The sequence below is a fragment of the Typopeltis vanoorti genome, chromosome 18 (assembly GCF_054136105.1).
Source record: "Typopeltis vanoorti isolate ZY-2024b chromosome 18, IOZ_Tvanoo_1.0, whole genome shotgun sequence".
Taxonomy (NCBI): Eukaryota; Metazoa; Arthropoda; class Arachnida; order Uropygi; family Thelyphonidae; genus Typopeltis; species Typopeltis vanoorti.
The window spans coordinates 22,146,289-22,597,876 of NC_143566.1; the positions used below are offsets into that span (position 1 = coordinate 22,146,289).

General features: G+C 35.5%; 3 protein-coding genes and 1 non-coding gene across 8 annotated transcripts; 2 read left to right on the forward strand and 2 right to left on the reverse strand.

The window, feature by feature from the left end:
• Positions 1–19,826: 19,826 nt before the first annotated feature.
• Positions 19,827–424,687, forward strand: LOC150096537 (coiled-coil domain-containing protein 102A-like). Of its 5 annotated transcripts, none has more exons than XM_090407898.1 (9): positions 19,827–19,928; positions 239,805–240,696; positions 257,415–257,523; positions 283,431–283,547; positions 348,653–348,862; positions 353,669–353,839; positions 373,207–373,310; positions 405,776–405,806; positions 412,317–412,532. In XM_090407898.1, exons 2-9 carry the CDS (start codon positions 239,819–239,821, stop codon positions 412,434–412,436), a joined length of 1,740 nt encoding a protein of 579 aa, XP_090264024.1. In that variant the 5' UTR covers positions 19,827–19,928; positions 239,805–239,818; the 3' UTR covers positions 412,437–412,532. The 5 variants fall into 5 exon arrangements, with proteins under 5 accessions (XP_090264024.1, XP_090264025.1, XP_090264026.1 ...); XM_090407899.1 differs by lacking the exon at positions 19,827–19,928 and adding an exon at positions 190,103–190,165; XM_090407900.1 differs by lacking the exons at positions 19,827–19,928; positions 412,317–412,532 and adding exons at positions 190,108–190,219; positions 422,193–424,687.
• On the reverse strand, positions 56,735–116,284 carry LOC150096538 (uncharacterized). The gene is made up of 5 exons (XM_090408331.1): positions 115,725–116,284; positions 93,651–93,767; positions 92,062–92,186; positions 70,115–70,286; positions 56,735–58,295 (listed from the first exon to the last, which is right to left on the reverse strand). Exons 1-5 carry the CDS (start codon positions 115,743–115,745, stop codon positions 57,471–57,473), a joined length of 1,260 nt encoding a protein of 419 aa, XP_090264457.1. The 5' UTR covers positions 115,746–116,284; the 3' UTR covers positions 56,735–57,470.
• On the reverse strand, positions 186,655–189,999 carry Ttd14 (TRPL translocation defect 14). The gene is made up of 2 exons (XM_090407902.1): positions 189,937–189,999; positions 186,655–189,625 (listed from the first exon to the last, which is right to left on the reverse strand). The coding sequence occupies exon 2, from the start codon at positions 189,455–189,457 to the stop codon at positions 188,240–188,242; it is 1,218 nt and encodes a 405-aa protein (XP_090264028.1). The 5' UTR covers positions 189,458–189,625; positions 189,937–189,999; the 3' UTR covers positions 186,655–188,239.
• On the forward strand, positions 415,239–415,345 carry LOC150096540 (U6 spliceosomal RNA). The gene has a single exon (XR_016549870.1). It is a non-coding gene; the product is annotated as a U6 spliceosomal RNA (small nuclear RNA).
• Positions 424,688–451,588: the final 26,901 nt, after the last annotated feature.

Here is a 451,588-nt window from a genome sequence, read left to right on the forward strand (position 1 = left end):
ATTTTATTATTTTTTGATAGCCAATTTTAATAGATTTAAACCTATTAATAATAACAAACGAAGAACGATGCTTAATTAATGAAACATTGTTCATTAGCTACTCAGTATGTCAGGAAACTGAGTATTAGTTGTTCAAGTAGCTGGCTGTTTTAGTGGCTGTAAAGTAATGGCATTAATAAAATAAAACATATTTGCATCAATTATAGTTGATTTAGGTTCTTAAAAGCTGAACCCTGAAGTTTTTTCAATCATCTTAGGAAACTGTACACTTTCATTGACGACGCTGTCATTGTAGAACATGTTAAACTCTTTTATTTTTTATCATGATCTCTCTCTCTATGACGATCCATAGACCAGTCGGTGGTTTGCGAATTCTCAGGGGTACGTAAAGGTATTCCAGGGGGTTATATATCCCATAATGCAAAGCACACCCCGTTTCGGGCATGTATAATGCAATGCATAATGGGAAGGGGCCACTACTCAGACTGGTTTCGACCTTTATTGAGGTCTCATCAGTGGGAGCCAGACCCGGGGGAGATACCAAGGTTCAAGTAATGAAGAAGTCATATATATCTCATATGCATGTAGACAAAAGGTACTTGATCTTATTAATAAAAATCTCTGGATGAGAGAAAGAAAAAGTTTATCGTTGGTTCAGGTCAGTCGTGCTTACATAGCAAGCATGCGCGAGGACGTTAACTGATGGGGGACGGAGGAAATGGATGCGTGTCAGTATTTATCACACTGTTCTATCACATGTCAGACAAACTCCTATAAACATTGCTAAATAGCTGATCTACGCCATACTATGTTGGATTTGAACGTTACAGTATACAAATTAATACTCTTATTTTTAAAGAATACTTTTATTCTTCAAGTGTTGGCCGAATACTGGAAGAATAAAGAACAATGATGTTGAAAAAATAAAAATTAGCCCTCAAATTCATCCCAATGTAACCCTCAAATAAACTCGCAAAATTCATTCAGCTGGTCAAAACTCGCAAACACCATAAATATATTTAAAATATTGGCATAGAAACGAATATTAAAAAGAGGTAATGACCAGATTAGAAACGAATATTTCGAATCTAGTCTTTGAATTGTATTTGCACTTCACGTGACTGAAGATAAAGTGAAAGCAAATATGCTGCTTTGTCATCCTTTAACAGACTGTACAACTGGTGACGACATTTTTAATTTAATTAACCCGCATTTTGAAGAAAAATGAATTGATTGGTGTTTGTGTTACGGTATTTGTACAGATGGAGCGAAATCAATGACAGGAAAATTTGTGAGCATTATTACTCGCATCCAAAATATCTCGTGGATACATTGGAGAATTCATATACATGTTGTGGTATCGTGACGAATGGTCCAACAACTTAAAGCATATTTGAAAAAGCTGTCAAGATTGTTAACTTTATAAACTCGAGACCAGAACATGCACTTCTTTATGTGAAAAAACGGAAAACGAACATCTAGCTTTTTTAACACTTTAAGATATTAGATTGCTGTTATGTGGCAAAATTATTACACGTTTTTAATAATGTTTTTTTAATAGTGTCAATTAAGTTTTTGGCTTGGATTAAAGGCAGAATATCTATCACAGTGAAAAAGCTGTGAAAATCCTTCTGCCATTTTCAACTACTATATGTGCTAGAGGACTTTTTAACTTACTTGAAGTCGAAATACCAGAATAAACATGATGCAGAACCAGATTTGAGGTTCTGTCTGTCTTCCGTCGATCCAAACTTTGCTACACATTGTTCAACTAAACAAGTCCAACAATCATTTGATTTATAATTACATGTTAATATTATGATTAAGGATTTTAGATTTTATTACATACATTATATTGATAAAAATTTCCATACATTTTTTTTTCATATTCAAAGGCCAATTGTTACTCGTACTATAGATACTTAATAATATTTCCATATTATTGTTAGGCAATATCGCTTATGAAAATGTAGTTCTGGATATGCGTATTTTATATTTTATAATAAAAATTCAGAACTATTATTTGATTTCAGAGAATATAAGTTTGTGATAAAAAATAATATGTTGAAAGGGGTTCGCGAGTCAAAAGTTAGGAACCGCTGTCTGTGATACCACCGACCTTTTCATGTTCAGCACAATTAGCAATACGCAAGTCGAAATAACAGACATGCCTTGGCAAACAAAACAACACATAAATCGTCACAATAAAAGCAATCTAAATATTTTATGGCCACACCTCATAGTTAATATTATCATCGATAATTTTTGGGTACTTTTAAATGTCTTAAATTAAATTTATCTAAGTTAGCTTTCTAGAATCGTTCGTACTATTTCAATGATTATATTTGGATCACTTGCCTGAAGAATCATCAGGAATATTTAGTAGTACTGTGTTAGCGTACTGGAGAGATCCCATGACTGCGGACATGTCTTTCGTTTCCTCTTTTTCCTACAAAAATAAGGAATTTAATTTAGAAACGTGCGCGCGCGCACACACACACACAAATGTGGTAGTACTTCAAATTATACCTAAAAATATCCAAAATGTATTTGCAGATATTTAAGAAAAGTGTTTTTGAATAAACTTAAATGGGTTGAGACATACGTTGAGATATTAAAAATTTATGGTTTAGAATAATTTTAAAGAATCCTCACCATCATTTTTTTCAACTTCATCAAATTTGTCTCGCACTTGTAGATGTGAGTTTCAGGATCACAAGCTGAAAATATTGTGTCAATATTATTTCCTTTTCATTATAATAAATCGGTTATAATTTTAGCAGATGAAATCAATATCCTCACTTTTATGGAAAATAAATCCCAATTGCATTTCTCAATTAATGATTGCTTGCATCAAGTAAGGTTTATACAGTATACTGCATTAAGTTTACTTTCTTAACGATAAACTATCATTATTTTGGCTTATCCCGAGCTGTTATTATGTTTATGTAATCATAACAACAATTAATTAAATTAGCTAACGAGTTAGATATAAATAAATACAGTTATATAGTCTTTTTCTATTGAAGTTTGCTATAAACGTTTGCTGTAAGAGTATATTGTTAACAGTCTTCTTTGCATTATGCAAACCAGCATCATCTGGAACCCAGGACGGTACCAGATATTAATATAGCTAAATATAGTAGATATATTAAAACACACAACCGTCTGTGTGTGTGATTCACACACACAACCGTCTGTTTGTGTGATTCACACACACAGACGGTTGTGTGTTTTAATACATCTACTATATTTAGCTATATTAATATCTGGTACCGTCCTGGGTTCCAGATGATGCTGGTTTGCATAATGCAAAGAAGACTGTTAACAATATATTGTTATTATAATAGCTTAAGTTATGCTGTCATCGAATTTGCGATATGCATTCATAATAATTTTAAGTTATAATATTTTACACTAAACTGTTTCGTTTTTATAATTCTGAAAATAGCTAAATTTTATTTTTTATATAATTTATAATAAAAATTAAAAAAAAAAAGTTATACTTACTTTTATTTTTATCTATCCTCGGCAATAAGCAAACAGAAGAAAAGAATAAAATGTACTATTATCAGTTATAAATGATTAGGAATAATCTTGACAGAGTAGAATACATAATGCAGAGATTGATTTCAAAACAATTATTGATATATTTTTTATTTCATTAAATAAAAATACGTAAAATCTTAAAAACTTTGAAAACATCAAGTAACATTCAGAGCTCAATTTATGCTTTTGGCACTTATGGCCGTGTTTTTCGGTACGTTTGTCACTTAATATTTTACAATGTTGCTGAAAAAGAAAGCTTACATAAGGTGACATTCATAATTTGGCGCTGTAGTCATCTATTACATATGTTACCCATGCGTCAATATGCCATGGTGTCAATATTATAACCGATTATTTGAATTCGCGTAATATTATGTTCATCTACGTTTTATCCGAGCTTTTTTTTGTATCCTATAATACATAACGCATTCCGTTCACAGAATTATGTACAATGCTAAAGATTATTGTGACAATCATTGCTTGTATGATAACACTTGTATGATTATCATCATACAAGTGTTATTTACTCTGAATTGAGATAGGGTTAAAATAATCGGATGAAAAACCATCAATACATGCACTGTCTACTAAATTTAATTCTATGAGGGATAAACTTGCCATAAAATTAGTTTTCTCTTTAAAATATAATACAACCCACAATCCAGTAAAGTGGGCATATCCATTTAACACTGTGCTGATGATGTCAAGAGATCTCTTACGTTGAATGGAAGGTCTGTTGATATTCGTCTGTTGTTAAAAGTGTGCATGGCAGTTTTGTTACCTAAATCAGACTAGAACATCGTAGAATGGCGAAGAATAATAGAACATTTGAAAGTGATGTCGATGAACCTGTTACGACTTTGCTGTAGACCATTACCTGTTTCTTGATGACGTAAACAGCCTATGGCAGACGCAAAAGAGAACTCATGGTTTTTACAGAAACACGAAATATAAAGTCATTGCTGTGTTACTCAAGTAAAAAAAAAATAAAATTATACTCATATACAGAGTAATAAGCTTACCAAATTATGTATGTCTCTGCGCTTGTGCAAAAGCTTTTGAATCTGAACAGAACCTCATATACGAATATAAGATCTATCGCCTGCAGCCGGAGACGAACTCTATACTACTTTTTTACAGATTTTTCCATCCAAATAAAATTCACCTGCCGGATGGAACCTTTCACGTTTGAATAATGGGAAAAAACATCACGAACAATCAAGTACGTGTTTGTGGGTTTGATCGTTTTTATTAATTGTTGTAAAAAATCCTATTCTTTACATAAGTTAAATTTTGCAGATTCTTGTAAGCAATTAATGAACAACTGTTGGTCACTACTTCGAAAAATTGCTTGGATGATTCATTAACATTGACTTCAGCGTACCCAATTGCACTAAACAACCATCTGATACAGATCCATAAACAGATCCTTTCATATCTTCCAATCCAGTAGATATGATATGTGGTTATATATATTCACAGATTCGATAACTGCTTAAATAAATAGGGTTTAGCATCTTGAATTTTCTTAATGTCGAAGTTTGGTCTGCCTATCTGAAATATTTTTCGTTACGTATTTCTAAAAATTTAGATCAAACCACAGATTGAAATTTGGATTCGAAGTTAACTTTGAATTTACATAATGAAGATTTGTTGTTATACTGTAGACGGCCTTGCGTCAATGTTCCTGGTTCCATATAATGTAAGATTTCTCCCTCCTCCAACCCAAAAACTGTTGCAACTTCGATTTTAGTTTTACTAGGAATTTTTGTTTATTATTATATATATAAAAAAACTGTTTCCGATTTAATCGATCTTTAGAACAATCATTTAATGTATCTTCTCCAAATAATAATGATAAAAAGATTATAGAACTCATACTGTTTCAGACAGTAATATACCAGTTAATGTTTAAGAACAGAAAGTCGAGGCAGTTGCATACCATACTCTCTCTCTCTCTCTCTCCCCAGAAGTTTTTCAATCATCATTAGTCCTAATTTCAACTATGAGTGACGACTCCCAATAGAGACTGGCTGCCTATAGATTTTCAGAGAAGATTAAATAGTTCCCCCCCCCGCCTCCCTTTGAGAAAAAAAGATGTTAGAGGATTTATTTTAGCTTTGTTTTACTAGGAACTTTGCCATGAAACTACACCCAAATTATTTTTATAAGCATTTTAATAGATATATAAATTAAATCGATTTCGAATAACTACTTGCGCGTATAACTGACTGTTTAATGAAATTTTATTTGCATTTGTATCATTTCCTCTACAGCTTTATCACTGCAATTTTTTTTATTATATACAGAATTATAAGCAACAACAAAACACTTTCATAATTTCCTGTTTTTTGAGAAAAAATTTTAATTTATAAGTGCTGAATTAAAATAGGAAGCATCATACCATAACATCCCATCCAAAAATTCTCTTCCTCTTCCCTGAGAGCCCAAGTCCAAACCGTGAATTCGTCGTATTCGCCGTAGGCATAATTACCGTATTTGTACTCATCTGTTCGATGACATCCGATAGTTACTTGTAATGGTTTCATAGATTCTTTTTCTTGAGGAGGGTTTTCCTTCTCTTCCGGGTACCTAACATACGCCACACGGTGTCCATTCACATACAGCTGAAATAAATAAATAAATTTAATACATCACTAGAATTAAACTTGCCATTTTACTGATGATGAGAACTTCGAGTAAATTACATTTGAGACAAAACATTATAACCACGTACCTAGTAACGTGTTGGGCCTCCTTTGATTAAGATAACCGCTTGCACGGTCTTGGTACAAGCGTTTATCTCAGCCAAAGATTATCACTTCAGTATTCTGGACCAACTAGACAGAATAACGTCCCGGAGATCAGTGAGCAATCGAGGCACTGGAGTCGACCGGTTGATGCTACGTTCCACATGATCCTACAAATATTCTCTGGCATTCAAATAAGGAGAATCAGACGGCCAGAGGAGCACACTGAATAATTGTGAGCCTTGTGACACTGGGCGTTGTCTTGTTGGAAGAGTCCAGATCCATCGGAACATATTGTCAACATGTATGGAAATACCTGGACATACCTGGACCGAAACAATTCCCAGGTAAGAAGTAGTGTCAAAGTGTGTTCAGGAGAATAATCCCCATACCAGGATATTGGTCTTTTCTAGCCAACCGTACAGTCTGAATGGCCGGAACCACACTAGGTTGACCATAATATTTTGGCTCATCAGTGTATATATTTTAAATACGGTGTAGGATCAACTTGGGCTTGCGATACAGCACATATTAATTAAAATAAACAAAACGCATTATGTAGGATCATGTCGTATGCTTATCCGAACTTCGATATGTGAATTATTGAACTACACATTAATTTGTAATACGACTGTATTACAAATTACAAATTACGTTACAAATTAAGGAATAATGCGAGGGGTTACAAAATGTTTTTTTTTTAGGTTTGATTCACACTGTTTCATTCACAAAATGTGTTCATATATTCATAAAAATTTTAAATACTAAATGTGATCAAATGTAAATGCATATTGATATAATACAATACTAAATGGTTTCATTATATATAATGATAATTTTATTTCCTTTTATATAAACTTTCTGTTGTTTTGGAAACACCTAGCGAATTAGAATATCTCCTAACTTGAAATATTACAAATGCACTTTTCTTAGTATTTAAATTGAATAGTGCCTCAGAATTTTCCTTCATTTCCTTTGATTAATTGTACCGAAGGGATTACTCACCTCAAGACCTGCATCTTGCGCCCATCTCATTCCAATTTGGCTCCAAGTGCTGTTCGGAATAGGTCCTGGCGCGTATACTTTCCAGACTTCTTCTCCAGTGGATACGATAAGAATTATTGTTATATTTATGTAGCAAAATGAGAAACCTGGAGTTCCTTCTTCATCGCCACCTGAAACAGGCGGTCAGCTATTATTATGAGTTTCTAAATAAACGCAAATTCATTCATGCTAATGACTTGTGTTCGAAGGATTAATGACTATGAAAAAATAAACTATAAAACCCCGATTAATTCTTTAAATTTGATTGGAGATAGTATTAATATGAATCAGATGGTATCGTCCAAAACTTCTATTTTCTGTTACTCACTATATTGACACAATTAAAATTACTCGAATTTCGGTTATTTCATAGAATTTGAAACTCCGGTATGTTTATGTTTAGGACTGTGTTTTAGCTTTACAGTGATCGAAATAACTGTGATTCACGGCAAAATTCAATCGATTTTTGCGCGCGCGCGCGCGCGTGTGTGTGTGTGTGTGTGTGTGTGTGTGTGTGTGTGTGTGTGTGTGTGTGTGTGTGTGCGCGTGTGTGTGTGTGTGTGTGTGTGTGTGTGTGTGTGTGTGTGTGTGTGTGTGTGTGTGTGTGTGTGTGTGTGTGTGTGTGTGTGTGATCAGTGCTTTAGCTCACTCACTAGTGGCCAAAATTGTGGAAACGTTTTGGAAAAAGTGTATTTTTGAGGTTTGATCGCTCATAACACTACTTTGTTTTGGTCATATCACCACTTTTTGTTGGTGTAATATCATCAGTGGAAAGATAATTTAATCAAGAATGTAATGTAATAAAGTTTGTTCAATTATCTTTATTCTATGAAAAGTTATAGCCAAATAACCAGAAAAAAGAAGCACAACTTGCTTAGGTTGATATGAAGTAACTTTCCTTCATTTGAGTGCAGCCAATGAGCATGAGTGTTTAGAGAGCCAATCAGGTGTCATCTTGTTTTGGCAATGAGCCAGTAAGGTCACAGTAGGATTCAACTATTGATGTCATGTATTGGATCTGAGAGGAGGACATTTGTCAGTGTGTTATGTGATTGCTATCAAGTTGATTGGTTTTTTTTTTTGTGTTCTTTCATTTAGTGAGCTTGTAAAATGTAACAAAATTAAAAAAATGGCGCCAAGAGTTGACTGGTCACCCAGAAAGCGATGTAAAATAGTACTATTAAGTGAACACGACTACAGTTATGAAGAAATTAAAAGAAAAATTGGTCTAAACTTAACCAAAGGTGGCATTTCTAAATTTTTGAAGAGGTATAAGGAAACTCAGTCACTACAAAACCAGACTGGTAAAGGCAGGAAAAGGTGCACAACAGCAAGTGATGATAGAAGAATTGAGAGACTGTGCCTACGTGACAGAAGAAAATCAAGATGGAATGGCGCAATACAATGTGAAGTTGAGTGCAAGGACTGTTCGGCGCAGACTGCAGGAATTTGGTCTAAACACTAGAATTCTACGAAAAAATCAATTTTTATCTTCTCAAACAAAAGTTTAAAAGATTAAACTGGGCTAAAATCCATGTTAACTGAACAGCGGAACCATTGGACATGTTATTTGGAGTCATGAGACCAAAATCTCCTTGTTTGGTAGTGATGGCATAAAATACGTTAGGAGAAGAATCGGAGAAGATTTGCATCCTGATCGCATTACACCTACCGTGAAACACTCACTTAGTGTTATTATCTGGGATTGTATGACATCAAAAGGTGTGGGCAGAATTTACATGATTATTGGGAATATAAATGCCCCAAAATACATAAATGAAATACTTGAGCCCAAACTGAAGCCTTCCGCATGTGATCTTTTCCAAGATAATGAAGCATTTCTATTTCAACAGGATTCAGCTCCATGTCATGTTGCTTCTGTGTGCAAAAAGTGGTTTCAAGATAATCATATTCCACTGCTGGAATGGCCCAGACCTTAACCCAATCGAAAATCTATGGAGCCGACTAAATAAACTTGTTAGTCAGAAGCGACCCACCAATAAAACCCAATTAATAGAAGCAATAATTCAATCTTGGTTTCACATTATTACAGCTGCAGAATTGCTGCAGCTGCTAAAAAACTTGGTTCACTCCATGGGAAGGTGTTGTAAGGCCGTAATTAACGCTAAAGGTTATAAAAAAAATACCCAACTAAGTATTAACTCACATTGTGAGAATTTTTGTATATCTCATTTTTACTATGTGTTTCACTTTTCTTCTTTATAACTGCTGTTCTAATAAAAAATTTTCATAAAAGTTATTGCATTACATTCTTGATTAAATTATCTTTCCATTGATATATAATTTTATAGTATTACTCCAAAAAAAGAAAAAGTGGTGTTATGAGCTATCAACCCTCAAAAACCTTTTTCTAAAAGGTTTCCACAATTTTGGCCACTAGTGTAGATGATTTTGAATTAAGGTATGGATTATAAATTGCGTTCTCATCTCATCACCTTATCCACACACACACACACACACACACACACACACACACACACACACACACACACACACACACACACACACACACACACACACACACACACACACACACACACACACACACACACACACACACACACACACACAGAGTGGGCTCGGACGCGAACGAACGTTCCTGAAATCGCTCTTGCTTTTACCTTGATTTGTGCGGTATCTAACAGAATAACTGGATGTATCTGATATCTACTGATAGCTTGTACAGTGATCTATCTAACAGTGAGTAATTTACTCTATAGTTTCACAGTTATAAGCGCTTATGAGTGAATTTTATTCTATCTTTACGGACTGAATACTGCTGTTCTGACTGTATCTATCGTTCAGCTACCCTCAAAACAAAGACCCGTGCATAACAGGATTAGCTGCTACCCTCCCAACTGCTACCAGTGGAAACCTAATTCAATGGAAGCGTCAGTTCTATGAACAAGCAGGTGTAAGTACATTTTTCTTGAACTTTATACATTAGAAAAGTTAGCAGTTCAATAGGAGGATATAATACTACAACTTTGAGTAATATTAAAATGGCGGCACGGGACGAATTAGAATTCGAAAAAGCCCTAGATTTTCTGCGTAACGTAGCTAAAGTAAGCGGCAATTTAAGGAAAAAAGGACATATTAATGGCAGTAAGTGAATTAACAAAGATTTTCAATAAAATGAAAAACGAAACAAAAGTATCAGCATTAAATGTTTAAGTAACACTTAATGCTGATCGTGTAGGCTACACCATGTGTGTGTGTGTTTGTGTTTGTGTGTGTGTGTATCTGCAAAGACTTTTATTTATACGTGTTTTTACGTGTGAAATTTATACGTGTGTAGTTTCCTTTCCATAACTGCACAGGTGAAGTTTGAGCGCAAAGTTAATGTCAGCCAGGATAATGTGCTTTGCTTTTTTTTTTTGGCGCCATGAAAATATTTTTTTTTTCCGTAATTAACACACCCTTCATTTTATTTACGAGACCTGACTTCCTTCTTATATTGGATGATATTTTACATTCTTACAGAACATCGGAAAAAAAGAGTGAGATTTTAAATGGAAATAATCCTTACCTGTGCTGTAGATACAGCGTAACTCTTGATCATCCCTGCTGAAGGAGATTTTTATCCAGATGCTGATCGATAAGCCGTCTTTGCAGTGAGATGGATTCTCCAAGCATTTCTTGCCATCTTTTCTATCCAAATCTGTGATTTTTAAACAGGCTTCTGTGCTTTCATTTAAGTTTGAATCAAGATCGATTCCTTTGCCGAATCCAAGAGGACCGTACGTATTCAGAACAGAATGCTCAGTGATGTCACTACCGCTGCTTTTCATATCCGGATAGTGATAACTGCTAGTCTTGTTGTAAAGGGCACACTCTAGTATATAAACAAATCTAAGTTTTCAGTATTGTACTAAGAGGAACAAAAAATGTACTTTGAATTTCAGAAATTGTTTTCATTATTTCCTAATGTGCATTATATTTAGGGAATACATGAAAGTCAATCTAAATACGATCATCATATTTAATGCTATTTAATCAAAATTCAAATTAAATTGCAATTGATCGATTTGATTTTTTTCCCCAGCAGATTATGTCCCATTAGAATCGAAACAACTGAGTATATGTTTGAGATTTTCTCTGCATCCACTCGTTCTCAAGGAATCGTATCCTATCCTTTCCATTCGTCCCTTAGGATGGGATGAAACCCCCCCCCCCTAATGAGGGGCTTACGACGAATTAATGTAGCCAGTTCGTCACTCCTCTGCTCCATTCCCTAATGGTGATATTAATGACCATAATTCGTGTATGTTCACGGGACCGGTTTGCCTGTTCTAGGGGACGAAAAACTCGACTTTTGTCGTCCCTACCTCCGTATGAGACCGGCTAGCTCACTTTTCGTCGAAAGAGACCAGATGAAGGGTCCTCACGTCACTGACGGGAATCGAACCCAGGTCTTGCCAACCAAAGGGCTTCATCTATACCGACTAAGCTACGGAGGCCCTTTCTCAAGGAATTCCTGACCGATTTCATTGAAATTTGGGACTTGGAATCTAAGATAATTTGTCAAGCCATTTATCAATTAAGATTCGTGCTAGAATAAAATTTAACTTGGTTTGAATACGTATCCAGATATTTGAATAGACAAACCCAAACAACGTTAAGATATATTAATTTTATGGCTATTATAGCCTGTTTTTTTTGTTTAGGAGTGTCCCTTATTTTAAATACATTGCCCTTTTTTCCTCAAGAAATTTTTAGGGCATTATAAGTATATTTTAAAGGAAATTATAGCAGAATAATTTAGGAAGAAAATTTTGTACATACCTTGTTAAGGTGGGAAGAATAATTTTTTTGAAAACCCGGGTTTTTTTAAGATAATATATATATATACAAATATGCATATATATTATTGTACTTAAGGGCACTTTTTTGGGGAAGGGTTTTATGGGAAGTCCCCCAACCCAGTTTTCCCATAAAACCCTCCCCCCAAAAAGCGCCCTTAAGTACAATAATATATATACATATTTGTATATATATTATTTTAAAAAAACCCGGGTTTTCAAAAAAATTATTCTTCCTGCCTTGCATCAAACACTTCCGTTTCCCCTCCTCCCTTTTTTTAACAACCTAACAGCAGAATTATGGAGAATGAGGTCATCCTAGCATCTAAACAAGGTATGTACAAAATTTTCTTCCTAAATTATTCTGCTATAATTTCCTTTAAAATACACTTATGATGCCCTAAAAATTTCTTGAGGAAAAAAGCCAATGTATTTAAAATAAGGGACACTCCTAAACAAAAACAGGCTATAATAGCCGTAAATATAATAGTTTTTTTTTAAGAGGAGTAACAAGGGAATTTTTCCCAGAAATAAATACCAACGTTAAGACATTTTAGGAACACAAATGTAACGTAATATAATATGTAATATAATAGTACTTATACAATATATTCCTTTCTTGTTTTTTGTTAATAAGTTTTTGACATTTTTTCTAATGTCAGGTTTAATGCCTCTTTCTTTAATAATGTGATCCAGACAGATGATGAATAGGAGTGGGGATAATATGCAACTTGTCTTATACCTGATTTTTACATCAAACCATTTTCCTATATTTTCTTCGAATACTGACTTTAAATACTGACTTAGAACTTAAATATAGACTATTTATATATAAGGTTACATTTACATTTATGTATAAGGTTACATTTACCCCATATAATCGTAGCGTTTTGAGGAGCTTTTATACGGAGAGCCTTGTTGCATGACTTTTCAAAATATCTACAAAACTAAAGTTCAGATCCTTGTTATATATCTCCGATTTCTGAACTATTTGTTGTAAAGTGAAAATCTAAACTTAACATTCTCAATTTCGCTTGTTCTGAATTCCCCCCCCCCCCCCCCGATCAGTCCTGAATTATGCAGTGCAGATACTGTAAAACGTCTACATCTCCATATTTAAGCACCTCTGTTCGAATGTTATCTACTCTACTTGCCTTTTCCACATTTCAGGCTTTTGATTGATTTTTCTAACCTTATGTATGTATATGTACATAAGGTTAAATTCATGTTTGATTCATTTTGAACATTTTCTACCACTGTTCTGTCACTTCTTGTTTCATAAGTGAAATAAGTCTTTCAATATAATTACTGCAGGTATCCAGAATATCTTTATTTTCAGTTCAGTTTTCACGTCACTTTTATCATTTTTGGAATCAGTGATTCTTAAACATGACAGTCCACCACACTAATGCGTCTTCAGTGAAAATGTCATTATAAATAAATATGATCCTCATGTCCTGGGGTGGAATTCGAACCATGTCTTCCCAGCCCAAAGGCACGTGTCAAGTAATCCTATTAATTGCGCCGGAAGAACCGAGTTATGCTGCATTAAAATGGCCTTTCTTCGTTAATATGTTAAATAATAATATTTAAGTATACAAAAGCTTTTAATGTAGATAAACTGCATTTTAATGGACTTAAGAAAGTCCTATTTACAGACAAAAACAACAAAAACTTATTAACAAAAAACAAGAAAGGAATATATTGTATAAGTACTAAAAATTTCTTGAGGAAAAAAGCCAATGTATTTAAAATAAGGGACACTCCTAAACAAAAACAGGCTATAATAGCCGTAAATATAATAGTTTTTTTTTAAGAGGAGTAACAAGGGAATTTTTCCCAGAAATAAATACCAACGTTAAGACATTTTAGGAACACAAATGTAACGTAATATAATACGTAATATAATAGTACTTATACAATATATTCCTTTCTTGTTTTTTGTTAATAAGTTTTTGTTGTTTTTGTCTGTAAATAGGACTTTCTTAAGTCCATTAAAATGCAGTTTATCTACATTAAAAGCTTTTGTATACTTAAATATTATTATTTAACATATTAACGAAGAAAGGCCATTTTAATGCAGCATAACTCGGTTCTTCCGGCGCAATTAATAGGATTACTTGACACGTGCCTTTGGGCTGGGAAGACATGGTTCGAATTCCACCCCAGGACATGAGGATCATATTTATTTATAATGACATTTTCACTGAAGACGCATTAGTGTGGTGGACTGTCATGTTTAAGAATCACTGATTCCAAAAATGATAAAAGTGACGTGAAAACTGAACTGAAAATAAAGATATTCTGGATACCTGCAGTAATTATATTGAAAGACTTATTTCACTTATGAAACAAGAAGTGGCAGAACAGTGGTAGAAAATGTTCAAAATGAATCAAACATGAATTTAACCTTATGTACATATACATACATAAGGTTAGAAAAATCAATCAAAAGCCTGAAATGTGGAAAAGGCAAGTAGAGTAGATAACATTCGAACAGAGGTGCTTAAATATGGAGATGTAGACGTTTTACAGTATCTGCACTGCATAATTCAGGACTGATCGGGGGGGGGGGAATTCAGAACAAGCGAAATTGAGAATGTTAAGTTTAGATTTTCACTTTACAACAAATAGTTCAGAAATCGGAGATATATAACAAGGATCTGAACTTTAGTTTTGTAGATATTTTGAAAAGTCATGCAACAAGGCTCTCCGTATAAAAGCTCCTCAAAACGCTACTATTATATGGGGTAAATGTAACCTTATACATAAATGTAAATGTAACCTTATATATAAATAGTCTATATTTAAGTTCTAAGTCAGTATTTAAAGTCAGTATTCGAAGAAAATATAGGAAAATGGTTTGATGTAAAAATCAGGTATAAGACAAGTTGCATATTATCCCCACTCCTATTCATCATCTGTCTGGATCACATTATTAAAGAAAGAGGCATTAAACCTGACATTAGAATTGGAGATATCAAATGTAGCCCTTTGCTTTATGCAAGTAATGTTGTACTCCTGAAGCCTCCGTAGCTCAGTCAGTATAGACGAAGCCCTTTTGTCGGAAAGACCTCGGTTCGATTCCCCTCAGTGACGTGAGGAACCGTAATCTGGTCTCTTTCGACTAAAGGTTAATTAACTAGTCTCGTACGGAGACATAGGGTTTTCTCTCGTTAACTAGGGTTTTTTCATCTCGAAAACCGCTCCCTTGAACATACAGTCATAAAATATACTACAGCAAGGAAGGCAACGGGAAACCACCTTGCTCATAATTACCTCCCTAGTATGGTAGCATATAGCTAATCCAGCAGCCGTATGACTGAGGGAATAGGATAGGTTGTACTCCTAAACACATCCACTGCAGGTCTCCAACCAATTTGGAAACCTGCACTGAATGTTATGACAAATTTAGCACGAATATGAGCAATAAGAAGACTAAAATTATGAAAATAGACAGGAACATCAAACTTCAGTTGCATTCTCAATTGAGAACCTATAGAACCGAAAATATTTCAACTGTTTATGCGCAATATTTAGTGAAAATTGCAAATTAAATTTGGAAATAGACAGCAGAATTAGCAAAGCTGATATGGGAGGAAGTCAACTGAATAAATTTAGATGTAATAAAAGAGAAAGTCAAAACACTAAACTAGCAGCATACAAGACAGTGTCCAAACCAGTTTTGAGTTATGGATCTCAGAGTTGGGTTAGAAATAAAGCACTTGATCAGAGACAAGAGACCACAAATATGATATTTCTTGGAAAAATCAGGGGAGTGAACAGATGGCATCAATGGCAGAATCATACTAAATTTAGGAATGCATTAGTAGAACTACTCTAAGGTGGTATGGGTCACTTAAACAGAATGGGAGACGAAAAGTTAGCAAACAGTTTTATTGCCATAAAGATAGGAAAAAGACCATGAGGAAGACCAAGATGTAGATGGACTGATTTAGTGAGAAGTGTCCTTACTAGAAGGCCGAAATATCAGATATAATAATATTGGAACTGAGTCATTTGGAAGAAAATTGTTTACAGACGATTATTAATAATCGCCAGTACTACTTAATTGTGTAGTACTGGCATAGTATCGTTTACATTTTTAAAGATTTTTTTTCATTTCTTTTTTATTCATTTTTCAAACGGCTACTAGTTTATTGAGTAGCTTGGACCGAACTACTTAATAAACAGAACTTTTAGGTATTTCGTTTGGCCTTGGGCACACTGTAAAAAAATACCTGAGACACTAAGGGCGCTGTGAAGTGAGAGTTTGGGAACCTGTACTGTGTACAGGTTCCCAAACTCTCACCAATTTCTGATATATTTGGTTTTCTGATTTTCAATCAGAAAACCAATTTCTGATATATACCCTTGAGGGTATATATCAGAAATTGGTGAATGATTATTCAAATACTTCTAGCTTGTTCAGCTGAAAGCATTAGGATATCTTGTGAATTTATTATTTCAATTTCTAAACCAGAGACAATACCCGTAATGGATTAGAGAATAAAAAAAGAACTATATGTCATTGGTAATTTGTAACGGTTTAAAAATATTGAAAGATGCTTCCATAGAATAGAATTAGAGGTAGAAGGAAGAGTACTCGAAAAATACTCCTTCAGCTGTCTCGAAGGTTATGTTTTTTGATGACTGATGCATACGTCGAGTGAGCCTTATCAGAAAGATAGCAGCTTGCATAACTCTGACCATCGCGTTGCATATCATCCATGCTAGATGACGATCGCCCATTTTCAGCGTTACAAGGGAAATTAACTATTAGTTTATTTATATGGTTTAAATAAACTAGTGATATTCCCTAGGGGGAATTTATAAGGGTTATTATAACGAAACCCTTCTATTACTTGCTTCCTATCACCGAATTTTCTAGAACCATTTGTATTGACAAATAAATCGATGATCACTACGAGTCTTTAAAACGATTGAGTTTAAAAGCCTTGTAGTGATCATGCCTTGAAAAAAATCTGATATGCAGTATATATTAATAAGGGACAGTAAAATATAAGATTCAAAATATTCGTCAAAGTAGGCATGCAAGAAAATATAGGTTAACATTTTGGAATATTGCTTACCTTCATGCATTTCTTTAGTTGTGTGAGTTGTTGGTTCTGTTGTAGTTGTAGAAGGCTGCGTGGTACTTTCTGAAGTGGTCGAAATTGGCGTAGTACTTTCAAGAGAAGTTGTGACAGTAGTGAAGATGGTGGTGGTAGTACTGACCGAAGTAGTTGTCGAACTGACTGCAGTGGTAGTCGTCGTAGTAGCACTAATAGTCGTATCGGCAGCAGTTGTAGAACGCTCAGTGGTTGTGGAACTGGCCGCAGTTGAAGTTGTAGGAGTATCTGTAGTTGTAGAATTGATTGTGGTTGGAAATGGAGAAATCGTAGTACTGGTAGTAGTAGTTGGAGAAGGAGTAGTTGTAGTAGAGGTGGTCGTAGTTGGAGCACTGGTTGTTGTTGTTGTAGTAGAGCTAGCAGGTGTAGTCGTAGTACTCGTCGTAGTCGGAGCAGGTGTCGTTGTAGTACTCGTCGTAGTTGGAGCAGGTGTAGTTGTAGTACTCGTCGTAGTTGGAGCAGGTGTAGTTGTAGTACTGGTCGTAGTTGGAGCAGGTGTCGTTGTAGTACTCGCCGTAGTTGGAGCAGGTGTCGTTGTAGTACTCGCCTTAGTTGGAGCAGGTGTAGTTGTAGTGCTGGTCGTAGTTGTAGAACTGGTCGTAGTTGGAGCAGAAGTAGTTGTAGAGCTGACGGCCGTAGTGGTTGAAAGAGCTTTTGAAGTTTGAAAAAGCATTACTATATTCAGTAAAGAAGATAATACAGCAAAAAATATTTGTTTTAGTAAACAAAAAAAAACTTACTCCTCGCTTACCTTTCTGCTTAGAATAGAAAATGTTTGACCATATATACGAACCAAAACGAAAAGAAGGAAGCGGTTAAAGCATAGAATAATACATCAGAAAACACAGTTCCTCTTTCGCACGTACATGCATGCAATTCTGATTCACACATATATCTTCCATACCTCTCCTCAAGTACACATATCGGTCACATACGGCATGAATTACTCCTCACACACGAAAACTTCATGAAGCTGTCCCTAGCATATAGGCATTGAATAAAAATCACTAAATGGATACATAGAATCCGATTTCTGAAATAAAAACATTTAAATTTAGACATGTTTCATAATACTGAAAATATGGTACTTACCGTTTTATTTCTATCTGTTACATTCATTCCGGTATATTTTGAAGCCGTCTCCCGATTCTGTACTGCGTATTCCAAATTCTTTGGTAAACTGAACTGAATATTAATTAACTCGAATAATTCTTGGAAGTTTCTACTAATGTTATTAATAATAATAAAAAAAATGAATGCGTAAGTTTAAATCATTTCATTTGTTAATTTGTTGTTGATAGCTCTATCAATTATTGTTGTTTGGATACCATACTGTTGAGCTGGATGATGGTATGAATGTTTGTGTTTTTATAGAAAACTCACACATACAGGGAGATATTTGCACAAACATTCACATCATCATCCAATTCAACAATGTGGTATGCTTATAACACTAATTGGCAGAGCTACAGCTGTTTGTTCTAATGACAATACTACTGAACTCACTTACTCATGTCACACTTTCTTAGACAAAGGCTATAATCCCCATAGGACAGAAAAAAATACTAAACGCTCCACAGAATCCTCTCTATTGCCTATCACACAAGGCTACAGCAAAATTGTTACCATTCCATACATTCAAGGCACATGTGAAAAGATACCTAGAGTTTAATAAATATCAGCTACGCACCATATTTAAACCTTATGTCAAATTGACAACTCTCATACTTTCACCAAGGACAAACTCTCTTCTTTATCACGTCCAGGAGTTTATGAAGTGGCCTGTTCTTGTGACCTGGCTTACTATGGACAGACAGGAAGAGCTGTTTGCAACCGCTTTGGTGAACATTAACAATACATTCAGTACTATCGGTATAGCAAGTCTGGTCTAGCAGACTATGCCTTGGATACTCCTTCACACAGAACAAAATGGAAGAAAACAAAAGTGCTACACAGAAGTGATAATAAGTCAGAGATATTGTTCTGGGAATCAACAACAGCTTTAAAACATACTCCAAATCTCAACAAGTATGGCTGTATTCATTAATTTCTTCCCTCTGACAGTTCATCTTAATTAAACTATCCTAGCTCTTGGACAACAGAGACGCATACAAATATTTTATACGAGAGAGAGAGAGAGAGAGAGAGAGAGAGAGAGAGAGAGAGAGAGAGAGAGAGAGAGAGAGAGAGAGAGAGAGAGAGAGAGAGATTACGAAACATCTCATCAGAGGTTTTAAACTTTGTTCGCCTTTCTGTATTCTGTTGACAGTACGCCGACTAACTTTTTTATCTTATCTAATACTTAATGTGTGTAGTGGTATATGTAGTCTTGTGTAGTAGCATCATTCTTAACTTGAAGCATGTATCATTCTCATAGCAGACAGCAGATATCTATGCTGCTGTGGTTTATACCTGGGACCTGATTACAAGCTTACTTCGGTAAACTTGTAATTAGACTCCCAAATTTACTTTCGGTGGTGTTGGTGTTCTAGAATTCAAGTCGCGATTTAATTTTTGATTTTAAAATGGACATATTGGGACTTTCTGTGGTTGCTTTTTCTGATGCTAGGATGGTATTTGTGTGTAAATTACTTCACGCTACGACGATGTTCTCCATAAGCCTAGTTGAGGTAAGCCTGATTTGAATATCAAAATTAATCGTACTAAAAGTGTGCTCATGACATTTTGTGTTACCAATAAAACATATAGCAGTGCGATGACTCTGGTCGACATGAGAAGATGCTTTGAGAAGCTTTCCTTTTTCGCAGGCGACTTTATCTGAAATGCAAACACGATATTTTAGGAACAGTTTAGAATAATAAACTTATATATCTCGTTTATCATACTTCATAACAAAATTATTTAGCCTATTTTAATGGCCATATTCGTGTATATATATATATATATATATTTTATGTACTATATATATTTGCGGAGAATAATTCATTTTTAAAAATATACAGATTATGAAATCTATTTTTTCCCAAATTAAAAGTGCTAAAAAATCAAACAGTAGAAATTCCAGTGAGGTAAATTAAGATTATATTCTGAAACAATAGTGATGTTCTTCCTCCATTAAGTTTTCTTAATGCACGATTAAGCGACTACTTTATGTCAGTTTTGAAGAAACAAAGTACTATGGTGTGTTTTAGAATCTGTTATGTTTTGATAATCAAATCAAGCTTATGATATAATCCAAAATAAATAAATTGATAAATGAATAACATTGAAATAATGTTCTGAAAGCCTGATTATCTGCAAAATGACTACCTGACACAGGCTGTTTGACTTTTTATATTATATCTAAATTGCATTTTACATATAGATACAGTTTCTATATTCGTAAATTTTGACAAGGATTGGCGGTCATCATTTTCATCATGACAATATTTAATTATTTCTACTTCACGTTAAAACATAGAATTGACGTGATAATCACAAATAATATCGATTACCTTTTACTTGTCTTTTTTCAGAAATAATCCAAAATAGAATAGTGGATAAATGCGATATTGTTATCACCATATTGAACGTTATACTGATATTTAAACCATGGTTGCTTGGTGGTTTGCTTGTTTTAAATCAACTGTGAGGCAAGTGTACAGTCGACAAATTGCGCTTGTGTTCTGTGTGGTCTGCACGTCATACAAAATGAAAAATGATTCCACGGGAGTTAAAAAACCCTTTATTGTATAAAACTGGCTAACAACTTCACTTGAAAAAGTTTTCATACAAAGACCATTATCAGTTGCCACTGTCGATGCGATCCGAAAACGTTTTTTTGTATAATGAACAAGCTTCGTCAAATTGGGCCATCTTTTACTATAAGGTATGGGTTCGAATCCCGTTGTACCATATATACATATTTATTATATACATAATATACTGCATATATTACATATGCATTTACGAAAGTCTTTTCATACGGTAAATAAGTTTTATTGCCCCATTCGAGCGAACTGAGTCCACGACTTTCATAGTGGAGATTTGAAGTGACTTGAAAAAAAGAAAAAAAAAAGTGAGAGAGAGAGAGAGAGAGAAATAAAAACGTGTGTTCTCCATTTAACAATACTGTATATAATATTTTTTACTTAAATAAAGTGTCTGGCATATCAGGATTCTGTCTTGCTTTCAGGAGGATATCAAAAACAGACAATTCGGCCACTCGCAAGCTTTAGCTGCCTCCTATTAATAATAAGAATATCTTACATTCTGCATAAGATACCTCTGATAAGTGTTACTACCACCACAACCAGCAATTAAAAGATGCTATCCTGCAAATAGAATGCAGAAGTTGCTTTTCATTATATTATACAGTGCATCTGACAGTAAAATGAATTATATATTTTGTAAATAGAATCACGAGGTTTTCATTCACAGATCCAGAAATTCACCTGAGTTTTATTAGCTTTTCGTAGATCTCCACAAAGTAATATTTCATCTCTCGCAAGGTGTTTTGTTTTGCTACGAGTTGTTCGGTGTGTGTTGGATTATTTTTCGATGCAGAACAAGCCAAATCCTTCAACTGTTTTGATATACAAAGTTTTTTATTACTCCCTACACAAAATAATAACAATAAATAAATAAACTAAACGGATTAAATCGAGTGATACATGAAACCATAGCTGTTCCGCTCCGTCTTTCTGCAGAGGTTTTCACTGGTTTGGCTTTTGGTAAGGATCCGTCATGCTATAAGAGTTTGCAACGGCTGATACGAAACTTGGGGGATGCAAGTCCTCTACAGTCGAACTGGGTTGACTTTTTAAAGATAAGCAACGTAAGGAGCAACAGCTATATTCCAAATTTGATCGAAATTGGTTGCATGGTGCAACTTGTAGAAATGTCTAGAGGAGAAGTAGAGGGTGAAGAACGAAGCTGTTGGGCGTTAGTTTATTTTCAGAAGAGGTTTTGTTTTTAGGGTTTTCCCCGATTAATTGGCTTAAAACGTTTTTTTTTTTATGAGCACCTTCAAATTTGGTAGGCTTTGCTCAGTTGAATACATGTTTTGAATAAAAACGACAGATCGATTATATTCAACTTAGAACCAAAGTGGTCGAAGTTGAGTAATAGTTCTTGTTCAGTGATACTTGCTCATTATTTGGCTTAAGGGTCACTGCCGTCAGTCTATCTAACCAGTGCTTCCCAAACTTATGGATATCAAGGCTCCCTTTGGAAAAATTAAAATATTTCACGGCTCCCATCGAAAAAAAAATCCTAATACAGACATATATTGTTATAATATTTATTGTATTTATATTCAATAAAGATACACACCAAGCGTATTTCTTTCCGCGCATCACCGCACCTGTGTACACTAGCAATGAAACATTAATTTAAAGCGAAAAACTTAAATGAGCGCAATATTTTGCGTTTGTAAGCTTTTTTGTGCTAATCAATACCTTTGAAATGAAACATATAAATAAGCACATGTTTACTGATATTCATTAAACGCCGAAATACGTAGGAAGCAAAATTTGTGAACCAATTTGTGATTTTTTTCTATTAAAATATAAAAAATAACAAAAAAGAAATAATAAAAACTAAATACGTTTCTTTTAAGATAAAAAATATCTACTTAGTCTTAAAACATTTTAAATTTGTTTTCATTATTTCACGGTTCCCCTCAACAAAAACTAACGGCCCCAAAGGGGCCCACGGCCCACAGTTTGGGAAGCGCTGATCTAGATGACATTTTGGATTGCTCAGAGTAGCCTGAATAACCAGATGAAACCCCAACAGGTTGTGCAAGAAGAAGGATAATCTGTTTTTTTTTTTAGAATGAAAACAGCAAGGTTGACCAAATTCATGGATGAATACTCATTTTTATTTATAATAGGTCATATTTTTCGATCAGTTTTATTTATTTGCATCATGCGCATTTACTGGAATCCACAGTTGACTCTGTGATATTCAATCTGTTTAAAGCTATAACATATTCAGTATACATATTGGAAAATGTTTATCCACACACAGTAAATGAATTGAAAGTGAGTGAGAGAGAGAGAGAGAGAGATTCTTGTTTGATATTGCCATCGAAGCCATTACTACTGTGAATTCAGTGTATTGTGTTTGTTAACTACATATGTTCTCCGATCCGTTTTTCCTTCCACCTTCCATCTTCAGTTGCGAAACCATCGTATCAAGTTTCCTCGTATTCTAAACGTTATTCAATCCAAGCCTTTTCCAAATTTGAACAATGCTAAAGAACGTGTCGGGAATTTTGCTGTTTCTCATTTGTCATTCGTTGCACCAACCAGTTAGGTAAGCGTTGATTCACAAATGTTAGCGCGTTACCATGGCGATATGTGTGTGTGTGTAAGAGAGAGGGTCAGCTGATTGAAATCACGTGTATTTTTAGCAGTTGCAAATATAAGCAAGCGATTTAAATATTTGTGTCCTCCCAATATCTAATGAAAAAAAAAATGGCCTGATAAGATCCATTGTCACTTACCATTTATTGGATTGAGTTCCCTTTTATATCATTGAGTGATATAAAAATACGCACCAAAATAAAAAATAAAGCCCTTTAAGTAAAAAATCATAGCTAATAAAATTGGATTCATCTAGATTCTAGATGAAACTGGCATGCAGCACGAAAACACGCAAGTAAAAGCATGCTCATTGCACCTAAATAATTGAAAAAGAATGTCTATCGCACTGCAGTGTATTTTGCAATCGGTGATCAAGCATTGATTGTTGAGAACGACTGCATTAAAATAACTTCCTCGTTCTAGCACAGTTTAGAAAAACGTTGCAAAAAGAGTATTGAGCCATCACAGACTAAGCAGGCAGTATGTTCAATGCAACATTCAAACACACACGGATTTCGCATTAAATTGTTTGAGTCTTATCATAAAGTTAAAAAAATAATATTTCGATTGAGTGAGTAAGATATATTATTGATTTCCGTCTCACTTTTATTACATTTCATTTCTTTCATTAATTTGTTGGCATTTGTGATCTGAATTTTTTTTTTTTAATTTGTTGATATTAATGTGCTGAATATGCATGACGCTACCACATGTTTGTTGATCCGTCACATGATGCGATGTCACCGCTGTGCGTTCGTCTCATACCAGTTAAAAGAGAAACGCTTATTGGCAACTGTATTGATTAAGTAATAATGGAAAAGCAAAATTTTACATTTCCTGGCTGTACTAGCAATTGATCGTATATCATTTGATTCAGGAAGCAAGTTGTGAGCAAACAGCCGCCGTAGTCGTAATTGTTAAACAAAATTGATACATCGCAGTTCAATGACCTCCACGTGAAACTGCGACACTGCATAACTGGTGAATAAGAACAAAATTTTATTTAAAATAACAATAAATGCGATATTGGAACTAAGCAAGAGCGCATTTAGCAGAGGCGTCTGGACTAGACTTTCTTTGTTTGGAGATTGGTGAATATGAGTGGAATAGGTTGCCATAGCCTGTTGTGAGTTGCATGATTGCAAATAAGTTCAAAGCAAAGTATGATAGATACTGCGTAAATGGTTGATAGTGCTTGGCATGATGTTTAGGCCTCCCTCGATGAGTTTATGGATTCCATGGAATAATAAATACTATAAAAACATAGAACTTTTTTCAGTTTTGTTATTTTTACGGCTTATTTATTATGATTACTGATTTTAGACACTCCATAGCTTTGACGATAGTCATTGGTTGGGAATACCTGCGTTTGAATCCCGTCTTCTGAGATAAGAAAAATTTTAAATAAGCTTTTAAACTGAACATGAATTAGCCGGAAGTAATTCATATTCAGTACAATCAGACATACAAATGCATTAGACATATTCCCATCTAATACATAACTTTGGTTGTGTGGCGAATACTAGACAAAGTTATATCTGCAATTAAGCAGGCGATGAAGTTTTACCAAAAGTTTCTAATTAACACGTTTGGCTTGAACTCATCGCCATTAATTTGTTAGCCTTTTGTCAGCTCTTTGTTGACATCAAAATTTAATCTGTTTTATCGAACGTTTGAGCCAATGGCACGCAACAATAATCTGTTGACAAATCATCAAAATTGTAAAAACTGAATGATAATCGTAGCTAAATTTTGTCTCGGCAATAAACGTATATGTTTGAGAGGAAACAAATGTACCATTATGTCGTGTATGTTTGTAATGTTAAATTCTTTAAAAAAAGGCACCTAATGAAGCCCCATATGATGGTTTTGCGGGTGGAGAAGAGTTTCTTTCTTTCTTTTTCTTTTTTTTTTGTACATTCATTCATGGATTTTTTTTTACATGACACATCAAGAGGAGAAATAGTCCTGAACTTAAAGTGGCATGAAGGCAGAGACATGCAAAGTCATGAAAAGTGTGTGTGTGTGTGTGTGTGTGTGTGTGTGCGCGCGCGCATACACACACACATTGAAAATTACCATTTTATGGTGATTAATCTGAAAGAAAATACGAGTAGTGAATGCAATTATTTATTCAAAAATACATGACAAATTCATATATTTCGAAAGCTTTATTTAAAAATTAAAAAAAAAAACTTTCCGGTTTGTTTAACTTCCTTAACAGAAAAATAACATATTGCACATTAGTAACTTCGGTGAGCTGAGTTTGATCATCCGAGAGCAAACATTGAACTTTTTCCAACCACTTCAGACCTCCAATAAACAGGACTCAGCGTCACACTGGTCATGAAATTCATCTTCCACATAAAGACACCATTCACAAACATCCGTGTCCACAGTAGAGATTTGATCAAAGAATTCGTTGATTGAAGAGCGGATTTCCACATAACCAATGAGGTTGGCTAATTTATTTTAAGATTATTCTTTTTTTTTTTTTTTTTTTTTTTTTTGTACGAAGTCGAGTTAAGAATCTATGAAACCCACGCGGTACATGTTTAGGACCATCCAAATCGTAAATTTCAGGAATATTTCAGAAAAGAAACAAAAGCAAAATTCAGTTTCACTTTAAAAGTTTGCCGAAAAAACAAATAAAATACATATCATATTGTTTTTTAGTAGTTTAATAGCAGTTTGCATGACTTGGCTGTAGGTAGCAAATTCATCAATTGTCTGAACTGTAACTAATTACTCATCCATGTTAGCTTAGATGGCAAGCATTGTAAGATTTGAATTCCTATTTTGAGTTTGGATCATTCGTAATATTTTCATGATCAGAATGATCTACGACATATTGCAAACCTGTAGTGCATTTTAGTGCCATAGATGGGCAGGTTTAATAAATTCGAGAACTCTGTGCCCATTAATTTTTTTTTCAAAGTGACTTCAAGGCTATCTTATTTATTGGATGTCTTCAACCGAGATATAAAATTATCTACTACCCAAACCATTCACAGACATACGAACTGTGGAACTCACTCATAACATGTTGTGTTATGAGTTTGAGTTCCACATAATATGTGGTGACCGAAGATTTTTGCAGGCTTAGTTTGACTGAGTAACCAAACTAAACCTGCAAAAATATTTTTTAGAATTTAATTAATGGAATGAACCAGTGCGAACGAATTGTTTTAATATATATGTATTCACTTATTGGTTCTGCTTGAATACTAACGATGTATCTTTTTTTTTTCTTTGCACATGTAGTAATGTAACTGCTTTAGCAATTACTATTTAAGTTTAGCTTTATCGTTTCATTACTCTGTTTCCTGATGATGTCATTGTAATGAGTGAAAAAAAATGTTACTAATTAAATGCTATTTATACATACATACATGTTAACAATTTCTTCGTAGTTTCAATATATTATATGCTATATACCATATACTATATTATACCGTCAAGAGATTTATAACAGATTAATAAATACCTCATTATTATGACTATTAGTTCCATTTTTATATCATTTTTTTTATTGCGGTATTACGCTTCCAACAAATTGAGTGTTATGGGATTAGATAAAAAGATAATAACAGTTCTTTTTCTTTGGCGGTCAGAATGTTCAAGATGAACTGCACGAATAATAATTGCTTATTCATATTTTCTAACAAATGATGTGTTAAAAGATATTTATATTACTCACCTTATCTCGATAGTGATTTTCACATTCGTGTAACGATAACCACTTGTAACTAGCTTAACATTTCCAATTCTATTGATGATCACGCATATACTAACAACAGCAGAAAGTATCTGCGCAACAAGCTGTCAAGTTCTCTTTTGTGTTCATATATTGATCAAACGCTACGGTGTTTCATTGGCCAGAGCATCTCTATCATAAGCGAGCAGTATTAGGAAGCAATGTATGAGGCAAAGCAACTGTTTAAAATGTTCTCACTATCGATCTATTGATATTTTTGCCCTTAATAATGCGCTTAGTAGTTGTTTATGTATTTACCATAAAAAAGAGGAATCCGAGGTCTTCCCCCCCCCCATAACTTCGAGAGATGTGTTTAACCTGTGCTGAATTTTAGAGATGGATAAGATTATTAGCTATGCAAAACAGAAGTGAAACTTGGAGAAAGCAGAAACTAGTTATCTCGTTCATCCTCGAAAAATATTCCGGAAACTTCCATAATATATATCGGTGTGATTTGTGTGACATCGCACCATAGAAAACAGTGGAGTGTTGTCTAAACATTAGAATTGTTCATCCGCAGTGAGTCATAAACAAAGCTAAGTGATCATTCTACGCAAAGGAGACAATGCCATCATAGGGACTTTTTAAAAGGAGGCAATATATCCAGTTAACTCTCTAAGATACCATGTGCAACTGCACATCCTTCTCTGTTTTTTCCCTTTCCATTTATCCAAAGCTGGATGATGCACGGCTACATAAAAATCTTTATTATCAAGTATTTGCTGAATTGGTTTCAGATAGAATTCACATTTAGGAACAGTTGCATAATAGCACTCTATCGTAAAAATCTATTTTAGGCTCGTATGAAATGTGTTTGCGTTTTTTGAACATGTGTTGTTATATACTAAAACACTGTGTAAAAAATGCAATGGAAAACAGGGTAGGCCGTAATTGCTAGATAAACAGATGCACTTTGAGGCCATAATCACGTGTTTGCCAGCTACACATGGAGCCGAAAGTATTGATGCATAATTAATAAATACTTTAGTTCATGATATTAGAAAGATATTATTATTCCATTTCAACAGTGACGAACTTTTGGTTCAGTAATGGCTACATTTTATCTTCCGCACTCATTTTTTTTTAAAAAATAAATACGTAATAACGAAACTTTTGAAGATACCAAAAAAGTTGAGTCTTTAAAAACAAATGGAAGGTGTGGAATACACGGCAGGAAAGGTAATATGCAACGGCATTTGATTTTTTCAAAATAATTTTTAAGAAAATGTTTAATATTAAGTTATGTATAAAATTATAAAAGATGAAAAACGAATTCAAACAGCAGAAATGAAGTTCCTCAGAAAAACAGCGGGATATACCAAGTGGGACCACAAAACAAATGAAGAAATCTTACAATCCCTAAAAATCAAACCAATTAATTACTACATAAGACAGTATAAACAAAAATGGCTAGAACATTTAAATCGAATTGACAACAGCAGACTACCAAAAATATTATACAGATACAAAATAAGTGGAAAAAGAAGAATCGGAAGACCAAGAAAGAGATGGCATGAGACCGGAACAGGCCACATGGCCTATATTCCATGATAGGAAGAAGAAGAAGAAGAAGTATAAAATTATATTGTCCTGCACAAAATAGTATCTCTTCAAGGACAAATTGTATAATTAGATTAGTAATAAAATGATATAATTCGTGATTATTCAACTTTCATCCCTGTTAGACTTTATTCTAGAAAACAAATAAGAATAATGGGATGTGAAACAAATCAGCATAGATTTGCTAATTTTGTTTTGTTTCTCATTAATAACAGTCCTCCTGCCCTCTGTATCATCGCCTTCAAACGGATTTTAATGAAATTTGAAAATACTTGGGTTATGAATTATGTCTAAAACATTTATAAGTAGTATTTAACTAAAGGTGCATTAGCTGCTCTGATATGGAGACAATGGTGTTTCTTCTCCCCACTCCACAACCAGCTGGAGTACAGTTGCAGTTAACAGGCATAATATATTGGCTTCATGGCTTTAACTGCAGTTGTAATTCATCTAGTCTCTCTCTCTCTCTCTCTCTCTCTCTCTCTGTGGCAAGACTGCAATATTATCAGATGTGCTGCACCAGTCTACTCAGATCTCATCGTTTGCCTCTGGGTCTTTTTCCTTTCATTCTAGCATTCAAGTCCTGTTACTCTAAATTTTCCCTTCCCATTCTGTTTGAGTGACCATGCCATCTTAGATTAGCTCCGCTCACACATTTCTGAATGCTATCAATGTCAAGTTCCTTTCTTCTTTACTAATTCTGACACTCGTGACATCTGTTCTTTTCGTAATTTTTATCGGAACTGTCATATGTGTTGTGTAGTCTGGGACTAACGCTTTCATTTCCTACCCACCTTTCCGATCCATAATTCAAATAGATTTCAACATTCTTATATACTACTAGTTTAGTGTTTTAGCTAATTTTTCTATTGGGACATATTTTTTTTTTTAGCTGAACCACGCTTACGATATTTGTTTCCGTATTTGATTTGCTATCTTTACTAAATATTATTCCTTAAATAGCTTAAATATTTAATTGTATTAGGTTTTCCATTGAGAATGCAATTGATGTTTTCCATGTGGTTAATTATTTTCCTGATTTTTGCCTTTCTACAGCTAATTTTCATGCAGAATCTGTTACGTCAGGCTCTCAATTTGATTAGAGACTTCTGAAGAAGTGTACTGGATTTATTTAGAACTGTAACATCGTTTGCCTCGAGAGTTGATTTGAACATTTCTAACCGGTTTAATATTACGTCACTTTTCTTAATAAAGTGACCTGTGTTATGTTCCATCGAATCGTTTTCGACTCCTTATGATTCTATGAATATACGCTCTCCATTCCGATCTGTCCCTGGCCATATCTTTCAGATTCTATCACTGATTTATTGGTTTGCTTTGCAGTTCATGGTATTCTTAGTAAGAGTCTCCAAGCCCATAATTCAAATGCATCTATCTTCCTTCTTTCACTCTTTCTCAATGGGTCCAACTTTTACATCCATACAATACAGGGTTACCACAGGGAATACCATTATACAGGGAATACCATTTCACGATTCTGATTTTTGTTGCGAGGTTAATATCGTTATCTTTAAAGATCTTGCTTAAATTTGTCATTGCTTTCTTTCCGAGTAATAGTCTTCTTCTAACTTCTCCAGTACAATACCCATCTTTATCAATTCGGGATCCTAGGAGCACAAAATTGTTAACAGTTTCCATTTTCTCCCATCTACTTCAAAATCATTAAGTTCACATGTTGCCCATAGAGATGATGATGAATAAGAGTGAATATAATGCCCTTGCTTTTTACTGCTGATTTTATATCCATCATCCTGCACATACTTCAATTCTAACTGCTAACTTAAACTTAAGTATAGCCTGCATATCGCTTTGTATAATGCCCCATTTACACCTAATTTTAGCGTTTTGACCGGATTTTCTCTTGGCACCCTGTGATATACTTTTTTTCAAAATCTTCAAAACTTAAATACAGAATTTTTTTATTCTTTCATGATTTCACAAATGTTTATCTTAAAAGAAAAACTCGGCTATTCTCTAAGTAGTCTCTTCCAAAATTTATGCAGGGAAATTCCTCTATAATTCCCACGCTCAGTTTTATCCCCTTTTTATAGATGGGAACTATAAGAGCTCTTCTCCAACACCTGGAATTTTACCCTCCGATCAGGCCTTGTGAATTATACAGTGTGGCCACTGTGTAATTTTAATACTTCCATATTTGAGCATTTCTGGTTGAATATCATCCACTCTAGCAGCCTTTCTGCGTTTTAGATTTCTGGTGGCTTTTTTTCTACCTCAAGCACTCCCGATTCCATCTCTCTTTAGTATTTTCTGACCACTGTTCTGTCACTACCTTTGGTTTCATTTGGGCCCTTTTAATTCAAAAAACTAATAAAATATTCGGAACAGTATAACACTCTACGAGAGGGTATGGAAAGTTCTGATAAAACACCTAGAACAAAAATTATTAAAGCAATGATATAAGATTTATGAAGGTAAGTTATGTTCTAATATTCTTATATCCTCGCATGTTCTTTCTTGTGGTTATATCAGTCGCTTTAATATCATTTTTGTTCTAGGTGTTTATCAGAACATTCCTGGTCCCCTCGTATGTTAAAAGTGAACAATAAATTAACTGTCTATAGGCCAAAAAATCTATACGCTGTCCATAAAAAACAGCTGCTGGCTCAATGAATTTATTGCACCCCAATGCTGTTACAAAACGCATTTTTTTAAATTGGTGTCTCCGATCATTTATGAATGTTTCCAAGACCAGTAGTTATTTGTTTATATGTTTGTCTACTTGTAGCCTAAACTGGTTGACGCATTCAGATACAATTTAGTTTGGCGACAGTTGTTATTATTATTTTTTTGTCACTGAAAGGCACTGTGTGTGTGTGTGTGTGTGTTTTAATGAGTATATCTTCTTAAGTCTTGTTTTATAATATACAAATTTTGTTGAAATTACTGCTATATTTGATTTTAAATAATGAACTCTGATTGCATGAATAACCATTTTAATAATAGGAATTCTGAATAATATATAAGGAGCTTTTTTATTATCTTCTCATTTCTTTGCTTTCACGATATAATAAAAGGTCGACTCTCTCAGAGAGATGTATTGATTTCCGCTGAGAGACTTTGCCATTGCAATTAAGAAAGCTTTCTCATTGCGTGACAGGAAGCCCAGAAAAATCACGAGACTTGACTTTCTGCAAGGACAACTCACGAATCGTTTTGTGATGGTTGAACAGGAAAAGTAGAAAGGCTTGTTTGCTTATTTGCGCTCATGTTGAAATTGTTGCCTTCTCAACTGTGCAATTTTGATTAGAAGTCTTCGTATAACACTACACTTATGTTTTTCCTGGATTAAAAATAAAATGCGTCACTTGAAACAGTTTAAGAAATCAAGTTTCCTCTTTTTCTTCTTTATATTTGAAAATTTGTGATCCTAAATAAATTTTCTTCAGACAGAATAAAACTTGACTTAATTTTTTCACATTTCGTGTGTGAAAAAATTAAGTCTAATGCTTTTTTTGTCATCTTATCTGGCTGCCTGTTAACCGCATCGGTTAATAGGCAACTATAACGGATTATAATGCCAGTAAAATCAGATTGTAGATTTGTAGTTCATATGAAGAATTGACTGTTCATAACGTATCAGAAACGCTGCTGATTATCCTATCCCAGTTCCTCGTTCCTGTAAATTAGTGCACCCACTGAAAATTTTAAGTGGGGGTGCTGCATATGCAAAATAAGAAAAATAATTCAATTTTTCCTAATTAGTAACCAATTTATTAATAAACACATTTACATATTAAAAATTGCTTTATTAAAAATATTTCACCATCACCACGAACACACACCAACAGTAAAAGTTTCGTATCTCACAGAAATAACGCGCACATGCATACAATTTATCTGTATTAATAGGCAGTGTCAGATTCACTTGTTACGTGCAGTGATAAGCGCAAACGAATATCGGCGAGTCGAACCGCAACTGATCGAACGTGATAATACCGACACTACGTTAGATCGCGGTGTATTTGTTTCCTAATCTAAAGCGTTAATCGAACAATTCCAATTATTAACTATTCAATCAATGTCAAAACATAAGCTGTAACCTTTAACATGTTGTATTGCATTTATATAATGTTGTAAGCATTGTTATTATTTATAAACACAAACAAAATTTTTTTTTCCCTTGGGGGTAATGCAGTGTCGCAGTGCTCATGTACAAGCCGCCACTGCTGTAAATCAACACTGAAGTTTCATATGCAAGTTGAATGCAGCAACAGTCTGAAGCTGTTTCCCAAAGTGTGGTTTCCGTACCCCCTATGGATACACGAAAGATTTTCAGGAGGTACCAGGCACTCTTTTTTTTTTAAAAGAAAAAAATATTTGATTACTTTATTTTTTGGTCTTCGTATTGTCGCAGATAAGTGCAGTATATAGGAAATTCTGTAATTAATTTTTCAGTAACTAAGAAATCTAAACGAAAGTTTTAAACAAAATGTGCCTCTTGGTATGTATCAACTGACCTTCGTTAGTTGACACCGTCATTTCAGCTGCGTGGTTCGAAATGTTTGCATTAAAAGTTTAAAGTAATTCAAAACTCATGGTTGGGACATTCTGCTGAATTTTGTGCCTCACGAAACTCTGTTTTTATTACTGAAAATTTACATTTCATAATTTTTGTTTCTACCTACCGTGCGCGCGCGTATGTGTTGCATCGTGCTTGCTGTCGCCATTTATTTAACTTGCCATCGATCTTTAGATCATTGAATAAAACAGGTCATTAGCTGAACCTGTTTTATACTGTAAACAAACAAGCGAGAAACCTTTATGAAGGCTTTACAGCCGAATTTGAATTAGTCAGTCTCATGCTGATAGCTGGAGGTTCATTATAATATTGAATTATATAGAATATTATTTTTGTATAGTGTCGCTTAATGAATGCTGCCAGAAAATGGAGGAATATGGATGAGTGTAGAAACGCTATGGTATTGGGTGATCTTCCAAGGGCGCTGATGTCAGAAGGGCGCTAGCGACAGGATATTTTACCAATTATCGAAATAGACCCACTAGCAAAAGCTATGAATTTACCAATTGTGCCAAAAACTTAGCTACGCTTTTGATGTGGATGGCTGGAGAACATTTATTTTTGCGAATCTTTCACCCACAAAAGGTGTAATTCATAGTACATCAGTAATGTGTGCAGACTAATGATTTTTTTTATCATATTTATTTTTATATGTTTTTGTATTTCTATTGATTTTTACGTAGTCTGGAAACCATGTTCTAGACCAGACTTGGAACATTTACAAGCCACTTTAGATTCCAATAAGCAGGCCTTTAATAAGAGATCTGCTTATTGCACTTGAACAGCTCTTATTAAAAGTTCATTTAATTCTAGGGGGATTCGAACCCAAGTTTTTCCAACCAAAGAGAAGTATCGTCATTACCGAGTTACGAAGGCTCTGTAGGGAACTCATCTCAAAGAGAGGAAGATGAAGAGGAAGAATGTTTAACACCACACACACACACACACACACACACACACTGTATATATATATGAGATGTTAGCCTACCGATAATTATTTATTACAGATTAATCTTACTGATTAATTTTTGAGTGGCATAATTCTTATATCGTTTCTGAAACGGTTGGTGTAGATTACCTTAGTTCCTGCTTCAAATGAAAATAAAATATTTCATTTAAATATTACTGCAAGGAACCGCAGCATTGACCATCCTTATTGATTGTAAAGACCTGAGTTCAAACTCTTCTAGGAGGCAAGGAATATTTATAAAGGCTTTACAGCTGAATTTGAGTTAGTCTCATGCAATAGTGAGAGTGATTTTGTTTTTTTTCCAAACTGTTTGTTGGTAGCAGGTAACATACATGCAATAGCTGATTATACATATATGATTACCGCTTTGCCATAGCATTGATTAGGGTAACAAAAGCCATGTTTACGTTGTCATAACATAACATTGATAAAATGCGTTAAGAAAAAAAATGATAGATGATATTTATCGATACTAATATTATTTTAAAATGAAACTAGTAAGGTGTAAGTATCACTGGAGTACACAGAACTTCCAGTGGATTCTTTTCAGTAGGCCTAAAGAATTAAATGTTGCTGCCAACGTTGAATTATTTTACACATATTTTGTTGGAAGGTATGGAAAATCTTTATCACAAATGGCCTGAAAGGTTCACAACTTTAAACCATGTAAGTGAGGAAATTCTTTGAGAAGCATTCTTGTGGATATTCCTGTATATTCATTCATTAGCTTGTGTACAGGCATACCTCAGTCATACGACATGCTAGGTTTCAGACCGCCATCGTATAGCCATTCGTCGAATAGCAAATCGATATACTTTTTTATCCTCACACTTGTATATGCATGTAATATTTTAATAACATTTTAAAGCAACCATATATGTGCGTAAATGCAAATAAACCATTTATTTACACCAGGTACGCAAAAGAAAAAAAAATTAGAATAATTTTCGCAAATGAAAATGTTATTCTGAATAGCTTGGGTTATGGGAACGCGCCAAACTGTTTGGTAATCAATCTACATCATTAAAAGTTTTCCAGTTTGGGCAACAAGATTGTCACCTTTACGGATATTAACTCGTGTAGCACTTTACATTCACTAAGCTTTATCTTTGTTTTGAACAGCTATAACAGGTAGTGCAAAGTAAGTTAAGCTTGGGGCTTATCTTATTGTTCGATACACCATTGTCACTAAATTTAATAGAGCCTCTGTAGCTGAGATGGTATAGACGAAGCCCATTCGTCCAACCTGGGTTCGATTCCCGTCCGAAACGTGAGGAACCATTATTTGGTCTCTTTCGACTAAAGGTGAGTTAGCCAGTTTCATACGGAGGTAGGGATTTTTATCACCCGGAAAGTCGGGTTTTTCGTCTCCCAGAACAGGCAAACCTGTCCCGTGAACGCATACGGATTTACAGTCATAAATACATACTTGATCCTTCATTAGGAGGGATCAACCATTCCTAAGGGATGGGGGAGGAAAAGGGGAACTTTATAATTTTAACTTTAATTTTATGACTTTATAATTCACAGGGGAACACCAAGAGATGGAGCGAGCAATGACGTCGTAAATAAACTGAATTTACGAATACTGAGCATCGGTTGAATCACGTCGCTAAAACCTTCTTATGAGCGTATAAATAGAAACTGGTCATGATTGAACAGCGTTGTATTAGGATCGTCGTAAGGCGAGGTATTAGTGCAGTCACTGTTCAGCACAAGAACTGTGCCTGCAGCTGTCATAGCTTATCGGAAAAACCAACATTAAAATTAAAAAAAAAATGAAATAAAATAAACAAAACGCATCACTTTTCGTCAAGATTCTACATGTGATGTATTTCTATAAATCAGTACAATGCTCTCTACAAATGAAAAGTGACTGACTTCTTTACATTATTAATCGATGGTCGGACTTAGCTGTTCTGTTGCCGTTTTCCTGGAAACACAAAATTCAAGAGTAATATAGTAAACGGTTCCATACGAAATGTAACAGCGATGCTCTTGATTTCCACACGTGTTGCATGGAATGGCGGCGGCAGTATCGTCCATAACGCCTGAAATTCTCAGGCATTCGGAACGATATTGCTTTTTATGGATTATTATATATTGTTTTATATGGATTTTTCCACATTATTGACATTGGCCTGTATTTATTTATTTATTTGAACTGCTCGCCACTACACCGCTTATTTAAGATCCGGCGCGAAAAACATAAAAGCTAAAACAGCGTCACGACCTACTAGGGAAAAAAAAAATTAAAGGATTCTCGTTTCATTTGTATTTTCTGAATCCTTGACATTTCAATATGTGAAATTAAAAAAAAAAAAAATGAAAATATCAGCAAAGATTTTCGATTAATTCTCGCGCTTTATGCTCTGCAAACAACGCCTAATAATAATCAGGCACGCTAGTCACGCTTCAAGCAATAAGTCGAGACGTATTGGAAAGGAAACACGCGCTTTATCAAATAAACATAGACAAAGCGCTTCTGATGCTCTCCATGGTAACTCATTGTTGATAGAAGCCGTTTTTTTATGTGCATTGTAACTGACTGCCGAAGCGTTTCTTTAAAACAATATCGGTAACAATTATGGTACTGGTATGATTGCAGTAGATGCCAAACAATGGCCCAAACATCAAATACTTGTATATTTTGTAAATTCATTCATCTCGCCATTATTTTTAATATAATCTAAGACTAATTAAACAGCCATTTAAGATAATCATCTCCAAAGTACTAGCAGATCTTGAAGATGTTACAGCATTTAATAGTGGCAGGAAAGTTTTTACAAAAGATGATGAAATGTGCGCGAGCAGCGGTTCCAAGTAATACCTCACGTTAGTGTGAGACGTTTGATGTCATAACTGATAATCATATAAAGCATTGCCTCAGTTCGAAAAACAGTCATAATATCGATCATATTCTTCTCATTGTTCTGATTATTATTCGGAGCATTCTTGCAAGAATATTTAGAGCAAAATCCAAAGATTTCCAGAATACAGTCAGCTTATACGTATTCCCATTACCACTTAGTAAATTTTCCAGTTCTCAGACGCACAATTTCCTTGTCTTTCGTGTTTTGATTACCTTGGAGTTTATTTTTCCGGTAGATAAAATCCGAATGGTTAAAAGAAAAATTCTTCTGCTAACTTGGCGCTGCTCTGAAAATATCCTAGATAATTCCTCACCATCTTAGACAGAATGAATTTGGATAATTTTTCTCGACAAGTAATGCGTGGAAAGTTCAGTCCTTCACTGAGACGTTAATGCAATCAATAAGTTAAAAAAAAAAAAAGAGATCATACGATCCATTTCCTCTTTAATCATTGTAATGATGGAAACCACTTGTGTAATCTTCATCACTTCTGAAGAAACCGATTATGTTTGCTTTGCAGGAAGCTTTTTAAAGCACTACAACTAAGGCTTCTTGCGTGTCAAAAAGTCCTGGAGTTGTAATGTTACAAACTGCATTGTGTTTTCTATCACGGATAAACTGTGGATGGAATGAATGAGTAAGTCATTCAGAGAAAAGGGGGAAGACAGGTTTCGTTCTAGTTTGGGTTGAACGTCTGAACCAAAAATGCAACCAAGTGGAGAGGGGGGGGGGCTTCATTTTTTAAGGTATTGTAATTAGACGAAGAGCACTTCGAATGCCATCTAACCATTAACATGTCGAATTTACTTCGAGTTAGCTACACACTTCGTACTTTTGTTCTATAGTTTCTATAGATATAAACTGTAGAAAGAAAGAAAAAAAAGTTTCCTTCAGTATTCTGACAAATGAATGCTGAAGGATGGTGTATAATGAAATAAAAGTCAAAATGCTTTGTTTCTTATAAATTGTTCACCATTAAATATTGGAAAGAATATAAAGTGACCACAAATCTTATCGTAATTTTCTTTGCAACAAATTTAGAGGGGGGGGGGGTAAGAGGAACAAAGAAAGTTTGTAGCTGACTCGAGTAGTATTAATATGCTTGTGGGTATGGACATTCTCCAATCATTCTCACGTGTTAGCATTTTTTGCTGTCGCAAGTTTGGAAGAAAATAAAAATGAATTTTATTAACTCTTCTCGACTAAAATGCATTCATAAGCACACCGCGTGTAATATATTATAATAATAAAGTATTTTTTTAGTGGTAAATCTGACAGCTAATGAAAGTTCCTCCTGGCGGAGATCGCTTGTATTATTCCACAGATAACGTCAATCTGCAGTCTGCACACACCGACTACATCACTTTCATGCAGCTGTTATCACTGCATCTTTTAAATTATTTGTCCTTTTATTGCAGTATGAAAATTAGTTTTATCTCAGATATATATGAATTAAATTCTTCATAGGAAAAAGAAACGTCGGAGCACTGATTTAAAATAATAATAAAACGCGTAGTTCATCTATTTCTCCGTAGATGGCAGAGGAGTACGGACTAAAATACAACCGACTCGAGTACATTTGGTTGTAGTATTAGGCGTATAAAGTATAAATATGGATAATCCTTTGAGTTCTTGCCGTTGCCATCCTAGATGAAGTACTGTCTCTAGTTGGAAAGCCGATAATATTCATAATAATTTAGATAAACTACATAATTCTACAACCATTAGAAGAAACGTATTGTAGAATGCAGTAATCCCTCGATTAATGCGCCCCCGATTAGTGCGTTTTCAATTAGTGCGTTTTCGATTAGTGCGTCATTTTTTCTTTTTGATACCCAAATTCGATTAGTGCGCCTCAAAAGTTCGATTAGTGCGCCTATATACATCTTAAAAATAAATGTTACAGATTTTAAAAATTTTCTGTCTATACATTTTTATGGCTAACTATTTTAAAAAATTGCTCACCAGAATGAATTAATTTAGTTACCGATTTAAAACATTTTACAAAGTTATTTTTAATGGCATACTACACTACTTCCATGCACACTATGTATACTATGTTCCAAATTTTTATTTTTACCGGCAAAATTTATGTCGTCTGCTATAGTATGTCCACAGATTCGAGACCCTTCGACATTTCTGCGCATGTCACAAAAAAGGAGAATCCATCCCGATAATAGAGTAATCAATCCGTCTTCTAGGATGAGTTGTTTATTATTATACGTCGGAAAATTAACTTCTCTTTTATGATCATTGTAGTTTTTTAAGTGGCAACTATTTTGCTTGTATAACAGTTGAAATTTTATCTGTAAACACGTGATTTCGCGTGTTGGCGACCAGTTCGTACGTCCTTCATTTCTTTCTCCCCTTCAATGAAAAATTCATTGAAGGGGAGAAAAAATTCATTGATTCCCCTCAATGAAAAAATCTCCCCTCCAAGAGTTAATTAGGTAAATCTCATTCTGAAGAATTGACTGATTCCGACCTGCTAAATTTAGATGCACAGCGGGAAGATCCCGAAGAATATGAAGAAAATTTAACCACTGATAGTCAGCCAAAAGAGATTTCACAGAAACAATTTGAAAATATTTTTCGTACTATCGAAGTTTTTAGCAGCAATGCTTACAGGCTGACCGTGATGAAGAGTAAAATTTGCAGAAGAGTAAAAGAGGCAATAGGGCCATACCGTCGGTTGTATGAAAAAAAGAAACAAAATGCCCGCAAAACTACGTTAGCTCAATTCTTTGTTAAGAAGTAGAATAATAAAATTTATATTCTGGATATGTTTTATTGTCTTTCAGCTTCATCGTGTTCTTTTAACTAGACTCTGAGACATACCCTAATTCTTTTATAAAAAAATTAAGGTTCGAAAAAGAAATTTGAGGAACGAATTATACTTTTTCCCATAGGTTATTATATTCGATTAGTGCGTTTTCGATTAATGCGCCTGTTTTCAAGATCGCATTAGGCGCACTAATCGAGGGATTGCTGTATATGTAATATATTTATACAATAAAATGTAAGCCGATGCAAAGAAATAGAAAGTTATTTTGCGTAGATTTCGCACGATGTCATCAGCCTATCTCATACACAATACGCAGTGTAACTTTAAATGCCAATTTAAGCTGTCAAACTGTTCTGCACAGAAAAAAGTAGAAAAAAAAATTCATCTGATCTAAAGTATAATATATCAGTATTTGATTTTTCAGTTTTTAATTTTTTTTTTCTTTCTATTAAAGTGAATCTTCTCTGTAGAGGTCGCGTCGTGCAGATAGCAACCATTTGAACGTTTAGACTATTTAGACTATAATAAATTTAGTTTAATCTTTTATCCAAGTGAGAGCAAACAAAGTTTGCGCCTGAAAGTATCTTCAGGACTGGGGTAAGGTAGTACAACACCTGGAAACTCGTTGCAAAGGTGGAGCAAGATAACGTCACTCCTATCTCATTATCTCCCATAATGCAAAACACATCTCCTTGCGGATATGTATAATGTTATGCATTAAGGGAAGGGCCACTACCCAGACTAGTTTCGACCTTTATTGAGGTCTCTTCAGTGGGAGCCAGGCCCAGAGTTGGAGATACCAGGCAGAAGCAATAGCAAGATCATCTTTACCTATAGGAGTTGCCAAAAGGTTTGCCACCTTTTTTTTTATTAAATTACTCTGGATTTAGAGATTCAGTCCTGAAGATATTTTCAGGCGCAGACTTTGTTTGCTCTCACTTGGATAAAGGATTAAACTAAATTTATTATGAACGTGCAATAATTTTGTAATTGGCTTGTGGTTGGTAAATGGGGTCTGTTTTTTTTTTTTTTTTTTTAACTTTCTCTTCGTTATTCCTTTCATTGGCATATCCAGATAGGGCAATCTAAAGCAGAAAAGAACTAAGCTAATGAACGCACGTAAAGAAAAATCGATTCTGTCACTATCGCGAGTCGAACTACGAGGATTTATAGAAGTTTGGTAAGTTTCTCGACATCTGCTAAGTACGGTTTTGTTTCCTCCAGACAAACTACACTTTTTCCACTAATCGCCTTAGGGATTACTCTACGAAGATCAATTAGTTGTTTTCTGTGGAGAGATTTTTGTTGTCTTTCTTCATCGAAAGGTTTCACTGTGCTTCAAGGAGGTTTTATTACTTATTTTCAGTTCTTCCTTATATTTAAATACAGTTGCGTCCCTTTTAACTGTGTATGTTTCACTCAACTTGAAAATCCATTCGGACTATTATTAGCACCCAGCTATTTGAATGGGACAACCGATGTCGTAACTTGAATTTCTTCCTACCCCTCAACAAACAAACAAACAAACAAACAAACAAAAAAAAACTATTACGCAACAAGCTATGACTGATAATGAGAATAGGTGAGCATGAACGAGTTTAGAACACTGCTTTTACATAAAGACCAGTATGTCAAATTTCTGGTTAAATTTTGTATTTTAAGGTTTGAAAGCAATATGTTGCTGAGGTTATAGCCTTTCGGCAATTTAGGAGAATGACTATGAACAAGGTGTTTAGATGCAGTTTTAGTTGCCTTCCTTGCCGTGCTATATCCTATGACTGTACCCTGTGTGTTCGCGGGTCCGGTTTGCCTGCTTGCGGGATGAAAAACTCCAAATAAACTGGTGGAAAAAACCCTGCTGTCCACACCCAAGACCGGCTAACTTGGCTATGGCTGAGGAAGATCCTACGGGAATCGAATCTAGGGCACTCCTTCCCCAGGCATATGGTTGCGAAGCACAAAGCCACTAGGCTCACCGCGCGGACAAATGCAATATATAAACTGCTTATATATAACATAGTTGGTTCAGTCAGCTGTGTAATTTCTGCTGACTAAACACCAAGATAAGTACTGCATACACACAGTAGAAGATCACTCCTGAATAATGAATATTATTATTCCTGATAATACCTCCAAGGAGTCCGAAGACTCATCGCGGGAGGACACCTACAACTGTCTCAACCACTACACCGAACCTCTACTACGAATCCTCTCCATCTACCGCCCACCTCCACCACCACCACAACTAGTATTTTTCGTCTGTAGATTGCGTGTGTTCTGAAGGGCCGATTTTTCTATATGCGGGATGAAAAAACCCGTGTTTCCGGGAGAAAAACCCTGCTGCCTCCGTATGAGATCGGCTAACTCACCTTCGATTGCAATCGTCCAGAAAAAGAATATGATACAGTTTTCTGGTATTGAGAAATAGCTTAAAGGTATCTTAACCCTAACGACGTCATTTACATCCTTAGATATTTAAAATCTAATTAAATTATTTCATCATTAATAAAAGGACTTTATCTCCCGGTTTGCAGAACTCATATGACTAGATTTTCGGCTTAGGGAACAGGTTCTGAAGTCTCGTTCTATTCTAATGAATAGTCTCATATGGAAGGGTTTTTTTTTGCTCTCGGGAATTCGCGCTTTTCATCACGTGAAACAGGCAAACCAATTAGAAAAAAGAACACCGGTATAATCCAATGGTCTCATAGTCAGAGTTGATCTCAATTCCAACAACTTATGAATGTAGTAAATCAATCAGCATCACTCTTATCCGAAGTTAATCGAATTTTTTTGCTCGTGCTCTTATATTACCGAATAGTTCGTTGATTAATATCGCATAGTTCGAATATCTCGCAAAAAAGTGTCTAAAATAATTGAAATATTGATTTTAAAAACTAAAACATTTACTGTTAAAAAGTTTTGAAACATTGTTATTTCTCAAAGAAATAATAATGCCATTCATCGTATCTAATTAATTTAGAGTTTTTTTTTTTTTTTTGTAGCAGGTATTACTACCGACCTCTACTATCTTAGTTTAATAAAACCATTAAATGAAGTGTTGCATCGGGCGAAAGGTATTTAATTGCTTTGGGATAGATTCTTTTTTTCAACGTAAACTCATTTTTGAAAGTTCATTCTAAAAGCAAAATTCTGCTTACTTTTGAAGTTTCTATAAGTGTATTTGTAACATATCACCTGTCTTTTCTCTCAAACAGTTAACTGCCTGACATCGGTGTTTTCCCATAAAAATAACACTTTTAAGTATAGTGACGAGTATCACCAATCCTCGCACTCTTTTCCCAATACTCAAATTCAAACTAAACCTTTTTTATTTTCGAATTCGAATCTCGTCTAGGACGCGAAGAACTTTTATCTTGACTGTTCAAGTGAAGTTGGGTTAGTCGGTTTCATACGGGAAATGGAAGGGTTTTCCGTTCCAGAAACTCGAGTGTTTCATCCCACAAAACAGGCAAACTGGACATAAGGACATGCGCCATTTACAGGCATAATACACTGGCGTTCAGCCTTAGTTGCTTCTGTCGTAAACAACAATTTATTTTCCGTAAGTACTTTATACCATTTTAAAGTATAAGAGTACTGCGGAATGAGAGTTTCATCTGTCCCCTCAAAAACTTTCACTGGCTCACTTCTACGTCGTCATCCTTCCTCCCCCTCTCCCCACTATTGGAGCGTTAAAGTAGCAGTAAAAATTCAGAAATTGGACAGTTTGAAAATAATTTGTGATTTATTTTAAAATTCATAAACATTGTGAAAATTCTTGAGATCTACCGAATAAAAATGGCCGCAATGATTAAATAGGATTTCAAAAATCTTAATTTTTTTTTTTTTTTCATTTAAAGAGTAAGGTGATTAAACTTGCTTTCGTCAGGTCGAAATCAAAAAACATACAGCCCCCCGCTCTCCTCGATAATTCGAAATGGCCTTATGTAATTCAAGTTCGCATAGCAAAGTGGCTATCAACCAAACAATAATCACCATTCGTATCGTTCGAAATATATTAATGCTGCTCCGCTCAATCAAGAATTGTAACGATTTATTAGAATATCTTGAATGTGCCTTACTAAATAGCTTCTGTTAATTACAATGCTTAATAGTTTTGTACAGGATAGGATACTCATACTCATATAAGTAAATAAAATTTAATTACTGTAGATAATATTTATTTGTCTGGTATTTCAAGTTATTCTACAATGCTATGACAGCAGCTGGAAAATAGGAGGTTGGGTAGGTAATTACTGAGCTGGCTTATTTTTTATTCTGTACAAAAAAGCATTGTAGTTGACAGAAGCCGTTTAGTATGACACATTAAAGATTAGATTCGCTTTAACACATACTGGCCACTAAATTATAAACTTTGCAGAAATCAGCGGTTTCCGTAGGCATTCCTCAATTCCCTCTGCATAATGTGGCAAGATATGGGTCGGGAACAGCCTTCATTAAATGCTTCGGCCAATTGCTGTACATAGGAAATTCTGTTTGTCCGTACAAGCCTTCTCGGATGACAGCGATCTCGTTCCTGACGACTGTCTTAGAGCCACAGTTACTCCTCTTAGACATGCAATCAGGGTTATTTTTCTACTGATTAAACACTTCGGATATCTCACCTTATTGAACTCCAAAGATCCTTTGTTTTTCCCATTGTGATCAACACTGTTGACGATTACTGACCAGCAGCATTATTAAATAATTGCCTAGAATACGTGGTGACGCACGTGCCCAAGTATTTTTCATATACGCTGCTTAAGTGATGTTTACGTACATTTGCATAAGGGTTTCTAATTCGGTGGTCAGTAATGCGTAGATTAACTTTTAGGATTCGCACATTATTAATTGTTTATTTATCGTCTGGCAAATGTACTACAATACGCAATAAAAAAAAAACGAACATGAATATAATATAAAAACTGCAACTCCATGTCTAAGTTTCTGATCGATTCTATTGCTGATGGTTCAGCTTGGAAAAAATCAGGCCAGTCACCTTGATAAACACGCATTCGGTGATGATGGGATGAATTGTTTGTTTAGGGCCACCGCAGTCATGAGGAGAAAGGCGTATTGTCTACTCGAATAACGAGTCTGCACATATTCCATGGTTCATATGAATCCTATTCAGGTTTACTCATGTGTTACTGGGAAGTTCAAGAACAAAAGATGTGTTTAGATAGTTTAAATGTGTTCAGAAGATGTGGTGTAGTTTATTTAACGGTTTTAATTCACATAACTGGAATGATAAGAAAATAATTAATACTTATTTACTGATATTATATTTCAGTAAATAAGTAAATAAACCTTAATTATTTTGTTATTTTTCTGTATTGTGAATTAAAATCGTTAAATAAATTATACATGAATTGCCAACGCCTAAGCCTTTCTACCCGTTTGAGTTATTAAAAGTATTTAAATTTAAGTATATTGTTTATATATTGTAATATTTAAAAGCAGTTCATGGAATGCTTTAATATTCGCCTTAACCATACAATATACAGGTATAATACGTATGTCACCGTACAACACATTTCCTACAACACAGATTCACAACCATACATGAGTGAGATTCTCATTAAAAAAAAAAAAAAACTTACATTCAACGTTGTCTAAGGCGACTTTGAATTTCCCGTTTACATTCAGCTGACTGACACTTAAGGAAAAATTGATGTTTTTGTGAAATTATATCCGATAACGCCTTTTATTCCTTTATAGGGAGTTGGCGAGGACTTTTAACCCTTATCTAGCTTTTAGAGACTGAGTGAGCAGTTCAATCTCCATCGCTGGCCAATCAGCGATTGCTGGCTCATGACTATCTATGATTATAAACGGCAACCGATGAAGAGAGACATGCAAACAAGTGCTATCATCTCTTGGTACCCAATCCTAACAAGATATGTTACTGTATGAAATAATGTGGATTCTACGGTCGATTTTCTTGCGTTTACAGAACGAAAAACCCCAGTTTCCAGGAGAAAAAACCCGCTTGCCAATGCCAGAAATCGACTAACTCGGGAACGGGTCGAAGAAAGGCTTAGAAAAAGTTCTTCCATTCGGCGACTAGACTTGAATAAGTCTGTCTTCGGGCGGCCTCGTACAGAGAATGCAAGCGCCACTTCCACTGAGCTACACGGGCCTTTATGGAATTATAAAACATCACGAATGACATGGCCTGCTTTATGGTATAAAACAGCATAGGTGATTCACAATATGATTCCGGGAGGGGAAACACATACATTATATGGAAATGTTGCAGCATTTCTCACAAAAGTTATCGATGGGCTGACTGTGTTGTGATGTAGAGTGATCATGGTTGTGCAAGAGTTCGGCTGTTTCACTATCTCAGGAACATTGACTCTAGACAAGCATGAGAAAGTTGGTTGATCAGCATTATTTTTTCTCATGCAGGAAAAAAAACCTATGTGGCGTTCTTTAATCTTAAGGGGGAACAGGCTATCATCTGTTTCCTCCGAAATTTCCAGATCTTATTCTTCACGGAGCCTATTCTGGAATATACTCAAGGAACGAGTGAGCTGTGACCCATTGTCTTATATTCATCTTAATGGCCCACACCAATGTATTTTGCATTCAAAACCATACGCTTCCATTCATGGATTTATCTGAAAAGGCCTCGATCTGAAAAGGCCTTGAGCGTGATGTAGCATATCCTGAATACATGTGTAGTAAGTTTTGTGTATTTCTTGTATTGAAGGCAATATAACATACTCAGAAATACGTACTCTTCATTTCCGTATATTTTTTCTCATCTAAACTGGATCGATATCTTTAATTTCCTAGAGAAAATTGCAGGTATATAATCAAATCTATGCATTGAAACAGAAAGTGCTTTTGCAAAATCTAGATTTGTGGATAGAAAATTTGACAGGTGTTTTACATACATATACACCGTAACAGTTGCCGTCATCTGTGTAACCGGATAAAGCTTTTCCTCCCTTGGTAAGTTTAATGATGACGCTTAAATATATATCATCAATCCATATGATCAGAATCAACTGAATCAAAACTTTATTTTTACAGTGTAGATTATCTCTATTTCTCTATTTTTACGATTCTAAATTATCATGGGTAACGAATAAAAATCCAAAAACGAGAATTCTATTTAAAAAAGACGAAAGATAGCTATGTGTGTGTGTGTGTGTACTTTTAATGCCACACCCTAGTATTCAGCGACTTTATACTGATATTTCGAGGTGGCATTCCTCATATCTCTCCTGGTCAGAAACGCTATAGGAAAATAGGTGCAATTCTGAACGGGTGCGAAATTATGGGTAGTTTGAAATCGTAGTCTGCTACAGTAAACATGTTTGTGGACAAGCTGGGCTCCTAAGAGAGCACTCCAAATAGCATATGATGTGGCCAGATAGTAATAGAATGCTACATCATTACTGAAAGTAAATGTGATGCGTTTACATTTTCTAGTGAAAAGTACGCATTTGTGTATGGTTTGCAAGAGTGCGACTGCTGCTACTGTTAACAACGACGAGTTTACTACCAGTAATCTCCATGAGGACGTCGTGTATTTAAATTATCCTTACCAAATTATCCTTGTCGTCCCTTTGCGAATCATCTAATATTACGAAATGTGAATGAAAAGGAACATGCATTCAAATGGCACAGCGCAGTTTGCTTGTTATTATCAAAAATATTTCCTTCTCCATCTATATTTCGCGAAAGTCAGCCATGTTATACAGTGAAGATGTTTTCTTCTTCCAGCAAATTCAGCATATTGAACTTAAGATGCTGGAATTCTGCTGTTCGTTTGATGCAAATACACAATTTGCATTTGTGTGGGTTCCTCCAAATATAGACATGCGATTGAGAAAGATAAATTATTTTTGATATTTTAATTGCTTCAATATTTTTTATTTATTTTTGGTAAATAAAATATCACTACATTGTACTTATAAACGTATCTCCATATTTATATAACGCACAAATAATATTTATTGCAATTACACCATTGAGTATAATAATCAAGCATAATTATGGAAGTATCATTATAATTATTCTAGTATAAGTACAATTAATAAGGTATAATTATAAGCACAGTCAAGTATAATTGGTCGATGTCTTTAATAAGATACCAAATAATTATACTCGAATTTATGTATAAATGTAATATATTCTATACATGTGTGCATGGAAAATATATCCTCAAGTCTTTGAAGTCTTTGTTTGAAAATGGATTTGTTTATAGTTCGCCCACCATTTGTAGATCCCTCCTTGGCATTTTGCCAAGAATAGTCGATTCATGCTGAAGGGGAGAAAGAAATGAAGGATGTACGAATTGGTCGCCAACATGCGAAATCACGTGCTTTCTTGTCTGTCGCTGTACTAGTACTAGCTTGATTTTTGTTGTCGCTTTTTTTGCGTTATTTTTTTATTATTAATTTGTATGATGGATCCAGTACAGTCAACAAATTCTGTTGTTAAACGTTTCCGCAGCTCTTGCAAAAGAATATTGAATAATGTGCTGACATTCTGCGAAAAAAGAATCGTCAGAAGGCCATCTCCTTGTTCCCCTTCCTCAAGTCATAAAACGTGTAAGTGCAATTGCGGGCGTATCGGGGTCGACTGTTAAAAGAATTCGTAGGGAATCAAAAGGTGAAGGTAAGCCAAAATTTAAATCTCCTAAAAAAAGCGCCAGAGTAAAGAAAACCATCGAAACCGTAGCTTTGAATGATTTTATGTACACGTTATAAGAAGAGCTATTCACGAATTTTACGTGGTCGAGAAAAGAGTGCCAACTGTTCCGAAATTGATTCCTGTGCTTAAAGAAAAAATTAATTTTTTTTGGAAAAGAGAAACTTTAAGGAAAATAGTTCATGAAATCGGATTTTGTTTTAAAAAGTCCCAGAATAAAAGGAAACTTATCATGGAGCGAAGTGACATTGTTTTATCTAGAACGGAGTATTTGAGAGCAATAAGACGTTTCAGGGAGGAGAAAAGACCGATTGTGTATCTAGATGAAACTTGGATTGATAGTAATTTAACTTATGGAAAATGTTGGCAGTCTAAAGAAGAATGTGGAGTGCTACAAACCGGAAATTCCTCGCGGCGCATAATAATTTTGTGTGCGGGTGGAGAAATGGGTTTTTTACCGAATTCAAACTTATTATACAAAGCCAATTCAACTATTGGAGATTACCATGAGCAAATGAATTCTACGATCTTCGAAAAGTGGGCAGAAGAAAAACTGATTCCAAACTTTCCTAAAAATGCTATTGTTATAATTGATAACGCTTCATATCACTCTATTCGATTAAACAAAGTTCCAAATTGGTCTAATAAGAACCAAGGTCTTATGGATTGGCTCTCTGCAAATAACATTTCTCATTCCCTAGATATGCGAAAAATTGAATTGCTTAATTTGGTCAAAAGAAACTCGCCCACAACTAAACTATTTAAATTCGATACGATGCTCAAAGAGCATGGATTTCTAGCTTTGAGGCTACCAAAGCTAGAAAACCATGCTCAAGAAAGTATTACAGCTCAAAACTGGGGAAAATATTGCTCTCATGTCACCTCATTGGAAAATATATATTGGGACAGAGACGGAATTATCGAAAAATTATACGAACCTTTGGTGATCAGTTTAAGTGAAAGTGATGGCGATTCGGACACCGATTGAGATGACTCTGAAGATTAAAAGAATTTCACAGTGGTATTTTTTCCAACATTTTTTTTGCATGGGTTTGTTAAAAGAGTCACAACAAGTCATAAATAATTAATCAGTTTAGGGCATTAAAGTGTCTCAGTTCTCTCAACTGTAAGTTTAGAATAGCTAAGTTCATTTGAAATAATGTCTGTTTTTCTGTATAATTATTTTTATTTTATAGAAAACTTTCTTAAAAATAAACTTAGTTACATTTTTGTTTTATGCTATATCTTTTTTAATTTTGTTAAGACTCTACGTACATTTTTCCACCTGTTATATAAGCAAAATAGTTACACTTTAAAAACAGCAATGTTCGTAAAAGAAAAGCTAAATTTTCCGACCTGTAATAATAAATAAACTCATCCCAGAAGACTGACTTATTACCCTATTATCGGAATGGATTCTCCTTTTTCTGACATGCGCAGTGTCGAGGGACCTCTAAATAGGTGGGCGAACTATAATAATATTACTAACTTTGAGCTAAAAAAAAAGGGATGCATCTGTAGATTAGTTTTTAGACTGTGGAAATGTTAGGAAGTTCTTTGATGTACAGAGTAAAGAAAGCTTATATACAGTACTTATTATTTGTAACCTAGAGTTATGTTCTTTTGGAATGTGAAGGTGTGAGCCATACACATAGTAATTATGGCAACATTTGTGTAATAATTTGGTCATGTGGTCTCCAAATTTTGGAGTGTTTTCTTTTCTTCCTGGACCCCCCATATGTGGAGGGCCCTTACATTAAGCCATTCTGTGACGAACATCCCCCGTAATCAGCAATACTAGAAATTCCTTTACCGGATTTTGGCAGTCCATACGAATCCAGAAAAAGTAATTACCAGCATCGTTTTTCTGTATAGAGTGTCATTATGGCAAGCTGAGATAATATTCTTGATGTATTTTTGAAAATTAAATGACTGAGCCCTTTTCTTATGGGATTGAGTCGGGACGTATTGTGTTGTCAACATGTCAATGCATTTCACTCGGAGTGTCACGCAGTACTGTATAATGAGCAATTCCTTGATTAAAATATTGACAGTGGTGGGTCGCATAATAGACTGCTGCTGTCATGGGATGCTCCAAGATGCATTAATAACCTCACATTTCTAAACGATACAGTTTCCAGTGCCGAACAAGATAGGATATGTTAGAAATTTTAATGATACACTTCTAACAATTTAGGACATTACTTAAGTATCCTGAAGTGCAAGAATTATCTTATGTTAGAGTTAGAATATGGATTTGCATCTAAGCTGATGGCTGCTAATTTAAATAAAACCGAATTGTACAAATCCTTTCCCCAATTAATATGTTTGAAGTAAATTTTTATTATTATTTTTACGTGACACCTCCAGGGAGTCCAAAGACTCATCGAAGGAGGGCACCAACTCTATGACTCTCTGTCTCCAATAACTACACCACCACCACTAGCATTTCCACAGACAATCACAAACATCCATGCTCATGGCGGGATTCGAACCCGCAGCGTTTTGGCTGGAGAACGGATACGCTGACCACTCGACCAATCAGGCCGGCTATAAATCTACAACGGTTACAGTTGTAGACTTATATCTACAACTGTAACCGTCGAGAATCGGACCTCTGTGATATCCTTTATAACTGGGAATGACCTCGGGGAATAAACGTTTGAAGACATAAGCCACAAGACAACTCTGTATAATAAACATTACGATTAAATATGATTTATAAAGTAATTGAAACTAATCATGTGAAGTGGTTTGCTCTTGCGTGTAAATTACATTCTACAGTTGGCTTTAATTAGCACTTGAAATAAAACCAGACACAGCTGCCTATCAGCCGCCCTTGCTGGATAAAATATTCAGCCAAAATATGTCTATCTTATGCAGTCGATTCATTCATGGTTGACTTTTAAATAAATCGCCCACACTCTCTTTATTTTCTCCTTTTCTTTTTATATTTAACAATCTACTCGCTATATTGCTTACAACTACAATAGTTTTTTTTGTATCTTTATCTTTTGACATGTTCATTCGTCAACATTTGTGTGTGGTGTTACACATGCGCAATACCATAAGTAATCGTGTGATTATAATGTAATAAAATATTTTGGATTTTATCTTGCTTTTTGGTGTATTTTTTGTATTATTTCCACATGCAATAAATATGCATATAAATAAGATATCATGTCACTTATATGTTAACGTCAAAGCGCATTGGAATCACTTATACAGTTAACGTCAAAGCGCATTGGAATTATGGGACATAATATATCTATTTTTTATCTGATTTTTTTTTATTTTTAAAAAACTGTTCTGGTATTATCAAAGATTAAAAAAAAAGATCTAAAATAAAGAGTCAAAAGGCTTCATTTTGGCGATGCAAAATTATAAAAATCGAGTGGATATTAAATCTAGGATTATTTCAAAGCTGAATGCAGAAGCTTTGAAAGTTTCGTTACGAAATTTGACCAGAGAGCTTACGGGAATATACTCACTGGCATTTACGAGTTGCCCTAGCGTGGACCTTATAGAAAACATGATAGCTTGCCCAGGCGTCCACATATCCGCTTTCTATTGGTCTATTTTGATAAGGTTTCATTGGCCTGACAGCTGTTTCTAACTGGTTGGAAACCTCAGAGACCAGGCAGTTATTTAAGTAAAGCCCTCTCTAAAAATTAGGTGATCTCCCGGACCACTCCCTACGAGTGACCGAAAGATCGTCCAACTCAGCGTTGGTTCCACTCAGTGACAGGCTCACCTTACCACTGAGCAGAACCGCTCATATTCTAGGGAAAAGCATCCATCGACAAAGCACCACACTGGCCACGCCATAAAACACTTTCCCCGGAGACTCAAATTGTTCTCCAAGGCAAACCCCCCAAAATCTTAAGCCCCCTCCCCTCACCGGGAGCTAGACTCGGAAGAAACCTGAAACCTTAAGAGAACAAAAACTCTCGTTCAGTACTAAGGAACTCGAAGTGTCGGAGAGGTGTATTTTTCTTAAGCGAACTCTCGGTCGGTGCTCGGTGCTTAAAGTATTCACTGAAATAAAGAGCCAAAAGGCTTCATTTCGGTGATGCAAAATTATATAAATTAAGTGGATATTAAATTCATCATTATTTCAAAGCCAAATGCAGAAAATATGAAAGTTTCGTACGAAATTTGACCAGAGAGCTTACGGGAATAACTGAACGAGAGTTTTTGCTCTCTTAAGGTTTCTTCTGGAATTTGGCTCCCGGTGAGGGGGGGGGGGGCTTAATATTTCAATGGAAGGGTTGCCTTGAGAAGCAATTTGAGTCTCCAGGGAAAGCTTTTTCCAGCATTGCCATGTGGGGCATTGTCGGTGGATACTTTTCTCTGGAATATGAGCGGTTCTGCTCAGTGGTAGGGCGAGCCTGTCGCTGACTAGAATCAACGCTGATTTGGACGGTCCTTCACTCACTAGTCGTCCGAGGGATCACCTAATTTTTAGAGAGGGCTTTACTTAAGTATCTGCCTGGTCTCTGAGGAGAACCAACCAGTTCGAAACAGCTGTCAGGCCAGTGAAACCTTATCAAATGGACCAATAGAAGGCGAATATATGGTCGCTTGGGCAAGTGATCATGTTTTATATAAGGTCCACGCTAGGGTAACTCGTAGATGCCGACGAGTGTATTCCTGTAAGCTCTCTGTTCAAATTTCGTACGAAACTTTCATAATTTCTGCATTCGGCTTTGAAATAATGCTGGATTTAATATCCACTCGATTTAGAGAATAGATATGTTTGACTGGTAGTATGGAGCAAAGTGGATTTGGGTAATATACCTATATACCTATAGTGGTCTCTTACAATGAGGCGAGGGATTTCATGGAGATACCATGTAATAATAATAACAATAAAATAAAACCTTCCACAATATCATTTTATATTAAAAAAATCAACCTTGTCGATCCTCTGGACGTAATTAAATTAAAATGCACATAGAAGATAAAATAAGCAAACAAAACAAAATTGAATAAGAACCGAGTGTAAGAATGTACTTCAGAGCTTGCTCATACTTACAAAGATCAACGCGCCCCATAGCGTTCATTGCCTAGAGTACTGTGTTTATTTACAAAAACATGAGAATTATTTGCCCGTTCAAATCGTGGATAATCTGGAATCCATTATATAAAATAAGTACATATAGCAGTGGTGTTCAATCCGTCGATTGCGATCGACCGGTCGATCGCGGAGCGATTTTTGGTCGGTCTCTTGTGTATTCCTCCTTACTTACAAATTTAATTAAAACTGAAAACATAATATTTTATTTATCATTATTTTGTATTATTTTTAATTCGCTTTAAGTGTATTGCTATTGTTTATTTATTTTTCGTTAAAATTGTCAAATCAGTAATTTTCTTATAAGTCCGGGTAAATGAATTAATTTGGATCAGTGGAAATCAAAGAGCGAGCCCAATGAATACGATTATAAGCAAAGTGCAAAAACTCGATTGTAGCTTAAATATTCCAAAGCACATTACATCGATTTTTTTACTTAGGTTAAGTCCCGTGTGAATATTGTAAAAAAATACACTTCGTTTGTCTCGGTATAGTTTGTATTAGATGTTTTTGTAAATAACTCTTTTGAAGCTAACTGTATATACTGCTTTAATAAGAATATGTTAGAGTGTTAAAAACAAAGGCAATGTTTTTGTCGCCGAAGCTGTACATGGCGGCATTAGAAAGATTGCTATTGAAACTTGTATGAGAAAGGCTTGCAGGCCCTAAGTGTAAACATCTCCGAAGTCAGTCAGAAAGAGTTCAAACAGCTGTCCGATGGCCGGCAACTTACAATCAAAAGAAAGCGGAGGAGAACAAAAGGCGTGCCGAACTTGAAACTTAAGATGGAAGACTCATACCGATTCTTTGAGGGTTGCCAAACTTCATGCGAGGTCTCAGAGGAGGCCTAATAAAAAGGGACTGAAGCAAGCAGATGGGGGTACCGGTTCCAGAATTGCTGTCAGAGAGGAGGTCGCCCGGTCCAGAGTCGCCGTCAGAGAGACTGCCCGGATCCACGTTGCTTGAGAGAGGAGCCCGCTTCCAGAAAGGAGCTTCTCGGTTCGAAACGTCGCTAGAGAAAGACTACTTCTAGGCCACAGACTAGGTTTCAAATTGCCGAAAGGAGGAGTCCCAATTGCCGGAGAAAAGTTTCCAGGCGAGGTTAATGTCAGACATTCACCAGTGTGTTGCGTTTTCATTACAATTTGATGAATCAAACGACTTCACTGATATTACTCAGTTAATGGTATTTATTCCCATGGTATTTCAAGATTATTCAAGTAAAGAACTTTTGAAAATTATACCATTATTGGGAAGGACTAAGGGAGAAGACATTTTTTTGGCATTTGATGAATTTGTGAAACAACATAAACTTTCGCTTTTAAACTTGTGTCTATTACTACTGATGGTGCTCCTGCAATGATAGGTAATAAATCACGCTTCATTTCATTATGTAAAAACGAAGACAAATATCCAGATTTTTTAACGTACCACTGTATTATTCACCAACAAGTACTGTGTAGTAAAAGATTAAACACAAAAGATGTTTTGGATATTACATTTAAAATTGTAAATTCTGTTCGAGGAAAAGCCCTGCTATTTAAATTACAGGCAGATGATGATAGGGAACTTCTGTTGTACAATAATGTTCGCTGGCTCAGCCGAAGTCAATTTTTAGAAAGATTTCTTGTATTAATTAACGATATAAAATTTTTTCTTGATGAAAAAGAAGATATTTATCCACAATTGAGTGATAAAAGATGGTTGTTACACTTATCATTTTTAGTAGATTTCTGTACGAAATTAAGCAATTTAAATTTAGAGTTACAAGGTGGAGATAAAAATTGAATTGACATGTTAAGTTCAATAAAAACTTTCCAACAGTTCTTACTTTTATTAAAGAAAAATATAAATGCCCGCGAATTTAGACATCTCCCATATTTATTAAATTTTTGAACAAAATCAAGAAATGCTTCGCTATGATTTAAAAGAATTTATTCGTGAAATAGAATTAGTTGAGGAAGAAATAAATCCAAGATATAAAGATTTCAATAAAACTGAAATGATTGTATCTTTTATCAATAATCCATTTTAAGAAAACTTGAACATCACAGAAATTTCAAATAAAATTAGTGGGCTGTTTGATATAAACCAAGCTGAAGTAGAACTAGAGATAATAAACATTCAGAATAGTTTACATTTAAAATCAATAAACAATGACGTTATTTGGAGGTATGCACATGAAAAATTCCCAATATTAACTGATATTGCGCAAAAAATTCTGTCGTGTTTCGGATCGACATACTTGTCAGAATCCGCTTTTTCAAATATGACCGTCATAAAAAATCAATTAAGAAACCAAATTACAAATGATCATTTGGAAGATTGTCTGCGATTGGCCACTTCTTCATATCAACTTGACTATGAAAATATTGCGAGGTCCAGACAATGCCAAATTTCACATTAACTTTTTTGTTGTTGTTGTTGTTGTTTTGCTGTTTTCAATTTGTTGTTTTCTCTAACTTTGGTTTTCCGAAATAGAGAAATAAATATTTTATTTCAATATATTTGTTTTATTTTGTTGTATTAAAATAATTAAAAGTGATAAATAAATTTTTAAATACACAAATAAAGTTTTTAGTGGTGTATTTTTTTTAGTTGTTTATTTGTGCGTAATCAGATATCAGGTTGGGGGAACGTGATCTATATAAGAAAGTAGATCGCCGAATAACTTATATATAAGAGAGTAGATCGCCGAATAACTTATAGAAAAGTAGCTCGCTTAGTAAAAAAAGGTTGAACACCACTGACATATAGTATTTTTATCGTGACTTTGCATCACTGCACACGCAAGCTGTTTGTGAAGTTAGTTTAAGCCAGTTTTGTTTAATTCTTCGAGATCAAATGTAAAAATAGACCATTCGTAGGATATGATTTATTCTATGGTTATTCTTTAATTTTCCAAGGCAAATTTAATTACACTTTTAAGCCCTGCATCAAACTATTCATAGTGTAAAACAAATCTGAGAATTCGTGAGCAGTAAAATCATTAATTATATTTGATTTCTATAACAAAATCACAAGAATAACAGCGTATTTAATTTAACGTTCGTTGATATTGTGAAAACTGTCACCCAAATTACACCTTACTTAATAACGATAGTGTATATGCATGATTCTGTAATTCGTCACTTTCTTGATCAGTTTGCGAATTTGTAATCTAAGTTAACAAATTATGTTATGACATTTATCAACAGTGGCTTCATTCAAAGTTCCTTATGTCCATTCCCAAAATGACAACTGTTTTCTTTCCAGATTTTTAAAGAATAACAATCCCATAGCGTAAAATTTCCTTATCTGGTTTTTACACTATTGGTTCATATTTGAAAGGAATTAGAACCATCAGCTTTTCGATGGTAAATGAAGTAGGTGTTTGTTATGCTTTAGTGTGAAGCATACAAAGAACACTTCTGAAGTCAAGAGTTGAAATAAGGCACCGTAAATATCACCGTAAATGTACTCTGAAAATGCTGGTTAAGTGTTAGTTTATATCACAATAATTTAAAGAGTTTTTTTTTTTTTCATTGTTTAACAAAATTTCCGCTTCATAGAATCAAACCATGGTGAAAAATGTACTGAAGGTATTTTGTGCAGTAGCGGTCCACCTACGATAGTTTTTTGTGAGGTGTAGTGTCTTCAATGGGCCTAAATTCTGGTGCAGCAGTTGTGCTGTGTTGAGAACTTTCTAAAGCCTGGTGCCGTTGAGTGTCTGAAGCTCCATGTTGAGAACTATTCAAGCTTCGATTTTGAAGACTTTGTAAGGCTCGATGTTGAAGAGTATGTAAAACTCGATATTGAGGAGTACGTAAGGCTTGATGTTGAGGACTCTGTAAAGCCTGATATTGAGAATTCTGTAAAGCCTGATGTTGAGCATTCTGTAAAGCTTGTTGTCGCGGACTCTGTAAGGCTTGTTGTTGAGCATTCTGTAAAGCTTGTTGTCGCGGACTCTGTAAGGCTTGTTGTTGAGGTTGACTCTGTAAGGATTGATGTTGAGGACTCTGTAAGGCTTGTTGTTGAGGTTGACTCTGTAAGGATTGATGTTGAGGACTCTGTAAGGCTTGATGTCGTGGACTTTGTAAGGCTTGATGTCGTGGACTTTGTAAGGCTTCATGTTGCGGACTCTGTAAGGTTCGATGTTGAGGATTCTGCAAGGTTCGATGTTGAGGACTCTCTAGAGCACGGTGCCTTGGACTCTCTGAAATACGGTGCCGTGGACTGTCAACTGACCGGTGTAATGGACTGTTTAATGTCCGATGTCGTGGACTGTTTATGGCTCGGTGTCGAGGACTAGATGAGGGACTCCTCAGAAGAGGGCGCCTTGGCTCAACTGGTCGTTCTATTGATTGGTATGACACCATCAGCTTTTTACATTGAATTTCATCCTCTTCTTTCTCCTTGTCTGGATATTTTTTATTTATTCGTCGCCTTTCCTAAAGAAAAAAAAAACGTTAATTTCTAAAAGTTAGGTTTAAAACGCTTTTGCCTACTCCCTGTGGGATATTAAAAAAAAGGCTTTAGCGTTAGCAGACGTCAATGAATTACTAATTTACTGATTTTCTTACAATGACATTCCTGTTCAAAAATATGAAAGTACTCATATTTTTACTTTTGAGAGAAACTTGTGACATGAAATTAAGAATTATCTACACGTTAGCACAAGAAAAGTATATTTAATCTTCTGACAGTATATTAAATATACTTATCTTGTGCTAACGTAGATAATTCTTAAAGTACTCATATATTACTGATATCCAGCAAATAATATGAGTGGACCTCAACTGTTAAGCAACAGGTATTGAACAGAATTTTAAAATATCTTATAATGCAACTGAAAGGATTGCTAATGATTTTGTAATTAATAATTTATGTCAATGAATTACTAATTTACTGATTTTCTTACAATGACATTCCTGTTCAAAAATATGAAAGTACTCATATTTTTACTTTTGAGAGAAACTTGTGACATGAAATTAAGAATTATCTACACGTTAGCACAAGAAAAGTATATTTAATCTTCTGACAGTATATTAAATATACTTATCTTGTGCTAACGTAGATAATTCTTAAAGTACTCATATATTACTGATATCCAGCAAATAATATGAGTGGACCTCAACTGTTAAGCAACAGGTATTGAACAGAATTTTAAAATATCTTATAATGCAACTGAAAGGATTGCTAATGATTTTGTAATTAATAATTTCAGTGCTTCGTGTATACAAAATAAAAAATAATAATAATGTTTCAATTTCATCATTATTGTAGTTATTAATCCATGTTGTAAAATTACTATATGAAAATAATGTTCTTCTAATATATATATATATATATATATATATATATATATTAGGGTTACCAAGTAATTTTATAAACTTGGTTATTTTACTCCAAATCCCAAGTAAGCAAACAGTTAAGTACAGTTAAGTTTGCGCCTGAACGTAGTTCAAGTCTAAAGGTGGTACAACACCAGGGCAACTCATAAAAACAATAAAAACACCTTGTAGCAACTTGTATAGGTAAAGTTGATAAGGCTCTGTATTACTAAAACCTTGGTATTTAGGGTCTAGCTACTCACTGAGGAGACCTCAAAAAAGGTTGAAACCGGTCTGGGTAGTGACCTCACCCATAATGTATTGCAGTATACATCTCTTAGTGAGATGTACTTTACATTATGGAAAATACTAAGAATAGTGATCAGAGCTTTACCCACCTTTACAATGAGTTACCCTGGTGTTGCACCACCTTTAGACTTGAACTACGTTCAGGCGCAAACTTAATTGTTTGCTTACTTGGGATTAGGAGTAAAATAAACATGTTTATAAAAGTCATCACAAGTCGTTCGCATACTTGACCTTCACCTAACTAAACACATTAGTAATGTAGATAAGCTTAAATTTATTTTATAGTTTGTTTCTATAAAGAAACTTACTCGATCAAAAATATTTCGTAATAATTTATTGAAATTAAAAACTACGACTTCCGTGTTATTTTTTAGTTTATAATTTTAAAAAGATATAAGAATTTGAAATTCTAACACTATCACATTAAAGTTGGATAAATTCAGAAAAGAATGATACCAAACATATATATGTAGGATTTAAAATAGGCCCGATTTATAACGTGACATGAAAAACGTTTCAAATTTCGGCTTATCTTTTTTGAATGGATATTTATACACGTGAACAAGTTTTCGGAGATGATTGCTGTTAATGGATCAGTTTGTTTTTTTTTATTCCTGATTTATCCACTTTCGGGGGTGAGTTTTGAATGTTTTTTCCCTTAAAAAAAGCGGTGAAAGAATATGCAAGTAATTTATTTATCTATTTCATGTAGATAAGTATTTTATTCATCTACTCGTAGTAAAATTTTAAAACATTTCTGAACTAAAGAGTTTTATAAATACTTTCGAATATAATAACTGTAATTATAAGAAGAATCCGATTTTGTAATTTTATAATTTAAAAAAATATGCTGATATTTCTGGAATGGGTTTGATTTTTAATGTAAAGTTCCTCATTTCGCGGTGTTGTTTTTATATGTACATTTACACAAAGATTCGCTTTGCACTGAACTTGCACATTATCACATCTCCCTTGATACTACACCATGATACCAGACATTCGATGGTGAAAAATTCAAATAATTCTTAGACTAATTGAACATTATCTAAAATTATCTAGCAGTTCTTTTAACTGTCAAATACGAAACTTGAAGCCTTTAGAAATTGGGACATCGTTATGTATCATATCAGGAAAGGTCGAACGTCTTCTAAGCTTCCCTGAATGGTAGAGTTTCATCACGTAGTGTAATGCTGCTACTTTGTTCATGCTGAATTTTTCTGGAAGAATTACTACGGGACAGGAATGAAAATAATAACTTAATAACTATGTTAAATATTTAGTTACATACCGACGTTTCGCCAGAAACAGAAAATGGACAGTCACGTGCATAAAACTGGTGGCAAAAGTTCCACTCGTCCTCGTGCATATCTTCTATTGTTACTGTTGTGATATATTTTTTTTAAAAAATCACACGGATTCTATTCAATTATTAGGATTGCAATTTAGCAGCTTCCAGAAGAACGGTGTATGTGGGATTTGCGTAGTAACTTGGCCTTCTTCCACTTGATGAAGTGATTTTTATCCATTACATGTTATGCTAGCCCGCTTCTTTTCTGAACCGTAGCTGTTGAGCCATTGATGTAAGGTAGGAATATGGCACATATACATAATCTAATTTGTGGGGTTCTTCTTTTCAAGAAGTTTGGCAAGTTGTTGTTTTTTTTCTTGTTGTTGATCGTATCCGTTTTGTTGGAATGGTGTTAAAACAAAGTCTGTTGTTCCACATGCAGTGCTAGTTCTGAAAACGAATTTCGTTTTGCCTTGGAGGCTAAAGTTTTGAAAATTCCTAGTTTTTAGTTGAATGGTGGTGTTGTGGAGTAGCAACTAGGTTATTTGCTCGTATGTGTATGGATTTGCAGTAGACTGAACATAAAAGCGAAGTATCTGATTCCCTTGTAACAAAAGTAACCCCCCCCCTAAAAAAAACCCTTTCTTTTAGCAACGTTAAGCACTATCTTAAATTGGGGTGTTTCAGCGTGAATAACCAGCTTTATAAACAAATTGAAGGTGTAGCAATGAACTCTCCACTTTCACTTCCATAACGAATTTATATGGAATATTTTGAAATTTTTGAATTCATTTTCCTTAAATAAAGTATAAATAAGTCCGCGCGGTTAGCCTAGTGGCTATGCGCTTCGCAACCATATGCCTGGGGAAGGAGTGTCCTAGGTTCGTTTCCCGTTGGTGACGTGAGGAGCTGAAGGATCTTCCTCAGCCATAGCCAAATTAGCCAGTCTTGGGCGTGGACAGCAGGGTTTTTTCCTCAGTTTATTCTGGGGTTTTTCATCCCACAAAGCAGGCAAACTGGCCTTGAGAACTTAACACTACAGCCCATAGGATATACCGCGGCATAGGGCTGACCACCTTATCCTGTAAACGGTTGAGGTCCGATGATCAATGGACCCTCGACACCGCAAGGTAAAAGAGGGTATAAAGAAGATGAGATAAATAAAGTATGGCTGAGGTATATAGACGATTCTATTTTTGCCTCGTTGCCCGCAGACTTTCAAACTCAACAATTTTTTAACGGTATTCATTTTCGAATCACCTTTCTCTCTGGTCACACATTACCATTATGAATGATGGTGAATGAATCTTTCCCTAAAACTTTACAACCAATGCTGGGGTTCCACAGGGCTACGTGTTTTCACCCACACTGTTTCTTCTATATATCAGTGATCCCCACTATTAACTATGGATTGAACTACAAGTTCAATCCATAGTTAATGATATTACACTCCACATGTCTCTGGTCATGTGGAGTGTAATATGGCTGGCCAGAAGAACACTGTCCTCATCAGCGCCCAAGCTACTTCAGCCGTAAATCCAAAACAACCACCTGACCAAACGTTTTCATTTGTCAAACCACTACACAAATCATTAAAATTTGCAGAAGATCAACTTGTGCAACCTATTTTCTGATCTCCAAACCATTCTTTGCCTGCCTGGTTTGCTGAGTGGTTGGTGTATCCGCTCTCCAGCCAAGAGGCTGCGGGTTCGAATCCCGCCATGGGGATGGGTTTTTGTGATTGTCCTACCAACTTTGTGTAGAAAGAGCATCTGCGACCCTACTACTTCTAGCAAAGGCTTCACTCCCGAACCCTATGAGGTACGAGAGTAACCATATGACGTTAATTGATGTCACATTTTCTCCTCTCTTCCATCATCTATGTGGATGATGATGAGGCCGAATGAATGAACTCTTTCCACTTCTGTATGCCCGGGAGAGTCCGAACAATTATGTCCAGTTTGGTGTTGCTTGTTGTGATTTGGTTTTCAGGTCCCCTTTTATTTTGTCTATCCATCTAATTCTGGGCCGTCCTTTGGATCTTTTACCTTCCATCGTTGTATTCATGGCTTTAGATGGTAGTCTTTCTGTTTCCATTCTGGTCACATGGCCAAACCATCGCAGTCTTCTTTCTTGGATTTTGTCTATTATTGTTATTTCTTGTTTTAGTCGTTTCCTTATGTCTTCGTTTCTTAGTCAATCCAGCAGAGATACTCCAAGTAATCTTCTTAGCAAACATTTCAGTAACTAATAATTTTTTCTCTTCAGCCTTTTTGAGATTCCAGCATTCACTTCCATAGAGGAGTATTGGGAGGACCATTGTTTCATAGATTCTTACTTTTGTTACTTGTTTGATGCCTCTTGACTTCAATATTTTATTGTCGTTCAAAAGTTTGGGATGCTTGACTGATTCGTCTGTTTATATCTTTTATAATTCCGCCATTGTACTCAATAACTCCTCCAAGGTAGGTGAAGTTTTCTACCTGCTCTAGATTCTTACTATCAATTTCAATTTTCAGATTGGTGCTTCTTTTTCCTATTTGCATAAATTTTTGTTTTGTCTATATTTATGTTTAGTCCAGATTTTATACACTCCTTTATTTAATCAGAAATTCGCTCTAGATTTTCTTCTGTGCTTGCAAGTAATGCAATGTCGTCTGCAAATTTTAAATTTGTCACATTTTCCCCATATATTTTGATTCCGGAGTCTTCATTATTTAAGGCCTTATTGGTTGCTTCTTCCAGTGTAAGATTGTAATTGATAGATTGTTAGATTGTAAGATTTTATGATTGTGATGTATGAATGTATTGTAAGATTGTAAGACTGTTGTAAGATTGTAATTGATGTCACATGTGAATAACCAACTAACCATTCTTCAATGAGGGTTCTAATAATTTTAATTTCAGAAAAAAAGAAACCCTTTTCTTTAGTGCTAATTTTCATAATACTAAAATCTCTTCGAAAGAAAAGATATTTCCTTTTGGGATAACTCTAATTACCAGCCTTTCCTGACATTAACGAAATACTGGTATGGTGTCCACAGTATCTTAAAATTAATCTTCTCTTTCGCTCAGTAAGTTTCTTCTTTCTCCTTAAATCCCCCCCCCCCTCAAGATTTTAAATTGTATCTGAAAAACATATCTGTTTTTGAAACAATATTTGTTTCAAATATTGTTTTACAATTTTCCTAGTTTCTGCGCCTTTTCCTCTTACGGTTCATTTTAAAACCTCTAAACCTCGTGGTTTCACTGTTCTAGTATATCCTACTCTTTTTAACTGGTGGCACGAGTATTGCAGTTATTATTCCCTAGTATATCTGTTTTGGTATACGGTTGTGAAAATTCTACTACCTCCGTTTGAAACTGTAAAGCTGTTGTAAACCTTTCTTACTTTAATCTGATTCTACTGTGTACTCCTCTAATGTTTGGCATATCTCAGCGTCACTTGCCTTTTCTACAATAAAAATTCAAACCAATCAACCAACCACTTCTCATCTGGCATTTGAATCCATTCTGCGACCAAAGTGTGTATGTCGTTCTTCCAACTGCACTGTCGGTAGTTTGGAGTTTTTCCATATATTGATGATAATAACTAAAACATATTCCGTTTTCGTCGAAAGTCCCCTCCCCCTTTTCTACTCTTTCGCATGCATAGGGAGCGACTCGTTTGTTAACGATTTTTCGTCGCATATATCTAGCAATACCAAGAAATCTTCGATTTTACAGAACAGTAATCCTCCTGTTTGCTTCTCGAACATAACTGAAACCAAGCACGTTTTGCTACGTATTTTTATATATCTCAGTCACAGATCCACGATACTGTTATCATAAACAGTGATTTCCCAACTCTTCAGAACGGACAAGCTCTTCGCTCTAGTTTGGCGTACCTCTTGAAGTTATTTCTGAACATCTGCACTTTTCGTGATACTGCCTAATCGATAGTATCATTTCACCAGAAGTGTTTTTTTTTTTTTTCCTTTTCTTAGTGAAAGATGTTCACTAAGTGACTAATGACAGATGACTTTTTTTTTTTATCTTATATACTGCAGTGAGGCACAGATGCGCCATCTAGTCTACATTTCTTCCTCTTTAAAATGTTAATAAGGTTTGTGTAAACTGACAGACGTCATACATTATATCTGTCAGTCTACAGATTTTAAATTTCGTAATATGAAAGAAGTTTTATGATTTCTGTGTGCTAATTAAAAAAAAAAAAAAAGATCAAAACGATAAAGGCTGCCGTATATGTTTTAAACAAATAAGGAGCTAAGATTCGTAAACACCTCTTTGTCCTGCCTCACATACATAAGCCAATTATTCCTTACGTGGGAGGGGGAGGGGGGAGGAAGTAACGGATTTGTTAAAATTATGTATTTTAATAACTTTCTTTCCCACTGTGGCTTGATAAAATTTAATAAATTTTGAATTCAGGAGATACATTAGGAGGACGCTGCCCATGAAATTCGATTTCAGTCGGCTGTTTTTTTTATTGGCAAAATTATTTAACTGATATTAATTGTATAATTTATAATAATATAATTAATAATAATTTAGCTGCTAAAATTTTGCCTATCGTAAGAATATGTGATAATTTCAATTGTACAAACAAATTAAAAAAAGCGATCCTTTTTTATGGTGGTCCCATACATGAGAAGTTATCCAATCTGTAACACATTAGCCTTGGCTGACAAAAAGGAAAGTTGAGGGCAGAGAGAGAGAGAGAGAGAGAGAGAGAGAGAGAGAGAGAGAGAGAGAGAGAGAGAGAGAGCTTGAAAGCTTGTTGGTATCAAATTTAAAGACTTGCAGATTATTCTCCTCAGGAAATACATACTACGGAGATGGCAGAAAGGCAACAGTAATGAAAACTGGCAAATGAAAAAGGGAATGTTAGTCATCAAGAACCTTTAGGCTATCTCAACTCACACAGTGAAATCTGCTAAGTTTCTGATACCACATAAATCTTAAAGATAATGTGTTATTTATTGAAAGTTTAATATTTTTCCTGACAAACAAACAAAAAATTTGAACACAACTAACACATAATTCATGACTTCTAATTAAATATTACTTCTAATTTTGCAAAAAAAAAAAAAAAAAAAAAATTGTAGTAACAAGTCAACCTTATGTTCTTTCAGTTAATATATTTTGTTTTCTGTAATTAATATAAGCACCACTCGATGGGATTCGGCCATTCCGAATTTTAGTGAGCTTCCCACATTTTCCTTTTCATCTTTCTCTCGCGTCGTGAGAGGGCGCTTCTTTCATTGTTTGTTGATGAATGGCAGTTCGTACAAAAAAAAAAAAAATAATAATAATTAAAAAATAAAAAATAAAGGATATTTTAGACTGTGACTTTATTTTATAAATGGTTTGAAAGTTACAAAATATCGCAAAATTCATGCAAAAATGTGATGTCTCAATATTTGTTTTATGATAAGGAGAAAAAAAAAAGGAACTGTATAATTTTTATAAGAAATAAGAGTGACTGCAGCCTAGTAGTAAAAATAGACATCCGAGTTAAACCAGCGTAATTCTGCCGCTTTCTGTACAAAATAAAGAAAGAAAGAGAAAGAGAATGACTTCGCTTCCGGTCATAGTGATTACGTTCTCATCATTTAGCTGGCCGCATGAAAATAGCCTCACTCTTTATTGCCAAGCAACTGTCCAAGGTCATCTAACAATGATTTTTTTTTTTTAAACAACTTAGTACAAAATATTAGACTTTATATGTTTTTTTTTTTTTTTTTTTTGTCCATGAAAAGAAAATGTTGTGCATGATGGGGAGAAAACAATGGCTTCATTTCTTCTACTCAAAAATGTACACCTGCGACATCGTTCACCAAATCAAAGCTTAAATGTCAACAATTTATCCTATATTAGTTCAATATCAGTGCGAAGGATGGCAGCACATTCTAGTTATGAGTAATACGATAACACGATATATACCAGCCGAGTTGAGAAAACGATTTTTTAAGATGCCGACCGATTTTTTTTTTTTCTTTTCATTGTTTAGAAAGGGCATAATAACGCTTACATTTGTGGATCATAAGGTAAACAACCGCTACCCTTTGAATGAAGAAGGAACGATAAAGAAACAAACGCAAACAAAAAAATTTTATCTTTACTTAAATTTTTACCAAGAAAAATTTCGAAAGAAAAGTTCAAAAATTAGTTTTTAAAAAATCATGAAAGTTTCATCGTATGAAATTAACTCTACAAATGGAAATAAAGACAGGCAGAGTTGGTCTCCTGTTATTTATTCTTTATATTAATATCATAATAGAATTATATTTCTTTGATCTTTATGAAATAAATGATTAATATTTTGACATCAAAATATTAAATAATGGTAACAAAATATAACGGGCAGACTCCGAAAACGAAATACTTAAATTAATGTACAAATAAAGATGAAAAATAGAAGAAACGGAAGTAATGGCATGAGTTAAATAATTGCCGAAATTGCCCGAAGTGACACTCAATAAAACCATAAGACTACAAAACTATATATATATGTGATCAATTAAATAGAATATAATATTCTTAGATTTTTAATGGATTACACTTTATAGTCTAAAGAGAATGTGATAGCGTGATGTGTAATCTCATACGCACTTACATAAATGAACTCAATGTAGAAGAAAGGTTAAAAATTTGCAGTTGTATTCCTACTCCTAATCCTGCAATCCTAATTTACGCTCACGCTCAGACCTACACATTTTACCGGCTAGGCATTCGGAACCGAAATCCTACGGAATAGGTTGGTTACTCCTTACTCCCGGAGGTGTTCTATGTCTGCCGAAGCGTTATGTTCTCAAGGCCGGTTTGCCTCCTGCTTGCGGGAGGAAAACCCCCAGAAAAACTGGGGAGAAAAACCCTGCTGTGCACGCCCAAGACCGACTAACTTGGCTACGTCTGAGAGAGATCCTAAGCTCCTCACGTCAGCGACGGGAATCGAACCCAGGACACTCCTGTCTCAGGCATATGGTTGCGAAGCGCAAGGCCATTCGGCTAACCGCACCTGATATAGTGGGACGCAATCTCACTATTTTAGGTTTAAAAAAATGTTTCTTGTCCATCTTAAACATGGATCAGAGTTATGAGGAACTTTGCGTTTGTCTCAAACTTTAAGGATACGAAGAAGGAAAAGATAAGGAATGAAAAAATAAGAATAACGGAGTGGCATTTCCTTCCACTCTATACATAATCCAAAACGTGTAAAATATCTCTGATTACAGAATCAGATAAGAAAATTTTGAGAATGGAGAGGAGAGAAACGCAAAGAAAGTGATCCTTATTCAGAACTTAATCTCTCAGAAAATAAGTTCACGTGTATAAATGGATTACTGCTTTGTATTTGCCTCTTAACAAACACATTAAATATTTAATATTTTCGTTGAACGAATAATTCAGGCACGCACTTCAATTCGCCAGAGATGGTCAGTGAAAATATTTCGAGATCTCATTTCATAATGCTTTAAATGGGTGTGGTGGTGCGTAATCGCCTCCTGTTCCGTAGCAACCACTCTTAAATCCCCTCGAGGAGGGATTTCTGTGGATCCCTGGGAGTATTCCTTCCGCAGTGTAGATTTTTATAGATGTCTGTTACGCCCTGAATTATTTGCAAAAAAAAAAAGCAGAATAGAATCGGTTTCATTTATTAAATGCACTGCTTCAGACTGTTCTTTTTATCTCATTTAAGCACTTACTGATATGCGAAAGTGTTTTCTTCCTAATTAGCTTCAGTGCTTTTATCTCTGAAAGAGATCAAACAAAGAGGTATTTGGTTCCTTTATGAAGTGAAAAGAGATGAACTTCTGTTGAGGGGGAAACGGAAGAAAACCAAAACTGTTCTGGTTTTGGTTTTCGTAGATATAGTTAGAATTGAATTTGTGTTATTTCAGCTGCCAGCGTTCAAAAACTCATTTAGGAAGCATTTCCTGTATTTATGGAAATACTGTGCGCGGTACTTGCAAATCAACACTGTTGGAGAAAAGTTTTTTTTTTTTTTTTCCCAGCAAGAAAAACGAAATAAACATCGACAGTTAAAATGCAGTTTTGGAATCTAAAAACGTGTGAAACAGTCCATATGGCCGGAAATGTCAAACCTTTTAGTAGAAGCGCCTGAATTGATTGTTAAACTAAACATGAGTAGAACTACTAAAAAGGAAAGAGAGACAGTGTTAGGAAATACCGGCACGCACAAGCACACAACTTTCATTACCTTCTAAAAATTCTCCAACGTGACTGCTACTTTAAGTTTCTTGTAAAATGCTTGATGTTAATGAGATCAACTTAATTTTATTTTGGAGAAGAGTCTTTTGCCTCCTCCTGTAAACAAAGCTGTTTTCACGGCTCCAGAGATCGCGGCGTCATAAAAATAGCCTCACTTTCATTGTATGGTATGACGATTATCACATATTATTTGCAGTTAATGCTTTGTTATTTATATTGATAACTTAAAAAAAAAATAAAACCTTTTTATTTCAAATTTAAGTGATTTGAAATCTGAAATCGAACCTTCTACCTTCATTTTCTAAATATTGCTTATTTTAAGAAAGCAACATGTTCAGTATATCTACGCTGAGATACACGTTTTCCAGATACCGATAACATTTTCCCTAGCATACAGTAATCGTCTTACACTTGCCATGAGTCGCCTCGATATGTTTTAGAAACTGATATTTTTAAGGAAATTTATGAAATGTTCCCAGGAAACGAATATGTGGAAGCATTCTTGAAGTGGAAAATTTGTTTTGCCTTTTGTTTGGCTAAACAGGTATGTAAATGATCCCAAACGAACATGAAACGGTACGTTTCCAGTAACATTTTTTCCGATGTAGCATCGCTGATTCTTGCTGTTGTTCCCTTGTCACTCAGGGCTATTTCGTAGCCCTGAGTGACAAGGTATGGTAGCCCGGCTTCCAGCTCACTAATTTGTCGATTTCAAATGCTCCAAATTAAGAAATACAAACTGATAGTTATTAAAATCAAGGATATTATCGTTTCAGCCATATTTTATAGCCAAATATAAAAAATAAACTAAAAAAGTTTCGAAAATTTACTAAAGAGTTTATGAGAATAAAACCATTGGCATCAGAACTCTTTGTACTACTTAAATGACACAAGCTGTGCCCAATTTTATTTGTGCCTCATCAAATAAGCTGGTAAAAACATTCGTGTAATACAGTAGACGGAACTGTGAAGCTGCAATATAGAATTCAACTAAGCTTTTTTTATTTTATTTTGTTTTGTATTATTCACCCAACCAAATACATAAATGAAATAAATGTGGTTTCGCCGGTGCACTATTACCAGACTAAACTCACTAAAGACTCACCTCTGTAAGCATGTGAGATTCGAAATCTCTCAGCTGCTTCTGAAAGCCACAGTTCGGATTAGCGACACTTCTTGCGCCACGAACGACCATGAGAGCATCTCGGCAGTTCAAAGAAGTGATTGACATAATGTAGGCCGCCGCTATCGTGGCACTCCGCGACACTCCGGCTAGGCTACAACAAAGAAAAAGCATCATTATATGTTTCGCTATAAAATTATGGACTTTAGACCTGGATAAAGTAAAAGTGAATAGTACTCGTTAGTTATGTGGTTATAGGAGCGAGACTGTGAACAACATGATTATATCCAATTGTTAATTTATAATTTTTTTACTTTTACGTGCTCGTAAAAGTAAAAGCTCGGACCTTTCATTTTAGGTCTGCAAATACAGTATCTCTTTATTATTCACCTTATTCACAAATTATTTCTCGACTGCTTTACAAGTGATATCGCTAGAAAAAATCATATATATTCCTAAGTACTGAGAAAGAAGTTGGTCACAATTTAGAATTAATGTTTCACTGACACATCCTAGTGTTAATTGTTGAGAATATAAGTTTCCTTCTGAAATTCAAACGGTATCATAGCAATGAGACCACTGATTATTAAAAAAAAAAAAATCAATGTCGGCAAATTAGCTCTTCTTAACTGAAATGTTAACCACTTGGCCAAACACTCCGCAAATTAGATATCACTTATTATTTATTTATTGGAATGAAGTAGATAAAACAGACAACAAATAAACTGTCGATTTCGGTTTTTATGGCATTTTATTTTATTTTCCTTTAATTTCCGCAGATTTTGATCAAAATGTGTGGAAATTGTTAGGGACCTCAAGCAACGTAAAAAAATAACTATATTCCGAAGAATTTGGTTGAAAACAGTTGGTACCTGTAGAGATACTGCAGAGAAACCCCCCCCCATTTACAATCTCCTCCATTTCATTCTAATTAAACTGATTTTTTCCCCATAAGACCTTTATCCATGTAGTAAACACGACAAGACTTAATTTTATCCCGATTTAACTAAATTTTAGAGAGCACTTTAAGCGCTGCTAAAATAAATAAATAATAAAGCAATTATTCCATATAAATGAGTTAAACAATAATATAACCTGTAAAAGGTGTCCAGATAAGGAGGGAAGAAGAGCCATGCTTTTCTTTTCGTTAGATCCAATTAATGATTATTTTTCTTAATTGGATTTAACTCCTTAAAATTTCGCGGACTGTGTCCTGTCGAATAGCTGTGCCAAATGAAAGTGGCTATCTTATTACAAAATAATTTTTGTAATAAGATAGTCGGTGACTTGTTGCGGTACTTGGATTGAGTCACAATTAATACTTGGGCACGTATAATATTTTAATAACTGATTTTATGTATTTCTGAACAATTAACCTTGGGATTTTTTTTTTTTTTTTTTTTTTTTTTTGAGTATGGCCTGTTATCCATTTCAAACACAGTGCAATGCAAAGATTTTGCCTGTTTATTATCTCCATCCTATTTTTATTTTTTTTTTTTAGATTATTCGTTAACGAATTCTGCTGATTCGGCCGAAGCCGAATATCTGAAAAACATGCCGAATCGCGACAGACCTGAGCACAGTAATCCAGATGTGCACGCATCAAGGCCTTATAATGAGGATGACAACTTCCGTATCTGTTTTTTTTTTTCCTTATTTCTTCTTTTTCTTTTTTTTTTTTTTATGTGGCTCCTTTCCACCCACGAAAGGTTTTTATAAACCTGTATTACCTTCGTACCGTAAGCAGGCTTAGAATTTTTTTTTCTGTCTGTATTAATTATATATATATATATATATTTTAAAAGAATTGAATGACTAAAACCGAGATTTAAGTAAAAAGGTTTTAATATTAAAACACGACTAGTTTCGGCTTGTAACAACCTTCATCAGTGACATTATAAAAGAAAGAAAAAACATTAAAACACTGAAGCTTAAATAAACTATGAACAACATAGAGAGTCTCTATACATAATTGAAATTAAAACGTTGTGGTTGTATTTAAAGCTGTTCTTTCGTTTGTTGTATTGTTGGGAAAGTGCGTGCTAGTAGCATCTCGTGAACGCCAGTACATGATTACAGCTGAATAACTATCTGGTAGGTTGTAGCTGAAGTTATTATTTAGATGAACAGGATTGAAGATGATTTCCCTAGATTCCACGATTTTTCTCTCTAGTTCATCATTGCAACGGAAGATGTTAGTAGATTTTTCCCAGCAGACTGTGTGACTTTGACTTTAGCCGAGAAAAGGATATGACTTGATAATGCACTGGCTCGCTGTCTCTTGTAAGTCATGTCCCTCATGTGTTCTTCCATACGCAATTCAACAGATTTGTCTGTCTGCCCAAAATAAGGAATATCACAATCACGCAATATTTTATATACACCAGGGTATTTAAGATGATGACGACAAGGTTTTGGATGGCTTATTAAGACACGTATTTTTGGAAGTGGAGTGAACAAAGTTCTGATATTGTATTTTCTTAGAACTTTTGCTAATTTATGTGAAACTGTTATGTAAGGAATAGATATATTGCCTTTGAATCTATTTGTTTCTTCTGAGCGATGTCTAGGAGAATTAAGAAGGAATGTTTCAGGGATTCTCTTGGAATATCCATTAACTTTGAAAGAAGTTTTGAGATGGTTTATTTCTGTAAGAAGTTCATTTGGGTCATCCGGAAGAGAAGGGGCTCTATGTCCCAAGGTGTAAATTATTCCAAGCTTATGAGGAGGGAAGTGATGGGACTGACTATGCAGATATCTGTTGGTATCTGTGGGCTTTTTATATATCGATATTTTGAGTTTACCAGAAGAGCGGGTCAGTTTGACATTAAGAAAAGGCAGGGAATTATCCGTTTCAAGCTCGGCAGTAAACTTAATACTTTGATATCGGCTATTGAGATATTAGAAACTTCTTACAGAAATAAACCATCTCAAAACTTCTTTCAAAGTTAATGGATATTCCAAGAGAATCATTGAAACATTCCTTCTTAATTCTCCTAGACATCGCTCAGAAGAAACAGATAGATTCAAAGGCAATATATCTATTCCTTACATAACAGTTTCACATAAATTAGTAAAAGTTCTAAGAAAATACAATATCAGAACTTTGTTCACTCCACTTCCAAAAATCCGTGTCTTAATAAGCCACCCAAAACCTTGTCATCATCATCTTAAATACCCTGGTGTATATAAAATATTGTGTGATTGTGATATTCCTTACTTTGGGCAGACAGACAAATCTGTCGAATTGCGTATGGAAGAACACATGAGGGACATGACTTACAAGAGACAGCGAGCCAGTGCATTATCAAGTCATATCCTTTTCGTGGCTAATCCTAATGATGAAAGCCAAAGTCACAATCTGCTGGGAAAAATCTACTAACATCTTCCGTTGCAATGATGAACTAGAGAGAAAAATCGTGGAATCTAGGGAAATCATCTTCATTCCTGTTCATCTAAATAATAACTTGAGCTACAACCTCCCAGATAGTCATTCAGCTGTAATCATGTACTGGCGTTCACGAGATGCTGCTAGCACGCACTTTCCCAACAACACAACAAACGAAAGAACAGCTTTAAATACAACCACAACGTTTTAATGTCAATTATGTATAGAGATTCTCTATGTTGTTCATAGTTTATTTAAACTTCAGTGTTTTAGTGTTTTTTCTTTCTTTTATAATGTCACCTGATGAAGGCTGTTAAAAGCCGAAACTAGTCGTGTTTTAATATTAAAACCTTTTTACTTAAATCTAGGTTTTAGTCATTCAATTCTTTTTAAAAAAAATATGTATGTTAACCGAGTCAGTGATCATTCTTTCATATATTTCATATACAGGAATACCTTGTATAGCGCGGTTTTGAAGAACGCGGGTTTTGGTCTAACGCGATTTTTATTATTACACTTATCATTATTACACTAACATTGTCAACACTGACCAAACTTATTAAGTATGAGTGAAAAAGAGACAAAACAAAGAAGACACTGTTGGAGTAACAAAAAAACGCAAGTGGTTGACATCAGAGAAGAAACTTGAAATTATAAAATGTCACGAGAATGGCGCTTCGTTTGCTAAAATAGCACGTGAGAATTCAATGAATGAGTCATCTGTACGAACAATTATTCAGAGCAAAGAAAAGATTAAACAACATGGAATGAGCACCGCTCATTCCATGTTGTTTAATCATTTATATGTCAAAAGTGTTCACAAAAAATATGTCAAAAGTGTTCACAAAAAATCGATCTTCTACAATGAAAAATATGGAACGCCTTCTAATGATCTGGATTGAAGATTGTAATCAGAAAAATATTCCTTCGAGTCAAATGATAATCCAGGCAAAAGCAACAAGTCTATATGACAAAATAAAAGAAAATGAAAGCGAAAATGAAGGAGGTACAACCAATCAAACTTTTATAGCAAGTCGCGGGTGGTTCTACAATTTCAAAAAGTGTATGGAACCCCATAACGTAAGAATCCAAGGTGAAAGCGAAAGTGCTGACACTAAAACTGCAAAATTATTTCTCAATGAATTGAAGGAGCCTATTGAGAAGGAAGGCTACACAGATGATCAAATTTTTAACGCTGACGAGACTGGCTTGTTCTGGAAAAGAATGCCATCGCGCACATTTCTAGCAGAGAAGGAAAAAACACAAGCTGGGTATAAAGTGTCAAAAGACCGATTGACACTTTTACTAGGAGGTAATGCATCAGGTGATTTAAAATTGAAGCCACTGTCAGTATACAGAGCGGAAAACCCAAGAGCTCTTAATGGCTTTACAAAGAACAATTTACCTGTTCATTGGCGTTCGAATAAAAAAGCGTGGGTGACTCGTTCAATTTTCGAAGACTAGTTTAAAACTTGTGCTAATTTTCCAATACATACTATCTACATTCTCCCTTATACACCTTGGATTATAGCAACAACCGATTACATATTTCGCCTTGTTGATCTCTATCTCACACCAAACAGCCTCAAATGAACTGCACTCTACATACTTGTCACCTTGAGGCACTTCCTCAAGGTGATACCTTTTTTTGGCTTTAGCGCTTCGTCTATCATTAATAAAGCCCCCTCCCCCATTCTGTCATCTCTGTCCTGCCTGAAAATACTGTATCCCTTACATTCAATCCCTATAACTATATCATCCTTAGTTGACCAAGTTTCACTAATTCCTATAATTTTTGGCCAAGTTGTACTAAGTAATGACAAAAAAATCTTCGCATTTATTCCGAATTATCTCTCGGATAAATTACATACATCTAATTTGCATATTTGATGCAATTGATATAAAATATAATTTGTGTATTATTGTTATTTACAATAATCATAGTATTACTTTACAGCTAGTAAATAGTTATAGAGCTAGTAAATAATCATAGGATTAATTGACGTTAATAACTTTTCGTTATTACATGTTGCACTTTATCTTATTAAAATAGTATATTTTTTTAATGTGTACATTTTTTGACAGAGATTATTACTATACAGGCTATTTACATATATTCAGTTAATTAACAAATTGCATTTTCTGTTCTGCTCAAAGAGGTCAGTATATAGTGCTAAATAGATAAGTGTAATTCTAATAACGACAATAATAATATTAGTTATAAGGATAAGTTGATTAAAGTGTGTTCAAGCGGTCTAAATAACGCTTGAGTTAGCTTTTATGAAGAGAGTAGGATTGGCATGCAGTGTTTATGTTGCTTGGTACATTTTTTTATGGATAGAGTATAGACGTTGAGTATCGTAGTTTGTGATTTATGCGGTGTATGCAGGTGTTATCTGCTTTGCTCTGTGTTGATATTATTATTATTTACGGCATCTCCATGGAGTCTGGAGATTCATCGCGGGAGACCCTAATCAACCATCATACACACAAATCCTACACATTGTACACACGAAATACATACAAATGACTCCACTCTTGATGCAAAAAATGTGGTCAGCACACCCTGCTAACCATACTTATACAATTTCCACGGATGACCCCTGGTTCATTGGCTATTTGTCATATATTGAAAAAACTTCTTTGATATAACTTCTACCATTCGTGCTTTAGTGTTCTGTAATTTTATGTCTTTTGAATTTTTTGGTAGGTTGTTGAGTAGCATGGGTATGGGATGTTATCTCAGTGTTGAACCGTACGAGTTGTAATGCCTAGCTGTAAAGAATTTGTGGTTGGTCCTCTTATGTGATGTGTCTCTGTTGTTACGATAGGTCTGGTCGAAGTAATTTCCTAGTAACACTACGTATGTTTTAGATATTGAATGCTCAGGAATTCTGTATTGCCATAATGGGTCCGGTCATGGCTGGTGTATATTAGGTCTCCAAGAACTGTTGAAGCAGTTTTTCTAATTTGGATATATATAGTTGTTTGCAGCGTTTACGTGGATAGCTATACCTTATCTAAGAATTGATTTGCAAATACCGTAATATGGATTTTTTTTATATACGTTAGTTGGAATCGTACTAAACGTAAACTAAATGGAAACGTAAAGTGCCAAAGTATTTAGCATGCGTTACAGATGTGTGCGGCAGCTTTTGTTGTTGTTGTTGTCAGTGCAGTGGTATTTGTAATAGTGTAGCATTAATAATGCAGGGCATTATTCTTGGGCTGTTTATAATTAGCATCTGCGTTTTGATGCTATTCATTATAATTGAATTCTGGTAGAAGTAAGCTGTTATTTCGTTTAACTCTTGCTGTGCTTTGGAAAGAGAGCAGTGTTGATGTCTGTGTGGATTGTTAGTAGCGCGGTGTCATCTGCGTATTGGTGTATTTGATTTTGTATGGCCAAGTTGTGAATGCCAATGATGTATATGTTGAACAGAGAGATGATATATAATATAGCAGTGATAATATAACGCCTTGTAGGATTCCGTGATTTATCTGCATACTCTAGTTATCGTTTGTCCCTATTTTTGTTACTTTCCTGAACTCGGTAAGTGGTGTTCCACTTATTCCGATTGAGTATAATTTAGTTAGCAGTAAGTCATGGTCAAGTGTGTCAAACGTATTGCTCAAGTCTAATAATAATAATAAACTACGGATTTAGTGAAAAAACTAATCTACTGTGAAATCCTGCGACTCCGAGTGGAGAGGAAAAAGCATTAGAGCCCAGTGACAGAGCTGGAATTACGAATAGCCCCGTAATCGTAGTTAGGAATAGCTTTTTCATTTAATTAAAATGTAAATTGTTAAAAACCATGCAAACAAATTCTGCTCACCACTTAATATTGCTCATATGTCGGTGTGTGTTTCCAGAGCGCATATGTGGGCCCATCCACGCTTGTTAGGAATAGAAAATGCATTAGTTTTCTAATGTAAAAGCAATATCTTTGAATATTTAAAAAGTACGTGGATTATTGCTGCAAGACATAAGTATCATTATAAATAATGAAGAAGGCTTCGTTTTTGCATGAGTTATTTCCCTTTCCAACGCACACTTATGTTTATTTTGGTGGACCTCAATAGTGATTGCAATAATACCTTCGAAAGTTTCCTAATAAAGTAACGGCCAATACGTGTGCCATGTGACCTTCCGAAAATTTGCATCAAGAAATTTAATGAGAAACGGATCCCTCATGACTTGCTTGTTCCCAAGACAAGATATAAATGCGATTCTAATAGTAATTATGGACATACTTTATCCGTGTTTCATGCCACGGTGTAAGACTTGGTATGTGATGGTTTCTTATATCTAAACTCCGTTATTAAATGGCAGGTATGCAGCAGTAATATACCTTCCGAAGTCTGTTCAGTGTACACAGACCGGCATCTACTTTCAAGGTTATGTTTCAGCCACGAGACAATATCTTTTGTAACTGAATGTCAGATTCTGTTTGCAGTGACATCACATCAAATCTCCTTAGGCTCACTCCATGGCTATAAGCGCTTTGGTTTTTCCTTCCGCCTTGCCTTGGTAAGGATCAATAACACTATCTAGTCGGCTTTTTAAACCCATTAAAGGTAACATAATTACCAAAAATGGCAATGAACATTAAATCTTTAGTAGCAGTGAGCTGTACTGTGACAGAATTCAGAGTAATTTTTTATAAAACTAATTCCTTTACTGCTGCGTGTTTGGGATTTGACATGAGACACATGCGGGCCTCTGTTGAGAAATCGGCAGTTTCTTTAAAAAAAAAAAACAAAAGTTGGATTTCGAACTGGCATTCTGGTTCGTCATAGGAAGTGAAAAGTCAAACTTTTTCATCGTAGGCAGCAAGGCTCGGTATGTATTATTTCTCATTTAAAAAAAAAAATCCTAAGTTGTGGTAATGTCTTGTGGAAATGTGGATAAATGGTAATATTTTCTTTGAAAACAAAATAACTTCATTGAAAAAAAACAAAAAAAAAAAAACATGAACATTAAACTTGTCATAATCCCCCCACATCCCATTGTCAGTTTCAACAAAACTAGTAGAAAGCAACGCTCTCAAATGAAAAATCTGTTAAGGGCTTTTGCAGAATTGCAAAATGTATGTGTTGATATGTATTAATCTAGCGGTGGTTGGACTATTTCCTGGAATTTTTATTCTCTGGTAAAATTATGTGGACAAAGGAGTTGTAATTATTCTTGGTAAAAGTAATTTACCTGAAAGAATAATTTATCATTCCTGAGTGCACTTTCAAGGTCATTACTGTGTAGTTTAACAAGTCTAAATGTGACTTTTCATTTGTCATTGCTCATGGGGTGTAACATTTAAGGATAAAATATGTCGTAATCGCATTTCAAATACGCTTTTAGTAAATAGCTGGCTATCTTGGAATATTTGTGGCCAAAAAAAAAAAAAAAAAAAAAAAAAAAAAGGTCAGGCCTTTCTAGCTTTACAGATGAATGTTCCAATAGGGTTTATGAATGGTTGGAATTTTTTTTTTTTTAAGCCTGAAACCAAACCCGCAGTTGCAATAAACGCAGAAAATTGCTGTGAAAATTTTATGATGTGTTTTGTATCATGGAGGTGCTCGAACTCGTGCTGCCCATGGAAAAGGAAAGAGAAAAAACATTCACATCGTAGATAGTAAAGTGATATTTTTATTAGCACACTGAATAAGCAGCACAAATGAAAACATAATACAACAAATGCGTTATATATATATATGCATGGAGGTTCATCTATTCGGCTGTTAAACATATTTTTAAAAAGAATTGAATGCCAAAAACCGAGAAGACAAAAGGAAACAGGTTTAATAGTATCACACGACTAGTTTCGGCTTTTTACAACCTTCTTCAGGTGTTTTTATAAAAGAAAAAAACCTTAAACATTGAAGATAAAACACTGTGAATAGCACAGGAAAGTCACTATACGTATTTAACGTGAAAACTTGTAGTTAACATATTCAAAGTAGTTCCTTCGTTGGCCACATTGTTGGGTGAGTGCGTGCGTGTGGCATCTCGTGAACGCCAGTATTTGATCACAGCAGAATGACAGTCTGGGAGGTTATATACCCTCCCAGAGGGTATATAACCTCTGAATCTGAAAAACTTAAAATTTCGATGTACAGGAAACCTACACACACCAATAGATATCTCCATAGTCAGTCCCATCATTCTCCTCCTCAGAAACTCGGAATTATTTCTACTTTGGCACATAGAGCTCGCTCTCTTGTTGACGACCCTGATGAACTTCGTAAAGAAGTCAATTTTCTTACATCTACCTTCAGACTGAATGGTTATTCTCAAAAAATTCCTTTTTAATCCTCCTAGTCGCCATACTGAAGAAATGAATAATGCTAAAGGCAATATATCTATTCCATACATAAGCACAGTTTCTAAAAAATTAGCGAAGGTTCTCAAAAAATATAACATTAGAACTTTATTTACTCTGCTTCCTAAGATACGTTGTCTAGTGAGCCGTCCAAATCCTAGCCATCACAATCTAAAATTTCCCGGTGTGTATATGACATGGTGTGACTGCGACATTACTTACTTTGGCCAGACGGATAAGTCTATTGAATTGCGTATGGAGGAGCACAGGAGAGACATCGCTTACAAGAGAACACGTGCCAGTGCTTTATCCAGCCATGTCCTTTTTTCGGCCGATTCTGATGATAAAAACCGTGGTCATACAATCTTTGGGATAGATCTAACAACATTTTCCATTGCCATGACGAATTGGAGAGAAAAATTGTAGAATCTAGAGAAATCATCCTCAGCCCTGTACATTTAAATAATAATTTAAGCTATAACCTCCCAGACTGTCATTCTGCTGTGATCAAATACTGGCGCTCACGAGATGCCATACCCACGCACTCACCCAACAATATGGCCAACGAAGGAACTACTTTGAATATGTTAACTACATGTTTTCACGTTAAATACGTATAGTGACTTTCCTGTGCTATTCACAGTGTTTTGTCTTCAATGTTTAAGGTTTTTTCTTTTATAAAAACACCTGAAAAAGGCTGTAAAAAGCCGAAACTAGTCGTGTGATACATAAAGAAGTTGAATCATTCAACGAAACTAGTTGTATCTTAATATTAAGCCTTGTTGTTTTTTCATTCTCGGTATATAGTCATTTAAACTAATTTTTTATAATATATATATATATATATATATATATATATATATATATATATATATATATGTTAAAGATACCAAGCTATTTTAAATCTGGTTTTACTCCATTTCCCAAGTAAGTTAACTGCTGAGCGTTCTTAACTTTCGTAACCATAATTTTAGGATTAAGGGTGGTTAATCTTATGCTTAAACGTATATATTTTTGAGTGTGCTCTTGGCAGATTTAAGGGATGAAAAACCCAATCGCCAAGAGAAAAAACCTTCCGTCTTCGACTAGCCTCAGCCCGACTAACTTACCTTCGACTGCAAAGCCGTGATAAAAGTTCTTCGTGCCCTACACAAGATTCGAACTTAGGTTTCGAACTTCGAACTTCAACCAAAGGGTGTCGGCAAAAGCGACTGAGCTACGGTAGCTTTCCTGTTAGATATTCCAGCAAGAAATGGAATACAGCAATCCCTCGATTAGTGCGCCTAATGCGTTCTTTAAAACAGGCGCATTAATCGAAAGCGCACTAATCGAATATAATAACCTATGGGAAAAAGTGTAATTCGTTCCTCAAATTTCTTTTTTGAACCTTAATTCTTTTATAAAAGAATTAAGGTATGTCTCAGGGCCTAGTTAAAGGAAAACCATGAAGCTGAAAGACAATAAAACATATTCAGAATATAAATTTTATTATTCTACTTCTTAACAAAGAATTGAGCTAACGTAGTTTGGCAGGCATTTTGTTTCTTTTTTTAATACAACCGACGGTATGGCCCTATTGCCTCTTCTACTCTTCTGCAAATTTTACTGCTTCCCTCTAAGCATTGCTGCTTAAAAACTTCGATTGTACGAAAAAAATTTTCAAATTGTTTTTCTGTGAAATCTCTTTTGATTGACTAACAGGTGGTTAAATTTTTTTCGTATTCTTCGGGATCTTCCCGCTGCGCATCTAAATTTAGCAGGTCGGAATCACTCAATTCTTCAGAATGAGATTTACCTAATTAACTCTTGGACGTTATCATTGAAGGGGAGAAAGAAATGAATGACGTACGAATTGGTCGCCAACCCTCGAAATCACGTGCTTTATAGATAAAAATTTCCAACTGTTATACAAGCAAAATAATTATCACTTTAAAAACTACAATGATCATAAAAGAGAAGTTAATTTTCCAATGTATAATAATAAATAACTCATTCCAAAAAACGGATTGATTACCCTATTATCGGAATGGATTCTCCTTTTTGTGACATGCGCAGAATTATCGAAGGGTCTCGAGTCTGTGGGCGTACTATAGCAGACGACATAAATTTTGCCGGTGAAAATTTGGAACATAGTATACATAGTGCACATGGAAATAGTGTAGTATGCCATTAAAAATAACTTTGTAAAATGTTTTAAATTGGCAACTAAATTATTTCATTTTGGTGAGTGATTTTTTAAAATAGTTAGCCATAAAATTGTATAGTCAGAAAATTTTTAAAATCTGTAACATTTATTTTTAAGATGTATATAGGCGCACTAATCGAATTTTGGTATAAAAAAAAATTGATGCACTAATCGGTGGCGCATTAATCGAGGGATTACTGTATCTTTGATTTCGGACGCCTCTGAACACCATGATATTCAGTTAACATTGAATTATGACTGATTTTTCATGACGACCCCCAAAGAAATAACGGATAATTCTTGGATATTTCATGTTTTACAGAAATTAGTGATATCGAATAAAAGTTTTCAATAAATTTTGATGATGTTCAGTTGTAGAAGGAGCAGTCTCTTATTACAACTATCATAAGCATTGCTAAAATACTTTTAATATTACGCAACACTTCAATGGAGTCCAAGGATGTGCCCCTCGTTTGAAGAAGATATTATACACTAGCTACTGTCCACTAATTGTTTCTTTGCTTGGTAATTGCTTGTGTTCTCTGACCAATTTTCCAGTACAGAACAAAGAATCAGAGTTCCCTGGAGGGAAAAACTCTGCTACACTAACTTTGTATGAGATCGGCTTACTCACCTCCGATTGAAAACATCCATATAATGATACCTTTTCATGGCCAGAATCTAAATCAGGTCTTTTCCAACCGAAGGGCGCATTGTCTTCGTTCTTCCAATTGTGCTATGTAGTCAGTGCATGTTATATGTGTGTGTATGTATATATATATATATATATATATATATATATATATATATATATATACACACACATATACAACATGTGTTACATATGTTATATATTACATATAACAAATATACGATTTCATGAGATGATAAACTCCAGCAATACTGATTGTGCACTAGTGTCCAAAAGCTAAGGAAGAACACCATTTCTGAAGATTACATCTTCAGCTTGTGGCCGTTTGTATAACTGGCGATTTCGAATAGAAAGCGGGTACACATAATTTTCGAATCATGCGCAAAGGTTCACATAGCAGCACTCAACACGATAAAAAGGCAAAAGGCTGCGCTAAGCGAATTGTGTTTTTAGGACGCTCTTTTTGTGAAAGAATAAAGTTGCAAACTTGGATATCTTGTAATGGCTCAAAGATGATGACCTAAATGCAGTACCGTCGACAGGGTGTAGTAGCATAGAGGCAGCCTACCTCATGGCACGGCTTAATAAGGGTGTTCGTTCAGCCATATTGCGGTAGGCGCCGTCGCAACGCGTAGCAAGTGCGTAAAGAAGTTTTTCCCAAGCTTAAATTGATTAAAAATTATTTCCGAACAGCAAGGACCCAAGAAAGACTGATTGGTCTAGCAACTCTATTGATAGAGGCGGACATAGCTTATAATTTAAATTTAGAAGAGCTTATAAGCAGTTTTATTGTGCGATATCCCCGTACAGAGCAAACATTTAATTAATATTATTATGCAATCGTTTTGCATTAATGTTTCTCCTGTAATAAAAACAAAATAGCAATTGGAGATTTTCTTATATTTTTGACTTATAATCCATTAGGGGCGATATTTAATTGTTGCCTCAGGGCGCTATCTAATCTGGCGACGGCCCTGTCTAAATGATTTCACCCAGAGAAGAATTATTGGAAAGCTTGAAAAAGGCCACAGAATTACTGATATTGCCAGAGAGTTTGGAATTTCACATAGCATTGTATTCATGTTTTGGACAGCGTTTCAAACCAATGGAATATGTTCCAGACTTTTGCTAAGAGTTCGCCCTCGTTCTACCACAGAGCATGAAGACATTTTTTAGTTATAACAGCAAAATGTAATCGACGCATCACGGCAGGTCAGCTTACAAGTCGGCTCCATTCACTCGGATATCTCGACAAACTGTGGCCAGACATCTGCGACAAGTAGGCCTCTACGCCCGAAGGCTTGTAGTCTGCATCCCTTTATCCACAGTTCATCATAGAGCACGTTTTCAGTGGTGTTGTATCCATAAAAATTAGACAAGATACCAATGGGCTGATGTACTCTTTTACAGATGAGGATCGTTTTAATCTGTCCTCAGATTCTAGACGATACTTGTATCTGGCGTGAAAGTGGTACTGCTCACCATCGCGAGAATGTTCTTGAAAGGGAGAGATACTGGGGTCATGGTGTGGGGGATGCATTATGCTTAATGGACGCATCGAGCTAAAGTGCTGGAAAAAGGGACCATGACTAGTGAAAGATATTGCAACCAAGTTCTTCAACGTCATGTTCGATTGTTCCGTGGTGCTGTAGACGAATAATTCATTTTTATGGATGACAGTGTCACACTGCATCGTACACGAGCAGTGGAGATAATTCTAGCGACTGAGGATATTAATCGAATCGAGTGTTCAGTACACTCCCTAGATCTCAACCCCATAGAACACATTTGGGGCGCAATAGGGAGACGCATTGCTGCTCGAAATTCCCCTCCAGAAAACAAACAAAGTCTTATTCTTACTGTGAAGGAAGACGAATTTGGTAGACCAGTTTGCCTCAAGGACTCCTGAGTGAATTGGTGCTAAGCATGGTACGACGTTGCGAGAGCTACATCGCAGTTCGGGGTGGATATATTATTATTATTATTATTCCTGACACCTCCAAGGAGTCCGAAGACTCATCGCGGGAGGACACCTACAACCTCCAAACTGAAATGTCTCTCCGCATAGTTTTCTGTAAGCACTGTATATTAATTCCTTAATTAGTCCTTTGGAAATCTGTAACTTTTGCCAAAAATGTTTTGCAGTTTAATTTGTACGAAATTTCTAACACATTTGTTTGTGCAATAAAATTTTTTGAGAATGCTGGCAATAAATTTATGTCCACATTTGGCTGTAGTCATGAAATTTTTTTTCATATACAGGTAAAAATATAGTTCATCCTTTGCTTTTGGATACCACTGTAGTATGATTTACTGCTACGTTATTTTTAGTATATCATTTTTTTTAAAAATATACTATTATAAATTAGCACATATACGATGTATTGTAAAAGCTGAAGCGAAAATCATGTAGCAAACTTAATTCTATTGATTATTCTATGGAATACTTTTGGCGGAACAGTTGTTAATAGTTATTGCAAAAGTTAAAAAAGTCTGAGAGTTGAGAGTCATGTTGGGTATTTTGGATTGTGCATTTTTTGAAAATAATTTAGTAATAACTTCCTATTTAATATAGATTACCTTTTTGCTTCTGCTATCATTCTTTTTTCACTCTTTCCTTAAAGGTGTTAAAAAATTTACAATAATGACTGTAATCGGATGCCATATTTCTAAATTCCTTTTTCTAAGTTTTCCTTCAAATTTACTTCGAAGTATTTTATTTGGTTCCACCACTTTAGCAGCTCTTTCTTTCTTTATTTTCCAGTAAATATCTCGTAGGTGCGTTTGGATACTTTTTTTTTTTTACTTGCATGCTGTTGCTTATTTATATATGTGATTTTCAACATTTGTTACAACCCTCTTTCTCGATATATTTGCTTCAACTGTGTAGTTAAATAAAATAAAAATCCTGCAATTTTTAAACAGCAGAACGATATGTTTATTCTTTATCAATCTGTCCAGCAGCGCTGACGGATAAAAAAATGTATTTTAAAATCAGTAAGAACTTTCAGATTCAATATTCAGTGAAACAGTGGCTTGATAAAATATATGGAAAGCAAAAGGCAACTTTTTCTCATTACCGTGTACACGTGCCACGTGTCTGGAACAGCAAAATTAATAATTCTTTTAAGAGACTACCTGCAGTTTCTGACATCCAAAACTTATTAACCGTTTTTGCTTTTGTTAACACTAAATAAACGCACGAAGATAAAGGCGGAACTTTTAAGCTGCCGAAATGTCATTACACTGAATTGTGTCCTCATGTGAGAAGAAATAATATTCGACTAGAAGAAACTTTAGTAAACATGAACAGGAAATTAGGTACAAGTTCTCTTTCCCCCGTCGTCACTTCCTGTGCTCCTGTTCTATAGTAGTTCACGCGAGGGATTTATAAATAGCTATACGGACACGCCTGTAACTAACTCTTATTCATACAGCAAAATGACGCATTCCCATAGCAACAGCTGCATCTACGAAATCCATGACTAAGACCAAGAATGATTATTATGAGCGATAAAACAAGTAAGAAATGAATAATGGCCTAATGTCTGTTTCTAAGTATAATCATGTCTAATGTTATAGTAGAATGTGTCTGAAATAAGTATATATTTTCAAAGATTTGCTTTTATAATAATTTTAGAAAAAAACTTTAAATCGAAAGCTAACGGCTTATTATCTGCATAATAAAACAAAATCGTTGTTGTTAGACTAGCCCATAGGAATGTGCTTAGCTTGTAGCCATTCCGTGCAGATCGCGGGCGGTCAGTGTATATGTACCGATTGTAAGATACGTGCAATGTTTAGTATTTCATTATCTAAATGGTCCGTCGTAATTAAAATGTTAAAGAACAGGGAAGCAAAATAAAATAACAAAATTTTCAAAAAGGAATATTTTGCCCATTTTCATTTTAGAGTTATGTTATTAGTGGGATTCATTTAATGAAATAGACTCGGCAAAACATTCATTGAGTAAAATAATTTTTAAAATTTTAAAATCCAATTAATTAATGTGTTCAACACAATATTCGAAGCTTTATATATCTTAAACAAGACACCCACACACACAAAAAAATCTCATAGTAATTTGGGTATTATCAACTATAAAGAGAAGATATGCTTATCAAAAAAATAAAAATAAAATAATAATATTAATAATAAACATGTCTAGCCGCGATTTATGGGTAGGGGAAAGCTACAAATTTACGATGGGAAAGAGAGTTAGCCTTTCTCTGAACCTGGCATTACTGTTAATCGTTCACGGAATTGGGGTCAAGGCTTTGTGTTAATGAAAACTGTCGTTATCCCAAGCCTTTTCTATGGTAACAGAGCTTTTTTTTTTTTTTTTGCCTTTGCTAGAGCTCTTTGATAGAAGGTTTTTTTTTTTCCTGTCTTACAGTAACAGTGGACAGCAGGGAATTGCCAATAAGGAATAAGGAATTGTCATATATAAACATAACCGCACAAAGTATACTTATGTGGAATAAAGGAAGAAAATTTGAATATCAACTAGCAGTTTATGTAACCGTTTTCAAAACAAGCTTAACTTATAGAGAGGGGTGGATTAGTAACAGAAAAGTTCACAGAAGACTGGGTATAATTTTAAAGGCCATTAGAAGTTTGTTGATGACATGATTAGAAGAAACATTTTAAAAAATGAAGATTTTAGAAAGACACTTCGGATAATAAATATTAAATGGTATTCTTATGTATACATTAGTTCGTACAATGTTATACAATAATCTTATGTATATGCAGAGCTAATTTGAGATAATACGTTACTTAAAGAGAATTATTATTATTATTATTATTATTATTATTATTATTATTATTACGGGCAACTCCAAGGAGCCTTAGACTCATCGAGGGAGGCCCTAAACATCATGTCAAGAACTATTCGGCATTCGCACAGTATCTATCATACTTTGCTTTGAACTCATTCATAGTCATGGCAGCCACAACAGGTTGGCAGCTTATTCCACTCATTCACCACTCTCCAAGTAAAAAACCTAGTTCTAACACCCTTGCTAACTGTACTCTTGCTCAGTTTCCATGGATGGGCCCTAGTTCTCCTACCACCAGACCTGTTCCAAAAAATTTCATCTGGATTAATCTTATAAAAACCGCTCAGTAATTTGAATGTCTCAATCATATCACCACCTTTCCGCCTATCAACCAATTTCTGTAACCCACAGATCTTCAACCTGTTCTCGTAAGGTTCATTCCATAGACCAGCTACCATCTTGGTCACTCACCTCTGGAAGCCTCCTCCTCCCCATCACCAAGAAACCCTGGCTCCCATATCTGCGCACAGTAGTCAAGATGATGTCTTATCAAGGCTCGATAAAGAGGAACAATAACTAGCTTGTCTCTGCTCATCAAAGTATTCTTCGGTAACCAAGTGATTTGATGAGCTGATTTAGCCACTTTTGCAATATCCCCCCCCCCTAAACTTCAAATCCTTGTCCACCAACACTCCCACATCTCTGGATTCGTCATCCCGGAGTACAGTTCCACCAGTGTGGTATACTGCTGCTAATCTTTTCACCCCAAAATGCATAACCTTACATTTTCACCCCAAAATGCATAACCTTACATTTTGTCACATTAAATTGACATCCATTCTCCTTAGCCCAGAACTCCAATCTATTCAAAGCGTCCTGCAAAATTTTGACATCATGTGCATTCACTATTGCTCTACCCATCTTTGCATCATGAGCAAATAAATGAACACTTCCTATCAGATCCTTTCCTATATCGTTAATGAACAAATTAAATAGCAGTGTTCCAAGAACAGAACCCTGCAGCACACAACTAGTTACAGGCCTTCTTTTGAACTATTCCTGAATAAACTACTCTCTGATATCTCTCCATCAACCACTTTCCTATCCATCTCACCAATCTTATATCCATCCCCATATGCTGCAATTTATTGATTAGAATTCCATGTGGTATCCTGTCAAAGGCCTTAGCAAAGTCCAGTAGCATTACTGTAAACCCATTACCCTTATCCAATTCAGCTGTCATTGTATTATAAAACGTGAGCAAGGCATGATCTACCTTCACAAAAACATGCTGCTTCCCATACAGTATCCCATTTCCATTTATCCATTCCTGTATTCTCCTCTTGACTATTTTCTCCAAGAACTTGACAACGATTCCTGATATGCTGATCGGTCGGTAATTTGCAACAGCAGTCTTTTAGCCTTCTTTATGCAATGGAATTATTTTTCCCTTTTTCTACCCCCTCGGGACTAACCTAGAGCTGATACTTAAATGAAACAATATTGTCAAGGGTACAGACAATTTCTTTGCCGCTTCACGTAAGATCCAATCCCACAGATGTATTCACATTAAGGTTCTGTAATACCCTATTCACCTCCATTTCATTCTCCTCAATTCCGGTATAAGCTATTCGTTCCCTCATTCCTGCAATATCACCGCCTGGATTGATTATATACTCTTGCAAAGTGTTCCTTTAGTAATTCTACTATTTCGACTGATTCAGCTACCTCCCTACCATCAGCATTCCTTAAAATCATTCTGCCGTATACATTTTTTCTTTTTCTTGTAGCATATCGAAAGAACTGTTTGGGATTCTCTTTAGCTTACGTTGATAATTTATTTTCATAATCTGCATTTGCTTTTCTTACCGCACTAGTCACCCTTCAGGCCTGTGCTTTGTACTGTTCGTGTGCCTGCTGGTCACCTTTCTCCTTAAATTCCCTCCACAATTGTTTCTTTTTTTGCAGCTCAAGCTTAATGGTGTTATTCATCCGTTTACCTCCCTCAAACGCTCCTTAACGACTTCCCATGCATTATCAACATCCAGCCCTTGCAGTTGTACATGCCATGGCACTGATCCAAGCAATCTCCTAAGCTTGTCATACTTACTAGCCCGGTAATTCCACATGTACCCTGCCTTAACTGAAAATTCCACACATTTAGTCACCTCCAAGGTCAAGACCACATGGAGGTGACTAAATGTGGACCATATAAGGAATATGACCATGTTGCTTATAGTCAAATTCTCAGATGCAATTACTAGATCGAGCACTCTCGAACCCTCGAACCCCCTGGTATATTCCATTACATGCTGTCTCAGGTAGTTATCCCTTAGTAACTGCATAAAATCCATTTCCTTCCTCCCTCCCATGTGTCCTCTTCTCCTTCCAATCAATGTTACCATAGTTGAAATCCCCCATAATAATTAAATGTCCTCCACTCACTGAGTCTATTTGCCTATGCATACTATCTCCATCATCTATTCCATCGCTTGGTCTACAGCAGCACCTAACTGTATATTTTGTTTTACTGGCCTCAGTCTCACACCAGATAGCCTCAAATGTGCTATTTTCACTATCTTGCAGTTGAACTTCTATTCTCTTCGGCTGCAGTTCATCGGTTATCATCAATAACGCTCATAACCCCATTCTTTTCTCTGTCTTTTCCGAACACACTATAGCCTTCGCATTCTATCCCACTAACTATATCATCTTCTGTTAACTATGTCTCACTAATGCCAATAACCTGTGGCCAGGAAGAGTCAACTAAGGCCAAAGGTTCCTCCTGTTTGTTCCTAATACTCCTGGCATTAGTGTACATGAAGTGCAAAAGCCCCCTAGTCCCACCCCCTATTTTGACGCCTTATACTAACTATCCCATTCTGGTCTGTTATCCTTCGTACTAACTCAGGCATCTTATACACATTTATTGGAGAGGTCATGGAAGGGAGAAACAAAGTGCTTGAAATAGCTCAATCCCAAAACAAACTTTTTTACCCCTCACGTTCTCTAGTTATGGAAAATGAAACATGCTATGAGTATCTGTGCTCTTGGGAAACCTCAGGGAAGTGATTCTACTCACTCGTTCACTCTACCCCCCCCAATCCTTGATTGCAGGATTGTTTTTAGATGGATTGGTGTAGTTAGAAGACAGAAGCGGTTGATCATAACAAATAATGGAATAATTTGAGTGAAAAATCTGCTAATAAAAAAAAAGTTTTCAATCAGAATTTTAGAATGGTACCGAAGCGTAACTAAATGCTATTATGCGAGCATATTTTGTTTGGTAAATGTGTGCTTTTTTTTTTTTTTTGTATGTGTGTGCGCTTGTTTTCCGGAGGATTTGCCTCTTCTATGAAAGGAAAATATAGAGACTTTGGGGAAAAGAAAGAGAGAAAAAAGTGCCCTTGACAACGAAGTCTAGTTAACCTTTTTAATATTCGTTCCTCTTTTTGAGAGAGTTGGGGAGAGAGAGTTTACATTCTTCTATTTTTATCTCAATATTCACGTGTTCACTTCTTATTTTTCTGCCAAATATACAGAAGTTAATTATTATACTAGTGAACCATAGTATCGCTATTTATAAATGCATTTGCTTTCTAAAATACAGCACTTACATCAGAGATGTACGACCTTACAACGGTCAAGTATATATCTAAGTATGGAAGGAGCAGATAAGGTTTTCACAGCTATAAATCACCCCAGAGGCACAATGGAAAATATCCTTGGAGAGCAAACCAAGCCAGAGGGAACAAGGAAGTGTACCCAGTTTTTACTGTTGCAGCCAACTTGAACTAAACACATATTTTTCCAAGTACGTTAAGAAATGCTCTAAAAACGGATTCACCGATGAAGCCTCGGCTGTGAATGATGGCCGTGTCCGGTGAAGTGAATCGAGATAAGGAATGCGAGAAAGAGTACAGAACAAGAAATAGCCGATACTTAACGGCCACCACCTATCCGCTCAAGTAACCAAGATAAGAACGGAATAGTTCATTAGAAGTTTCGAATATATTTCTGGGGAAAAATAAAATAAAATATCACGTAAAAAAAAAAAGAATCAGTTTCACTGAATTGAGTCGGTGATTACTTGAATTATCTTAAAAAAGTGGTTTGAAATAAAAAAGAAGCGGTTTATTTTGTTAAATTCAAATTGAAACTATGGGTTATAGCTGACGATATCGTGATGAAATGAATAATTTAATCTGTGTTCTGTAAATGATTACACTGACCAAGTGTAATACAAGAACATCTTTTATTTCAGTGAGATGTTTAATTAAACGCCCTTGTGTTCTTTATAGTACACCAGAGTGCACTTATTCTTTTTGGCTAATTAAGTTATTTGCCAACCCTAAAGCCATATTAGTCTTCAGAAATGAAGACTACTGCAGCCTAGGCTGGTTTACTTACACATTAATGCGATCACCGTCATTGTATGAAGAATGCCCCCCCCCCCCACCCGCCTTCCCCAAATGCACTAACTCCTCAGTGCGCTATAAAATTAGCTTTTACTTTTGCAGATTATTTCAGTATATTGTCTCATTTTTTACCACCAAATAACGGATATAATGCTATAAAAAACAGATAATTGGAAACTTACCAATGGATTAGTACGTTACCACCTATCATCCGAGCAGCGTGTATGAAGTCATTGCACTGTGGGAAAAACTTCGTAAGATTCTCACCTGGAGAGTCTGGCACCCGGATACACAAATATTCCTTGTCCTAAAAAAAAAAAAGTGTAATTCATTGTAAAATACTAAGCACTTTTTTTTACAAATAAATCATCTATTCAAGTGATTTCTTCGTGCAGTTTTCCAATCAGAATAATCTCATTGAAAGAATTATGATACACCTAGTAGAAAGGATGTAATAACTTAAAGAATAGGGAGGTAAAATCATTAAGAAAGACAAGACAAAAAAAAAAAAAAGCATTGACAGCAGAACATTAAAATTATTGTCAAAAAGTCTTACAGTACCAATACAAAGCGAGCAGTCTCATACATATTCCGCAATCTAATTAAATTGGACTCTCGTATCCCTTTCGGTTAAGGAAGGATACTTTAGTTAACTTTAACCACCCTCCATCCCGAAACTCAGTTTTGTTTCTCGAAAAAAATAAAAAAATCCATTCTACTTGATCTTACCATTCCTACCATGACGGAATTACATATTTTTCACCACTTTAAGGATGGAAAAAAGTCATGTAATGAAAAATGTTACAAACTCACTGAAAAGATTACAAATACCATCATTAGTTATGAACTTGCCCTCAAGGGAATGTACAAGATACTGTAATAGTATTGCATAATGGCATGTACATTATCATTAGCTTCCTGTCAATGAAAAAAAAGCATATTAGAACCAGTGGAGCACCCAGGAAGGGGCCAAGTGGCCCTCCCCCACCCCCCAAAAAAAAAGAAAAGAAAAAGGGAAAAAACACTAGAAAATTTTCCAAAAATCTTTTCCTAATTAAAATTCTTTTTTTTATTTATGTTGTGTTGTGTCGTGTCTTCTATTTCTATACTACTTATGAATTAGCGATCATTGTAGATGCTCAGTTATTAGTCTTATGCGATGTGTAGTGTGTATTCTCAAAGCGTCTACTCAACTCGGGCCCCTCCCAAGATTAAATCCTCAGTGTGCTACTGATTAGAACATTGCAAAACTGTTCTAATTTTAAACCGGATTGGACCTTGGGCTGCATGCATATTTCAATGTCCATTTGTCGAAATATGATGATTATGATTTATTATTGACAAGCGCCCTTACCAAGCTTAAGGATTACTGATGGCAAAAATAAATTTTCTAAAACATAATGGAAGTTATAGACCTGAACATAGACAAACCTTTATATCTTGTTTCTGACAAAATCTGTTTTATTTATCTTACTAGTTTGCAAGTGATGAACATAATATACCTGTATATTTTTTGGTGCGCTGCCTCTTCCCAAGTTTCGTTTCTAAAGCTGCCGTTAATTGGCTGGTTTGTAAAAGCCTGAAGGTAAACTGGGTGATCCTGTCGACGATATCTTGGTGGACTAACTGAACATAACATTCTAAAGTCCAGCTATTCAATTTGTGGATCGGTTTCAAAAAATCAACTAGACCGTTACGATATAAAATCATATTCATACAGATATTTCTTTCTTGTAAAGGTAGAGAAAAATTGAAGTTTTTTTTTTCTTACCTCAAGGATTCTTTTAGCATTGTCGTGGATGGAAATAATGTGGGTAATGTTGTTTTCCTGCAACTGCTGGGGATCTTTGGCATCGCGAAAATTACCCACGTACAGACCAGGAAGAATCTACAGAAATGAGAAGTTATTGATTGAGTGATCAGCTATATTTAGCACAAAATATCCAAAAAAGAGAAAGGCTAAAATGATGCAAATGATCGGCTTTTGAGCTTAGGTATGTTTAAGAACCTTTATTTTCAACAGGAAAATTGATTTGCAACTTGTCATTCATAAAATAACAGGGCAGTACCGCAGCACATTACTATGTAAGCTTAGCATGACTTTCCATGACGTATTGAATTTTTCTTAAGATATATACATATATCTAGTGGTTAAATTCCAAACGAATAAGCTCCGGGACCCTTAAAATAAGGATCATAAATGTGAAGCTATTGCTAGATTGTCGCAACATTTTTTAAAATTTTATTTATTTATTTATTCTGGTAGAGTTAAAGCCACCAGGCCTTCTCTTCTACACCACCAGAAACATTAAATACAGATACAACATATTAATATTATCGCATTGCGACTGGTGGGAATCCTGTGTTTCTGTAGATTCGTTACAGACTTCTTTCTCTTCAGAAACTACACACAAACTGTCATTACAAACTCGTTTTGTATTATCACTGTCATCCAAGCTATTTTTCCGTTCAAAGAAGATACCAATGTACTTATCCATAGTTGAAATAGTAGGCCTACATGAACATTAAAATATTACACGATTTTCTTTGTGCTTCTCACAATCACGAGCTCTGATAAACAACTCGTAATCTGCTGCTCTATTGTTGGTTACACGACCCATCACTAGTATTCAGCAGAAAAACCAGGAGCTACCATCAACTCCAAGTTTAATCGCTGTGCCACTACCATGATATCTCGCCTCAAGACCAATCAAGTTTAGCAATGGCATAAAAGTCTTCCCCATTTGCAAAATCGGTAATATTGAGGAAGCATGCATTTACTAACTTGTATGAATATTTCTAAATGTGAACTTTATAACAACCCAGAAAAGGTGCTGTATAAAATATATGATCTGGTGTAATAATACCATGGGATAATAATAATAATAATAAAATTGTTGGTTACTGACTGTTGTTGGCAGTGTTGCCAACCAGAAAAAACAAAATATCGCTACGAGTCTGTCAAAATTCTGCTACACTACGCTGCATTAATGTTTGCTTGTCAATCGCTGCAAGATAACGCATTACAGGAAGCTCCAAACCTTCCCGTCCCTTTCATCACGCGTTCGTAATCATGCGGCTGTTGATATTGACTTTATATACACATTCAAAACTGCAAATAATTGTTAAATAATAACACAATGTACGTATAATTACCGTAAAGGGAGAAAAGTCACAAAACAGAAAAATGTTCCGGGTCGGACAGGGTCCATAAAAAAGTTCCGGGCCCCCACTGAATTAACCACTGCATATATCTTTCCTTATTCCTTCCCTCCTCTTTTACCTTGCGGTGTCGAGGATTTTCTATTCATTTAATCGCTACCGTATATATGGTTAGCTCTATGCCTCCCAGTGTGTCCACAGGCCGAGTTGCCTGTTCTGGGGAACGAAAAACTTTTTTCCGGGTGAGTTAGCCGGTATGAGACCGGCTAACTCGCCTTTAGTCGAAAGAGACCAGATAAAGTTCACGACATGGGAATCGAACCCAGGTCTTTCCGACCAAAGGGCTTCGTCTATACTGACTGAGCTACCGAGGCTCTAAGATAAGAGAGAGAGAGAGAATAATTTTTTTTTTTAAAAAAAGTGAAATGTATTCGTAATGCAGAGTCTTTCAGTTGTCAAAATCTTGGTTAGATTCGCTTCATTTCGCAACAACTAAAGGTGAGATAATCGGTTTCATGCAGAGGTGGAAGATGTTTCCACCCCGGTATAACTTTCAGACCGGCGAGAACACAAGCAGCTTATAGATACAATATACAAATGCCCCATAACCTGAATTGCTTTGGCTTAGTCTAAATAGCTGACCAATCAGGAAGTGTTGAGCATTTATATTCAATTTCATTTGTAATCCATTTTTAAATATTTTTATTTATTTCATTTATTTGTAAACATAACGATACCTGGACAGCTAATAGAAATGGTATGAGTTAACATCACTTAAAAGTATTTTGAGATAAATTTAAAATATAAAAAAAATGAACCACATATAAATGTTAATATATTTGGATTGCCCTATATATCTAGTTCATGCCTTAAGTTTTTTTTTTTTTTTTTAAATAAAGAGGTGACCTATTTCCTCTAGGGAAATGAAACGCCACTGAACTGCTCGAGACCAAGTTTTTGTTCGCGTTATCTTCAGGTACCTTAAAAAAGTGACTGAAGTTAGTTTTATTGAAAAAATCGACTAACTATTGATCCACTGCCGTGCCGTTCCATACCAGTAGGTTTTAAAGAGGACGGAAACGTTTTGTACAAATAATACGTTTCGATAAGTATAAACCATTAGTAACATATCTTTTGGACACTAAAAAACTTTGGACACCTTTTACGGTCTCACGAACTGCTATACCAAGCAAACGATCGTCAACAATCCTATTGCACAATCTTTCTTAATACTAGGGCTCGGTTAAACAAATTTTTTTTTTAAATTTTCATATTCAATAAAACAGCCTTTCCATGTGGTTATTGTGACTATTGATTAAAGTACTAGATCCGCTTATATTCCTGATTATTAGTAGCAGAAATCACACTGAATGCGAATATCCAACCCCATGTAGATCCTCGAGACTTAACGTAAAATGGATTAAGAGGTGCTTGAAGGGAAAAAAAAAATAATTAATAGAATATGAATAAATAGCCTCCGTATTACAGTCAGTATAGACGAAGCGCTTTGGTCGGAAAGATCTGGGCTTAATTCACGTCCATTATGTTAGGAACCTTTATCTGCTCTCTTTCGACTAAAGGTGAGTTAGCTGGTTTCATACGGTGGTAGGGTTATTTTTTAACCCGGAAAGTCGGGTTTTTCGTCCCCCAGAACAGGGAAACCGGCCCCATCTACAGACATAGGATACTCTGTGAGGCATAGGGCTGACCACCTTATCCTTGAGTTACGGTTGAGAAGTCCTAGAATAGTTGGACGTAGGCGCTTAATTGCCTGTTAGAACCACTGATATTTTTTAAAAATTTTTTTATTCAACTTGTTAAAATATACATTAGACGATAGGTAACAAGGAGTATTTACATATTATAAGTATATAAGTATATATATTACAGAGAAAGAAACATTTCCCTTTCGGGTATACAATAGAGAATGCTATAAATGAATTCAAAATTTACAGTTCAGTTTCAGTCTGAGTTATCTTTCAGATGAAGCGTATTGTCGTCGTCAATCCAGAAGAGGGTACCAGTTGTATTCCACTCCTCTATGAATTTCGCGACAGTTCTTGTTTCTTTGAAGTATTCAAGTTCCAATAAAAGCCTGCTTTTTAGTTTCCGACGGAGGATATACATGAGGGTTTGTGCAGCTTCAGTGATGGATGGATGCTAGTTATTTCTTGTGTGTTTTAGGTAGAAGCTGTAGGATGACGGCTTTAGCGCAGATGAAGAGGAAATTGCATGTTCTGTGTGGACTAAATTCCAGTAGTCTTCTTGGCTGTGTGCGTAGTTACAGGTGTTAGTCAGTATTCAGGGCGTAGGTGATTATCACCTGGTTTGCGGGACAGGTTAGATATGTGTGTTCCAAGGTACCTGAAACGTCACAGAATAGACACAGATCCGTTTCTCTTATCTGAAATTTGTAGAGCTTAGAAGGAGTTGGCAAGATGTTATGCCATAGTCTCCACTGTATGTCGGAATCTGGTTTGGCACACTTTGATTTATATGGCAGATCCCACTGAAAACTGAGTATGCAGCCTTGTAGATGAGAGGGTTAAGGATGAATATAAGAAGGGCGAGGATGGAGACACTGACATGAGGAAGTGGTATATTTTCTTGTAGTTGGAGGGAAAAATTGGAAGTGAGGCTTCAGATTGTACAAGATGAAATATCGGCCCCGAGCAGTTTCTAGAAGGAATACGGATTTCCCGAGGTGTAGCGATATCTGGATAGGCTTTTATAACGGAGGCTTGCAGCTGTTGATATTGCTTTTCAGTTTTTTGGGTTCTTCATTGGTAGGCTTGTGAATGCTTTCCACTTTACGGTCTGGGTTAGGAGGTCCCTCATGACTTTTATTCCTGCCCAGTTCCATGTAGGGAAAAGAAAAGGCTGGCCAGTTGTGGGACTTGTTATGTTTCTGTTCGAAAATAGTGGTTCTGTAAGTATAGCTGACGCTGTTGATCCTATAAGTGTGTGATGAAGTCCTGTGTTTTTCCACCGCTGTAGAGCATCTTTGTAAAAATTAGGTAGTTTAGGAGGAGATGGTGCAGGACTGGCCATTCGGAGGATTGTGGAAAGTGTAAGTCCTCTGGTGGATGATTTCGTGATGTAATCGAAGGTGGTTACATAAGTGTGATTGCATTGAAGTGTCTTTAGGAGGAGGATTATCCTGAAGGATCTATCTATGGGGGATTATCTTGACATCCCTTGCTGAGTGGCTTGCAGAGTTGAGGGTATGTTTTCCAGTGAGTTTTGTTCCAGAGGAAACGTTTGATTTCCTTTTGAATGTGGTAGAGAAATTCTTAGAAGGTGTGAGTACTTTGAGGGTATGCCATAAGACACTCGCAGCCATCTGGTTAACTATTAGTACTCTTCCTCTAAGTGAAGACATGGACCGAACGCTGTTCCATTTACCTAGCACCTGTTTCCACTGATAGATAGATAGCTAGAATACGAGTTAATAATATAAATAAATAAAATTGAACAGGAATACATATCCACAATGTTATAAAGGTATTAATCAAAAGGAAGATAACCCAAGAGTATACATATTGAAGCTGGGAAGCGTTTTCTGCTGTCTGTGGTATTATATGCATAAACCATAGTTTGTAGATGGATTCTTGAAGGTAGAGAAGGTGGAATGCTGAAATTAGCATGCCAAACCAATGTCACACTTTCCATTACGAATATTAGTGTAATACATTAAAAATTAAAAAATCTATGTGGCTCAGTCAGTACCGACAATGTCCTTTGATTGGAAAGACTTAGGTTCGAATGCTGTCTAAGAATTCTTTATTAGACTTTTCAACCGAAGGTGGAAACTGCAGATTTTTTCTTCTGGAAATTAGGATTTTTCATTCCGCAGAACAGATAAACCGGCCCGAGAACACACAGTTGATAATCATAGCAGATGCAGACTGAATTAACATACCTGTCATCATAGCATTACTTATGTTTACATGAAACGAAGTAACATGACTGTGACACACCAACTGAGCTTACCATTAAGATACTTTAGTAAAGTGTTATGGTTATTTTATGAACAATGTATGGAAGAATATATCGGCAAAAGGATGTTAACAAGCTGTGCTACTGTAGATGCTTATTCAGTATGAAAAATGAATATATGAAAATGTTTATTGAACTAATTACTCCAAGATGTCTAAATACTGATCCCCCCCCCCATCATTAGAGATGTGCAGGGTATATTCCCAAGCATGCACACACTTCTCACTGAATTAAAGTTCATTAAACATTGCTCATGTACTCTCTCTCTCTCTGTTAACAAGCCTGACTGTATTTGAAATGCGTACCTTTCTGCAGTGAGATGGAAAGTTGCCAAACTACGCCCCAAAATTAGTGCCAAATATTATTACAATATTACAACGCGAATGTAATGGCTGTCCGTGGTTGTTCCTGTTAAAAATTGCTAACAAGCCGCACATACACTGGCCTCACACCCTTTATTGTTTCGGCAATAATTCCAGATTCTTCTAATCAAGGAGTTAATACAAATAACATTTATTATTGAAACAAGATTTTATAAAAAATTCTAAAGAAGTGTAGTTAGAATTCCTTAACGCAATTTTTTTTATCACTCCAAATTCTGATGTGAGCAGTCTTGTAAATTATTAGTTTAGATTGCAATATATGTATAATATTATATAATACTTATATTCACCTTTCCAAGGTATCTTTGTTACCTCAGATCGTGAGATTTGTGAACTCTTACAGGATATATACTTTTTATAGTATTTCCTCTGTGAAAGTACATATAGAGAAAATACTCTAAAAATTAAAAACAAAAGAGCCAGATGAAACATGATCCGGCTTTTTCATACGGGGTAGCAGAGTTTTTCCCTCCCGTAAACTCTGGTTTTTCATCCCTCAAATGAGATATAATGCACTGACCTCGTTGACTGAGTTGAATCGGCCGTAAATCCAGCTAAGCCAAACAATCCACCTTCTCCTTGCGAATATGGTATACTGGACAATAAAATTGATGCCGATGCATTTATTGCAGTTTGCATTTCTTCCAGCGATTCTTTTCATATCGATGAAACAGGAACATTATCACAGTATATGTTTATCATTTTTACTAGAAATTATATACAGATTAATATTATCACATTTGGAATTGGTGCATCAAAAATACTTCTAAAAATACTTCATGCCATTCAAAAGAGGGCAATCCGATAATCAATAACCCTCTCCCACAGGCCATTTCCAATCACTTTCTTATAGACGCTCTGCTTCTATATTATCTTTCCATAGGTATTTTCATGGACACCGCCCCACGTTTTTCTAAGCATATAAAAAACGCCAGCAACTTCTGAACAACATCCATCAAAGTTCAGCTTTAACATTACCGAATCAACATCCTCCTTTTTCATTCTCTCTCTCTCTCTCTCTCTCTCTCTTTTAACTACCTTCCCTACACCACTTACTTTTCTTCAAAAAACACACCAACACCCTTTTCTCATTAACCATGTCTACGCACGGTATGTTATAAATTTCTTCACGTAGTGTTCATTGTTATCTGTTTACGATTGCGCGTAGTCTCACATCATATTATGACTACTTCAAAACCATATTAACGCAATATTATGCTATCTTTCTCTTTATATCGTTTGTTCAGATTGATTTCGTTTGTTCAGTTTGTTCAGATTGATTTCGTTTGTTCAGTTTGTTCAGTTAGATTGTTTGTTCAGTTTGTCTTGCAGATGAATATAACCGAGTTTCTCAGAGGGTAGAGGGAACCCTATTACTTCCATATCGGACCGGTTAATTCGCTTTCACGCTGACTGATACTGCTGAGTATCGATGTTTCCCTTTGACTGGAAAAAAAAAAAGGGAAACATCGATGCCGACTGAATTACTGGGTTTCCGTGTGCACTTGATATAAAAGAAAGAGCAAAAAAATGCAAGACTGGCTGGCCGAGAGGATATATATGATTAACCTATCTTCAGTTAAAGAAAATTCCATTTCAGCAGTGAGGTAAAGCATTTTATTCATATATTTACAGGAAATTGTCATGAATTAATCTTGAAAAGTACATAATTAGCATGCTTTTCATAACTTATGAATTACGAAAGACCGATATTATTAACTTTGGGGATGGTTCCATAGGAGCGTGAAAGGTGAATGCTTGTGGTGTAATACCTCTTTATATGAGCTATTCGATAGGGGAGTTATAACAGTTGATTTCCCAATACAACATAGGGAACGCAGGAACAATATCCTAGATGGACATGCGCCACACCATCTTGCGTATGGTTTCTAAGCCGAAGGCCGACAACTCTTCCTCCCTCACCGAAAGGGTAAGCGTTGAAAGTGGCTGCTGTGCTATCAACAGGTTGGACACTGTAAGAGTGTAAAGAGTTCCTATTTGAAATTAGAGCTGAAACAGCCCAGCGTGTTATGTGTATTAACTGCGTGATCTTCTGGCCGGTGTGCCTGATTAGTGAGATGGGAAAACCTAAATTTTCAGGAGGGAAAATTCCACCTTATGAGACCGGCGAACTCCTCTTCAGCCGAAAACGTTCTTCGCTTCCTAGATGGGATTCGAACCCAGGTCTTGTCCCCAGGATGTAATGAATTGGCTTGGAGAGCACAATAAGGACATCACTCATCTTGAATGACCGGAGAATTCTGCGGTGCTGAACCCAATCGAGAACCTGTGGGATGTTTAGGAAAATGTTGCGAGAACATAGAGGCAGAGCACTCTCCTCTATTCAGAGATTGTGGGATGTGTTGCAAATATCATAGCTGCATATTCTCCCCCCCCCCTCCCCCTCCGATACCTGATGATTTCAATGACATGGTAAGTCGATATTCGTGTGAAGCAGTCCAACTCAGTATTAAGCCGGTAGTCTTAATTCAGTGTTATGTGTAAATAATGTATTTACATTAACATGCAAGAAAATACTCTCTAAAAGTTACTGTATTAATTCTACTTCGTTCCTTAGATATTATTTTCCTGTTTTCAAAGAGTTTCGTCGTTCTCTTACAACATTTCCGTAGTCTACTGTAAATCCGCATTTCGTATGATCCCGACTTAGTAATTGCAGCTGATTTTATGTTTGGCGTGGTTTATCTATTATCATAATTTCCCGACTTGCACCATCAAAAGGTGTACAAGATAATATAGTCCAGTAGTCAGGTTTTCATTATTACTAACTTCCTATCAACAGTTTTCTTCTAAATTAATCTTTTATTTGTCAGATTTCCAATATTCTCAGCTTCGGTCTTGTAAGATGCTGCTAACTATATCAATCCGCTTAAATCTTCTTGCCATCCTAGCATTAAACACCTGCTTTGCTAACCCTTCTTCTTCAATTCTATTTAAGTGACCATAAATTAGCTCTGTGTCACACTTTCTTGAATTGCTAATATTGTCAAATATCTTTCTCTTATTTAACATGACCATCACATCATGTTTAACATGATTCTGCCATTAATGTCATCTGTTCATCCCCTAACTTTTATCAAAACTCTCTTATCAGTATTTGATCAAATCAAGTGCTTTATTTCTTACCCAAGTCTCTCATTCCCCCCAAATTAAAATCGTTTCAAACGCGACCTTGTTCTGTCTATTTTAATACTTTTGTCTTTTTATGACTGATTTTCATTTCAAGTTTGTTACAGCAGTTATTCATTTTAGAAGATAGGATTTATATAAGAATTTAGCATCTTCTTATAAAGACCTGAGATTAACAGCTTTGATTTTGATATTCAGACCAGATGATTGGAGATCCGATGATCTCCAGAAGTAGTTATTCAAACTTCAACAGATATGCAGCTATTTTAACATGAAAATATCATAAAAGAAATTTTAAAAAATCGTAATTGCAAAAGAACCGATTAGATGTCAATTAGAACTAAATGGGAAAATACAGGAACAAGTAATGAAATTTAAAAGCGTAGGAATAACTGAACAGTGAAAATGCAACATAGAATGAAGTAAAAGAATAATATCTGAAAGCTAATAAAATATCGGGATGTCTAAACTTAACTGTGGAAAAATAAAAGATCTAACAAAAGAAGCAAAAGTAAGAATATATAAGTCAGTAAGCCAACCAATATTGACGTATGCATGTGAAAAAATGAATAGAAACAAAAAAAAACAGATGAATACGATATGTGAGATGAAAACATTAAGAAAAATAGTTAACAAAAAACAAAATTTGATAGAGTAAAAAACGAAAAGATTTATTAAGAATGTCAATTACAACCCATAAATGCATTGATAAAAAAAGAGAATATTAGAATATGGAATCGATATCTTAATAGAATGGACCCCCCCCCCCACCACCACCAAAAAATAAATAGTAAAACTAGCGAGAGACTGGAAACAAACTACAAAAAGATCAGTTGATAGACCAAGAAAGCGATGGATAGACTATCTGCATCGAAGTACTGGAGACGGAGATTTTGATATTAATTTTAATTTCAATGCTATTCATAACGTAATTCATACAAATGATAAATAGCGATGGCGAACTGTAGTAAACTGCATTTGATTTTACTTCGAACCTGTCTCCTTATTCGTACTTTAATTCCAGCTAATTTAAAATTTCAATGCGGAATACTGACAGGCATGGAATAAACTGCTCCATATCTATAGCATATAATTGCAGAAATTTGGAAAGTTTCCTCTTTAGCATCTTACTAAATGCCTTTCCTAACTCTACAGATCTTAAGTAAAAATCTGTTAAATATTTATGATTGTTTCTTAGCTGTTTGTAATAAAATAAAAGTCTGGTCTTGCCAATCCCTATTTGACATGAACCCAAAATCCTCCACTTCAGTTTCTCTTCAGCAACTTTTCTTAGCCGCTTTTTCATAAATCAGGCTGGATTTGGAATAAACAATAAGAATATTACGGATGAGGATATTCTAACATTCATTTGTATCTACATTTATAGAGGGGTATTCCGAGAGCTCTACTTTAGTCATCCGGAATTCGAATCTTTTTGACCAGGCTTTCCGAACTTGTAAAATGTTTATTCCTTCGTATTTGAGCATTCCGGGAGAATGCCACTTCCTATTTCTAATAGTTTCCTCTATTTCCAGTACTGAAATGTAGTTATAACTGCATTTTTCCTGAATATTTTCTGCCACTGTTCTGTTGTATTTCGTTTAATATTTTTTTTTTTCAAATGATTATTTTATGTCAGTTCCTTCTAAGAAAAGTTGCTCGCTTATAAAATATTTCCTACCGATGATATGCCTAGAGTTTGAAGAAAATCCAAAAGCCTTGCTCCAGACCGCGAACATGGAGCTAACTTTTTGAGCCACTTCAGGCCTCCAAAAAGTAGGATGGTGAGCGTCTACCGAAAAATTAAATTCATCTATCATATCACCTAAAGACATTCACAAACATTCATGTCATAGTTAGATGCTAGTCTGGTTGGCCGAGTGGTTAGCATACCCGCTCTCCAACCAACCGTGGGCATGGATGTTAGTAATTGTCTTTAGGTGGGAGATGAATTTCATCGCCCGGTGTGAAACCACCGCCCCGCTTATTAGGGGCCTGAAGTGGAACTTTTGTAAAAAGTTCCATGTTTTTTGTCTCTAGAAAAGTAAACTATGTAAAATTAAATTACAAAAAAAAAAAAAAAGGCAAAAAAAGTTCTTAGCTCACACACGGTGCAAAATGTACTATAGGTTTGTAATAACTTTTCGAGGGTGGGAACCACACATAAAAAAAAAAGATATTAACCTACAGAGTTTTGTTTGGAGGGCAAAGACACTATCCCACAGACTAATAGGGCAGACTCCAGATTAAATAATAATAATAATAATAATAATAATAATAATAATAATAAAATAAATAAATAAAAATTCAGATGACTCCTGACACATTCAGCTTGACTTGAACTTTGTTTATTTTAATTACTTTATCCTCCTCCTTCCTCCATTTCTAAGTTTTTTTCCAGATGTCATCTCCAGAACACTCTGCCAAGATTATACTGTATTTATGTTCAGTTTTCTTCCTAAAATGCTCAGTGCACTACTTTTATTTAGTTACTGTTATGCGTAACTTTTCTTTCTTAAATGTTTTATTGTATTACCCGAAGGCATATGCTGATTTACTCCTCCAGGAACATTTGATATGATTTATCTTTACAACATTTGATATTCTTTTCATCTTTAACTTCTTTTCGGCAATAGGCATAGTAATTTTTTCCCTTCTCTTTGCAGACAACTTTACCAATCAGATTCTTCACATTTTACTACTCGTCTCTAAAGTTTGTTTCTTGCTTTCAAACTCTTTCACTTTTATTGCCATAAATTTTCTATGTTTGTGTCAACAGTTCGCATCTGAAAGCTTTTTGCCTATTTTTCGTGTTTCTAGACTTTTTTTTTCTTTTCAACATCATATTCATTTATATCCTGCTCAAAAGCAATAGCGATTTCTTCTTATATAAAATTCCCTGTATACTCTACTGAAGCTGTTGTCATCAATTATAATACGGTCAGTAAGGCTACGTATTCTCTCAATGTATATTTATGCCCATCTTTATATTGGAAAATGATGTGAGTAATCACTATTCCATGACCTAATTAATATTTCTGCAGGGCTGTGATTCATTTCCTACACTACCACTTAAGTTTCCAACAAGCATATCGTATTAGTTATATATTTTTTTCTATTAGTTATTAAAATTTTTCTTAAGAACATTCTTCTGTAGAGAAATTTGTGGAGGATTTTTTCAATAAGTCGAAAACCCCGCATATTTCAATTTCTCAAATTTTCAAATATGCTCGCATTCACTGTACATAATTGTAATCGTCTCTCATTCAATAGGGTTTTTATTTGAATGTTTAGTGTTGAATGCTATAGATCCTTATACCATCTTTCGACTGTTGCCGTAATGAATCATATTATTATTCAGAAGTATCTAATCTATTTTAATCTTCTTTGTCTTGTAAATACCAGTTGTGCCCACATAGTATTTCTGTTAATTCTGCTGATAGTTTTGCCTCTTTCCATTGATCTTTTCAAGAGATGATGGACCTCATCTTCACTTTTTAATATTGCTTCGGTAGTTTTATTATCGTTATCCGTCTCTTCTTCTTAAAGAAAGCATCTGCAACATGGTTAACTGGACAGCATCCCACATGACATGATATTTGATTATGCTGTTGCATCATAAGCATTATGATGTAGTTTAAGCCGGTGTACTTTAAGTCAATGGAGAAAAAACTTGGTTAACTTCCATATGATCATGCTATACCAATATCTGTGTTGATACTAACAGGATGCACCACGAGAAGGTGAGGATTGCACATTAAATCAAAGGCATGGTTGGATCAGCATTCTTTAGAAGCTGTGCTTGATCCTTAAACGATCCCTTGTTGAGATCGTCTTAGGAAACAAAGATGATTCTCCTTCCCTCTCCCGATTTCTATATTTGTTTCATAACTTATCGTAAAAAGAATATTCCTCCCAGAAACTCTGATTTTCAATTCCGCAAAAGCGAAAATTTGGCCAGAAGAACACACGCCATAATATAAGAGGCTGGTTGCTTCTGGCGTAACCCAGAAATATTAATGGAAACTCAATTCCTTATTTAACTGTGCCTTAATAGCTAATAGAATAAATGTAAAGATTTCAGTTGAAACTTCTTGATGCAAATAGATTTTTTTTCGCCTCTCTTCGCAAGAAGAAATTGATAATTTTCTATTCATTTGTTATATAATTATAACGTTATAATTGTATAACGGTCAAATGCTTATAGAAAAAATCCGAGGGGTAACTTTTTTTTTTGTATGGAAACTATTAACAGCAGGAAGTGTGAACCAAGTACCAAGAACCAACTGACATCTTCCAATGCTATTTGCCCGAAAAGAAATCGGCAAGTATTTGCAGGAACAATACTGATTCGATCCCAGATATTATTCCCGTTTGGAAAATGTCAAATCTTGATGTCAAGGCAATGTGGATCTCTTGATTTGATACAGATGGTGCAACAGGAGTTTTTCTCCAAGACCAGACCATGGATCAAATTATCTTCAAAATTACTCTTCAGTAGCTTCGAAATAAAGTTTGTCGAAAAGTCTCAAAGATGACTTTCCAGCACATGGTTTTTGCAACGCTACAATAGTGTTGAATGCCAAAGAAATTTTTATATAGGCTAAATTTACCAGTTTTGCCTATCTGCGACTTCTCTCTTGACCAGATTAAAAAACATCCCAGTGGGGAAGTGCTAACGTAAAACTCAATATATGGATTTCCAAACAATTAGGCCTGCAAAATGGAATCCTATCACAACGCCTCTTTCAAACTCCTTCAGTTCCCTTCTCGCAGCCATTTCACCAGGACACAGTTGCACTGACTTGGGAGCATCATATTCCTCCAATTTATACTGGCTACAAGCAAGAGACTCGTTACATGGCACGATATAAATTGGAGGGATATGATGCTCCCAAGTCAGTGGAACTGTCTCCTGGTGAAATGGTTGCGAGAAGGGAACTGACGGAGTTTGAAAGAGGCGTTGTGATAGGATGCCATCTTCCTTGCCTATCTGTTCAGAAAATTGTTGAAAATTGGGACATTCCAGATCAGCAGTCAGTGATACCATACTGAAATGAAAGCATAGTGAGTCGTAAGTGCTATCTACCCGCAGTGGATGACCTATTCACTCACCGAACCCGACCGTAGGGTGCTATGAAGGATAATATGTAAAAATTGCCATTCGTCCGCCGACACGTTGAATGCGGAGTTCCTGGCATCGACTGGAACACGAATCCACACAAAAACATTCAGAACTGAGGTTCACAACATGGGTTTCCATGGTATGACTGCAATATACAAATCCCATATTACCCAAACCAACATGCAGCACCGTCTTCAGTGTGAAAGAGGGCGTATAGTGGGACGTGGAATCTTGGAAAGCTGTATTATGGAGGGACGAATCACGCTACACCTCTACCGAGCAGATGACGGGTGTGACGGATGCCCAGTGAACACCTCTTACCAGAATACGTGGTACGTATTCTGGTAAGAATACGTGGATACGTGGTACTTAATACCACGTCGTGCCACGAACATTGAACTTCGTCTGAACATTCTGGACAATGCAATGCTTTCTATTTTATGGCGTTTCCACGGAACTGGCCATTGTCTCCTTCAGCAAGACAGCACCGTGCCATTTGTCTGCTACTATAACTGCGTGGTTTGTGGATATGATCGTTACCACACTTGCCTGGCCTCCACATAGTCCTGACCTGACCCCTATTGAACGTCTGTGGGATGAGCTAGAGCGTCGGGTGAGGTCAAGGGAGAGTCACCCCCACAGTCCAGGATCTCATTACATACATACATACAGGAAGAATGGTCCAAAATTCCCATTGATCGCTATTGTATGCTTGTGGAAAGTATGCCCCTTAGGATTGCTGCAGTCATCGCAGCGAAAGGAGGCTGCACATTTTATTAAGATGGGCACCATAGCTGTTTGTTCCTCGTTCTATGGTGTCCGTTGACTTCTTTCCAAGCAGTATATATGACTCTAGTTGTAGCTATAGAAATCGTTATTCAATACCCACGAAAATTAAGACGTCGGGTTTATAAAGGAGTATTTGTTTTAAAAATGAATTTCATTATTTTTAATTACAGCGAATATTCCTAAGTTGTTTAACTTAAGTTTCAATATTAAATATAGGATTGAAATGTAGATAAAAATTAAAGATGCGAGTAATGATATTAACCAATATATCTGACATGACATGTTGTCATTTATCAGAAGTCGATTGAAAATGGTTTGTTGGAATAAATCAGCTGAAGGATGACCAGCATGAAAGTTGTAATCAATAACTAGTGCCAAGCAGACAAAGAGAGTTTTATATTTTACTGCCTTAAACATATATAATTTAAGAAATGTAGGAAGTTCAATATCGATTTCACAGAACTGAAAACAGCGAATTGTACTTGTTAACATGGTTGCTCAATTAAGAGTCATTCTGCATCAGAAATTATCGCAATGAATTGTCAGTTGTTCCTTTCAATAATTGTTAGTGACAGTCATTTAAAATTCGATTTAGGGATCATTCAGGTCTTGTGAAAAGAGCCACAAACCAGTGTTCGATTTTTAAAGAATAATCCACCAAAGTCTGAATTATTTTCCGATCTATTAAGGCCATTTATGTCTTGTGAAAAGAGCTACGGAACAATGTTCGATTTTTAAAGAATAACTAATCCACAGTCTGGATTATTCTCCAATCTATTTAAGCGCTATGTCATTTCTTGAATACAGAATCACAGTCAGCCACGGTCCAGTTTTATAGTTGTAACGGTTACTTGGTTACCTACTGCAGTCAGAAGAGTATACCTGTAGATCTGCATTATATGTAGTTGTAACTGGTTTGTGTTGACCGTCTGTATGTGTCGCAGACACAGAGAGAAGAAATGTATGTATTTAGTTCATGGTGAAGGTTATGACTGTATTATAAAGGACAGTCATGCATAAATGTCCCCTTTCTGAAATATTTTGACATCATAAAGGAGACCCGTATGCATTTATATGCATGTTTGAAATCAATAGAAAAAAATGGATCGAAATCATTCAAATAGGGTATTCCACTTTTAAATAATATAATCTAAATAATATGGATAGGATGCTTTCCGAATTGTATGGACATATCATTTGTGAAGACAGTTGTATAAATATTCAGTGGTTCATAATGTTTGTATAATATAATGTAGCTGTATCTGTTTATGAGTCGCCTTGTTATTGTCCCCTACTTGAAAACCACTATCCTGGTTTTGCCACCCTTAATTAATTATTGAAATCATTTCATATGCCACCTTTCATTAATTATTGTTAACTGTTGCAATGACCTGATGGTTATGTCATGTTTTATTTTTTCCCCCCTCTATTCATACAGTTTGACTGACGAGCAAGTTGGAAGTTGCTGTATACTCTTGTAGCTCTCACTAAATGTAGTTTTACAGCTCTTACATAATTAAAGAACTTTCGTTATATCGTACATAGAAGTATTCATGATAATGCCTGCCATTTGTAGCGTAAAAGTGTAAAAGGACATAATTATAACACACTCATAAAAGGATGCTCTTTGTAATAACATTCTTGCATAGTGAAACCATTCTTTATCACAATAATTGAACCCACAGATGTTTTTGGTCCACTTACTGAAAGACATTTTAGTTCTTTTGCCATTAAAATTCAAACCCAAATTAAAATGACTTAACGGATTTTGTAAGGATGTCCAATACTTATTTTCAATAAGACCCGTCCTTCCAGAGCCTAGGAATAACTTACGTACCGACGGACAAACAAAATGAACTGATGATTACCGATTTTGCAAATCTCACATAAAAAGGAATTTGTGTATAAATTTGAATAAACATTTGACTGATTGGTTGTTTTGATTTTTTCAAAGCGGCTGAGACTATGAGAGTACAATCATCATGTGGCTAAATTGTTTTATAGGATGAAAAACGCGAGATTTCGGAAGGGAAAAAAACACTTAAATCTCCTTATGAGACCGGCCAACTAGTTCAGGAAAAAAAAAAAAAACGCTGTTTTTTTTTTCCCGAAACTAATTGAGATGGCGATTAGATTTTCGAAATGGGAGCGGCCCTCTTCAGGTGGCTTAGTGCTGTGGATGCAAACGTCACTTCCACATGGCTACAAGCACTTACATATATTTTTTCTTTTATTTATTTTTAACTTCTTTCGGAAATTCTGAGGCGGATTAGAAACCGCAGCCCTTAAATAAACTAACCTACCTGAAACTGATATTCTCCTTGCTACATATATATATGACACACACACACACACACACACACACACACACACACACACACACACACACACACACACACACACACACACACACACACACACACACACACACACACACACACAAAGTGGCGTTTTAGTTCTTTTGTGAACAGATAACAGATATGTGGGATAACAATTATACAAGCTCCACTTAGTTGTTTTCATTGAAACTTTTTACATATCTTAATATTGTTCCCTGCCCGAACAGAATTCACACTTTTTTTTAATAACGAAACTGAACGTTATTCCATCTGCTATTTTGTACAGTGAGTGCTTCGTGTTATCTCGTAAAACATAAAGCAAAAATAGCAAAAACTATGAGGAAAGCATCAAGTCGGGAAATTTAACTGCTGCAAACGAATCTTGCAAAAGAAATATAATTTGCTCAAGATTTTAAAGAAAAATTTATAAGTTGTCATTTTACCGGAAATACAGAATATGGATCTAAACATGAAAGAAAACGAGTTTTCAATGTGTTGAAAAAATTACAACGGAAACACCGACTCAGATCTTCAGTTGCCTCCGGATTCAGGTCTCACTAGCGCACGCTAGTGAACAAGCCACATTTGCTCTTTGGTTGGAAAGATCTGGATTCCAATCCGAATGTGAAGAACCTTTATAAGGGAGTGTACGGCTGAAGATTAGTATCTTCATGAAAGAAAGTGCGTTTTCTTTCATGAAGAAAGTTCGTGGGTAGACTAAAAAAATGTAAACATTTTTTTAGTCCACCCATAGAAGGAATATGCTATAAGTTTATAATTTTTCGGGTATGGGAATTACATTAAAAAAAAGAAAAAGAAAATAATTATGGTAGCCTCATTGTAAAAAATATTAAAAATGAACTTGCATACAAGAGTGTTTATGGTGGCTCTCCATCAAAGAATTTTCTCATCATTTGACTGGTATTATTAATAACTGGCACTTTTTCACGAGTAGGAAGGGAACTCTCCGTCTGAATTTCTTTCATAAGCATCTGTCACATATCCGTATTGCTTAAGCACCCAGAATATTCATGTACGATTTTTTTACTGTGTCTAATTTAGTAATCCGGATAGACTGCACTTGATGTTAGGAATATAAAGTATCATCTCATTCCATTGTTAACATATTTAACATTGGCTTTACTTGTACCTGCAGCGATTCTTTATTAGTTTAAAAATACGCAACGTTGCAAAAATTATGAAGATCTGGATGCTGCGTAAATCTTTATTTTCACTAATGGTAGTATACTTTGTATCCATTACAGATTCCTTCTTCCTAGAATAGACTTCCCACAAAATGTTGACACATATATCCTGGTCCATTTCTCTACCAAAGAGGCATTAGTGAAGTTTGTACGCGTAGTTGCCTCTCCTCAGCTGGCATTCTAAATAAAAAATGCTCTGGAGGTTCAGATCGGCATTATGTGTTGGCCAGTTCAACCTTTGCATTCTCAGTCGCTTCAGCTGCGATTCCAATCAAATAAATCATTGAATCACTTGAGTGTAGACTGCAGAAAACTCTTCCGAGCTGTACCAGTATAAAGCTCAGTGTTCATTCTTGTGGAGATAATTTCCTGGTATGGAAAAGGATTTGGAAAAATGAATACCGAAAATTCCAGAAAAATCCTGATAAGGTAGAGTATTCTTAGTCCTAACCAGGGAAAGCATCTCCGCGCCATGGCACACTACCACAGATCGGATGAAACACGCAAATAACGTTACTCTGACAATCGTCGTAACAAAATTCGTCTGTCTACTTAAGCAACTGTCCAGTGACAAAGCCAAAGAGTCCTTGAGTTTGATGCATCACATGAATCAAACCTAAGGACTATTTGGTTTGTACATAATAGTTCTTCACGGAAACTGAAGCTGTAGTATGCTTTGTCACAGGCTATCCACAGTTGGAGTATTGGTCGAGAGAATCCACTCATATCCATGGGAGGAATGTAAAACTACTCCCAGAATGCGCATCCAGTTTTGTCAGTTCTACATCAGCTACTTGACTTGACTAGACTTGACTGGCTTAAATTGTACTTCAACCACATAAATTCAATTATTAAAATGGCAGCACAGGCTACCATATTACAGCACAGGCTACCATATTATGCTAGATAACACCTTACTGGAAGTTGTTAACTCTAAGATACCTTCCAATACCAGATTGTACAAAATAATGTTATTTAGCATATAACCCAGTCTTTATACATGCGTCACGTGCTGTATTACTGGTATACAGTACTATAAAAATATGGAAATGTCCGTATAAGCTCGGTCAGTACAGTCTAGCCTCTGCCCACACGATGCTGATATGCTATAGATTTTGCACCCCCCTCGTGTGTGGAGTTGAAGCATTTATATATTATGTATGTGTGTGATTCCTGTGGAAAAAAAAAAAAATATTGAATGTCATTTATTGAGCTCAGGTAAGTCAATCGGGTCCGGAAGGTTTGATCTATGAGGAGGAGGGACTGCTAATGGCCATCATAGTCTGTGCATTAGTTACAGCGATTTATTTCAGGAATAACTACCTTTTAGTGATTGTATTTAGGACTTATAACAGCCTCTAACTATTAATTGACTGTATGCGTAATATTAACATGATTAATGTCCGATTGTGTGTTGACATTCTTTTAACATCCCACCACTTAGAGAAGTCGCTCTCATACCAGATATGCACTTTCTCCAGAACGTTCCGTTTGGTTGGGAAAAAATCTGAGTAGGAATTCCACCTTGATTGACAAGAACATTTATAAGGGCTTTTCAACTTAAAATGTGATTATGCAGTCTAATGCGGTGGCGTAAGGTTTCTTGGAAAACGAATTAGTATATGAACACATTCACGCAATCCAATTCACTGTGGATCCTAGCGTTGTTGTGCTGTTATCTACCATGCACAGAAATACCGTGACTGTTATATCTTATTTTTACTGCTATAGAAAAAAAGATTAGGTCAGAAGGGCCAAAGACTTGAGAATTAATTTCACTGATTCGCTGAAGATGTATTTTAATTCATCATACAGAATACGTTGTTTTACGAAAGTAGGCAAGGCCCCCGCCCCCTTCACAGTTAAGTCTCATGACCGTGTAATACTTCATTTTCTCATGTGTATTCTTGAAGAGTTATGTTGTATCAAAACGCTGGTGTTAAAAGTATTTTATTTCTTTGCCTTTATGTTTTCCGAATACATAAAATAAAACACCACTCTTGAAAACGCTAGTGCTACACTAGCGTTTTCAAGAGTGGTGTTTTATTTTATGTTGCAGAGATATACAGTGAGGCAGGAATTTTATATATTTCAAATTGGGTTTTTAGGCAGTTAGAATACTTAAAGTCAGAGTTAGAGTCAGAGAAGAACTTTACTTTAAAGAAACAATAATTACAGCACTATAAAAGAGCCAACTAAGCTGGTTTGGACATTTTTCTAGAATGAACCCAGAAAGACTACCAAACATACTAATAAATGGTAAAATTGAAGGACAGCCCAGAAGAGGAAGACCAAGAAAGAATTGGACTGACAACATTAAAGGAAGCACCCACTCCACAATAGAACTTCATAAAAAGACAGCAGACAGAAAGAAATGGCAAAAATTTGTCTTTGAGGAACTCAACCCGCGATGCGCGGAAGAGAAGAAGAAGAAGAGAATACTAGAATATGGCCTTAGATGGTAAGAAATAGTACTGTGTTGATAAAACATCATGACATCCTATAATCTAATTTTTTTTATAAAGGTTTGCATTTCTAAGATACAGCGCCTTGATCTGAAAAACAATATTCACGTATTTTAAGACAAGAGAAATATAATAATATAAGATTGTTTTTCTTATAAGAACCAGACAGTGCTGTAAAACTTCACAGGCCATAGAGTAACAAGGCTTGAGAAGCAAGTTTGACTTGCTTAATGGAATCTTATTTTGACAGAGAGAGAGATAGATAGAGAGAGAGAGAGAGAGTTTATTTTAAAAATATTCCTATTTTAAAAATAAACGAACTCGAATACAGAAAGTTTAAAAGTAATAGGGGATATCGTACCACTGAACTACCAAAAGAAGAACTCATTGGTTTGAAAATGTTACATCACTTGCATCTATTTCCTGAAATGAAATTGTTTTATTATATGGGAAAATTACAACAAATTACGATCACTTCGAGTAATTACCTGCTTCATGAAGATCTATTCTCTGTAATTGTCTATAAAAGGGCAGCACTTCGTTATTTTCATTGTGAAGTGACATGCTAATTCCATGCTTTATTATTCACTCCATGCATTTCCAGTAGTGACGTGAATAGCATACTGGCAAGCCACACAGTGTGAAAGGACAATGCTCTGGGGGTGGTCGTGGTGGTGGTGGTGGGGGGGGGGGGGGAAATTCAGTGAGATTCTCTTAGATTCGACGAGTGGAAATTATCCCTAGCGAAAACTTTGAGGGTTTCGAGGCGGGGGGGGAGTTACTAATGGCCATCATAGTCTGTGTATTAGTTACAATAATTTATTTCAGGAATAACTACCTTTTAGTGATTGTATTTATGACTTATAACAATCTCTAACTATAATTGACTGCAAGCGTAATATTAACATGATTAATGTTCGATTGTGTGTTGACATGCTTTTGATTTCAAAAATCTTAACGTGAATGCTTAGTTCATTACAACAGACAATTCGAAGATGACTTTTAAGAAAGGGTGGATAATTTTCTAAACGAATTAACATGCAGTAATTATGTTTCAATGTGTTATCATTTAAACATTCTATGAAGCATAAGCGAATGACTTAGAATCCTTCAAACTGGAGAGCACTTAAAACTTACTTAATCTACGTTAATCAGATAATATTTGAAATATATTCACTTTCACCAAAATTTAAGTAGCAAAAACTTAAGTTTGTTTTGTGAACCTTACCTTATTCATGCCATTTCCCATTGCGAGACAAGCAACCTATTTTTACCAGGAATTCAGTTTTATAGTATTAATGTTGCAATCACAGCATGGAGCATTGGTTTAGTCAATGTTACACAAAAATCACAAAAATAATTGCATTTATATGCGAGCTTCCGTCTATGTAGCAGCATGTGTTTGTGTGCAGTTCTGTTACCACTCCGTCCCAGGCAGGGATAGAACTTTGCCACTCATAAACCAATCAAGTTTCTTCAGGCACATTGATTCGTTATAAAAGTTGTCACCAAGCAAACACAGTTCAGGATTTAATACTCGTATCAACTAAACAATAAAAACGAATGTCCTTTGACTGTCAACATCGTTATATCACTTTGCAGAAAGAAAGTCATCGATAACAGATTCCATCCGAAATAAAACATGGTAAAAAATAACAGCAATCAAAACTAGTATTTTGCCAGTAAATGATGATGCTACTTTATGACCAAACTGTACGTTGAAAGACCTTCGCCCCATGTGATCGATGGCAGCGGTACGTGTAGGGGACACCTCATGCTATACCTGTGTTATACTTGAAAATACTAGCATTGCAGACGACGGAGTCATCTAGCGTTCGTCCGCTTCTCCTAAGCACGCATGATGAGATCGAGTGACATCTTGCGACACTTATGGGAACTCAGAACACTAGGTTCAACTGATAGTAACGTTGACACCGTCAGTTGCTGGCAACTGATGAAAAGATAACTTACTACAGCAGTAGCGCACTCAGGATTTAATCTTGGGGGGGGGGGGGGAGTTGAGTAGACGATTCGATTTGAGAATATACACACTACGCATCGCACACGACCTATGACTGAACATCTGTAATGATCGCTAATTTATAAGTAGTACAGAAATAGAAGACACGACACAACATAAATAAAAAAATGAATTTTAATTATGAAAAAAAAATTTTGGAAATTTTCTAGTGTTTTTTCCTTTTCCTTTTTTGGGGGAGCAGGGCCCCTTTCCCCCCTTCTGGGTGCGCCACTGTACTACAGTGTATAAAAACCACTTACATTACTGAATTAGAAATTACCGAACCCAGATTTCGATTCTGGGGTTCGGGAGATTGACGTTATTATTACGATAGAAGATTAGTAACATTTCACACTGAAGTCACTTTTCAAAAACTACTATCCCCCCGTTACTTCATCCATTATCGGTAAGTTTACAATATGGTATTGAAATAATTGTTTCCATTTTTATTCATACTTCCTAACGTTCTGTATCATAAACGAAAATCTCACCTTCTGTGAGAGCTGGATTTATCTGAATTTTAGCACCACAAAATAATCATAGACGAATATGTCTGCAGCCATTCGCAATCTTTGATGTATGAGTTTTTTATTTTATTTTTATTTTAATTTATTACAATTATTGTTAATAATAATTGTAATTAATAACTACATTGAGAATGAAACATTAATACGGCGGGAAATAGGCTATATCTGTTCGCAGAGCATACTTGGATTGCACGAAGAATACCCCCCCCCCCCGGTCCTGAAATAGCACGCCTCGTTGTTTCTGCTATTGTTGGAAACGTTGTCAGCTTTGTTGGCCGAGCGGATAGCATATCCGCTCTCCAGCGAATTATCTGTGCGTTCAAATACCTTAGTTGCGCGGATGTTTATGAAAGTCTTTAGGTAGCACACGATTTTTGTCCCAATCTGAGACTATTGCCCTGCTTAATGTGAGTACTGAAGTGGTTTGAAAAAGCTTCCGTGTTAGGTCTGTGGATTATGTAACTCTTACCCCGCTCATGATACTAATACACATGCCGGTCACTTAATTGGAAAATTTTATTTAATACCGTGTTGGAACTTCAGAACTTAATACCAAATAGCCCGAATTATATCACATATATGATTTGACATAGATTCCATAAGATGTTGGATTACATCTATGTCTACAACAAGCCAAACGTCCCTAACACGAGACAGTCCTTTAACTGGCTCAGATTTGACGGAATGGGACTTTGCTCCCGGATCTGTTTCTGTAACGTGTCTGTTACATTCTCAATGGGTTCAGATCCGGGCTTTGTGATGCCCAGGGAAGGTGGTGCAAGTCGCTGTCATGCTCGCTGAACGATTCTCGCTTGATGGACAGTAGCATTGTCGTCCATGAAACAACCGTCACCTGCCGGATTAAAAGTCAATATTGCAGAATGGACTTGATGGGCAACAATGTTCAAATATTCCTTGGAGTACACCCGACCCTCCAGTTATTTATTTAGCGTATGATACAACGGCCGTGAGTCCTCTTTTTAGTACATGACCTCCCCCCAATTTTATCCGGGCTCGGGACCGGCATATAGCTGACCAATCATGCCTATGGCTGGGCCTTACGTATTCCCAACTGACTGTAATCCGTGTGTGTTCATTGGGGGACGAACTGTTCTGGGGGGGACGAAAAACCCGAGTTTCCAGGTGAAAACACTCCTACCTCCGTATGAGACAGGCTAACTCACCTTTCGTCGAAAGAGACGAGATAAAATTCCGTACCAACAAAACATACCACACGAAATAAAACCACCTTCAAAACCTTGACAAGGCAAGATCGGTTCATTGCTTCATAAGACTCCAGCACAACTCTCTGCAAGGTGCATCGTGACTCGTGGGATCACATGACTTTTTTTTGTCCAATCTTCCAATGTCCATTTACAGTGTTTCTGACACCACTGTAGACAAACTTTCCGGTTCTTTGCAGAAATTAGCAGTTTCCATATAGGCATGCATCTGCTAATACCGTTCCTCTTCAATTCCTTGCGCATAATTCGGTGAGATATGGGTGGGACAAGCAAGATGGGTTATTTTTCCACTGATTAAACCCGGAATATCTCACCTTTTGAGAAACCATTTAACTCTGTGGCTCCAGTCAGAGGGCACCTAAAATAAGCCCTTTATTGAACTTCCAAAGGTCCTTTGTTTTTCCCAGACGATTACCCACCAGCAGCATTCTGAAATAGTTGCGTAGCACGTTGACTAAGTATTTTGCATATACGCTGCCTTTATTGAACTGTATCGAAAACAAGAGCAAAAAAGGCACATGCGAAGCCAATTTGAGTTAAGTTATTTATTAAGTTTTTAACCAGTTTCTTCTCCTCTTTCTTTCTTTCCATCGATTTCTGTTCCTTTGAAACTTTCTTTGTGTAGTCTTCCCCCGCCTCAAAAAAAAAAAAAAAAAAAAAAAAAAACACGCTCTCTGTCTCGAAGCGTTTTTTTTCCTTCTTTTTCTTTGCTGTATATGATCAAAAACCGAATAATTTATGTTCATACATTGGAAATTTAGTATACCAAAGTGGCTTTCGATATTAAAACGGGCTAGGGTTTTACTACATCCCTGTTCAACATAAATATTAATATTACTGTTCGACATATATTAAACTTTACTCTTGTAGCATACGAGGAGACTATCGCTTGAATGTAAGTCAAAATGTTTTTTACCCATAAGAAAAGTGGTAAGCTTTTCTGCAGGAAAGTACGGAATTCTTGAAATTAGGATGAATTTTTTGATATCTTTTATTATTGCAGAAGTCACAGGAATCAACTTTATCTTAAGTGGAATAGTGCATGTTAATGGACAAAGACACGACCGTGGCAAGTCCGTTACTGGAGCTTAGTTTAAGGTTTTCAATCTTTCATTGTTCAGCATTGCTACATATCTAAACGATTCCTAAAATGGTTAAAATGGTTAATTCTTATCATATTTTATTTTTTGTCTTTAGCATATCCTACTAAAGGAAAGACCGGCCGTTATGGATCAAATACGCATCCGCATACGCTTCGTATCCATCATATATTTCATTGTTATAACAATGGTATTACAATTTTAATAAGCACTTCGCATCCATGATAAAGTGAACGTCTATAGACGTCTTGGCCGGTAGCGTGGTTAAACAGTGAAATATCGAATATAGATTAAAAAAAAAAAAAGATTCTAATGTTTAGGCATTAACGAAATGTCTGCTGAAGTTTCCATAGTTACGCGCTGCTCTATAACTGAATCCTGAAAGGTTGCAGATGCGTACTCAAATTATGTTGCTTCCATGGTAACTGTTTAACCAAGCGAATAAAAACAATGGAAAAGATAATATTTCGTTCTAAAATTAGCGCGAATATAAGGAACGATCTGCTGATTGCATTAGAACATAACCAATCACCTGGCAACAGACAGATTGGTGCAATTAATGACTTAAGTTATGCTAGTTAGTTCACCATTAAGTGAGAAGTTTTGATTTAATTTTTTTTTATTTCTCTCAGATTAATGGATTATATTTCTACTGATATAAGTGGAGATAATGCTTATGTAATACTGTCTTTATCTATTGTCTTTTGTTACGTGGCTGGAATTTTTTTTTTAATATCCATTAATGAATGTTCATCAAAAATAATGGATAATGAAGAGAGAATGAACAATAATAAATAAATAACATCACTGTCTCTTATTTATCTGTTATTAATATGATATGGGGATAATGATTGGAACAGTAAGGCAGAAAATTGTCTAAAGTTTGTTTAATGGTTTTTAATTCTTCTTTTTCATAATTAAGGAAAACTGTGGAATTACAGTCCAGTTCTGTCGAGTATCATGAATAAATATTCTAAATTTATACAGTGTGTTGTGGAAAAATATTCCGAGTCCGAACAGAATAAACAAAACAAAAAAAATAAATAAATAAACAAAGAAAATGGGTAAAAATTGTTTATTTATTGGAAAAATATGTTCATTTACAGTTGTTTTTATTATGGAACTTATTCCTAATGTTTCATATTTTGTAGACTACTTTTGAGACGTTTGAGTTGCAGTCGAGACTTTATTTATTGCAACCGAGTTATAAAAAAAAAAAAAAATCCACTAATACCTTTTATTTCCCAAACGGAGTAGGCGAAGCCGTTTTAGACCTAACTCACTTTTGGAAACTAAGGGGAAATCATTCCCCCCCCCTTCCTAAGGCCAGTTATGATAGCTCGCCTAATATTTTCACCATGTTAATTACAGTGCCGGGAAGAGAATACGGCAGACAACTGCCCCCATCTCTTGCATCCTAACCCTAATGCTGCATATTATCTTGTCTGAAATAGTGCGAGTTCTGTGGTCGATTTTCTTGAATTCCTAGATTAAAAATCCTAGTTTCCAGGAGAAAAACTGCACTAGCTTGTGCTAGACATTGAATAAGTCGGAAACCGGTCGAAGAAAGTCTTATAAAAAAAGTTCCTCTATTCAGAGATTGGAATCGAATTTAGAATGGTCTGTCTTCTGACGTCCCAGTGCTGTGGAAGCAAACGCCATTTCCACAGGGCTTCACAGACCTTAATTAATAGTGTTAAAAATGAAAGTAATCTAAACATGTATTTAAATATGTTAACAGACAATGTTATTCACCTTGGGGTTGATAGGCCAATGTGATCTTCACTTGTCTCTTTTATGGCTGCTTTAAGAGAGCGGTCGTCGCTATGATTGCACTGTCCCTTTGCACACGGAGTTAGTGAGACAATCACAAACATGTGATATATATATATATATATATATACAGGGTGTTCGGGATAAATTTGACATATTTATAATTAATTATATTTTTCAGTAAGTTACATGTATTAACACACACTTCTCTTCATTTAAAAGTTTGGACCCTTCTTCATTCATATACAAGATGTCAGAAAGGATGGATAGCTGGAACCCACCTGAATCATGGAAGAGAATAACTTGTATCATGATGATTCGTGCCCGCCATCAAAATAAGGATATTACGACTGCTGCCCAATGCTCCCTGAATACAGTAAAAACAATCAGGCATGAACTAGAGACTTGCAATGGTGACTACGAGGATGTAGCAAGAAGAAAGATCCCTAGCAGACGATCTGATTGCGTTCGTACAGCAGAATTCCTCGCAAATCTGCAGGAACAGGTGTTGAAGAACCCTGGCATTGGAATTCGGGCTTTGTTCGTGGAGTTGCTAACTGTAGTCAAGCCCTGGATAACAAGGGTAGCCAATGGTAGGCCGTATGTATGGCAGCAGGATTCGGCCCCTTGCCACACCTCTGGGAAAAGTCAAAAATGGTTGTCTGAAAATTTCTACGACTTCACCAGTCCAAATGTTTGGCCTCCAAACTCCCCAGACCTTAACCCCATGGATTATTTTGTATGGGGCGCAGTTGAAAAAGACACCAATCGCACTTCCAGTAATACAAAAGCCCAGTTAATGGATAAAATTAAAACCGTTTTTGCGGCCCTTCCCAGGGAGACTGTAGCATCAGCTTGTTCGAGGTTCCGAAGCAGAATTGAAGCTGTGATCGATGCTAATGGTGGTTATTTTGAGTAAATCTTGTTGATAGTATTGTAATTAACTCTGCCTGTAATGTTTTTTTGTCAATTCATTAAATTTAATAGATACAAAGAAGATTTTCTTTTTCCTTACGAAACTGTCAAATTTATCCCGAACACCCTGTATATATATATGTTAAAGATACCAAGCAATTTTAAACCTGGTTTTACTCCATTTTTTCCAAGTAAGCAAACAGACAAAATGTCAAGTTTGCGCCTGCAATTTATGCAAGACTAGCTGATCCCACAGGTAGTGCAAGACCAAGGCAACTCGTGGTAGAGGTGGAGCAAGCTCTGATCACTAATCTTAATATTTACCCTTAATGCCAAAACACATCTCCAAGAAGGGGATGTATGATGTTTTGTATTAAAGGCAAGGGGCCACTACTACCCAGACCGGTTTCGACCTTTGGAAGCGAATTGCAGGCGCAAACTTGACATTTTGTCTGTTTGCTTACTTGGAAAAAATGGAGTAAAACCAGGTTTAAAATTGCTTGGTATCTTTAACATAACTATACCCAAGTTAAAAATACTTTCTACATCTATATCTCCTCCTGAGATTTTTATTTAATAAGGTTATAACACCTTATCGTAACTCGTTTTGGTAAAATACTTACAAGCTCTGCATTACTAAATCTTGGTATTTCTAGCCTGGCTCCCCACTGATGAGACCTCAATAAAGGTCAAAACCGGTCTGGGTAGTGGCCCCTTGCCTTTAATACAAAACATCATGCATCCCCTTCTTGGAGATGTGTTTTGGCATTAAGGGTAAATATTAAGATTAGTGATCAGAGCTTGCTCCACCTCTACCACGAGTTGCCTTGGTCTTGCACTACCTGTGGGATCAGCTAGTCTTGCATAAATTGCAGGCGCAAACTTGACATTTTGTCTGTTTGCTTACTTGGAAAAAATGGAGTAAAACCAGGTTTAAAATTGCTTGGTATCTTTAACATAACTATACCCAAGTTAAAAATACTTTCTACACACACACACACACACACACACACACACACACACACACACACACACACACACATATATATATATTCCTATTCAGATTTATTCGGTTAAACGACGTTTATTATATATATTCCTATTCAGATTTATTCGGTTAAACGACGTTTATTAATTTAATTTAAATGACTTAAACACCGAGAACAATAAAGAGTAAGGTTTAATGGGGGACTGTTGACACTACTAGTTTCGTTGGTAAACCAACTTCTTCAGGTGTCAAAGTACAAAGAATTATACACAATAATCCGACAGAAACATTACATAATAACAACAACAACAGATTATTTCCACAATTTCCTCGGTGTTTAGTCATTTAAATTAAATTAATATATAAATCACGCCCACACACGAGAGGCCTCAAGATCTCTAGCAAATAAATGTCAATGTGTCGGCTAGAGAGAGAGAATAGTTTTGTATAACAGAAAAATAAAACTTAGATCAAACACATTTACGAAGTTCATCGCCATCCACTAATCTGCACAGCCCTTAGATTCTGTTTCGAAACCACAAGAAAGCATTCATGAAATAACGTAAAAATATAATCAAGTGTTCCCATAAGTGTCAGACAATGTGGGATTTATGTTTTCATTCATCATTTTTTTAGTATTTTGCTTACCATGATCAAGTTTCTCATCCTTCCTTATTTTTCCTAAATTTTTTTTCCGTATTCATCCTCCTTTCCTGCTTTTTTGAGTTGTTATTCTAAAGCCAGAAATAAAAACCTTTCGATGTACAGACAGACAGACTTTTAGAAGTAATTAAATTACTTTGTTTTAGAAAAGTCGATGCGTCATACTGTGTGCAAAGGAAAGAAAAAATAAAAGAAAGAAAATATTTCGTTAATACTCTTCGGTGTCTGTAGTTAATTTTGTTGTTTTCGAAAAGTTTGTTTTTTAGCGTCTACACAAATGTAAACGTATTATATTCGCAACTGTTATGTGAATGCTATTAAATTTTTCATACGATCTAAAATAACGTTGCAGATTTGAATAGTACGTTATCACATTTTTTCAAATGTAGCGTAATATCAATAATTTTTGTAATATAGATATAACTGTCAATAAACAGTGATAGATATATAGTCTTTCCGATTGAAATCTGCGCATTCATCTCTGACGTAATAATTTAGCCCATTCTCACGTGAAAATTACTCCCACTCTCTCAAAGCATGCAAGTCTGTATTATGTTTTATTGTATGGAAGATACTGCGGTAATTTTTATTTATCTGCAATTTTAGCATACATTGGGCTATTTGTGCAAGTTTCACGTATTCGGAGAAGTCAATATCAAAGTGGAAGGATTTGGAGAAAGTGTTCTAGTGGAAAATAATGTAATGATGACAGATATTTTTTTGTACGCTTGAGTATCTTTAGTAAAGCATAACATAAATATACATTTATTGAAACTGAAGTCAGCGCCGTTACCCTAGTGGCTGTGCGCATAACAACCATATGACTGGGGAAGAAGTGTCCCAGGTTCGATTCCCTTCGAAGACGTAAGGAATTTGAGGATCCAGGTTAGCCGGTCTTGGGCGCGGGCAGCAGAAGTTTTTTCTGCCAGTTTATCGGGCGTTTTTCATCCTGCAAGCAGGCAAACCAGCGCCGTGAACACACACGGATCTACAGCCATTAATACGTAACCCCCCTATGAGGGGGCTTTACTCGCCCCAATAGGGACGGGGGGAGGGAAAGGAAGGAAACTCCATATGAATAAATAAATTGAAACCGAATAGAACCAATTCGATGTTGTGTCTTCATTATTTTGTTAATTAATTGTGTTAATAAAGAAAACAGCAATTGACTCAATTCATTCATAAAATTTAAAACAGTTCCTTTAAAATCATTCAAATTTATTATAACTTTGAAGCACAGTTTTCGGGGATCCCTTAAACTTAAAGAGAGAAATTCGATTCAGTTCGAAACATAATAAACATTAAAAGGGCACAAAAATTCCAAGTTCCAGTTCATGTTTTTGTAGGATTTAACAAGAATTTATTTATGACGATGACTTTCTTCCAGAGTTCACGCACCCGGAAGTATGTGGTATTTTTGAACACTGTTTCAAAGCACTTTTAAGAGCCGTTTAGGTTACATATTTCATTCTACTTCTTTTCAGGAAATATATTTTTTTGAGATTGCAGTTAAGTATTAATTTTTATTATTAATTCATTATATTTATTAATTTTAAATTAATTATTATTAATTTATTAATTCATTTTTTCCATTAATGCTACGTAATTATTATTAGACAAAATATTTTAAGGCTTCTAATTCTGGCGAAATTCAAGGCCACGTCGTTGATTATTAATAATATTTTCAATTTGTATTCCCATTGATTCTTCGGTATAATTTCTTCTCTTTTTTTTTATGCCGAAGAATCAATGGGATTAATACAAATTGAAAATATTATTTTCAATTTGTTTAAATGACGTATTCACTATAATTTTAATTATTATGAATATTTCTCATTCGCCAAGAAACAGCGCACCTCTCCATAATTCTAATTTTCTGGAAAGAGATACTACTAATTGACGATAGATGGCAGGAGAGTTTTGGTTTATTGCATGAGAGAAATTCCACATGTAATATGCAATTTATATATCTTATAACGCTCGCTGAACATATTCGTTATGCTTGGAAGAGTCAGTGTTTCGTAAAATTGATTGAGAAACATTATTAGTATTTACTAAACTGCAATAAATTAATATTTATTTCAATGACTTGACAAGATAATTTGAACAAAATACTGTTTCAAGACTGGATGTATAATAAGACACGTTTAGACAATAGCGTGGGGGAGGAGAATTACATCTGAAATAGGGAGGGGAAAAATTCTAAGCAAGGCGAAAGCTTCAAATATAAATCTACTTTACACGTAGAGATCTCGAAAAAGTCTTAATTTGACTGCATATGTTATCATAAAGATATTTTTCGTGTTTCAGCAATTGTCTATTTGAAGAGAGAGAGAGAGAGAGAGAGAGGTTAACGTAGGCCTGAGAAGGGATAAATTCTTTCATAGTTAAAAATATGTTGTAGAGTCGCAACTCCATTTCTGTATACCGAAGCAAGACAACCAGGGGAGAAAAAAAAAGTCCCAAATATGTATTTAAAAAATATATAATTTTATATTAGTTATGATAAGAACGGTATTGGAATTATCATTATTGTGTGGTTTAAAACATTGAATAATCTTTATTATTACAAGAAAGGACCAAAGGAAAGGCTTTTGATAGAGACTGCCTATGTAACAAGTTGGTATTTCAAATGGTGCAGATGTTGATAATAGATTAGTGAGTTGGAGAAATCGGTTGTTGAATAAGTATCAGCAGCAGTTTGTGTATACCGGAGGTGTGTGTGTGTGTGTTGGGGGGGGGGGGGTACATAATATTTAGAGTGGAGTGTTGTATTTGTTTCCTGGTCATTATTGATTTTCAGCTTGTATTTTAATGATATTAGGCAATGTTTAAATGGAGACTACGATAGCAGTAAACTATAAACAGTATAGAATAATAAAATATTCATTATACTCTCCTGAATAATTTAAAAATTATTCAGAGAATATAATTAATAATTATTCTGAATACTTCTGTTCTGGCTTTTTTTTCATTGCGTCCAGTGATGAAAAAACTGAGTAATAGCCGTTAGTAACATATGCACGTACATTGTACACCGACTAATTTCGCCCACTAAGGACCAAGACATTCTTCCGGTTGGTAAATTAAGACAGGATTACAAATTAAAACAAATCTAGGATTAACCGCTAAAATAGCAACAATCGAAACGAAGCACCAGTGAAGCGTGTCACGTGTCGTCTGTTATCAGGCAGATGACGCATCACCTATGTCTCGTTTTAATTGCTACTGTTCTAATAGTTTATCCGAGATTGCTGTAGTTGTAATTTGTAATCTCTCTTAATTACCACTCGCTCACTAAGGACCAGTGGATAAAGAAGCCACCAGGCCTTACTGCGAGAAACTAGTCGGTCTATAATCTACTCGTAATAACTATTAAACTAAGTTTTTTTCTTCGAATAGTACGACGTCGAAACCGTGAATCACTGCTTCAAATGAGATATCAACTCGTTTGAAAGCAAATAATTTTTAACTGAATGCTGTTTCGTTATAAAGCGCATATGATAGGAGACATAGTGTGCGAACAGGCTTGCAGGATATGAAATAACGGAAACATCGGGACGTCCTCGCAAATGACATGGCGGAAAATCCCCTTCCCCCTTCCTCAATAGCACGTTGTAGCCCTTAAGTGGTATAGCTATATTTGTTGGGATCCCTACGATGTAAGCATATGAGTGAGGAAAATAAGTGATTTTTTAAATACTTCATCATTATTTATTTTTATTTTTTATTTTTATTTCATTTTTTTATTTAATTTTAAAACTTTTTAAGACGTATTTTCAAACCAAAAAAAAAAAATTTATTTGTTATTTCAAACGGATTCATTTGCTAATATTCTAATATTTGAAGTCGATAACGGACTCATCTTTCTACCAGTGTTTAGAGTTTGGAAATTTTAAAATTAATGAAAATTTTCAACTTCATGAAAAATAATACCTCTTTTGATGTATAAAAAACAAGGACACCTGCATGCGTATTCCTTTACTATAACATAGATTTATTTTCTTTATGGAATGCGAATATGGGAAACATTACACATATAGTAATGGAAACACGTTCATTACGGCTGTCTCTGTTGAACCCTTTTTGCTCTCCGAATTTCAAGGCATCTCTCGTTGTGTGTTTCGCCCCTTTGTTCTGACCACTGGGAATTACTTCTGTATGATGCTCTTTTTATATTTTATTTCTTATAAGGGGACGAAATACTGTACATTTTTGATATGAAGTATCGAAGGAAAAATAATTCATTTACTGAGCAGTCTGTTTCTCAATGTTGCATTGTTTTTTAATTATTTTATTTTTTAATGAGAATCCCATTATATATCATATACTACATTAATATTAGTACCATTGGCTTGGAGTTAGATAATCTAGAAACCTGCTATAGAGACAACATGAATACAAACCACTTCCGACTTCCAATAAGCTGGTCATGGATTCTTTGCGAATGTCTTTTAGTGACGCTCTAATGCCAACCTGTCCAGCATACGTCAGAAATAAATAAATAAATAAATAAATAAATAAATAAATAAATGTTTCTTTAATTGCAAATAGAATCGAACTTGTAATGACCTTTCTTCGGACGCTTTCGCATTTATGCATATCAGAAAAGTTTGCCATTAGGCACACAAGCAGTTTTGTTTTATTTATTTAAACGGTTCAGGGAATAAGGGGAAAAAAAGTTGCGTACTTGGTATTTTGTCGAGGTAGTAGACAAATGTTCATGTCCACCACCGACTCTGCATATTACATCTCGTTCCTGTATAATGGCTTCAGTGATATGGAGGCCATGATTCAGGAGCGAGATGTAATATGCAGAGTCTGTGGTGGTCTATACTTAACTCGCATGCATTGACATTATTAACATCTCTATAGGCAACGACTTTAGTCAGTGTCTTGCTTGCCAGTGATTAAAAAAAGAAGTGAAAACACTTTCAACAACAACGGTGGATAATCCTGCGAAATACAAGAATTGAACATCAGGGATAATTCTTATTCATCTTATTATAATTCTTACCATCAAATGGCACTTCTGATAAGTGGGTATGGAAATTACTTCCAATAAGCAACTCCTATAAAATGAAAACTCCCACTAGTCACTTATCAGAAGTGACTAGTGGGAGTTGACTAAGTACAAAAAATGAAATTTCATTTTTTGTACTTAGATTTAATGTTAAAGAACAGTTTAAAGTCAAAATAATTGCACATGCGTTTACTTGTGAGGAAGAAAAAAAAAGTATTCTCAAAACTATCGTATGGAATCCTGGAAGTCATCGCAGGAGCGTGCTTTGCACCTCTACATACTACATGATCCATAATCCCCACCACTCAATCCATCGTCCGCTAATAATATTTTCGTGCGCTGTTTGCGTGTGTGTTCTTTGGTCGATTTTTTGTATGAGAGATGAAAAATTCGAGTTTCGGGAGAAAAATCCCAACTATCAGGTCGGCTACCTTGCATTTTATCGACATAAAGATTTTTCTCTCCGTAATAAAATCGTATTCGCATCTTTTTTTTTGGCCAAGGACACATTGTTTAGTCGTACTTCCACCTGCGCTACGGTGGCAATGAATATAAACAATATTGCAAGAATTGTGTAAACCCTTAGTCTTTTCACAAATCTCACTACACCGTTGGCCTGACTTTTACCCTCAAACGCAAACTCTGTTCTCTTGGATATCAACTAAATTCGTATAAAATGAGACGGGTATTTTATTTTGCTCATTTCTCCACCGAAGCAGCATTTAGTTCGCGTAGTGAAGGCGAGAATGTTGGTTTTACTCTCAATAGGCGTTCTGACTCTAACCAAATATAGGATTTCAGGCCTCATATTGCAAAGAATAGCATTTCAAGCTTCATATTGGAAACCTAATCTTCAGACCACGTTGCTGCAGCTCGCAGTATGATTTGTATATTAGCATACTGCCAGCCAACCGAGTCATTTTCTCTAGAACCGGCACACTGTAGGCAACAGAATTATTTATAATGTCAGTGTAACAAGGTGCAACTAATTAATTATCCTCCAAACTATTTTTCAGTTCATCTAAGAAATTTGACGCACAGTTAAATCTTCAAGCATTAAAAAGAATCATGATTTTACACGAAAACAACTTAATTATATTAAGCGAAGCGCTGGACAATCACAGCGCGGGACGTCACGTGAGCTGGCTATGATGTGGTTATCTTCCTTTCCTCGAACCGTAGCATCCTGCTGCTGCTGTTTGCTTTCCCGCAGATATTATTTCTTATCGGGAACGATCACGTGATACGCCTTTTGAGTTTTTTTCCTCATTCCAAGCAAAAATTTTAATTGTTCTTCACTTTTGTTAACTTTTTGGATTTTTCTGTTCCAAAATTTAAAAAATACAGCCTCCGTACTCCAGTCCAGTAACTACAGACTATTCCCTTTAGTTGGAAGACCTGGGTTCGTATATCCCGTCTGGGACGTAAACAACTTGATAAGGTGTTTCATCTGAAGGTGGGTTAGTCAGTCTCATACGGCGGTCGCAGAATATTTTTCTCCCTGAAATTCGGGTTTTTCATCCCGCAAAAATGACAAACTGACCAGAAGAATACACACAATTTATATAGCAGGAATTGCGGATAGGAAAAGTCCTTTCATAAACAGTAAGTGTAGATTAATAAGAAGTCACGCTAACCTTGATAGATCATTGAACCTAACACGACAGGGAAGATGGAAAAATTAAAATATGAAATTTCTATTTCATGAAATAAAAACTTTTGCTACTAATGTATGTAGTCATTTTTAAAATTTTAATATAATCACAGTTACAAAATTAAAAAATAAAATCGATTGAATATCGCTCTTGTAAATTACAAATTATAAACACTATACTGTATTTATAATTTGTCAACACATAATATGTTAAACGAACGATTAAGTTTGAAAGGGATTATCAATTTTCTCATGAAATTAATAAGTTCGTATTAAGAAAATTTTACATAACAAACGACTTCGTTAGCTCACTTAATTTCGTTATGGTGGGTTCTGTATTTGTTGTTGTTATCGTAGTCATTAATTTTAAGTAAATTTGAACATTCCGTAAATGATTCTGAGTGGCAAACCAATGAAAACATTGATGCTATCAAAAATATAGTAGACACTTTTATGCTTGTAATTTAAATATATCCCCGAGAATTCATGTGTATAATATAAAGCTGAGCTGATATGTTTAGTAAAGGACTTGCATATCTGTATATAGTATCTCGAAAATCAAAGCCATATAAGAGTAATCTGATCAGCAATCATTATTTAATATTTTGTAGAAAATCAGTACAGATATCATCGGTATACGCTTAGATGTTAATTTTTAGAAAACAGAATCAGAACGGTTTTATCTTTATGTGAAAGTTCAAGTTATTTTAGTTTCACGTAAAATATTCTATCGGTATAGTGGACTTCCATTTTTAATTCTCAATAAATATAATTGTTTTCATTTTCTTTTTTTCCCCTTCCTTAGTTAATCGATGCGCATACTTTTCCGGCTTTTAGACCCGGTGCCAATTTTGGTCGGTGGGTATTTCTCCGTACAATAGGCTATTTACTGAGTCGATGCATTTACAGATACATTATACTCGGCAGTCTTATTTTGGCACGAAAGGTGAACGACCTTTGTCCTACTTGGACAAGTTTTAGACTTTTTTTTTATCACGTTTCACCGCCACTTTTATGCTTCTTAGAAACAGTTTTTCGGAGTAGATTTTCGTTTTATTTTATTTCAGTGCATTATATATATATATATATATATATATATATATATATATATATATATATATATATATACTCTCTCTCTCTCTCTCTCTCTAACACACACACACACACACACACACACACACACACACACACACACACACACACACACACACACACACACACACACACACACACACACACACACACACACACACACAGGGTCGATTTCTCACTGGTCTGCTAATCTCACCGCGAAAATAATTTCAACCAAAGCAGACTCCATCGTCAAAATATCAGTGCTTAATTTATTATGATAACGATTACTTTCACGCCCGCATTATTGTGAGGAAAAAAAAAAAAAAAAAAAGAGAGCACAGTGGATATTATTGAAGCAGAACAAGGAAGTACAGCAATTGGCAATGACAATCTGAGTAACATTCAGTGTTGAAATGCTGACTGAGCTAATATTCAGATCTTTCTATTTGCTTTGCGTATGGCGTGCCAAATTTAAGTACATTTCCTTTGCTTAACAGCACAAGCAGAGCGGGAATCTACTCAAGTTGGTATCCCACAAGACAGATAGTCGAATCTTCCGCTGACACTTTCATAAAATGGCAATGTTCCTCCCCACCGCCCCGTCCCCACAAAAAAGATTCTCTTAACAATATTCAATTGCTAATTAGCAGGAAGCCACATAGACTAAACATAAACAAATGTTAATGTTTAGTCCGTGTGTTTAAACAGACGTTCAAATGTTTAGCTCTGTATCGACCTACATAATTCTGAGGAATGGCAAAAGTATGTTTCTAAGTAACACCAGTCTTGTATTTCTGCATAGACCAGTGCTTACTAAGCCATATATTCAATCTGTCGATACACAAGTAATTTTATTATATTTGTAAATAAGAAAAAGCGCATCGCAGTGCCTACGGACCTCAAAGACAAATTCGTTTTTGTACAATATTGTTATTGGATTATTGGTTCCTTGCTGTAAACCAGAGGTGGGGAACCCCTCGCCTGCGGGCGAAATTTCGCCCGCGAGTCTATTTCAATTCGTCCCTTTGCTGGTGTACTTGTATGTACATGTAAATAAAATTTTATAATAATTTAAATTGATTATAATTAAATTATTTAAATTTAAATAATTAAATATACAAAATCAAAAATAACTATATTACATAAAATATGATCGTCATACGTCTGGCCACCATCAAATTGAGACCAGCCATTAAAATGAAAAGAAATCAGGAGCATTTCTTGCGAGCAAAGTCGCACGCGGAAGTTTTTAAATTAGCAATTTTCACCCTTGATACTAAAAAGATTCCACACCCCTGCTGTAAACTAATACTTGGACTCCAGAACAAAGTTCTACCTTCTTACTCTCGGTTTCCATGCTAAGTAAGAGCTCAGTCGGAGAATGACACGTGGCTTCTGTTGGAGAGAGAGAAAGACCTGTCTTCGAATTCCGCTTAGGATACGTGTACAGGGACGAGGAAAAAATTACGCAACTTTACGACTGAAGATGAATTACCTGAATGTCTTACAGGGAGGAGACAATGTTACCCTTCCCATAAACTCTCATGTTTCATTTCTCAAAAGGCACAAGCACGCTGATGAACTCACAGATATAATACACTGTTCTCGGCCAAAGTTTTTTCGTGTAATTATAACGAACAATAATATCTATCATGCATATATGTATTCTGTGCATCCTTCATGATTAAGATCACGAAGAGTCCCAGAAACGTTTCTCCTTTGAGGATTCAGCTTTAAAACAAATACCCTATAACCAGTGGCGACTCGTGGCTTGAAATCGTGTGGTGCTTTCGAGATATACATACACACTGTAAGTACAGTGTATACGTATTTGGATAAAATATCAAAATTATGGTAAACATGAAAAAATATTGTTTATTATCGATAAAATTATAGTTTGGTATAATTCAAAATACTTTAAAATAAAATGGAACATTACAATTAAATCCTTTAATTGTAATGTTCAAATATTAAAAGAGACAGAGTAAATGCGATAAGCACTACGAACACTCTACTACTGGCGCAAACTGCATTATAAACAACAGTGGAACTGCGCGACGGACAGTGCCGCATTACGCTAATAGCTCGCGTCTCACTATGACGTTTATATGCTTGCGCGTCTTCCGCCCTCCAAATGCTACAAGATGGATTTTTATTATTTTTTATACAAAATAAGAGAATTGTATAGGAATGTTGATGATAAAATTAAATATTACAAGCAAATATAAATAAATTAATAAGTATATTTATATATCGAGAAAAATTGGGGGTGCTGCAGTTCCGCAGTACCTATGCACGAGCCCCCCCCCCCCCTGCCTATAACATGCCCGACCTTCATTAGTGTCTCAGAAGGTTCCGAATCAACTAGCGATTAATCTTGATGCCTGCTCTTCTGCATTGTGCCCGGAACTAGCGGTGTCAAGGGAAAAATCTAGGCACTCTGTGCGAGTGATATGTTGGGACCCTTTTCAGGTATTGATATATGGCTGCGAAAGATATCGAAACATAAATAAAAAATTATTTTTTATATATAAATAAAAATGGACAATGGACATCGATTGGGAAAAAACCTGAGTTCGATTCTCGTCATGAGAGAATTCAGGAAATTATTATATATATATATATATATATATATATATATATATATATATATATATATATATATATATATATATATATATATATATATATATAATTCATACACGTCTCCTTCCCACTATTAATCTCCTCACTAGCAGGATTCGACTTGCAGTACCTATTTTCTTTCAACAACAATTTTATAGCTTCCTTATTGCTTGTTGCGCTGCATTTCAAGATTCATTTATTTTGTAGTAATTAGACAGTCAACTGGGACGTAGTCATTTTCACCTTGGCCATTCTTTCCTTTAAATTTCATCCAGTATCATAGCAACTGCACTTGTTTTATTTCGTTGCTCAGCCAGTTTATAAATACAAAGAACCAGTTAGTAATCTTTTCCTATTTTTCTTGTTCCTTCTACTTTCCACTTTGTTTCCTGGACACAGGCTATATTTATTCCCTCATTTTATAGTTTCTGTCGGTTCAGCACTTACGTCCGCCAATAGATCCACTCACTCTTCCATGTGACCAGTCTAAGTTTAAATTTCGAAGCTAGCTTATTTAACTACACCTGCTCTTTATTGTGTGGTATCCCTTGCCAACTTTCCGATCAGCTGCAGATGGCTGTGCGACACAGGAGGCGCCCTAACTTGCTCGCGGATTTCACTTGCGCTCTTCATAGATTCGATAAAAGATTTTTTATACATTTATTTTTTTATCAATAGTTGGCTTCCTGCCTGACGCCAACCCGCCTTCTCTCTCTCTCTCTCATCCGGTATGAAACCACAATTAACAGAGCCTGGTATCTCAAATTGTAATCACATTTCTTGCTATTACCTCCTCGCTATTTCATCTTAGTTATTGAAGAAACGCGCATATCTTTAACACAATTGACTATGAAGATTGTTTTTTTTTCTTCTTCTGAAAGTTTACTTTGTAATCAAGATATCGGACAAGTTTTTATTTTATATATTTTTATGTAAATCCCCCAGGAAAGGGTTGTAAACCTACCGAATGGGCTAAAGATTAGATGCTAAGGAAATTTTGCTGTAGAGACCAAACATGAAACTTTTGATCAGTAAGATGGTAGCTTCACATCATTCATCTAACAACGTAAGACCTCCCCCCCCCCCAAAACATTCATGCTTGTAGTGGGATTTAAACCCATGAGCCGAATGTACCACCTTGTTCAGGCCAAATATTATTGTGATATTTTTAAATACATTTTATGCGAAAATAAGCGAATAAAACAATAAATTCAATAATAATAGTTCGTACCTGTAAATGGTTGTGAAAAATCATTCCATATATATATATATATAATCATTAAAAAAAATAAATACAAAATACAGACTGTAGCGATATTTTCAAAATAAAAATATCCGAGTATCGAAACGAATCTTTCAGGATCACGAGCCGAGAGTTGCCATGGCACCTGCCGAGATGCGCGTGTTGGCAGTATTCGCTTTCAACGCATATGGAATAATCTTATACTGTATGTTGCACATACAGTATAGTGATTTGTTTGTAATGATATAGTTATTAAATTTATAGTACAGCAATCCTTCGATTAATTGGCCTAATGCGTCCTTTAAAACAGGTGTATTAATCGAAAACGCACTAATCAAATATAATAACCTATGGGGAAAAGTATAATTCGTTCCTCAAATTTCTTTTGTGACCTTTACTTTTTTTAATAAAAGAATTAGGGTATGTCTCAGTGCCTAGTTAAAGGAAAACACGAAGCTGAAAGACAATAAAACATATTCCGAATATAAATTTATTATTCTGCTTCCTAATAAAGAATTGAGCTAACGTAGTTTGGTGGCCATTCTATTCCTTTTTTTCATACAACTGACGTATGGCCCGATTGCCTTTTCTACTCTTCTGCAAATTTTACAGCTTTTCTCTTCATCAGGGTCAGCCTCTTATCATTGCTGCTTAAAAACTTCGATTGTACGAAAAATGTTTTCAAATTATTTCTGTGAAATCTCTTTTGGCTGACTGTCAGTGGCTAAATTTTCTTCATATTCTTCAGGATCTTCCCGCAGTGCATCTAAATTTAGCAGGTCGGAATCACTCAATTCCTCAGAATGAGATTTAATTAACTCTAGGACGTTATCATTGTCAATTTCACCGAAATCCAGTTCACTTCAGATGTTGACAATTTCTTCAACAACATTATATCCATCTCATTTGAAAGCCTCTAAAATCATTTGCACAATGTGGAAGAATTTGCTTCCAAATGGCTTGCATATTGCTAGCAGTAATTTCATTCCAAGATTGATGAATATTTTCATAGCAGATTTAACAGTGAATTTCTTCCAGAATTCTACTAATGTCATAGATTTCTATGACATTCTACTAATGCCATAGAATTCTCTCCAGATGTTGCTTCTATTGTCTGTTTAAATGTTCTTCTCAGGTAGCATGTCTTAAAGGTTGCGATAATCCCCTGGTCCATAGGTTGGATGAGAGAAGTTGTATTTGGCGGTAAAAATATCACTTTAATATTCTCACACAACGAATCAGTAGAAGTAGGGTGACCAGGTGCGTTGTGTAAATTAAGCAGAGCTTTAAAAGAAAGAGCTTTAAAATCAAGATTATTTCGTTTGTAAAAATTCTCGACTGTTTGACGAAAATAACTTGTGAACCATCTTTCGAATAAAGCTTTACTAATCTGCTTTCTTGTTAGACTTCCAAATAACAGGGAGGAAAGCTTGATTAACACTTTCATTGCCAAGCTGAAAATTGGAATTTCGTGTGGTGGCCAATTTTTTTTAATTTCTTTTTTTATTTAGTTAGCGACGTCCACGCGATAACGCGTGATCGGCCGTTTGGTGGGACCTCGCATCGCGCGATGTCGCGTGATTGGCAATGAACGTGTTAATACCTTTGAGGGCCCTATAAACTATCATGGGTTTTAACTTTAGATCACCTTCGGCATAACCAGGCTGAGATTTCTCTGATTTGACCAGAAAAGTCTTCGAAGACATTCGCTTCCAAAAAAGGCCGTTTTCATCGACATTAAATATTTATTGGTTACAATAGGCCCCTTCTTCCACAATTTTTCTCAAAATCTCTGGATAATTAGCGGCCACCTCCTTATCTGCACTTGCAGCTTCGCTGTGATTCGAACATCATGTAGGCTATTTCTCTTTTTGAAACGCTCAAACCACCTAGCAGTAGCGTGGAATTCTACTTCTTTTTCATCACTGATAGCCATTCAAGACTTCAAGGTTGCAAAGAGACTTAATGCTTTTGATTTAATAAGGTCAGTACTTAGCGGGATCCGTTTTTGGTTACAATCTTCGATCTATGTAGAAAGAAGTCTCTCTAATTCAATCATTATAATACTTTGATTTCGAGTGCATGCATGATGAACTTGGAGAAGCCTTACCTTTCTCTTTATATTCAGCAGCTTTGCTTAAAATTGCTCGTATAGTTGATTTACCCATTTTTGTGTTCTTGTCCTATCCTTTCTGTGGACTCGCCTTGTTCATTTTTCTTTATTATTTCAAGTTTTTCTTCCAATGAGATTAATTTTGTTCACACATACACTTTTTTGCTCACTAATTCTTTTACTCATGATTGAAAGTTGGGAAAAATACTTTAAAATAAAAAAAGTAAGGAAAACAATTGCAAAGGAGGTACGAGATATGATCAGCAAAATGCTATGTAATTAGCAGACGGCATAAATTTTGGCTGTAAATTTAGAAATAGTGTAGTGTGTTATTAAAAATAACTTTGTAAAATGTTTTAAATCGGTAACTAAATTATTTCATCCTGGTAAGTGAGTTTTTAAAATAGTTAGCCGTGAAAAAAATGTATAGATAGAAAATTTTTAAAATCTGTAGCATTTATTTTTAAGATGTATATAGGCGATGTATATTAATCGAATTTTAGAGGCGCATTAATTGTATTTGGGTATAGAAAAAAAATGACGCACTAATTGAAAACGCACCAATCAGAGACGTATTAATCGAGGGATTGCTCTATAAATAAATTTCGTATCTTTTCGTTTTTTGAAGATAAACCCACACAAAAATGCAAGTACTTTGCGGTAACTACGGTATAAGTAAAGTCATTGCTATTTCATTTAAAGACAGCTTCCGTTTTGATGACATCACTGAGTAAATATAAACATCAACTTCTGCATTCAGTGTTCCATGAATTCAAGAAAGTGCAACTAACCGTAGACTCAGCTACTTTACAACAGAATGAATGACCTTGTGAAAAAATGCACTTTCGAAACAACATTTATGAGAACATAATACATATGCATTGTACCGTATTGCGTTTCACTTACAGCATTTATATATGTATGTGAAAAGCAACTTCAAGAACCGACTAACTGAAACATTTCTGGAAAGGGAAAAAAGAAAATATATTTTTAGAAATAACAGCTGTTTAATTACAAAACGTGTTAGAAATGCGAAATTCGACTCAGTTTAGTTACGCGAATATGCATTATGCAGATATCCAGACAAATTTGTAATAGAAAAACAAAACAAAACAAAACAAACAAACAAAAAAAAAAAGTTTGCTATTATTACTTTTATATATAAATAATAATAGCCATTCAAATGAGATTAATACGATTAAATGTTGACGATCTATATAAAATGAATTAATTTACAAACTATCCTCTCCGTACATAAAAGATTGGACATTCCTAGTTAAGGCACTCATTCGTATATTTTCTTACAATTACTTTCAATTATTCCTTTTATTGAGAAATTACAGTCATATTCATTTCTGTTTTTGCTGATCATCTGTTTCCAGCCACATACCCAACATTGACTTGATGGCTTTGTTTTTCGGTACGAACTTTAGGTACACCCTAGGCATTGTGCACGTGGATATCTTCCTGAAGACACTTCCTGAAGGCAGTGTCTTCAGGGGGTTGGTTCAGGGGTTGATTCCTTTAAGGAAGAAAGAAAGAATTTAAGCTAACATGAATTCGCTTTTTAACTTGTAAGGAGATACTGCAATTCTAAGAAGCAAAACTAAATTGCTAGTTCAACGTTTACTTTATAAATAAGAGTTACAGCATGTGTTAATATCAAATCACCACTTCGTCTAAGAAACTATTCTTAAGTTGGAAAATCAACTATTTTAAGAAATACGCATCATTGCAGTTGTTATAACAGTTGCTCAAAAGATTTACATTCTGTTTGGACACACATTTCTGTGCATTCTAATAAGTGCTTGTGTTTTCATCATTGGTTAGTTAATTTCGAATATGGTCTGCGACTTGCAGAATTCTTTGACATAATGTATCCCTTGCTGTGATAACATGCAAGGTAAATATCATAATGCATGGGTACTTGTTCGGCAATGATGTTCGTGCAGGCCGATCGCATCATCAGCCCTATCTCTACCGAACTTAATGAGTGCAGGAAACGATATTCTTCGTTAATGTATCTCTATCGTTATCTTTTTTTTTATGCGTACATCTCGTGCGCCTCCATGAAGTCTCCAGTAGTCGAGATCGGAATAGCTAGCTGGCCAAGGATAAACATAGCACCTCTGAACCAATCCCACAGCGAAGGCTGGGATAATCGGAAACATGTCAGAAAGAATGCAGTGAAACTCCATCACGATGCAAATACATACCAGTACGTCAATAAAGTCATATTTTCCTAAATTCCTTGTAGCATTTGCAAAATGAATAAATAAAATAAAATAATAAGGAACGCTTCCTCACTTAGAGGCGTTGTCTGATTAGATGAAATGATCCCAGTAAGTCCACGCAGTATAATTACTGACAACTGGAGTTAGAATTTTTTTGGAACTTGTCTGAGAATTTTCACCAGCTCATAAATGTTTATTGCGAGTAGTATTCAATCATTTTCCAGTAACTTTCACTTCATCGGCAAATAAAGTGTTTTTGCATCCTGCGGGAAGTGTCAGCATTCACTGACAACAGTTCATCAAATCACCATTCAAATATGAATGGTGTTGATGTAAACACCCTTTACTGTAATTTCATGAACTTCAAGTGAATATTGTCTAGTACTTTATACTCTACTGCCTTGAGCTAAATTACGTGGCTCATATTTACGTTATAATATTTATTTATAATTACGTTGTTAATATGTGCATATATCATCATCATCATCATCATTCAATTCCTGACATATACCCTCAAGGGGATGTAAAGGATATGATAGTACTACATGAAAAATTTCCTATCTTACTAACTTTCTATCTACAATTTTCCTCCAAATCAATCTGTTACCTGTCCAGACTCCAACATTATCAGATCTTGTATTTCTGTCTTTTAAGGTACTTTTTATTGTATCAATCCACTTACATCTTGGTCTTTCTTTGGGTCTTTTACCTGCCACCCTGGCAGAGAACACTGTTTTGCTAATCTCTCCTCTCCCATTCTGTTTAAGTGACCATACCATCTGAGATTAGCTCTGCTAACACATTCCTGGATGCTAACAATGTCAAGTTATTTCTAATATCCTCATTTTTAATATGATATTGCTGTTCATGCCATCTGTTCACCCCTAATCTTTCTCAGGACTCTCATATCTGCCGTCTCTAATCTTTGGTCAAATGTTTTACTTCTAACCCAGCTCTCGGATCCATAAGTTAAAATTAGTTTGAACACTGTCTTTTATACAGCTAATTTAGTGATTTAGTGTGTGTGTGTATATATATATATATATATATATATATATATATATATATATATATATATATATATATATATATATATATATATATATATATATATATATATATATATATATATATTTAATGTATTATAAATATATAAAATATATTTATAATTTTTCGTTTTGTTCTTGTGCTTATGATGTAGAGCGTAAAACTTGATAATACTTCGAATCGGGCACTCCAAGTACAGTATTAACTTGGGATTATTACTTGCTTCGTAATTGTAGTATCCTATACACGTAGTATTTAACACTCGCTTTTTTGGAGCGGATGGGGAGGGAGTCATTTCAGTTTTTCCGGAAAAAGACAACGCGAAATTTGAGCAAAAAATTTTGTTGACATTACATTTTAGTTCCTATCTTTGCTGATTATGTCTTTGTTAACGTGAGTGGCTTATGATCGATAGAAGCCAAACAAATGAATTTTATCCTAACATCTCTTGAAAGGAAACACTGACTGACCTTCGAGGAGTTTTTCTAAGTTACATCACATGTCTGTATTAACTGCGATGACCTTGAACGAAAAAAGCCAGAGTTCTCGAAGCAAGCATCTACATGGAAAGTGAATTATGTCCTGACTATCGCACACCATTTTTTTAAATCTTCATTTAAACGCTGAATTTCGTAGCTTTTTTATTTACAGTATTTGCTGTTTTTCAAATTGCTATTTTCGTCAGTTATCACTTTTAAACATTGTTCTTTTCAAGATTTCAAGATTAAATTTTGTCGTAAAGTCGTTACAAGAACTTAGTGCAGATATGAAAGTAAACTGCACTCTTAGCCCATGATCATTTCTCCATAGTAACACGGACGTCATGCTTGTTTGACAGAAGTAGTGAGGACAGAGTTTTTTCTATTTATTATTTTTTTATCAGTAATATTGACTTTCTGTTATTAAGACCTTTGTGTTACTTTACCTCTCACTACCTTGGCTGTCTGTTCTCAATTTTGGCAGCGGTCCCAACATCAAAGTGACGACGCGAACCTAAAATAAGTGAGTTATTGTTATATTATGGTCACGCATTGAAAATTAAGGTCGGAATATAATGACCATACGATTTCGTCATTGGCATTACATGATCATAGTTCTTCTCCCATGTTATGTGCTAAAAACGACAAAAAAAATTTCGAATTAAAATAAAGTGCGACAAATGTATTATATAATATTATTTTGTAGAGGCAGAGATTTCAAATAATAATATTTTAGTTTATAAAACATTTTATTATTTCTCAGATAAATTACATACATACGTACAGCAACAACAATAATAATGATAATATATATTTAATGATAATATAAATAAAATAATAATTTTTTTTTTAAACATTTTATTATGTCTCAGTATAAATTACATACAATATTAATATTTCCAATATTTACAATAAGGTTTATACAGAATTTTTGAATTTAGAATATAATAATAATAATAATAATAATAATAATAATAATAATAATAATAATAATATTTTTTTTTTTTTTATATAAACGACTTTTTGTTTTTACAATGTAAATGATAAGGTTTACTATCACACAGAGTATCTGCACACACACAATGAAAAACATATTATCTTTTCTGTACAGTACGAAAATTCGATATACAAAATGCAGAGTACATTTTATAAATATGAATATACATTTTTTTAAACTAGCTAAATATGGATTGGCACCAATGTGCACTCAATTCACGATACAATGCAGTAATGCAACATACACACACAATTCAATAATAATAATAGTAATTTTTTTTTTTTTTTACATTTCATTATGTCTCAGTATAAGTTACATACAATAATGATATTTACAGTATTTACAATAAGGATTATACAGAATTTTTTTTTTTTTTTTATATGTCTCAGATGAATTGCATACATAGTTGCTGTAGTAATTATATGTATATAATATTTATAACGCATTACAAGTGTGTATAGCAGATACTTGCAAGTTGGTAATTTTCTTCCTCGAAGCTTAGCAGAGCTTATCTGAGGAAGATAATAGATGACAGAGGGTGGTGGTTTCATGGTTGTGTTCCTATAGTGGTCACAAGCCAGGTGTTGATTTTACTGTTTGTTGGTACGTGCTTGAAAGACTTCGACTGCTATTACAGTTTAACTTTTTTTTTTTTTGTGCAAATAGGGTTGGATTTAGACATGGTGTGTTTGTTTCTTTGTGTTCTTGTAGTGGTAGTTTTTTGAGAGGGGGGGGTTGTCATAGGTTTGTGTGTGTGTGTGTGTGTGTGTGTGTGTGTGTGTGTGTGTGTGGTGGGGGAGAGAGAAACAGGAATTGCTCTAATTTTCATTCTCGCTATAATATTTATATAGTGCCTGTTTCAGCTCTCTGTATGTTCCTAGGTTTCTGTTGTCGAACGGCAGTTTGTTTATCATGTTAGGTACGTAGTAGTTTCGGGTGGCTTTGCCGTGGTGATTGTTGTACTTATATGTTATGTAGTTTGTTGACTGTGGTCTTGTTATTTGATATGTTGTTCTGGTTACTCTATATGTTGGGCTGTAGTAGTGTTTTAACATGACTGTGTAGTGGCATAAGTGTTTCACCTTAAATATTTTGTGTTTTGTCCATGCTTCCTGCATAAGAGTGGGTTGTTCCCAGAATATCAGTTTTATCATTTTATCTTGCAACCATTGTAGCCTATTAAGTCTGTAGTCTGCGCAGAATGCGTATGATGTGATTGCATATCTTAAAATGTTTTCACATAATGCTTTATAGATTAGTATTTTTATGTGGGTTGGGGCAATGTCTTTTAATCTGTATAGTTTGCTTGCTATTATCCTAAGCTTGGTATGTAGGCAGTTTGTATGGCTATTCCAACTTTGATCTGCATCGAAGTGAAGTCCAAGGTAGCGTGTTGTTTTCACCTGTGTGATGGTTGTGATTTTAGGTTCTGCACTTTGTGTATAGGAGGATGAATGTTTGATAGTGAGATATTTAGTTTCTATGGGCAGGGTTTGGGGTTTTTTGAATATCATTAGCTTTGTTTTTTCAGGGTTTATATATATGCCGTTTTCGGTTAACCAGTTAGTGATTTGATTGATGTCGTGTTGCATATTTTTGTAAGCGATTTTTGCAGTGTTGTGAATGGATACTATGGCAGTGTCGTCTGCATACTGGAAGATTTTACTTTTTAGAGGGAGTTGGCTTATGTCGTGTGTATATATGTTAAATAGAATGGGAGATAGGACAGCTCCTTGCGGTACTCCACAGGTTACATGTACCTCTTTGCTGTGTGCTGATCCTATACGTGTGATGTGCGTTCTGTTTTTCGTGTATGCTTTAAACCACTGGAGTAGACGACCTCCAATTCCGATATGGGTAAGTTTCGTTAACAAGGTTTTATGTGTTAGTGTGTCAAATGCTTTTGTTAGGTCAATGAATACCACTAATGTTATTCTGTTTTTATCCAATGCAGCGTTTATTAGATCTGTGAAATCTTCCAGGAGTGTTGCTGTTCCTTTATTTTTTTGAAAGCCATATTGTGTTTTGGGTATGATTTGAAATTTTTCAACGTATGTGTAGAGTTTCTGATGTACAATGCGCTCCATGATTTGGTTGATTACAGGCAGCGTGGCGATAGGTCTGTAATTACTTATTATGTTTCTTTTTCCCTGTTTGTGTATGGGTGTGATTAATGCAGTCTTCAGTGTTTCAGGTATGTGTCCTGTTTCGAAGATTTTATTTAACAGTTTTTGTATAACTGGAAGTAGGTCGGTTGAGTGTTTCTTGATGTCTTTTGGTCTGATTCCGTCTATCCCCGGTCCTTTGTTAGGATTAATTTGTTGAATTGCCAGTGATAGTTCTTCTTTTGTTACTGTGGGGAACCACATCGACTGGGTTGCTCGTGGACCTAGTGGAGAATGTTCGTATGTGTGAGGAAAGGTTGTTTCTTGTAGCTTTTGGACAGAGTTCACGAAGTGCTGGTTAAAGTTGTTTGCCAACTGTTTAAGGGATTTGGGGTCGCAGGCAAAGCTGTGTTTTATTGTTTCTGTGGCAGTGGTTCTGTGTATATTGTCCAGCATTTCATTAATCAGGTGCCAGGTTTCCTTTATGTCATTCTGTGCTGTTGTTAATTTGTTGCTGTAATAGTTTCTTTTTGCCGTTCGAATCTGTGTTGTTAGGAGATTCCGTTTTCTTTTGTATTCAGCTTTTAAAGCGATATTGTTCGGTGACTTCTTAAGTTGTTTCCATAGGGCATCTTTTCTTTGTATGTCTGTTAGTATGTTGTCTGTTATCCATGGATTTTGTTTCGTTTGGGGGCGTATTTTTATTTTTGTTAATGCTTTGTTGTATATTTTGTTAAATGCAAGTTTAAGATTATTATATACAGCTTCAGCAGAGTCTAAAGATGCTATCTGCATCCAGTCTGTTTTTCTGATTTCATCGTTCACTATTGCTTCGTTTACAATGCTATGATACTGTTTTGTAGTCTCAGTGATTTTTATGGGTTCTGGTTCAGTGTGTAACTGCAATGCTGTGAAATAATGGTCTGCTAGTTTGCATGTTATGACGGCTGCTGTGTGGCTGTTTGGAGGGGCCCTTATATTTATATGATCAATGCAGGTTGAGGTTGTTGTGTTTCCGACTATCTCTTCTCGTGTATACGACTGTATGGATGGGGTTATGTTATATGCCGATAATAGGTCTAGGTATTGTTCTGTGTTGTTATTTATGTTCCTAATGTTTATATTAATGTCTCCTATTATTATCAAGTATTTTGAGGTGCCTACTTTCGTGGCTGAAAGCCATCTGTTTAGTTCTTCTAGGAATTTTGTGGTGCTTAAGTTGGGTGGTCTGTATATTGCGTTTAATATCAGGGAGTTTTCTTGTTTGATGTTTTTAATTTCGATGCATATGTTTTCTGCGTATTCTAATTTATAGTTTATTTCTGTTACTTCTAGTTTATGTTTGGTAAATATTATTATACCTCGTTTTGTTTGTCTGCAGTGTTTGTGTTGTTGGAAGTGTGGGATTTGGTAGGAGGATGCCTCTTCGTTTGTCGTAGATACTTCAGTCAGTATTAAAATGTCTATTTCGTCTATATCTTCCTTCAGATAAGCTTGCAGGGTCAGCCAGTATTTTTGAATGCTTCTGATGTTGATGTGGAGAATAGATAGTCCTTTTTTGGGGATTGTCAGTTGTTTCCATTCTGATATTGATTTCAGAATGTGGCAATTATCATGTTCTGGGGTGATTACGTCTGCTTGTAATAATAATAATAATAATAATAATAATAATAATAATAATAATAATAATAATAATAAATAATAAAAAATAAATATAATAATAATAATAAATAATAAAATAATAATGATACTATATATTATATATATAGTATCATTATTATTATATACGGGGCCGGCGGAAGCGGGCATGCAGAGCATGCGGTGCATGCGGGCGCCGCTACGAAGGGGGCGCCGGGGCACGGGTCATAAGTTAATTTTTAAGAAACAAAATTTTTATCATAAAAGCAAAAAATTCTTAGAATGATCAATATTAAAATAAATAAGGCCGGATACACTGAATAAAAATTTTTAAAAAATCGTATATTGCCGGCTGTTTACAATTTTGCAGCGAGAGCAGGCTAAATGTTTGCCTCCAGAATCTAAAGTGAAAGTGAACGGTTTTTATTATTATTATTATTATTATTATTATTATTATTATTATTATTATTATTGTTCCGGGAAACTCCAAGGAGTCGACAGACTCATCAAGGGAGGCCCTAACATCATGTCTGGAACAACTACTCAACATTCACACAGTATCTATCATATCTTGCCTTGAACTCATTCACGATCGTAGCACCCACAACAGACTCTGGAAGCTTATTCCACTCATTCACCACTCTCCAAGTAAAAAACCTAACTCTAACACCCTTGTCAACCACGCTCTTGCCCAGCTTTCATGCATGGCCCCTAGTCCTCCCACCACCAGTCATATTTTCAAAAAAACTTCTGGATCAATCTTATAAAAACCCTTCAGTAATTTGAATGTCTCAATCATATCACCCCTCCTTCACCTATCGTCCAATTTCTGCAACCCACAAATCCTCAACCTATTCTCATAAGGTTCATTCCACAGACCTTCTATCATCTTGGTTTTATGCGCAGAAACGAATTTTTGTACAAAACATTTGTTGGCTACGTAACCAGTCATATGGTACTGTAAAAACTCGATTGTAGCTTAAATATTCCAAAGCACATTACATTCGATTGTTTACTTAGGTTAAGTCCCATGTGAATATTGTAAAAACAAACTTTGTCTCTGTATAGTTTGTTTTAGATGTTACTGTAAATAACACTCTGGAAGTTAACTGTATATACTGCTTTAATAAGAATATGTTAGTGTTAAAAACAAAGGCAATGTTTATATCGCCGAAGCTGCATGTAATAGATCTACATGGCGGCATTAGAAAGATTGTTATTAAAATTTGTTTGTATGAGAAAGGCTTGCAGGCTCTAAGTGTAAACATCTGCTAAGTCAGTCAGAAAGGTTCAAACAACTTTCCGATGGCCGGCAACTTACAATTAAAAGAAAGCGGAGGAGAACAAAAGGCGTGCCGAACTTGAAACTTAAGATGAAAGAATCATACTGATTCTTTGGGGGTTGCCAAACTTCATGCAAGGTCTCAGAAGAGGTATAATAAAAAGGGACTGAAGCAAACAGAAGGGGCTGCACGGATCCAGAGATTGCTGCAGAAGTAGACGGGGCCCGGTTCCAGAGACGTCCACAGAGAGACAGGAGATGCTGCCTGGTTCCAGACGCTGTCAAAGAGGAGGCAGCTCGGTTCCAGACATTGCTAAAGCTGCCCAGTCCCAGACGTTGCCGAAGAGAGACAGAGCTGCTCGGTTCCAGACATCATCAGAGAGCATCCCAGATCCAGACATTGGTTGAGAAAGGAGTTTTCCGCTTCCAGAAAGGAGCTTCTCAGTTCGAGACGTCGTTAGAGAGAAACTACTTCTAGGCCACAGAGAGGACTTTCAAATTGCCAAAAGGAGAAGTCCCAAATGCCGTAGAAGAGAAAGTTTCCAGTCCAGATGGATCCTGATTGACAGTTGACAACAGTTTCATTTTACTTGGAGGTGGCATTTTCAGTTTCTTAGAGGCGGCAATTCAAGCTACTTGAGACGACAATCGTCCAGGCATTTTCGGCGAGCCCAAGTAGAGGAGAAAAGGCGAGGCAAATTTCTCGAAGTACCTTCGCTCGTAAGTTTTTCTTTTCGCCGTGGGAGAATAACATTTTTCCGGAACTGTACGAGTCCCCCGCTACATTCCCAATTGATATAGCCGAAGCCAAAATTCCAGATGAAGATCTGCGATGAAAGAATTACCATAGAACTTTTAGTGAAAGACTTTTGACTAATTGTGAGATACAGAGTAAGTTCAAAACTATCATATAATTTCTATTATAGTTGTATTAGAAAGACTTTTAAGATATATGTTTAATGTTTAATAAGGTTAAGAAGTGTGCTTAAGAGAATCAATTGGCATGTTAGAAGTTGATATCAAATTTGTAAAGATAACTTAACAGAGAGAGTTAGGTAACCTCTTTGCGAGTAAGCTTGGAATTTAATAAGTAAAGTTTGTAAACTGAGAGTAGATAACGTTTTGTGTTATAGAAAATATTTTAAAGTTGAAGAAAAAAGATTCTAAATTTTGCTAAAGAGTTTTTATAGAAGGATAGAGAAAGCAATCTCCCTAATGTTTAAATTCGTGTACATTTCATAGTAATGTAAATAATTGTTATTTGACTTTCTTGTAAACATAGCACGTAATAATATAAACAAGAGAGATTCTGAGAGAGAGAAAGCGCGCACAGCTACATTAGAATAACGGAGAATAAAATATAAAATAAAGAAAAAAGACATCACAAGTAATTAATAGAAATTACAAGTATATAAAGTTAAAATAATAATAAAATTTTACAATGTCGTAGTAATGACAGGATAGCAACAGTAGATTTATAACAGTATGCATCTCAATAGGCTACTGACAGTAGCGCAGTGCGGACTATTGTTTCGTCTCTATGTCGTGTTGTGTAATAATTTCTTGTGGGTATAAAATAGAAATGGAATCAAAATTTAAAAAAAGTTATCCGGTGCACAACATCGTAAGCGTCATGCTGCGAAAGAAGCAGATATTTAGAAACAAACTGGGGCTCTTAATAAATTTGTTAAAATATTAAAATATTCTGATGCAGATTGTAACCAACTCGATACATCAGAAATCAGAGTTGACAAACCGTGCACATCATCCAGTTTGAATGAAAGTACTATTGCAACTGTTGAACAAGATAACAAAACGCAGGATTTAAGTGAAAAACAGTTAGGAGAAGATTTAGTTGTAGTTGACCACGAAACTAAACATTGTTAATCTCTGTAAATTTAGAAGATCCAGTTAAATGGAGAAATATTGATGAAAAATTACGAGTTGTTCTAATTGAAATTGGGCCTGTTCAAAAGAAAAATATAATATATCCCAGAGATACATATGGTCGTTCGTAAATTTGGTGACACATATTATAATAGAAAAATGGAAAACGGGGAGCTCGTGCCAAGAACATGGCTCATTTATTCTGAAACTTTAAATTCTGTTTTTTGCTTTTGTTGCAAACCTTTTGCACCTACCGAATCAAGTAGTCTTGTAGAAGGTTATAACAATTGGAGAAATGTAAGTACAACTTTGTATAGACATGAGACTAGTTTAACTCACATGAAAAATTCTTAAAATGGAAGGAACTTGATAAAAATTTAATAATGAAAACTACTATTGATTGCCAGACTCAAAGCATGTATGAAATGGAAAAGAAACATTGGACGAGTGTTTTAGAACGCTTGATTGAAATTATAAAATTCTTTGGTAGCCAAACTTTAGCTTTTCGCGGATCATCTGATATGATCGTATGAAAGGAATAACGGAAATTTTTTAAAAATTGTCGAACTGTTTGCGAAGTTTGATCCCATTATGGAAAATCACGTTGAAAGGGCCCTACAACGAGAGTACACTATTTGAGTAAAGAGAGTCAAAATGAAATATTGGAAACTTTAAGTAAAGCAATCAGGGATATAATTTTATTATCAATTCTAAAATCTAAATATTATTCCATAAATTTAGACTGCACACCTGATGCAAGTAAAACAGAACAAATGACCATTATTATTCGCTTTGTTCCTGTGACAATGGAATTGTCAAGATCAGGGAAAACTTTTTAGGTTTTGCAGATATATCAGATTCCACAGGACATGGTTTATGTGCAACGATAGTGGAACAACTGGAAAAATGGAATATTCCCATTGAAGACATGCGAGGTCAAGGATATGACAATGGGGCAAATATGAAAGGGGAAAAATACGGGCTCCAAAATTTGCTTTTGAACAAAAATCCTCGAGCTTTTTACGTGCCATGTGCTGCACATACTCTAAATTTAATCATTAACGATGCAACAACCAAAGTGAATGCAGATACAATTAGTTTCTTTCCAATTATTCAAGAAATGTACAATTTCTTTTCATTCTCTTACAAACGTTGTAAAATCCTTTTAAAGTTCGTAAAAAATTAACATTGAAACAGTCATCAGAAACGCGATGGGAGAGTAAAATTAATGCAATGCGCCGTCTAAGATATCAGTTAGGAGAAATTTACGATGCACCTTTTGAAATTTTAAATAATGAAAATTTTAATAAAGAACCTCAGTATGAAGTACAAACATTATGTGCTAAAATAAAGGACTACAAATTTATTTGCTCTCTTATAACTTGAAAGGGCCCTACAATGAAACCCTGTGAGTAAAATGCTTCAAGACAAAAATATGAACATTACACTTGTTTTAGAATCTATCGAAAACTTAAAAATATTCTTACAAGAGTATCGATCAGATACAAATTTTAAAGTTCTAAAAACTCAAAAGAACTGAGTGAAGAGGTGGATGGAGAACAAGAATTTAAAACTGTTATACCGAAGTTCGACGACGAAAGAAGACACGACAATTTGACTACGAGCTTTATGACGAAACGCCACAATCGCCAAAAGATAAATTTAGAGTGAATGTGTTTTATACACTTCTAGACGTTGCAGTGTGTTCGTTAATAGAACGTTTTGAACAACTAAAAACACATTATGATAATTTCAATTTCTTTTATAGATTACTACAAATTAATAACGAAGATTTACGAAAACATTGTGACGATTTAGAGATTCTCTTGATGGACGGCGGCAATAAAGACGTAAATGCAATAGAACTATATGACGAGTTATGTGCTTTCCGGAATATTTTTAGAAAGGATAATTTAAATATTCAAAACCCTTTCGATATTCTTAATTTTATTGTGTCCAATAATTTATCTTTCCCTAACTTTGCAATCGCTTTAAGAATGCTATTAACCTTACCTGTTAGTGTAGCAAGTGGTGAACATTCCTTTTCCAAGTTGAAATTGATTAAAACCTACTTAAGAACAAGTATGTCACAAAAAAAAAAGGCTTGTTAGTTTGGCGTTAATAGCTATTGAAAATTATGTATGTGCGGCATTAGACGTTAAGACCATTATTTCTGATTTGGTGAATATGAAATCAAGAACCCTAAAATTTTAATTTAAAAAATTTCAAGTATATTTATGTAATTTAATTTATTTTCTGTTATTCTGTAAAGATTTTATTTTTTGAATACTTATATTAATATTAAATAAATGTTCTAATTATTATTTCTGAATTCTTTTCCTATTTTCTCATCGATCTTGAGTTTCTTTTATTTTCCTAAAAGATAGTTCCATTTATAAAAATTATTAAAAATTTTTTACAACTTACTAAGAATTTAGTGAAATGCAAGATTTTTTTAAACTTTAGTTCAAATAAATTTTAACTTTAATTAAAATTCATTTTAATTTTGTTAGCGATTCGGGTCGGTGAGAAGGCTATAATCCCTGTATCATTATATTCAACGATTAAAGTGAAGTGGCTTTATCAAAATTTGCTTTAACTTTTGAGAATAACTTTTGAGAATTTTTTGAATATTCGGGTTTTTAATGATTATCCTGCCTAGTCAACACTACCGGTTCGTTACATTTGACGAACCAACGTGTGGCTGTTCTGTCAAAATTTATTTAAGAAATTTCAAATAATTTAAATTTTTATTATCGTAAAAGAACCACACATGCCTGGATCGTTACAGGGGCGCTTAGATAGACATTGCATGCTGGCGGCAAAGACCCTAGCGACGGCTCTGACTGCACAGAGCTCCCAATACAGATCCTCAAACCGTGTAGGAGTGCAGTTGGCCCAGAATTTCTTTTCATGTCACTGCCCATAAAGCTCAAATTGCCCTTGCGATCACTAGACTTAAATCCGATTGAATATGTGGGTGATACTCTTGAACATCGCATTGCATGCCGACAGCCACCGCATGGGTCACTTGGTGAGCTAGTCCTCTGTTGAAAAAATGGGATTGTTTCCACAGAATACCCTTTCATCGAGTATTCTCCGCCATTGTAAGGCCTTTTTGACTATTGGAAGACATAGAGATTGCGGATATTAAAGATTCAACATTATTTCAAAGCGAAATGATTGTAGAAACCATGAAGAGTATCGTAAATTTGACCATAGAGCTTAGGAGAATACAGTCCTCGGCATCAAAGTTGCCTTAGCTTGCACTGCTCAAAAGAACTCGACTGCTGCCCAAGCGTCCTTATATTCGCGTTTTATTAGTACATTGGATAAAGGTTTTACTGGCCTGACAACTTTTGAACTGGCTGGGTCTCTTTAGAGATCAGGCAGGAATATGTTCAAAAACCTCCAAGTTCTTAAAACTTGGAACAGATGACCTTTAAAAGGCCACCGTGCAGTGCCTCAAAAGGGGTCGCTCTCGTAAGGAGCTGACAACTAATCAATGTCCAAAAGGGTCACTGTCTGGAATCTTCCAAACTTCTATGACAACCAAGCCAACCCTCAGCTCAAAACTACCAGAAGCAAGTACCGTTGTTATAAACGTTCTGTCTTTCTATTACGTATTTCTCAACTCTGCTCTGTCTTTTTGTTCTTTACTTAAAACTTCCTGAATGGTCGACTGCCGCCATTTATTTATTTCTGATAGATCTTTATTTCTCATGCTCTACAGTCTAAGAAATTTATTTGTTTTACGACTGCGACAGTTAGACTAAGTATCGAGTCCAAGATTATAAGATTTTAAACTAAAGACAAAGCAGATGTTGTTAGCATTGCCCGGTTATGTTAATCTTTACCTTTGATTAGTCGTGGCTATACACTTTATCTTATGCAGGGTCGAAATTTTCAGGATAGTGCATTAATAGAATCAGTCCAATTTTGTTCACAAACCATTTAATTAAATCAAAAAGGAATATTTACAGTCTGATTTCATATTAACATATACATACAGTTTATTATAATTATTTGTTATTTTCAATTCTCCATAATTCAAACGTTCAAAAGCTAATAAATCACAATCTAGAATATCCTGCCAGTCACACACACACACACACACACACACACACACACACACACACACACACACACACACACACACACACACACACACACACACACACACACACACACACACACACACACACACACACACACACACACACACACACACACACACACACACACACACACACACACACACACACACACACACACACACTGACAAAGCATACCTTGAGTAAGCTTATTTCAATATCAATTTACGTTATCTTATTGTATCCATAAACAGACACTCTTGATGGATGTATACAATATTATTCGGAATTATCACATATACTCGTATAAGTACTTACAATTCTCGTTCAGCACTGCTCGAGCAGTGCTGAACGAGATGGTGCAAAAGTGACCAGCTGCTTGCATCACGATATTCATTCCGTACGCGACGAATTCTCGCTATCATCGCTTGAAAACTTCGAGATGAAACTCACCATTGACCGTTTGGCCAGGCGGAACGAATTCTTTGTGGATAATTCGAATCGCAGAAACAAATCAGCATTGTTTTTGTTTTTGACTTCTCCAAGAGACTTTTTTTTTCGGATGCCCCTCTTCTGGTGGTTTCCACTCAGCACTCTTGCGCTTTGTTTTGGGCTCATACTCAAAAGACCACGTTTCGCCACCAGTAACGATAATGTCAAGGAGTTTGAGTCCTTACGAGCGGTTTTAATGAGGTCCTTGCAGTGTTCAATTCGATACATTGTTTGGTCGTCGGTCAACTTGTTGGGAACAAATCGCGAATTCAATTTACGAAGACCCAAACTTTCGGTCAAAATGTTGTGCACAGTTGATTTTGGAATCGCCAATTCATCTTCGATCGACCTCACGGACGATTTCGGGTTTTCTTTGATGAGATCACGCACCTTTTGGATGTTAACTTCGCTTAGTCCAGTTTTTGGATGGCTCTTTTAGTTGTCCTCAAGCGTCTCACGAGCACTTTGAAATCGCTTGAACCACTCGTAAACTTGAGTACTAATTACAGATAAGATTATGGATCTCCAAAAACTCATTGACAGAGTATACATAAAAAGCCAAAGAATGGGAATAAATATAAACATCAACAAGACAAAATACATGGTCATCAGTAAACATCTAACCTCATCAGTGAAACTGACACTCAATGGAAAAAATATCGATCAAGTGTCAAGATATAAATATCTTGGTTGCTGGATTAATGAAAGGTGGGATCCTGAAATAAATATAAAGACAAGGATTGAAGTTGCACGGCAGTCCTTCATGAAAATGAGAACATTATTCTGCAATAAAGACCTAAACATGGAAGTCAGATGCCAAATCCTGAAATGCTACGTGTGGTCTATTCTGCTCTATGGAGTTGAAACATGGCCATTGAAGGCGACAACCATCAACAAAATTGAAGCCTTTGGGATGTGGCTATACAGAAGAATGCTAAAGATATCATGGACAGAAAAAATTACCAATGCAGATGTCTTAAAATCCATTGGCGAAGCTAAAGATCTTGTACAAATAATCAAGAAACAAAAAACATCATATCTTGGCCACATCATGAGAAACAGCAAATACCAACTGCTACAAACTATTTTGATAGGAAGAATTGATGGCAAAGGAAACTAGAGGAAGAAAAAGAATGTTATGGTTTGACAACATCAAGACGTGGACAGGAAAGAGCAGCGCACAACTGCTCCGATTAACGCAAGAACTCAGTTTGTTCGCCAAGATGGTCGCTGACCTTCGATAGAAGATAGCACCATAAGAAGAAGAAACTTGAGTACGGGATAAGCATTCATCGCCGTTTGCGTTTTGAAGCATTTGATTGATGCGTTTTGGTAAAACTTTTACAAAGTTTAACACAAAAGTCAATCGCAGCTCTCTGTTTGAAACTCATTTTCCGACCATTCGTTAAAATACACTGTTACTCTTGCACTATAACTCGTTTTTTTAATGCAAGAAATGTCATAAACAGTTGACACAACACTAATGAAAGTTGTCGCTTTCGACAACAAAAAGATACAACACGTGGCGCTACTGGTTTCTTCTATTTTCGAAAAGTTCGGTTTCTATTTTGGACAGAGGGTGTGCAATCCAGATTAAGCACAAAATGCTAGGTAACTATTTTTGTATAAAAATACATAATTGATAATAACAATGCTTCATTGTTCAATATTTACGAACGTAATTACGTGTATAATGCTATATTTACTGCAGTAGGTAAACACTTTTTTTACAATATGAAATATTTTTACACTAAGCGGTATCCTTTTTAATAATATTGGTTCTAGATGAAGTATAATACAATTGAATGTACTATGACACCAAGCTCGCCTGCATGTTATGGGACTCTTCCACATATTCAGAAAATGGACCATGATGTCACTTAGGACTGTCACCTTTATAGTGCCCTAGCGGTCTACATAGACTATGGAAGAAAATGAAGACATGAAGGATACTTGCCAATTTACGGTGCAATGTCTTCTTCGTCTTCCATAGTCTATGTAGACCGCTAGGGCACTATAAGGGTAACAGTCCTAACATACCCTTTCCAGGTGTTTCTGTCTTGAGATCTCCTTAAGAAAGTGGAAAACTAAGAATGAGTCCATTTTCTAATATTATCTACTCAGGTGATTTTAAGTCGCCTCCAGTGTTTTTTTTTTTTATCAGAAGTCAAGCCCTCTAGTGCTATTTTAGGTAAGCTATCTGATCAGACTATATGGCCCAGACACCAGAGCTATTTCTGACGTATTTTAGTGATGACATTTTCTTGTTTTTAGCAATGGAGCGGATTTTCCTTTTAACGTCGTCATTTGTTACGTGTGTAGTGTATGGTATCTTCAAAAGTTTTTTGTAGCACTTCATCTCGAAGGCCAATGTTTTTTTCTTATATTCCTTTAACACTGTCCAACTCTCACATCCGTATAGTAAGGCAGAGTTAACAAGAGTAACGAGTTTGTAGTTAGCTGTATTTTTATTGCCCTTCCAAAGCAACTGCAACTTCTGAAGTGCAACACTTACTTTAGAAATGCGCGCTTGAATGTTATCATGTTTAGTCCGTCCATCTCTTTGAAGAAAATTATACCTACAGATTGTTCAAGGGGGCCATTCGCTCAAAGCACACTAAATAGAAACTAAGGACTGACCTCACGACATTTGGACATCATTAATTAATATGCATAACATTCAAGGCCTCTTCTATGCCAGCAATCACGTACAGAGTTCACAACAATGTAGAGACTGCATGTAACATGCCTAACACATGATTAAACTATCATTCTATAATTATATCATGTCCTTTCGATTTATGGAAATAACATCTGTTGAGAAAAGATTAGTTTCTCAGTCAGTTTTTTTTTTTTTTTTTTTTTTCACTTATGTGAAAAGTCTATGAGTTAAAAACCTGATTATTTATTATTCATATTAACTGGTTGTGCACGGTTATGGACATGAGCGCCAACTATCTAACTCTTGTAGTAATTCTAATATGTTTAAGTAGGTGACTTTTATAAAGGTCACTTATTAAATGCTATTTATAAATAGCATTTAACAGCAGATACTGTTGGCGAATTTCATGTGTTATATCGATGCAAATGTTTTCGACAGGTTTAAATTTACAGTTAATTTTTTTCACTATTATTATTATTTATTTTGTGTGAATATTAGTATTCCACCACCTTGCGTTGTTTGTCGGCATTGTGTATGAAAGGGAAGCAAATTGTTATTCATCAAGTGATACTTCAGTTAGGACTAACGTCGATACCAATCTTCAGATAAGCTTGTAGGATTTTTCGATACTTCTAATATTTACGTAGGACAGAAACTTCACGCTGTCAGTGCATTGCCCCCATTTGGCTAGCGAATTAAGAGTATGACAGCCACCATGCTCTCGTGTTATTAAGTCCGCTTGATAGTCCATGTTCATTTTGGTTAAAAGTAGCAGATTCAACGCAGATGATATTATTATTATTGAAGAAGACGAAAGAGAACTACAAAAAAACACACACAAAAAAATAAAACACTGAAACTGTTAAATTAGGAAGGGAAGAGATTTGGACTTGTTATGAACTTGGAAAAAACAAAGACAGTGGTATTTGGTGAGAAGAACATGAAACAAAAGATACAAGTGGATGGAACTGATATAGAAAATGTAGAACAATTCACATATTTGGGAAGAAAACTGACATATGACTTGGACTGTAAAAAAGAAATAAAGATCAGGATTGCAAAGGGAAGAAGAAATCTGAAGGCCGTGGATAACATCTGGAAAAGTAAAGTGATCAGCCTGCAAATAAAACTAAGAGTACTGGAAACATACATCTTCAGCGGTGTAGTGTATGGATCTGAAACGTGGGTAATAAATAAGGAATCAAGAAAAAGAATTTTGGCATTTGAAAGAACTTGTTACAGGATGATTCTAAGAATAGGATGGGTACAGAAAATCACCAATGAAGAGCTCTATCAGAAGATACAACCAGAACAGAATCTAATGCAGAAGATTATAAAACGGAAGCTGCAATTATTTAGACACATCTGTAGAATGAGTGAGGACCGGAAGATAAAGACATTTATGTTTGGTATTCTGGATGGTTTAAACAGAAGAAGTAGGCCATACAGAGAATGGATAGACGATATAAAAGACTGGTGTGGAATGGGTGTACAAATTCCTGCGCACTGGACAAAGAAAGGTGGAAGAAGAAGATAGTGAAGCAGGCATCGAACATCAACGGGCAGTGAGCCCATGGTTCGTGATGATGATGATGAAAAGACCTTCGCTTTCATTGTCGTAGCCTGTTTATATCTTTGGAGCTCTTGATTTGTATTAGCTTTGAATTTGGTGACTTTCTCATGAATATATTTGCCTCTCTGATCCATAAAAAATTGGTAGCTTTTTTTTTTTTTTCTGATTTTGCTTTTCTAGTTGGTGCAATAGAGTTTTGTAGAATTGTCGTTAGATACTCGGACAAGAAGAAGTGGAAGAATTAAAATTGTTAATAACAGTAATACAAAAGTATTAAGAGTTAAACCTAAATGTAACTAATTGAAATGCCATGTAACTGATTCCTGTTCAAGACTATAAGAAGTAATTCACAAAATGAATTACTTGTAACAAATGGTAATACCCTTAAGGAGGTTAAAGCATATGATGAATATATTTTACTGCTGTGTAGTTATTTTTATTTGTATAATAACAGTAATACAAAGATATTAAGGGTTAAACCTGAATGTAACTAATTGATTTGTCATGTAATTGATCCCTGTTTAACAGGGATCAGTTACATGACTATGAGAAGTATGAGATGTAAATTCACAAAATGAATTTCTTGTAACAAGTAATACAGTACCCTAAGGAGGTTAAAAGAAATGTAAATATATGATGTATATATCTACTTATGATGTGTTTATTTTTACTACTATGTATTTATTTGTTATTGATCTGATAACAGTAGTACAAAGGTATTAAGAGTTAAACCTGAATGTAATCTGTATGTATATATCTATTTATGATGTAAATATTTTACTACTATGTATTTACTTGTTATCGTTTTAATAAAATATACTCAGTCGAAGTGGCGCTTACGTCCTCTGCGCTTGGTCTCTCGAAGTCAGACTTAAGTTCAAGTCTAGTCGCTGACTGGAGGAACTTTTTCTAAGCCTTTCTTTGACCGATTCCCGAGTTAGCGATCTCTGGCACGGGCAAGCAGGTTTTTCCTCCCGGAAACTCGGGTTATTTATCCTGTAAAATCAAAAAAATCGACCGTAGTACCCACATTATTTCAGACAGTAACATACCTTGTTAGGGTTAGGTACCAAGAGATGGCAGCACTTGTTTGCCAGCCTCTTCATCGGTGGCTGCTATAATTAGTGATAGACATGGACCAGCTATCTCTGATTGGCAACCGGTGGAGATTGAACTGCCCACTCAGTCTCCAAACGCTAGATAGGGTATAAAAAGCCTCGCCTACTCCCTATAAGGGAATAAAAGGCATTAGCTGATTTATTATTATTTATTTTATTTATATCTGGCAACTGGTCTTTTCAGTCTACTAACTCTTATGAGGCTGTCTCTTGTGGAGTTATTTTTTAGACGAACTATGACAGGAGCGTGTCGTAGTAAGCCTTACTTTTGCTCTTTTTTGGGTAGCCGATTTACGTACTGAATGCCATTTTCAATGAGGCCATGAAATCATATCTGTTGTTGGTTTCATAGCCTTAAAGAGTTAAGTTCTTGGAGCATTTCAGAGGTTCTCTTTTATTAGACTGTGTTGTATCTTAGTTATTACGATGACACTGTTTTTAATATCTTTGGAAGAAGTTTGTACTTCTTCCACTGCTAGATTATTATATTTAACAAAACTTCTCATATTCGTTCAACTTTTTTTGTGATTGTTCGTTCTGCTTATCAAAAGGTTTTGAACAAATGTAATTAGGCAATCTTTTTAAGTAACAATCCATTTTCGAGTGATAAATTTAGAGTAGAAGACTCATCTGTAATTCTTGTTCTTTTAATTTCTTGTTCTTGCTAATTTATCCCAGGCTATAGAGACATTTCCATTCTTCACGTTTTGTCGGAGGATTCAGAACATATAAAGTCGGAGGATTCAGAACATATAAAGTGTAGATTTTGAAGGCATTTTCTACACGTTATGTAACTTTCTTCGGACGATAGATCCTGTAGGTATTAATTGCCCTTTATGACTCACCTTTTTAGTTCTTTAAGCTGCTGCTACTACTTGGTAGCAATGGCGACGTCCTACATTCTTCTATCGTCGCTGACCATTCTCCATACTTGAATTTTGGAAGGCATGTAAATGATAATAGTTCTTATTTTCCAGATTGTTTCTTCATCACACAGTTCCGATTTTTTCTTCTCGCAAACAATTTTACATGTCTTCCATGTTGAATCAACCAGTGTTTTCTTTAAAATCCATGTAGTTTCTAAGTTTGATTCTTATTTCGAACACTTTCCTTTCTTCTTTCATTTATGATAGCTATTATAATTGTTTCTTTATAATTTTATTACGTACTCTACTTTTCTGATATTAATTTTTATCTGCTCAAAATTAAATGATAATTGTTGTTTTTGTTATGTTCCATCGAGTCGTTTCCCACTCCTGGTGATTCTGTGAACATACATTCTCCATTCAGATCTGTCCCTGGCCATATCTTTCAGAATTTCCAAGCGCATTCCATTTGCTAATTCTTGGTCGTCCTCTTCTCCTGCTTCCATCAACTTTAGCAAGCATCGTCATCTTCTCCAGACTGTCATTTGCTCGCATAATATTTTTGCTTGATGATTATAGCTTCAAGGGAGCAATCTGGCTTTATTCTGTCTATCACTGATTTATTGATTTGCTTTGCAGTTCACGGTATTCTTAATTTAAATACATCTATTTAAATTATGTTGGTCCAACTTTTACATCCATACAGTATCACATGGAATACCATTGCTTTCACGATTCTGATTTTTGTTTCAAGGCTAATATCTTTATCTTTAAAGATCTTGCTTAAATTTGTCATTGCTTTCTTTCCGAGTAATAATCTTCTAACTTCTTCAGTACAATAACCACTTGATCAATCCGGGATCCTAGGAGCACAAAATTGTTAACTCCTTATATTTTCTCCCCATCTACTTCAAAATCATTAAGTTCACATGTTGTCATAACTTTTGTCTTTTTGAGGTTAAGTTTAAGACCATATTTAGCACTTTCTTCTTTAACGTTCATAATAAGTTCCTCCAAATCTGCTTTGCATTCTGCTAGCAAGATGGTATCATCTGCATACCTCAAATTAATATTTCTTCCATCAATTTTAATTCCAAATGAAGACTCCTCCAGCCCTGCCATTCTTAAAATGTATTCGCTGTAAAAATTAAACAGTTACGGAGATAAAATACATCCTTGTCACACTCCTTTACCTATTGTGAAATACTCAGTTTCTCCAAGATCTGTTCAGGCAGTAGTTTCTTGTTCATAATAAAGATTCCTCAGAAGGATAACGAAATGCTCTGGTACTCCCATTGTTCTTAACACATTCCACAGCTTCACATGATCTACAGCGTCAAAAGCCTTGCTATAGTCAAGGAAACAAAGGTAGACATTATTTTGACATTACTGTGCTCTTTCTATTATCCATCTCACATTGGCGATTTGATCTCTTGTTCCTCTGCTTTTTCGAAATCCTGCCTGTTCATCTTGCATTTCGCTCTTCATGAATGGTTCCAGTCTTTGTATGGTGATTACTTCCTATCAAATCCCATGCATATACTCCTGTGTCATTACAGCATAAAGATATCAGCTGTCAGCAATAACAATTTGAATAAGACTTTTATTTCTTGTATGATCTCATATGTGAATTTATGCATATCATGTTAATAATGAATAGTCAATATGAACTATTGACAGAACAAGATGAACAGAAATCCAATAGTAATACTCGTTACTAGTTTTGTTCTTTTATTTTAAATTTTCCATGACGTTTCTATATGGCTTCTGTTCATTTCATAGTTTGCTGTTTAGTTCTTCAAGAAGAATTAGCTTTTCGGCAGTTTCCTTCTTTGGTGACTCTAAAAATTTGTTTACTTCTTCTTTAGTAGGTTCTTCTGTGGGGCATCAGGCAAAAATAAGTTTCATTATCCAAATTCATACTCAGATTTGATGATTTCGGTTGTGATATTTGCATCATCACCCTACTTGAAATGCTTGCCATTCAAGGAGTTTTACTTCGTGTTCAGTATTGAATACTTTAGCTACTATTGATTCAATTCCTTGAGTTGTTGCCCGAATATTGCATTTTATTATAAAATTATGTCAATAATTTCATAAATGTTGATAGTGCATATCTTCAATTCTGCCGCGTTTGTTCCAGTAGCTGATCTTTTCATTGTTTAACCTGATGAAAATAGGTTGGATATTGTTTTACCGGGCAATGCCCTGCCCAGCATGACAATTCCACCATTATGTATTATACGTTTCCCCTAAATCCATACAGAACACAGTTTGTTTGACTAAGTCTCAAACTGCTAGCCCATCCTGTTCAGAATCCAGACGAATATCGACTAACAAGGTATAGAGTGAGGACTGAAAATGAGAAGCTCTGGTCGTTTCTCTGCATTTCTTACAAGCCATGTGACAAAACTAGTAATCTAGCTTTGACCTTTAAGTAGGCTGACCATACGTATCGTTTTGAACAGGACAGTACTATTTTTTTCATATCTCCCGGCCGTCCCGTCCTTTTAATGAAAATGTCAATTTTATCCGTTTTTAACAAAACCTATAAATATACTTTAATATTGGTCAATCATAAATTATTATTCACAACCTATAATCGTATATCGATATCATGGATACCAGTAATTTGTATAACCATGGAGTCGTATTGTTCGATACTAAATATCGACATCTGCAGTGATTTATTCAGAGAAAATAATTAATACATGTTGGCAACACTTGCGCGTCTCAGACGCGGCGTCTGTTCTGCTGTAGCGTTAGTTTTTGTTTTGTCTGTATGCTAACCGGTGGCTTTGATCTAAATTTCGTATTTTTTAAAGCTTTAAGTCTATCATTGCAATGTCAAAGAGGCGAAACTGCTGTTTTAATGACGATCTCCAGAAAGAATTCAAATTTATTAAACTGGACAAGTTGTGTAGCAATGAAACAAAAGTAGTATGCCAACATTGTAATGTCCATTTTTCCGTTGCTCATGGAGGCAGAAGCGACATCAACATCTACATAGCCAGAAACATAAGGATGCCGAAAACACTCTGGCTTCAGTTAAAAAAAAAAAAAAAAAAAAAAATAGCTCGTATATGGTGAGACGTGATGGTGATAACGAAAGTGATAAAATTGCAGCAAGTGAAGCTTATCATACTGTGTGTCAGGCCAAAGTTTTTGCGCAAATGACAGCTTGTCGACATTGATCAATAAAATTTATGAATCAAAATTTTCTTCACATGCCAAATCAGAAGCAATAATTACCAACGTTTTATCACCATAATCAGAACCACTTGTTTTAAAATATGAATCCCACTCCTCAAAGGATTTAAACCTATTCGGCTATTGTACCGTAAGTTAAAGATTAAATAATGTGGAATTCTTGCTCTAAGAGGCCAAACATGACACTCTTTTGAACTACTTCAGGCTTCCATAATCAGGGTGGTGAGAGTTTTGTAGTTGGTGAAAAACTATTACTACCACCATTTAACTGGAAAGTTTCTGGTTTCCACAATATGTTTGCCATGTCTATTATGGAGACCAAATATGCACTTCAATTCTACATTAAGCAATGTGATAATGGTGATGTTTTACTGGATATGACGGTTATCTACTACCTAAAGATAAAGTTGGCATTTCCTCCAAATAGGGAAACATGCTTTTCTGGCAACTATATTTGACAATATCTATCTGTGAAAATAGGTACCCTGATTACAGAGAGCTGATGGTGTTTGTTTTACTGATAGAGTATACACTGCATGAAAAGAAGTAAACAGATACCCCCATTGACAAGGTGCATCGTGCCATGTAACGATTCACCTGTTTTAGTCAATATAATTTGGAGGAATATGATGATTCAAAGTGAGTGTAACTGTATCAGGGTGAAATGGCTGCAAGAAAGGAACTGACGAAGTTTGAAAGAGGCGTTGTGATAGGACGCCATGTTGCAGGCCTATCTGTTTGGCAAATTGTTGACAAATTGGCCATCCCAGTTCAACAATTAGTGCTACCATAATGAGATGGAACTGCAAGTGCTACCTGCAATGGACAACCCACCACGTTCACCAAACGTAACCGTAGAGCGCTGCGAAGGATATTTATTAAAAACTACCATTCATCGGCGAGAAGTTGAATACGTCGCTCCTGACATCGACAGAAATACGAATCTGTACAAAACATTCAGAACCGATGCTCACATGGGTTTTCAAGGAAATGACCGCAATATGCAAACCCCAGATTATCCGAACCAACATGCAAAGTCGGCTTCGGTGTGCTAATAGCCTGTGTAGTAGGACGTAGAAGCTTGGAAAACTGTGTCATGGAGCATCGAATTATGCTACACCATCTGCTCGGCGAGCAGATGGACGGGTGTGGTTGATGCCACGTGAAACCTGTTTTTTCCGGTTTGGCCTTGAAGCTCTATGATGCCACGAACATTGAACTACAACTTTATCCGAACATTCTGGACAATGCAGTACTTTCCACTTTGTAGCATTTCTACCATTGTCTCTTTCAGAAAGACAATGCACTGTGTCATAAGGCTACTGCTGTAACTGTGTAGTTTGTGAACATAAACGTCATCAACCTTGACTGGCCTCCACAGAGCCCTAGTCTAAACCCTATTGAACTGGAGCGTCGGGTGAGGTCAATGGACAACATTCCAGTCCAGGACCTCATTACATGCCTACAGGAAAAATGGTCCAAAATTCGCATTGATGGATTGTTGCCCTGTAGGATCGCTGCAGTTATTGCAGAGAAAGGACGCATTACATCCTATTAAGATGGGCGCCATGGCTGCTTGTTCCACACAATGGTGTCCATTGACTGTGTATGTTGTTGTATAGGATGAGCCCATTAGTGGTCCAAATAGCGAGAAATAATATTAATTTTTATGGCTATTTTTGTTTAGGAGTACCCCTTTTATTATGTCATTGGTTTTTCACTCAATTTGTAGGTCATTACTGATGTTTTAAAGATATACATGTATGAAGAATATAAGGAAGGAATAATTTTAGACATACCTTTGTTGGAATTCCTGGTTGTCATCTTATTGAGCCCCATCCAGCATACGATGATGTTACTTTAGTGTGACTGAAAGGGGGGGGGGGCTGAAATCAAAATGTGAATATAAAGAGATGTGGGAGAATTGCAGGTAAGACACAAGGTGTGTGAAATTTAAGACCCAGATTTTAAGTGTGGGCGTTAAATTCTTTGGGAAGAAGGTGAAAGATAGAATTTTTCGGAGGAAAGGAGAAGGATAGAATATGAGGAAACAAGATTAGGGGCAGGAAAATTTTCCAGAAATAATATCCGAACAATAATACTAATTTTACCCCTGTTACAATAATAATGAAACTTATTTCTGTATTATTTAATTGGCAACAAAAATTTGCTATTTAGAACAAATGCACCATTGGTGATGAAAGAAAAAATAACCAATTAGGATAAAGCTAACATTCAGTGTTTAATTGGTATCAGCATGAGAGAACCTTTTACATCATTTCTTCCCAAAGAATGTAGCTTTCATCCAGGGCTGTTTCTACATTTTGCGGGGCCCTGTGCGAAATGGAAAAGCAGACCCCTGAAAGTTAGTAACATTTATGGAAATTTTAAATGGAAGAATATCTTGTTAATTAATTAAATCAAATTTGTTTGAAAGGGCACAATCACACACCTAATATATTATCTGTTTTTAATAAATTACTTGCTAGTGAAAGTTTGGTGGATGTAACATTATCGTGTGAAGGAATGACCCTTAAGGCTCACAAAATAGTACTATCTGCAAGCAGCACTCTTCTGTACAGCTTATTTTTAGAGAACCCAAGTAGTCATCCTGTTGTGACATTAGACATGAAGTTCAACCACTTATGGTTGATGATTCAATATACCATGATGAAATTAATATTTCATGGGATATGCTTCCATCATTGTTAAAATCTGCAGAGTTCCTAAAAATGAAAGATTTTTTGGAAGTTGCTAATAATTTAGATTATGATCGTCACGAAGCAGGGAAACCGATTATTATTCACCTGGTTGCTGAAGGCCAACTGTCAAGTGAAAGTGTACATACAAGTGTATTGTCTTATTCAGTATATGATGCTACAGTTAATTCTTACCTACCAGTCACAATCTTGGGTAGTGATGACAACAATCCTTTCATCAATTCAGGTGAATGTGTGCATAACAGTGTATTGTCAGTTTCTGATGCTACAATTAATTCTCACCTGCTAGTCAATGACATCTTGGGTATGTCATCTGAGTCAACCATTTCTTCTGTAGTTGCTAGGGATGTCAATCCAGATTACTTAACATCTTTATCATCTTGTGTTTCTATGGTATCCCCTCTTGAATCTGATGTCAAGGTAGAAAAGATTGTGCAGTCCATTTCACATCTTCTAATATATCAAATGTTTTGCCTGTATTAATTGACTCGTATGATCGCAGAAGTTTTAATGTAATATATGATACATCTGGTTTGACTAATATCCCAAGTTTAAGTGATCATCAAGACTTCACAGTTAGCTACCATCAGTCACATAGGGAACATACATGTTTTATACAGCCATATCCCAATGTATCTGATAAAAGCGTGTGGAGTAGACTGTGTTGTGCAAGTTCTCCTGAAACAAATGAACGGACATTTTTAAATGACTGTAATATATTTTATAATTTTGATCGGATCAAATTGTATAATCTATCTTTTAGAATTCCAATATGTTCTAATGTTTTTTATGGAATAAGAAGTATGGGGGGATTAAGAATGACAAAGTATGAGAATGACAGAAATGAATATGTGCATGGAATAAATAGTGCAGAAATAAATACACACATATTGCTGAGTGATATACTAAAGAATGTGAGAGAGGGACAAAAACAAGCATCAGTGGGAGTAAATGATGTCAAGTTAAGAAGAAGCAAAGATGTTGTGCTGTATGGGAATTCTATAATTAAGGGTGTGAAGGATGGTAGAGTAATTAAAGCGTGTTATCCAGGGTCAAAGATTAAGGATATAACTGGGGCTGTGAAATTGCAGAAAGATAGAATGATCTACATAGCGAAAGATTTTCTGTAAGACGGGATTTGAAGGATTTAATGATAGCAATGAATGCAAAGAGTGAGAGTGTAAATATCATGAGTGTGCTACCAAGATTTGATAGTGATGAAATGAACAGAAGAGCAATTATATTAAATGGAATGGTGTCAAGATTGTGTAAAAGGTTTTGCAAAGAAATGAAACTGAATAAATATTCATTTTATGAACGTCTGAGATGAGTTTGATAAAAGAAAGGAGTATTTTAAGAGAGATGGTTTGCACTTCAATGGATTAGGAGCTTGGCATTTAGAACATTTATTGATAAAGGACAGAGTAAAGGGTCATAAACAGGGAAATGGGATTTGCTAGGGAGGCAGGTGATAGAGTCAGCTGTAAATAGTACTAAGGTCATTAATCGTTGTGAATTTGGGATTAATTTCACAGAATTTAAGTTGGGATTAAGTTCGCAGAATGTTAACAGTATACAGAGTGGGCTAATTCGCACACAGGGAGATTATGGGAGGAAGGGAGTATTGCAGCTCATGTATACTAATGCTTGAAGTATTAGGAATAAGTGTGAAGAATTTTTGTCATTACTTAGTACAACATGGCCAAAAATTATAGGAATTAGCGAAACTTGGTTAACCAAGAATGATATAGTTATTGGGATTGAATGTAAGGGGTACAGTATTTTCAGGCAGGACAGAGATGACAGAATGGGGGGAGGTATGTAGAGGGCAGTTCATTAGAGGCTGTTTGGTGTGAGATAGAGATTAACAAGGCGAAATATGTAATTGGTTGTTGCTATAATCCAAGGGGAATAAGGGAGAATGTAGATAGCATGCATTGGCAAATTAGCATGATGAGTGAAGGTCAAGTAATTATTATAGGGGATTTTAACATTGGGGACATAGATTGGGGGAAGGAATGGTCACAAGGAACAAAGGAAATGGAGTTTACGCAGTTGTTAGGAGATAATTACCTGAGACAGCATGGGACAAGAGATTCTAGAATATTAGATCTGGTCATATCATCAAAGAACATACCAATAAGTAATTTAGTTACAATATCTTCACTTGGGAAAAGCGATCATGTGGTCTTGACCTGGGAGATTGAAAGACGTGCTGAATATTCTATTAAGAATGGGTATATGTGGAATTACAAGGCTGGTAATTATGGCAAGCTGAGAAGTCAGCTTTCAGCTGTACTACGGCACGAGAAATTCAAGGGGAGAGATGTTGATGGTGCATGGGAGATTCTCAAGGAATATTTGAAGAAAGCTGTATCAGACTGTATTCCCAGAGTCAGAAGGAGAAATCAAGTAGGAGTAAAATGGATGAATAATACTATTAAACAGGAGTTGCAGATAAAGAAAAGGTTGTGGAGGACATATAAAGAAAAAGGTGATGAGCGTTCCAATGAGTAATATAAAGTACAGGCAAAGAGAGTAACCTGTATGGAAAGCCAAAGCTAATTATGAGAGGAAGCTAGCTGATGAATCCAAAAGAAACCATAAAGAGTTCTTTTGCTATGTAGCTAGTAAAAGGAAGAATATCCATGGAAAGATTACTTTAAAAAGTGTTGATGGTAGGGAAATTACTGAATCTAATCAAATAGTTGAGTTGCTTAGTGATCATTTCGCAAAAGCGTACCATCTTCATAGTGATAATGCAGTGTCAGATGCCATTGACTGATGAGAGTATAGAGATAGATAAAATTGAGGTGCTTAATATATTAAAGAACCTTAATGCTAACACTGCCATTGGGTTAGATGGCATATCGGCCCATGTGTTACGAGAATGTGCAAGAGAATTAGCAACTCTTCTAACCAGAATGTTTAATTTAAGCCTCAGTTCTGGTAAAGTGCTAATAGAGTGGAAAGAGGGGAAAATAGTTCCATTGCACAAGGGAGGCTCTAAGACTGAGGTTGCAAATTATAGACCAATCAATATATCTGGAGTGGTGGTTAAGATTTTGGAGAAATTGGTTAAAATTAGAATTCAGGACTGGGTGGACAGCAATATGATACTTTATAAGGGGAAACATGGTTTTGTGAAGGATAGGTCTTGCCTAAGTAATTTGCTTACTTTCTATAATAAAGTAACAGTGGAGTAAAGGAAATCCTTACTCAATGATACTGCTTGACTTTGCAAAGGCATTTGACAGGATTCCACATGGAACTCTGTTACATAAATTAGAGCAAATGGGTATGGATCCGAAGATGGTGATTTCGATTAAAGGATGGCTGGTGGACAGATATCAAAGAGTGGTTTACAGAGGAGCTGAGTCCAGGAAAAGGCAAGTGACTAGTGGTGTACCTCAGGGCTCAGTTCTTGGTCCTCTATTGTTTAATTTGTACATCAATAATATTGGAAATACCTTGAATGGAAATATCCACTTGTTTGCTGATGATGCAAAAGTGGAAAGAGCGATAATCAATTCAAATGATGTGGATATTTTACAGGATGACTTAAATAGGCTGACGGTATGGACTGAGGTAAATGGCTGTCAGTTCAACGTGGCTAAGTGTAAGGTGATGCATTTCAGGAGGATGACATCGCATGCTGTTTACTATATTAACGGAACTGAACTGCAGGAAGTTGATGAGACAAGAGACTTGGGAGTTATTGTGGACAGAGAACTTAAGTTTAAACACCGACACACACACTATGAAAATTATCACATTAATCTGGTAAAAACACCTTATCAACTTATCCATTAGACTGCAAATTGTATTTCCTTGATCTATCTTCATAACATTCTGGAGACAGAAACTACCTTAGTCAATCATCTCTGGATCCTTACCAGTATCTCTTCATCCTTTTGAAAACAAAGCGACCAAACCTGTGCACAGTAATCCATATTGTCTGATCAAAGCCTTATACAATGGAAACATACTTATTTCCACACATCACTGTGCCCTACATCATTGCTATAACCCACTATGCTGTCCTGAAAATTTTAGGTGGTTTCCTTATCCACCATAATCTCCAGACTCCTCATATTTTCCACTGTCTATAATATCCCCACCAACTGCATACCCTACATCCCTTATTTGCTTCCCAATTTTTAAAACCTTACACTTTGCAACAATGAACTGGCAATTCTACTCAGCTAGTCTATTCAAGTCCTCAAGCTTCAACATCTGCTCTACTGCTCAAGTTCTTCCCAACTTAACATCTGTAAACAACTACACATTACATTAACATACAAATTAAACAGCAACTGGCACAGAACTGACCATTGGGCACACTACCTGTAACTTTCCTCTTCTGGGCTATCACTCTCTCATACACAACCCATCAGACAACCTTTCCAATAGGGAACCCTAATCTACTATCCAACTCCATCCATCCATTCCGGTTTAATTACCTCTTCATTATGTGACAATCTGTGAAAGGCCTTTGCAAAATCTGAATATACCACTGTATGCATCTCTTATCTAATGCAGCTGTTGTGTTATAAGTATCTCTGTTACGATCTTCCTTTGACAAATCCATGCTATCCATCAAAGAGAATATTGCTGTTGTCAACCCACTTCTAAATATTGGTTCTCACTAATCTAACTCCAACCACACATATTGGCCTATAATTCAAAGTCTTATCACCTTCCATATTCAAGCTATCACATATATATTGGTATTTCGTATACCAACAGGAAGTCCAGGTACAGGAAAACCTCGCTTAACGCGAATTCGATATGCGCGATAATCAGTTAGCGCGACTGAGTGAAATGATACTATTTCCCGCTTTAAGCAAGTGATTAATCAGTTAATGCAATTTTTTTTACGAGGTACGAAAGTTTCTGTCGCCAATCTGCAGCAAGTGGAAAAGCTGGAAGTCATTAAGAGACATGAAAGTAGCGCTGGTAATACAATGATTGTGCTAGACCTGGGATACAGCAAGTCTACAGTTTGGACTGTATTAAATACGAGTAAAGAATATAAAGAAGGAAAAGTTGCTACTGCTTCTTTAAGCGTGCAGATCATCCGAAATAGAAGCCACTTAATGATCGAGATGGAGCGTCTTCTATTCACTCAGGATTGAGGATTATAACCAAAAAAGAATACTTCTTAGTACAGGAAATATTCACGCAAAAGCTCTCAATATTTTTACCTCATTGAAAGAGACCAAATTTCAAGAGGAATGTGAAAGCTTTACTGCTAGTTTAGGATGGTTTGACCGTTTTAAAATTCAAACTGGACTGCATAATGCAAGAATAACTGAGGAATCTGCTAGTGCTGATAAAGATTCTGCAGCCAAGTTTCCTGAAGAATTGCAAAGCATTATTCAGGAGGGTGATTGTGACGATCGGCAAATATTCAACGTCGACGAAATTGGTCTCTTTTGGAAGCTTATGCCAACAAAAGCTTTCCTAGCTAAAACTGAAGCATCTCAACCAGGATACAAAGTATCTCTAAAGATCGTCTAACGCTTTTATTAGGAGACAATGCAAAAGGCGAATTTAAAAATCAAGCCTATGTTAGTTTATCGTGTGCAAAATCCAAGATCTAACATTATTGAAGAAATCAGCACAATTGGAAAAGAACCTGGATTTAATGAACTGGATAATGAAGATGCAAGAAACTTGCTCAATTCCCATTCAGAACAGTTAAGCGAGAATGATCTCCTTCCACTAGAACAACAGCGTGCATATAAATAAAGATGATAAGGAATGCGAACAAGAAGAGAATGTTACGACTAAGAAACTAACTGCAAAAGAACTTCACCTAGTTTTCAATCAATTGAGTATGCTAAGGAAATTGTGCTTGATGCTGATCCAGATATGGAACGAAACGAAGCTTCGAAGTCTGCTGAATTCTTGATAAAGCGAACGCCAGCTATCGCAAATTGCATGACAAGATGAAAAAGTCGAGCATGATTCAAACATCTTTACTTAATTTTTTTTATGTTTATTTAATGTCAAATGTTTAGACATTAAATAAAAATTTAAGCAATTCATTTTTATTAACTTTGATGATTTATCCTCTAAAATAGCTTATACTGTATTTTATTTTATTTTTTCAAATTTATGCTAACTGATGGTATAATTATTCCTATTGTTTATTGTATTCGCTTAGTGCGCATTAATTGATGGATTAATTAATTGCGTTAAGCGAGGTTTCCTGTATTTGATTTACTGTTAAGTAGCTGTATTTATATGATGTTTGGGTTAGATTGTTTTGAATTATGGCTGAAGTTGCCAGCAAAGGTTGGTTGAATAGTAGAGCCTCTGCTACTAATGGCTCATGCAAAAAGTTAAGCAAGTTTGAGCATGGTTAGTAGGTGGAAGGAGTTAATCGTTCGATGCTGTTGGCACACTCTCCCTCGATGAGTCTTTGGATTCCCTGGAGGTGTCACATAATAACTAGACTATGGGAGCACTGCATGTCGGTTTATAAACTGTGTTCTTCTGGTCTGTTTGCCCGCTTTGCAGGATAAAAATCCTCCCACCATCACTGTATGAGACTTACCAACTCTCCTTCATTTGAAAAGCTTTTTTCAAGGCTCATGTCTTAGATGGGATTCAAACTGAGGTCTTTCCAACCATATGGCTATTTGAGATGCAAAGTTCTTACTATTTACCATGCTTTTGTGCACTAAAGTAGTGTAAGATGTCTGTGGCTTCAACTCCCTTCATATATAATAAATTTAGTTTAATCCTTTATCCAAGTGTGTGCAAACAAAGTTTGCGCCTGAAAGTATCTTCAGGACTGGGGGTAAAGTGGTACAACACCGGGCGACTCCTTGCAAAGGTGGAGCAGTCTACCAACACTCCTATCTCAGTATCTCCCATAATGCAAAACACATCTCCTTGTGGATATGTATAATGTTATGCATTAAGGGAAAGGGCACTACCCAGACTAGTTTCGACCTTTATTGAGGTCTCTTCAGTGGGAGCCAGGCCCAAGTGGAGATTAGCAAGGTCATCTCCTCCTATAGGAGCTGCCAAACGGTGTGCCACCTTTTTATTAAATTACTCTGGATTTAGAGAAAGATGTAGAAAGTTTATTTTTCACTTGGTCAGACTATAATAAATTTAGTTTAATCCTTTATCCAAGTGTGTGTGCAAACAAAGTTTGCGCCTGAAAGTATCTTCAGGACTGGGGTAAAGTGGTACAACACCGGGTGACTCCCGGTGTTGTACCCGGGGAGGGGAAAAAAAAAAAAAAAAAAAAAAAGGTGGCACACCGTTTGGCAGCTCCTATAGGAGGAGATGACCTTGCTAATGCTTCTGCCTTGGTATCTCCACTTGGGCCTGGCTCCCACTGAAGAGACCTCAATAAAGGTCGAAACTAATCTGGGTAGTAGCCCTTCCCTTAATGCATAACATTATACATATCTGCAAGGAGATGTGTTTTGCATTATGGGAGATACTGAGATAGGAGTGTTGGTAGCTTGCTCCACCTTTGCAAGGAGTTGCCCGGTGTTGTACCACTTTACCCCAGTCCTGAAGATACTTTCAGGGGCAAACTTTGTTTGCACACATTTAGATAAAGGATTAAACTAAATTTATTATAGTCTGACCAAGTGAAAAATAAACTTCCCTTCATATAAAATGTCCAACAGAAAAATTCTCAGTGTAATCTCATTATTTAATAAAATAAATTTATTTTGTTTTATTCAGTAAAAAATTTAAGCATTATTAATCTTCAGTCCAAGACTAGCATTATCAGAGGCAAATTAACAAGATGCAACAAGGACAGGCAGGCACTCACTGTTCTACAAATAACTATTAGTGTATCCCATTGCCTGTTAGTAGTCGTGGATATTTTTTTAGATAACATTCATTAAAGCAAAAAGTTGAGAATGACCTATTGTGTGTCCGATTCGTTCATGTTTCTTTTGTAAATGTTTATTTACAAGCCAATATTTTGATAGCTCAAGCTAGCATTATCAGAGGCAATTTAACATGACACACAAGGACAGACAGGCACTCTTTTTGATAATTTGTTATTAATGCTGATGGTTCGATAGCAGTGCCAAAATCTATGTAAGATCATCCCATTGATTAAGATAAGACTAGATATGATTACAAGTTGGCCTACTGAAACTGTATCTAAACTAAAAAAAACTTTTTATTGGCATACAAAACTATATGGGCTACCTAAGGTGTACAAACCTGAAACCCCCCATTGCATCCCATCAAGGGTGCCATAAGTTGTCCCACCTATAAAATGGCTTCACTTGTCATTTGAACCCAACAAACACATCAGTAAGACATAGTCTTATGTAAAAAAAAAAAAACTCCATGCACTTTAAAACCACAATATGGAACTTTCAATTACAGGAGAATGATCGCTTAACGAGCTCTGATGCATTGTCCCTTGTTACAAATATATCAGTTGGCGATACACTAATATTCCTGTTCAAAATTTATCCACCTGACCTTTGTAAATCTTTAAGCACTCTCTTAAATCAGGGGGTATTTTAGCTGGAACCAGCTCGTTAAAAAAACTGAAGGAGTAGGTAATGAGCTTCATACCCCCCCCCCCCCCCCCACACACACAACATGCCATTTCTAACTTATACATGGAAGTCTTTCAATCTTTAGCACTTGATTTGCTCCCCGGTTCTCAAGTCCAAAGTATGGTTGAGGTGTGTGATGATATCTTTGCTATTTGGCCACATGGACCATTATTGAATTAAATTCCCCATGGAAGAGGAAACAGAAAGGGCTCTAGCCCTCTTGGATACTTTATTTACAAGGCAAGCAGGTGGGTACAAAATGGATACAACAACAACAACAAACCCTTAATGAAACTCCTTAAAAAGAACAACAATCTCCTCCCAAACCAGACGATACATATGCCATAGTTATACTTTACATTAATAGCACAACAGTTAAACTAAGCTCCAACTTGAAACAACACAGAATCAGAACAATACACAAACCTCTAAACAAAGAATTTAACCTCCTGAGATGAATTGAAGATTGCCAAGATCTTCTAACCTTCCTAGGTGTCCCCTGCAAGTGTGGAGCTCAGTATTTTGGACAGACAGGACATACTACCATGGTCAGTTAAAAAAGAACATAAGAAACACATCTGAAACAGAACAACCAAAGAGTAGGCTATATCTCAACATGCTTTAGAAAAAGACCACTTCAGCAGACATAAGAAACCAAGTTACTTCACAAATCCCAGTTTAAATTGGAGAGCAGCACAAGTTCTACAGAATGCAGTTGACTGTTACATAACCTATGGTATGATTGCACACAGATTTTGGTGCACTACTCTATCTATCCATCAGCATTAACATACAACAAAATGACCATTTCATTGTACGTCTTCCCTGAGTGTATTGTTAAATTGCCTCTGATAATGCTAGCAAAGCGGCAGTTTGTAAATAACTTAGTAAATTTTTCATTGTGTCATGACATGAGGAAAATCAGGGTTTTCAATCAAATAGTGAGTTAGTCAGTCTCACATGGAGGGTTTTTCATCCCTCAAATCAAGCAAACCAGCCAGAAGAACATACAGGGTGTTCGGGATAAATTTGACAGTTTCGTAGGAAAAAGAAAATCTTCTTTGTATCTATTAAATTTAATGAATTGGACAAAAAAAACATTACAGGCAGATGTTAATTACAATACTTATCAACAAGATTTACTCAAAATAACCACCATTAGCATCGATCACAGCTTCAATTCTGCTTCGGAACCTCGAACAAGCTGATGCTACAGTCTCCCTGGGAAGGGGCCGCAAAACACTGTTTTAATTTTATCCATTAACTGGGCTTTTGTATTACTGGAAGTGCGATTGGTGTCTTTTTCAACTGCCCCATACAAAATAATCCATGGGTTAAGGTCTGGGGAGTTTGGAGGCCAAACATTTGGACTGGTGAAGTCGTAGAAATTTTCAGACAACCATTTTTTGACTTTTCCCAGAGGTGTGGCAAGGGGCCGAATCCTGCTGCCATACATACGCCTACCATTGGCTACCCTTGTTATCCAGGGCTTGACTACAGTTAGCAACTCCACGAACAAAGCCCGAATTCCAATGCCAGGGTTCTTCAACACCTGTTCCTGCAGATTTGCATGGAATTCTGCTGTACGAACGCAATCAGATCGTCTGCTAGGGATCTTTCTTCTTGCTACATCCTCGTAGTCACCATTGCAAGTCTCTAGTTCATGCCTGATTGTTTTTACTGTATTCAGGGAGCATTGGGCAGCAGTCGTAATATCCTTATTTTGATGGCGGGCACGAATCATCATGATACAAGTTATTCTCTTCCATGATTCAGGTGGGTTCCAGCTATCCATCCTTTCTGACATCTTGTATGTGAATGAAGAAGGGTCCAAACTTTTAAATGAAGAGAAGTGTGTGTTAATACATGTAACTTACGGAAAAATATAATTAATTATAAATATGTCAAATTTATCCCGAACACCCTGTATATGTAATATATATACACAGGACACTCAGCACTATGTTCAAATGGCAGTTATGATCGCTCGACAAAGCTGTGCAACTTTTGTATCAATCAGTTTTCACCCTTTTGTATACAGATGGTTATGCTGCATCATTACCCACTCAAAAAAACCAATCATCTATCTTATTACTTTTCCTATAATTCAATGCTTTCTTTTTTCTTCCTCTCTTCTTCTCCTCCGGATAGAGATCACAAAAAAAGCTTCACCAGTCTGGATAAATACTAGTGAAATAGGAAGTTTATGCATTTGTATTCCACTGCTATTTATCCTGAAGCTTGGAAATAACTCCATATCCAAACCTATTTGGGTGACTGATGATGCACAATACACAGCCTCTGCTAGCCACCCTTCTGTGGTTTAGCGCTCCGGCAACTATTGCTTTCATGATGACATATCTTCCTAGTTGGAGAACATGCTAGTCACGTTGACTAGGATGTTCTCCAACTAGGATCAACATCAGTTAATTAAATTAAAAAAAAACAGCAATGATGGTGGCATGGCCAAATCTAAAATAATACCTGAAATTATTCTGTAGAGTCCTTAGAGTAGGATTGCTGGAGAACTTGACACAGAAGTTATGGTTATATGAGATGAATTTGTGCCATCTCTATTCCTGAGATTAGGGTTCTATATTCTTTAGATAAACTTCTTAAATTAATATTCATACCAGTTTTTGGTAAAATGTAAGGAGCAGGTGCCTGTTCCAATCAATTTGGTGTGGAGTGTTCTGAGCATGATTTTCGATAATTATTAAATCTGATGTCATTTGTGTTCCTTTTTCTGGATTGGAATTGTGCGTCCTGTTTCACCTATACACAGCAAGTTACAGGTTCAATGAATCCGGTACAGTCCAGAGTAGGCAGAGGATCCCTGGAAGAGTTAAATAAGTTCTTCAATTTTGCAAGTTTTAAAGTTGGTATTGAGATTGTATCAGGGTAGCAATTTATTTTTTATGATATCCTTTTAATGCATGAAACGGTTACAGTTTTAATGCAATCTTATTTTTATTTAGGTGCAGTGGTGTGAAGAATTTGAGGATATTTTTGGTATAGCCATTGTTTATAAGAGTATTGTTGATAATTTATGCTTAACAGCTTGCTCAGGGGAACAAACTGTTATTGCTAATTATAAGAGTATTATTGACTAAAAATTGTTGAGCTGAGTGGTGGGTAAGAATTTATGTGTATGCATCAAATGATATTTGTGGACTTATAGTAAACAGTGAAGGATATGATACTGTCCAAGGGAAGATGACATGAGTATCCAGAAATGGAAGTGTATTCTGGTTTTCAATTTAAATAGTAATTTACCACTAAAACTGCAACCCACAACACACTGCAATGAAACTGAAAACACACACATACACGGTAAAATTCTTCAGAATATTCCACCTGAAAAATAAAAACTAAGATTACAATTAAACAATAGCTATTCCATACATTAAAGGGATTAGAGAAAATAAGCAGAATACTACACAAACACATCGAATTCAGTGATTAACACAGCCTTGAAACTCTTGCAAAAAATTAGAGAACAAATAAGTTCTATAATTCCTCTTCGGCTCCCTCCCTGCAGTCTCTGGGATGCATTGAATCCAATGCAACAGAACTTTCCATATACAGGTGAAAAAGGATGCATAATTACAATCCATAAAAATAAACATAAACAACACAGCAAATTTAATAATTACGGAAAATTGGACCTTTCTGGTTGTGCCCTGGACACACCAAAATGATTAGAAAGGGACCTGCTACTTACATTGCACCAAAACTTGGTGTGAACATTAATTTCAAGTACAGATACACCACCAATTTTCTGGAAATGAATGGTCTACCACCTCCTTTAGCCTGGACAAAATTATGAGAGCAAACTTGAAATTCCTGCAATCACCCAACAAGTTCACTAAACAGCTACAGATGGTATTGCTTGTGCACATGCAGCATAATTATTTACATCTACATCTGATGGTGATCGTCTTAGCTTATCTTGTTTACATTTAATCCTAGCTGGGGATTTTAAGCAAAGGCTAATTCCGAGTGGTAACGGTAGTGGTGTCAAGCATAAATACAAGTCCATATCCACTTGCACTATATCATTTATATTAATGCATTTCATGTAACTCACATTTAATATTTCAGTTTATAGCAGTCCACTGTGCTTTAGAGACATGCAAGAGATATAATTAGTGGCTCAGAGATGCACTGATGAATTATTATTACAAGATCTTCATTGGTCTGGCATAATGACTAATCCAGCAAGGCTCTTGAACCATGGGTGCCAGAAAAATCGGTTGTGTACCTGTAGAGTTTGTGAAATTCTACTCAACTCTAATCTCAACAATGATGGCTAAATATCTCAAGAATATGTACACACATTCAGCCTGCATAACTTATTTTAAACTTTACTAGTCCCTCTAAGTAATAATATCAGCCCTTATTCAGAATTTGGCTCCCTTTAATGCAATTTTTTTTTTTTTTTGACTTAACTACTACCAATCTCTAGCCATATAAACAAACAACACTACTCTAGCTTTGCTGTAGTGTATTTTTTCTCCTACTAAAGGTTAGGCTATTAATGACTCAAGTAGTGATACTTTGATGTAGTATGTGGATTGTGTAATGTAGCACTGTCTCCTTGTGTGTACTCAAAATGATGATCTTAACAGAAATGTTGAAACATGGATAAAATTATCTTGATCTGTATTAAATTAGTAATTCCCATAACAAGGTAGTTGTCTCCATAATTTATCATAATGAATAATTTAGAGAATGTCAACTTTTGAAATGTTAAATGCCAATCTCCAAACCATTCTTCAGTGGCAGTTCAGGAACTTTAACTTCATGCTAGCAAAACTCCTGTATTATATATTATTTATTGTGATGCCCCCCCCCCCCCCACACACACCTATCCTTCCAGTCTTGCATTAGACAATATCCACATTTCTTGATATACTCTACTCAAAACCACAGACTCTTATCCAAGCCCTGGTTCTCCAACAAATGTGACAGAGCAGTTCAAGTCAAAAAAGATACATCCAATGACTGAAGTCAAAAACTCTAGTCTCTCATTCAGCTTACACACTATAACAGGAAAAAAATTCTAAAGCAGATTATAAGGCCAAATGTACTAGGCTTGCTTCCTACTCAAATGGCAGTTGAACCTTCTGGTCCCTTGCCAAGGCTATGGGATGCAACTTCTGCCACTCTAGGTTTCCACTTCTTTTTCATCCTAATGGGACAATAGCAATATCTCAAAGATAAGATGCAAAGCAATCTCCTCACGCTATTCCATGTGACTGTTCACAGTAGCTGTGTCTGATTTTTCGTTAGACGTCTCTTGGTCCTGATGGTTTCCTCAAGTTGCATTAAAAACACACTTCTTGTATTGCTTCTATTAGCTGTCATACTCATTTGGCATCTATACAACAGCTTGGAAGCAAGCTTTTATCCAGCCTGTTCTCAAAAGGGAGAACAAAGCCGATTATTAAACTATTGTCCTATTGCTCTTACTTCAATGCTCTCAAAAATAATGGAAAGGTAATCAACAGTCAATTGTTTCGCTACTTGGAGACTCACCAATATAGATTCCACCATTCCTGCTCAACAACAGCAGATGTTGGAAGTTGTTTTTTTTGAGACGAGACTTCAATAAAGGTCGAAACCGGTCTGGGTAGTGGCCCTTCCCTTAATGCATAGCAGTATACATGTCTGCAAGGAGATGTGCTTTGCATTATGGGAGATACTGAGACAAGGAGTGATGAGAGCTTGGTCCACCTTTGCTACGAGTTGCCAAGGGATGTACCACCTTACCTCAGTCCTGAAGATATTTTCAGGCACAAACTTTGTTTTGCTTACACTTGGAAAAAGAATTAAACTAAATTTATTAACAGCAGATGTAAATAACTTTACCCACCTTTGGACACAAACCAAGGAAAAGGTTGGAGAAAGTCAAATGGTCATTTCCTCACCAGTCATGATGAGTAATTTCCTCTCAGCTTTTTCAATCAATGCTGGGCTACTTCAGAGCTCTGTGTTTTCACCTACACTCTTCTTATAGGTGTGTGTGTGTAATTCTTCTCTCTCTCCCAAACATCTATTCATAACTTTGCTGATAACAGTATTCTTCATCATTTACAAAAACCTTGCAGTGTCAGGTCACTCAGGCTTCAATTTCTTCTATTACCAGTGCCTTAAATACTGATCTTGTTATTCTTAAGTGGGATAACTTAGTGAATTTGTCATTTCCCAGAAAAAAGGCTAGGTTATTTCTCTCAGTTTTGACAGTATTCTGCTTGCTAATCAGGATCAGTTTTCTCTTCTTAAGACTTGCATCTAGCCTATCCTAACACAAATAAATCATGTCCATAGCCTTTCAGCTTCCTGACACTTATGAATCTGAAATCTATTCAAACATAAAATATTGCTCTTATATTTGGGTAGTGCATTTAAAACCTCCCTTGAATGCCTGATAGTATTTAGATGCACTATTAGCTTAATATGAGGGAAAGTCAGTAAGTAAATTACAAATGGTTATGAAAAATAAAACAACTGAAATATGAACCATGTAAAACATTTCTCTACATAATTCCCCTCAACATTTATACACTTGTCCCATTGCCTTATCAGTTCTTCAAAACCACACAACATCGAATTCTTTTGTCTATTGCCTCAACCTCCTGATCATCAGCAAAATGTTTGTTACTAAAGTGGAAAACATTTCAGTTGTTTTATTTTTGATAACCCTTTGCAATTTACTGACTTTCCATCTTCTAATTACTATCAGGCATTCTGATGGAGGGTTTACATCAGGTATGAATCATACACGAACACAAAAAGATGCTGATCAACACCCACATACAGTTCAGCTGCAAACTTAAGTCAAACCAACTTCATTCTACTCCTCCCCCATTCTATATACCTCTCTTTTGAAATTTTCTCCATGCTGTTTTCCCCAATGATTACAACTCCTAGTTCTTAAAAAAAATTAACCAACAAACCGCTAGCCTACACATGGCACTGTTGTGTCATAAATCTTGGGACCTCTTGTGTGGAGATGATATTAAATAAAGGTTAGGTGAGATTTCTCTTCTTGGAATAACTGACTTCTAGTTTTTCTGAACATAAACACCAGAAATATTGCCTCCTCCTCTTATCCAAAAAAATTATGCTTTCTTTTTTCATTGCAGGCAGTAATTCACCTCTAACCATTTAATTCTATATGAATCACAATTTTTTTTTTTTTTGCACCATTAAATATGAATCTCGCATTTAGGGGTATGCCCTTAAAAACTTCTTAAAAATTCATAGAATGGAATAACAAGTCCTATGAGGGGTACCCAACGTAGAATTTTAGTCTTCATATAGTCTAATATTATTTCTTCTACTTATTGTTTCTTGCGTGTATTATTAGTCTTAACATTGTATTTCTGAAGATATGTCTGTGACATTGACAAAATACTGAAATGACTAAATTTGCTGTTTAATTATTTCTCTTTGTGCTGCAGTTATTCCAGTAATTGTATTATGAATATAAACCAGCACCTAAGGCATTTTGTGTTCTATGTGTGGGGATATACTGTCATCAGCAAAGTCGTATTGCATTTCAGTAAACAGCAGAAGGCCAATGAGATACAGAAGGAAGAGGGTTAATGAAAGGACTCCTAGCCACAACATTAGTTGCAAAGTTTGAGGATAACAATACATTTTCTACCTCTACACAACATGCAGGAACAAGCAGAGAGAGAGAGAGTAGGCAGACCAGATGCAAAAATCTGAAGACTGAAATGAGAGCTTACTTCATGGGACTTTTGTACAAACCCAATTATATGCTTTACAGATGGAGCAGCCAATTAGGTTCTGCAAACTTTTCCATGGCATTTGTCCAAAGGTGGATAAGTTAATCATTAAGATTCCCTATTATCCATGAGTGGCAAATGTATTGTTTCTAGATAGTATATATAATACGAATATTAATGGATTTCTATATCTGAAGTGAGAACAGTAGGATGGCAGTTTGATGACAAAGCTTTCATCTTCTTATAAATAGGTTCAATATGGCCTATTTTCCAAGTTGTGAAAGAAATCCTGCTAGTCTTTTTAGTAACATTTTTAAAGTTATACCCTCCAAAACAATAAATGTATTTTCCACGAAGTCCTGCATCATAACTCAGAAAATCTTGTTAACACTGTATTCTAGAAAATTGAGAGAAAAAGTAAACTAGGACTTTGACCATGTAAACAGTAGAAAATACATGCAAAATAAACTGCATGAAAGAAAGTGGATGTCATTGAAAGAAAGATCACTAGTCACTGTAGCTATTTAGAAGAGATAGGTGGTAGATGGTTCATTACCTGGTTCACTACCACAACTATGCATATCAGAAGTTTGAAGTAATCCAAAATGAAGTTTGGAATGAAGAGCAAAGTCCCAATTTATTTTTCATAAGAAATGATATCACTTCAGAGAGCAAATATTTCTTCATTCACTCCATCTACTGTTATTCTGATAACAAAGATGGTTTCAGGACTGTACAATGATAGTTATGAGGATCGGCTGAGGGAATGTGGACTGCAGAGTTTGGTGGATAGAAGAAGGAGAAGTGATATGGTTGAGACTTTTAAACTGTTGAGAGGTGGTTACAGGGCTGACACTGGGGAATTCTTTCGCTGGTTGAACAGCGGGAAGGAGTGATGACAAGGGCCATCCCTGGAAGTTACGAAACTGTGTGCAAGAGGGTGAGGAGTGGTTTCTTTGCATGGAGGGCGGTTGAATTATGGAATGCATTGTGTGATGGAGTGGTGAGAGCGAGAATGGTCAATGAGTTCAAGGAGTGGTATGATAGACTTTGTGTTTCTTAGGGAGACCTCCCCCCGATGAGTCTTAACTCCATGGAGGCCTGAATAATAATAATTACCACATAACAAACTAGTTAAATTGGAACAGATGGAGTTGGATAATAGATTACTGCATTGGATTGGCTGTCTGATAGGTATCAACAGGTTGTGTATGGGGGAGTGATATCCCAGAAGAGAAAAGTCAGTAGTGGTGTGCCCCAGGGGTCTGTTTTGGAGCCATTATTGTGTGAATGGGCGAGTGTGTGTGAGGATGTCAGTTTAATGTTACAAAGTGTAAGGTGTTAAAATTTGGGAAGCAAAGATGGGATGCAGAGTATAGGATTAGTGGGGATATTTTGGGAGAGAAGAAGGATTTGGGGGTTGTGGTAAATAGAGATTTGAAATTTCATGGATATTTTGCTAAAATTGTGAGGACAATACAGGGGATTAGGTTAATGATACAGAGAACACTGACATGCAGAAGTATGTTTGTTTTGATTTCATTGTACAAGACTTTGATCACGCCACATATGGACTCCTGTGCAAAGATTTGGTCGCCAGGTTTTCAAAAGGATGATGAGATGTTGGAGAAGGTCCAGAGATGATTGACTAAGTTGGTATCTGGCCTTTGGAATGTGGAATATAAGGACAGACCGAGATAATACAAATTACAGAGCCTAATGGATAAAAGGAAGGAGGGGAGACATGATCGCGATATATAAGTTGGCAAAAAGAAGGGATAATTACCAGATTAGCGTGGATGAGATTTTTCATAGAATATCTAGAGACAGGGAGAGAAAGAGAGGCCATCCTCAAAAGCTGTATAAGGTGGGTGCGAGCCATAATTTTTTTTGCATGGAGTGGTGGGTGTTTGGAATGCATTGCCTGAGTGTGGTGAGTGCAGGGACAGTGAATGCATGTAATTCAAGGTCCAATGAGCTGTGCATGTACAGAGTGGGACCTTCTATGATGAGTCTTTTAACTCCATGGAGGTCTGCTGATAATAATTTACTCAAAAAAAAAAAAAAGAAGTGAACAGTTGATGGCACTGAGTAGATGAAGTGTTAAATAGTGTAGACAGTAGGTTTTATGTAGTAGATCCTCCTGCGATTAATGCTTGTCCTTGGTGGTGTTGCATAATTTAAAAAATTAAAAATAAAATTAATAATAATATTATTAAAAATTAATAATAAAAAATTAGCTATATGCAAGTATGATATTAGTATACTTTTGTTACTATTTGCAGTGAATTTGTACAATAGCTGCACATTCATTTTTGGATAAAAAGATTTAGAAACAAAAGTAATTAATAATTAATTTGCCATTATACAAGAAAATTGAGACAGACAAATTGGCCTTCAGAACACATGCAATTTACAGACAAAATATACTGTTGTTGGTGATGACTGGCAATAGATGGCGCTGATGGTTGCAGTGTCGTAGTTGGAGATAAATTGCAGTGGAGAGGATGAGGTGTATTTAGCGAAGTAGAGTAGTGTGCCTTCCCACGATGAGTCCTTGGACTTCCTGGAGATGTCACATAATAATAATCATATAAAATGATTCACTTGCCTAACTATAGACTGAGTTTTTATACATCCATAGAGTGTCAACCATAGACCAAGACAAGAGGGGCACCTTCACTGGACCCAGACCTTAGAGGGCCTGCACATTACAAACACAAAAAATACTAAACTAATTAAATAAGAGGAGAAAATGCAATTTTCAGAACCAATCTGATGGAAAAGTAAATTTGATGAAATAAATATATAATTTATGAATTATGTCTTTATTACTCATCCAAACGTAGCCAGCCCATCAACAGAAATTTTTTTACAATGTCATGTGCAACAATAATTAAATTCAATCATCTTTGATATTGTGCTGACTTTCAATCATTATTATTATTATTATTACCCCAAGACCTCATGGAGTCAGACTCATCTGGGCGGTCCTTTTATCTCGCACACATCTCATCATACCGTGTCTTAAACACACTCAAACTCCTTGCAGACACCACACTCTCAGGCAAGGCATTCCAATCATTCACAACTCTGCACGAAAAAAACCTGCCTCTCACTCCCCTACTCACACCCTCTTTATAGTTTCCAGGAATGACCTCTGTTTCTCCCCTGATCTCCCACTATTCTCTGTAGAACTTCTCCACCATTGATCTTATAACAACCCCTTACCAACTTGTAGGTCTCTATCATATCTCCCCTCTTCCTCCTGTCCACCAGACTGCAAATTACATCTTCTCAATCTTTCCTCATACTCGACATTCCAGGTCAGAAACTACCTTAGTCAGTCGCCACTGGATCCTTTCCAACATCTCTTCATCCTTCTGAAAACCCGGTGACCAAATCTGGGCACAATAGTCCATGTGTGGCCTAATCAAAGCCTTATACAACGGAACAAGAATCTCCCTACTTCTACACGTCAGTATCCTCCACATCATTCCATACAATCAAAGCCGCACACATTTCTCGATTTTTGTTGTTATGAAGGTATATTTCTCAAGATAGGAAGAAAAAACATATTTAAACAGTTTGTTAGCTTGATTTATAACATTTAAATATTTAGATTTAGACATATGGTATGTGGGCCTCCATTTGTACTCCTGCCCTGGGCAATGCAAATGCTAGGCGAGGGTCTGCATGCAGATCCTCCCCTAGCGTATATAGAAGACCCACCATTCAGGAGTTTGCAAAATCTTCTGAATGGTTGGTCTTCTATCAGTGCCATGCTTAGACAGATTTACAATCATTATAATGCAAAAAATACTACACTGAACTTATGAAATTCCATAATAAGGTTCTTTTAAGCTGTTATTTTAATGGCTAATATAGCCTGCTTTTGTTTAGGAGTGCCCCTTTTTTTTTATAATGTCATTGGCTCTTTATTCAGATCTTAAGGCATAACTGAAGTGTTATAAAACTAATATATGAAGAATAATATAGGAGGAAAAATCGGACATACCATCGAACAAAACGAAACTAGGCTATATTAGCCATTAAAATAATAGTTTATTCTAGTGGAGTAAAATGAGAAATTTCCCAGAAATAATACCTTGCATTAATAAGTGTTTAGAAATGTTTAGAAAAGCATATGACTTATGTATATTCTTTAAAATCACATAAAGCTGGTTCAGTTTTGTATGGTCCCCCCCCCCCCCCCCGGTTGTATTCATCTATATGTTAGAACATTAGCTCTCCACCATCTCCCTGACTAACCAGTTAAATTATGTTTTTTGGGAACCCCATCCCTCAGAATGCTTTTGTTGAGCCCTAGTTGCTTTTACTCTACAACCAAATTCTGGAAGTTATGGACAGTGATCATTAATTTCTTTTAATCTCAGACATTCAGTTCTATATATGAGTTATCTGTGCAGCAACAAAAAAAGTCTAGTTGATTCTAGGTTGTTTTAAATTTTTTATTGCACTCAAGATTAAATTTACAAATCAACAGTGAAGGCAAAGTTATCACTCGTATTTTTCAAACATTTATTATTGAATCGTGTCTTTGGATGGTAAAAAAATACACTTTAAAATACCTGTAAGTACACACTTCACTGTACAGCAAATCAAATCCAAATGAACAGCTCATCTGATTTCTGTACATAGACAACATGAAGCACTTAATTCATTTACTGAACACATTAGGTTGCCATATTCTCCTTTTTTAAAGGATATTTGTATAATAATTTCTAACCTCTCGTTGAATCATTTCACAGAGATGAATAAACAATTTTCCACATTACCAACAAGAAATGTATCAAGTAAATGTGAAATTATTTGATACCTGAAAATCTAATTCATTTTCAATCATGTCCAATTTTTATAAATTAAAAATACATAAACTATACTTTACCACATAGTTTTAAACAGGATTACTCAAAAGAGATTACAGAGAAATAAATACAGATGAAACACTTTTAATGTATGCATGCATACTTTATTTACTGCATACATTAACCCTTTCACACACACACATATATATATATATATATATATATACATAATTATACAAAAAAAAAATATATATGTAAAATTGCAGTTTTTGAGGAAAAATCTCACTATTTTTTTTTTAAATAAAAACTCTAGTGATAAATCACATTTTCTTTTTCAACAGTCATATCAAGATTAACTTTACGTCAAGCAAAAGTTTCTATCTTGCTGATGTAAAGCGGAACATTTCATTAACTGATTTGCTATATTTAAAAAAAAAAAAAAAATTATACTATATACATTACTTCCATTTTCCAAATTTATAAATAACAGCATATCAGTAACATTTTGATCATATTACAAATACAATACACACAAAATATTTTCTTTTATAGGGACGGTGGGTAAAATAAATGCTCCTTACATTCTTCTAAACTTAGTATAATAAAAATGATATTGTACAATAAAATTCCTGAGATTGCTTAAACAAGGTGGATGCAACATTTATTTAAAATAAGTGGTCCAGCTCCTTAAGGATAAATAAAGGTATTCAAATAGAAAACAATCCAAATTATGCCTTCCTGAGTCTTTTTTTTTTTCTTTTCTTTTTCCAAGCAGAAAATCCATCAATGGTTTAAAAAGTTTCGCAGCTTTAAAGATAAGTAATAATGGTAATAAAGTAAATATTACTGAATGGCAAGGTCTATATTACAATTTATAACAAAAAATAATAAGTTTCTATTCATATTTTCTGGCCAATATAACTTCCTATAGGTATACCATGCCATTCCTATTAAGAATTGAAATATTTAAATTTCAGTTGTTCCCATGGCCTGTTTTCTGAGACTAGTAATATTTATGCAGCTCTTGAATATATTGTAGTTAACAATGTCTAAAATGCACCATTATGTACTATTCTATGAGACTAACATTTCACATCAAAAGTTTTTAAGGTACTGTAACACAGAAATCACTGCAAGAGTTCTTTACACAAATACATTAAGAAGTGAAAAATATTGAAAATAAATAGCTTATGGATCTGAGTGGGACTTTAGATTATTAATTTAATTTCAAACTATTAATGCATCCTTTTCACTAACACAATTGGTTATACCAAGCCTATTCGGATACCATTCTCGTTTTAATGAAAGGTTATACATTGAATAGGAAGGATCACCAGTAACCTCTTTAAGAATATTTAGAAAAGGTGGCAAGCGATTCTTCAGCTCCTCTCCTCTTAGCGTAGTGTATGTTTCAAGAAGTATTAAACCTTCACATCGTGGATGACATGGGGCCTTATATAAATCAAGTTGAAAGTACATATTATTCAAAATAAAGCATCTTCGCAATTTAAATACTGTGTAATGGGAGTCATCTCGTTGGGCTAACATATATACATAATCACGATGTGTAATTTGCCTTTTCACCTCAATAACTTGATCACCAAGATCGCAACGACGCTGGGTATGCAAATAACTCCAATTCCCATTCTGACCTCTTTTTCGTAGTCTAGCTTGTACCTTGTTACTAGGAGATATTAGATAATCATGAACAACTTCAAAATCTTGAAATGATGGAAAAGCACAATCTTCTGGCATTCTGCCTACTAAAAACTTTAACTTGTGACTGTTTGTTGCTAGTCTATCTCCAGTATCTATGCCAATTCTTCTGCACACACTTGCTATCATTCTTCGCAACTTTGTATCAAAATCTGTTGAATTATCAATCACATCAATGTAAGGATGCCCAACCCAAGCTTCTGATGCTCGACGATCTCTTTCTCTAGCTAGTTCCAACCCTTCTGTTCTACAGTGATTATCTTCTATAGTATAAAATGCTTCAGCCCCACTTGCTGCAGATACCAAATGCATAATATGATTATACCTGTTATCTCTCAATTCTACTGGATTCCAGCCATGAGTTGACAAAATCTTATCCCATGCTTCTTGACTAATAAAGGCTGCTGCATCCATTGTACCCCTATCACATATAACTAAGCAATTTCTGCTGCATGATTCAGCAAGAGAAAAATAAGTTTCTTCCATTGCCATCATTGTTTTTAAAAGATTTTCTTGAAAATTTTCTGCTTCACCTAGGGTCAAATCTGGAAACCTGACACCTCCACTAAGAAGGGTTGTAGCCGCTTCTGGCACACGATAAACTTTCCAACCTAAATTTTCGAAAAATGTTGATAGCCGTGCTTGACCGGTAGTCTTCCCACTACATGGACCTCCAGTTAAAACTAGTTTGTAAACTGTTCGTTGCTTTTCTTCTGGATCCTGAGTCATCCTCTTTGGTTATTAATAATCTATGCAAAAGTATTACAATAAATATAACGTATCCTGAAAATACCAAATACTATAAATTAAAAGAAAAACCACACATTAGCATTGCCCCAAATTTCTGGAAAGTGCTGCCAGTCTTCAGAAAGCTTGTGGTACAACACTTCACCTTACCTGAAAACATAAACAAGACATACGTAAAAGAGCAATAACGCAAATATTCGAATAAGTCGCTAGAACTTTATTTTTTTCCGATTCTTATACTGGTCGATGTATGTAACAGGCAATTATTTCTTTTAAAGTTGTAAAAAATCGCTCTAATCCAACAGTTCATTATAAGTAAAATACGCGTATCACTGTATTAAAAGAGGACATTAAATATTTAAAGCCTCATTACGAAATCGTCTTTTTAAGCTTTAAAACAATTCAGAATAACGGGACAAAAATTCTGGACTAGCAAACAAATATTTAATTAATTTACCTACCTGCTCAGACATTATACCTCACTTGCCACCGGCTTGTTGCAACGACCAAAAACTTGCTAACAGCCTAACACGCTTTTGAAATAGACACCGCGTGTTACATAACGCATTTTAGCCCAAATCACGCCCAAGTGATATAGTAGCTAATTCTGCCACCTAATGGCCGTAATTGTTGTTTGCTCTGTCAGTTGTCAGATGGCTTTTCGATCAACATGGATTTTGTGTACCTGAAGTTTGTATTTCTTCTGTACGGTTTTTATATTCAAATGTGACGTTGTTGGTTGTAGTAAGTTCTTTTGTGGTATTGTATATTACACACTTCGCAATTTTTGATTGATTTTAATTAATAAAATTAATTATACTGCTTTCACTTCTTTTGTTATGCATATGATTTTTCTCCAAGTTCTTAATTGTTATTTATGCGAAATTTTTGTTTGTTACTGCTGGAAGGAATACGATACAATGCAGTCTACTAAAAGGAAAATATGCTACTCATAAAAATGAGGGATAGGTTAAAAATAGTCATATCGCTCAGTAATTTGTGTGTAGTAATCACATTCATTTATTTGCGCTTTTTTGAATAAATATATTCCAGTGTTATTTAATATATTATTCATAAATATCTAGAATTTTCTGAGGCAGAATGTATAATCCTCGTATATTTCATTAGCATAGAAATTCCTCTGCCACTTCCACTAGTGTTTTATTCATTCCCAAGATGCAGACATACATGCTAGAGTATGCATTCATGGACTATGATACAAACTAGTATAACTTGTTACCACCCTATTCTTCAATGCATGATACTCTAAATTTCTTGCATAGTTATTACATTATGAGAAGGTAATTTCTTTTCCAGAAGTTGGCCATTTGAGTATTGTAATACAATGTTAATTGAACTTACAGCAGATATTGTGTGCACTTTGCTGTTAGAAATTTTAGTTTCACATTACAAATATCTGTTTTCCTTTAAGAAATATTATATTAACCTCAGTATAATACCTTCATGGAATCAAAAGACTCCATGTAGAGGAGCCTTGATATAGTAGGAGGTCCCCACCATCACACACACAGTTCATCAAACCTGCCTTAAACTTGACAGCCTGGTTTCCATCAACAGGCTGTGGATTGAGTCCTGCGATGGGTATAGATGTTTGTGATTGTTTTCAGGTGGGAGATGAATTTTACTGCCCAATGTGAGACCACCGTTCCGCTATTGGAGGCCTGAAGTGGCTTGAAAAAGTTCTATGTTTGTTCTCTAGAGCAGGGTTTCTGGACTATGTAGAAAATAAATTAAAAATACAAATCGATAAAAAAAAAAAAAAAAAAGCAAAACAAAAATCCTTAGATCACTCATGGTACGAAATGTATTATAGATTTGCAAATGCAACATAAAACTAAAAACAACCTTGCATACAATTTCCACACTGATCACACTTTCACTCACTAACCATTTTTCAAGGAAAGTCCCTGCTCGTGTCTCTTCCACATTAATATGGTAACAGTCCCTTACCAAATATTGTAATCGTATCCCTCCTCCTATTCACAAGAATACAAATAGCATCCCCTCTGTCTTATTATAAAAAACTTCTATGGAGTTACATTCACCTTTATGGAGGGTCTACTCTTCTCACAACATGTCATACTGAATCTTAAATTCACTCACACTCTTAATATGCATAATACATTCATGTGCTACTCTTCACATAAAAACTCTTCTTACCTTATTCACCACTCCTTGTGCATCTTATAAGAATAGCCTTAGTATTTCTCCTTGTGCTACTGTTTGAAAACTCTGTTGTATTCATTCATAGCTTACATGTCTCGATCATATCTTCCCCCTTCTTTTTGTCTATCAACCTCTTCAAATTCTACCTTCATTTTATCCTTGTAGCTAACATTTCACAGTCATTTGTGTCAGCTGCCAGTGCAATCCTCTTCAGAGTTTCATATCTCCAAACCTTGGTAACTAGAACCAAGTACGTTAGTCTGGATGTGATTGGGATCTCATAAAATGGAAACACTACCACTTTATCTCTGCATATCAGTGTCCTTAGCATTGTACCAGTTCTCCAATTCTCATGTATTATCATGATGGTGTGATGATTATTATTATCATCATGCTCTTCATGAGGTCAGCAGAAACATCTTGGGTGCTTAGTTCAACTGGAAACATATTTATTATTATTATATTGAACTTTAAACATCTTTAACACTCTGCATTTACATTGTGTTCACTCACAATTTTCCCTGTAAAAAATATATTCCCGACAACCTTCACAACTCTTGATAATCCCCTCTGTATTAATCTTATAAAATCACATCACTAACTTATGCATCTCTATCATATTATCTCTTTTCTTCCTATCTACTAAACTTTACATTCCTTTAATCACTCATCTCTCGATCTTCCCCAATGTTTCTTTCTGTATCATCACAGTGAAAAAAATATGAGCACAATAGTCCAAGTGTAGTTTGACCAATGCCTTATATAGTGCACAGCCACCATTCTATCTTTACATGTCAGTTTAGAATTAACAAATGAATATTTTGGTTAGGCAGTGGTTTAAACTTATAATTAAGTTTAATGGGATGAATATAGCACAGAAAAATATTATACACAAGTGCATTGCAGACATTGTCAGAGATGTAATATTAAAATTGCAATAACACACGCAGAAACCCAATAAGTGAAGAAGTTAGATTAGAAGACTAAAGTCGTATGATGGGCATTCTCTATGGGTGCTGTTAACTGTTAAGTGGGAGACATAAGAATAAATGTTTCCTAAACCTTGCAAAGTCTAACAAAACCATATTTATTCTTATTCTTATGTGACACCTCCATAGATTCCAAGGACTCATCGCTGAAGGGCATTCCGCTCTGAATTAATCCTATAGAATCCCTTTAGCACGGTCTTCCCCTACTACTTAATTCTCCACATATGCACAATGATACATAACCCCATCTACCACTCATCACCACCAGCAACAGTAATCTTGTCTGTAAATTGTGTTCTCATAGCTGATTTGCCTGTACATGGGATGAAAAACCCAAGTTTCTGGGAGGGAGTTAGCTGATCTCTGTATGAGATCGGCTAACTCGCCTTCATTTGAAAAAGCCCATATAAAGATACTTCTCATTATGACAGAATCAAAGTCGGGTCTTTTTATATTTTTTTTAGATTAGGCTGATTTTTTAAATCTGTTGCTTTGATACATAGTAGTTTTTTCTCATATGATTCTGTGTGAGGTATCCAAAGCATGGTCAGCAAGACCTGACTAGTCATAGTCATGCAAGTGGATGTATTTCTTGCATTGATTAAGATGAATGTTGACAGATCTGTCTGTTTTGATGGTAATATGATAAGTTAACACCAAACCTTGTAAAAACCTGGAACAGAGAGGAGAGGAATGTATACCTAGGGGAGCATATAAGAGCAGCCAGCTTCAAATTTGATTTCAAAGATGTGCAGTGATTATATTTCTGGCTATTTTTTCTAACAGGTAATAGTAATAGCATTATTGTAATCTGTATGTTGAGGAAGAATGGGAGGAGATGGAAGGCAAAACTAATTTGTCTATCTTTTTTGAAATTATAGCCATTAGATAGGAAGGTCTATTGAATAATGGAGAGTTCACCTGTGAGAGAAGCCTGGTTGGAACTAGAGGTTGGAGGGGCTTGACAAGGGTTTACATAACACCATATTGTTGTGAGGGAGGATGGTTGGAAAGTTTGTGTATCTATCTACCTATGTGGGTGGGTTTTCTGTAAACTGAAAAAAAGAGCACCATTAGGAAGATGTGATTGGAGTATCTTGAAAAGGCAAGATATTATTATTAATTAATTAATTTTTTTCTAGCAAACTAGATTTTGAGGTGTTCGTTATTGAGGTAGAGGAGAAAAAAATGTGAGCCATGTAGCCAAATACAGAACAGATCAGTATATCTTAACAAAATAGAAGGTTTGAGAAAGACAATATCAAGAGCATGTTTTTCAGAATTCAGGATACAGAAATTGGCTAGAGGGAGGGAGAGCCCATTGCTGTTCCCTGTCTCCTCTTTATATATGGTCTTTCCAAATGGAGTAACCAGTATGGATGGTAACATTGAAGGGATCATTGATGTCATTAGAGAAAACATTTTTCAATAAAGTCAGTGTCAGAAAGGGGGGATGTTGGTAAATAGAGGTGTGTTATCAAAGCTTGTGGTGTCATTATTATTTAACGTGTTCATGTTGCAAAGTGTTTTGCATGTTTATTGTACCCACAGGACTTCTCACAGCACACAAATAGTAATCCGTTTGTGTATGCTTCCATGTTGTGCAGGCTCACTGATGCAGAGTTTATACGGCATGTTAGATGAAGTTAGCATTTGTGATCTGTCTTAATGACATCAAAATTTCAATTGAACAAACATTTATTTCATGTAATTGAAAATTTGGATAAATGTTAGGACAATTATTTTTAGTTAGTGTGTTTGGCAGTACAACAAACAGTTTTGCTGAAGTCTGTGCAGCATAGTTTCTGTAGAAGGGGGACACAAGCTTCATTAGGTAGTGCCTTTTTTTTATCCCAGTGATCTCTAATTGCACTATTTGTTGATCAATATATTACACAGACTGCAAATGTCTCTGTACCTTATTCAGTGATACAATAAAACTACTTATTTTTCTTGCATCTGCAATATAGTGACTGTTGAGGGGAGGCATGTTTTTCACTATATAGGGACAGTGCTTATCTACAGCTCAGGATTATGAAATGCCAGGTAGACAAGCAAATTCCAAGAAATGGATACCCTCATCCAAAGAAGAAATTTTTTGGATTCCTATCACTTATTGGGAGCAGGTTCTTTGCATGCAGAGTGGTTGGTGAGTGGAATGCATTGCCTGAGCATGTTGTGAATGTAGATATGATGAGTCTCTGACTGCATGGAAGTCAGGTGTTAATAATAGTTGGAGAATTAGTAGTAGTGGAGAGGATAAGATGTATGTAGTGTGCCCTCCCACTATGAGTCCTTTAACTCCCTGGAGGTGTCACGTAATAATAATAATAATACATGTTCTGGTTGAACATGTTTGTATTGGTCGAAGAATTCCATGTATACAAACTGGAGAATAAAAAATGCAGTGCACAGGCACAGATTTCTGCAATTGCTGAAGTATTGGCATTTTTGTAGCAGTGACATGGAGACTAGTGATCGTCTGTATAAAATACAAGAACTGCTAGAGCAAGTTGTTTCAGGCTTTCGAAAAGCAGTTTTGCTGGGGAAAAAAGTTAATCGATGAGAGCATGCTTATCTGGTGAGGGAAGCTGTTCTTTTGACAATATATACCCAGCATGAATATGGCATCAAAGTGTACAAACTCTGTTTACCAGCTGGCCACACATACATCTGCATGTATTTGGGTAAAGTTGAGTGGTCGGGCCGTGCTTATTCCATCACTTGGAAATTGCTTGATGACTTCTTGAATACAGGAAGGATTTTATTTGCAGATAATTTTTATATGTTTGGCACTTGTTGAGGAACTTCTAAGTGAACATTTCTCTGTTTAACAATCAGGAATAATAGAGTTGGACTTCCAGCAGAAGTTATTTTTAAGAAACTGAAATGTGGAGAAATAATCACCATGGAATTAAAATACTGAAATGGACTGACAAAAGATCAGTAACTGTGTTGACAACTTATAGAAATCGTTGTGAGTTAGTAGAGAGTGCTCGTTAGAACAGAACAGCAAGTACAGAAACCAGACGCAGTACTCAGCTATAATGCTGCTAAGAAAGGTGTTGATCTCTCAGACCAGATGGCATATTACTATTCCATTCTCAGAAAGACAATCAAGTGGTATAAAATAATCGAAATGGAGGTACTCTTCAGAAGAGCTACTGTGAATGCATGGATTATTCACAGAAAATTCAGTTCTAAAGGAAATATTTCTATTCTCCAATTCAGAGGGAGAATTATAAAAGAATATTTAGATACAGGGGAGACTATATCTAAAGATTACAATGAAAAGCAAAACATTTATCAGTTAAGAAAAATTGAAGGGCTGTCACGCATCGTTGGTAAGCGCTTCAGAGAATGCTATCGAATATTTTCAAGAATTGGTGGAAATTAATTGGCAGATCGGAAATCTAAGAAGGTGACAGCATACCGTACAAACTGATGGGCAGCATTCCATGTGTTTTAATATGACTCATACATATGAATAATTTACTACTTTTAAAGTAATGTAATAATGTAGAATCATGTTATATTATCTATAAATAAAATGTTTTCTGTGCATAAGCAAAATAGATATTGTAAGCTTTTAAAATAAAATGTCTATATAAGGAACAAAATTATTTATGTATATATTATAACGCTATAGAAAACAAACACCGATCATTAGTAAATAAAAGAATTATAAGAACATAAAGTGAAATATATATATATAAAATAAAGAAATACACATAACAAGTGCAATAAATTGTACAAGATGATTTGCTCCTCCATCAACCCACATGTATTCCAGCCATGTCCACCACACAAATCACCTGATCAGCATTATTAGATCATAGGATAAGCCTCTCCCTATAAATTAAAGATGCCAAGAAGTTATATTCTTGGTTTAATCCTTTATCCAAGCGTAAGCAAACCAAGTTTGCACCTGAAGTAATTTCAGGACTGGGCAACTTGTATATAGGAGCTAATGACTTCACATCACTTGTCGTAATATTATTATTATTATTTCAGGTGACTCCAGGAGTCCTTAGACTCATCGAGGGAGGCCCTAAACATCATGTCCACACAACTATGCGATTACATTCTCACAGTATCTATCATACCTTGCCTTGAACTCGTTCACCGTCATAGCACCCACAACAGACTGGCAGCTTATTCCACTCATTTACCACTGTAAAAGTAAAGAACCCAGCTCTAACATCCCTGCTAACCACACTCTTGCCCAGCTTCCATAGGTGTCCCCTAGTTCTCCCACCACCAGTCCTGATCTCAAAAATATCCTCTGAATTAATCCTATAGAATCCCTTTAGCAATTTGAATGTGTCAATCATATCTCCCCTTTTCTGCCTATCAACTAGTTTCTGCAACCCACAAATCTTCAACCTGTTCTCATATGGTTCATTCCATAGACTTGTTATCATCTTAGTTACTCGCCTCTGGATCCTCTCCACCTCCTCTCCATATGATAAGAGATATCATGGGATAAGAAATATCCCATGATGCAAAGCATCATATCCTTATGGACATGTATAATGCTATGCATTATGGGAAGATTCACTCCCAGACTGGTTTCGACCTTTATTGAGGTCTCATCAGTGGAAGCCAGCCCCAGAGGTGATACAATGGTTGAAGTAATGCAGAAGTCATATTTTCATATACGAGTAGCCAAAAGATGTCCCACCTTATTATTAAAATTGGTTTACAGATAGATGTTGGAAGTTTTAGTATAGTATTTATAGTATAATCAAGTGGAAAAACTTCTGACATCTATTTCTAATCCAGCTTATTTTAATAATAAGGTGTGACACCTTTCGGCTACTCACATATGAAAATATGACTTCTGCATTACTTCAATCTTGGTATCATCTCTGGATCTGGTTCCCACTGATGAGACCTCACCAAAGGATGAAACCGGTCTGGGTAGTGACCCTTCCCATTATGCATAGCATTATACATGTCTGTAAGAATATGTGCTTTGCATTATGGGATACTAAGGCAGGGATGTGAAGCCATTAGCTTCTATATATGAGTTGCCCAGTCCTGAAATTACTTCAGGTGCAAACTTTGTTTACTTACACTTGGATAAAGGATTAAATCAAGAATATAATTTCTTGGCACATCTTTAATTTATTGTATAACCAAGTGTCTGCACAGTTAGCTGACACTTGGTTATACAATAAATTTATTGGTTATGCACTTCATAACCATATGCCTAGGAAAGGAGTGTCCTGCATTTGATTCCCATCACCCACTTGAGGAGCTTAAGGATCTTTCTCAGACATAGCCAAGTTAGCTGGTCTTGGGCGTGGACTGCAGGGTTTTTCTCCCCAGTTTATCTGGTGGGGGGGGGAATATATTGATCAATATCCTCCTGCAAACTGGCCCCGTGAACAACACACGCTTCAATGCACATAGGATACCTCCAGGAATAAGGAGTAACCAACCTATTCTGTAGGATTTCGGTTCCGAATGCCTACACGGTAAAAAGTGTAGGTCTACACGCGAGCTTAAATCAGGAAAAAGACCAAGTGAAAAAACTTCCAACAAGCCTCTCACCCTATAGTTATTTACTGAGCTAGCAATGTATACAGTCACCATTTCTTATTGGTTAGTGATATATATTTCTCAAACAAATTCCTTTCCATTCTATTTATACATAAGTTTTTTTTTAATTATGCTTATTATAAATGCAAATATAAAAGTGAGAGTTTATAGGATCACATATGCTTCACTCCATCCCCAAAGACTTATAATACAAACACACATACAATATCATAGATGTAAATTATTCATAATCCATTTTATAGTACTGAAAGTAGTTTTTATTCACACCCATTCTTTCTCTTCCTTATATTTGCTGTTCTTTACATCTAGTATAATAACTAATAATCAAATATGTCATCCTCTTTAATTATTGTTTTTTTAATATATTCTGAAAAGAACATTCCTTTTTTTCACCCCCCCCCATGCAGGATTAGTTACAATCGAAGAAGAAACTTACAAAAAGTGGCATGTCTGACAATATGTAGGAATGAAATTGCCAGTAATTCTGCTCGCTTTGCCAGATTATTAGGTTTGCGGTGAGAGAGCTACTATCACCCTGACATGAGCTTGCGAAAACTAAATTTTGAATTAAAGATTTAAAACGAGCAGATTTTTTTTATGTATGTGAAGTGTGGCTAGTAATGGAGATAATGGTTTAGGGACTCAGTAGCATCTACTATCGGATGGAGTGGGATTTGGGATTAAATGAATTTTAGGCAATCCATATATATATCCTGTGGGGAGGGACTAAAAGGTTTAAGTTTATAACTTTAGGAAGCCAAGAAGGGATATTTTTTAGAAGATTTTAATGTTTTTTTCCTGATAAATCTGCCTGTAAGGAATTTCGAAAAATAAAGGATAAACATAACCTTCGTAGATTTTTTTTCAGCCACAGAGTTGCCTTTTCATGTTTTCATGAACCTTTTGTCAAAATGACTCAATGATTCAGCCATTAGTGTTCTTAACCTCGGCTGCATCTTCACTAAAGTTGGAATAAAGTTGTCAAGTTCCAACTTTAGACCTCATGTTGCATTTAGTGTGGTGTGTGTAACTGTCTCCTAAAAGGACAGCAACATCATAATTGCTAGAGCTGATAAGGGTAATGCTAGTGTGGTGCTCATTACCAGTGGCTATATTTGGAAAATGAATATGATTCTCAGATACCGCACTACTTATAAACTGCTAGATTATGGCTGTACTAATTGTTATCGAAAAACATTGAAAAGACTTCTAAAAAAAAAGTCCATTCTTGGCCTCTTGAAGTAGTGAAAAAACTCAAACCTTTTATTTTCCCAATATACAGATTGCCTAAACTTCATAAACCTAATATCCTCCATCCCATAGTAGATGCTACTGATTCCCCTCCTTTAAACTAGCCAGTTTGCTAAATCTTTATTTCCACTTACTGGCTGCACTTCATCTTATATAAAAAATTCTGCTCATTTCAAATCTTTAATCCAATGTTTAGTGCTAAATAATAATGACATCATGGTGAGCTTTGATGTCACCTCTTTAATTCCCAGTATGCCCTTTTCTGTTACTAACTTTAGTGAAAAATGTTTTCCCTCTTGACATCACTGATTTCAATTTTGTTATCCATACTGGTTACTTCACTTGGAAAGCACCATATGTAAGCTGATAGAGGATATCACAATGGGCTCTCTCCTCTTCTAGCAAATTTTCATATGGAGAATTTTGAAAAAATATGCTCTTGATATTGTCTTTCTCAAGCCTTCTATATGGTTAAAATATATTGATGATGTGTTCTCTATTTTGCCACTTGACTCAGACACATTACTCTTTCCTTCTCCACCTCAGCAACCAACATCACAGAATTCAGTTTTATAAAAAAAAATAACTACAGTAGCCTACCTTTTCTAGATGCTCTAATTTTACATCTTCCTAATGGCACCCTTTTTTCTTCTTTATAGAAAACCCATCCACAGGTAGATATATACACAAACTTTCCCATCATCCTCCCATCACAGCAATATAGTGTTTTTAAAACCCTTGTCAACTGGACTTCCAACCTGTGTTCCAACCAGTCTTCTCTCATAGCTGTTCTCTTCTTTATTCTACCAGACTGTCATGTTTAATGGCTACAATTCCACAAAAGATTAACAAATTAATTATTCTTTCCATTTCCTCCCATTCTCCCTTGACATACAGATTACAATAATGCTATCACTATTCCCTATATATGGGACATGCAAGAACTCTAAAGAAATATAATCACTGCATATCTTTGAAATGAAATTTGAAGCTGGCTGCTCTTATATGCTCTCCTAAAGATCTACTCCCTTCCATCTCTGTTCCAGGCATTCCCAAGGTTTTGTGTTAACTTATCCTATTATTATCAAATAGGGAGATCTGCCAGCATTTACATTGATGAACATAAGAAATATATCCGTCACCAATGACTATGGCTGGTTAGTCCTCGCTGACCATGCTTTGAATACCTTGCATCTAATCAGATAAAAAAAAAAAAAAATGCTATGTTTCAAGTTAAAAAATTAGCGTAATCTAGAAATATAGTTGTATTGAACTTATATACTTCAATTTATGTGAAATTTTCGGTAGAACAAAAGAATATCATCATTTGCAAAAGTGCATTAATTACCTGTATGTTATCTTTATTTAATTCTTAATAGTTGGATTATAATTTTAAATTTTCATTTAAATGCTACAAGAAAATTTAAAATCTTCAGACACTTTCTGTATCTCTGTTGATCTAATAATGATACTCTAACAGCACCCATATGGGGGAGGGGGGGATGCACTCATAGGACTTTAGTCTTCTAGTTTAACTTCTCTACTTATTGTTTTGTGTGTTATTATGATTTTAATATTGATCATGTCTCTGACAGAGACAAAATATAGGAATGATTAAACTTAAGTATTATTTCTGAGAAATTTCCTATGTTACTCCTCTTAAACTATTACTTATATGGCTATTTTAGCCTGTTTCCATTTAGGAGTGTCCCTTATTTTAGATACGTTGGCTTTTTTTTAGGGCATGATAAGTGTATTTTAGAGGTAAATATATGCAGACTAATAGATTATTATTATTATTCCTGATACCTCCAAGGAGTCTGAAGACTCATCGCGGGAGGACATCTACAACTGTCTCAACCACTACACCGAACCTCTACTACGAATCATCTCTATCAATGCCATCTACCGCCCACCTCCACCGCAACTAGTATTTTTTATCTGTAAATTGCGTTGTGTTCTGAAGGGCCGATTTGTCTGCATGAGGGATGAAAAACCTGAGTTTCCGGGAGAAAAACCCTGCTACCACCATATAAGAATGGCTAACTCACCTTCGATTGAAATCTTCCAGATAAAGATTCCTCCCGTCGCGACGAGAATCGAACTTAGGCCTATTCCAGTCGAAGGGCGCAGTGTACCGCCGTTCTTCCAATTGCGCTACGGAGGCACTTATGAAGAAATTTTGCACGTACCTTGTTTGGATGTTAGGAAGTATTCATTCTCTATTCTTCTGCTGTTAGGCCGATAAAGGGGAGTAGGAGGGGGGGGGGTTGTTTGAGGCAAGGCAAGAAGATTAAATTAGAAAAACCTGTTTTTTTTTAAAAATAATATATATATATATATATATATATACATACATATATATATATATATATATTATTATATTTAAGGGCACTTCTTTGGGAAAAAGGAAGGGATTTATGGGAAACAGGGCTGGGGGAGAGTTCATTATTGAAGTCCAAGCAAAACTTGAAAATGATCCAAACAGAGACATAATATTCTAGAAAATAAACAACATCATAAATAGCAAAATAATAGTGAAACCCAACATTACTCCCAACTTACAAAAAGCCCTATTATCTTTAAAAATGAACCGCAGACAAAGGGGATACAGTAGTCGTCATCAACCAGATCGATTTCCACAACAAAATAACAGCCGTCTTAAACAACCAACACAGCTACCAAAAAATCCAAAATGATCCCACCCCGACCTCATAAAACAAATCAACAACACCCTACACACCTTAAAAAATCAAAACAAGATAGACAAAACCACAATGAAAAACGCAACACCCTACACCACACGCACCCCCCATATGTTCAGGAACATCAAAACCCACAAAGACGGTTACCCAATATCGCCTATAGTCTCCTACAAGAACAGCACCATTATCAACGTTCGTAGCTAAACTCATCAAACCTTTACTTACAATGTCAAACTCTATGATAAAAAAATACGGATGACTTATTCAAGAAAATAAATAACGTTACTTTATCCCAGGAAGATGTCCTCTCCTCGTTGGATGCAACTTCATTATGCACTAACATGGATGTCCCCAGAACATTAGACATCATACACACACTACTCACAGAGGACCACACTGCACGCACGCACAAAATTAACGCCAAATGACATCATAAAAGCATAATAGCAGCTAACTTCTTTAAGTTCAACAACAACATATATGTTCAAATTTCAGTCTCCCTATGGGCCAAAACATCAGTGGACAGCTAGTGGAATTATTCCTGGCACACATAGAATCACTCCCCCCCCCCCCCGTATCACCTTTTATGGCAGATATGTGGACAACATTCTATGCATTGGAGAACCTACACACATCGCCACCTTACAAACATTCCTTAATAATTACAGCAACAGACTAAAAATTCACCATGGAAACTGAACAAAACAACTCCATCGATTTCTTAAACCTGACACTAATCAGAACTAACAACAATATAGCCAATATAGCCACGAAAATATACTACAAACCCACACACATATCAGAAACTACTTCCATTTCAGTTCATACCATCCATATTCAGTTAAAAAATCCGTCATCCTATCACAATTTATAAATGCTTACAAATTCTCAACTAACCGTAATTATCTCAACACGGAATTAAATAATTTAACACAGATTTTTAAAAATCTCAACTATCCCACACAACTAATAAATTACACAAACAGAACAGCAAAAACCCATCAAAACAACCCTACAACCAAAACAGACTTCCCAACACGAAAGATTATCAAATTGCCATACATAATACAAAGCCTACAAATACATTTTTAAACACACGGACTATAAGTTAGTATTCATTACGAACCAAAAATTAGCAACTCTCCTAAAACCCACTAAATCTCTCACACACTTCCGATGACGATACATGATCGAAACAGCTCGCACCCCGTTAACGCTCTCCCCTGGCCCTGTTTCCCATAAATCCCTTTTTTTTCCCAAAGAAGCATCCTTAAATATAATAATATATATATATATTTTTTTTTAAAAAACCTGGGTTTTCTAATTTAATCTTCCCACCTTACTTCAAACCCCCCCCCCCCCCACATTTCCTACCCCCTTTATCGGCCTAACAGCAGAAGTATGGAGAACAAAGACATCCTAACATTCAAACAAGGTATGTGTAAAATTTCTTCCTCTATTGGTCTGCATATATTTATCTCTAAAATACACTTATAATGCCCTAAAAAATTCTTGAGTAAAAAACCAATGTATTTAAAATAAGGGACTCTCCTAAACAGAAACAGGCTAAAATAGCTGTATAAATAATAATGGTTAAACTTATTTTTAATTATTTTTGTGTGCTGTCCCTTATCATAGCAGCAGTATGATTTGTAGTCTTTGTAACACATGCTCTCTAAACTTCAGTCTTCCTTCAATTATCATCCCCCCAGATCTCGAATCTCATGTCTGTCTTGTAGCACAGTTCCATCAATGTCATAGATCAGGGATCTGCAACCTTCTTCTCTTGAAGAGAATAGTATGCTTGTTATTTATTTAAATGATTTTCAAGTAATCAAAAAATTATGTTCACAGCATTATTATAATAGGTGTCTCCATGGAGTCAGAAGACTCATTGCATTAGACCCTATATAAACAACTAGCCATTATTAAGACACTACCTATCATTCTTCTCCTTAAACTCATTCACAGATGAAGAACTTACAACCACCTCTGGCAATGCATTCTACCCATAAAAAAAGAAAGAAAAATTGTCATAATTCCATAATAAACAAACTGGGTGACTCCAGAATAAAAAAGAAAAAAAAGTGTTTACTAGTGGTAACATTGTTATGGCATAAGTTGAATTATGCTTATTTTCCAAGCATGCTTTTGATGAAAGCTTACCTGAATAGCACATTTGTTTTCTGTAGATTTCTGATAGATTGGGAGAGATAGTTAAGCATCTTCCCTCCCTTTTGATGTGTCTTTCTTACTAACATCGTATTATTCTATTGATATCAATATCATGAAATATTTTGGAGCTATAAATCAAACTATTTTAGTTTATTACTTTTTATTAAGTGACTTATTCATAAATCTGCATTTATTCTGTTTTTAATATCAGTTCCACATAACATTGCAGACCTTATAATAACACATCAGTGTTGAGTATATGTTGGGGGTGAAGGAGGGGGGGATAGGCGCAAATAGAGAAGGAATACACTGCTATTGTTTTTAAATAGCTGGAGTTTGTAGGCCTTAATAGATAATTTCTGAGAAAGGTTGTTTGAGAGGGGTGGGGAGTAGATGAAACGAAAGAGAAGGGAATGATGGGTATCATTTTATTGGAACTGAAATTCCTTATTTCCTCTCCTGCACATATAGAAGTATAGTATCTGAGACTATCTGGACAGTATTACAATATGTGTTTGTCATATTGCCTCTTCATTCCTTTCTTCCACTTTACCAGGCTGATTACATTGTAGCAATTTACTTATAGTTTTCATTTTACAGCCCTGACTGATATCACTTGCCTTTGAATATTACCAGTTTTATCATCTTTCCAGAATTCATTTGATGAAATTTGTGCACAGTAGTCCAGATATAGTTTTATGTTCTTGCTACTACTTATGCCCATACCATTCACTATTACAGCGGTCCCTCACTGTTCGACACTTTTGCAGTGTTCCCTGAACTTTATACTACTCGGAAATCTCTTTCCTCCTCCTCCTCTTGTCTCTACAGTTTATCTTCTTACCAATCCACAGCCTTCCATATTTTGGAATGCCCAAGTTTTTAATACCTCATACTTGGTTACGTTGAACTTATTTATTCGCTATACCAGCATGATTCCTGAGAACTCACCCTAACTTTTCATCATGGGCACTAAATGAAAATCTCTCTCACTCTGCAAACCATTCACAACTTATTGGTTGGATAGCATCAGTCTAAGTATGGAGTATGTTAAATATCATCACTCACCACTATATGTAACAATTCTGATTTTAACAGACAGCATTCTGCAGATTGAACCAACTAGTATGTTATCTAGTCCCATCTGTTGAAGTATTAATCTCCCATGTGACAATTTGCCAAATGCTATGTAGGATCCAGAAATTTTACAAGATATGCATTTCCTTTAACAGCTATCACCATGTTGTTTGTACCTTATTATAAACTGTTATGAAAGTAAGACTTAACAGTCCCCATGCTTCATTGAGAATCATGTCCTCTTCTAGTTAGTACTGTATACTTATCATGAATTGCTTCCCCAGAATCTTACCATCAGAGATGCAAACTAGTTTATTATTTGTAGTTTCTTCATTTTAGCATTACCTTTTTGAAAGTGGCATTGCCTTCTTTCCATTATTTTGGAATCTTTTAACCTGTATGACTCATTTAATAACTATAGCAAGAATTACCTTAATGCTTTAGTTGATTCCCATATATACATGGCCAGATTCTCATCATCTTACTAATATCTAAATCAGTGTTTCTCAACATTTTTTGGATCATGCCCCACCTCACCCTCTCAAAGATCTTGATGCCCCACCTCCAGTGGTGAGCTATAAGGGGCTCGTGCGAGCCCTTTGTTAAATTTTTCTCAAATTTGTGAGCCCCTTGTTCTTCTTGTTTAATAATCTTGTAAAACTAGAAAATACCACCGTGGAATGTATACATGCTACTATAATTGCTACTTTAAATTCATATGGATTTTCTCATAACTATATAAAAAATCATTTCATTGCATTTTGTTCTGATGGAGCTAGTGTAATGTTAGGAAACAAATCAGGTGTTGCAACCAAACTTCTAAAAATAATTAAAAATTTCTCAACATTGTGATTTGGCATTGCGCTCATCGTTTACCCTTAGCATTAGACGATTCGATAAAAAAACATTAAAGAAATATATAATTTTGAAATATTTATGGATAAATTATATGCTTTTTATCATCAATCACCAAAAAATCAAGGAGAATTAAATACGATTGCAAAAGACCTTGGTATCGAAATTTTAAAGATCGGCTGCATGTTTGGACCACGATGGGGAGCTTGCAGTTTACGAACGGCTCTTGCTGTGTAGAGAAATTACGCTTTATCCAAGCATTTCGCATTGAACGATAAATATAAGGGCCTTTTAAACCAACTTCTCAATTTGAAATTTTTAAAAGATCTAGCATTAATGATTGTTATCCTTCAGGAATTATCATAACTGTCAGAAGCTAAACAAAATTGCAACATAAGTATTATAAGGACTAAGTTAGGCTTTTTTTTTTTTTGCTCGATGATGCGAGCCCTTTGTTAAAATTTCCATAGCTCACCACTGCCCACCTCAAAGTCTCAAAGATTTTGATGCCCCCCCCCCTAGCATAATAGTCATCCAAGTTCTGAAAAAGAGTATAATATAAATATGTACATGTACATTTTCTAATTGCCCCATGTTGAGAAACACTGATCTAAATGAATTTGGTTTGAAGGGTGTAATTTAAATCTTATTTCGAATTGTCAAGAACCTTTATAAGGACTTTTCAACCGAATGTGAGCTAGCTGGTTGCCTCATAAGTTTAGTTGCTTCATCTGTAATTCTAATTAAACCAAACCACTACAAATTGCTTAATATTTCACTGTGCTATGGGTCATTCCTTCAACTCTTCTTTTCTTCTAGTGATAAAATTTGTTTTGCTGGATCATTAAATAGCTCTAGTAATGTGTTTTTTTGTCTTGCACTAGTCACTTTATTACCATTTTTATTTCATATTTTTGTGGTTGTTCCTTCTCTGATTTGCCATAATACTTGGTACATTGTAAAATACTCATATATGCCTCACTGGTGATTTTTTGTCAAATAAAACTTGTCTTGAAAATCATTTATCACATTAGTCCCAGAAATAACAAAATAGGTAATTATTAAATAGCATTTTATCTCGTTTCACTGAAATTTCCAAAATATTACAGACTGTTTACTTTGATTATATAAAAATTAAAACACAAAGGGCAGTAGCTTGGTTGGGATTTTTTAAAGGTTCATCACTAAAGCATTTAAAAGGCTATGAGAAATTATTTGTGTACATTGTCAGGATGATTTGTTTGTGCTGATAATTATGGAGCATTCTGGTATAGTACTGATGTTGATTATCACTCATGTTGTTTAGAGGAGAAAACACAAGTGTAGGGATAATAATTAACTTTATTTAATTAATTATTATTAAAATATTATTATTATTATTATCCAGGCCTCCATGTAGTCAAGACTTATTGTGGGAGGTCCTTTCTAAGAAACACAAGTCTATCAAGACTCACCGAGGGAGGTCCCTCCTAGGAAACACAAAGTCTATCATACAACTTCTTAAATGCATTGACTGTTCTTGTTCTCACCACTCCATCATGCAATGCATTCCATGGTTCAACCACCCTCCATGCAAAGAATCCACTCCTCACCCTCTTTCGTAACTTCCAGGGATGGCCCCTTGTCATGACTCCTTCCCGCTGTTCAACCAAGCGAAAGAACTCCCCAGTGTCAACCCTGTAACCACCTCTCAACAGTTTAAAAGTCTCAATCATATCACCCCCTCCTTCTTCTATCCACCAAACTCTGCAGTCCAAACTCCCTCAGCCGATCCTCATAACTAACATTGTACAGTCCCGACACCATCTGTGTTATCCGCCTTTGTACCCTTTCCACAATTAATTTATCCCTTTCAAATTCTGGGGACCAGATCTGAGAACAATAGTCTAAGTGTGGTCTGATCAGAGTCTTATACAACAGAATGATAACCATTTTAACTCTGCAGGTCAGTGTCCTTCTCTTTATTGCAGCAATCCTCTGTGTTACCTTCACCACCTTTGCAATATGTCCCCTAAATTTCAGGTTTCTATCAATCATCAAACCCAGATCTCTTGTCTTTCCTACTTCCTCCAGTTTAACTTCTCCCATAGAGTATGCAGTGTCCCAACCCTCAAGACCTTACATTCTGCATTAAACTGATACCCTTATTCATTTGCCCATCTATCTAGCTTATTCAAATCCTCTTGCAGGGCTACCACATCTGCTCTATTACTAATAACCCTTCCCAGCTTCGCATTATCCGCAAACAAGCGAATATCTCCCCTTGCAATCCATGGACAATGTCATTGATATAAAGGTTAAACAATATAGGTCCCAGTACTGAACCCTGTGGAACCCCACTTGTAACCTTCTGCCTCTTTGATATTGCTCCACCGTACACAACACTCTGATACTTATTGGACAGCCAATCCTGAATCCAGTTGACTAATCTGACATCCAGGCCCATGTGCTGCAACTTGAATATCAGCTTATCATGTGGCACCCTGTCAAATGCTTTGCTAAGTCTAGGAAAATTCCAGTATATGCCTGTCCCTCATCTAATGCTCTTGTAACTTTATCATAAAAGGCTAGCATATTGCTAAAACAAGAGCTCCTCTAGACAAATCCATGTTGACTCTCACTGATAAGATTACCCTCATCTGCCCAATGCTGTATATGGTCCCTCACTACTTTTTCCAAGATCTTACTAACTACTGATGACACACAAACTGGCCTATAATTAGACATTTCTAGTCTGCTACTGCCCTTATGCAATGGCACTATCTTACCCTCCTTCCATTCCATGGGCACCTTTCCCACAGCCAGACTTTCATTGAAAAGCCAGGTCAAGGGCACTGTCAGTTCCCCAGCACATTCTCTCAAGATTCGTGGTGAAATACCATCCAGCCCCACAGCTTTATTAACATTCAGAGTACTCAGTATGTGGAACACACTCTCCTCCTGCACCTCTAAAACCTCGAACCTGCTCTATCCCTCTAGTATTCAAATTGACTCCTCCAGGATGAAATACTCCAGTAAAGTGTTCATTGAACAATTCTACTATGTCTTCTGCATCAGTCACTCTATTCCCATTTTTATTCCACAATGTCATTCTTCCACAGTCATTTCTCCTCTTACTGGCCACATAGCTAAAAAATTCCCAATGATTTTCCTTGGGTCTAAGGGCCAATCTTTTCTCATATTCCAGTTTTGCCTTCCTTACCATACTAGTCACTCTTCTGGCCTATGTCTTATATTCTTCATACATCTTGTCTTCACCTGTCTCCTTATATCTCTTTTATAGCCTCGTTTTCTCAAATAAAATAAATTTATTTTAATTAATTTTTATATTTATTAAAATATTTTCCCTTGGTCACTCAGGTGACCAGATAGAGAAGGAAACATAATATGATTGATACTTAAATTGGTGAGAGGATCCTATCAGATGTATAGGAAATGTTGCACGAGGTAATAGGCAGCAGGCAAATGCATTTTTCCAGGGGGTTCTATAAGATCATATGAGTATATTGTGGATGTTCTTTGTCTTCTAGTCTTTCCAGACTACAGTCTAGTATTTATGTCTTCTCTTATGGACCAGCAAATCACACAGCTGCTCTCATACATATCTTGTCTGGTATTAAGAATTCCAAGTGGAATGATATTTAAGACTTCCATATCTCATTTCCTTGGTTGGATTATTGTTTTTGGTCATTTGATTCATTTGGTCATTCATGCACTGAGCATATCAATTCCATACCAGTTCTTATTGGCATGGAAACATTATGTTCCCCATTTCTTTAAATGCTCACTCCTTGTTCTAAATTATAGTTCTCCAAGAAGTATGCCAAGATCCTACAAGAGAAGAGCTTGGCATATCACAGTTTGCTTTAATCAAATTCTCCATTTGTCTTTTATGTTTATGCCTGAAATAGTTGTAAAAACAAACTATAAACACATCCAAATCTGATTTGGAAAGGACTAAAAGCAGGAAAAAACTTGAATTATGTTCAGGTCAGAGTCATGTTTTTTTTTTTTTTTTTTACCAAAACTGTTCATCATAATTATTGTCTAATGGAACCATCTAAATGCAAGAAATGAAAGTTTTAAAAGTTTGTAACTTTCACATTCATTTGAGTGGTTCCATTGCATCATTACTCACAAAACAGCCAGTCTCTAGGAGTCTTACTTTATTTTCTAATTCTTGTATAGATGATCTTGGTAAATGTCTACTTGGTAAAGAAACAGTGTTTCTCAACGTGGGACAATTTGAATATTTTTTTTTGGGGGGGGGGAGGCAATTAGAAAATGTACATGTGCATATTTATACATATTTATACTTTTTCAGGACTTGGCTCAGTATTATGCTAGAGGGGGGGGGGCATCATAATCTTTGAGACGCTGAGATGGGGCATGATCCAAAAAATGTTGAGAAACACTGACTTACACCATTACAAATGCACAATATTCAGTGTCCCTTTAATTTTTTTTTCCAAAAAAAATTTCACTAGAAGGCGATTCATCATGAAAGGAATCTTGTTTGAACTGGATTCCAAAAAGTCTTCTGTTCCTTGTGGCATTTCTCTAATTGTACGAAAGGTTTGTGCTCCTGCTCTGTGTTGCCTTTTTGATCGTCATCTAAAATGACTGTTCAGTTTGAAATGACTGGTATGGATTCTTCTACTAATCAACAAGGTATCATCTTGTTTATGTCACCTTCCTTTGGATAATTGCTATGGCCAAGTTTGGAAAATCTCAAGTGGTTGCTCTTCATATCTCTAAGACATTTAATCAAGTTTTGACACAGTGGTCCATCATGCAGTCCTTTCATTCTGCAGCTGGGTGGCCATTTTTCTGTCTGGATGGTTATGTGTGATGGTGGGCGGATCTTTATATTCATTATATATATATATATATATATTCATTTTTAATATAAACTGACTAAAACCCGAGAATTATAACAAATTGAGATTTATTTGAAAACGCAACATGTTTCGTCGAGATTGACTTCATCAGGCGTTAAGAACATAGAAAGATATTAAAAGACATTGAAATAAACATTGAGACACTCTAAAGCTATACAATTATAAAGTTACGATATTCAACTGTAAATTACAGTTATTATGAACTTGAGCTACAGGCCGTGTTAAAGCTCTGTTGTTGTACACTTGTACCTGTGTGGAACCACGCGATCTCCAGTATCTGATAGTAGAGCTAAAAGACTCAGGCAAATTATAGCTGAGATTATTGTTCATATGAAGAGGGTCCAAGGCGATTTCTTTTGACTCTACAATGCGGCGTTCTACTCATCATGGCAAATGTGTAGGTTTGACGTTGTTGTCCAATTTACTTCATGTTGGCGGCTTTCGTTGTTCGTGTTTATTGAAAACAGGACATGGCCTGACAGGGCAGTTGCTCTGGTTCTCTTATAAGCAATGATCCTCTGGTGCTCCTCGAGACGTAGGAGAATAGATTTCTCCGTTTGGCCATAGTGAGGTTTTCTGCACTCACATGTGACTTTGTATACATCTGGAAATTGCAGAAGGTTGTGAGATTGTTTATAGTTGTTGAAACTTGATCTTATTTTTGGAAGAGTCGAGAAGCACGTTTGTATGTTAAATTTCTTTAAGATTCTACTCAGTTTTTTGGATAGTGTGCTGATATATGGCAAGGATATATAACCCTTGGAGTTGGTCTGTGTCTCTACGTTGCTACGTTGACGGTGGGATAACTGTTTGTTGATACTTTTCAACGAGTAGCCATTGCTTTTAAAGGTCCATTTAAGATGTTGTAGTTCTTTTTTTAGTTCTTCTTCATCTGATAGTACAGATCTTGCACGATTCGCAAGAATTGATATAATACCCAACTTTTGCGCTGGATGGTGATGTGAGGATGCATGCAAATATCTGTCTGTGTGTGTTGGCTTTCTAAATATAGAGACTTTTATTGATTCAGGCGTCTTAAACAAAAAAATTTAAACAAACACAAGCTAATCAGAAAGTTCAACTTACTGAAGACAAGAAAGGTCTACTCAGAATAATTGTCATAACAGACTTAAAAATTTGGTGATTAACAAATCGTCTTACGTGCTAAGTCCCAATGAAGAGAAAATTCTCGAAAAAGGTCTAAATTTTGTATTGGCACCAAAATGCATTCCTAAAGAACTACTTTTAACTAAGATGAAGAAAGCAGCTTCGCTACTTCCTACTGCAGACACAAGTTTACTTCGCATAGAAGCAATTCTTGCAATCAATAACGCAAAACCTCCTTCTGATAATATATCCCCTGGTGAGAGACTTGCAATTAAAAATCTACGGATTAACAAGGACATCATCATCTTAAAAACTGATAAGGGGAATGCAACTGTAGTTCTAGATGAAACAGACTACCAAGAAAAAATCTTAACATTGTTAGAGTCGGATAGTTATTCAGAATTTGAAAGAGATCCAACAAGAGAAATACACAATAGAACCAATAATCTCCTACAAAAGACCACAGAAATTCCACGAAATACACGGCTTTCCATCCGTTCTTTACACCCACTGATACCAAGGCTTTATGGTCTCCCTAAGGTTCATAAAGAAAACTATCCACTGAGACCTATAGTAGACAGCATTGACTCACCCACCTACAGTTTATCTAAATATCTCACGTCATCGTTAAAAGTTTATGTGGGAAAATCTTCTTATATTAAAAACTCAACAGATTTTATCTCTAAAATCAAGGACTTTAAACTCAAATCTTCTGACACCTTGGTGAGCTTTGACGTGGTAGCACTCTTTACCAACATTCCGACATAAGAAGTTCTCCATATTTTAAAGAACAAGATTTCAAATAAAATGTTCTCTCTACTATCTCACTGTGTAAACTCTGGCTATTTTGAATTCGAAGGTAAACTATATAAACAGGTCAAACAGTTAGCTATGGGAAGCCCCCTCTCTCCTATATTAGCCAACATTTTTTTCGAGGATTTTGAACAAAAGGCAATCTCCTCTTTTATTTTAAAACCAAGAATTTGGCTTAGATATGTGTACTATATATTCCTCATATGGGAGCATGGTATTGAGAATCTTCACAGGTTTCTCAACCATTTAAACAATCTCCATCAGGATATAAAATTGACCATGGAGATTGAAGAAAATAGTTCCCTCTATTTCCTTGATATTAAGCTCACCAAGAAGCCTGAATCAATAAAAGTCTATATTTAGAAAGCCAACACACACGGACAGATATTTGCATGCATCCTCACATCACCATCCAGCGCAAAAATTGGGTATTATATCAACTCTTTTGAATTGTGCAAGATCTGTACTATCAGATGAAGAAGAACTAAAAAAAGAACTACAACATCTTAAATGGACCTTTAAAAGCAATGGCTACTCTTTGAAAAGTATCAACAAACAGTTATCCCACCGTCAACGTAGAGACACAGACCGACTCCAAAGGTTATATATCAGCACACTATCCAAAAAACTGAGTAGAATCTTAAAGAAATTTAACATACAAACGTGCTTCTCGACTCTTCCAAAAATAAGATCATGTTTCAACAACTATAAACAATCTCACAACCTTCTGCAATTTCCAGGTGTATACAAAGTCACATGTGAATGCGGAAAACCTTACTATGGCCAAACGGAGAAATCTATTCTCCTACGTCTTGAAGAGCACCAGAGAGACATTGCTTATAAGAGAACCAGAGCAACTGCCCTGTCAGGCCATGTCTGTTTTCAATAAACACGAACAACGAAAGCCGCCAACATGAAGTGAATTGGACAACAACGTCAAACCCACACATTTGCCATGATGAGGTAGAACGCCGCATTGTAGAGTCAAAAGAAATCACCTTGGATCCTCTTCATATGAACAATAATCTCAGCTATAATTTGCCTGAGTCTTTTAGCTCTACTATCAGATACTGGAGATCGCATGGTTCCACACAGGCACAAGTGTACAACAATAGAGCTTTAACACGGACTGTAGCTCAAGTTCATAATAACTGTAATTTACAGTTGAATATCGTAACTTTATAATTGTATAGCTTTAGAGTGTCTCAATGTTTATTTCAATGTCTTTTAATATCTTTCTATGTTCTTAACGCCTGATGAAGTCAGACGAAACATGTTGCGTTTTCAAATAAATCTCAATTTGTTATAATTCTCGGGTTTTAGTCAGTTTATATTAAAAATGAACATATCCCAACACCGAGTTAATAGTAGTAGTCATATATGTGTTTGTGTGTCTGTAGAAAGTTTTTTACCTTAGGTATAATATATGTTAAAGATACCAAGCTATTCTAAACCTGGTTTTACTCCATTTCCCAAATAAGCAAACAGACAAATAAGTCACGTTTGCGTCTGCACGTAGTGTGAGTCTAACTGACCCACAAGGTAGTGCAAGTCTAGGCAACTCGTGGTATAAGCTCTGATCACTATTCTTAATATTTACCCTTAATGCAAAGCCCATCTCCTTGAGGAGATGTATGATGCTATGCATTAAAGGCAAGGGGCCACTACCCAGACCGGTTTCGACCTTTATTGAGGTCTCATCAGTTTGAGCCAGGCTTAGAAATACTAAGGTTAAGTAATGCATATATATATACAGGGTGTTCGGGATAAATTTGACCGTTTCGTAAGGAAAAAGAAAATCTTCTTTGTATCTATTAAATTTAATGAATTGACAAAAAACATTACAGGCAGAGTTAATTACAATACTATCAACAAGATTTACTCAAAATAACCACCATTAGCATCGATCACAGCTTCAATCCTGCTTCGGAACCTCGAACAAGCTGATGCTACAGTCTCCCTGGGAAGGGCCGCAAAAACTGTTTTAATTTTATCCATTAACTGGGCTTTTGTATTACTGGAAGTGCGATTGGTGTCTTTTTCAACTGCGCCCCATACAAAATAATCCATGGGGTTAAGGTCTGGGGAGTTTGGAGGCCAAACATTTGGACTGGTGAAGTCGTAGAAATTTTCAGACAACCATTTTTGACTTTTCCCAGAGGTGTGGCAAGGGGCCGAATCCTGCTGCCATACATACGGCCTACCATTGGCTACCCTTGTTATCCAGGGCTTGACTACAGTTAGCAACTCCACGAACAAAGCCCGAATTCCAATGCCAGGGTTCTTCAACACCTGTTCCTGCAGATTTGCGAGGAATTCTGCTGTACGAACGCAATCAGATCGCCTGCTAGGGATCTTTCTTCTTGCTACATCCTCGTAGTCACCATTGCAAGTCTCTAGTTCATGCCTGATTGTTTTTACTGTATTCAGGGAGCATTGGGCAGCAGTCGTAATATCCTTATTTTGATGGCGGGCACGAATCATCATGATACAAGTTATTCTCTTCCATGATTCAGGTGGGTTCCAGCTATCCATCCTTTCTGACATCTTGTATATGAATGAAGAAGGGTCCAAACTTTTAAATGAAGAGAAGTGTGTGTTAATACATGTAACTTAAGGAAAAATATAATTAATTATAAATATGTCAAATTTATCCCGAACACCCTGTATATATAGGCTATTTTCTTTCACCTATTGTTGACTTTTTCTAATTGACTGCAGATCCAGTCCACAGCACGTCTCTTTCTCATTTGACAAATCTTACACCATACAAATCAAATTCTTCCTAATATTAACTTCTACCTTAAATTCGATCTCTAAACTGTTCCTTGATGGGATTCCGATACATTGTTAATTTTGGTGCCATTAAAACTCATCTCTGTCTTATTTCTTGCAAAGAAGAACCCTTTCAATGTTACTTTTGATATTGCTCAAATCTCTGCACGAGATGACATTTCTTTTCTTAGGATAGTTTTGGTCTCATTTCTTTCTTGGCTTAAACATATTGCAAGAATCACCTCTTCAGTATCCAAGAAATTATTATTATTATAATACAGGTATCTCCTTAGAGTCAGAAGACTCATTGCAGGAGACCAATTATTCACATTATCATACCTCTCCTTTAACTTAAGCCTGCCTGGCTGACCGAGTGGTTAGCATATCAGCTGTCCAGCCAAAAGGCTGCAGGTTTGAATCCTGCCGTGGGCATGGATGTTTTGGATTGCCTGTGGGAAAACTAGTGGTGGTGATGGTTGGTGGTAGATGGCGTTGGTGTAGTTGCGGTTAGTTGTAGTTGGTGGATTGAGTGGTGGAGAGCTGTAGAGCAGGTGCCTTCCTACGATGAGGCTATGGACTCGCTGGAGGTGTCAAATAATAATAATAATAACTCATTCACTGTTTGAAGACAGCTACCACCAGCAATCATACTTTTTTACAAAAATCATACTAAAAAGTAGGCCTATTTTGCTAACCCTCACTCTTATACAGTTTCCAGGGGTTATCCCTTGTTTACTCCTCTCCTATCATGTACTGAAAAAACATCTGGCATCACTCCTAGTAAATCCCTGTAACAGCTTATATTCTTCTATCATGTTCCCTCTTTTTTGCCTGTCAGCTCAGCTAGTTTTTAAAGCCCAGAAACCTTCAGTCTATTTTCATAATGAGCATTACATCTGACCACCATATTGGTCATTTGCCTCTGAATATTCTCCTCCACTTTATTCCCATGGAATCCACTCAGCCATATCTATACACAGTAAGCCAGATGTGGTCTTATTAAGAAGAATAATCTCCTCCTTCCCACTTATCAGTATTCTTCAACAATGACATAATCTAATGCACTGTATTTTCCCACATTTGCAGTATGTCTTCTGAACTTCAACTCCCTGTAATTCAATTTCCAGCAGTTCAGTTCCATCAATATAGTAAACAGTTTGTGATATGTTTATGTTAAAATGCATGACCTTACACTTGGCCATGTTAAACTGTAAGTCGTTTCCTTTATCCAATTCAGCTGTCACTTTATTATGAAAAGTAAACAAATTACTAAATCTACCCAATTATCACTTATCACTTTCCTATCCACCCACTCTTGAATTCTGTATTTTATCAACGTCTGCATTACCTTAACCAACACTTTTGAGATACTGACTGGTCTGTAATTTGCTACTTCTATCTTGGAGCCTCCTTTATGCATTGGAAATATTTTGAACTCTTTCCACTCCACTGATACTTTCCTAGAACTGAGGCTTAAATTAAGCAACTTGGTCAGAGTATGTGCCACTTCCTTTGGTATTCTCATAACATGCAGGCTGATATATCTTCTAATCTCATGGTTGTTTTTCCCTTTCAGTTGTTTCCGACCCTAGGTGACTTTGTAGGCATTGTCCATAAAGTGTGCCTGGCGAACTTTTTATGGGATAGTTCACAGTTGCTTTCCCTAACTCCCCCAGTTTTATCTGGGCTCAGGACTGGCATATGGCTGGGAGGTATTCATGACTGTAATCCAAGTGTGTTCATGGGGCCAGTTTGCCAGTTCTGGGGGATGAAAAACCCGAGTTTCCAGGTGAAAAAAAACCCTATCTCCATATGAGACCAGATAAAGATTCCTCATGTTACTGACGGGAATCGAAACCCAAGTCTTTCCGACCAAAAGGCTTCGTCTATACATTTTGGAAAATTATGTAGACAACTACCGTGTTTGAGTTAATTTGTTTCCATAATTTTCCAAAATGTATTCTGATCACCGTGTAAGCCTAAAAGAATGGCTTCGTCTATACTGACTGAGCTATGGAGGCTCTTCTAATCCCATGGCCCTGTTCATATTAAGTTCTGCAAATACCCTAAGCACCTTCAATTCATCAACCTTTATTTTACTATCAGTCAGTGTCACATCTGGCATTACCTCTGGATGATACACGATTGCAAAATGATCATTCAGTTAGTCAACTATTTCATTTACTTCTGTTACCTTCATAAGATCAGCACTTTCTAAAGTCAGCCTTCTATAGGCATTCTTCCTTTTACTTATCACATAGCAAAGTCTTTTGGCCTTATCAACTGGCTTCCTCTCATAATTAGCTTTGTCCTTCCTTACCAGACAGGCCACCTTACTTGCCTGTGCCTTGTATTGGTTATGAGTATGCTGATCACCTTTTTCTTGCATTACAGCTAAACATCTGGAGTGATTTTTGCTGTAAAATATTTCCTTCCAAGTAAATTGTACTGTGGCGAAAGTTTTATATTCCTTCCATGACTGTTTCTTTTTCTACAATGCCTGATAATGATGCTATTAATCCATCTAATACCTGACTGATTTATCCTCCTGAGTCTGGGTCTAGTCTGATACCGCTTTCTTCAAATGCCCCTTGACCATCTCCCATGCACTGCCAACATCTCCCTTTGAAATTCTTATGACATGGCACTGCCATAAGCTGTCAACTAATCTTTTCATAATTACCCACTTTATAATTCCGCATATGTTCCTTCTTAACAGAAAACTCTGCTTGCCTGGCAATCTCTCAGATCAAGGCCACATAATCGCTTTCCCCAATGGAGGTATCTTGGCTAGATTGGTCACTGCTGTTCTCTGATAGTATGACTATATAACACTCTTGAATCTTATTTCCCTTTTGCTACATGTTGTCTCAGTCATCTTTTAGTTGCAGTATAAATTTCATTTCCTTCCCTTCCTGTGGCCATTCCTTCTTTTAGTCTCTGCCCAGATCCTCCAAAATAATTACTTGACTTGCACTTATCCTCCTGATGTACTTATGCATGTACATCATGTATGTCATAGGTGGCCAACAGCAGTCCTGTGGGCAGAATGTGGCCTGACGTGATTTTGTGCAGCCCACGGCAGGATAAAAACTATATTAAATTATATGTATTATCAATTTAGCTATTAGTTTCGACCTCAGATTTTCTGATTGATATACTAGTTATATTCATTATTTCTGATGACGGAAATAATTTGTATTCTTGACACGGAATTACCTTCAGGATTTGTTACGAATATTGTCATCATCATTGAAAATTGACTTTGATGAACTTGTTGCCACTCATGAACGCCGACAGTGTTCTCATTAAGTTGTGTTACAAGTATAAAAAACAGAAATATGTAATAAAATTTAATTTAACAACTTATATTTAAATCAATCAAATATTTTATATTGTTCTCCCAGTAGTCAAATGATTTAACAAATATAGTAATTCAATACATATAACTATTGCCTTGAAAAAATGCAGAGTTTATTTTTATTTAAATTCTGTCTAAAAGTGTGCGGCCCTCGACACTACCACTCATCATATATTGGTCCTTGTATAGAATGAAGTTGGCCACGCCTGGTGTATGTACTCTTTTTTGGCTTTAATTTTACTATCATTAGCAAAACCCTGCCATTCTGTTGTCCCTGTGACTGCATCATCCTCAGTCAACCAAGTCTCTCTGATGCCTATAACCTTAGCGAAGTTGAGCTAACCATTGCCAAAATCTCCTCTCCCTTATTCTGAATAATACTGGTATTAGTATACATAAACTGCAATGTCTCCCTTCATCCCAAAACCTCCCTTATATCTTGTGTTGATTATCATATACAAGTTAAGAATATAGTATGCTATGTTTGGCATCATGTGATCACTCTCCCACTTATTCATTTCAATATTGCTTGAATCCATGCCCACCTGCTTTCTTTACCCCATTCTAGTTTCTAGTTTCCCTGTATTCTGAACTCCTCTGAACTGAACAATTCTTTCTCAAGATTCCTGACTCCGAATCCATTCAGATGCAAACCATCTGCCTTATATAAATCCTTCATTCCATCAAATTCACTCCACACTCTGCACACCATTCTTTCTGTACAACTGTGCACTGACTCATCCACATTGATAGCTTTTCATCTCAGCTTACCTCTATCATACCATGACAGCAGACTCATAACTTTCTTACTCTTCTTATTTGCTTGTACCAGTTACCCTTTCTCATCTTCTCAGATACAATTTTTGTCACTGCTAGATCATTAATATCAGCTAAAATGATCATCTCTTTCACCTTTCCTCTGTACATCTTTACAGCATCACTAACATCCTTAAGCTTTAGCTCCAGGGGAAACATGATTTCGTTACTCTCGTCAAGCATTCCTGTTATCATGGAATTTGCCATACAACATTTGACCCTTATTCTCCTTTTGCTCTTTCTTACTCTGCTTTCTCTCCTCTTGCATCTCACCCTTTTGCTCCCATGTCATACCACGTTTCTCCTACCTTTCAATTTCTCATTTGTTTTGTTCAGAATTCCATGTAAGGGTGCTGTCTCTTTCATTATCATCTGGTTATTTTCTTCATTTTCCATCTTTTCATTCTTACTGCCACTCTTACCGCATGCATGCTCACCACCAATCTTTGCCATTCACAATCACCTTTTCTCATATTCTGTTGTTTACCTCACCACTATTGTTATTCTTACTCTTCCCACACTGCTGGCTCTCATTCTTGAAACAAACACTTCTCACACACACACAATCACCAGTTTTGTTTTTTTTTCTATAAATCTTTCATTCTATGAAGCAAATGCATTTCACACATGCTGCAGTGAACAAAATCATGCATACTGAAATTTATGCCATATGCTATATGTAACAAAAAAAAACAAGCAAATGACCCCTTTCAAGCAAACAAGCAGAAACTCATATAGAGTGCGCTCTATAGGAATTCAGATTAAGCTTTACCAAGTTTTGATGTATTTGATCACTGATATTACATAATTATCAATGTTTTTATCAGAAATCATTATTTCTTCATCATGTAAGATGCAATAAAGGTTCTTCTTCCCTTTCCTCACTTTTCTGCCTTACCAATGATAATAATTCACATATGAAGCTAATGAAACTTTTGTTCTTCTGTTGGCAGATCCATATATCCAGCGCCGGCACCTAGTATTTTTCTTATGTGTGCGATTAATGTTCAGCGCCTTTCCAAAAAAAGTTTTTTTTTTGAATAAAGTGTGAATAAAATTAACAGGAAATGAAAACCGCTTTACAGTATAATGTTACCTACGGATTAGTCCTGCTTATACAAATTTTTTTACACGGAACTCAGCAATTAATCATAAGTTGATTTATGATACATCAAAAAATAAAGAACTATTTTAGGTATATTTTCGTAAATTTTAATCAAAAATTACAATGATATAATCGGGTCTAGATACAATTTCAGAATTTATTTGTTCATTTCCGGGAAGATCTGAAGGGGCCTGAATGGAAGAAGACGTACATTCATTGTTCGTTTAAACTCTTATCTCATATTTTTTGACATCTTTTAGGCGCCTGTGTATATTGTACACTTCGCACACGCCACTAGCCGGGCCTGCATATATTCAATATCAGAGAAATATATTTAGCACCTGGAATTATTTTTTTGCCTTAAAATATTTCCTTCCAAGCAAATTGTACTGTGGCGAAAGTTTACTCATTAGCCTTGTAAATCCTTCAATTTCAACAACTGACTGTGGCAAATATGTCATGTTATTCAGTGTAATCATTTCACCTATGATGTAATGCAAAGATTTTGCATGATTGTCATCTACATCCCATTTTTTAGATTCTTCTGTAATGTCAAATATTATTTGCTGTTTTGGGTTGATTTACTTCAGATTCTAATTGCTTACTTATTCTTGCATTCTAGTTTGATACACCAGTTTCATGTTTTGTTTTACAAATTTGTTTCTATGCTTGTTTTACAAATTTGTTTCTATGCTTGTTTTACATGATTAATCATGCTACATGCATTTTTTCCTGTACAACCCAGAGATGTTTGCTGAAAGGTCCAAATATCATTTATTTTTATTATTCATGGCCAAAATTGTACTTTTTTCAGTATTTTAAGACTGTATAATATAAGCTAAAATAAAAACACAACACCAAATTAACTATCTATAGCAAGAGAAATGAGCTTAGTATGCAGCCACGCAAGATAAGGGGTAGCTTTTCCCAATTTTTTTCATTTATTATGAATATATAACAGGAATTTTTCTGCTTTGGCCAACAGAACATCGAATCGTTACTTTTTCTTCTTATTATTATTAACATCTGACCTCCATGGAGTCAGAGACTCGTGGAAAGTACACACTATCACACTCAGAGCTCATCCAACTATGCCTTAAACTGATTCAATGCGTTCACATGTGGATGCATTGAATCAGTGTCCACATATGAACTTTTCTTACTCATCTGCTCACACTCTTCTTGTACATTTTCCAGGGATGCCCTCTTGTTTTACCTCCTCCCCTCCAATTCTATGAAAAATTTCCATGTCACCCTGATAACAACATCTGACTAACATATCTCTCAAGCATGTCCCCCCCCCCCCCCTTCCTCCTCCATGAGGCTTTGCAACTTACATTACTGATCTGTCTTCATACTCCACATTCCAAAGACTACTTACCACCTTTGTGAATCTTCTCTGGACTCTTTCTAACATATCCTCATCACCACGAAAACCCAATAACCATTTGTGCTCAATAATCCATATGAGGCCTGATCAAAGCTTTATACAGTGGAATCATAACTTCTTCATTTCTGCATGTCAAAGTCCTTCATATTTGCCATTATGTGATGTGATTGATGACCTCACAACTTGTGCAATTTGGTCCCTGAATTTCACGTTATCGTCAATCACCACTCCAGATATCTAATCTCCTCTACTTCCTTTAAAGTTTCCCCACAAAGTGTATACTTTGCATCCCATCATTGCTTACCAAATTTCAAAATCTTACACTTCGCAACATTGAACTGACAGTTATATTTACATGCCCATGCTTACAATCAATTCAGGTTCTTTTGTAAGGTCATAACATCTGCTTGTGACTGCCTTGTTCTCCCAAATTTTTCATCATCTGCAAACAGTTGAATATCACCAGTTAAACCCATCCCAATACATCCCAAATATCATTAATATACAAATTGAACAACAATGGCTGCAATACAGAGCCCTGCAGCACACCACTAGTGACTTTTCTCTTTTGGGCTATTGCAACTCATATACACATTTCTGATACCTATTTGACAACCAATGACCAATCCAACTCACTAGTCTGTTACCAATCCCATCTGTTTAGTTTAATTAACAGCTTATCATGTGGCAGTGTATCAAAAGCTTTTGCAAAATCTAAGTATACCACTGTATATGCATTTCCCTTGTCCAATACATTTGTCACCTAGTTATGGTACATAAGTTAGTAAAACACAATCTCCCCTTAACAAACCCATGATGACAAGCACAAAGAATACTACTGTTATCAACCCATTTCTGTATCCTACTTCTCAACAGTAGGATACAGAAATGGACTGATAACAGCAGTATTCTCTCCAGTACCTTAACCACAACTCTGGTATTCAGGTTGGCCCATAATTTGTAACCACAGCCTTATCACCACCTTCATGCAGTGGAACAATTTTGCTTTCTTTCCACTCTCTTGGAACCTGTGCTGCTGTTTCTGTTGTTGTTGTAACTTATTAAAGAGGCATGCCAGCTACTGTCAATTCTCTGGAGAATCCCTTAGGACATGTGATATGTCATTAAATCCTGTTGCCTTACTGACATCAAATTTTTGTATTTCCTCACATACCTCCTGTTCACTCACAATTAAGTCATCCTCTTCTGTCTCTTCTACATCTGAGTTTTTCATGATTTCACCGTGATCAGGATGAAACACCCTTATAAATTGATCACTGAATACCTCAACAGTGTCTTTTGTAGCAGTTACCATTCTACCGTTTTCATCCATTAACTTCATCTTACCGTTATCATTCTTCCTTCAGCTTGCCACATATCTGAAAAACCCTAGGGTTTTCCTTGGCCTGATTTCCTAATTTCTGCTCATACCATAGTTTTGCTGTTCTTATCAGCTGAGTCACTTTACTAGCCTGCTCTTTATACTCCTCGTGCAATTGATTGTTATTTTATTTTATAAATCTTCACCCTGAAATGCAATGCTATACTATGGTCTACGAGTGCAATGCCTTTGCCATAATAGGCCAGAAAGGCCGAAGTCAAAATACATCAAGATCTATTCCCACGCCAGTACAAGGTATTCTATAAGTCATTTGTTGGTGACGATGCCAAACCACAAGTGTGCTCTGCAAAGCTCCAAGCGACAAGATCTTAATGTCTGCCAAAGTAATGCCTATAGAAGTCAAGTCTTTGTAACTCTCATTGCACCATACCCCACAAAGGGAGATGGTAGTACTAGTGAAATGAGGAGCTGCCCCAAACTCCTCTTCAATCTGTCAAGCAAGATCTATATTCTGCCCATAATATAAGACCTTTTTCCTATGACTGATAACAAGTGGGTGCCCAGTACCCACTATCTGTGCATCAATAACCCAAACTTTTTCGTCCTTCTTTGCAATTAAATCAGGTTTCTAATACCTCCTATAGTGCGTTTCAACCGCAGTCTCCCAACCTTTGTTTTTCAATCGGTTATTTAATATGGAGACCACTGCATCATGCTACTTCACCCGAAGCAGCATGTGTTTGTAAACAATATTGGACAATATGAGAAAGGATTTCACTGTAGCAGCAACCTGCCCTACAACCTGTGTCATCTCTGCTACCAGAGGTTATGCGGGCCCTTGTGGGTAGGGCATTGATCCTAGCCCTGATTAAGTCAATAAATTCATAACCAGGTAGGCATCTAGTATCCTCCCATACCCATTGATGCTGGGGAGGCACTAGATTAGATCCATAAAGTGATGCATCATCGACAGAGCTATATAGTTGTGTAGCCCATTTCTTATGCTCTGCCGATGCAGTCTCTGTCAGTTGACCTTGATACTTGGTCCACCCTGTAGTATGCCAAAAGTCTTCCTGGATAACAGGACAATGAATTGCATCGCTGCAAATTTGAGAAGTGGATATTTCTAATTTCTTTTTCTATTGTAACGGAGGGGTGGGATAAGCCAGCAGAGGGAAGGGATACCAAATCCACTGTCCTTCACCTTGGCATGAAAATAGGCAACAGGAGAACGAATGGCAGCACAAATAACCCCTATCCATACAGAACAGTATTGGACATAGGTATGCCCAAGTATCAACTTATGATAGTACCTAAGGAGCAAATAATTTGAAAGGAGGAAAAACCTTTGTTGGGGTTCTAAAGAGAAGGGAATAGAAGACCGTCTTTTTTGTTGTAAAGAAGTTACCAAGGTATCTCCATTCCTCCAGGACAGTAGGGCAATGCAGTGCCCTATCATACAGGAAAAACTCAAGATTTTTAACCTTTAGCTTCTTGTCATGCCCGAAGGGACAAGTGCCAATGAGCAGGATTTCACATTTATGGTTAGACCCCTAACATGAAAGGTTACTGCCCGGTGAAGGAGTTCCTACAGGCCCACCTTGGTGGCACCCATGAGAATAAGGTCGTCTGCAAAGGCCATAGCATTAAAAGAAGAAGCATCAAAAGAGTAACCAGTATTGTTAGGTAAAGAACGAAGAAATTCATCAATGATGCAGTTGAAGAAAAAGGGAGATAGAGGCCTTGACGATCACCCTGAACTGCAGGAATATAAGTTGCACAGGCCCCCTATGAAAGAAAAGAATCTGGACAGAATAGATAGTGCTCTTAAAATAGCAGAAAGAGAAATGCTATCAAAGGCTTTCTGAAGCTCCAGGGAAGCGGCTTAAGATGTTTGTTGGAATTAGAAAGGAGAGCAGAAAGAATATAGATGTTCTCAAGCACAGCCATCCAAAAGGACAAAGACTCTCTGCTGAATGTCATGTTGGATATATTTTTGCTATTATGATAAATTCTTCAACTTTATCATAAATATTATGATTTTATGATAAAGTTGAAGAAGAACAGGAGAAACTGTAGTAGGCCTGTAATCTGCAGCTCTACTAGTGGTATCATCCTTCCTTGGGATAAATATAGTTCTTGAGTAAATAAGGTGGAATAACTTTAGTTGATAGGAAAATATTCAGAAGATCTTGAAGGATCTGAATGGGCACTTTCCTTAAATGTGATACTTGAAAGCCATCAGGGCAAGAAGCTGAATTACTAGGGGTTAAAGCTGATACAATTTTTTCATGTGATATTGGAGAATAAATGGCTGATTTAGGGACAGACCCAAGTGCACAAGGCTGGTCTTGATCAGGTAAATGCAGTGTGTGGAGAAGACAGTACTCCTAAACTCCACAAAATCTTTGTGTTGTTCTTCAGAGGGAGGTGGAGATGGTCCATCTAGTATAGTCTATGCATACATCCATCCTGCGATTCTTCTTATATAAGTCTTGAATTTCTGGTAAGCCCTCTTCCTCAATCTCCTATGTGAAGACAGGCTTCAAGGCGCTAGGGATATCTTGGTTGTTGAGGCCGATGCTGTTGCTCAGAAAATACATTTTGGAGATATTCCTGAAGTTTTCTGGTGATATCATGCCCATTAAGATGAGCACGAATAATGTCTTTAAAAGTTGTATGATTATATTCTGCTAGAGGTTGATGGTCTAAAATTAATAAGCTGTTTGTAGCCTGCTAGTCTTTGATGAGGCAACACATCAGCTAAAGCCTCATTTAAGTTCCTAACACCTGCCAGCACCAAACGAACTTCATGGGCAGCAAGAATATGCTCTTCCTCCAAGCTCCAGAGTGCTTTAATGTGCTCAGTACAAATAGCAGCATTCACCTCAACAGGGTGTTTAGAAGAACGATGCACTCAAAGACCAACAGCAGAAGCAAAGGCATGATTGCATTGAGGGCAGATAAAATGATGAATGTCTGAAATTGCTGACCTTCTGGAGTGTTGATGACTTGTACCAGTAGAAAATAGTTGATTACAATTCTTGCAAGCACGTCTATGGCATTTAGGAACATTGAAGGGACGGGAGACATGTCATCAAACAAGTCCCGAACTTTGAAATCAATCTTCAGGTTTCCTGGATCCAACCAATCAGAGTCATACCTGTTATTTTCTTGATTATTGCAAGTGAGGAAACTAACCCATCCTGGGGTGCTAGCCCAAAATGAGAGGAATAGCGTAATGAGCCAGTTAGTCACTTGAAGGTGTCCAGGGTATGTCACGACGGGGCCACTCATTTCCGCACTTGTCTGGTGCTTGGGAACACTTGTGCTGCCTCCACAGTATCCTCTTCCAAATGTCATGCTTAATTCCTTTATTCACTCTTTTGACCTTCATTTATGTGGACAATGGTCTTTTGACCTTCATGCAGCATTTATCTCTCTCCTCCTTAACACATCCTCTCTCCATTCTATAGCTCCAAGCTATCTCCTGAGCTTTTCATAATCACCAGCCTTGTAATCTCACATATATCCTTCAGTGATAGATTTATCAGTGAAGTCTTCATATGGCTAGCCATAGCCCATGTGATCACTTCATGATCACTCTCATCAACTAGAGGGATGTGCAAACCCCACTGACAATCACATCCTCTAATGAAATGGTCAAATCTAAATTTCTTGTTTCTTCTGTGCCTTCCTTTATTTGCTGCCTAAGGTAGTTGTCTCTCAAGAACTCAAGAAATTCATTATCCTTATTCCTAAATGCAGTCCTACTCCTGTGCAAGTAGTAAAAAGGCATATTTCCTTATTATTAAAATATACTGGATCATCAAAGAGAAAGTTTTTCACTTGCTTAGTAGCCTAGTCATGAAGATATTACAATCTTCTACACAGTCTTTACTTACATTTGGGTAAAGGATTAAACCAAAATATAATTTCTAGTCAAATATAACTTGCCGTGTAATACACATCTTATAAATTTAAATCATCTTATATGATCTCTGCATCATCAGCAAACAGCTGGATATCCCTTTTCAAACCACTTTAACATTAATGTACTTGGACAACTGCTATGTAATTTGTACATTAATGTTATAGTGGTTTGAAAAGGGATATCCAGCTGTTTGCTGATGATGCAGAGATCATACAAGATGATTTAAATTTATAAGATGTGTATTACGCAGTAAGTTATATTTCACTAGAAATTATATTTTGGTTTAATCCTTTAGCCAAATGTAAGTAAAGACTGTGTAGAAGATTAAGTTTTAAAAGAGATATACCGTGAGTAGACATCGATACAAAATTAATAACGGAAAAAACTCACGTTATTAATTTTGTATCAATGCATAAAAGATTGTAGTATCTTCATGACTAGACTACTAAGCAAGTGAAAAACTTTCTCTTTGATGATCCAGTGTATTTTAATAATAAGGAAATACACTGTGCCTGCTCCTGCTTTAGTATGTTTATGTAATAGTTTCATGCACTACCCCATCACATGCTTTTGCAAAATCCAGCAGCATTATCCATTTTTATCCATTGGTCTTTATCCATTTTGTTTATCCAGATCAGCTGTCACTTTGTTATGGAGGAAGAGAAATTAAGGCAAGAATTATCATTCACATAACTGTGCTGTCTACCATAGAATATCGTATTCCTACCTACCCATCACAAACTTTTCTAATACCTGAGCCACCATCACCACTCTTGAAATACTGATCTATCTATAATTTGCTACCCCTGTATTGTAGCTTCTTTTATACCATGGGAACTGTTTTCCTCTTCCTACTCCATTAGGCCTAGCCAGAGATAAAACAATCTAAACACCCTTCTCAAAGACACTGCCTGTTCTCTTGCACGTCCTTGTAACACACAAGTTGTGTGTTACAGCTAGGATCCTATGGCTGTATTCACATTGAAATTTCATATTATCCTAAGCACCTCCAGGTTTTTCTACATTTTAAGATATTAATATTGGTCTCTGACACATCTGCCATGTTTGCTGTGTGGTGCAATCTGTGGAAATTCGAAAATGGGATCCTGGTAGGCACTACTTTGGCCGCTTCTTCAGCAAGATGAACAGTTCTGGATGGCCTGGCCAAGATCATTTGGCTAGTGCGCTTGCCTGCAAGGGTCAATGTTGTTGCAGAAGTCTCTCACTCCACGGTCCGGAATCCAAGGCTTGCTATAGTGCTGGTATAGCATCTAGGGTAGCCCTGGCATTCCACTCCCAAGCATAGTCATTTCTTGCTGGTCAGTGGGTGTCCATCTATGGCTTCATGATAGGTGGGGAGCTCTGGTGCCAAAGCAACTCCTTGAGCATGTCTTCTTCATCCTCAAATGGTTTAGGGACACCTTATAACAAAGTCCCAACCAGGTACTGATACCCTAGATACAGAATTTGGTAACAGAAGTAAGAAACAAAAGACATATGACACTCAGTGGTGAGCTATAAGGGGCTTGCATGAGCCCTTTGTTAAATTTTTCTCAAATTTGCGAGCCCCTTCTTGTTTATTTTTTTATATTTAAAAAAAAAATTTTTTTTTTTTGAAGCATATTAAGCAACAAACTCATATGGTAACATAACAAAAATTAGTGTATTCGGCAGTGTATAGATTATTTGGAATTATTGTTTTAACTCCTCTATAACGAATGCACCCAAGTTTGAAAATAAAATAAGTGCATGCGCTATCTTAATCCTTCTCCCTTCTGATAGCCATTCGTATGGTAAAACCAGTAGCCAATCAAATGTTTTATAAAAGATTATAAAAGATTTCATTCTTATTATATTCTGATAGTTAAAAAATGTTTTTCTTATGTAAGATAAATTAACACAGTTGATTGTGTGCAAACATTTCATGTTTAGATCATGAAATATTTCTTTAAAAATGAAAAAATTATAGCCTTTAGGGGTTGATTGTCCTCTCACATTTTTTGATTGGAATTTGTACACAAGCTGTATTAATAAAAGGTTTTGTGTGAAATACGGCTTTTTTTTTTTTTTTTTTTTTTTTCCTCGACGATGCGAGCCCTTTGTTAAAATTTCAATAGCTCACTACTGATGACACTAATATAAATGTACCAGTATTTTTGATCATTCACGCAACAGGTGAAAAGCCAGTAGGGAAAATATCACCCTTCTTTATTCAGAAAGGTTTAGAAGGACTGGCAGGACCTCCCACTGTTAAGAAATTATTCCGAGAAACTATTAGGAGCAACATCATTTGGTGACATACCAATCACAGTAACACCTTATAGAATACTGAATTCCTGTAGAGGAGTGATATCATAATGGGATCTCCTTGATGTTCCTGATGAGGAGGTATGTTCAGAGCTTAAAGATCAGGGCGTGATGGATGTGAGGCTCATCCTGATACATATCAATGGTCACCTGGTTCCAACCAGGAACATCGTCCCTACTTTTTAGACCTAAGTCTCCAAAATCTGTAAAAGCAGGGTATCTCAGTTGTCCTGTTAGTGTACATCCTTAATCTGCTAAGATGTTTTAAATGTCAGAAATATGGGCATGCCTAAACTGCGTGAGGTGGCTTTACCACCTGTGCCCGATGTACTAGTAAAGAGCATGATAACTAATTTTGCTCTGCAAAAAAAAGCTAAATGTGTTCAGCTGTCAGGAAGATCATCCAGCTTATTCTCGTGCATGTCAGAAGTGGAAAGATGAAAAAGAAATACAAAAAATTAAAACAGAACAAAACATATATCAGGATGCAAAAAGAAAGCTAGCCACCACCACACCTTCTCTGAGATCCTCGTATGCTGAGAAGGTAACAATTAAGAAAATGTCAACAGCAACACAAACTTGTATGTCTATTCCACCATCTGAAAATTTCCCCATACCTAAACTTTATGATCGCAAGTGCTTCTCTGTTGAGCACATCAATCGCATGACCTATGGTTTTACTCCAGAGACACCTCATCAAAAATGGTTCCATTCGATGAGAACCCAATTATTAAAGAATTTATAGCAAAGATATCACTTAAACATAAACCACCAGACATAAAGAAAAAAACTGATACTTTGGTATCCACTGAAAGTAAATTAAATTTGCCAAATGACCCTAACACATCAGAGGAAGCAATGCACACTGGTCATCCATTCTTCCCCAAAACTGTTGGTAAATATAAACTTGACAAAGGTAAGCCCTCAACCTCCTGAAAGCTGGACAAAATAATTGTTTTATTGAAAGCTAGACAAAACAATTTTCCTATTGTTTTGGCTTTGTCTATAAAGGCAAAAAAATAGGAAAATTTTTACAATTGAACTGTTGTGGTTTCACCAGAATATCGATGATATCAAGATTTTTTTGCAGAAACACAAACTTTTCTGTTTCTGTCTACAGGAAACATACTTAAGACTCAATGAGTACCCTATCTTAAAGAATTATGCAAGGACAGATTTGGAGGTGGTCCTGCTCATGGAGGAGTAGCTATCCTAGTAGGCAGTCATACTCCTTCCATCATGTGCAACTTAATACTGCTCTGGAAGCAATAGTGATTCGCTTATATGTGGGATTTCTTATTACAGTATGTTCAATTTATTTACCACCGGGTACCGAGTTAAATGAAATCTTGATAATCTTTTCTTACAACTGCCTAAACCCATACTTCTGATGGGTGACTTTAATGATCACAATACTTTGTGGGGTAGTGCCAATGCAAATAGATGAGGTTGAATCATGGAAAGTATCCTTGACAATAATGACCTCTCCCTTTTTGAATAATAGACTTAATACTTTCTTCCATATGCCTACCCACTCATATTCTGCAATTGATCTTACAATCTGCTCCCCTTTCATTCTTCCACTGCTCATGTGGGATGTCAAAGAGAACATATATGGAAGTGATCACTTTCCTGCTCTTTGCACAATGTCTTGACAGGAACTATGTTCACCCACATGGATGCCCATATGGAAAATGGACTAGACTGACAGTAACATTTCTTCTCATCTTGCAAAATTTAATGCTGATACCATCAGTCAAACACCTATCAATGAAGCAGTAAAGTATATAACAGAGTGCATTGTCTAGGCAGTAACAGCTTCTATCCCAAGAACACATCTTGATTTCCACTCTATCCAAAGCCTTGGTGGAATCCAGAATGCCAGACAGCTAAAAAAAGATCAATACAGAGCATGGGATATATTTCGTAGATATCCCACCACATCAAACTTAATAGCTTTTAAGCGTGCTTGGGCCAAAGCACATTATGTGAGACGTCAGAGTCAAAAAACAATCTTGGATCTAATTTACATCATCAATCAATGAAACAACTAATGCAAAAACTGTATGCAATAAAATCCGGAAGATGAAAGATAGATACAGAACACATCAGCTGTCTACCTTGGGACATAATGAATGTATCATCACAGATCCCAAAACTATTGCAGACACTTTGGGCTAAAACTCTGCCAGAATCCTAGCAACAGCCTCATACCATGACTTTTTAATACTAAAAGAGCAACAAGAGAAACAACGATTAAGCTTCTGTACCAAAGACATAGTGCTGTATAATAAACCATTTATTAAAGAGGAACTCAAAAGAGCTTTTTTTATTATCTCATCCTAGCCCAGTAGGCCTCGATGATCTCCATTATGAGATGATAAAGCACCTCCCATCATCTTCTGTGGATCTCCTTATTCTTATTATATGATAGAATATTTACAGAGGAAGAGTTTCCAGACTCTTGGAATAAGTCAATTATCATTGCTATCCCAAAACCAATAATGCAAGTGCTTTTCAACTGAAGATGGGGGTAGTTGGTTTTATGCAAAGGTTGCAAGGTTTTTCCTCCCAGAAACTGAGGTTTTCACCTTGCAAAACAGGCCAACTGGCAAGAAAACATTGCCTTATTTGCTTCACCTGTAAATCCAAAATAACCAATCAGTCTATCCGGTCTATGTTTAATCTTTTCTGTATTAATCTTTCCCCCCCCCCCCTTCCATATGTCATCCTGAAAGTCTATTATATCACCTCTTTTGTACTCATCTACTATGCTCAGCAATTTATATACCAGAGTTCTGATATTGCCTTAGCTACTTGTGTCCAGACAATTCATCATGTAGAAAATTAATCACGGGAAAATTCTTCACAAGAAAATTTGAAATCCTATTTCATGTCATTGCCATATATGAAAAAAAAAGAAAAATAAAGAAATTTTATGTATTATTTATTATTTTGATTATATTTAGCGTTCAGAAATTTTTTTATTCCATATAAAGTTATTAATATTTTTTCATACTTAGATACTACAGGCTCTGTAGATGGAATATTAATTTTTACAAAACTGGCATAGGGTGGTTAGGGAGAACGGACACCATATTTAAAAATATTTAGGGATAATAGTTATTTCCAACTAATATAGTTAACTACAAAGATAATAAGCCGAAAGGCTATTTTACCGGCGAATTTGTTAATATATTCCAGGTCTACCTACTCACTGATGAGACCTCAAAAAAAGTTGAAACCAGTCTGGGTAGTGACCTCTTCTCATAATGTAAAACAGTATTTATACATCTCTTAGGAGCTGGGTTTTACATTATGAGAGAATATTAAAGTTAGTGACGGAGCTTGCTCCACCTTTGCATGGAGTTGCCCTGGTGTTGTACTACCCAAGTGATCATTTACACTTGGTTCCGCCGATAGTTTTTTCGGCATTGATACTCTATGGATGTCGATGGATTTCGACCCGAGTTTCGTACCTGGCTATAAAATAAAACAGCATTTACCATCTCCTGCTCACTTAATATAGTTAACTATTTACATAATCCTATTAACCATTCTGTTAATAGTTAGAATAGTTATTAGAGAGAATAAAATATTTAAGAATAGTTAGGGAGAAAGGGCACAATATTTAAGGATATTTATTCTTCTAATCATTCACTATTTTCCTGTTCTGCGCATTTAGACATCCATCCAGGTATGATATATTTTTTTATCTGAAGAAATTCAGAAGGTGAGGTGTTTCAGTTATTGAATACACTTATTTTGAAAATCTTTTCCTGCATAGTAAAGGCATCTTGTCTTTCAGAGCTAGTTTAAGATCATAGGTGCAATTTTGAGTAATTATATTAAAGAAAATGATAATAAAATTATGTAATCACTATCATAATGATGTAAATCAGCATAAACTAAATTGCCATCTGTGGCTTCAATAGTAGTCTTTACCTTTCCTTCCAATACTAGTATTTTATAACACTATGAAATTTTATATTTAGTCTTCTTTACTGAAAAAAAAAAAAAAAAAATATATATATATATATATATATATATATATATTTGTACTCAGATTTACTCGGTTTAACAATGTTTATTAATATGTTGCTTTAAACTCAACCCTATGTTAGTTTATCGTGTGCAAAATCCAAGTTATAACATTTTGAAGAAATCAGCACAATTGGAAAAGAACTTGGATTTAATTGACTGGCTAATGAAGATGCGGGAAACTTGCTCGATTCCCATTCAGAACAGTTAAGTGAGAAGATCTCCTTCGACTAGAAGAACATCGTGCATATGAAGAGGAAGATAAGGAGTGCAAACAAGAAGAGAATGTTACGACTAAGAAGCTAACTGCAAAAGAGCTTGACCTAGTTTTCAATCGCATTGAGTATGCTAAGGAAATTTTGTTGATGCTGATCCTGATATGGAACAAAGCTTCGAAGTCTGCCGAATTCTTGATAAAGGATTGCCAGCTATCACAAATTGCATGACAAGATGAAAAAGTTGAGCACGATTCAAACATCTTAATTTTTTTTTGTAAAAAATTAGCTCAATCAAATGTTTAAATAAAAATTTAAGCAATTGATTTTTATTAACTGTGATGATTTTATCCTCTAATATATCTTGTTCTGTTAGATATATGAAGAGCCAAAGGCTTCAATTCGGCGACATATAACTTGTTTAAGTTAAGGGATATTATATCCTATATAGTTTCTTAGCCGAATAAGAAACTCAAAGAGTTTCATGCCGAATATAGTAGAAACTATATAAAGTTCGGCAATTCCAAGCGTAAGCAAATACCTGGATACTGCAGCAACTGTCCCTAAAGGTAGTGCAAGCTGAGGCAACTCGTGTCAGAGGTGGAGCAAGTTCCAATCACTATTCTTGATATTTACCCATAATGTGAACTTAGCTCCTAGGAGCTGTATTATTCTGTAATTTTTTATTATTCTTATTCTGTAATTTTTTTCCCAAATTTATGCTAACTGATGGATGAATTATAATTATTCCTGTTGTTTATTGCATTCGCATTATGGGATTTCTCTTAGTTTGCATTAAGTGATGGATTAATTAATCGTATTAAACGAGGTTTTCCTGTACATCATTTCTGGATGGGTGTCTAAGTGCACAGAAAACTAGTGAACTGATCGCAGAATAAATATGCTTAAAAAAGGTACTCTTTATTCCTAAACCACCCTATTCCAGTTTTATAAAATTTAGAGAACATATGTGGAATTATAAGGCAGGTGATTATAATAGTGTTAGACATCAACTTGGGGAAGCTTCATGGAAGGAGGAATTGGACGGCCGGTATATCATTAGTGCTTGTGAAATTGTGAAGGAATATTTGTTAGCAGCAATTGTAAGCTGTATTCCACAAGTGAAGAGGAGGACACAATTTGGTGTAAAGTGGATGACAAACAATATTAAACAGGAACTGCATGTGAAAAAGAAGCTATGGAAGAGATGTAAGGAGACATGCGAAGAGCAGATGCATGAAGAATATAAGACACTGGCCAGGAGAGTGACTAGTATGGTAAGGAAGGTGAAACTGGAATATCAGAATCAATTGGCCCTAAGATCCAAAGAAAATCCTAGGGAATTTTTTTAGCTATGTGGCCAGTAGGAGGAGAGATGATTGTGGAAGAATGGCATTGTGGGATGAAAATGGAAATAGAGTGACTGATGCAGAGGACATAGTGGAATTGTTCAATGAACACTTTATTGGTGTATTTCATCCTTGAGGAGTCAATTTGAATACTAGAGGGATAGGGCAGTTCGAGGTTTAAAAGTGCAGGAGGAGAGCGTGTTCCAGATACTGAGTACTCTGGATGTCAGTAAAGCTGTGGGACTGGATGGTATTTCACCACGAGTTTTCGGAGAACGTGCTAAGGAACTGACAGCTCCTTTGATCTGGCCTTTCAATGAAAGGCTGGCTACGGGAAAGGTGCCCAGGGAATGGAAGGAAGGAAGGTAAGATAGTGCCGTTGCATAAGGGCGGTAGCAGATTGGAAGTGTCTAATTATAGGCCAGTTTGTGTGTCATCAGTAGTTAGTAAGATCTTGGAGAAAGTAGTGAAGGACCGTATACAGCATTGGGCAGATCATGGTAATGTTATCTGTGAGAGTCAACATGGATTTGTGAGGGGGTTCTCTTGTTTTAGTAATATGTTAGCCTTTTATAATAAAGTTACAAGAGCAGTGGATGAGGGGAAGGCATTTGACAGGGTGCCACATGATAAGCTGATATTTAAGTTGCAGCACATGGTTTGGATGTCAGGTTGGTCAACTGGATACAGGATTGGCTGTCTGATAGGTATCAGAGAGTTGTGTGTGGTGGGGCAGTTTCAAGGAGGCAGAGGGTTACAAGTGGGGTCACACAGGGCTCAGTACTGGCACCTATATGTTTAACCTTTATATCAATGACATTGTCAGTGGATTGCAAGGGAATATTCAGTTTGCAGATGATGTGAAGCTGGGAAGGGTTATTAATAATAGTGCAGTAGTAATAGTGTGGTAATCCTTCAAAAGGATTTGAATAAACCAGACAGATGGGCAAATGAATGGGGTGTTAATTTAATGCAGCAAAATGTAAGGTCTTGAGGTTTGGGACACATTGATGGAATGCTGCATACTCTATTGGATGAGCTATACTGGAGGAAATAGGGAAGATTAGCGATCTGGGATTGATGATTGATAGAAATCTGAAATTCAAGGGACATGTTGCAAAGGTGGTGAAGGTAACACAGTGGATTGCTGCAATAATGAGAAGGATGCTGACCTACAGAGATAAAAGAGTTATCATTCCATTGTATAAGACCCTGATCAGACCACACTTAGACTATTGTTCTCAGATTTGGTCCCCAGTATTTGAAGGGGATAAATTAACTGTGGAAAGGATACAAAGGCAGATAACAAAGATGGTTTCAGGACTGTACAATTTTGGTTATGAGGATCGGCTGAGGGAATGTGGATTGCAGAGTTTGGTGGATAGAAGAAGGAGAGGTGATATGATTTGGACTTTTAAACTGTTGAGAGGCGGTTACAGGGTTGACACTGGGGAGTTCTTTCGCTTGGTTGAACAGTGGGAAGGAGTGATGACAAGAAGCCATTCATGGAAGTTACGAAAGGAAACTGTGAGCAAGAGGGTGAGGAGCAGTTTCTTTGCATGGAGGGTAGTTAAACTGTGGAATGCATTGCCTGATAGAGTAGTGAGAGTGAGAACGGTCAATGAGTTTAAGAAGTGGTATGATAGACTTTGTGTTTCCTAGGAGGGACCTCCTATGATGAGTCCTGTGTTTCCTAGGAAGCACCTCCAGTGATGAGTCTTTTGACTCCTTGTAGGCCTAAATAATAATAATAATAAAATAATTTCAGTTTTCTAGCAAATAATATTTTCAGCGCATTTTTTGATGCAGTGAATAGTTCTCACGATGAATTGTCTGTGAACCTAGATACTCATCTGTGGCTGTGTAAATGAGTTCTTGTCATGGCTAAAAACCTATCATATCCTTCTCATCTGTCTAGGAGGGGGTTGAGTCCCCTCCTAATGAGGGGTTTTTACTTTTTTTTCTGTCCTCTTCCGTCAGGGACAGGTTGAGTCTTCCATATTTCCACAACAACCTCCAGGAGTTTGGTTTCTTTCGTGGCTGGTGAGCTGTCTATATGTTTGTAATCCAGAGTTGACCTTTATTGTTGTTATCCATTTCTTGGTCTTTCTTTTTTCTTTTATTCTTGCATACAGATTGGTAGTTTTTTTTATTGCATTTTCTCGACATGTCTGTACTACTTAAGTTGTCTTCTTTTGATCTTTTCGATTAATGAGTCTGTATATTTTAGGTCTTGTCTTACAGTTTCATTTGTTTTCTTTTCTGTCCATTTTGTTATATTTATTTTTCTGAGATATTTCATCTCGATAGCCTCCAGATTTCATATCTCGTAATGAGGGATTACTAACGTATTAATGCAGCCAGTTTGCCACTCCTCTGCTGCATCCTGCTAAAGGCAATATTTATGATTGTATCCATGTGTGTTCACAGGGCCGGTTTGCCTACTTGCAGGATGAAAGCCCCAGATAAAAACTGGGGGGGGGGGGGCTGCCCAAGACCAGCTATCTTGGCTATGGCTGGGGAAGATCCTTAAGCTCCTCACATAAGGACACTCCTACCCCAGGCATATGGTTGCAAAGTGCATAGCCACTAGGCTAACCACTCAGATAGCTAATAACCTAGTGAACAAATTTGTACTTAGTAGTCCAGATGTGGCTTTATTAAGACTTATGATTTAAACCTCCATGGAGTCACAATACTTGTTGTGGGAGGCGCATACTGGAAAACACTAGGAAATTCAGTCTATCATACCATTCCTAGAACTCACTGACTGTTTATACTCTCACCACTCTATCAAGCAATGCATTCCATGGTTCAACCATCCTCCAATCAAAGAAACCACTCTTCACCCTGTTACTCATAACTTTTTTTTTTGTAACTTCTATGGATTGCATCTTGTCTTAGTTCCTTTCCCCATTCCACCAAATGAAAGAACTTCCCAGTGTCAAACCTGTATCTACCTCTCAACAGCCTTAAAGTCTCAATCATATCACCTCTCCTTCTACCATCCTCCACAGTCCGCATTCCCTCAGCCTGTCTTCATAACTTACATTGTACAGTCCTGATACCATCTTTTTTATCTGCCTCTGCACTCTTTCAACAGTTAATTTATCCCCTTCAAATCCTGGAGACCAAATTTGAGAACAGTAGTCCAAGCATGGTCTGATCACTGCTTTATGCAATGGAATGACAACTCTTTTATCTCTGCAAGTCAGTGTCCTTCTCAGTATTGCTGCAATCCTCTGGGTTACCTTCACCACCTTTGCAGTATGTTCCCTGAATTTCAGGTTTCTATCAATCATCACTGTTAGATCCTTTGCCTCCCCCACTTCCTCCAGTACAGTTTCTCCAACAGAGTATGCAGCCTCTCATCGATGTATCCTAAACTTCAAGACTTTTAGCTGCATTAAACATTAGACTTTGGCATAATTGCATTTTTTTTTTAAATTTTGAATAAAGGAATCCTTTTAAAACAAGGAATTAAGAGCAGAGTAGGATAGCAAGTGAACTGGTACAAAATATCTATTTTTAATATTTGCATATACCAAACTGTTAAAAATACATACTTATTAGTTCATTTGTCAAAATCCCACTGTGCATATAAACAGTTTTAGAGCTGAATATTTAAGAATATTTTAGAGCTGAATTTAAGTACTGATAAATAATAGACAGACTGAGATTATTTTATCTTCAAAAGAGTGGAAAGCAGTATCGCTAAGTTACCACAGATGTGTCCTTTTTAAGATTGGAAATAAGTGTTTCTTAAAATTCCTTAATTTCATTTTATTTTTAAAATTTTTCTTATAAGGATAAAGATGATTTAAAGAAAATACTTGAAAATCGGCATAAAAATTGAAATAAAAAAATGTCATACAGTAATATAAACAAGAGCAGGTTTTTCTTAATATATTAGTTGCTATGCTGTACCATTTCCATGTCGTGTAGTTGTTATTTGCTATACATTTGCTTGTCTGATATTGGTCCCCAAGCATTGCTGTTTGTGCAAACAGTAATTGTTATCATTACTATTATTTTCCTTATTTTCTTTCTTTTATCTTTTTTTCAGGGATACTTGAAAGGATGTCCCATGCAGGATCTACTGCCAGCTCAGTGAAGCGTCACATTAGTGCCACATCAGCACAGTGGGCAGAACATTCAGATATGCCAAGCGATGTTTCACAGCATTCCCTTTCTTCTCATCATCACCATCATCATAGCTACGATCCAGAATGGGAAGCTAAAGAAGAATTGCGGTTACGTGAACTTGAAGAAGCCCGAGCTCGAGCAGCTCAAATGGAAAAAACAATGCGCTGGTGGTCAGATTGTACTGCTAATTGGAGAGAAAAATGGAGTAAAGTAAGGACAGAACGTAATAAAGCTCGTGAAGAAGCTCGTGTACTCAGAGGGAAATTAGAAGCCACTTCTAAAGAATGTTGTACTCTCAAGAGGGAAAAACAAGATTTAGAAGTTGAACTTGATAAATTAAAAAATGAAATTCAAGTAATAGGAAATAATAAAGATTATACCAATGATAGAAAGGATGAACTGAGCTTTCGGACAAGCCCAATTAGTGAACGAATAGCTGCAGAAAGGGATGTAGGACCTGCTGAAAAGCTATCTATATCTGAGGCATCTTCTCCTCATGCTCTTCGACCTAATATTTTAGATGCCATCTGTAATAAATCTGGAGAAGGTGTTACGCATTCTTCAGAGTTGAGTAACGTGTCTCAGCCTAGTAGTCAAGACTTAAAATTTTTAGACAAACTTCTTCATCAAAAAGATAATAAAGACAGCTGTGTAAATAGTATTTCTTCACTTAATGACAAGAAAGGGAGCAGAATGTCACAGCGAAGTGTAGATGATTTCACTAGCCCAGTACAAGAATTAACAGAACAAAAAGTTGCAATGTTGCAACTTAGGTTAGATGAGGCAACAAAAACTATTTTAGTAGAAAGGCAGTAAGTATAAAGTTATCATATATATTTATTGTTAATTAACATATTACCGCTGTTTATAATAACTGATGTTTAATGACTTTTAATAAATTTTAAATAAACAAATTTGTGCTTCAAACTTATTAAAATTTGAAGCACATGAATAAAATCACTAATTATATGTGTGTCTCAAGAAAAGTTTGAAATTATTCTATATAATAATAAGAATGTAGCCCTGTGGTAATGTTTTTGCTTTCACAGTAATAGATCTCTGGGACAGAAAAGAAAAAGGAATAAATAAAAAAAACAGATTCTGTTTAACCACGCTACCGGCCAGAACGTATATATATATGTCCACATTACTATGGATGCGAAGTGCATATTAAAATTGTAATACCATTGATATTACATTGAAATTGATGATGGATACAAAGCTTTTAGGATGTGTGTTTGATCTTTAATAGTTGGTAAGGTGGTTAAGTCACTCTCATCCACAAAAGGTTTATTTATAGACTTATAATACATTCATACTATGGGTGGGCTGTGGACCTTTTTTCTGTTTTTATTTATTTTTTACATCATCATCATCATCATCATCAAATTTCTGCCATGTACCCTCAAGGGGTGTATAGGATATGATAGTACTAAAGAAAAATTTACATCATTACTGACTTCCTATCTACAATTTTCTTCCAAATCAGTCTGCTACTTGTCAAGACTCCAACATTACCAGATCTTATATTTCTATCGCCTAAGGCACTTTGTACCATATCAATCCACCTATATCTTGGTCTACCTCTGGGTTGTTTTGCTGCCAACCTGGCAGAGAACACTTGTTTTGCTAATCTTTCCTCCTCGCCCATTCTGTTTAAGTTACCATACCACCTGAGATTAGCTCTGCTTAACGCATTCCTGGATGCCGACAATGTCAAGTTCTTTCCTAATATTCTCGTTTTTAATATGATATTGCAATTGATGCCATCTGTTCACGCCTCTAATCTTTCTCAGGACTCTCATATCTGCAGTCTCTAGTCTTTGGTCAAGTGTTTTACTTCTGACCCAGCTCTCAGATCCATAAGTTAAAACTGGTTTGAACACTGTCTTATATAATTTAGTGTTCTGACTAATTTCTCTCTTATTCCATATGAATTTATTCAATTGACTTCCTACCATACCAGCTTTGTTGATTCTGTTGTCTATTTCCATTTTTAATTTACCATCTTCACTAAAAATCGTGCCTAAGTAGCTGAAATGTTTTACTTGTTCCACAGGTTCTCCATTCACAACACAGTTGACATTTTCAATGATTCTGCCTATTTTCATTGTCTTTGTCTTTTTATTGCTGACCATCATACCATATCTATTACAACAGTTATTCATTTTAGTCAGAGAATCTTGCAGACTTGTAGCGGATTTATTTAGAAGTATAACATCGTCTGCATAAAGCAAAGAGCTGACATTAACATCTCCAATTTTGATATCATGTTTAATACCACTTTCCTTCATAATGTGATCGATATAGATAATGAATAACAGAGGGGAGGGATAATGTACATCCTTGTCTCACACCTGATTTAACATTAAACCATCTTCCTGTACTTCAATTCTAACTTTTGACTTACATCTCAAATAAAGACTAAGTATTGCTTGATATAATGATCCATCGACACCATATAACTGTAGCGTATTGAATAGCTTCTCTCTTGGCACCTTGTCATATGCCTTTTCCAAATCGACAAAACTTAAATACAGATCTTTGTTGTATTCCCATGATTTCTCCACTATTTGTCGTAAAGAGAATATCTGATCCCGACAGCCTGTATTTGACCTGAATCCGGGTTGTTCTTCACCAAGCTTTTCTTCCACAATTCCTCTCAACCGTTTCTCTAGTATATCTGCATATATCTTACCAGGAACACTCAGTAGGGATATACATCTGTAATTCTCACATTTATGGGTACTATGAGAGCTCTACTCCAATCGTCTGGAATTCGCCCCTCTGTCCAGTCATTCTGAACTATGCAGTGAAGCCACTGTAAGACTTTTATACCACCATACTTAAGCATTTCTGGTCGAATATCATCTACTCCTGCTGCCTTTCCACATTTCAAGCCTTTGATGGCATTTTCTACTTCAAATATGGATATGTATTCCTGACTGCATGCCTGGTCAGTGTTTTTTATCACTGTGCTGTCATCACTGCTTGTTTCATTTAGCAAATTTTCAAAGTAATTACTCCATACTTCAAGGATATCTTTTTCTCCTGTTTTCATGTCACCTTTATCACCTCTAACTGCTTTTACCAGCACTCTTTCCTCCATTCCTAAGCTTCTTCAACAACCTCCAGAATATTTTGCCACCTTCTTGATATTTATTTTCTATGCTCTTGCCAAAGTCCTCCCATGACTTTTGTTTAGCTAGTTTTACACACTGTTTAGCTTTCTTACATTTGTCTCTGTATTCTCTAAGAGCACAAGCTGACTTATTTGCCAGGAACTTTTGATATGCTTTCTTCTTTTCCTTCACTGTCTCTTTAACTTCCTATGTCCACCAAGGAGTTCTTATTTTTCAATCCTTGCAGACAACTTCACCACATGCCTCTCTAGCTGAATCAGTCAGGATTTTCTTCAAGGCTTGCCACTGAATCTCCAGGGTTTGGTTCCTGTTCTCAAACTCTTTCATTTTTCTTTCAATAATCTTTGTGTATTTTAGTCTACAGTTCACATCTGAGAGCTGCTCAACTTTTATTCGCTTTAAAACTTTCTTACATGTCATTCTTTTCAATATGAAATTCAATTTTATCCTGCTGAAGACTAAATACTGATCATTTCCAATTTCAAATCCTCTGTACACTCTGGTGTCCTGCACCAGGCAGAAAACATCACTATCAACAATAACATAGTCAATGAGACTTTTCTTATTCCTTGTCTCTTCTATCCATGTGAATTTGTGCACATTTTTATGTTGGAACATGGTGTTAGTAATAACCAGTCCATGTCCTGAGCAGAAATCCAAGAGGTATTTGCCATTGTTATTAACTTTGCTCTTTTCTCCAAATTTTCCCAAAACATTTTTGTATGTCTGAAACTTCCTACTCTGCTATTTAGATCCCCAACAAGGACTAATTTTTCCTTTATCATTGTGTCAGTAGCTTTCTCTAGAGTCTCAAAAAATTCCTCCACTTCTACCTAAGTAAAACCTTCTGTGCGACCATAGACACAAATAAGTCTCATTGTCCAGTTCCCCATTCTGATTTGCCCAAATCACTCTACTTGAGTCTGACTGCCATTCAAGAAGATTAGTCTCGTATTTTGTGTTGAATACTATGGCTACTCCTTCTTTTCCTTGATTATCATTGCCTAAATATAACATTTTGTATTTATTGCTCAGAAAGATCTCGCCAGTTTTTGTCTTTTTTGTTTCAGTTACCCTTTTATGTCGATCTGGTACTTATCTAATCCTCCACTAGCTCAATTTCTATGCTATTCAGGCTTCTTATGTTGATAGTACAGATCTTTAACTCTGGTGATGTGTTTTCAGATTTGTTCCAGTAGCTGACTTTTTGCTGTTCGCTCTGGTTCCCTGGCGAAAACAACAGGGGCCTTGTTTAACCGGGCGATGCCACAGCCGGCATGAAATTTTGTCATGTTGTACCATCATTTTGTATTTTGGTTTAACCAGTAGGAATACAATTTGGTTGGCTAAATCCCAATTTGTCAGCCCATCCTCGTTCGTTCAGTATCCAGGTAGATATCCAACAGGGTGCACCATGAGAAGGTGAGGATTGGACATTAGGTCAGAAGCCCTGGTCGGTTCTCCGTATTCCTTTAAAGGCTACGTAGAGGTCTTCTCTCAGTTTTACAGCTTTGACCCTTAAGCACCCCTTATTTTTTTACGTAATTTGGAAATCCTGCTCTAGCAACTAAACATAAAACATTTCCAAGCCATTTCAGTCTTCCAGTGAGCAGGGCAGAGGTTTCGTGCTTGACAAAAATTCATCCTCTATCTATATCACAAAGACAATCATTAAATTTACTTACATTATATTCAAATTTACTTACATTATATTCAAATTCCGACATCAATACAATGCCGATTTCTGAGTCATTGCCATTGAACCTTATATTTTAGACATTTTCTGTTTTATACATGTTAATTCCTTGGGGTTAAATACATGGGCTTTTAAGATTATGTACAACGTTAATGCAAAGTTAGTTTAGCGTGTTTACGAGTTGTGATCTCTGTAAAAGTCGATGCAAGAAAAAGGAAAATTTCTACTGTATTGAATTTTACAAGTATACGTATTATCACATGAAAGTTGTGAACATTCATGTCCAAGGCATAATTCGAACCAGCAGCTTGTTGTTTGGAGAGCAGATACGTTAACCACTCTGACAACCAGATCAGCTATTTGCTATCAAGAGGAACTTTTTTTTTTTAGCTAGTTCATGAGTTAATAATCTTTGGAACAGACATATAGTGTGTCCTCCTCCACAAAAAAATGTGTTTTAATCCCTCAGAAAAATTCATTGTGGAAGTCACACTTTTCAGACAGTAATATACCACTGAGGGTTTAGTAATATGAGATGGCAATCAGTTATTTGCCATTCTCTCAGGCCTTAGTCTTGAAATTGTCTCTAGCTCTGAATTCAATTACCATTGATAGCTAAGGGTGGGAATTGGCTGACCAATGATTTCCAAAGTTAGTTAGGATCAAAAGAGTTTTGCCCTACTCCCTTTGGAATTAAAGGCAATAGTGAATTCATTTAATTTATAAGGTTACTGCGAAAAGTTTTCCATAACATGTCAGTTGATATTCTTATCAATTTTGATAGGTCCATTGGCGCCGCCTTATGAAAAGCCTCAGCTTTGTAGCATTCCAGTAGCCTGTTTTGGCTGACATCATTATAAAATAGCCAAGTTAGAACCAGCACAGACCAAGGGAATCTAATTTCTAATTAAAGCATTACGAGAATGGTTGAGAGGTGTTGATGCAATGTGATTTCTCTGCTGCGCTCTGAATTTTTAAGAGAGTCTATCAGTCGATGCAGATGATCACTGGAAGTGACTTAATCTTTTGACAGTGGACAGTAGTTTGGGTATCTGATGCTCTTGCTAAAATAAGTTAGCCAAATTAACCATGTATAATCTAAAATCTGATATAAATCCCAAGTGAAAATAATTAATGGAGAATGAAACAGCACACTTTTGAAATTTCTGATCTGATGGGACAGGTCCTGTGCACACTTTCAGTGGGGTGATCCCAATTAGGAATAGACTGATAATATAGCATGTAGGGTATGCGTGCATGCATGCATAGCAGAGATAATGTAGTAGTGTAAGATAGGTTTAAGTTAGTCTGTAAATTAGAAAATTAGAATAAGCTAAGTTAAGAAGGGATTAGATATGTGCCTTGTCAAATTTTTAGAAATTGGTGTACTTGTACTCAGGGCTGTACTTATATACAAGTGCATGGAGCTCTAGCTGGGGGCCCCAAAAAATTGGGGCAAATTTAAGGGCCTCAAGCAATGAGGGTTGGACCTCGGAGCATTCTACCACCTTGGGAAAAGTGTAAGTACGCTCCTCTTGTACTGGCAGTATCCTTTGCTGTTCATAACTTAGAATGAGAGGCTTGGGAACTATAACTGACATCAGTAATCATTAGTGATATGACTATGACTGAATATTCCTGGGCCATACACCAGTGGGCATGGACTGAATGCCTCTAGGTCCTTATCTGTGTAATTTGACTGAATGCCTCTGAATCAGAATCCCAGCTAACCACTAGAATGATACCGTTCATGTCTCATGCATTATTGAAAGGCATTGCTAGCTAGAGTTGCTTTTGTTCTGTTATGATATACTGTAATTACGTTGAAAGAATGAAAACAGAAAGATTACCAAAATAGCCAACCAGGACATCCTCTTAACCCTGCGGAGGTCGCAGTTGTAAAAATTGCAGCTTAGGTCGCACGTATCTGAGAGATACAGTCATTACTTGTAAAATGCGATTAAAAAAAAACACTGCAAATGTAATACATGATGGTTTATTTATTTTCAGTTACAATCTAGAAATTATTGAACAAAGAAACAACGAAAAAAACAACAACTAAACTAATGCTATACTGACATCGGAGTTTGCAATATCTCTCAGATACAATTTACTATAAAATATCACTTTCACATTCGACTCTATCATTCTCATCATCAGACTCGAGTAACATTCACTGAATCTCTTCAACATCTGATGGATTATTTTCGGTATCTCTCAGATGCAATTCACTATCAAATATCACACACCTTTACGTAACGCGTGTTAAACCAAAACTGATCGCATAAACTGTGGAATATTACTCGTGATATATGCCTGCGCAGCTAGTCATGACCTCCAAGCTGTGCACTGGATATGTGTAAGAATATTTATATTTAACAATTTGTTTGTGTCTGTCACATCAGCCGTGACCTCCACAGGGTTAAGAGATTCAATGATGACTTCTAAGGCCGGAAAAGCATGATGATGATACTATCATCATCATGCTTTTCAAGGATTTACTCTAGGCCTAAATCCTTGAAAAGCATGATGATGATAGTGCAATTACTCTGACAATGAGTCCATTGGAACAGAGGACTCAACAGCTGCTTTGGCCACCACTGCTTATGCCACACCATTTTGGCATGTTGATCAAGCACCAAATTGTGTACAGATAATCTAGGTACTAGTCTAAGTGTTGTGCATAGAATTGCAGCCACCATACTGCTATCTATTGAGATTCATCCTGTTACTTTGATGTAATAATAGTTTAGAATTGATATTCACTGCATACAAAACTACAGTATGTTGACAAAAGTATTTGGACACCTTATTTTTTGCTATGCAAAATTCAGATCCTACCACATGCAGATATTCAGAGAGTGTCTGCATAAGTCTGGTAATAAAAGGTGCAGTGCACTGCATGTTTTGCACTGTACTAGATGTCAAGATGCCACATTGAGCTGAACTGACAGATTTCCAACATTGGATGGTAGATGGGTGTCACATCAGTGGTCTTTCTGTCTGTGACATTGCTATCCATCTCAATATACTGAAATCCACCATTGCTTATGTCATTTGTAGATGGAAAGTTAAGAAAGATCCAATTCCTGTTGGAACTTTCATGAGCTAAGACTCAAACAAACATGCGTAATGAGTTCCACTGAACATTTTTTTACGTGCAGATATCCCATGTGTTACTATTGCCAAATTCTTATCGAGGTCATGCAAGAGCTCTAGAACCTCATTCTCCTGCTCATGTGTCTCTTCTTCCATTGTGGTGGTATCATTGTGCATCATGTTACATATGTCAGGTTAGTAGATCTTAGCAAAGTAGGCACTCATTATTTGAACAATTGCCCCTGCTTCTAACACAGTGATACCATCAATGAGTTAACTTATTCTTAAACATTCATTCATTCTTTTAATACTCTGAATTAACTTTCTGTCTAATAGCTCCTCTCATCCTTGTTCTCATGATATTCCTTCCATATATTCTTCTTATATCTTGCTTAATAAAGTTGCACATCTATTTCACTCCTACCATATCATGCCATAGTGAATATTTTCAAAGCTTCCTATGCATTGTTGATATACATGTACAGTAGAATCTCTCTTTACCGTCAACAACGGGACTTCGCTTATTCTGGATACGAGATTTTGCCAGATAATTGAATATATATTTCGAGAACTAACCTGTTCATGTTTTGTGATGTCATGTGTAGAAATTGTAGCATGCGAAGTTCATTTCGTGTTTTTCCATCTGCCAGCCACAATTAAATAACATCAATAATTTTATAATTCACATTATAAACAGCATTTAAAAATTACAGTATGTAAACATTCCTGTGATTGCTTTATTTTGTGATTTGCTGCGCTCTTGTAAAATTTTTCTATAGGCGCACTTATTTTTGTAATTTGTAATATTTCTCTATATGCTTTAATTTCTATTATTAATTAACCTTCTCTACCGTATTCTTACTTTTATTAGTTTATCTCTACTGGCCTTTTTAACTCTTTATCCTTTATTTTTTTTAACTTCCTATTCTTTATTAACTTTACTCTATTTTTAGCATTTTTCCTATACCGGGAGAACTCTGGAAATTTATTTAGATTAATCGACTGTGCCACCAGTGCTCTCCTTGTGGTATAAGATATGATGATATTTCCAGTAGAGTTCACTCTGAAATTATCCTAAAGCCCTTCTTAACATTAAAAGTTGTGGCTAACATTAAATTCCTTTGCTCACAGGTTTGTGTTTGTTTCGAAACAGTGCATTGCATAAAGATCAGGCAGCACACTTTGTAAACAAAACAAACATATTTATTTACACTAAACTAATTATACAAAATCATACACTAGAGAAAGATTCTCTCGTAACTCCACTTTAAGCTTAAAACTTCAGCAATTTAACATTTTAGAAAATGCACGGAGTCATGCAACAAATTATATCAACATTCCAAAAAAAAACTTATCAGCCCATTTCAATTCAAGGAATATCATGCTCTGTTACTTGTAACTAGTAATTCTAACCATAACAGTAAACAAACTATTCTTAGACTAGTTATATCAACACTTAAAGAAACTTATCAGCCCTTCTCAGACAGTTTCACATATCATAAGCAAACACAATGAAATTAACTCACATATCGTCTTTAACTCTATTAGACACCCGTTCCTTTGACTTCTCATCCGTTCAGGTTTTCTTTCACGCAGAGATTCCATCATCACCGTCGTCTCACTTGGGCCTGGAGCACTTTTTTCCTGATGTCTATGAATCGGCTGAAGGGTGTTCGGCGATCGAGGCACTTAGCAGATTGTCCTATTGGCAATGCATGCTGGTCCTGCTTCTCTTCTCCCTTGGTAGTTTCACAGCTCCCATGGCTATCGCTCGTGACTTCAACCAGACCGACGAATGCGGTAAATCGACTCCTTCTGAAGTTCTCTTCCCTCTTTTTTTCTTTCATTCCTAGATGACCTTTATACAATTTTCTCTGGACGAAGGGTTGAGGCCCCCGAACATTCCTGCGCAAACAGTCTTGACCTTCATGTTAAAGCTCACTTTTTGTTTTCACCAAATATGCACACTTAATCCTATTTTCAAAAAGGTGGAACTACTTCAAAAGAGTATTGCCCTTTTATCACTGACCTTGAAGGTGGTATCAGGCTGACTCCGAGCACATTAAAATTTACTTACATTATATTCAAATTCCGACATCAATACAATGCCGATTTCTAAGTCATTGCCATTGAACCTTATATTTTAGACATTTTCTGTTTTGTACATGTTAATTCCTTGGGGTTAAATACATGGGCTTTTAAGATTATGGACAACGTTAATGCAAAGTTAGTTTAGCGTGTTTACGAGTTGTGATTTCTGTAAAAGTCGATGCAAGAAAAAGGAAAATTTCTACTGTATTGAATTTTACAAGTATACGTATTATCACATGAAAGTTGTGAATTTCTTAGTATGACAACATAATATAACTTCGAATGTCTGCCTGCTTACAAGATTATTGCCGAAGCTTTAAAAATTCACTGTTTTAATTTATAACTAATTAATATTTAATTTATAATTAATAATTTGACTATACAATGAAGTTTCATAATATCATGTGCTGACCTAGATGAACATTGCCCTGCAAATTTCATTTGCTAAGCCCATTGCATATTTTTCTTATCTCATAGGCTTAAATTTCGGGTTTAAATTTAGACCTTCGAAAGTGCCGTTGTTTTGGTATTGCCGGTTACGAGAGATTTTACTGTACTTTGCTATACATATACATTGCTGATGTACTTCCCTTTCAGTAATTGATACCATGAGACTGAACATAGTATTCTTGTGAGTTTGTCATAATTTCTAGCTGTGTGTATGCTGAATTTCCAATTAGGACACATGCTTAGCATGTTGGAAATTGGAAATTCAAATCCTAATTGGAACAACATGATTACTGTAACATCTGGTGACCAAATAGTCGCATTCTTAACTGAGAACCCTTCTGAACACTATGATCAAATCTAACACCCTTTGACATCGAATCTCTTCTTTCACTTGCTCTTGAAGAAAATTATCTTGCAACAGCTCAGTAAATTCTTCTTTATTCGTATGAGTTTTCTATACTAAATTTATTTTCAGATAATTTAAGTTGGCTGTAATGATTACTAATCAACTACCTATCATGGTAATTTGTCAATGTCTTTCATCACTCCCCACAACTGTACCTCCATGTCTATAGCAATAACTACCATAACCTCCATTTCATACATAATGGCTTAAAGCTCAGTGCTGCATGGAACATTATTACTGTTATTGCTTTTATGAGTTTCTGCCCTAACTGGATCCCAATTATCTGATATCAGTCTGTCCTTCCTTGAAATGCTATACCCTTTACACTCAATATGAATTACTTCATCTGACTCTGATAGTCAGGTTTCACTAATGCCAATAATCTTAATCCACAACGTATTCAACCAAGGCATCAAACTCAAACCCTTTGTTCTTGATGCTCCTGGTATTTGTGTATAAACATACACAAATACCTCTGCAGTTGGGTGACTTCTCTTTGTCCTCTCACATTCAAAATATCTTAACCTAAAAGCATACACATCCACCCCTTCACCAGATTAATAACCATGCTCATTGACATTCATATTGTTATCATGTTTGCATGTCTTAGCTGAATTTATACATACACATTCTTCCTATTCCCTCCCATGATTATGCTATTACTCTGACTCTGTGAATTAGGTCTCACTCTACACACATCAATTTCTTCTACACAGCTAGTACCTCAAATCATTTACTATCATAGTTCTCCTTAGCTCAGTGATGTCATATCTTGGTAACAAACTGTTTTCACTCTCTGGTTTCTGTCTTGTTTCTTCCAGCAGTCGTTTCATATCTTCTCTCATACTGTATTTATATTTATCACTACTTAAGTCATTTGTCCCTACAATCCTACCATCAATTACTACTGTCTTACTTGTCAGTTTTCTAGCTTGTATATTTCTTATTCCTTTAAATCTAGTTGTTTTCACTGTTTATTCCATTTATATCTCTTTATCTTGCTAATTCTTCTTATGTAGGTGATGTGGTCGTTTTAGTTATCTTCCAAGTGTGAGGAATAGCAATGCTTTTCTCTCTCTCTCTCTTGATTTGGGGAGAAAGCTTCACATCACACTAAGTGGACAACAGTCTCTAATTTCACTGTGTACCACTCACTGCATTCATTGCAGTGAGTGGTACACAGGTAGTTCAAATTGGCAGCTGTTATTAATGCGTGTACGAAGCACAGAGTAGTAATTTGAATTCCTTATTGCAGATTACAAGTCCAATGGAAATTCATACCTTTCTGAAAGATGTATATGAAAATGATACTGTTGATATAAGTTCAGTTAGACACGGGGTTAGACATTTAAAGGTGATGAAACTGCGGTAACAGAAACTTCAAACCTGTTTGTGCATAAAGGATACAATTGCAACAGATAGCTTGATCTTCCTCATCCCACTTGCAAATTGCTGGTACCTTAATGTGTTTGTATCATTCAAGATTAGAGATGCAAGTCAGACTAAGAAGAGAAATCTGATCGTGTTTCATGAACTTGATATTAAAGGTAAAAGAACAAATAAGTGAAATTGTTCTCACTAACCGTGATCTTCCAGTGTTATAATCAAACAAATTATTATTTTTTTTTTAAATTTTGGAAGTAAAGAGAATGTTTTATTTTTTCTTGTACTTGATGGTTTGTTGTTTGTTGTTGTTATCTGCATTATATACAGTAAACCTTTGCTGAGTGCGGATTTGCAGAACGCGATTTTGCACATACGCGTTATCTTAATTGTTTCCATTTAATTTGTCCAACGCTAGAATTTCATTCATACGCAGTACGTTGCAGAGCATTGGTCGGCAACCCTGCTTGGCGCCGCCTGCTAGCTGAGTGACCCAGGCCGAGTTGCAATCATTTCACTCAAGTTAGCAGAGCTGTAATCACGTATTTATAAGTGTTTATCCTCTTCTCTTTTTGTATTTCTTTTAATTTTAAAAATTCAATATGACATCTAAGAGAAGAATGAAGATGATAAAGCAGCAAAAAGATGCAAAGTTTTGACATTATCTCAGAAAATTGAAATTTTAGATAAGTTGAAAAATGGTACACGTGTTTCATCGCTTGCAAGAGAACTAGCTATAAACGAATCAAGCATAAGAACAATACGGGAGAATGCAGAAAAGATTCAGTCTAGTGTCAAAGCCTCAGGCGATACTTCGGCAAAGGTTACTCAAGTTTCAAGAAGAATTCCGCAATTGGAAAAGATGGAAAAAATATTAATAGCTTGGATTGACAATCAAGTAAACGAAAAAGGCTCAGTTGTGGATGGTGTTGCTATTTGAAACAAAGCTTTAGATTTGTTTTCTTTCATTTTAAATAAAGATGGCCAATCGTCAGAGAAAATTGACTTTCAAGCAAGCAAAGATTGGCTTGAAAACTTTAAGCGTCATTTTAATTTGCACAATGTAAAGCTTCAGGGAGAAGCTGGCTCTGCAGATAAAGAAGCAGCAGAGAAATTCAAACCCCAATTTTTGAAATTCATTGAAGAGAGGGGTTACGTTCTGCAGCAAGTTTTCAATGCGGATGAGACGGGTCTATTTTATAAGCGAATGGGACAACGAACCTACATCACAAAGACACAAAAGGTTGCCCCAGGTATTAAAGCTTTTAAGGATAGACTCACTTTGCTTTTTTGTGGAAATGCATCAGGTGACTTCAAGTGCAAGCCTCTGCTCATTTATCGATCTGAAACGCCTCGTGCATTGCAGGGAAAAAATTTTGAGCAATTGCCTGTTGTGTGGAAATGGAATGGAAAAGCTTGGGTAACAAAAGCCCTCTTTAATAACTGGTTTGAAAATTTATTTGTTAAAGAAGTCAAACATTACTTAGAACAGCAAAACCTGTGCTTTAAAGTTCTCCTAATTCTCGATAATAGAGGTTTTATTCCTCCCACCACTTCCTTAATCCAACCATTGGATCAAGGGATCATAAAAACATTCAAAGCCTATTATGTGAGGCATGTTTACACCTCTGCAAATAAAGCACTAGATGAAGGAAAGCATGACACGCTAATGGCATTTTGGAAGCAATTCAACATAAGCCACTGCATAGAAATGATTAAACTCGCATGGGAACAAGTGAATTCATCAACTTTGAATGCTTGCTGGCATCAGCTCTGGCCAGAAGTTGTCAACAATTTTAAAGGATTTCCATTGATTGAAAATGAAGCCAAAGAATTCGTACAAATTGCAAAAGCAATTGGCAGTGAAGGATTTTCAGATATGGAAGAAGGAGAAGTCAAAGAATTAATCGAGCATGACGAATGAAGAATTGGATGATCTCTTAACACCAGCCGATAGTGAAGAAGATAAAGCGCCTTTAAATTACAAGAATTTAAACGAATTGTTAAAAAAAGGCACAGGAACTGTCTGATTTTGCAATGGAGATTGACCCAAATGAAAAAAGAAGAGGACACTTTATGAAAGGCATTGAAAAACTCTGCGCTCCTTACCACGAAACTTTTAAAGGGTTGTGTCAGTCATTGTACCAAGCAAAAATCACTAGCTTTTTAAAAAAATAATTGTATCATGTACCTATTTATTTCATGTTTCATGTTTTTTTTTTTTTTTTTTTTTTTTTTTTTTTTTTTTTTTTTTTTTTGTAGATGCATTAAAAAAAAAGGGAAAAATGAAACATGAACATTTGTTTCATTTTTCCCTTTTACTTATAACAATATTTAGGTTAGTTTAAATTATACATATATATACTTTCTTAATTTCTGATAATAATCAAATACAAATAAGATTAAATCATGAGCTATCATATACAAGAGAGATAAACCAAGGGGTCCGACAGGGATGTCCCCTCTCAGCAACTCTTTTTAATATCTACTTAAATGAAATAATAATAAAATGGAGTAAAAATTTACATCAAGGAATTAAACTTTCACCTACAGTTAACTTAAACACTCTCCTCTTTGCAGATGACCAAATAATAATTACAAATTCTGAAGATAACTTACAGAAAGCTATTTGAAATCTAAATGAGATATCCAAAGATTATGGTATGATAATATCAACGGAAAAATCAAAAACTATGGCCTTTAAAGGACAAGATCCAGCAAGAACTAAAATAGTATTATATAAAGATCTTAGAACAGGTGAATTCATTTAACTACCTAGGATATATGATCACTTATAAAAATGAAAAAGATATAAACATAAAAATTGCAAAATATTTAAAAATAACAGGCGTAATTAACTCTATATTTAAACCAAACCTAGTTCAAAAACAAACCAGGCTAAAAGTATACAATACATTAGCCCTACCGGTCTTAATGTATGGAAGCGAAATCTGGACAGTAAAACAAAAAGACAAACAAAGATTAACAACAGCAGAAATGAAGTTTATGAGAAAAACTGCAAAGTATACCCTATTTGATCACAAAAGAAACAAAGATATTATGAAAGAACTAAACAAAGAACCAGTAATTGAAAAAATTAAAAAATATAAACATAGATGGATGGAACATGTTCAAAGAATGAAAACAGAAAGATTACTAAAACAAGCCTTAACGTACAAGCCGTTAGGAAAAAGAAAACCAGGACGTCCTCTTAAACGATTCAACGATGACTTCTAAGGCTGGAACAGGCCATACTAGGCCTAAATCCTTGGTACGTATGATGATGATGACTTTCTTAATTTGAACTATACCTAACACATTTTTTTCCATAGAAAGTTAACTTTGCAGAATGTGATTTTGCCGTGTGCGCAATGTATTAATGACGTAACACCCACGTTCGGCAAGGATTTACTGTAGTACAATTTTTGTATATTTTGTTTCAATTTTCCCTTTTACTTACAACAATATTTAGGTTAGTTTAAATTATACATACATACTTTCTTAATTTGAACTATACCTAACACGTTTTTTTCCATAGAAAGTTAATTTAACGACGTAACCCCCACATTCTGCAAGGATTTACTGTAGTGCAATTTTTGTATATTTCACAGTCATGAAAATTTTACCAGGCCATGTTTTTTTAATGTGAATACTATCTTTTTTGTGATATATTTGGTTTCATTGGAAGCACTTGTACTTGCCCATCATGAGCATATTAAATTCCTAGGATATACCTTAAGAGTGAGTTGGTAGAGTAGAAGATGCATTTCTTCAATTCAGACAATAACTTCACATTAGGTGTTTACCATGAACAAACACATGTTTGACGTTCTCTCCATTTGCTATCTATGCTATCCCTCACAAATATAACATACTATTAAAAAGCATACTACCTCTATTCTAAAAAAGCGATAAAAAGAAAATGAACTGCAACTTCTACTTCACCAACTCGCCTTTAATGGATATTCTAGTAAACTAGTCCAAAAAATACTATTCTCTAATCCAAATCCTGATCTTCTTCTTCATGTAGTTTCCTCAGTGAGAGGGTGCAGCACCATGTCCTTCCAGTTCTCTCTGTTGGTGGCTTTCCTTTTTGTTTCTGCATAGCCATGTGATCCTGTCCATGATCTTATATCTTCAAGTGATGTCCTTCGTTTTTTGCCTCTTGATCCTTTTCCCATAATTTAATCCTGATATGCACTATAAAGACTCTGGCTCATAACAGAGAAGAAAGATCAATCAGGTTTAGCTCATCACTCTTTGCATATATAAATGATTGGAAAACAAGATTTCTATGATTTATCTATCCAGACAATTTCCTCTCTCATTAGGTAAAGGAATCAACCACTGCCATTTTTTCTTGTGACTCTCTTTCAGTAAGAACCAAGAACTGATTCTAAGTGGCATTTGGAAATCTTATCAGATCTCTTCACATGCCAGATATCAACTTTTCAGCTAATCATCTCAAATGAACTATGTCACCTTCCACTGTCTATGTGTTTCTATTATTTATATTAGAATGGCTCCTGTAACCTTGACTTCTTAACTTATAGTTTACACTTGCTAGCCAGACATTTATATTCTTTTTTACTCTGAAGAGGCCACATGTTATTGGTGGTGAAACTAATCAGTTTATTTTATATCTTGTATCATAATGACCTAATAAAACCTAGTTTGTTTGTTTTTTTAGTAATAGTTAACATTATGTTTTCCTTATCTTTAAAGTTTGTGTTTTGAAATAAAAGTTTTGTTTATAACTTTTATTAATAATAAATTTTTTTCTTTAGAATAATTTTTTAATATTTTTATGTCATATTTTATGTTTCAATAAAGTTTTTGTTTATTAATATTTATTGATTTTCTTTCAGTATGACTTTGTTTTTGAAAATGTAAGACATTACTGCTAATCTGCAATTTATGACTAGTAATTCTGTAAACATTTTCTTATGAAAATCCTTACAGAATTACTAGTAATTGAAAAAGTTGGTAAATTGGAAATCCCTACTGGTAACTCTTTCCATCCCATAGCAGCAGAAAGGGCTTTAGACACAGAACTTATTATTTCCCCCCATTTAATTATTTATTTATTTTTGTCTACAGATGTTATTTTCAACTTATGAGTTAATATTGCAAATGGAAGGTGAATTAAAATTTATTATGAGTTATGAATCCCCCCCCCCCCCCCCCGCCTCGATATACTCTAATGAACAGTTCTGTAAAATATGAATTGCACAGTTATTACATAGACTGTACTTTTTCCAGGGAAAAGAATAAGTTGGTAAAAAGTATGGAAAAACTTCAAGTCGAGCTAAATCATTTAAGGCTAAAGTATGAAGATGTGAAGAAGTCCAGGCAGGATACTCTTAAAGAAGTAAGTAAAGTTTCATAGTTTTATAAAATGGTTTTGATTTATATATTATTATATTGGAACTTACTTTGGGCTCAATAGACTCATCACAAGAGGTCCACTAACTTTTCATGAAACATGGACCGTTATTTGTACAATACCTGTCATACTTCACTTTGAACTCATTCATAAATAAAGCTCACAACTTGTTTTAACAATCCGTTCTACTCATTCACCACTTTCCAAGCAGAAAATCTAGTCTTTGCACTTTTATCCCACACATGAGAAAGGCTTTTGAAAGAAAGAAGAAATCTGTTGATTTTTTTTTTATCATCATCATCATCATCAAATTCCTGCCATGCACCCTCAAGGGGTGTGCAGGATATGATAATACTACATGAAAAAATTACATCATTACTAACTTCGTATCTACAGTTTTCCTCCAAATCAGTCTGTTACTTGTCAAGACTCCAACATTATCAGATTTTATATTTCTATCGTCTAAGGCACTTTGTACCGTATCAATCCATCTATATCTTGGTCTTCCTCTGGGTCGTTTTCCTGCCAACCTGGCAGAGAACACTTGTTTTTCTAATCTTTCCTCTCCATATTCTATTTAAGTGATCATACCACCTGAGATTAGCTCTGCAAACACATTCCTGGATGCTCACAATGTCAAGTTCTTTCCTAATATCCTCGTTTTTAATATGATATTGCCATTGATGCCACCTGTTCACGCCTCTAATCTTTCTCAGGACTCTCATATCTGCGGTCTCTAGTCTTTGGTCAAGTGTTTTACTTCTGACCCAGCTCTCAGATCTATAAGTTAAAACTGGTTTGAACACTGTCTTGTATACAGCTAATTTAGTGTTCCGACTAATTTCTCTCTTTTTTTTTTTTTATTATTTGTTTTATTATTTTTTTTATTAAAGAGCTGGAGGTTGCAGTTGTTGAGAAATGCATTATTATTATTTGAGACCTCCAGGAAGTCAAGGACTCATCGAGGGAGGCTGTAAATGACTGAATCCAGTTATCATACTTTCTCTTAAATTCATTTACACTAGATGCACTCACTATCCCTGAGGACAAATTATTACTCTCACTCACTGCTCTCTGGGAGAAAAACCTAACTCTTACCCCTTTCTTGACTGAGAACAACCTTAACTTCCATGGATGCCCCAGTGTTCTCTCCCTGCCTTCCATATAATGAAAAATTTCATCATTTGAAATGCTATAACACCTATTCAAAAGTTTATAGACCTCTATCATATCATCCCTCTTTCTCCTTTTAACCAGAGTCTGCAATCCACATGCTCATAATCTGTCCTCATAATCTAAATCCCATAATCTGGATATATTCTTTGTAACTCTTCTTTGCACCCTTTCCACAGCTTCTTTATCCCTTTGGAACTGGGAGACCAAATCTGCGCACAGTAATACAGGTATGGTCTTATCAAAGCCTTATAAAGAGGCAAAATTACTTCCTTATCCTTACATGTCAAGGTTTGCTTCAACATTGCAATTATCCTCTTGCAACTTTTGCTGTGTGACCTTTGAACTTTAAATTCTTATCCACCAATACACCAAGATCCCTTGCCTCTGCAGTTTCTTGAGGCATAACCCCGCTAATATAATATGCTGCTGGAACTTTAATCACGCCAAAGTGCATAACTTCACACTTACTAACATTAAACTGATAGCCATTTTTATTCAAAGTGCTGAATAGCATTCCTGATTGCCCTGCCTATCTTTGCATCATTGGCAAACAATTCCACATCTCCTGTTAGACCCTTTCTAATGTCATTAATGTATAGATTGAACAACAATGGCCTGAGGAGTGAACCCTGATATATACCAGTAGTCACCTTAAATCTGGCAGATTCATACCCACTGTATGCCACTTTTTTGATATCCATCTGTCAACCATCCACTGATCCAAGTCAAGAGTTTATATTCTGATCTCATTCTCCAGTTTATGCAACAGCCTGTCAAATGCCTTAGAAAAATCTAACATTATCATAGTGTATCCATTCCCTTTATCCAACTCGGCTGTAACATTTTTATAAAATATGAGCAAATTGCTAAAGCATGACCTTCCTTTAGTAAACCCATACTGCTCATTACAGAATATAACTTGTTTGTCTACCATTTCTGTATGCAAGTTCTTACAAACTTCTCTAAAATCTTTGCTACCACATCTTTGCTACTATCTTTGCTATCTCTGCTACCAGAGATACTAATAGGTTGGTAGTTAGACACATCAGTTTTTTTCACCACCCTTGTGCAATGGAACTATCATACATTCCTTCCATTCCTGTGGTATCATTCCTGAGCTGAGACTCAAGTTACACAAATATGTGAAAGACCTAGCCAATTCAGCTGAACACTCCTTTAGCAGACGGGCTGATATTCCATCTGTCCCTATTGGCAAATTCTTATCCAGGTTATGCAAGAGCTCTTCAACCTCATTTTCATGAACCTCGAACACTTCATCCATTGTAGCAGTAGCACTGTGCACTATGTTGCATACACCTGGTTGATATATCTTAGCAAAGTGAGCACTCATTAACTGAACAATCTCCTTAGCTTCCGACACCTGTGTACCATCTGCATTCAATAAAGTTATTCTTCCACATTCATTCTTTCTTTTGCTTGCGGCATAACGATAAAATTCTTTTAGATTGATTTTAGCTTGCATGGCCAATTTCTTTTCATACTCCGTTTTAGCTTTTCTCACAATACTCGTTACTTTTCTGGCATGTGCTTTATATATTTCATAACTCCTCTCACGATATTTTTTCCACATCATCTTCTTCTTGTGGATCTCTTGCCTAATAAGGCTGTACATCCATTTCACTCCCAATCTATTTATTCTTCAAGCACTAGGGATACATTGAGATACCACCTCATTTAATCACTTTTTTAAAGATTCCCATGCATTGCTGACATTTTTTCTAATCAGTAACCGATACCATGGGACCAAAGATAGTATTCTTCTAAGTTGATCATAATTTCCTGCTTTGTAGTTCAGCATGTAATCTGTTTTAATCAGAGCTTCAATACAACTTTAATAGATACTTCCCAAGAAAGAACAGCATTATCACTGTCACCAATTGATGGTAAAATAGCCATATTCTTGACAGGGATCCCTTTCTGATGCTATGAGCAAATCCAACACTCTTTGACCTCGAGTTCCTTCTTTCACGTGCTGCATGAAAAAGTTGTCTCGCAACAATTCAATAAATTCCTGTTCTTTCTTATCATGAGATTTCTCTTCTACCCAATCAATGTTTGGAAAATTAAAGTCGCCCATAATGATCATTCGCTTGGTACCCATACGTCTAAATTGACGATGCATTTCTTCGTCCCCTACAACTGAGCCGCCAGGTCTGTAACAACACCCCCACCATATATTTCATTCTGTTAACCTCCACTTCACACCAGATAGACGCAAACTCATCGCTACATGGGAAATTGTTACCATCATTGTTTTCTTGTATTTCTATCCTAACTGGCTTGAGTCATCAGATATCATTAGTAGCACTTCTCTTCCTCTCCTCTCCCTTCTGTCATTCCTAAAAATAGTATATCCATTACACTCGATCCCACTTACCATATTTGATTCTGATAGCCAGGTGTCAGTAATGCTGACAATCTTAGGCTACATCGTATTCAATAAACAACAAACTCAACCCCTTTGTTTCTAATGCTCCTGGCATTTGTGTATAGACATAACAAATTACAGCCTAGCCTATTCTCATAATTAGATATGCAATCTATTTGGTCTTGTTCTAGAATTTTCTCTTTTCCCTACCTAGACATGCTTAAAAGGTCCGAACCCAAAGCATATTTTTCCACTCCTTTGCCAAATACATAACCATGTTCAAAGTCATTCATATCCTTATCACGTTTGTATACCATAGTTGAACTTTCACACACATTTTTCCTATTCCTCCCTTGGTGATCTAGTTTCCCTGACTGCATTCGGTCTCATACTAAGAAGTAATTTCTCCAGGTTTCTGATGCCAAATGAATTCAAGTGCAGGCCATCGTTCTTATACAAATCTTTTCTGCCATCAAACACACCCCACATATCTAAAAACTCGCATCCATATCTTCTACATATCTTCTACATGGTCAAGTGTTTTACTTCTGACCCAGCTCTCAGATCCATAAGTTAAAACTGGTTTGAACACTGTTTGGCAAGTGCAAATTTTAAAATTGAGCCACCATACCATATTATCTCGTCTTTCTTAGATATTAACTGACTTACCTTGTTGTTATTAATATTTTGGTTTCTGTGTTCAGTATTTTCCTTCTTGTTCTTGTTCACATCCTTTTTCTTATCCTGTCGAAGTTTAGACAAACGTTTTTCCAATTCCCTGGTGTCGATTTCCTAATAATTTCTTTTAACCAGGCTATTTCTAATGTCAGTGTATCCTCAGATAAATTATTATCATGACTGCAGCAGTGCTTTTGTTTGGGACAAAGGCTCTCCTCAGTAGGAACAACTTTAGCTTTAGTCACTGCCTTGTTACGACGAGTTTTTGGCACCATTTTTAAGAGTAGTAAAAACTAATAATATTTCTGAAATTATGTTATAAAATGCTTTAGAACAATAACTACACTAAAAAACTACAATAATATACTAAAAATACACAATTAAATCTAAGAAAACACTTAATAAATCAACAAAAATCACAAATCTTTCAGGAGCTCTCTGACAGTACATCTTTTCACCTGCTAGCCTCGATACCGACCAATGAGTCTTGTTTTAACAAGCCCAACAATAAATGGAGGAATGATATTTGCCAATTTACTAAAGCAGTGTCCCCTGCATAGAAGTACTTGTATAAGAGACATAGAGCTGAAACATTGTTGCTATGAGATAGAGGTTGATGGAAGCTTGTGAGAGAAGGGTCATCGATGAACTGGGTGTAAAATAGCTTCATGAGCAGAAAAGAATTCCTAGTTTTTTTTAGAGGCTGGTGACTCTATTAATGTGATGTACTTTTACTAGAAGAGACTGAAGGTAAATGCCAAGGAGAGAAATCTAATCATGTCTGGTAATGTGTGTATTACCGAGGATAAGAGAAGGTTAATTGAGATTCCTTTTGCAAGAGAAAAAATGATGCAAAGGCTAGATTTTTTTTGCTTCTTTTATCTTTTTCTCTCTCTCACCAACTGTCTTCTATTTTTCTCTGTCTTCTATTCTCGCTAATACTCTCAACAATTAATAGGTTATTCACATAGCCTGAAATCCCATGCTTACTTCCCAAAGCAACTTATCTAAATCTTACACTTTTCTAAAATTCCCATATGTGTATAATATTTACAAAACCATCAAGCTTATCTTCAGATATTCTAATTACAGAATTGTCTTCTCTACAGGCAACAAGACTACAAATTTTACCAAAGCATAAAACCACAATATTTCAGACTGACACGCTTTACTGAATCAAATTCAGTATCTACTATATTGGATCTGCTATTCGTTCTTTAAAGTCTCGTTTATTACAACACTACCAAGATTGCAGTATCCCCATAGCAGAATGTCACATTCCACCACTGAAAAGAAATGCAAACAAAAACATTAATAATATCAAAAATCCCACTGCTGAAATATCATTGCACGCAATACAATATAAACACACTCCTAAAATTGAAAAAGTTACAATTGATTTCTAAGAAAACGAAACGAAATTATGTTGCTCTGAATCTCTAGAGATAAGAACTAGTCCAGATGCTATAAACACAAAAATACCCTATCTAATCTTACCCTCTTGGAAAGTAAACAAAACAATTTACTCCACATCAATTTCCAAATACTCAAATTCTCAATTATTCTTGAATAAATCAAACACCTCTTAATACATAATCATAAATCACATGGCAAGCTTGTAGATAATCTGTTTATCATCTGACGAGGATTCCTACAAAATGGCCTACACACTTTCATGTTGCTGGTCTAGTATTACTTTACTAGTTTTTGTTCCTAGTTGGTTTTTAATTTTTATAATTTCAATTGAGCCTCTGTAGCTCAGTCAGTATAGACGAAGCCCTTTGGTCGGAAAGGCCTAGGTTCGATTCCTGTCAGTGACGTGTGGAACCTTTATCTGGTCTCTTTCGACGGAAGGTGAGTTAGCTGATCTCATACGGAGGTGGGGGGTGGGGGGGGTTAACCCAGAAACTCGGGTTTTTCGTCCTCAAGAACAGGCAAACTTGCCCTGTGAACACACACTTCTACAGATGTAGGACACCTCCAATAATAAGGAGTAACCAACCTATTCCGTAGGATTTTTGTTCTGAATACCTACACTGTAAAAAGTGTAGGTCTACGCTTGAGTGTAAATTAGGGTAATATTAATTTTTACTCTTTCTAAATCAATTTGATTCATCGTCTTGCTTATTTACTAGTTGTTTTCTGTTTAATTTTCGACTATTGAATATACGTGTTTAAGTTCATATAATAGAGCTTTGTTTTCAACATATTTTTTCTTATCATATGTTTTTGGCTCAATCAAATTTGGCTCTGAATATTTTGTTATCCCTATCTTCTAGAAATATATGACCAAGTATATTTTTTTTAATTACTCTTTTAATATAAATTAAAAATGTGGTTAGTCATCTAACTTAGCTTTTGGTTGGGGAAGTGATGTAGCTCCATTATTCAATAAGCTTTTTTTTTCCCTTTTTTTTTTTTTTTTTTTTTTTTTTAAACTGTGAGTGACATGACATCTAGTTTTAGAAAATTTTAGAAAAAAAAATTGAGAAAAATTTTTTTCGATTTAGATAAAAAATACATCAACAATAGATGCTTCACATATATTAAAGCAAATAATGGAGAGACCATTAAAATATCAAGCTCTTTACATGTGTTTTATTGATTTAATTAAGCATCTGATAAAACAGTTAAAATACATACTGATGACATTAAAAATAAGAAAACCACCAAAAACATGTCAGAACTAATTAAGAATATATACACAGATAACAGTTCTATAATAAATGTTTATTATATTAAATAAGTTTAATTTTCAACCCAGAGTGTAATTTGTTTAATAGAGAAATTAGTAAAAACACTAAATTATCTGTATATAAGACAGTGTTCACTTAACTTTATGGGGTCTGAGAGCTAGGTTAGACATAACATTTGATCAAAGACTGGAGACCACAGATATGAGCATGAGTGAACGGATACAGGTATGGTTACTTTAAACATAATGGGAAAAGTTAGCAAAACAGTTACTTATTTTAGGAAAGCATTTAGAAGACAAGATCCAGATGAATTGATGTCGTAAGAGATGCCTTAGAAGACTGAAATATAGGATCTAACTTGGAGTCTTGCTGGTAATCATGTTAATTTGGAGGAAAATTGTCACTCAGTTGTTAGTTATGATGTAAACTTTTTTATGTAGTGTATCATAATGACATTAAAATCACAATTTACTATGCATATGAATGATCATCATCATCAAATTCTTGCCATGTACCCTCAAGGGGGGTGTACAGGATATGATAGTACTACATGAAAAATTTACATCATTACTAACGTCCTATCTACAATTTTCCTCCAAATCAGTCTGTTACTTGTCAAGACTCCAACATTATCAGATCTTATATTTCTATCGTCTAAGGCAGTGTTTCTCAAAGTGTGGTACGCGGACCCCTGGGGGTCCGTGAAAGGTCTTCAGGGGGTCCGTGGCAATTTTCGGCTATGCATCATTAACGCATGGAATAAAATTTAAGTTTGAGATAGTAAAACGTTCCTATTGTATCACTGAATAAGGTACAGAGACATCTGCAGGCTGTGTAATACGTTTCTCAACAAATAGTGCAATTAGAGACAACTTGGTAAAAACAGAACTAATGAATCGCATGACCCCCTCCCACATAAAATGCTGTATAGTAGACAATCAAAACCATATGGTGCACCTGCAACATATGGTTTTGTTTGAGTGAACGTGTTAAAACTAAGAAATATATAGTGAATGTGTTTCAGATATTATATAAGGAATTCAGTTGAAGAGAATTAGCATTTCAACTGAACTGTCGGCTTGTTTTTGTCAATTAGTAGCACGATCTTTTGTTAATACCGCACCAATCATATGGATGTCTTCATAGCTGCTTTATCTCTACTGGCCTACCATTGCTGTCTGTTTCGAGTTCTGCTTTCACTAGCCATTTGTTGAAGGATTGTTCGTTAAATACGGTAATTTTTTTTTAGCTTTCAAATTCTTAAGTATGGATCACTGGTTAAAGACTGGATTTTTAAAATGCGCAAAAGAGAGGAACATAGTAGATACAAGTAGCTGTCAGCAACAAGAAAATGTTGATATTGTATCTGGATCAAGTGAAATTGATAAGTGTGTGTCGTCTGACATCTCTAAAGAACCAACTAGGAATAAGATGAGAAAACTTAGTAAGTACGATATAAATTACTTGAAATGTGAATTTTCATGGACGGGAAATGAAGAGGAACCTATTCTATTATGTGTAATTTGCGGTGAAACTTTAAAAAATGAAAGTATGAAACCATGTAATTTAAATCGCCATTTTGAATTGAAACATAATGAATGCAAGGACAAACCTGTCGAATTTTTTCAAAATAAACTAAAAAATTTAAAAGAATCTCAAAAAGTGATGTCGATCGTGTCGGGAGGTGAAAACATGAAGGCTTTAGAAGCTTCATATCGTGTGTCGCTATTAATAGCAAAAAGTGGTGCAGCGGAAATAATTGGTGAAACTTTGGTGAAGCCTGCAGCAAAAATAATAGCGGAAATTATGATCAGAGATAATGCAAAAAGATCTTTTGATAGGATTTGTCTTTCAAATAGTACCGTTCATCGAAGAATCACTGAAATGGCTGAAAATATAAAACAAACATTGTTATCCGATATATGTAAGAGTCGTTATTATGCGTTGCAGGTAGATGAATCCACCGACATTACAAATTTTGCAAATCTTCTAGTGTTCGTTAGGTACGAAAAAATCAAAAAATTCATGACGACCTTTTATATTGCCAACCCTTGCCAGAACATACAACAGGAGAAGAAATATTCAACAGCATAAATACCTTTATGCATCAAAACACGTTTGATTGGAAAAGTTATGTTGGAATAAACACGGACGGAGCGAAATCCATGGTCGGATCTAAAAAAGGTTGTATCAAGGATTCAAGCTGTTGCACCAAATGCAAAGCCAACACACTGCTGCATACACAGGGAGGCTTTGGCTACACACATGATGTCTACGGACCTAAGAAAGTTCTTGATGAAGCTGTAAAAATCATAAATTATATTAAAGGCCGTCCTCTAAATGCCAGACTTTTCTCTCAACTTTGCAAAGAAATGGGAAGCAACTATACACCACTTCTTTTCCATACCGATGTTCGTTGGCTTTCTCGTGGAAAAGTTCTTACTCGTTTATTTGAATTCGGAATGCACTACAAGTTTTTCTTGATGAAAAGTTTGAATTGAAAAAGTATTTACATAATTGGAAATGGCTCAGTCAATTAGCATACCTGGCAGATATATTTACTGTATTAAATAGTCTTAATTTATCTTTACAAGGCAAGGAAATTTCTATATTTCATGTCAAAGATAAAATGAACGCCACATTGGCAAAAATGAAGTTATGGCAAAACCGGGTTGGTAATGGAGAATTTGACGCGTTTCCATCGCTTCATGAATTGCTCGCAAGTTCAAATGAACAAATTGATGATGATGATATGAAAATTACTATCATGCAGCATTTAAAAAGCTTACAAATGAATCTAGAAAAGTATTTCCCTGAATTGGACATTAATATTGAGTGGATAAGATACCCTTTCAATAAAAACAAATTTATGCCAAAGGGTCTATCGTCAATAGAAGAACAACAACTTTTAGAACTAGCTTAATTTATTTTTTTAATTAATTAATTTATTTTTGAATTAATTAATTAGGGGTACTTGGTAATAATGAAAATTTAAGAAGGGGTCCGTGGATATCTGAAGTTTGAGAAACACTGGTCTAAGGCACTTTGTACCGTATCAATCCACCTATATCTTGGTCTTCCTCTGGGTCGTTTTCCTGCCAACCTGGCAGAGAACACTTGTTTTGCTAATCTTTCTTCACCCATTCTGTTTAAGTGACCATACCACCTGAGATTAGCTCTGCAAACGCATTCCTGGATGCTCACAATGTCAAGTTCTTTCTAATATCCTCATTTTTAATATGATATTGCCATTGATGCCATCTGTTCACACCTATAATCTTTCTCAGGACTCTCAATATCTGCAGTCTCTAGTCTTTGGGTCAAGTGTTTTACTTCTGACCCAGCTCTCAGATCCATAAGTTAAAACTGGTTTGAACACTGTCTTATATACAGCTAATTTAGTGTTCCGACTAATTTCTCCCTTATTCCATATGAATTTATTCAATTGACTTCTTACCATACCAGCTTTGTTGATTCTGTTGTCTATTTCTATATTTAATTTACCATCTTCACTAAAAATCATGTCTAAATAGCTGAAATGTTTTAATTGTTCCACAGGTTCTCCATTCACAACACAGTCGACATTTTCGATGATTCTGCCTATTTTCATTGTCTTTGTCTTTTTATTGCTGACCTTCATACCATATCTATTACAACAGTTATTCAATTTAGTCAGGGAATCTTGCAAACTTGTAGCGGATTTATTTAGAAGTGTAACATTGTCTGCATAAAGCAAAGAGCTGACATTAACATTTCCAATTCTAATATCATGTTTAATACCACTTTCCCTCATAATGTGATCCATATAGATAATGAATAACAGAGGGGATAATATACATCCTTGTCTCATACCAGATTTAACATTAAACCAACTTCCTGTACCTAATTCAATTATAACTGCTAACTTACAGCTCAAAGACCAAGAGCCCCATTAACACCATATAACTGTAGCGTTTTGAATAGCTTCTCTCTTGGCACCTTGTTATATGCCTTTTCCAGATCGACAATGCTTAAATACAGATCTTTGTAATATTCACATAATTTCTCAACTATTTGTCATAAAGTGAAGATCTGATCCTGACAACCTCTATTTGACCCAAATCCAGCTTGTTCTTCACCAAGCTTTTTTTCCACAATTCCTCTCAACCGTTTCTCAAATATACTTGCATATATCTTACCAGGAACACTCAGTAGGGATATACCTCTGTAATTTTCACATTCAGTTTTATTTCCCTTTTTATATATGGGTACTAGGAGAGCTCTACTCCAATCATCGGGGATTCATCCTTCTGTCCAGGCTTTCTGAACTGCAGTGCAGCCACTGTAAGACTTTTATACCACTATACTTCAGCATTTCTGGTCAAATATCCTCTAATCCTGCTGCCTTTCCACATTTCAAGCCTTTGATGGCTTTTTCTACTTCAAGTATAGATATGTATTCCTGACTGCATGCTTGGTCAGTGTTTTTTATCACTGTGCTGTCATCACTGTTTGTTTCATTTAGCAGTTTTTCAAAGTAATTATTCCATACTTAAAGGATATCTTTTTCTCCCATTTGCATGTTGCCTTTATCATCTCTAAAGTCATATATGACAAGGTGCCAAGAGAGAAGCTATTCAATACGCTACAGTTATATGGTGTCAGTGGGGCATTATATCAAGCAATACTTAGTCTTTATTTGAGTTGTAAGTCAGCAGTTAGAATTGAAGGAAGTACAGGAAGATGGTTTAATGTTAAATCTGGTGTGAGACAAGGATGTACATTATCCCCTCTGTTATTCATTTTCTATATGGATCACATTATGAACGAAAGTGGTATTAAACATGACATCAAAATTGGAGATGTTAATGTCAGCTCTTTGCTTTATGGGGATGATGTTATACTTCTAAATAAATCCGCTACAAGTCTGCAAGATTCTCTGACTAAATTGAATAACTGTTGTAATAGATATGGTATGAAAGTCAGCAATTAAAAGACAAAGACAATGAAAATAGGCAGAATCATTGAAAAAGTCAACTGTGTTGTGAATGAATAACCTGTAGAACAAGCAAAACATTTCAGCTACTTAGGCACTATTTTTAGTGAAGATGGTAAATTCAATATAGAAATAGACAAGAGAATTAGCAAAGCTGGTATGGTGGGAAGTCAATTGAAAAAATTCATACGGAATAAGAGAGAAATTAGTTGGAACACTAAATTAGCTGTATACAAGACAGTTTTCAAACCAGTTTTAACTTATGGATCTGAGAGCTGGGTCAGAAGTAAAACACTTGACCAAAGACTGCAGATATAAGAGTCCTGAGAAAGATTAGAGGCATGAACAGATGGCATCAATGGCAATATTATATTAAAAACGAGGATATTAGGAAAGAACTTGACATTGTGAGCATCCAGGAATGCGTTAGCAGAGCTAATCTCAGGTGGTATGGTCACTTAAACAGAATGGGTGAAGAAAGATTAGCAAAACAAGTGTTCTCTGCCAGGTTGGCAGGAAAATGACCCAGAGGAAGACCAAGATATAGGTGGATTGATACGGTACAAAGTGCCTTAGACAATAGAAATATAAGATCTGATAATGTTGGAGTCTCTACAAGTAACGGTCTGATTTGGAGGAAAATTGTAGATAGGAAGTTAGTAATGATCTAATTTTTTTCATGTAGTACTATCATATCCTGTACACTCCTTTAGGGTACATGGCAGGAATTTGATGATGATGATGATGATGAACTCCTTTTACAGCATCTTTCCTCCATTTCTAAGCTTCTTCGACAATCTCCAGAATATTTTGCCACCTTCTTGATATTTATTTTCTATGTTCTTGCCAAAGTCCTCCCATGACTTTTGTTTAGTTAGTTTTACACACTGTTTAGCTTTCTTATATTTGTCTCTGTATTCTCTAAGAGCACAAGCTGAATTATTTGCCAGGATCTTTTGATATGATTTCTTCTTTTCCTTCACTGCCTCATTAACTTCCTGTGTCCACCATGGAGTCCTAATTTTTTTATCCTTGCAGACAACTTCACCACATGCCTCTCTAGCTGAATCAATCAGGGTTTTCTTCAAGGCTTGCCAAAGAATCTCCAAGGTTTGGTTCCTTTTCTCAAATTCTTTTATTTTTTCTTCAATAATATTTGTGTATTTTAGTCTACAGTTCACATCTGAGAGCTGCTCAACTTTTATTCGCTTTAAAACTTTCTTACATGTTATTCTTTTCAATATAAAATTCAATTTTATCCTGCTGAAAACTAAATAGTGATCACTTCCAATTTCAAATCCTCTGTACACTCTAGTGTCTTGCACCAGGGAGAAAAACATCACTATCAATAATAACATAGTCAATGAGACTTTTCTTATTCCTTGCCTTTCTCTCCATGTGAATTTGTGCACATTTTTATGTTGGAACATGGTGTTAGTAATAACCAATCCATGTCCTGAGCAGAAATCCAACAGATATTTGCCATTATTATTAGCTTTGCTCTTTTCTCCAAATTTTCCCAAAATATTTTTGTATGTCTCATAATCATTTCCTACTCTGCTATTTAGATCCCCAACAAGGACCAACTTTTCCTTTTTCATTGTGTCAGTTGCTTTTTCTAAAGCCTCAAAAAATTCCTCCACTTCTACCTTAGTAGAACCTTCTGTGGGACCATAGGCACAAATAAGTCTCATTGTCCAGTTCCCATTCTCATATTTGCCCACATTACTCTACTTGAGACTGACTGCCATTCAAGAAGATTAGCCTCGTATTTTGTGTTGAATACTATGGCTACTCCTTCTTTTCCTTGATTGTCATTGCCTGAATATAACATTTTGTATTTATTGCTCAGAAAGATCTCACCAGTTTTTGTCTTTTTTGTTTCAGTCACCTCTATTATGTTGATCTGGTACTTATGTAATTCTTCAGCTAGCTCCATTTCTTTGCCATTCAGGCTTCTTACATTGATAGTAGTGATCTTTAACTCTGTTGATGTTGAGTTGGGGTGTGTTTTCAGATTTGTTCCAGTAGTTGACTATTCGCTGTTTGCCCTTGTTCCCTGGCGAAAACAACTGAGGCTTTGTTTAACTGGGTGATGCCCCAGCCTGTATGAAATTTTGCCATGTTGTATACCATCATTTTGTATTTTGGTTTAACCAATAAGAATGCAATTTGGTCGGCCAAATCCTAAATTGCCAGCCCATCCTCGTTCGTTCCTTATCCAGGTAGATACCCAACAGGGTGCACCATGAGAAGGTGAGGATTGGACTTTAGGTCAGAAGCCCTGTTCTTTGCATTCCTTTAAAGGCTATGTGGAGTTCTCCTCTCAGTTATACAGCTTGAATGATATCAGTTATGAAAATTATAAGAAGTAGGCTTGAAGAGTTATGGCTATTATACGGAACACTAAGTCTGAGTATGGATAGAAATTGGCCCTGCAAGTTAAGGACAACCTAAAATAATTCTGTTGTTATGCCACAAGTAAAAGAAATAATGAATGTGAAAGAATAACTTGAATGAATGTAGAAACTCCCTGTATGAGGAGGTTCTACAGTTGTTGCACAAACTGAAAAATAATTCAACAATAAGCACTGATGGGATATCAGCACGGGTCAGAATACAGCATGGAATACTGTTCCGTGAATTGGATAATGTGGGATTGGATTATAAAATATTGGCATTAGGAGGATAGGTGACTGACACCAGACACTAGTGGTGTACCACAAGGATAAGTCCTTGGGCCATGGTTATTTAATTTGTATAATAATGGTATTAAGAAGGATCAGCTCTTTGCTGATGATTCAAAGATAGACAGGATAATCACGAATGTGGTTTATATGCAGTACTTGCTGAGTGATTTGAGTAGGCTGAAATTGTCAGCATGGGAAAATGGGTGTCAGTGCAATGTCAGTAAATGTAAAGTTATGCACTTTGGTGTGATGAGATATTCAATGCCATATTATATTGTTGGAATTAAGCTAGAAGAAACTTATCAGGCTAAGGATCTTGTAGTTTTTGTAGATAGGAAGTTGAAGTTCAATGGCAGTCTAGCAAAGATTGCAAATAAGCTCAGAAGATAATTGAAATGCTGTAAGGAAGCTTGACATAGAAATATAAGAAAGTCATTTTTCCTCTTTACAAATCCTTGATAAGACTTCACTTGGACTATTGTGTGCAGGTCTGGTTTCTGTTGTGTGTATTTTTCCTCTAAATGATAAACCTTTTTCTCCTAAAAATAATGTACCATCCAAAATTCTGTGTAAAATATAATATAGAATTTTGGATATTATTATATATAAAATATTATATGTTGTATATATTATAGAGATTCTATATAATATATAAAATATTATATAGAATCATGAAGATATGAATTTACAATAAAATTACCAAGATTTTTCTCTAAATTTCACCATTCATAATTCATTTTATGGTTAATATTATTTTAATATTTGGCAATTTTTTCATACAATTTCTTCCATTTCTGTTTTCTTGAATATCCAGATTTCAAAGCAAAACTGGATGTATAACATGTCGAAGCTTTATTGAAAGAGTCTGCAGGGAAAATAAAACAATGCTTGTTTGCTTTCACTCCAGACAAGCCAATTTCGAGGAATTTTGTTCACCATTGTGTAAAGTTATTTTAAGTAAATTAATTGGAAATTTATACCCATGAATGTCATTTGGAAATTCTGTCGGGTGTTTTCCTGAACTTAGGCATGCTGCCTTCTCCATTTGATGTACAATATTCTGTTTTAATTACACCTCTATCATCATTTTTTATTGTTTTTATTAAGTGTGAATGAGTATCGTTCTCTTGCTGAGTCAGCTGCTGTTCTGATTCTTTAGTACATAGTTGTTTATTATCTTTACCTGCTTTTGGCTCTTCATTTTCCAAATCAAAACATTGTACATTTACTGTAGTTGTATTTATGCACTCTCTCTCTCTAAATCCTAGGTTCTCCAGAGTTCTTTGATTCTTTTTTCTTTCTTGTTCTTTCCATAATTTTTCTTTCTGTTTTATTGCTCCTGATTTGTGATGGTAGCTCATTCTTGAAAATTTATCTAAAAAATAAATAAATAAAAAAAAGGTAGAATATATGTAAATCGAATTAGTGGTAAAATTACATTTACATAATAAACTTCACCTAATGATCACATATTGTTCACATGTATTTGTTTACATTGATAGTCTCTTAGAAACGAACAGACTATACACTGGCCAAAGTTTAAACATACCTTTACTGTGAACAACAACTCCAGGCACTCATGTTGCAGGGGAAAGTAGCGAAAGCATTTTGCCAAGTAACCAAGGACACTATTTATTGCAATCCTTAGCGCACTAAAAATAGTATACTTGCATAAATCTTACCAGGAACACTCAATAGAGAAATATCTCTGTAATTCTCACGTTCAGTTTTATTTCCCTTTTTATATATTGTTTCTATGAGAGCTCTACTCCAATCATCTGGAATTTGTCCCTTTATCCAGGTCTTCTGAATTCTGCAGTGCAGCCACTGAAGACTTTTATACCTGCATACTTGAGCATTTGTGATCAAATATAAACTATGCCTTTTTTTTTGTTTTGCATTTCTGTCTTTTGATGCTTTTTTCTACTTTAAGTATGGATATGTATTCCTGATGACATGCTTGTTGAGTGTTTTTTACCACTGTGCTGCTACTGCTTGTTTCATGCAGCAATTTCTCAAAGTAATTATTCCATACATCAAGGAAATCTTTTTCTCCAATTTTCATGTCACCTTTATCATCTCTAATTCCTTTTACAGTGCTCTTCCTCTATTTCTGAGCTTTTTCAACAGCCCTCCAGAATAATTTACCAAAATGTTTTTACCAAAGTCTTCCCATTGTTTAGCTAGTGTTATACAGTGCTTTGATTTAATAACTAATATTTAAGGAATTGACAGCGTATACTGGAAATATAGATTAAATAAACTTTAATATATACTTTCCGATATTTCGGCGAACGTTACGTTGCCATCTTCTTGGGAACTTACTAAAAAGACACGTGCACACAAGTACTAATACAACAAATGAGACTGAGGCTAGGACGCTAGCGTTTTCCTAAAGTCCTGATGGTGCCCCCTGGCGGGCTATATTGGTAGTTCTTGGCCTTTGGGCTGAAGTTCTTTTGATAAAAGTTTCCCAAATTTGGGGCAGTTTCATGGATCCAAATTTGTTGAGGTTTGGCATGTTCCTAAGGGCCGAGGCTGATTCCATGAATAGTCTTTCATACTTGAACTTGCTGCGGTGTATTACTGTGGCGAGTATCCAGAGCGTGGTCTGCAAGCCCAGAGTGGCTGTACTGGTGAAATCGGATGTAATCCTTGTGTTCTGAGATTCTGATATTTGCTGTCCTGCCTGTTTGGCCAAAGTAGGACAGTTTACAGCTGCAAGGGACCTGGTATACACCAGGTAGGTCTAGGGGAAGTGGTTGGTCTTTGGTGGAGCGGATAAGGGATGATAGTTTTCTATGTGGTCTGTAACAAGTGGTCAAGTCATGTTTTTTTAAGATTTTATTGATTTTTTCTGAGGTGCCTCTGATGTAGGGAATAGTGATGGATTTGGAGTAATCTTTTTTGTGAAGGGGAGGGGGTGGTGGGTTGTGGATAACTGGGTTAAGTATTTTTTGGATTTTTTGGAGGGGGTAGCCGTTGGCTGAGAAAGTGTCACGGATGTGATTTAGTTCAGTGGTTAGGGCTTGATCATTAGAACAGATTATTTTTGCCCTGTTGAATAATGTTTTAATAACTCCATATTGTTGTGAGGGGGGGTGGTGGGATTGTTGGTGAATGTATCTGCCTGTATGGGTGGGTTTTCTATAAACAGAGAAAACCAAGGTTCCATCAGGTTGGCGGGTGACTAGTGTGTCTAGGAAGGGGAGGTTATTGTTTTCCTCTTTTTCCAGGGTGAATTGGATTCTAGGGTGTTGGTTGTTCAAGTGTGTTAGGAAGGAGAGGAGTGAATCCGGGCCATGTGGCCAAATAGCGAAAACATCATCAACATAGCGAAGCCATATGGTAGGTTTTTGTGGGGCTGAGTTTAAGGCTTTCTCTTCAAACATCTCCATGAAGAAGTTGGCCAAGGGTGGGGAAAGTGGTGAACCCATGGCTGTCCCATCTATCTGTTTGTAGAATTTTTCCTGCCAAACGAAATAGCCTGAGTTCATTGTAAACTGAAATAGGGCTGAGATATCGGGAGGAAATTTAGCTTGGATTAGCTCTAAGGTTTCTTTGAGAGGGACATTGATGAATAGGGAGGAGACATCAAAACTGACCATTATGTCATTGTGTTGGAGTGTAAGGTTTTCTATACTGGCTTTGAAGTGGGCTGAGTTTTTTATGTGTGATGGTGTATTGCCAGTATAGTGTGAGAGCGCTTTGGCTAAATGTTTGGCTAGTTTGTAAGTGGGGGAATCAATGCCATCCACTATGGGACGTAATGGCACATTTTCTTTGTGTATTTTTGGGAGCCCATATATGCGGGGGGGTCTAGAGTTATAGGGTTTTAGTCTGTTGGTAATCTCCACAGGCCAAGAAGTGACCTTCTTAAGGAGCCTATGGAGTTTTCTAATTTGTGAGCTGGTGGGATTGTAATCAATGGGGAGGTAAGTGGAGCGATCTAATAATAAAGCCTTGAGCTTACCTGTGTAGTCTTTAAGATTGAGTACCACAGTGGCGTTCCCCTTATCCGCTTTGGTGATCACTATTTTTTTGTTTCTCTTCAATTCTTGTAGTGCCTTGTATTCACTAATGGATATGTTGGATTTTGGAGGTTTTACTTTATTGAGAACACAGGCTACATCCAATCTAATGTCGTTGGCGATGTGGGTTGGAAGTTGGCGAATCCCGCGTTCAATTTGAATCATTAATTCCTCGGCCGGTAATTTCCTAGGAGCAATGGCGAAGTTGTGACCACGTGACAGAGCGTGGATTGCTTCTGGCTTTAAGGTAGCTGACGATAGGTTAACAACAGTGTTGGTTTGTAGTTTGGACGCCGAGTTCTTTGTTAATTTATCAAACTTGTTGATATGTCGGCTTCGTACTCGTTCAAATTCTTTTTTAGCTGCCGTACACGAGACGTCATGTAAGACCGACCAAAGCTCGTGATTCAGTGTATGTGAAAGCTCGTTTTCCAGCGTTGTTAAAGCGCTGTTTATATCCCACAAAAACCCTACAAAAACCTACAAAAGGCCACAAAAACCTACCATATGGCTTCGCTATGTTGATGATGTTTTCGCTATTTGGCCACATGGCCCGGATTCACTCCTCTCCTTCCTAACACACTTGAACAACCAACACCCTAGAATCCAATTCACCCTGGAAAAAGAGGAAAACAATAACCTCCCATTCCTAGACACACTAGTCACCCGCCAACCTGATGGAACCTTGGTTTTCTCTGTTTATAGAAAACCCACCCATACAGGCAGATACATTCACCAACAATCCCACCACCCTCCCTCACAACAATATGGAGTTATTAAAACATTATTCAACAGGGCAAAAATAATCTGTTCTAATGATCAAGCCCTAACAACTGAACTAAATCACATCCGTGACACTTTCTCAGCCAACGGCTACCCCCTCCAAAAAATCCAAAAAATACTTAACCCAGTTATCCACAACCCACCACCCCCTCCCCTTCACAAAAAAGATTACTCCAAATCCATCACTATTCCCTACATCAGAGGCACCTCAGAAAAAATCAATAAAATCTTAAAAAAACATGACTTGACCACTTGTTACAGACCACATAGAAAACTGGCATCCCTTATCCGCTCCATCAAAGACCAACCACTTCCCCTAGACCTACCTGGTGTATACCAGGTCCCTTGCAGCTGTAAACTGTCCTACTTTTGCCAAACAGGCAGGACAGCAAATATCAGAATCTCAGAACACAAGGATTACATCCGATTTCACCAGTACAGCCACTCTGGGCTTGCAGACCACGCTCTGGATACTCGCCACAGAATAAGATGGAAGAAAGCCACAGTAATATACCGCAGCAAGTTCAAGTATGAAAGACTATTCATGGAATCAGCCTCGGCCCTTAGGAACATGCCAAACCTCAACAAATTTGGATGCATGAAACTGCCCCAAATTTGGGAAACTTTTATCAAAAGAACTTCAGCCCAAAGGCTAAGAACTACCAATATAGCCCGCTAGGGGGCACCATCAGGACTTTAGGAAAACGCTAGCGTCCTAGCCTCAGTCTCATTTATTGTATTAGTACTTGTGTGCACGTGTCTTTTTAGTAAGTTCCCAAGAAGATGGCAACGTAACGTTCGCCGAAATTTCGGAAAGTGTATATTAAAGTTTATTTAATCTGTATTTCCAGTATACGCTGTCAATTCCTTAAATATTAGTTATTATGTCTAACCAGCGTATAAGCCTCTCAACAAGAATAGTGCTTTGATTTATTATATTTTTCTCTATATTCTGTAAGAAAGCTCTTCCCAAACTGTGGGCCGTGGCCCCCTTGGGGACCATGAAATAATGAAAACAAATTTAAAATGTTCTATGACTAAGTGGGCCATGTCAAATGAGTATGTAAGATGCTAAAAATGTAATATTTGCATTTGAGTTTTGCAATATTCGCTGTGTATGTTTTGTATTGAATATAAATACAATAAATAATATATGTCTGTATTACGTTTTTTTTTTTTTCGATGGGGGCCGTGAAATATTTTAATTTTTCCAAGGGGGCCTTTATATCCATAAATTTGGGAAGTACTACTCTAAGAGTGCAAGCTGACTTACTTGCCTGGAACTTTCCATTTGCTTTCTTCTTTTCTACACTGCCTCTTTAACTTTGTGAGTCCACCATGGAGTTCTGATTTTTCTGTCCTTACAGGCAACCTCACCATATGCCTCTCTGGCTGAATCAATCAGTGTTTTCTTCAGGACTTGCCACTGAATCTCCAAGGTTTGGTTCCTGTTCTCAAACTGTTTCATTTTTTCTTGAATCATGTTTGTGTATTTTAGTCTACGGTTTACATCTGAGTGCTGCTCAACTTTTATTCATTTTAAAACTTTCTTACATGTTTTTTTCAATATGAAATTCAATTTTGTCCTGCTCAAGACTTAATGGTGATCATTTCTAATTTCAAATCCTCTGTACACTCTAGTGTTTTGTGCCAGGGAGAAAACATCACTATCAACAATAACATATTCAATGAGACTTTTCTTATTCCTTACCCCTTCTCTCCATGTGAATTTGTGCACAAACTATCTGAACACAAAGACTACATCCGGTTTCACTAATAAAATCACTCAGGACTTGCGGACCATGCACTAGATACCCACCACAGAATATGCTGGAGGAAAGCCACTTTACTACACCTTAGCAAATATAAATATGAAAGATTGTTCCTGGAATCAGCCTCAGGTCTAAAAAAATTTACCAAATCTCAACAAATGGGAAGCTTGCATCCTTAGAACATCAGCTCAACAGCCAAGAGAACCCAATTTAGCCCACTAGGGGGCACCTTTAGGACTCTAGAACCAACACCAGTTGCCTTCTTCAACCTGATTTGCTTGTTATTAGTGCCTGCATGCACATATCATAGTTTCATGTTCCCAGAAGTTGGCAGTGTAACATTGCTGAAATATTGGAAGGTATTGATTAAATTTTTTTAATTGATATTTTAGTATACATTGTCATTTTCTGATAAATTTATAGTCTTGTGTTGATTGTGCCGATCTTGAACTCTGTTGATGTTGAGTTGGGGTATGTTTTAGGATTTGTTCCATCTGTTCATCGTGGTTCCCTGGCAAAAACCAGAGTGTGTGTGTGGGGGGGGGCTTGTTTCACCAGGCAGTACCCGATTCTGCATGAAATTCTGTCATGTTGTACCATCATTTTATATTGTGGTTTAAGCTAATAAGAATATAATTTGGTTGGCTAAATCCAAATTGCCAGCCAATCCGCAGCTCAGACCATTCCTGTATTTATGGCAAGACTGTGTAATCTCAGGTAGTATGCTTACTTACAGAATAGGAAAGGCAAGGTTAGCAAAATGGATGTTTAATCCAGGATGCTAGGGAAAAAGGCCCAGATGTATACAAAAAAAAAGGGGGGGGAAGGTAGATTGATGTAATTAGAAGTGCCTTAGAAGACCACTTAAGTTCTGACTGTTGGAATCCTGGCAGATAATAGATTAATTTCGAGGAACATTGCTGATAGCTTGCATTAGTAACTTTATTTGTGTTGCACTATTATAATATTAAGAATTTGATGATGATGAATAATAATGGCAAATACCTGTTGGATTTCTCCTCAGCACATGGACTGGTTATTTCTAACATCATGTTCCAACATAAAAATGTGCACAAATTCACATGGAGAGAAGAAGCAAGGAATAAGAAAAGTCTCATTGACTATGTTATTGTTGATAGTGATGTTTTCTCCCTGGTGCAGGACACCAGAGTGTACAGAGGATTTGAAATTGGAAGTGATCACTATTTAGTCTTGAGCAGGATAAAATTGAATTTCATATTGAAAAGAATAACATGTAAGAAAGTTTTAAAGCGAATAAAAGTTGAGCAGCTCTAAGATGTGAACTGTAGACTAAAATACACAGATTATTGAAGAAAAAATAAAAGAGTTTGAGAACAGGAATCAAACCTTAGAGATTCAGTGGCAAGCCTTGAAGAAAACCCTGATTGATTTAGCCAGAGAGGCATGTGGTGAGGTTGTCTGCAAGGATAAAAAATTCAGAATTCCATAGTGGACACAGGAAGTTAAAGAGGCAGTGAAGGAAAAGAAGAAAGCATATCAAAAGTTCCTGGCAAATAAATCAGCTTGTACTATTAGAGAATACAGAGACAAATGTAAGAAAGCGAAACACTGTGTAAAACTATCTAAACAAAAGTCATGGGCGGACTTTGGCAAGAACATAGAAAATAAATATCAAGATGGTGGCAAAATATTCTGGGGGTTGTTGAAGAAGCCTAGAAATGGAGGAAAGAGTGCTGTAAAAGGAGATAGAGATGACAAAGGTGACATGAAACACAGGAGAAAAAAGATATCCTTGAAGTATGGAGTAATTACTTTGAAAATTTGCTAAATGAAACAAGCAGTGATGACAGCACAGTGATAAAAAACACTGACCAGGCATGCAGTCAGGAATACATATCCATATTTGAAGTAGAAAATGCCATCAAAGGCTTGAAATGTGCAAAGGCAGCAGGAGTAGATGATATTCGACCAGAAATACTGAAGTGTGGTGGTATAAAAGTCTTACAGTGGCTGCACTGCATAGTTCAGAATGCCTGGACAGAGGGACGAATTCCCGATGATTAGAGTAAAGCACTAATACTACCCATATATAAAAAGGGAAATAAAACTGAATGTGAGAATTACAAAGATATTTCCCTACTGAGTGTTCCTGTCAAGATCTATGCAAGTATATTTGAGAAACAGTTGAGAAGAATTGTGGAAGAAATGCTTGGTGAAGAACAAGCTGGATTCAGGCCAAATAGAGGATGTCTGGATCAGATCTTCACTCTACAACAAATAGTTGAGAAATCATGGGAATATAACAAAGATCTGTATTTAAGTTTTGTCGATCTGGAAAAGGCATATGACAAGGTGCCAAGAGAGAAGCTATTCAATACGCTACAGTTATATGGTGTCAATGGGGCATTATATGAAGCAATACTTATTCTTTATTTGAGTTGTAAGTCAGCAGTTAGAATTGAAGGAAGTACAGGAAGATGGTTTAATGTTAAATCTGGTGTGAAACAAGGATGTACATTATCCCCTCTGTTATTGATTGTCTATATGGATCACATGAAGGAAAGTGGTATTAAACGTGATATCAGAATTGGAGTTGTTAATGTCAGCTCTTTGCTTTATGCGGACAATGTTATACTTCTAAATAAATCTACTAGAAGTTTGCAAGATTCCCTGACTATATTGAATAACTGGTGTAATAGAAATAGTATGAAGGTCAGCATTAAAAAGACAAAGACAATGAAAATAGGTAGAAATATTGAAAATGTCAACTGTGTTGTGAACGGGGAACCTGTGGAACAAGTAAAACATTTCGGCTACTTAGGCACGATTTTTAGTGAAGATGGTAAATTAAATATGGAAATAGACAACAGAATCAACAAAGCTGGTATGGTAGAAAGTCAGTTGAATAAATTCATATGGAATAAGAGTGAAATTAGCCGGAACACTAAATTATATAAGACAGTGTTGAAACCAGTTTTAACTTATGGATCTGAGAGCTTGGTCAGAAGTGAAACACTTGACCAAAGACTAGAGACCACAGATATGAGAGTCCTGAGAAAAATTAGAGGCAGATGGCATCAATTGCAATATCATATTAAAAACAAGAATATTAGGAAAGAACTTGACATTGTCGGCATCCAGGAATGCGTTAGTAGAGCCAATCTCAGGTGGTATGGTCACTTAAATGGAATGAGTGAGGAAAGATTAGCAAAACAAGTGTTCTCTGCCAGGTTGGCAGGAAAACGATCCAGAGGAAGACCAAGATATAGGTGGATTGATACGATACAAAGTGCCTTAGATGATAGAAATATAAGATCTGATAATGTTGGAGTCTTGACAAGTAACAGACTGATTTGGAGGAAAATTGTAGATAGGAAGTTAGTAAGGATCTAATTTTTTTCATATAGTACTATCATATCCTTTACACCCCTTGAAGGAATTTGATGATGATGAATGTATTTAATTATTAAGTGCTAATATTTCACTCATTGCTTTATACACTGAATCGTTGGAGCACTAAATAATCACAGTACACTAAACCACAATCGTGGTGGGAAAGATTTAATGTTGTAATGGAAAACACAAAGCACTAAAGTCCTAATTTAGTGTTATGTTTCCTTGGATAAAGCAAAGTTTTAAAATTGTTCATTTTAATTCTTGAAATAATTGTCTACCAATTTTGTGCATACTTGTTAAGTGTTGTTTCGTTATGTGTTGACTTCTAATGACTTCTCTGTAGTGTAACTCCCCCCCCCTCATCTAATCCTGTGTAAATGGGTGCAGAAAGTATGGTCTGCCATGCCCTACTTTCCATAATCATGATCTCGAATTTATTTCTTATGCTGTCTGAGCCAGATGTCAACAGATCTTCCTTTTTATTGATCATAAGCCAGGTCATAAGTGCAAGGCACTTCATATGCTCCTAGATGTAATGAAGGATAGAGTTTGTCCTTAGTTGAAAGCTTGAGAGTTACTTGTTTGATATATGGTTTGAATGTGAAGTAGCTCATATTTATTAAATATCTTGATATCTAAAAAGATATCAAGATACTTAATAAAATAATTAGCAGCACAGCTAATATCAGTATATCTGAACACAAAGACTACATCCGATTTCACAATACAATCACTCTGGATTTGCAGACCATGCACTAGATACCCACCACAGAATACACTGGAAGAAATACCTTGGATAGATAGGATATAACAGTTATCCTGTGGTCTTGTGTATTAGGGGAGGAAGGTACCGGTGACTTTTTTTGAGGTTATAGGCAAGATATGTAGTGAAGAACAGATAGCCATGGCTTTATGTGTTGTTAGTGTTTTTAGGTTACTGTACATTTGACAGAATGTGTGATTCTATATTTTCATTATGTGTAGACAGTTATTTGATTCTTTTTTGTTATGAAGTGAATTTTTGGATGCTGGCTGTTTAATTACACTGAAAATGTATCTAATGTTGCCATATAGCAAAGACATCATCTGCATAGCATAGCCAAACCACTGGTTTGAGGGTGGCTCTGTTGATTGCTTCATTTCTTGTGTTCTTAGAGTTTTCTCGAAATACACACATGGCAAATAACTTTATGTAAGCTTCATCTTGTAGCATGCATGCATACTAAGGCTATGCAAAATTTAAAAAAAAAAAATTTTTTTTTATACATATACTTACATTATACAGTTTTTGCTTTAATATCAAAAATATTAAAATTTGCTGTAGCTAAATCAGATTAAAGCTGAACATCAAGATGAACTTGACAGTATGAGGCTTGATTTAGAAGATGAGGCTAATAGTCGATCATCATTAGATCAACGATTGGGAGAGCTGAGAATGGAGGTAAGCTGCTTAAATGTATAGACTTTTGTTATATTCATTTTCATTTGTTCTTGATTACTTTATCAAAATCCACACCCAAACATTTGTATGCAACACATCTTTAAAGTTTCCCTTGGTGCAGGGAAATAATCATTAAATAGATAATTTCTTTCTTGAAAATGTAATATAAATTTCATATGATAAGCATGAGATGTTTTCATTGTTGTTTCATTACTGAAACTTTACTTTGCTCTCCAAATCGATTCTTCGGGTATGCTGATTTAAAATTTTTTTTTTCAACATAGCAACCCTTAGTTCAGTAGTTAGAAGATATATTTTGTTTTCATAATGGCATTGATTTGCCACTGCCTAGCAAGAATTTTCTTTGGTTGGGAAGATCTTGGTTTGAATCTTGTTTGGTGTGAGGAATGTCATCCTTTGTCTCATATGTATGTGACAAGGATTTTCTTCTCAGAAACTTGGCTTTTTGCTTCATGAAAGACAGGTAAACTGGAAAACTCGCATTTGTTCAAAGACATTAAAGCTAATTCAAGGGAGAGAAGAAGAAAAAAAAGGAGAGCATTAAAGATTGGGTGAGATTTCTCTAGAAATGAAAGAACAGTATAGAACAAAATGCAATGAAGTGGTTAAAAAAGATAAATCAAAGTGGCGAGAGGAGCAGTATGGGGGGGGGGGGGTTACCAATAAATGTTGTGGTGAATACAGAATAAGAGAAGTATACAAAATGATCAGAAACGAATGAAATGGAGCTCATAGTAGAGAACCATAAAAGATGAAAAGGGTGAAATCTTGATGAATACAGAAGATATAGGAGAGACGGACAAGACTGCGCAGAGTTATATAAGACACTGGGAGATGTTGAGGGACTAAAGAAGCTCATTGATGAATTGAAAAAAAAATATTGCCACTAAGCACGGCAGGGAAGGATAGGTATACTGAGGGATGAGGTTGTAAAGTTGTCAACAGAATGGACAAGATCAATTCTAATACCCATTCACAAAAAACAGGTTGTAAAATAGACTTCAAAAAACTACAGAGCAGTTACTCTAACTAATCAAGTCATGTGGAAAAAGTACTTATGATGATATCAACAGAAAGAATAAGGAAACTAATGGAAGGAAACGGAAGGTGCTTAAGGGTCAAAGCTGTATAACTGAGAGGAGACCTCCACATAGCCTTTAAAGGAATGCAGAGAACCGACCAGGGCTTCTGACCTAATGTCCAATCCTCACCTTCTCGTGGTGCACCCTGTTGGGTATCTACTTTGATACTGAACGAACGAGGATGGGCTGGCAATTTGGGATTTAGCCGACCAAATTGTATTCTTATTGGATAAACCAAAATAAAAAATAATGGTACAACATGACAAAATTTCATGCCGGCTGGGGCGTCGCCCGGTTAAACAAGGCCCCCGTTGTTTTCGCCAGGGAACCAGGGCGAACAGCGAAAAGTCAGCTACTGGAACAAAACTGAAAACAAACCCCAACTCAACATCACCAGAGTTAAAGATCGGTACTATCAACGTAAGAAGCCTGAATGGCAAAGAAATGGAGCTAACTGAAGAATTAGATAAGTACCAGATCGACATAATAGGGGTGACTGAAACAAAAAAGACAAAAACTGGTGAGATCTTTCTGAGCAATAAATACAAAATGTTATATTCAGGCAATGACAATCAAGGAAAAGAAGGAGTAGCCATAGTATTCAACACAAAATACGAGGCTAATCTTCTTGAATGGCAGTCAGTCTCAAGTAGAGTAATGTGGGCAAATATGAGAATGGGGAACTGGACAATGAGACTTATTTGAGCCTATGGTCCCACAGAAGGTTCTACTAAGGTAGAAGTGGAGGAATTTTTTGAGGCTTTAGAAAAAGCAACTGACACAATGAAAAAGGAAAAGTTGGTCCTTGTTGGAGATCTAAATAGTAGAGTAGGAAATGATTGTGAGACATACAAAAATATTTTGGGAAAATTTGGAGAAAAGAGCAAAGCTAATAATAATGGCAAATATCTGTTGGATTTCTGCTCAGGACATGGACTGGTTATTACTAACACCATGTTCCAACATAAAAATGTGCACAAATTCACATGGAGAGAAGAGGCTAGAAATAAGAAAAGTCTCATTGACTATGTTATTGTTGATAGTGATGTTTTCTCCCTGGTGCAGGACACCAGAGTGTACAGAGGATTTGAAATTGGAAGTGATCACTATTTAGTCTTGAGCAGGATAAAATTGAATTTCATATTGAAAAGAATAACATGTAAGAAAGTTTTAAAACGAATAAAAGTTGAGCAGCTCTCAGATGTGAACTGTAGACTAAAATACAGAAATATTATTGAAAAGAAAATGAAAGAGTTTGAGAACAGGAATCAAACCTTGGAGATTCAGTGGCAAACTCTGAAGGAAACATTGATTGATTCTGCCAGAGAGGCATGTGGTGAGGTTGTGTGCAAGGATAAAAAAATCAGAACTCCCTGGTGGACACAGGAAGTTAAAGAGGAAGTGAAGGAAAAGAAGAAAGCATATCAAAAGTTCGTGGCAAATAAGTCAGCTTTTACTCTTACAGAATATAGAGACAAATGTAAGAAAGCTAAACAGTGTGTAAAACTAGCTAAACAAAAGTCATGGGAGGACTTTGGCAAGAATATAGAAAATAAATATGAAGAAGGTGGCAAAATATTCTGGAGGTTGTTGAAGAAGCTTAGGAATGGAGGAAAGAGTGCTGTAAAAGGAATTAGAGATGATAAAGGTGAAATGAAAACAGGAGAAAAAGATATCCTTGAAGTATGGAGTAATTACTTTGAAAAACTGCTAAATGAAACACTGACTAGGCATGCAGTCAGGAATACATATCCATACTTGAAGTAGAAAAAGCCATCAAAGGCTTGAAATGTGGAAAGGCAGCAGGAGTAGATGATATTCGACAAGAAATGCTGAAGTATGGTGGTATAAGAGTCTTACAGTGGCTGCACTGCATAGTTCAGAAAGCCTGGACAGAGGGACGAATTCCCGATGATTGGAGTAGAGCTCTCATAGTACCCATATATAAAAAGGGAAATAAAACTGAATGTGAGAATTACAGAGGTATTTCCCTACTGAGTGTTCCTGGCAAGATCTATGCAAGTATACTTGAGAAACGGTTGAGAAGAATTGTGGAAGAAAAGCTTGGTGAAGAACAAGCTGGATTCAGGCCAAATAGAGGCTGTCAGGATCAGTTCTTCACTTTGCGGCAAATAGTCGAGAAACCATGGGAATATAACAAAGATCTGTATTTAAGTTTTGTCGATTTGGAAAAGGCATATGACAAGGTGCCAAGAGAGAAGCTATTCAATACGCTGCAGTTATATGGTGTCAATGGGGCATTATATCAAGCAATACTTAGTCTTTATTTGAGTTGTGAGTCAGCAGTTAGAATTGAAGGAAGTACAGGAAGATGGTTTAATGTTAAATCTGGTGTGAGACAAGGATGTACATTATCCCCTCTGTTATTCATTATCTATATTGATCACATTATGAAGGAATGTGGTATTAAACCTGATATCAAAATTGGAGATGTTAATGTTAGCTCTTTGCTTTATGCGGATGATGTTATACTTCTAAAAATATCTGCTACAAGTCTGCAAGATTCTCTGACTAAATTGAATAGCTGTTGTAATAGATATGGTATGAAGGTCAGCAATAAAAAGACAAAGACAATGAAAATAGGCAGAATCATTGAAAATGTAAACTGTGTTGTGAATGGAAAACCTGTGGAACAAGTAAAACATTTCAGCTACTTAGGCACAATTTTTACTGAAGATGGTAAACTAAATATAGAAATAGACAACAGAATCAGCAAAGCTGGTATCGTGGGAAGTCAATTGAATAAATTCATATGGAATAAGAAAGAAATTATTCGGAACACTAAATTAGCTGTATACAAGACTGTGTTCAAACCAATTTTAACTTATGGATCTGAGAGCTGGGTCAGAAGTAAAACACTTGACCAAAGACTAGACACAGCAGATATTGAGAGTCCTGAGAAAGATTAGAGGCATGAACAGATGGCATCAATGGCAATATCATATTAAAAATGAGGATATTAGGAAGGAACTTGACATTGTCAGCATCCAGGAATGCATTAGCAGAGCTAATCTAAGATGGTATGGTCACTTAAATAGAATGGGAGAGGAAAGATTAGCAAAACAAGTGTTCTCTGCCAGGTTGGCAGGAAAACGACCCAGAGGAAGACCAAGATATAGGTGGATTGATACGGTACAATGTGCCTTAGACGATAGAAATATAAGATCTGATAATGTTGGAGTCTTGACAAGTAACAGACTGATTTGGAGGAAAATTGTAGATAGGAAGTTAGTAATGATGTAATTTTTTCATGTAGTACTGTCATATCCTGTACACCCCTTGAGGGTACATGGCAGGAATTTGATGATGATGATGGAAGGAAACCTAGATGAGCAGCAGGATCCAAAGAGACGGGAGTACTGTGCACCAGATATTAATGCTGAGGTTAATTGTGGAAAAAGATCTACATAAAAATATTCATGCCTGCTTTTGGTGTCTTTCAGAAAGCGCTTGAAAATATAGATTAGAAAGTTGCACAGGCTGTACTTGAATATAATGGAGTAAACAGGAACATGATCTTTCTAGTGCAGATATTGATTATGATGCAGAGGCTGCAGTGAGAAGTTGTAGAGTAACAAGAAGATGGTTCCAGACAGCAAGAGGCATAAGACAAGGGAGGGGGGGGGAGCAAATATCCCAGAGCATCTTCATCATGCTTTAGGAAAGAACAATGGATGTTGTTAATAATTGGTGGATTTTTATATAGATAGAGTATTCATAGATATTATCTTATATTTAATCCTACCGTAGAGATTGATCTCTGTTTCTAACAATTATTTTTTTTTTTATTCCGAGTGTACCTATATGTTATTATGTGCACAAGGGTTCACTCCAATTGGTGCAATGATCTTAACTCTTTCCTTCAGAATCCAATTAATCACTGACTAAGACCAAATACAAAATAAACACATTTAATTAAACTAAAACAATATGTATACACTTCAAACAATATTACATTACTACAAATTAATTGGATCCAAGGCCTTTTAAAAATAAACTTACACTTAAGACTAGACTAAACACTTTGTTTGCACAATCACAAAAAGTTCATAGCCAGTTTCTTTCTCTGTCAAGGCCCTTTTCCGAAGATATATGACGCTATTCTTCATTTTTGCAGGATCCTTTCTCATCACTTATGTATTAAAACACACATTAATTCTTCCTGACTTAATTCTTTCTCTTTTCTTCAGTAGAAATAATAGTCAGATCCGGCGTCCTTAATACTGATGAAACTTCTTAATCAAAATTTTCTCAAACATTCCTTTAGAACGTAAATAGCGAATTCTTCTTTTATTCACTATACTTAATGACGGTCTTAACTTTTCCACTTTAAAAAAACTTAGTTCTACAATTTCCTTTTGGAATCTACTATAAATCTTCCAATTAGCGTTTCCTCCAATAATCCTTTTAAAACGATCTATAGCAATATTTCCCTTTTATTTATCCACATTAAAACTTAATAGTTCCACAATTCCTTTTTCGAAATATACTATTAATTTTCCTCCGACTGTCACATAAAAAACTCAAGTTCCTCCGAACCTAAATATCTGCCAGCCGGTGTTCTAAATTCCCCGAACGCTATCTTGTTTACAGCTGTTACTCAGATACCGAACGCTTTCTTGTCAGCTGTCAATCACTCATCAAACTTCTTGGCGAGCATGCGCACTCCACAAAAGTGGCAAGCGAGAAAGTTAGGTATAAATAATGGCTGACACGCTGTCTCCGTTAGCAACAAGAGAATGTCTTCATAAAACACAAAACTTAATATTTTTAAATTACAATAAAGCTTCTTGTAAGTAATACAAATATCAAATCTAGTAAGTACATCAAATTTTTAACTTCTTTACATACAATTTTTAACAAAACAATTTCCATAAGGGGCACATCGCAGGTGCTGACAATGCGTGTTATGAAACTAAAACTAAAACTAATAAACATTTTAACATAAACAATACGTAAAAATATTCAGAATTTTAATTATGATTATTTTTACATCAGTTTCATCTTTTTCTGAAAATTTTTTTAAAAAAAATTTTAAATATTTAACCTATATCTAACAAAACTTTTAATGCTTGTTCTTAGATCTTAAAACATAACGTGATTCTTGCTGATCATTGTTTACACTCTCAGAATCACTAGTTTCAGAATCATCTGTTGCTAGAGATAATTCTGAATTTTCTTCTTCCAATTTACTATACTTACATATTTCATTTCTATATTTTTCAAATATTTCATTTAAACTATTTGAATTATGCCCTAAATCTACAGAATCATCACTATCAGAATCAAATTCTACAGGTGTCTGAGATTCTACAAGTTGAGATTCTTTATCCTTACTAACTAAATTAGAGGTATTTTCATATTCCTCTGGCTTACTTAACTCTATATTAACTAACCTATGATATTCTGCTATAATTTCCTCAATGTTAGAGTCAGTTTGATTATCACCACTCTTACATTGTACATTATCTGAATTATGTACCCTGATATTTCTAAAATTTCCTGCATTAGATTTTGTTTTACCCAAATTAAATTTTCTCCTTTGCTGCATATTTGAATTATGAGCTTTAGAACTATTCCCTTTTTTACTATTTGATTGTGAATGAGATGCACAATTAATACGAAAACAACGCTCATCTTTCAATATTTTTTTTATGTTGTCTCCTAATGTAAATAAATTTCTACTCCCTAAAAAGTACCTTTTTAACCTATCAGAGTGTACATTTAAAATTTTACTAGGATTTTTGACATCTTGAATCCTAAAATTCACAGGAGAAAATTTGTCTAAAATTCTATATGGACCTAAAGCTTTCCTTCCTAATTTCCCAACTCTTTTTATACTAGATTTTTCATCTAACTATACTAAATCACCTGGTGCAAATGACTTATACTTTCTAAAACGATTTATATACTGCCTAGTTTTCTGAGAACTTAATTCTTTATTCACCTTATGAATAACATGAATTTTAGATTTTTTCTCATCTTGATTAAAATGGTTATTCCTAGACGATTCATCATCATCAGATTCTAGAGATCTAGATAAGTAATCAGCAACTATATTTCTTTTTCCTGGAATATAAGCCACATCAGTATTATATTCCTGCAGTTCCAGTGCCCACCTAATTATACATTGATTTTTATCCTTCATAGTACTTATGAATGACAGAGGCTGGTGATCAGATCTTATTTGAATAGGTTGTCCTAACAATAAGTATCTAAATTTTCTCAATGGAAAAATTATTGCTAGTGCTTCCTTCCCGATGGTTGAATAATTCAATTCTGGACCTGATAATTTTCTACTTATAAAAGCTACTGGCTTAAAATCTTCTCCTTCTTTTTGTTCTAGTACAGCAGCAATGCAATCATTTGAAGCATCAGCAGAAAGATAAAATACTTCACCAAACTTAGGATAAATGAGAACTGGAGCTTTAGTCAATGCCAGTTTTAGTTTGTCAAATGCTTCTTGTTGAGCTTCACCCCAATTGAATTTAAAACTTTTCCTTGTCAAGCACACTATGGGTCTCAATAGCTGTGAACAGTTTGGAATAAATTTCCTATAGAAATTTAACATGCCAATAAATCTGCGAACTTGTTTAACTGTTTTAGGAGGTTTAGCTGATAATATGCCTTCTACATTTGACTGAGTTGGCATAATTCCTTTGCTACTGATTTTATGACCTAAATACTCAACTTCTTTTAAGAAAAATTGGCATTTAGAGCACTTTAAAGATAGATTTGCCTCATCTAATCTCTTTAAGACATTCCATAGGATTTTACAATGGCTATCTATATCCCTTGAATAAATTAGAAGATCATCCTGAAAACAGATGACTCCACTTCCCAACATATCTGATAAGACAGAATTCATTAAAGACTGGAATGCATAGCAGAATTTCTTGCACCTTGTGGTAATCGACATAGTTGATATTTCTGCCATCTAGTAGTAAATGCGAAGTATTTTCTGTCTTCCTCCTTCAAAGGAATCTGAAAGTAGCCAGAATTTAAATCCAGTTTTGTAAAATATTGTGCTCCTTCCAAACATATCAATAATTCCTCAATTTTACACAGAGGGAAATCAGTAGGCTTTGTAACCTTATTGACGGCTCTCAAGTCTAAGACAAACCTCAGGCTTCCATTTGGTTTTTCAATTAAGATGAATGGACTGTTCTACTGAGAATTTGACTTCTCAATTATTCCTGCCCTTTCATATTCCTGTAGTAGTTTCTGGCAATGCTCCATATATTTCAGTGGAGTCTGATATTGCCTAATATAAATAGGAGATTGAGTACAAATCTGCACCGAGTGTTCTATTGCATTAGTGCAAGACATTGAAACAATATCCTCTGTGAAAACACCAGAGAAAAATTCAAAGGCAGATTTAAAGAATTTCAGAATTCTATCCCTTTTTTCACTAGTAATTGCTGATTTCATTGAATTCTGCACCAAATTCTCTTTTAATTCCTGAATATTTTCCTTCTCATCTTTAGAGTCTCAATATTAAACACTTGATCATTATCATCAGTGTCTCGAAAAACTTCAGGAGACTGCTCTAATTTTCCTTTGTCACCTGATTTCCTGTCCAAACGGCATTCTAGTCCACACAAGGACACTGTATTATCAACAAAATTACATGCAAAACCATGACATTTCAGAAAATTAATTCCAAATATGACTTGTACATTTCGATTAGATGATTCTGGAAGAACTATTAATGGATGACAAACTTTCAATGGAAAACAAGGAATTGAAATAAAAACATTTATTTGCTTATCAGTTGAAATTTCTGATTCAAATATTCCCTTTAATTTAATTGGATAACTTAAAACTGAAATATCATTTGGAATTAGAGACTTAATTTTGTTAAACAAACTGTAAGAGAAATGAGTGAGATATGTGCACCCGTGTCAAGTAAGATTTCACAAGGCACATCTTCAATAAATCCTTGTAGAACTGTCATTTCTTAGATTTCTTATTTTAGTGTATTTCTTATTTATTGTAGATTTCTTATGTTGAAAATAAGATTTATCTCTAACATAATAACAGTCTTTAGCAAAATGACCAGGTTTATTACATCTAAAGCATTTTGGAACATAACTTCTTTGAGATGTTTTATTCCTGTCAATGCCATTAGATTTACAAAAGAAAGATTGATTATCTGTAAGATTATTGGATATTTTCAAATCAGATATCATTTTAAACAGAAGTTCCTGTCCTTGTACTATTGGTCTCTGTTGTCTTTCTATTTCTTCACTAAGAAATGTTTTCAGTTCCTCCAATTTTCCCAAATCATGTAATTTTACCTTGGAATCAGATTCTGGAACATTTTCTGTTAGATTTACAGAAATTTCCTTAGACTGTTTCTTAGCACCTTTTAATTTATGAAACTTTCTTTTTCTCACTTTATCTGCAGCCACTGTGTTAAGAGAATGAGTTTCATTATACTGAGAAAAGTTCACCTGATTATTGTTTGAGGAATGAAATATATCTCTAAATCTCTCTTCCTTTTCTTTAACAAGTTCAAAACACTGTTCAAGATTTTTAACCCTTTTCTTGTATGCTGTTTCTTTCAAATTATCTTTAAGGCCAAGCCTAAATTGATTAAACAGCAACCATTCTAAAGAGGATTTCTCTTCAGATGAAACATTAAATTCATGAGCAATGCTCCAAAGTTTGTGATAGTATTCTGAAACAGACTCCCTACTACCTTGGATGCACTGTTGAATTTTCCGAATGTTAGGCCCTAATTCTCTTACACTTGAAAATTCTGATATTAGCAAACTTTTAAAAGTTGCATAACTGTCAGTGTCTCTTAGTAAAGGAGATGTGTGTAAGAATGTTTTGGCTTTGCCCAACAATTTATTCCGAAGTATAATCAACAAATGAAAATCTGACCATTTTCCTAAATCTCTAATTTTTTCTGCATATCTGAAAAATGTTTCTATGCTTTCATTACTACCTCCTGAGAAAGAAGGTATTACTAAAGTTGGATTAATTAACCTAAAAAATTCCTCATCTTTAATTGAAGAAATTTCACAACTAAAATTGCTATCTCCTGTAGCCATTTTATTTGAGTCAAGATTTACTTTCTGGATTCTAAAATAAAGTTAAGTCACAACCAATCCTGTAGTCGACTGCACCATTGTTAATAATTGGTGGATTTTTATATAGATAGAGTATTCATAGATATTATCTTATATTTAATCCTACCATAGAGAATGATCTGTGTTTCTAACAATTATTTTTTTTTATTCCGAGTGTACCTATATGTTATTATGTGCACAAGGGTTCACTCCAATTGGTGCAATGATCTTAACTCTTTCTTTCAGAATCCAATTAATCACTGACTCAAGACCAAATACAAAATAAACACATTTAATAAAACTAAAACAATATATATACACTTCAAACAATATTACATAACTATAACTACAAATTAATTAGATCCAAGGCCTTTTAAAAATAAACTTACACTTAAGACTAGACTAAACACTTTGTTTGCACAATCATAAAAAGTTCATAGCCAGTTTCTTTCTCTGTCAATGCCCTTTTCCGAAGATATATGACTCTATTCTTCATTTTTGCAGGATCCTTTCTCATCACTTATGTATTAAAACATACATTAATTCTTCCTGACTTAATTCTTTCTCTTTTCTTTAGTAGAAATAATAGTCAGATCCGGCGTCCTTAATACTGATGAAACTTCTTAATCAAAATTTTCTCAAACATTCCTTTAGAACGTAAATAGCAAATTCTTCTTTTATTCACTATACTTAATGACAGTCTTAACTTTTCCACTTTAAAAAAACTTAGTTCTACAATTTCCTTTTGGAATCTACTATAAATCTTCCAATTAGCGTTTCCTCCAATAATCCTTTTAAAACGATCTATAGCAATATTTCCCCTTTATTTATCCACATTAAAACTTAATAGTTCCACAATTCCTTTTTCGGAATATACTATTAATTTTCCTCCGACTGTCACATAAAAAACTCAAGTTCTTCCGAACCTAAATATCTGCCGGCCTGTGTTCTAAATTCCTTCCGAACGCTATCTTGTTTACAGCCGTTACTCAGATACCGAACACTTTCTTGTCAGCTGTCAATCACTCATCAAACTTCTTGGCGAGCATGCGCACTCCACAAAAGTGGCAAGCGAGAAAGTTAGGTATAAATAATGGCTGACACACTGTCTCAGTTAGCGACAAGAGAATGTCTTCATAAAACACAAAACTTAATATTTTTAAATTACAATAAAACTTCTTGTAAGTAATACAAATATGAAATCTAGTAAGTACATCAAATTTTTAACTTCTTTACATATAATTTTTAACAAAACAATTTCCATAAGGGGCACATCGCAGGTGCCGACAATGCGTGTTATGAAACTAAAACTAATAAACATTTTAACATAAACAATACGTAAAAATATTCAGAATTTTAATTATGATTCGACTGCGGCATTGTTAATAATTGGTGGATTTTTATATTTTAATATTCATAGATATTATCTTATATTTATTCTACCATAGAGATGATCTCTGTTTCTAACAATTATTTTTTTAATTCCGAGTGCACCTATATGTTATTATGTGCACAAGGGTTCACTCCAATTGGTGCAATGATCTTAACTCTTTCTTTCAGAATCCAAATAATCATTGACTCAAGACCAAAATACAAAATAAACACATTTAATAAAACAAAAACAATATATGTACACTTCAAACAACTTTACATAACTAACTACAAATTAATTGGATCCAAGACCTTTTTAAATAAACTTACACTTAAGACTAGACTAAACACTTTGTTTGCACAATCACAAATGTTCATAGCCAGTTTTTTTCTCTGTCAAGGCTCTTTTCTGAAGATATATGACTCCATTCTTCATTTACACAGGATCCTTTTTCATCACTTATGTAACACACATTAATTCTTCCTGACTTAATTCTGTCTCTTTTCTTCAGTAGAAAGAATAGTCAGATCCGGCATCCTTAATACAGATGGAACTTCCTAATCAGAGTTTTCTCGAACATTCCTTTAGAACGTAATAGCAAAATTCTTCCCTTATTCAATATATAGACTGTCAATGCTTATTGACAGTCTATGGTAAGACTGTCAATGCTTATTGACAGTCTTACTCTTCCAATTAAAAAAAAACTCGCAGTTCTACGATTCCCTTTTCGGAATCTACTATATATCTTTCAGTTAGTGTTTCCTCCAATATTCCGTTTAAAACGCATATAGCAATATTTTCTTTTATTTACCCACATACTTATTCCACATTAAAACTTAATAGTTCCGCGATTCCTTTTTCGGAATATACTATTAATTTTCCTCCGACTGCTACATAAAAAAACTCAAGTCTCAAGTTCCTTCGAACCTAAATATCTGCCGGCCTGTGTTCTAAAATCCTCCTGAATGCTATCTTGTTTACAGCCGTTACTCAGATACCGAACGCTTTGTTGTCGGCTGTCAATCACTCATCAAACTTCTTCCCGAGCATGCGCACTCCACAAAAGTGGCAAGCGAGAAAGTTAGGTATAAATAATGGCTGACACACTGTTTCCGTTAGCGACAAGAGAATGTCTTCATAAAACACAAAACTTAATATTTTTAAATTACAATAAAACTTCTTGTAAGTAATACAAATATGAAATCTAGTAAGTACATCAAATTTTTAACTTCTTTACATATAATTTTTAACAAAACAATTTCCATAAGGGGCACATCGCAGGTGCCGACAATGCGTGTTATGAAACTAAAACTAATAAACGTTTTAACATAAACAATAGATAAAAATATTCAGAATTTTAATTATGATTATTTTTACAATGTCACAAAGAAGAATTTCAGTTCAAGGGACAGAAACTAGTAATTTACAATTTGCAGATGATATAGTTGTTATTGAAGAACTAGAACTTTCAACAGTGCTTAAAAGTAAAGAAGGAAAGAGATACTGGTTGATAATGAATGAAAAAAAAAAAGAAATAAAGCAAGGATGTTTAGAGAGAAAAATATGAAAAAAAAAGTATATAAAGGTCACCAGACATGAGTTGAAAGGGATTGGAAACTTCACGTACCTTAGGTGCACTGTGACTCGCAATTTAGACTAAAAAAAAAAGATAAGATCTCAGATAACAAATTTAAAAGTAAATCAATAAGCCTTGCCATAAAGCTGAGAATGCTGGAAACATGCATATTCATAAACTCTATAGTTGTGAGGCCTGAATAATTGTCAGACTCAGTGAGAAGAATATTGATTTTCAAAAGAACATGTTACAAAAAGATTCTACAAATTGGATGGGTGCAAAAGGTAACAAATGAAGACTGTATAATAAAAGTGAATTGCAAAGGGAATCTAATGCAGAAAATAATTCAAGGGAAGCTTAAGCTTTTTAGACATATATGCAGGATGGATAACAGGTGGAAGATCAAAACTTTGAAGCTTGGACAGTATAAACAGAAGAGGATAGCCAAGACAAGAATAGGTAGATGATGTGAAAGAGTGGTGTGGAAAGAGTTTGCAGGATTTGAGTCACATGGCAGTGGACCTAGAGAGAAATGGCAAAGAATTGTGAAAAGAGCATTTGACCCATGGGCATATTATGATGATAGAGATAATATTAACAGCATTATTATTATTAAAATTTTGCTTCTAAAAAGTCAGGTTAATTGGCTGTCATCAGTCATTAAACCTAATGTAAAGGAAAATGGGATGATATTGTTTGATTGTTTTCTGTCACTTATGTGTCCAATCACTGCACTTTTGTTCAGTGGATTAATGTTTTACATCATTTATTCATCCGTGAATAGGGAAATATATGCAGAAATATTCATATAACAAAAATTAATGGAGATAAAGTCTATCAGAAGAAAGTGAGCCAAATAGCCCTGTTTTCTACCAAATGGTAAATGTCAAATGGCTCATGAGCATCATCTTCAAAAAGAGGATTGTATATGTATCACCAAAACTGTTTTCTTGGTCTTCCTCTGTGTGCATTAGTTGGCCTGTAGAGAACAAGAGCACTGAACATGGTGAAGGTGGATGTCCAACTTCGTGTCCCAACCATCTAAGCTGAATTTTTCGAATTGTTTCTGTTGGGATCTTTGCTAGCTTTCTTCAAGAATGTGATCTTGCCATGTATAACCTAGTATTGCTTGAAGGCATGTTGTCCTCAAGTTATTGATGATATTAACTGCTTGTTAAGTAGTGATGATCCATGTCTGGCGCCATATGGCTTGACGGGAGATTTTGTACAAACAAATTTCGGTGTTTGTGGTGATAAGATTGGATTTCCAGATATTAGATAACTTTTTATATAAAAAAATTAAAAAAAATACAGTTATTATTATTGTAGATGTAGGATATTTTTTATGACTTAGAGACAGAAATCTATAGCATATGGGTCATTCATATTATTGCTAAATTTAATCTTGCTAACAGCAAGATAACTGTTTCATGTTGCATTTTCCAACATGGTTGGCTGAGTGGTTACTGTACCATTCTCTACTAACAAGCTGTGGGTTTAAAATCCATCTTTGCATACATGTTTTGTGAATTTGGAGATAGATCTCATTGCCTAGTTTGTGACTACCTTCCTGCTTATTGGAGCCCTGAAATGTCTTGAAAAATTTGTATTGAACCTAATGTACTATAGTATCTGAAAAAGTGCATGCTTAAATGCAGTAGTATTTGAATGTATCCCCAGAGTTCAAAGAATACATAGGGTGGGAGTGAAATGGATGTGCAACCTTATTAAGCAAGAAATCCATAAGAAGAAGATCATGTGGATGGAATATCATGAGGATAAGAGTGAAAAAAGTTATGAAATATATCAAGTGCAGGACAGAAAAGCAATGAGTATCATGCGGAAAGCTTAAATCAGAGTATAAAAAGAAATTAGTATGCAGGCTAAAGGTAATCCAAGAGAATTTTATCATTATGCTGCAAGTAAAAGAAAGAATGAATGTGGAAGAATAACTTTAATAAATGCAGATGGTACTATAGTGCCAGAAGCTAATGAGATTGTTCAGTTAATGAGTGCTTGCTTTGCTAAGATATATCAATCAGGTATATGTAATGTGGTGTGCAGTGCTACTACTACATTGTATGAAGAGTTAGAGGTGTGTGAGAATAAGGTTGAAGAGCTTTTGTATAACCTAGATAAGAATTTGGCGATAGGGACAGATGGAATATCAGCACATACACTAAAGGCGTTTGGCTGAAAATTGGCTAGGCCTTTGACATGTTTCTGTAATTTGAGTCTTAGCTCAGGGAAGATACGACAGGAATAGAAAGAATATATAATAGTTCTTGATTATATAGAGAAACCTTTGGAGAATTCATGACTAAAATTAACACGTGTGAACCACAGTAGTAGGTTTTTTTATTACGTAAATATTTCTTCCTAGATATCTTAGGACATCATCAGTACAGTAGAACAATACTAGGAATGACACAAAGGATAGGGCGCACACGTACAATGGAATCCAAATTGCGTGCAGTGGTGCGTTGCGGCCTGAACTTAATTTAAATTGAATTGAATTAAAATCAAATTACAATTAAGTTATTTTTACACAATTTTGTATGACAATTTCCCATACTTTAAGGATGGCAAGAACATCACTGCAGTTTAGATTTGGTCTGTGAAGTAGGGCTTCAGCACTTTCTTTATATAAGTGTTCATATTTATATGAAGATCTGTGTAGGAGTTTTGTCTTTTCCCAGTGGATCTTGTGGTTTGGGTTTTCAACTCCGTGTTGAGTGAGGCCTGATTTTTGTGGTTTGATGAGGCAGATATGCTCTTGATGTTGTGAAATGCATTTAAAAACTGATCTACCCATAATAAGAGAGTTTACAGGAGCATGGAACCTCATATACATCAGGTAGTAGCATAGGTGAAAGTAACAAGGTGAAGGTAACAAGTTGTGGATCTGGTTGATGGGTTTGTAGGTGGTATCAAGATTGCATTTCTTCATAATTTTTGAGAGCTGTTTGGAGATGATGCCTTTGATATAAGGTATGGGAATCCTATGGGCTTGTTCTTGTCTAGATTGATGTGTGGAGAAGTTGCTGATGATTGTTTGAGTTGTTTTGAGATTGTATCCATTTAGAATGGCTGTGTTTTTGATTATTTCCAATTCTTGTTTAAGAGAATCCTCGGAGGAGCAAAATCTGTGTGCTCTGGTTACCAATGATTTAATGATGCTTAATTTTTGAGAGGGATGATGAGCAGAAGTATGGTGAATGTAGCGACCTGAAAATGTCGACTTGCGATAGACAGAGGTGGAGATGGAACTGTCTTCTTTTCTTTGGATGTTTAAATCCAGAAAGGGGGATGTCCTGTGGGGATTCTTTTTCTAATGTAAATTTGATGCATGGATGAAGAATGTTGGTTTTATCTAAAAACTGAAGTAGCTCTTGTTCGGAATGACTCCAGACTGTGAAGATATCATCAACATATCGAAGCCAGAGTTTTGGTTTGGGTTTAAACGCGAGAATTTTTTCTTCAAGATGTTCTATAAACAGGTCTGCCAAGTTGGGTGACAAGGGGGACCCCATTGCTGTTCCCTCCTCTTGCTTATAGATTTTTCCTTTCCATGTGAAGTAACCGGAAGTGATAACAAATTTGAAAAGTTCAACAATATCTGACGGAAATTTTTGATTTAACAGGTCTATAGTTTCTTTATGGGGGATATTGGTGAAGAGAGAGAGACGATGTCGAAGCTAATTAGCATGTCAGTTTTCAGCAGTTGAAAGTCTTTTATTTTGGCGTGAAATTCTGTGGAATTTTTTATTGAAGAGGTTGAATGACCTATGTGGGGACGGAGAAGGTTGGATAAGAATTTTGATAACTTGTAAGGTCGGGCTGCTAATTGAATCAACGACAGGTCTGAGTGGGACGTTGTGCTTGTGAAGCTTGGGTAAATCGTATATTCTCGGAGGTCTAGCATGGTATGTCTTTTTTGAAGTTTCTTCACAATCTTGCTGCCACCTACAAACCTATCAGCCAGATCCACAACTTGTTACCTTCGCCTACAGACAAACTTTCACCTATGCTACTACCTGGTGTGTACGAGGTTCCATGCTCCTGTAAACTCTCTTATTATGGGTAGATCAGTTTTTAAATGCATTTCGGAACATCAAGACCATATCTGCCTCATCAAACCACAAAAATCAGGCCTCGCTCAACACGGAGTTGAAAACCCAAACCACAAGATCCACTGGGAAAAGACAAAACTCCTACACAGATCTACATATAAATATGAACACTTATATAAAGAAAGTGCTGAAGCCCTACTTCACAGACCAAATCTAAACCGCAGTGATGTTCTTGCCATCCTTAAAGTATGGGGAAATTGTCATACAAAATTATGTAAAAATAACTTAATTGTAATTTAATTTTAATTCAATTCAATTTAAATTAAGTTCAGGCCGCAACGCACCACTGCACGCAATTTGGATTCCATTGTACATATGCGCCCTATCCTTTGTGTCATTCCTAGTATTGTTCTACTGTACTGATGATGTCCTAAGATATCTAGGAAGAAATATTTACGTAATAAAAAAAACCTACTACTGTGGTTCACGTGTGTTAAATTTAGTCGTATAATAGTTCTGTTGTACAAGGGTGGTGCAAAAACCAACTACTAACCTAGTGTATCTAACTACTAACCTATCAGTATGTCTGGTGTTGGTGGTGGTGGTGAAGATACAGAAATGGGTAGAGAGACAAGCTATACTCAGCAAGGAACAGTGTGGGTTTATTAAAGGGAAGTCATGTTTTAGTAATTTGCTCATACTTTATGACAGTGTTACACCCAAGTTGGATAAAGAGAATGAATACACTGTATTGTTGGATTTTGCTAAGGCATTTGGTAGGATATCATATGAAAGGCTGTTGTATAAACTGGAGAATATGGATTTGGAATGTAAATTCTGGACTTGGATGAGTGGATGGTTGACATACGGAAAAGTGGTATACAATGGGAGTGAATCTGCTAGATTTAAAATAACCAGTGATGGGTCAAAGCTGTATAACTGAGAGGAGACCTCCACATAGCCTTTAACCTTCCTACCGGCTAGGACGTCTATAGACGTCCAACTAAATCTGGATAAGATTCAGCCCACCTGTTTAAAGAACCTGGATAAGAAGTGCAATTTGACTGTCATGTCCATTAGAAGGTGTGATAAACCCTCATGCTGAAGAGAAAGGTTAATCGGATTATCTCCCGTTCGTAGCTGCCTCTCAGTTGCCTATAACAAGAAACGGACTTTCTTGTTCCATGCTGGTGAACTGGATTTTAGTTATATATGATAGACTAAAAATAGAGAAATAATTTATATTTTTTGTTTTCTCTTTTTATTGTACAATACAGTTTTAATTTCTGGACAAAATGAAGGTCTTGCATAATTTCTTCACTTAACCAATTTAATTTTTTATTTTTTTGCGCTAATTTTTTTCTAATCGCTACTAGACAAAAGATTTTTCTTTGTTCTTGAAGAAATTAATTCACGATAATTATTTGGAATATTCTTTTAAAAAAAGAAGAGAAAACCGGCTGCCGACGTTCCAGGTTATATTAATTTTATTTTTGTACAAAACCATCGAAATCGAATAATACTTAACAGATTTCCTTTAGGACACGCTTGAGCAACTTTGCTTTATAGAGAATAACATGAAATTCTTTAATCATATTACTAAATTTTTTCTTCATGTTGTATAGTAATCTGTACTTTCACTTTCTTGGTTTCCTTGTATAATTGGTCATTACAAAATGAAATTAACAGTTATGATTTAAAGTTATATTTTCTGCATAATTCAGATATTTTATTCTCCAATTTTTAAAGTAAGCGATACATTTTCTTATTTTTATCGTTCAAAATATGTATATCAAATGTGAAATTTCATTTCCATATTTTTACAATAGAATTGAACTTTATTTCGCCTCTGATAGTTTAACCCCCCCCCGTTGCATTACTATCACACACCCGAAAACTGTTATGAAACATAGGTACAGTTTTAATTTAATTCGTTATTTTTCTCTAGTAATTGTTCCACATAACTTTAATTTTTCGATACTGAGTGATTATTATAAATTAGCAAATTATAAATCAGACAATATACATATTTCGTGATTATTATAAATCAGGAAATTATGTGATATTCGGATATAGGTGAAATTAATATTTAAAATCACTGTCATCCTTCAAATGCAATATCAGAATAAAGAAAGTGAAAAACCCGAAGTTTCGAAATACATTTCGAAAGCCCGCTCTCGAAATGTATTGGTCTACAGACTGGATTCTGAACACGCCAATGTTTCGTGATGTTATGACTGAAAAACAATTCAGTCTCATCATGAAGTATTTGCATTTTCAGAATAATGAGGAATACGATCAGGCAACACATCCTTGCCCAGTCCTCAACAAAATTTATGATTTTCTGATGAAAATGTAGATCACTCTACATTCCTGAGAGAGACTTGAGTATCGATGAAAGCCTTATGCCATTCAAAGGTGGACTGAAATGTAAGCAGTATATTCCCAAAAAGAAAGCGAAGTATGGAGTAAAATTTTTTATGCTTTGCGAATCGGAAAGTGGATATCTTTGGGATTTCAAACCTTATGCGGGAAAGCAAACTGTAATCGAGCACGATAAATATTCGGATCTCCCCATGTCGATGCGTGCAGTAATGCAGTTACTAGACCCTTTACTGGAGAAGGGTTACTGCATTATAATGGATAATTACTATATATGTGTCCTGAACTCGCTGATTTGCTTTTACAGCATCTTACAGATAGTTATGGTACTGTAAATGCAAAAAGGCGAGATATGCCTCGAGATCTGGCTTCAGGAAAGCTATCGAAGGGGGAAATCCTAACTTATCAGCGAGGGAAAGTCTTTGCACTACGTTGGAAAGACAAAAAAGATGTTTTTCTGCTATCTTCCCCTGCACAATCCATCAGCGGAATCCGTGGAGAAGCATGGTTTGAAGAAAGTAAAACCCATTGCTTTGTGTGCATACAACGACACTATGGGTTGAGTCGACAGGTGCGATCAGCAGCTATCATTCTACTCTGTAATGAGGAAACAGCATAAAAAATATTACAAAAAAGTGTTTGGGCATGTTATTTGAATTTTGAAGTGTTTGGATTTTGTTATTTGGAACAGTTTCCTCCTGTACAAGAAAAAATGTTTGTCTACCATAACATATCTAGAATACAGAATAGAAATTGCGAAAGCATTGCTGCATGCACATGCACCTTCTTCAGCAAGCAGAAAAACAGGAAATCCTGCCAGACATCTGAGGTTGAACGCTGCTAACTCCAACCATTATCCCGAAAATCTACCACCAATGGCTAATAAAAAAAAAAAACCTCCACGCAGATATTATGTATGTAATAAAAAAAATATCAGAAAGGAAACAAAAATCTGGTGCCATGAGTGTAAAATTGCTTTGTGTGTTTACCCTTGCTTCAAGGTGTTCCACGCTGTTCAAGAATTTTAAATTCTGAACAGTATGAAATAAAAAATGTTTGTTTTCAAGGCCATCAAAACAGTCCTTTTCAGGACTACAAATATTGATGGAGGGATACCCGAATGCACTGTTTCTTTTTCATCTTGAAGGCTAATTTTTAAGTTCTTTTTATGACACAGAGAAACTGGAAGGAGTATTCCAGGTAAAGTATTTCATCAAAACAATAAAAAATAATGAAATAAAATCTACCCTATATATATATAAAATGATAAGTTTTTTTATGTCATGTTTATCGAAACGTTTTGAAACTCAGGGGCTACCCTGAGTGTCGAGTCTTCAAAATTCGAGTCATCAGAATTCAGGGGCGGAACCCCCTTTCGAGTTATCACAATTGAAGGAGAACTGGTCTACCATACCGGAACACGGGGGGGTTGGGCATGCCCCCCTAGTTAATAAATGAAATATATAAATAATAACGGGAACATTTTCACCTTGCCAACACTCAACATTGATGTGATATGGGTTCCAATTTCTTGTTTCGGAGATATATATATATATATTACAAAGTTTTGTAATAAAAATTTCTGCTACAATGAAGTTTGGCAAAATCAACAATATTATTACCACCTTATTTCTGTTTCTCGTGTGGGAGAAAAACGGTAAAATGTCACTCTTATAATTATATGAGATGTTATAATGGCAAAAATAGTAAGAAAAAGTCATTTGCAGTTTCTCTTCAAAACACAAAGAAAGAACATTGTAAATTCAGCCAGTGGAAAAGAAAATACTACATATTTTTCTCCTGTTATCTGATTTTTTTTCTTATAGTTCAAAGAAGAAATCACTGCATATAACATGAAGTCTGCAGGAGGGAAAAAAATCTGGAAATTGGTTACATTATAACGAATAGAGAAATCATGTCAGAAAAATTATTCACGTATGATTCTAATCTCAGCAGACATAACATTTTCTTCTAGATTAGATATCTAAAGTAACTGAACCTTTGCTACTATTTTACACTAAAATGAATGGGTATGTTCCCCAAGTGATTTACGTTTGTAACAGCTGTCTTGCGAAAGATTTATGAAATAAATTATCTGAAATATCCGCAGATTGCTTAGGTCTATATCCCCCCCCCCCCCAAAAAAAAAAGAAGATTATGAAACGCATATGCACCTTTTCTTTGAAAATAATTCAAATCCTCTTTTTCTAGATAATTGTATGATTTAATTTCTAATTTTTGATAATAAAAGTGAAACTGATCATTATAAATTAAGCAATTATTTTGGTATAAATAATGTATAAGCATGTAAACGAAATATCAGTATTTCTGTTAGAATATAGGTAATCAACAATCGAAAAGGAAACAAGACATTCTTGACATATTCTGCACTAACAGCCTGGGGCACTTTAGTGTTATCCCCTTTCTTCTCAATAGCACTGAGAGTAATAAGCCTTCAACTTTTACTCCAGCTAAGAGGATATTACCAAGTATTTAGAAGACGTAGATTATTTCAGAAATAGCTTCCAGCAGCAGCAGAAGTAATATTTAGTTTTTTTAAAAGAAAAACAAACACAAATAATTCTACTGAACTTTTTTTTGTGTGGTATGCATATAAACAATTTTGCATGGTGAAAATATAGCATATTATTTCTAAAATTTTACATAATTTCAGCGGGCAGTAGAACAGCTGGTTTTAGATTGCAAATAAATAGAACAGAATTAGAAGTTTCACAATACAATCTGATTGCCGTATATCTTTTGTCAAAATGGTAAAATGAAGTAATTGATTTTGAATGCTGTCTAGAAAAGCTTTCAAACCTGTGAGTTCTAGGAGAGGATAATGAGGGGGGGGGAAAGCATTAGAAAATCTTCAAAATGAAAAAAAAAAAGGGGGGGGGGTAATGAGGGGGGAAAGCATTAGAAAATCTTCAAAATGAAAAAGGATTTTGAATCATTCCATATATGATATTTTTCACATTATATTTTCAACATATCTACGAGGTTATGCACTAGATATTATCGTAATATGCATAATACAAATGAATAAATAAATGACGAAGGGGAAGAATAACTGCTAAAATATCATTGGATATAAATTTTTGATACCAAAAAGACACAATCGGAAACCGAGTAAGGCAATTTAGCATTTTAACATTTTCTTTTTATTTTGTCTTTATGAATAACAAAAAATCGTTTCTAAATCTGAAATGTGATGATCCATATAATGCTATTTCGCTAGAAACGAAAGAAAAAGGACATATTTATTTCAATAAATATTATTTAAAAATATAAATATTTGACATAATATTTTCAAAGCAAACATTTGAAAATTTTAAAATTCGAAAAAAAAGTATTCAATTATTATACGTAAAGTGGAAGAACAATCAGTGCATCTCTTCTGGTGCACTGAATAAAATACACCAAATTCACTATCACTAAATAGATTCATTGCAAAAGCTGATCCGTGGGCATTTCAGGATTGATTTTTTTTTCGCATATGTGAAATTGGTTTCAATTTTTGGGAAGAGACACAATAAATCATTTTAGAGGCAAGAAAGGTCAAATAACTTAGGACAGTAAATGAAATTCTAGGCAACACAATAGACGTAAAGACAGGGGGAGGGAACACAAAGGTCACTCAGCAACAGTTAATCCACTAATGCTATAGAATAGCCGTAACGAGATTAACGGCGGAGGAAGGTAATGGCATGATAAAAGGTGGAATGCCGACGAAGTTTTGATCCATGAAAAAAGCTAGGGAGGGTTGAATATTTCATCCACACCGGCCGGTTGGGAGGTTAAAGGAATGCGGAGAACCGACCAGGGCTTCTGACCTAATGTCCAATCCTCACCTTCTCGTGGTGCACCCTGTTGGGTATCTACCTGGATATTGAACGAATGAGGATGGGCTGGCAATTTGGAATTTAGCCGACCAAATTGTATTCTTATTGGCTTAAACCAACATACAAAATAATGGTACAACATGACAAAATTTCATGCCAGCTGGGGCTTCGCCCGGTTAAACAAGGCCCCTGTTGTTTTCGCCAGGGAACCTGGGCGAACAGTGAAAAGTCAGCTACTGGAACAAATCTGAAAGCACATCCCAACTCAATATCACCAGAGTTAAAGATCGGTACTATCAACATAAGAAGCCTGAATTTTCAAAGAAATGGAGCTAACTGAAGAATTAGATAAGTACCAGATCGACATAATAGGGGTGACTGAAACAAAAAAGACAAAAACTGGTGAGATCTTTCTGAGCAATAAATACAAAATGTTATATTCAGGCAATGACAATCAAGGAAAAGAAGGAGTAGCCATAATATTCAACACAAAATACGAGGCTAATCTTCTTGAGTGGCAGTCAGTCTCAAGTAGAGTAATGTGGGCAAATATGAGAATGGGGAACTGGACAATGAGACTTACTTGTGCCTATGGTCCCACAGAAGGTTCTACTAAGGTAGAAGTGGAGGAATTTTTTGAGGCTTTAGAAAAAGCAACTGACACAATGAAAAAGGAAAAGTTGGTCCTTGTTGGAGATCTAAATAGTAGAGTAGGAAATGATTATGAGACATACAAAAATATTTCGGGAAATTTTGGAGAAAAGAGCAAAGCTAATAATGGCAAATATCTGTTGGATTTCTGCTCAGGACATGGACTGGTTATTACTAACACCATGTTCCAACATAAAAATGTGCACAAATTCACATGGAGAGAAGAGGCTAGAAATAAGAAAAGTCTCATTGACTATGTTATTGTTGATAGTGATGTTTTCTCCCTGGTGCAGGACACCAGAGTGTACAGAGGATTTGAAATTGGAAGTGATCACTATTTAGTCTTAAGCAGGATAAAATTGAATTTCATATTGAAAAGAATAACATGATGAAACGAATAAAAGTTGAGCAGCTCTCAGATGTGAACTGTAGACTAAAATACACAAAGATTATTGAAGAAAAAATGAAAGAGTTTGAGAACAGGAATCAAACCTTGGAGATTCAGTAGCAAACTCTGAAGAAAACATTGATTGATTCAGCTAGAGAGTCATGTGGTGAAGTTGTCTGCAAGGATAGAAAAATTAGAACTTCGTGGTGGACATAGGAAGTTAAAGAGGCAGTGAAGGAAAAGAAGAAAGCATATCAAAAGTTCCTGTCAAATAAGTTAGCATGTGCTCTTAGAGAATATAGAGACATGCAAGAATGCTAAACACTGTGTAAAACTAGCTAAACAAAAGTCATGGGAGTACTTTTGCAAGAATATAGAAAATAAATATCAAGAAGGTGGCAAAATATTCTGGAGAATTTTTGAAGAAGCTTAGGAATGGAGGAAAGAGTGCTGTAAAAGGAGTTAGAGATGATAAAGGTGAAATGAAAACGGTAGAAAAAAATATCCTTGAAGTCTGGAGTAATTACTTTGACAAACTGCTAAATGAAACAAGCAGTGATGACAGCACAGTGGTAAAAAACACTGACCAGGCATGCAGTCAGGACTACATATCCATACTTGAAGTAGAAAAAGCCATCAAAGGCTTGAAATATGGAAAGGCAGCAGGAGTAGATGATATTCGACCAGAAATGCTGAAGTATGGTGGTATAAGAGTCTTACAGTGGCTGCACTGAATAGTTCAGAAAGCCTGGACAGAGGGACGAATTCCTGATGATTGGAGTAGAGCTCTCATAGTACCCATATATAAAAAGGGAAATAAAACTGAATGTGAGTATTACAGAGGTATTTTCCTACTGAGTGTTCCTGGCAAGATCTATGCAAGTATATTTGAGAAACGGTTGAAAAGAATTGTGGAAGAAAAGCTTGGTGAAGAACAAGCTAGATTCAGGCCAAATAGAGGCTGTCAGGATCAGATCTTCACTTTACGACAGATAGTCGAGAAAGCATGGGAATATAACAAAGATCTGTATTTAAGTTTTGTCGATTTGGAAAAGGCATATGGCAAGGTGCCAAGAGAGAAGCTATTCAATACGCTGCAGTTATATGGTGTCAATGGGGCATTATATCAAGCAATATTTAGCCTTTATTTGAGTTGTGAGTCAGCAGTTAGAATTGAAGGAAGTACAGGAAGATGGTTTAATGTTAAATCTGGTGTGAAACAAGGATGTACATTATCCCCACTGTTATTCATTATCTATATGGATCACATTATGAAGGAAAGTGGTATTAAACATGATATCAAAATTGGAGTTGTTAATAACTGGTAATTAGTTTACGGAATTAACAACGCATATAAAGTATATTAATTAAAGGTAACTTTAATGAATAACTTCTATATTTTGGCAATGTCACATTGCCATCTTCAGGAACATAAAGATATGGTATGTGCACTCAGGAACTAACACAAAGCAAATGAGGAAGAAAGCAAGAAATTAACATTGTTCCTAAAGTCCTAATGGTGCCCTCTTGCGGGCTAATTTGGTAGTCTTGGCAGTTGGGCTGAAGTTCTCATAATGAAAGTCTCCCAAATTTGGGGCAGTTTCATGCACCCAAATTTGTGGAGGTTAGGCACGTTTTTTTAGAGCTGCTGAAGATTCTTTGAATAATCTTTCGTATCTAAACTTGCTGCGATGAATTATTTTTGTTTTCTTCCAACGAATTTTATGGTGGGTATCTAAGGCATGGTCTGCCAGCCCAGAGCGGCTGTACTGGTGAAACCGGATGTAGTCTTGGTGTTCTGAAATCCTGATATTTGTTGTTCTGCCTGTTTGGCCAAAGTAGGACAATTTGCAGCTGCAAGGGACCTGGTATACACCAGGTAGGTCTAGGGGAAGTGGTTGGTCTTTGGTAGAGCAGATAAGGGATGCCAACTTTTTATATGGTCTGTAACAGGAAGTAAGGTCATATTTTTTGAGGATATTGGTTATTTTCTCAGAGGTGCCCTGGATGTAGGGGATGGTGATAGACTTGGTGTAATCTTTATTGTGGAGGGGGGGGGATTGTGGTTTACAGGTTTTAGTATTTTTTGGATTTTTTGGGGGTTATAGCCATTGGCTAAGAAAGTGTTGAGGATGTGGTTTAGTTCAATAGTCAGGGCCTTGGGCCTTGCCATCTGAGCAGATTAATTTTGCCCTGTTATATAGTGTTTTTATCACCCCATATTGTTGTGAGGGGGGGGGGGGGATTGCTGGTGAATGTATCTGCCATTGTGGGTGGGTTTTCTGTAAACAGAGAAAACCAAAGATCCATCATGCTGGCAGGTGATTAAATCTAGGAAGGGGAAGGTGTTGTTTTCCTCTTTTTCTAAGGTGAACTGGACTCTGGGGTGTTGGTTGTTTAAGTGTGTTAGGAAGGAGTGGAGTGTGTCTGAGCCATGTGGCCAAATAGCAAACACATCATCCACATAATGAAGCCAAATAGTGGGTTTTTGTGGGGGGGGGGGGGGTTAAGGCTTTCTCTTCAAATGTCTCCATAAAGAAATTGGCCAAGGGTGGGGAAAGTGGTGAACCCATGGCTGACCCCTCTATCTGTTTGTAGAACTTTCCTTGCCAAACCAAATAGCCTGAGTTCATTGTGAACTGAAATAGGGCTGAGATATCGGGAGGAAACTTGGCTTGGATGAGCTCAAGGGTTTCTTTGAGTGGGACATTAGTGAATAGGGAGGAGACGTCAAAACTGACCATTATGTCAGTGTGTTGGAGTGTGAGGTTTTCTATACTGGCTTTAAAGTGGGCCGAGTTTTTTATGCGTGATAGTGTGTTGCCAGTGTAGTGTGTGAGCGTTTTGGCTAAATGTTTGGCTAATTTATATGTGAGGGAATCAATGCCATCCACTATGGGACGCAATGGCACATTTTGTTTATGTATTTTTGGGAGTCCATATAATCGGGGGGGGGGGGGTCCTAGAGTTATAAGGTTTAAGTTTGTTGGTGACTTCCACAGGCCAAGAAGTGACTTTCTTAAGGAGTCTGTGGATAGTTCTAATCTGAGAGCTGGTCGGATTATATTCAATGGGGAGGTAAGTAGTACGGTCTCGTACTAAAGAATTTAGCTTACCTTTGTAGTCTTTTTGATTGAGTACCACAGTGGCGCTTCCCTTATCAGCTTTGGTGATTACTATTTTTTTGTTGTTTTTCAATTCTTGTAGGGCTGTATATTCGTTTTTGGATAAGTTGGATTTTGGAGGTTTGGCTTTAGTGAGAACACTTCCTGTTACAGACCATATAAAAAGTTGGCATCCCTTATCCGCTCTACCAAAGACCAACCACTTCCCCTAGACCTACCTGGTCTAGGGGTAGTGGTCCCTTGCAGCTGCAAATTGCCCTACTTTGGCCAAACAGGCAGAACAACAAATATCAGGATTTCAGAACACCAAGACTACATCCGGTTTCACCAGTACAGCCGCTCTGGGCTGGCAGACCATGCCTTAGATACCCACCATAAAATTCGTTGGAAGAAAACAAAAATAATTCATCGCAGCAAGTTTAGATACGAAAGATTATTCAAAGAATCTTCAGCAGCTCTAAAAAAACGTGCCTAACCTCCACAAATTTGGGTGCATGAAACTGCCCCAAATTTGGGAGACTTTCATTATGAGAACTTCAGCCCAACTGCCAAGACTACCAAATTAGCCTGCAAGAGGGCACCATTAGGACTTTAGGAACAATGTTAATTTCTTGCTTTCTTCCTCATTTGCTTTGTGTTAGTTCCTGAGTGCACATACCATATCTTTATGTTCCTGAAGATGGCAATGTGACATTGCCGAAATATAGAAGTTATTCATTAAAGTTACCTTTAATTAATATACTTTATATGCGTTGTTAATTCCGTAAACTAATTACCAGTTATGTCTAACCAACATATAAGTCTTACTACTGGAGTTGTTATTGTGAGCTCTGCTTTATGCGGATGATGTTATACTTCTAAATAAATCTGCTACAAGTCTGCAAGATTCTCTGACTAAATTGAATAGTTGTTGTAATAGGTATGGTATGAAGGTCAGCAATAAAAAGACAAAGACAATGAAAATAGACAGAATCATTGAAAATGTCACCTGTGTTGTGAATGGAGAACCTGTGGAACAAGTAAAACATTTCAGCTACTTAGGCACAATTTTTAGTGAAGATGGTAAATTCAGTATAGAAATAGACAACAGAATCAGCAAAGCTGGTATGGCGGGAAGTCAATTGAATAAATTCATATGGAATAAAAGAGAAATTAATTGGAACACTAAATTAGCTGTTTACAAGACATTGTTCAAACCAGTTTTAACTTATGGATCTGAGAGCTGGGTCAGAAGTAAAACACTTGACCAAAGACTAGAGACCACAGATATGAGGGTCCTGAGAAAGATTATAGGTGTGATCAGATGGCATCAATGGCAATATCATATGAAAATGAGGATTTTAGGAAAGAACTCGACATTGTCAGCATCCAGGAATGTGTTAGCAGAGCTAATCTCAGGTGGTACGGTCACTTAAACAGAATGGGCGAAGAAAGATTACCAAAACAAGTGTTCTCTTCCAGGTTGGCTGGAAAACGACCCAGAAGAAGACCAAGATATAGGTGGATTGATTCGTTATACAAAGTGCCTTAGATGATAGAAATATAAGATCTGATAATGTTGGAATTTTGACAAGTAACAGACTGATTTGGAGGAAAATTGTAGATAGGAAGTTAGTAATGATGTAATTTTTTTCATGTAATACTATCATATCCTGTACACCCCTTGAGGGTACATGACAGGAATTTGATGATGATGATTCATAGTTCTGGTGGGTGATATTCAATTGTTTGTTGATGATGCAGAGATGGCAGGACAATCAGGGATGCTACTGATATCCAGCATGTACAAAATGATTTGAATAGACTGAAAATTTGGGCAAATGAAAATGGCTGTCAGTTTAATGTTAGTAAATGTAAAGTTATGCACTTTGTCATGATGAGATTTCCAATGGCATATTATATTAGCGGGGTTGTGCTACAAGAAACTGATGAGGCCAGAGATTTTGGCATGATGGTGGATAGGAATTTGAAGTTCAAAGGTCACATAACAAAATCACATATACAACTCAGAGGATAATTGCGATGTTGAAGCAAACCTTGACATATAAGGAAAAGGAAATCATAAGGATAAGGAAATCATTTTGCTTCTTTACAAGGCCTTGATAAAACTGCACCAGACTACTGTACACAGATTTGGTGTCCTGATTTCCAATGGGATAAAGAAGCTGTGGAAAGGGGGAAGAAGAGTTACAAAGATTTCATTAGGATTATTCTGAATTGGTATTATAGGATATCATATGATGAAATTTTTTGCTATGTGGAAAGGTGGGTAGAGAACCTGGACATCTGTGGAAGTTTTGTTATTATTATTCGTGACACCTCCAAGGAGTCTGAAGACTCGTCACGGGAGGACACCTATTGTACAACTCTCCGTCTCCACCACTACACCAAACCTCTACTACCAATCATCTGCATCAACGCTCTCTATTACCACCACCACAGCTAGTATTTTTAGACTGTAAATTCAGTGTTCTGAAGGACCGATTTGTCTGTATGCTGGAGGAAAAAACCCTGCTACCTCTGTATGAGATCAGCTAACTCACCTTCAATTGAAAAAGTCCATATAAAGATTCCTCCCATCACGACGACAATCAAATTTAGGCCTTTTCTAAATGGAAGGGCTTAATGTAACATCATTCTTCCAATTGCTCTATGGAGGTGCTTATAAATGAAACAGTTTGCCTGTTGAAGTAGAAAACGTGCCCAGTGTGACTGAATTTAAGGGAAGGTATGACAGCTGGTTTGGATGATGTATAGCTGCCCTCAATGAGTTCTTGCCTTCATAATGATCTCAGATGATAATAATAATAGTGTATTATAGGCTGATAGCCATTTGTGACGGTTTCATGTCGAGTTGGTAGGATTTTTTCCTCCTGGAATCAGGTTGACCATTTGACAAAACAATCTAACTGGCCAGAAGAACAATTAATAGACATATACTGCCCAACTACAGATCCAAGAATCTTAGCTGTCACCGTGCCAAGAAGAGTCAATTCATGTTGAAGGAGAGAAAAGAATAAGGCGTACGACGCCATCATGTGAAATCACGTACAGTGGTATCTCGCTAATCCAAACCCTCCAGTAATCCGAACTGCAGGTTGAAAGAAAAAAAAGTTTTTTATTACGTATTATTTTGAATACTATTATTTTTATTTAATAATTATTATTTTAACTATTATTATTGCAGTACAGTATAACTATGGTGATACACAAAAAGAGGAAATTCAAAATGTGCATAATTTGGTTAAGAATATAAATCCAGATGTCAAAATTTCACAAACAGATGTTACGGAATGGATTACAGGTAGAACCGAAAGTGAATTCGAAATCAAATCAGATGCTGAAATTATAAATATGACGCTACAGAATGAATTAGATTGCGATAAAGAACTCGTAGAAAAAAAAAAAGTGAAACGTGAAGAGGCAGTTGACAGTTTTTATATGTGCATAGAATGGGCTAAGCAGAATGATACTCCATTCCACAAAATTTTATTGCTAATGCAGCTCTGAGAAGAAGCATTCGAAAAAAGTTTAACTTCCAAGAAGCAAAAGAAAACCAGTAACTTTTTTTACAAAGAAATAAAAAACTTTAAAACTTTTTTTTGTGTTATTTTCTGAAACTTTTTTTTGTGTTGTGTACATGAAAGTGATATTTTTACACAAATTAATTTATGTACTGAACAGTGCAATTTTATTAAATCAGAACCCTCAACAAAACAGGTACATACAAACTAAATTTTTTACTAAAATAAACTTGTGTTAAGTTCTGAATGAAACTTGAATTAAAATAATTTACGTTTCATACAGACTTAACATGGGCCTTACACTTTGGAAATAAATATTGATATATCAGACTTACTGAGCACTTGTAAATTAACCAAATGTTACTAAAATCCTTCAATTTTAATTTTTGTCTTGTATTATAAAGTTTTATGAATTATTAAGTTGCTTAAACCTTACTGTTTTGTAAGTACTTAACAATTGCTGGAAAAGAGAGATAATCCTATTATGCGAAAATGGCTGAAGTCTATAACACGTGCAACGGAGTACAGGTATATCTTTTGTAAGCATGCTTCCTCCCCCCCCCCCCCCCCCCACACACACACTCCGTAGATTGCGTGAGGATTCCGTGTGGGGCGCTGTGTACTTGGTGACGTGAGATGACACTAAAGATATTGGAAGGAGAAATTGATGATGTAGTATGAACGGTTGGTGTGCAGTTTAAAAGGGCATGCAGTGCCGAAAATCGGACCTTGCTCCTGTTCTCTGGTTCTCGTGCTCTCAGATGGTCTCGTAGGTTCTGGATCTCGTGCATCTGGCGGTTGTACTGATGTATGTGAGCCTCTACGTGGTATCCCCTTCGTTCGACGAGGTTTCGAGACAATGGCTCGAAAGTCTACCAGTCAGCGGTCAGCCCAGCAGGCGACAATCACAGATACTTGCAGCAATATCCTGATGTAAAATGCAGAGAGAGTCCTTGAAAAATACCTTAGAATATGCAGAGTGAACTTAAAATCAAAGGTGAATATCCAGACGAAATTAATGATGAGGCCAAGTAGCAATCCAGCAATTGGTAATGTACAGTTTTGCTCTCTTACAAGTGAAATTGTTTAAGAAGAATGTTTGTGAATACTAGGAAAGACTCTAGAATTTGTTTCATTATTTTATTGAGTAAAATTGAGAATTCTGTATAGGATATAGTGAAACAGCCTGTGGTGTCTAGAACATATTTCCTAAATGATAGAGATATAATGAGTGTTCTGTGTGAGATAATTTTGTTGAGAGCATGTGGAACAAAAATTGAATAAGTCTGTTATATAATGTACATAGAATTGAAGGTTAAGAGTGATATATCTAGTGTATAATTAGATGTCATGAGTGAGATTCTTTGAATGCATTCCATGAGAGAGATTGAGAAATTATAAACTAAGTGCTCATTCATTATCTATTTTAGAATGTTTATTCAGTTTAGTACTATAAAGTGTATAATATGTCTTTTGAATTAAATGTTTTGTTTTGAGAGTAAATGCTGCCTGGCCTGAATTTTGTTCTATTGCACTTGCTCATAAAATTTACAAACCATAGTAGGAGGTTAGATAATAGATAGGCTACGACTGCAGAAAAGAGAATTATAGTTTAATAAGATTGAATGCTAACTGTGTTCTGGTTCCTTGGTCATACAAGCTTTGTTAATCTAGGATTTGGGGTGGCGCAGATAAAAAAATAAATTTCCTCTGAATCTGAATAAGAAATTAGAACCAGTGCTGAGACAAAGGAATAGGTATCTGCCATTAGTAATTCCTTTGTCCCACAAACCAATAGCTTCACTCTGTTAGAAATTCGGCCTGGAGATTATTTTGAGTTAAGTGAGATAAAGGTTATAACAAAGAAAAATATAGCTGAAGAAATTATAAACTGACAAAAAGGGATTTAAAATATTGTAGAGAAAGATATTACATAGGAAAGATTTTACAATTTTTCAGTGGCCAGTAGGATTTTGATTTAAGAAGGTTTAAGTACGAAGGAGATAAGAATAAGTAAAGTGATAAAACATAAGACATATAAAAGGACGAGGTAATAGATATAACACTTGCATGCAGTATTATTTTTTCAGTTTTACATTACAGTACAGTAGCTTTTTTCTATCAGTTACTTCGTTTATTTACAGAATTAAATTGATGTACCATTAGAATCTGATTATTTTTGTCTTAAACGTTAGTTGTTGTTGTCTCGTTGGGGGAAATTTGCTAATCCGAACAAGCACGGTTTTTATTAGTTTGGATTAGCGAGATACCACTGTACTTTTTACGTAAAATTTTCCAACTGTTGTATAAACAAAATAGTTTCCACTTTAAAAACTAGAATTTTCATAAAAGAAATCTAATTTTCCAGCATTATATAATAAACACTCATCACTGATTACCCTGTTATTGGAATGGAATCGCCTTCTGCATGTGCAGAAGTGTTGAGGGGTCTCGCTTCTGTAGTTGGACAGTACACTGGTTTCATGGCTTTACTTGCTTTGGCTTTGTACTTAAAAACACCTTTCATGGGTGAGATTTAAATAAAAAAAATTAATAAATAAGAAATTCTTGTGTACTCACTTAAGAAGGCGTTATGTACAATGCTCGTAATGGAAATTTCTTTATGCTGAAAACAAAATCATGTTAGTTATTTGACATGATTTTGTGTTAAGCAAGAGTCTGATGCTAATTTCCTTCAACCCATGCAGCATATCTCATGTTTAGTTTAGATGTCCATTTCTAAAGTATTTAATGATGATCAATAAAATACCTGTTTTTATTTGATAAAGATTAGCATTTTATCCATTGGCAAATAATAATAATTATTATTATTAAATTAAACATAGAACCTCTGTAGCTCAGTCGGTATAGATTAAGCCCTTTGGTTGGAAAGGCCTGGGTTTGAATCCCATTAGGATGCGAACAACCTTTATCAGGGCTTTTCGACTGAAGGTGAGTTAGCCAGTTTCATACGGAGGTAGAGAGTTTTTTCTCCCTGGAAACTGGTTTTTTGTCCTTCAAAACAGGCAAACTGGTCATCACGCAGTTAACATAGATAATTAATACACTTGTCTGTAGGAAACAACAGTTAGCCTCCTGCCTAGGGGCTGTAAAACGAGGCAAGAAACCAACGGACAAATAGTCCAGTGGCACCCACAGGATTTAGGGGCCAGACCCATCGAGGCACTAGCTAGGGGCGGGGGGAGAATAAACTGAGTTTTTACTTGTCACTACAAACATAATTTTGATGGATGTAGACTTTCTTATTTTCAGTGAAAAATGATTAAACTTTTTTTTTTAATATGTGTATGGAAGTGAGATGGAAATCCTTTTGCATAATTAAAATAATGTTAACACTTCATATTATGACCTTTTTCTTGACCACTAGTATTAATAAATTAAAGACTTAATTCTGTATGTTAGTCAAGTAAATAATAGTTTAATATCCGTCGTTTCACTGACTAATGTCTGTCAGCATTTTCAAAGGATACACTGGTAAGCAATAGGTCAGTTTCCTAGTTTTTGTTACTTTCTATTGCTTACCAGTGTATCCTTTGAAAATGCTGAAAGACATTAGTCAGTGAAACGTCGGATATTAAACTATTATTTACTTGACTAACATACAGAATCAAGTCTTTAATTTATTAATGTTAACACCTTTTTTTATTCATGTGTTTTCTCATTGTTTTTAAATGCAGTTAAATTCTTATGCAGTAGATACATAAATAATATATGTTGTTATAAGGAAATGCACTATAATGTGCTGCTGAAGAGTATAGACAAAGACTAAAAAAGTAGTGGTGTAAAATTTCATTTGATAAAATAAATAATTTATTGAACTCGATTTTACAGGGTTTTCAGACCAAAATAAAAAAAATAATGTAAGATTCCTTTTGTCTGAATAGATATTTACTGTGTTGGAAATTGTGTTAAATAATTCATGTTAAAATGAATAAGATTACATATTGTACTTAAAATTAGAGAAAATGGATTAAGTGATATTAACATTGCAAGTAAACTATAAGAATAGTGTATCAGAAAAGTTTGCAATAACTTGCGAACAAATTGATTGCCTAAGGCAAGGAGCTTCATCGAGAAAACTAGAGTGACGTCACCGTCCAACAGGTGATTACAGACATTCGAAGGTAGAGAACAGAGAGTGTATAAAAGGAGACTGAAAAGAAGAAGGGAGAGGAAAAGAATTACGATGACTACTGCTGCCACAACTACTGGTATTTGGGTTCCCTTATTGGCTGAGTGGAAGAGAAGAGACGAGGCAATGACGCAGAGTACGCAACTGGAGACGTGGCACCCACCATCAGAACCACTTCATTGGCGATTCCTCTAGAATGTTCCAGGAGGCTTCCAAGGAGTGTGTGGCAATAGTTTGAAGTCTGACATTCGAAGGTAGAGAACAACAAGCAGGGAGTGTATAAAAGGAGGCCTGAAAAGAAAAGGAGGGAGAGGAGAAGAATTACGACAATTACTGTTGCCACAACTGCTGGTGTTCGGATTCCCTTATCGGCTGAGTGGAAGAGAAGAGACGAGGCGATGACGCGGAGTATGCAACTGGAGACTTGGCACCCCACCATTGGAGCCACTTTGTTGGCGATTCCTCTAGAATGTTCTAGGAGGCTTCCAAGGAGTGTCTGGCAACAGTTGTCCCTGCATAACTGACTGCGACTCCCACGAAAGGTTTGATGCCTGGTCAACAAATAAGCCACTAGTGGAACAAGAGTAAAGTACAGTAGTGTCCAAGACAAGAACATGTCCTAACACTGTGAGAAAACTGTGAAGGAACTCAAAAAGAACTGTGATTAAACAAATGATATTGTTATTATTTTCCTTGTAACCTACTTGAGTAAGAATTTTATATAAGTGTTACAAAAGGGTCGGTGGTAAAGTATTGTTAAGTGTTGTATAGTAACAGGCTAGAGCAAATGTATACATTATACTGGTGTAAGGAGAATTCCTGATGGTTGTTATATAAGGAATAGTTATTCTATGCTTATAGTAAGGTATGAGTCTTATAATGCTATGTGAAGATAAAATGTTGAGCGTATGTATGATGTATATATTTCAGTGATTTAGTAGTTTTGTTGAGGTTATGTTGGGAAAGTTAGTTAGTCCCCACTCTGTTGTATTCTCAACTGTCTAGTTAAAATAAATTGTTTTGTTTTAGCAACAATGTATCTGATTATTTGCCAATGCACTATCTCAAATAAAATTCGTACCTGTGTGCATGTGTTGATTTAGAATATCCACAACTTGCTGTATAGTTAAGAGAATTTTAGCTTGGACCTTACCTTTGTTCGTACTCTTATTATTCTTAGACTATATTATTTCTTCCAGGCTGGCACAGTCGTTAATAAAAATAAATTTGTCTGGTAGAAGAGTCAGAGAATAAGCGTATCGCAATCGTTAGGTAATAATAGTGAAAAAAAACAGGCAGCTTAGTGAGCGATAGAAGCGGGGGGGATTTTGATACAGAAGGACAAAAACAGCAGGGAGTGTTAGAGACTAACAAGATTAGGTAAAACTTAAGTAGCATAAATTTTACATATGGTGCAGCCCCGAATAGATTAGTAAAAAATAATAAAAACTATACTTACAGATAAACTAGATAGATAACAAAATTTTACAATGGCACTAGATAAATAACTTACGATAAAGTAAAATTTTGCAGTGGCATTTTTAACTTAATGTTGTGAATAGGAATTCAAAAATTCACCATAGAAAACTTTACTTATTGATATTATTATTATTAAGAGAGACTTCCAGGGAGTCAGGGACTCATCGAGAGTGTTCACATATTACTTGCACCAGCTGTCATACCTGTTCTTGAACTTGTTCATACTATCTGGACTCACCACCTCCAGTGGCAAACCATTCCAATCATGCACTACTCTATGAGTGAAAAATCTCTTGACAGCATTTGTTTTCAAGTTCCAAGGATGCTCTATTCTTTTCCCATCCTCCATAAAATGAAAAATTTCATCTCCTAATACCTTGTATTATCCTTTCAGAATTTTAGTTTGTCATATCACCCTGCTTTCTCCTGTTTGTTAGTGATATGATATCGAAACTTCCTATCCTAAATTCCTATCTCAAATGTGTGCAAAGATGTCTTTGCACTAGAGTGGAATAGAGATCTGTAGGCAGTAGGGAAGAATAGAGATCTGCAAGTTGTCTAACTGTGTTATGCAGACAAGAGTATACAAAAGAACACGCAGGTGGATTATTATGTCTGTATACAAATGCTAGGGGTATCAGAAACAAAGGGATCGAGTTTGTTGCCTTAGTCAATATGTTGGGACTTCAGATTATAGGCATTAGTGAGACCTGGCGTCAGAATCGTACTAACTGGTATCGAGTGTAAAGGAAGGATAGGAAGGATATAGGGGAGGAGGGGGCATGCTGCTAATGATATCAGATGACTTGAATCCAGTTAGAGTTGAGATCTATGATTGTAGTACTACTAATAACAGTATTTCATGTGGCAGTGAGTTTGAAGCCATCTGGTGTGAGGTGGAATCTAACAAGATCAATTACATAGTGGATCGGTTGCTAGTGACGAAGCAATGCATCATGAAATGGAAAAGATGAGTGCAAAAAGAGTAATCATAAAGGGAGATCAATATATTATCCAAATATTGATTGGGTAGCAGTAGAATCTCATGAGAAGAATGAAAATGAATTTGTTGAGCTGTTGTGGGACAACTTCTTCAAGCAGCATGTGACAGAAGGAACTCAAGGTCAAACAGTGATAGATTTGATTATAGTGTCAGAGGGCATTTCAGTTAAAGATGTAACTATTTTGTCTCCGGTTGGTGACAATGATCATGCTGTACTCACTTGGGAAGTGATGAAGTTTATGAATGTTCCATTGAGAAAAGGTTATATGCTGAACTACAAAGCAGGAAATTATGACCAACTGAGGAGTATACTGAGTTCAGTGGAATGGGATCAGTTGTGGGATGGGAAGCATTTAACCAATACTTAAATGATGCGATATCAGAATGTGTTCCAAGAGTTTGAAGAATAAATAAGGTTAGGAGTAAAATGGTTGTGTAATCTTATTAAGCAAGAGATTCATAAGAAAAGAATGATATGGAAGGAATACTGTGTGCATAAGGATAATGTCCATTGTGAAAATTATAAGTCACAACTGTTGTATGGAAAGCAAAGTCTGAGTAAGAAAAGAAACTGGCTCTGCATGCTAAAGACAACCCACAAGGATTTTATCAATATGCTGCAAGGAAAAGAAAGAATGAATATGAAAGAACTCATCTAAATACTGATGGCATGAGGGTTACAGATGCAGAAGAGGTTGTTCAGTTAATGAGTGCTCATTTCGTTAAAAGCTATCAACCTGGTGAACACAACATTGAACTCACTACTACCACTTCACTGGATGAAGAAACTCAGGTGTATGAAGATGAGTTATTAGAGCTGTTGCACAAACTGAATAAGAATTCAGCAATAGGGACTGATGAGATATCAGAACGTGTGCTAAAAGAGTGTTCAGCTGAACTGGCTATTCCTTTGACTAGGCTGTTTAATATGAGTCTCAGAACAGAGAAGATTCTTCAGGAATTGAAAGACCGTATGGTAATTCCATTGCACAAGGGTGGTGCAAAGACCAGTGTATCCAACTATTGACCAATTAGTATCTTGGGAGTGGTGATGAAGATTTTGGAAAAATTGGTTAGGGCTCACATTCAGAAATCGGTTGACAGTGAATTGAACTCTGCAATGAGTCCAGAGGGCATATCGCAAAAGTTGGTAAAATAGCTCAAAGGATTATTTGGATGTTGAAAAACATGCTAACAAATAAATATAAGGAAAAACAATAAACATCTCAACAAATAAAACATTGTACTTGCGACACGCGTATTGTATCACATATCGTATTGTTATCACGTACAGTGATAACTTTATATAATTTTTAGAATTGTCGGTTAGTTTCCTAGTTTTTGTTACTTTCTATTGCTTACCAGCGCATCCTTTGAAAATGCTGACAGATATTAGTCAGTGAAACGTCGGTTATTAAACTATTATCTACTTGACTAACATACAGAATTAAGTCTTTAATTTATTAATACTAGTGGTCAAGAAAAAGGTCATAATATGAATAAAATAAATATAAGGAAGTTATTACCATCTTTATAAGGCTATGATTTGGCTACATCTTGACGACTGTGCACAGATTTGGACACCTGAGTTTCTTGGGGATCAGGAGGTGGTAGAGAGGATTCAGAAATTGATTAGGATGCACATGAACTATTGTGTAACAGATATGGTGTTATAAATATCTAGTGAATGAATAAACATTAGAGAGGATTCAAGCATGAAGGACTAACTTTGTATCACAGCTTTCAGAATATTGAGAATAAGGATTAATTGAGGGGTGCATGTAATTCCTCCTTCCTTGTTTCCAAAGAAGCAAAGTTAGATTCTCCCCACTTATTTAAAAACAGAAACTCTTAAGATATTAAAGAGGTTTTGTAAAATTGATGCAAGTGAAATTTTTCAATATATGACAAATAGTCAGAGAACTAGGGGCCATCCGTGGAAGTTGTGTAAGAGTGTGGTTAGTGGGGGTGTGCAGACCAGATTTTTTGCATGGAAAGTGATGAGTGAGTGGAATGGATTGCTAGAATTGGTTGTGAGTTCCCTTATGGTGAATGGATTCATGGAGAGGAATCAAAGGATTTGTGTGTATTATAGTTAATTTGGGTCTCCCACTATGATTTTCTCTGGACTTCATGGTTAGCAGTGCATGGTAAATAGTCATGGGCTGAAGGAAGCAATTATCAAACTGTGTACCCAAGGTCAGGTAGGAATTAGGCTGTTGTGTAAGAAGTGACATCCTTCATATTACAAGGATGAAGTAAGTACTTCAGTTAGTGAATATTCTCCATACTAACATAAGGTAGGACTGTTTGTTTCTTCAGTTCAGTTATCTCTTGTTGCAGAAGGAATGGATGACCAAGAACACTACATGCCACAGGTACCCTTTAAAGATAACTAATTAATTATGAGGATTAACATAATAATCATTTACTTATCTTTAAAGGGTACCTGTGGCATAACTATAAACAACAAATTACAAGATAACCACAGTAATTAACTTTAACGAAATGAAAGTACAGATATTTCATACTGAAAATAATAATACATCACCACTTCATAAAAACAAGCAAATCAAAGAAATGGGAATACGGGGTACATACAACAGTTGTTTACCAATTAAAACTGGTTGCTGCGTGCTAGAAATTAATATATTAATAAATAATATTGAAACTGTTTTTGAGGTTTACATAAAATGAGAATCTCCTAAACTTTTTTTTTGTGGGGGGGGGGGAGACATTCATTCCAATTGAGATTTGGCCAATGTAAAAGGACTTTGTAACTTTCCTTGAAAAGTATTCATATTTAAAACTGCTTCTATGGAGAAGACGAGTTCATCTCACCAGATACTGTGTTTAGTGTCAATATTCTGTCGTACCAGACTTGAGGTTTCATGTATTCAATACAATATTGTTCTTCGTTAATTTTTTTTTTTTTTTTTCACAGAATGCCCAAAGCATGCCAAATTAATTCACATCTAATGATAAATTTATCCATTCATCCCTTTCATTGGTTTCATTATGTCAATGATGTTTTTGCTGTTTGTCCTCATTCTGGAAATGAACTTGCCACTTTCCTACAACATATCAATAGTCTTCGTCCTTGCATTCAATTCGCCATGGAAAAAGAAAATTCTGGTAGTTTACAATTCTTGGAAATCCATCTTAGTTGCACAGCCTCCAGTAATTTGTCAACCAGTGTTTATCAAAAACCTACCTTTATTGGCAGATACATTCATCAAAAGTCTGCTCTTCACACCTGTCAAAAAATCGGTGTTATCAAGTCTTTGATTGATAGAGCACATAATGTATGATCCTCTCCCTCAAGCTAACAACAAGAACTCACTATCAACACTTGAATGTAATTTAATTGTTACAACCCTCATCAAATTCAGCAGATAATTAACTCTTACGTTTCAACACATAAGGATTCTTCAACAGACTGCTAGATTCCAATCCCTTATATTTCTGGTATCTCTGAACCTATTGGTAGAATTTTGAAGGTGTATCACCTTATTCCCACGTATTTTCCTATCTACAAAATTTCTCATCTGTTACCATCTACAAATGACAAACTGTCACCTTTTTCATTAGCTGGTGTTTACCTTGTAAATGTAATTTAACATACAGGCCATTCTGTGGAAAAAAAGAATTAACAAACATCAATATTGTATTGAATACATGAAACCTCAAAAGTCTGGTCTGGCACAACATAGTACTGAACACTAAACACAGTATCCGGTGGGATACTGAATGCCTTTTCAAAGAAAGTTGTGAAGTCCTTTTACATTGGTCAAATCTGAATCGTGTCTCTCTCTCTCTCCAAAAAGTTTGGGAGATTCTCATTTTATGTAAATATCAAAAATAGTTTTAATATTATTTATTAATATATTAATTTCTAGCATGTGGCAACTATTTTTAATTAGTTAACCAGTTGTTGTGTACCTTGTATTCCTGTTTCTTTGATTTGCTTGTTTCTGTGTATTGATGATGTACTTTTATTTTCAGTACAAAATATCTGGACTTTCATTTTATTAAAGTTAATTACTGTGGTTATCGTGTAATTTATTGTTTAATTTATTTACATGATTTATTACTCTCATAAAATTGATGCTGTTGAAATTGCTTGAATTTGTCCTGGAATGCAGTTTGTGATAAATCAGTATGATATTATTCTTGGGCTGTATTTTTTTTTTTATTATGAGTTTATTCAATTTTCTAAAGTAGTTGAGCTGGGCATCTTTATTTTTTATGTGGTTTAAATCAAATGAAAACGCATATACACGTGTGAGAGAGAGAGAGAGAGACAGAGTGAGTGAAATAATTATTACTTTAGCATTACACATGATTTTGAACATAACTATTATAAATAATGTTTCATTGATTGAATTATTTATTTTGATATTCTTAGAGTAATTTCTGACTTCATCTGGAATATTTTAAGGTCAGGTTTTCCTTATATTCAGTTGAATACTTTTGTCTGAAATCAGTAATAGCATTTCCTAAGGATGATCTTGGTGTTCATTTTGTCATTAAAATGTATTGATTAGGGTGCACATGGACTACTGTGTAACAGACATGATGTTAGAAATATCTAGTGAATAAATAAATGTTAGAGAGGATTCGAGCATGAAGGGCTAACTTTGTCTCACTGCTTTCAGAATGTTGGTGCATCTAATTCCTTCTTCATTGTTTCCAAAGAAGCAAGAGTTAGATTCTCCCAACTTATTTAAAATGGAGGTAAACAACTGGAATGCATTACTAGAGTGGATAGGGAGTGTGGGGCAGAATTGAAGGATGTCCTTAGATGAGTATCCTTGCTCTTTGAGGAAATAATTTGTTTTTATACATTTATAACTTTGCTGTACACTGACATGATCCACATGTGCTATACATGCCGTTTTTTCACACACAGCAGAAAGACTTTGCACATAGAATTAACTGCTCAATTGTAGTTTTAATTTTCTGCGAAGCCATGTTACTTGGCTGTTAGGACATGGATGGGTTGCAAACTCAGTGTGTGCCGAGTAATGTAACACAGATTTGCCATCTGATTATATGATAAGAGGGTGTTTCCAAAATTAAATAGCAGGTAGTGAGGTGATGTTCAGACTTCAGGATTAATTAACAATGCAATATGAACAAAAACAGTACTAATTCAAATGTGTTAGTTAGCAGTGACTTATGGTCTGTTATAGACATCAGTGAACTTAATTTGCATTAACACTTTGTATTCTTAATCACATTAAGTTAATTAGTTTACTCAAATCAAACTTTAAACGATGTCCAAATTCTCATCCTACTGGTACCTTTGGATACATACTTCAAAAATACTCCTCAGCACAAGATACTTTGTGTTCTTATTGAATTTCATTTGTGTAAGAGCGAAGAAATCTCTTCTTCATATCCACACATTCATAAACAGTCACAGTTCTTTTGAAGACTTCAGTCACGTTTCAGCTGAATGATAGTCTGTTCTACTTCAGATTTCTTGCCAAAACTTGACCTCTCTGATGAATATTTATCATCTCTCTATTTATAACTAATGGCATACTCTTGTCCTGACAAGTCACCCTCTTCTGCACTGACCACAGAGATTTATACTGTCTCATGGACTCACAAATTTCTACTGCAGATTCCTGAGCTTCTTCCCATCATTCCTTTCAGATTATGACTCTTCTGACTTCAGTGACCATCCATCTACTTCTCGGCAAACTTTCTTTTGCCAGGTGAGTAGTCCTACAAAAGGCAAAAGAATCTTTTGCAGGACTAAAGGCAAAAGGTTCTTTTGCCTTTAGTCCTGTTACTTTGTGTATTTGTCACTCAGTTGTCGTAATTTGCATTAGTTCTGTATTTGCACACATACAGCATCATAACCATGATTTTAATTTACATGACTGCACACACTGAGTTAGGTTGCTTTGTTGACTTATTCTTAATTTTTAGATTGGAAGAGTGTGGTTATAGAAAATTTATTTTACATAATACTGAATTCTTACCTTGGCTGTTACAGGCCATTTGAGTACACACTGAGAAAAATTGTAGAAGAACAAGTGGATTCAGGTCATAAAGGGTTGTCAGGATCAGATTTTCCCATTACGACAAGTACGAGGATGGTCTGAAAAGTTCTCAGCCTATCAATGAAAAAACAACAAATTAAAAATTTCAAAATTGCTTTTATTTTTCAACATATTCTCCATTAAGACTAACACATTTATTCCAGCAATGCTCCAGTGTCATTATCCCGTCTGTGTAGTGGTTCTCAGTAAGATCTGCATTTGTTGGGTTCCAACAATTCATGGTGCAGATCCCTTAATTTTCCCATTTTCCAAAACAACTTTGTGAGCAGGTGCATTGTCCTGATGAAAGATGATTTTTTTTTTTTTTTGTTCTGCAAACCGGTCTTTTCTCAGGAATTTTTTCATCTAGTCTGGTTAAAAGATCGGAATAATATTCCTCGGTTATTGTTCTACCTTTTTCAAGATAATTAATAAACAAAATGCCTTTATCACCCAAAAACACCGATGCCATGACCTTTCCTGCTGATGGAACCGACTTTGTCTTCTTTGTTGTTGAACAACCAATTGGTTGTTCAGCGGCTTCTGTCCACTGTTTTGACTGCTATTTGGATTCTGGTGTGTAATAGTGAATCCAAGTCTCACCTATAGTAATAAATCAACATGCAAAATCAGTTTTATTCTTGTTAAAACGCTCAAAGCACAGTTCAGAGATTTTCATGCATTTTTGATCTGCTGTGAGCAAGCGCGGCACCCATCTTGCAGAAAGCTTTTTCATTTGCAATTCTTCATGCAAAATGAATCATACACGTTCTTTTGAAATTCCTATAGTCTCAGCAATTTCACTCACTTTGACTCGCCGGTCATCCAATACCATGTCGTGCACTTGATCAATGATTTCTGGTGTTGTTACACTTTTTGGACATCCTTCACATGGATCACCTTCAAGGCTTGTACGGCTGCATTTAAACTCAGCAGCCCATTTCTTAATTGTCGAAAACGAAGGAGAAGAGTGCCCATAAACTTTTATGAACTTTGAATGAATTTCTTTTGGCGTTAAACCTTCTTTTACAAAGAATTTTGTAACCTCGCAATACTCAATTTTATCCATTTCAAGGGATACAGACAACACTTTTGCTTTCGACAGCTGTATAAAACAAATTACTTGATAGATGACTTGCAATGTCACATGGATGCGTATGACAGATGTGGGAAAAAAAATCGTGCTGATAGTTTTGCCATCTGTGGTCGAGGCCATGAACTTTTCAGATCACTCTCGTACTGTACGCCCACAGATGTGCGACTCTTCGATACTTCTGCGCATGTCAGAAGAAGGAGAATCCATTCCGATAATAGTGTAATCAACCTGTCTTGTGGGGATGAATTATTTATTATTACACATTGGAAAATTAACTTTTCTTTTATGAACATATGTGTATTGGTGACCAATTCGTGCATCCTTTATTTCTTTCTCCTCTTCAGCATGAATTGACTATGCTTGGCAATCTGCCAGCTGGTTCTATGAATTGTGGGCATACAATAGTTGATAAATCGTGGGAATAGAAAAATTCTTTGAAATGCTACAACTATACGGTTGAAATTGGACATTTCAACCATGCGTAGTGTATGCATGGTTGAATCCAGAATTAAAGGAGGTACAGCAAGATGGTTTGATGTAAAATCAAGTGGTAGGCAGTGTTCTATTTCCACTGTTATGATTATTAATATGGATCACATTATGAAGTGGCATCAAAACTGATACCAAAATTGGAAATGTGCAGTGATTATATGTATTCTTGAATAAATGCAGTATATGTCTTCGGGACTCTTTGACTTAACTGAATAACTGGCGTAGCAAATTTTTCAGAAAATCAGCGGTTATAAGGCATCAAATTTCTGATATATATCCTCAAAGGGATGGACTGGATACTAAGACATTGTTACATGAAACAGTTACATTATTATTAACAGCAACAATTTTCATCTGAATTATTATTATGTGACACCTCCAGGGCATCCAAAGACTCATCGAGGGAGAGTGTGCCAACAGCATTGAACGATTTAATCCCTTCCAACTACTAAACGCGCTCAAACTTGCTTAACTTTTTGCAAGCCATTAGTAGCAGAGGCTCTACCAATTGACCAACCTTTGCTGTAATTAACCTGTTATCTGTCAGTACTACATTACTATCATATCTCATATTTTGGTCTTCTAGGGCAGTGGTCTCAAACTCAAATTGCATGCGGGCCGAATGCACGGTGTCAAAGCAGCTTCGGGGCCAGAATTTTTTTTTTTAACAAAATGAGAATGAATATATATATATATATTGAACCGTACTTACCCCTAATGTATGGATACCACCCTTTTATAACCTTTATAATTATGAAACCCTTTTATAACCTTCATAACAGAATAAAGAATAAATAATGACAACCTATTCTCTTTCTTTTATTTATTAAATTTTTCTTTGACACATACAGAAAAAATACATATGTTTGTATGTAAATAATTATAAACTTCTTTATTTCTTACTGCAATTTGACACTTGATGGCGTTTCAATTCTGATAAAGTTTGTAGCCTTGGAGAAAAATTATTACTAGAAACTATCTTCATCGCAAATTGTAGATATTTCATTGGTCAATTGGGTTCTTTTCTTAGACTTATTAATTTTCAACTGAGAAAAAAAAACTGTTACATATAAATGTACTCCCAAACAAAGCGATTATTCTTATTACAAAAATTCGTAACTGAGGGTATTTATCTTTTGACAAGTACGAATAAAAGTTAATCAAATCTGTAACTTCAAATCTTTGCATAAGATTTATATCATACTGTAAATTAATTAGCTTCATTTGTAGATTTTCTGGTGAGTTATTGACGTTCGTTTTTAATGGTAATGAAAATAATGTAAAATCGGACTCCAAATCATTAAAATCTGTAAATCTTTCTTCAAATTCTTGTCGTAATAATGCTATTTTTCTTGCACATTCTTGAGATTTTTCATTTGAAATAATAGGGGGCAGAATTTAAGATGTAGGAAATGTACGAAATTTTTTGATTCCAGTTGTGTTTCCCATAATTGCAATTTAACTTTAAAAGCTTTAATACAAGCATGCATGTCAGTGATAAGTTTATTCTTTCCTTGCAGCTCTTTATTGAGAAATTTAAATGGCCGGTTAAGTCAACAAGAAATGCTAAATCTGTTATCCATGTATCATTACGTAGCTCGTCAATGGTTTTATTTTTTTGTGTCATGAAAATTTTGATTTCATTTATTAAATCAAAACACTGTGTTAATACAGCTCCTCGATTTAACCACCTCACCTCGTTATAATAAATAATTTCTCTGCACTCACTTTCAATTTCTTCAAGCAATGCAACAAATTCTCGATGATTCTGAGCTCGTCCACGGATAAAGTTTACTGTTTTAGTTATTGTTTCCATAACATTATCCATCTGCAAACTTTTGGCACAAAGTGCTTCTTGATGAATAATGCAATGTATAGTGCAAAATTTATTCTGAAATTTTTCTTCTTTCACTATATTTCTTAAATTTACCACTAATCATTTTTTTTTACCAACCATAGCAGCTGCACCATCACTTGCAAATCCAACCATTTTATCCCAACTTAATTTATATTTATCTATTACAGGTTTTATTTCAGAAAAAATATCCTGTGCACTAGTTTTTCCTTTCATAGGAATTATTTCTAAGAATTCTTCAATTACTTCAAATTCATCAGTGACACCTCGTACGAAAACAGCAAGTTGTGCTATAACTGTGATGTCAGTACTCTCATCAACTACCATTGAGAATGCTGCAAAATCTATACTTTTTTCTTTTAACTGACATTGTAAATCACTAGCAATTTCGTTAATATGTTCTGCTACCATGTTGGCTGACAAACTAATATTTTAAAATAATTGTTGTTTGTCAGGACAAAGAAGTTCAGCAGACTTAATCAAACAATCTTTAAGGAATTCACCATCAGTAAATGGTTTTGATCGTTTTACAATGATGTGCACGAGAGCAGAACTTGTGCGAACTGTTGTTTCACTGGATTTATTTGCTTCAGTAAAAAACGTTTGTTGTCATTGTAAGCCAGATTTCAGAAACTGTAACTTTTCTTCCCTCAATTTGCCTTCCAACATTTCAAAATTTTCTTCACGATTCATTTCGTAATGGCGACATAAATTGTATTTTTCGTGATTTGATTTATTGTAAGGTTTATTGTAAGCGTCCTATAATAGTACAAAATTTTCGCAATCATATGTGTAACCTAAGAGCAACAGCTCATCCAGGTTACGATATGTGTAAAGTTACAAAAATTTATGTAATGCATTTTCATTATATACACATATGTACATTCATATAATATGCATATTATTATAATATAATTACATAATAAAATCACAGATAAAATAAAATTTCATCATGCAGAGAAAGTTGCATAATAATTAATTAGGAACAAAATAAAAGAAAGCAGTTAAATAGCATTTAAATTTTACGTTTTACGTATAAGACTGGATCTTTGAATACAAATATGCCAAAAATCAATAATTTATACAGTTATTTTGAACAGAGTTTCCTCATTTCTGTGGGAAAATAAATACTCTTTGATTAGAGTTTATTTGTTTGGGTTAGTTTCATTTCTTATTGTTAAAGGTAGTGTGTTGAATACTTTTGGCACTAAATAAATATGTTTGTGTATTGCTTCTTTATTTGCTTTTGGAACTAAATATTTTAGGCCCTTATATCTACTAAGGAAAGTATCTTGTTTGATATTTACGTATTCGTTGTCATGTTTTATGATTAATAGTACCCTATAGACGTATAAATATCTAAGGTTAGTAGTAGTATGTTTAGTATGGTGTATTTATTACATATTGTAGTATCCTTATATTTGTTTCTAGTTAAGATTTTAATTACTTTATTCTGAGTCGAGACTAAAGGTTTCAGAGTAGTGCGATAGATTCCTCCCCAACTTAATATACCATATTGTAGTGTACTTTGAATCCAGGCAGAATATAATATTTTTAGCATATTTAAATTTAAGAATCTTTTTAGGTAGCAAAGTCTGTTTAACATAATCCTTATTTTCTTTACGACATCGGTAATATGCAGTTTCCAGCTTAAATTACTATCAATTTTTAATCCCAAGTAAGTTATTACACTGACCTTTTCTATTTTCTCTCAGTTGCAATTTGAATTTGTCCTGCAATTCCAATCATGCAAAATTAATTGTGCAGCGAAGTTTATTTTGCTAGTTGTATTTCGCAAGTTAAAATTTACATATTTAGTTTTTGAGACATTCAGACCGAGTTTATTTAACTGTAACCAATTTGTTATTTTCAAAAGATCATCATTCATGATGGTTTTCATTTGTTCGGCTGTGTCTGTAGAGAAAATTAGTACTGTATCATCTACAAAAGTATTTATTTTACTGTTTAGTTTAAGATTGCAAAAGTCATTGATATAAATATTAAATAAAATTGGTCCCAACAGAGATCCTTGTGGTACACCACAGTCTACTGTTTTGGAGCTGCTATAGCTGTTGTTTATTTTTATGATTTGTGATCCGGCATTTAAGTAATTTTTGAACCAGTTTAGGGCAGTACCTCGTATTGCTATGACTTCTAATTTTTTATTAAAATTTCATGTGATACAGAGTCAAAAGCTTTGTGTATATCTAGAAATATTGCTAATGTTAGTTTGTTTGTTAAGGGAGGTATAAACTGTGTTTGTGAAGTTCAGTAACGCATGTTCTATGCTAAACTTTTGCCTGAACCCAAATTGATTCTTTGAAAAGAAGTTGTTTTTGTCCAAGAATTTCACGAGTTTTTACCAATTTCTCTAATATTTTCGAAAAGACCGGTAGAAGGGTGATTGGTCTGTAATTTATCAAGTTATTTTTGTTTCCCTTTTTGTAAATAGGTACAACTACAGCTTTCTTAAAATCTGATGGAAACGTGCCTGTCAGTGATAAGTTAAAAATGTACATTAGGGATTCTATGATGTACATTTGGCATTCTTTCACAATGTTTTACCATCATAGACTGAAGTTTTGGTTGTTTTTAGGCTAACTATAACATTTTTGATTTCGTTTTCACAAGTGGGGAAAAGATATATGGAGTTATCAAGTCTCTTGAGAGTGCAATTCTGAGGGGTGGGTTTAGCACTTTTCAGAATGCTTTCACTGACTGTGGCAAAATGGTTATTGAATTCTTCAGCTAATCCTCTGTCTCCATTTTCTCTGTTCCTATCGATATCTTTATGTATGGGGAGGTTTTGTTTGTGTGTATCTTTACCGATTAATTTATTCACAAAAACTTTTTATACACTTTATCTCTAATATTTATGTAGTGTCTGATTTCCTGTGTAATCTAGGGCTTAGTTTCTTTCATTTTGTCTATTATTTTAACTTTAATTGAGTGTTGTATTTTATTCTGGATCTGATATTCCCTTATTACAAATAAAACATACAATTTTATTGCGCACAACACCAATACACAATTTCCCATTTATCTTGAAAAACATGTCCTTCTTCGTCCACTTTTCTTTGACTCTTTGTTAAAGACATGGCTTGCAGTTTAATCTCTTAATTAAAATCACTATTATAATTTTAATTACAACTTTAATTCAACAAGATGAATTTTCGTATGAAAGCAATACTCAAAAGTTATGCACTATTCTAAACGATAAGTATTGATATAATGTAGATCTAACAACAAGCACAAATAAACAGATTTTATAAGCTGTACATTAGTTTGTCTCCATCTATATTGCAATATGAGCTGTGCATCGGAAACACCAGAATACTGAAGCGCCACCAACTGTCGGCTGGCAAACTAAATTTACTGATTATAAATTGTAGATATGGACTGAGCTTATGCGCACATAAGCTCAGTCAATATCTCTATGTCTCTAAAACTATAAGCACCGTATTTGCAACAAATACATAATTGAAATGTATTCGTGGGCCACCAGTTTGAGACCACTGCTCTAAGGCACTTCTACCTATGTCAAATCACTTAGTTCTTGATCTTCCTCAGGTTTTTTTGTGGCATCAAACACTTCTTTTGCTAACCTTTCCTTTCCCATTCTGTTTGTGACTATACTACTTGATTTTAGCTATGGAAGTGTATTTCTGATGCTGATGTTAAGTTCCTTCCAAATATGCATTTTTCATAGGATAGTGCCACTGATGCTATTTGTCCACTCCTGATTTTTCTTAGAACTCTCATATCTGTAGCCTTCAGTTTTTGATCAACTGGTTTGAGCACTGTCTTGATTACAGCTACTTTAGTCCTTTGATATTGCATATTAATATTCATATTGACTGTTCCATACCTGATATCATTTAATGAAATCCTTGTTCTATTTAATGTTATCCTTGTTCTATAGGTTCTCATTCAGGATGTAGCTCATGTTTTCATGGTCCTTGTCTTTTTATTGCTAATTTTAATGCCAAATTTGTTACAAATGTTATTCATTATAATTTTAATTCAGTTGACTGAACTGTACAAATATTATTAAGAAAAATGAAATAAATAGTTGAAAAACAAGAACCAAACCTTGGAGACTCAGTGACAAACTCTGAAGAAAAAATTGATTCTGCTAGGGAGCTATACAGTAATCCCTTGATTAATGAGCCTCCGATTAGTGCGTCTTTTTTTTTTTTTTATACCCAAATTCGATTAGTGTGCCTATATACATCTTAAAAATAAATACTACAGATTTTAAAAATTTTCTATCTATACATTTTTATGGCTAACTATTTAAAAAAAATCACTCACCAGAATGAAATAATTTAGTTACCAATTTAAAACATTTTACAAAGTTATTTTTAATGGCATACTACACTACTTCCATGTACACTATGTATACTATGCTCCAAATTTTTACCGTCAAAATTTATGTCGTCTGCTATAGTATGCCCATAGATTCGAGACACTTCTGCGCATGTCACAAAAAGGAGAATACATTCCAATAATAGGGTAATCAATCCGTCTTCTGGGATGAGTTATTTATTATTACACGTTGGAAAATTAACTTCTCTTTTATGATCATTGTAGTTTTTAAAGTGGTAACTATTTTGCTTGTATAACAGTTGGGAAATTTTATCTATAAAGCATGTGATTTCACGTGTTGGCGACCAATTCATACGTCCTTCCTTCCTTTCTTTCTCCCCTTCAATGGTAACATCCAAGAGTTAATTAAATCTCATTTTGAAGAATTGAATGATTCTGACCTGCTAAATTTAGATGCGTAGTAGGAAGATCCCGAAGAATATGAAGAAAATTTAACTGCTGATAATCAGTCCAAAGAGATTTCACAGAAACAATTTGAAAATATCTTTCGTACAATCGAAGTTTTTAAGATAATGCTTAAAGGCTGACCGTGATGAAGAGAGAAGCAGTAAAATTTGTAGAAGAGGCAATAGGGCCATGCTGTCGGTAGTATGAAAAAGAAACAAAATGCCAACCAAACTACGTTAGCTCAATTCTTTGTTAAGAAGTAGAATAATAAAATTTATATTCTGAATATGTTTTATTGTCTTTCAGCTTCATGGTTTTCCTTTAACTAGGTCCTGAGATATACCTTAATTCTTTTATAAAAAAAATTAAGGTTCAAAAAAGAAATTTGAGGAACGAATTATCTTTTTTCCTATAGGTTATTATATTCGATTAGTGTGTTTTCGATTAATGCTCTTGTTTTAAAGAACACATTAGGTGCACTAATCGAGGGATTGCTGTATAATGAAGTTGTCTGCAAGGGTAGAAAAATCAGAAATACTTTACAGAATACTTAATAAGTAACAGAACAGTGGTACAAAATATTGAAGAGGAATGAAATCAAGAGTATCTGTAAATACTGGATCTAGAAAAAACTGTCGAAAGCCAAAAAAAAGGTTCTAGGACAACTGAAGTTGGTGATATTTGCCATAAATGCTTACATACAGATGTGTAAAAGTTTTACGGTGGTTACATTGCATAATTCCTCATAGTCCCATCTATTAAAAAAGAAATAAAATTTGAATGTAGGAATCACAGGAATTTCTTGCTAAGTGTTTTCTGGGTAATATTTATGCAAGCATACTTAAGAAGCTAAGAAAAATTATGCAAGAGAAACCTGGAGAAGAAGAACAAGATGGATTTAGGCCACTTTCACTTTGTGACAAATAGTTCACAAATTGTGAGAATATTACAAGAACCTATACAGGTTTTGTAGATCTGAACAAAAGCATATGACAAACGTGCCAAGGAAAAAGCAATTCAGAGTGCTACGTTTTTATCTGATAATGTTATACAAGCAATATATATAATTCTAAGTTATAAATCACGAGTTAAAATTGAAGGAGGGTATTTGATGTGCATCATCTGCATGGATCTTGTTATAAAGGAAAGTGGCATTAAACCTCATCAGAATAAAAGATATCAAACTTAATTCTGCTTTATGTAGATGATTTTGTATTCCTAACAAATCCAGTACAAGTCTTGAGGATTGCTTAACTAAGTTCAATAATAGCTGTAATGTTGGGATGAAACTTAGCAAAAAAATAATAATCATTATTATTTTTATTATGAAAATAGGCAAGAACATGGAAAACTTCAACTACATTTTTAATGTTGTATATGAAACAGGTAAAATGTTTGTGTTAATGAAGATTACAAATGAAATGTGAGAATGAACAACAAAATAAGTAAAGTTGGTAAGATGGAAGCCAGTTGAAGAAATTTATATGCAATAAGAAAGAATTTAGCTCAAATACTAAAGAAGCATAATCATGACAGTGTTTAACCTAATTTTAACTTGTTGATCTGTGAGTTGGGTGGTCAAGTGCTTTAGAAATAAAGCAATAGGGAAAGGAAAGGTTAGCAAAACAGCTGTTTTGCTAACCATTCATTATTGGATTGATGCAGTCAGAAATGCCCTAGAAGAAAGAAATATAAGAGCTGACAGATGATAGATTAATTTGAACAAAACCTTGACTGGAACTTAGTACAATATGCTTAAATAATAATTTAATCACATCGTATTGTGATGGTGATGTTATTTAGATTTAAATAATCCTAGACTTGCACTGGATTTATTTGTCTAATATCATATGCATATAAAGAGCTGAGATTAAAGCCACTAATGCGACTCTCTTCCGTAATGTGATCCTTCTGCACCCTCGAATAACACCCTGATTTCATACTACACTATCTTGTAAACCTTCTTCAGTTCTGACTTACAGCTTGAGATAGGTTGTATTGTTGATATAATGTTCATTTATATTATATATTTGCTGCCTGGTTGGTTGGTTGAGTGGTTAGCATATCCATTCCATCCAAAAGGCAATGGGTTTGAATCTTGGATGGTGACTGGAATAGTGGATGAAAACCTTTCCTGTGAGGATTTCTGTTTTTGGTCTGAGCAGGTGTTTTGATCAGTAGATCTGAAGCAGTAGTCAGACTATGGGAAGGAGAAACAGAAGTCACAGAGGTCCTCCAGTCGGCACCTTTGTAGTGCCGAAGGACATGAGACTGTGAACTGATGGATGAAGGTAGTTCTGTGACAAAAGAGACTTGAGGTTGTGGTCGAGTTACCAAGAGGAGAACCCACAACCACAGTATGCCTGGAAGGGGAGCTTGTTAGGAAGAGGTCAATATTCGCATTTCTTTGGGTTGTGGTCCATTATATTTGATTAGGAAGAGATAAAGAGGAAGTGGGGCATACAGTGAGAGGTGACAGACTTGCAAACATACTTGCTCACACAGAGGGAACTCAATCTCCTGTCCATAAGTGTCCTCAACAGTTACTCCTGCAGCCACAGTATCTGGTCTCTCTCGAGTCATGAACTGGCAAAATACGTGCCTGCATGATGATGATCTGAATTTTGAGGTTCAAAATTAATACAAGTTAATAGAAGTTGTATGAAATTGAAAGTTTGAATTGTAACTTTCTTAGAGTTACAAAATGAAATTTACATTGTTTTTATTGTCGAGATTTAAGATTAGGTATATTTATAATTATCATTCTTATAAGCAGCACATCTTCCTTAAAAGGCTTTAGAATCATATTTCAAGAAAGGATAAGTTAATACTTATCATGATGAATATGCACATTTTCAACCAGTAAAACCAACTAGTTTCACTGCCTATACTTGTGGCTTCTTTTGGATTAGAATGAACAAAAACATCACAATAATGGGCTTAACACGGACCATAACATTATTGAATGTCAAGTGCATTTTGACTATACGAGATTTATTATATTCACCTAACACAATCCCTTCAACAAAAATCCTGGGGTTTGTAATATTCCATGTACTTTTGGCTGTTCTTACATGGGATAGACATCTAGAAATTTGGAAATCAGACAATGAAAAACATATTGAGAACATGTCAGTAGCAACAGAGAAGACAGCTCGGGCTTAACTTTTCATTCCCCCCCACACACACATGTATAACATTGAATGGGATAAGAGCTTCATGCCTTACATAGCTGTCATCTTCACTGCCTGCAGCATAAAAGAATCAACTATGATCATCTGCTCAGTAGAAACCAAGGAATGATCCTGTGTGATACTTGGAAATCTCTTATTAGATATTTTTACACTTCAGACTTTATCTTTTCAGCCATTTATTGTGTGCACATCAATGAACAACAATTGCTGACCCACATAAGCTTGTTTTCTATTAGCCCTTTCTTGTAATTTTTTTGTTCATCCTAATCCTAACTCAGAAGAAGCCACAAGTATTATTATTATTCAGGCCTCCATTGAGTCAAAATACTCATCGTGGGAGGTCCTTCCTAAGAAACACAAAGCCTATCAAGACTCGTTGAGGGGAGGTCACCCCCTAAGAAACACAAAGTCTTTCATACCACTCCTTAAACTCATTGACCGTTCTCACTCTCACTACTCCATCAGGCAATGCATTCCATGGTTCCAACTACCCTCCATGCAAAGAAACCACTCCTCACCCTCTTGCTCACAGTTTCCTTTCGTAACTTCCAGGGATGGCCTCTTGCCATCACTCTTTCTTGTTGTTCAACCAAGCGAAAAAATCCCCAGTATCAACCCTGTAACCACCTTTCAGTAGTTTAAAAGTTCAATCACATCACTCCTCCTTCTATCCACCAAACTCTGCAGTCCACATTCCATCAGCCGATCCTCATAACTGTCATTATACAGTCCTGAAACCATCTTTGTTATCTGCCTTTGTACCCTTTCCACAGTTAATTTATCCCCTTCAAATCTTGGGGACCAAGATTTGAAGGGGATAAATTAACATGATGGGATTGAACTTGGGGACCAAATCTAGTCCAAGTGTGGTCTGATAAGAGTCTTATACAAAGGAATGATAACTGTTTTATCTCTGCGGGTCAGCATCCTTCTCATTATTGCAGCTATCCTCTGTGTTACCTTCACCACCTTTGCAATATGTCCCTTGAATTTCAGGTTTCTATCAATCATCAATCCCAGATCTCTAGTCTTCCCTATTTCCTCCAGTATAGCTCCTCCAATAGTATGCAGCGTCCCATCAATGTGTCCCAAACCTTAAAACCTTACATTTTGCTGCATTAAATTGACACCCCATTCATTTGCCTATCTATCTAGCTTATTCAAATCCTCTTGCAGGGCTGCCGCATCTGCACAGTTACTAATAATCCTTCCCATCTTTGCATCATCTGCAAACAACTGAATATCCCCTTGCAATCCACTGACAATGTCATTGATATAAAGGTTAAACAATATAGGTCCCAGTACTGAGCCCTGTGGGACCTCACTTGTAACCCTCTGCTTCCTTGAAACTTCCTCACCATACACAACCCTCTGATACTTGTCAGACAGCCAATCCTGAATCCAGTTGACCAACTGACATCCAGACTAATGTGCTGCAACTTAAATATCAGCTTATTATGTGGCACCCTGTCAAATGTTTTGCTAAGTCTAAGAAAAGGGCAGTGTATGCCTTTCCCTCATCTAATGCTCTTGTAACTTTATCATAAATGACTAGCTATTGCTAAAACAAGAGCACCCCTTCACAAATCCATGTTGACTCTCACAGATAACATTACCATCATCTGCCCAATGCTGTATACGGTCCTTCACTACTTTCTCCAAGATCTTACTAACTACTGATGACACACAAACTGGCCTATAATTAGACACTTCCAGTCTGCTACCGCCCTTATGCAATGGCACTATCTTACCTTCCTTCCATTCCATGGACACCTTTCCTGCAGCCAGTCTTTCATTGAAAAGCCAGGTCAAAGGCACTGTTAGTTCCCTAGCACATTCTCTCAAAACTCATGGTGAAATACCATCCAGTCCCACAGCTTTACTGACATCCAGAGTACTCAGTATTTGAAACACACTCTCCTCCTGTACCTCTAAACCTCGAACCTGCCCAATCCCTCTAGCATTAAAACTGACTCCTCCAGGATGAAATACTCCAATAAAGTGTTCATTGAACAATTCCACTATGTCCTCTGCATCAGTCGCTCTATTCCCATTTTTATCCCACAATATCATTCTTCCACAGTCGTTTCTCCTCCTGCTGGTCACATATCTAAAAAATTCTCTAGGATTTTCTTTGGATCTTAGGGCCAATCTCCTCTCATATTCAGTTTCGTCTTCCTTACCATACTAGTCACTCTTCTGGCCTGTGTCTTATACTCTTCATGCATCTTCTCTTCACCTGTCTCCTTATATCTCTTCCATAGCCTCTTTTTCGCATGCAGTTACTGTTTAATATTGTTTGTCATCCACTTTACTCCAAATTGTGTCCTCTTGTTCGCTCGTGGTATACAACTTACCATTGCTGCTAACAGATATTCTTTCATAATTTCCCACACACTAATGATATCCCGGCCTTCCAATTCCTCCCTCCATGAAACTTCCCCAAGTTGATGTCTAACACTATTATAATCACCTGCCTTATAATTCCACATATGTTTCTGTCTCTTTGACACTCCTGCATGTCTATTCATTTTCCAAGTCAAAACCATATGGTTACTCTCTCCAACTGGTGGGAGAAATGTCATATCAGTTATTATCAACTCTTCTGATGCTATAACCAAATCCAAAACTCTCAAACCTCTTGTTCCCTCTATTACATGTTGCATAAGACATTTGTCCCTCAAGAATTCTAGAAATTCCATTCTCTTATTGCTACATGCATCTTCCTCTCCCCAGTTTATACTACTGTAGTTAAAATCTCCCATAACAATCATTCTTCTTACACTTGCCAAACTCAACTGTCTAAACATTTCCTGGTCCCCACCCTCTGTGCTCCTGGATCTGTAGCAACAACCCACTAAATATCCTGTCTTGCCCACTTCCACCTCACACCATATGCTTTCAAAATCATTAGTTCAACTGCCTTCCAAAGTCTCCACTCTTAGAGGACATAGGTCATCACTTATCAGTGGAGTCTAGAGGGGAGCCCAGTGGAGTCCCCTCTAGACTCCGCTGGGCTCAGTGTTAGTTGATGTCGTCCCTCTTCTCCCAAGTACCCATTCACACAAGAGGCCACCCCTGCATGTGTGGTGAAACTAGCTGGTTTCATTTAATTGTATTAATGAGGACAAATAAAGCCATTATATTTCTTCTTATAATATAATTTAATACTTATCATTCAGTTTCCTGCACTTTGAGTGAAAAATTTAAAAAATGAGTAATGTTGCAATCATTTTTGGATTAATTGCATTAGTAGTAGTGTGATATTGCTATTTATTTTATTTTTCGTATTTTTTTAAAATATCCATCGCAGTTTCGTAAGCATTGATTTTTATAAGAATAAATAATGCATACAGAAAAACCAAATGATTGACAGTTGATCAGGAAAAGAGGGAGAAGAGAAACATACCTGAACTGTACTTTTTTTTTTTTTGTAAAATATTAGCTTCTTAAAATTGATAGATATAGAAGAATATATTCTTCTTTTATAAACATTTTGTTAAGTTGACAATACAGTGAGTTGGTAGCGATAACTGGGATTTGCACTGTGAGGAAAAAAACTTCCATTTCATAGTGCAAACTTTGTTTTGCTGTTACTTATGCAAGAAGATGGAAGCAATATGTTTCTAGTTCCTTGTTTCCCTTTGTATGTGCTTATTTGTTAGTATAAGCATTCTGTATTAATTTTAAGGAACTAGTATTTCATGTTCTAAAAAAAGAGCAGTTCGAGTCTCTTTATCTTTTCTCATTTTTACATCAGAATTTCATTTTCTGTATGTTATAAATTTGTGATGCAACTATATGTGCATATTTGTTTGATGTTTTTTTTTTTTTTGAATGTTCTGAATAAAGCACATCTGAATTTGATGTTTTGAATAAAGTAAATTACTTATACTTATAAAGCTGTTTATTTGTTTACCAGCCAGATGTTTTGGTCTGAAACTTACAGCGGATCATCTTTGGTGGCAGTGACATTTGATTAGACTGATTTGAAACAGAAAAAGCCATGTCATGTTATACTTCCAACAGTTTAATGTTATGACTGAGGAACATAGGTTAATAACTACAGTGATATCTCGCTAATCCAAACTGCGGTTTGAAAGAAAAAGTTTTATTATGTATTATTATTTTGTGTACTATTATTTTTTATTAAATAATTATTATTTTAACTATTACTATTTTTTTATTATTATTACAGTACAGTATTTTTTTCATACTGTACGGTTATACTATACTGTAGGCCTATTTTGATTTATTATGTGTTCATGTTTGCTTTTTTTATACTGTATAGTACATACTGTATTATCGGCATGAATCACTGCTGTTGTTAATGAACGATTAGTCACTACTAATAATGTTTGTGTTCCCTTCAACAACAATGACATAGCCTAAAGCATAGTTGTATATAATGCTGTTTTTCTTTGGTTATTGAAATGAAACATTGTCGGAGTTGTCGTTTATTGTTTTGTGTTTTCGTAAGTTTTCAGTGAATGATTATCGATTGTGTTAGTTTTCTTTTTTTTTTTAACGATTAGTCACTACTAATAATGTTTGTGTTCCCTTCAACAACAATGACATAGCCTAAAGCCTAGTTGTATATAATGCTCAGTTTTTCTTTGGTTATTGAAATGAAACATTGTTGGAGTTGTCGTTTATTGTTTTGTGTTTTCGTAAGTTTTCAGTGAATGATTATCGATTGTGTTAGTTTTCTTTTTTTTTTTTCCAGTTTTTCATTAACATCATTTTTTATTTTACTCTTTTTAACACTGAATTTTATTTTGTTAAAATGGCTCCAAGTCTTGTCGGATAAGTCTAAAATAATTCGCCATCTAGAAAAGGGTGAAGCAGCTAACTTGCTACTGAATACAATGTCGGCAAATCTACAATCAGTGACATAAAAAAAAAAAGACAGGATTTTAACTTATGTTTCAACCACAGAAGGACCAAGCCTTGCTTGGTCCTTAAGAGACAAACTCTGAAAACAAGTGATTTTTCTTTACTTGATTCTAATTTCTGCTGTTTACACATGGTTTCTTTAAGAAAGAAGTCGTCATACTCACATCTCCAGAGACATTTTAAAGCAGAAAGCTAAGCATTTCCATTCGCAAATTTATCCAGATCAGAAATTCAAAGAAAGTGATGGTTGGCTAGAAAAATTTAAGACACGCCATGGTATTCCGTATCTATCAATATCAGGGGAAAAACTGTCTAGTGACATTTCCGCCATAGAACCATTTCAAAAAGCTTTTTTAGAAAAAATTCTTGAATTAAATTTAACAGATGATCAAATTTATCATGCGGACAAATGTGGCCTTTGCTCGAGGTCGTAACCAGAGAAAACTCTAGCTCACAGAAATGAAGCCTCAGCGCCCGGTCAAAAAATGTCCAAAGAGCGTCTCACGATCATGCCTTGTGCATACGCCTCAGGAAAACATAAATTAAAGATACTTATGACTGGAAAATCAAAAAACCCAAGACCATTTAAGAACTGCTGCCTTTCAGTTTTGTACTGAAGTCAACATAAAGGATGGATGGATGTCGAACTTTTTTCAAACTGGTGTGGTTTCACAACGATTTCGCACCATCTGTTAAAACTTATTTAAAATCCCAGAATTTAGAACAGAAAACACTTATTATTGGATAACTGTCATGGACATCCTCTGGCAGATGAATTGATTAGTGAGGATGGAAATTTTACGGCTATGTTTTTGCTTCCAAACTGTACTCCATTGTTGCAACCAATGGATCAGTACATAATACAATCCATTAAATTAAAATATCATAAAGACCTAGTAAAGATAAAAAACCAAAAGGTTAGTTTTCTGGCACCTTAATATAGAAAATAAGGGGATATAACATCCTTTGTTGTTTTATAGCCAGTAAGCAAAACTAAAGATCGATAACTACGATCTATATAAGTTTCATGCCGAAAAACTATCGGCGAAGGCAATTCGAAGTAAAGGTGGAGCAAGCTCCCTCACTATTCTTGATATTTTCTCATAATGTAAAACACAGCTCCTAGGAGATGTATTACTGTTTTACATTATGAGGAGAGGTCACTACCCAGACCGGTTTCAACCTTTTTTGAGGTTGAAACCGGTCTGGGTAGTGAGACAGCCAATACCCATGGGCCACTACCCATGCCTTCACTATAATTACACCTTTATGGCATTCGTATAGTGAAGGTATGTAAGTTCTTTTCACTAAGCTTTGATATCTTCCAGGTCTACCTACTCACTGATGAGACCTCAAAAAAGGTTGAAACTGGTCTGGGTAGTGACCTCTCCTCATAATGTAAAACAGTAATTACATCTCCTAGGAGCTGTGTTTTACATTATAAGAAAATATCAAGAATAGTGAGGGAGCTTGCTCCACCTTTACTTCGAATTGCCTTCGCCGATAGTTTTTCGGCATGAAACTTATATAGATCGTAGTTATCGATCTTTAGTTTTGCTTACTGGCTATAAAACAACAAAGGATGTTATATCCCCTTATTTTCTATCATAAAGACCTGTTTTTAAATGTAATTTCCCAAAATTATGACGTTACCACATCAATAAAAAAATATAAATTTGAAGGCTGCTTGGGAAGCCGTTGAACCTGAAGCGATTTGAGCGTCATGGGAAAAAAAAAAAAAAAAAAAAAAAAAAAAAAAAAAAAAAAAACTGTGGCCTTCTAGAATTTACCAAGATAACTACGGTGATACACAAAAAGAGGAAATTCAAAACGTGCTTAATTTGGTTAAAAATATAAATCCAGATGTTGAAATTTCGCAAATGGATGTTATGAAATGGATTACAAGTAGAACCGAAAGTGAATTCGAAATCAAATCAGATGCTGAATTATAAATATGATGCTACAGAATGAATTAGAAGATGATGATGACGATAAAGAACTCGAAGAAAAAAAGAGTAAAATGAAGAGGCAGTTGACAGTTTTAATGTGCGTATAGAATGGGATAAGCAGAATGATACACCATTCCAAAAAAAAAATTATTGCTAATGCAGCTCCGAGAGTCGCTGATTTTCTTTTGCTTCCAATAAGAAAAAAAAAATCAATGACTTTTCCACAAAGAAATAAAAAAACTTTTTTTGGGTGTAATTTTGTGAAACTTTTTTTGTGTTGTGTACAAGGAAGTGATATTTTTTTACGCAAATTAAGTTATGTACTGAACTATGCAATTTTATTAAATCAGAATCCTCCATAATACAAGTACATACAAACTAATTTTTTCACTAAAATAAACTTGTGTGCTGTATTATTTTTTAAGTTTTACATTACAGTACAGTAATTTTTTTTTCTGTCAGTTACTTCATTTATTTACTGAATTAAATTTATGTACCATTAGAATCTGATTATTTTTGTCTTAAAGGCAGTTACTGTTGTCTCTTGAAATTTTGCTAATCCCAATGAACATGGTTTTTATTAGTTTGGATTAGCGATATACCACTGTATTTAAAAAAATAATATTTTATTCTCATAAGACTTTCCCATATTTTAGATAAAGATAGGCAGTTGTTCTTGGAAGTTTTTTCACTTGGCTATGCTACCAATTATATATTTGGTTTAATCCTTTATCCAAGTGTAAGCAAACAAAGTTTGTGCCTGAAGTATTTTCAGGACTGGGGCAACTTGTAAAGGTGGAATAAGTTCTGATCACTTTCCTTAGTATCTTCCATAATGCAAAGCACATCTCCTTGCAGACATGTATAATGCTATGCATTAAGGGAAGGGCCACTACCCATACCATTTTTGACCTTTATTGACGTCTCATCAATGGGAGCCGGACCCAGAGGTGGTGGTACTAAGGTGGAAGCAATGGAAAGGTCATATTTACCTATATGAGTTCCGAAAGGTGTCTCACCTTATTATTAAATTACTCTGGATTTAGAGAAAGATGTTGGAAGTTTTTTCACTTGGTTATGCTGCCAATTATATATTTGGTTTAATCCTTTATCCAAATGTAAGCAAACAAAGTTTGCTCCTGAAGTATTTTCAGGACTGGGGCAACTCGTGGTAAAGGTGGAATAAGTTCTGATCACTTGCCTTAGTATCTCCCATAATGCAAAGCACATCTCCTTGCAGACATGTAAAATGATGCATTAAGGGAAGGGCCAAATATATAAAACCAAACCAAAACTAAACCAAATATATAATTGGTATATTGCATTATGGGAGATACTAAGGCAAGTATCAATTAAGTGATCAGAACTTAATTCCAACTTTAACGAATTGCCCCAGTTCTGAAAATACTTCAGGTGCAAACTTTGTTTGCTTACACTTGGATAAAGGATTAAAATATAGAATTGATAGGCAGTTGTTCTGATTCAAGTTTGGTCAGTGAAGTAAGGCCTCATTACTCTCTTTAAACAAATGCTCAAATTTGTACCAATAGCGATGTAGTAGGTGTTTATTTTTATACTGTACCTGCCTGTTTGTTGTGTTACAGTGGGTATATACAGAAAAGAAAATGTGTGCCATTCAATTAGAAGTCATTAACATATCTTTCACAATGACCTTGCTAGTCCTGCTTATTCTATAGTTTGTCCAAATTATTTCAGTCATTTTGTATTTCTCAATGTTTTTGAAAATGTGCAAAAGTTGAAAAGTCAGCCATGAAACATCCAGAGTTATTTTTGTTTGTATCCTCTTAAACAATGTAATTGAAATTTTAATGGTGGATATGTGGTTCAAAATTTTTCATTTGTGTACAAAATTTTTACTAATAATTTATTTAACTGAAACATTTTCTGTAGTTTATAGTAATTTAAAAAGTAGAATGATCCTTTTGCTTTTGGTAATTATTATTATGGGCTACTCCATGGAATCCTTACTCATCAAGAGAGGCCCTAAACATCATGCCAACCACCATCCAACATTTGCACAGTATCTATCATACTTTGCTTTGAATTCATTCAGTCATGGCACCCACAACAGACTCTGGCAATCTATTCCACTCATTCACCATTCTCTAAACAAAAAAAAATCTAGTTTTAACACACTTGCTAACTACACTCTAGCTCAGTTCCAAGCATGGCCCCTAGTTCGCCCACACACTGGACTGTTCTGAAAAATTTCCTCTGTATTAATGTAAACCCTTCAGTAATTTGTACGTCTCAATCATATCACCCCTTTTCCACCAATTTCTGTAACCCATAAATCTTCAACCTGTTCTCATAAGGTTCATTCCATAGATCTTCTACCATCTTGGTCACTTGCCTTTGGATCCTCATCCCAAGTGACACCAGATTTGTACACAGTATTCAACATGGATCTTACCAAGGCTCTATTAACAGGTATAATAACCTGCTTATCAGAGTATTCTTCAGTAACCCAGTAATCGAATGAGCTGCTTTAGTTACTTTTGCAATATGCCCTCTAAACTTTAACTCCCTATCCTCAAACACTTCCCCCTGGCTTCATCAATTTCCTTGAATACAGTTACATCAATGTGGTACACAGCTGGTAATCTTTTCATCCCAAAATGCATCACCATACACTTTGCCACATTAAATTGATATCCATTCTCCTTTTCTCAGACTGCCAGTCTATCCAAATCATCCTGTAAAATTTTAACGTCGTCTATATTAGCTATTGCTCTACCCAAAAATACATCTATAAATAGTTCTATGATTTCTGGCAATGTTCTTAGATCATTGCTATAAATCAGTAGTTATTATTCTTATGTGAGGTAGCATAGCATAATTTTAACAAAATAATGAGTGCTTAATTAGCTAAAAATGGTAATATAGTGTTAAAATTTGTTTTCATGCTTCTTTTAACTATGTTTTGGAAATTTGTATTAAAAAAAAAAAAAAAGATAAAGTTCCTTGCTAGTTATTCTACATACCATTCATTTAGTTGGAGAGACTACAAGCTGAGAATGCATCTGAGTGGGGACGTCGTGAAAGATTAGAGACTGAAAAATTGGCTTTGGAACGAGAGAACAAAAAACTGAGAACTCAGATTGAAGATTTAGAGGAAAGACTGGAAAGAAAGACCAAACAAATGACCCTGGCCTCTGATTCTGATGTTAAAGCCTTACAAATGGAACTGCACGAAAAAAACAAGGTATGGATTATGTTCTCCCATACTTCTGTCATGCCTTTTCTTATTTGATTAATAGAGCCAGAAAGGTTCAGTATTAAGTGCATCTAAAAGTTACTGACAAATGAGTGCATGTGTAATGTATCAAGTTGCCTTTTTAGTCTCTTCAATGCCTAAAAGCATTAAATCCTCCATAAATACTGAAAACAAACTAAGTATCCTTGTACTTTAATCTCCTACTCCAGTTAGGGCTATAATTTAGTCCAAAAATAAACCTTTTTTATATCGATCATATTTATTGAGATGAAATAAAATTAATACTTTTATCACTTCATCAAATTTCTGATATGTATCCTCAAGAGATATACAGAAAGCAGTTGATAGTACTACATAATTAAGTTTACATCATTACTAATTTCTATCAATAATTTTCCTACAAGTTGGTCTTATTTGTCAGGTTAACTGCATGCAAGATCTTATATTTTAACTTTTTGATGTGCTTCTAATTGCATCAGTCCACTCAGATCTTGGTCTTCCTCTGAGACTTTTTTTGCTATTGTGGCATCAATCATCTATTAGTGATAATCTTTGATCAACACCTGCTTTATTTCTAAACAAACTCTTAGATGATTAAGTTGAAATAGATTAAAACACTGTCTTCTCTATTGTGTTTCAGTTTAGGCTAATTTCTGTTCTTATTGGACATAAATTTATTTAACTGGCTTTTCACTATATCACCTTTTCTTATTCTCTTGTTTATTTCAATATTTAATATTTCATCTTCACTATAAATACTTGCAATATATTTAGAACAAGTATGGGGGGGGGAAGCTGAAAAGTTCTGATAAACACCTAGAACAAAAATAATATTAAAGCATCTGATATAACCACAAGAAAGAACATATCATAAAACCCTTTAACCCCATGTTTGATCAAATTGTACTAATTGTTATAATTTGTTCTTTTTCTTTTAGAATATATAAGAACACGTGTCTGAGGTTTTGAAGAAATTCGAAGATGCAGAGATGTGGGCCGTCATCAAGTTTTTTGTGCTGCACGAAAAGTCCACAACCAAGATTCACCAAACTTTATGTGAGACTTTAGTTGACTGTGCCCCAGCATATCCAACAGATGCCCCCAGGTCAGGAAGACCTTCTACAGATTAAACCTGAAAACATCGATGCAGTGCATGCCTTGATGATAGACGAATACCAGTCAAAAACATTGCAAAGACTCTGGAGATATCCAGGGAATGAGTTGGGGTCATTATCCACCAATCCACCATTATGAACATGCAGAAGCTCTCAGTGAAGTGGATCCCTGAATGTTTGAATGCTGACCAAAAGAGAGAATGTGTGCTGTCATCTCAAGAGATTTTGAGAAATCAGGTGCAATTTTTTGGCTCATATTGTGACTGTTGATGAAACATGGCTTCATCACTATGACTCAGAGGCCACAACAGTCAATGGAGTGGAGATACAAAGGTTCTCCATAGCCAAAGAAATTCCTAACTCAAAAGTCAGCAGGAAAGGTTCTTGCCATTGTCTTTTGGGATATGGGTGGTGTAATCCTTACCAGGTACCTCAAAAAAGGTGAAACTGTTACAGTACCAGTTTATTCAATAGCTCTGAAAGAAGTACTGAAGGAAAAACGCTGTGGGAAACTAAGTAGAGGCATAAGTTAAGGGGATAAAAATCCCTTATTGTTTTTCAGCCAGTAAGCGAAAGTAAGATCGAAAACTACGATCTGAACGTTTCATGCCGACGAACTGTCGGCGGATCCAAGCGTAAGTGACCACTTGGTAGTGCCACACCAAGGCAACTCGTTGCAAAGGTGGAGCAAGATCCCTCACTATTCTTGATATTTTCTCATAATGTAAAAACACACAGCTCCTAGGAGATGTAGTACTGCTTTACATTATGAGGTAATGTAATTACATTACCTCATTATGAGGTAATTACTGCTGCTTTATGAGGTAAATAATGCTCATTATGAGGTAAATAATACTGCTTTACATTATGAGGTAATGTAATTACCTCATAATGTAAAGCAGTACTACATCTCCTAGGAGCTGTGTGTTTTTACATTATGAGAAAATATCAAGAATAGTGAGGGATCTTGCTCCACCTTTGCAACGAGTTGCCTTGGTGTGGCACTACCAAGTGGTCACTTACGCTTGGATCCGCCGACAGTTCGTCGGCATGAAACGTTCAGATCGTAGTTTTCGATCTTACTTTCGCTTACTGGCTGAAAAACAATAAGGGATTTTTATCCCCTTAACTTATCAACCTCGCCAGAAAAATAGCCGTTTGGCTTTTCATCTAAGTAGAGGCATGTTGCTTTTGCAGGACAATGCAGCTGCTCATACTGCCCATGAAAACCCTAACAGACAATATACAACTTAGGCTTTCAGTGTCTGCCTCACCCACCCTATTCACCAGATCTGGCCCCATCTGACTATTTCCGATTCCCAAATTTAAAGGAACAAAATTGACTGCATATGATGAAGTCATATCTGCAGCTGAGGACTGGTTAGTAAAACAATGGAAAGACTTTCTCTGAGGATTGCAAATGATGCAACAGTGTTGAAACAAGTATATAACACTTTGTGGGGAATATTTTGAATAATGTGTATCTCAATTCCTTCATGGTGATTATTACAACTTTTGCACACCCTCATAATTGTAAATATGTTACTTTCATAGAAAATGAAGTTGATGAGTTCCATTTTCATAGTTTTCATCTTATGATTACTCATTTTCATGCCAAATTTATAACAATTATTCAATTTTGTTAAGAAAAAATTCTGAGTACTTGCGTTGGAATTATTTAAGAGTAGAACATCATCTGCATAAGGTAATGTGCTGAGATTAATAAACTGAGATGTTTATTGAATAAACATTCCCAGTTTTGATATTAGATTTAATATCACTTCATATGTGTACTATGTCTATGTGTATATAGAAGCTTATAACTTCACATCACTTGTCTTAGTATCCCATAATGCAAAACACATATCCTTACAGACATGAATAATGCTATGCATTATGGGAAGATTCACTACCCAGATCAGTTTCGACCTTTATTGAGGTCTCACGAGTAGGAGCAGACCCAGAGGTGATACCAAGGTTGAAGTAATGCAGAAGTCATATTTTCATATACGAGTTGACAAAAGGTGTCACACCTTATTATTAAAATACTCTGGAATAGAGATAAGATGTTGGAAGTTTTTCCACTTGGTTTTACAATAAATTAAAGATACCAAGAAATTATATGCTTGGTTTAATCCTTTATCCAAGTGTAAGCAAACAATTTTGCACCTGAACTATTTTCAGGACTGGGGCAACTCGTATATAGAAACTTATAACTTCAGATCACTTGCCTTAATATCCCATAATGCAAAGCACGTAGTGTTTTAATAAAGTGTGACACCTTTTGGCAACTCGTATATGAAAATATGACCTGCATTACTTCAACCTTGGTATCACCTCTGGGTGTGGCTCCCACTGATGAGACCTCAATAAAGGTCAAAACCGGTCTGGATAGTGACTTCCTGTAATGCATAGCATTATACATACCTGTAAGGATATGTACCTTGCATTATGGGATACTAAGACAAGTGATGTGAAGTTCTAAGCTTCTATATACAGGGTGTTCGGGATAAATTTGACATATTTATAATTAATTATATTTTTCCGTAAGTTACATGTATTAACACACACTTCTCTTCATTTAAAAGTTTGGACCCTTCTTCATTCATATACAAGATGTCAGAAAGGATGGATAGCTGGAACCCACCTGAATCATGGAAGAGAATAACTTGTATCATGATGATTCGTGCCCGCCATCAAAATAAGGATATTACGACTGCTGCCCAATGCTCCCTGAATACAGTAAAAACAATCAGGCATGAACTAGAGACTTGCAATGGTGACTACGAGGATGTAGCAAGAAGAAAGATCCCTAGCAGACGATCTGATTGCGTTCGTACAGCAGAATTCCTCGCAAATCTGCAGGAACAGGTGTTGAAGAACCCTGGCATTGGAATTCGGGCTTTGTTCGTGGAGTTGCTAACTGTAGTCAAGCCCTGGATAACAAGGGTAGCCAATGGTAGGCCGTATGTATGGCAGCAGGATTCGGCCCCTTGCCACACCTCTGGGAAAAGTCAAAAATGGTTGTCCGAAAATTTCTACGACTTCACCAGTCCAAATGTTTGGCCTCCAAACTCCCCAGACCTTAACCCCATGGATTATTTTGTATGGGGCGCAGTTGAAAAAGACACCAATCGCACTTCCAGTAATACAAAAGCCCAGTTAATGGATAAAATTAAAACAGTTTTTGCGGCCCTTCCCAGGGAGACTGTAGCATCAGCTTGTTCGAGGTTCCGAAGCAGAATTGAAGCTGTGATCGATGCTAATGGTGGTTATTTTGAGTAAATCTTGTTGATAGTATTGTAATTAACTCTGCCTGTAATGTTTTTTTGTCAATTCATTAAATTTAATAGATACAAAGAAGATTTTCTTTTTCCTTACGAAACTGTCAAATTTATCCCGAACACCCTGTATGAGTTGCCCCAGTCCTGAAAATAGTTCAGGCACAAACTTGTTTGCTTACACTGGATAAAGGATTAAACCAAGTATATAATTTCTTGGTACCTTTAATTTAAAGTCATAGCCCACAGTCAAAAAATGATTCCTGTTATTGATTTATCATTCCTTCATACCCCTACCTTATTTTAATAGTTGCTGCTGTTAATTAACTTGGCTGATAAGTTAGCAAAAGAATTTTCTCTTCAAGTTTTAACAAATTTATTTATTTATTTATTATTAGGAACTAGCAGATTTGAAGCATGCCCATAGCAAATTAAAAAAGGTTTTGCAAGATAAATCAACTGAATTAGCACATGCCCTTCGCCGTTCTGAACAGTACGAAGCTGAGGTGAAAAAGCTACGAGGACGCATTGAAGAATTAAAGAAGGAACTGGCGGCTGCCGAAGATGAAGTAAGTTTGTGTGTTGACAATTCCATGTCTGTAATGTTTTTAAAAAAAAAACTTAAATGTTATAAAATTAGATACTTTTGTTGGAATGACCTCTGAATATTATTTTTGTTCTTTCCTTACAATGTGATATTTTTGAAATCTGCAATATAAGATAAGAAACTAAGATATCTCATCTTAACTTCTTACCTGTAAGTTAAAATAAAATGCTTTCAGTTAGTACTTCTTAATTTAGATTTGGCATTTCCCTTCAAGGTAATGAGAACTGATTTATGATCCAAAGTGGTTAATTCTTATTCATATTGGGATACTCCAGTTACTGGATACCTTAAATTATGGCAGGAGACTGGTAATTTGGGACTTAGCTGGCTATTTGTTCTGTGTCGATTTAACTGTTTAGTAAAGTATGATGACAACAACACGATCAAATGCCATACCAACTGGAATTGTTTCTGAGTTGAACAAAATCCTCATCTATAGTGTGAGCAGATTTCAAAATGTGAAATTGAGCAGTGATACTTAGTTGTGCTTTGGGTTTCAAAGAATGTTGTGGTAAGTAGATAATTTTTCACATTGATAGAGAGGATATCTGACATAAGTGACTAGCTAGTTGTTGTTGGAGACCTTAAAAAAAAAAAAAAACAGTAACATTGGAAAGCAGTAGGAAATTAATCCCATACATGTGTGTTTGGAGAATGGAAGAAGAGAAATAATCTAAAAATTTTATGAAAGTTTTAAAATGAATCAATGGTAACCACTTACCATTGATTCATTCTGTCTTCAAATGATTTCAAGTGAAATAATTTGAAGACAGAATGAGACAGGGTTCAGCCAGAGATACATGTGATAAAGCAGTCATGAAGTTATATAAATCTTAATTTATATAGTTTCATGGTAGATTTAAGAGGTTAAAGAAGATATATTGAAGTTGAGGAATGAAGAAATAACGTAAGAACACGACCAAAGTGGACCAAGTCCATTAATTGTTGGTTCGATGATTAATAAAATAGACTCACTTTTTGTGTACAGAGAATGAGATTAGCAAATAAATTTCCTTATCCAGTGCCATATGCTAAGCTGCATCTGGTGGCTGTGTGGATTTTCATTGGCTTTTAGTGACGTTTTCAGGCTGGCGAAGATGTTGCACAATTTCCTAAGCAGTTCTATACTCAGCCAACAATCTGAGTGCTGATAGCCAGATTACTTTCAGTCACTTAATGCAGTGTCTCGAATCAACTAAGGGTGTTTGTAGAAATAAGAATTGGCCTTTGAGAGGTGGCGTTGACAGCCTTGAGCTTTTGAACCAATCAAATGCAACAGATTTCTTCATGGAATTCTGACCTTTTGCTTTACAGATATTGACTGCTTTGAACATCCAAGTTTAAACTCATTAGTGCAGTTTATTAAATTAAACGATTTTGGTCACTCCTTGCTCATAAGAATGAGCTATTTATAATTTTGGGAATTTATTGATCTGCACGAACCTAAGTTTCATGAAGTTCTATTTTTGTGAATACTAATAATTTATCAGCAGACCTTATGTTTTATGGAGACACCTCTTATATCTCTAACCTCAAATTGTATTTTGAATGAAAGTAATATAATGCCAGCCTAGTTGGCTGAGTGATTAGCATATCTGCTCTCCTGCCATTGGCATGGATGTTTGTGATTGTCATTCATTCATTCACATATTTCTACATACAAATAGATACACACTTCCGTGATGTTTCCAATGTGCAGTGTGTTCTATGCAATGAAGTTACCCTTCCTGCATATGGGAGAGGCTTTCACCAGGCTGAATATCATCATATCAACATCATATATAATTTTTGTTATAAAGTAATGTATTAACATACATTTAGGATATCCAATCAGCTGATATAATGTAGAGATGGATTTGAATAGACGATAAGAGTGATGTAAAAAGTATACTTGAACAGAAAGCTATCATTTGTAGTATTAAAATTTACTTTAGTAAAAAGAGAAACATAAATTTAGCATTTTAAAAGGAGAATCTGTGTAAAACACATGGAGCAACCAGTTTGGAAATAAAATGTGTAAATAACATGTAAATATTTGATCTCTGAATATGAGGAATGTGCTTTGGAATTCTGTAGTATTTTAGGCTGGTTCATTAGTTGTTTTCATATGTCAGTAGAGTTCAACCTATTTTACTACGCGAGCTTCTTTTCTATAAAAAGTTATTCCGGGATCTACTCTCTTATATATAAGTTATTCGGGGATCTACTATCTTATATATAAGTTATTCGGCGATATACTCTTTTATATAGATCACTTTCCCCCAACCTGATATCTGATTATGCACAAATAAACAACTAAAAAAAATACACAACTAAAAACTTTATTTGTGTATTTAAAAATTTATTTATCACTTTTAATTATTTTAATACAACAAAAAAAAAAAACTAATATATTGGAACAAAATATTTATTTCTGTATTTTGGAAAACCAAAGTTAGAAAAAACAACAGATTGATTACAAACTCACAAGTTACAGGAAATGCTGGTTGATGGGGGGGGGAGTTAATGTGGGAAATTTGGCATTGTTTAGTCCTTGCAATATTTTCATAGTCAAGTTGATATGAAGAAGTGACCAATTGCAGACAATAATCAGACAAATGATCATTTGTAAATTGGTTTCTTAATTGATTTTTTATGATGGTCATATTTGAAAAAGCAGATTCTGACAAGTATGTCGATCCAAAACACGACAGAATTTTTCACGCAATATCAGTTACTATTGGGAATTTTTCATGTGCATTCTTCCAAATGACTTCATTGTTTATTGATTTTAAATGTAAACTATTCTGAATATTTATTATCTCAAGTTCTACTTCAGCTTGGTTTATATCAAACAGCCCAACTAATTTTATTTGAAATTTCGGTGATGTTAAAGTTTTCTTGAAATGGATTATTCATAAAAGATACAATCATTTCAGTTTTATTAAAATCTTTAAGTCTTAAATTTATTTCTTCCTCAACTAATTCTATTTCACGGATAAATTCTTTTAAATCATAGCAAAGCATTTCTTGATTTTGTTCAAAAAATTTTAATAAATATGGGAGATGTCTAAATTTACAGTCATTTATATTTTTCTTTAATAAAAGTAAGTATTGTTGGAAAATTTTTATTGAACTTAACATGTCAATTAAATTTTTATCTCTACCTTGTACCTCGGGGTGCTTAAGGGTCAAAGCTGTATAACTGAGAGGAGACCTCCACATAGCCTTTAAAGGAATGCGGAGAACTGACCAGGGCTTCTGACTTAATGTCCAATCCTCACCTTCTCGTGGTGCACCCTGTGGGGTATCTACTTGGATACTGAACGAACGAGGATGGGCTGGCAATTTGGGATTTAGCCGACCAAATTGTATTCTTATTGGTTAAACCAAAATAAAAAAAAAATGATAGTACAACATGACAAAATTTCATGCTGGCTGGGGCGTTGCCCGGTTAAACAAGGCCCCCATTGTTTTCGCCAGGGAACCAGGGCAAACAGCGAAAAGTCAGCTACTGGAACAAATCTGAAAACAAACCCCAACTCAATATCACCAGAATTAAAGATCGGTACTATCAACGTAAGAAGCCTGAATGGCAAAGAAATGGAGCTAGCTGAGGAATTAGATAAGTACCAGATCGACATAATAGGGGTGACTGAAACAAAAAAGAACAAAACTGGTGAGATCTTTCTGAGCAATAAATACAAAATGTTATATTCAGGCAATGACAATCAAGGAAAAGAAGGAGTAGCCATAGTATTCAACACAAAATATGAGACTAATCTTCTTGAATGGCAGGCAGTCTCAAGTAGAGTAATGTGTTCAAATATGAGAATGGGGAACTGGACAATGAGACTTACTTGTGCCTATGGTCCCACAGAAGGTTCTACTAAGGTAGAAGTGGAGTAATTTTTTGACATTTTAGAAAAAGCAACTGACACAATGAAAAAGGAAAAGTTGGTCCTTGTTGGGGATCTAAATAGCAGAGTAGGAAATGATTGTGAGACATATAAAAATATCTTGGGAAAATTTGGAGAAAAGAGCAAAGCTAATAATAATGGCAAATATCTGTTGGATTTCTGCTCAGGACATGGACTGGTTATTACTAACACCATGTTCCAACATAAAAATGTGCACAAATTTACATGGAGAGAAGGGGCTAGGAATAAGAAAAGTCTCATTGGCTATGTTATTGTTGATAGTGATGTTTTCTACCTGGTGCAGGACACCAGAGTGTACAGAGGATTTGAAATTGGAAGTGATCACTATTTAGTCTTGAGCAAGATAAAATTGAATTTCATATTGAAAAGAAAAACATGTAAGAATGTTTTAAAGCGAATAAAAGTTTAGCAGCTCTCAGATGTGAACTGTAGGCTAAAATACACAAAGATTATTGAAAAAAAAATGAAAGAGTTTCAGAACAGGAATCAAACCTTGGAGATTCAGTGGCAAACTCTGAAGAAAACATTGATTGATTCTGCCAGAGAGGTATGTGATGAGGTTGTCTGTAAGGATAAAAAAATCAGAACTCCCTGGTGGAAACAGGAAGTTAAAGAGGCAGTGAAGGAAAAGAAGGAAGCATATCAAAAGTTCCTGTCAAATAAGTCAGCTTGTGCGCTTAGAGAATTTAGAGACAAATGCAAGAATGCTAAACACTGTGTAAAACTAGCTAAACAAAAGTCATGAGAGGACTTTGGCAAGAATATAGAAAATAAATATCAAGAAGGTGGCAAAATATTCTGGAGGTTGTTAAACAAGCTTAGGAATGGAGGAAAGTGTGCTGTAAAAGGAGTTAGAGATTATAAAGGTGACATGAAAATGGGAGATAAAGATATCCTTGAAGTATGGAGTAATTACTTTGAAAAACTGCTAAATGAAACAAGCAGTGATGACAGCACAGTGGTAAAAAACACTGACCAGGCATGTAGTCAGGACTACATATCCATACTTGAAGTAGAAAAAGCCATCAAAGGCTTGAAATATGGAAAGGCAGCAGGAGTAGATGATATTCGACCAGAAATGCTGAAGTATGGTGGTATAAGAGTCTTACAGTGGCTGCACTGAATAGTTCAGAAAGCCTGGACAGAGGGACGAATTCCTGATGATTGGAGTAGAGCTCTCATAGTACCCATATATAAAAAGGGAAATAAAACTGAATGTGAGTATTACAGAGGTATTTTCCTACTGAGTGTTTCTGGCAAGATCTATGCAAGTATATTTGAGAAACGGTTGAAAAGAATTGTGGAAGAAAAGCTTGGTGAAGAACAAGCTAGATTCAGGCCAAATAGAGGCTGTCAGGATCAGATCTTCACTTTACGACAGATAGTCGAGAAAGCATGGGAATATAACAAAGATCTGTATTTAAGTTTTGTCGATTTGGAAAAGGCATATGGCAAGGTGCCAAGAGAGAAGCTATTCAATACGCTGCAGTTATATGGTGTCAATGGGGCATTATATCAAGCAATATTTAGCCTTTATTTGAGTTGTGAGTCAGCAGTTAGAATTGAAGGAAGTACAGGAAGATGGTTTAATGTTAAATCTGGTGTGAGACAAGGATGTACATTATCCCCTCTGTTATTCATTATCTATATGGATCACATTATGAAGGAAAGTGGTATTAAACATGATATCAAAATTGGAGATGTTAATGTCAGCTCTTTGCTTTATGCAGACGATGTTATACTTCGAAATAAATCCGCTACACGTCTGCAAGATTCTCTGACTAAATTGAATAGCTGTTGTAATAGATATGGTACGAAGGTCAGCAATAAAAAGACAAAGACAATGAAAATAGGCAGAATCATTGAAAATGTCAACTGTGTTGTGAATGGAGAACCTGTGGAACAAGTAAAACATTTCAGCTATTTAGGCACGTTTTTACTGAAGATGGTAAATTCAATATAGAAATAGACAACAGAATCAGCAAAGCTGGTATGGTGGGAAGTTCAGTTGAATAAATTCATATGGAATAAGAGAGAAATTAGTCGGAACACTAAATTAGCTGTATACAAGACAGTGTTCAAACCAGTTTTAACTTATGGATCTGAGAGCTGGGTCAGAAGTAAAACACTTGACCAAAGACTAGAGACCACAGATATTGAGAGTCCTGAGAAAGATTATAGGCGTGAACAGATGGCATCAATGGCAGTATCATATTAAAAACGAGGATATTAGGAAAGAACTTAGGAAAGGACATTGTCAGCATCCAGGAATGCGTTAGCAGAGCTAATCTCAGGTGGTATGGTCACTTAAACAGAATGGGCGAGGAAAGATTAGCAAAACAAGTGTTCTCTGCCAGGTTGGCAGCCAAACGACCCAGAGGAAGACCAAGATATAGGTGGATTGATACGGTAAAGTGCCTTAGACGATAGAAATATAAGATCTGACAATGTTGGAGTCTTGACAAGTAACAGACTGATTTGGAGGAGAATTGTAGATAGGAAATTAATAACGATGTAATTTTTTTCATGTAGTACTATCATATCCTGTACACCCCTTGAGGGTACATGGCAGGAATTTGAAGATAATGATGATGACCTTTTAACTCTAAATTTAAATTGCTTAATTTCATACAGAAATCTACTAAAAATGATAAGTGTAACAACCATCTTTTATCACTCAATTGTGGATAAATATCTTCTTTTTCATCAAACATTATTATACAAATTTTTCATAAAACATTATTATACAACAGAGGTTCCCTATCATCATCTGCCTGTAATTTAAATAATCGCTGCTGCAGGGCTTTTCCTCGAACAGAATTTACAGTTTTAAATATAATATCCAAAACATCTTTTGTAACAAAACGTCAGTAGTACGTAAAAAAATCTAGATATTTGTCATCGTTTTTACATAATGAAATGAAGCCTGATTTATTACCTGTCATTGCAGGAGCACCATCAGTAGTAATAGACACAAGTTTAAAAAACGGAAGTTTGTGTTGTTTCACAAATTCATCAGATGCCGAAAATATGTCTTCTCCCCTAGTCCTTCCCAGTAATGGTATAATTTTCAAAAGTTCTTTACTTGAATAATCTTGAAATACCATGCGAATAAATACTATTAACTGAGCAATATCAGTGAAGTCGTTTGATTCATCAAATTTTAATGAAAACGCAACACACTGGTGAATGTCTGACATTAACCTGGCCTTGAAACTTTTCTCCGGCAATTGGAACTCTTCGTTTTGGCAATTTGAAACCTTGTCTGCAGCCTAGAGGTGGTCTCTCTCTAGCGACGTCTTGAACCGAGAAGATCCTTTCTGGAAGCGGGAGACTCCTCTCTCAAGCAACGTGGGTCCGGCCAGTCTCTTTGATGGCGACTCTGGAACGGGCAGCCTCCTCTCTGACAGCAATTCTGGCACCAGGACCTCTTCTGCTTGCTTCAGTCCCTTTTTATTAGGCCTCCTCTGAGACCTCGCATGAAGTTTGGCAACCCCCAAAGAATGGGCATGAGTCTTTCATCTTAAGTTTCAAGTTTGGCACGCCTTTTGTTCTCCTTTGCTTTCTTTTGATTGTAAGTTGCCGGCCATCAGAAAGTTGTTTGAACTCTTTCTGACTGACTTCGGAGATGTTTACACTTAGAGCCTGCACGCCTTTCTCATACATACAAGTTTCAATAACAATCTTTCTAATGCCGCCATATACAGCTTCGGCGACAAAAACATTGCCTTTGTTTTTAAATTCTAACAAATTCATATTAAAGCAGTATATACAGTTAGCTTCAAAAGAGTTATTTACAAAAATATCTAATACAAACTATACCGAGACAAACAAAGTTTATTTTTTTACAATATTCACATGGGACTTAACCTAAGTAAAAAATCGATGTAATGTGCTTTGGAATATTTAATATTTAAGCTGCAATGAGTTTTTACACTTTGCTTATAATCGTATTCACTCGGCTTGCTGTTTGACTTCCACTGATCCAAATTAATTCATTTACCCGGACTTATAAGAAAATTACTGATTTGACAATTTTAACAAAAAATAAATAAACAATAGCAATACGCTTAAAGCAAATTAAAAATAATGCAAAATAATGATAAATAAAATATTATGTTTTCAGTTTTAATTAAATTTGTAAGTAAGGAGGAATACACAAGAGATTGACTAAAAATCGCCCTACGATCAACGGTTTGAACACCCCTGTCATATGTGAATAAAAGAAGTCCAGGTATTTATGAAGGAGCTGTCAATTATGTTTTCTTTTGGTAGGAAAATAAAATTATATTTCACTTCATCATCATCATAATGCTAATTACAGATGAGGATGGTCTGAAAAGTTCTTGGCCTAACAATGAAAAAACGAATTTGTAATTTTGAAATTATTTTTATTTTTCAACATAATCTTCCTTACGACTAATACGTTTATTCCAGCGATGCCCCAGCACCATTATTCCATCGTTGTAGTAGTTCTCAGTAAGATGTGAAGAATACTTCTCTACAGATCAGCTGCAATCACCTCTTGATTCGAAGAAAAACGCTGATCGGCTAGGAAGATTTTTAGTTTTGGGAAGAGATAGAACTCAGAGGGAGCCAAATCTGGGAAATAGGGTGGATTCCAACAATTCATAGTGCAGATCCCTTAATTTTCTCCTTGTCAGGTGGGCAGGTGCACTGTCGTGATGAACGATGATTTTTTTTTCTTCTGCAAACTGGGTCTTTTCTCATGAATTTTTTCGTCTAGTCTGGTTAATAGATCGGAATAATTTTCCTTGGTTATTGTTTTATCCTTTTTAAGATAATTAATAAACAAAATGCCTTTAGCATCCCAAAACACCAATGCCATAACCTTTCCTGCTGATGAAACTGACTTTGACTTCTTTGGTGCTAAATAACCGGCTTCTGTCCACTGTTTTGACTGCTGTTTGGATTCTGGTGTGTAATGGTGAATCCAAGTCTCATCCATAGTAATAAATCGACGCACAAATTCAGTTTTATTCTTGTTAAAACGCTCCAAGCATTGTTCAGAGATTTTCATGCGAGTGCGTTTTTGATCTGCTCTGAACAAGCACGGCACCCATCTTGCGCAAAGCTTTTTCATTTGCAATTCTTCATGAAAAATATATCCTACACATTCTTTTGAAATGGCTATAGTCTCAGAAATTTCACGCACTTTGACTCACCGGTCATCCAATACCATATCATGTACTTGATCAATGATTTCTAGTGTTGTTACACATTTTGGATGTCCTTCACGGATCATCTTCAAGGCTGGTACACCCCCCATTTAAACTTGGTAGCCCATTTCTTAATTGTTGAAAATGAAGAAGAGTGCCCATAAATTTTTACAAACTTCAAATGAATTTCTTTTGCCATTAAAAACCTTCTTTTACAAATAATTTTATAACCGCACCATACTTAGTTTTATCCATTTCAAGGGATACAGACAACACTCTTGCTTCAGACAGCTGTATAAAACAAACTACTTGATAGAATGACTTGCAATTTCACATGGATGCTTATGACGGATGTACTTACTTAGAAAAAAAAAATCTTCCTGATAGTGTTGCAATCTCCATCTATGGTCGAGGCCAATAACTTTTCAGACCACCCTTGTATATATACCATATCAGCCTGTTTGTCTCATTATCCATCTAATATCATATTTTTAGGTCTACCTGTACTTGTTTTTCGAATTGGTTTATATTGTATTAATTGTTTAGAATATCAGGTGTTAGCCATTCGGTTTATGTTCGATCCAATTTTGTTTTTTTGTTTGTAATTGTTTAGTTTTTCTTCTATTGATTTTATTTTCAGTGCTTTTAAAATATCTTCATTCCTTTTTTTTTTTGTCTAATAATGTGTATTTTGCAGTTCTAATGAATTTCGTTCCATTTGCCCAAATTTCACTCATATAATAATGTAGGTATTCTAAACTATTGTATATTTTAAAGCATGTTTCTTTTTGTACAATACTCAGATTGACTGTTCTGTTTATTGGGTCTGTAATTTGTAAAAATTAAGAAGTTTTTAATTTTATGTCGTTTTTCTCCTTCATATCCAGATAAATGAAGATACTCTGGTGTTCAAAAGCTAAGAGCAAACTACATTTTTACCTGTATATGAATAAAATTTTATGACTACAGCCAAATGTGGACATAAATTTATTGCCAGCATACTAATAAATTATATTACACCAAAAGTGTGTTATAAATTTCTTACAGATTAAATTAATGCATTTTTGGCAAGAGTTACAAATTTCCGAAGGACATAGTTAAGAGATTAACGTACAGTGCTTATGGAAAACTCTGCGGAGAGACATTTCAGTATGGAATATGTTCATCCTGAACTGCAATACAGCTCTCACAATGTTATACCATGCTCAGCACCAAATGATTTAGGAGTTCTTGAGGCAAACTGGCCCACTCCTTCAGAGCAAGTATAAGGCCTTGTTTGTTTTCTGGAGGGGAATTTTGAGTAGCAATGTATCCCAAACATGTTCTATAAGGTTGAGATCTGGGGAGAGTGCTGGCCACTCGATTCGATTAATATCCTTGGTCTTCAGAAGTATCTCCACTGCTCGTGTATGATGTGATGTGACATTATCATCCATAAAAATGAATTCTTTTTGTATAGCACCATGGCACAATCGAACATGACATTGAAGAAATTCATTGCAATATTGATCACCAGTCATATTCCCTTTTTCCAACACTTGTAGCTTGATTTGTCCATTAAGCATAATGCCTCCCCACACCATGACCCCAGCACCACTGTATCTATCCCTTTCAAGAATATTCTCAGGATGGTAAGCAGTACCACTTTTACGCCAGATCAAGTGTCATCTATGAAGAGTACATTATCCCATTGGTGTCTTGTCCAGTTTCTACTGATAAATAACGCCATTGAAAACATGCTCTACAATGAGCTGTGGATAAAGGGACGCATACTACAAGCCTTCAGACACATAGGCCTACTTGTCACAGTTTGTCTAGATAACCTCATACATGTGCTTGAATGGAGGTGACCTGCTGTGCCACATTGATTTCCTCTTGCTATTATAACCAAAAATCTGTCTGTGCTCCATGGGAAAGTGAGGGCACATCTTAGCAGACCTCTGGAACACATTCCATCGGTTTGAGACGTTGCCCAGAGACTGGATACAATGCTATGTGAGAGTCCAAACTCTCTGGCAATATCAGTAATTCTGCAGCCTTCTTCCTTCAAGCATTCCAATAATTTTTCTCTGCATGAAGGCATCTAAATGATGTCTTTGAGATATTACAAGTCATCGAAGTTTCATCTCTGCATGAAGGCATCTAAATGATGTCTTTGAGATATTACAAGTCATCGAAGTTTGCAACTTAATTCCTTCACAAAAAGAGCTTCCTTCAAACACAATTTGCTTAGTGCAACCTTTTATCCTGCTGAGTGCTACCACGTGATCCCTTTGTGTGCAAAAATTTTAATGTGTAACTGATTTCTACTTGGAATTGTCAATTATACAAAGTGTCACAAGCTGATTTCTCTGAATTTGCAGTTGTAATCTTCAGAAATAGTGTTCATCCTTAGGCTTTAGACACCAATATATTTATCTGTTCTATTATTTTATTATTGATAACTATTTTACTTCTAACTGTAGTTCTTCCACAAAATGCAATTGTTTTAGTTTTATCTGTGTATATTTGCATTCCAAACTGTTCTACTATAATGCTTAAATTATATCTTGCTCTTTGTGAATTGTCTTCCTTATCTGATATTATTACCTGATCATCTGCAAATAATAGTATATTTATTTTGTTATTCTGGGAAATTTCTATACCTGGATTATTTAAGGTGTTCTACTGTATAAATATTTCGTTAATATAAATATTCAAGTGTTGTACACAGAGGGCATCCCTGTCTTAGTCCTTGGTTTATGGATTGTTTTTCCGACATTTTTTCCCATTATTTTTATTTTCATTTCATTATCTTTGTATATGTTCAATATTGCATGAAGTAAAATATTCGGTATATTTATTCTTTGCTAATATACAAAATTTTGTCAAATGCTTTTTCATAATCTATAAACAAAAGATGAGTTTTTAAATTAAATTCTCTTCTTAGCTGCATCCTTTTCCAAATCCATTTTGATTTTTTCACTGTATATTTTCAATTTTTCATTAAGTATTCTGCCATTTATTTTGTAGCAAGTCAATAAATGCAATATGTGTTTCTAAATTGTATTCTCTTCTTTTCTCTATTATTAATTTTAGGCAAAAGGCCGGGTGTATACATGATCGTCTTTTTCTAAATCCATTCTTTACTTCTAAAATAAAGTTTTCGGAATATTTCATTAATTTGCTATTTAAGATTTTGCTATATATTTTGTAACACGAATTTAGTATACTGATACCTCTATAGTTTTTAGGGTCATCTCTATTATCTTTTTTAAAGATAGGAAGCACAACTGCTCTTTTCCATTCTGTTGGGAGGATACCAGTTGAATAAATTTTATTTAAAAATAATAAGAGTCTTTCTTTGATTAGAGTATTTCTGGATCAGAGTATTTTAATAATATAAGGATATGTGCTTTGCATTATGGGATACTAAGGCAAGTGATGTGAAGTCATCAGCTTCTATATGTGAGTTGCCCCAGTCCTGAAAAAATTTCAGGTGCAAACTTTGCTTGTTTACACTTGGATAAAGGATTAAACTAAGTATATAATTTCTTGGTTTCTTTAATTTACAGTATAACCAAGTGAAAAAACTTCCAACAGATAATTGGATAATTATCTGTTTGTCATCTTCACAAACATTATGCCTAAATAGCTGAAATATTTTAATTGTTTTTCAGTTCCCAATTTTTTATAGTTATTACCTTTTTATTGTTGATTTTTATACCAAATTTGTTACAAAAGTTTTCAGTGAAAGAGGCCTGATTGTATTTATTTTGTTTAGAATAACATTATTTTTATAAATAGCTCAGTACATTTCTGATTTTGATATCAGTTTTGATACCTCCTTTCTTCATAATGTTTGGATTTCTGAATTTTCTTTATAATTTTCATATATATATATATATATATGTGTGTGTGTGTGTGTGTATTTTTCAATGCAGCTGATTTTCACTGCTGCAAACTCACTGGCTATAACCAGCTACTAAAAAGTTCCAGCCCATAGGTACAATGCTTGCTGAAGGAAATTCACTGTAGCAAACTATAACAAATACTTCCTACGAGTTTTTCGCATGGTACTCATTTTTATCCTGCTGAAAACTCAATGGTGGTTACTTTGTATTTCAAATCCCCTGTATATCTCTGAGTTGGTCTGAAGAGACCACTGGCATCAATAACATGGTTAATAAGATTTTTCTTATTTCTTGTGTTTTTTCCTCTGTGTGAATTTAATGCATATCCTAATGTTGAAGCATGGTGTTTCTAATGACTAATCCATGTTCTGAACTGAATTCATTTGCTATGCTCATGTTTAAATTTCCAACAGTAACCAAATTTTTCTTTGTCAGCTGTCTTCTTTAATAACTCAAAAAAAAAACTCCTTGACTTTTACCTACTAGAATCTTCTATGAGAACATATATGACACCTCCAAGGAGTCCACCTTCTCTACAACTCTCCATCTCCACCACTCAAATCCACCAACTACAGTGAGCCACATTTCACTGAAAAAGTAAAAGGCATCTTAACAACAGACATCCTCGCAAGCTTAGATATTGTTTCGTTATTTACCAAGTAGATTTGAAATGCAGATAACGTCCAGTGTGTGTGTGTGTGCGTTGGTAGTCGACGGAAGAAATTCTCCTACATATCTATTAGCTAAACATCTAGCCCATCTACTGAAAGAAAATTCCGAGAGCGGCTGGAGTTTGGTTTAATAACGATAGTGGTGGTAAAGTGTGCCAAAAGTGTCATGAAAGTTAGGATTTGAAGTATGTCTCAGGTCACGAGATTGATGTAGTAGATGAAAATCATAGTGTGATAGAAAATTGTGATGTAGTGCCAGATAGCATTGAGAGTGATGTTCAAAGTGAGAGTAAAAGAGAAAGTAAAAGTATACAGCGAGAGAATGGTTTGAGTGATAAAAAGAATGAAGAGTTAGTTGCAACGAGGAAGATTGCACGGCTGCGTGGAATGATACATAGGGCGATTACAAAATTGTCTACCGACTGCATCAGCTAACAGAAAGAAGCAAATGTGTGATATGAAAAATGAGCGCATGATCGGGAGTGAAAGAAAAATTAAGGAGCTCGTGTTGTACGGTGATTCATTAGTAAAAAGTGTAATAGATGAGAGTTTGACAAAATCGTGCTTTCTGGGTGCAAAAATTAATGATGTGAGGCTATTAGAGCACAAAAGCATAGGGTGAAAGAAATGATAAGAGTGGCAGGAACGAATGATTTAAAAGGTGAAAAATTTGCTATGAAAGAGGACTTGAAGGAATTACTAGAGGTAGCAAAAGAAAAGAGTGAAAGAGTTAAGATAGCGAGTCTGTTGCCATGGTATGAAAGAGTACAGTTGAGAAGGAGGGTCATAATTGCAAATGACTCTATGCACAGGTTACAGGAGGAGTGGTGTGGAGTGAGTTTGATGGGCAAAAGGACTTATACAGGAGGGATGGTTTGCATTTGAATGGATTTGGTGTGTGGAGACTGGAAAAAGTGTTGCTGAATGAAGTGAAAGTGGATGTGCAGAATCAGGGAAACTAGAGCTATTAGGGGAGATGGGAAGTGGATATGCAGACCTCAATGAGGCAGTTGAGTATAAGAATGTGTATAATATGCCTGAGCTAGTACGTAGGACAACAAACCAGAATGGGATAGTTAGTAGAAGACATCAAGATAGGGGTGGGACTAAAGGGCTTCTGCACTTTATGTATACTGATGCCAGGAGTATTAGGAAAAAGGAGGAGGAATTTTTGGCCTTGGTTGGCTTTCCTGGCCACATGTTATTGGCATTAGTGTGACATTGCTGACAGAAGATGATATAGCTAGTGGGATGGAATGTGAACGTTATAGTGTGTTCAGGAGGGACAGAGAGAAAAGAATGGGGGAAGGAGTGTTATTGATGATAGCTGATGAACTGCAGGATAGTGAAAAGAGCACATTTGAGACTATTTGGTGTCAGAAGAAAATATACAGTTGGGTGCTGCTGTAGACCAGGTGATGGAATAAATGGAGATAGTATACATAGGCAAATAGACTCAATGAGTGGAAGACGAGTAATTATTATGTGGGATTTCAACTATGGTAACATTGATTGGAAGGAGGAGAGGACATATGGGAGGAAGGAAATGGATTTTATGCAGTTACTAAGGGATAACTTGCCTAAGACAGCATGTAATGGAATATACTAGGGGTTCAAGAGTGCCTGACCTGGTAATTGCATTTGAGAATTTGACTGTAATGAATATGACCACGTTGCCACCAATTGGTGAAAGTCATCATGTGGTCTTGACCTTGGAGGTGACTAAATGTGTGGAATTTTCAGTTAAGACAGGGTACTACATGTGGAATTACTGGGCTGGTAAGTATGACAAGCTTAGGAGATTGCTTAGTTCAGTGCCATGGCATGTAATACTGCAAGGGTTGGATGTTGATAGTGCATGGGAAGTGGTTAAGGAGCATTTGCAGGAAGTAATGGCTGACTGCATACCTAGAATAGTAAATTGAGTGGGGGTTAAATGGATGAATAACACCATTAAGCTTGAGCTGCAAAGAAATAAACAACTGTGGAGGGAATTTAAGGAGAAAGGTGACCTGAAGGCACACGAAAAGTATAAAGCACAGGCCAGAAGGGTAACTAGTGTGGTAAGAAAAGCAAAAGCAGATTATGGAAGGAAATTAGCAACGCAAGCTAAAGAGAATCCCAAACAGTCTTTTTTATATGCTGCAAGTAAAAGAAAATATGTATACGGAAGAATGATTTTAAGGAATGCTGATGGTAGGGAGGTAGCTGAATCAGTCAAAATAGTAGAATTACTAAAGGAACACTTTGCAAGAGTATATAATCAATCCAGGCGGTGATATTGCAGGAATGAGGGAACGAATGGCTTATACAGGAATTGAGGTGAATGAAATGGAGGTGAAGAGTATATTTCAAAACCTTAATGTGAATACATCTGTGGGATTGGATGGTATACCAGCTCGGATCTTACATAAAGCAGGAAAAGAATTGTCAGTGCCCTTGACTATTTTGTTTGAGTCTCAGGTCTGAGTTAGTCCCGAGGGGGGGTGGAAGAAGGGGAAAATAGTTCCATTGCATAAAGGAGGCTCCAAGACTGCTGTTGCAAATTACTGACTGATCAGCATATCAGGAGTCGTTGTCAAGGTTTTGGAGAAAGTAGTCAAGAGAAAAATACAGGAATGGATAGATGATAATGGGATACTGTATAGGAGACAGCATGGTTTTGTGAAGGGCAGATCATGCCTCAGTAACTTGGTCACGTTTTATAACACAGTGACGGCTGAACTGGATAAGGGTAATGGGTTTACAGTGATACTGCTGGACCTTGCTAAGCCCTTTGACAGGATACCACATGGAATTCTAATCAGTAAACTGCGGCATATGGAGATGGATAGAAGGATGGTTGATGGAGAGATATCAAAGAGTAGTTTATTCAGGAGTAGAGTCCAAAAAAGGGCCTGTGACTAGTGGTGTGACACAGGGCTCTGTTCTTGGACCACTGCTGTTTAATTTGTTCATTAACGATATAGGAAAGGATCTGAGTGGAACTATTCATTTGTTTGCTGATGATGCAAAGTTGGGTAGAGCAATAGTGAATCCACATGATGTCAAAATTTTGCAGGATGATTTTGATATATTGGAAGAGTGTGTTAAGCAGAATGGATGTCAATTTAATGTGGCAAAGTGTAAGGTTATGCATTTTAGGGTGAAAAGAATAGCAGCAGTATACCACATTGGTGGAACTGTACTCCAGGAGATTGATGAGGCCAGGGATTTGGAAGTGTTGGTGGACAGGGAGTTGAAGTTTAAGGGGCACATTGCAAAAGTGGCTAAATCAGCTCATCAGATCACTTGGTTACTGAAGAATACTTTGATGAGCAGAGACAAGCAAGTTATTGTTCCTCTTTATCGAGCCTTGATAAGACCCCCATCTTGACTACTGTTCCCAGATCTGGGCGCCAGGATTTCTTTTTGATGGGGAGAAGGTGGGAGGATCCAGAGGCGAGTGACCAATATGATAACTGTTCTATGGAATGAACCTTATGAGAACAGGTCGCAGAAATTGGTTGATAGGTGTAAGCGGGATGATATGATTGAGACATTCAAATTACTGAAGGGTTTTTACAAGATTAATTCAGAGGAAATTTTTTAGAACAGGTCTAGTGATGGGAGCACTATGGGGCCATCCATGGAAACTGAGCAAGAGTGTGATTAGCAAGGGTGTTAGAACTAGGTTTTTTTGCTTGGAGAGTGTTGAATGAGTGGAATAAGCTGCCAGTGTCTGTTGTGGGGGCCATGACTGTGAGTGAGTTCAGAGCAAAGTATGATAGATACTGTGTGGATGCTGAATAGTTGTTCTGGACATGATTTTTAGGGCCTCCCTCAATGAGTCTAAGGACTCCTTGGAGTTGCCTGTAATAATAATAATAATTAAAAATATTTAAAAAAATCAGATTCCTTCATAAAGAATTCTAAGCATTTCACTGAAAAATTAAAAGGCATCTTAAAAACAGACATCCTCGTGCAAGCTTAGACATTGTTTCGTTATTTACTAACGTACCTGTTGAAGAAGTTATCAATATCCTAGACAAACTCTATCCACATGACAGCTCAGCTTTTTCATCATTACCTCAAATCTAATATGTTTTCAAAGTGAATGACACATTATATGAACAACTTGATTGCTTTGCCATGGGCAGTCCCTTATCACTGATGTGTTCATGGAAGAACTAGAAGCTGACATCCTTTCCAAATTAAATCCAAAGCCGTTGGTTTGGTGGAGATATGTAGATATCTCCACCAAACCAACGGCTTTGGGTTATATCTCCACCAAATCAAACCTCTCCAAATTATGAAAATTATGTTTTCATAATTTGGAGAGGCACAGAAACAACCCTATTTGAATTTCTTACAAAAATAAATTCCTTCCACCAAAAAATATAGTTCATGTTACAGCTTGAAAAGAATAGCCAGTTGCGTTTTCTAGATACACTAATCAAGAAAGAAGAGGACAGACAAATCCAGCTCTCAATCTATCAAAAACTAACACATACTGGACATTACCTGCACTTCAAATCAACTCACAATATTGCACAGAAACTCAGCATAATACATATGGTTAAGACTAGAGCGACCAACATTATCTTAAAAGGAAAAGATCTCCTTGATGATTAACTCACTCTCCAATCTTAGACCTTAGTAAACAATGGTTACCCAAGAAATATAATCAAAAAGATTCTTCATAGAAACCCTCCACAACAGCAACCTTATGTCATGCATATACATTGTCCATCGTCATCCCTTATGCAGGCTCAGTGTCAACAAAATTGCCAAACTCCTTAAGTCTTTCAACGTCAGAGTTGCTCTCAAACCTGTCGAGACAATACGCCATATTTTAAGATCACCAAAGGACATTAATGCCTTCTTCAAATATGCTGGTGTATACAACATTCCATGTTCCTGTGGATTAATTACATAAGGCAAACATCGATATGCCTGGGAATTCAAATAAAAGAACATGTAGGAGACATGAACAACAACAGAACAGATACTTCAGAATTAGCCCATCACTTCTTGATCTCTAACCACACCATCGATTGGGATAAAAGCTCCATACCCTATATAGAAGAGGATTTTTGATGTAGAAACTTCAAAGAAGCTGCCGTTGTACTCTGCTCTGGAGAAAATCTAAACAGAAATCAAGGAATGATTCTGAAAGACATCTGGAAAAGCCTAATAAGTTCGCTCAGCTTACCTGAATTTCATTTCGCCAATAACTATATAACGTGCTCAATAAACAATGACTGATACACCACATCCCATGCTTATGATGTTACATGCCGTTTTAATTTATTTGACTTTGTTACTCCATTCTTCTTTTTTACGAGTAAACGTTTGTTCCATATGGCTTCTTCAGGACATTACACATGTCCTGAAGAAGCCAGACAGTAATGCTGGTGAAACTTGTAGACAATTCATATATATTTTACAAATATCTGGTCAACTAATAAAGCCAATATAAAATTTCAGTTCGATGTGATAGTGTTCATTTTCAGAAGTCATGCTAAGATGCCTAAATTTACTCCGTCTTGTTTTTTGCTCTTTGATCAATAACCATTGCAGATAGGTCAGGTCACTTTCCAATCCTTGAGTTTTCAGTCATATAATGCATCGATTTGATATGATTCTTTAATTGTAATTAGGATGATGTAATTTTATTTGACAGGTAGATAGTGCCACTAACAATATACGTAAATTGCAAAGAACTAATGATGAGCTTCAGGAGCAAGTTGACAATTTCCAAGTGCAAGTGGAGCACCTTCAGAGCAGGTTTAAGAATGCTTTCTTTATATATCTTTAGATTGAGTCATACAGTTTCATTTCTCTGTACATTATGCAATTTAAGATTTATGATATTCTGATATTTTTGCATTTCAATATTTTTGGTTAAAAATATTGAAATGATTGCAATATTTTCTTAATGTTATGATCTTAATTTATTAAATTATCTTAACAAATCACAAGTTACCCTCTGACTGCCATGAGAAATTTACATGCATCAGCCTATTGAGGTTTATAGCTTTATAATTAAACTGCATCAGTGACAGGGTTAAAGAAGTTGGATACCAATATGAAATTGTTTTCGTGTCTATCTTTTTGATATACATAGATGAAACTTAGTGATTTTTAAACCTAATTCAAAATATGAATAATTTAAAATATTAGTTATTTCAAGTCCTTTCTTCCCATACCAAACCTCTTATGTTGTACATAGAATGTGTTACTCCAATTTGGAAAAAAATCTCAAATTGGAAAAGTGATCATATTGCATTACAGCTTAGATCAAGAGATCTATAAATATATTGAACTTTGGTGTATATATATATATATATATATATCAAATCAGCCTTCACAAAAGATTTAAAACCTTCAAACAGAACTTTCCTTGATGATGTGCTATTTTAAAAACATCAAAAAGAGTAGATTTTGCCTTTTATATTTCTCCCTAGACAGTAGGTGGAATCCTAAAATACCTTAAATGCAGTAGCTCATATCAAAAGTTGTAACATCCTTGAATAAATTTGTTCATGAATTGCTTTTTTTTAAAACAATCCCATTCATAAAATCTTGGTAACTTACAACATAGTACTGTGAGTGAATGCTAAGTTGGATTAATGTGTGATTCCTGCTGTAGAGAAAAATTTGAGATGTTCGGTTTGATTTATTTCTCGTGCATAAATTTTAAATAGAACTGTATGTTGTTAATGACATTGTTATAGAGAATTTTTGACAGATCTGATAGAGGTACTCTAGCTTTCTACTTAGTCTCAGAGGAGAGCCAATAATTATAAAAAGTTTTGTTGGGTCACTGGAATCCTATAAAAGTGGGAAATATGGGCTCTATAGATGAAAACTGTGTTTTAAGTAGTGCAATATACAGCTGTTTTAAAACCCTTTTGGTCGTCTGCATATTTGAAAATCTTGTCATCATATTCTGCATATCATCATCATCATCATCATCAAATTCCTGCCATGTACCCTCAAGGGGTGTACAGGATATGACAGTACTACATGAAAAAATTACATCATTACTAACTTCCTATCTACAATTTTCCTCCAAATCAGTCTGTTACTTGTCAAGACTCCAACATTATCAGATCTTATATTTCTATCGTCTAAGGCACTTTGTACCGTATCAATCCACCTATATCTTGGTCTTCCTCTGGGTCGTTTTCCTGCCAACCTGGCAGAGAACACTTGTTTTGCTAATCTTTCCTCTCCCATTCTATTTAAGTGACCATACCATCTGAGATTAGCTCTACTAACGCATTCCTGGATGCTGACAATGTCAAGTTCTTTCCTAATATCCTCATTTTTAATATGATATTGCCATTGATGCCATCTGTTCACGCCTCTAATCTTTCTCAGGACTCTCATATCTGCGGTCTCTAGTCTTTGGTCAAGTGTTTTACTTCTGACCCAGCTCTCAGATCCATAAGTTAAAATTGGTTTGAACACAGTCTTGTATACAGCTAATTTAGTGTTCCGACTAATTTCTTTCTTATTCCATATGAATTTATTCAATTGACATCCCACGATACCAGCTTTGCTGATTCTGTTGTCTATTTCTATATTTAGTTTACCATCTTCAGTAAAAATTGTGCCTAAGTAGCTGAAATGTTTTACTTGTTCCACAGGTTCTCCATTCACAACACAGTTGACATTTTCAATGATTCTGCCTATTTTCATTGTCTTTGTCTTTTTATTGCTGACCTTCATACCATATCTATTACAACAGCTATTCAAGTTAGTCAGAGAATCTTGCAGACTTGTAGCGGATTTATTTACAAGTATAACATCATCCGCATAAAGCAAAGAGCTGACATTAACATCTCCAATTTTGATATCATGTTTAATACCACTTTCCTTCATAATGTGATCCATATAGATAATGAATAACAGAGGGGATAATGTACATCCTTGTCTCACACCAGATTTAACATTAAACCATCTTCCTGTACTTCCTTCAATTCTAACTGCTGACTCACAACTCAAATAAAGACTAAGTATTGCTTGATATAATGCCCCATTGACACCATATAACTGCAGCGTATTGAATAGCTTCTCTCTTGGCACCTTGTCATATGCCTTTTCCAAATCGACAAAACTTAAATACAGATCTTTGTTATATTCCCATGCTTTCTCGACTATTTGTCGTAAAGTGAAGATCTGATCCTGACAGCCTCTATTTGGCCTGAATCCAGCTTGTTCTTCACCAAGCTTTTCTTCCACAATTCTTCTCAACCGTTTCTCAAGTATACTTGCATAGATCTTGCCAGGAACACTCAGTAGGGAAATACCTCTGTAATTCTCACATTCAGTTTTATTTCCCTTTTTATATATGGGTACTATGAGAGCTCTACTCCAATCATCGGGAATTCGTCCCTCTGTCCAGGCTTTCTGAACTATGCAGTGCAGCCACTGTAAGACTCTTATGCCACCATACTTCAACATTTCTGGTCGAATATCATCTACTCCTGCTGCCTTTCCACATTTCAAGCCTTTGATGGCTTTTTCTACTTCAAGTATGGATATGTATTCCTGACTGCATGCCTGGTCAGTGTTTTTTATCACTGTGCTGTCATCACTGCTTGTTTCATTTAGCAGTTTTTCAAAGTAATTACTCCATACTTCAAGGATATCTTTTTCTCCTGTTTTCATTTCACCTTTATCATCTCTAATTCCTTTTACAGCACTCTTTCCTCCATTCCTAAGCTTCTTCAACAACCTCCAGAATATTTTGCCACCTTCTTGATATTTATTTTCTATATTCTTGCCAAAGTCCTCCCATGACTTTTGTTTAGCTAGTTTTACACACTGTTTAGCTTTCTTACATTTGTCTCTGTATTCTGTAAGAGTAAAAGCTGACTTATTTGCCAGGAACTTTTGATATGCTTCCTTCTTTTCCTTCACTGCCTCTTTAACTTCCTGTGTCCACCAGGGAGTTCTGATTTTTTTATCTTTGCACACAACCTCACCACATGCCTCTCTGGCAGAATCAATCAATGTTTCCTTCAGAGTTTGCCACTGAATCTCCAAGGTTTGATTCCTGTTCTCAAACTCTTTCATTTTCTTTTCAATAATATTTCTGTATTTTAGTCTACAGTTTACATCTGAGAGCTGCTCAACTTTTATTCGCTTTAAAACTTTCTTACATGTTATTCTTTTCAATATGAAATTCAATTTTATCCTGCTCAAGACTAAATAGTGATCACTTCCAATTTCAAATCCTCTGTACACTCTGGTGTCCTGCACCAGGGAGAAAACATCACTATCAACAATAACATAGTCAATGAGACTTTTCTTATTCCTAGCCTCTTCTCTCCATGTGAATTTGTGCACATTTTTATGTTGGAACATGGTGTTAGTAATAACCAGTCCATGTCCTGAGCAGAAATCCAACAGATATTTGCCATTATTATTAGCTTTGCTCTTTTCTCCAAATTTTCCCAAAATATTTTTGTATGTCTCACAATCATTTCCTACTCTACTATTTAGATCCCCAACAAGGACCAACTTTTCATTTTTCATTGTGTCAGTTGCTTTTTCTAAAGCCTCAAAAAATTCCTCCACTTCTACCTTAGTAGAACCTTCTGTGGGACCATAGGCACAAATAAGTCTCATTGTCCAGTTCCCCATTCTTATATTTGCCCACATTACTCTACTTGAGACTGACTGCCATTCAAGAAGATTAGCCTCGTATTTTGTGTTGAATACTATGGCTACTCCTTCTTTTCCTTGATTGTTATTGCCTGAATATAACATTTTGTATTTATTGCTCAGAAAGATCTCACCAGTTTTGGTCTTTTTTGTTTCAGTCACCCCTATTATGTCGATCTGGTACTTATCTAATTCCTCAGCTAGCTCCATTTCTTTGCCATTCAGGCTTCTTACGTTGATAGTACCGATCTTTAACTCTGGTGATGTTGAGTTGGGGTTTGTTTTCAGATTTGTTCCAGTAGCTGACTTTTCGCTGTTCGCCCTGGTTTCCTGGCGAAAACAACGGGGGCCTTGTTTAACCGGGCGACGCCCCAGCCGGCATGAAATTTTGTCATGTTGTACTATCATTTTTTTTAAATTTTGGTTTAACCAATAAGAATACAATTTGGTCGGCTAAATCCCAAATTGCCAGCCCATCCTCGTTCGTTCAGTATCAAAGTAGATACCCAACAGGGTGCACCACGAGAAGGTGAGGATTGGACATTAGGTCAGAAGCCCTGGTCGGTTCTCCGCATTCCTTTAAAGGCTATGTGGAGGTCTCCTCTCAGTTATACAGCTTTGACCCTTAAGCACCCCATTCTGCATATCTAATAGCAGAAATAAACTTTTTTTGTGAATTATTTAATAGCATATTGCACTGAATTTGTTTTAAAAACATATTGATGTATAAGTGATTGCCAGTTTAAAGAAATATATATGCATCTTTGTCTGCATTTCAAAACAGAAAAAATTGCAAATAAAAGCATAGTATATATTATCTGCTATAGTCAATTTTCTTTGACATGGCATTCTTCCTATGGTGTCTTAAATGGACTTGTTAGCAGGTTTTTTTTTTTTTTAATATATATATACTGTATATATATATATATATATATAATGATTAGTTTGTTATAACTGTTTGCTATATCAAACCCTGAACTACAACTCCACCAACAGAATACACAGTCTTCTATCTATACATATATATCAAAGCTCAAAGAATTGCACTTAACCTACATTGAAGTTGCATGGTAATTCTTACTTATTCACCCTTCTTCACTTTATTTAAATCTTCCTCAACACAACATATATTATTTATAATGATTGTCTGTAATTTTGTATCATCTTAATATCGTTCTGAAGCACATTAACAACATAACTGTCAAAGGTTGAACAGTATCGAAAAATCTTCCATTACATCTGTTCATTAAAACCCACTCACAGACTTCTTTACCACATTCTCTCCCCTTCCTGTGATCATATTGGGATCATCATTGCCAGCCTGGTTCGCCGAGTGGTGAGCGTATCTGCTCTACAGCCAAAAGGCTGCGGGTTTGAATCCCACCATGGGCATGGATGTTTGTGATTGTCTGTGAAAATACTAGTGGTTGTGGGTAGTAGATGCCATTGAATGGCAGGCCATTCCATTTTGATGGAATGGCCCGCCAGCCATTCCATTTTGAAAAAATAACTATCTAACATTAAAATGTGATTAAATTAAAATTAATTTCAGTGAAGCTTGCAGTCCACTTAGCTATACACTGCGGTATTTAGAATTGCAAGATGCTTTCCAGATTCACAAGGAACACTGTGCATTTGATATTTTACATAAAATCCTATAAAAATAAATATTAAATAGACATGCTTCTTCAGCCATCTACCAGCACCAAGCAGTACCTAAGTACTAGTACTAATGTTTCAGATGGCTGAAGCAGAAGTTCATTCGAGTGCACTTAGTGCCTTCCAGATACATCTCGAAGGTTCTTGATACTTTGTTATTTTCATATAAATACAAGAGGATCTTATCCACAGTCAGTTGTGGACAGTCTGATATTTGTGTATAAGTGCACAGGTTCATCATGTGAGCCATAGCCTATTGTGGTTTTATATTGCCAGCCTTTTTTCATTAGTGAGAGACGTATTCAGTGGATAATAACCATTACACGCCCATTTTGGATCATTTTTTAGGGTCACCTACCATCACTATGGTGTCTACGAGTAAAAAGCATAAATCAAGTGTTTCTCGTCTGGTGTTTAATGAAAAGTAGACCAATTTCTTTTTTGTGCCAATCGATGATAAGCCAGTGTGTTTAATTTGTCATGAGTCAGTCTCATTATCAAAAGAATACAATATAAAACAACACTATGAGACAAAGCATGCATCCAATTTCGATCACCTTCAAGGGCAGCTTCATGTGGGCAAAGTGAACTCTCTCCAAATTGATCTAAAATGCTAGCAGGGTACGTTTAAAAGGCAGAGAGAAGAGAGCTTCTCTTCTCTCTGCCTTTTAAACATTTATCAAAGTAAGTTATGTTATAGCTGAAAAAATTGCTAAAAAATCAAAAGCCTTCTTGGACGGCAAGTTTGTGAATGTCTCTTTGATGCCAGAGATATTCTGTGCCCAAATAATAAGGAAGTGTTTAAAAAACCGAGTTTGTCTGGGGTAACTGTAGCATGACTTGTCGAAGAACTTGCCAATGACATTGAAGGAACTTTAAAAAAACGGATGTCCGAATTTACGTCATATTCACTTGCTTTAGATGAGAGCACAGATGTGAAGGATACAGCACAACTGGCTATCTTTGTCCGTGACATTGATCAATAATTCAATGTAACAGAAGAACTGCTAGCGCTCATACCTATGAAGGGAACGATGAAAGGCACTGATATTCTTGAAGCCGCCAAGAAAATGCTCCAGCATTTCGACCTTAGCTTAACCAACCTCGAGGGTGTGGTAACTGATGGTACCCTTGCTATGGTGGGAAAGAACTAAGGATTTGTTACGCTGCTACGGAAAGAACCGGAACTAGAAGGAAAGATTTCGTCCATTACCATTGTTTAATCCACTAGGAGAATTTGTGTGCGAAAACTATTGGATTTGAGAATGTCAAGAAAGTTATTGTGACTGTCATCAACATTATTAGGGCAAGAGGATTGAATCATCGTCAATTCCAAGAGTGTGAAGCGATCACTGCGATGTGGTTTATTATAGTGATGTGCGTTGGTTGAGCAAAGGGAAGGTTCTTAAAAGTCTTTGACTTACAGAGTGAAATACAGCAGTTCATGCAAACCAAGGGGAAGCCGATTGCGGAATTCAACAATCCGAAGTGGATGACAGACTTTGCCTTTGTGACTGACATCTCATTGCATATGAATGACCTAAATACGTGGCTACAATCCAAAGATCAACTGGTGCACACTCTGTTTGATCATATCAAAGCTTTTGTGGCCAAGCTCAAACTTTGGGAGGCACAACTTGCAAAAAAAAAACTTAACTCATTTTCAGCTTCTCACTGAGTCCAACTTTTCAACTCTTGATGAATATGCTACAAAATTAGCCATGTTGCGAAGTGAGTTTGAAGAGAGATTTAGTGATTTTCGTAACCAACAGTCTTATTTAGATTTATTTTCAATGCCATTCAGTGTCAATGCTGCCAAAATGCCAGGCTCAGTACAAATGGAGCTGCTTGAACTCCAAAACAACTCTTCTTTGAGAGAGAAATTATTCAATGTGCCCTTGCTTGCATTTTACAAAGACTACATTTCTGAGGATGCATTCCCTAATCTTCGCCGACATGCTTTGAAGATGTGCCCTTTGTTAGGAAGCATATACTTATATGAGCAGTTCTTCTCCAGAATGAAGCATGTGAAGTCCAAGAGAAGAACTCAGATTACAGACCAACATCTCTAGAATACTCTGCGCACATTGCGACTTCCAACATAGACAAGCTGGTCAAGGGAAAGCATTGCCAAGTTGCCCATTGACATTGTAAAAAATTAATGTTTTCTTCATTAAATTATCTTTTTTCAAGTATTGATTGTATTTACTTATCATGAACCTGACTCCTACCCTATGCTCTTAAAGCTGAGTTTGTTTATTTTTATAGGATTTTATATAAAGTATCAAATGCACAGCATTCCTTGTGAATCTGGAAAGCATCTTACAATTTTAAATACTGCAGTATAGCTTAATGGCCCACAGGCTTCATTGAAATTTTTAATGCGTCCCACTGAAAGGGTGAGGACCCCTGATGTAGATGATGCAGTTCACTGTAGTTGGTGGATTGAGTGGTGGAGACAGTGAGTTGTAAAGTAGGTGCCCCCCCCTCCCCTTGATGAGTCTTTAGACTCCTTGGAGGTGTAACGTGAATAATAATAATAATTATTATTATTTCACTTTTGTTTATGGAATCAAAATATAGTGAACATGGGGGTTAAAAAAATAATAAAAATACAAACAAAAGTGCCACCATTGACAGTTCAGCACAGTTTTATCTTAGGGAAGAGGGGATACCTCTTGCCATAATTTCTTTATATTGATGACAAAGCATATATTAAATCAGTGCCTTGTGTGTGTGGGTGTGTGTCGGGTGCAGGTGAACATGCAGGAGTCAGAGACAGTTTGTTAGTATTGTTTCTGATGAACTGGAGGTTATAGTACTTGGGGACGCATATTTCAAGGGAATAGCTGTTCCACAGAACTTATTATATGGGATGAAAGATGAACTGGAGAAGTTAGCTTATAGTAGCCAATCAGCTATAAAAGAATGCAACAGCTGTTTCTAGTGCTATGGTTAGGCTTATTAGAAATGATGTTGGTGGGGAGGAAGGGCATGATAGATGCCAGTTCTACTGACCATCACCCCTGGAAGTATCTCTAGAAGAGAGAGAGAGAGTAAGAAGGAATACAGAAACTGACTACCTGTGGGACATTGACTGGAGAGGGGGGTTGTCAGTTAGCTGAATTGCTCTCTGAACATCACCAAGAGTTTTTAAGAGAGATTTTTGGTGCATCACACCAAATGTGAGAGCAATATTTCAAGATTGAGCAGATTTGTACAGAGTTAATAGCTGGATAGGCAAAAGGTAAAAGAAAAACAATGGGTCAGTCAAAGAAGAGAAATTGGTCTTGACTATTGAGCTGCAATTAACAAAGGGAAGGGGAACAAGAACTAAGGCCTTTTTTGTGAGGAAAAGACAAAATTGTGCTCTGGAAGCATTGATGGTGACTAAGTTGTCATCATCCCATTAAAGGATGGTATCAAAATCATAATTGAGGGCACTGTAGGTGATCTTGAAGTTTGAGATGTTTGAACACTGCAAAGTTTTATCATATGGATAGAAGTAATATAGAGTGCTATCATCAGCAAAAGTGCGAGCACGGTTTGAGGACAGTGAGAGAAGATTGTTTATGTACTGGGTGGCTCAAAGTGATAACAGAGTAATTACCAGAACAGCAGTTACTACAATTCATTACTATTTTATTCGTTATAATAATTTTATTTATTTATTTCATAATTTTTTTATTATTTTGATATTTTATTGATTTTGTTTGATGATATTAATTAACTTTTTCTGCTTTTTTTTCATAAAATTTTTGTGCTTAAATATGGATTCACTGGTTGCCTTATTACTTCTGGGCCACCCTGTATATGAGAAAGGGGGTGGGCGAGATAACATATCCCTCCGAAACACCTGCATTAATAGGGAAATCTGAAGAGAACACCTCCTCACCATTTACACACAGTGGATGTCCTAACAGAAAAGAAAACTGGCAATCTAGTTGCACAAGGGGGAAAACAGACCATATGATGGCAATTTTTTGACCTTTTGATGGCAAACCACATCAGATGCCTTGGGAATGTCTAGTGCAACAGCATAGGTTTCTCCAGACCTTTCCATGGCATGTGTCCAAAAGCAGGTGATGTAGCCAAAAGGATCTACTGTTGATCTTGACTAGTAGAGTCTATGTTGATGGTCACTGATTGAATTACATTTTTCCAGGTGTTGAAGAAGTTGATTGTCGATGACTTTCTCTGTTACTTTAGAGAGCACTGAGGTGATGGTGAGGATAAATACCTATCTCTTTTTTGGAATCAGCTGTATATATAGGCTTGCTTCCATGCTGTGGGGATGGATGTGGCAGTAGAGATTGTGAAAACAAAGATTGTAAAAGCAAAACAGCGAAAATGCTCTAATTGTGAGGCAGCCTATCCAGCTTACTCTTGGGCATGCCAAAGGTGGAAAGATGAGATCTAAAAAATAAAAACATAGCAATGCATCACTTAACAGGAGGCAAAGAGACAATATACCACAAAAGTGACAGTAACAGCTGGTAAATCCTCTTATGCTGAGAAGGCATCTCTAAAATAAAGTGTCAATAGGGATCCAAATACATAGGTCGATCATGCCCTCTCACAATTACAACATCCCTGAATAATATGACTTACTTGCCATCTTCTTTGAACAAACGAAGGAGATCAGTTGGTAGGGATTCACTCCTGAGCTCGTACTAAAGATGGTCCCACTATGCAAAAATCCAATAATGGAATGTGTGCTGCAGAGGATCAGAGACATACCTTGAGACCTTCTATTAGATAGACCATCTTCAGATGGCATGGATATCTCCATTTCTTCTGAAGAAGGTAAAATAATTCACGTACCTAGTGCTCTAGAAATACAAATATCACTATTCTCGGATATTTCGTGGATATTTTTCCTGAAGAAAAAGAAATGATGGATACTGACATCCTCAATTCTCTAAAAATAAAAAAAAAATCCAGAACTAATGAAAACAAAATTCAACTCAGGAAGCCAGTTGATACCACCAAAAAGAAATAATGAAAGCATTCCTACACTGGAATTGTCATAGATTCCATCAAAACATCAATGGCATCAATGTCTTCTTTCAGAAGTACAAACCAGTATGCTTCTGCCTGCAGAAAACATACCTAAGGCTGAGAGAGATGATCCGACATAACAAAATACTACCATCATTTGTAAGGGCAGGATAGGAGATGGACCTGCTCATGGAGAAGTTGTCATCCTTGTGAGCAACCATATACCCTCCCAGCAAGTCCCACCCAATACAAACATAGAAGCAGTCTGTCTCTCAAGATGACCTTGAAAATGTCATATTGCAGTTACCATCCTTTTAATGGAGGATTTAAATGGACATAACACTCTTTGGGGCAGTTCCCAAACAAACATCAGAGGAAGAGTTGTTGAGCATATATGCTCAACAACAGCAATCTCTCCCTTATAAACACAGGAAGCAACACTTTTTCCATATGCCTACTTGAACATTCACTGCTATTGACTTAACTATCTGCTCGCTCGCTCTTTTCCTAATGATCAAGTGAGGAAACTGATGACAACCTCTTTGGTAGTGTCCACTTTCCTGTGATATCCACTCTTCTACATGGGCAATCATGTACTAAATCACAGATATCAAGGTAAAAAACTGATCATGTTGACTGGTCCACCTATTCCTCATTAGCAGTTTCTGATTCTGCAACAGTCAGTTCATCTCTTATCAGTGATGCAGTGAATCATGCCACTAAAACATATAATTGGTTTCCACATTCCCTAAGCCATGGTGGAATGATGAACACGTAGCAGCCAAAGAAGCTCAGAAGAAAGATTGGGGTATTTTTCAAAAATACTCCACAACAACAAACCTGCTCGCTTTGAAACGTGCCTAAGCTCGAGCAAGACACATCCAGCATTAGAGTCAAAAGGAATCCTGGGTTCAATATACAGCCTCCATAAGGACAACCAACACTAAAGAAGTCTGGGAAGAAATCCAGAAAATAAAGGGCAGATATACCACCCACCGGCTCTCTATCCTATAACATAATGGTTGCACAGTTTCTGATCCAATAGCAATTGCCAACGCACTCAGAGAGATTTTTGCTAAAACGTCAGCAACATCTTCCTCCCCCCCTCCCCAAATTCCTTGCCCAAAAGAGCAAAGCAGAAAAACAACAAATCCGATTTTCTCTGAACAGCATCAAAGAATATGACAGGCTGTTCACTAAAGAAGAAATGAATGCTACCTTGTTTAACTGCTGTTGAACTAGACAGTGTTCATTACAAGATGGTAAAACATCTGTCACCATTATCCATTGATCAACTGTTGCACCTTTACAACAGAATTTTCTCTGAGAGCTATTTCTGGATCCTGGAAAAAGGCAATTATAATTGCCTTTCCTAAGCCAGGGAAGGATCCAAAATTCCCAAATAACTACTGTTTGATTTTTGTGACCAGCTGCTTGTGCGAGATTATGAAAAAAATTATTAACTCTCTTCTTGTATTGTTTCTGGAGAGAAAGAACCCTTTTTCAGAACACAATCTGGCTTCCAAAAATATCACTCTTCTACAGATCATCTAGTGTTGGTTTTCTTTTATATGGAAAATGAAGGTATATGACACTTCTTGGAGACTTGGAATACTGAAAGACTGACATAATTTTATTCTTAGAGGGAATCTCCCTCTTTTTATTGAGAACTTTTTACTTAACTGAATCTTCTAAGTCCAAGTGGGAAGTGCACTCATCTAACTGTATAACCAAAAGGAGAGGGTCCCATTCAGTTCAGTTTTAAGTATTACACTTTTTGGAATCAAGGTCATCTTGATAACAGAACAACTTCCTCCAAAAGTAATTAATGCCCTCCATGTGGATGACTTCACCATGTTCTGTCATTCATGTAATATGATGGACATCAGAAAGACGGTCTCAGCGAGCCATTGACCATCTCTCAGAATGGACTTTTGCAAATGGGTCCAGATTTACATAACAGAAGATAGTTTGGGTGTACTTTTCTTGCAGATGCTCCATCTAGGACAATCATTAATCTCAGTTGCACCAGAAACCAAGTTCTTAGGACTGATATTTGACAGCAAACTCAGTTTCCTCCCTCAGATATGTCTGCTCAAGACAAGTGCCATAAAGCAGTGAACATTCTATGCATCCTATCTTCCACTTTTTGGGGGTGCTGACAGATGTTCTTTGCTTTGTTTATATGGGGTACAAACAAACGTAGAGAAAACTTGATTATGGCTTCCAAGTATATACTTCTGCCATGGAGAGACTACACTGCGATGACTAGACCGTATTCACTATCAAGTCATCAGAATTGCAACTGGAGTATTTCACATGTTACATACTCCTAGTCCATATGCTGAAGAAAATGAATCACCTTTGTCACTTCCACGTCAACAACTGTCTCTGTCAACCGCTTCAACAAAAATAAACTTGATGTTTTCAACTGGATAACAGAACAACTTCCTCCAACAAAGTAATGCCTTCCATGTGGATAACTTCACCATCTTCTGTCATTCATGTAATATGAGGGCCATTAGAAAGACAGCCACAACAAGATAAGGGGTAATTTTTACAACACTCAGCAGACTATCATAGAACTCTGGTTTGCAGATAAAAGCTCTCCTACAAACTCTAGAAATTGAAGTAGAAAATGTGCCCATCTGGGCAATCATATATACCATCATGTATCTTGTATTTCAGTATGCTATCAAAATTTTCCGTCCCTCCTGTTGTCTATCAGCAGCTCTTCGAAGCTTGCAAAACTGAATACTCTAATTTTGTGCCTGTCTCCACACATGGTTTGAAATCAGAGGATCTAGTGGATTCTTCTGCCATTTTTCCAGAAACATTATATATGTGATTGAGCTTGCAAACTAAAATACATCAGATTGAATCACTACCAAAAGTGCATAACATATTCAGACTTACAACATTCTCTTCAGGCAATAATGAGTCTAGAGCTACAGAAACATCCAATGTGCTCCTGCATCTAAGACCTTCTCTTACAGTTATGGAAGCTATGCTTAGATGTATGCATCTTTTGGATTCCAAGCCATTTCGAATCATTAAGGGAAATGTGGCTGCAGGTACTGCAGCTAGGATAGCTCATTTTTTCTCAAACATCCACCATCTGTATGTACCATATTATCAGACAAAAACATCTATCTCAGTGGCATTTGTAACAGCTAAGACAAAGATAGACAAATAATAAGTTGTACCAAATTAAGCCTGAAATTAAATTATGGCAGTCTAGCCTACACAGGACTCGAACAGAGGAAGTTGGTCATGCTTGGCTTGGCATAGGTCAGTCATCTTACGCCTTCCAAATGCAGCGTGATGGCATGCCTATGTGTGAGTTTTGTGCTTCTGGACTATCCATCATTCATGTTTTAACCGACTGCCCTCATTTCGCCAACAGCGCAGTCACCATTCTAGACATTTTCATAATCTGTCTGAGTCCTTTACACTCAGGCAGATTTATCAGACTCGTCGAGTGTCACCTTGGTTTTTAAATTTTTACAGAGCATTAACGTTAACCATCTCATATAAATTATATACTTATTAGTTTAACTTATTGTATTCATGCCTTTAAAAGTTTTTTTTTAAGTTTTATAAATACTTTTAATATTACTTTTATATACTTTTAAATATTTTAATACATTTTTTTACTTATTTTTGCATCTGTTTTATGCCCATCTTGTACATTTGTTTTTCTACACTGATTTTTATTTATTTATACCATTTTACTTATTTATTACTTAGCATAATTTTAAGAAATGTTTCATTTATGATTATTTCTATATTCGTATATAGTTTTTAGACCTATGTATGGTTCATGTTACGTGTTCTAGTGCAGCATGACCATACATGTCCTTGCATTATTAAATCTCAAAACAAACAAACCTTGAGAATGAAGTTAATTTTATGTTCCTTAAAAATAAGGAAAAGAAAAAAAAGAGGAGGACGATGGGGGATAAAACTCTTTTTATTTTTATTTTTTTTTGCTTAGTTTTTAATTTTTTAATATTAGAATTTGTTACTGAAATAAAGAGCCAAAAGGCTTCACTTCAGTGATGCAAAATTATTCAAATTAAGTGAATATTGAATCCAAGGCCTGTGTAGCTCAGTGGAAGTGGCGCTTGGTTGCTTGAAGTCATACTTAAGATCAAGTCTAGTCATAATAAATGGAACCAAAGAGCAGTTGGAAGAATTAGAGGAATTTTTTCAGTAATTGGAAACAAAAAGTTACATAAAAAAATTGCAAGGCTAATTGCAACAAATGAGGCAATTAGCATTTCATTTTGAGCAGGATAAACATGAGTGTCATATGGAAGAGAAAAATGTGTATGAAGAAAAAACAGCTTTTTCTCTGTCTTTGTCTTTTTAATGCTGGCCTTCATACCATATCTATTACAACAGTATTCAAATTAGTCAGGGAATCATGCAGACTTGTAGCAGATTTATTTAGAAGTATAACATTATCTCAGATGAGTCTTTGACTCCATGAGGTCTTGGGGTAATAATAATAATAAAGCAAAGAGCTGAGATTAACACCTCCAATTTTGATATCAGCTTTAATACCACTTTTCTTCGTAATGTGATCCATATAGATAATGAATAACAGAGGGGATAATTTACATCCTTGTCTGACACCAGATTTAACATTAAACCACCTTCCTATAATTCCTTCAATTCTAACTGCTGACTTACAGCTCAAAGACCCAGAGCCCCATTAACACCATATAACTGTAGCGTTTTGAATAGCTTCTCTCTTTGTACCTTGTCATATGCCTTTTCCAGATCTACAAAACTTAAATACAGATCTTTGTTATATTCCCATGATTTCTCAAGTATCTGATCCTGACAGCCTCTATTTGACCTGAATCCAGCTAATTCTTCACCAAGCTTCTCTTCCATAATCCTTCTCAACCATTTCTGAAGTATATTTGCATATATCTTACCAGGAACACTCAATAATGAAATACCTCTGTAATTATCACATTCAGATTTATTTCCCTTTTTATATATGGGTACTATGAGAGCTCTACTTCAATCATCGGGAATTCGTCCCTCTGTCCAAGCCTTCTGAACTATGCAGTGCAGCCACTGTAAGACTTTAATACCTCCATACTTGAGCATTTCTTGTCGAATAGCATCTACTCCTGCTACCTTTCCACATTTCAGGCTTTTGATGGTTTTTTCTACTTCAAATATGGATATGTATTCCTGACTGCTCATTTAGCAATTTTTTGAAGTAATTACTCCATACATCAAGGATATCTTTTTCACCAGTTTTCATGTCACCTTTATCATCTCTAATTCTTTTACAGCACTCTTTCCTCCATTTCTGAGCTTCTTCAAGAACCTCCAGAATATCTTGCCACCTTCTTGATATTGATTTTCTATGTTCTTACCAAAGTCCTCCCATGACTTTTGTTTAGCTAGTTTTACACTCTGTGTTTAGCTTTCTTACATTTGTCTCTGTATTCTCTAAGAGCACAAGCTGACTTATTTGCCAGATGCTTCACTTCCTCTTTAACTTCCTGTGTCCACCACAGAGTTCTAATTTTTCTAACCTTGAAAATTCACTGCATGCCTCTGGGTGAATCAATCAGTGTTTTCTTCAGTGTTTGCCACTGAATCTCCATGGTTTGGTTCCTGTTCTCAAACTCTTTCATTTTTTCTTCAATAATCTTTGTGTATTTTAGTGTACAGTTCACATCTGAGAGCTGCTCAACTTTTATTCGCTTTAAAACTTTCTTACATGTTCTTCTTTTCAATATGAAATTCAATTTTATCCTGCTGAAGACTAAATGGTGATCACTTTCAATTTCAAATCCTCTGTACACTCTGGTGTGCTGCACCAGTCCGAAAACATCACTGTCAACAATAACATAGTCAATGAGACTTACCTCTTTTCTCCATGTGAATTTGTGCACATTTTTATGTTGGAACATGGTGTTAATAATAACCAGTCTATGTACTGAGTAGGAATCCAACAGATATTTGCCATTATTGTTAGCTTTGCTCCTTTCTCCAAATTTTCCCAAAATATTTTTGTATGTCTAACAATCATTTCCTACTCTGCTATTTAGAACTCCAACAAGGACCAACTTTTCCTTTTTCATTGTGTCAGTTCCTTTCTCTAAAGCCTCAAAAAATTGAGGCTTTAGAGAAAGCCACTTCTACCTTAGAACCTTCTGTGGGACCATAGGCACAAATAAGTCTCCTTGTCCAGTTCCCCATCTGATATTTGCCCTCATCACTCTACTTGAGACTGCCTGCCATTCAAGAAGATTAGCCTCGAATGTAGTGTTGAATACTACCGCAACTCCTTCTTTTTCTTGATTGTCGTTGCCTGAATATAATATTTTGTATTAATTGCTCAGAAAGATCTCACCAGTTGTTGCCTTTTTTTTTTTTTGTTTCAGTTACTCCTATTATGTCGATCTGGCACTTATCCAATTCCTCAGCTAGCTCCATTTCTTTGCCATTCAGGCTTGTTATGTTAATAGTACCAATCTTGAACTCTGGTGATGTTGAGTTGGGGTGGGTTTTAGGATTTGTTCCAGTAGCTGACTTTTCACTGTTTGCCCTGGTTCCCAGGTGAAAACAACAGGGGGGGGCTCGTTTAACCAGGCGATGCCCCAGCCGGCATGAAATTCTATCATGTTCTACCATCATTTGAAATTTTTGTTTAAGCCAATATGAATACAATTTGGTTAGCTAAATCCCAGATTGCCTTTCCAAAGTTTGGTTCTTGTTTTCAACTTTCATTTTTTCTTCAATGATGTTGAAGTGTATTTGAGTTTACAGTTCACCTCTGAAAGCTGCTCAACCTTGATTTTAAAACCTTTTACAAACTCTTCTTTTCAATTTGAAATTCAATTTTTATTCTGCTCAAAACCAAATAGGGATCACTTCTTATTTTGAATCGCCTATATACTCTTGTCTTGAACAAGTGGGAAAACATCGCTATTAACTATAACATAATCAAGACATTTTTTATTTCTTGCATCTTCTCTCCATGTGAATTCATGCACATTTTTATGTATAACATATCCAACATAGTTTGCCAGATAAACGTAAAAGACAAAACCAAATAAGTGCTTATTTCAGATATGATGCACTAGGCATACTTAAACGGCATCTGCTGATAAGGCTAGTAGTCAGTGGGATGAGTTCACAAGCTTATCTGTTATCCCAGCACTTGAATAAGTTTCTGTTAAGTTCACACACAGGCTCCATAGTGTTTCCCTTTAGTTAATTAGCATGTTTACTGCGAAAACTAATAACATATGCAGTTAGTTTCATTCGACTCTCTCTCTCTCTCTCTCTCTCTCTCGTACTTTTAAATTGAGAGACTAAATTTACAACCAGAAGTATGGGCTGGACATGGGAGATGATTGATGTTTCTCTACTTACTTTGTGGCCTACCTGTAAATGAAGAGTTTTGAAGTGAAATTTGCACAAAGCAATATTTTAACTTCTAGTTTCATTGGAGTATACTGATTGCATGTTGCAGCACACTTAAGCCAGAGTAATATACAGCAGGGTCCTTAAAGAGGTTGTGGTGTACAATCTGGACTTGCAGACATTTGTCATGGTTTCAGATGATTTCAGAGCCTGAATCAACTTGTATTAATAATGTTGTAGTTTTATTTTAAACTAAATTACAAATGCTCATAGTTGATAGCTGATTATTATTCGATGTGAGACTATCATCCTGCCCATTCAAGGGATGAAGTGCCTTCACTAAACATACACACATAACCACAGTAATTAAATTATTTTTAATAAGTAAATATTTCGTCCTAAGTATCATGGGACATCTTCAGTACAGTTAATTCAAGCAATACTAGGAATTACATACAGTTAGGACACATGCTTACAACGGAATCCCTCTATGCTTGCAGTAGCGTGTTATAGAATTAAATTAAAATATATCTGGAAAAAAAAAACAGATTACATTAAAATGAGATAACATATAAAAATTATTTTACACAATTTAGGATGACAATTTCCCAGATTTTAGGGATAGTAAGAACATTATTATGGCTCAAATTAGGTCTGTGATGTAGGGCTTCAACACTTTCTTTATATAAACATTCATGTTTATATGAAGATCTATGTAGAAGTTTGGTTTCCCTCCAACGGATCTTATGGTTTAGATTTTCAATTCTATGTTGCGTGAGGCCAGATTTCCGCAGTTATTTACTTATTGAATTAAATTGCGTATTAAATATTTACTTATTTAAAAATCTTATTACTGTGGTTACATGTGTATGCTTAGTCATGAATGCTCCACAGGTTTCATTATACAACAATGAAGCATTCTATTTGGCTCTTAACTCATTGCGCACACACATGGACTTCAAGCTGTAAACATTTGTAGATAGGATTGTCATTTTAAAAAATAAAAGATGAAAATGTTTATCTGAAAAACTGTTTATTGAAACTGCAGAGATACTGAAACATTTCATTAATCTTATCAAGATGGGATGAAATAGAGTACATTTTGCAGAAAAGATTGTTTCAAAAATAATAATTAAGAGCATATCCTAAAGGAAGAAACTTGTAGCCTTGTTCATCTCTGTCACTCCACTTATGTCCTTGAGAATGTCATTTTATGAATTCTGCTGAAAAATTGAGCATTTTTCAGTAGAATTTATTTTCTACTGAAAGTTTATAGATTTATTTTAACAGATGTTAATTTTTCTTTACTTTATGCTTAAGGAATAATAATATTAAACATGCCACCGTGTTGTTTGGTGCTGTTATATTAGCCCACATTTTTAATTGATTCTAGGGATCCTCAGTCTCTAATGAATTAAAATTTCCATAGCAATATTATAAATATTTTATAGTTTCATGAATTGGTATTTTTAACATTTTGCACATCACTGATATAAGTATTATAAAATATAAGTATTTAACTCATCATTTTTTATATGAATCCTTCCCATGAAAGGTTGTCAGACTCTAGATATCATAGTATCCAGAGTATCTTACATACTAACTATACTAACCATGGTACTAATACTATGGTATGGGAGTGTTTTTGTGAGTTTAATGTAAGATGTTTAAGTTTAAGGCAAATATCGTTTATAGACCAAACATAGAACTTTAATTTCCCACCCCCCAGATCAAACATGGAGATTGATCTGGGGGGGGGGGGGATTATTGATAGGAAGTTAATAATGGTCTAACTTTTTCATGTAGTACTATCATATCCTCATGTACATCCCATGAGGGTACATATCAGGAATTTGATGATTGATTCTTCACATTGATTTTTTTTTCTACAATTCATAATATATTGATTTGGTAATATTTTCATTTAATGCATATTAAATATAATATAAATTAAAGATACCAAGAAATTATATACTTAGTTTAATCCCTTATCAAAGTGTAAGCAAACAAGTTTGCACCTGAAGTATTTTCAGGACTGGGGCAACTCGTATATAGACTGATGACTTCACATCACTTGCCTTAGTGTCCTATAATGCAAAGCACATATCCTTATGGGTATATATAATGCTGTGCGTTATGGGAAGGGTTACGATCCAGATCGGTTTCGACCTTTATTGAGATCTCATCTTCCAACAACTATCTCTAATCCACAGTATTTCGATAATAACGTGTGATATCTTTTGACTACTCGTATAAGAATTATGACTCGGCATTATTTAAACCTTAGTATCACCTGTAGGTCTGGCTCCCACTGATGAGACCTCAATAAAGGTCGAAACCAGTCTGGGTAGTGATCCTTCCTATAATGCATAGCATTATACATGCCTGTAAGGATATGTGCTTTGCATTATGGGATACTAAGGCAAGTGATATGAAGTCATCAGCCTCTATATATATGAGTTTCCCCAGTCCTGAAAATACTTCAGATGCAAACTTGTTTGCTTACACTTGGATAAAGAATAAAACCAAGTATATAATTTGTTGGTATCTTTAATTTATAGTATAATCAAGTAGAAAAACTTCCAACAATATTAAATATAAATTTGTCATCATATATCATTGTTTCAATAAACATTGAAACAATGATAAATACATTTTAAAAAAAATTGCTATTGGTGAGGTGTGCCTGACAACAAACTAAACTAGTTGAGTAATGAATCAATAAAATTTCTTTCTATTAGTTCTGATCTTGTGATCTTTATACTAGAAGTTCCAAGATTGATCGTAGCTGTTAATGAAAAAATATGGAAAAGTTCAAAATCAGGAACCAAACCTTGAAGTCTCTCTCTCTGGGGTGAGAAACATCAAATAGAGAGGCATGTGATGAAGCCCAACACAAGGTACATTCTGTACTTTGTGTTGGGCTCAAGAAGTTAAAGAAGTTTTCCTTGAGAAGAAGAAATCATATTGAAACTGAATGTGAGAATTAGAGCAATTTTCTTATTGATTTTTCAAGTAAGATTTATGCATACTTGCAAATAGGCTAAGAAATACTGCATACGAGAAACATTGGGAAGAAAAGGCTGAGTTGAAGCCATAAGGAATTGTCAGAATTGGATTTGTACTTTAAAGTTTAAGTGGGGAAATCAGGAAAATATAACAAGGTTCTGTATTTAAGTTTTGTATATCTGGAAAAGATAAAATACATATGACAAGATAAAAAAGAGAAAAGCTGCCCAAAACACTACATTTTATATAGTGTAAACAGGACATCTCAGTCAGTTTGTCCATGTTGTAAATCACCAGTTAGAATCGAAGGTTCATGCAGATGGTTTGTAATCAAGCGTAAAAAGAGTGCATGCTGCCTCCATTGTTATTCAACATCTGTATGGATCAAATTTTGATTGAAAGTGGCATTAAACCTGATGTTATTATTTTTATTTTAAGACATCCCAGGAAAACGGACTTGGAGGCCACTTATCAGTCGCACTATCGGCACTCACCACATTCAAAGGCAACAGCCATTCCAATCACATATTGCTCTTTGAGAGAAAAATCTAGTTTCTCGTCACTTTTTTTGACTGCATTCATTCTCAGCTTTCATGGATGCCCTCTCATCCTCTTGCTCCTTTCCATGAAATGAAAAATTCCATCTACTAGTATGCATATGGAACTTTCAGAAGTTTGTAGGTCTTTATCATATCGCGTCCCCCCCCTTTTCTACTGTTTGCTGATGTTTGCAGTCCACAGATTCTCAATCTATCCTTATAATATACATTCCATATTCCAACAATTTTTAACATACTCGTTGTAATAGATTTCACGGTATGATATGAACACAGATGGATAAGAAAATAACTATTTATTAACTTAGAAGCTAATATTTTGCTAGTATTATATCCAGCATCTTCAGAGCACATAACACAAAGTTTGTTACAAAAGCAAGACAACCACAATCCAGTAACAGTGGGGCTGGTATAAATAATTGCAGTGTGCAATTAACATAGTATGTTAGTTGCACACTATTATCTAAAACTATGTTAAAACATAGTTTTAACATACTCGTTTGCACCCCTCTCCAAGGTACAAACTCCTCTCTGCATTATCTCAAGCCAGGAGACCAGATCTGTGCACAGTACACCTAATGAGGATAAGGCTTTGTATTAAAAAAAATATAAACAGATAAAATGTCTTCCTTATCTGACAATCTTGCATTTATATTCATGTAATATTTGTTATATGGTCCCTGAATTTCAACTTCCTTCCTATATACTAAAACTCTAAGATCCTTAACCAGGTTAGTTTCTTCTCGCATAATCCTCTTAATATAATAACAATAGTGGATATCTCAAGACACCAATGCCAAACTTTACATTTGCTGGCATTGAAGTGACAGTCATTTTTGCATGGCCCATAATTCCAGCATGTTGAAATCATTCTGTAAGTACTGCATGTTATTTGTATTCTGATTGTATTACTCTGCCTATCTTTGCATCATCATCAGCAAATAGCTGTATGTATCTTGTCACATCTTTCACATTGTCATTAATGTAAAGATTAAATAACAGTGGACCAATTACTGATCCCTGGATATCTTAAATCCAACATACTCCACTTTTTTTGATACCTGTCAGTCAACCATCCTGTTATCTAAGCTAATATTTTATAATCCAATCCCATATCCTTCAAGTTATGTAGCAGCACTCCATGCACTATTCTTTCAAAAGCCTTAGCAAAGTCCAAAAGTATCATAATGTATCCATTCCCCCATGTCTAACTCAACTGCAACATTATTATAAAATCTGAACAAGTTACTCAAACACAATCTTCCCTTAGTAAACCCATGCTGTTCATTGCAAGGTATAGACTTTCTGAAAAACCCAATTCTTGATGCATGCTCTTATTATCTTTTGAAATCTTCATCCCCATCTCAGAGATACTGATAGGTGGATAGTTAGAGACATCAGTTAGACACATTGCCTAAGTAATTGTCCTCCAAAATATACTGTAAAAGTTGTAACTCCCTTAAGTAATTCGGACTACAACCTTGTGCTTAGCTCTTCCTCCCACCAGCAACACCCCCACAGTCATTCTCAACCAAGAGTCATCGGGCATTATAACATTGCCAAGTGGGATGACTTCTGAGATTTCTATGCCTCATTCTCATGGTTGGATTATTGTTTTTGGTCTTCCAACCAAGTATATGTGCTGAATGCATCACTGAAGTATTCCTCTCCGGAATGGAAGCACATGTTCCCCATTCCACGCTAAACTCCCATCCAAAACGTAAGCTCTGGTTCTCCAAATGATGCTGAAAGTCTGTACAAATAAAGAACCAAGCATACCATCATCATGAACTCTGCCTTCTCTCACCACTTACACCAAAGCCTTGAAACAGCTGCAAGAAAATCATGAGTGCATCAAAAACTGATTTCCAAAGAGTCAAAAGTAGGAAACTTGCATTGTGCCCAAATTGGCAGCTGCACATTTTGGTCTCTAGACAAAACAGTTGTCCACAACTTTTGTCCAACACTGCTGCTGCACCCAGATAAGTATTGTATCATCACCCAGAGAGAAAGCCAATCTTTTGGCATCGTACTTTTCCTCAAATGCTTACATAGATGATTTTGTATTCCAAACACCCATCACTCTGTCTTCTCTGATCACCAGGAAGTGATCAGAAAAATCTTATCCAAATTAGATACTAAAAAATCCCCTGGCCCTGAAATTGGCATTCCTCCAATTCTCATAAAGATTTGTGCACCAGAATTGACTCCTATTCTGTGTTTGCTCTTTATCCTCTTACAGGCATATACTCTACACCACCCTGGAAATTAACCTATGTCCAACCTGTTCCCAAGAAGGGTGAAAAATCATCACCATCAAACTATTGCTAATCTCTCTCTTACCTCATTCCTCTCTGAAGTAATGGAGAGAACCATCAATAGCCAACCTCTGTGCTAATAAACAACTGCCAGTATGGATTCAACAGGGGATCTGCTCATCTGTGTCACATATGTCTGGATAAGGACCATGGAAAAGTTTGGCAAATCCCAAATGGTTGCACTTGATATCTCCAAGACTTTGATCAGGCCTGCACAAGTGCCTGTTAAGTAATCTTCTGTCATTTGGTCTGTCTTGTGACTTTTGCAACTGGGTTGCCAGTTTCTTCACTGGATGCACATTGCAAATGACGGTTCCCTATCTTATAACTATGCAAACTAGGATAAACACAAGGTTCTGTCCTCTCACTCACCCTGCTTCTTGTATACATCAATGACTTGCTCCAGTTGACTGCCAATCCAATACACAGTTTTGCTGATGACAGTACACTACATTACTTGTTCTCACTTGACAAATCTTGCACCGAACAAACCATTACAACTCACAGTGCAACAACCTGTGCAAGTCTAAATTCTGATCTCCAACTCATTCTTCAATGGGGCTCAGAGAACCTTGTCATTTTCATAGTTCTGCCTTATTTTCCCCCCAAAAAAGAATCTTATTATCCCAGCTGTACCTTTGACAACACCCAAATCTCTAGGCAAGATGAGATCCTTCCCCCTTGGGATTAACTTGATGTCAATACTTTCTTGGCATGAACACATTGCAACCATTGCCTCCTCGGCATCCAAAAAATTAGGATTCCTCGTTCGTTCAAGGCATTACTTTACCCCTCAAACAGCTATTAACCCTGTACAAATCACAAATCTGCCCAACCATAGAGTGCTGCTTGCACATCTCGGGAGGTGCCCCCTAAGAGCTCCCTCAAAATACTCTCTGCAATACAGAATAGAGCAGTCAGACTTATTAATGACTCATCTCTTACCAGCTCACTCTCACAAAAGTATCTAGTATCTACTGCATGCATCTTCTATAAATATTTCCATAGTAAATGTTTATTAGAACTGTCCTCAATAATTCCACCTCTCTCTCTCCACCAAATCCATTGAAACATGTGCAGCCCCCCCCCAACATCCCTTCTTCAAACTCCATTCTCACAGAACAAGTTTCTTTTCCTCCTCTGCCATTCCTACTGTTGCTTTATTGTGGAACTGCCATCCCTCTCATGTGTTTCCTAAGGAATACAATGTGAACTAGTTCCTCATTTTCCGATTCTCTTCCCATACATGCTACTGATGTACTATAAGTTGACCAACTAAACTTATGTATGGGCCCAACATAAAAAAACAAAAGTTGGGAAGGTATGCTCTGCACTACCCTTGTGCAATGAGATTATTATACCTTATATTTATTCCTGTGGAGTCATCCCAATGCTGAGATTCAAAATTTTACAGGTCAAAGCACAGCCAGTTCAGTTGAATACTCTTTCAGCATCTGTGTTGATATTGCATCAGTCCCTATTGCTGAATTCTCATTCATTTTTTTTCACCAGCTCTATTACTTCCTCTTCATACACTTGAGTTTCTTAATCTAAGATTAAGAAACTCAGGTGTATGAATTAAATTAATTGCCATCAGTTAATTTAACTATGTTGCATACACCCAAGTTGATAGCTCCTAGCAAAACGGATGCTCATTAGTCGAACCATCTCTTCTGCATCTGAAACCTGCATACCATCTGCTTTTATTAGTTATTCTTTCACATTCACTCTTTCTTTTACTTGCAACATGATAGGATTCTTTTCGGTTGTCTTTAGCTTCCAGAGCTAGTTGCTTTTCATATCCAGACTTTGCTTTCTGTACAATATGGTTGCTACTCTGTGATGTGCCATATAATTTTCATCACTGACATAATTTTATTGAGAATCTCTTGCTTAATAAGATTTCACATCCATTTCACTCCCACCCTATTTATTCTTCAAACTCTAGGAACAATTCCGATATTGCATCATTAATATAATTTTTAATTATTTGCTATACACTACCAATATAGTTTCCATCTAGCAACCAGTATCATCGGATTGAACCTAATATTTTCCTCATTTTTTCATAATTTCCTGTTTTGCAGTTTGCCATGTATCTTTTCTGAATGGAAAATCCATACACTTTGCCAGTTTACAGTTTAGTGGAGCTTGACTGCCATCATCCAGAGGCAGAACAGTCAGCTCTTTAACTGAAATTCTAATCAGACATTATAATTAAATCTAGTACTCTTGGACCTAGAGTTCCTTTTGTCACATGCTGCTTAAGGAAGTTGTCTCATCACAAGTCAAGAAATTCACCATCATTCTTCTCATGAGATTTTGGAATAATTTAAAGTTGCCCATGATAATTACTGATAAAGTTCCCATTAGTGATACATTTTATTGTCACCAGTAAATGACCTACATCTGTAACAATGTCTCACTATGTATTAAATCATGTGAGACTCCATTTCACACCACACCAGATAGTTTTAAACTCACTGCTAAGTGGAAGATTATTACTAACATTTCAATCATAGCTTTCTACTCTAACTAGACCCAATGCATTTGATATCATTAGCATCATCTTGTCTCCTCTTTAAAAATAGTATACCCTTTATATTCAGTTCCAGTTAGAATATCTGCTTGAGTGCCAGGTCTCACTAATATCAACAATCTTAGGCAACAAGGTATTTACCAAGGCAGCAAACTCAACCTCTTTATTCCTGATACACTTGGCATTTGTGTATAGACATAAGTAACCTCCATGTTTTTTGTACAGTCATATATTGATTTTACACAGTTCAAATGGCACTTATTTTTAAAATTTCTGTTTGAATTCTGTTTGAATTCTGTTAAAAAGGGTATTTCCATTGTAATTATCATTTCCTAGAACAAGTTTAAGTACATATGTACTTAAACTTGAATTTTGGGGAACCCCTTGATGTTTTAAATATCAGGGATTACTCTATACTACAGAATGTAGACAATTGTGGTGACGACAACAACAAAAAATTTTTGTAATTACTATTCCCTAAAGTTAAGCCGACAGATAATCCTTTATATTCACTTTCCGTTGGTTCCCAGAAGCAGAAGGGTGCTATGCTGATTCCTCGGAGTTAAGTTGGTCCGTTACCAGAGGCCCGTCTATATAAAGCTACTTGGAAGGAGTTGTTTGCTAAACAGTCATTTCTTGTTTACAATTCGAAATGTTTAAAACTATTACTCAATAATTGATCCCAAAGACCACGGGCAATGAAAGGTGTGGATTTGAACACATTACCAGTGTATTGGAAGGCAAACAAAAAAGGTTGGGTTACAAAATAAATTTTTAATGAATGGTTCCATCATTGTTTTGTTCCAGAAGTTAAACACTATTTGATGGGAGAAAAAAAACCTGGACTTCAAAGTTTTATTGATTATAGACAATGCACCTGCCATCTTTTTTTAGAACACCGAATGTGGAATTTCATTTTCTGCCACCTAATACAACCACTAGACCAGGGTGTGATTACTACTTTCAAAAGTTACTACATAAGAAGAACATTCCAATACATTTTGGATAAATTAGATAAGGATAATTTAATGACAGTTATTGATGTGTGGAAGAAATTTTCTATTTTGGATTGCATCAAACTTGTTAAGTTGGCATTATCAGAATTGAAACCTTTTACTTCAAATACATGCTTGGAAAGCTACTTAGTCAGAATGTGTGAAAAAGAAAAATTCCATACCTTTGCATACAACTGAATATCCCAATATCATCAGATTAGTACATGCAGTTGTCAGAGAAGAGTTTGATGATTTTTCTTCTGCAGATATTGAGAATTGATGGTTGACAAGGCTGTTAGTGATGATGAAATAATAGAAGCTGTCCTTGAGAATCTCGATGATGATGAGGAAGAGATTCCATTCACTGCAGGAGTAATTAAAGAAGGGCTTCAAATAGCCAATAAATAAAAATTGCAGTCATTTTCTTACACATGATCCAAATACTGAATGAGTTGAACAGTTTAAATGTGAACTGAAGTCATGTATGGTGCGATATGAAGAATTATACAAAGTTTTAGTAATAACATGATCTCAACAATTAATTACAGAGTTCATGGTTAAAAAAAAAAAATCAACCTTCAGAATTATTGGAAATTAGTGCTAATTTAGTTCTTTTTACTGAAGAAAATGTTTCGCCATTGCAGTATGAACAAAAAAGGCCAAAGTGTTTCAAGTGATGGAAGTGATTTAATTCCAGTCTCACATAAAAGAATGTGGCTACTGTCAGAAAGTGACAGTGAATAAAATTTAACTAATTACCATATGTGCGATGTATTTGAGCCCTTTTGCATTTCTGTTTTATTAGTGACACACTTTTTTTTTAAGAAAGATACATATGTACATATACTTTAAATAAGTATTTTTTTAAAAAAAACAAAAGAAAACATTCCATTAAAATTAAATAGTTTTATTCGATGATTTTCATATATTTTGTTTGAAAATAAGTTATTATTCGTATCAGTTTTTCACATCTGGAACCATTCTTCTATTTTTTTCATATGCATTGTATTCTTTTTTACACATTTTTTTTCTGAAACCAATCTACCTAAATGGAGAATTGGGTGTATATGTTACTGTAAAAGCCTGAAAAGTGGTAAATCCTAGCATTACCATAGTGAGGTGTTAAAATTCCAAAAAATGCTTGTAAACACTTCCATTTCATGCTTTTACCAAACCATTTCGGTAAATGCCAGCATTTACCAACACCAATTGGTAAAAGCCTGTTTACATTATAATAATTTACCTTTGTCAATTTAAATTTGAAACATAATGTCCAGAATAACATTAAACATAGCTGCTTTATTATTTATCTACATTTGATTAATGTATTATAAGAAAATGTTCATGAAATAAAAGTAACTTATTTACCTAACCTAAACCTATCCTTCTGACCACTTTGTTGTGTTGTTTGTTTCCATCCATGTTGCCAACATTGTTTTACTTGAACACTTTTAGCTTCTTTCACTTCATTCAACAGAGAACTGTATCTCTCACTTGGTAAATAAAAGTTATCTTTCTTATTATTTACTGATTCACTCAAAAGATTGTAAAACTTTTTCTGCACAATATCACTCATTTTCATGAAAGAAATAAAAAAAAAAAAACATAAAATATATTATTAGCACAAAAACAAACTGATTCTAGATCGTAGCCGCTCACACCCATCTATACTCGCACTGTACTCAGGCGTTTACTGAAATGGAAGCATTTACAAGCCTTTTTCTGACTTTTACCATCTCACTATGGTAAATGCTAAAATTTACCAATTTTCAGACTGTTACAGTAACATATATATATATATATACTCACACACCTCTATGATCGCATGATCCAGTTGGACAATTTTTAAATCCTTGTTCATATATATATGGTTATATAGTTATACAGACATCCTTATGACAGTAATCTGTATGTAAGTTTTAAAGATCTGGAAATGGCATATGAGTGTTTTGAAAAGCTTTTTAAAACACTACAGCTACATGGGGTAAATGAAACATTGTACTTGGCAATACTTAATCTATATTTAAGTTGTAGGTCAGCAGTTAGAATCGAAGAGAATGCAGGAAGATGGTTGATGTGAAATCCATGGGCACGGCACATTATCTCCACTCTATTCATCATCTATATGGATCACATTATGAAAGAAAGTGGCATTAAACCTGTTATTAGAATTGGAGATTTCAAACTTAGCTCTTTTCTTTACACAGATGATGTACTCCTAAATACATCCAGTGCAAGTCTCCAGGATTATTTAACTAAATCGAATGATGGCTGTAACAAATTTGGCATAAAAATCAGCAACAAAAAGACCAAAACTATTAAAATTGGCAGGAACATAGAAAATGTCACCTGCATTCTCAACGGAGAGCCTATAGAACAAGTAAAATATTTCAGCTATTTAGGCACAGTTTTTTAGTGAAGATAGTAAGTTAAATCTGGAAATAGACAATAGAAGCAAAGCTAGTATGGTGGGGAGTCAGTTAAATAAATTTGTATTTGCCAAACTCTAAACTAGCAGTATATATGACAGTGTTCAAACCAGTTTTAAGTTATGGATCAGAAAGATGGATTACAGACCACAGATATGAGAGTTTTTTTAAAAAAATTAAGAGCCTGAACAGATATGGCATCAGGGACAGAATCATAGTAAAAGTGATGACATTAGGATGAAACTTGACATTGTTTACATTCAAGAATGTGTGAACAAGGCTAATTAAGGTGTTATAGTCACTTAAGTAGAATGGGAGAGAAAAGATTAGTAAAACAGTGTTTGATGGCAGGAAACAGACCCAGACTATGACCGAGGTCTATGTGGATTGATTTAGTCAGAAGTGTGGTAGAAGAGTAAAATGTTAAATACGACAGTATTGGGGTGCTGACAAGCGATAGACTAATTTGGAGGAAAATTGTTATCGTTATCATTTAGTTCTGTCATAGTAATATGAGCATATCAGAAATTGATGATGATCACATTCTTGCACATACTTAAGTCCAAACTAGACAAGCACATAGTCATCCTTTCATCATAATCACTTCTATGATTTTGTGTCTTTTACAGAGTTATATAATTTATTCACTCTTATGCATAGATTCTCACCATTTCTCCATCATAATATAGTTTCTTTGATTCCAAATGCATTCATTTGTAGGCCATCCATCATATCTAAACTATTCTTCCTCCCAACTCATTCCATGTATCCAAAAACTCACAATTTTGGATTTGATCAAAACTGGAGATGTTAATTTCAGTTCTTACCTCTATGCAGGTGATGCCGTATTTAAATAAATTCATTACAAGTCTCTAGGACTCTAATTGAATTAAATAACTTTTGTAATAAATTTGTCATGAAAATCTGCAATAAAAAGACAGACTCTGAAAATAGTCAGGGTGAAGTAAAACTTCGACCTTATTTAGGTGAAGTTTTTAGTGAAGATAGAATGTTAAATATGGAAATGGTCAGTATACTGAGCAAGCCAAGAAGATGAGGAATCAAGTGAATAAATTTATATGGAATGAAAGAAAAAAATAGCCAAAACACTAATTTGTCAGTATATAAGACAGTGCTCCAACTAGTTTTAACTTATGTATTGGACTAGGAAAAAAAAAACAGATAATCAAAGATTAAAGACCATGACCTCAGTTATGGAAGTTCTTAGAAAAATTAGTTGTGGCAGTGAATAGGTGGGTCCAGTGGTAGAATGATGTTAAGAATAATGATGATATTAGAAAGGAACTTGACATCATTAGAATTCAAGAATGTATTCCAGAGGAAGACCAACATCTTGAATGGATTGATGCAGCCAGAAGTGCCTTCATGACCAAACTGTAATATCTGACATTATTGGAATTCTGACAAATAACAGATTAATTTTGGGTTGACAATGTAAATCCAATCATGCAGTAATATTATAGTGTCTTGTAAACCCTGTAATGATACATATCAGGTAGAGATAAACGAAAACAGGGAGTGATTATGATCATCTCTCTCTGTTGTTGTTTATCTTTTATTTTGTCTTAATTTTGTTATGCGGAGTCATTTAGATCTGTGTCGTATATTTCAAAGCTTTCTTTTAGATTGAATAAAAATTGCATTTTTTTGATAAGTTATCAATGCTTCATAAAAATTCTACATAATTTTGAAGCATTTTTAGGAGGAATGACTGACATATTGCCTTGCCACTGCAATAGAGGATGTTTAAAGGGTACACAATCCTCGATGCTTATTGCTGTTCCAGTGTTATTATGGCTTGAAGTAAAGGATCATTATTACTGTTATTTTGTTAGACAAAAAAACAACTTTGTTAACATAAGAATGGCATCTTAAAAGATGTAATAAAATCCAGCATTATAACAAAAACTTGGTTTCTATGCTCTGTGCAATTTAATTTTTCTAGACACCATTTGTTCTACACATTTGATTTCATTAAAAACATATTTTCATTGGAAAGAAAATAAAGGTTTTGATTTGTTTAGTGTAATTTGTTTATTATTTAAACTGACACATTTAATGAGCTAAGTAATATCAACAGCTTGCTGGATAAACTTATAACAAATGATGCAAAATTTTTCACTGTGCTATTTGTACTGATTTATCTGCAGTTTTATTTAGTATAGTTTAAAAATTTAAGTGAGCAAAATATCTCTCAGTTGGCACAACTCGAAAAGTTACTTTCAGATAATTTTCATAACAGCATTGACTCTGTAATTGCATTTAGTGTACCAGAAATTTAATTTGTATTATTTGGTCAAGAATGTTTCTATTGTGAGCTTTCTGTCTTTGACATTTTCTATTTATTTATACACTGAGTTTGAAATGGTATTTATCTGGGATTTTACTGCACTTTTGACAGATCAAATACATATTTGTAATATTCATTTGATTTGTCACTTGATGATAATAAACAGTGATCTTTCTTCTAGAAGATTACAAATAGATTTGCAGTGTTTGAAATGGAATGTTTATTATAATACTTATATGTGTGTGTGTATATATATATATATGTGTGTGTGTGTGTGTGTATCTTAAATGAGAATGATGCATTTATTGCTACTAATGAAATCCTACCTTTCTTTTCATGGTCCTATCCCTAGACTGGGGGAAGAAAGGCCATCCTCACCTTTGGTTAGTACTAACATGGTGTGGTCTCTTATTCTTTTTCTGTGCATTCTTTTACTAATATTTTTAAATCTTAATTTCCTTCATTTAGCATTTTATCTATTTTTTTTAATTAATAACCAAGTTAAATATAAATTTTATATTGAAATATTTGGGTTTTTTAATTAGATATAATTAAAATAGTTAATTTATATGTGAATTATTAGATGTCATAAATTCAGCAGATTTCATTTTTTAGATGTGTTTACATTTTTAAATATATGCATTGTCAGATGAAAATGTGATTCATAATTAAATTAATTAGGCACTTCAATTTTCATTTGTAATGAAAAAAAATTACTTTAATAAAAATTGCTGTTAGGTTTGAGCTGTCATCAGAATAATGTGGCTATTATTGTAGAATATTGATTCTAAATATAGTCATTAAAGGGAGGCAAATTGTATAACAGAGTATATTGCTAAACAAGGTTATTTCTCACCAAGTTAGTTAATTTTATAGTGATTCCAACATGAGAGGTTGTTCATTCATTAAAATTTAATGTATCATTTTTTTTTGGTTATGTTTGTTTATAACTAGCTAAAGAAATTGCAGCTACCGGATGCATTGTGTTAGTTTAAAACATGTTCAAATTAATAAGCTCTGCTATTAATTTAGTCATGTAGTGTTTTATAGCCATGTTAAAATTTTCAACAAAATTTTAATTCCATCTAAAAATAATAAACATGTATCATCAACTTCTCAAAGGGTATACTAGATATTATGACAGTCTAACACAGTCAGAATTTCAGGGCTAGTAACTGATCATTTCTTAGATTTTGATCTGTAACTTCAGTTAGTGAGTACTTCAATTATCTAGTGAGCAAATTGGTTTCCCTCTGAAGTTGGGTGATTGAGGGATTATAGTATTGATCATTCTTTAGATAAATATCATTTGATCATCATGCAATATACAGGTACAGAAATATTCTAAACATCAATACAAAATGTCTTTTATCACAAATGGATTAACATGAAAGAAGGGAAAATGCGCTCTTGCAGTCCTGTATGAGGATTGCTTAAGGATTGAAAATGTGGGACAAAACTTCCACAGCCTATGAGGAATATCAGTGTTCACTTATCACCTGCCCAACATACTCTATTACTTGATACCAACTTGGATGCAGAGTGAATGAGGGTAAGTCAGTTGGTAATTTAGCTGACTAAATTGTCTTCAATAATGGCTGAAATATATATTATGATAGTACTGCATAATCATTCATCAGTTAATTAATAGTAATTAGAGATAATTGTATATAGATAATTCCTATATAATTGTGTTCTGATAACCTCAAGCCATAGCAAAGGACAAGAAACTTAGGACTGGCTGACTGTGCTATTGCTAATCCCTCTAACAGTTTATCTTCCTCCAGTGATTCTTGTTAGAGGGGTTAGCAATAGCATGGTCAGTCAGTCCCAAGTTTCCTGTCCTTAGGAACCAATTGGAGTTCATATGTTTCTAGGTCTTGTTTCTGCAAGCTAAGAAATACTTGAAATACTTAAGGAATACGTGGAAAGAATAAAAGGGAAGAATCTTTACTGGAATGGGGAAGAAAATAATAAATTTTCTTATTGACTTGAGATTGTTTTCCAAATTGTATCACTTCAGTTGTCAAACTGTGTATGCAGAAGCACCTTTGGCATAGGAAATGGTTCAATCTTTTATCTTAATAAGAAGTGAAGAGGAAAAATTTATCTAAGAAAGTAGTTAATCCATTGTTTACAAAAATATCTCCTCTGTTCTTGATTTTTGAAAACGAGTCGGAAGATAAATAAAAATGGCCCTGTGGACTGTGGTCTTCATTAGTTAGATTATTCTGAGAAGAGTAATGACGGAAATTGCTATGAATATAATGACCTGTATTATTTGATTAATTTGCTAATTTACAATTAGGAACTTAATTTGTTTTAACATTTTGGAATTTACTGAGAATCTTTTATGACATGAAGCTATAGAGTAAAGCTGTAGTTCATTAGTATCATGTATGGACTATGCTACTTTGATTATACTATCTATATAATTCATTATACAGTCTGAGTGTTCCTTTTAACAAAGAAGGTCATTGAGCAGGTGGATGACTTTGGTCTTAGCTAGAAAGTCAGGGTTCTGATCCCATTAAAGATGTGAGGAACAATTATACGGACTTTTCAACTGAAGATGAGTAGTTAGCTGTCTCATGGAGTTTATCCCTCTAGGCAACAGGTTTTTAAACTTTTTTTATTCCTGAACTCTTTTCATAAGATGAAATTATCAGTGACCCCTGGCAGTATTGGTTAAGTTAGGGTTTTCACTTTTACACATAGTTATATTTAATATTATTTAATTAAATTTTTAGTAGAACAAAATGCTGTAGTGTATGATAATTTCAATAGTTCTATAATAAATATTTAATTTATTTACATTTATTAATGTTTGTTGTGATCCCTGATGTGCCCCAGCTGTTCTCCTAGAGCAGTAGTTCAAGAACTACTGCTCTAGGAGAATAGATAAATCATCCTCAGTCAGAAAATACTAGCATTGACAGACATAGCAGATAAGATTAATTGCTCTGTCATTACCAGAATTAACTTTATAAGTCAAGCTCCTTAGCTATCTACACCAGACAGTTAGGTCCAGTATATTAGTAATTTTTTTAAACTATATGACTATTAAATGAATTATAAATGTGTAATAATTAAGAAGATTAATAATTGACAACTGTTTAACAGTGTTGTAAAAGATTAAAGAATGATTTAATGATTCCTGTTTTGCCAGTTTTTTCAGAGGATATCATTAAAGTTGAGACTTTTTGCATATCATAGAGTTGATGAAAAATTATGTTATAGTTATTGAAAGTTTATTTTTCACTTGGTTAGACTATAATAAGTTTAGTTTAATCCTTTATCCAAGTTTGTGCCTGAAAGTATCTTCAGGACTGGGGTAAGGTGGTACAATACCAGGCGACTCCTTGCAAAGGTGGAGCAAGATACCAACACTCCTATCTCAGTATCTCCCATAATGCAAAACACATCTCCTTGTGGATATGTATAATGTTATGCATTAAGGGAAGGGCCACTATCCAGACTAGTTTCGACCTTTATTGAGGTCTCTTCAGTGGGAGCCAGGCCCAAGCAGAGATACCAAGGCAGAAGCATTAGCAAGGTCATCTCCTCTTATAGGAGCTGCCAAACGGTGTGCCACCTTTTTATTAAATTACTCTGGATTTAGAGAAAGATGTTGAAAGTTTATTTTTCACTTGGTCAGACTATAATAAGTTTAGTTTAATCCTTTATCCAAGTGTGTGCAAACAAAGTTTGCACCTGAAAGTATCTTCAGGACTGGGGTAAGGTGGTACAACACACTTGTTTTGCTCCTATAAGAGGAGATGACCTTGCGAATGCTTCTGCCTTGGTATCTCTGCTTGGGCCTGGCTCCCGCTGAAGAGACCTCAATAAAGGTCAAAACTAGTCTGGGTAGTGGCCCTTCCCTTAATGCATAACATTATACATATCCACAAGGAGATGTGTTTTGCATTATGGGAGATACTGAGATAGGAGTGTTGGTAGCTTGCTCCACCTTTGCAAGGAGTCGCCCGGTATTGTACCACCTTACCCCAGTCCTGAAGATACTTTCAGGCGCAAACTTTGTTTGCACACACTTGGATAAAGGATTAAACTAAACTTATTACATTATAGTTATAATCCATTTTTTACTCAAATGTACACAAAACAAAATTTAGACACAATCAGTTCATGACTATATGTTTGAGAGCAGGTAGCTTCACACATTGCTTAGCAACTTATAGTAAAGTCTCTACCTTCACTATACATAAAAACATTCATTAATCTTTTCACTGTTAAGCTTGAGTTATCCTGAGCAGTTTCAAAATGGCATCCTTATTGAGCTCAAATATGCTTGAGTGCACTTTTGCATTCAAAAGTCTTTGGCAAAACAACTTTTAAACTGTATAAATTTTGTGATCATGTGGTGACATCTTTATTATGAATATAATTCAGTTTAACTTCTCGTTTGCTGTCTGGAATAAGATATTTGTACTATTGTGCATAGCACAATCTCCCATTCAATATATCACATGATTCATGTCTTCCCTGGGATAGTAAAAATAGTGGGAAGGGTAAATGCTGAACACGTCATGAAAACATCAGAAAAGAGAAACTAATCAGCTAATAATGAAGCATTATGTAACAGAATACAGTAAGAACCTGGAAACCCAGGTCAGACATGATGTGAGTAATTCCACTGAATATTTGCATGAGGCCTTGAAGTGGTACAGAATCTTTTTATTTTTCACTTCATGCATATAACAGTTCTAAATTCTCACACATTTTACAAAGTAAAAACAGAACACTTGCAAATTTTCAACTGACTCTCATAAGAGAAAAATTTCTAGACTTTCATATCCTTGAGAACAGCCACTAAAATGGTATGCATTACGTTTGTGGTTAATCCCTTAGAATGAAAGTAAAATGCTTCTTGTCCTTGCTGTTCCCACACCAAAAAGAAAACCTCACTAGGTATTGGCATGTGTGTTCAAACACCTCACTTTAAAAGAAGAAAAGGAGGGAGAGAGAGGCGATATATATGTTGAAATTTTTAAAGGATGATGGACGTGATTGATATAGAATGCACATTATTGTATAACAATACTAAGCAAGATTTTCAATAAAACATAATTTATAAGTGTCACAATTTTGGTTAATCTCGATTTTAAAACAAATTACCTCAAGTTTTATATGTTTAATTTGTGTTAGTCAGCAAGGTGAGTTTTGCTGGCTTCTATTTTCTCAGCAGCGAAAAGGTTAAATTACTTGATGAAAGAAAGAATATAATTTCTGTTGGTCATAAGATACGACCAAGCCAATAGACCCTTCCATAGTAATTTTTAAATTTTGAGTATGGTTATAATATGAAAGGAACAATTTCAACAATGGCAAAACAACAATTTTATGTTGTCTGTGTATAAAATACCACTATGTATTTCATTCAAGTATGTTCATTTATAAGTTGCAGTCTATAACATCAAGCTAGTATGTAAATTACCTATATATCTGTACATCATACTTGTGATTATTGTGTAGGTGGTTAGTTTCAACTAAATGGTGGTATAATTTATGCAGTTTAATTTGTGACTGAAATAATAATCCATGAAGTTAAAAAAAATAGTCAGTTTCTACGATTAATGACTGCAGGCTCAGTTCAACTGATTAAGCGATCTTCAAAATAATCAAGTAATAATTGTGAAATAGCATATCATTAATGTGTTTATTTTGTTAAATATAAAAAGCTATTATTAATCAATTTTTTTTTTTTCAAAAATACCAGTGCTTATTCTTTGCTAGCAGGAAAAATTTAAAACTAAAAGGACATAAAAAGAAATCTAAAAACTTATTTATTGATATTTTTTACTTCATAGTGTGATGATGATGTTGGAATATGAACAGCAAATTAAGTATATAACAGTTTATTAAGCATAGATTTATTTATTTCGTATCCAAACAAAAGTGGTATACAATAATCCAAGTGTGAGCAAACAAAGTTTGCGCCTGAAAGTATCTTCGGGACTGGGGTAAGGTGGTACAACACCGGATTGTGAAATGTAGTATTGTTGAATGCCATATATATCAGCTATCGATATGTGGCCTCAAGGACTTCAGGCATGCATGAAGGCTAAAGGGGGACATTTCTAACATTGAGTGCTGATATATACAAGTTATACATGTGGTTTGTATGTGCTGAAAGCTGTAAATGATTTACTGATAGATTAAAAGTTTATGCGCTATTCAAGTTGTAGCAGTATTTATGTGTAGACTAGGTATAAATTATGATTACATCCATTTGAATGGCATTCTAAAGGAAAAGTGATGGATCATTTAAGGTGGCATACTTTTTTTTAACCAACAATGTTATGATTTTTTTTTTCGTTATATTTGCCCATTTAATGTTATATTTGTAGTGTATCATACTTCACATCTATAAAGAGTGATATCTAGTGTTAAAAGAAAAAAACAAAAATGCAATTAATTTGGATGACTGCATGAGCAGTAATGTATTATGTGAAAGTACAATTTCAGGGGTTGGTTGACCTAAGATTTGAATCTTTGAATGATCGTTATTTTGGAGGTTGGATAAACAGTAGATTACTGTATATATATATATATATATACATATACACACATGTATAATATAGGGCTTGAAATTCTCTTCTGGCTCACCAGTTTGGCAGATATCTCATTGTCATATAGCATGTTAGCCTTGGTGTACTCTACCATGATCTCCTATTATATCATAGTCAGGTGGTTATTCCTGGATTTGGTCAATTTATAAGCTTTTGTTAATGCTGTGGCTGGCTAATGTTAACTACTTATGTATTAGTGCATTTATTAGTCTGTGAAGAAAATAAGTCGTGCATTTTAAGAGTGATTATGACAATAATAATGATCTATTATTTTTATTAATATCATTTTTCTTGGCATTGTAGTGGAGGGGTTGTGGCCTAATCTTTCATGCTGGCCACATAACGTCTTGGGAGATGCATTTTATAGCTTTCTGCCAGCTCTTTGCACCATGTTTCCTGAGGGGGGTGCACGTGGAGGTGTGATACTAAGACTTCTTGGGTATGGCCCTTCGGACCTCAGCCCACCTGGGAAATCCATCCCAGGCTTAACTGTGCTCGACATGCTACAAGCATGTCTGATGGCTCTCCAGCCATGACCCTGTTAGGAAAACACAGTTAATTTTTTTTTGACAGAGAAAGGTGGAAAGAACTGCAGGAGGCATTCATCTAGGTGGACAGAAAATGGCTGAAAAGAAGAAGAAGAATATCATTTTTTGCTGCATTTTTGCTCCTAACACTTGTCTTGAATTGCTTTTATGGAAAAAAGCAATTAGAAAAAATGTTGGAAAAAAAAAAAGCTCAATTAAATAAAACCCTTATGTCTACACATGTAACTACATTTGTGTGTTTCTTAATTCTGATTATCAAAACATTGTTGAATCGACAGGGCCAGTAATGCCATTTGCCACTGAAAAACATTTAGGTTAGAATCAGTGTAATGAAATATTTTGTGAAAATAAAAATTTTTTTCTTAGCTTTCCAAGTTTTAATATCTACTATTAATGGTCAAATTCTGCATATTCCATTGCTGGGTAAGAAATAAGCTAATCACCACTGCTGTCCCCTGCATATGTATTTTAGGCTGGACAATGTCATGATATGATACTGGCTACCTTGCACTACCATACCACTGAGTGCTCCATACAAAAAAATAATGCCCGAATATCCCTAATCCTCTCATTGTATTCCATTACATCAACATCAGTGATAATCAACAAAACAGGTATTTGTAATGACGAGCATTCTCCAGTATATGCAATAAGTAAAATAAATATACATAAAAATTATTTAAGACATAAAAAAAAACTGATGATTGAACTGAAATTTTTCTTCGGTCTCTTTTTGCTCATCAAAAATTCTCACTTGTCATAGATAAGCACATTTTTCAAGCTCTGTATAAATAAAATTAAATTGCTGAAAATGTGATATAGTTACTAACAGATAACAGTTAGATTGTGCCATGAATGGGACAACATCCACATACCCCCCCCCCCCCCCCCCCCCCCACTACAAGAAAAATTACCATGACTGCCTTTTCAAAGAGACATGGCATTTTAACCAGGAATCAGGGATCAAAAATGAATGAAAAATGAATATCATTAATTAGGAAGTATCAGAATTCAGCTACTCAAAAACCTATCAGCAGCATAAGTAATGTTTAGTACATGTTATCAGTTGTTGCAATGCAGATGAAAATTTGAAATATATAAGTGAGTTAGCAGTGCTCCAAGATTAAATTTATAACTAGGAAAAACTTTAGTTACATACATGCTCAGAAGGGGGAGCATTATGGGAGCCAAGTTGTTTGTAATAATCATTTAATCGGAGGATTAGATAATGAGCAAAACTTTATATAACGCCCATCAGAACAATTTGATTTTGGATCTTTCCAGTGTTATGTGGAGTTTAGTTTTCAGATATATAAATTATAAATAACAGACATCAGAATAATTGATTTTCAGTCAGGTTAGGTGTTATACCTCACTATAGTTAAATCAGAACTTTGACACAGTTCTAAATATGGTTTTGGATATTTCATGACTCCTGTAAACAGAAATGTGGGAAATGTTATGTCAAATGATAAAATTCATTTATTACTTATTAGTACTCAATACTATAGAAGCTTAGCTTGGCTTTTCTAGGAGTGGTGTGTATGTATATGTAAGGCCAGTTATAATTGAAAAATAATACTGTGTTAAAGGTTTAAAATTCTCTGCTGCAGTATATTCTGTCTTTAACCTGTTTGCGTGTATGTTCATGTTTTGTGTGATCTCATATGCACTAGTCTAATGGATTAAAGTTAGGAGATATAGCTGGCCAAATATAAGGATCTTCTGAACCAATCTGCTATTTGGGATAGTGATAGTTTTAATAACTGAAAACTTATAATGATGGAAACATATGTATTTATGCCAATATTATATAAATATCTTCAAAGGCCCAGCAGCTGATTTCGCTAAAAAAAATTTCCTAGATATGACCCAGTTAATTTGTTCCCAATAAGTTCATACCATATGTCTATTGCAAACTAACATTCAAATTTTGTTTCAATGATTGTATGAGGATTTTTACCAGCTTATAAATGCTTCATCCAAATGAGATCGATGCCATTGAATTTGTGAGTATCCAAGTAAAAGTTCACTTTCAGCTCATAATCTGTGGTGCTGTATTTCTTGTAGATGGCATGAATGTAGTAGCTCTTTATCTAACATCATTCAGCAATCAGATGAGAAACTCCAAGACATTATAGTATTGCATTATGTTGCTTGGAGCACACTGCTTTGAACCTAAATGATGTCACTTAGGGACAATATGGTCAGAAAGTTGCTGTGAGTATTCTTTAGCAGCAGCATTTGTTTCACCATTGCAAAAAAAATCTAAATGAATTGGATGTCAGTATCCTCCTCTTTTGAAAACTTAACTGGCATTTTTTCATGAACTCACACAATTAAACATTATCAACAATCTCTAGACTGAATACAGTTCTTGTGCTACAAATACTCTCTTGTATGCTGCTGATGTTCAGAGTTTCCGTATTGTAGTGGTTATCATGTGTGCCACACACATACACACAAGTTGTAATAGATTTCACGGTATGATATGAACACAGATGGATAAGAAAATAACTATTTATTAACTTAAAAAAAACTTATTTTCTTATCTATCTGTGTTCATATCATACCGTGAAATCTATTACAACATGTCTGACAAACACATAAGCCTATCCATGCTTGTACATACACACAAGGTTCTCGGTTTGATTGCAAGTGGAAACAGTTCAATTCTGTACTTGTTTTGGCAGTACATGTATTAAAATTGGAATGATACAGAGAAGATCAGCATGGCTACTTGCGCATAGATGACATGCAGAACAAGGAGTGTTCCACATTTTTAAACATGGTATAATAGTTATATATCTACCTAACATGCAGATGATCCCAGGTTTGAGCCCTGGCAATTACAGGAATATATATATATATATATATATTTTTTTTTTTAATGGAGCACATGTCAAAAGTATGTCTGAGAGGAGCACCAAGGAAGAGTAACTGAGGCTTTTGGAGAGGTGAGGAAATGCAAAGAAGTTGACTGTGCTGGTAGAAACAAATGATTTGCAAGGAAATGTGAATGAGGTAGCATAGGATTTGCAAGTGTTGCTAGAGTAAAGCAGAAGGGTGGGAAGGAAAATTGTGTGTTGCCAAGATATGATAGTAGAGTTGAGGAGAAGAGCAGAAATCACTAATGGCATGATAGCTAGAATGTACAGGAAGAAGGGACTTGAGTTTGTGGATGGGATAAATTTGAAGGTAGGAGACAGCTGTTTGCTGCAAAGGATCTAATTTGAGTGAGAGTGGTAGTAAACTGGATAGATTGTTGATGAGAGGAAGAGAGTGTGTAGCCAGTCAGGAAAATGAAAACTAGATGGTGGGACTGAGCATAAGACAGTTGTGTCCTCTCAGTGTTGACTTGAAGAAAGCAGTAATGATAATGGCTGTAAGGCCATTCAATGTGAAGTCGAAGTAAGCACAAATTTTAGATATTTGATAGAGTGTTGTTACAGGCCAGGGAATGCAGAGGGAGAAAGGTGATTCTGAAATGTGCAGACAGATGAAACTGGAAATCAACAGGAAGATGATAATGGGTGACCTTAAAGTTTAAGTAAGGAGATTGAATTTCTTGAGCTACTTATAAACAAGTATTTTATGCAGCATGTGGTTGAAGCAACACATGTGAGACTCAAGTGTTAGATTTAATAATATCCCATACAGTGATAACAGAGGGTGCCACCAGTTGAGGAGAGTGATCATGTGATTTGGGCATGGGAAGTGGCTAGAAAGGTACAAACTTCACTGAATGAGAAAGAGAGATGTGTGTGGAATTACAGTGCAAGGGAGTATGATAAATTAGGGAAACAGGTTGGTGCAGTGCCATAATCATTCGAAAGGAGAGAAATCATCAGTACCGGGGACTTGATCTGGTATTAATTGATTATGGCAATGTTGGATTGTATTCATAAGTTTAGGAGAATAAATATAGTAGGGTTGAAATGGATGAATCATGGAATTTTGCAGTAGCTTCTGAGAAAGGATGTTATGGAGGAGATATAAAGAATAGCGTACCCCTCAGCAGCATGAGAGGTATAAGGTGCTGGCTAAGAAGGAGATAGGTAGAGCATAGAGAATTCTACAGTTATGTTGCTAGTAAAAGAAAGGGTGAATATGGAAGACTGACTTTAGTGCTGGAGATCACAGCTAGAAATGTTTAATATGCGTTTTGTTAATGTATTTCATGTTGGCAGAGGTTAGGAATAGTGTTGAATAACAATAGGAAGGACAGGAGACAGAGTTTGAGAATGGGAGGTGTTTGGAATATTAAGGAACCTTGATGTTGATAAGGCTATGGGACTGAATGGTATATCATTACATATATTACAGGAACATGCAAAAGAGCTGGCAGTGCCATTGACTTCATTGTTTAACAGAAGTCCTGGCAAAAGGAACAATCCCTGAAGATTTGAAAGGAGAAAAAATAGTGCCCCAGCAATAAGAGAGAATCCAAGTTAGTAGCATCAAATTATAGGTGGTTGTGTGTATCAGGTATAGTGGTGAAGGTGTTACACAGAATATAAACCTGGATTGATGAGAATGGAAATCTTTCAAGAAAGAGAGCAGCATGGGTTTATTAAAGGGAAGTCATGCTTTAGTAACTTGGTCACATTTTGTAATAGGGGTGACTGTATGAATGTACCATTAAAAAAAAAAGTGTTTGACAGAGGATTTGCCTATACAGCAATTTATCTGGATTTTGCTCATGCATTTGATTAAGTGCCACATGATAAACTACTGTTGAAATTGAGCAGGATAGGAATTGATAGTCATTTTGCAGCTTGATTACATGAATGGTTGATAAATAGGAGCAAACAAGTTGTGTATGGGCTGCAGTGTCCTGAAAAGGAAGATGAAAGTGGAGTAACACAGGTTTATGTTCTCAGGCCACATTAATATAGTTAGAGACAAATGTGAGAAAAGATATTCAGTTGTTTGCTGATGACGCTAAATTAGGTAGAGCAATGTCAGGAAGTTCTAATGTGGTGTTACAAGAGGATTTGAATAGATTGGTGCTTTGGCCTTAAGCATGAGGATGTCATTTCGTTGTTGATGAGTGTAAAGCTGTGCACTTTGATAAACCTCATTCTATTTTCTATGGCCATATTGGAGGGGCAGGGTGCTAGGTATCTGGGGATCTTGGTGAATGGGGAACTGAAGCTCACATGACATAACAAAAGTTGTTACTCAGAAAAATTACTGCTATAATGCAAAGTACTCTGACGTAGTTCTCTAGATAAGGAGGTGATAGCTCCACTGTTTCCAGCACTAATTAAGCCTCATCTGGATTTCTGTGCCCAGATCTGGTCACCTAGCTATGTTGACAATAAGGAAACATTGGAGAGAGTACAGAAGTGAATAACTAAGACTGTCTCAACACTGGAATATTGAGTGTAAGTCAGATTGAAGAAATGTGGTCTTCATAGCTTGGCTGATAGGAGCAGGAGGAGTGATATCATTGAGACATATAAGATGGTAATATATATATATATATACAGGGTGTTCGGGATAAATTTGACATATTTATAATTAATTATATTTTTCCGTAAGTTACATGTATTAACACACACTTCTCTTCATTTAAAAGGTTGGACCCTTCTTCATTCATATACAAGATGTCAGAAAGGATGGATAGCTGGAACCCACCTGAATCATGGAAGAGAATAACTTGTATCATGATGATTCGTGCCGGCCATCAAAATAAGGATATTTCGACTGCTGCCCAATGCTCCCTGAATACAAAAACACAACACGCAGAATAACAGATGGCTTGCATACAGTACAAAGGACATTCTTCGTGTAATGCAGACTAAATTTCCCCAAACTGTGATGGTTTTCGGATGTGTATCCTCTGAAGGCAATGTGATGCCTCCGCATTTTTTCCAAGAGGGCCTCAGGTTGACTTCAGATGGCTACGTGGAGTTGCTAAACACTGTAGTCAAGCCCTGGATAACAAGGGTAGCCAATGGTAGGCCGTATGTATGGCAGCAGGATTCGGCCCCTTGCCACACCTCTGGGAAAAGTCAAAAATGGTTGTCTGAAAATTTCTACGACTTCACCAGTCCAAATGTTTGGCCTCCAAACTCCCCAGACCTTAACCCCATGGATTATTTTGTATGGGGCGCAGTTGAAAAAGACACCAATCGCACTTCCAGTAATACAAAAGCCCAGTTAATGGATAAAATTAAAACAGTTTTTGCGGCCCTTCCCAGGGAGACTGTAGCATCAGCTTGTTCGAGGTTCCGAAGCAGGATTGAAGCTGTGATCGATGCTAATGGTGGTTATTTTGAGTAAATCTTGTTGATAGTATTGTAATTAACTCTGCCTGTAATGTTTTTTGTCAATTCATTAAATTTAATAGATACAAAGAAGATTTTCTTTTTCCTTATGAAACTGTCAAATTTATCCCAAACACCCTGTATATATATATATTGGGGAATTATTGCATAGGATAATTGGTGACACAAGAATGAGAGGTCATGTGAAAAGGAAATGTTTTGTTTGGTGGGTGGCGAATGGAATACATTGCTAGAGTGGGTATTATGTTATTTGGTGGTATGTGTGTGTTCAACTTCCTGGAATTAGTCTTAGGATTCCATGGAGGATTGGAAATAATATTCATGTTGTGACTTTATCCTCCTGCTCTTCCAGAATCTTTTTGTAGTTGAAAGAGAAATGCCTGAGTGAGCATTTCCAGGATATAATTCTGTTATGAGAGGCATTTGTATTTATAAGTTTGGTTCTTTTCTCTAAATTCATTCCAGAACTTCTAAATTCATCAGAAATGTGACTCAGTATACAGATCAGTAAGATGTACAAATATAGCATTGTTGAACATGCTTAACAGAGCTTCACTTTGAATACAATGTATACCAAAAAAGAGAGAGTTATATACACCACAAGAAAATATATTATCACGTGTATTATTTATGGTATGTTAAAGAGAAGGTTTTCCTATATTATTGCTGACACATACACACCATGAAGTCAAAGAACTCATTGCAGGCATTTGATTAACTGCCATAGTACCTGTCATTACAAATATTGGATTTTTCACATCCTTAAACTCATGACACTCTCTGGGATCGCAGAAACCTCTTATCAACCTGTTTTAACATCCAGGTTGATAAGAGGAAGTCTTGTCCCCCCAGTGGAAAAATCCATCACTCCAGTCTTGACCACTGGGCCCTGGTAATTTGCCCCTCCTGTTATCCCTATTCATCATGCTCCTGTGCATTTACTAGGACAGTTTTGTTCTTATTCCTTCCATCTCTTGCAAAAATCTCTCCAGTGTCTATATGGTAAGCACCTCTAAATAACTTGCATCTCGATCATATTCTCCTCCATTGCTAGGCTCTTCAGTTTATACTCCTTCAATCTATCTTCTTAACTTATATTCCACACTGCTCTGAAATACTTGACATACCCACTTCTGTATTCTTTCTAGGCTTCCATATCACCACAGACACTAGGCATAGTCTGATCAAAGCTTTACACAATAAACAGTTATTTCCATGTCAATGTCCTCACTATGGTAAGGACTAAGAGTGATAAGCTGAGAGTACTGTTACCATAGTAACAGTATGCTTAGTTAATTGTAGTGTGTGGCCTTGCAACTTCAATATTCCATTAATTATTAAACATGAGATTCTATAGCAAATGTGTTGTTCTTTCTCTCTGTGAATCAAGTTCCTGTCCCCCTAATCCTGTATCTTAGTTCTCTCAACTTCTTCAAATCATCACTTCAGAAATGCAAATTATCCTGCAATTCCATTCTACAAAGGAGTGTCCCCCATAACTATGTGAAGGGTTTAATTCTCAAGCCTACTCTTAAAATATGTGATGCATCTCTTAGTCTTACAAATCTCTCTTCTATATAGAAATCCTATTTCTAAACAGTGTAAATATTGTGAGCCATACCCATTACAAATAAGTCCATAGCTTCACTTTGTCACTAAGTGGTAGAAGACTAACCAGATAGGATTATCTTACCTATTGGTTAGATGATCCTGTCTGTTTAGTCTTCTATGTTTATCATTTGCATATATTTTCTGGCTGGTTTATCTGTCTCAGAATGAAAAACTGAAGTTTGCAGGAGTCAAAAAAAAAAAAAAAATACACACACACACACACACATATATATATATATATATTTAGTATGAGACTAATAAACTTGCTTTCAGCTGAAAAGGCCTTATTTCTTTGCATCCTAACTGGATTTGAACTCAGGTCTTTTCAGTAAGCTGCATGGCTCTCAGACACCATTATGAAAGCTCAAAATGTGAAATATTTTTTAAATGTGAATTCATTGCTTTATTTTTCATCATTTTCTGATACATGCCCTCATGGATATATACAGGATACTATGAGAGTATTACATAATTGATTTTATATTATTAGTAGCTTCTTATAATAATATAAAATCATTATATTCCACACTGCTCTGAAATACAAGAGTTTATTACTAAAGTAAGTTAGTTTTTTCTTGTTTCCAATATTGTTAAACCTTACTTTTTTGTGTGTGTTCTGATGCACTGCTAACTATATCAATCCATATAGATCTTGGTCTTCTTCGAGGTCTTTTCCCTGCCACATCACACGTTTTGCTAACCTTTTCCTCTCCCATTCTGTTTAATCAGCCATGTTTTTAATATATGATGCTGCCATTGATACCATTTGTTCAGTCTTCTAATTTTCCTCAAACTTTTAATATCTTTCGTCCTCTAGCCTTCAGTGATCTGTTTTATTTGTAACCGTCTTTTCAGATTTATAAGTTAAAATCATTTTAAACACTTGAACTCCTAAATATTTCTCTTATTCTGTATATGTCAATTAGCTGGTTTCCTACAATACCAGATTTCATTATTCTCTTTCCATATTTAATTGCTGTCTTAACTAAAAATAATTTTGCCCAAATAGCTGAAATCTTTACTTGTTCTATAGGTTTTCCATTGAGAATGCAGCTGATGTTGTTCCAGCCCATTTTTTACTTATATATTTTGTTCACGAAATAATTTTTATGGAGTTCATGTTTTCTTTTTAATGTGAATCTCGCTACAGAAAGTTGCATGACTATAGTATGTTAGTACTGTGCAGGGATAAATTTCACTGCTGTCTAAAGGTATTCAAAGATAATGATGTTCACAATAGGATTCATTCTCATAACATGTAGGTTGGAGAGTAGAAATGCAGTGCAGTTGGTCAAACCACACTCTTCTCTCTTGGTTATAGATATAGATAAAATCTTAATTCTCATTGCAAGTATTTGGATATGCAAACTGATTTAATCTTCCATTTAAAAAATAATTCAAGGGATTTTATTAAATAAGTAATTTATTTAACAGTATCCTATTTTCGACTGTATCAGTTGTCTGAATTGATATAGTTATTTCCCCATTATGAAAGGAGATAAGCAGTGAAACTAATTAAAACGTTTAGTTTTGTATTTGTAAAAAATTATTTATACAAACCTTTATATAAAATAGTGATGCACATGTAAAATACTGATATTTATTAACAAAGAATAAACTATTTTAGTTTGTGTTACTTTTTTTTTTTTTTGTGTAGTTAGTGATTTTTATTTTGCTATATGGTATGAAATGGTTTTATAATGCACTTTTTTTTTTTGTTTCAGGCTGAGAAACTCAGCGAGCCATGTGCTTCTGACCCGCCATGCAACAGCCAGTCTTGTACATCAGGGGGACCTTCTGAGTGAAGATGATAATTTAGATTTTTAAAACAGTTGAAGATTTAATTATATCCATATTGCTGACTGATTTTTGAACCCAAAAACTTATTTATGTGAAGATAGTTTCTTAAGTTACAAGCAAAAAAAAAAAAAGCAAGGATAATTTTTGATATTTGGGAGAATGTTATTTTAACAGAGAAAAGAAATCACTTTCTAGGAAAATTGAGGACTCCATTCAGTGCAACATTATATTAACATATAGCTCTTGTAGAAAAGAACTTATTTTTAAGAGGGGGGGGGGGACTATATACCAGCATAAGAAATTCATAGAAGATGATGCAGATTATGTATGTTACTTATATACTGTTATATATATGTACTATTTCACGGTTTTTCCATTAGTAAGTTAAGTTGATATATTCACATTCTCTAAAACAAGACAATTGTTCTTCAGAAATGTTGTATGAATCCATCTGAATAGGAACACAAAATGCATTTAGCAGGTTCTTAAATCAAAGATCAATTATTGATATACTGTATATTATAACAATGAAAATATTGGGTTTATTTTAAATTAATTGTGCTAATATATGGTTTGGATTCATTCTTGTCTTCTGACAGCTAGGTTTGTATTATACAAGAGGCATGACTTGCATGATAATTGCTATCAGTAAGTGCTGCATGGCAGACCAGATGTGCTACAACATTATTTGGAATCTTTTAACCTGACTGATATTCGGCATACAATAAAATCAATAATTCATGTATTTAGTTAACGGTTTTAGCATAGTTAACCTGGCATTCCAATTCAGGTTGAGGCAAGCCAACCCTCATATTATTCAAACCAGTTATGTTTAAATTATACAAGGAAGTTATTCTATTTTTTTAACACTGAAGATGAAGTAACTTCATTTTTTTAAGGAAATTACTACATAGACTAATATTAAATACAATAAAATTAATTAATATTTCGCAAAGTCAAATTGTCATCATCTAGGAACACAGTACATTATGACACTTGCATGCTGACACTACTGTGAGTAATGAGGCTGAAGTATGAAGTCCTAAACAGTTCCCTTAGTTGGCTAAAATGGGTGTCCTTAGCTGTTGGACAGAAGTACAGAGGATGATAGCTTCCCAAATCTGGGGCAATTTCATACAAATAAATTTGTTGAAGTTTGGGTAGTTTCTTAAGTTCCACCAAAGCCAGCCACAGTCCCTAAGATCTGCCAGGTCCCTTGCAGTTGCACACTATCCTACTATGCTTTGGATACCTACCATAGGATATACTGGAAGAAGGCCATTCCACTTAACTGAAGCAAATATAAATGCAAGTGATGAATACCCAAACTTGAACAAATTTGTGCATGAAACTGCCCCAAATGTGGGGAACTCTCGTCCTCTGTACTTCTGCCCACCAGCTAAGGATACCCATTTTAGCCAACTAAGGGAACTGTTAAGGACTTCCAGCTTACTTTTGGTCGCTATGTTTCAATCTCATTACTCACAGTTATATTGTACCATGTTCCTTGATGATGGTAATTTGAATTTGCCAAAATATTGAAAATATCAATTAAATTTTTCGTAGTTAATATTACTTTATGTTGTAATTTCCTTTAAAAACTACAGTTATGAATAGACAATGTATGCTATCTACCAATAATTGTCCGGATACTTTAGCCATTTATAATTGATACTAGCAGGCAAAGCCTAATATTGGGTATGTCCACCTTTGGATTTCATCACCTCCTGCACCCTTTGAGGAAGGTTTTTCACCAATGTGCAGCAGACATCAGGTGGAATTTGTCTCCATTTCTCCACCAAAGCAGCACTGAGTTCAGCGACAGATCGAGGACGTGCTGCTCTGGACCTCAATCACCACTCCAGTTGTTCCCACAAGTGCTCAATGGGGTTGAGGTCAGGATTCTGTGCAGATCAGGGCCATTGTTTAACACCCATTTCTTCATACCATTCCATAACAGCTGCAGCTTTGTGGCATTGTTGTCTTGATAGTAACACAGGGTCTGTTCCATAAAAATTCCACAGTGTAGGCAGCACCTGATTATCCAGAATATCAAGGTACTGCCTTCATGAAACCATGGACAATGACTAGTGGTCTCACCCCACACCATTACTCTTTCACCACCAAACTTTACTGTGGGTACAACATACTGTGGTAACAACTGTTCACCAGGCTGCCTCCACACCCGCACCCCACCATCAGACTGGAAACAGGTGAATCGGATGCTCTTTGCACTGGGCCAAACGAGCCGCCCTGTTCTTTGTTGTGGTGTTTGGCTTGTTGGTGCTGCTCTTCCATGGAAACCCAGTAAATGGAGTTCTATTCATATGGTATTAGTGCTTACTATGGTGTTACTGGGACTCTGGAGCTTATCACGGATGGTCTGTGCTGATAATCATCATCGTCATCCAATTCCTGCCATGTGCCCGCAGGGGTTGTACAGGATATGATAGTACTACATGAAAGATTTACATCATTACTAACTTCCTATCTACAATTTTCCTCCAAATCAGTCTGTCACTTGTCAAGACTCCAACATTCTCAGATCTTATATTTCTATCGTCTAAGGCACTTTGTACCATATCAATCCACATATATCTTGGTCTTCCTCTAGGTCGTTTTCCTGCCAAAAAGGCAGAGAACACTTGCTTTGCTGATCTTTCCTCGCCCATTCTGTTTAAGTGACCATACCACCTGAGATTAGCTCTGCTAACGCATTCCTGGATTATTATTATTATTTTAAATGGATGCTGACAATGTCAAGTTCTTTCCTAATATCCTCGTTTTTAATATGATATTGCCACTGATGACATCTGTTCATGCCTCTAATCTTTCTCAGGCCTCTCATATCTGCGGTCTCTAGTCTTTGGTCAAGTGTTTCACTTCTGACCAAGCTCTCAGATCCATAAGTTAAAACTGGTTTGAACACTGTCTTGTATGTTGGAATAAATTAGTTGGAATACTAATTTAGTATTCCAACTCATTTCTCTTTTATTCCACATGAATTTATTCAATTGACTTCCTACCATACCAGCTTTGTTGATTCTGTTGTCTATTTCTATATTTAATTTACCATCTTCACTAAAAATCATGCCAAAGAAATGTTTTACTTGTTCCACAGGTTCCCCATTCACAACACAGTCGACATTTTCAATGATTCTGCCTATTCTGCCAAAATAGGCAGAATCATTGAAAATGTCAAATGTGTTGTGAATGGAGAACCTGTGGAACAAGTAAAACATTTCAGCTACTTAGGCATGATTTTTACTGAAGATGGTAAACTAAATATAGAAATAGACAACAGAATCAGCAAAGCTGGTATGGTGGGAAGTCAATTGAATAAATTCATATGGAATAAGAAAGAAATTAGTCGGAACACTAAATTAGCTGTATACAAGACTGTGTTCAAACCAATTTTAACTTATGGATCTGAGAGCTGGGTCAGAAGTAAAACACTTGACCAAAGACTAGAGACCACAGATATGAGAGTCCTGAGAAAGATTATAGGCATGAACAGATGGCATCAATGGCAATATCATATTAAAAATGAGGATATTAGGAAAAAACTTAACATTGTCAGCATCCAGGAATTTGTTAGCAGAGCTAATCTCAGATGGTATGGTCACTTAAATAGAATGGGAGAGGAAAGATTAGCAAAACAAGTGTTCTCTGTCAGGTTGGCAGGAAAACGACCCAGAGGAAGACCAAGATATAGGTGGATTGATACGGTACAAAGTGCCTTAGACGATAGAAATATAAGATCTGATAATGTTGGAGTCTTGACAAGTAACAGACTGATTTGGAGGAAAATTGTAGATAGGAAGTTAGTAATGATGTAATTTTTTCATGTAGTACTGTCATATCCTGTACACCCCTTGAGGGTACACGGCAGGAATTTGATGATCATGATGATGATGACTGCCTATTTTCATTGTCTTTGTCTTTTTATTGCTGACCTTCATACCATATCTATTACAACATTCAATTTAGTCAAAGAATCTTGCAGACTTGTAGCGGATTTATTTAGAAGTATAACATCATCCGCATAAAGCAAAGAGCTGACGTTAACATCTCCAATTTTGATATCATGTTTAATACCACTTTCCTTCATAATGTGATCCATATAGATAATGAATAACAGAGGGGATAATGTACATCCTTGTCTCACACCAGATTTAACGTTAAACCATCTTCCTGTACTTCCTTCAATTCTAACTGCTGACTTACAACTCAAATAAAGAATAAGTATTGCTTCATATAATGCCCCATTGACACCATATAACTGTAGCGTATTGAATAGCTTCTCTCTTGGCACCTTGTCATATGCCTTTTCCAAATCGACAAAACTTAAACACAGATCTTTGTTATATTTCCATGCTTTCTCGACTATTTGTCGTAAAGAGAATATCTGATACTGACAGCCTGTATTTGACCTGAATCCGGGTTGTTCTTCACCAAGCTTTTCTTCCACAATTCCTCTCAACCGTTTCTCAAGTATATGTGCATATATCTTACCAGGAACGCTCAGTAGAGAAATACCTCTGTAATTCTCACATTCAGTTTTATTTCCCTTTTTATATATGGGTACTATGAGAGCTCTACTCCAAGCATCGGGAATTCGTCCCTCTGTACAGGCATTCTGAACTATGCAGTGTAGCCACTGTAAAACTTTTATACCACCATACTTGAGCATTTCTGGTCGAATATCATCTACTCCTGCTGTCTTTCCACATTTCAAGCCTTTGATGGCTTTTTCTACTTCAAGTATGGATAGGTATTCCTGACTGCATGCCTGGTCAGTGTTTTTTATCACTGCTTGTTTCATTTAGCAGTTTTTCAAAGTAATTACTCCATACTTCAAGGATCTTTTTCTCCCGTTTTCATGTCACCTTTATCATCTCTAACTCCTTTTACAGCACTCTTTCCTCCATTCCTAAGCTTCTTCAACAACCTCCAGAATATTTTGCCACCTTCTTGATATTTATTTTCTATGTTCTTGCCAAACTCCTCCCATGACTTTTGTTTAGCTAGTTTTACACAGTGTTTAGCTTTCTTACATTTGTCTCTTTATTCTCTAAGAGCACAAGCTGACTTATTTGCCAGGAACTTTTGATATGCTTTCTTCTTTTCCTTCACTGCCTCTTTAACTTCCTGTGTCCACCATGGAGTTCTAATTTTTCTATCCTTGCAGACAACTTCACCACATGCCTCTCTAGCTGAATCAATCAGGGCTTTCTTCAAGGCTAGCCACTGAATCTCCAATGTTTGATTCCTGTTCTCAAACTCTTTCATTTATTCTTCAATAATCTTTGTGTATTTTAGTGTACAGTTCACATCTGAGAGCTGCTCAACTTTTATTGGCTTTAAAACTTTCTTACATGTTATTCTTTTCAATATGAAATTCAATTTTATCCTGCTCGAGACTAAATAGTGATCACTTCCAATTTCAAATCCTCTGTACACTCTGGTGTCCTGCACCAGGGAGAAAACATCACTATCAACAATAACATAGTCAATGAGACTTTTCTTATTCCTTGCCTCTTCTCTCCATGTGAATTTGTGCACAGTTTTATGTTGGAACATGGTGTTAATAATAACCAGTCCATGTCCTGAGCAGAAATCCAACAGATATTTGCCATTATTATTAGCTTTGCTCTTTTCTCCAAATTTTCCCAAAATATTTTTCTATGACTGACCTAATTTCCTACTCTGCTATTTAGATCTCCAACAAGGACCAACTTTTCCCTTTTCATTGTGTCAGTTGCTTTTTCTAAAGCCTAAAAAAATTCCTCCACTTCTACCTTAGTAGAACCTTCTGTGGGACCATAGGCACAAATAAGTCTCCTTGTCCAGTTCCCCATTCTCATATTTGGCCACATTACTTTACTTGAGACTGCCTGCCATTCAAGAAGAGTAGCCTCGTATTTTTGTGTTGAATACTATGGCTACTCCTTCTTTTCCTTGATTGTCATTGCCTGAATATAACCTTTTGTATTTATTGCTTAGAAAGATCTCACCAGTGTTTGTCTTTTTTGTTTCAGTCACCCCTATTATGTCGATCTGGTACTTATCTAATTCCTCAGCTAGCTCTATTTCTTTGCCATTCAGGCTTCTTATGTTGATAGTACCGATCTTTAACTCTGGTGATATTGAGTTGGGGTGTGTTTTCAGATTTGTTCCAGTAGCTGACTTTTCGCTGTTCGCTCTGGTTCCCTGATGAAAATAACGGGGGGCCTTGTTTAACCAGGCAACGCCCCAGCCGGCATGAAATTTTGTCATGTTGTACCATCATTTTGTATTTTGGTTTAACCATTAAGAATACAATTTGGTCGGCTAAATTCCAAATTGCCAGTCCATCCTCGTTTGTTCAGTATCCAGGTAGATACCCAACAGGGTGCACCACGAGAAGGTGAGGATTGGACATTAGGTCAGAAGCCCTGGTCGGTTCTCCACATTCCTTTAAATGTTATATGGAGGTCTCCTCTCAGTTATACAGCTTTAACCATTAAGCTGCGCTGATTATAGCTGGTTTTTTGAATGCTCCTGTCCCTGTCAGTCGTTTATTTTTGGCAACTGCCCTGGGTATTTTCCTGCACTAGTGATGCTAGAACATCACATTGCCAACCATTGATTTTTGGTGCCCCAGTTGGACAGCAATGGCATGTATGGACATGCCACCAATGTGACAGCCCACGATGACACCCCTATTGAAGTCAGAGTTCATGTCATGTTGCCATACCATCTGTATTCAATTGCTACAATTAAATACTGCTTCCTGCTATCTGTACACCAGTTTTTATTTTTTTAACAAACCTGGAATGTTCCATAACTTCAAATAACAGGTGTATCCGGACAATTATTTGTAGATGGTGTATAAATCTTACCAACAAACTTGAAGGTTAAATAAAAAAATAAATTAGTTATTCCAAAGAACAGACTAAGATTTAATCGCATAATGATTATTCATATAAAACACTCACACAAAAAATAAAAAAATCACAAACTGTTTCTTAATACTAATTCGTCCAGGTAACTGCATTATGCTTTTAAACATATCCAGCTGAGTTAAATTTCGCATTATCTACACATTTCATGATGGTTAATTAAATAGTTGTTTTTTAAAAATATTTTTTCAGAAATTTTTCAATTTGCCAGTTCTTGAAGATGTTTTCCAGATATACCATGTTTACTTGAATATAACTCGTCCTTGCATATATCTTGCACCCCTTATTTTATTTTACAAAAAAAGAAATTAAAAAGTTTCGCACATGAAAAAAAGTTTAAAAACTTTAAGAAATAGATAGTGAATGTTGTTATGGCAGTTTTAGATATTTTGGAATTCGGTTCAAGCATATCAACTCACAATCATCGGCTTGCCTTTGTCATTGAGTCATGCAATGTTTTATTAATAAATACCACACCAATCATATGCATGTCTTCATAGCTGTGCTATCTCTACTGGCCTACCATTGCTGCCCGTTTTGCACTCAGCTTTCATTTCTCATTAGTCATTTGCTAATTTGAATCCTTAGCAACAATGCTAATTGTCACTCAAGATTCAAATATATCGCATGATGAAGGTGAGCAGCAGATTGCATAGATAATATTGATAATTGAAATTTAAATGCATTTATTTTATAAATAATGTGCACAATTATAAATTATAATGCCAGCCTGGCTGGCCGAGTGGTTAGCATATCCGTTCTCCTGCAGCCAGTGGGTTCAAATCCCGCCGTGGGCATGCATGTTTGTGATCGTCTGTGGAAATACTAGTGATGGTGGTCAGCAGTAGACGATGTTGTTGTAGTTGCGGTCAGTTGGTGGATTGAGTGGTGGAGATATAGAGCAGTGTCCTTCCTCAATGAGTCTTTGGACTCCTGGAGGTGTTAGATGATAATAATAATAAGTACTGAGGATTTAATTATAAATGTCAATTTAGTTTTTTCCTGAAAAATTTTAGTTTCTGACAATCCCTACGTATTTCTCGCACCACAATTTTTTAACTTTAATTTTGGGGGGTGAGTTACATTCAAGTAAATACAGTAAATCAAATACTGTACATGCCATGTTAATACAGTACAGTGCATATGCATCATTGTTCCCACATCATATAAGCGCATATTGTAACCAGGTTATTCTTTGTATTGTAAAGCAACTGCATGAAGCCTAGTTGCACTAATTAGTTGCACATTTTGAATCAAGAATAGGGAACATATAAGTTAAAACTTATTTTCAACATTTTATTTGTACTTGGCAATTCACAAAAATTTAACTTAACTGTTAGAGAACAAGTCACTGTTATCAAAGGCTTGTCCAGTAAGCTATTGCAAAATGAAACAGCAGTGCAGTACAGAAGATATCACAATTGCAAATGGATTTATTATACTGTGGTTTAAAGTATCTGCATTTTTATGCTCTCTTTTTTTCTTCAATAAATCAAAGGATGTGAAAAATATATTTATTTACTATAAATTTATTAATATCATTTCATAAACAAATTACAGCGTATATGTGTATGGAAGATATTCATAGTGTCAATATTTGCCTTGATGATGTCATGTCAACTCTTTGCCTGTAATCCTGTGTCTGTCCTGATAATCACATATTTTACTTTGAAAAACTTGCCATGCAATTAAGCGTTATGGTCTGTATATGCACAACTACATATTAATCTTATGCTGTTTTGTCACACTAGCCATCCCATTGATATCCTTTCATTCAATCAACAGCTGTTTAGGCTTTTTAGAAAGTCTTACAAATTATAATAGGTGTGATATATCATATATCTTGGAAGAAATTATCTGTAAAAACAGATAATTCTATAAGTTATTTGAATAATAATTTACATTGTGGAGAATGTTTAGATTCCTAATCAGCAAATGCTCTGTCAAGACCAGCAATAACAAGTAGTAAAATTTTACTAACTTTCAAACTTGATTCCCACAAAATTTGGAGTGGATGGAAATGGGACCTTTTGTCTCCGTGTACCAGTAGTGCACAAATCGAATATTATTATGATCATATTTATTCAGCTTTGAAAGTTTTTTAAAACATAAATTTATGTGGACTTTTAAAATTATCTTTTGGTTATTTTGTACATACATACACATATATATATATATATATATATCGTAGAGTTCCTGTCCTCAGGGTATTTGTTTTGCAGCATAATGATATAACTTATGGATTGAATTGTTCACATAATGTAAAAATAAAAGAATTTTATTTCCAATATAATTTACATTTTTATAGTTGGCATCTTCAGGGAATTACATGAACATCATGAAACGCTTTCCTTGCACACACTTCATGTATGCAAGTAAAGGAAATAAGAGTTTAAAAAAAAGTGTGGCAGGGGCACTATGGTGGTACAATGCCACTCAATTAGTTAAACTCAAGGGGAAAGGTAATCATAGTGTCAATTACTTAAAACTATTGAGCAAACTGTATGAATATAAGTATAACCATTTCAGTTGAGATTGTAACAGGGTTTTAATCTGTTTTATTCATAGCTGTAAAATGCTGTGCCAGTCATGATATATGCCAGGACATCTTATTAAGGGGGGGAGTCTTCAAAATGCAGTGGTTTAATTTCTATTCAAACCATATTTTATATAGTTTATATTAAGCTCATTGGCAGTATTTGATATATTTTTTAATTATTATTGCTAGAGACTTCTAAGGAATCAGGGTCCCATCATTCAACTAAAGGTATGACAGCTAGTGTGGGTGATGTTATACCTTTAGTTGAATTCATTTGCACTGCCTGCGCTTGCCACCTCCAATCATATAACGCTCTAGGAGAGAAAAATCTAGTTCTCACTCCTTTTTTGACCATTCATCCTTAAATTTCATGAATGCTCTCTCATCCTCTTCCTGCCCTCTACAAAATGAAAAATTCCATCTACTGGTATCCTTATGGGTTGTAAAGGATCAAAAGTTAGTGGGTCTTTCTCCCCTCCTTCCCTCTGATTCGGTAGTGTTTGTAGTCCACAGATTATCATTTTTTTTTTCTCTCTCTCTTAATCACTATCTCACAGTGCAATATCATTTTTAATACTCTCCACTGTATCTGCATCATCTTACCTCAGAAACCAAGAGACCAGATCTGTGCATAGTCATTCAGGCGAGATAATAATAAGGCCTCGTAAAGAGGCAAAATGATTCCTTATTTTAACATGTCAGTATTAATCACAATTGCGGTCTTTGCTATATGACATTTAAACTTCATCATCATATCTCATACTAAAACTCCAAGATCTTCATCCTGATCAGTTTCTTCTAGCATAATGCAATCATTATTATATAATATGCCTTTGGGTATCTCATCACACCAAACGGCATAACTTTACATTTACTAACATTGAACTGACAGCCATTCTGCAAATGCTGCATGTCGACAACATTACTGATTAACCTGCCTATCTTAGCGTCATCAGCAACCATCTGTATGTCTCCTGTCAAATCCTTCATACTGGCATTAAAATAAAGATTGGCACTAACATAAACATTCTCCCAGTCAAGATATTAAAAGATATTTGATTATCAAGATAGTCTAACATACCTTCCCTTAGTAAACCCATGCTGTTTATTGCAAAGTAGCATTTATCTGTCAATCCATTTCTCTATATGAGCATGTCGACAACATTACTGATTATCCTGCCTATCTTAGCATCATCAGCAACCATCTGTATGTCTCCTGTCAAATCCTTCATACTGGCATTAAAATAAAGATTGGCACTAACATAGTTAGTGCCAATCTTTATTTTAATGTCCTAGTAGCTTTATTTTAGTCCTAGTAGCTTTGCACTTCGCAACCATATGTCTGGGGAAGGAGTGTCCTAGGTTCGATTCCCGTCGACGACGCGGGGAGCTTAAGGATCTTCCTCAGCCATAGCCAAGTTAGCCAGTCTTGGGCGTGGGCAGCAGGGTTTTTCCACCAGTTTATCTGGGGGGTTTTCATCCCGCAAGCAGGCAAACCGGTCCTGTGAACACACACATGGATTACTGTCAGGAATACTGACCCAGCCATAGGCCTGATTCATCAGCTATGCCGGTTCCAAGCCCGGATAAAATTTGTGGGGACTGAGATGGTGCCATACCTCCCCGTAAAGGGGATTCATGGCCATGTATATATTAATAATCATCATACGATAATTATTAATGATTATGAGCTCTTATCCACTTTTCCAAAATCATCACCACCAGTCTGGATATAATAATAGATGTATAGTTAAATACATCGATCTTTGCCATATTAATGAGTCCATTCCTATGGCAAAGACCAATGGACTCGTGGACTCATCTCTGTTCTGGGAATCAAATTATACATTCAGGTCAAAGGCAAAGCCAGTTCAGCTGAACACTCTTTTAGCATCCATGCTGAATATCTTATCAGCTTCTATTGCAGAATTCTTATTTAGTTTATGCAACAGCACTAGTGTCTCCTAACCTATTTTTCTTCATCCTTTGCTAGGTAGCATTGAGCACTATGTTATGTACCCTAGGTTGATAGCATTTAGTAAAATGGGAATTCATTTGTTGAACAGTCTTGATTGTTGCTACTCACATACCATCTGCATTTTTTTACTTGCAGCATAATGATAGAATTCTTTTAGGTTGTTTTTGGTCTGCACCATATAATTTTCATAACTGACGTTTTGCAAATAACATCAGTTATGGAAACTTTTTCAAGCCCCCCCAGTATGTATTCCTTCCACATCATCTCTTTCTTAAGAATATCTTGCTTAATAAGATTGCACATCTATTTCTCTTCTACCCTATTTGTTCTAAAGACTCCTGGGATACTTCCCATTCACTACCAATATACTTTCTATCTTCCAACTGATTCCATAGGACTGAACTTTGTATTCTCCTCAGTTGGACATAATTTCCTGCTCTGTGGTTCAACATGTTTTCTTTCCTAAATGGAGCAGCCATATACTTAACCATTTCTTAGGTAATTGCAGCAAGATCACAGTCACCGACTTATATATATATATGGCTTCCAACCATGAAGGCATCAATAAACCTATTATCACACCACCCACAGTATACATTCATACTGTGGGTGGTGGGTCAAGGATTTTTTTTTCTGTTTTTTTTTTTTTAATTGATTGTTATATATTTTGTATTTTTTATTTATTTCTACCAGGAAACCTGCTCTAGAGACAAAACATGGAACGTTTTCAAGCCGCTTCAGGCCTCCAGTAAGTGGTCTCACACCAGGTTATGAAATACATCTCCCACCTAAATGGTGGAGACTGCTGGATGCAAAACAGTGGTGTCTAACTGAAATCCCCTCTGACATTATAATCAGATATAATACTCTTTTGACCTCCAGTTCCTATTGTCACATGCTACTTTAGGGGTCTTGCAACAGCTCAATAAATTTAGATTCATTATTCTCATGAGATTTCACCATTATCCATACATTTTTCAGATAATTAATGATGATTTGGCAGTGCATGCCATTGTCACCAGCAGCCGATCCACTAGGTCTGCAACAACAACTCATATTTTTGATCTAGTTAGACACCTCACATCAGATAGCTACAAACTTACTGCTATGTGGAAAATTGTCACCAATATTGCAATCATAGCTTTCTACTCCAACTGGACTCGAATCATCTGTTATCATTAGTATCACACCCCTCCTCTCTTATCTTGCTTATCCTTTCTAAAAATACACTACTGTACTATATGCAATGCCAGTTAGAATTTGCCTCTGAGAGCCAGGTCTCCCTAATGCTTACAATCTGAGGCCACAACATTCACCAGTGCAACAAATTTAAACACCTTTGTTATACTCTTGGCATTTGTGTACAGAAGTGGTAAGTTATCTTATCTCTGTACACAAATTCATAAGAAGCATTATATGTGAAAGGAGATCCATTCATATCTAATGCTTCACTTATACAGACACCTGTGAATACTTCAAAAGTTAAAATTGGATGCACATTTCTATCCTTGACAAAGTTCCTTAATTTTGTCACTATTAGGCATAGATTCTGAACTGTTCTTCCCATCATGATCTAGTTTTCTCTGACTTTCTCTATTAGGTCTTAACCAGTTATATTCAAGTGCAGCCATCCCTCAAACTCACTCTACACATCCAAAAACATGCAACTATTCCCTCCACACTGCTTTCTCGTCAAATCATTTGTCATCTTACCTATTTTTCATAATTCCAATTCAGTACTCTCTTTCCTCTCACTTCTTCCAGCAATCCTTTAATCTTTTCTCATACTGCATTGATTGGGAGTTAAATCATTTGGACCTATGAGAACTATCATCTCTTTTATTTTCTGTTTTTCAGTTGCATTTATTAAATTTTTGATTTTTCTTTTGGAAAACTTTAAGTAATAACACAGTTATTAATGTCTTGTTTTTTTATGATTGAATCACCACACCATATAATATAATTCTACTTTACTTACCTGGTTATCATTTCTCAATAATAATTTACTTGCTTCAGTGCTGTGCTGTTTAACTTTCATGTCCTTTCTCTTCTCTAACTTCTTGACTTTTCCTAATTCCATTGTCATATATCTAATTTGTTTTAGTCGAGATTTTGAAAGTTTATTCATTTTCACTATCCTCATTAGCTTCAGTACTAGCATGCTTCAATGGAGCGTCTTCTTCTCAGCTTCACTATTCAGGTTAGTATTCCTTTAGTTACTACTTTTTGATCCTTTTTTTTTCATGAGAAATTAATATTTTTTAGTTTAAAAAAAACAAATTTTAATGACTATTGGTTAGAGTCTATAGGATAATGATATTGTTCTTGGGGATATCTTCGTGTTTCCTATAAATGAAAATGTTAAACTCTCCAGAAGGATTTCATTGAAGCAGGAGACAGAGCATGGACTGTTTTAGTTTTCTGCTTTTATTGTGAATTGACATACTCATAAAATTAATCGAGTTAGAAAACATCCTTAGTATATTCATACTGAAATCTTAGTTTTACAGCTATAGAATTCTGTGAGAAGACCAGCAATAGGAGCAAAACAAAAAGGTGAACCTGGTTTAGGCCTCTTTCTTTCTCTTTCTCTCAAGTAAGTTTTTCAGTAGCATTGCCTTAGCACAGTCATAAGGACAATATGACATTTGCCCTTTGGTTGCTAAATATTGGTTCAATTCTGGTTTGTGATGTTAGGAACTTTATAAAGATTTTTCACCTGAAGATCAATTAGGTCTTACAGAGGTAGATAAATTGTCCCTCCTGCAAAACAAACTTGTCTTGTAAATATAAACAGACATTCTAGAAAATTTGTTTCTATTTTATCACTATCCTATTGCTGTCAACCCTGTGAACTGTTTCTTCGAAATGTATATATCCTACAGTTCAGCATTCTATCTAACTTATATTTATTGTATTTATTTATCATCTCCCTTATGCCAAAACAGTGAATGTGCATTTTTATTACTTTAGAGAAAAACACAGTTAAAGTTTTAAACAAAATTAAAAATTCAGCAGATCAAATTGTGCAAACTTTCTTAACTGTTGTTGATAACAGTGATAACAATAGATTGATATCGTGTTGGCATAACTGAAAGTTCAAATGAATTCATGGTACAAGAAAATAGCAGGTTTCTCAGAAAAAAATATTTTAATTTCTAATATCTACTCATCGGAATTGAAATCAAATAGACCATGAAGACACTCATTAAAAAAAAATTCAAATTTTGGAAAAATCATTTGACTTTCCCAGATTCATCGATGTCTTTATCAGGTAATATTTCAAATAGTTTAAAGAATTCTTCACCTTTCATAGAATGGTAATAGGTTATGATGTTCTCATGGAATAATCTTTATTTTATTTTTTTTATACCTTTGGAATAGGTATCTGTGATGAAGATTGGCTTGATTTTATTTTCATGGTGACATCAGTGAAAGGCTCTTCAAATTCAATTTCATAAAATAAAGAGAGATTTTCTTTTATTCATAATGAAGCTAATGGATTGGAATTTTTGCTATGCTCTTCTGGCCAGTTGGACATGAAAAAAATCATCATATACCATAATACAGACCACAAAAAATTTGGGATCAATCAATTCCATATTTCGATGGTCTTGATACTGCTATGCACATGGATGCAAAAGCAACTTTCTTTTGCTGTATAGTGCATCCTTCTGATATCATTCTCACTTGTTTGATGTCTGGTTTACTCATAACATAATCAACAGATACACATTTATACACTGTTTCAACAGATACATATTTACCATAAGTGTATCTGTTACCACAGATACACTTATGGTAAAAAAACAGTTAAGCAACAGACCCTGAGTTGTATTATTTGATTATACATGACTAGTTTTTCTGAAGTAAAATAATTGACCACAGAGACCTTTCAAAGTATTCAAAACAGCCTGCAGATCAAAATTAAATGCCAGAATGGTTAAATCTCCCAATGCTAATCATTCTCTTTACAAGCCAAGGTTTAAATGCATTCTTCTTTTGCCTACAGTTTTCCTTTTCTGTCATTGAATTAAACACTAATCATTTCCAATATTGGTCTTTTTTTGGTCTAAAAAATCCAAATTATATATTTACTGAAAATTTGCCTGTGTTTAGGAATGGACACTGATGCATTCTTGTCTTTGGCACATTTTTTCTTTTCTTTTCTCATTGTAATATTCAAACTAGAATATAAATACATTTATATTCTATTCTATTATATTTATGTTATATACCTATAGCAGTGCGATTGAACAGAGCGATTGCCTTCCAGGTTTATTTTGTTCAACAATATCTTCATTGCATCTGATTCTGTGTAAACAGACCAAGGAATAATCGGCTAGACCTGATTGACTATACTTCTGGTGGCAGATGTATTTTTGTGTGTGTGTGTGTGTGTGTTCATTCTAGCCAGATGTTAGCAAATCTCCTGGTCTGACCATAATATGATAATTTGCAAGAATAAGGAATCTTGTAAAGACCTGGAATAGAACTTCCTTACTGGCCACTGACATGTTTACACATCGCTAGTCACATAGATACAAAATGCTCATTGAAATTGAAATAACATGTATATGAAGCATAAATTAATTGATATACAGGAATTCTATGCTAATAAGATGCTTTTTGAATTAACATGGTTAATAGATTGAAAAATGGGGTGTTTAAGGGTCAAAGCTGTATAACTGAGAGGAGACCTCCACATAGCTTTTAAAGGAATGCGGAAAACCGACCAGTGCTTCTGACCTAATGTCCAATCCTCACCTTCTTGTGGTGCACCCTGTTGGGTATCTACCTGGATACTGAACGAATGAGGATGGGCTGGCAATTTGGGATTTAGCCGACCAAATTGTATTCTTATTGGTTAAACCAAAATAAAAAATGATGGTACAACATGACAAAATTTCATGCCGGCTGGGGTGTCGCCTGGTTAAACAAGGCCCCCGTTGTTTTTGCCAGGGAACCAGGGCAAACAGCGAAAAGTCAGCTACTGGAACAAATCTGAAAACAAATCCCTACTCAACATCAACAGAGTTAAAGATCGGTACTATCAACGTAAGAAGCCTGAATGGTAAAGAAATGGAGCTAGCTGAGGAATTAGATAAGTACCAGATCGACATAATAGGGGTGACTGAAACAAAAAAAAAGACCAAAACTGGTGAGATCTTTCTGAGCAATAAATACAAAATGTTATATTCAGGCTATGACAATCAAGGAAAAGAAGGAGTAGCCATAGTATTCAACACAAAATACGAGGCTAATCTTCTTGAATGGCAGTCAGTCTCAAGTAGAGTAATGTGGACAAATATGAGAATGAGGAACTGGACAATGAGACTTATTTGTGCCTATGGTCCCACAGAAGGTTCTACTAAGGTAGAAATGGAGGAATTTTTTGATGCTTTAGAAAAAGCAACTGACACAATGAAAAATTGGTCCTTGTTGGAGATCTAAATAGCAGAGTAGGAAATGATTGTGAGACAGAAAAATATTTTGGAAAAATTTGGAAAAGAGCAAAGCTAATAATAATGGCAAATATCTGTTGGATTTCTGCTCAGGACATGGACTGGTTATTACTAACACCATGTTCCAACATAAAAATGTGCACAAATTCACATGGAGAGAAGAGGCTAGGAATAAGAAAAGTCTCATTGACTATGTTATTGTTGATAGTGATGTTTTCTCCCTGGTGGTGCAGGACACCAGAGTGTACAGAGGATTTGAAATTGGAAGTGATCACTATTTAGTCTTGAGCAGACAATTGAATTTCATATTGAAAAGAATAACATCCCGTATTAGGGGAGGGCAGAGTGATGGACCTATGTAGTATTTTATCTATTTTGTAGGGATTGTAGCCGTTGGCTAAGAACGTATGGCGCAGGTATTGGAGTTCAGTGGTCAGAGCTGTATCATTAGAACAAATGGCTCTGGCTCTGTGTGTAAGTGTTTTTAAAATGCCGGATTGTTGGACTGGATGATGATGTGATTGTTTATGTAGGTATCTTCCTGTGTGTGTAGGCTTTCTGTAAATAGAAAAAGAGTGATCCATCTGAAAGGTGGGTGACTAATGTGTCAAGAAATGGTAAACAGTTATTTGATTCTTTTTCTACTGTGAAGTGAATTTTAAGGTGTTGGCTGTTTAGGTAGGTGACAAAAGCATCCAAAGTGTCTTGTCCATGGGGGCAGATGGCAAACACATCATCTACATAGCATAACCACACTTGTGGCTTGTATGTAGCTATGGTAAGTACTTTGTTTTCAAAGTGTTCCATGTAAAAATTTGCTAACGGGGGAGAGAGGAAGGGAACCCATAGCAGTACCATTAATCTGTTTGTAGAATTTTCCTCCCCATGTAAAGTAACCTGCATTCATGGTAACTTTAAATAATTCAAAAATATCAGGAGGAAATTTAGACTTGATTAAATCAAGAGTGTCTATAAGTGGTACATTGGTAAATAAGGAGGTGACATCGAAACTAACCATTATGTCTGAATCTTTTAGGAATAGATTTTTAACCAGTGTTTTGAAATGGATTGAATTTTTTACAAAAGTAGAGGAGTTGCCAGTAAGGGAGACAAGCGACTTGGCTAAATGCCAGGCCAGTTTATATTTATATGTGGGACTAACGTGCGACTAGATATAGCAAGTATTATAAACAAGACTAAGCCTCCAAAAAGCAAATAACTGCCCTAAAAAAGTTATATAATAAAATTATTATTATTACAAAAGCCGATAAAGGAAATGCAACAGTTATCATGAATAAAGAAGAGTATAACAGAAAAATGCATGATCTCATATGTGACAGTTCCACATATCAAATTATACATTGAGACCCTACGATGTCTCAAAAGAAAAAAGTCCGAAAATTATTGAAAAAAGTGACATCATTGCCCAAAGAGATAATTAGGAAAATTTTCTTGCATCTGCAGTATAATGATTGTTGGGGAGGTTGTGTTGTTAACTGCAGGGAGCGAGTTACCATCGCCTCGACGTGAACATGTTTAAACATTTTTCCTGTGCGAAGTATTGTTATTACAGGCAACTCCAAGGAGTCCTAAGACTCATTGGGAGGCCCTAAACATGTCAAGGACAATTCAGCATTCACACAGTATCTATCGTAATTTGCTTTGAACTTATTTAGTCATGGCACCCACAACATACCGGCAGCTTATTCCACTCATTTACCACTCCAAGTAATAAACCTAGTTCTAACATCCTTGCTAACTACACTCTTGCTCAGTTTCCATGGATGGCCCTCCAGTTATCCCACCACCAGATCTGCTCTGCAAATTAATCTTGTAAAAAACTTCAGTAATTTGAATGTCTCAATCATATCACCCTTTTTCTGCTTATCAACCGATTTCTGTAGCTTAGATTTTCAACCTGTTCTCATAAGGTTCATTCCATAGACCAGCTTTCATCTTGGGCACTTGCCTCTGGATCCTCTCTACCTCTTCCCCATCAAGAAAAAATCCTGGAGCCCAGATCTTGTAATAGTCAAGACGGGGTCTTATCAAGGCAGTGATTGTCTCTGCTCGTCAAAGTATTCTTCAGTAACCAAATGATCTGATGAGCTGATTTAGTCACTTTTGCTATGTGCTGCCTAAACTTCAACTTCCTATCCACCAAATCTCTGGCTTCGTCAATCTCCTGAAGTACAGTTTCACCAACATGGTATACTTTTCACCCCAAAATGCACAACCTTATACTTTGCCACATTAAACTCGCATCCATTCTCCTTAGCCCAATCTATCCACATCATCCTGCAAAATTTAATATCATGTGCATTCACTATTGCTCTACCCAACTTTGCATCATCAGCAAATAAATGAACAGTTCCTCTCAGATCCTTTTCTATATCGTTAATGAACAAATTAAATAGCAGCGATTCAAGAACAGAACGCTGCAGCACACCACTAGTAACAGACCTTTTGGAATCTACTCCTGAATAAACTGATATCTGTCTATCAACCGTGCTCCTATCCCTCTCTCCAACCCTATATTTATCCCCATGTGCTGCAGTTTACTGATTATAATTCCATGTGGTATCACTGTAAACCCATTACCCTTATCCAGCTCAGCCATCACTATACTATAAAATGTGAGCAAGTTACTAAGGCATGATCTACCCTTCACAAAACATGCTCCCCCCCATTTTCATCTATCTATTCCTGTATATTTTGCTTTCGACTACTTTCTCCCAAACCTTGACTTCTGATATGCTGATTAGTCAGTAATTTGTAACAGCGGTCTTGGAGCAATGGAACTATTTACCCCTTTTTCCATCCTGAGACTTAAACAATATGGTCAAGGGCACTGACAATTCCTTTGCTGGTATACCACCCAATCCCACAGATGTATTCACATTAAGGTTTTGAAATATACTATTCACCTCAATTCCTGTATAAGCTATTGGTTCCTTCATTCCTGCAATATCACCATCTGGATGATATACTCTTGCAAAGTGCTCACTCAGTAATTCCCCTATTTCTACTGATTCAGTTACCTCCCTACCATCGGCATTCCTTAAAATCATTCTGCCGTATACATTTTTTTTATTTGCAGCATATCGGAGGAACCGTTTGGGATTCTCTTTAGCTTACGTTTTTGGACTCCCTGGAGGTGTCATGTAATAATAATAATTTCCTTTCATAATTAATCTGCTTTTGCTTATCTTACCACAGTAGTTATCCTTCTGGCTGTTCGTGTGACTGCAGGTCACCTTTCTCCTTAAATTCCCTCCACAATTGTTTCTTTTTTTTGCAGCTCAAGCTTAATTGTGTTATTCATCCATTTAACTCCCACTTGATTTACTTTCCAGACTCAAGCTATGCAGTCAGCCATTACCTCCATCAAACACTCCTTAACACATTCATTGCCAATCGCGCGATGAGAGTTCTCACCAAACGGCCGCTCACGCGTTATCGCGTGGGCGTCGCTAACTAAATAAAAAAATTCAGCCACCGCACGAATTCCAATTTTCAGCTTGGTAATGAACGATATCACGCGATGCGAGTTCTCCCCAGACGGTCGATCACGCGTTATCGCGTGGATGTCGCTAACTAAATAAAAAAAAATAGTCATCGCACGAAATTACAATTTTCAGCTTGGCAATGAAAGTGGTAACCACTTCCCATGCACTATCCAGTCCTTGCAGTTTTATATGCCGTGGCACTAAACCAAGCAATCTCCTAAGCTTCTCACACTTACCAGCCCCGAATTTCCACATATATCTGTCTTAATTGAAATTCCACACATTTAGCCACATCCCAGCTCAAGCAAGACTTTATGTATATGTAAAACTTTTTAATGTCTTTTTTCGTAAAGTAAAATCAGGGGTGCAAGTTATATTCGAGTAAATACAGTAAGCGTTCCGCCGACAAGTCGACATCCTTCTGCTGTTTACCCTGCTCATCTGACGTCTATGGCGAGTTACAATGCATAAATATATTTCTCACTACCTTTTTTTTTTTTTTCTTTTTTCAAACTATCATTAAAATCAATTTAATAATCAATTTTACACTGAATAATATAAATAGCCCATACCAGATGTTTTTTTCCTGCCAGAAACTCGGGTATAAAATTATATATATATATATATATATATATATATAAATTAAGTTAGATTAATTTTCCCCTATTAACAACCCCAGCAGTTCAGCAACTCGATTTGTAAATTTTTAGCATGCGCACATAAAAAAAGGTTCGCCACCATTGTTCTAGCACATTCCATTTTCTTGATACAAACTTCTGTTATTGCAGTAATTTGAACACATTGCAGAATGTCTTAAGCTTTTACTTAATGTTCTTTCTGTGTTCCCTACGGCCATAGATAATAAATATAGTTTTTTCCATAGGATATTTCAGAGCTTAACGTAAATCTATAGCAATAATTGCATTTATTCTTAATGTCTCACGCCAGAGGTTGCTAAATCTAAAGCGTATTAGTAGTGCGTCTGTGCGTGGAAAGTAAAATGAGAAGAAAATGTCTTTATTTTGTTTGAAAATTATAGATAGCAGTGAGTTTTGCGATGAATTAAAATTAATCGGCCCAGTTGAAATTGTTTTGGAATTGGAAAAGCAACTACCGTTATGTCTGAACTGCAGCCGTCCTATCAGAGCATTAATTCAGTTTCAAAGAAACCAGTTATGGTTGATAAAGTAAACTCAAGTATGGTTTAGTTTTGGCATTCAAAATTCCCTAGAACTTTACCAGTTATCTTTGAAATATCCAGCTCTTACCATCTTTATAGCTTTCATTCTCAACTTCCAAGGATGTCCTCTCATCCATTTCCCACCTACACAAAATAAATTACATCTACCAATGTTCTGTATGATTTCACCCTTTGTGCTCCTATTTTTTATTGGCCACAGTTCACAAATTCTCAATCTGTATTCCACAAACCTGAATTTTTTTTCACACGGTTTTGCATTCTTTCTATGCCTGCACACAATAGTCCAACTGAGGTCTTGTCGAGGCCTTGTAAAGAGGCAAAACAACGTAAATATAAGAATTACTGGGTACTTGATGGGAAATCAACATGTGTACGAAAACCCGAGTTTCCTGTTGGAAAAAAAAGAATCGCTAACCTCCGTATGAGATCAGCTGACTCACCTTTACTCGAGAGACCAGATAAAGGTTCGTATTTATAGCATAGGTGGCCAACAGCAGGGCCGCAATGTGATTTTGTGCGTCCCACAGCAGGATAAAAACCATTAAATTATATATATTTATTTATTTATTATCAATTTAGCTATTAGTTTCGACTGCAGATTTTCTGATTGATATACTAGTTATATTCATTATTTCTGATTACAGAAACAATTTACATTCTTAACATGGGATCAAAATTGCTTTAAAAAGATTACTTAATTTATAAAATCTACTGCTTCTCTGTGCGAGTTGTTGTAGTGGTAGATTTCTATGCACTCCAGAGTAACGCATCATTGAAAGTCACTTGCTCTGCTCTGGTTATAGTGATCAGTTTCAGAGACTCAGTTAACAGTGTTATTGTTGCAGTTTGTGTCCCCTGGTCAGTTACCACTTCTGTGTACTATGAGTAAGAAACGTAAGATCTGTGAAAAAAACCGGTCATTTCAGGAGAAATGGGAAAATGAATACATACATCTTCAAGGCCCACCTTTCCTAATTGGATTGTGGGGGCAACAGCTGCAATAAGAACTTCCAATGGTAACTATCCTCTGCCACCTAACTCAGGTGTTCTGGTGGGATTCACAAACGTGTCCACCCAAGGTTTTGAATATAACCTATCCAGCGAGTCCTTGGAAAATGAATTTGTTTATAAATAATAACGACAACAAACGACAGTGCCTTGTGTGTTTGCAAGTATTGTCTGTGCACAAGGAATATAACCTCAAACGCCGCTACATACAGCACCATGCGCTAAATACCAAGAATACGTTGAACAAGTACATACTAAAATTGTAATTTGAAGAGAAAGGTTAGTACTCAGAAATCTATTTTTACTAAACCGACATCAATACAAAAACGTTCACTCTTGGCAAAGTTTGTTGTAAGTGCAGTGATAGCAAATGCAAAAAAAAAAAATCATCTGATGATGAATTTGTAAAAACTGTTCTGTGAAAATGGCACGTGCATTTGGGGAAGATAAAATTGCCAGTGAGTTTGAAAGCGTTCCCACTATCAAAACAAACTAACAAAAAGAGTCGAGGAAGTAGGTTCTCACATGTTAAATTAAGTGTTATTACAGATTCAGCTTACTTTTCATTGGCTCTGGATGAATCAACTGACATAAAAAACCGGTCATTTCAGGAGAAATGGGAAAATGAATACATACATCTTTCATTCGAACTGTGTCCAAAGACTTATTAATTAAGAGCTACTAGCATTAGTCATTGCATAACACAGCCAAAGGTGAAGACAATTATGAAGGTTGTAAATGGTACTGGTGACATCAATAATCTCACAGCTATTGGGACAGATGGCGCGAAATCAATGCGTGGTACTCAAAAGGGCTTAGTTGGTTTACTAAGGAAGGCTGGAATCAATTGCCCTGCATTATACATAAGGAGGTTCTGTGTGGTAAAATTCTCGGGAGAGAGGATGTTAAGAAAACTTTCATGAAGTGTGTGAATCTTATAAAGGACGGAAATCGGGCTTTGACACACCGCAAGTTTCTTTCTTTTCTAACAGAAATGGAGGCAGAATATGACGATTTAGTGTTATACACAGAAGTATAACACTAAAGAAGAAGGAACTGTTTGAAACGTTTTTTTTTTTTTTGGTTTGAGAAAGGAAAAAGTTTTTAGAGGAACACGAGAAGACAAAGAACCAGTGGCGACCGGTGAAAATTTTAAGTGGGGATGCTGCATATACAAAAAAAAAAGTTTTTTTTTCCTAATCAGTAACGAATTTATTAATAACTAAATTTACATATTAAAAATTGCTTTATTAAAAACATTTCATCCTCACCAGTCTAAATAAACACCAATAATAAAAGTTTCGTATCAATAGCAATGACAAGTGCAAACGAATATCGGCGTTTTTCGCATGCATTTGTGTAACGATAATTGAAAAAACAATTATTTTCATATTTTCAACAGTGACACTCGTCATAATTCAGCCTTGTATCTATAATAAATAAATATGTTCTTTTAGCAAAATAAAATAAGATTTACAAAAAAAAGTTCACATGAACAGCGCCAATAATAAACATTTCATATCTCTCAGAAATAATGAGCGCAGGCATGAGATACACTGCCCAAGCTGCAGTGTATCTAATGAAGTAACATGCAACGACAGCAAACGAATATCAGCGTTAGATCGCAGTGCATTTGTTTCCTGTAACGATAATTGAAAAAATCTTTTCATATTTTCGCAAAGTGACACTCGTCATAATTCAGCCTTGTATCTATAATAAATGTTATTTTAACAAAATAAAATAAGATTTACAAAAAAATAGCTCACCACCCACCCGCACCAATGTTTCATATATCACAGAAATAAGGGCATATGGATACTAAAAATTCACTGCCGTTTGTGCAGTTACAGTTGGGAATGACGTAACGTGCAATGACAAGAGCAAACGAATATCGGCATTAGATCGCAGTGCATTTGTTTCGTAATCTAAAGCGTTAATCGAACAATTCCAATTATCTGTTCAATCAATGTCAAAACATAAGCTGTAACCTTTAACATCTTGTACTGCATTTATATAATGCAAGCATTGTTATTTATAAACACAAACAAAATTTAATTTCATTTTTTCCTTGGGGGTGTAGCAGTGCTTATGTATAGGCCGCCACTGCAAAGAACTAATCACAAAACTATGTGATTCACATTTTAACAGCTTACTCACCTAATAGATATCACACACCATATGAACTCAATGTGAAGTAACAGGGACATAACCAAATAATCTCATTTAGTTGGACATTTAAATGGGTTCATAAGTCTTCATAAGTTTTTAAATTTACCTCAGAGGAAATTTGGTACATTTCCCTTCCTGCAGGGAGTTGGAGAGCCATGACATTGATTTCAAGTTTTCTGAAGAGTTTATTTTTATTTAAGTTCTGTCTAAAAGTGTGCGGCCCATGACGCTACAACTCCTCATATGTTGGCCCTCGTATAGAATGAAGTTGGCGACGCCTGATCTATAGTGACTGAGCTACGTTGGCTCGCCAGAGGATATTATCCAAGGAGTCCAAAGACTCATCGAGGGAGAGTGTGGGCAACAGCATTGAACATTTAACCCCTTCCAACTCCTAACTGCGCTCAAACTTGCTTAACTTTTAGAGACTATACCAATCGACCAACCTTTGCTGGCAAAGTGTCCATTTATAATAATTGCAGGTGACTATATCACGTGATACGTTTTCTCGCCGAATATGCCAATCGGGAGGGGGGGGGGGATATTACTAATGCAATGCTAACTCTACCTTCTGCTCACAGCTGAACCGTAGCTGGCAGTGCCAGGAATAATCAATTTATGTTGAAGGCGAGAAAATAAGGGATGTTTGATTTCACCAATATGCGAAATCACGTGCTTTATACGTACAATTTTCCAACTGTTATACAAGCAAAATAGTTGCCACTTTAAAAACTAGAATGTTCATAAAAGAAAAGCTAATTTTCCGCTGTGTAATAATAAACATCGATTCCACAAATTGATTACCCTATTATCAGAATGTATTCGTCTTATTCTGCTATGTGCAGAAGTGTCGAATTATTCGTTATCTGCTACTTCGGTCTAACTATATTTTTCATCCGGGACGAAATTAATATATTTCGTAACTTCGCCAAAATTTTCTAATAAAAGTGAGCCCGTTGTAACTAAAACTGAACTGTGCCGACAATTTACCAAATACCGAACTTTATCAAATTACAATACAATATATAATTTCGACATTGCTAACCACTCGGTCAGCATATCCGCTTCCCAGCCAACAGGTGGTGGGTTCGAATCCCACGTAGGCATGGATGTTTGTTATGTCCTGTTACTGCTCCCATGGTGACCACATGTCCTACAATGGGGCACCATGGGAGCAGTAGACCCAAAACCTCCCACAATGGGAGAGGCCTTCACCCGGTAGAAAAAATAGGCTTTTTTTTTTTCAATTATTTTATATAATTTCGACACGTCTCTTTGTAGCCCTGAATATAGGTGAAATGAAAATTTGAATGATGGGGCAAATTTTTGTAAAAGTTCCAAACTCAAATGGCAGTAAAAAAAAAAACCTCATAACACATGTAGGGACGTTACACTGTAAATAATGTTATTATTTAATGAGAAACATGTGGAAGTAATGTTTGCATCTACAGCACCATGCCCTCGGAATAAAGCCGTTTTCAATTCAATCTAGTGCTGGCTAGAAATATCGCTTCTCGAGTTATTTGATTTCTCACACGGGCAAGCGGTATTCTTCCTGGAAACTCGGAGTTTTCATCTCGTATACTCAAAAAAATCGATCATAGAACCAACACTATCTCAGATAATATACTGTATTAGGGACCAAGAGATGGCGGTACTTGCCTGCTTCTTCCCATCATATGCTGTTTATAATGAGTGATAATCTTTTGCAGGCTACCGGTGGAGACCTCGAGTAGTTTCCAAAAGTTAGATATGGCTAAAACGACTTCGCCTGCTCCCAGTACGGATAAAAGGCCTTAGTGGATTTAATTAGGAAAGTAAGAATTTCATGCGAGGAAACTTCCATATTGTTGCCTGTGAACCATCTGGACTGACTATTATTAATGCGTCTATACTGCTAAGTGATGACGTGAAAGGATAAAACTAACATGTCATTGCTGATAATCACTCGTAAACTTTATGGACATGAGGTACAATTGCTAGGAACTACAAAAAAAAAAAATATATATATATATATATATATAGTTAAATTTTATATATCCATATTGTCGCTTTGTGGTTCGTAGTATTTTTGAATAACTGATTTCTCTCATTCATTCCTTCTTACTTTCCTCTTGATTTATTTTGGAGTTCAGTGACGAATGAATTAAGTAATGACTCCAATGGAATTATTGTGCAAAGAGTCGGATTCACTGGTGCCTTGATTACAAAACAATTTCACTCTCTCTCCCCAAAAAGCACTTCATACAATAATAATAATCTGCAAACATGCTTTTTTTATTATTTTTTTAGCAACTAACAGCTTTGTTTTCTATTCACACGATGATTTCATTTATTCCATGTATCTGACTGTCATATTTTATTTAACTTGGATTTCAATAATAGTAAATTAAAGATTGACGTGAAACCATAAAATCGAACAGTTAACAGGACAGATAAATGCCATTATTTCAGTATAACACATAAGTTGTTAAATAAAGGTGTTGCATACGAAGTTTAGTCAGCGATCTACCTCGGCAACAAGTGTACCACATGGTCTTGACACCGGAGTATTCTCCAGAGCAAGTTGTCACTTGATATGTTGTATATAATTTGGGATTGGAGTATGTGATATGTAGCTTATTAAAAAGCATATATTAAAATATACGTTAATTCATCATTAAAAAATCATGTACAGGAAGTTCCTGATTTACGTTTCTCCCTCAATATACTGATAATTTTGAAGGATTTCAAAAACCAGGTGAGCAGAGGTTGTACAAAATGAAACATAAGCGGTTGTTAATATTGGTAACCAATTACAGCTTGGGGTTTCTACAACCGAGACCTTCAAATTATTATTACAAACATCTGGATTAAATTAAACACTCATCAAGGGAAGCAATAGTAAATTTCAATCTAACAGAGATAATGTCCCATATTAAATTAAATGACTGCACTCACCTCATTCAGCAATGCATGCAAAAAAATTAACCCTTCCCTTCTTCAATCCTTTGAAAAATATCCTGGTATTTATCTGGTAAGCTCTTAATAATTTATATACATCTCAGTGATGTCACCTCTTCTCCTATTTATCAAACTCTGCAAATTGCATCCACTCAACCTGTTATAGTCAGCATTCCACAAACATCATAATGCTTTTGTTATCTGCCTCTGAACTTTTTCAAGTGCTTGCTTCTTTCCTAGAAATCCAGGCAAGCAACCACATGGTAAGTAGTCCAAATCAAAGCCTTGTATACAGTGACATAACTACATTACATTTCCAAGTTACAAAGTGTAAATTGGTATCTCCACTTGTCTGCCTACATAGCCAATCCATTCAAATTGCTCTGAAGAACCATTACATCAGTGTCATTCATTCCTAATATTTCAAACAGCTGAGTAACTGCATGCAGACCACTCAAAATATCATTAACAGATTAAACAACAATGGTCCCTAGACCTGTGGGACTCCACTAGTAACTCTCTTCCTCAGAGAGACAACTCCTATACACAACCTTTTGATATCTATTAGTCAGTTTCTTATCCATCAACCGACTATCCAAGCCCATGTGCCGTAACTTTACCCCCAATTTACTGTGGTAGTCTGTCAAATGCCTTTGCAAAACTAGGAATATTACTACATATTAATCACTCCTATTCACCTGTGGTCATCACCTTATTATAAAATGTAGGTAAATTATTAAATTAAGACCTACCTTTAACAAGCTCATGTTGATCTTTATACAGAATCTTTTTGCATCTTTATGCAAATAACAATCTTGCCCTTTTTCCACTCATTAGGAATCGTTCCAGATCAACCTACGACTCTCATTACCCAACAAAGTCAATGGAAATGCCAATTCATTGGCACATTCTTTCAGAACATGCGAAATCCCATCCCGTCTAATTGCCTTATTCACATCAACACAATGTGAACAAGTGTTGAGATCTTGATTCCTCAACTTCCTCTTTCCTTACAGCAATATCATTACCTTCAGTATGAAAAACTTTAATGAAATGATCATTAAATAGTTCCACTGTAACTTATTATACGGGCACCTCCATGGAGTCTGAAGACTCATCGCAGGAGACCCAATCTATCATACCTCTCCTTGAACCCATTAACAGACAAAGCACTCACAACTGACTGGCAACCCATTCCACTCATTCACCACTCTCTATACCAAAAATCTAGTCCTCCTCCCTAATGACCACACTCTTATTCAACTTCCAGGGATGACCCCTTGCTCTGGTCCCTCTAGCCAAGTGCTGAAAAGTTTCCCCTGCATCTATCCTATAAAATCCTTTTAAGCAACTTAAATGTTTCTATAATATCCCCTCTTTTCCCCCTATCAACCAACTTCTGCAATCCACACACCTTCACTATCCTCATATGGAACGTTCACACACGGCCACTTGCCCCTGAATCCTCTCCACCGCCTCCTCATCCCCAAGAAACCCAGGAGACCAGACTTGGTTGTATCAAGGCCTTATAAAGAGGCAATTATATCTCTAATTATATTACTAA

What these genes read in the sequence shown, in the direction of transcription:
- LOC150096538 (XM_090408331.1), bottom strand. Translation starts at nt 115,745, where the DNA reads ATGGGAAATGGCATGAATAAG. An exon ending in TGGGAAATGGCATGAATAAG is followed by an intron (nt 93,768 to 115,724) that starts GTAAGGTTCACA and finishes TCATTTCTGTAG; the next exon opens with ATTCTTCCTGGTCTGTACGT. An exon ending in AATCTCACATGCTTACAGAG is followed by an intron (nt 58,296 to 70,114) that starts GTGAGTCTTTAG and finishes TTTTTTCTTTAG; the next exon opens with GAAAGGCGACGAATAAATAA.
- Ttd14 (XM_090407902.1), bottom strand. Translation starts at nt 189,457, where the DNA reads ATGACTCAGGATCCAGAAGAAAAGCAACGAACAGTTTACAAACTAGTT.
- LOC150096537 (XM_090407898.1), top strand. Translation starts at nt 239,819, where the DNA reads ATGTCCCATGCAGGATCTACTGCCAGCTCAGTGAAGCGTCACATTAGT. An exon ending in ACTATTTTAGTAGAAAGGCA is followed by an intron (nt 240,697 to 257,414) that starts GTAAGTATAAAG and finishes TACTTTTTCCAG; the next exon opens with GGAAAAGAATAAGTTGGTAA. An exon ending in GTGGAGCACCTTCAGAGCAG is followed by an intron (nt 373,311 to 405,775) that starts GTTTAAGAATGC and finishes TCCTATCCCTAG; the next exon opens with ACTGGGGGAAGAAAGGCCAT.